Source organism: Ochlerotatus camptorhynchus, unplaced genomic scaffold (genome assembly GCF_037179485.1).
Source record: "Ochlerotatus camptorhynchus isolate MF236.1 unplaced genomic scaffold, CSIRO-AGI_Acam_v1.1 ptg000314l, whole genome shotgun sequence".
NCBI classification, from domain to species: Eukaryota; Metazoa; Arthropoda; class Insecta; order Diptera; family Culicidae; genus Ochlerotatus; species Ochlerotatus camptorhynchus.
Window position 1 is genome coordinate 2,872,468 of NW_027040802.1, and position 576,716 is coordinate 3,449,183.

Genomic DNA, 576,716 nt, shown 5'->3' on the forward strand with positions numbered 1-576,716 from the left:
TCCAACACTGATCAAGAATTATAAAAAAAAAACTATGATAGCTCTAGTAAAGTCTTCTTCCTCAAGGATTTCTACGCTTCTGTAGCGAGCGTTTTGCTGGCTCTCAACTTAGTGTTCTAAATGAACTTCCACAATTATTAAGTGGCAGATTTCTATACCAACTAATGTATGAATTGGTATACCATGTGGCAAGCACCATAACACCATAGAGGTAACTCTAAGACTAGAAAATCCCGAAGAAACGTGCTTAACTTTTTAGCTGAGCTCTGGTACTCTCTTCGGTTCCAAGCTAATCGATTCACCCCTCGAAACATAGGAAAAACCACTAACCCCTCATTTTATCTGCCAAACTTTCATAGCGAATCAAAACAAACATTGTGTAGTACTAGAATTCCGACTATAATGGGATACGTTAATCGTTTGCTTGGGACCAATAGGTTAGTCAAGTAGTAAGCCAATTTCAAATCGATAGTTTCGTATTGATTGTTTGTTGGGGACAACTGGAAAACGGAGTACCCCTATCCACTCCGCCGCCGCTGGACTCGCGGGTGACTGTTTTATCCGTCATCCATCAGATGTCAACAAAGCGCATAAAGAGTGAATGAGATATGTTGTCATCATGTATGTAAATAGAAGTGTTTTTAGTTCGTCATCGTAACAACGTGTTTTATTTTCATTCCGAGTTTTTAATTAGTTTTAATTTGTATTCGCGTCCAATGTTCGCGTATCGCGAGTTCGGCCACCACGTACGGGCGCGGGATACAAAAGTGGCGACTTCGGGAGTGCAAAAGTTGTGAAAAGTGGTGAAAATATCCCATCACAACGTTACCCACAGTAAAACGAAGAAGAATGGATGACAACTCGTTCGACGGGAATCCGGGTCCGATTCAGCCGGGAAATGGACAGCAGATGCCTACCGGGAATGTGCGACCGATTCCGCAGCAGCAACAGTTCAGAAATCCGCCTCCAGCCGGACAAGTGGACCCGTACCTGCTATGGTTTCAGCAGCAGCAGCAGGGTTATGTCACGGACCTTTTTCGGCAGCAGCAGGAGGTGATAAGGCAGCAGCAGGAGGTTATGCAGCAACAACAGCAAGCGTTTATGGCCCAGCAGGAGCAGCTGATTCGCAGTATAATGACATCGATCCAGGTGCAGGTCCCAGCAAATCCGGAAGCTGTTTTAGATTCCTTGGCGAACAATATCAAGGAGTTCAGATACGATCCCGACAGCAATGTTACGTTCGCTGCGTGGTATAGTCGATATGAGGACTTGTTCGCGAAGGATGCCAACCGACTCGACGGAGGAGCAAAAGTGCGCTTGCTGATGCGAAAGCTGGGGATGTCGGAGCACGAAAGATATATCAGCTTTATTCTGCCAAAGGCACCGAAAGATTTTGACTTTGCGGTGACGGTAAAAAAGTTGACCAGCTTGTTCGGTGCTGCCGAATCTGTGATTAGCCGGAGGTATCGTTGCCTGCAAATCGTCAAGCAGCCACAGGAGGATTATGTGACGTATGCATGCCGCATTAACAAATCGTGCGTCGAGTTCGAGCTGTCCAAGCTATCGGAGGAGCAGTTCAAGTGTCTCGTATTCGTGTGTGGCTTGAAGTCGGACAAAGATGCAGATGTGCGGATGCGGCTGTTGTCGAAGATTGAGGAGCGGAATGATGTTACGCTGGAACAGCTGTCGGAAGAGTGTCAACGTTTGTTGAACTTGCGGCACGATACTGCGATGATTGAGGAGAACTCAATGTCTGTGAAAGCCTTGAAGACGAAGCAGTACCGTTTCAAGGGAACCTCGCCGTCGAAGTTCAACCAGTCCGGCAGTGAGAAGGGTAGTTGGAAAGCGAGCAGCGGGAAGACTAGTCCGGAAACAGCTTGTTGGCTATGCGGTGGCATGCATTACGCCAGGGAGTGCACGTACAAAAGCCATAAGTGCAGCGATTGCAGCCAGGTAGGCCATAAGGATGGCTACTGTCGGAGTGCAGCGAAGGTAAAATTCAGGCGACGGAAGCCCAACGTTGCAGCGGCCAAGGTAGTGACTGTGAATTCGTGCAGTGTGCAGGAGCGTCGAAAGTACGTGCCGGTTGGAATCAATGGATTACCGGTGCGTATGCAAATCGATACGGGGTCTGACATCACGATAATTTCGTCGGATACCTGGTGCAAGATTGGCAGCCCTTCAACGTCTGCGTCGACGATCATCGCAAAGACAGCCAGTGGTAGGCCATTGCAGATTGAAGGTGAGTTTTCTTGTTATCTTTCCATTGATCGGCGAGTGTTGCGTGGCTTGATTCGGGTCACCAAGGAACAGTTACACCTGTTGGGTTCTGACACGATCGATGCTTTCGGATTGTGGTCGGTTCCTTTCGATTCAATTTGCAACCAGATCAGCAGCACTCCGGCCAGTGTAAGCGGGTTAAAGGCAGAGTACCCGAATGTGTTTTCTGGCGATCTTGGGTTATGTAAGAAAACGAAGGTGAAGTTCCAGTTGAAGGCCGGAATGACCCCTGTGTTTCGTCCAAAGCGTCCGGTAGCGTATGCCATGTACCAGACGGTGGACGATGAACTGGACCGATTGGAGCGAAAGAAAATTATCGAACCGATAGACTTCTCGGAGTGGGCAGCTCCGATTGTGGTGGTTCGTAAGGCGAATGGTACGATTCGTATCTGTGGGGATTATTCAACGGGACTGAATGACGCTCTACAGCCCCACCAGTACCCTTTGCCTCTTCCGCAGGACATTTTCGCTAACCTAGCAAACTGCACCGTCTTCAGCCAAATAGATTTGACGGATGCGTTTTTGCAAGTGGAGGTGGACGAAAGTTCTCGTGACCTCCTGACCATAAACACGCATCGAGGACTGTACCGCTATAATCGTCTCCCGCCAGGGGTGAAGGCAGCGCCGGGAGCGTTCCAGCAGTTGATCGACACGATGCTGGTTGGCCTGAAAGGAGTGAACGGCTACCTGGATGACATCGTTGTCGGTGGTACCGACGAAGAGGACCACAAGAAGAATCTTCGGGCGGTGCTGCAAAGAATCCAAGAGTTCGGGTTCACCATTCGTTCGGAAAAGTGCTCCTTTGGAGAAAGCCAGATTCGCTATTTGGGACATTTGCTAGATCGTCACGGGCTGCGACCGGATCCAGCAAAGATCGAAGTTATTCAGAAGCTGCCAGCGCCTAAGGATGTCAGTGGAGTTCGTTCTTTCTTGGGCGCCATAAACTATTATGGGAAGTTCGTGCCGAATATGCGTACACTGCGGTTTCCACTTGATGAGTTGCTGAAAGGAAATGGATAATTCCGGTGGACAACCGAGTGTCAGCGTGCCTTCGATCGGTTCAAAGAGCTACTTGGTTCCGATCTTCTGCTAACTCACTACGATCCGCGACGAGAGATCATTGTATCGGCGGATGCTTCATCGATAGGCGTTGGTGCAACAATCAGCCACAGGTTCCCCGACGGGTCGGTGAAGGTGGTTCAGCATGCGGCACGTGCGCTCACGAAGGCAGAGATGGGTTACAGCCAGCCGGATCGCGAAGGTTTAGCAGTTGTGTTCGCCGTAACGAAATTCCACAAAATGATCTTTGGAAGGCAGTTTCGCTTGCAGACCGATCACGCACCCTTGATTCGAATATTCGGTTCACGGAAGGGCATTCCCGTGTACACAGCAAACCGGTTGCAACGATGGGCGTTAACGCTACTGTTGTACGATTTCTCCATCGAATACATTCCAACCGAGAAGTTTGGGAACGCCGACATCCTCTCAAGATTGATCAACAATCATGCCAAACCTGAGGAGGATTACGTGATTGCGAGCGTGATTTTGGAGGAGGATGTACGATTCATTGCGGACGAAGTGGTCAGCGGTCTGCCATTGAGCTTCAAGATTGTGGAGCAAGATACACAAGTCGATCAGCAGCTGCGCAAAGTATATCGCTACCTTCAAGAAGGATGGCCAGAAGTGTCGACGATCGAAGATCCTGAGATTCGACGGTTCCATGGGCATAGAGATTCGTTGTGTTCTGTTGGGAAATGCATCATGTTCGGTGAACGCTTGGTGATTCCTGAGAAGCATCGACTGCGGTGCATGCGGAAGTTACACCAGGGACATCCAGGGATACAACGCATGAAGTCCATAGCAAGGAGTTATGTGTACTGGCCATCGATTGACGATGAAATCGTTGGGTTCGTGAAGGCATGCAAGCACTGCGCATCCGTGGCAAAATCTCCACCGCATTCCCCACCGGTTCCGTGGCCAAAGCCCATGGAAGCGTGTCCACGTGGATTATGCCGGCCCCATTGACGGAGTCTACTACCTGCTAGCCATCGATGCCCATTCGAAGTGGCCTGAAGTGGTGCCTACGCAACGAATAACATCCACAGCAACGATCAGCATTCTACGGAACATCTTCGCCCGCCTAGGAATGCCCGAAACGCTCGTTAGTGACAATGGTACGCAGTTTACGAGCAGCGAGTTCCAGAAGTTCTGCAGTGACAGCGGAATTGATAACGTCACCACGGCACCTTTTCATCCTCAATCAAACGGTCAGGCTGAAAGGTTCGTGGACACATTCAAGCGGGCGCTGAAGAAAATCCAGGAGGGGAAGAACTGTGTTGGTGAAGCGTTGGACATTTTCCTTCTAACCTACCGTACAACGCCAAATCGTCAGGTCGAAGATGGAAAATCACCGTCCGAAGCTATGTTTGGGCGTCGCATCAGAACCAGTTTGGATCTACTTCGCCCTCCGCCGGCGCGTTCGTCGATAGAGCCTAATCCAGACGATGAAGTAAGGAGAAGTTTTTCTGTACACGATCCGGTCTACGTAAAGGTGTACAGCAATAATAAATGGCGCTGGGCACCAGGAGTCGTTTGCGGCAAGATCGGCAAAGTTATGTACACGGTCTGGGTTGAGGATCGTAGAATGGTTCGAGCACACGTCAACCAGCTGCGCAGTCGTGGTGGTACTCCAGTTAGCAACCGTACGTCACAATCGTCGGCACCACCACTCGACGTTCTGTTAGATGCGTGGAGTATTCCTAGAACCACGATGGTACCGGCAGCACCATCTCCACTACCAGGACCATCGACTTCGCCGGATCTTCCGAATCCTCAGGCCCCGAATGCTGAGTCTACACCGTTGCCACCTGTATCGTCCTTGTCCTCGTCGTTAGCTACGTCTTCGTCCTCATCATCATCGTCTACGTCTACATCAGCAGCATCTCCAGAGTTCGCTTCAGCAGATAGCGGACCAGCTACACCGGTACAACTTCCACGCCGGTCTTCTCGTATCCGAAGGCCGCCGCAGTGGTTTGACCCGTACCACCTCTATTGAAGAGGGGGGATGTTGGGGACAACTGGAAAACGGAGTACCCCTATCCACTCCGCCGCCGCTGGACTCGCGGGTGACTGTTTTATCCGTCATCCATCAGATGTCAACAAAGCGCATAAAGAGTGAATGAGATATGTTGTCATCATGTATGTAAATAGAAGTGTTTTTAGTTCGTCATCGTAACAACGTGTTTTATTTTCATTCCGAGTTTTTAATTAGTTTTAATTTGTATTCGCGTCCAATGTTCGCGTATCGCGAGTTCGGCCACCACGTACGGGCGCGGGATACAAAATTGTTGATAACACTATATGCCCAGGGAAGTCTAGAAAATTTCCAACGCGAAAAATCTCCTCGACCACATCCACCGCCTCCGGCTTATTAACACCGTGCCTTTGCTTACTAGGCTATGTGAGACCCATAGCTCTACCACAGACAAACAGACATAACTCTCACAATCACATTCATCGCAAATAATGTTTTAGTTGGGCATGTGCTTGCATTTGTCATGCTGGCGCCACTGAAGCATTGAGCAAGCCACCACATTTCGAACTTATCAGTGATGCCAGTTCTTTTTCACGTCTAGTTAGTAGATGTCAGCTCTTGAAAATGATAAGTGGTCAAGGCATCCCACTGGAGACACATACCACATCTGACGAATACAGAAAAAAAAGGTTGTTGAATATTACATCAAAACTGCTGCACATTAGTCTTTCCGTTCCTAATATTACGTTGTACGATGCACACAGAGTTCGAGAACAAATCATGTTGATGACTGTAATATTCTAACATTCATTCAAATCATGTTGATGACTGTAATTATCAACTTTTACCAGTTATTGATGTTCAATACTTCACCATGAATATCATTGATTGATACATACTACATTTTTTTTATCTGTGTACACATGTACAAAGTGATGAGCGGTGGTAGAAAGTGCACTAATAAGTGATGCATTACCTCGTTTAAAAACTTGTTTCTAGCAAAAGAAAAAGCACAATAAACAAACAAAACAAATCTCTAAAAAAAAAAGTCTTAGCTCCTGTGAATTTTTCCTACGGATCCGTATTTCTGCAGAATTCAATCAATTCTATAGATCTATGGAAAATTTCTTAAAACCGCCATCACTGACTTCCATCTGCTTTGTTTTTATTCAACACAGCTGACGCGTTGACAGAACGAGAGAAAAACAACTAGTGAAAAAATTGCACGAACGAGGGATGCTCCGATTGCAAAACAATGCTTGGGAATGTGGATGATAGATGGTGCTAGCAACAATCAATACGAAACTAACGATTTTAAATTGGCTCACTACTTGACTAGCCTATTGGTCCCAAGCAAATCGATTAACGAACCCCATTATTGTCGAAATTCTAGTACTACACTATGTTTGTTTTGATTCGCTATGAAAGTTTGACAGACAAAATGAGGGGTTCGTGGATTTTCCTATGTTTCGATTAGCTTGGGACCGAAGATAGTACCAGAGCTGAGCCAAAAAGTTGAGCACGTTTCTTCGGAACCTTCTGGTCTTAGAGTTACCTCTATGGTGCTAGCAAAGAGGTAACTATAAGACTAGTAGGTCCCGAAATAACGTGCTCAACTTTTTGGCTCAGCTCTGGTACTCTCTTCGGTCCCAAGCTAATCGATTCACCCCTCGAAACATAGGAAAAACCAATAACCCCTCATTTTATCTGTCAAACTTTCATAGCGAATCAAAACAAACATTGCGTAGTACTAGAATTTCGACAAGAATAGGGTACGTTAATCGTTTGCTTGGGATCAATAGGCTACTAAAGTGGTGAGCCAATTTAAAATCGTTAGTTTCGTATTGATTGTTGGTGCTAGTGCGCATGCAAAATACGCTCGACGATATTTTTGAAGAATTTTCTTCTAAGAGTTATGTATGTTTGTCTGTGGCTCTACTATATTGCAGAAGTGATAAATAAAAAACGATTTTATATGCATCGTGAGGCATCCATTCAAATCTGATTTACCTACGTTTATGCATAGATTTTTTCTACAATTCACAATTCAGTGCTGGAAAGTGCGCAAAGGCAATGATGCATAATGATTTTCTTCCATTGTTCGATTATGATAGAGTAAGTGTGCCAGTTTTGGCACTAGTACCCTAGTTTTTGACCCATGGGCCCAAATCAAATTTGAAATAGTTCTTCATGGTTTTATTTAAGTAAAGGGTTATACCATAGAGATAACTCTAAGACCACTGGGTCCCGAAGAAAATCATTATTATTTTTGGCTCACTCAGTACCAGAACAACGGTCCCAAGCAGTCCCAAGCTATTTCACTCACCCCTGCATGTTCTGCATGAATCCACACACCCCTGATGTTATCTGTCAAACTTTCATAGCGAATCAAAACAAACATAGTGTAGTAATAGAATTTCAACTAGAATAGGGTACGTTAATCGTTTGCTTGGGACCAATAGGCTACTAAAGTGGTGAGCCAATTTAAAATCGTTAGTTTCGTATTGATTGTTGGTTATACGGTCAAAATTTGGTCAATATCAACTTGACGTATTTCTTTCAATTTTGCATTTAAAAAACCTGAACACCCCTCATTTTGAAGGTGTGTGTGTGTAGAATGTTGCTCCTATTTTGATTTTGGAATTCACTCTTCAGTTGTCAAAATGCCGTCCAAGCAAGAAGAGCAGCGTATCAAAATTTTGCTCGCGCATCGCGAAAATCCGATCTACGCGCACGCAAAGTTTGTAAAATCGCTAAAAGTTGCCAAATCAACCGTTACAAATGTAATTAAAGTGTTTGGGGAACGTTTGTCGACAGCCAGGAAGTCTGGATCGGGGGGAAATCGAAAACCGGAAGCCACTGAGACGACAAAGAGAGTTGCCGGTAGTTTCAAGCGAAACCCTAACCTCTCTCTCCGAGATGCCGCAAATAAGCTGGGTGTATCGTCTACAACCGTGTATCGAGCCAAAAAACGAGCCGGACTATCGACTTACAAGAAGGTAGTGACTCCAAATCGCGATGATAAACAAAATACGACGGCCAAAGCGCGATCCCGGAGGCTGTACACGACGATGCTGACGAAGTTTGACTGCGTGGTAATGGACGACGAAACCTACGTCAAAGCCGACTACAAGCAGCTTCCGGGACAGGAGTTTTATACGGCAAAAGGAAGGGGAAAGGTAGCAGATGTTTTCAAGCACATGAAACTGTCAAAGTTCGCAAAGAAATATCTGGTTTGGCAAGCCATCTGTACCTGTGGCTTGAAAAGCAGCATTTTCATAGCTTCCGGGACTGTCAACCAAGAAATTTACGTGAAAGAGTGTTTGAATAAACGTCTGCTGCCTTTCCTGAAGAAACACGGTTGTTCCGTACTGTTTTGGCCGGATTTGGCATCTTGCCATTACGGTAAAAAGGCCATGGAGTGGTACGCCGCCAACAACGTGCAGGTGGTTCCCAAGGACAAGAACCCTCCCAACACGCCAGAGCTCCGCCCAATTGAGAAATACTGGGATATAGTCAAGCGGAACCTAAAGAAGACCAAAAAAACTGCTAAGGGCGAGCAGCAGTTCAAGGCAAACTGGCTTTCTGCGGCGAAGAAGGTGGACAAGGTGGCTGTACAAAATCTGATGGCAGGGGTCAAGCGTAAGGCCCGGCAATTCGGATTTGGAAAAGCGGAAGCCTAACTGAATATTTTTCCTGAATTTGATACTAATTGAACTTGAAAAAGAAATTTAATTTGATTTTTTAAATAAACGATTTCACCGATTTACACGCGTTTTCCCTTGACCAAATTTTGACCGTATCACCCTTTGGGTGCATAGCAATGGTATGCTCTACCCTTGTATCGAAATAAATTTTGAAAAAAGAAAAAAATTAGAAATTTATGATAGGACCAATTAGAAAACCACTAAGGCCAAAAATTGGTACACTTACCCCACCTTGCCGTATAATAATGCGGTTCACTTGGCAGTTACTGCAAACCACTTGTCAAGGAATCTGAATAGAGCTCTCGCACTCAGCCGTAATGGCATTTAATTACAGTTCTATTGTTTTTACACTTCAGAAACATGGAATCTTCTACCCGAGTGAACAGAAATTGTCACCATCCCGACCGAGCTGGGCGTAATAATATCATTAGCCTTTTTTTTTAAATGGTGCAAATGATTACCGAGCCATAGCGGCTGAGGCAGGAAGGGAAAGGGAACCGTTTGTTTCAATTGGTATTCCCTACAGTGCAATTTATACGTTTCATTGCTGCTTCTTTCAATTCGCTGTATCAGAGTACCTACAACTGGTACACATTATTGGCCTGGAGTGGTCTCCTTCGAGAAGACAACACACAGCTTGTTGAATGAAACCTTATCCTCTGCTTCGGGACCAGTGTGAGATTGGATGACGGAGCTGAGTAAATCTTAACAATTCCAGTCCTTCATCGGGTGGTAATTTTCCCCTTGAGACGAAGCGGTGGCGGTTCGGATGATTGGTATACTTTGTCTCGGAAGTTCTTTCATCGCATGGGAGTCATTTAGAGCTCCAAAGACGACACTTTATCATTAAAGCTACGTCTGAAACTGAAAGTGCAGAGGGGTGTCAATTCAACAGGACATGTTTTTTTGGAAGTGACTCAAATTTACTTAGCATTGATGAGAATTTATATGGGATGAATTAGGATCGGGATGTGCGCGAACGCACTTCCCGGCTACCAAAAATTACACACACGAGATATCCACTTGAGGGATATTCGCAGGGGTCAACCCAGCACGGATGTGCAATGGCCGGGTCTCAACCTGGGGGAACCGCCTTGTTGATCACGGTAACCCCTGTGCCAGGTAAGTATGCTTTCCGGTGGTGCGATGGAAGGACCTCTTTCCGGAGGTGGACGTTCTTCTAACGATTCATTTCCCTTCATCCGATTGTGTTCATTGAATTTTTTACCTCTTCTCTATTAAAGTTGAACTTGTTTTCCAACTAGAAATTAAAACATAACAATTGTCATCCAAAATCTTATGTGATTAATTAGCTTATTATAATTTTTCTAATGCGATTTATCTGATTCTGTTTTCTTATTGGTAATACGAGTCCTTTATTTATGTCCTTCCTATTCTTTGAATTTAAGCCTTTAAGGAAACATCTCCATCACCAAAATAACAATACCTCTTAGATTGAAATCCTTCCACCGAACTACCAAAAAGCATACTTACCTGGCACAGGGGTTACCGTGATCAACAAGGCGGTTCCCCCAGGTTGAGACCCGGCCATTGCACATCCGTGCTGGGTTGACCCCTGCGAATATCCCTCAAGTGGATATCTCGTGTGTGTAATTTTTGGTAGTCGGGAAGTGCGTTCGCGCACATCCCGATCTTATAGAAAAGAAAACTAAGTTCTCCATGGCAATGTAAGTTGATAGTTAAAATGATGGAGACGCATAGTTATCAACAAGATTTGAATTCGTTTGAATTCTCGCTAGCATCAATAAAAGAGCTTCCTTTGTTTTTTCTTCTTCTTCATAGCTTGAAAGTTCTTACACGAGCTTGTGCCTGCTCTCAACTTAGTGTTCTTTGAAGCACTTCCTCAGTTATTAATTAAGAGCTTTCTGTCAACGAATGCTTGAATTTGTATATTGTGTGGCAAGCAAATTATACCTACTATATGACCAGAGAAGTCGAGAAAATTTCTAATCCGAATAATTGTCTAGACCGGACAGGGAGTCGAATCCGCCAGCTCCTGCTTGGTGATACCGTCCCTTAACTTACTAGACTATCTGAGACGCCCCTGTTTCTGTTGGATGTGATCTGAATGTGCCGTGTCCTAACTCAGTGTAATTATGTTGCGCATTCTGGATTTCACAATAAATATGCGCTGAGGTCACTCAAAACCAGTGTCTCCCAACCTTTTCATTTGATCTGTTAGTTATTCGTTTTATTTCAAAATACTATGTTAACAACAGCCAACAACTCGTTCAGTGCGATTGTTGTAGATCTCAAATCTAGTTACGATGCTGCGTTTGTGATCATGCCAATCTCATATTTTCGCCAACGTTCAATCTGTTTCTTATCATGGTTTTAATGTGGAGAAGAGTTGAAAATCCGCTCTCGTACGAAGATGCAAATTTGACAAGGATCTTCAATGTCTGAATCACTGGCTCAAATCGTTTTCACGGAACAAATCACGAGATGAGGAATCATTTCACAGGTCCAAATACTCATCCTGTGTTTCATCAAGACTTCCACATCCATTGAGGATGAAAACGGATTGCGGACTACATCAGCATCTTCTTGCATCAACTCAGGGAAACACAGCTCACATTGCTAATCCAGTGAGTGAAAATGAGCAATAATTTCTGATTAAAGATCCGAATTTAGCTCGTTCAGTCATACTTCAGAGTCTATAGGACATGGCAACATTTCCAATACTAACCTTTCGGGGCCAGTTTTGTTTGGATCGTCTTGGAATGAATTAGATCGGCTAAAAATCTCATTAATAAAGTATCAAAAAAAAAAGCTAACTTGCCCCGTAGTTCCAAGTCCACCGAATTTTGGTGAACAAAATTTATTGAACAAGCGAGACGTGCCAACCTGAATGCAATGAAATCATTTTTCCCTTGAACTTCCAAGAATATTTTGATTTCTTCCTTCAATTCAAAAGCATTGCCTTTGGACAATCAGCGCACAACAGTGTAGAAAAGAAGAACCACGTGATTTGAATTAATTTGCTTGTAGAGTTCTTTGAATAAACGAGTGTTCAGAGCTCTAGATTTGACATAGTTAACAATGTTGATGACAGAATCAAGTACTTTCAACTTTAGTTCCAGCAGAGTCTTGCTCTTGCTGACAAGGGCATATCGAACACCTGTGGCGTATGCAGCAAGCCCTATAATCTCTTTCTTAAATCTTGATCTATTTTCAAGCAATGGTAGAGTGCCATCGATATTAACTCCACTTACTTTTTCCCACTGTAAGCCACCCGATTCAAAAAATGATTCCCTTTGCTTTTGAGCTGTTTGGTGATGGAACATCTTTAGATATATATTGTAATGGTTCAATATTTTCAGCTTTAGCCCTGGTTGAATCTGTCGACTTGATTTGTTTAAATTATAGTTTTCAGCTCTTTGATGATGTATCTTTCGATTTATATTATTGCTGATTGCATCTGAAACTGAACTGCCTCAAAAATACAAAAAGTGTGATAAAAGTACACGCTTCCGTAAAATCGTGTTGGTGTCTTCGGAGCACTTGTTGCTTGCATCATAACAAATAAGTGCACCGAAGACACCAAGACGATTAGACGGAAACTCGCACTTTTATCACACTTTTTTATAAGTAAAAACGCGCTTATTAGTCCAGTTTGGTGTGAAATGCGCAATATAATGGTGCTATTTTTTCAGCTTTCGTTGAGACAAATCCAGAAATTTAGCTTAACATGAACAAATTCTCTTAATGCAGCGTATCGTCTACCAAAACGAACCCAACCCTTATAATCAACACCTCAGTGGTTTCTCCTGGAAGAATAGAGGATTTCTCGGCTTCGCACAACACGAGTTTTCACGTCAACATATTCCTACCCATTCCTTAATTGACCTGCATTCGGACGCGGCTGGCGATGGTATTGCCTTTTAAAAGTATGGGGTAACTAGTTTTTACACATTGAGAATGAATGCTAGTCCCAAGCATCATCTGTTGGTTCTCTGTATAATTACAGCTGATCTGACAGTAACGGAGTAGCAGACGCGGGCGGTCAATCATGCTCATGCTCATATTTCATGCAGTTTCTACCAAAGCCCTGACAGGTTCATGTTGATGTCAAGCAGACCGTCTACAATTATAATTATCACGTAAGGAGGAAGGAGATACCTGCGATGGGTCGAAGAAAGTCTTCGAGGTTGCTGTTTGTGCAGTTCCACTTGGTTAGTTGGGTTAGATTATTCCTTTTTATTTATTTATACAGTAACCCCTTCATATCGTTAGTACATAAATTCAGCTTATCGTTTACCATAACGAACCCTGCTACAAACCCAACCCTCTAACCCAACATTCCAGTGATTCCTCGTGGAAGTGCAGAGGATTTCTCGGCTTCCATCAAAGCGAGTGTCACATTTTTACCCATTCCTTTCTTGACCTGCGTTCGGGCGCGGCCGGCGCTGGTATTGCCTAGTTTGAGATCACCAGATCACCACCCTGAAAAGACTTCACGGCCCCCCTGTTGGCCGTGGACCACCGGTTGGGAAACCCTGCTCTAAACCTTTTGCATGAGGAAAGTGAAGCTTTTTTGATATTTAGGTATGACTTTGCAAGTGGGATATACACTTAGAAAAAGTAATTCACCTAGTCCTTGATCAGCTCCTCGATATATCTTTATCTTCTACAAGGAAACAGCTGTGTATCGCTGGACCGATTGTCTTGTTGGTAGTGGAGGTGGATAAACTTTTTTTTACACACTGTTTACTCACTATAACAATGTTGCATAAATTACGAAGACAGCACAGAACAGAAGGGGAAGTGCAATCACGTTTTTCTGCTCAACAAGCGATGCGTTATGGAGGTGTTCCACACGGGTTTTCGATGTACACTCACACTATCATAGCACGCTGCTTATCTTAACTGCAGACAGAGGATGCCTTCTACCGCTAGGTGCGCTAGTGTTAGCCAATGAAAAGTGGAGCCACTTTCTGATCCGAAGTTCCACTTATGTTCTATGAAGACAGTCTTTTAAAGGTTTGATTTTCAGATTTCTATATATTCCAAGTAACAATTTAGATTTTATGAGGGTTCTGTAGACCAGGATTTAGACTTGCAGAATGCTATAAAACCGTGATAAAACTTGCAATGTTGCTTGGGATATAAACTCCATTCATTTCAAAGTGGTTAGATACGTACTTGTGACAATCAACGGTTCATTGTTCATATTACCTTTTATGTCCGGGAAACTAATTAAAAGTAGTGATCGTGGTGGGAATAAACTTAACCGAAATAAAAGTCCGTGTTCACAGTTGGAGGTATCACAAGCAAGTGCCGTAACCAAACTTTATTCCTTTCGCTTTACAACTGTCAAAAGGCTCACAGATCAACTGAGTCATTTTTCGCTCTCCCTCGCTTAACGCTTATAACGCTTTTCGCCCGCACGCTCAAGGCAGATACCTCATTACCCATCAGACTGACTATTTCCCTGGTTATTTCTACTGATTTGTACATTTCAATTTTGCAGGTTGTAAAATATACCATACTGTTCCAAATTTTCTATAGATCACTAAATATAATAAAAATGTCCATTCGACAAAATATTGAATCTATGGTGATTGTTTCGATTGCCAATCAGCAATTTAAGCAATAAATTCATAGGCTTGAATCTCAAAACATTGCACCACGACAGTTTTAAAACTAGCAATAAATGTCACCGCGCAAAAAAAAATCAACAAAAGCCTGAGAAAGCATTTATATATTTTTTGACCAATGTGAATGCGAATGGCACAAACTCCACAAGGACCACATTCAATCCAATAAGGGCCCATGCATTAATTATGTCATGCTAAATCGATGAAAAATTTACCCCCCCCCCCTATCGTCACGTTTTCCCTATACCTAATGCATTGGTTGTCACAAAATCTTAGACTCCTCCTCCCCCCTTAGAGCGTGACATAATATATGCATCAACCCTAAATGCAAAAGGACTTACGTATCAGTCATGGTTATATCACAGACAGACATACATACTACTCGCAAGTTGTTCATTGAACAAACATTTTACGGCCAATTTTAAAGTATCGTAGTTGTTAGTACCGCCACCTGTAGCACACGTAGTCAATTACCATGCGTTTAACGTTCCACCATCTGTTCAGCGTACTGCCCTCTAGAAATGGGCGGTCCGCTTCCGAGCTGTTCTAAAGACCTGATTCCATAAAGTGAGCTGAAGACCCGCAGCTCATTTTTTAGGAACCGCAGCTCATCAGCTCACTGATATCACAAGTCTAAATCATTCAATTCGTCATTTATAGCGGAACATTTCAAAAATCCCTCATTACTCCACTTACGCATTGAACAGCCCCCGCGTAAACCAATATGCGTTCGTAATACAACATCATCATCAACGGCAAACGCCAACTTCCTAGACGTTGAATGGCTGCCTTTCAAACACGTTCTCCATCCCAGCAGGTGTTCCGCAAGGAAGTCTGTTGGGTCCTTTGCTATACAGCATCTATACTTCCTGCATTCCTCCCTTGGGCAACGGTTGCGTGTTCTTCCTGTTCGCAGATGATACCGCAATAACCGTCAAGGGTAGGATGCCTTGCGAAATAACAAACAAGCTCCAACGATGCCTTGACGCCTTTGCTTATTATGCCACTACGTGGACAATCAAAATGAATGCCTCCAAAACACAAACAATCATGTTTCTCCATCGGCAATCACCCAAACTAAAACCGGCTCCCTCTTGTACTGTAATCATGAATAGCACAAGGGTTGAGTGGTCCGCCGAAGTAACCTATCTCGGAATGTTGTTTGATGAAAAGCTGCTATTCCGCTCGCATGTGCAGAAAACCGCAGTCAAGTGTTCCGCCTTAGTTAGGTGTCTGTATCCGCTGACTTTTTTTTTTTATCCATTTCGTTTATTTGGAAGGCTCAATCGCGTTAGCTTTACGGAGCTGATAATTCATTGTTCACTGTTTGTAACAAAATTCACTTAATTCTATGTCTAGTAGGAGTTGGGCCGATTACTCGCGGCTTACTCGAGGTTAGAGGGGTACATTGTTGAAGGATAGGATCAGGGGAGGAGCTTGGGGTAGGGTTTCGTTGTCTCATCAGAGCGTTGTCGCCAGTATGAATAGTAGTGCTGTTCTAGCTTCGTCTGGAGTTCGACCGGCTATGGTGACCAGTGGGCGACGATGAGACTCATCGAGACGGGGGGACAAGACAAACAAAAACTAATAAAGAGAGACAAAAGACAAAGGAATTAAATTCTTATACTAGACATTTGAAGAAACACATAAACGGACTGCATATAGCAGACATCGCGAGTTGCCAACAAGTCTCTGATAGGAACATAGGGTTGTCTTCCTTGGGCCTCGAGGGTATTCAAAAGTCGCTCTCTGGCGGCGTCATTATCCGTACATTGCCAAACTGCGTGTTCGATGTCATCGTAACCGTTTCCACACTGACAGATGTTGCTGTCCACGAGGTTTATTCTATTGAGATGAGCATCTAGCGAGTAGTGGTTGGACATAAGTCTACTCATCACCCGAATGAAGTCACGACTTAAGCCCAAGCCTTTAAACCACGCTCTCGAAGAAACATTAGGAATAATTGAATGTAACCACCGTCCAAGATTTCCAGTGTCCCAATCGGTTTGCCAACTCGAAAGGGTACTCTGACGCACTAAATGGTAAAATTCATCGTGTGAAATTTGCCTGTCATATAATTCGCCTTCCTGCGCGCCCACCTTTACGAGAGAGTCCGCCTTCTCATTGCCTGGGATTGAGCAATGTGAGGGGACCCATACAAAGGTAATCATATATGATCTTTCGACCAGTACACTCATCTACTCCCTTACCTTTGAAAGGAAATAAGATGAGTGCCTACTTGGTTTCATCGACCGAATAGCCTCAATCGAACTGAGACTATCCGAGAAGATGAAGTAATGGTCTGTGGGCATATTGGAAATCATCCCCAATGCGAAGTTGATTGCTGCCAGCTCAGCAACAAAAACGGAACAAGGTTCCTGAAGTTTGCGGAAGGCGCTAGAGTTTTCATTGAAGACACCGAAGCCAGTGGATCCATTGAGACGGGACCCGTTTGTAAAATATCTTTTCATGCAATTGACTTGTTGGTACTTTTCAGTAAAAATACGTGGGATAATAATAGGTCGAAGTTGATCGGGAATCCCATGAGTTGCTTGTTTCATGGTCAGATCATATTCAATTGAGGAACTGCGATTGGTGAAGTGAACACGGTCTGGAGTATAACAAGGAAGACACATATCTGATGATATGTAGTGGTGGTAGATTCTCATAAATCGGGATTGTGTGTTCAGCCCAAGAATTTCTTCAAAAGTAGCAATTATAAGTGTGTTCGTCACTCCGCATTTGATTAGTATTCTGAGAGAGAGCTCCCAGAAACGGTTCTGGAGGGGTGTTACTCCTGCCAGAACCTCGAGACTCATGTTATGCGTTGAGTGCATACAGCCTAGAGCAATACGCAGACAGCGATATTGAATTCGTTCCAATTTTATTAGGTGACTTTTTCTTACCGAGAGAAAGCAGAAAGAGCCGTACTCTAGAACAGAGAGAATAGTTGTTTTATAAAGCGTTATGAGGTCTCCCGGATAAGCACCCCACCATGTGCCGCAAATTGAACGGAGAAAGTTGATCCTCTGCTGACATTTTTGCTTCAAATACGTAATATGGGTATTCCAAGTGCACTTTGAATCAAACCAGACCCCAAGGTACTTGAAAGACAATGATTGGGTAATGTTTCTGCCCAAAAGATTAAGCTGCATTTGGGCTGGGTACCGCTTTCGAGTAAACACTACCAGTTCAGTTTTCTGCGGCGAGAATTCGATCCCTAGATTCATAGCCCAAGAAGACAAGTTATCTAAGGAATTTTGCAATGGTCCTTGCAAGTCCACGGCATGTGGACCTCTTACGGAAACCACACCGTCATCTGCAAGTTGTCTTAGCGTGCATTGTTCTGCCAAACAGTTGTCGATATCTTTGACGTAAAAGTTATAAAGAAGAGGGCTGAGACATGAGCCTTGGGGCAGGCCCATGTAGCTAATTCTGGAAGTTGTCAGTTGTCCAAGGGAAAAGTTCATTTGCTTTTCTGACAACAAATTGTACAAGAAATTATTTAAAATTCCAGAAAGTCCACATCTGTGCAGATTGTCTGACAGAATTTCAATGGAAACTGAATCAAAAGCCCCCTTAATGTCCAAGAATACTGAAGCCAATTGCTCCTTGTGTGCAAAGGCCAGTTGAATATCTGTGGAAAGCAGCGCTAGACAATCGTTTGTTCCTTTGCTCTTGCGGAACCCAAACTGTGTATTTGATAGCAAGTTATTTGATTCGACCCAGTGATCGAGTCTCCGAAGGATCATTTTCTCCAACAATTTCCTAATGCACGAAAGCATAGCAATCGGACGGTATGAGTTATGGTCAGACGCTGATTTGCCAGGTTTTTTAATGGCTATTACTTTGACCTGTCTCCATTCAGGCGGTACAATGTTGTTTTCTAGCAAGGAATTGAATAAATCTAGCAAGCGTCTTTTAGCGATATCTGGGAGATTTTTCAGAAGATTGAATTTAATCATATCGCTTCCCGGTGAGGAGTTGTTCGATGAAAGAAGAGCCATAGAGAAATCCAGCATTGAGAATGGTCTATCCAGAGAGCCGCCACTAGGAGACGCTTCTCGAAGAATATTTTGTGCTGGAACTGAGTCCGGACAGACCTTTTTAGCGAAATCGAATATCCATCGGTTGGAGTATTCTTCACTCTCATTGAAAGATGAGCGGTTACGCATGTTGCGAGCCACCCTCCACAAGGTGTTTATTGAGGTTTCTCGTGAGAGTCCCTCGACGAAATTGCGGCAATAACCGCGTTTTTTTGCTTTGATTAATTGTTTCAGCTTTGTCTCAAGCTTTGAATATTCCTCGAAGTAAGTGGAGGTTTTGTGTCTACGAAAAGCTTTGAAAGCATCAGATTTTTCTACATACAATTTTGTGCATTCTTCGTCCCAACCAGGTGTGGCTGGTCTCCTTTTAAAGGGTGCACTTGGAACTTTTCTTTTTTGTGCTTCCAGTGAGCTTTTGTAAATCAAATCGGCTAGGAATCGATATTCTTCCAATGGTGGAAGCGCATCTATTGATTCGACACCGATTGTCACCGCCGTTGCATATTTCTGCCAGTCGATGTTCCTTGTAAGATCAAATGGAACCCGAGATGGTTCTGCAGAGTGAGGTCCACACTTTATTGAAATGATGATTGGCAAATGATCGCTACCATGGGGATCATTGATAACCTTCCACTGACAATCCAATGATAGCGATCTTGAACACAAAGATAGGTCGAGTCGGCTTTCTCGAGCCGGAGGATTTGCTATACGTGTCGCTTCACCATTGAATAGTCAAATTGAAATCGTCACATAAATCGTAAAAAATAGCCGCTCTATTGTCGTCATATAGATCGCCCCACCCAGTACCATGGGAGTTCATATCACCCAGAATTAATACTGGGGATGGAAGAATCGAAACTAGATTCCAGAGTTGACGGCTAATGGAGGTTCTTGGTGGAACGTATACTGAAGCTATGCAAAGATCTTTGTTCTTCACATTTATTTGGCAAGCGACGATTTCGACGCCTGATAGAGCAGGAAGGGAAATTTTGTAGAAAGGGTAGCACTTTTTGATCCCTAAAAGTACTCCTCCATAAGAATCGTCTCTATCCAGGCGAATAATGTTAAAATCGTGGAAGTTGAGTTCTTTATCGGAAGAAAGCCATGTTTCACAGAGAGCAAATATATCACAATCAGAATTGTGAAGTAAAAATTTGAACGAGTCTAGTTTAGGCACTAGACTACGGCAGTTCCACTGTAGCACAGTGATCATATCTTCAACCTCGTTCGACGAATTATCCATCGAAAGATATGATTGATGCAAGGAGGGGCCATGAAACAGTCAATTGCTTAAGATATGATTCTAACGTTGGAAGCAAGGCAGAAACTAAGCTTCTTAGAGGGTCTTGTATGTTGAACATGTTTAATATGAATTCCACAATGTCCGAAAAAGCCAGCAAACCTCGTTCGGACTTGGATTTCTTTTGAGAAGTTTGAGGAGCAGCTTTTTTATTTCTTTTATCTTTGTTGGGCAATGGCGGAAAATTCTTGCTGCATCCAGGGATTGGATCAGCAGGAGCCTTCGGTTTTGTTTTTTCATCCCCATTACCCTGGGAATTTGGCAATCTTCTGAAGGTGATTTTAGTTTTCTTACGGCGCACTTTCGGGGAGGGGCATTTTCTTTTTGAGGATCCGTCCATTTTTGAAGGTGCGTGTACCACCGTAGAATCACCTTCATCCGATGAGTCAGAGTCCGATTCTTCAGCTGACAAAATCGAAAATTGGTTTGCATCTTGGACGGCTGATGCAGCCTTCACCATTTGCGCATAAGTCTGCTTGGAGCGTCCAGAGATTGAACGCTGCACTTTATCGGAGTGCTGCTTGTACATCGGGCACTCCTGCAAGGGGTGAGGATTCTCGCCACAGTAAGCGCATTTTACTGATTCTTTGTGGCAAGAATCCTCTTTGTGGTTTTCACCACATTTGCCACAACGAGTTTTGTTGCCGCAATGGCTGGCCGAGTGTCCCAGCCTTTTGCAGTTGGTACAATTATATACCCTCTGTACAAACAGCCGCACCGGAAAAAAGCACCATCAATTTTAACAAAGTTTGGGAGAACTGAACCTGCGAAAGTCACCCGGAACGAGTCTGAATGTTTATAAACTTTTTTACCGTCTAGCAAAGATGCTGAATGCAGTTGCCTTACATCCAGTATCTTCACTAGCGCGGTAGCGAATGTCGAGTTTTTAAAAGTTCCCGAGGCATGTTTCAAGTCCTCGACAGTCAGACTCGCGTCGGAGACCACGCCTTCTATCTCCACATCTCGAGAAGGGATGTAGATGTTATACTCAACACTAAAAAGCTCGTGTTCAGCAATTTTATTTGCCACATCATAAGTCGGTGCTTCTACACGCAGTTTGTTGAATCTTTCTTTGTGTACCGAGATTCCCGGATACTTACGCAGCAAATCTCTCGTAATGTCGAGAGTTTTCAAAGGTTTATTTTTGGGCCGAAAAAAGACAACCCATGGTCCTTTCGAAGACGGTTGATAGTATCTGGTTCGCGTAACGTAGGCATCGGAAGATGCCATAAGTGTTGCGCAAAAGCGGTGCGCAACCACTTAAGAAGGAAAAAAAAATTAAAACCTTCACTAATTAATTAATTTTAATTACTAGTAATTAAATTTTTTGCCCAACGTATGAACAAATCAAAAAGAGAAAAAAAAAATCGAAAAAAAAGCAAAAAAACTTATATCTACTTGCAAAAAGTTGTCTCACTATGACCCATACTCCCCTACCAGGGGTGAGAGACAGAGTCACGCGCCACGAGGCAAAAATAAACTACAATAGGGAGGCAATGGACTTGCAAAATGTATTGTCTAATACTTATGCCGGTTGTAAACAACCTATCAGCCGGTGCAGCTAGATGGTCCGTTTGCTGCTGCTGGTGGTGATGGTTGGTGTTGGTGGGTCGGCACGATGATGATACGATGAAATGATGGGCTCGCCGTTACCTCCGGTTATGGATTACCGGGATGAGTTAAAGATGGATGGCAACTCCAAGGGGCTCGGCCCATGGAATTCCACTTCCTCTGTTGCACACTGGTCACTTGGGGCACCCAATGGGGGGTGAAAAAAACCGCTCGGGCGGAAAAAAAAACCGAAAAAACTAGGTGCCGCGCGACTGAGACCGGGACGTTGTTAACCGACTGAGTGCTCAACTAGGAATGTATCCGCTGACTTGCCGCAGATCCCGCCTCTCAAGGCTGAACAAACTGGCTGTCTACAAACAAATTATAGCACCTGCGATTCTCTACGCAGCTCCGGTGTGGGAATCAGGTGCACAGACTCACAGGAACAAAATCCAAGTCGCTCAGAACAGAGTGCTTAGGATGATCCTTGATCGTTCCTTTGACACAAGAATTTCAGATCTCGACCTAGAGGTTAATGTTCCAAATTCAGATTTGAGCGATATTTCACGCGCGGAGCGAGATTTTATGAAGGTACGAGAGGGAGAAAAGTACTAGTTGTCGCTCTCATTCCAACGCAAATTTTGCTCCGCTCCGCTAATAAACGCTCAGATCTGAATACATCTTAGTTCTCTGGGGAAGCGGAAGATCCGCACAAAAGCAAATAATCGAAAAGCGAAATGCACACTATTCGAAAAAGTAGTGTAAATTTCTGTTTAATATGATACATTTACATTATAAATCATGTAAAGTTCTGACACATTTCATGCACTATAGCAAATATTGTATACAAAAGCCCATCTTTGTAAACAACATTTCTTACAAGTTGCTCGGTTGCGCGAAATGAAATACAAATCTACATGAATGAATGTTTATATCACAATTAAAATTCAGAATTTTTATCTGTGCAGCGCTCCACCTCACAGCTCAGCTTCGGCTCGGACTCCGAATTATCAAACCGAATGCTTTTTTTTCCTCTGTTCGGGACATAACACCACTGCGACCAGTAATTTGATCTATTGTAGTATATCCCGTGTCCTCAATTTAGTGCAGTATTCGGTTTTGATACAGTTGTCATTCTTGCCTTCATCGCAAGGAATCAATTCTTATTGAAAGGTCCCGCTATTCATACCCTTCGAAGAGTGAGAGCACCCTCCAAATGCACGCCCCTCTGTCAGGAAAACTTGGATTCAAAAAAAAATTAAGCGATAATGACCATGCCTCCCCCCCCTTAGTCTTAAACACTTCAAACTAGGGAACAACGAATTGAATATTATTTAGGAATCACCATAAATCAAGACTAAGTAACACATTTTTTCATTGTAACAAGATCATCCTCGGTGGACAAAGCTGAGTCTTGTCGCTATCAACAAGGCTTAAAAAGTAACAAGAACTAAAACGTGTTCCTTTGATTACTGAAAGTAATGTTCCCCTAATTTGAAGTAGTCGGGACTAGAAATCTGTGGTAGATCTTACATCCCGTAACGTACCACGAAAAGGTGATCTACCCACGTTACCCGAATGATTTACTGGGAGCTGTTTAGGATGACAGCCCTCGCACCCGTACAGCTCTTCGGATCTTTTTTTCTCTCGATTCTTCACCTCAGGATCCAGATCTGAGCTGATGATCTGGAGCTGAAGCCGAGAGTAGTGAGAGCAATTCTGCTGGAGAATTAACATCAGCAATAAAATCTGTTTGTAGACTGGATTGCATAGCACGAGAGAAGGCGTAAAGTAAAATATTTGGAAGTAAGATTGCCAGTACAGAATGATTAAGATGCTTACACTTTAAACTTTGAAATCTGGAAATTGCAGTATTTAATTGAAATGCAATGTGACAGGCGTAATTTTGCCCGGGGTCGCATTTTACCACAGAAGCCCTTACTATTTTTGCTCAAGTGAGATATGGACTAATCCGGACAGGAATTTTCATACAAGATATGTGGACACACGCCTCCGTCAGAGACGGTCTGGTCCCAGCTACCAAAAATTACACACACGCGGTATTCACATGAGGAATACTCGCAGGGGTCAACCCAGCACGGATGTGCAATGGCCGAGTCTCATCCTGGGGGAACCGCCTTGCTGATCACGGTTACCCCTGTGCGAGGTAAATATGCCTTCCGTTGGTGCGATGGAAGGATATCAACAGAAACCGATTTGTTAGTCTGGTGATGTCTACTTTGAACATAATTGCATAATAGCCCACCAGTATGCCTACTGGACAATGAGACTAGGGTGTCTTGAATTGAAAATGTAAGAAGTGAAGAAAATCGTATAAGAAACTAATAAAGGGTTCTTTGGCGGAAGGGTTGAGATGCTGTTTTAATTTCTCGGGTATGCATAAATTACTCACACCATTATACTGGCAATACAGTACAGTACCCCCAGATAATCCAACGACTCGATAATCTGATATCAGGTCTCTTATGGAGCTGTTTTTACATTGTTAGATTTAAAACATTGATTATATCGGATCAACCCCGATAATCCGGCCACAAATTTGTCAGATTAGCGGGAGGATACTGAAATCCTAATGCCAATGTCATTGTTTTTTTTTTTTTTTTTTTTTTTTATTATTATAGTCACTTTAACGCTCTTGGGTCATTCGTGACTTGTCCGGGGGTGAGATTTGAACTCGTGACTTTGGCGTGAGAGGTATGGATGCTAACCACTACGCCGGGGTCGCCCCCCAATGTCATTGTACTATCATCAATGAATTCATTGCTATTGATCCTCAAGAGTACGTATGGTATTTTATGTATGGTAAAAACATGTTTCTAAATTGTATCTATTTACTTGAATCCTCTGGAAAGTAACATGCGTCTCCTTGATTGTCATATTTTTACTGGAACGTCATGGTAATACATGAGATACACTTCTTTCCGGTTACGATAGTCATTTCAAGCGACGATGAGACTCATCCCCCGTCTCAACAAACAAAAACTGTTAAAGAGAGACAAACGGCAAAGGTTCACATAAGTAGAGGAAAAGGTGGTGAAATTTTAAGCATTTTCTTCAATTTTTCCCTAATTAAATAATGAAACACATAGCTAAATGCATCTAATCAATTCTTCATACATGTTTGTTGATATCATTGTTAGTAAATTGCCAATTTTATTATTTCATTAGTATTTTTTCGTATTATTGGAATCATTTAAAAAGTAGACCATTCAGCAGCATGGAGGTAAATGGATATGGGGTGGTGGCAATATAAAAATATAATAAAAATATGAGCAGTTTGTGGGAGTAAAATGAGCATTATCTTCAGTTTTCATCATTTGCTGGAGATTATGCAATGAAAATTGTGTGTTTGATTTAAAACAATAGTAATATAGCTAAAAATCCACACCGGACAAAACCAAATGGCCACTTTTATTTTATAAATGCAAAAACAATCATTTATTATTTCATTAACACTTTTGAACGAAGTTAAACAAAATTCAAGCAATCATTACTTAGTTACAGAATCGGCATGCGAAATCGTCGTCGTTAGCACATGCAACGTAGAACCAGATCAAGCAGGAAAGGCATTTCTTCCATCCTTGGCCGTCGTTTGAATCCAAAAATGAAGCACCACATAGATCACACAATGCATCTTTATCCAAGTAACCAAAAGTTCCGCATTCAACACTTCCAAGTTCCATAAAGTTCAAATAAAGTTCCGACAGAACTTTCAAGTTCCATAAAGTTCAAATAAAGTTCCGACAGAACTTTCAAGTTCCATAAAGTTCAAATAAAGTTTCGACAGAACTTTGAAGTTCCACAAAGTTCAAATAAAGTTTCGACAGAACTTTCAAGTTCCACAAAGTTCAAATAAAGTTCCGACAGAACTTTCAAGTTGCATAAAGTTCAAATAAAGTTCCGACAAAACTTTCAAGTTGCATAAAGTTCGAATAAAGTTCCGACAGAACTTTCAAGCCACATGAAGCAATCTGCACAAATCATTTTTTGTAACAAAATTTAATGTACGTTAATATGAAATAATCAGTTATGCAACATTCTATTCAAAAATAAAAAATAAATTAAAAACTAATTACCTGGATTCGAACCCGTGTACTCGGCATGTGATCTACGATTGCTAAACACTGCGCCACAAGTGTGATGGAATACCATGCGGGCAAACACCAATTTTAATTCATCAAGGTGTTGTGTTTCGTATTCAAGTCAGTCTGCTGGCTCAGAAAACTCCAACAATAGGCGGGACAACAGCTCACTTTAATATATTTCAGATGACGTAGTGGTTCGTGCTGAGACTCTCACGCAAAAAGGACTGGGTTTAATTCTTCCAACTGATAAATCTGATAAATCAATACACATTAATACCTGCCTTTAGAAATAACTTTCATAAAAGTGCGAACTAAATATAGAATTGGTGTAGAGGACAAAAACCTTTTTTAATTTATTTTCTTAAAATTCCGTTCAAGTTCCGCCAGAGGCTGCTTAGAATGCTCTTCAATTATGGCACCGGAACTTTCAAGTTCTTATAACGACTTAAAAATGAGGCTGCTTAGAATTCTATAGACCACCTTCAACCAAGGTGCTTAAGCCATAAATAGCCTTTTATCAGAACTTTTGGTTACTTGGGTACAGCTTTCATCGGTTGGTTGGTTGTCTTTACCAAGGAGATAGACAGCATTCATCCTTTTTATGCACTTAGGTTCGCTTTTTTGGCTTTCGGTGTGTTCGAAACTGACGTTTGTTTTTTTTTGTGGAGTTTTTTTTTTATAGGGTAAATGTTGGCTTCGGCACCCATTGACTGTTTTCGGCAACCAAAATTTAAACGATAATTTCACTATGTTTTCCCATCAACACACTTCCCTGAATGTATTCAAACGATTCTTTAGTCTTTCAGCTTCAATCTGATTATATTTGTACGACCGAGCAATCCTATTATGCCAGATTTTTCTTCAAATGAAGTATACGCACTACAAAATGGGGCTGATTTCGAGTTGCCGATAATAGAACAGCTGGTTAACACGCAGTTCTAATGGGAAGGTTGCCGAAGAAAAGAGGCTGCCGACAATAGTCACACTCACCTGAGAAGTTTGGAGCGTTGTAAAATCGCTTTCAAACCGGTTTGAAAAATTCTGTCGATTGGAATGGATAGAGAAGCAAGCAGCAGATGAATGTTAACAAACAGACACGTGATATATGTGCGTAACGCTGACAAAATGCTAATAGAAGTGCGGACGCTGCTTAGATTGACGAGAATACGTAAATTCCCCTATCTATAATCGGATGCTGATCAGGCCATAACCAGGCCCAGGAGACAATTTCTAGTTCCTCATTCTAGGTCCCTATTATTTACCGCTGAGAAGCTATTCCGAAGCTAAGGAGAACCTGCACGAGGCGTCCCATCATTCGTCCCATCAGTAGTTCCATCATTCGTTGAGTCACAGCGTTGAGTACTCGCAGGGGTTGACCTAACTATTGGCCACGAAAAAGCTTGCCAATGCACATCAAAAATCGACTACATACATCCGAACATTCGTTTATCTCAAATCGAAGGAAGACATTCCGCGCAACTACCATAAACCGGACTAGTTCATGTTGATCTTCGTCATTCTTCTTTTCCATTTTGGACTTCTACATCAACACATGTCTGGTAGCCTTCAGGTTCAATTGGCTAAACATGGTGAGTTTGTTCCATTTTGTAATTTTTTTATCTTTTCAAACCTGTAACGTTGGGAGAACACCTTGTTGTGATGCGATACTGGTATAAGATCTACCATTGAACCCTAGTCGTGACAGCTTCAAACTAGGGAATCAGGATTTTCCAGTAATCAAAGGATCACATTTTAGTCCTTGTTACTTTTTATAACTTGATAATAGTGACAAGACTCGGGAAGTGACCACCGCGCCGTTATGCATTTCTATATTGTATATTTCAAATAAAAAATTTAGTTTATGCTCATAGATTAAAATAAACCTTTTCCCTTTGTCCTTCTCCTTTTCCTTTCCCTCTTCTCTTTTCAGAGTAATGGCACTATAGCCATAAGCCATAAAATGCTAGGACAATAGTTAGTGCTCATCCCCCAACCGTCAGAATAAAATGGAGCATCAATTAACCTTTCTAGCTTTGATGCTTCCAACGACCAACCAATCATATAAGTACCAAAATCGAAACGTATGGTACTAGATGTCCACGTTTCATCCATTTAAAGGGTGATACGGTCAAAATTTGGTCAAGGGTAAACGCGTGTAAATCGGTGAAATCGTTTACTTAAAAAATCAAATTAAATTTCTTTTTCAAGTTCAATTAGTATAAAATTCAGGAAAAATATTCAGTTAGGCTTCCGCTTTTCCAAATCCGAATTGCCGGGCCTTACGCTTGACCCCTGCCATCAGATTTTGTAAAGCCACCTTGTCCACCTTCTTCGCCGCAGAAAGCCAGTTTGCCTTGAACTGCTGCTCGCCCTTAGCAGTTTTTTTGGTCTTCTTTAGGTTCTGCTTGCCAATAGCCCAGTATTTCTCAATTGGGCTGAGCTCTGGCGTGTTGGGAGGGTTCTTGTTCTTGGGAACCACCTGCACGTTGTTGGCGGCGTACCACTCCATGGCCTTTTTACCGTAATGGCAAGATGCCAAATCCGGCCAAAACAGTACGGAACAACCGTGTTTCTTCAGGAAAGGCAGCAGACGTTTATTCAAACACTCTTTCACGTAAATTTCTTGGTTGACAGTCCCGGAAGCTATGAAAATGCTGCTTTTCAAGCCACAGGTACAGATGGCTTGCCAAACCAGATATTTCTTTGCGAACTTTGACAGTTTCATGTGCTTGAAAACATCTGCTACCTTTCCCCTTCCTTTTGCCGTATAAAACTCCTGTCCCGGAAGCTGCTTGTAGTCGGCTTTGACGTAGGTTTCGTCGTCCATTACCACGCAGTCAAACTTCGTCAGCATCGTCGTGTACAGCCTCCGGGATCGCGCTTTGGCCGTCGTATTTTGTTTATCATCGCGATTTGGAGTCACTACCTTCTTGTAAGTCGATAGTCCGGCTCGTTTTTTGGCTCGATGCACGGTTGTAGACGATACACCCAGCTTATTTGCGGCATCTCGGAGAGAGAGGTTAGGGTTTCGCTTGAAACTACCGGCAACTCTCTTTGTCGTCTCAGCGGCTTCCGGTTTTCGATTTCCCCCCGATCCAGACTTCCTGGCTGTCGACAAACGTTCCCCAAACACTTTAATTACATTTGTAACGGTTGATTTGGCATCTTTTAGCGATTTTGCCAACTTTGCGTGCGAGTAGCTCGGATTTTCGCGATGCGCGAGCAAAATTTTGATACGCTGCTCTTCTTGCTTGGACGGCATTTTGACAACTGAAGAGTGAATTCCAAAATCAAAATAGGAGCAACATTCTACACACACACACCTTCAAAATGAGGGGTGTTCAGGTTTTTTAAATGCAAAATTGAAAGAAATACGTCAAGTTGATATTGACCAAATTTTGACCGTATCACCCTTTATTGGATTCTGAAGCATCTTCGATTTAAACATGCTCGATGTTTTCTGAATCATCTTGCCCCTTAAATGCTGCACAGTAGGCCTGGCCGTATTGACGCATCTTCGATGTGAAACATATAGTATAGACATGAACATATAGTATAGACATGAAAAATGATGTAGGTATATATATATATATATCATTTTTCAGGATGCTTTCAAGAACTGGCTGTGTTGGTGTTAGATTAGATTAGATTAGATTTGGTTCACTTTTTTTGGCATTCGTTCTTTTTTGATCACCTTAAAGCTGGGTTTAGACTAGGCAAGTCAAATGATCAACTCAGTTGAATTCAATTGGCTTGAAAAGTTGAGCCTGGTTCAACTTTTTTCAATTCAAGTGAGTTAATCAAGTCAGTTGAATGACATGGTTTACACGTTCAATTCGCGTTCAAGTCAGTTGAATTCAACTGACTTGATCAATTGATTTGCCCTTTCTAAACCCAGCTTTACCTAGTCTAAACCCAGCATAATTGTTTTTTATGCTTCCGACTTTGCCAATCCTTGACGGTAATTTTCGCCTGTAATCTCAATAGCTTGCTGTGACTTACGCTTTCACTTCGTAGCTCACGAAGATGCCATCTTTGGAAGCGGTAAAATATCCATCGGTGATATGGTGAATGACGAGTTCGGCGAGGCTTCAGAAGTTGGTTTGATTTATTAGATTGGATTGGCATCAGACTCGAGATTGGCTTCAGAAAGCACATTAGCTGTTGGGTCAAGAAGGGAGGAAGATTTGTTGTACTGTTGCGGCATCAATCACCATCGGATTTGTTACCGTGATTAATGTAACGGTAGTGCTCTCTGGCCGATCTGTTACAAAGTCTTCATCACTGAAGACATCTCTGTTGAATGGCCAAATGCCAGTTTTAAGAAAGCCATTTACAGCCTCACCTACTAGATCGACTTTCAGAAAAAACAACACCCAACTGTTCCAAGCCATCATATCCAATAGCTTGTGCAGGGAATTTACGAATAAAATCTTCTGAAGAACTTGCATAGTAGCTTTTAAACGTCCCCATATAGGCCACATCCAAGAGCTGCATTTTGTTACTGCAGTGTGGGAGCAACACTAAAACAGTAAACAAAATTTGCACGAGCCTTCTTCTTTCCTTTATTTAGCGTCGGTCTCTGTTCCGCAATCTAGTGCCAATCACCGCGGACATCGATTGCCATCCATTGACGGCAATCGAATGTGCAGGAAGGCAGCTTCCACACCTGCGTAGGATATCGCACCCAATCATCAACACACATGGGCCGGGACCAACGGCTTTACTTCCCTTCCGAAGGAAGACGTGACCAGAGATTTTTATGCCTCAGAAAAATCCCACCGACCTCGACTGGGATTGAACCCAGACCCATTGGGGTGAGAAAGCAGTCACGCTTACCACTACACCACCGGCGCTGGCTCACGAGCCTTCTTAGCAGATGCCAGATTCTTAGTGTGAGAACTGTAAACCGTCGATTATCAGCAGGGCAGGATTAATTTCCGTGGGGTTGACATGTGCAACAAAGTGGTCGAACCAGTCAAGGAAAATTTCGCTGTTCATGTATCTGAACGGATTACACTTGAACTTGATTCCGTTCGGTGCTTCTTTCTTCAGCAAATCGTTCATGCGTACTCGGGGTGGAACATGTTGCCCAGCTACCGACATGTACATTACGACAGTGGCTAATATACCTCTCTCACCCGAGGTAATGGATCCGACCTGCCCCTTTCCTGGTGTAGGAATAATGTATAGTATATAATAATAATAATGAAATGTATATATGTAAAAAATCATGATAATAAATAGTAACATTTGCATTGAAGCTCCCCTTTAAGCTGGGTTTAGACAGGGCTCCAAATAACAAAAATATCTCAGAGATGGCGCCAGCATAGACATGTTCTGTCAAACACACCCGACTGACGTCAAATGTATATGACATTTTGATTTCGATCAGCTGGTTTTGTTTACTACCAAAAATCTTGTGAATTACCGGTGCATCGTTTTGTACTTTCGGGACCAAAAATCACTTCAAATAATAATGGAATCAAACAAAACTGGGCGCAAAAAGAACAGGAAATAAAAAAGTGCTTGAGAAAAGGTAAGTCATAGTTTAATGAAAATTTTAGTATTTTACAATGAGATGTACTTTTAGGCTCGAAAATTGGAACAAACACAACCTGAACTCAACTCTTGTTGCTGTTCCTCCAGTTCCTGCAGCAGATAATAGCGCGTTTGAGAATATGAAGAAATATAATGCGATGGAAGACCTCCCGACTTAACCGCTTAAGTGGCTAACATTTGAAACCATCAAGCAGTACTTCCATCTACGTAATGCGCTCAACAGTTTCAAGGAGGGCCGAAAACTGCATGTGGCGAATCATTTGCGACAAGTTGGATTTGGAAAAGTAGGTACTTGTGAATAATGTAAACAAGAATAGCTTAAATATTAGAATAAACGCAATTTCAGACATCTGCGGGAGGTCTTCAAGTTCGCAGCTTTTGTAAGGCTGCGATGAAGAAGCAAGTATTATACTGTGTAATAGTTGAGCTCGCAATCGCAAACATTTCCAAATGTACTTGCACATGCCCTGCAGGACAGGGAAATTCAGCTGCCTGTAAACATGTTGCTGCCCTATTGCTTTGCTTGGAGTGCTACTTAGAAACAGGTAACTTTTCGTTTACTAAACTATAGTTCATTCCGTATCGAGCGCTGAGCCAGTTAACAGCGTCCTGGTCTCTTCATACGACACTCGTTTTTTACCGCGTTTCCATCGCTATCGTTGTAGAAAAAAAAGTGTTCAGGTGAATCGCGCACGGTTTTCGGAAGCAGCTATCGTAAGCTGAGTCTTACGTATAGACTGTTCACCTTTACCCCAGTGATCGATCATCATCAAATCATCACCATCATCATCGCATCATCTCCGTCAATAGCCGCAGCGTAGCAGCAGCAAACGGAATACCTAGCTGCACCGGCTGATAGGTTGTTTACACAACCGGCATAAGTATAGTACAATACATTTTGCAAGTCCATTGCCTCCCACTCGGGGGCAACTTGACAGCTCCAGTATATTGCCAGTGTACCCCGAAAATTTGGTGCTGGTGGTTCTGTCAAAGTCGCAAATTTCAGAAGTGTCATCTGAAAAGGGCGAATGCGGAAATGATGAACAGCAATCACAAGTAAAGTTTAAAATACATCTTATTGTCGCACGCTTACCAAACCACACACGCGACGTTAGTGACATAGGAACTCCAGTGATGCCAGTTAAAAATTTCGCTTTGATTCGCAGTAGTATGCACAAAACATAATGAGATAATGAAACTTTTTTATATTGTGTGCCGCATGTATTTGAGCAGTACATAACCAAAAGCTGATTTGTAAAACGAAAATATATGATTGTCATCGAATTAATTGGAACAAATGAGAATTGAACATGGATACTTTCAGTGTTTTCAACGCTATTTCTATTATCGTCGATGATGAACAAAGAAAAAATGGTTTTGCAGCGAACAAGAGTATACTAATACTAATTATACGCATCTAGCACTGCAAAATGTACAATTTGAGGTACTAGCATAAAATAGTACAACGTTAGTACAACCATAGAGGTAACTCTAAGACTAGAAGGTCCCGAAATAACGTGCTCAACTTTTTGGCTCAGCTCTGGTACTATCTTCGGTCCCAAGCTAATCGATTCACCCCTCGAAACATAGGAAAAACCAATAACCCCTCATTTTACCTGTCAAACTTTCATAGCGAATCAAAACAAACATTGTGTAGTACTAGAATTTCGACTAGAATGGGGCACGTTAATCGTTTGCTTGGGACCAATAGGCTAGTCAAGTAGTGAGCCAATTTAAAATCGTTAGTTTCGTATTGATTGTTGGTACAACGATGGTACAACCAACAATCAATACGAAACTAACGATTTTAAATTGGCTCATCACTTTAGTAGCCTATTGGTCCCAAGCAAACGATTAACGTACCCTATTCTAGTTGAAATTCTATTACTACACTATGTTTGTTTTGATTCGCTATGAAAGTTTGACAGATAACATCAGGGGTGTGTGGATTCATGCAGAACATGCAGGGGTGAGTGAAATAGCTTGGGACTGCTTGGGACCGTTGTTCTGGTACTGAGTGAGCCAAAAATAATAATGATTTTCTTCGGGACCCAGTGGTCTTAGAGTTACCTCTATGGTACAACGGTGTACTTTGTACGTATGCCGAAGGCCTTAAATGCTTTTATGATAAATATGTGATTTATTATTCAATTTGACTGTATTTTAAATATTTTGCTACAACGGATCTGTGATCATAACTTATGTGCAAAAATCAACAGAGCTCAATTTTAGTTGATATTCTAGAAAATTCTGATTAACAATTACTTCACTTATATGATCACTTCATTTATCAGAGTTCTTCATGGTATTTGTGCTGTTATTGTCACTATGCCCATAACTATGTAACTAAATAATAAAACAAAACAAATTATGGACTCATCTGTTTCTTGAGGCTTCAAGTTTGGTGAGGAATAATATTAATAATACGGATTATCACTTTAATTTATTCGTTTAAGAGGCACATTGTGAATAACTGCTACTCACTGCGAAATATAATCAATTTTGTAAGTTTTTGCGGATAGAATTCTTAATGCTTTCAAAGTTTAAAAATCGATGCACAATTTTATCATGATATTGCGATGATTGTTAACTAAACCCTGCTTAATAATAAGTCCTGATAGTTTCAAAAAACATGTTGATGAATGCTGTGGATTTAGGATTCTATTTTCAAACCGTTCGTAATATCTTCCAACGTTGAAATATTTGTGGTGATTATTGAGAATTTTCAGTTTAGTTTCAGAAGTCTTGCATGTCAGAAGAATACACAAGAACACAAGAATAGAGAAACACAGGATAGTAAACTTTTGTTTATTCATACGGCCCATGACAAGCCTTTTATCGCACCACTATGATCAAAAAAGAAAAATCTGTAGGCTGATTATATTCAAGAGCAAAATAAAATAGAAGACACCAAAGTATTTTTATTTTCATTTGATTATTTGAGAAAATGAACCTCAATCAATTTCAATTTGGTTTCAATTTGTTTGAATTATTTCTTTTCACCACGAACATAATAAATTCGCTCTTATCATATAGCATTCTTGCCTGTTGTTTGACATCCACACATGGAGAAACAAAAAGTTGGATTTCCATAGAGAAATATCATTGTGGCGGTGACGGACAATCCCTTTGTTTACGTTCTGTGGCGACATCTACTATTTGCAAGTGGGTACGTGAAACTAAGGTTATCTGTCACCTTGCCAGGGACTTGATTGCCTCCCTATTGTAGTTTTGTTTTGCCTCGTGGCGCGTGGTTCTGTCTCTCACCCCTGGTAAGGGAGTATGGTTCATAGTGAGACTTGATGCAACTAGATAAAAGTTTTTTTTTTCGATTTTTTTTTTTCGCTTTAATTTGCTTGTACGCCGTGCAAAAATTTAATTACTAGTAATTAAAATTAATAAATTGGAGAAGGTTTTTATTTTTTTTTCCTTCTTAAGCGGTTGCGCACCGCTTTTGCGCAACACTTATGGCATCTTCCGATGCCAACGTTGCGCGAACCAGGTATTACCAACCACTTTCGAAAGGACCATGGGTTGTCTTTTTTCGGCCTAAAAATAAACCCTTGAAAACTCTCGATATTTCGAGAGACTTGCTGCGTAAGTATCCGGGAATCTTGGTACATAAGGAGAGATTCAACAAACTGCGTGTAGAAGCACCGAATTATGATGTAGCAAATAAAATTGCTGATCACGAGTTGTTTAGTGTTGAGTACAACATCTACATCCCTTCTCGAGATGTGGAGATAGAAGGCGTGGTCTCCGACGCGAGTCTGTCTGTCGAGGACTTGAAACGTGCCTCGGGTTGTTTTAAAAACAGAAAAGTCACAAGCGAGCTTGTAAAGATACTGGATGTTAGCACACGAGTGGAACTTCGGATCAGAAAGTGGCTCCACTTGTCATTTGCGAACACTAGCGCACCTAGCGGTAGAAGGCATCTTCTGCCTGCAGTTAAGATAGGCAGCATACTATGATAGTGTGAGTGCACATAGAATGCCCGTGTGGAACGCTACCACAACACATTGCTTGTTGAACAGAAAAACGAACCACGTTTTGATTCATCGATTTGCTTGCACTTCCCCTTCTGTTCTGTTATGTTAGGCAACTGCATTCAGTGTCTTTACAAGATGGCAAGAAAGTCTATCAGCATTCAGACTCGTTTCGGGTGACTTTCGCTGGTTCAGTTCTCCCAAACTTTGTCAAAGTTGATGGTGCTTTTTTTCCGGTGCGGTTGTTTGTACAGAGGGTTTATAACTGTACCAACTGCAAAAGGCTAGGACACTCGGCCAGCCATTGCGGCAACAAAACTCGTTGTGGCAAATGTGGTGAAAACCACAAAGAGGATTCTTGCCACAAAGAATCAGTAAAATGCGCGTACTGTGGCGAGAATCCTCACCACTTGCAGGAGTGCCCGATGTACAAGCAGCACTCCGATAAAGTGCAGCGTTCAATCTCAGGACGCTCCAAGCAGACATACGCTCAAATGGTGAAGGCTGCATCAGCCGTCCAAGATGCAAACCAATTTTCGATTTTGTCAGCTGAAGAATCGGATTCTGACTCATCCGATGAAGGTGATTCTACGGTGGTACACGCACCTTCAAAAATGGACGGATCCTCAAAAAGAAAATGCCCCTCCCCGAAAGTGCGCCGTAAGAAAACTAAAGTCACCTCCAGAAGATTGGCAAATTCCCAGGGTAATGGGGATGAAAAAACGAAACCGAAGGCTCCTGCTGAACCAATCCCTGGATGCAGCAGGAATTTTCCACCATTGCCCAAAAAAGATAAGAAAAATAATAAAGCTGCTCCTCAAACTTCTCAAAAGAAATCCAAGTCCGAGCGAGGTTTGCTAGCTTTTTCGGACATTGTGGAATTCATATTAAATATGTTCAACATACAAGACCCTCTTAGAAGCTTAGTTTCTGCCTTGCTTCCAACATTAGAATCATATCTTAAGCAATTGACTGTTTCATGGCCCCTCCTTGCATCAATCATATCTTTCGATGGATAATTCGTCGAACGAGGTTGAAGATATGATCACTGTGCTACAGTGGAACTGCCGTAGTCTAGTGCCTAAACTAGACTCGTTCAAATTTTTACTTCACAATTCTGATTGTGATATATTTGCTCTCTGTGAAACATGGCTTTCTTCCGATGAAGAACTCAACTTCCACGATTTTAACATTATACGCCTGGATAGAGACGATTCTTATGGAGGAGTACTTTTAGGGATCAAAAAGTGCTACCCTTTCTACAAAATTTCCCTTCCTGCTCTATCAGGCATCGAAATCGTCGCTTGCCAAATAAATGTGAAGAACAAAGACCTTTGCATAGCTTCAGTTTATGTTCCACCAAGAACCTCCATTAGCCGTAGTCAACTCTGGAATCTAGTTTCGATTCTTCCATCCCCAGTATTAATTCTGGGTGATATGAACTCCCATGGTACTGGGTGGGGCGATCTATATGATGACAATAGAGCGGCTATTTTTTACGATTTATGCGACGATTTCAACTTGACTATTTTGAACACTGGTGAAGTGACACGTATAGCAAAACCTCCGGCTCGAGAAAGCCGACTCGACATATCTTTGTGTTCAAGATCGCTATCATTGGATTGTCTGTGGAAGGTTATCAATGATCCCCATGGTAGCGATCATTTGCCAATCATCATTTCAATTAAGTGTGCCCCTCACTCTGCAGAACCATCTCGAGTTCCATTTGATCTTACAAGGAACATAGATTGGCATAAATATGCAACGGCGGTGACAATCGGTGCCGAATCAATAGATACGCTTCCACCATTGGAAGAATATCGATTCCTCGCCGATTTGATTTACAAAAGTTCACTGGAAGCACAAAAAAGAAAAGTTCCAAGTGCGCCCTTCAAAAGGAGACCAGCCACACCTGGATGGGACGAAGAATGCACAAAACTGTATGTAGAAAAATCTGATGCTTTCAAAGCTTTTCGTAGACACAAAACCTCCACTTACTTCGAGGAATATTCAAAGCTTGAGACAAAGCTGAAACAATTAATCAAAGCAAAAAAACGCGGTTATTGGCGAAATTTCGTCGAGGGACTCTCACGAGAAACCTCAATGACCACCTTGTGGAGGGTGGCTCGCAACATGCGTAACCGCTCATCTTCTAATGAGAGTGAAGAATACTCCAACCGATGGATATTCGATTTCGCTAAAAAGGTCTGTCCGGACTCAGTTCCAGCACAACACATTCTTCGAGAAGCGTCTCCGAGCGGCAGCTCTCTGGATAGACCATTCACAATGCTGGAATTCTCTATGGCTCTTCTTTCATCGAACAACTCCTCACCGGGAAGCGATATGATTAAATTCAATCTTCTGAAAAATCTCCCAGATATCGCTAAAAGACGCTTGCTAGACTTATTCAATTCCTTACTAGAAAACAACATTATACCGCCTGAATGGAGACAGGTCAAAGTAATAGCCATTCGAAAACCTGGCAAACCAGCGTCTGACCATAACTCATACCGCCCGATTGCGATGCTTTCGTGCATTAGGAAATTGTTGGAGAAAATGATCCTTCGGAGACTCGATCAGTGGGTCGAAACAAATAACTTGCTATCAAATACACAGTTTGGGTTCCGCAAGAGCAAAGGGACAAACGATTGTCTAGCGCTGCTTTCCACAGATATTCAACTGGCCTTTGCGCACAAGGAGCAATTGGCTTCAGTATTCTTGGACATTAAGGGGGCTTTTGATTCAGTTTCCATTGAAATTCTGTCAGACAATCTGCACAGATGTGGACTTTCCGGAATTTTAAATAATTTCTTGTACAATTTGTTGTCAGAAAAGCAAATGAACTTTTCCCTTGGACAACTGACAACTTCCAGAATTAGCTACATGGGCCTGCCCCAAGGCTCATGTCTCAGCCCTCTTCTTTATAACTTTTATGTCAAAGATATCGACAACTGTTTGGCAGAACAATGCACGCTAAGACAACTTGCAGATGACGGTGTGGTTTCCGTAAGAGGTCCACATGCCGTGGACTTGCAAGGACCATTGCAAAATTCCTTAGATAACTTGTCTTCTTGGGCTAGGAATCTAGGGATCGAATTCTCGCCGCAGAAAACTGAACTGGTAGTGTTTACTCGAAAGCGGTACCCAGCCCAAATGCATCTTAATCTTTTGGGCAGAAACATTACTCAATCATTGTTTTTCAAGTACCTTGGGATCTGGTTTGATTCAAAGTGCACTTGGAATACCCATATTACGTATTTGAAGCAAAAATGTCAGCAGAGGATCAACTTTCTCCGTTCAATTTGCGGCACATGGTGGGGTTCTCATCCGGGAGACCTCATAACGCTTTATAAAACAACTATTCTCTCTGTTCTAGAGTACGGCTCTTTCTGCTTTCTCTCGGCAAGAAAATGTCATCTAATAAAATTGGAACGAATTCAATATCGTTGTCTGCGTATTGCTCTTGGCTGTATGCACTCAACGCATAACATGAGTCTCGAAGTTCTGGCAGGAGTAACACCCCTCCAGAACCGTTTCTGGGAGCTCTCTCTCAGAATACTAATCAAATGCGGAGTGACAAACACACTTATAATTGCAAATTTTGAAGAAATTCTTGGGCTGAATTCACAATCTCGATTTATGAGAATCTACCACCACTACATATCGTCGGATATGTGTCTTCCTTGTTATACTCCAGACCGTGCTCACTTCACCAATCGCAGTTCCTCAATTGAATATGATCTGTCCATGAAACAAGTGATTAACGGGATTCCAGATCAACTTCGAACTATTATTATCCCGCGTATTTTTACTGAAAAGTACCAACACGTCAATTGCGTAAACAGATATTTTACAGACGGGTCTCGTCTCAGTGGATCCACTGGCTTCGGTGTCTTCAATGAAAACTCTAGCGCCTTCCGCAAACTCCAGGAACCTTGTTCCGTTTTTGTTGCTGAGCTGGCAGCAATCAACTTCGCATTGGGGATGATTTCCAACATGCCCGCAGACCATTACTTCATCTTCTCGGATAGTCTCAGTTCGATTGAGGCTATTCGGTCGATGAAACCAAGTAGGCACTCATCTTATTTCCTTTCAAAGGTAAGGGAGCAGATGAGTGTACTGGTCGAAAGATCATATATGATTACCTTTGTATGGGTCCCATCACATTGCTCAATCCCAGGCAATGAGAAGGCGGACTCTCTCGCAAAGGTGGGCGCGCAGGAAGGCGAATTTTATGACAGGCAAATTTCACACGATGAATTTTACCATTTAGTGCGTCAGAGTACCCTTTTGAGTTGGCAAACCGATTGGGACAATGGAAATCTTGGACGGTGGTTACATTCAATTATTCCTAATGTTTCTTCGAGAGCGTGGTTTAAAGGCTTGGGCTTAAGTCGTGACTTCATTCGCGTGATGAGTAGACTTATGTCCAACCACTACTCGCTAGATGCTCATCTCAATAGAATAAACCTCGTAGACAGCAACATCTGTCGGTGTGGAAACGGTTACGATGACATCGATCATGCAGTTTGGCAATGTACGGATAATTACGCCGCCAGAGAGCGACTTTTGAATACCCTTGAGGCCCAAGGAAGACAACCCTATGTTCCTATCAGAGACGTGTTGGGAACTCGCGATATCTGCTATATGCAGTCGGTTTATGTGTTTCTTCAAATGTCTAGTATAAGAATTTAATTCCTTGTCTTTTGTCTCTCTTTAATAGTTTTTGTTTGTCTTGTCCCCCCGTCTCGATGAGTCTCATCGTCGCCCACTGGTCACCATAGCCGGTCGAACTCCAGACGAAACTAGAACCGCACTACCATTCATACTGGCGACAACGCTCTGATGAGACAACGAAACCTTCCCAAACTCCTCCCCTGATCCTATCCTTCGACAATGTACCTCTCTAACCTCGAGTAAGCCGCGAGTATTCGGCCCAACTCCTACTAGACATAGAATTAAGTGAATTTTGTTACAAACAAAGAACAATGAACTATCGGCTCCGTAAAGCTAACGCGATTGAGCCTCCCAAATAAACGAACTAGTTAAAAAAAAATAAAAAAAAAAATAAACTATAGTTGCAAAAAATAACATGTAAACTTGCTATTTTAGGTACGATTTTTACTGGTGCTTCGTGTACGTCGGAGTTGCAGCAGTGGCACAAACCTCCAAAACTAGAAGACGAGCAAATGTCAGGCATGCCGATTGATGAGTTATTTGCATCAAAAACTGGTAATCCCTCAAAGAGATGAACTAGCCTCAGGCTAAAAATCTCTAAAATAAAGATTTAAAAAAAAAAAAAAAATGGTAATCCCTCGGGCGCTGCAAGTTCTGTACGCTGCAGTCCCAGCGCCGAATTTACTAAATTTGCAGTCGATGCTTCCATAAATTACGGAATGCATACCAGTTTCAATAGTAATCGCATGTGTAATATGGTAGCCCTTTTCCACGATCATGGCTATGTAATGGCGCCGTTTGAGGATTATGTTAACTCAATCAATTATGTGTCTGAGGATCAAATAGATGCCATTGAGAAACAAATGCTGGAACAATCTGGATCCGCTGTGTGGTTCCAGCATCGTAAATGGAGATTGACCGCTTCAAACATACACAGTATCATAGTACGGTGCCATCAAAAAAAAAATTTCAACGATCTTAGTGGATTCAACCTCCTACAGTTAGCATGGGGCAAAGAGAAAGAAGACATTGTGTTCAATATGATTAACTCAACCCATGAACTATATAATTTTAACAAGTGTGGATTGTTCATCGATAAACACCGTAATTATCTAGCTGGCTCTCCAGATGGTATAAGCGAATGTCGAAGAATTGTACTAGAAATTAAGTGCCCATATAGCGTAAGAAATCAGTCTCCATTGAGTGCCTCATGTTGGGACAAGGAGGGTAAACTAAGAAGAAGACATCCATACTACTCACAAGTTCAATATCAAATGTATGTGACTAATGCTGAATCATGCATTTTTGCCGTCTATACTTTGGAAGGAATTAAAACAGAAAAAAATGATTTTCACCACCAGTACATTTAATCAACTATTTATTTATTTATTTATTTGTCTGCATCAACAGGCTGTGTAAAGCCCCAATGATGATTTAAGTAACTTATATAGGTAAATCAAAAAATAAAAACTAAGAATAAAATACATAAATAAAACACACAATCATTCACGGTTAACTGTGCCAGAAAAGAACGATGAGAAGTATCTTCGTAGCAGCTGTCGAGGCATATGGAAATCGAAGATGCCCGAGACTCGATTGAACACTCGTTGCAGCCCACCTATTGCACCGTTCATGCCATAGTTTGTGCGCTGAAGTGGCAATCTCAGCAAAACGTTGTTACGTAGCGCACGGGGTTGGACGTTAATGTTGACTTGCCCCAAGATTGCACTGCAATCAATTCTACCTTGTAAAGTGTCCGCAATGAACAGGGCCCTAGAGGTGTCTCTTCTAGTTCGGAGAGGCTCCAGATCAATCAGCTGGCAACGACTTTCATAGCTGGGCAGATGAAATGGGTCTCTCCAAGGCAGCTTCCGCAGAGCGAATCGAAGAAAACGGTGTTGAACGGACTCAACTCTCTCAGCACCATTGTTGTAGTTTGGACTCCAGACCACAGAACAATATTCCAGAATGGATCGCACCAAGGAACAGTACAGTGACTTCAAACAGTAGATATCGGAGAAATTCTTTGCTATCCTGAAGATAAATCCCAATGTCCTAGACGCCTTGTCGACAATGTACGAGATGTGCTGCTTGTACGTAAGTTGAGAATCTAGAATAACACCCAGATCTTTCACATGGTTCACACGGTCGATTACAGTGCGGATAAGTTTGTATTCAAATGTGATTGGTTCTTTCTTCCGAGTAAAAGTGATCACTGAACACTTAGTGGGGTTAACCACCATTCGGTTCAAATTACACCAGCTGGCAAAGGCTTCGAACTGACGTTGAAGGAAGTGACAGTCATCAATCGAGTGGATTCGTAGGTAGATTTTAAGATCGTCTGCATACGATAGTCGTGGGCCTTCGATGACCAAGTTCACGTCATTGAAGTAGAGTAAGAAAATCAAAGGTCCCAGGTGACTTCCTTGAGGTATTCCTGACGTAGCTACATAGATATTGGACCGGTTGTCACCAATGGCAACCATCAGTTGCCGATCAGTGAGATATGAACGAAACCATCTAAAGAGGTTGCCGCTGACCCCAAGTCTATGCAACTTAGCAAGAACATAATCACCTGTTTCTAAAAGATCCAATAGTCCAGACTTTTCAACAATTGTATTGTCTGTTGCTGAACTGCCAAATAATGGGCTCACAAATATTATAAGCCCATTTTCATCAATGGCAACCATGAGTTTGAATGTGTTGCGGTGCTTATATGTGGACCATGTGATTTGTTGTTTCAGCACTTCAGAGGGTTTATCAATCATGAATTCTGTACAATCAATCACAGCTCTGTACACATTTTCTCCTTTTTTGCCCAGGTCCCAAAAATCAATCGAGTTAACAGTTTGATCAAGAAGTTCAAGCCAAAATTTAAAAATGTTGCTGATCATTTGCTTTGAACGCGGAACATAATGCTCAAAAATGTATAATCAAAATTCAGCCTAAATTTTATTAGTGTAATGAGCAACTGATTTTTGATGCTCATGGTATAGCATGGCCAGTTCATACCATTTATCTTTGAGGCTAAGCAAAGAATATATGCAAACTGATTTTCATCGAATCCTGTCAGATAATGTAGCTCATCTTGTATGATGAAATCAATATTTACTGCAGGACCGAGTGTGTGAAAAGGATGAAAATTCTTGGTGCGAGATTTAGAGTCAGCTTCGTCGATGATCGAATAACTTGCTTCGATATTCGGTTGCATACATGAATCTGAACCGGACTGCTGATTGGAATTCTCAAGATCAAAAATTATTTGGTCGTACTCCTCTCTTCTGTCAGATAAGATTGTTTCTCCTACACAGTATTCATCATCCAGTTCAATCTCCTCCATACCAGCATGTTCACAATCTTCAAAATACATTGGTGCTCCTGTTCCCTCGAACGATTCTTGAAAATCGGATACAAACGTGTGCAGAAAAGTGTCATCATAAGAACAATTTAAACGAGAGTTATCTTCACGCAAATCCTCCAAGCACATCTCAATGCATAGCTGAAATATATGCAGACATTACAAATCACCAGTAAAGTAACGAATGACGAAAAAATATATCTCAACAGTTTTTTGTTTCTTAGTAGGTTCATTTGGTAGACTTTGGAGAGATACGGGATCCGATTTTCTTTTTAGGTTCTGTGTAGGAACAATGATTGACGAATTAGTTGCATACCATAAATTTACCTACACAAGATGAAAGTTTTACAGCGGCTTGTGGTGCACTAAACGAAAATTGATCACAGTGTTCCATTCCGAGAGAAAATGTAATATCAGTCTGAGTCTCTACTGATCTGAAACTTTTGCGTTGATTTTTTTCGTGTATCCAAACGATATCGGGACAATCGTTACATGAGAGTCTGGTAAATGAATCGCCTATAAGTAAATGAACATTTTCTAAAGCTTTTTAAATAAGAGCGATGCCGTACATTTACCTACCATTAGGATAAACAGTTGTTTCATATTGATGATTGCTGAAGTGCTGGCTGCAGATTCGGGCTGCCGAAATATTATCAGGAACTCTATCCAGATTTAGGTTCGATAACCACACTGACAACCGGTCAGATTCCTTCGGAAACACAAACACAGCAGAAATGTGCCATTGTCACGCGACGCCTTTCCGCACTCTTGAATTTCAGCTCGGATTGGTTTTGTTTATTTTGATTCTTAGCTGTTAATCGGTATATATTTGATTGCAACTATGCAAAGGTCCTAGACAAACTTTTTATTTTTCAATGTCTCAATTTTGGAATAAACTACTGTAATGCTGCTTGATTTTATGCAGAAAATGAAAATTAATACATTAACATTCATGAGATAAAAAGACGAACTAAAACTTACAGTAAAAAAAACTTTTGCAAAAATATTTTAAGGTGAGCATCTTTTGCAGTTAGGCCCTTTATTTTACATACATTCACTATATACAGTGCCATCTGTGACGAATTGGAGGAAGCTTCGAGCTTCACAGCAAAAATAACAGATGGCGTTGTTGTGTCCCTCTGCCGGTAGAATTGTGCAATTGGAACATAAAATGATCCATTGATCAAGTCAGTTGAATTCAACTGACTTGAACGCAAATTGATCGTGTAAACCATGCCATTCAACTGATTTGATTAACTCAGTTGAACTGAAAAAAGTTGAACCAAGCTCAACTGTTCAAGCCAATTGAATTCAACTGAGTTGATCAATTGACTTGCCCTGTCTAAACCTAGCTTTAAAGTACCAAGCAAGCAGTTCGTCCGCAAACGCATTAACAAAGTTTCGCGAGCTTCCGGATTCGTTCGGAAAACAGATCCACGCTGATATGGCATTCGGTATTTGTCATGCTCATATAAAATAAAAAATCCGATTGATGAGCTTTCCGAAGACAAGCTAGACGAAAATAGAGAATGGTCTACTTTGATCGGTTCGGGATGCGCCACGATAGAGCGTATCGTGTTTTACTAGAGCAGAGAAAGAGAGAAAGCTCGGCAACAGATTGGTTAGTTGAGAGAGCATGCCGAAAGAAAATCGATTATGCGATGAAGCGTCAGTTTTTAGACAGATGTTTTTTTTTTATATTTACTTTATTTGTACAGGCTCAATCGAATAAACTTTTCAGAGCCGAGTTATCCTTTCCGTTATACATTACTGTCTTATATATAAAGTTAAAGGAACTGGACCGAGTACTCGCGGTTGTCTCGAGGTTAGTGGAGATTTACAGTTTTTTGGATGGGAAAAGGGAGAAGGAGGTTTGAAATGTGGTTTACGACACAAATATTTAATTAATCCTAAAACATGAAATTATTTCTATTCATCTTGAAAACAAACATTGAAATTATACAGATTTTTAAGAGTGCAGTTTATTGAAAAGAGTACCTAGTTCGCATGTAAAGAATGAAAACGAATTCTATATGGAGAAATCCGACAATGGCGCAGTTGGGGATACCAATAACGCTTCCATAAGAAAGTAAGTAGTTATAAATGATTAATTGTTCTCGGCCGTTTATTAAATGATGAGTCCCAAAATGTGTGCACACATTTTTTTTATGCACATAGATATTTTTCGGCAAAGAAAAAAAACATGCAAGTTCTAATTCAATACAAAAAAGCATGGACATTTTAATTTTTTGAATCTTTTACCATAAATTCGTAATATTATGTTTATTTATAGGCAATGGGATTCAAGGCGCGTTCCGTAGTGAACGTTCGATTTGGTTGGGTCCAAGGATGATAAACTGATACGACTGATAAAACCTATTATGTCAGGTGTTTCTGCAAATGAAACATAAGCACACAAAAATACGGCTGATTTCGAGTTGCCGATAACAGAACAACTGGTTAACACACAGTTTAAACGGAAAGGTTGCCGAAGTAAAAGAGGCTGCCGACAATAGTCACACTCACCTGAGAAGTTGAGAGCGCCTTAAAAACGTTTTCAAACCGTTTTGGACAGTTCTGTCGCTTGGAATGGATAGAATAGCTAGCAGCAGATAAATTTAAACAAACAGACACGTCATATGTGTGCGTGACACTGAGGAAATGCTAATAGAAGTGCGGAAGCTGCTTAGATTGCCGAAAATACGTAAATTCCCCTATTTAAAAACATGATAAGTCGGATAACCAATAAACATATACTACTCGATTTACCGATTCGCAAACTGAGGCAACAAACGAACTAACAGGATGGATCTTACTCTCCCGGGATCTATTTGAATGTTTGAGGCTTGTATGGTTTAAGGCTCAATCTGAGAGACACTCTGGGTCTGATCACCTTCTTTGCGGGTGTACTTGGCAATACCGTCTCATGGTTATCAATTTCAAGACGCGAACGTCACCGATGGAGAAATGGAAATTTTCGGATTCTCGGAATCGACCATAGTATTCGATGGATTCTTCTTTAACACAATGAACACGGGCTCGCATTTGCTCCTGTATTGTGATAATGTCATCACGCCGTTTTCGGCAAGTCCTTCCAATCTCAACATGTTCTTGATGTGTTGAAGCACAACAGCAATTTCATTTCAGATCCTGTTCCAGAAATCATCCTTCAAGAAATAATTATGTCTGCGAATATGTATGAACGATAGTGAAATAAAACTTACAATAAAATCCATTTTAATGATAAAAGTCATACCAGCAGCAGCAAACTAGGCAGCAAAGTACTTGCGCACACACGATACTTCACGTTTTGACAAGCGTTTTGTTTGACAGCAGCTTTGCGGCTTCGCGCCGCAATATGACAGTGATCTCGCCCACTGTTGCCTCAAAAGCAACTCTGAAATTGCTCGTGATTGGGAGCTGTCTTGCCCCTTGATTAACTATCGATTTGTCCCAGTCTAAATTATCGGTCATGCATCTTAAAAGTGAACATACTGGAATTATACATAAAAGTTATAAAATTGATAGCGACACAGTGAAATACGTTGATAATTTTTTTAAACACGGATCAGAATTCACAAGGAAAATCATATGTTACATACGTCATTATAATTTGGTGAATATCTATGAATTAGAGGACATCATACTAGACAACCTTGACAATCTTTTAATGATATGTTACAACACCACTGTAGAGTACTTGGCACTAATGAAGACTGCAAGTAGTAGACGAAATACGCGTATCTGTCAAAAGATAAGCAATTATAACGGAATTTAAAGGAAATAAACCAACCCACTCAAAGCTCTTTATGTAATATTAATTTGCATAAGGTAGAAGATAAGTTATACTTTAGGTGTTGTTATTTCATGACAATAATAAATGACGCATAAAAAATATTTTATTGTATTATTATGAGTAATAAAAACAATAAGAATCTAGCGTAAAGCAAACAGAATCGCTTTTTGATACAGGGCATTGAGATTTTTGGAACTAAAATACAAAATTGTTGAAACAATAATACGTGTTTTTGTTTCAAAACGATATCTTTAGCTATTGCTATACACATCTGCGTTGATCTAACAAATTATATTTTTGTTTCAACAATGATTTTGTTTTGTTTGTGACAGCTGGCAATTTTAGAGCAATGCTTGAAACAACAAACTTTATAGTCTAAGCAAATGACCGTACTAAAGGGTGATACGGTCAAAATTTGGTCAAGGGAAAACGCGTGTAAATCGGTGAAATCGTTTATTTAAAAAATCAAATTAAATTTCTTTTTCAAGTTCAATTAGTATAAAATTCAGGAAAAATATTCAGTTAGGCTTCCGCTTTTCCAAATCCGAATTGCCGGGCCTTACGCTTGACCCCTGCCATCAGATTTTGTACAGCCACCTTGTCCACCTTCTTCGCCGCAGAAAGCCAGTTTGCCTTGAACTGCTGCTCGCCCTTAGCAGTTTTTTTGGTCTTCTTTAGGTTCCGCTTGACAATAGCCCAGTATTTCTCAATTGGGCGGAGCTCTGACGTGTTGGGAGGGTTCTTGTCCTTGGGAACCACCTGCACGTTGTTGGCGGCGTACCACTCCATGGCCTTTTTACCGTAATGGCAAGATGCCAAATCCGGCCAAAACAGTACGGAACAACCGTGTTTCTTCAGGAAAGGCAGCAGACATTTATTCAAACACTCTTTCACGTAAATTTCTTGGTTGACAGTCCCGGAAGCTATGAAAATGCTGCTTTTCAAGCCACAGGTACAGATGGCTTGCCAAACCAGATATTTCTTTGCGAACTTTGACAGTTTCATGTGCTTGAAAACATCTGCTACCTTTCCCCTTCCTTTTGCCGTATAAAACTCCTGTCCCGGAAGCTGCTTGTAGTCGGCTTTGACGTAGGTTTCGTCGTCCATTACCACGCAGTCAAACTTCGTCAGCATCGTCGTGTACAGCCTCCGGGTTCGCGCTTTGGCCGTCGTATTTTGTTTATCATCGCGATTTGGAGTCACTACCTTCTTGTAAGTCGATAGTCCGGCTCGTTTTTTGGCTCGATGCACGGTTGTAGACGATACACCCAGCTTATTTGCGGCATCTCGGAGAGAGAGGTTAGGGTTTCGCTTGAAACTACCGGCAACTCTCTTTGTCGTCTCAGCGGCTTCCGGTTTTCGATTTCCCCCCGATCCAGACTTCCTGGCTGTCGACAAACGTTCCCCAAACACTTTAATTACATTTGTAACGGTTGATTTGGCAACTTTTAGCGATTTTGCCAACTTTGCGTGCGAGTAGCTCGGATTTTCGCGATGCGCGAGCAAAATTTTGATACGCTGCTCTTCTTGCTTGGACGGCATTTTGACAACTGAAGAGTGAATTCCAAAATCAAAATAGGAGCAACATTCTACACACACACACCTTCAAAATGAGGGGTGTTCAGGTTTTTTAAATGCAAAATTGAAAGAAATACGTCAAGTTGATATTGACCAAATTTTGACCGTATCACCCTTTAGTTGAATCAAAAATAATTACTGGTAAGCCGTCAGTCTATAATAAATTCTGTTGAATCTAGACAGAATTCTTTTGGATTTAAGACATATTTCTCTGGGTGTAGTCTTAGAGTTACCTCTATGGCATAACCATCAGGCGTAAACCAGTGAAATTCAATAGAGGTTGAACATACGCGGCGAATGAGAACGACCCAAATTTGAGTTTAGTTCACCCATAATCGCCAAAAGTGATTGATTGATTGATTTATCTTTATTAGGGAGGCTTTCAGCCTGGTGCTGGTTCGCCTCCATTGCCAAAAGTGCAGGAACTCAGCTATGAGTAAATTTGCCTCATGTTTTCCCAGGGAAAAAATCCCGAATTTGAGAAAAGTAAAGATTGGATTCACTCAGTCTATTGGTACTACTCCGAGACTGAATAAAATTTTCGTCAATTTCCTCATTTTCCGGTAGATTTTTTAGGTTTTCCACAGGAAACCATGAAACAAATTTTACTCATCGCTGAGTTCCTGCACTTTTGGCGATTATGCGTGAACTAAACTCAAATTTGGGTCGTTCTCATTCACCGTGTAGATAAAGCCTAAATCTAGATAGAGCTGGAATTAGGGCGTAACAGCTTTTGTAAACAATGACTTCTCTTGATGATTTCTCGGAAGCCATGGCTCTCCCTGGCAAATCGACATAACCATCGAGTAGAGGAAGACTTCTCCTACCCGATGGATATGAAGGTTTGTGAAGGCGTGCCTTGAATTCCGAGAAATCAACGAGAGAAGTCATTGTTTACAAAGGCTGTTACGCCCTAATTCCAGCTCTATCTAGAAATGTATGCTTCCTTGACAGAGGAAATCAGTAGGGGAGAATGGTATAGAACGCACCCCCTGGGCAGAACGCACCAGCTGACTTTCATTTGTGTTTTTCATGGCTTTTAAGTAACTTTTTTGTTGTCTTATCAAGCAGCACTTCTAGCATAGTATCTGAACTCAAAATCCTGCATGATAAATCCTAGAATTGGATTTAAAATTCCAAGAAAAACTCAAAATAAAATGAAAAAGTGCGTCTTACCCCGGGGGTGCGTTATGTACTGTTCTCCCCTATGCGCACCGATATAATCAGAATTTAGCGATTTTCATTAAGCTTTTCAATTATTATATTTTGCCGATATAGGGTAGAGAACTACCCTAATGGTCTAATCGCCCATTTTGGGGCTATCGAGCAGAAAACTTCAAATAAATCCATGATTACAGAGTTAATAAGTAAATTATGCGTTTGGTACGATACTTTAGTTAAATAAGCTACGGAACGAAGTCAATGAGAACGCGTGATATGAAGGTTTGCACCCATTATTCCCAAAAGCAAAAGAAGCGTACCGACCGAATCAATTTTTATCTGCATCCGATAGGCCGAAGTGAATTCATTGGCATTTCAATGCGTTAGGCCGAGTTTAGAATCCGTAGACCGAGTTAGACGTCAAGAAGCAGCGTTATACTTTTGACAATATCTCAACGATTGGTTTCTCTTTATCAAATCTTACGGTACATACGGAAAGGTAAATAAATTTTGAAAGCCATCAGTAATAATAACATTCCGTTTGGTACTAAACTGCGCTAGATTAAGAAAGTCTAAGCGCGGGTTGTGCTTAATAGGCCGGAAATGGGGTAGTTAACCCTACTATTGTCGCGCTTATGTTAAATTCTCAATTGGTTACGGTCGAAGCGCGCCACTCATAAGCGCGATGCAACCTCGCCCATAAGGATTATACACAGATGTGTAACTTTGATAGTATTTTATGGCAGCGGCTTGAGGAGCGAATCCTGGATAAAGAGCCGCCGTGTGGTAAATCAATGGGCGCAGTTGTACGGCCATAAACAGAAAGCAGATGGTAGGGGAAATGGCTCTAATTTGGCCTATGGATCTAACATTGGGCCCATCACTAAAAATCTGCTATTGATCAATTTTATCTAGATGAACGCGTCATTGGGACGGTACTAATGGATATTTTTGGTTGCTATTGAAAATGTAGTCGATTGCTGAATTTATGTATGGACCCAAATTAGGGACACTTAGGTCGACATTACATACATTTCCCCTATAATCCCTTTTTGAGAAATTATCCTGCCACACACAATAATACAACATTGATGAGCGGCGCCGGTGGTGTAGTGGAATGATGTTGTTTGTATCACCACTCAATAATAAACATTTCATTCGTGACCGTATGGCTAATTAGAGGACCACTAGTGCCATAACTGTTAAACTTTCTGTACATTTACTCCCATAACAGTCCCATATCCTGTGGACTTCCTATCTACATGGGACTGTTATGCAAATAGCGGCAGAATATGGATTATGATAGAAATTTAAATAAAACGATCAAATTTAAATTTTCCTCTGCTCTATTATCTCGTGCCATTTTTAAGCTTATATATTACAAATATGTCTACACTTAGCATTTGCCGTAATTTGTATCCTTCTTTTAACAACACAGAGTTGCTTGTATATTGCTACGCGCACTTGCATAATCATAACTCCATTGTGTTCAGACAATCAATAATAATTACATCTCCCGCGACTAACACACCAGGATCTACGTGTTTCCGATCTCAATCAATTGAGAGAAGATTTGCTCCTAGTTAACATTCATGATAGTATACAAAATATATATATATTGCAAAACAATCGTCTGAAAATATATGGATGTGTGTTCTGTGTGTGTGTCCACTATGGAGGTGATTCTAATTTTGTTTCTTTGATTTTCCTCAGCTAGTGTTTACTTATTATTGTTCCAAGTACTTTTTGTGTCTCACGCTCCTAGGTATATATTCTAATAACTGTTTGCCTTAATCCCAGATTTTATCCGTTTGTGTGACTTATTTCGAATTGGAAATAATCTCTGTCTATCTACCAGTGCTGATCTACACTTTTTTTACTACTTAATCTTCTACAAAACCTATTATTTTGATCCAAGTTTGGATTTACCGTCCCGCTCTCGTTTGTTGCTAGGGTGCTTTTAGCTAAAGCAATCTACTAAATGAAGGACATTATTATTACAGTCTCACTACAACAGGAGAAAAAAGAAAAATAGAAGCAGCTAGAAGGTAACCGATTATGGAAAACACTATTAAATCAATGCTAGTTACATCTTGCTCACTAAACACATAATTATATCAATATTCCTGGTCTAAAACACTGTTGTTCCTCGCTTAAGACTAGCTCGTTTTGTTAATTTGCGTGTGTCATATCATAGCAGTGGGGGTGAGAAACCGACTTTAGATCCTAAAAACTATGCTTCCTAATTTTTTTTTAGAAAAAAAAAACATTGAGAATACTAAACAACTATACAATTAAATCTGCTCTCCTAACCAACTTACACATATTCTAGAAAATAAACAAATAGTACACCAAACTGTATAAATAGCCCCACTTTGCTACGGCCCTTGTTTTTAGTTCATCCATTTCTTGCAGTTGGGGGCACCGCACATACAGGAAATCTTGTGTGCGTCGTCTTCAATGTCGAATTTGTAGTCATACGACAATTCCTCACCACGGTTGATACGGCGCTTGGCAAAGATGATGATGCGCAACTCTCGTTCCACTTCGACGGTCTCGGTGACGCAGTTCGGATTGCACGAATGGTTGATGTAACGAGCCAGACCCCCTGACAGCGTCGCATCCACTACACGTTCCTCGTCCAAACGGAACATGTAGATACCACGGTTCTGTTGAGCAAAAACAAACGGTGAATATTTTCAACTAGGATGAGCAGTCGTCGAACAATAACACTTACCCGTGCCTCATATTGCTTCTCACGCAACTCGGAGACCTCCGTACGGATGACTTCTCCGATGTATTCGATCACCATCGTGTGCTTCTCGAGATCCCGCGCCGCGTACAGACCCAGACCTTGGATCTTGGACCGTGCCAGGAATACATTGTTGCGCCACTCTAGCTTCATCTTCTTATACTGTGAACTCTTGGAATGTACAAACTGTTTGCTGTAGGGACAGGCAACCTCTCCGGCAGGCGAGCTAGTCGGAACGAAAGTTGGTCGCTGGCTGACCGAACCCGTCCGCTGGGTGTGTGGCTTCTTCCACGACAGCGAATGTTTCAATTTTGGTTCCGTTCGAGCCGCTCCGGAAGGATTGATTGCCAAGGGCAGCTCCAGCAGCGGATTTCTACCATACTTGAACCGATAGTCGGTTAACGTTTCGATACCGGGAAGACTTTCCAGAATGCGAACCACGGCCGGTTCGGTCAAACCGAAAAGATCTTCTCCGGTGACGTACTTCGGGAAGAGCTGCACTATGTGGCAATCCTTCCGCAGGGTAGCCATCGGTTCCAGTATTCGCTGCCAAACAGCCTTCGGAGTGATGTCACGCAGTTCGATGTCTTCTTCGGTTGACTCCTGAACCAGAACCCGGAACTCCGGTCGACCGCATACGTCCGCAATGGAGCACACGTAGCGGCAGCGTTTGTTCGGTCGTCGCATCGACCAGTAGAAACGCATCTAGCGAGGCAGAACGAAATCATTAGTTAAACCATAAGCATTTAATATAAAGGATTGAGCAACTCACAATTTTATATCCAATCGGATAGATATAATTCGGTGTGTGGAAATTCTGCAACTGATGAGGCAGCAACTGGCCGACGCTTAAGAAAATCAAACTTCCCACCCGCAGCAGGTTGTTTGACTCTGAGTGGTGCATCACGGACGCCACTTGTCGGCTCTCGTCCCGGTCCACGTATACACGCCGCTGAACGCTGAGCGTCGTCAGTTCCGAATCCTTCTCGGTCTTTGGTGCATGTGACTGACACATGGTCGTTTTATTCTTGTAGAACACGCAGCTATCCTTCATGGCACAGCTCAAATGATACACATTGGCACAGCGTGTCTTGAAGCACTTGATCGTGGCACCAAGATTATTACAGAACGTACACACCAAGCTGAGACTCTGCTGAAGCGCGTTTTCCAGGTTCATCAATGCACCGTTCACGGTTTCGTAGACACCATCAGACCAGAGAGCACAGTTCAAATGAACCCACTTGTCAACATCGAAATTCAACAGCCGCGAAGGTCCATCCGCCACACCGTCACCGATGGTGTGACAGAATATGCAACGCCTCGTATCATCCGGCATTTTCGGAGTCGGCGTTACGGTGATGTTCATCCGGAACAGCATCTCAGTGATTTCCTTCTCCGTAGGCTTCTTATATTTTTGCACTGGGAAGCAATTAGATGCGAATAATTTGTACTTGACTCCTTTCAGTTGCTTCATCGGTGGTCCGGTTTCCTTATCCGCCTCGTCTAGCTTCTTTTTACGATCGTTCATCGAAGAATCCTTGCTATCCGACGACCGGATACTAGCCATACTGACATCACCGTCTTCATTCAGCTCCTGTTTTATGTCCATCGCACCCATGCTGAGATTCTCGTCCAGGTCCAGGTCAAACTTGGATGCCAAGTTCTCCCGGAGTTTGCTTATGTCCCCACCAACCAGTTTATCCTCGAGGATATTTGTTGGCCTCCACTGGAACTGCCGGTAGCAAGCCTTGCTGCAGAAGTACAGCTCCTCCGATTCCAGTTCCTGATTGACATGATTACCAAGCAACGGAAATTCCGATGGTTTCGCCGTGATCAGTGTATTCAGGATCACAACGTCGCAATGTCGGCAGAACTTGGCTGCCCCGTTCAGAATAGTTTGGATATCGATCGGAGCTCCTTCTTTGCCATCACGACCCTTGGTCCTGTACAGCCCAAGCTTTTGACTAGGTGGAGTAGTAGTCCGTTCAACAATCTGGTACGCCATTGGAGGTGGAATCTCCAGGATATTGGCAAGATCTCGGAGCACTCCAATTATGTCTTCCGCCGCGGACGATGTCAAGGTTAGAGTGACTGTAACGTTACTGGAATCCTTCAGTGGCGTTGGTGGCCCGAATCTCGATTTGATTCCAAGTGGTTCTCTGATTCCTTCGTTCTCCTTGTTGCTTCCAGGAACAACCAAACTCAAGGATTTATCCGCCGACAGCGAAATACCCTTTTTCAGCCTGATCGGAATCGGAGCGACAATCGGGACGATCGGTGACATCCGTTTGTAGACCATGGTCTGCTCGTCTTCGTTACTCTCCTCCTTTATGACTCGCAATCCAGGGAAGTGAATTGGAGACTCCCATCGGACGCATTCCGGGCTGGATGTGCTTACAATAGTATCCGGTGAGTCCAGATCTCGTTCTTTCACGAAATCGTACCGATAACGATCCTCGATCTCAAACTTTATCGGTGGGAATTCCTGATCGTAGAAGCCACGCTGCGTCGATGGTGGGACCGTTTCCGGTGGAGGAATTTTTACTCCAAATGGTTTCGTATTGTAAAAGTCGGCTACGTTCGGGATCTGTGCATGACCATAAGTCCCCGTAAGATCTCCATTTGTAATCGGATAGTTTTTCGTGCCAGAGAATTTACTTAGATCACCCGTCCCGAACAGCTGGCAAATGCCGTAGTTCCTGGGAAGTAAAGGTTCAAGGATCTGCATAGGAGGTAACTGTCTCAGCTGTAGCATCAGGTTGTCAATGTAAGTATCGTAGTCCTCCTCAAGTTTAGTGGATTTCCGTGGCTTCTTCTTCGACTGGTGCTGCTCCTTGTTGGACTGGATCTGCTGTTGGCGTCGATTTTTCTGGTACTCTCGTCGTTTCTTCTTCTTCAGCTCGTGAGCAATTTCGGCGGCAGTTTTAGCAGCGGCTTCCGTCGATGGTTGATCCATGGGTTCCTCTTTGTTTTGAGTTTGCACAAATTCCTGTTTTACCGAATCGGTGGGTGTCGGTACCGGTGAGGGGAAAACCGGTGAAGGGCCGGACATAAGCTCATCGGGGAATTCCTTCTTGACTTCTACCGGCGTTGGTGTTCGGGACATCTGTTGAGATGGATGGAATGAATACTGATTGAGTTGCTGCTGCTGCTGCTGCTGCTGCTGATGCTCTGGAGGTTTCATCTGCATTGTTTGAATCGGCGTGGGTTCTCGTTTGATGAAGCTGGCCATATTAGACATTTCAGCCGAAGATACAGGTAACTGAATCGTTTGCTGTTGTTGCAGTTGTTGTTGTTGTTGTTGCTGTTGGTGCAAATGCTGCTGATGTTGTTGCATATGTTGCTGATGTTGCTGCAGCTGCTGGTGCTGCAGCAGCTGTTGTGGTAGCTGCTGTTGCTGGATGACTGGGTGCGTGATTTGTGTGACGGTCATTTGTCCGGATTCGGTCTTGACCGTACTTTGGACGGTAATGGGTTGAGGTGCGGGACACGCTGCAGCTGCAGCGGAAGCCGCAGCAGCCTGCATCATTTCCTCTTTCTTCATACTGGCTGCCAACATGTTGGCGGCCAAGTTCGGCGTTGGATGGCTGGCGGAAATGGAAACCGAGGATGGTTTCGATACGAACGAGGTCTCTCGAGATACCAATTTTGTTGTGGTAACCTTATGCGGTTCGGATGTCGTGCTGGTGGTAGTGGCACTGGCCGTAGGCATCGTCACCGCTTGAGTGCTGATGATCTGTATTGCCGGAGGGTTGGCGGACGGTGGAATGACAGGTCGCGCTAGTTGAGCTTCCAGCGAACTCACAACACCTAAACTCGGAGCTCGTTGATTCGTTATCAAACTCGGAACTTGACGAGTCATCGATGGAGGTGTTGGAGAAGGAGTAGAACTAGATCCGGTGTTTTGAAGGAGTTGCTTCAACAGAACGTTTTGACTGTCGGACTCCAACTTCATGCCGGAAGGTGTGGACATGTTGGAGAACTTACAACCACTTCCCTGGCCTGTCGTTGAACTCACAGAAGAAGTAGAAGACACGTTGTTGTCATCCGTATTATCCATGGGTTCACTTTTGACCGTATTCGATGCTTCTAGACTGAGGCGTTTGCTCACGGTTTGACCAGATGGTTCTCGTGGGAACCCAGCAGGCACTTCGTCGGTTGATTTCGATCGACGGAACGATGAACCTTGTAGTTGGTTCTGTAGAAGCGTAGAAATCGTCGGTGAGCTCATCTTCATTGACTGCATAGGTTGAGACAAGGTTGCACTTAGGATACTGGTCGTGGTCGCTGAGGTAGTTCCAGAACTACTACTACTGGTAAGCTGAACACCAGTTCCAGGCGTAGAGATTACACCCGGTCGGGACGTTACAACCAATCCCGGTGGTTGACTAGTGTTCGTCGACAGCTCGCTAAAGTTCACGATCCTGGTTTGCGGTTGCTGAAGTGTACTGCTCAGAATGCTAGCTATACTGCTGGTACTGCTATTGTCTACGCTGCTCTTTGGGATTTCTACCGCTTGAATCCGAGCCTGACCTTGAATAATCACTCCCGCCTGATGAGCAGCTTGCTGTTGGAGTTGCTGTTGCTGCTGCTGATGTTGCTGTTGTAAATGTTGTTGTAACTGTTGTTGATTTTGTTGCTGTATTTTCATGACTTGTTGCTGCTGCAGCACTACCATCTGTTGTTTCTGTGCTTGAGCATGACTGATCTGCTTCTGTAGGGGGGCTCGCACCTGTTTCACCACCAAGATGTTACTCCCTCCGGGAGGAATAGCCGGTGAAACCCTTCCGATCTGTAACTGTTGATTCAAGAGTTTCGTTCCCGGTATCGATGAGATCGAAGTCGCAACCGAGCTGGATTGTGCTTGATCAGATTTGTTCGCACTGGATGCATTCGCTACGGCTGCCGCCGGGAGAATACTCTTACCGGATACGGTCTTCAAGATGCTTGCAATCGTTTCCGGTTTGCTCATGTTATCGCCCTTCGACGGTATTACGGTGTCGAAGGTTATGGTCGATATTGTGCTCGCAGAAGTAGCTGGAGTTGTAGTGATCACCGTTCCACTGGCTTCCGTCTTGATCGAAGATCCCGGCGGAGCAATACTCGAATTGATCGACGACATGATCGAGCGCACCTGTTGGGAAACGTTCATGGCATTCATGGTCAGCTCGTTTGGTTGAGATAGTGGTGATAGTTGCGGCATAACTAACCGCTGACCTGCCGGACCCAGAATTGGACTTTTAGAATTTTCCCGTGATTTTGAAATTACATGAACAGGAATGACACTATGCTTCTTTATTTCGCCGGAATGTGAATCGTTTGACCCTTCATGGGGAGCCATCGGATGGCTATCTACTTCAACAGTCGAGCCATCTGCACGGGACGCTTCATCCATGGCAACAGATTCAACCTTGTCCATTCCGAGTTGATCTGCATCTTCCTGTCCAATGGAACTGTCCGGAGATATTGAGTCATCTTCGAAGATTTTCGTCGGTAACGATGTATCCTGTGTTACCGTCAGTGAAGATAGCTTGGCATAGCTCATGCTTGGCGATGGAGCTTTGGGTTTCGCTTTCACAATCAGATTATCCATTGAAGTTGCCTGGATCGTAGATGGGTGGGATTGAGCCGTTACGCTTGGTCCTTGACCTGATGTTGGCTGAATGTGTTGAATTTTGATTTGTGAAGTCGTTTGAGGATGGACATGCTGCTGATGAGGAGTATTGGGACCTTGTGTCCTTTTAAAGGTCTTTGTTATGAAGGACGAGTGGTTCAGATTCAACGATGAAAGGGTCACCATACTGGTGGTGTTGATCTTCTGACCTGCGACAGAGATGACCGTTCCTGACGGATTCTTTGATATGTTACTTTTCAGTATCGGAACGGAAATGGTAGTGTTTCCAATCGAAAGCTTGGCAGTCGTCTCTGTTGCGTCCTTCACTAGCTTCTTGTGAGCTGCCGACACTGCTGTCCCCATTGAAGGTCGATTTTGGAGCAACGTTTTCTGGATAGCGATTCGTCCCGGGTAGGTAATGGGTTTCGGACTCTGCTGGAGTCCTACGGATATTACTGTAGTATCTTTGGTAGGTGTTTTCATACCAGCCTTCATTGCTTCTTCGCTTGTCAGTTCTTTGATGTCGTCGTCTTGCTTGCCATCAGCATCCTTGGGTCGACTGTCAATCATAGCTTCAAAATCCTCCGTGGTAGCAATGTTTCGTTCATTACTTTGAACTACTCTCTCTCCACTTTCTATAATGACCACACCGCTATTCGAATGGTCTCCCTCTTTCATAATTGTAGTCTTGATAATTTCAACACCCACGCTCTTGTCTCCATCCTTATTGCCATCCGCGACAACATCTTGCCCGAAAAGCTCATATTCCCCGCCTTCAATTTGCGCTCCCAACGGACTGGCCCCGATTTCATATCCGCTGTGAGCGAACGATTCCATTATGTCATCTCCTTCGGCAGCTGGCTGAGCAACCGAACTCAAAGACACTTCCGACGCCACCAATCCGAGCTTGTCCGTCTCGTCATCATAGTCCATCATTCTCTGTTTCTCATCCGGACTACTGTCAATCACAACTACTTCCTCCGAACTACCTACAGGTGGTTGGTTGGTTTTCTGCACAATCGTTAACCTATTGCGCATCATTGTAGCAGGTGCCTTTTTCGCCGCCGCATCCAAATGTTGTTGTGACGGTCCCGGTTGTCCTGCAGACGGTCCTGCCGCCTGCTGACCCGGAGGTTTACTTCCACCTTGCAGCTGTTGCTGCAGATGTCCCATCGGATGAGGACCCTTGCTTGGATTACCCCTGGCATTACCCCACATCGGTGATCCTCCACGGAGTCCCAGTTTGATGAAACCGTACTTCCCAAAGCAAGGCATGATAGGAATCGGGTTCGAAGGATGATTGATGCCTCCTCCACCACCTCCACTACCAGTGCTACTGCTAGCAACATTAGCCGGGACATTCATAGATCCTTCCATGGAATCTTGCTGCATGAATTGACCGGGACTAGGCCCGACACCCTGAGATCCGGCACTGGGTGGTCGTCGCATCATTTGCTGTTGCTGCTGCGGTTGTTGTTGATGCTGTTGTGGTTGTGGTTGTTGCGGTTGTTGTTGTGGTTGTTGTTGTTGTTGCTGCTGCTGCTGCTGCTGATAGTACAACATTGGGCTCTGGGGCATAGGCGAAGACGATGGCGTTGTTCTACCGCCTTGGCTCAATAATGGTGACGGAGGTTGTTGATGGACGGGACTTTGCTTGGCATAGTTGGTCTGCTGTTGGTTTTGCTGCTGCATCTGGTTCAGTTGATGCTGAATGTGTTGCTGCTGCTGCTGATGTTGCATTTGTATTTGCTGGGGCATCTGATGCTGTTGCATCATTTGCGAATGTTGCTGAGGTTGTTGCTGTTGTTGTTGATGTTGTTGTTGTTGCTGCTGTTGTTGCTGTTGCTGTTGCTGTTGTTGTTGTTGTTGTTGTTGTTGTTGTTGTTGTAATTGTTGCTGCAATATTTGTTGTCGTTGGAACTGCTGCATCCGCTGCTGCATTAACTGTTGTTGATGAAGTTGCTGCTGCTGATGCTGTTGTTGTTGTTGTTGTTGTTGCTGCTGCTGTTGCTGTTGTTGTGGAGTTCCAGGAGACATTATCGGCTGTGGACTACCAAGTGGTGAGGTATAACCAGGTTGCATTTGCCTAATGTTGGGATTTGGTTGTATCAGTTGCTGTTGCTGTTGCTGCTGTTGTTGTTGTTGTTGTTGTTGTTGATGCTGCTGCTGCTGCTGTTGCAGCGAATTCGCAACACGCATTCTAACATTCGGATCATTTGGAATAATTTGTGGCCTAACGAATCGTGTCTGTTGTTGACCCATCATCTGATTCTGCACAATGATGTTCTGCTGAGCATACTGTGCACCTGGACTGGTCACCATTCTGCCCGGTGGCATTTGCTGCCCGGATATCCGATGTTGCGGTGAGGTCATTCTCGGTGCCGGTGACGTCAATCTTCCCGGTATGGATGGAGACGGCGATGGTCCGGGGCTGAAAGGATTATCATCAGCCGCTTGTGAATGTGGCGTACCGATTCGGGGCGATTGCTGCATGGTATTGTACGGAGACATAGCACTATTCGAATTGGTATGGTGACTCGGACTTTGCATTATTGAGTTCACACTCGCTGGTCCAGGACTTTGAGACATTAGTGGACCAGGCGAATGCATTGGACTTTGGTTGGGTTGCAAAATTGGGTTATTCAAAGGCGACTGAGCCGGAGGTTGGTGAATCATGTTCTGTTGCGAACTCGGCGATGGTGACATGAGAGGTGACGGTGGAGCTATATGTGCCGGAGAGCTTCCGGGCGCAGTTGGCATATTTGCTTGCATTTTGGCTTGTTGCTTCGTCTTATACTCCTGTATAAGCACCGTATGCTGACGTTGCTGTTTTCTTGCATTATCCAGCTGTTTCTGGATGACTGCATGATCGGAGGTTACTTGCGTCAATTCCTTCGCATCCGGTTCGGATAGTTCATTTCCAGATTTTTTCAACTGACGCTGCTTAGTGTTCAGCTGCTTTTTCACCTTACGCAGTTTTCCAATTTCCGTCTCATAATGCTTCAACTGATTGGTGAGAGCCATATTTTGCTGGTTCATCCAATTCTCATAGTTGATCTGTGTTTGCCGCTCTTGATCGTTTGTGATATTCTCCGGTGGAACCGGAGGAGCCGGTTGTAGATTTGCTTGGTATAGCTGTATGGGCTTGTGGGTGTGTTCCATCGGTGGCTGTGCGATTGGCTGAGTTCCGCTTGGGCCAGCTGCTTTGTTCAGTGGATTTATCAGATTGGCAACAGCTCCTCCGGGAACTGGAGTTTGCGGACGCCATTGCGGTGTCGAAATGCGATGCTGCTGCATAATAAACTGACCACCACCAGGACCAGCTCCAACCGGGGATTGGATTTGCCCCGGTTGTTGATGAAGACCCTGCTGCGGCATAGGTGGTTGCTGCTGTTGCATTTGTGGTGGCAACTGACCGCCCGGTTGACCTGGATGAATGTTTTGCTGCAATACTCGCATACCTGGCTGCTGTTGTTGTTGCTGCTGTTGCTGTTGTTGCTGTTGTTGATTATTCAGGAGGTTTTCAAAGTCCTACGGAAGAGATAAAAAGAAAACAGTTGGACAAATGACATTGAGTGAATACTTGATGTAAAGTTAATTCATGACCGTTCAATGCTACATGTGATAGAAAAAAAAAAGTGTGACATTAATGTGATTTAGTTCAGGTCATAAATATAGCTTTTCTTATAAAAAACATAATAACATAATACATTATTCCAAGTAAGCACAAACAAAAATAGAGATGCATTTATTTTAGAGAACGCTCAGTGCGAGTTCATTTCCCGGAAATCATTTCACGGATACCCTATTTCCCGGATTGATCCATTTCGCGGAAAGACATTTCTCGGTAATTACGATGAAAAATTTCAATTTACTGCCATCCAACAAGGGTTGATTGCCCAGCCGTATATTTTGTTGTTCTTTTTTTTTATTGGTGGAGTAGAGCATCTTTGCCCTTAAATGAAAGTGTTTTATTATTGAAAGGATAGAAACGTTTTGTCAAGCCAAATTGATGTTATTTTCTTTTAAATAAAGGTCAGACTCGATTATCCGCCTTAATAATAACCATAAAAGAAAGCTTGACGATGTGTTCGGGGTATCTTCCAAACCATTTGTGGGATAGTTTACCCATCCGGGATATAGTTCGTTTATGGTATTTGTTTAGTAGGACGAAGGCTTGAAAAAAAAATCTCTCCGGATAATCGAGCTATTTTTTATCGTTGCAACAGTTGGGACAGTTTAATAGACGATGAAAATTAATTGCACGTTTTGAAATTATTTTATTTTGTTTTCCTGATGATGGTCACATTTAGCAATAACTAGGGAACAACTTTCGATCTTTCTTCAACAATGGCTGAAGCCACCCACAATTTTGAGTGTATCCATGCACACTAGGGTTGGTCAACCTCCTGATGTCCACAGCTATTCTGAAGATCTTCAACTGCCCAACATCTCAAATCACATTTCCTAATTATTCTTTCAAACACCAGGTTGTTCAGAAATTATTCCAAAGCCAAGTGATCATACATCTCCAAAAACTCGTCGGGATATTTGTTCAAAACTTCAGCTTGACCCGGTATCATTCTTAAGATTGTCAACTGCCCAACAATTCAAATCACATCTCAGATAGTCTTTCAACATACCAGGATGCACAGAAATTAATCAAAAGTCCTCCAGGTTATCAGAGATCTCCAAAAAGTTATTGTTATTGTTATTGCTCAGCTCACACCCTGGCCAACTATCGCCCGCCCATCTGCACTTAAACTAGGTGTGAACCTACGGAAATTTTGATCGTGGCCTATGCTAGACCGTACAGCATAACGACTTTCTTGCACCAGCAGGCCTGTTGCTCCCGTAGGCAGTCCCACTTGCTTCAGATTTGTAGGGGATAGTAAGAGAATAAAAGAATAGAGAAGAGCGATAGAGTATTTGTTGTTTTTCTGAAAAGAGAAGAACAAAAACAGAACGCCGACTTGTTGTGCTGCATGAGCTATGTCCGCTTTCAATCCCGCTCCTGCGGGTTACGTCCCTCTTCACGTGCTCACTCACTCAAGTATCCTGGGAACCTCCAGAGGTGTAGAGGGCCAACATGAGAAACCTCCATACTGAGCGGTTGCTTGACCTGGGCCCAGGTCAAATTCCTATTGGTTTGCTTGATTACCTTGTTGGGGTTTTGCTGCCATAAACCCCTGTGCCTTTGCTGTGACGCACTGATGAATTTGATTCACATGCTTCACACGCTTGTCTGCAGTGATATTGTCGGTTGTATATTATTTTTATTTTTATAATGAGCCGTATGAATAAAAAGAGTTTACTTTCCCGTGCTTTTCTTACGGGAAAAGTAAAGTAAACGCTTTTATTCATACGACCTATTGTTTTTCGGCTGCCAGTACGCTGCCAGCAACAATTTCCATTGGGGATCATTTGATACATTTGGGTTTCCTGCACATACGACTTTTTTCTAGATACAAGCTTCGTCCAGTCCAACCGGCATGATCCTTTCTGTCTGCTTCCTCTTGCCGGTGCAAGTTTAATTCTTCTTTTCTTGTTCAAACTTTCTCGCTACTTTCCTCTGAACTTCTGGTCGTGTTCCCATTTGTTCTCAGGCAGTTAATATTAGTACATGATAGGAAGAAAGAAATAGAACAAGTTAAGTGTGAGCCGCATGCATTGGTTACTTATTTGGGTCATGGTGTTGTGTTCCCTATTTATTTGCCTTTATTTCGCTCTTAGATCGCAACGTTTAACTCTCACACTGTTTTGGTGTTAATAAAACGCGTAACTAACTTTTTACTTATCTTTATTAACAACCATAATATTCACATTATAAACTACCGCGTTGACTGCGCACTCGTGAATGAATGGCAAATGAAACAATGACAAAGAGAGTGCACCAAGAGGTGTGTAGGTAGATATTTGTGTACCGAAAGAGGGGGATAACAAATACTACAACATCCTCCCTACTCTGAGAAAAGATGTTTATATTTACTTAAGGCAAAAATCTTTAAATTTCTCCGGTATTCGTTTCTCACGTTGTGGACGATTCATTCTTGTTGTACATTTCTCAGTTGAGACGTCCGTGTTTCCATCAGTCATTGATGTTGACGCACTTTGCCGAGCCCTATGCTGTTGCAACATGGGGTCTGTGGCATCGTTTGACAAGTCTGTGCTTTCTTTTCGGTTCCACTGGTTGAAGTTGAAAATTCTGTCGGTTGACTCGAAATATTGGATGGCGATAAACGGTCGTGCTACGTAGCGGGTTCCTTACGCGGCTTCAAATGGACAAGACTTCTACGATACTCGGCTCCGTCCACGTTGACCATGTAGGATCTTTCGTTCAATCGATCAGAAACAGTTTCAGGAGTCCGAAGCTTCGAAGTCTCTGGATGGAGCTGAACGTAAACCGGTGATCCAGTTTGTAGTTCAAGTAACGATCTTGATTTTTTTTGTCATAGTGATACCTTATTTCGCTTACGATTTTCTTCGATTGCAGATGGGACATTCTCCACTACCTTTGGTTGCAAGTTTGTTGCAGTTGTCGGTACACCACATCGTGTTGAACAGGAAAACAAACGAGCTGCTGGACTGGATCCAATCTTGTTGGGAATATTGCGCCAATGCAACAGAGCGTACCAAAAATCTGATCCGCTTTGTTCAGCCTTCTTCATCAACCTTTTAGCTATCTTCACGGCAGCCTCCGACTTCCCATTGGCTTGCTGATGATGAGGTGCAGACGTGACGTGATCAAAACTCCATTCGCCGGCAAACTTCACAATCTTTTGATTCACGAAGTTTTTACCATTGTCCGTCACTACTAGTTGTGGAATTCCGTGACGCGCGAAGTTTTCCTTACATGCAGCTACCACAGATTCTGGCGTCAGATCCTTTAACAAGTTGATCTCGTAAAAATCCGAGTAATGGTCCACTGTAACTAAAAATTTCCGTTTTAGACTATGGTAATCAGCAAAAAACACATCCATCGAAACCATCTGGAAAGGGTACACTGGAATCTTATGGCTTTGCATTGGTGGATTCGGTTGAGATGCAGCAAATTTAGCACAAATTGCACATTCCTTGACGACATCCTTGATCTGCGAACTCATTCCTGGCCAGAACAAATTCGCTCTTGCTAACTTCAGTGTAGCCTCCACACCATTGTGACTGATATGACAGCAATCCACAAGCTTTCTCCGGAGAACATACGGTATTAGTAGGCGGTCGTTCCTAAAGATCAAACCGTCCTGGGTAGACAGTTCGTTGCGGCAATTGTAGTAAATCTTGACGTTATTTGGCACACGATCAACCGAACTAGGCCAACCCTGGTGAATGTACTTGACGATGATCTGCATTGAATGATCCTTTCCACTTTCTTCCATTATCTCAGTGAGCCTTGTGTCCGAAATGCTGAGAAAGTTACTAAGTTTCACCTCTGATATTTCATCAAACACGCTGAATATATTAAGTTTTTCAAATTTTTCCACAGCATTTTCGTTTACCAATGGAGATCGAGACAAAGCATCTGCCACAACGTTTTCCTTACCCGTAACAAGCTCGATTGTCAAGTTGTAACGTTGAAGATTCAGCAATATATGTTGAAGACGTCGTGGCGGTGATAAGAGTGATTTTTTTAATATACTGATTAACGGTTTGTGGTCCGTTTTCACTGTAACCTTCGGATTACCAACAACCAACTGATCAAAACGAACACAAGCAAATACAATAGCGAGTAGCTCCTTCTCAATTTGAGCGTAGTTCTTCTCAGTGTTCGTCAACGTTCGTGACGCATATCCAATCACTCCGTTGTGCTGGAAAACTGCAACACCCAAACCATAGCAACTAGCATCGCACTCTATCACTAACGGTTGGGTCACGTCATAGTACACTGGAGTCGCTTTTTACGCGGGTGATACGTCCCGCGTAAAAAAAAACCGCGTAAATTCCGGAATCCGCGTACAAAAAAAACCCCGTAAATTCCGAAATCCGCGTAAAAAAAACCGAGTAAAAAAAGACCGTGTAAGAAAAAACCGCGTAAAAAGCGATATACCGCGTAAATTCTGAAATCCGCGTAAAAAAACCAAAATCCGCGTAAAAAAAAACCGCGTTAATTCCGGAATCCGCGTAAAAAAACCGCGTAAATTCCGAAATCCGCGTAAAAAAACCGTGTAAAAAAAACCGCGTAAAAAGCGACTCCAGTGTACTTCAGCGTCTTGATGTCCGATACCAAGGATTTCACTACTTTAAACTCATTTTCTTCGGTTGCTGTCCACTGCCACATAGCTGACTCGGAGATTAGTTTGCGCAGATTCGTCAAGTTAACACTGAGGTTCGGAATGTAACGGCTCAGGTAGTTGACCATCCCAACAAAACGATGGACCTCCTTTCTGTTGCATGGCTTCGCAAAGTTCTTGATATACGATATCTTCGCATCATCGGGTCGCAAACCGTGATCTATCAGCATATGACCATAAAATTTTACGTAAGTTTGACAGAGGTTCATCTTTGATCGATTCAACTTTACGTTGTTTTCTTGTAGACGAATAACGAGCTGTTGCAAGCATTTGTTGTGATTGATTAGCGCTTCTTCCATTGTATCACCTACACCGTAGATGAGCAAATCGTCAGCTAAGCATTCAACGCCTTTTAGTCCCTGAATGACTTCCTGCAGCTTAAGTTGAAAAATCTCTGGAGCTGGAGAAATTCCAAACGGCAGACGAGTCCATCGGTACCTACCGAATGGTGTCCAGAACGACTAGCCAAAAACCCTTGGTATCCGGTGCGTATCCACCGTGGAAAACACCTTAGCTTTTCCTAATTCTGGAAGGATTTCATCCAGCGTGGTGAACTGAAGATGTGGTCGTTTCAAAGCTTTGTTCAGATGGACAGGATCTAAGCAAATACGAATCCCTGAAACAAGCCCACCTCGTTGCACGATGATCAAATTACTGACCCAGTTGGTATTATGCTTCTCTTTCACAATGATTCCGTCCCTCTCCAGTGATTCCAATTCTTGCTTGAGCTTACCTCGCATTGCTATAGGAACCCTCCGGGGTGGTTGAATCGATGATTGAACACTGTTGTCTATCTCCAGCGCTACTGTGCCTGGAAACTTGCCGTAACCAGTGAACAGGTCCGGATGCTCTTCCATGATCTTCAGGGCTTCAACTCTATGTACGTTCAGGCACTTATCTGATGACATTGATGTTCTTGGATACAGATCCGATTCACCAAAGCTGCCTGTCTCACAAAATTTCACTAAGCCAAGCTCACGGGAAGCTCTGGATTTGCCGAAAGCAAAGGTCGATGGTCGACGTCCACAACCTGCAGAACCAGACGATACTTCCGTCCCGATCGTCGGCATTGCACCTTTACTTGACCCAGCACATTGATGGGGTTTCCACCAAAGCTTTGTAAGCTGAATGATGACGATTGTAGTGTTGTATTTAGATTACCAGTTAGCTCAATCAGGCTGGCGTACCCGATTACACTGGTGTTTGCACCGGTATCAACATCACAGAGTACTGGCTTCCACTTTTTTCCAAATTTCAGTTCCAGTTCTGCGACAACGTTGCCTCCATTGTCGGAGTAATCAAAAATTTTCCCGATTTCGTAATGCTCCTCACTTTCTTCCGATGTAGTATCCGTTCCTGAAAACGATTCCACTTGTGAGGTACTCTCTTCCTTCACCTCCTTGATCCGGCGATTCGGTTTCCGGTTCTTTGATTTCTCTCCAGCTCGACACACCTTTTCGAAGTGATTTTTTTCCTTTGCAACGATGACATCTCTTGCCGAGTGCAGGGCACACACCTTTAACAAACTCGTGGCTGTCCCCGCAGAACTTGCAGCGTTGTGCTTTCAATGGCTTCGAACGATTCTTCATTTTCTTTACTTTGTTGATTTCCGTTCCGGGTCCCAGAACACCTAGCTCCTGCGAGCGCCTGGCTGTTATCTCCTCCGCACGACACAAATCGACAGCCTTCATCAAAGTGATATCAGCAATCGTCAATATCTTGGTTCTCAGATGCTGCCACTTGTTCGACGTTACCACCTTGTACGTAATCAGGTCCGTCTCCAACTTTCCTAGCTGTCGTGTAACAAAATCGTCGATGGCCTCACGACTTGCTTGCGGTGCCGAGAAAAAATCCAGCCAATCAACGATCACGTTGCGCTTTGAGACCACTTTCTCTTTGATGGCAAGCAGAGCTGCTTGAGGATTTGCCTTCTCCTCCGTAATGAGTTCAAAATTGAAATATTTCTTCCTCGCTGGTTCACCTACCACAGTCAACAGGAAACTGACTTTTTGAGCATCCTCCTCTCGAGGCCAACGGTCCATTCCGATGGCTTTAGAGTAATTGTCCCAGCTCTTTTCAAAGAACTCGAAATTTTCTTCCATATCCCCCACCAAGGCCAATGGTGAGGGTTGCGGCACCTGCACACTGGCAGCGCACGGTTGCTGCACTTGCTGCTGCTGACGCTGCTGCGGTTGCAAAGCACCTGACGATGCATGCACTTCCTGCAACATCTGTCGCATCACGTTGGTCTGATGCTCCAGGAACATCTTGAACTGGCTGGCATCCATTTTGATGAGGACTACCACCAATTTTCACTTATAAAGCAAAATGGCCGCTGAAATCAAGCGACTCACCAAAAACGATTGCTTTTCAACGAAATGTTTGATTTTTTCCGCAATTTAACTTCACCGTCACAGAAAAACCGATTTGAAGCTCGCGATAGCTTCTGACACCATGTTTTGGTGTTAATAAAACGCGTAACTAACTATTTACTTACCTTTATTAACAACCATAATATTCACATTATAAACTACCGCGGTGACTGCGCACTCGTGAATGAATGGCAAATGAAACAATAACAAAGAGAGTGCACCAAGAGGTGTGAATGTGTAGGTAGATATTTGTGTACCGAAAGAGGGGGATAACAAATACTACAACATACACTATTATGGTCGGAAAAGAGAACCCATATTCAGTAATCTCTCGCGAACTGCGATGCAGAAGATATTAATAGCAAACTAATCTGGAACTGGTCTAAGACATATAACCCAGTGAGTATTGACACATCACAATGTTGTGATGGAGCACGGACGTGAGATTTACTAGAGTATTAAATGCAAAATGCAAATGCAAAATCTGACAAAACATCGTCAATCCCCTTATTCTTGGGCAGGGCCTGACGATGTGAATCTGATTTTGATCAGTGAACGGGCTCCATATGATACATTTTCTCACTATAAACCTGTCATGTCTAGCCTATCTGAACTATTTAATAAATGGAAACCATAACATGGGTTACGCTCCCCCTAAACGGGCCCTCCGCATCCTATCTCTGGCTTATCTCAAATGCCAATGGTTTGAATGTATCAATATATACATTGGAAATGACGTCAAAATTTTTTCAGATTTTAAAACTTCATTTCCTGTGATCTCGAAATGTTCATAGACCTATCACAAATTTTCAGAGGGTTTGAAAAAAAAATCTAGACCCAATATGCAGGTGTGGTGACCAAAAGGAGAATTCCGCGATAGCATAATTCGAAAACGTTTGTGACTTTACAACGTGTTTATTTCTCCCTTGTCCCAAACTTACTAACTGAAATCAACATGGTCGATTTTGATGCAGGGGTGTGTCCAGGTGCGCGCTGTTGTCCAGTGTTGGCAGTGCACACCACATAGTCCCCCCCCCTCCCAATTACACCAGGAGCCTGACTCTATGTCCTGATGGTGTAATTTTGGTATTCTGATCTGGTGATGAATGCTCACTTATACTTTGATCGCAAGCGATCTATTGAAATCCTCTGTACCTTCCCATTGATTTTCACGTCCATGTACTTCTCACATCGCTTCACTACTGCAAATGGTCCTTTATACGGTTGCACCAGAGGTCTCTTGACTGCGTCGATCCTGACAAAGACGTGGCTGCACTTGTTAAGCTCGGGGTTCACGAACACGGCTGGTTTTGCATGGTAAGCAGAATCAACTGGTTTCAGCTTGCTAAACGTGTCTCACAATTGCTTGGCGAAATCCGTTCTATCGATATCCAGACTTGAACGTTCTAAAAACTCCCCGGGAATCCGCATCGTTTGACCATACACCAACTCCGCAACTGAACAATCAAAATCCGATCGGAAAGACGTACGCAATCCCAGCATTATCATCGGTAATTTATCACACCAGTGCTTCGAATCAACAGGTTTATTGCAGCTTTCAAGGTTCGATGAAATCGCTCCACCAAACCATTTGATTGTGGGTGGTATGCCGTTGTTCGGATGTGTTTGGAACCCATGGCTTTAGCCAATTTACGAAACATCTCAGATTCGAATTGCCTTCCTTGATTTGTGGTGACTGTTTCTGGTACGCCGAAACGAGAAATCCAGATAACGCACATAGCCCGAGCGACAGTCTCAGCAGTCATGTCTTGAAGTGGTACGGCTTCAGGCCATCGAGAAAAACGGTCGATGATTGTTAGTAGATAGCGGTTGCCATTCGATGGTGGCAACGGTCCCACAATATCCACATGAACATGTCGAAAACGGCTGTTTGGCAGAGGAATACTCTGAAGCGGAGCTACTGTGGGGCGATGAATCTTGGAACGTTGGCATTGCAGGAAGTTCTGCACGAGTAACTTAATGTCTTTGTTCATGTTCTTCCATACGAACCGATCCGCTACAAGTCGTCGAGTAGAACGCACTCCTGGATGAGCAAGGCCATGGACATGTTGAAGAACAGCGTCACGATGCTGAGGTGGAACATATGGTCTTACTTTGTTTTGTGACACATCACAATACAGGTGTCTTGATGCTAAAGCTGTCTGGCGCAATTTCAGTTTCAACGCAGAAGACGAATCCAGCAGGCCTTGCAACTCGTTGTCAGCGACTTGATCATCAGCAATTTCGTCGTAGTCAATCGGGAAGAGAAATCGTTTCTGTTCTGGATAAGGCGTCTGCTACCAAGTTGAACTGTCCGCTGATATGACGAATATCGTTCGAAAATTCCGAGATTAACCGCAAGTACCGCTCCTCGTGTGGAAGACGACTGCTTGGACTTGAAGCCAAAGCGTGTGTTAACGGCATGTGATCGGTGTAAATAACGAATCTCCTTCCTTCCAGCATATGACGAAAGTATTGCACCGACATCTTCATCGCTGTCAGTTTCCGGCCAAACGTTGAATATTTCACCTAAGCCGGCGAGAACTTTTCCGAATAGCAGCCCCGTGGAACCCACTTGCTGCCGTTGAACTGCTGTACCACAGCGCCTGCTGCAGTATTTGGTGCATCGATAAGTAAACTCAACGGTTTCGAGGAATCGGGGTAATGCAAAAGTGCGGTTTTCGCTAGAGAGATTTTGCATTGATCGAATTGTTGGCATTATCGGTCCAAGCTATTTTCCGACAATCGTTCTTTTTATTTCCAGGAATTAGGTTTCGGAGATCAGCCTGTAGATCAGACGCGTGCGCGACAAACCTTTTGTAACAGTTCAGTCATGCAAGGAATCGTCTCAATTCTTTCACGGTGGAAGGGATTGGAAAGTCTGTAATTGCCTTGACTCTAACCGGCAAGGGGAGGATTCCATCCTTGTTCACCACGAATCCAAGAAAGTTAACTCTACTCTCTGCGAAACAGTTTTTGGCCACGTTTATAACAAGACCGTAGGATTTTAATCGTTGAAATACGGCCCGCACATGATTATAATGCTCTTCGGGTGTGTGTGACGCGATACAAATGTCGTCCACAAAGACCACCACAAAATCCATATCGCTGAAAACTCTGTGCATGAACCTCTGGAATGTTTGGCTAGCATTGCATAGCCCAAACTGCATTCGAGTAAACTCATAGAGGCCGAACGGAGTTATTACTGCAGCCTTGGGTATATCGTCCTCCTCCAGAGGAATTTGATGATATGCTCTTTCCAAATCCAGGGTTATGAATATGTTTTTTCCCTGGAAGGCGTTAAGCAAGTCTTGAATATGAGGTACACAAACCTCAATTCACCGGTCTCTTTTCGAAACGCAGTGAAGTGGGCTCGACCAACAACTGCTGGAGGGACGACAAATGTCGATATGGATCATAACCTGAAACTCTTTCTTGGCAGCATTCACCTTGTCCGGAGCCATTCGACGACACTTGTTTGCTACCGGTGGTTCTTTCGTCTGTATGTGAAGAGTAACGTCGTGTTGCACTGCTGTTTTTATCATTGTCGGCATGGTGACTTCCTTACATTCTTACAAAAGTTCTCGGAACGGATGATCTGCGGCAACTACTGTAACGCTGTGAACGGATGCATCAGTCAAACCTCCAGTCGACGAAAGCTTAGTTAGACCATCCACAAGGCGCCGGTGTTTCAGGTCTACCAATATGCCGAACGTTGCGAGAAAGTCAGCACCGATTATAGCAACGCCCACATCTGCCACGAGGAAAGACCAAATGAAGCGCCGACGTCGTCCTAAATCTGTGACGTATCGTTTATCCACAGACAAACAGACATAACACATTGAATATTTCTCACTGTAAAACATCGTCGCTAAAACATTACCCCCATCTGTTGAGTACACTGTGGTGGGTAGTACGCTAAACAGATGGCGGTAGTGTGTAAACGTCAAACGCAAGGAAACTGACTACGCGCGCCACAGGTGGCGGTACTACCAACTACGATACTTTTAAATTTACCGTTAAATGCTTGTTCGATGAACAACTTGCGAGTGTTATGTCTGTGGTTTATCGTACACTTTAATTCTTGATCCATTCGCTGCGTGTAAAACGAACGGTGTTGCACCTTTGCTCCTGTCCTTGTTTGTTGCTGGAATTATCGATACATCAGAACCGGTATCGATAAGAAATCTCATGTTGGATGAACGATCGTAAAACAGAACACGGCGGCTTTCCGGGTCTGCGTTCACTCCCGCCGTTTCGAGCGAACGAGATTCTAGTTTTTTTTGGATTGTACTTACAGGGTTCACGGCATTTCAAAGCACGCCCCCAAATTTCCGGTGGAACCAACATATTTCGTCGTCTGTCACTCGGCTTGATCTCGATGTGGATCGACTTCTGGAAGTCCCTCTCGACGATTTGAGGCTACGTATTTCTACTGTCAATGCCGCAATTTGGCTTTGAAACTCGGCGACGGCATCTGTTCCGGAGGAGCTGGTGGAGGCTGCGGCGACGTGTGACGAGGGAGCCTCAAGCATTTTGTCTGCCATCTCGGCGAGTTTCCCGATGGTACCATCACTGATAGCGAGAACGGCTTTGACACTCGGTGGCATCCGCTGGAGGAACAACATTTCCAGCAAATCATCCGTAACATTCAGGCCCGCAGCAAGTTCCTGCATTTTCGCCAGAAGATGTGTAGGACGCTTGTCTCCGAGGTCGCAAGCGCCCAAAAGTCGCTCCAATCTCCCTTGCGCTGACACTTGGAATCGGGAAATCAAACGCTTCTTGATGGTTTCGTATTTCTAGATAGAGCTGGAATTAGGGCCTAACAGCTTTTGTAAACAATTACTTCTCTTGATGATGTTGAACCGTCAAAATGCACCGCTTTGCTCGATTGGAACAGCTATTTTCAGTTTTGTGGTGACAGTCGTTCATACTTTTACTTCAGGGCTTTAACTAAAAGTGGTCATTTTATACGGTAGGTGAGGAGATGAAAGTATAGAGTTGATAGTTCCGTTGGTACGGCAGTGTGAAAAATGTATATAGAGAGTAGAAAGCAGGCAAACACAACTTTGAGGAAGGTACGAATCGGGATAATCATCTCTCTTTCCAAACTCCCCCTTTTGAAGGGGGTGATGAGGGGTATCCCCCCCCCCCCCACTGGCAAAAAAAGCTGATCACCGATTTGCTCATGTACTGACGATGTGTTTGAAACAGTTCTATCGAGTGTACCGCATTCAAGTTGTTATCTGGAGGGAGGCATATAGTCGTAGGTTTGGATGTTGCAGCTATTTAGAACAAAAAAAAAATGCAGCTATTGTTACCTTCACCACTGTATGTGCTCCTGTCATCGTGGACTTGACGATCTCGAGGAAACACGGGTAGGGGAGGTGCTGCTACTGTACCTTTCGACCAATGACAGTATGGTTGATGGTAAGCTCCCATCTAGATAAACCATAACCTATATTTAAGTTTGTATAATTTCTACGTGAAACGCCTAAATGTATGTATCTCCTATGTGATCATCACTGCACGGCGAATGAGAACGACTCAAATTTGAGTTTAGTTCACTCATAATCGCCAAAAGTGCAGGAACTCAGCGATGAGTTAATTTGCCTCATGTTTTCCCAGGTTTTTCCAGGATTTTCCAGGGAAAAATTCCCGAATTTGAGAAAAGTAAAGATTGGATTCACTCAGTCTATTGGTACTACTCCGAGACAGAATAAAATTTTCGTCAATTTCCTCATTTTCCGGCAGATTTTTGAGGTTTTCCACAGGAAACCATAAGACAAATTTTACTCATCGCTGAGTTCCTGCACTTTTGGCGATTATGAGTGAACTAAACTCAAATTTGAGTCGTTCTCATTCGCCGTGTGATCATCCAATGATTTTTGTGATTTTTGAGAACTTCTAGCGATTGGATCTACTTTAAACTTTTCAGACATGAAGTTTAATGATTATTTGAACTAACTCTTTGATTATTTTGATGTCACAATAATTGTTGACATGCTAAATAATGTTTCGACAATGACCAATTCCTCCCTTATATTTATTTCCGTAGGAGAAAATCACAATTCCATTTATTTCCTCTACGTGATGGTTTTGGTGGAATTGGTTATTTCTTAGGTTCATATTGTAGAATCATAATGTGGCTTCCAAACGTACATGATTTAGAATTTCTCATGCTTTTTAAAGTGTTCTTATATTAATTTCCACTAGTGTAGCATTCGCACGTGTTTTGGCTGAATGAACGCACCAGCACAATCAAATCGAAGTAGGACGGATAGGGAAAACTTTTCCCAACCCAAAGATGTTGTTAGTTTGCGTAGGCGAGCCTTGAGTCACGAGAAAAAAAGTTTCCGAAGTTTTGTTCACAATAGCTGTTGTGCTCTTTTCTGTTGTTGGACGTGTTTTGTTCGATTGGTTCCGCTATTTGACAGCTCAATTGGATCCCAAGATTCTATCCGCCAGACTATGAATATAGCGACTATAGGTTAGATCATAAAAATACACTGCTACATACTGGAACCGCAAAAATGAAGTTTATTAGCGGGAAGTAACACGTTTTACGAAAAATTTCGATTATACTTCCATTGAATTGAAACCAAACCCTAATTATTATTACAAACCATTGTCAACCAAAATTGTTCTACTAATTCAACGTAAAAAAAAACAACGCAAATTATAGCAAAAATCCGTTGAAATCAATCGGATAAGGTCAAACGATTAGCAAAAAAAAAAATCCACACGCACTCTCCAAACCAACCTCTTACCTGTTCACACAACATGTTCGGTGGCATGTTCGAATTGCTTATATCGTTGGCCGCCGCCGCCAGTTGGCCAGCTTGTTCGCGTTTCTCCTGCTCCAACAGGTCTTCCAAAAGTAGTCTTTGCTCCTGTAACAATTGGAATGCATTTTTGCACTTATTTGAAATAAGTTTGGAGTGGTTCACTCTTCTAGCTTCACTTTCCAGCTAGTTTCGGAAAGATTGAACACACGGAAATAGAACAAACGAAACTAATTAAGTAGCTACTCTATAGAGAGTCACACGTGCTGCATAAATATGCATCCTGATGCGGCCATGATCACATTCCCATGAGAGTGCACAACTATAGCTACATGCTCGATTACGAACGAATAGTGCGATAGGTTTGATGCGGGAAAATTTTCAGTGTGTTTTTTTTTTCTTTATCACAAAACTAGATAGATTCATTCCCGATTCATTTCATTGGGTATTATATAAAGCTTTCGGTAGAGAGTTAGGAACAGATGGGGGGAAATTGCAATCGCTTGATGGTTGTGGAAATGATGGGAAGCCTGCGATTTTGGATGAAACAAAACACATTGCCGTTTGCTGCTTTGACTACAAAAGGTCGTTATCCGTTGTTGTCGGTAATTTTGCTAAAAGGTGTGAAAGTCGGGAAAGAACATGGGTCAATGGTCGACCCAGTGGTGGCCACTATTGATAACAGAAACTGTGATCAAATCCAATCCAAACAGGGAAAGAATTTTCCATTACAATTATGAGTAGTTTATTAAATCTGCATATTTGTAAATCTGTTGACAATACGAAATCGTTCCCTGGCCCACCAGAATACCTTCGAAAAATTTCGGCACTTTTGCATTGCCTTTTAGGGAAGTGAGTTATGTACTTCTATACAGCATGGATCAGATTTTGTCAGCATGTCTTCAATGTTTTTGTAATTTGCTTATACTCTACACTTAAAAGCCTCTAATCCCATTTAATATTTTTCTTAGACTTTTCGACTACGCATATGAAATAGAGCAATTGTTTTTGAATAATTCATCTGAACATACCAATTTTTTTAATGCTTTATTAGCGAGATTTCCAACTCATTGCCAATGCACGGAATAAACTCACGATTAAACTTGCCGTGTTTACTAAAAATTAACGTAATTCTCGCGTAACTTTAGAAAATAGCCTATCAACTTTTATAAACAACTTGTTAGGCCCTTTTCACGTGAACCGAAGAACGCCCACGCAAACCAAGAGCACTATCGGGAAGGGGAGAATTTACCCTACCAGGTGGTGTTGTTGGTTTGCGTGGGGGTTCTTCGGTTCGCTTTCTTATATGATTTCTGGGGCTGTGCTGCATTGTCCCGAATGTCTTTACTCCGAATATCACATCTCCGAATGTCATAATCCCAAATCAATGTGTTTGCATCCTCTATTCATTCCTACTCGTTTGAATATTTTTTTTATTTGGGTTCATCGGATTCAAGCCAATTGTGATAACAACATTCAGAGTAACGAAGCACAATCGATTTCAGACCGACCGAAACCTAAAGTCAGAAATTTTCTTAGCAAAGCAACATTTCTTCCCTAGACAATGGATATAAGCCTTAACAGAAGATGCCTGAGATTTCTTTCTTTTTTTTTCATATAACTTGCGCGATGTTTTGTAAAGTGCAATTTTACAGAATGTCTGACGAGCCAAAGGAACATTTTCAGCCAACGAACATTTCGAAAAGATGGTCAACAATTCGAAGATTGATCAGTCTACTGATCCTATGTCGGCAGTTAGTGAGTAACTAGAAAAGCTTGAGTCGTGAGTGGCACTACAAATATAACAAAAGAAGAAAAAAAAAAAAAGAAAGACTACGCTAGTCAAAAACCATTTCGATTTTTTTTTATCTGCTGGATGCTGGTGGTGCAATTGGATTTCACATTACTGGTTTCTAAGTTTTCTGGCTCCGTGAGAAGTTGCTTGTTGAAGGACAGACTTTTGGCTTGGCTCACCTTTAGCAGCAACGATCGTCTTGCAGCGGAGATACCCGGATAGTAATTTCTTTGCGCATAGTTGCCATGATGCGGCCCAGCCAGATGGTGATGATGATCCATCGGGGGCAACAGGCCACTCGAAGGCTGATGACTGTGGGGCTGCACCACCGCTCCATACGGGAAGGAACCCATCGGAGGAAGAGAGGGAAGTGGTTGTGGTGTTGGTGGTGGCAAAGATGGTAGTGATGTTGGTGGTGGTGGTGGTTGTGGTAAAGGCAGGGTTTGCAATTGCGGTTGTGACTGAGGTGGTGGCGGCGGCTGCGGCGGCGGTGGATGCGTTATTTGGTAATGCTTCGTTAGGCGAGTTTCATTCATTATTTTTGGTGGTTAGTCGGAGAGGAACAACGGCCACATTCAAATGGAACACAATCGCCATAAACGTTATAGGGAGATGAGCGTTTTCAAAAACAATTTAAGATTATTTGGTTCGATTTTTTTGTATATACAAACATGCATGAGAAGAAAAGAAGAAAAAATTGGTAGAAACAAAATGGAACGCACTTTTAGTGACAAATTGTCTGGTACTTGTCTTTGTTTTTTTTTATAGCAGAATTCACGTTTGAATGTTTTTGTGAATTGATTATATATCGAGATACTTAAACAATCACACCAATCATTCAATAAACATATAAACGAACTTGCAAATAGCATATTGAAATCGGTGAATGAAAACAGACAAACAGCACTAACCTGATTGACTGCAGGAGCACCCGGCATGGCACCAGGTTGACTTCCCGGATACGGTGGCGGTGGTTCCGGATAGGGCGGTGGGGGAGGCTGTGGCTGACCTGGTACACTAGCTACCGGTACAGCGCCAGGTTGGCTCGGTTGCTGCAGCTGCTGATGCAGCACCGATTGGCCCGCACCGAGCGGTTGTCCCGGCTGGTTTGGATTGGCAACCGTTTGAATGATTCGATTACCTTGAATCTGTTGGACAATCCGGGTCTGCTGTTGACCTTGAATCAAATTCTGCTGAACTATTCCACCCGGATGACCAATCTTCAGCTGCTGGATCCGCGATTGATTCAACAAACTGTCGGAAATGGAAACAAGTAATTAGCCTACACATCTATTGTTGTTTTAAATGGATTTTAGTCATACCCTGTTGAAACGCGCACGGAAACAGTATTATTAGCAGTAACTACCCCGACAGCACCTTCTTTCGATAGCAACTGCGTTCCAACGGGCATTGGCTTTCCCATTGCTGCAGCCTGTTGAACCTGAAAGAAAGTGCAAACCGAGAAAGTAATGGTACATCCAGTCAAAAAATTTAAATTTGCTGCACACCTGGTGTTGCATTTGTTGCTGAATTTGTTGAAGATGCGCCGGTGTCAGCATGTTTTGTCGTATTGTCTTCATTTGCCCAGCAAGCAGTTGCTGTTGAAGTTGCTGAGGTGGACCTTGGGGTTGTGGACCCATCGGTTGACCACTGCCAATCAACTGCTGAAGCTGTGTGGGTTGTTGTTGTTGTCCCATCACTTGCGACTGCTGTTGTTGCTGATGATGAGGTGGTAATTGTTGCTGCATTGTTTGCATTTGTTGAGTTTGCATCATCTGCTGCTGCTGCTGTTGACTTTGCACCATAACCCCTGTTGATAGCTGCTGTTGAGTAACCACCGAAGTAGACGCCGTCATTACAGTGGACTGCACCACCGTCGTGGATCGTACCGCTTTGGAATCATCAGTCTTCTCATCAGCTTCCGGTTTGCTCGGATCTCCAGATGGACCTGCTTTCGCTTTGTCCTCCGATTTATCCCCCTCCGGTTCGTCCAATTCCAAACTGTCCAGCAAATTGGACTTCTCGCCATCCGTCGTATCCAGTTCCGGATCGGCATATTCCAAAATATTGAAATCTGCGCCCATCTCAGCCGTCAAGGAATCTAGCAGTTCGTCGTCGTCATCCCCCAACCCACCAAGTATATCTCCAACGCCCTCCACCTCACCGATTCCGGTATTGTCCTCCTGCTCGAGTTTTTCCAGCTCAGCCGAAACGCTATCCGGTATCTCGGAAGCTCCCTCTCCACCACTTGCCGGCTGCGATGGAGCAGATGTCTGCGCCGGATTCGCTCCACCATGTGTAATGGCTGTCGAACTGGCCGGAGCAGCATTCGATGAAGGAACATGTGCATCACCTTCGCCGGCCAACCTCTGTGCTAGCAATGCAATATTTTGCTGATCCGTTTGAGAAGTCAATGAACCCGACATTTGTCCAATTTGTTGCTGTCCGAGTGATTGGATGTGCCCTCCAGATTGCAGTTGCCCAATAAAAGGTCCATCGGGACGATTAGGTAACTGCATGCGTTGTCGCAGCATCTGCTGCTGCTGCAACTGTTGAGTAATCAACATTTGACCGCCTGCAGCAGTTCGGACAATCTGCTGCCGGATACCAGGACCACCAGGTCCTGGCACCATATTGGGACCCTGCTGCCGAATTCCACTTGCCGGCATTTGCAACCGAGGCCGAGGCATCATGTTGGGAGGCAAAGGTTGCCTGAAGGTAACGTTGTCCATAGGTGCTGGTTGCATTTGAGGATTAGGCAATTGTTGATGCTGAGGTATCTGCTGCTGCTGCTGCTGTTGTTGTTGTTGCTGCTGCTGCTGTTGCTGTGTTTGTTGTAGCTGTCCTGCAGATTGTGGATCTTCCATGAATGGAGACTGAGGTTGCATGGGTTGCGGTGATTGCAAGGTTGGTTGCTGAGGTTGCACCATCACTTGACCTAGACCGGTAGTTGGCAATTGTTGTCGCTGCAGAAGATCTCGCAACTGGCGGTTGCCTTCCTGGATTACAGGTTGATTGAAACCATCCGAGCGAGGAGATGTGAATGGAGAATTCGGAACAGGACCGAACAGGTCACCGGGTCTAGCGTAGACTGTCTGTCGGCCTGAATTTCCGGAAAATTGAGGCCTAGGAGTTCCAGGAGCCTGTGCGTACGGTGTATCCAGATTGATTCTCATTGCATTCTGAGTGTTAGGCATTGGTTGACCGGAATAGGCTGGACTTCGATTTGGTGTCTGAATAGGACTCTGGTGACCGACCGACCGCGGTGTTTGTGGAGAATGATGCATGTAACTATCCTGTACGCCTTCGGAAGGTGGTCTGGCAAATGGATCAAGGCCGGATTGACTGGCCGGTGAACCTGGTAGCATATCGTGTGGCGATTGCGGAGGTTGAGACTGAGGAGAGAATGGGCTCTGATTGAGTCGTTGCTGCCCGGGAAGTTGACGCTGTTGCTGCTGCTGCTGCTGCAAAGAAACCGACATTGGACGACCGGGCATCCCCGGATGCTGGAAGTTGGAAACCGGACTTGACGGTGTATTTTGTCCAAGTGGAACCATCCGACTTTTGTTGACCGGAGAAACGAACTGGTTACGAGATGTGGGCGATGGACTTGCTATCGGACCCATGGCAGTAACATCGGTGGTCACCTGCAGCTGCATCGTGGGATCTGGAATGGGGATTTGGAAAAGAGTTGTATCCATTGTTTCTAGGCAGAAATTATTGCTTAAGCCGTCCCAATTATAATCAAGTAACAATAGGGGCAAGTGGGGCAATATGGCGACCCGCTTAAAAACCAACTTATTAAACATATTTTACAAAAAATCTGTTGCATGCTTAATGCTTGAAGCCTAATTCAACTATCCATTCCATTTAAGTCCAACAAAATTCTTTTTTCTAGAGCAAATATTCGAAACATGTTAGACTAACTAAAAATGTCAAAACTGTTATAAGATTTCTGAATCAGAAAATAAGGTCTATCAGTAGTTTCTGATAACTTATCGTAATTTTTTTTTTTCAGTAGCTTTATAAATGGTAATTGGTTTATTATATGACACGATGTTTTTCTAGTTTTTAATAAACATTAAAAAAATCTTAACAAAATATTACTTAAGTGGAGCATTTCATAAATCTGTATAAATTCGTATGTTATCTTTTAGGAACTGAAATCTCTTCGAAAGAATGAAACATTTATTTTTCGCCTCATTATAGAGGTATAAAAGAACCATGCTTGGAAAATCCGTTCAAGTTAGACGCATTGTCAGACTCAACAAGTGCTGGAACTGGTAATTAAGGTAAAGGGAGAGTGATTTTAATTAAAGTATGCTAAAATTCATGCAAGCGTTCAATCGTTATAACCATTTTGACCTCTCCGATCACGATGCCTCCGGTAAAATGTGTAATGAAAAATTGGCAATCTTTGAAAAATGATTACGCAGCAATTTAACCGTATGAATCTTTAAAGTCTGTAGTTTCAAATGGCGGCAAAAGATTCGAAACTCGTCAATAAATGGTTGAGCTATGATTTTTCAAACATTGCAAGTTTGCCGTTACACATTTTACCGTAGGCATCGTGTTAAAAGTGACAGTTATTCCGAACCACCCTGTACAGATTCAACATAAAGTTTAAAACCAAATCCACGGCATTAGCCGGGTGTCTACTGGAAACCTGGAAAACCGGGAATTTTCAGGTAATTTTATTTTTCCATAAAATACCTGGAAGTCTCAGAGAATTTGATAATTTTCTTACTAAACATATTTTAAAGAAAATAATGCATTTTAAAATACTAACACTTGATTTTCCTCGTCATTTTCATTCACTCATTGATCTTTATATATCTAGAGTGGATAAATCTTCAGTAGGAAATAAATTTAAAATTAAGAGGCTTGAAATGTTTTTTTTTTATGGAATATGCATACTCTTACAAATTTTAAAATAGAACAAGTTTTTGAAATTCTGTACTTAAAAGTTTTAATAGGGGAAAGAGGAGCATAGTGAGCATGGATTTCTTATGGCTTGAAACAAATTAATTGGTCAATACTCATTGCAATGGTGATATTGAACTTACTTTCAATTAATTTGATCAGAACAATTAGAAGTTTGGAATTGGAGAGCGGGATGCTCTCTTATCCATACTTCAAAAGATTTTAAAGAATCTGGAGTCAAATTTTTTGCACAGTTTTAAAGGCTCATTCGAGCCCCGTAACGTGGGTAGATCATCTTTTCGTGGTACGTTACGGGATGTAAGATCTACCACCGATTCCTAGTCCTGACTACTTCAAACTAGGGGAACAGCATTTTTCAGTAATCAAAGGAACACATCTTAGTCCTTGTTACTTTTTATGCCTTGTTGATAGTGATAAGACTCGGTTTTGTCCACCGAGGATGAGCTTGAAACAAGGAAAAATGAGTTAGTTAGTCTTCATATATGTGATTCCTAATCTTCAATTAGTTGTTCCCTTGATGTGGTTAAGACTAGGGTTCTGATGCATGGTCATTATCGGTGTCAGTGTTGGCAAAATCAGAAATCAGTTGATACTTTCCAGCTCTCATGCGCTCGCAATATCACGCGTGATATTGGAATAAAATATCATGCTCGATATTGATTTTACAAGCTCCTTTGATATTGCGAGACTATTCACAACGTGCAAAAATCAAGCTGAGAGTTGACTCGACACAAAAATGATTCCATTGCACATCGTTTTCTTAGAAAGAGAAAGCATAGTTTGCTATCTTTTTTTTAATCTTCACCGATGGCAGACGCGAAGGGACTGCTGCAAGCCGTTATGGAAGTTTCGGTTGCATTCGGGTGTAAAGCAAACATCATTAAACTCGATCTCACCACAGTCTGGTGAGATTTGCAGTTGGCGAGTTTTGTTAGCTTGATATTCCGAGCTGCGATATCACAGCTTGCAAAATCAATCGCAGTTGTTTGCTTGTTGATTTTTGTCTACGAAAATCAAGCGTGATCTTGGGCGTTGGTGAGATTTAATTTTTTTGTTATTTTCCCAACACTGATCGGTGTCATTGCTTTATTTTGTTGGTAACGAATCCAATTTTGACTGACAAAGAGGGGCGCCTTTGGAGGGTGTTTCAACACTCCGAAGGGTATAAATAACGGGATCTTTCAATTTGAGTCGGATTCTTGCGATAAATGCAAGAATGACAACTGTAAAAAAATCGAATACTTCATCATTTCTCTATAATGATGGAGTAATACCAACAATCAATACGAAACTAACGATTTTAAATTGGCTCACCACTTTAGTAGCCTATTGGTCCCAAGCAAACGATTAACGTACCCTATTCTAGTTGAAATTCTATTACTACACTATGTTTGTTTTGATTCGCTATGAAAGTTTGACAGATAACATCAGGGGTGTGTGGATTCATGCAGAACATGCAGGGGTGAGTGAAATAGCTTGGGACTGCTTGGGACCGTTGTTCTGGTACTGAGTGAGCCAAAAATAATAATGATTTTCTTCGGGACCCAGTGGTCTTAGAGTTACCTCTATGGTAATACCATAGAGGTCCCAGAAGGTCCCGAAGAACCATGCTCAACTTTTAGGCTCAGTTCTGGTACTATCTTCGGTCCCAAACTAATCGATGCACCCCTCGAAACATAGGAAAATCTACGAACCCCTCATTTTATCTGTCAAACTTTCATAGCGAATCAAAACAAACTTAGTGTAGTACTAGAATTTTGACTAGAATGGGATACACTAATCGATTTGCTTGGGACCAATAGGCTATTCAAGTAGTGAGCCAATTTAAAGTCGTTAGCTTCCACCGGTTGGTAATACGACGTGCACTAAACTAAGGACACGGAACATACAACAATAGATCAAATTACTGGTCGCAGTGGTGTTAGGTCCCGAACAGAGAAAAAAGGCTCATTCCAAGGAAGTTCTGGGGGGAAATCTTTGAGAAAAACATCAAGTGCAATCTGCTTCGGTAGTTCTGAGGAATTTTAGATTTCGTGTGAAACCTGAGATAGTTTTGAGTAGAATATCAAGAAAAACCTTGAATTAATTTCAAAGTAAATTTTTTATGAAAAGGAATTTCGGAGGAGCAGAACTCCAGTGAACTTCAGAGAAAAATTCCAACTTCGGAATCTGGAGAATAAATCCTTGGATTCCAAGGGAAGGAGTGAGATTCAAAATTAATGAGAATCAAATTGAATGAAATTTCTGAGAATCATTCAAAATGGTGTCTTACTGAGGAGGATTTCAAGGTAATTGCGAGGAAAATAAAAATAAAATTGAATTCGGTGGATAGTTCCAACGAAATTTTGATGAATATTTCAATGCAATTGCGAATAGTATGTTAGGAATATTCTAGTGATATTTTTTAGACAAATTAAAGAACCGTTCCAACTGAATTTCTAAAACAATTCCATTAGAGTTTCGGGAGAATAGAAAGCGAATGCTGAAGAGAACTCCAAGTGAATTTGCACGAGAAATCTTCAATGTATATGAAGTGGACTATTCTGAGGTCTTCCGAACTACTCGAAAGTTCCTAATATTTTGTTGACGTTAACGGAACTACCGTGAAGTTCTCTTTTAGTTCAAGAAACTAGCATGATGCTCACAGTACTTTTCATCAAATGTTTAAACTTCTCTGACCGTTTTCGGACTTCGATCTTCTCAAAAGTTTTAACAATTCTCTAAACTTCTTTAAAATATATGTAATTTTTCTAATGTTAACGGAACTGCTCTGAGGTTCTCTGTTCTTTCCTGAAGATCTCTAAACTTCTCTTAAGTTTTTGCAGTTCTCATGAAGCTAATTGAGCTGTCCTAATAATTCCGTGAACATCCGAACATAATTTTCTTAACATATCTTAAATTTTCGGAAATTTTGGGGCTTATTTTCTGAAGCTAATTGAACTTACACCCCCTGAAATTCACCTAGTTTTGGAGCTTACTAAAGTTCTTTGAAATGCTCTCGCATTTTGCTAATGTTCATGAAAGTTCCTGAAAATCTCGGATCTTCCCTTAAGTTCCATAGAATTCTATGAATTTATCGAAATGTTTCTGAAGATCTCTGCACTTTTGTGAAGTTTTCGAAGTTGTTCTGAAATGCTAGCAACTTCTTCAAGCTCCCGGAATTTTCTTGGAATCGAAACGAAATAATAAATATTGTTTTATGATTTTCACTGAAGTTCTCAAGATTTCTCAGAAGTTCGTGGAACTGCCATATAATTATCGACATTAATTCATAACTTCTTCAATAGCCTAGACTTTTCTGATGATATTAAAATTTATTTTCTGATATTTATATTCATAATTCCCTGACGTTTCTGAAGTTTTTCGATCAACGATAGAATTCTTGGAATATCCCATAATTCCACGGAACTCCGTGTAAATCGCTGCAAATTTCCGTAAGTTGATGGGATTGTTCTGAACAATCTGTTGGAACTCGAGTCTCGAAGTACTCGGAGCTTCACTGAATATCATGAAACTATCTAACAGTATCTATATTTCTTAGAAGTTCTCTGAAATTTCTTGAAGATATCGGTGCTTCCAAAAAATTCTCATATTTTTTAATGAATGGTTCGTTCTCTAATCAAATTAGCCAAATTTTCACATTTTTTTGTTAGTTATTGAAATTTTCATTGTATTAACACTCTTAAAATATTCGGATGTGCAAATAACTTTATTGCATTCCAGAAATTATCTCTGAAAGTTGCTGAAGTTTCCGGAAATTCCCTGTATTTCTCGATACTTATTTAAGGTTTCTGCAATTTTCTTGAAATTATTGAAATTATTCGAACTGCCCTTTGATTATCTAATATGTCTTAATGTTCTCGGAGCTTCCATGAAGCATGAAGCAATTCTATTGAAGATCTCGGTTCTGCTCTAAAATAAATGGAAATCTCATAAACACCTTTAAACTTCCCTGAAATTCTGTGCAGTTCCAGAAATATTTCTTAAGTTTTCATAAATTCTCTGAAGGACTATGCACTTCGCTGAAATTCTCGGATCATCTTAAGGGTTCTCGATGTTTTTTGAAACTAAGTTCTCTGAAATTCCCCAAAGACCTCTAGATCAAGCATTTCGGAGGTACTAAGAACTTTTTGAAAATTTCCACAATTTCCGCAAGCTCTCTATATTTCTGAAGTTCTTGACAACGGTGACGTTCTTTGAAATTCTAGGAACTTCTTAACATTTCCTGCAGTTTTTCTGATGTGAATAAATTCGCTTTGAGGTTCTTGAAGCTTCCTGTCAGTTCCCCATATTTTCAGGATGGGGGCGACCTCGGCGTAGTGGTTAGAATCCATACCTCTCACGCCACGCCAAAGTCAAAAATTCAAATCTCACCCACAGACAAGTCACAAATGACCCAAGAGCGTTAAAGTGACTAAAAAATATGTATATTAACGTCCTTTACGTTCCCGTAGTTTGTTTATGAAGCTTCACTGAAATCCTCAGCATTTCCTTTCATTCCTAAGCATTTCTGTAAAATTACCACAATTGAAGTTGATGGGACATCACTGAAGATCTCTAATCTTTCATAAAGTTAATTAAAAGCTTGAAATAGATCATTTATTTATTTTTCCGTAATTCTGTCGATTTGAAAATTTTCAATATCTTGTACATGGAATACGAAACTTCAAGACATTGAATATTTTGAGATCTTAGACTTACATTAAATAAGTAAGCGTTAAACCACCGACGAACCAACGTGATAGCTTATACAAGCTACTTTCAAACTCGTGCCCAAGACGCCATATTTAAAGTACGTTGCATACCAACATCTCCGGAGAACTTTGAGATTTGGGCGTAATCGCTTTTGTAAATAAACAAGTCAATCACCGATTGCTCGCGAATAAAAGCTTAATCTCGCAAATATGCTATACCAAATTATTGAGGCGTCATTCTTCTACCTGTTTGTGTTGTTAGTTTTCAAGATTGAGCTTTAATTCACGAGAAATCATTGATTGACGCGTTTGTTTACAAAAGCAATTACGCCCTAATCTCGAAGTTCTCCGGATCTATCCGACCGCGTCATACCTGGGGTGGGACGTGCTGTCAAATCAGCCTACTGATCATTCTTGTATGTAATTGGTTCCAAACGTAAACAAACCCTGTAGGTTTCTTATGGCTTGTTTACGTTTGGAACCAGTTATGCGAGGTAGACGACGATTGTTCGTATTTGACAGCCACCTCCTCCCCTTGCGTCATAGCCCCTCCACTGGCACAAAAGTCATTCAAGAACACTTTGCTTGAAGCCGATTGTTTTGGCTCTTTGGTTCGATTATACGTCAGTTATTGACAGCTGATGTAAAAATTACGAGTTTCAGCTCCTTTTATGCGTTTGTTTGTACGACCATGGTAACATTGTGGTATTGATGAACATTTCTCAAGTGAATAGTGTTTTCAATTGTTCTCTCGGTGTTTTTCAGTTTTGTTTCTATCGCTCTATGAAATTAAAAGAAAGAAGTGCATGAAAGTGATTTCACGGTGACTTCAAGAAAAAATGACCGTCCTATCGGTTGGTCATACTCGGATTGGTGAAACTCATCGCTAAGCCATGATGATGATAACGTATGACCGAAGCTTAAAATCATTCCAACATCAACGCCATCGTTATCACTGACGGCAGCTTCAAGAACCAACGGCCGTGCCAGAGGATTGGTCATACCATGAGCAAGGACACGAACCCAGGTATAATTTATATTGCCTTGGTTTGCGTCTCACCTCGTTTGACAGATCTGATCGCCCGTTTGAAAGTTCCAATCGTTCGTTTGACAATTCGAATTGTGGACAAACGAAATGCTCCTCGTCGGTTCGTCGGTGGTTAAACTTCAACATTATATGGATTTGATTGTAAAGCTGTTTAAAACGTTCGTGTTAATTGCTGTTGTTGTTGTTTTAATAGCATATTTTTACCCTTTGTCTGTACCTCTTAAGTAAAGCTAATTTCATTGCGAAAATCATTCAAATCGGGTATTAACTAAAATTCGGAACATGTCTCTACTAAGATGCAGACATATCAAGAAGACTTTAGCATGCAAAAATATCAGAGAAAAAATCATTTTGATGAATAATCTAGATTGCACCAATTTCCTGGGGTATTGAGGTAAATACATATTCGTAATCTGCATTAAAATTAAAATTAATTTTGGTACACTGGAACTATTTTAAATAAGAACGATTACATTAGCAAAAATCACTTTATTAGCGCCCCTCGGTGTCACTTTGTATGGGAGCGAGCTGTCAGTTTGTCAGTTTAGTGTCAAACAGTGTAGTTATTATTTTGCTTTAAATCTTGATTTAAAAATCGAGATGAAAGTGTGTGGGTTCGAAAAAAATATTGCTTACTCAGAAAACGAAGCTCTTTCAGATAATATATAAAAATCAATTTTTTTTTAATTAAAGAACTCAATTAGCCAAATAAGTAAACACCCTGTAGATAGAGAAAGACGATTAAACGTCAAAAAGCTCTAACACCTTCGAAAAAACAGAGAAAAATCAAACGTAACTATTCAAATCGACGTATCTGCTTTTGTAAACATGCACTTCAATTGACAATTTGTGGTAACTGCTAGCTCACTCACAGTAACTAACAACACCAGCTAGTATGGGGAAAGATTCCCCTACCTGATGATGGTGTTTGTTTGTGTGGGAGAGTTTTTTTTTTATTATGGTCACTTTAACACTCTTAGGTCATTCGTGACTTGTCCGGGGTGAGATTTGAACTCGTGACTTTGGCTTGAGAAGTATGGATGTGAACCACTACGCCGGGGTCGCCCCTGGGTGAGTTAACAGTTAAGACAAATCGTCGATTGAAGTGATTGTTTACAAAAGCAGACACGTCGATTGAAGTGATTGTTTACAAAAGCAGACACGTCGATTTGAATAGTTACACTTGAAATAGGCATCGATTGGACTATCAGATCCTACACACTGCAAGGAAAATTATTAGTCTTAAAATAAAATCATGCTAAAACAAACAAGAAAAAGTGACTTGACCTTAATAGAGGAGAATTTTAAGTGACTGGCTTGAAAAAAGTGACCAAGTCACCAAAAAGTGACTCGCTACGAGCCCTGCAAGGGAAGTCAAGAAAATGCCCAAACTGACAGATTTTTCTAGATCGTTTCGAAGGTTTTGCATCTTACAACAAATTTGATTTAACAAAGACTAAAATATGGTCAAGATGCGAATGCTTAATTTTGAATTGCTACATTTTAAGAAAACTGAGTTTGTTTATCCGTTATGTGATCGACAGGGTACCCGGGTACCTTTTCAGATTTCATGTTAAGAAATTATACAGTTATTTCACGACAGGAAACCAGAATTCAGTGACATCTTAGAACTCATGGAGAGACAACTTTTCATGGAAAAATATTTCATATGCAGCACTGGACTTTGAAATGGGGGTCCTGAAATTTTTTACCCTTTAGGAGCTCGACAAGGGTACCCGGGTACCTACCCACAAAATTGAAATGCTTGCTACTGCGGTCAATTTTGAATCTTTTGGCTCCATCGTATTCAGAAACTTATCCTCTTTCTGAACATTGCCAACAATGTCCATCCAGAATCGTCTGGTTCCCGGAAATCCGGATTTCCTGTATAACGTTTTAGAACTAAGCATTCCCGTAGTACCTCTAGTGGCCATAGAAGTTTTTGGGAAGGAACCCCTACAATATGGATATCAAAATTCATGAATTTTCAACAAAAGACCGTTTATCATAATTTTGTAGCCATTTGATGGATTGTCTCCGGAACGGCCATTCTGGAGCAGGTTTCCGTAGAGCCTATTGACAATAGAAGTATTTGGGAAGAAACCCCTACAATATGGGTATTAAAATTCATCATTCTATCGGATGATCAAAAAATTAATTAATTAATTAATTTATCTTTATTAGGAAGGCTTTTAGTCTGGGGCTGGTTCGCCTCCAACTCAAATCAAAAAATTATGATAAACAGTCTTCTGCTGTAAAGTCATGAATTTTGATGCTCATATTATAGAGGATTCTTCACATACACTTCTATGGTCACTAGAGCCCCTACGGGAACCTGCGCCGGAATGGCCGTTCCGGGGACAATCCATCGGATGACCACAAAATTATGATAAACAGTCTTCTGCTGTAAATTCATAATTTTTGATACCCTTATTGTAGGGGATTCTTCACAAACACTTCTATGGTCACTAGAGGCCCTACGGAAACCTGCTCCGGAATGACTGTTCCGGGGATAAACCTTAAAATGTTCCTCAAGTGAGCTGAAATTGTGTCTTGAAGGAGATTCTGATACTTTGATATCGATTCCTTCGAAATTCTAGCGAAAGTAGCAAGAAAAATCTTCTACAGGAAATCTACAGGAAACAATTCCGGATGAACATTGTTAGCAATGTTCAGAAAGAGGATAAGTTTTTGAATCCAATGGTGCTAAAAGATTCATAATCGGTCAGTAGCAAGTAGGGTCAGGTGGGGCAAGAGTGCCATATGGGGCAAAAGTGCCACCTGCTTGTATCGAAGCCTGAAATACATTTTTGATATTTCTTATTAATGGGATGCTATAAAAAGCCCTTCAGATATACTGCATCAAATTTGGTTATACATTATGATGTAAATATTATCAAAAAATCTAAAAAACTTACACGTTGTCGAAAACTTCAAAATGTTATAAGAAATCGATGACATAAAATAAGCTTTTTCTCATCATTTTTCTAAGAAAATTTAATAATACGATGTAGATTTTATTGTACGGTAATACATTTTGCGACATTCAATATATAAATACTTATTCTTGCATGTAGATCCTCAAAAAACGTATTTGAAATTCGTCTTCTCCACGGGGGCAAGAGCGCCATACTTGCCTGGGGCAAAAGAGCCATAGTAAACAAGACATATAACCTCAAAAAGTTGTCGCCTCAGAGTGAAGTTTCGAAGTGATGGTGCGTGTCTACAAGCGAAAATCGTTGCGTAAATCGTGGTCGGAACAGAATATGGTTGCGGCCATACGATCCGTGACTAAATATGGGATTTCTGTGCGAAGAGCAGCAGTGGAACACGGTGTCCCTCGCAAAACGCTATCGAAATATGTGCTGCTGGCGTTGGAACCTGGATCGCAACATTTGGGGCGCTTCGAGCAAGTTTTTTCTGTGCAACAGGAACAGGAACTAGTTGAGCATGTTATCAAACTGGAAAGTCGGCTGTACGGAATAAGCTGCCACGATATGCGCAGTCTTGCTTTTCAGCTTGCCGAAAGGAATGGAATAAGTCATCCATTCACAGGGAAACTGGGCTTGCCGGAACCGATTAAATCTTTCACCTTGTTGACTAATTAAAAAGTAGTTTAAGAAGAATATGAACCGTTTGATTGCGAAATTTTGATGATTTTCTTGTTATTGAGTTATATGGCCGTCTTGCCCCATGGGGGTGGCACTTTTGCCCCACACTGTTTTTTAGCTTTTGTTGATAAGGCATATGAAAACAATTAAGAAAAAATATTTAACGTTTACATATTCAGTTTCAGATACAACAGGTTTAAGTAGAGGATGTTTAAGATTCTATGTACATCATTTGTTTAAAAAAAAAGTTAGATTAACCTATGTTTATTGAAAGATTTTCTTAACGTGGCACACTTGCCCCACCTGACCCTATTTAAATTTGTGGGTACCCGGGTACCCTTGTCGAGCTCCTAAAGGTGTTCTTTTTGTCGATCACATAACGGTTAAAAAAAAGTCAAAAATAGGCATTAATGCAAGATGATTTTCATGGAGAATTTGTCAAATTCCCGATGTCCCTGGCAAACATAAAATGCCGACCCTTTCCCGGTTTTCCTGATAGAGTTGCCACCAGAAGCGCCCATTAATTATATAACGAGAAATTTCAAAAAATACACCCCTCTTTCCATGGTTTATTACATAGTTCAGAACCCTGTCTCCCTTAGAACGTGACAGCTAATAGATGGATCCCTTGAAGGGAAAATTATTATAAGATAACTTAAAAACAAGCGATTTTTGTGGTTTTGTTGTCTTTCCTGTCTAAAAAGAAAAAAAAAACTGATGGGAAGTAAAATATATAACAACAAAAAGGTTGATAGAAATTACATCGTCGAAAACAAAAAAAAAAAGCATGGCGCATTGCGCTTTTTAAGTCACCCAGCTACGTAGATCCATGATGATATATGATAGTTTTTCTACAAACCATGTACCAACCCCCGAGAGAAAATTTCACCAAGGATTACGATCACCTACCTTGAATCATCAAATGCTGCTGGGTTTGCTGCTCGCGAGCACGTTGCTGCTGCAGCTGCTTCCACTGCCGCTCCTGCTCCGCTTCTCGCATACTCTTCTGCTGAGAGTTAATCTTATCTTGATCCTGTGTTTTACATTCAAAGAACAGCAGCATATCGGGGAAGAGAACAGAGAAAAGTGTGCTTTAAAACGTTCTACTGCTCGGAGGAACTAATCGCATGTCTCGGATATATTGCCAATAATACGTGAACAAAAATATGTAAATACATAGTAATGCTTCTTAATAAGTATTCTTAATTAGGAAAGTAAATACATAATCTACCGTTAATGGAAGCACAGATTTGATTTTAAATTTCAATGCTATCATCATCGAACAATTGTTAATTTTAAAGAAATTTTCATTAGTAGGCAATAGTTCAAGTCCATTAGAAGAAACCGCACCATGAATCGCATCGCACTGTCTTGGTTCTGCTTCTGAGACGGTTTGTTAACAACAACAAAAACGGTACTGCACGAAAAATGAAGGAAACAGTGATACACGGTGGTATGCGAATTACGGAGACAAGGGTTTAAATCTACTTTGGGTTTGGAAAAAGATTTTGATTGTGCAAAAGTATCTTCAACGTCTGTTGACAAATCTACTACTAGTTGGGAAGTAAGATGCAAATTATCTACAAACGGTTAACGTTGCTAGAATAACAAACGGGTGGATTTGTTAAATGATGGAAACAAAGTTTGCTCTTTTAACTTTTGCAATCAATGTATGGCAACGTGGGGCTTACGAACTTCTTTGAGAGAGTATTCAAACTAGTCTACTCTGTATAGAAACATGGGATACTCTGTGTCGGGCGGTGAAATGAAAATTTCTTTAAAATTAATGATCTCGAACTCAACGAACTGCGGCCGATAACAACAAATGAGAAAGTCAAAGCGAAATAGCTTCGACCTGAACAATTACTATCGGGAAAAGGCACTAATATCTCTTGAGTGAAGGGGAAAATGATACAACCGAACAGGATGATGAAAAACAAAAAAGAGATGAAATGGAATCATGCGAATAATGAGAAAACGAAAAAACATGGGAAACTACTACGATCGTGCATAATGGGCTCTACTGAGGGAAAGCAAACGTTCATGCAAAATTAAATGAATGTAACTAGCCTACAACTGGATATCAAGATGTGAAAACGTTAAGCCTTAACTGGTCCTGGTCAAAAAAAAAATCATAAGCCAAAAATGACATGCAAATCAGTAAAGAGCAAACAATTTCAAGCTGAGCGTCGTCAAATTTTGTAAATTTATCGTAATTAAATTTACGCAGAATTTAGAAACAAAAGGTATCTTTTATCATAATAGGATCACAATTCGATTAACAGGGGTCCAAGATGTATCGAAAGGCCGAAATTAGCTTTGCTAAGGAAGAAATCAAACAAACTAACAGTTCCAACTTATGAAAAACGCACTAGGCATCAGAAAAGTGCTCAATTGACAAAGAAGGAATGTACAAAACATGGAGCCAACTAAACAACTCTCCATTGTTCTCAAACGGTACATCGATCAAAAGGAGCAAATCGAGCAGGTAAAAAAGTACGCAAAACACAATCAATAAAAACTAATATTTAGAACAAACCAAAAACCGTCAAACAAAACCCAAAAATTCGCAAGTAGAAGAAAACCAATAACAGATCAAATCGTTTACGTTTGCTAGCTTTCATGGTTCTCACCGTTTCTGGTGCGGTAGTAGAAGTGGTAGTAACAACAGTAGTAGTAGTAGTAGTAGTGGTAGTGGTAGTAACACTAGTGGTAGCAGTAGAAGAAGAACAACTAGTTGTGTTGGTGGTGGTGGTGTTGGAGGTTGCACTCGTACTAGCACTTAGCAAACATGTGGTGTCGGAGATGGTGGTGGTAATGGCGGTCATTGGATTAGAGGAACAACCAAGTTCGCCACTGTAGGGGGCGCCAGTCGGATTCGTGGCCAATAGGGAGTTACTTGTATCGCTGTAATCAGCCACAGTAGAATTGCCATTATTGCTACTAGAGTCCTGCAACGGGTGACTACTGTTGACGATACTTTCGAAGCTTTCGCTACCACCAGATTCATTGATATTGCAATTGTTCGAATCGCTACTCATACTATTGTTGTTATTGTTGTTGTTTGTGTGAGTAACGCTGGTCATGTTCGTGTTGTTTTGGTTCTGTGTGTTTGCTATGATTGTGTGTGTTTGTGAGTGCGACTTGCCAAAGGAGTCGTTGAAGGTGTGACTCTCGTACGAGGCCGAATCTAGAGATGGCAGGGTTCGCATGATTTCCGACGGAGTCAGTACGCGAATTTGTTGGTCATTGCTGACCATATTAGCTTGCAAATGAGGCGTTACCGACCGGGACGAGCAGGGAGTTTGCGAACGTTGAGGACTGTAACCTGGACTGGGCGTACCCGGCGGTTGCTGGCGTTCCATGGGCATCATAACCTGTTGTTGGGTCTGCAAGTGAACCGGTGTTGTTGCCAGCAGAATTTTCTGCGAACCATCGGGACCCACGTTTATAAATTTGTTAACCCCAGTTCTCACATGAGGATGCTGCACACCAGGATGTTGAACCTGCTGCTGTTGTTGGGCAGCGATTTTATTAATCGTTTGCAGCGAAGCGGCCAAAATGGGGGATTGAATAGCGGAACTGTTTCCAATTATGTTGAAATTAATATTGGAACTCTGAGGCAAGAACGGTCGGATGTGGGTGAAACCAGGCCTTATAACGGCACTTGAGTTGGTATTGAAATTTCCATTTGGATTCACCGTCACATTGGGAGCTGGACCATTGCGCAAGCCATACTGATGATGATGCACCGTAAAATGGGGCGAAATGTTGGTCGCTATCACATTGGGAACGAAAATGTTCCCTCGATTTGTACCGATAGTAAATGTCTTCATAACATGCGTGGCAACAGATTGACTTACCACTACGTTTACATTCGATTGTGGAATGGAATGCTGCTGCGCCGGTGGATGCTGGACCTGACCCATCTCGGTGTCATTCCGTGCGCTTCCCAACGAGCTCGAGTTGATATTCGAAAGGTTTATGAAAGTGTTTGCTACGTTGGCCGCTACCAACAGATTTGATTTGTTTGCTGCACAACTGCTCGGGGTGGGCGTTTGCTTCTCCACGGCAGACGAGAGTACATTCGACGTCGCATTGTCGCTTAGCGTGTTGTTGGATAGTAGTGGATTAGTATTGAGAGTACTGGTGCTAGTAGTAGTGGGTGTGCTTGTAGTGGCATTCTTGCTACCGTCACCAATAACAGAGTCTAGGGATGCATTGGTATTAGTATCGTTAGAAGAAGAGGGTGTGGTGTTACTATCGAGAAGGGCACTAATAGCGTTAGAGTTAGATGCTGTTGTTAGCTCGTCTAAACTATCGGTTCCATCGTCCAAAGAATTTCCTTGCACCTCGATTAGCTGCTGCTGATGGTGCTGAAGTGGTTTTAGGACTTGCTGTTGCTGCTGCAGTTGCATCTGGGCTTGAAGCTGCAGGTGTTGATGTTGATGCTGTTGTTGTTGCTGCTGCTGCTGCTGCTGCGGATTCGTGGTCATCAATTGCGAAGGATCGGTAGTACCGACCAGGAGTGCGGCGGAGTCAGCAGCCACACCACCCTGCTGTACGACGACGGATGATGGTGGTTGTGATGATGAAGATGAGGAAGGTGATGGAACTACATTCACTTGACCTGAACTATTACTATTGCCGTCTTTAGGTGACATTTGTGGTACCTGAATCGTTTGAAGGGGTGGGAAGTGTGGCAATATATGAACCATAACCGCATAATTTATTTGAGAGGATGTTTTATTGGTAATAATGGGTAAAACTACAATCTTCCTACGAACGTATTGTGTGTGGATGTTGGTATCATGATATGTATGATGCAAAATATTACGCGGTATATTGAATGCAATGTAGTTGTCCTTAATTTATATAACATGACAGGAGGAAGGGATGGACCTGGGAGGGAGACACAGATAGCACACATGAAATTCACTATTTCATAGTTGGTCCTTCTTGTCAAACATTTTTTGCATTTGAATTTAAATATGTTGTGATTCTTTGGCGTTGTAACAGTGTGCAGTGAGGAAAATGTACCTTGTCTGATTTGCATTTTATTATGCCACCAAAATGTTGACAGAAATCTTGATTAATGGTATCTTTCAATATGCATCTAAGTATACATATGATGGCGAAACATATTTATTATTGTGCAACTATAAAAAAGCATCTTTTTCTAGTCTTGATCTCCCTCCCAGGGATGGACCAATTTCACTGTCCAAACGGAACCAATTGACCCATTATAGCTATGAAATTTCACAGAGCACGCAAACACACATACACACATACAATATTTCCTGTCATCCGCTAAGTTGACATATCATCCTTGGAGACTTTGTGTAGCCTATAATAAGCAATGAGCTCAATGGAAATGTAGAAGTCCACAAATAGCCGCTACGTAGGTTATACATGCACTACCACTTCGAATTTTCAATTACACAAATCTCAGAAGTTAGAGCCTCAATTCATCTGAAATTGCTACTTTATGTATGCTGCAGTGCAGCGAACGCGGAGTAACAGTTTCATTATGGTACATGTCTTGGAAGCTGATATTTGTGCTCTTGAAGTTTCGAAGTGATTAGTAGAACAAGAATCACACAGCGAAACACCTTAAGGTGGGTCTCTTCTGTTTCCAAATGCTCTTTCGATCTGTATTGAGGTGTCCAACAACAAACTGTGCTAAATTTGATATGATTTCAATTTGCAGCAGATCTTCAAAGTCTGTATGGGGATCTATATCATATGCGTAGTTAGAGGGGGGATGGGATGGGGGTCACTCATATCAATAGAAGTAAAGTTTCAAACTGAAATAACGTCGGAGTTTCTTATCTTATCGATTTGGTATGTTAAGATGAATTATTCAAAAACAATTTTTCAATTTCATAGCCACTTCAAGAGATGAGGGGGGGGGGGGACTCATATAAATGGAGGTAAGGCTTTAAACTGCAATAACTTCAGTGTTTCTGATCTTGTCAAGTTGGTATGTTCAGATGTATTCAAAAACATGTGCTCCATTTAATAGGCGTAATTAGGAGGGGGCTTACTGTATGCTTTCCGGCGCTCACTTATATCAATGAAAGTAAAGATAAAGACTAAAATAACTTCGGAGTTTCACATCTCTCGAGTTGGTCGGATGGGTTATTCAAAAACAACATTGAAATCTCATAAGAGCAGTTGTAAAGCGAGTACTACCATTCTCTTTCCTACTCTTTTGGTGCCATATACAATGTCAGATATTTTCACACAAATGCAGGGCTGTTACAATATTTTCTAAATTTGATCCGCGAAATCCGCGACTTCAAATACTAATCCGCGACAAAAAGATATGTTTTCATTACCTGAAAATACCATTTGTATACTACTACATGGCATTTCAAGCCTATTGCATATAGCATATTAGATTTTGCCTTTTCTGAACTTAGTGTTCTTTGAAGTACCTTCACATTGATTTGAGAGCTTTCTATGCCTGTACCATTCTATGCCCAAGGAAGTAGAGAAATTTGTCAACCCGAAAAATTAATAGACCGAACGGGAATCGAACTCAGTCGCCTTCAGCATGGCCTCGCTTTGTAGCTGCGCCTTTACCGACTGAGCTAAAGGAGTATCGTTTGTATCCTTTGGAAAAAAATTCAGTTGTTTATGAATGTTTTTTTTTTTTTAATTATTATGGTCACTTTAACACTCTTGAGTCATTCGTGACTTGTCCGGGGGTGAGATTTGAACTCGTGACTTTGGCGTGAGAGGTATGGATGTTAACCTCTACGCCGGGGTCGCCCCCTAGTTTATGAATGTTTCTATTGAATAATACAGGCCTAGATTTGATGAAGCATTATTTAAAAAAATGCATTTTCTTTTGAAATGCAAATTTTTTTGAAAGTTAACCTTTGCGTCCTCTGACGTATTTTGCTGTCCTAAATGTTGTAATCAATTTGGCACTAGTTTTCTCAATTTTTGACCGATTCAAACCAAACACCCTGCACATAATCGAGAAATTAGCAGAGTTTCATAAGTCACACTTGTTGGTCACGTCGCCGTTCTGTATTTACACAGATATTCCTTGGGGTCTGTCCAATGGTGAGACATTGTATTTTCGTTGGCAAATCATAACCGAATCATATATATGTGACTTTGTGGATCATGCACGACTTATTACTATGTGTACACGCAGAGAAATGATTCTTAAATTCAAATGGATATATTTTTGGCTCAGGGCCTAATATATTTTTGGCATAGATTCAAATATATTATTCGGTTAATTCAAAGAAAAATATTTTTGAATCAACAAACCGGTTGTAGAGTTAATAATCTGTTTGTTGATTCTACAAACTATTTTGTTGATTCAAAAATATGTATTGTTGAAATAGTGATACAATATGTTTGAATTAAGAACAAAATACATTAGGCCCTGAAACAAAAATCCATTTTTCTGCGTGTACTGGAAATTATAGGTTTTACAAATTTGATTTTTTCTACTAGATCAACCAAAACTGCAATAATGTCTGTAGAATCGAAAAATGTCCAATCAGTTTCAAAGTGTCTATGTGGATCATGCATGATCTATTTCCGAGTAATCCACATGTAAATTCTTCAAATCGTCCTGGAGTACAGATAATTTGATCTACTAGATCAACCGAGATTGGGACAATGTCTTTAATATCGAAATATTTCCAGACAGATGCACAGTGTCTATGTGAATCATGCATAAACTATTGCCATGTAACCAGATGTTTTAAGTTCTCCAAATCGTTCTGGAGTTCAGATGATTTATTCTACTAGATCAACCATGACTGGGATACATGTAGTATCGAATTATGTCCAAACAGATTCGTAGTGGCTGTATGGATAATGTTTAATTATTTCCACGTATACCAGATGATCTATGATCTGTAATATCGAAATATCGTTATGGAAATCCTTAGGAAATATTTGGCATACACGAATATAGGTTCGCATGATCCACATAGACACTGCAAATTTATTTGGACATATTTCGATACTACAGATATTGAATTAGGCTTGGGTGATTTAGTAGAAACATAATCTGATCTCCAGAATGATTTCAGAACCTATAACATCTTGTATACGTAGCAATAGGTGGGGCACAATCCACATAGACACTTTGAATCTGTTTGGACATATTTCGATACTGCAGACATTATTGCAGTCTTGGTTGATATAGTTGAACAAATCAACTGAACGACGATTTGGAGAACCTATAATATCCGGTATACATGGTAATTACCCGCATATATACGATTCGTTTATGATTTGACATCGAAAAATGCTGTTTTCATATTGGAAATAAATAAAAACATGAAAATGTCTCTCATTGGACAGACCTCACGGAATTTCCGTGTAAATCCGGTTTGACTTATGGAATTGAGATCATTTCTCGATTATTTGCAGGGTTTTTGGTTTGAACCGGTAAAAAATTGAGAGCCAAATGAAGATCAAAATTGATGACAGCAAAATAATCCGGGACGGAAAGGTTACAATGAATTCCACAATTTTTGTGACAGCACATCAGTCCCTTCGCGATTTTCGCGACATCATTTAATGTTTCCGCGATTTTCGCGACTGAAAGTTCAAATCCGCGACAAATCCGCGAAAATCACGAAATCCGCGAAATTCGCGAAATCCGCGCCTGTTGTAACAGCCCTGCAAATGTCATTAGATTGTAATGATTAAATTTCATTTTAAAATATTTTACGATTTCTCAGGGTACTCTTTTTGATGCTCTTCTATCCTTAGAAGCAAATATTGCTGTTGAACTAGGTCTCGGGTGGATTTCTTGATAAGTCAGATATTAGCTCCACCCCTCATTCAGCAATATCGTTGACAACCATCAAGGAAGCAAGTCGTTGTATCGCATTGAAATAATCTGTATCATTACTCCACTCAACGGCGCCGCCGGGATGTTCTGAGGCATAACATCTCTGATCGCGCCTTCCTTCGGATGGGAAGTAAAGCCGTTGGTCCCGGTTCATGAGTTGATGGGTCGATAGGTAGGGTCCAGGTGTGAGAGCTGCCTTCCTGGCACGTCTGTAGCATTGGTGCTCAGCACGGAAAACAAGATCGACGCAAAAAACAACCCAAAGAAAAAAAAAAAAAAAAAATTACTCCACTCGTTTGCCGGTTTTTGCATGAAGCCGATCGAAATTTCGTAAAGGAATCAACACTGTTAGAAGCAGGGTGGCCAGACCTACCGATTTATCGGTAGTGCTACCGATTTTCGGGATGCCTACCGATTCACAGACAAAAGGTTAAAAACTACCGATTTTCGCCGATAATCCCAGATTTTTAGTAATCTTGAAAAATGTTCAATACCTATATGTGTTGTTTTCCTTGTAGTCAGAATTAGCATTAGAATAATAAGAAATATTGATTTTGACACGTTTAAAGCAGAAGAACTGAAGGACAGTCCCTTCCACTCACAAAGGTTTCAAGTATCGGGAAAGCCTTCTTCAGACGGCCTACCGATAACTACCGATAAAAGTTTTGAGAAGCTACCGATAATGGAAAAAAAAATAATCTGGCCACCCTGGTTAGAAGTGACGTAGGAGCCCAACTTAAACTTAGCCCACTTAAAGTTAGCACAACAAGCGAAATTCGACTGTACCTGTGTCTGAGACGAAACTGGTGAAGACAGTTTTCGTTTTCTCTTGACGCCGTTCTTGACGTACGACTACTTCTGTGTTTTCTATATGCGGGTGGCCCGAATGGCAGTTTAATATTTCAAATAAAAGCTTTAAAAAATTTCCCAGCTGCTAATAATTCAAACATTTCCTCACTAACAAATGAACCGACAAGTGGATATTAAATATTTACACTACAACAATTTTCGTTTTAAAATCTGCAGACAGTAGGCCCTTCCTCCCGCTGTCTAACAACTCTTATGAGATTGAGCAATTGTTTTTGAATAATTCAATACCCCCCCCCCTCCCCCTCTCCAACTACACATATGAGATAGAGCAATTGTTTTTGAATAATTTATCTGAACATACCAAATCGGTAAGATGAGAAACTCCGATATTATTTCAGTTTGGAATCTGACTTCCATTGGTACACTGGCAGTGTTGGCAGAAAAAGGGATTTTGGTGTTTAATTCAAACTAGAAATACTCAGAGGGAGAGATGGGCGTAGAAAACAAAATACAATTCGGCAGCAGGGATTTGTATCTAAATTATCTTGCAACCCTTGCTAAAACTTAGCATTTCACATGACTTTTACTTTTGATTCGATTTACGTGTAAATTAATAATTGATTGCATCGCAATATTTTGCTCATTTTTTGGTGCCATTGATTAACCAACTTAGATCAATTAATCAATAGAGCTAGAATATTGCTTTAGATTCCAAAAACTAGTTGAATTTGAGAAGCTCACGAAACATAAAGGTGATTGAATTTCTGTTCGATTGCAATACTCTCAAATTTAATCCAGTAACAATAAGAAATCCTCGGAAAAAAATCTAATGGGAATGTTCGTTTGGCTCAGATTTTGACAGTTCATTTGGCTCAAAACATTCTCTCCACCCATCTCTCCTTCTAGTATTTCTAATTCAAACCATAAATATTTGAATATCTATAACTTTTTTTAGATACATTCTAGTACCGATTTTTTGTTAGGTACTTCCTGGACTATATTTGTACATAATTAGTTGCATGGTTCATGCAAAATTGTGGTCTCTAGGGATAAACATGCAAAAAAGTTGGTTTCCCATACTAATTTCCATACAAATTTCAAACGCAATGCGGAAAGCCGAGTTACAACCAATCGTCCCCAAATTTTGCACACTTGTTTGGGACTCCAAATGGAACCAAAAAGGGTTTTTTTTTCAGATTGGTGCAGTAAATTTTGCGTTTTTCCATATAACGATGACCCAATACATACACACACGGGCATTTTCGTGTCGATTGGTATATGACACTCGGCCCTTCCGGTTTCGGATCGAAAATCGGTTTTCCAAGCGGTATGTATACTAGGCTAGAGCTATCATTTTTCAAAGTAGAGCGATATGGTGAATTGTTAGATAGATTGTCAGACTGAAAATTCAGTTTCTTCCCAAATGATTTCAAACTTTGGGAGGCTAATTAGGACCAGATTTGGAACCGTTTGAGCACTGTGGAGCGTAAATTTTAAATTTTGCATAAGTCTAATGTATACCCTTGTTTGTAAGAAGGGTAACAACATTTTAAAGCGCTTCGGCAAACGGAGATCATATCTCGCGCAACACGAGAAAAGAGGTTATCATTGTTGATCGATTCTCTTCGTCGATTTTCTCTTTCGCGAATAATCCGACTGCAAATGAATTTCCCATACATTGTGTTGTTTCAGGCGCAAGCTAACATCATCTTCTGTCGAACTGTGCTGCGAGCTTAACGAGAAATTCCTTTATGTTGCCGTGGTAAACCAAAGAGAAAGTCGATGAAGAGAATCCATCAACGAGGATAGGCTCTTTTCAAATGTTACGCGAGATATTGTCTGTTTTGTTTCGTTCAAAATCGAACCAGTTGATGGGAATCTCAAAACAGATCGAAAGAGCAGAGGTTGTGATCCACAGAGTAAGGTGGGGCAAAACTTCGTTTCGAGGTTTTCCAAGCCCGTGCAAAATAAAACTCAAAGTTTGGCACTTGCTTGGAAGGTCTTTTAGAACCAAACTTTTCTCAAAAAAATGGTCATGTTTTCGAAGAATTAGAGGCAAAAGTTTGTATCGGGATGATCAATTATGACATTTGTACCAGCTTTGGGGGCGTAAAACAAGAAAAAATCTATAGTGGCGAAGTAATTTTATTTCAGGGAATGATTGCGTTTATCTTGAAGATGATTTTAGGAGTATCAGACTTTTGATATGCCATTAGGAATTGTGGGGCAAAAGGTCGAGTCGTCTATAAATCTCAAATGGCTAAGGCATTTATCTATTAACTCTAAGCAATAATAAATTAAGCAGAATGTGACACAAGCATCGAAAACATTACAACTCTATTTTGCATTTCTCGATTACTTTTTCAAAGAGTCGTATCAGTTTTGGTGAACAAAGCTTCAAACGTCAACTTGTCGAAACTCTTAGCACTCGAAAACTAACTCCACCATCAGAAAGGGTAATGTTTCCTGGACAAGATGGTGTTGTTAGTTTGCGTGCGGGGCTATGAATTTCGACAAATTGACGTGGCATATTTGTTTACAAAAGCAGATACGTTCCTTTGAAAAAGTAATCGAGATTTATTGTGGAAAACCACTATTTTCGAATGGATTTCGTTGTTCGCCATGTTTTAACATTATTTGGACACAAACATGTAGTTTGTTTATGTCTTATGTGACATTTAAAGTCATGTAGTGGGAAAACTTGTTAAAAACTGCCATTAAGTATGCACAATTTTGCTCAATTGCTGAATCGAAGTTTGCCTCAGTGCACAATAGGAATTTATTGAAAAATAGTGCCACTTTATATGATGGGATATTTATATCAATTTTTTATGAGGAATTGAATGCTTTTCCCGAATCATTTTTAGATAGTTTGGGTTGAAAATATGGGGTTTTTTAGCACCTATTATTGTGTAATGGCAAATGTTACATACCGTAAAATACGCAAAAATGAATATCAAGGGCTCAATTTAGACTATAAAGTATGCATATTCGCGGAAAATGGGACTACTCCTAAATATGTAATTTTCTACACCTTTTATGAGTATATGTTACTCACAAATGAATAACTTTTACTAATTGTTGTAGTATAAATTACTTATAAATGCGTAAAATTTGAGTCATTTTATGGGTAGTCACATTTTCCTTAAAAAGTGCGTACTTTATAGTCATAAAATAGTTTTTTTTTGATGTGATTCAATCATTTGTTTACAAACCCAATTTTATTTGAATGCTAAGATCATTGTTCATAATCGTATGAAACAAATTGCAGGTACATACAGGACTATGTACAATTTTCAGTTCACACATTCAAAATGTATGAAAAAACTACACATGGCTGGGTTTTTTAGATACAAACTCGATGACCCATACCGTTTTTAAACGGGAAAACCCGGAGGAATCAAATAGGATTGGTTTCATTATGGGATACGGGAAGTTGGGGATTCAGTGGAGAAAACCCATATTATCGCCCTAAATTACCCGAAATGATTCGTGTCATGAACAACTATCATAAAAAGCTATCTTTTGATGTATAAATATCCCATCATATCCAGAGAGATTGAGTGTTCACTCGGCTGTCAACAGAATCAGGACACTCTAGATGTGTGTCACGCGATGGTCTGTTAACTCGGCAGCAACTATTGTGTGGTCCTCCTCATTGATCGTCATCAGTAGTTCTTTCGGTCGATGCATCGTCGACTTTGGAAAGCAACCGTTTCGTGATGAGTGTGTGAGTGTTGACCACGTTTTGCGTCCATTGCTGCAATGGAAGCGCTTTGCCCCACGATGGCGTAACTGCCATACAATGAAACCACTGGAAGCGGCTGCATTTCTGATGGAGGAGGGTTTTTGGATAGCGGAAGATAAAGTGTTTATTGTGTTACCTTTTGACTATAGTTTTAAGATGTATTGTATAGAAGAATCCTCGGCTCTGTAAAGTTAATTCGGTTGAGCCTTATCAAATAAATTAATGGACAAAAAACAAGAGAGAGCAGCAGAGAGAGGGAGAGAGAATTTAAGAATGATTGAATTAAATTACTTTTTCTGAAAGAAATCCCATTGTGCACCGGTGGGGAAAAATTTACGGAAAATTTTCATAACGGACATGAGCTGTTCTTTCGAGTTGTTTACGCATGGGGAGGCGGGGGGTGCCTAACACCTCTCAAAATTAGTATACGTAGTTAATGAACAGCCCCTTAGTGGCTTGTTGAAATATCCCCTTCTTCAAATATTTAAAGAAGAATGAAATATTTCCTTCATAGAATATTTGAAAAGCATATTACTATTTTTGAATATCTCAAGAAGAAAATAGGGGAAATGCCGACTTTGGCAATGCCTTTACCAATTATCGTCAGGGGTAAATGATGTCATAGTCTTCATGCAAAAAATCAGCGCTCAAAGACTTCATTTACCTTCTGACGACAATAGGTTAAGAAGTGCCGAACCCGTACCCTCCCCCACCAGGGTAACCACGGGATTTTAATTTTAGAATACCATGCGATGAATTTTATTCTTATATGCGATTTCAGCTTAATCTGTAATAATTTTCACTTCTATCTGTGCTTTGTTATACGACTTCTTATTTTGTGGTTTGGGATTAACTCTTCGTCGATTAAGGATCCCTCTCATTCTTCCATTAACCCACTCTTTCACCACACACCATTCATCTCCCAACTCACTCTTCCACCAGCTCAAACATTCACCAACTGACACCATCAGCAACTTCTCTTCGTGATCATTCGGATCAGTACCGCCATTCAGACGAATGCCGTTCGATCGAATTACCACAGTTGTGCAACCACCCGCCATCAGGAGGAACGGGTTGGTATGGTCCTCATGACCATTTTAAGACTATTGCATTCAATTTACCAACTGTTTCACAGCACGACTTTTGCATCATTATTCATTCATGAACCATACAAACAACCAAAATGAGTAAAAGAATATCATCGAGTTCGACGGTACTTGTAAAATAGCCTCAAGGTAATTGTGTAGCAATTAGTACAAAACACAACTAACGAAAACAAAACAAAAATAAAACAAGGAAACAGGTGTCGTGAGATCGGACGAAATCCAAACATACGATGACTCAAAAACTTTACTTGCTGATTCTGTACAGAAATAAAACTCAATTCGACCAGAATTACGAAGAAATGTGTGTGTGTGTATATTTGTTTCATACGTGTTAGTCACAAAACGATGGGTGATAAAACAAAACAAAACGTATGTGGGATATGAGATCAACTATATAGTTAATGGAAAAACAAAGAGCAATGGTAGAATTTGGAAGAGATAAGTTGAAACGAAACGAAAATGATGCAAATGGAAAAAAAAAAATCCAATATGTTACATGAACTCAAGAAATGTGATGAATCTGCACGATCGAATCTTATGTTCCTAATCATTGTGACCGAAATGTGGTCTTTATCGCTATTCTGAACCTTGGCTTTGAAGTTTACAGTTTTACTTTGAGCATTTGTATCGTTGAACCGAATAAATAATAAACAATAGCTAAGTGGCAGAAATGATCAAATACCTGTTGGGATTTCTTCATGCGGATGGCGGAGCGATTGTCCCGAGCCTGCTGCAGGTAGGGCTGCTTCTGTTCGGTGGACAACAGGCGCCAGCGTTTGAAGATCTGCTTGCACCGATCACTCCAGTTCGGATACTCAATTTTGAGTTCCGGATGTTGAGTATTGCAGTACAGGACAGACGAAATCGTTGCCAGTTCTCCCAGAGCTGTCGTATGGGAGAAAATAATTGTAATTAGAGAGGAAGGTCAAATGGTTGAGCCGGCTGTGGGTTCATGAACAACTCACGTTCATCCAAACGCATGCGTTCGGACATTTTCTGTGCAGCAGATGCGCCAGACAGGACTCCGATTCCGTCGTCAATAGGACCCATGTTGGCGCCCATTTCAACTCCGCTCGGTCCGGGGCCTATCGACGGAATAACAGGACCAGTGGACACCATCGGCATGCCAGTGCTTTGCATCGGTTGCCCAGTAGGAGCCCATTGCGCTTGTCCCGATCCTGGAGTAGGGACCTGAGGAGATTGCTGCAGCAGCTGCGAGGGAAGTCCCCCTGGAATGACCTGTTGAGTAACGATCGGCTGCTGCGGCGGCAACTGCTGCTGCATTGGATCACCCATACTGAATTGATTCCTATCGTGAGTAAGCAACAAGATTAGAAATGCATAAAAATATTCCATTTGGTGGGTCGTGCAATTGAAAGCGGAGAAAATTATAAAATACTAGCCAATTTCATACTAGGCGCTTCCAATTTCGGGGCGGGGTAGGAATGGAAGTGAATGCAATGCGTTTTTTTAGATTAGCACGCGTGATTTAGAGTTGATTGTGCTCGCAAGCTAGCCAAATTTGTATGCAAAAAAAAATCAATGCGCGTTAGGTTTAGAGCTGAAAGAGTGGATAAAGGGGCTGCTAATTTTGCTGCCTAATAGATTAACGGATAACAGTGCAGTTAGTACAATAGTATAGCAAAAGGAAATTAAGGTTATGAAAACTGAAGAAGAGGTAGCTTAAAACGTGGTCAGAGCAGAAGGGTTGTCATTTCAGCACACTCCATTCCTACCTTTGTGGAAGGAAATTGTTAGAGTAATACCCTCGGTTTAGCTGCTGCTGTTGGACCTGCTGCTGCTGCTGCTGCTGAGGGTTTAGAATCATTGTTTGTTGGGGTTGCTGAAGTTGAACCCCTGGTGGCGGTTGCAGCTGCTGGGGTGGAATCATCGGTAAATGAGGCTGCGGAGTTGTCGGTGCCGAAAGAGACTGAATAGGCGTACCGGGAGTGCCCGGTTGCTGCTGGAGTGGCGATGGTTGTTGAATCATCATATTTGAACCCATTGGTTGGTCTTGAGGTGACTGATGGATGTGAGGCGACTGCATACCCATTTGATTCATCAAAGGAGTCTGCGGCGATTGCATTCCCAGGTTGACCTGCAGCGTGGGATCCGCCATTATAGGTAGGCTAGTCGGTGTGGGAGGCTGTTGGGATTGCTGTTGTTGCATAGGTTGAGGAAGCTGTTGTAATCCCATGGTGGCAGCGTTGATGTATCTCTGAGGTGCAGACTTCTTCGTCACGTCGATACTGTGTGAAGGCGTCGATGTATTCGACGTGTACGGAGTCATCGAGTTGGCGAACATAGATTCCTGAGATTCCTACAAAAATACAAAAATGCAAAATGGATTAGAACCCAAAACTATAATTATCAAAACAATACTAAACTGACCTGCGATTCATCCGTCAGTACGTTTTTGAAGATCTCTTCGACGTCTTTGCAATCCATTCCCAAATTATCCAAATTGAAATCCGGACTTAAGATATCGGCCAGCTCGTTCTTGGACGACTTTGTCATACTTTGAAGCTCACCGTCATCCGTCAGTTTTGTCAGTGTGTCGTCGTTTATTATTGTATTCACGAAATCTTCTTCGATTAAATCATGTGGGAAATCAAGATCCTTGAGTGCCTCCGTATCACTGTTATCGTCTTCTTCAGTTTTGATTGCTCCCGTTCCATTATCTTCGGATGATTCACCTGACGCAGCTGTAGACAGTGCCGCTTTGGTCTCCTGGGACTGAGTCTGTTCTAAACTCTGTTGTAGAGCTTTCTGTTCCTCCAGTAGTTTATGCTCCTCTTTAATTTTCATCTCTTGTACATACTTCAATTCGTCAGCAGACAGTTTGATGGTTTTATCTTCGGAAACATCGCTCTTCACTTCGTCATCACTTACATGCGCTTCGAATTTTACCGGGGGAGCATTGGAGCTAAGCAAAGGTCGCCCGAAGAAAGCATCCTGAAGAATGGTGGGATAAATTTCAATCAACTTATTCTTCTGTTTGCGTCGAATCTGTTTCTTCTTAGGTTTAACCTCTGGAGCACCTTCATCTCCGAGCTGAGGAATCAGTCCTTCGACAGCTTCCTCGTCGTCCTTTCCATCTTTCGTTCGTACGGTTCGATTCCGCACAAAAAAACCTCCAATGCCTAGTTTTTGCAGATTTCTTTGGCGCTTTTTCCTCAAAACCACAACACCCTCGTTGGTACATAAGGCGAATCCCTCAGGTGGTGTTGGGTCATTCCATACCATGCCGTCTTTGTAGATTTCGGCTTCCTCTTTGGGATCCAATGGTTCAACTTTAACATCGTCAAACGAATTGTCCAGACTGCTACCAGCAACGACAGACTCGATAGCCGCCATAATACCTGCATCTTTATCCGTGGACGGAGGTTCCAGTATAATCTTCGGTTTCCGCTTGCCACGCTTACCGAATTCCGCTTGCAGAGATTTTATCTGATGCAGACCATGCTCACTAAGGTAGACTCCGTCCACGTAGTGGTTTCCTTCCAGCGCTAACGGAATGATCTTTTCTTCCGGCTTGGGTGTAGATTTAGGAGTAGAAACGGGTGCAGGTAAGGCTTTCTTTTTGGGCACCAAATGTGGTGGAGGAAGATCAATTGGTCGACAGAGAAGGCAATTGTATCCCTCCTCTGCACATCGTTCTGCGTCATTTTCATTTTTAATCTGATCACATCCACAGTGTAACCACCGCTCACATTGGTTACACTGGATAATCAATTCTCCTTCGGCATATCCCTCCGCACAACTGGGGCAATTTACTTGACTAGCACAAGGACCACACTCTGAGTAGCTATTCAGCCAGCTGCAGTTGTACCCTGGATCGTTGGAACCGCATTTCAGGCAGATGGCACACCACTTGCACTTCCAATTTCCTTGCGGAACTTGCTCCAATGGAGGATCCATGCAGTATATGTGATAGGAGATGTCACAATCGTCGCAAAGGATTAATCGAGCTTCATCGTTCCGTTGACCACAGCCTTCGCAGATGGTACAATCAAGACAACGCCATCCTTTCTGCAGGATAACCTTTGTCACTTTCACATTGGTACAGTACGGATGATAGCACTGGCCGCATTGTGTGCAAGCTATCAAGCATCCTTCCTGGTCGGTTCCAATAGCTCCACACATTACGCAAATGTCCTGCGTCAAGACGAATTTATCCTTGGCTGAGCAAAGCACCAACCGATTGTCGCCACCCGGTTCATCTTCTGAAGCTTTACTAGCGGACACATCTGAAGTTGGTCGCTGCAGTCCCAATCCAGGCACCCCAAAAATTCCCCGCATTTTAGCCTTGGGACCACGTTTTCGGCTAAAGTCAGCCAATCGAGACTTTTTCTGAAAGCCTTTCCCCGTACCTTTCGGTCTAGGACCTCCGCTCAACGAAAGTCCGAGTCTCTTTTTTGCGATTTTGCTAGCCACAAATGGCTTCCCTTTGCCCAATCCAATGTCACCTGAAATATTCCTTTCTCGTGGCTCCAGATCCACGTCCATTGCGTCGTCGTTCAAACTTTCCTGAGACGCAGACATGCTGTCATCGTCGATACTGCTGTTTCTCCGCATGGCAGCTATTCTTCCCGTATGGATTTGCGTCTTACAAGGACTGCACAAATACTCATAGTCTGGATTGTTTTCCTTCTTGACATGATAAACAGTTAACTCTGCCTCCGGATCACACGTGCTATGAACAAACTTGTTGCACCCACTGCACTTTACCATCTCCCTGTGAGCCGCCGCCCTGTAAGCTCGATGACAAATCGGACACGAAAAACCTTTATTTCTTTGTTGATAACAGGAATCGCAGACCGTATAGTGTGCATGCCACCGAGATGACGCTCCGGCTCCGGGCGTTCTCGATCCGCAGTCCGAACACACTCGACAGCATTTGCACTTCCACCCGTACTTTGGGATCGAAGTCATAACCGGTCGCAAACAATTCGCGTGATAAATTTTATCACACTGCTCACAACCTACGGTTCGACCCTCGCTAGAATCAGGCACACGACAAATCTGGCACTTTTTACACGAAGAACACTGCCAACCAGCACGCACCCCAGGCAACTGAGCCATCCCAACACACTTCCCGTGGTAATGATCACCGCAGATCGAACACATCATCAAATTGCCGACGTCGCCCAAACCAGAGCACTGTCGGCAGTTTATGTCGTCCGTACATACTAAAGGCACTTGTCCAAGATGTTCCTTGCAGAAGCAGTTGTACGATTGGATCACCTGGAAGCCACCGGCTGCCGCGATACACGGAAAGTGGAATGATTTCGGGCAAGACATCTGGAAATATGGGCAAAATGTAGTCCAGAATCTATTATAACAGTTCCAATGCCAAATCAGGGATTTACCTTGCACGATAAGCTAGCTCCATACCGCGTGCAGAAGTAGCACTTTTTGTTTAAGCTCTGCGCAACCACAACTTCCAGATTGCTCAAGGTTCCGGTTATCGCATCCCGACCAACACCGAACGACCAGATTGCACACGATCGGTGAATGTAGAAATATCCACCATCATTGATGTTGGTAAATTCTGTCGGTTCGGAATGTCCAATCTTCTCCAGTTCATCCACGTATTCAGCCGTGATTACTGGATTCCTGTAACGTACAAAGACCCCCCGTAAAGATCTCAAAGCACGACTAAATAAAACGGAAACTTACTTGCACTTGTTCAATCCTTTCTGTCGCTTATTGCTGCTCAACAGTGGCGGTACTCCGAGGGCATTACCCGCTTTGGGACTTGCGCCGGGACTCGACAGGGAACCTTTATCTTCCTGCGACTGCAGAGCCGCCGCTGCTACTGCCAGCTGCGCATCGTCCTTGACTTCGATCCGTAAAATCTCACCCTGTCCCAGTTGACTCCGCTCACCCAGATTACACAAGGCGCACATCTTACCCGAGTACTTTTCCGGAAAGTACGGTGATTCTTCCGGTGCAGGCATCAATAGTGCCGGATCGATTTCCATCTCGGCCGTAGGTGTTGACGCAACCGAACTGTTTGCCGTACTGGCAGATGGTGTCTCATCGCCAGGGGAAGGCAGTAACAACGACGTCAAACCGGAAGAAGAGGCTCCTCCTTCGCCTCCCAGGCCGGACAGTGTCGTGTCCGATTTCCTTTTAGGAATACTACCACGAACTACATTAGTATTCTTAAATCTAGAGAATACGGGGCTAGACTAATTAGGAACACTGCATTGGCTAATGGGGGGAAAAATTACCTTTTGATAAGTTTCGTTTCCAAGCTGGTTCCGGTTAGGACACCTCCGCTGAATTTCAGCGTGGGACCAGAGGTTACCGGAGATCCTCCGATCCCGTTACCACTACCGGACGGGTTTGTTGACATTTTCAACAACGGCAGAAAGTCCCTCTTTGGTCGACCTGGACCACGACGAAGCGCCGCGGCCGAAGGTTTTCCCCCGCCAAGGCCGAACCGGCCTGTCAGAGGGATAGTTATCGGTCGGACTAACGGAACGGATGCCTCCTGTTGGGATTGTTGTTGTTGCTTTTGCTGAGTGCCGCTACTGCTACTGCTACCAGCTGTGATCTGAAGCGGCAGCTCCAGAGATTCTTCAATCAGTGACGACTGACAAGTGATTGGTGTTGTGGTGGGATCCAAAATGGCATCTGCACAAATAGGGAATAGGTACAGGGGGGAAAGAAACTGTTGTAGTTTGCTACGGGTTTGCTACTTCTATTCGTTTCTGTTGGATCGTTTTGGTATCAATTTTGTATTTTGTAGCGAGTTTGGATAAGAAATTTCACGAAATGTCGTAGAATATTGGCAATCTTTTGTAGTGGTGAATTTGATTTTTTTTAGTTAAGTCTGCTCATAAAACTTAACTTGTGGCATGCTTCTTAAGTTGATGCAGTGTTGGAAAAGTTCCCGATATTTCACCAAGGCAAAAGTTCACGAGTCATAGTGAGTTTTAGTAAACTTTTCCAACACTGAGCTGATGTCTACCAAGTTTTTTTTTTCAAGAATTTCATTGGAAATATCCCAGGATTTCTCCAGAGTTCTTTTACATAATTTTAAACTCCCCTGAAATTGTCTCCACTACATTCTAGAATTACTCCAAAGACATCTTGGCATTCATTTTACAATTCTCGTTGAATTTTTCAAAATGCTTGCTGCAATTTGCATACATTTATTTGCATAGCTTTCTTCCAAATTTACTTCTGAATTCCCTTAGACATCTTATCCGAAAACGTTCGCAAATATACTTAAAATATCATCATTGAATTTCCCCAGAGATCATTTCTTTTTTTATTGGGTATCAAGCTGGAGCTGCGTGACAGCTTTATTTTCAAGACGGTCAATAAATTTTGCTTCTATCTTTGACAATACAACAGAAGAACTAGCCTATGTTGGCAGCTTGAACACTGGATTCCGTGTGTATTGTTTCAAGATAGTAGATACATCCGCGTAGTAATCCGAAGATGCGCCAACGCGTAATTGGATGGCAGCCGATCAACGCGAGGATGGGCAAGTTGAGGATTAAGGGCTGTTTCTTCAACTACAGCAGTGACATGAACGCTCAGGTAGGACGGGAGGCAATGTATAGACCGGTAATCGGGTCAAACAGCCTGTATGCCGTATCGAACGACAACGGCCAACGATGCGTGAACTTTGCAGCCTCTCGGGGTATGGTAGTTCGAAGTACCTTTTTCCCCCGCAAGGATATCCATAATGCCACCTGGATATCACCTGACCAACACACAGAAAACCAAATCGATCTCGTTCTAATCGACGGTAAATTCTTCTCCGACATTATCAACGTCCGCACGTACCGCAATGCGAGGACCACAACCTAGTTGCAGTATGTATGGGCTCAAAACTCTCGACGGTGCATAACACCCGTCGAAGTCGAACGCCGCGACCCAACATTGAGCAACTACGGGACGCCGGAGTTACCCAGAACTACGCGCAGCAGCTGGAACTTGCACTACCCACGGAAGAGCAGCTTGGCGCAGCTTCTCTTGAAGATGGCTGGAGGGATATCCGTTCCGCCATAGATAGTACTGCTGCAGCGGCACTAGGTACTGCGATCCCGGACTGAAGAAATGACTGGTTTGAAAGCGAATGCAAACTGTTAGTAGAGGAGAAGAATGCAGCACGGGCGAGAATGCTGCAACATCGCACGAGATTGAATGTTGAGCGATACAGACAAGCGCGGAACAGACAAAACTCGGTATTCCGAAGGAAGAAGTGTCAGCAGGAAGACCGAGATCGCGAGGCGATGGAAAATCTGTACCGCGTAAACGACACACGGACGTTCTACGAGAAGCTGAATAGTTCGCGCAAAGGTTACGTGCCGCAAGCCGATATGTGCAAGAACTTGGACGGTAACCTTCTCACGAACGAGTGTGAGGTGATTGAGAGGTGGAAGCAGTACTATGACGAGCACCTCAACGGTGAAGCAGCAGAAAACGAAGGTGGCACGGCAACAGACCTTGGAGCACGCGCAGAAGACGACAGCCTACCGGCCCCTGATCTTCAAGAAGTTGAGGAGAAGATCGGTCGGCTGAAGAACAACAAAGCAAATGATGTAGATAAACTACTAAGTAAGCTATTAAAATACGGTGGTGAAGCACTAACTAGAGCGCTGCACTGGGTAATTGCCAAGATTGGGAGGAGGAGATATTACCGGAGGAGTGCATGGAAGGTGTCGTATGCCCAATATACAATAAGGGCGACAAGTTGGATTACTGCAACTACCAGGCGATCACACTGCTGAGCGCCGCCTACAAGGTACTTTCCCAAATTATATGCCGCCGCCTGTCACCATTTGCAAGAGAGTTCGTGGGGCAATACCAGGCGGGATATTCATGGGTGCCCGCGCTACCACGGACCAAATTTTCGCGATTCGGCAGGTTCTGCAGAAATGCCGCGAATACAACGTGCCCACACATCATTTGTTCATCGATTTCAAATCCGCATACGACACAATCGATCGAGATCAACTATGGCAGATTATGCCCGAGTATGGATTTCCGGATAAACTAACGCGATTGATCAAGGCGACGATGGATCGAGTGATGTGCGCTGTTCGAGTATCGGGGACACTCTCGAGTCCCTTTGAATCTCGAAGGGGGTTACGGCAAGGTGATGGACTTTCGTGTCTGCTATTCACCATCGCGTTAGAAGGTGTGATCAGAAGAGCTGGGATAGACACGAGTGGCACGATCTTCAGGAAGTCCATCCAGCTTCTTGGCCTCGCCGATGACATTGACATCATGGCACGGAACTTTGAGACGATGGCGGAAACGTTCATCCGGCTGAAGGCTGAAGCTAGGCGGATTGGACTTGCCATCAACGCATCAAAGACAAAATACATGAAAGGAAAAGGTTCTAGGGAAGACAATGTTAGCCGAGTTCAGATTGACGGTGACGAAATCGAGGTGGTCGATGAGTTCGTGTATTTGGGCTCACTGGTGACCGCCGAAAAAAGAGAAATTCAAATACGCATTATGGTAGGGAATCGTGCCTACTTTGGATTCTGGAGGACACTCCGGTCGAATAAAATTCGCCGCCACACGAAGTTGACTGTCTACAAGACGCTGATTAGACCGGTGGTCCTCTACGGCCACGAGACCTGGACTATGCTCGTGGAGGGCCAACGCGCCCTTGGTGTTTTCGAACGGAAGGTGTTGCGTACCATCTACGGTGGAGTGCAGATGGATGACGGAACGTGGAGGAGGCGAATGAACAACGAATTGCACCAGCTGCTGGGAGAACCATCCATCGTCCACATTGCAACAATTGGGTGACTATGGTGGGCTGGGCACATCGTAAGAATGCCGCACGACGACCCAGTGAAAATGGTTCTAGAAAGCGACCCAACAGGAACAAGAAGAGGCGCGCAGCGGGCAAGATGGATCGACAAAGTAGAAGGCGACCTGCGGACCCTTCGCAGACTACGAAGCTGGCGAAGTGTGGCGATTGATCGAGTAGAGTGGAGACGACTGATTGGTAAGGTAAGGTAAGTTCACACTAAGCCTAAGCAGTCCATAATTTTACACTCTGTTCGTCACACGACATAAGCAAAGTGATTGTCCTTCACCGCCGAAACGGCAGTTATCTATGGAAAACCAACTTTTTGTTTCACCATGTGTGGATGTCAAACAACAGACAAGAATGCCATATGAAAAAAGCTAATTTATAATTTTCGTGGTGAAATGAAATAAATCCTTACAAATTGAACCGAGTTTCATCTTCTTATATCAACGAATAGCATTTAAAATACTTTGGTTTCTTCAGTTAATTTTTGCTCTTGAATTTCATTATCCTTCAGTTTTTGCTTTGAACATAGTTGTGCAATGAAGGCTTGTCCTGGACCCGTAAAATAAAAAAAAATCTATGTTACTCTTCTGGGGTAAGTAAAGTAAACTGCTGAAATTGAAAATTAGTCAAATTACATGATATATAGACATATTTAGCTTAATGCATTCAAGGCTTTCGAAAGACGCACAAAATTCACCACTGTACTATTTAAGCTAGTACTTCAAATTGTACATTTTGCAGTACTAGCTGCGTATACATTATCTTCCTACTCCGGTTCTCCTTTATCCGACACATCACGGTCTCTTATTGAGCTTTTCTTTACAGGGCTGGTAGTGAGTATGTGATGTAATAGTAGTGACTTTAGTGACTAAATCTACGAAAATAGTGACCAAATAGTGACTTTTAAACAATAAAAAAGTGACCAATAGTGACATTTATTGATCGGAAAGATATGGTTCCAATCATCCGTTATTACGGTATTGTTCATGCTTTTTTAAAATAAAACAAATGATTTAAGGATCACATAAATTTTTTATAGCATAATAAGTATGAATTGCATAAGCAAGAGCACGTTCCAATTCTAACCTCCATTTATTCACTCTGCAGATCACGAATTTGTTGGCCCTTGTTACGGGTGTCACTTCACTTCACCGTGAGTCATAAGTTGTGAAGTGACATCGGTAATAAGGGCCGTTATTAGATTGCGAAATTGAGGCACAGAGAAAAATGTTCAAAGTACCGATTTTGGACATTTTTTTTTTCAATTTTAGGACAGCAATTTTTGAAGATCTAGGATATATATGAAGCGATGCATTTAGCAACATGAAGAATTTCAATCTAGAAACAAATTTACATAGATCTAAGTTAGCGATGAGTATATTAATAAAAGATCCTTCTCTTCTATGTAGTCGCTATAACGAACTGGTCGTCTTTTTACTTTGCTAATTCCTCCCAAGAATAGAATCTTCTGTAACACCTCAACAAACATAAAAAAGAATCATAAGTCTGCGATCTAGACAACTTTTCTAGATCGCAGTTTAAGAAAAAAAAAATCATTATGACACGAGGAAAATTTTCCAAGATGGAATGATCACGGACATAAAACAAAATTTAATGCGTCGACTTATAACGAATATACAGTATGCAAAAAAAAGTTTATCAGTCTCATCGCGACATCATTTCTCGACTACTTTTTCGAAGGGACGTATCAGTTTTTGTCATTTGTTTAGTTACGCCAAATCGACGATCAAATGCATTGTTTACAAAAGCTTATAAGTCCCTTCGAAAAACTAATCGAGATTTATTGTTTCCGCGAAATTTCGAAGTTCAAATGCGCAACAAATCGGCGAAAATCGTGAAATCCGCGTCTGTTGTAACTACCCTGCATATATTTTTGTTGCGCTGTGCAAAATAATATAAAATTAACGCTCGATTTAAAATACCGATCTGAAGATGCAAAATGGCATCTTTGGTCATGAGAAACGATTCTGAAAATTTTAAGCAAAATAAAAAAAATACGGATTTGATTTAATGGATTTGTGAATTCGTCTGGAATCGCTGTGATATCGATTTTGTATGGGATTGTTATTCTATAAATCGTTAATTCTATAACTAGATTAGGGGCTGTTCATAAACTACGTAGACAGTTTAGGGGGGGGGGGGGTGACAATTATCCACGGCCCATACAAATTTTAAAAATTTTGTATGGACAATTGTCTACGCAGGGGGAGGGGGGGATCAATAATCCCAAAAAACTGTCTACGTAGTTTATGAACAGGCCCTTATCGGTGAACCAGCCCCTGGCTGAAAACTTTGTAAATAAAGCAACAACAACTCAAAACTAGAAGGTCCCTTCAATATCGAGTTGTAGAGAGTTCACTGTGCTCAAAAATGATTTTGATTCTTTTGATCATGAGGTGTCTTTTTATATTCCACTAGCCTTGCTCGGGATTCAATATTAGCTTGAGTTTATGCGCTGATTAAAAAAGCATGCTATATTTTTCTGTTTCATTTGTATGAGAGCCCCCCCCCCCCCTCTACAGAAGGGGGAGGGGTCTCGAACCATCATTAGAATCTTTCCCGGCCCCAAAAACCCCTGCATACAAATTTTCACGCCGATCCACAGTGAGACGAAATCAAAAAAAGTGGGACATGGCTATTTGCGATGAAACTATTGAGTGTATCTTTTTGATGTCTTCTAGAATGTTTCTTTATTTTTTAAGTACTTTATTTAAAAAGTAAAAAAAATTGGTTAAGGAGGGTATACACTCAGATAAAAAAATAACTTTTTTATGTCTTGTTAAATTTGATAAACACCAATGGAAACATTGAAATTGCAGTCTTTTTAAGAAACTTTGTCCAAGATTTAAACTTTCTATCTCTTAAGTGGACGAAGTTGTAGTGTGAAAATGGACTACAAACGTTAGTACCCCCTTAAAAAACGTTTTTTAACCATAACTTTTTTCTTTGAATTTTCTCGTTCTTTAAATATTCTACAAAGTTGTAAGTGCTTAGAAAATCCACATTTTTGCTGAAGACATTAAATCGCTATCTCTTTATTGAAAGGATTTACGCCAGTTTTTATAATTTTTTACACTATCTTTAAGGGGGTGAACCTTGCAAGTTAACAAGTATTAGCAGCTAATGACAACGCCATTGCATTCAACAACTTATACCCTATTGTTTCATATACAATTCATAGGGGGATCCAAGGGGATTCTCAATAAATTTTCAAAAAAATGTACCTCAATATTTTGTTACGTTTTGCTGTTTTCATGAAGATTTTTCCAAGTATGTACATGCATGAAGACAAAAAACGTGTTGCTTACTGTTAATTATGACAAAAGAAATCATTATGGTTAACATTTGCACTAGCTATCAATATTAAATGGCAGTACAGCAGGTGGTAACACACTTATTTGAACTTATTTGCGTTTAATCCCGTAATTGATGTTGACTCTAACGAGTCCTGGAAAAATCATCTATTCAATTTGTGTATTGTTTTATTTTTCCGTGTATGCTGTCATTCAGGCCATTTATCCGGCTGTAGTTTAACAGGTTTTCACAAGTGATTTTTAAGAGTATCGATATGTTGAATTATCTAAGATCAGAGTTGTGTGGTGTTTGGTTTCAATCAGATACAAAAAAGAGATATTGGAGTATGTTAAGAAGAAGACTGGTGGAGAAAAGTTTACTGCAAAACATAAAGAAGTTGTCATCCAGTTCTGCTCAAAACTGCAACAAAAATTGCAAAATTGCAAGCGGAACAGAGCCCATTTTCATATGCGTAATAAAACGTGGCTTTCTGGACAAGTCTGTCCTGAATCACGTTCTACTCGAGATTTTAAGCCGACTGATGGTGTCTTCAGACCCATTGATTTCATCAATGCGAAAGATTCCTAGAAGGAAAAGCATTCCATTCAGAGGAGATGCATTGAAGTTTTTGAAAGAACCGAGTATTTTAAAGAACGAGATGCCATGTTCATCCAGCGATGAAGATTGGGAGGAGAACGATCAGCTGTAATGAAAATTGTAACCAAACAAGTATCAAAAGAGTTTGAATAAATGTTTTATCACCTGCTTGATTGTGAAAATGTTCACCATAATGATTTCTTTTGTCATAATTAACAGTAAGCAATACGTTTTTTGTCTTCATGTATGTACATACTTGGAAAAATCTTCAAGAAAACAGCAAAACGTAACAAAATATTGAGGTACATTTTTTGAAAATTTATTGAGCATCCCCTTGGATCCCCCTATGAATTGTATATGAAACAGTAGGGTATAAGTTGCTGAATACAATGACGTTGTCATTAGCTGCTAATAACTGCTAACCTGCAAGGTACACCCCCTTAAAGATAGTGTAAAAAAAATTGTAAAAACTGGCGTAAATCCTTTCAACAAAGAGATAGAAATTTAATGTCTGCTGCAAAACTGTGGATTTTCTAAGCACTTACAACTTTGTAGAATACTTAAAAAACGATAAAATTCAAAAAAAAAAAGTTATGGTGAAAAAACGTTTTTTAAGGGTGTACTACCGTTTTTAGTCGATTTTCACCCTATAACTTCGTCCACTTGAGAGATAGAAAGTTTAAATCTTGCAAACTGCATTTTCAATGTTTTCATAGGTGTTTATCAAATTTAACAAGACATAAAAAAAGTTATTTTTTTTATCTGAGTGTATACCCTTAACCAAAAACTTTTTCTTTTTAAATAAAGTACTTAAAAAATAAATAAACATTCTAGAGACATCAAAAAGCTACACTCAATAGTTTCATCGCAAATAGCCATGTGCCGCTTTTTTTGATTTCGTCCCACTGTGCGATCGGTTCAGTAGATTCCGAGTCTAAGGCTTATACTCGAAAAAAATGCACTATTTTTATACGTATGTAACTTTTTTATCCGTGGGTAAAAATTGATGAAAATCTGGGTATAACTAGTTTGGAGTGAATTGTTTACATGTGCAAAATTTCATAACAATCGGTTCAGTGGTTATTGAGATGTCATCGAAACAAGAAGAAAATCGCCGGAGAATTTTGCGCGCCGTCATGGAAAATCCGACTGCGACCATGAGATGGATCGGAATACAACTGGGAATCACCCATACAACTGTGTCTCGGATGGTAAAATCATTTAAGGAGTCCCAGACGACCGAGCGGCGGGCTGGAAGGGGAAGAAAATCGAAGACAGCTGACCCTGTGAAAAGCGTAATCCGAACCTTTCGATTCGCGACGCGGCTCTGAAGGCAAAGTGTTCCGCCTGGTTCGTTCAGCAAACCATGAAACGAGCTGGGCTTCATGTATTCAAGGTCCGGAAGGCACCGAACCGGCGTGATCAACAAAACACGGCGGCCAAATCCCGCGCAAGGAAGCTGTATCGAGAGTGGTTAACGAAATCGATGTGTGTGGTTATGGATGACGAAACCTACATCAAGGCAGACGCAAAGCATATACCGGGGCTGGAGTTCTACGTTGCCAAATCACGGTTTGATGTTCCGGAAGACATAAGGAAGAAGAAAGTGGACAAATTCGCCAAAAAATACTTGCTCTGGCAGGCCTTATGCCAATGTGGTAAACTGAGTAAACCGTACATCACAATGGGTACCATCAACAGCGAAATTGACCGCATCGAGTGCCTCCAGAAGCGTCTGTTGCCCTTCCTGCGGTCCCACGGAGGCGAGACATTATTTTGGCCGGACCTGGCATGATGCCATTACGCGCGATCGACGTTTGATTGGTACAGAGACAATAACGTTGTTTTTGTACCAAAAACCGCCAACCCCCAAATTCACCAGAGATTCGTCAGGTGGAAAGATTTTGGGCCATAATGAAGGCCAAAGTTCGAAAATCGTCCTAGGTGTTTAAGAACGAGCTAGAGTTGAAGAAAGAATGGATGAAAGTGACCAAAACTGTCGGCTCCACCATTGCACAAAATGTAATAAGGGGTCTTAAGGGAAAGGTGCGGGCTTTCAGCAATGGAAAGGAAATTGAATAAAGTAATTGTGCCGAAACATAATCCATATGTATTAAATCATTCCCTGAAAGTTTCAAGAAAATCCGACTCAAAATAAATTTTGGTGAACACTTTTGTCTGGTGCATTTTTTCGAGTACAGGCTTTATTATAGACTTATAATAAGGGTCAGGCAGACAGACAGAAATTCATTTTTATATATATATATCGATTGAACAACTCTTGATTGGAATCATTTGTTTAGAACAACAATTTCAAAGCAAAAATGCCATTAAGAAATTAGGAGTAATAAATTAAATCCAATTATGAACTATTACAATGCATCACATTATTCGAACAATTTCAAATGACGTTTCCTACCACTCGAACTTTGCCGTCGAAAAATAATTTGATATTTTTTCATCTACAAAATATGGTCTTACTTACACTAAGCTAAAAACATTTGGATTTTATTTCTCCATTTGCCATATTGCTACTTAAAATCACTGGTAGAAGGTCTACCTAAAACTGCTCGACAATATGATTAATAGAGTGATGCAAAATTTGAAATTTTCGCTCCACAATACTTAAACGATTCCAAATCGGATCCTGACTAACCTCTCAAAATTTGAACCCATTTGGTGAGAAACTGAGATCGCACAAACCATTTGAAATTTGTATGGGAATTACTATGGTAAAAATAAGATTTTTGTTCATGTGTATCTAATAATTCACCATATCGGTCTGCTTCAAAAACTTTCAACTGTACTTGTAGGAAATTTTCCCAGCTACAACTTTGCTTTTTGATTAAATGCAAGAATCGAAAGTTATCAATGGTTCAACGCGCTGATGTCTTATGATCATGCTCAATCAACTGCTCAGCAGGCAACATTGGTGTTTCTGGGGCATTGAATAGGACACAAAAATTATGGCTACTATGTCACACTGCAAAATACAGTGTTGCCTACAGAGCAGCTGCTTGATCATGTCATAAGTTTACCAATCTCTTAAATAATTAATAACTTTTTCCTGTCTCGTTTTACATAGAAACGATCTTGAGCAAAGTTGTAGCTGAGAAAATTTTCTAGAATGGCTATCGAACTGTTTCGCAGCTCAATATGGAAAAAGACTAGAAGGCAATGAACAAAAAGTTGAGATTTCCCATAGTAATTTACATGCAAACTTCTAATGGCTTGTGCGAAGTCTGTTTCTAACCAAATGAGTTGTTACTTTGGGAGGCTAATCAGGATTTTAAACACAAGGCTTGCTTTATGTTTGTAAATATTCCACATGAATATTACTTAAACACATGTATGTTGACGAACAGCAACAATTTCAAATGATACACCCAACAGCGAAATGTAAGTATTTTACAGATTTGCATTAAAATTGAACAGATTTGTGAAATGTTGACAGAAATATTTATGTAATCTTTACGTTGGTTAAATTTTCGAACTAAGTTTGTTACTACTGTGGCTAGAAAATCGTACCGTGAGGGTTTTGGAATTTTAACAACTTTTGAACATTCAGATGCAATGATTCTTGTTAAATTTTGCAGTAATAGTCTAAACAGCCAGGAAGCGCAATTTCATTCGAGACTTAAAATTTTATTAACACTAGCAAAAAAATGCTATGCCACCTCATCCGACAAAATCAACTACAATACCAACTTCTTATATGACCTTGAACTTATTGAGCAAAACTTAGAAGAGCTAGAAGCATCATCAACAACGAACTTCTACTTTGCGACCAGATTAGATCTAAAACAACAACAAATTTGCGCGGTTCAATCAATGCGAAAGATGTGCACCACTCCATGCTGCTGCTGGAAGTGCTGTGTGCTAGCCAATACATGTTGAGAAAAAAAACCCATACCAATCTAAAACTAAAGTGAACGCTTGAACTGACGATTGAATGGTGATGATAAAAAGTAATCGAGTATTAAATGGAAGAGGTACGAATTAGATGCCAACCATCACCACTGTCCTCACCTAACGGCGTCGTGCTGACCGATAGTGCGTCCTGATCTTGTTGCATGAAATCGTACTCTCCGTAGCCTCCATCAGTAGACCCATCGTCATAATCCTCATCTAGCGTTATCTGCTCCGGATCCATACTCTGGTTCCTGCTACCCAAAAAAATACCGATCTTCTTGCTGCCTATCTACAGCTTCTCTCTTTCTCTTTCTCCCAAACACCTTTTGCATAACAGAACATAAAATAAAGGCTTTTCACGATCACGGCAGAATGTAAACAAAATACGATTCAGTTGCACAAAGCTAGTTTTCTCTTTCACTGACACTTTTTTCACGATTTTGTTTTTTAGCTCACCACATTCTTCACGTACGGATACCCAGTTGGTTCAGTCCCACTGGCTTCCGGTACTTACACTGGTAGGTATGCAAAGTCTTCTACTATAGTTAACCCACTCACAATCGATTCTTCCACCAATTTTGTCGATTTTTTTTTTCGACGCGAAAAAAAATCCCATACACATTGGTTGTTTCCGGTTTTCGGGCAGCAGCTATCAACTTCAACCACCGAAATCCAAACTACAGCCGCTGACCATGGCGAGCTCAGCATTTGCTTCGATTTGGACGACGGGAGACCACTGCTGCTGCTGCTGCTGCTGGTGGTGCTGCAACGACAACCACGAAAACGACGACGGCAAGAAGAAGATGGTCGCCGCCATTGTTGATTGGGATTTTTTCACTGGTTTCACTCGAATTTTCAACTGCGATTTTTACCCCGAAACGGTCCGGGCCCGGGCCACAAACATTTCCAAACACGAACGGGGCACCGGTGCTACAAAATACAGGTATTTTGGCTACATATTTCGCACCATTTTATACACTTTTGCCGAACGAAATCGCGGAACCACAGCACAGTCGTTTTCGGGGAAAATAATCACTTTAATGACAACACCGCGATCGCGACTGCGGGCACGGTGCGTGCGGGCGAGGTGGCGTTAGCGTATTTGTGTGGTTTTAGTACAATTGCAAGAAAATTCGCAGCACGATAGATTCGAGCAAGCCAACGGCGACGGTGCGTCCAGGTGGGCAGTTTTTTGAGAATTTAAAATTTGCTTCGAATGAATTTGGTATGCAGCTGAAAAGAAAACGAAAAAGCAATTTTTGAGGATTATTCCCAAAAGAAAATTTGCAGCTGCTGGGGCTCAATGAATGGAGTGTCCTGGATGGAATTTGACATGTGCGCGAGCAAATGGGTATCAAGGTAAATACATACTCGGTATCTGCATTAAAAATGGAACCGAAATCCAAAATTTCATTAATTTTGGTACACTGGAACTATTTTAAATAAGTACGATTACATTAGCAAAAATCCCCATCTTAGCGCCCCTTGGTGGAACTTTGTATGGGAGCGAGCTGTCAACGAATAGATTATGTCAACGATCAATAATTTGAATCCTGATTTAATGATGAAGATGAATGTCTACGGGATCGATAAAAATATCGTTGTGCTCAAAAAAATTAAGCTTTATCAGATGATGTATTAACATCGGTATATTTTTCGAAGTAAAACAACCCAATTGCGTTCCACCTTTTATGAAAGGAGAACTATTTCCCACGCAGAAAAAACATAGTTAATCCAAATAAAGCACGATTCATTTCAAACAAAATTTTGAATAGAATATAGATCAATAAAATCCATAGAGTAATCCAATAAAAATATAAAATTGAAATAATGCAACCAGCTTTATTGAATGAAACATCGATTTTTATTGATTAAAATTTTTTTTTAATTGAATCAACCTGCAGCATGTTTTAAAGCAACGAATAATTTTCATATATATATATATATTTATATTGTATCAAAATAAAATTTATTTAAATATATAAATATTTTTTTCCCTTATTTATTCTATTTAAACTCAGGTTTTTAGAAAATTGCGAACAATACGCTTGCTCGCATAATAAGCATTCTTCGACTTGGAATCAAATTCAATCATATCATTGAAATATGAGAACGTTAATGAACAAAAGTTGTAACAATTTTATGGTATTCGATCCGGTTTACCTTATAATTGCGTGTTTACTGCTATTTTTTTCAAGTCACAGCTGAAAATAATTAGAAAGATTCCGTTTATGAAATCGTTGCTTTCTTTCGAAAACTAGGATTTTGCTTTCAATCGAAGGAATAGACAAACTCAAGCATATTCAAAATCATTGCAAAGTACCTCTGATACTCACAGTTACCATGCGGAATCAAAATCTGTAGATTCACACAAAATAATCGTTAATAGAATTAAAAGTTTTCATTGGTTCTTTTTGATTGAAAGTCCTGAGCTTTCAATATAAAAATGTGTTACCATTCGAATCAAAAGTTTCGCTTCTTGTTAATTTTAAAAGTAGGCAAAATTGAAATTAAATTGTAGAACTGTCAAAATAAAAACCAACGTTTTAAACTGACGTATGAATTGTTGCACACCAAAAGATGCTGGTTTTAAAGCAAGAATATACAATTAATCAAATTGGAATTATTTTCAAACAAATAGTTCTCAAGATTGAAGAGAAAGTGTCCAAACTCATATTTTTTTTATCATTTTCAATAATTATGTATATTCACCATTTCAATTAACAATCAAAAACAAACATTTTATGCAATCACCATAGATTGTTGCCGAGTTTTAGGATGACGACGATCGACATGAAGGTGGTGATTAGGGAAACGAGCCTTCATGATGCGTTCCCAAAACCTTTCCAAGGATGGAGGTTCTTGTAAACTTGCTCATTTTCCCAGCGGAACAGCCACATTAGATCCAGAGCTCGGTTCACAATTACGTCCAGCGGCAGATTTTCAAGCGATAGGAACGGGATCATTTCGACTAGTATCGGAGGACGTGTGGGGTACATAAATTTTGCCGGAGCTGAAGTATTTGGTCAGGTGGATCGAGTTTTTCTACCACATCAAGCCGGGTTGTTTGTTGGTTTGTTTGACAGCTGCTTTTCGGCTTCGCATATCCAATTGTTGCTGGGATGCAAAAATTGTGAAAGCAAATGACAGTGATCTTGCTCACTGAGTAATGTGAGTTACTCGAGATGCCTCAAAAGCAACTCTAAAAAATGCTCATGATTAGGAGCTGTCTTGCTCCTTGGCTCAGTGCTGCCAGTGAAAACGTGCTGTGAAGACATATTTTTGAAAGTTGAAAAACTTTACTTTACGAATTACAAGTCGAAAGTGAAAGAAACACTTTCAATCCAAAAGGATTCATTTAGTGTTAAATGTTTTCGTAGTTGATACTACCATAGAGGTAACTCTAAGACCACTGGGTCCCGAAGAAAATCATTATTATTTTTGGCTCACTCAGTACCAGAACAACGGTCCCAAGCAGTCCCAAGCTATTTCACTCACCCCTGCATGTTCTGCATGAATCCACACACCCCTGATGTTATCTGTCAAACTTTCATAGCGAATCAAAACAAACATAGTGTAGTAATAGAATTTCAACTAGAATAGGGTACGTTAATCGTTTGCTTGGGACCAATAGGCTACTAAAGTGGTGACCCAATTTAAAATCGTTAGTTTCGTATTGATTGTTGATACTACGGATTTTTGGAAACTTTCAATTTAAAAATGCATTATATTTATTGATACAATTTTTGTTTTTTTTTTGTGTGTAGCAATCTGCGATGGATTGTCATTCTAAGGTTCAGCTTGGTACTACGAAAACAATATCTGCAATGGGCTTAAAACAATTTATCCCTGATTATGCTCAGGTATTTTATTTTCAAAACAACAAATTAAAAGCGAAATAAAGCTTCCGGAATGACTGGACGTGACAAGCTTCTTGGATAGACTTGCCTGACTCTGGGTGGAATAACCCACTGAACCGTTTCTAACTTAGCAGACTTACCTTGGGGAGGAAAGATGCGATCCTCGATGCGAACCGTACACCACCTTCGCTTGTAGGCAGCCGGTCACCGGAACGCCCGATTGACCGATCATCAAGTGGTCTAGCTGTCAGGCTTATCGGCCACCTATTAATATCAGAATGTGTAAACGTATTTCCAACTGGTAGCTAGATAGTAGACAGATGATCGATTGAATGCACTTCGATTCGCGTATTTTATTAATAAGTTTACTGACCTCCCTAATAAAAACTTTATGGTTATTTTGCTTAACGACGTGTTCGGGGTATCATCCAAACCACTTGTGGAATAGTCAAAGGGTGGTCACTCTACACACTTGTTTTGCGCCAACTTTTTTCTCAGTGTACCTCAGTGTGCCACAGCTGTATCGGCAGTGTCAAGAAGTCATTGAACTGACTTTTGATTGCTTGTGAATAATGCCTTGTTTGGCAACCCGGTATTTTAACAGCTCTTATTTTTGTTTTTTTTTTCAATGTTTTCAAAAACGACACGGACTCCAGTTGGGACTACACACTGGATGCATCCGTCTCCAAGGATGCCTGTTTCGGACGACGGACGAGCACCGTTGCTATACGATCTTTTCATCTTCGGCGGAAGGCCGACCCCGCACAACGAACGTCAATCATTAGTCAACCAACCGTTCTAGGAGCGGGCGGAGGAAATGGATTTGCATCGAATTTTTCACCGCCCGAGTATCATCCGTCGGAAAACTGGAAATCAACACCGGCCGGAACACACGTCGGACTGATGAAGGACGCACCGGTAACCCGAAACGAACCAGCCAATTTTCCAAGCTAAACTACTTGTCAGAGTCCACCAACCCGTACACCCTACAGGACAATTCGATCAGCTTCAAGGTCTACAGCGCCTCCAAGAACAATCGCTTTCCAGGCCAGCAAAAATCGCATTCTCCACTTCTTCAATAACCCACCCGTATGCCGTCCGAGGATCTGCTGCTGACTGCATTCACCACCAAGAACTGCCACCCGTCGCAAGCGCGAATGTTCCCGCTGAAATCGGGAAGTTCCTCCTCCGGATTGGTTGAGTTCCCGAGCGTAGCCCTGGCGGTGAACGTCATCATGAAGTTCCCTACCAGAAACCAGAAACTTAGCCAGATTGTGGCGGCCATAAGTGATCGTAAAATGCTGGATACCTTAATTATGGTTTTTATGGTACACTGATAAAATTCAAAGATTGTTTTTATGTGACCACATGAATTTTTGCAATGTGATCATGTAGGGTTTTTGATCTAAATTCCGTCCTACTAAACACAACCCGCGCTTTACCTCTCTTTTCTGAACGAGTTTGAACGAAAAATGGAATATTTTTGTCAAAGACGATTTCTAAATTTATTCACCTTTCTATACGTACCGTTGGATTTGATAAAGAGTCACAAATTGTTGAGATATTGTTTAAAAATGACAGCGAAAGCGGAACGGCAGCGGCAGCGGAAAAGCCCGATCTGAGTAAGCCTACTTGTCGGATTGAAAACTAGTTAGAATCAAATCAACTTTGGTTAGGCATCTTGATGGCATTTGTGACAACTGTCAAACTTTCCGTTTCCGTTCCGCTTCCGCCCACATTGCGTTTGGGCCTTAATACTGCTTCTTGATTCTGAATTCGTTCCACAAGTTTCAATTCCGTCCTAACGCATTGAAACGCCATTAGATTTCCTTCGCCCGTAGAAAAGGGGGATTTGCTAGGAGCGCTTTTTTTGTTTCGAGAACAATGAGCGTAAACATTCATATAATGTGCTCTAACAGGGTTTACGTTGTAGCTAATGAACTAACGCATCGGAACAAACCTATTATTGGTTTGCGCATGGTAAAATCATTGATATTATTGATATTTTCTGATCGATAGAACCGAAATGGGCGGTTACGACGAAGTAGAGCTCTACACCCTATGTATACAAAAGACAAAATTGTTAAAATAGCACTTAAGACAACAATTGTAAAACGGTCTGCACTGATTGACGACAAATAAATAAACATACCTACGTATTTTTCGGTAAAAACAAAACCAAATTTTAGAAATCTGATCTTAACGTGCAGCAGAGTACAACCCTGCATTTTTAGAACTTAATCGTATTTTGACAGTCCGTTTTAGTACAATCCAGTCCCGCGCGCCTCCCCCTCCGTGAACAGAATTTCAACGCTCCCATCATAAGCGTCGTCGGTGTTTTCCATCGAGGTCTTTCTGTCATTGTCAGTACGGCATTCTGCCACATGTATATTACATCAGATTGATAAAATTCACATTTTCGTGCTAAAATCTTCCTAAAAACGGGTAAATCTAGTGAATAGTGATAGTTTTCACCGTGTGCTATCCAGTGCAACAGGTTTTCAGCTGAAAAAAGTGTTATTTCATTGGGAAAAATGCTTCCGAAATGTGGCTATTTTCCAACCCCAGTTTTGACATCTGTACGGGGGAGAAAGTTCATAGAACCGCTAGTGGAGAGTGGGGTAAAATGGTGCTATATTCGGTCTGCGTTGCACTCGATGGCTGCGAATGATGTTTATAATGATCGTTTTCGTGTTTAAGGTTGGATTATAATCTTGTTTGTCGATTTCAGCGAAATTTAATAGATCAAGATGGTGTTATCGTGTAGATTCTACAAGCAAAAGTACCCGGGGGTGGAGGACGTCGTTATGGTGAATGTTCGTTCCATCGCCGAAATGGGTGCCTACGTCTATCTGTTGGAGTATAACAACATAGAAGGTATGATCCTGTTGTCAGAATTGTCCCGCAGACGTATCCGTTCGATCAACAAGCTCATCCGCGTTGGTAAAACCGAACCAGTGGTCGTAATCCGTGTGGACCAATTCAAGGGATATATCGATCTGTCCAAGCGACGAGTCTCGCCGGAAGATGTGGAAAAATGTACGGAGCGATTTGCCAAGGCTAAGGCAGTGAATTCGATTCTCCGGCATGTGGCTGACATGATGAAGTTCACTAACGAACAGTTGGAGGAACTGTATGAAAAAACCGCCTGGCACTTTGAGGAGAAGCTCAAGAGTAAGGCCGCTGCATATGATGTGTTCAAACAGTGTGTCATGTAAGTAGGTTTCGGCTTTGGGGTTGAGGAAGTAGATTTTGACTATCGAATGCATATTGTAGTGAGCCATCTATGCTGGACGAATGCGGCCTTGAACCGGAGGTGAAAGAACTGCTGTTGAGCAACATCAAGCGCAAGCTTACCTCGCAGGCGGTTAAAATCCGAGCAGACATTGAATGTGCTTGCTATGGTTACGAGGGTATCGATGCAGTCAAGACTGCACTCCGGGCTGGCCTGGAACTCTCGACTGAGGAACTTCCGATCAAGATTAATTTGATTGCTCCTCCTTTATATGGTAAGTTTACTACTCAACAAAATTAAACAACACAGTATTTATTTTCCGTATGTCATTTCAGTCATGACAACCTCAACACCGGAGAAAGCCGACGGACTGAAAGCCCTGGAGGTGGCCATTGAAAAGGTCAAGGAAACGATCGAGAATCTCGGCGGTGTATTCAAGGTACAGATGGCACCGAAGGTGGTCACCGCTACGGACGAGGCGGATCTGGCGCGAAAGATGGAACGGGCCGAAGCCGAAAATGCCGAAGTGGCTGGAGACTCGGATGAAGATGAAGACGAGGAGGGAATTACATACAATCCGGAGGGTGAGGAAGGCGAAGACGGAGATGATAAGGAAGTTGAAAGCGCTGATGAGGTGGAAGAGAAGAAGGCAGATTGAGCAAAGGGGAAAAAATCATCCAGAACGACTACCAGACAACAGTTGCAAAAGGGAGTATTACATTCGCGCGGGAGATAGGAAGTGTGTTCACACTATTCAGTCGTTTAAATTATCGGAACATCCTATTATACACATACACAATCCAATAATTTTCGTTCTTTCCAAGATTTGTCGTTTTGTATTTCCTTTAAAGGGAAAACATTGTGTAATTTTTGTTTTATCCAAGCCTCTAAATAATAATTGCAAATAGACTAGGCGGAATATGATAAAAGTATACATAACACTCATAACAGTAGATTTACTGGAAATTTTAAGAGAAAATCCTGTTAGGAGATGGGTTGGATGCATTAGTTTCCTCATAATTTTCTAAAAAAATAGGTTACTTGTTCGTACAGTTTCCGGTAAGTTTACACCTAATCAAAACTCACTCGACCGATGAACCTATGAAGAAAGCGGTTGCTACCGTGATAACTCATTGAACTTCCCGTGTGAATTTTGAATTAACCATCGAATAAAAAATCTTTTGCAAATTGACCCCGACGTGATTTGAACACGCAACCTTCTGATCTGGAGTCAGACGCGCTACCGTTGCGCCACGGAGTCTCCTTCATACTGTGCTTAGTATTTTGCATTGAAATATGACTACTTGTGAGTCGCATGTTCAGTAGCAGCCTCCTAGTGCACAAATTAACATCCAATTACACTTAGACTAACTGAATGAACGCCTATACTGCCGCTATTCGCATAACAGTCCCATGTCCTATGGATTTCCTATCTATATAGGTCTGTTATGCGAATAGCGGCAGTATAGGTAAATGCTACTAGTTCTTAGACGAGCGATAAATGGAATGCAATTCTTGACGAAGATTGCAAACGGTCCAATGTCCGTGATGATCGGCTCTCTTCATTGACTTTATTTTTTGGATAGCCGCGGCATTGTAAACACATTTTCAGCTATGTCGCCAATACCATTTGGTAAAAGAAGGTGTTATCCAGTACATAAAACAACAAACAACTGCAGAAAACACTATTGTAGCCGTGTTCTTAGCGAAAGCAAAAGTAATCGATCAGTTAACTTTGGGCCTTCTACATTGTTCGGCTTGAATTGACTTCATAGTAGATCAGCAATCATTCGCCTGCAAAAGCGAGCAACGGTAGGCATATGGTGTTGCATAAATGAAGGCGCTGCGGACACCCATAGACTTTTTTTTCGAGACCAAGATTACCCATTTTCTCGTTTTCGTTCGATGGTGCGAGTGGACGTGACAATGCCACCGCGACGAACGTAAGTGACATCGGTGATTTCGGCGACGCCATCAACAACGAGAATGAAGCTTCCCCCACTACTGGTGGTGAATAAGGCCACTCAACATGCTTGTTGGCGATTTCACATCGCTGGACGTTGGAGCTGAGTACAAGCTCAGCAGAATCGGCACCAAGGTTCCGTACAAAAGCGGAGTATAAAGTGGCCGTGAAATACTTGAAGGATTCCAAGGCAGAATTCTTCACGCATGACATCCCCGGTGAGAATCCCTTCAAGGTAGTAATCAGGGGCCTGCCGAATTTCGACCCCAAGATGGTCCAAGCTGAATTCAATGACCGGTACAAGCTGGCCCCAATCGCTGTCTTCCGGATGACTAGGAGAGACGAAAACGTGAAGACATGCCCTGATTGCCTTTTCCTGGTGCATTTCCAGAAAGGTACGGTGACGCTCAACCCGTTGCAAGCCATCCGCTCGATCTACTCCATCATCATACGGTGGAGAGTCATACCGTGGCGGCCATCGTGACGTAATGCAGTGCCAACGGTGCCTCAATTTTGGACACGGTACCCGCAACTGTAACATTAAGCCACGCTATAGCAACTGCGCTCAAGAACACGCCACTTATAACTATCCTGCGGCAAATGCTCATTACAGCTAAAATGCTATTTTTCGGATTTATGAAGCTATGAGATATGATAATTCTTATTTACAAGATGCAAGAAAAGAAGGTAAAGTGTGTGTATGACACACAAAACCTGTCAATTTAGCTTTCAGAGGGTCACAATAGCGATTAGCTGTAACTATGAGCAACGCGATGAGTGAGCAATCAGCGATCATAAAATCGCTAGTTGTGACCTTCTGAAAGCAAAATTGACAAAATTTATATGTCATACACAAACTTTACCACCTCTTCTTGCTTCTTACAAATAAAAATTATCATTATTGTATCCCATAGTTTCGTAATTACGAAAACTAGCATTTTAGCTGTAATGAGCAATTGCAAGCCTGCCCTGCGGATGGAGCCGTGGCGTTGAAATGCGCCAACTGTGGTGGTGCTCATCAAGGTTCGGACCGACAGTGCTCCAAACGCGAGAACTCAAAACGCATCCGAAAGCAGGTGGCAAACAACAATCAACCAGGAAGCAAGAAGGACAAAACCCCGGTATTCAAGACGGAGGATTTCCCGCCTATTCGTGCTCCTCAGCAAACGCAAGCAAATTTCCCCCTCAAGAAGCTTCCGGTAATTTTGCTGGACAAACATCTCAACCCCCCCCCCCCCCTGGATTCTGGAGACAACCAAGGGGCTGTTCATAAATTACGTAGACATTTTTTTGGGATTCTTGACCCCCCACCTGCGTAGACAATTGTCCATACAAATTTTTTTAAATTTGTATGGGCCTTGGATAATTGTTAAACCCCCCCTAAACTGTCTACGTAGTTTATGAACAGCCTCCAACAGCGCAAAACAACAACCCTGATCTGTTATCAGCGTATGAACTGATGGAAATTTTCGTCAACATGACCGGTGCTCTACGTAAGTGCTGGCGCCGGTGGGATAGTGGTAAGCGTGACTGCTTTCTAACACCCCAATGGGTCTGGGTCCAATCCGGCATAAAAATCTCTGGTCACGTCTTCCTTCGGAAGGGAAGTAAAGCCGTTGGTCCCGGCCCATGTGTGTTGAATGGGTGCGATATCCTACACAGGTGTGGAAGCTGCCTTCCTGCACATTCGATTGCCGTCAATGGATGGCAATCGATGTCCGTTGGCACTAGATTGCGGAACAGAGACCGATTTTAAATAAAGGAAAGAAGAAGAAGAAGAAGCTCTACGTAAGTGCTGAAATAAGCACGAGCGCATCCAAGTCCTCGGTAAGTTCATCATCCAGTATGGCGTCTAAACCGCTAACTATCGCCACCTGGAATGCTTGCTCTGTAAGAGCAAAAAAGATTGAGCTTGCCGACTTCCTCCGCAAGCACAGCATCGACGAGGGCCTTGTAACTGAGACCCACCTAAAGTACGGCGACAGCTTCTGGTTGCCTGACCACAACATTATCCGGCTCCAGGGGGTTGGTGTTGTGGTCGACATCAAGAAAGGAATCACTTCACTTGGTGTGGAGGTGGAGTCATCAACTGGATACGTTCAGTTCATCGCCGTCTACTGCCCTCGACAGTGTGCCGCCAACAGTGGACTAGCGGCTAAATTCAAGAAGAATCTGTCCACCAAAACACGTACCGGCTTTGTTGTTGGAGGAGATCTCAATGTGCGCCATGAGGCCTGGCGGAACTACCCAGCAGAATCAGAACGGTCGTCTGCTGTTCGACCACTCGTGGCATGGGCTGTACTCCATTTGGATCTCGGGCGAGCCAACATTCGTCTCACCGGCGGGCAACCCATCGACACTAGACCTGTTCCTGACAAATACCGGCTTGTCCAAGCCGGTAGCCTTGAACGAACTCAGCTCCGACCACCAACCGGTGGTGGCTGAACTGGACTGCAACGTGGCCCCTGCTCCAAGCCTGTGCAAGAGCAACACCGCGTAAACGGGGCCTAGTTTGGACGCGTGGTAGACAGGCCGCCGCTTGACACCGTGGAGGACATCGTCAGAGCGTTGGAGGGATTCCACCAAGCCATAACCGTGGCTGACGAGGCGTGCGTCCGACGAGTTCCTGTGAGGGGTAAGATTATTGCCATTGATTCCCACACCCAACTCTTGATTCGCCTGAGAAATATTCGTAGACGCTAGTTTAAAAAAAAACCGGCGATCTAGCGAGGAAACGGAAACAAGGAGATTGCTTCCAGAATTGTCTTACTCCGGGACGAAAGTTTCGGCTACTCGTCCAGAATCTGGACGAACCCTTAAGACTACTACCCATTACTCAAAGATGAATATGATGACGATCGGCTCACTATCACCCCTCAGGAGAAAGCAAATGCGATTGATGCAAAATTTGACTTTTTCGCTCCACAGTGCTTAAATGTTTTCAAATCGGGTCCTGATTAGCCTCCCAAAGTTACAACTCATTTGGTTAGAGCACAAGCCATTTGAAGTTTACATGTAAATTACTATGGGAAATCTCAACTTTTTGTTCATTGCCTTCTAGTATTTTTCCATATTGAGCTGCGAAACAGTTCGATAGCCATTCTTATAGAAAATTTTCTCAGCTACAACTTTGCTCAAGATCGTTTCTATGTAAAACGAGACAGGAAAAAGTTATTAATTATTTAAGAGATTGGTAAACTTATGACAAGATCAAGCAGCTGCTCTGTAGGCAACACTGTATTTTGCAGTGTGACATAATAGCACATAGTAGCCATGATTTTTGTGCCCTATTCAACGCCCCAGAAACACCAATGTTGCCTGCTGAGCAGTTGATTGAGCATGATCATTAGACATCAGCGTATTGAACCATTGATAACTTTCGATCCTTGCATTTAATCAAAAAGTAGTCTTGAGCAAAGTTGTAGCTGGTAAAATTTCCTACAAGTAGAGTTCGACAGTGAGCATGCATAAGGGCGTATATGCGTTGATCGATTCTCTTCATCGGTTTTCTCTTTGCATTACTACAGCTAAGCAAAACAACTGTCTAGAATATGTTCAATGCAGAGATGTATCAGGTTATATTGGCTATCAAAAACAACAGCAAACGCAACGAGAAACTTTAATTCTGGCGAGTTATTAACTAAAGAGAAAATCGACGAAGAGAATCGATCATCGCGTTTACGCCCTTATGCATGCTCACTGTCGAGTTGAAAGCTTTTGAAGCAGAACGATATGGTGAATTATTAGATAGACATGAACAAAAATCTTGGTTTTACCAAAATAATTCCCATACAAATTTCAAATGGTTTGTGCCATCTCAGTTTCTCACCAAATGGGTTCAAATTTTGAGAGGTTAGTAAGGACCTGATTTGGAATCGTTTAAGTATTGTGGAGCGAAAATTTCAAATGTTGCATCACTCTAGTGAGCATATTGCAAAATCGCACTTGCTTGGCTCCAACATCCAAAGTCCGCTCGAAGTTCAGGTTGCGCAATGTGTACTCAAACTTGATTCCTCTCCTTGTGCTATCCCTCCGGAGGATAGGATCTCGGTGGAACATATTTGCTCAGCGTTGAAATGCACCAAAACATGAAGGGGTTCGACGGAATATTCAACCTAGTGTTGCAAAACCTCAGCATGTAGGTTCACTCTCTGCTCTCTGTCATTGTCTTCAACAGATGCTTCGAACTGCACTACGTTCCAAGTATCTGGAAGACAGCGAAAATCATACCTATCCGCAAACCCGGGAAGGACCCAACGCTAGCTTCAAGCTACAGACCAATCAGCCTCCTTTCAGCGCTGAGCAAATTGTTCGAGAAACAATCGTTTTCTCAAGTTTGTCGAGGAGCACAACATTCTCCTACCGGAACAGTTCGGGTTCAGGAAGCGGCACTCCACAAATCATCAGCTAGTACGGGTGATGAATAACATCCGAAGTAACAAGGCTGTATCCAAGTCCACAGTCATGGCATTGTTAGACGTTGAGGAAGCGTTTGACAATGTCTGGCACAATGGGCTTATATACAAGCTTTGTAACTTTAACTTTCCTTTGCATCTTGTTAAAATCACCCCTAACTACCTTCAGCAAAGGTCGTTTAAGGTATCGTTGAATGGCTGCCTTTCAAACACGTTCTCCATCCCAGCATGTGTTCCGCAAGGAAGTCTGTTGGGCCCTTTGCTATACAGCATCTACACTTCCAACATTTCTCCCTTGGGCAACGGTTGCGTGTTCTTCCTGTTCGCAGATGATACCGCTATACCGCAAGGGAAGGAGGCCTCGTGAAATAACAAACAAACTTCAACGATGCCTTGACGCCTTTGCTGATTATGCCACCACGTGGAAAATCAAAATCAATGCCTCCAAAACACAAACAATCATGTTCCTCCATCGGCAATCACCAAAACTAATCCCGCCTCTCAAGGGTGAACAAACTGGCTGTCTACAAACAAATCATAGCACCTGCGATCCTCTACGTAGCTCCAATGTGGGAATCGTGTGCACCAACTCAAGGGCGTAGCCAGGTTTCGAGCTAGGGAGGCGACGAAAAAAAAAATTACTGTGGAAAATTTGGCCGAATGCTATTTCACCGAACGCCATTTCACCGCAAGCCTTTGTGTTGCTGAGTTTAGGGGGCAGTTACCCTCCTCCTGCCCCCTATACCTATACACCGACTCACAAGAACAAAGTCCAGGTGGCACAAAACAGAGTGCTTAGGATGATCCTCGATCGTCCTTTCGACACTAGGATAACAAATTTACACGAAGAGGCCCAAAATAGATTCCTGAATTAATGAAATTAAGACTAAATTTGCACGGAATCAGAACACATTTTTCGAGCGAACTTGAGAATCCACCGATCCGAGTACTCCTCGTTCTCGTTGTTTGAAGAAGACCGGCTACGCAACCTTTGCGCCGCGTTTCTAAGCGTATTCATCGAAGTTTCGCGTGATAATCCGTCCACGAATTGCCGCCAGTATCCGCGTTTCTTGGTTTTGATGAGCTTAAACGCACCAGACTGTTTATGATGCACCTCAGTGCATTGCTGCTCTCACCAAGGGTAAGGAGGTTTCCTACGGAAAGACGTTCCTGGAACCGGCCGAAGCGCGCTGTTCAAGAACAGATTGTATAGGAAGTTATATTCTTCCAACCAACGGTGGTAGCGCTTTTACCGACGATACGACTTCATCTATCGCGGTCTAATCATCAAGAGCAGACATTGCTTACAAAAGCTGTTACGCCCTAATTCCAGCTCTATCTAGAATTATTTTTGTCTCCCAGAAGCTCCGTTATCGACATGAAATGTTTCACATCTGAATGAAAGTCATCCGATGTTAAAGGCTCAAAGCAATGTAGGCGGAAGCGGAACTCGAGCGGAACGGAAACGGAAATTTTAACAGTTGTCTTAAATGATATCAAGATGCCTACCGAAGTCGATTTGGTTCTAACTAGTTTTCAATCCGACAATTAGGCTTATACCCTGGACAGACTATGGTTTATATCATGTAATATAAGCTATCTTGCAATGAGCACTCATACATCTAGTTTTCACTGGAAATCCTATATATGAGTGCTCATTGCAAGACAGCCTATATTACATGATATAAGCCATAGTCTGTCCAGGGTATTACTCAGATCGGACTTTTCCGCTTCCGCTGTCATTGCGCATCTGATTGCCGTTTACACGGTAACCAGCGTAAACACATTAATGAGTAAAATAATACACATGTTTTTATGTTTATATGCAGCTGTCAAAAACTGTGTAAATTAGGAGATCTTAAAATGTGTGAAAAAATACACATTTTAAGAATGTAGTACCAGTATAAAATTTGTGTTTTTATACTCATTAATGGGTAAAAAAACAAACTTCAAAACTTGCTGCCTCCTGCTTCGTTGATGCACGCCATTTGCCTAAACGAAAAAAATTCAGCAATTTTATGCAAAGGATGAGGAACTACGGTCCAAACTTTAAAGAGCAACGATGGACAAGCTAGAGGGTAAGTGGTTTATATTATTTTCACAGCTAAGCCCTAGAAATAAAAATAATTTTTAAGTTATTCATTGTCCGCTGTCTGGCTGTGATTTTTTTTAATTAAATAGTATTGAATCCGAGCCATCTTTATTTAATCATTGGCATAAATAAGAAAACTCCATTTGTCCTCATCATATTAAAATTCTATAAATGATTACTTTTAACACATTTTGCAGTAAAAACCGTACTGAAAAATGTGTAAAAAATACTCTTCTATTGATGTTTGATAGGTTTACACATAAATGTGTAAACGCAGTTTACACATTTTATGAGTAGACCCCTTTTTTCACGAAATGTGTGAATTTTTACACATTAATGTGTTTACGCTGGTTACCGTGCAAGGAATGACTTGTCTCTCGTGTGAAATCCATTTTTGATTAAACGAATGTCAAATGTATTGATGCTGATACTTGGAGCTGTCCTTCCCCTAGGCAATGGTTCTACAAAAAAGTTGATGTATTAAGATAAAAGTAAGATTTTAAACTTTTCTCTAGTGATATTCATATGGTTAGTAATATCAAAGCCTGATATCATGCTTACTACGAATATCAGTGTTGGAGGTGAAATTCAGTGCTAGACCAATATCTTACGTCAATTGAAATTATTGGCAGCACGCAGCACTGGACAGAACTTCTCTTCACCCGAGCATTTGAACAGGGCTGAATTTGAGGAGAGCAAAGGGGGCAATTGGCGTTGACGGCGACTCTGTAGCTCTTTACTCCTATGAGAAAATCCATAAGCAAACGAAACTGTCTAATTTTGCTGGAGGAGCAAATTTTTCGACGGTGCCGTCAACGCCAATAGCGATTGTTGACGTTTATCGTACGCACTGTTTTTCAATTTTTATATGTGCACGGCGAATGAGAACGACCCAAATTTGAATTTAGTTCACTCATAATCGTCAAAAGTGCAGGAACTCAGCGATGAGTAAATTTGCCTCATGTTTTCCCAGGATATTCCAGGGAAAAATTCCCGAATTTGAGAAAAGTAAAGATTGGATTCACTCTGTCTATTGGTACTACTCCGAGACTGAATAAAATTTTCGTCAATTTCCTCATTTTCCGGCAGATTTTTTAGGTTTTCCACAGGAAACCATGAGACAAATTTTACTCATCGCTGAGTTCCTGCACTTTTGGCGATTATGAGTGAACTAAACTCAAATTTGGGTCGTTCTCATTCGCCGTGTGGTAAAATGTACACAGAAATTCAAAACAACCCAAAATTAAGTTCTTTTCACTCATCTACCATTCACTCATCTATCGTACGGAACTAGACGGTTGAGTCGAATCTTTCGTTCTATTTTTGACAACAATAGCGTGAGAAAATGAAACGGGCTGAGGTCAAATAACTCAAATTTGAGTTTAAAAAACCCAAGCGGTGGGTAGTTTTGTTTTTCTGTGTACACGGTAAGAAAAAAGTATCCAACGGCCAGTTCACTTTTACCTACTTTTGACTAGTTTGTCTCCTTTTCTCCTTCTAATGTTGTCAAAAAGTGAGGAGCAAAACCACCCAACAGGGGTAGTAAAGTGTGGGAAACCAACGTTGAGTATAATCGTATTTACCTACTGTTGGGTACAACTAACTTACTTTTGGATTGAAAGCTAGTGGAAAATTCCATACGAATTGCACACAAGTAAATGAAAATTACTTTGACCCGCTTTACCTACTTTTGGGTTCCTGCACTATAGCAACAATCAATTCGAAACTAACGATTTTAAATTGGCTCACTACTTGACTAGCCTATTGGTCCCAAGCAAACGATTAACGTATCCCATTCTAGTCAAAATTATAGTATTACACTATGTTTGTTTTGATTTGCTATGAAAGTTTGACAGATACAATGAGGGGTTCATGGATTTTCCTATGTTTCGAGGGGTACATCGATTAGCTTGAGACCGAAGATAGTACCAGAGCTGAGCCAAAAATTTGAACACCAATCTTCGGGACCTTCTGGTCTTAGAGTTACCTCTATGACTATAGTGCCGAGATGAGTGAAATGAACTTATTTTTGGGTACTTTTTTCTAACCGTGTAGATTCCACATCTATTTGATTTTTTTTCTGACTTTTTTAAAACAAATTCAATCGGATGGTAGGAGGGAAAATACGATCGTGCATTTTAAATTCAAACTTCGAAAGCAGATACGATGGCTTATGCAGCTAATTTTTGCCTGTATAAGCTAGACGGCAGCTAAAATTGTTTGTTGGGGTATCAGAGACTTTTGTTTTCGATCAAAGAAAAATCAACTCAGACATAGTAGTAATCATACCACGTGTTACTCTTTTCCTTTATTTAGTAACATACAACACAAACAAAATTATAAATCAAATGTATGGCAACATAGAAATTGAATTGTTTATTTGATATAGAAATTAGACTGGTGCTTCAAACCTTAATAAATAAAATCAATATAAAAAAACGACTAGAATGTGTCTCATCAAATGAACGGTGTTAATTTTCCTAGGGCAAATAAATCTCTCTGAAAAATGAAATTAGCTATTCCAATCTTACTGGCTAGTCTTTGGTGAAAACTTATAACAATCTGAAAATCTGACCAAACAGCGTCAGTGTCAGCTCTGTCGTTCCCCGGAAAGTCGAGCTTGCAATTTCCTCGAATGTGCGGATGAAGGCGAAACAGGTGGTGGTGGTGAGTCCCTCGATCTTCTCTGTGCTCGTGATTGTAAAACTTCCGGTGGTGGCGATGAAATGGATGATGGTGAGGACATGGATCTCTCACAGCGTCCGTTGAACATTCTGGAGCTCGGGCAATCCAGCAGAGGACTGTCTTCGTCCAGTAGTAGGTCGGCGGGTGCGCTCATAGGCAGCCCATCGTGAGGATGCTCTCCGGGTGCCGTTCCCTGTTGTTGTAGCTCTCCGGGAAGATAGTCTTTCCAGCTTCGGAAGAGATAGCGAGTAAATTTACGTAATTGTCTAAACTTACAATAGGTCGCACCTTCAGCCGATTGCAGTTGTTGGGTTTGGATGAGAAAGCCTTTTTCCTTGAAGGTCTTTTCCAGCGTCTCCCGCTGGGATGAGCGTCGCGAGCGACGTCTTGCGCGGCGAGCTTCATTGGGATCGGATGACAAGTGACGACGCCCTTGGCTAGATGCAATACCTGGTGAAGTCAACCCGGTCAGGCCGGCAGCGCTGGGGAAATCTGGGATCTGCAGAATGTCGTTACTGAGTCCCAGTGATGGTGGTGGAAGGTCACAAGCAATTTTCTCAATCGGGGGTGTGTTTAGGAAGGCCCCGGTTGTAGTGGTTGCATGGAGGCTACTCTGTTGAAGGCTCTCACGTGGAAAGAATTCGTAACCTCGCATTGATTTATCGCCGGTTCCGGAGTAGTACCGGAAGTTTCCACCGGAATCTACACTGAGCATTTTCTTCTCCTGGAGACAAGGCTTTGCCCCACCGGTGAACTTAAACTTGCAAATGCTTACTTCTGTGGCAGGATTTGTACTGTTTTCCGCCGGAACTGGCGGGATGAAGATGGCTGACCGTTTCCGTTTTTGGGTGGGTGGTGAGCGTTTACTGACGGACGATTGTGAATCTGACTGTGGTTTGGAAGTTTTCTCCGGTTTGATGAGCTGAGATATCGGTTTCGGAACCAGTGTCTGCTGTGGCTCTCGTTTAGGTGCGACCGGTGATGAGGGCGATGGTGTCGAGTTGGTAGATGAGATTGATGGTTTGGGTTTCAGTAATTCTGTTGGAGTGTTGGGGACTGAGTTTGAAGTAGATGAGCTTGACTGACCAGGAGTGATTGTATTGTTGGAATCAACTAGTTTCTGATAGTACAAGGCCATTGGGTGGATGAATCCGCCCACATTAGGCCAATACATGTATCCCGGCGGAGTGTCTGCTGTGGAAGGAGTTTCCCCACTAGAGGGGGTTCCTGCACCAGTGCTGTGCAGGTTTGGCAGTGACATTTTCATATTTGCAGCAAGGGCTTGATCGGTATTGATGTCTGTAGGAGTAATGATTGGCGTTGGACAGGAAGAACCATATACACCGTCACTTTCGTCTTCCGAACTGGAAAGTGCAAGAGGATCACCTCCGGCATCTCGGACGCAAAGATTCAGCGGTTCTTCTCGCTTTCCTTTGCCATTTTCGAGAGTTTTCTCGTTGGACATGAGACGTCTTTCCAGCAAGCTACTACTCCTGGTTTGAGCCCGATGTCCATTGTTTGATTTTCCTTGCAAGGACTCCGGTTTGGGAGTTCCCGGCAAGATCGTGCCATAGTTCTTGTAGATCAGATGGCAGATGTCCGCTTTCTTCGGTTTCCTGCCTCTTCGCGGTTTCGAATTGTCCAGAGTCATCTCTCCCATGTACGGAAGATCCTTATAACTGACGACTTTGTTTTTCTGGGTTCCGGAAGTTCCACGTTGGAAAGATTCTCCATTGGGATCGACCTCATCTTTGATGGGTGCGAGGGAAACGCCCTCCTTTTGGAGTTCCAGAATTTTCTGAAGCCAATTTCTTACCGATTCGTTGGTTCGATCTTCACGTTCCTGTTCTGCGTGTTTCTCCATTCTGCTTGAACGAGTTCCACTGTAGTTTTGCTGCTGCTGTTGCTGTTCGCGCTTGGCCGCAATGTTCTGCGTTGCCTCATAGTGGTCCAGATATTCCGGAGGCAGAGCTTGGTGGTGGAACCGCAGCTTGATGGGTCCTTTACGTCGTTGACGACCTGCGCCACCCGCTGCAGCCCCGCGACGACCCGAGGAACCTCCGGACGGTTTTGTGGGAGTGGGAAGCGGTGAGATTGGAGTATCTGGTAACTCAGGTGATAGAATCGACGTTGGCACGACAATGCTATTGCGATGCTTCTGCGTGGGCGGGGGAGTGGGTGATGAACACATTGACTGGGACGCAGTGGCAACGCTAAGCTCATTATCGTTATGGTTGTCGTTGGTGCCTCCGGAGATGAGTGGGTCGTCCGAACTGCGTCTGCAATAGAAGAGAAGCAGTAATTAACTATGAGTTTACAAAGAGGCAAGCAGAGTTTCAAAGCCTATTCGAAAAAGTCTTTGGATTTGGCTCGGGGCTCAGATCTAGAACACAGCACTACCCAGGGCGCTACTAGAAATACTCAGAGGGAGAGATAGGCGGAGAAAACAAAATACAATTCGGCAGCAGGGATTTGTTCCTAAATTATCTTGCAACCCTTGCTAGACGCTAGCATTTCCAATGACTTTTATTTTTGATTCGATTTACGTGCAAAATAATAATTGATTGCATTGCAATATTTTGCACATTTCTTGGTGCCATTTGTCAACCATTCATTCATATTCGCATTTCAAGCTTATTGATCAGTTCACGAAGATTTGCCGCACTCTTCTCTCACCCGTAAGTTTTGACAGTTTTGGGTGGTTTGTTTTGGCTCCCATTCGTTGCTATCTCTTTTACTCAGAAGCAAAATGATAGGGAGCACAAAGTGAGGTTAGGGACCGTGCACTGATCTATTGCTTAATGCATAGATCACTGCACGAGCTGGCTAACCTCACTTTGGTTTGACATTTTTGCCGGGTTTGTTTTGCTCGCTATTTTTTCTTCTGCTTTGATGTTTACTTTCTGTTCGCCCGCCAGTCAGTTTTTAGCAGTGCTTGCAGATATGAAAATCAAAGCAAGCTTTAAAGCGAACTATTTTTTTTTGAACGCTGCTTGAGTGTTTGAGTTGAAGTTTAAGGATGCAGAAAATCGGAAAACTTTCTGTTTACGCCAATTTATTGCCGGACGCCAGTCGAAAAAGGTATGTCGAAAAAATTCAAGTGTTGGGTTTTGTTGATCCATACGATGCCAAGCTTAACAAAGAAGATTTTCCGACAAATGTGACTACGGGACATGTTGTGGATTATTTGTAAAACCACATTTCTGCTTCATCCGGAAATCATCTAACCAATGTAAGAAGCATTGAAGCGAGGCCGGGTAAGTTTTTTTTTATCTTGAAATTTAGTTTCCAAGGTTTCCAATTATACTTTAGGTGGCGCATTCTATGAGGCTTGATACACCAGCTTTAAACGCGTGGCTAATAGTACAGAAGAATGGGACCATTGCATCAGGGCATTGCAACTGTGTAGCAGGTCTAAGCGAAACCTGTTCGCATATAAGCGCTTTGCTATATGCTTTGGCAAATCTACACTCAATGACTGCTACATATAAGGTAAGGTAAAAATTTGCTAGTTGAACTAAAATTCAGCTAATTGCGTATATTATTTCAGCTGAGTATTACTGATCTCCCATCCTACTGGGCAAGACCAGCAAAAAAAATCAAAGATGATCTGTATCACCCTATACATGACACCAACTACGGCTATAAGGTGGTAAGGATGGACGACATGAACATACGAGCCGATCAGGAAGCTTTTTTAGGATTTATGGCTGATTTAAGGGATGTTGGAAGTGACGCTGCTGTTCTTCGGAAGTTTTGTGATGGCGATAGCTTTGCTTGTGAAGAGTGTCAGCAGAATGCTATTCTGGATGATTTTTTTTTGAGTAAAAATGTTTTGCTTCAAAACCAATTCGTCCCCGAGTTGGAAGGACAATCACTTGAGAAAATTAGAGAGTTTTCGGACAAATTAAACATCATCATTTCGGCAGCCGAAATTCAACAAATCGAACGATTGACTCGTGCACAATCTCGATGTGACCTGTGGCAATGGGTCAGGATAAGCCGGATAACAGGTTCGATATTAAATGAATGTAGTCGAGCCTCGATTACAACAGTTCCATCTAAAATGACCCTCTTAAAACGAATTTGCTATCATGAAACTACGACAATCAAAAAAAAAGCTATAGCATACGGAAGAAATAATAAACCTCGCACTTTAAAAGCGTTCCAAAAAATGAACGTGGAGTATCACAAAAACGTAATGTTTTTGGAATGTGGGGTGATCATTTATCGCGATCAACCATTCATGTCGTCCACTCCGGACTTGATAATAATGTGTGACTGCTGTGGTACATCAACCGTAGGAGTTAAATGTCCTTTCAGGCTATCGGGGAAATCAAGCCTGAATAATCAACTTAAGATCAAGAACCATCCATTCTTGGCGATTCGAGATGGAGAATATTTGATGGTGAAGTCGCATGATTACTACGCCCAAATACAAGCAGAGATTTTTGTGAGTGGCTCAAATTTTGGATGGTTTTTTGTATGGAGGAGCTTTGCTTGCGAATTGAGAGGGACATTGATTTCTGGAAGGAACCTTGTGAAAAATCGTTGAAATATTTCAAAAATATCATATCACCTGAACTAGTCGCCAATTACTTTTTGAATGGTTCAAAACTTAAATAAAAGAAATTCTTAAACTGAAATGATTGATTTATTAAAATTACACAAAATACAAGAAACCTTAACCATTAAATCCACAACATTATGGTTATTCTGAAATCTTGCCATGGTATCAACAGATATTGTTCCAGAGATACACTACTTATTCCGCAGCAATCCAATGACTCTCTCCACGTGAATCCGAAGAGAAGTAACCTGTTTATCAGTTTCCAGTTCGGCAGGTGAAAACTGGCGCTTATTGCGCAAAAATGTCGGGATATTCAGGGTTGCTTTCTTTGCGCGAATTATGTCACTAATAGTAAACCCCTTGTCGGCCAGTATAATATCGTTTTCCTCAACTAAATCCAAAAATCCACTCTGGAGCGTAATGTCACGATCAGAGCAGCGACCCGTAAACCCGTTCGAAATATATGCAACTGTCCCGTCAGGATGAACAGCTATCAAGAACTTAACAGTATGTGTTCGCTTATAATTGCTAAAATGTGCAGCCGCGGTCTTTATGTTACCTGGAGTCTCGCTGCGAACCTCAAAACAGTCAACAATGAATACACGTTTATGCTCGTAAATTCTGGCGAAGCTGTGTGGAGTATGACGAGCTGCATTCTTCTGTTGAGATGGTTGAAGAGCGTACTTGCAGCATGAATAAATCACATATAGTGTGCGGTGAAAGTACTTAGATGCCGTTGTTGTGCTCACACCATAATCAAACCCCAACGTTGAGGACGGTATGTTCAATCTAAGTTGTGACAACGTCATAACAAACAGTTGTTCTGAACCGAAATTCGGCATAGGGTCATCAAGTGACGGCCGCAAATACTTATATAATTTCGTCAACACTTGGTAGTCTGAAATTCCTGTATAATAATTGCACTTAATAGCACTCTCCGCTAAGAACTCCAAACCCCTTTGCTTCAAAACCAGCTTTTCCTCCAACCCAAAGTTGTGGTTCTGAATTCGTGCCAGTTCGGTTCGATAAATTTGGAGTTTTTTTTTTCAGAATCTAACGCAAATAATTGTCTGAAACACAGTAAAGCAAATTATGTGTTGAAAAACGTTATTTTTTCTGGGTGAACAAACCATTTGGAACTGAAGGTGAAGTGAGCTCCTCGGTGAGTTCCTTATTTTCATCAAACGAGGCTTTGATGTATGATTCGGACGATAACTTCGGGGAAGTTATATGCTCCAGTTCTTCATCAAAAATTTTAGCTGGTTCTGGATCAGGTTGTGTTGATTGATTTATAGGGTTCGAGGCACTTGGCAGGTTATCCTCTAGTTTATCATTGTTGGCATCATCTGTGCAGCACTGTGCTGTGTTCTTAATTGGTTAGAATAATGATGGAACCCAATCCGGGTTGTGCACATCTGTTGATTTAGCTGGTTTTCCTATAGTTCGACAAGTAACCTTATTATTCAATCAATGCTTATTAATTAACTTTCAAGTTAAATCTATCCTGAGATAAAATGTCTACCGCATACATATTTCGTACTCCATCTCAAAGTATCTTTCAAACCTAGAGCAACAATCCATCGATCTCTTCGAAGTATATTAAGCCGGCTGATAAATGAGCTCGAACCTACCGAAGGGAAGCTGTACATGCTTCGCGCTGATACGGACGTATGACAATGGTTCAACACACAAACTTTCGGCATTTTAAAACAGATATAAATAATCAAAAAACATTGGACGATACAACCGGAGATCAGCTTCACAGTTTGACGCCTACAAACATTCAGTTAAATCGACTTGCTTTGATTTTTGTATCTGCACGCACTGCTAATGATTGACTGACGAGCGAACCGAAAGTAAACATCAAAGCAGAAGAGAAAATAGCGAGCAAAACAAACCCGGAAAAAATGTCAAACGAAAGTTAGGTTAGGATTGATGCAGTGATTTATATTAGCTTATTGCGTGCTCTCAACTTAGTGTTCTATCTAAATGCACTTCCACAATTATTAATTGAGAGCTTTCGATGCCAATACCAATGCATGAATTTGTATATTGTGTGGCAAGCACAATGATACTCTATGCCCAGGGAAGTCGAGAAAATTTCCAACACGAAAGATTCCCTCGACCGGATCGGGAATCGAACCCGCCGCCTCCAGCTTGGTAATACCGTGCCTTTACTTACTAGGCTATGAGGCCCGTCATTTGTTAACCAACGAAGATCAATTAATCAATAGAGTTAGAATATTGTTTTTGGTAACAAAAATTAGTTGAATTTGAGAAGCACACAAAACATAAAGGTGATTAAATTATTGTTCGATTGCAATACTCTCAAATTTATTCTAGTAAGAATAAGAAATCCTCGGAAAAAATCTAATAGGAATGTTCGATTGGCTTAGATATTGACAGTTCATTTGGCTAAAAACATTCTCTCCGCCCATCTCTCCCTCTGAGTATTTCTAGGCGCTACCATATAATTTAACAAACTTCCAAGGCGAACAGAGGGGATGCAAGGTACAGCGGTATTGATTGCTTCCGACTTCTTGAAGGAGGGAGGATGAATTCGAAACTTTTATGCTACTGATGAACACAGAATGTTATCTTTGAAATATACCATTTAGAACACTTCAAGCCCAGAACTGATACTTACAAAAACTGGCTTCCAATATGGTTCGTACTCCAGGGATATAGATCTCGGTCGGCTTCCTCCAGTTTGCCACTTTCGTTCGCTTCTATCAGATCGCTGGTCTGACTAAGTTTTATCTCGTCAGCTACCACCGTTGACTCGGAAACGTTTCCCCCAATTACACCATGATGGTGATGGTGATGAAGCGCCGGGTGATGGTGGCTCGTGTGGATAATGCTGGCGTTGAAATGCTGGCTTTGACTGCCGAGGTCCTTATCACTGCTCACAACACTTCCTCCAAGAAGACCAAACTCTTCCTTGGTGAAGTCTTGCATACTCCCACCAACTGCAATGAGAGAGACGGAGAAAACAGAAATTGGTTACCAATATGCTCTAAAAAGGAAGAAAGAAACAAACTAGGCATGTTTGACCTAATTGACCGCTTGAAATTGTTCAGAACCAGCCGATGCGCCTCTAATTTTAAACTTCCTTCTACTGACAGAACTAGCTCGTAACAGAACGCACTTATCCCGCCGACGGTTGCGATTCCATTTTTTGCCTTCCGGGAGAGGCGCACCCACATGGTCTCGTGCGGCGGAGGAGAAAATTCGTGTATAATATGGTTCAAAATAGAACAAAACATTGGTCAGTGGCATTTTTCGGCTTTCCACCCGCAACAAAAACAACAGCAGCGAAACCAATCCCAGTCATAAAACACACACCCCGAGAGAAGACAAATTTCGAGCGCTCGCACTTAACCACAATCATCATCATCATCATCATCATCATCATCAACACCATAATGCGGCGCAACAGCATATGTAGTGTGGCCCTCCGTTGATGCTAAAAAATGAAGCAAACTAGAACCATCATAAGCCTGTCCCAGTTGTCGGGTCTATCGTCGTCGGTCCGTCCGTCCGTCGGTGGTAGGTACTGTGACTGATGGTGATTCACGGGGTTTAAATATAGCAAACGGCCAAGCGCATCGTGCCATTTTTCCCCATTTCGTGATAAATTGTGTTTCCATGCAGTGCAACTAGCGGCAAGCAACGAGGCAACCCATGCTTTGGTTGTGCACCTTCTCCTGACCTGGCTTCCATTGGGGTTTTCCACAGAGAAAAATAAACACGTGTTGATTTTTGCTACCGAGAGTTGCTGGTGGTGGTTTCCGCGAAAACCAGATGGATGGCTTATTTTGTCTCACTTGTATGATCACCTACTGTTGAGGTGGGACAATATGTTTCAAATGCAGTATTCAGTCGAAAAAAAAAAACAGTGTTCATCAAATTTGGAGTTTGGCATTTAATTCTGAAAGAATCATGCGTCTCCATTGAATGCTTCATAATGGTGGCGTTTTGAATGAGATTGTGGGGCACCCGGTGCAGGGCTGGTAGCGAGTCACTTTTTAGTGACTTGGTCACTTTTTTAAAGCCAGTCACTAAAAAGTCTCATTTTTTAAGGTCATGTCACTAAAGTCACTTTTGCTAGTAATCAGTCACTATTTTCAACTTTTTTAGAGTGAATTTATTTCATGATTGATCATTCTTTGCTTTGTGACGTTTAATTGCCTTTCTCTATCTACAGGGTGGCTTCTCATTTTTCTAATTAAAATTACCTGAGTTTTCTAGGTTGTTCCAGAACTTTAATAGATAAAATCCAGGCTATTTTTAAAATGCGTTCAAAATATGCTTTTTTGGAAGATTAAAAAACAACAGTAATTAACCCAAACGTTTTTAAAACATGGCAATCAGTTTTAAAGAACCAGCTTTACAATCAAATCCATTGAATGTTGAAGTTTAGCACTTACTTAATTTATCATTTTAATAAAGTTAAAAAAACGTACTTCATTTGAGTAAGTCCAAGATCTAAAAGTATTAAATGTTTTGAAGCTTCGTATTCCATGTACAAGTTAAAGATATTTAATTTCAAAGTGCCTGAATTAAGGAAAACAAATAAATGATTTATTTCAAGTTCGTAATTAACTTTATCAAAGATTAGAGATCTTCATTGCAGAACTTTGAAGAAGTTCTGAGGAATGAAAGGAAATGCTGAGAATTTCAGTGAAGATCCATAAACAAATTAAAATTTTCAGGAACTTTTATGAAGTTCCTAGAACTTCAGAGCACATCATAGGTGTTAAGCGATCTTGAGAAATATAGAAAACTTGAAAGGTATTGTGCAAATTTTTAAGAAGTTCTAAGCACCTAAAAAAAGCTAGATCTAGAGATCGTTGGGGAATTTCAGATCTTAAGAGCAGTTCCCATGTCTTTAGTTCAGACTTTTGTAGCAATTAGAGAATTTATGAAAACTTTAGAAATATTTCAGGAACTTCACAGAAGTCCAGAGAATTTTAGGGAAATTCATCTTCAATAGAATTGAGAGCTTTAGGGAAGCTTCGAGAACATCAAGACAGATCAGAGAATCAAACGCAGTTCAAATAATTTGTTGTAGAAACCTTAAAGAAGTTCCGGAAACTTCAGCAAAGCTCCTAGAGAATTTCTGGGACGTGATAAAAATTATGCGAACATCCGGAAAACGTATGAGTAATTTATAGGTGTTATATCATAAAGATTTCAAGAACTTAAAAAAAATGCAAAAATTTGGCTAAGTTGATTAGAGAATTAATAAAAAATGCGATAACTTTTAGCAATCCAGCTATATCTTCAAGAAATTCCAGAGATCTTCTGATAAATTTAGATAGTTTCATGTTATTCAGCGAAGTTCCGAGTACTTCGAGGACGATCAGATAGCTTCATCAACTTAAGCAAATTTGCAGCGACTTACAAGGAATTCCGTGGAATTATGGGGTATTCCAAGAATTCTATGATTGAAACGAAATCGTCAGGGAATTTTGAATAGATGTCAGAAAATTTGCTGGATTATTAAACCAATTTAGAGAACTTCTGGTAGGCATAGATAAATTTAGGTAAAATAAGTGAGCGTTTATAATGGTTAGAATACTTAAGAAAAATTTACGAAACTTCAAAGTTGCTAGTTCTTAAAATATACTGATCAATTGAGGGCAGTCTATAGAACTTTTGAAAAAAATCGGTAATCGTTTAAGCAGTTTTAATAACACCAGGAAAGTCTAGACTATTGAAGAAGTTTTAAATTAGTAAATCATAGAACTATATTAATTATTTCGTTAAAATTCCATGCAAATTGCGGAAGCACAAAAGTTTCAGAAATTTAGAAAAACTTCGAAAACTTCACAGAAGGACATTGGTCTTCAGAAACATTTTGAGAACTTCACAGAAACCTATGGAGCTTAAGGGGCGATCCGCAAACTTCAGCATTTTTTTATAAGCATTAGCAAAATGCGGGTGCATTTGAAAGAAGTATAGTAAGCTACCAAAATTGGAGGAATTTCATGGAGAGGTCAGTTCCATTAGTTTCAGAAAATTAATGGGAAATTTAAAGAAGTGTCTGATTCCCAGAAGTTCACAGAAACTGAAACATTTTTAGGACGGATCAAGTAAATTCAGCGCAGTACAACAAGCTTCATGAAAACTGCAAAAACGTTACAGCAGAACAGAAAACCTCAGAGCAGTTCCGTTAACATTAGAGAAGTCACATAAATTTTAAAGAAGTTTAGAGAACTTCTGCGAATTTTTAAACTTTTAGAAGGGATCCATGATCGTTAGAAAAATTAAGGAAACTTTAGGAAGTCCTATAAAGTTCAGGGAAGTTTAAAAATTTGATGAGTAGTATTATGAGCATCAGTCTAGTTTATTAAACTACAAAAACACCTCAAGGCAGTTTCATTAACTTCAGGAAAAATTTGTTCTAGTTGTTCTGAAGACCTCTCCTGAATTCATTTTCCGAATTCCTTTGAAGATGTCCTGGAGTTGTTTTCAGATTTAATTGTAATCCTCCTTTTTGTGTTTTCAAAAACAAATCCAAGGACTTATGCTCCGAATTTGTTTTCTCCTAAAAACTTTATGGAATTATCCTCAGAAATCCCTTGAAATTTTCCTTTGCATTGCGCAGGAATTGTGCCCCTCAGAAATTCCTAAGAGTTTTCATTAAAATTTATTTTTAATTAAGTTCAGGGTTTCTTGAAATTCTACTCAAAACTATCTAAAAATCCTTGAAAGCAGATTGGATTTGATGTTTTTCTGAAAGATTTTTTTTCCAGAACTCCCTTGGAATGAGGTCCTGTGCATGGAATTTGACTTAAGATTCTTGAAAATTTCTTGAAGTATTATGGTCCAGAACTAGTTCAAATTTAAAATTTCTAGGAAATATGCAAGTTATAAAAAAAATCAAAAAACATTTCAAGCCGCTGTTTTTTTTAAATTTATTTCTTACTGAAGATTTATCCCCTGTGGAGCTATGAAGTTCAAAGTGTGAATGAAAATAACGAGAAAAATTAAATGCTTGTATTTTAAAATCCATTATTTTCTTTTAAATATCCTTAGTAAGAAAATTATCAAATTATCTGAGACTTCCAGGTTTTCAAGGTTTTTGCAATTAGTAGACACCCTGACTAATACCGTGGGCTTAGCCATAAACTTTCTATTGAATCTATCGCTTTAAAGGGTTTAATTGGACATAAGTGTTTTTGAGATTCTAATTGAATAAGTCTAAAACATCAAACATTTATATGGTGTGCCATTATAACGACTACTTTTCTTCTCTTAGGTCACTTTTAGTCACTATTTTTACAACTATAAGTCACTATTTAGTCACTTATTTCTTCAACATGGTCACTAAAATCACTATTTTTGATCGCAGTGATCGCTACCAGCCCTGCCGGTGCAGAAAAATATGATGTCTCTCCTAATCGCTCTGGAGTTGTTTCTAAAGTTTGAGATTTTAGCCAAATTAGCTTGAAGGCTTTTGAATTCCAACGGGAAATATACCCTGCCTCTAATACAGTGCTTTCCCGATTTTGTCAGCCTCCGATTTTGTAAGCTTTTTTTTCGATTTTGTCAGCCTGCAGTTATTAAACATGAATTCTTAAACTTTACGCTGTGAATAATTTTTGTTCTTACACTTTGTTGAAATGTGAATGTTAGGGGAAGCGGGGATAAAATGTGCATACAGGGTAAAATTAGCAATTGACGATTTTAGGTACTTTTTCATTCAAATATCAATCAATTCAACGTACAGGTCTTCCAATCCAATGTACCTTTTACATTTTAATTCATTTACATTAATTCAATATTCTCCTACTAGGAACTATTAGTTTTGAATTGCTGTTTGTTGGAAAAATCATTTTTGCCACGGAAAACCTATTTTTTTGCAATTGTAATAAAAACCCTGCTTCATTGTCAGCAACATTTACTCTTAGAAAATAAAAAAGAGCATTACATATTTCATTGAAATGTACATAAAAGTTATGATTGACTTTCAATTTTCAAGAGATTTCGTCATCCCAAATTCTCGAATTCAACGGAGATAAATAACATCGTCAATTGAAAGGGACAATGCTTCAAACTAATCTGCCCTATAAGCTTTTGTTTTGGATTGTCGGAGAGGCAGTTTGGATTTTTGACAATGGTCGAGAGAGCCGAGAAGGCGTCCAAACAGAAGTGAAGAGGAGATCAATATTGCGCCGTGATAACGATCGACGTCAAGAATGTGCCATTGCCAAAGCGCTGCATAGAATGAGGGTCCTTGACTACCTGTGCAGGATTCTGAGGAGCTACTTCCAGAACCTGGTTCTGGTCTACGAGACAGACATGGAACAGAGATCGATTAGGATCACAGCGGGAAGTCCACAAGGCTCCATATTTGGTCCAACGCACGCCTTTGCCTCGAAGCGCGTGTTGAAATACCTGTTAGTGATGAGCGATGACCGGTTAAACTTCACCAGCCACGTCGAATATGTCTGTGAGAATGCTTCGAAGGCTATCAATGCAATAGCTAGAATGGGGGTCCAGCCTGGTTTGCAGCACTGGAAACGAAGCAGATCCAAAGGAAACTGAGCAGTTTCGGCTCATGGTCATGCGAGTCGTGAGCAGTATGCGCTATCGCCGGAATGATCCCTATCGGCATCATCCGGCGGAGAACAGCGAGTGCTACAGTCGGAAAAAAGCCGGTAGAGTACGGAGAGTGGTAAAAGCGGAGTCTTTGGCAAAGTGGCAATAGGATGGATAACGGAAGATGGACACATCGGTTATTACCGATTTTTTCGACCTAGGAGAAGTCAACCATCACCTGACGCAGTTCCTGTCTGGCCACGGCTGCCTTGAGAAATACCTGGATCGGTTCGGACACGCAGCGTCACCCCTCAGTCCGCAGTCTGGCAACGTGGATGAAACGCCGAGCATGTGGTCTTTGACTGTCCAAGGTGCAGGACAGTGCGAAGGGAGATGCCTGTCCTTAACGTGGAGAATTTCGTCGATGAAATGTCTGGAAGACACTTGGAATGGAGAGATGAGCAGTGATCTAGCAACGCCAGCCAACACTGAGAGTATGAGAAGTGCATGAGCACAACCCCCTCGAAGTAGTCACTTTACCGTGGTCCCGGGGGGATCCAAACAGAGGAGAGAGTAAGGATTGGGCTTTAGTGAGGCTACATTAGGCAACTAGTGGATACCACCCCGTGCCAACTTCGATACAGGTCTGACTTTTTGATCCCCCCCCCCCATTTTCTCTGCTTTGAAAGTTGGTACATATTTCATTATCGTCAAAGGAAAATTGATTCAATATTTTTAGTTAGAAGAGTTTTTACAAATAATAGCCATATGTAGGACAAGGAGGGGTAAAACCAGTGCTGTGCATTATCATAACGGTTATTGTACCTTGACGGTCATCCTCGCATAACCGTCACATCTCAGAAATCACTTGGAAACCCCTCTACCTCACTAGACCATCTTCATAAAAGCCATCCATGACAGCTAGATTAAATGACAAGGAGAGAGCAGCAAAATCATTCACTCATTGATCATTTCTGTTGGGCATTTGTGGGAAGTGGGAAGTGAGAATAATGCTCCCTCATTTTCCTGTTTTTGCTAAAAGTTGTTGAGTTCAGAACATACGAAACATTTTGAAGAAAACGTTGGATTTTCATTTTCCTTGTAACAAATAAATATGTGGGTGCTATTACGTTACAATGTCGAAACATATCCGTTTATCTTCAAAAATTCCATTTCTTAACATGCAAATTAAAGCCACTTTCACTTTTTTTATGATCCATCGGCAATATCAATTCTCTTTTACGTACGCGTCATTGTTTACGATGCTTAATAAATCTCAAAACTGGCACAACTCACAATTGACAAGCTCACGAGAATTTCACTGTCAAAACAAATATCTTTTCAACGTTATTACGTTTCGCGCGAAAAGTGAAGCGAAAAATCTTAAACTTTTTAATAGCTCCGATAAATTGCAAGGACCATCATAGAACCAACAGGTGGAACTTCGAAAAATCAGTGCGAATCCGAACTTTTTGTCAGTGCAAACATCAACCTGAGCTGCGTTTTAAAAGCAAACGATCAAACTGACGTTTGTCCGAAAACAAGCAGATCCAATCTTGATACTCGATCCAGGTTGTACACACTTAATCTAGCTCGGTAAAATCTCCAACAGCCGATTACTTCGGCATTTACCAGTTTGGATTTCGCCATGGGCATTCAACTACTCATCAACTCTTAAGAGTTACCAATTTAATTCGTTCAAACAAATCGGAAGGCCACTCAACTGGAGTTGCTCTTCTAGACATAGAAAAAGCATTCGACAGTGTTTGGCATGAAGGTTTGATTGCTAAATTGAAAAAGTTTAATTTTCCACTTTATATTATGAAATTAGTTCAAAATTATTTAACTGACAGAACTCTGCAGGTAATTTATCAAAATTCCAAATCTAATCGACTACCTGTTAGAGCAGGAGTTCCTCAGGGTAGCATTCTTGGGCCTATATTGTATAACATTTTCACTTCGGACCTCCCTGATTTGCCTCAGGGTTGCCACAAATCTTTGTTCGCTGATGACACAGGCATTTCCGCTAAAGGAAGAAGTCTTCGTGTTATTTGCAGCAGACTTCAGAAAAGTTTAGATATTTTCTCTTCTTATTTACAAAAATGGAAGATTTCTCCCAACGCTTCCAAAACTCAACTTATAATATTTCCACATAAGCCTAGAGCTTCCTTTTTGAAACCTAGTAATAGTCACATAGTCACTATGAACGGAGTTCCAATTTCCTGGTCAAACCAAGTGAAATATCTTGGATTAGTACTTGACCAAAAATTAACTTTTAAAGATCACATTGAGGGCATTCAAGCTAAATGTAACAAATATATTAAATGTTTGTATCCTCTTATAAACAAAAAAATCCAAACTTTGCCTGACGAATAAACTTCTAATATTTAAACAAGTTTTTAGACCGGCCATGCTTTACGCTGTGCCAATATGGTCACTACCAGGAAAAAAGCACTTCAAAGGATTCAACAAAATAATGAATAATTTCAGGCAAAAATCGTTGCAATCCTCAATTGCAACGATTAATTCCCTTTATACTTAGATAAGATCTAGTTTTAGTCTTTAGTTTTAAGATATCAATTGTTATACTGACATGCAGGTTAAAAAAAACCTGTTTAAAATACTTAATTGCCAAGACATGAACAATGTAAAAACACTTAGATATATATCATAACAATTAAGGCTGGTACGTTACTGCAGTAACTGGAGCACCTAGGTTTAAATGAAATGTAATTTATTTTGAATTTGGAACAAATAAAGAGTTAAAAAAAAAAAAAAAAGACTTTTTATGATGGTAACACAAGGCAGATGTTAGTGATATTACGAATGAGTGAGAAAAGCAAAACAACGATATCTCACGGTTGTTGTGTCATACTGATGAGAAGTTTTACGGAGAGAGGGTTCTCAGTTGTTTTGATTGTTAACCGTAGGAATCTCTTTTGTCAATCTAAAGGCTGTCAATACCGTGATGCAACTCAGCACTGGGTAAAACGCACCCCGGAGTTTTATTACCAGCAGTGTTTTTCTCGTACAATAAATATATAAATTGATGCCAACAATTTCCCAGATGACTTTTCTGCAGCTCTTCTAGTGATTACGGGTGAAACTCCATTAAATTTGTTTTGCAAAACACGTAAAAAGGCGCTGTTGGTCATATTATCCCATAGCACCCCTTACCCTATAAGAATTTCATTATTCTGTAATAATTTTGATCCAAAAAATAATGGGACATTTGTCAGTTTCCCGTTTTTGTCAGCCTAAAATTTGAGAAGGGGCTGATAAAATCGGGAAAGTACTGTAGTTGCTAACGATATCCAAACAGTAAAACCCAGGTTCTATCGACGCATCATTTTAGATTGCAAAAAAACCCTCGTCATTACATTCCTTTTGCTGTTTTACCTGTCCTGTTTTGCCCGTCCTGACCGACAACAGGTTTTACTGAGACCAATAAGCAAAAATGACATTTCAGCAATACATTTCCCGAGACTCAGCAATCATTATCATTATTTATTGAAAAAATGATGATGATGGGTCATTAGGCGCAATGAAACTAGGCTAAGGTCCCTACGTCAAATCTAGGACATTAATTTGAAATTTGAATAGAGTTAACAATAGATATCTTCATGAACCAATACACTGTACTGCTGTTCTACGCATGATGTGTGAGGAGGGAAAAAGAGAGTGCTGTTTTTAACACCGGTTGAAGAAGTAGCGGCAGCATGTCTATGGAAGCTCATCGAAATCACCGTGATGTCATGGATTCCTTTGTAAAATATCGGGTGAGATCTTTCCTTTAATATTCTTCTCTTCTCTTTCATTCCATTATTATATGAACCATTAAATGTTGGGTACGGGAGGGTCCACCCGATTGAAACGAAATGGATGGGAAGAGTGAGAATGTCAACTCCCTATCTTTAACATTTCGTGAATAGAAGGTGGGCTCTTCTATGGGGTATGATCCTGTTGTTGGAAGGATTTTTTCAATTATCCTGTGGATGTATGTGGGTGATGTAGCCCACGGATCTACCCAATCCGTTATTGACCCTTCACACAATGGCAGGTTGAGTACAACAATTAGAAGTTATTGTCAAGTTGAAAAGCGAGGATAGTCCACAGTAAACTGACAGTTGTCTTACTAGAGTGAGTGGTAGTTCCATATCATCAGCATCAAGTTCAGTTTCATTTGAACCCAACAATACTAATATCACTAATCATTTCAAAGAAGTATTTTCAAACGGAGGTATCTGCTATTGTAAACAACGATTGGTGGGGTTTGGGTTTCAGATGTTGTGACATGCCATGTATTAGGTATAGCAACAAAGAGGAAGTTTTTTAACTGGTAAACATATTTACGTCATTTATGGATTTTCCCTATCCAGATTTAATATTTTGCATCAAACAAACATATAGATCTATAACGAAGACAACACATCAAGAAGACTGGCAACTTTGCCATAATCCAAGCGACAGATACAATGACGCTGCGCTTGAGTGAAGGTGGAAGCACCGCATAGAAAAATGAGCAAATACACAAACCCTTCTTCTGAGGATGTAATCTTTGCTATCAAATTCGTTCGAAGCATTTACCTTTGAGCGGCAGATGACGCGATTGTACCTGTCTCATGGCGTTCGTATGAAAAAATGAAAGAGTTGCCAGTCTTCTTGATTTGTTGTCTTCGTCTATAGTCTAACCAACGATGAAAGATTACGTACAGCTTTCCATCGAAAAACGCGTTACCCACTGAGTTCTACCCATCGCTTTTTCTCGGCGGTTTTTCAACCAAACGCTCTGATTCCAAACAATTAGTTCTCCAAACACTACTCACAACGATCAGACCAAGTGGTTTTTTAGGGGATAGCTGTACCTTTATATTGCGGAGTTGATCGATTTTATTTCGCAAGCCAATGGAAAACTGCTTGAAAATTTTGAAAGTTTAAAAATTTGCTCTTTCCACCAAAGGTTATTACCGCCAGGAGTCACATAACATATGTGGAACTCGATCACCCATAATCGACCCAATTTCAGTGATTTCAAGTGGTATAGAAAGACATCGATCTGTCAAATTGATTATACCAGCTGTAAAATGAGAAAGGGAATCTATTAAAATAATAATAGAGTGGTTTATAATTCTATTACTTCTTAGCACTGCTGAACTTATGTCTTTGTTTAAAGTTAACTATTTACGTTTTTTATTTATAACTATATTGCTGGATTTAGCAAATTCATCACCTTGCTTGACACAGCAAAAAATATTAACTTTTTTTCCTTGATTTGTTTTCCGTCGATCTTGTTTTCCATGCTGAGCACCAATGCTACCGACGCCAGGGAGGCAGCTCCCACACCTGGACCCTACCTATCGACCCATCAACTCATGAACCGGGGACCAACGGCTTTACTTCCTTTCCGAAAGGAAGGCGTGATCAGAGCAGAATACTTGTTTAATTCTTCAAATTCTAAACTTGTGCAGTTAGGGGAAATGGCTCTAATGTTGGCCTATGGATCTAAGATTGGGCTCATCGCTAAAAATCTGCTATTTACCAATTTTATCTAGATGAACGCGTCATTGGGACGGTACTAATGGATATTTTTGGTCATAACCCCACAGAAAAACACGATGTAACCCCGCAACTATAACCAATAAAGAAGTTGCAAATTCAAACTTAATTTACTGCAGATGTTTTCTTGGAAAAACAAATCTCAAATTTGTATGAAATAGAATATAAATCTTCGACTGTGCCTATTTGTATCCTACTGTAAATTGTTTTTGATGAATCATGGCAAGTCTAGTGAATTGCTTTTATTTCACAAAATTTGCACCACAGTCCAGAGTCTACCATTAAATCCATGTCTTCTTCTCGGTGTCGCATTGTCCCTGTCCAATTCACTTTACATTATCCAAATAGCCGAGAATAAAAATATGTCTGCAATGACACCGACTCTATGAAAAATCCGATTGAGATCTGCTTCACGCAGCGCACAGCAATGGACCAAAACTCAAGCACAAAACATATTCTATATTCAGCTTTCATCCACACGATTATTGGTCGAATGTGGCAACCGCTTCTGTCTGGTGGTGGTGTCACCGCACCGCACCGCAACCGACCGCTTATTCACACTTGTTCTTCATTTCAAAACATCGTTTCCTTGATATTGGCTACACACTACACATGGTCTACATCCAACAACACAAATAGAAATCTCATCAAGCTTCCCGGGGAACGATTATCCTTCGTCGAAAATTTATCGATAAGCTCGAAATTTCCACTCCTCAACACCCTCCGCCGAATGGCTCGAAAAAGTTCAATTGCACGCATCAATTACCCGAAAACAGGAGCTCTGGCAACATTTCCGATACAATCATCGGGTTGGAATTTCTGGCAGAGTTAGACTTTTCACTAAAACCGGGCAATGCATTCACCCGAACAACTTGCAACAAATTGACTAAATCACGATGCACTCGATCTCGCTACTCTCTACGTGGTGCTGACAGCACGTTTGCACATTATCACGGACACGTCGCACCGATTTGTGCTATTTTTGTACAACCGAATGTTTCGAAACGGGAAGACTTCCATAAAAGGCAATCACTTGAGTCGAATTTTCAACCTGAAAAAGGTTAAATTGCTGTTCGCGCAGCTACGCAAGATTCACAACCAGATCTGGTATTTTTAAAACGGCCACGTCGCGACGTGCTGCGAGTTGGGCTAAGACTAGATCTAGTCGAAAATCATTCGAAATACCGATTCAAAAGGGAATCAAAACACACTTTCCTTCGACCCGCTGCACCTGTTTCCCCACCACTTGACCGCTTTCCCCACAACTTGGCCGGCCATGCCCCGGGGGTGGTGGGAGGTGGAAAACTTCTACCGGGTTCGAGCGGCGGCGGCGGCGGCGGCGGATCGCATTTCTCTCTTTTTCGTCTGCAGGAGGTCGAAATCCGGTAGGCTATATGGGAGTAACAGTGATGATACACACTCATTCAGTTTTTCCTAACCGGTCGGTCGGTGGTGACGACCGGTGTGCGGCGCAATTCTTCTGCGCAACGAGACGCTCGATACTCACGTCGTGTGTTTATGGCGCACCATGCGTTTCCATCATGTTCGGGTGCGAGTTCGCACAGTGTGGAAGAAGGGTTTTATGATAGGTAGGTAAATCAGTTATGTTTCATGAAGACATTCTTTTATTTGTGGGTGGATGCATTGATCTTAGACACTTTGTGTGGTACATGTTACATATTACACGACCTGGGTGTTGAAACCAGAATAGAGTGGACCAGGATTGAAATCTGCATCCAACCGGGAATCGTAAGATTCTATTACATATTTTCATACCGAAATCGGAAGGTTTTTTTTTTTAATAATTTAGAAATTTTTATATTAGCTAAACTTTGAACAATTTCGTTTCCCCAAATGCAGTGCTGCTAGAAAATCATCCAGTGAAGGTTTTTTACGAAAATGTTCACTCTGAAAAAACTTACTTGTACGCTACAGTCCATTGTGAGAACTGTAAATTTGTTATAAGAAACGGATGTAACAAATCCGCACTTTAATGTCGTCCCCTTAGTACTACAACAGTGAAAATATAAGTGATCAACCCGATTCGTACCTTCCTCAAATTGACCTTTGCTCACATTATACTTTCTAATCATATACAATTTATATACTTTCAAATCCTCATCTATCGTTTAAAATTTCCACTTTAAGTCTGATATTTGACGATAAGCATCTCCAACTATGTAAATCGTTAACTTCACGCATGAAGTATTACAAACATGATTAGTTCCAAGTACAGAAATTCTGGTGTTGCTAATTCTCTTACGTAGATGAAACACTTATTTCTTAAATTGTACGAAACATTCGTATTGCCTGTCATCTGGAAAAATGCTAATATTACGCCTTATTCGTACCATACACGAAATGAATTTCTTTCGGACCAGCAAACTGCTGCTCATCTTGACTTCTATCAAAGACATCATATCAAGAAGACTGGCAACTTTGCCAGAATCCAAGCGACAGTAGCGCTGCGCTTGAGCGAAGGTGGAAGCAACGCATAGAGAAATGAGCAAATACACAAACCTTTCTTCTGAGGATGTAATCTTTGCTTTCAAATTCGTTAGAAGCATTTACCTTTGAGCAGCAGATGACGCGATTGTACCTGTCTCATAGCGGTGTACGAGAAAATGGAAGAGTTGTCAGTCTTCTTGATATGTTGTCTTTGCTTCTATGGTACCTGTTCAAATTTGTGCTGCTTCTGATGCTGATGGTGATGATGTGTTGAGTATGAGTATGAGTATGAGAGGCTCGGCTAGTTGAAATTGGTTTGACAGCCATTCTTGAAGATGGAATCAGCAAGCTGATGCTGGGAGACGGAATTACAATCAGAGACGGACTTTATATCTGGTCACATAACATATCTGGAACTTGAACATCAAAAGTTTAAGTTTTCTTGGAGTTTGAAGTGTTATACATGCACAATAGAGTGATGCAAAATTTGAAATTTTCGCTCCACAATACTTAAACGATTCCAAATCGGATCCTGACTAAACTCTCAAAATTTGAACCCATTTGGTGAGAAACTGAGATGGCACAAACCATTTGAAGTTTGTATGGGAATTACTTTGGTAAAACCAAGATTTTTGTTCATGTCCATCTAATAATTCACCATATCGGTCTGCTTCAAAAGTTTTCAAGTGTACTTGTAGGAAATTTTCCCAGCTACAACTTTGCTCAAGGCCACTTTTTAATTAAATGCAAGGATCGAAAGTTATCAATAGTTCAATGCGCTGATGTCTTATGATCATGCTCAATCAACTGCTCAGCAGGCAACATTGGTGTTTCTGAGGCCTTGAATAGGATACAAAAATCATGGCTACTATGTCACACTAAAAAATACAGTGTTGCCTACAGAGCAGCTGCTTGATCATGTCATAAGTTTACCAATCTCTTAAATAATTAATAACTTTTTCCTGTCTCGTTTTACATAGAAACGATCTTCAGCAAAGTTGTAGCTGAGAAAATTTTCTATTGGAATGGTTATCGAACTATTTCGCAGCTCAATATGGAAAAAGTCTAGAAGGTAATGAACAAAAAGTTGAGATTTCCCATAGTAATTTACATGTAAACTTCAAATGTGACCAAAATTTGCTTGTGCGAAGTCTGTTTCTAACCAAATGAGTTGTCACTTTGAGAGGCTAATCAGGACCCGATTGGAAATCATTTAAGCACTGTGGAGCGAAAAAGTCAAATTTTGCATCAGTCTATTGCACATCGATCTGTCAAAGAGTTTACAACAACCCAGAGAACCGGAACACGGATTCATAACTGGGCGTTCCACAACTACGAACCTGCTGTGCCTAACGTCTTACATCACAGACAGTTTGATTGCTCGGACCCAAACGGACGTTATCTACACAGATCTTACGGCAGTCTTCGATAAGCTGAACCACGAAATTGCGATCGCTAAGCTTGATAGGCTAGGGATCGGTGGAAATCTTTTGAGATGGTTTCGTTCATACCTCACGGAGCGCCAATTGACAGTAACTTTGAGTACTTGTCGCTCAGCAAGCTTCTGCGCAAAGTCCGGTATACCTCAGGGCAGCCATCTGGGACCATTGGTATTTCTCCTCTACTTCGACGACGTTCACCATGTTATCACAGAGCCACGATTATCGTTTGCTGACGATCTGAAAGTTTTTCTGCGCATCCGCTCACTCGCCGACTGCCGTTCTCTCCAAAATCAGACTGACATCTTTGCTGACTGGTGTAGTCTAAACCGACTGGTGGTCAACCCAGATAAGTGTACAGTTATTACTTTCTCACGCAAGAAACAACGGGTTATTTTCAACTACAAACTACTAGGCACGACTATCGAACGGGTGCACTGCGTGAAAGACTTAGGCGTTTTTCTAGACTCAAAGCTGACATACTCACACCATATATCGTATGTCGTCGACAAAGCGTCCAGAACGCTTGGCTTTGTCTTCAAGATTACTAAGAACTTCACGGACATTTACTGCTTGAAATCGCTCTATTGCTCTCTCGTACGATCTACGTTGGAATACTGCTCTGCTGTCTGGAGCCCGAACTACAATAATGGGGCCGAGCGAATTGAATCTGTTCAACGACGTTTTCTTCGCTTCGCGCTCCGTAAGCTGCCTTGGAGATACCCACTTCGTCTTCCAAGCTACGAGAATCGCTGCCAATTGATCAATATCGAGCCCTTACGTATCCGAAGAGATGTTTTCAGAGCCTCAACCGTCGCCGATACTCTGCAAGGAAGAATCGACTGCGAAGCAATTCTGCAACAAGTGAACATTAATGTTCAACCTCGATTACTACGCAACAGTCTTATGCTGAGACTTCCACTTCTTCGAACTAATTATAGCATAGGGAGCGCTATTTACGGCTTCCAGCTAGTGTTCAACCGAGTAGCGTCAATGTTCGATTTCCACTTGACACGGAATATGCTTCGCCGAAGATTCTCTGCCTTTTTTGCTGACCGAAGGCGCTTGATGCCCAACAGCTAAGTGTAAAATTTAAGACTTATACATTTTTAGTAACTTGACAATGCTTTCCTAGTTTTTTTTCGTTTGTAACTGTAGTAGGGAAAAGGACGGCTTCGGCATGACCGACTATTTTCGGCAACCCAAATTGAAACACTATTTTCACTGGATTTTCTTACGAAAACACTTCGCTAAATGCATACAAACGATTCTTTATGCTTTCAGCTTTAATTTGATTATATTTTTACCACTGAGAAAAAGCAATCTAGCAAGGTTTTCTTGAAATGCAACACACGCACTACAAATTGTAGCTGATTTTGAGTTGCCGATAATAGAACAGCAGATTTACATGCAGTCCAAATGGAACGGTTGCCGAAGAAAAACTGGTTGCCGACAATACTCGCTCTCACTAGAGATGATTGGAGCTTTGTAAAAGCGTTTCAAAACAGTTTTTGACAATTCTTTCGACTGAAATTGTTAGAGCAGCTGGCAGCAAAAGATTGTAAACAAACCAATACTGCATATGTGTGCGTTTCTTAGAGAAAACGGCTATAGAAAGAACGTCGCTGCTTAGGTTGCCGAGAATACGTAAATTCCCCTATATGTATGTCGTCTGTATAATCTGTACTTTTTTTTACAACACATCATTGGGACTATTTCTAGTCTGTTGATGCAACCATAACAAATAAACCAATAAACAAATAAACCGAGGGGTAGGTCAAAGTTCTTTGGAAATGCTCTGTTATATTTATTTTTACAACAATCTATAGTTATTAAAATAATCATTTAAACTATGATTTTACATTCAAATTAATACCAGCTATTAATGTTTACATTACAGAACGATAAAATATATCGTCGATTTTTTTTCTTTAAAAATTTATAAAATTGTAACTTTTCTTGCATGCACGTCGTTACCGTTTGGTCACATTTGATTCGTTTTTTGTAGGTGTATAGGGCCCTTAATGTACATATAGCTAGATATAATATAAAGTCTTGACGACAAATGAGGAAGGCTGGTATATTAGTAACGGAGAGGAATTGTTTCATGGTTTTTAACAAATTGTGAACTTTCTTGCAAACATGTGTTTTTGCGTATTGGAATGTTTGAATCTGAGAGTGGAACAGTTAGAGCTGATTGGAACGGGGATATACGTGAGCCAACATCTGGAGGTTCATCGACAATGCTGCAATGACGGTTGCGTTTATTCTGATGCACTTCTTCCCGAGGCCAGAGCAAGGGGAAACTGATTTTGTAATTATCAGGATCAAGGAGATGGAGCTCCATTTGCGAGAACAATTAATCTTAAGAATCACGAAGAGGCGGGCTAATTACAGATCATTCGGGTGAGATCCTTCCTTTTAATTTCATTTGTTTGCATTATAATTCTATTAGTATTCATACAAACTTTACCAAATTATGTACCAGGGTTTAATTTGAGGAACTCGGCTAGCTTGGTGGCTGCTGCTTTTGCTTACTGAGTAGAAGATCGTGGGTTTACTCCCAAGCTCCTCCAAAATAAAACAATTCCTAATGCCGCATCGCCTGCTTACGCGAATCTTTGAAATTTGAAAATTGGGCTGGCCGGCAATGGGTATTGTCATGCTTTTCCTGTTCTGAATTCTGAATGGAAAGCTATTCACTCCCAAATAGTTTTCCTTAAGAAATTAGAATAAGAACGTTAAAGTAGATACATGACAGTTGCCAGTATGCAATCTACGAATTACTCCGTTGCAAACGCAACGCAACGATTTTTTTTGCTGTTAGAACGATTCTGAGACTTAATCTTATTCGTATTTCTGGATATAAAAAAAAACTAATAGGGTTACGGGATGTGAAGGAAGACATTCCGCGCAACTACCATATACCGGACTAGTTCATGTTGATCTTCGTCAAGCTTCGTCTACAGTTTGGACTTCTACATCAACACATGTCAGGCAGCCTTCAGGTTCAATTGGCTAAACTTGGTGAGTTCGTTCCATTTTGCAAATATTTATCTTTTCAAACCAGTAACGTTGGGAGATCACCTTTTTGTGGTGCGTTTCTGGTATAAGAGCTACCACCGAACCCTAGTCGTGACAACATCAAACAGGATTTTCCAGTAATCAAAGGATCACATTTTAGTCATTGTTACTTTTTATGACTTGATAATAGTGACAAGACTCGGGTAGTGACCACCGCGCCGTTTTGCATTTCTATATTGTATATTTCAAATCAAAATATTGTTTATGTTCATAGATTTCACATAATCCTTTTCCCTTCGTCCTTCTCCTTTTCCTTACCCTCTTCTCTTTTCATAAAGCGTGTAATGGCGCTATAGCCATAAGCCATAAAATGCTAGGACAAGAGTTAGTACTCATGTCCCAACCGTCAGAAGAAAATGGAGCATCACTTAACCTTTCTAGCTTTGATGCTTCAAAAGACCAACCAATCATATAATTACCAAAATTGGAAAGTACGGTACGATATTTCCACGTTTCATCCATTTATTGGATTCTGAAGCATCGTGTTTAAATCTTCGATTTAAACAGGCCCGATGTTTTCTGAATCATCTTGCCCCTTAAATGCTGCACAGTAGGCCTGGCCGTTTTGATATGTGTGACGCATCTTCAATGTGAAACATGTATCAAATAGACAACAAAAATGATGTAGGTATATATATCATTTTTCTAACGGCGCCGGTGGTGTAGTGGTAAGCGTGATTACCTCTCACCCCAGCAGGCCTGGGTTCAATCCCAGTCGGCGCCGCCGGGATGTTCTGAGGCATAACATCTCTGATCACGCCTTCCTGCGGATGGGAAGTAAAGCCGTTGGTCCCCGGTTCATGAGTTGATGGGTCGATAGGTAGGGTCCAGGTGTGGGAGCTGCCTTCCTGGCACGTCGGTAGCATTGGTGCTCAGCACGGAAAACAAGATCGACGGAAAAAACAAACCAAAGGAAAAAAAAAAAGTAGAAGGGTCTGTGCCTAGGGGCACGAACGGAAGCTTGACGTAGGACCGCTAGTGGACGGAATAAATGTGAAGAGCATTTAGTTCTTTTAATTGATCAATTATCTATTATCTCAACTCTTTCCGTTTTTGAATTGTAGGCGTACCAAATTTGTAGTAATTTTTATTTTCAAAGAGAAAGTTGATTAAGAGAATCAATCAAAATCACTTGCACCCCTGCTTCCAAGTTTGGTTACAAGATTAAAACTCTGGAGAGCATTTTGTGTGGTCGTTGGGGGCTTGTGGTTCTGAATATGGTCAAACAGGCACAGATAAATTCTATTCCAACTCTTCACTGAAAAGGGTAATTTTATTGAAGAGGACAACCGCACCTCCATGGCTACTTACGCTTGGCGTGCTTAGTGTAGGTGACAGCATCACGGACCTCATTTTCCAGGAACACCTTCAGCACACCTCGTAGATCAGACCGGAGATACGTTTGACACCACCACGGCGAGCCAGACGACCTATGGCGGTTATCTCGAAGAACTTTGCGATGACGCTTGGCGCCTCCTTTACCAGAACTTTTCCTCCTTTTCCACGAACATAAAATTTTTGCTTGTTGGGTGTGAAGGAGTGGACTAGCCACCACCTTCCTACTGCTGCTATTGCTGTTCACCACGCCCTCCGAAGCGAAAATGAGCTATTGTCTTTAGTTTTTTTTTTTTTTTTTTAGTTTAAATGATCTTTATTTTAGTTTAACTTGGACGATTACCATATAAATTTTTACTAAGTGATTTAATTGCTTTCTTCATCTTTAGGTATGGGCAAAATTCAAAATTTGTTTTACAGAATTAGTCCTAGACTTAGTACACGGTCGACCACCTTGGTGGGATTGGTTTGTTTTGTTTTTAGAATTTGAAGAGAAACTACTTAATACTACTATTTACAGCTTAAAACTAACCTACTCTACTATATACACTTAACCTACTATGTACAAATTGCTTATTAAAGCATGTTCAGAAAGATTGCATTTTTGAATAAATTTAGTTGTCATATCATCAATTTTGGAATCTACTTTGGGAATTTCTGCCTCTTGATGGAGGTCTGCTATTCTTGTGTCGAATGGACGATCTAGGATCATCCTCAACACTCTATTCTGTGCAACCTGGATTTTGTTCCTGTGGGTCTGAGCGCACGATTCCCACACCGGGGCGGCATATAAGATCGCGGGGGCTATGATCTGTTTGTAAACAGCCAGTTTGTTTTGCCTTGAGAGGCGGGATCTGCGGCAAATGAGCGGATACAAACACCTAACCAAGGCGGAGCACTTAACTAGGGTTTTCTCTATGTGCGAGCGGAACAGGAGCTTCTCATCGAACAACACCCCGAGATAAGTAACATCAGTGGACCACTCGACCCTTGTACCATCCATTATTACGGTACAGGAGGGAGACGGTTTAAGTTTTAATGATTGTCTGTGAAGGAACATGATCGCTTGGGTTTTCGAGGCGTTGATTTTGATTTTCCACGTGGTGGCATAATCAGTAAAGGTGTCAAGGCATCGTTGGAGCTTGTTCGTAATTTCACGAGGCATCCTACCCTTGACGGCTATCGCGGTGTCATCTGCAAACAGAAAGAACACGCAACCGTCTCCTAGAGGAGGGATGTCCGACGTGTAGATGCTGTAAAGCAGTGGTCCCAGCAGACTCCCTTGCGGAACACCTGCTGGCATCGGAAATTGTCCCGAAAGGGAACTATTCAACGACACCCTGAACGACCTTTGCTGGAGATAGTTACGGGTGATTTTCACAAGGTATGGTGGAAAGTTGGAGTTACAAAGCTTGTATATAAGTCCGTCGTGCCAGACATTGTCAAAAGCCTTTTCGACGTCTAACAAGGCCATGGCTGTGGACTTGGATACAGCTTTGTTACTCCGGATGTTATTCATCACCCGCACTAGCTGATGATTGGTGGAATGCCCCTTACGGAACCCGAACTGTTCCGGAAGAAGAATGTCATGTTCCTCCACAAACTTGTTTAGTCGGCTGAGGATCAATTTTTCGAACAGCTTGCTCAGCGCTGAGAGCAGGCTAATCGGTCTGTAGCTTGACGGTAGTGAAGGGTCTTTCCCAGGTTTGCGGATCGGGATGATTTTTGCCACCTTCCAGATGCTTGGAAAGTAGTGCAGCTCCAAGCATCTGTTGAGGATGGCAGCCAGCAGCGAGTGCACCCTCGCGCTGAGATTTTTCAACTCTATGTTGAATATTCCGTCAAACCCGGGAGCCTTCATGTTCGTACTGTGTTTCAGCGCTGAGCAAATTTGTTCCTCTGTAATCCGTTCTTCTGGAGGGACGACACAAGGGGAGGCATCTAACGTCTGGACGCACTGCACAACCTGGTTCTCGAGTGGACTTGGAATTGTAGAGCCAAGCAAATGCGACTGGGCAATGTGCTCCCCAATTGCATTGGCCTTCTCTTCGTTGGTGATAAGCCGTTCGTCATTGACTCTAAGTGGTGGAATGGGCTTGGGGTGAGACTTCAGCACCTTGGCAACCTTCCAGAATGGTCTGGAACGGTCGTCCAGGTTCTGAACGAGCCGCCCGAAACTCTCGTTCCGGATTGAGACCATTCTGGAAGCGATCTGCCGATTCAGATCGACCATTTCGTATTTACGCTGCAGATCCCCAGTCCGCTGAAACTGGCGTCTACGAACATTTCTGAGCCGAATCAAGAGTTTGGTGTGGGAATCAATTGCTTGAAACTTACCCCTCACAGGAACTCGTCGAACGCACTCTTCGTCAGCCACGGATATGGCTTGATGGAGACCCTCCAGGGCTCGGTCGATGTCATCCACTGTGTCGAGCGGTGGGTTGTCGTCGATGTGGCGGTCGACCACGCGTCGAAACTGGACCCAGTTGACTCGATGGTAGTCCTTCCGCTGGCACGGTGCAGGGGCCACGTTGTAGCCCAGCTCGGTCAGCACCGGTTGGTGGTCCGAACTCAGGTCGTTGACGGCAACCGGCTTGGCTAATCTGGTGTTTGCCAAGAACAGGTCCAGCGTCGATGGGTTGCCCGTCGGTGATGTGAAGGTTGGTTCGTCCGGAAACCAGACGGAATAGAGACCATGCTGGGAATGGTCGAATAGCAGGCGGCCGTTCTGGTTCTGCTGGTAGTTCCGCCAGGCCTCGTGCCGGGCGTTCAGGTCCCCTCCGATTACAAAGCGGGCATTGGTGTGGGTTATGATGGCAAGGTCGTTCTTGAACTGCTGTGCTGTACCATTGCTAACGGTACATTGCCGGGGGCAGTAGACAACGATGAACCGGACGTTTCCGGTCGATGTTTCCACCTCAACGCCGACGGCCTCGATGATGGAAGTGCGGTAGTGGGGTAGGGTGCAGTACTTGATGCCTTTCTTGATGATGACCGCGACACCGCCCCCCCTGGAGCTGGTGCGATCAAGCCGGACAATGCTGTGGTCGGGCAGCCAGAAGCTGTCACCGGTCTTGAGGTGGGTCTCGGTGAGAAGGCCCACGTCGATGTCGTGTTTGCGGAGGAAGTCTGCAAGCTCAATGTTTTTCGCCCCTACGGAGCGAGCGTTCCAGTTGGCGATCTTTATGGGTTCACGGTCCATAATTAGCGACGAAGGAGATGATAGCTTGGAGCTGTTGTGTTCTTGTTGCGCAGGTGCGCTTGATGATGATGGCCTGGGCCAACAGTGTGACGATCTCATCCGTTGACAGCGGAGAATCGTCTGTAGCTTCACCGGTTGTACCGGCCAATCCCGGAGCAGGGGGATCCGTCGATGGCCCGGAGGCTTGACCGGGTACTGCAGCGGCAGCCAACTGTTGGTTGAGCGGGAGCGGCGGCAACACTGGAATTGGCCGTGATTGGACCGGTGATAACGGAGGAAAGTTCTGCGCGTTGTTTTCTGGAACCTTCTTGCGACCGGGCTGGCTGTTGGACGAGGCCTTCTTCCGGATCTCGGCGTATTCGGCCCGCTTCGGACAGGCCTTACTCGTGGCCTTGTGGGCGGCACCGCAGTTGGCGCATGTGGGAGCGGCTTCCTCGATGCTGTCGCAGTTGTCGATCTTGTGGTTTTTGCCGCACTTGATGCAGCGGCTGGCCATGCGGCAATTCCTGGTGCCGTGCCCGAACAATAGGCAGTTCGAGCACTGAGTGACGCCACGGTGGGTGGGTTTATACCGCTCCCACTTCACTACGATGTGGAACAGTGTGCGTGTCGTCTGGAGATCCTTCACGGTTGTGGAGTTCTTCTCCAGATGGACCAGGTAGAGCTGGTCACGATACTTGATGGCCTTGCTGCGGGTCATCTTGTGGACTTCGACCGGCTTGAGGCCGTTCGCCTTAATCTCGTCCATTAAGGTGGTGGTGTCCATGTCGTGGAGCCCGCGCAGCACCACTTTCAGCGGCTTGGTGGCCTCGATGTCGTGGGAGAAGTACTCCAGCTTCATTCTGTCCAAGAGGGCCTGAACTGCGTTGAAGTGTTTTTCGGCCGGGACCATCAGTTTGTAGCCTTCCGTGCACCGTTGAATGGTGCAGCGAAGGCCCTGCTTAATGTAGAAATCCAGCTGCTCCCATAGCCCGGGAGGGAAGCCCTTCACATAGAAGGGTGGCAACTTAACTTTTTTCGGCACCGTCTCAGGGTCCGACTGCGGCTGGGCTCCGTTCTGCAGGGCGGAGAACGGATTGTTGCTCAGCAGCTTTTTTGCTGCTGATACGGTGGCGCTGCTGTCTTCAGGTCTGGGTCGTTTAGTTCCGGGAGGCCCCGGCTGCGGGTCCGCAACGCCTGTCGGGATGGGCAATGGGGTTTTCTTCTGCTTCTTCTGGGCTGGCTCGGTGGTCGCGCCGTCTCCTGGGAGAGTCTGTTTTCCCGGTAAACCGGCACTCGCGTTACCGCGCGATTTCTTACCCATGGCTGGGTCAGCGAGAGCGTCACTACACAACGCGGAGCTAATTCGACTTGCGAACGAACGAACGAAACTAGAGAGAATTCAAATCGACTGAACTGCTCAACAGTCTGGCAGCTAAAAAATGAGCTATTGTCATACAGCAGCACTGCTTTATATCTTTTCAGGTTAAAGCAGAATGATGTGCAACCAAGTGGTATAAAAGCTACAAAGACTCCTCCCATTATGAGTAGTTTGCTATCAAGTAGCGACACTGGCTCTTTTCCTTTTGCGTACACGGCGAATGAGAACGACCCAAATTTGAGTTTAGTTCACTCATAATCGCCAAAAGTGCAGGAACTCAGCGATGGAAAACCTAAAAAATCTGCGAGAAAAAGAGGAAATTGATGAAAATTTTATTCAGTCTCGGAGTAGTACCAATAGACTGAGTGAATCCAATCTTTACTTTTCTCAAATTCGGGAATTTTTCCCTGGAAAATCCTGGAAAATCCTGGAAAAACCTGGGAAAACATGAGGCAAATTTACTCAGCCCTGCACTTTATTTCTTATTTCTGAGATAACTAAACTCAAATTTGGGTCGATCTCATTCGCTGTGATATCACCTTGAAAGATATCGGCGCCGGTGGTTAGCGTGATTACCTCTCACCCTAGCAGGCCTGGGTCAAATCTAAAGCATGTTCTAAGGCATAACATCTCTGATCACGCCTTCCTTCGGGAAGTAAAGCCGTTGGTCCCCGGTTGAGTTGATGGGTCGATTGGTAGGGTCCAGGTGCGGGAGCTGCCTCCCTGGCGTCGGTAGCATTGGAACTCAGTACGGAAAACAAATCTCGCGTCACTTTACAATAAGTTCTATCTACATTGATCGATTTTCAAAAAGGGTAACTTTTGAGGCAAGACAGGGTGTCCTCAAAAAGTTAAGGGAACAGGATGCACTAGATGTCCACAACAGGTACAGCAAAACATCACATAGACGCCCTTATTCACACTAACTACTCAGGGGGTAGAAGGTCAAGAAGAGCCACCGCCGCCAACTAAAGCTTGAACCGGGTACCTGGGACTCCCACGATATACCCGCGGCAATGTTCAGCAGACGATGCCCTATGCGTATTTAGTATGTAATATGTTTTACTTGGATACACAAAATGTTTGAAGCCATGCGTCATCTAAACCATAATTTGCATCACCACAAATACACTTTTCAACAATCTTCAACTGGAACGTACTCACCAAATCACGGGAGCGCATTCCCAATCCTTCCACGCATATTTTTCTCTAGTCATCCCTAAACAATTCCTTCTCAAGCGACTCCAACCACACAATCAGTTCTGAATATGGCGATGAGTGTGCAAAATATTACGCAATTCCATCCTCCCTATTCGCACGCGCCCGAGGATCAGAGGCGAATGCCACTTCGACTTGTTTCGTCTATTTACTACTCTCTGACGACTGTGCTGGGGAAGCAGCATATGCATGTAGGTAATTGGTGGATTTGTTAGTTAATTCGACGCTTTTGGACAATGCTGGACATTTACCAGTTTTTCAATAGTTTCTTGTTGAAAATCAACATTCGGAAGCATTGTTATCAATGCGTAGCCATATTTCTGATCGATTGGTGATAAAATTATTGAAATTGAACCAGGGGCAGCTGAGTAATTAACGTTCAAAATCTTTCTTAATTTGTTACATGTTCCATTTTCGGTTTTCACAAAGTGTACCCCGATATAGAAATCAAAGACGTAGTCCTACGTCAAAAAATACATCATTTTCCAGGATGCTTTCAAGAACTGGCTGTGTTGGTGTTAGATTAGATTAAAGAGGATTTGCTTCATGGGTTTGAAGTGGTGATAGGCCACAACACACTGAACTCAAAATTAATTAGCGGTGGAAGGAGAGATATGGGAACGAAGACCGAGAGGGTATGAACACGGCCAGGGTGTGAAGTGATCCAGATCACGAAAAGACAGTGAGTCTATGACTGTTCATCATTGATCATAAATCATTGAACTCAATCTCACTACAGTTTGTTGAGATTTGCATCTGGTGAGTTTTGTTAGCTTGATATTTCGAGCTGCGATATCACAGCTTACAAAATCAACCGCAGCTCTATGGTAGTTGATTTTTGTCTACGAAAATCAAGCGTGATCTTGGGCATTGGTAAGATTTGATTTTTTGATATTTTTCCAACAATTGTTGGAAGGCTTCTGAGCTACTTTCAAATGCATTAGAGATAACGGTGATTGAGGCCAAATAATTCTTCCTGATAGTTGATTATCAAAAAATCAATATTAACATCACAATTATAACGATCTTAAGGGTTTCGATTACAAATGTCGTCGCGTGTTTCGATTGTGTATCCTTTACCTTGGGACACGGGTAGAACAACCTCCTCCGCAAAAGCTCAATCGTGAGCTTATTCTCCGGAATGCCGCGATACCCACCGATCATGCGTACGGTAGACGTCACTGATTGAAACTGGGAGGGAGGAGAAAAAGGTGAACTTTCAAAAAGTTCACTACGGGAAATGCCCCGTTTGTTTAACACGCTCATTGAAGAAACCCAGAAGACGCTAGGACTTCCGTTAGCGCAAAGGAAGATGAATTTCTATTGAGCGCTCCGGTTTCAGTTCCCTCTTGAAGTCGAAAACGGAGGAGTGTGTTTAGAAATCGTATTCTGATCAACATCGAAACTTGACATTTTAATTTGTCACCAACATGGTTGAAATTCCAACATGTTCAGTATGGTTCATATTTAAAAAACCAAACTTGTAGCATTGCCGCCATGAAAAGCTTCGTCTCTAAACCTCTAGAATATAAACTTATATTGTTTAGAAAGTCAGGTTATTCACCTACGAATAGACCAACAGAAAAATACAAATCATTAGTAAGCTTGTGTTCTCGAACCAGCAGGCTATAGTTCCTAGTCACTGATTCATCACTGGCCCTGAAATTAGTATAACAAATTATATTTGATGAACATACGACCTTCAACGACCATTGCAGTTTGAAAACCTACTCTCTGTTCTTAGCCCTCTTTTCTCGGTTAATCGCTTTCCGTGGAGCGATACACGACGAATGTCACGGTCAATTAGGAATTAACGTAGAATTCGGCTAGCGATGAACGATCTCCCCGGTATCCGAGGAGACGTCCACAAATTACGGGTATTCCCAATCTCTACGCGATCGGAAACTCCATTCCATATTGATGGAGAGTCAATTCAAAACTAAAATCCGGATATTAGTCGATCGATCTCGGTACAGGTCGATTGGGAGTAGTATGCCGCGGCGGATATTACCACAAACTGGTACTAGTATGTTTTTTTCCTCATCAATAATGCGCAGGGCTAATATTATTAGTATAAATCATTTGTGGAATTAAAACATAAAAGTGCGATCGTACGAAATGCTTTTGTACATGCAATGAAAGACAATTATTTTTATTTTACGATATATTCGTTGCACTTTGTATTACTTTGGCCTGGGAATGCAGATATGTTTCAAGAGTGTTTCCAGGCCAAATAGCAAAAAGTGAATTTCAGACTTGACCTTCTCCGATTGGTATGAAACATTGCATACACAAGTAGCCAAAAGTTCTTATAAAAGGCTATTTGAGGCTTAACAGCTTGGTTGAAGGTGGTCTATACAAATTTGAGCAGCCTCATTTTTAAGTCGTTATAAGAATTTGAAAGTTCCAGTACCATAATTGAAGAGCATTCTGATCAGTTTCTGGCGGAACTTGTGAAACGGAACTTTTAGAAAATAAGTTATAAAAGGTTTTTGTCCTTTACACACATTTTATATTTAGTTCGCACTTTGATGAAAGTTAATTCTGAAGTCAGGTCTTTATGGAAGTTATTTCTAAACCCAGGTATGGACGTGTATTGATTAATCAGCATTAGTAGTAGTATTAGAAATGTTTAAAAAATTAAACCCAGTCCGTCTGCGTAAGAGTCCCAGCACGAACCGGTACGCTATCTGAGATATATTAAAGTGACCTGTTGTCCCGCCTACTGTTCGAGTGCAAATCACTATCACAATAAACAGTAGCCATGAAATAAATTTTTGCTATGGTTCTATCGATTGTATTGCTGAATTGAGCTACAAAAACAAACTCGTAGTCCAACGTAAATAATGCGGTCGTAATTTGGACACAACACTTAACATTTTTTTATTTAAGAAGCGTTTTAAGAAAATGTCTTAATATTTGGAAACTTATTGAGTGATTTTTTGAAGATATTTATGATATTTTCAAAGAGATTCACTAATGAGTTAAGTAAGTTAAAATATTTCTTGTATGTAACAAATTGTATAATAATCCTACGTATTTTGAAAAACATTGCTGACAGTAATGGTTTCAAAATTACTATAAAACCTTTAACAAAAAGCTACTACTGTCATGTTTTAATAAATATTGAGATTTTAAATTTCCATTAAGCAACTCCTTACAAAATCGTTCACAACTTCAAACATTTTTTTCATTAACTAATCTTTTTTTTTCCTTGATTTGTTCTCCGTTGATCTTGTTTTCCGTACTGAGTACCAACATAGAGGTAGCTCTAAGACTAGACGGCCTCGAAATAACGTGCTCAACTTTTTGGCTCAGCTCTGGTACTATCTTCGGTCCCAAGCTAATCGATTCACCCCTCGAAACATAGGAAAATCCACTAACCCCTCATTTTATCTGTCAAACTTCCATAGCAAATCAAAACAAACATTGCGTAGTACTAGAATTTCGACTAGAATGGGGTACGCTAATCGTTTGCTTGGGACCAATAGGCTATACTTGAGCCAATTTAAAATCGTTAGTTTCGTATTGATTGTTGGTACCAATGCTACCGTCACCAGGGAGGCAGCTCCCACATCTGGACCCTAACTATGTACTCATGTACCGGGGACCGAAGGTCACGCTTACCACTACTCCACCAGCGCCGCTAAATAAACTAACCTTATTCTTTAATATAATCGGTCACCACTTCTAACAATATCGTTTTAAAACTTTTGCAAAGAAAATTAGACAGCTTTGAATGAAAATAGTGAAATGTCATAGAAAATTTAAAACCTTTGCACTCGCTATAACTTTTTACGAAATCGTGCATAATTTTCAAATAATACATAACTCCTAGGTAAACAAAACAATCACTTCACTTAGGCTTCGTGTACTTTCAAGCGTAACTTATTGTTACATAGGAGGGGAGGCGGTCCAAAATCCGGATTTTTTATTAAAAAAAATCCAAACGTTGTCATCGCTGATTTGTCTTGTAAACTCAGCCATGATCAGTGCTGGTTTACTACAGTAAAGGGTGATACGGTCAAAATTTGGTCAATATCAACTTGACGTATTTCTTTCAATTTTGCATTTAAAAAACCTGAACACCCCTCATTTTGAAGGTGTGTGTGTGTAGAATGTTGCTCCTATTTTGATTTTGGAATTCACTCTTCAGTTGTCAAAATGCCGTCCAAGCAAGAAGAGCAGCGTATCAAAATTTTGCTCGCGCATCGCGAAAATCCGAGCTACTCGCACGCATAGTTGGCAAAATCGCTAAAAGTTGCCAAATCAACCGTTACAAATGTAATTAAAGTGTTTGGGGAACGTTTATCGACAGCCAGGAAGTCTGGATCGGGGGGAAATCGAAAACCGGAAGCCGCTGAGACGACAAAGAGAGTTGCCGGTAGTTTCAAGCGAAACCCTAACGTCTCTCTCCGAGATGCCGCAAATAAGCTGGGTGTATCGTCTACAACCGTGCATCGAGCCAAAAAACGAGCCGGACTATCGACTTACAAGAAGGTAGTGACTCCAAATCGCGATGATAAACAAAATACGACGGCCAAAGCGCGATCCCGGAGGCTGTACACGACGATGCTGACGAAGTTTGACTGCGTGGTAATGGACGACGAAACCTAGCAGCTTCCGGGACAGGAGTTTTATACGGCAAAAGGAAGGGGAAAGGTAGCAGATGTTTTCAAGCACATGAAACTGTCAAAGTTCGCAAAGAAATATCTGGTTTGGCAAGCCATCTGTACCTGTGGCTTGAAAAGCAGCATTTTCATAGCTTCCGGGACTGTCAACCAAGAAATTTACGTGAAAGAGTGTTTGAATAAACGTCTGCTGCCTTTCCTGAAGAAACACGGTTGTTCCGTACTGTTTTGGCCGGATTTGGCATCTTGCCATTACGGTAAAAAGGCCATGGAGTGGTACGCCGCCAACAACGTGCAGGTGGTTCCCAAGGACAAGAACCCTCCCAACACGCCAGAGCTCCGCCCAATTGAGAAATACTGGGCTATTGTCAAGCGGAACCTAAAGAAGACCAAAAAAACTGCTAAGGGCGAGCAGCAGTTCAAGGCAAACTGGCTTTCTGCGGCGAAGAAGGTGGACAAGGTGGCTGTACAAAATCTGATGGCAGGGGTCAAGCGTAAGGCCCGGCAATTCGGATTTGGAAAAGCGGAAGCCTAACTGAATATTTTTCCTGAATTTTATACTAATTGAACTTGAAAAAGAAATTTAATTTGATTTTTTAAATAAACGATTTCACCGATTTACACGCGTTTTCCCTTGACCAAATTTTGACCGTATCACCCTTTATATTGAAAAATTTAACATTTCAAGACCAACAATTGAAATGGCCTTAACTCCATTTTGTAAACAAACCTTGTAAGGTCATTTTCTCGTGAACCGAAACCTTCATTCGCAAACCTTAACCACAATCGGGTAGAGGAAAATTTCACCTACCTGTTCATAATGTTGGATTGCCTTTGCGGACTTCGGTTCGCGAGAAAATGGCCTTACAAGGTTTGTTTACAAAATAGAGTTAAGGCCATTTCAATTGTTGGTCTTGATTTGTTATCGTCACCTACCTAAACAAACTATACTGTAGTGTGTGTGTGTGTGTGAGTACAATCCATCGCCCTCTGTACCGGCAGAGTTTTTATGGAAGAAACTTATCTGCATTTTCTGTATGTCGAATGTGCAAATATTTTTAGCCCTGAAGATGGAAGGTGACAGCTCTATCGTACATCAAACGACCCATTTCAAGAATGCCTGTTTCTGCACGTACATTCTGAGGTCATTTTCTGATACAATAAGCCCCGCAAAAATACACAAGTGTATTCTCACTTCCAGAATAAAAAAAAAACTTTTTATTCTGGCACGTATTTAGTTATAAAATGATTGGGATATATGTGTAGAATAAAATAAAAAGCAAGTGTACTTATCTGGTTGTTCCAATGTGATGAGTGAGTCTCCATCGTACCTTGATGTTCACGTCTCCTTTCCCGTTTCCTTGTTTCTTGTGCTAAGGCAATCGCCAGCTGCGTCGGTATGAAAATACACTTGCCAAAGCCGGTGGTTTGTAGATGTTCGAAAATCTAAATTCCTTCGTCATTTAGGAACAACTCGATATAGGTGTATCCGATGAAGATCTGCTTCATCCAGTGGTTGGGCAGTTTTAGGTTTTGCAGCATATTTTTATCGGTAACCAGCGGAGCCAGCTCCAACCACGAACCCCACATCGTCGGTTCTGTATTGATGGCATCCAATAAAGATCTGCACCGCCATCTGATTCAGGTCCAACTTCTTCAGGATGACCCCGTACAACCACAAACAATATCCGTCCAGTTTCTTTTGGCCATGATCCGCCCGGAGCGTGGCCAGCAGTTCGGAGAAGACCTTCACATGACTGTTGGAGTTCACAATCGAATTATCGCTCATATTGTCCAAACGCTTCTTCTCCTTGGACATGTACGTCGCATACATGTGCAAGAATCGTGGAACCGTCGAGCTGCAATTTCACGTAAAGTAAGCCGACCGGTCGTACTCCTGGACGTCGAAGTAACTCTTTGCCAGCACATAGTCATCGTACTCTTCGCTGGCAATGCCGGAATGCAGATTTTCGAATGATTTACCGGTATGCTTCAGAGAAACATCAGACAAACCGTGGTTTAGCTCCGATAGCCGTTTGGCACTCTGTACCAGACCCCGCTTGTTACACTCGATTATGCCCAGCAGTAGGTCCTGTTTCACGTCCTTCAGGTTTATTGACAATGTTTCGTTCATTTTCCGCGTCGATGCGTTTTTGATGTTCTTTATAAACTACGAGAAGACTTGCAGATTATTCACAAAAAATTCCAATCACGAGAAAAAATCTTGACAGCCCTAAACAAACTATACTGTAGTGGGGCAAAAATGTCACGACATTTCTAGACTGCTTTTTTGTCGGCTACGCTACATTTTCGCACACAACAGAAAACGAGACCCTGCGCCGGGTGACACAATTTTGTATTGTTTTGAATTTTACTGCATAATTTGAAGTTTGTAGCATGGAATCATAGGATAAGAATGAACTCTAACCACTCCAATGCATAGATATTAAAATGAGGCAAAACGGAGTGGATTATAAATGAATCCATTTAGTGACATTTTTTCGTCATACACAAATTTGCAACAGCTCTGCGACTGTCGGCAATGCAAGCGAGAACGTCGAAAGAACGTGTCTTCTTCTGTGCTTTTGCATACGGTCGTTCAAAAGTGTACTTGTACACTTGCAGCCGTGCACACGCTGAAAAATGTCACATCGGATGATGTTTATGAAAATATGTCAACATTTACCAGCACTGGCCGTAATAGTGACCGTTTTTCGATTCTATCAATCTTGTCCTTAAAATAATAATTCAAAAAGTCTTAATTTTACCAAACAGTTCAGATGTTGATTTTTGATGATCAAAAAATACCCAACATACTAATTTCCAGCTGTTTAATTAATATTATGATTTTTGTATTATGAAGCCTTTTATGGATAGTAGAAATTTTCAACCCGCAGTGCTAAGAACGAAAATTTGTCAAGCTTGTTTTTCCTCATTGGCTTGATTTGATACTGTATGCCGTGGCTTAAACTAGAGCAAAACATTATTCGCTCTCACTCTCACCCTCACTTTGCTCTTCCATTTGGCAATATTTACATCTCTCACATGGTTTCTCTTAGGAGCGGCAGTTGAGTTAAGCCCACGTTTCAACCACTATTAGCAGAACCATTAGCTGCGAGCAGCATCATCGGTTCGAATAGACTTATATAGCAATGCTCGTGAGATTTCCGAATGTTGTTTTCGGTGAAAATTTTCGCAACACGTTTCGTTCGCATCTTCGACTCGCTTAAGCAACATTGTAGTCTTTCATGGCATATTGAGACCAATAGGGTCGTTCACTGAAGAAAACGATCTAAATTTTAACTTGAAACTTTAGTTGTGTATCGGAAAGGAATTAATAATCTGTAGAATTTCAATAGAAATGAGAAAACCGGTCCAATCCGACCGACCCATCCACTTAAAAAATAATTGTTATTGTAATCCTTCTTTAAACCGAAATCCCATTTCTATAGTGCATGACCAATCAAAGAGGAATTACCGCAAATTCCAAGTTTTATTTTTCAAACCAGTATGGCATCTTAACCCAGAAGGAGAAGAATGTTTCGCGCGCCTGAACCAAAGCCAAAGAAAATATAATATTACACGCAAATTTCCCAATAATCGTGCACCTCAACAACCATCCCACGTTCACATACTTATGTGTGCGATAGGATCCGACGAAAAACGCAACCTACAAACTGAACTGAGCGGGAGTGGAGCGTTGGCTACGTGGCGAAAATGCCCATGTCGAGTGAGGCCGCGTGGCAAGGGGCGTAATTTTATTCTCTAAAAGCACCAATGCGGCAGAAAATTTGTGAGGAAAACATCACTTGAGACCACGTTGGATCGGGTCAGATTTAGCCTTCCCGCGTGGTGCGGTGCAAACGGCTGCTGCCTGGGTAGTCACACGAAAATAAACCAGAAATGAAATTCGGTGTTGCTGATTCTGCTTGGCCGGTTGGTTTTTGCGTAAAAATAGACTAACTTGGTCTACCAGATTCCGTGTGTGCATTTGCACACGAACACCGGCGAGGTCTCAGATTTGAGGCGCCCGCCTCGCAGCACAGTACTATCAGGATTGCGATTTTATGCGATTTTCACGGCAACCAAATTTGGCGTTAACTTCAGGTTGATTGGGAATATTGGTGCAAATTCGGTATAGAGGAAGAGACAGAAGGGGTTATTCCGAGAGTCGAAGTGACTTTTGTCACTAGTGAAGTGAGGGAAGTCACGTCGGTGCAAATTAAACTGAGAGACACGTCACCACGACGTGACTTTTCTCACTTCACTAGGGACAAAAGTCACTTTGACTTTCGGAACAACCCCCAGTATTTCCTCCATTTATATCCTTCCATTTAATCACACCCGCTGTCGTAAATAGCTAACGACTGGTAGAAGGGACTGAGTTTGTTTATTCCAGTCATTTAGATATCCAGTGGCGTGGGAAAGCATTGAATTAAAGTATGTAATCATGTAAAAATATATCCATGATTTAAAAGTTTTGAAAACACAAAGTCGAGAAAATTTTCAACCTGCAAAATCGTCTCTCACCACATAACTCTGAAAAAGCATACATTCTCTTCTGCCGGGGATGCATAACTGTCCTATGTTATATGGATGGTCCATATGGGGATACATTGCCACCGGCAGTGTTGTACTTCTAGGAAATTTTCTCAGCAACAACTTAACTTAAATAGTAGGTATTTCGCGAGAATAAATTTCGCCTATAGGGCGGTTTCATACTAATTCGCTAATCCATTTATTTTTGTATTTTTTGTTTTGGATGAAAATATGCAGAATCTTCAAATCACAAATTCAAATCAAGCCTTATTTTTAAAATGAGCCTATAGAAAACATTAAGCTCATCTTCAGAAAACTGTTACTAGAAAATAGTTTGTCCGTTTGGTTTGGTGCCTTTGACAATGTTGTATGTAATGGCTGGGAAAATCATAACTTTTTTGTTCATCATTTTTCATGGTATAGGTAGGTAGGTATCAATAAATCCGTTTTTAAGAAAAAATGATTTTAACGCTTTCATTTTTATGGTTAAATTTTTTTAGAGTGTGCATTTTTTTCAAGTAGTCCCAGCCATCACCTACAACATGTTGTAGGCACCAAACAGATCGGGCAAACCATTTTCGAGTAACAGTTTTCCGGCGATGTGCTTAATGTTTTCTATAAGCACTTTTAAAAAATGAGGCTTCATGCAAAATTGCGATTTAGTTTTAAGTAATTTTGTGATCTAAACAATGATATCGGCTCCGCAAAGCTACAGCAAATGAGCCTGGGAAAATAAACGCATTATAACCACAAATGTGGTTTGAAGATGGAAAATGGCATTTTTGTGCTAAAGAAACGTTTCTGCAAACTTTCATTAGTGTGGAACTGCTGTATTTTGAAATTATTTTATTTGAGAGTCGAAAACTACACTGATATGTACTGCTATTCGGCAAGGTATTCGGTGTTTACACCAAAATGTTGTCTGATATTCGGCCTTTTTTCAGCAAAATTTCTAGAGCACATAACTTGATATTCAGCCTAAGTATTCGGCCGTATTTTCGGAGCATCACTATTGTGTACCAACCTGTGATTATGATATACGTCTTGATAGAACATTGCATACTTTGGCAAAATTGTTTAGCATAACTAGACTCATTGGATGATGGACAGTTTAGTTCATAATTATCTCACTAGATAGAGCTGATAGGAGCGAAAAGGATAAATCAAGCATAGCTATTCAAATCGACGTATATAATTTTGTAAACAATCACTTAAATCGACGATTTGTGGCAACTGCTAGCTCACTCACAGAAACTATCAACACCAGCTAGTAGGGAAAAGATTCTCCTTCCTGATGCTGATGTTTGTTTGCGTTGGTGGATTAGCAGTTAAGACAAATCGTCGATTGAAGTGATTGTTTACAAAAGCAGATACCGTGGTTTGAATAGTTACGCTTGAAATATATAATCCCATTCCAATAACATTTAGACCCTTTTGGTCCAATGAATAGAATAATACTTGCATTGTTGGAGATGCTTAACTTCAAATATCAGACTTAAAGTGGTAATTTTATACGATAGATGAGGATATGAAAGTATCCAGCTTTCCATGCTCGGTGGCCTGTTTGTATGAATAAATTTATCCTTCACTGTGTCTTTTGACACTAGGGTGGGTGAGCCAGTAGTGGAGGTACTAAGCCAATTTATTAATTAAACAATAAATATACATAGTTGGTTGGCAATGCTAACATGAAGCTTTAGTGTGATAATTTATTAGCTAGAAAATGATCTTTAGAAGAGAGTAGGTGGATAGTTCCGCTAGAGTACGGCAGTATGAAAATTGAATAGAAGTTGAAAATGAGTGAAGGGCCATTAATGCGACAGTTTTTAAAGTTAGACGCACAATTTTTGCCTAACCCGTACGATGTACGCGGAGACTTGAAGTATGTCTCCAAGTCTACAGGCAAAAAATGTGCGTCCTTCTTTTGCTCATAAGCTGACTGCGGCTGTGGAATAGTTCTAGCGACGTTTTCATCACTACCTAAAGCCCCATTATAACACACCATCGACTGGAAATGCTCTTGCAACGTGGGGCTTTAGGTAGTGATGAAAACGTCGCTAGAACTATTCCAAAGCGGCAGTTAGTTAATAGTCTTTGTGAATTATGAATTGCTAATATAACTTTAAACATGTTCCCACAATACCATTCCAATACCAAATTATGATAATGCAATACCAATACAATACCACACAGGTATTCTTTTGGTATCCAAATATCAATATTTTAGTTATTTAAAAAGAATTTTGCATGTAATTTTTTGGTATTTTACCTCTTATGTCATGTTGTTCAATACAAAATTTTGGGATCAGATGTCATCCCTAACAGGAACGAATATATTGATACCTTAAATTGGTATGGCTGAGCCTGACATAAGAGGTAAAATACCAAAAAATAATACCAAAAAAATGTTCCCACAATACCACTCCAATACCAAATTATGCAATTACAATACCAAAAGAATACCACGCAGGTATTATTTTGGTATCCAAATATCAAATTTTGTTATTTACAAAGTATTTTGCATGCAAATTTTTGGTATTATTCTTTGGTATTTTACCTCTAATGTAATGCTGATCAACACCAAGTTTTGGTATCAGATCAGAATTCGGTACTCATTAGTTATTTTCTCCTGCTACACACCAAATTTAATTCGCTGAAATCCAGCAAAATTTTGCTGATTTTGGACTTGATGAAAGATTCCAGCAAAATATTGCTGCTGAATTTTCCAGTAATTCCATCTTCTGTCAAAATGAAAATATTTGACTGAAAATCAGCAAATATTTTAGCAATATTTATTAACTGATTTTCAGCAATAAACAATTTTGACATTTGGCAGCATTTTGCTGATTAAACCATTAAACCCAGTAAATCTAAATTGTTTTCACTAGGGATTTCTAGCTTTTGTTAAAGATCATTGATACAATTATACAAATAATAAAGACAAAATAGCCAGGCTATTTTCCATGTACAAATTATTAAACATAACCAGTGTCCTTACCTACATAATTTGTAGTTTTTTTTTACCTCTTGCGGTGTGGACGGATTTGTACGAATGCAGAATACTTGCGACTGTGTTGCTATCAGTTTGGCAGCTCTTAACTGGGTGTCCAGCAATCGTTTATGTTAGCTGAATTTCACGGTAAAAATATCGTTTGCTGCTTTTCAGTAAAGCATTGGATATTGAAAATTTTAATTTGGTGTGTATAACGCATGCATACCAAAATAAGGTATCATACCACATTAAGATATTCATATGTTATCGGTTCTTGATGGGGAAAAGCGCTGGACATTAATAAAAACTTAAATAATTCCATGCAACATGATGAAAATTTCATAACTATCATACATGTGTTGGTGCCAAGACCACTGAGAATGTGTGCGAAAACTCTGATATAAGTTACCTTCTCTTTTAAGGTAGGTACTTTGAGTCGTGCAGATCAACATGTACGTGCAATGATAACTGATAGAGAAAGGAAATTATTTGGTCAAATTCTATAAGTCCAGTGTCGTTCCGGAAGAGCTGGGGTGTACTCTGAAAGCGGTGCCCCCCGACGTTAGAATGGAGTGCTTCTGTACCATGGTATGGAAGATGACCTCATAAATCTCTACGTATGTGATGGTAATTTCAATTTCATCTTTTTACATTGTCGGGAAGTCCGCCTTGCTCTTGGATCAGGAAAGCAACCCGAAACGACTGCATAGATGAATCTTCTGATCAACGAGCTGATATCGTTATTTAATGGCAACAGTGTCAACTGGGCAGTTTAGAACACCGAATATGCCAGAGTTCGAACGTATCTCATTGTGGAAACATGTGCTGTCGGATTTCATACGCTAGCGAAATCCACGGCTTCAACTGCAGATTGATTCGGCACTGCATGAACATGTTATACCTATTTCGGGCATTCAAAGTTGATAAGATTGTAAAACTGAGACAAACCGAATTGAAAATTTCTTGTTGGGGGGCGTTGCTGCAGTAAAATAAAAATATCGCAACTACCAACCGGTCGGTACATTCTTTGTTTGTAAGTACGTATCTATCGCTTGTAGGGACGCAGATAGGACTGCCCGAAAACTCATGCTTCAATCGTCTGAATGAAACAACAGGTGGCCAAAATCGATCGATATGTTGCTAGCCATCAATATTCTAAACTAAGCAACCTTTGAAATGTGTTGGTTGATGACAGGCGGTAACAAGCCAATTCAAACTTTTCAAGTGGCACAAGCAAGTCAAGCATCTGTGAAAATAGCTGAAAATCAAGTTCGTCCTGTGCAATTCCTTCGGAAATACTAGAGCATGGGTAAGTTTACTCAATTTGAATAGTGGTTGAACTGTTTTGTTGCATAATTATCTTCCTCAGTTATTCTTACTAAAACTGCAAGCGTCCGTTCAAACTTTGTAAAATCCGTTACCACTAGGTGAAGCCCAACCCCCTTCAAAATTCAAACCAATCCAAATCCGGAGCAGTGCCACTTGACAGTGGGAGAGAAGGGAACCAATCCGCTGATGATTATCCACCATACCCGGAAATGAGCGTCGAGGACATCCTGAACAATGGAACCACCCAATCGTACAGCCGGGCAGATTACAGTGCCGATGGAGAGCTACTGATCTCTCAGGAATACGATCCAGACATGCTGACCGTGTGGAACTGGCGAGATGTGGCAATAATTCTACGATGCAAATCGTTTCACCGTCGGTTGCTGGGCAACTCACTTCCTGCGGTAAGTACCACAAATCTCACGTTACTTTCACGTGTACGCATAGTTAATTAATTTTCCACCAAAATCACGTGAAATGTTCCTTCAATTTGGCAAGCAACGCTCTCTCCTTAACTTGATCTATTCCTTACTCGATGGCTCCAAAAATTGTATGCATCGCTTCTTCTAACTGCCTCTGGATGGTTCTTCCGATGTAATTTGAAAGATTCTTCAGACTGCCCGGAAGTATTTTATTCTGATTTTTTCAAGAAGCCTCTTCCAATATTCCTCGCAAATATTCGCCATCTTTTCACGGATCAGTTTTAATGGATCATTGGAATTCGAGGGTGGATTTTCATTTTGAAAATCCTAGTATTTTCCCGGTTCTGATTTCGATTTTTATTATTCAGTAAAAAACGGACGAATTTAATGATCACATTGCAACAAAACATGATCAAATACACATTTCGAAGTTTTGTGTGAGAAATTTTTATTTAAAATAAGCAAAACTATAGAAAGTACCTTTTAAAGTAGAAAGTAAAATGAATAAGTCAGCTCAGCGTTTTAGTCAACTGGAAGTGATCCTTACAATTAAAAAAAAAATATTTTACAAACTCGTAGCGTAGACAATGATAAAGTCACGCATTCTTTAGTAATGAAAAAAAATCAATCAGAAGATTGAGGAAAACTAGATGCGAATTTACAATTCTTATAATAATTTAGAAAAATTCGAATGCGTATTCCTGTAGTGCACCAGACCCTAATGACGCACAAAAAAATGCATCCTCTCTGAATTGACACCTAACTAAGCCTTTATGAGTTAAAGAGTAGTTTTTGAATAATTTTAAAATCCCTACTTTCATAATGTTGTCCAGCATCTCCAGGGTAACCAGTTATTGAAAATAAACATTATTTTTCAATATTTCCTACAAGGGCGCAATATTTCCATAACTTCAGTGCTTCCACCTTTACTCATACCTAAAACCGAAAAAAATAAAAACCAAATCTATTTCCTCAGGTCTGGGCCACATCAAATTCTGGAAAACGGCCGAAAAATTTACAGAATTGAAGCTTGGTAGTTTTGAAAAAAAAAAAATGAAACCTCCGGAATAATCGACATCCTATCGATGCCCGATAAAAAAGTTCTTTCCGAGTGCTAGTGTGGCAACGTTCTGGTTTGGGAAGGTGGCCTGATCAAAATAGAAATTTGTCGCAAAGGACGGAAACCGTGCCATTGAGATCCCATCACGCAGATTAGTGTGACGCTGAAGTCATAGCTTGTGGAATGAATTGATGGATTCATAAGGATCTGGTTTTGCGAGACGGTGAGCTGGCTGATCTCCCGGATGGTGCAGAATGAACCAATGATGGAGTACAGGATTGGCAATAAGCCCTTCATAGCGAGTTGATGTGTCTAATCAAGAATGAAGAACCTAGATTTTCAATATGCGAAATGACGAAATTTGGATGTGCGATATATGAGGATCCGATTCCATGCACATCAGTTTCCATCTATTCGAGTAAACCGTACCAAAGGAGATTTCCGTGATTTGAATGAATTCTTTGAAAACTATCGCCCTATCGATAGAAATTTTTCGTGAAGTATGTTGAGAAAATAATGTGTGAGTAATTTCTAAGGACAGGTATTAATATAATTTTCATTACAGAATCCCGACTTCACTCAAATAATTTCGGAAAAGTAAACTAAATGATGAGTACTATCAGACTGAATAAGAAGAATTGAAGAAGAGGAAGCAAGACTGAGGTAATTTTTCTATTCCGACTATCATTTCAATAATATGCAATGAGATTTTTGTAATGTATCCAAATCCTTTGCCAAAGACGGTTCATCGAGACGTGTAAATCGCCTGTCAGTTTAAGTGACATAACGTTATTAAAAAGCAATAACGTATGAATCTTTTGTTAATATACTGTTTGTGTTCACTGTAGTTCATATGCTTGATGACTGAATAAGACTAGTTTCCTTTAACCTGCAGTATTCAGTAGTTTGCAATTTGTTTGTTGATTCTAATTGCAATGCTTAACGATTAGAAATAAGAAATAACTAATTTTACACATGACTCATTTCATTTTTGCCGTAAAAGGGTTGAGGGATTGAAATAAAAATTCTATGCTGAACCAATGGCGTGCTTGTTGGGGCAAGAGGGGGTCCACCCCGGGTGTCACTCTTAGAGGGGTGACATCCGAGCGGAAAATGTGGTTCCAATTATAAATTGCATGTGAACTTTAACTTTTACAACAACAATAATGAAAATTGCGAAGTTTCTTTTGACTTCCTTACACCTTCGACCGGCATATTCTTCCAACTTCTTCTGGGAGGTTCTTAGGCTTCCTCCCGTAGTTTCGAAGAACTTTTCTCGGCAACTCACTAGCAACGAATCATTGAAAAAAAAAAAGCTTGAACATCAAATCCAGAGATTTCGCAAAATTTTAAATGCATGTTGCAGTACACTCAAAAACTTTATCACATATATAATGGATGAAATCCATGTGATTTTCACATAGCTTTCCTATGATCACATAGCAGCAAATCCCACTACAAAATTTCATGAATATTATGAGGTCCATGAAATTCATATGAAATATCATATAAAATTAATGTGATCGCATAAATGTTATGTGAAATTCAGATGAATTCCATTAATTTTAATGATGGATGAAAATCATGTGCGTTTCCAATGGAAGCTACATGAAAACTATCTTCGGTGTAAACTATCACGAGCAGTGCACAAAACAGATGGCGGTAGAGTGTATACGTCAAACGCAAGGGATTTGATTATGAGCGCCTCAAGCAGCGATACTATCAACTACGAAAAATATAAATAATTGACCGTTAAATACGTGTTCGATGAAAAATATATCAGATATTTCCGGAGAACTTCGAGATTAGAGCATAATTGCTTTTGTAAATAAACACTTCATTTGACGATTTCTCGCGAATTAAAGCTCAATCTAAAAAAATATCAATACAAGGAGGTAGATGAATGGTTCCTCTATCATTTGGTATAGTTTGTTTACGAGATTGTTCTTTTATCCGCGAGAAATCAGCGATTGACATGTTTGTTTGCAAATGCAATTACGCCCAAATCTCAAAGTTCTCCGGATTTGTGTTTTTCTGTGTTATGACGTTGGCTGTATGAAAACTAATGAAAGTTTATGTACATAAATCTGCAACGGGCATGTCTAATCTCGTTTTTGAAGCTATGTTAATACTCTCGATCACGCGTCCCATTACACTTTGTTGTATCATTCATTTTCAAATAAATTCCGACTCCAGAACTCTAGTACGTTCACCATGCTTTCATCAAAACACTGTTAATACAAACCGAAAAATGTATGAAAAATCCCACCACACCATACAAACCACAAAATTATGCATAAATGGCCCTTTACCATATCAGACCATTCCATACATGTGTGCTTCAAATATTTCAGCTCTGAATTCTGGTACCGGATATTGGCGACACGAATACGACTATTTGAAGCTGGACCGAAGCCTGTGAATTCTAGCCACCAGAACAATGTTGACTGCCAAACCAGAGCACCACTTATGTAATCGGGATCTTCATTAACGAAGGTACGTCTTTATCTACTATTACAGCGCAACAGCCAAAGGTGATACGCACATCTCCAATCTGGTTATAGTTATTTGTTTGAAAGGTATGACCTCAAACCTTCGTCCATCCTTTTCTTAACGTATGAGTTACGTGCACCAGGACGGTAGCGTTAAACTAATGTGATTGGGTTGACGGTTTTGTCATTAAGCTTAAACGAAGTTTGTTTTTGTAACTTGAAATAAACATTCAAATTACATGGATATATTTGAAACTAATGTGTAGAGTTAGAATGGTATAAGATCTAAACTAGATATAGCGGCAATCCATGTTTATAATGTTATCCAGGAAGAATCAGATCAAACAATTAACCAAAATTACCTCGTCAACAAGACAGGGTCAATTAGAGAAACATTAAGATCAAAAACTGACACAATTACCCCTCTTGTGCTAACGGCGGATCTTATCCTATTGAATCAAGTGATTACCAAATAGTAAAAACAATACTAGTTTGCGCCAGCATCAGTGGTTTAAAAATGCTTCGCGCTAATGGCATAGTTCCCCTGCCGAAGAGCATTCCATAATGGTGTCTTGGTTAGCTTTAGTTAACAATACTATTTGAAGTATTCATTGGTCAACAGGATCTTTTGAAGCCTTATACACTTAATTCAACAAAATTAAGCATCACCACTTAACTGATGCACTGATTTGAACATTTGCATTCATACAAAAGATGGGATGGGATTATTTTTAACCCTGAAATGCACAAATTGACAACGATAAATGTTGCAGAACATTTCAAATGTGGGACTACTAATTAAATTCTGGTTCTGGCCCTACCTCTTTTCTACTAAATACAGTTTCACTCAAACTACCAACTTTCTCTAACCTGAAATCGACTATATCCTGTGTTTCATGATAAAAGGAGCACATATGTGAGAAGCCCCGTTAAAGGTACTGAACAAAGAATCCAGTACCTTTAAACTCCCGCCACATACCCTGCCAATCACATATGTGCTCCTTTCCTAGCTCCTTACTCATTAAAAACGTGTCTAACGGTGATATCACATTTCCCGGAGATTCATTTTCCAAAATGGGCCATTTACCTAAATGTATAATTTTCCTAATGGGAATATTATCTTCTTTATTAAAAAATCGAATTCAAGAAATAACAATAAACAAGCATTAATAAAAGCTAAAAAAAAATACTAACAATAAAACAACGCAATGAACACTCAAAGAAAAAAATATTCCCATTTTATTCAAATTTTTAAGCTTTCATTTATTAAATATTCAAAATCGAAACTATTGCACGAAATGTTATGCTGATAAATGACTCATTTGGAAATTAAAATCCAGGAAATGTGATAACACCCTTCTAACTAACTAGCTAATACTAGAGAACGGCAAATTTTCAGTTAGCTAACTAACAAGATAAAAGGAGCACATATGTGAGAAGCCCCGTTAAATGTACTGAAAAGTCACCTCTATTCCTTATTTCGATCTAAACAGATTTTTAACACATTTTTTATATGGGTAACCCGTTTCGATCGAAATCATAAAAAGGGGTGACTTTTCAGTACCTTTAAACTCCCACCACATTCCCTGCCAATCACATATGTGCTCCTGCCCTAGCTCCTATCGATCTACCTGATTTTTATTTCTTGCTACCTCTCTAACTATATTCTACATCCAAAACCTAACACTGCTACTTTGGAAGGTGACGATCGAGCTCACTATAGTGGTCCTTCAAACTTCATAAACAGTAAGATGTTCGATGAAAGCATTTAGCTACATCGATTGGTTTGCTTGGAAGGTACTTCCAATAGGATATACCCATCCAAGCATGGTCCCTAAATGAATTTCGTTCGCCAAATGGTCCCTATTAAGTGTTGATGGGTTCCGAGGAATCTTCAGAGAAAAGGTGGTAGCTCAAAGTATTCGTACGTACCCGGCTACAACACCTATACTCTTCAGAAGACCTCGGAGAAGCTAAACAATTTGGATGAAATTCGTTGGACCACTAGTGAGCTCGATCTAATCACACAAAAACAAGGCCAAACTGCTAAAAAAGATTTTGAATTTCCATTAAACCGAGGAAAACGGCTGAAACCATGAATACTAAGCCAACAGGTTTCCAGCCCAACAACGTTTTTACCCAAGTTGGTCTTGGGCCACTAGAATTTGTAAGCAGCATCGAAGTAGGCTGCATTGAAAACGTCAAATTTTCATCCTCGGTTTGTACACTTCGATGTTGTCTCGAGGTACAGCTTTCCCATAATCCAGCGTAAACCAGATTCATCTGGGAACGCTGCAATTTGGGAGTTTTTGTCTGTGTAGATGAGTTGGCAGTACTCGGTGCATAAGTCAAACGTTCCAAAATGTCAAATTGTGTTTTGACATATGCTGCGAAGACTGCTAACGTCGTCTTACAGCACTCTACCTCGGCTAACCCTGCTGTCAAAATCGAATCTATATCTGAAAAACTACACTTAAAACCCTGACATGAATTTAATGGTTCCCTATCTCCTAATTCATTCAATTCTAATACCTCATTATCTTTACCTAAAACATCCTTAACAAAACCCGGAGTTGAGGCATCTGGGGTAGTATCTTTGCGAATTTTTGCAACTTCCGTCCCAAAACCCTCACCAATCAGCAGTTTGCTAGACGATGCAACAAATGGCCGGCGGATGTAGTCTGCGACCGGTGACCTAACGTTTTCATATTCGTTGGTCACAGGTAGTCTTTTCAGTATTTCCCAGCGGTCCCGCCCTTTTGACAGCTTGGGCTTTGTATATGCCGCCTTGATGCGGTTATACGTAGCCGCAAGCTCGCCATCCGGGTCGGGACGCATGAAAGCTGGCAAAGACTTCGATGTACCTACATTCCGACCGGACCGGTTATTCCCGGCATCACGGCCATTTTTCACATTTTTAGCAAACATGTTGACTAGCTGCGACTGTTTGGATAAATGGGATGAAGAGCAATACAAAACACGTCCGCTTGATAACCACCTCAAAAGCCTCTTGACGATTGTGAGCAACAGCCTTACTTATATAGGCTCTAGGCATATGAAAATTTTGTTGCGCTGGTGTTGCTATGGTAGTGACTGAAAGATGATGCGCAGAGGGGGAAAGTCGTGAAAATCGGATGTTTTGATCAAAGTAGGCATGTATTTTTTCTTCTTGATTGAAATGTCATTTTTTTTCACGACGAAATATGAACTGAGAAATTTGTAACGGGTAGGCTGTTTGCGGTCTGAATGTATGAGAAAGTCAGGTGATTTCAATTATAAATTTCATGTAAACTTTAACTTTTACAACAAAAATAGTGAAAATTGCGAAGTTTCTTTTGACTTCCTAATCCTGAAATGTTGCTGGAATTGTTTTACACCTTCGACCGCCATATTCTTCCAACTTCTCCTGGGAGGTTCTTGGGCTGCCTCCCGTAGTTTCGAAGAACTTTTCTCGGCAACTCATAAGCAACAAATCATTGATAAAAGAAGCTTGAACATCAAATCCAGAGATTTCGCAAAATTTTAAATGCATGTTGCAGTAAACTATCACGGGCAGTGTACAAAACAGATGGCGGTAGTGTGTAAACGTCAAACGCAAGGGAATTGATTATGAGCGCCTCAAACAGCGATACTATTAACTTCGAAAAACTTAAATAATTTTAAATAATTATTGGCCTGTTTTTCTGTGTTATGACGTTGGCTATATGAAAACAAATGAAAATTTAAGTTCATAAATCTACAACGGGTCACATTTTTGAAGCTATGTTAATACTCTCGATCACGCGTCTCGTTACATTTTGTTGTATCATTCATTTTCAAATTAAGCCAGAATCCAGAACTCTATTACGTTCACCATGCTTTCACCAAAACACTGTTAATACAAACCGACAATGTATGAAAAATCCCACCACACCATACAAACCACAAAATTATGCATAAATGGCCCTTTACCATATCAGACCATTCCATTCATGTGTGCTTCAAATATTTCAGCTCTGAATTCTGGTACCGGATATCAGCGACACGAATACGACCGCTTGCGGTATGAATTGATGGATTCATAAGGATCTGGTTTTGCGAGACGGTGAGCTGGCTGATCTCCCGGATGGTGCATATAGAACCAATGATGGAGTACAGGATTGGCAATAAGCCCCTTCATAGCGAGTTGATGGGTCTAATCAAGAAAGAAGTGAATTTTCAATACGCCAAATGACGAAATTTGGATGTGCGATATATGAGGATCCGATTCCATTCACATCAGTTTTCATCTATTCGAGTGAACCGTACCAAAGGAGATTTCCGTGATTTGAATGAATTCTGGGCCCTGAAAATGAATTATAACCTACGACTGCCGGAATTTCTTTAGAATCGGCACGGATGGTACTCTTTTCGCCTACAAATGGTACAGCTAGACGGATCCAATTGAGACTACGTTGGCGATATCGATAACCTTCCTATCGGTAGAACATCAGAAAAATGAAATCCTCGACACCGTTGCAGAATATTGGAGACAGTTTGAAAAGATTCTAGCCAGGAATCAAGCTTTGCCTGAGTCGCAGTGATTCGCAATGGAGGATTTTATTTTGGACGAAAGAATAACTGCCGATAGGAAGCAAAAACTGGATACTAACATGGATCTTGTCCGCCGGAAGATGGCATTTGATGTCAAAAAACACGTCTTTCAGAAGAGAAATTTCCCCTATGTTGAGAAAATAATGTGTGAGTAATTTCTAAGGACAGGTATTAATATAATTTTTCATTACAGAATCCCGACTTCAGTCAAATAATTTCGAATAAGTAAACTAAATGATGAGTACCATCGGACTGTTCTAGACTTGGAGCATCGAATTGAAGAAGAGGAAGCAAGACTGAGGTAATTTTTCAATTCCGACAATCATTTCAGTAGTATGCAATGAGATTTTTCTAATGTATCCAAATCCTTTGACCAAGAGGGTTCATGTAAATGTGTAAATCGTCTGTCGGTTTAAGTGACATAACGTTATTAAAAAGCATGATCACATGAATCTTGAGATTTTGTAAATATACTGTTTGTGTTCACTGTAATTCATATGCTTGATGACTGAATAAGACTAGTTTCCTTTAACCTGCACTATTCAGTAGTTTGCAATTTGTTTGTTGATTCTAATTGTAATGCTTCACGATAAGAAATAAGAAATAACTAATTTTACACATGACTGAATTCATTTTTGCCGTGAAGGGTCTAAGGATTGAAATAAAAAATTGTATGCTGAACCAATGGCGAGAGGGGGTCCACCCCGGGTGTCACTCTTAGAGGGGTTACATCCGAGCGGAAAATGTGGCTCCAATTATAAATTTCATGTGAACACAACAAAAATAATGAAAATTGCGAAGTTTCTTTTGACTTTCTAATCCTTAAATGTTGCTGGAATTATTTTACACCTTCGACCGCCATATTCTTCCAACTTCTCCTGGGAGGTTCTTGGGGTTCCTCCCGTAGTTTCGAAGAACTTTTCTCGGCAACTCACTAGGATCGAATCATTGAAAAAAAAAATAAAGGGTTGTGTCCTAGACACAACCGCAGTATGGCGTAGAACTACGCAAAATTGATGTATGTCATGCATTTTTGGACTATTATACATTATCTTGAATTTTTCAAGTATTTCAATGTTTCGGTTGGTTCAAGTATTTTTCCTGGAATGTAATAAATTATGAAAATTCAAATGTGGGGTCCTAAACAAACCGTTATTTATTTTGGAGTAGCACCCCAGTATAGTCCACAAAGACGTCATGCATGTTGTGGAATGAAACAATTGCCAAAAAAAAAACGTTATACTTTTCAGTAGCTCCATCATTAGTTTTAAATTGGGGCCGTTATTACGGGTGTCACTTCACGGTGAAAACGAAGTGAAGTGATTGCCGTATAAATCAAATGGGAATCACTTCACCGTAAAGTGACATCGGTAATAAACAGAGAAGAGAGCGAAGGCTTCATTTTATGATAACGCAACAGGCAGTTGTGTTTTCCTTATTAGAAGACGGAACTTTCAATATTGAACAAAATGTTGGTTCGTATGCCAGCGAAGTAGGGGAGGAAGTTAAGTTAAGGTAAGTTTTCTTTATTAGGGAGGCTTTCGGAGGGGAGGAAGGGGTATAACGATCGTACGTGTATTAAGCACCAATTTGGAGGACAACCCCAACATAAAATTATCATGCATCATCATTATGTAGTTTTCAGCGTGCTCGTAGAATGATGCAGAATAGAATACTGTTACTTTTTTCAAGTCAAACGTTTGGTTTTCAATAAGTAGGTGCTTACTACAACATTAATTGAAAATCCCCCAAATTTTCAATTGAATATTCACTGTAATTATTTTTGAGAGGCGTTGTGTTTTGTGTAAATTTAAATTTTCGCGTTTCGATCTAGTTGAATCCAAGTCTCCTTCGGTCTAATCGTGGGTGATCCACCTCCATCTGTGCGGATTTGCTAAAGCTAGTGTACTAGCCAACTAGCAACTTGTAGATGCTGATGCCCTGCTTACATTATGCTGGCTACTTTTTTGCACAGTGCTAGTACACTAGCAAATTCACATAGATGTAAACACCACATTAACCACTGACTTACTCCTGCTTGCTTCAGGACCCAGTGCCACGTCGTTCGAAGCCGTAATAAGCAGAGGCAGTATGTAGTAGTAAAATGTTCGTTTATTTCTGTTGTTTATGATTTATACATTGATTTTACAGGTTAATTGATTAGCCTATCTGGCTCTTCATCTTTGTTCATTGGATATTTGGATAATTGGATAATTTACTATTTGCGTATTTCATCTAGTTAGCAGAATACCCCTTGGGGAGTGTGTTTTGTTTTAATTGAAAAATGTGATAACCTACCTAACTACGACTCTAACTTAACCTAACGTGCCAGATCACGTATGATCTGATGATCTGATCTTAGACAGGTGTCTCTGAACCTTTCCATAGAGACCGTTCGTCGCTCTTCGAGAGGCTGAAGGCCAGCCAGGCGGTGGACCTCAGAATTGCGGGTCCGTGGAGGACTGTTTAGGATCATCCTAAGGATCTTGTTCTGGATCCTTTGGAGTTTTAGGTGATGGCACATAGCACAACTCTCCCAGATTGGCGTTCCGTACTCAATGGTGGGGAGGATGATTTGCTTGTGGATGGCAAGCTTGTTTTTAAGGGAAAGGGTGGACTTCCTGTTGATAAGTGGGTAGAGCGACCTAATCAAGATGTTGCACTTGGTGGATTTTTTGTCCACATGGGACCGGAATAGCAACTTGCTGTCAAGGGTGAGACCAAGGTAGACGACTTCACTCGACCATTCAATGGGATTGTTATCAAGGTGGACTTTTGAGTTAGCAGGCGGAACAAGCCGGGGTGAATTGGAGTGTGGAAACAGGATGGTTTGTGTTTTAGCTGCATTGATACAAATCTTCCAGCTTTTAAAATAGTCGGACAGAACATCCAAGCCTGATTGGAGTTTTCTTGTCAGAGCACGGATCACTCGACCCTTAGATGATGGCAGTGTCATCCGCAAACATTGACAAAATACCACCACCCGGAAGGGGAGGAACATCTGACGTGAAGATGTTAAAGAGGATAGGACCAAGGAGGCTACCCTGGGGAACCCCAGCATCAGCGTTGAACGTATCAGAAGGAGAATTGTTCAAGAAGACCTGGAATGATCTGCCCGACAAGTAGTTTTTGATGATCTTCACGAGGAAGATCGGGAAATTGTATCGATGCAGCTTATACACTAGGCCATCATGCCAGACATTGTCGAACGCCTTCTCGACGTCCAACAATGCCATGGCAGATGTATTGGAAACGGACTTGTTCCGCTTGATGATGGTACTAACCCGTGCGAGTTGGTGGATGGTAGAGTGGCCTTTCCTAAATCCGAATTGTTCTTTGAGAAGGATGTTATTATCATTTGAAAACACCAGCAGACGGCTGAGTATCAGTTTTTCGAATAGCTTCGAGATGGATGACAAGAGGCTGATGGGGCGATAGCTTTTGGCACTGGTAGGGTCTTTGCCAGGTTTGTGAATTGGAATAACTTTGGCTAACTTCCAGCATGCAGGGAAGTAGCCAAGCATTAAACACTTGTTGAAGACCACTGCAAGGTGCTTGAAGAAGTCAACACTCAAGTTTTTCAGCTCGAGGTTGACCAATCCATCGACACCAGCGGCCTTCATGTTCTTTGTTGATTTAATCGCTGCTATCACCTCATCAGCCGATATTCTACTTTCGTCAGTGACAACTACGGGGGTGGCAGCGACTCTAGACATTGCCTGTGATAATGCAGGCTCGTGGGGACTCACCATGGCGTGGCCAAGGTTATGTGAATTTACAAAGTGTTGTCCAAGAGCATTGGCCTTTTCAAATGGGGTTATTAGTAAAGATGGGTCCGAATTTTGGTTAGGAGAGGAAAGGGGAGGAATGGGCCTCGGCTTATTTTTCAAAATCTTTGCCATTTTCCAGAATGGCTTAGCACAATCTGGGAGAGAGCGAATCTTGTTTGCAAAATCGATATTTCTGCTTGGATGATTTTGTTCAAACGGTTGCAATTGGTCTTCAGGTTAGGCAGCCCAGTACGCTGGTACTGCCTACGAATCGTGTTGCGGAGTCTAATGAGGTCTTTAGTAGGCCTTTCAAGGTTCAGAGTATTACTCACCTGTCTGGATACTGGCACATGTAGCTCCCTGGCCCGGGTAATTGCTTGATCGATGGAGCGCAGACACCGGTCAACATCTTCGGACGATTCCGGTTGGACATCGTAGTCTACAGCGGTGTTGGAACTGACCCCAGTCAACACGATGATAGTTGCGCCGGAAAGCTTCAAATCGATTTACGGAGAATCCCACCTCAGTCACCACCGGGTAGTGGTCCGAGCTGAGTTCCTGATAGGTGATAGGTTGAGCGATGTTGTTGCCCATGTTGCTGATGAAGATATCGATGGTAGCGTGAACACCGGACCGACTTAACCGGGTGGGAGTTTCCGGACTCAAGATGTTGTACTGCGCTTCCTGCAGGTCGTTGTTCAGGATGGTGCCATTTTGATTGCGCCGATTTATAAGCAGAGGCACGACAGCAGCGCTGTTTTATATCTTTTTAGGTTCAAGCAGAACGATGTGAAACCAAATGATAATCGATTATGATGACGTTTATTTCATGAAAACAGCGATAAAATTATCATTTGTACATTTTTCAAAACTTTTGTTTAATGGAAAATTGGAAAAGTATTTCAGCAGATTTTTAAAGATATATCCTATCGATTGACGTAGGGGTAAGAGGGGCATAGTGAACAGGTGGGGAATAGTGAGCATCCTGTGCATCAGCTTGGACTTCCGGTCGTTAGGAACAAATGGGTTGATGGTAGGATCAATATCATAATGATATTGAACCTACTACCAGTTGGTTTGTTTCATGCAGCTGGAGATCCAGAGCCAAACTGCGGGATGCTCACTTTGCCCCACCTGTTCACTATACCCCTCCTCCCCCTATTTGGATTTTAATTGCATTTATAAATGACAAAGTTCCAAGCGTCCAAAATCTAACACTATTTCACCATACATATTCTTTGAATTGCACCCCAGTATAGTCGACAAAGACGTAGTTCTACGGTTGAACATCAAATCCAGTGATTTCGCAAAATTTTAAATGCATGTTACAGTAAACTATCACGGTCAGTGCACAAAACAGATGGCGGTAGTGTGTATACGTGAAACGCAAGGGAATTGATTATGAGCGCCTAAAGCAACGATACTATCAACTACGAAAAACATAAATTGACCGTTAAATAATGAAAATTAAAGTACATAAATCTACAATCTCGTTTTTGAAGCTATTTTAATACTTCTTCTCGCTCACGCGTCCCGTTACACTTTGTTGTATCATTCATTTTCAAATTAATCCCGACTCCTGAACTCTATTACTTTCACCATGCTTTCATCAAACCACTGTTGATACAAACCGACAATGTATGAAAAATCTCACCACACCATACAAACCACAAAATTATGCATAAATGGCCCTTTACCATATCAGACCATTCCATACATGTGTGCTTCAAATATTTCAGCTCTGAATTCTGGTACCGGATATTGGCGACACGAATACGACTATTTGAAGCTGGACCGAAGCCTGTGAATTCAAGCCATCAGTACAATGTTGACTGTCAAACCAGAGCACCACTTATGTAATCGGGATCTTCATTAACGAAGGTACGTCTTTATCTACTATTACAGCGCAACAGCCAAAGGTGATACGCACATCTCCAATCTGGGTATAGTTATTTGTTTGAAAGGTATGAACTTCGTCCATCCTTTTCTTCACGTATTAGTTACGTGCACCAGGACGGTAACGTTAAACTAACATGATTGGGTTGACGGTTTCGTCAATAAGCTCAAACGAAGTTTGTTTTTACATGGATTTATTGGAAACTAATGTGTAGAGTTATAATGGTATGAAACCTAATCTAGGTATAGCGGCAATCCATGTTTATAATATTTTCCAGGAAGAATCAGATCGAACAATAAACCGAAATTACTTCCTCAACAAGACAGGGTCAATTAGAAGAACACTAAGATCAAAAACTGACACACTTACCCCTCTTGTGCTAACGGCGGATCTTATCCTATTGAATCAAGTGATTACCAAATAGTAAAAACAATACTAGTTTGCGCCAGCATCAGTGGTTTAAAAATGCTTCGCGCTAATGGCATAGTTCCCCTGCCGAAGAGCATTCCATAATGGTGTCTTGGTTAGCTTTAGTTAACAATACTATTTGAAGTATTCATTGGTCAACAGGATCTTTTGAAGCCTTATACACTTAATTTAACAAAATTAAGCAACACCACTTAACTGTTACACTGATTTATACATTTGCATTCATACAAAAGATGGGATGGAATTATTTTTAACCCTGAAATGCACAAATTGACAACGAAAAATGTTGCAGAACATCTCAAATGTGGGACTGCTGATTAAATTCTGGTTCTGGCCCTACCTCTTTTCTACTAAATACAGTTTCACTCAAACTACCAACTTTCTCTGACCTGAAGTCGACTATATCCTGTGTTTCATGATAAAAGGAGCACATATGTGAGAAGCCCCGTTAAAGGTACTGAACAAAGAATCCAGTACCTTTAAACTCCCGCCACATACCCTGCCAATCACATATGTGCTCCTTTCCTAGCTCCTAACTCATTAAAAACGTGTCTAACGGTGATATCACATTTCCCGGAGATTAATTTTCCAAAATGGGCCATTTCCCTAAATGTATAAAACCATATGCATTCAAAACGGAAATATTTATTCAAAATTTTACTAATGGGAATATTATCTTCTTTATTAAAAAATCGAATTCAAGAAATAACAATAAACAAGCATGAATAAAAGATAAAAAATAATAACAATAAATCAACGCAATGAACACTCAAAGAAAAAAATATTCCCATTTTATTCAAATTTTTAAGCTTTCATTTATTAAATATTCAAAATCGAAACTATTGCACGAAATGTTATGCTGATAAATGACTCATTTGGAAATTAAAATCCAGGAAATGTGATAACACCCTTCTAACCAACTAGCTAATATTAGAGAACGGCAAATTTTCAGTTAGCTAACTAACAACATAAAAGGAGCACATATGTGAGAAGCCCCGTTAAATGTACTGAAAAGTCACCTCTATTCCTTATTTCGATCTAAACAGATTTTTAACACGTTTTTTATATGGGTAACCCGTTTCGATCGAAATCATAAAAAGGGGTGACTTTTCAGTACCTTTAAACTCCCACCACATTCCCTGCCAATCACATATGTGCTCCTGCCCTAGCTCCTATCGATCGATCTGATTTTTATTTCTTGCTACCTCTCTAACTATATTCTACATCCAAAACCTAACACTGCTACTTTGGAAGGTGACGATCGAGCTCATTATAGTGGTCCTTCAAACTTCATAAACAGTAAGATGTTCGATGAAAGCATTTAGCTACATCGATTGGTTTGCTTGGAAGGTACTTCCAATAGGGTAGAATTGGTATACCCATCCAAGCATGGTCCCTAAATGAATTTCGTTCGCCAAATGGTCCCTATTAAGTGTTGATGGGTTCCGAGGAATCTTCAGAGAAAAGGTGGTAGCTCAAAGTATTCGTACGTACCCGGCTACAACACCTATACTCTTCAGAAGACCTCGGAGAAGCTAAAAAATTTGGATGAAATTCGTTGGACCACTAGTGAGCTCGATCTAATCACAAAAAAACAAGGCCAAACTGCTAAAAAAGATTTTGAATTTCCATTAAACCGAGAAAAATGGCCGAAACCATGAATACTAAGCTAACAGGTTTCCAGCCGAACAACGTTTTTACCCAAGTTGGTTTTGGGCCACTAGAATTTGTAAGCAGCATCGAAGTAGGCTGCATTGCAAATGTCAAATTTTCATCCTCGGTTTGTACACTTCGATGTTGTCTCGAGGTACAGCTCTCCCATAATCCAGCGTAAACCAGATTCATCTGGGAACGCTGCAATTTGGGAGTTTTTGTCTGTGTAGATGAGTTGGCAGTACTCGGTGCATAAGTCAAACGTTCCAAAATGTCAAATTGTGTTTTGACATATGCTGCGAAGACTGCTAACGTCGTCTTACAGCACTCTACCTCGGCTAACCCTGCTGTCAAAATCGAATCTATATCTGAAAAACTACACTTCAAACCCTGACATGAATTTAATGGTTCCCTATCTCCTAATTCATTCAATTCTAATACCTCATTATCTTTACCTAAAACATCCTTAACAAAACCCGGAGTTGAGGCATCTGGGGTAGTATCTTTGCGAATTTTTGCAACTTCCGTCCCAAAACCCTCACCAATCAGCAGTTTGCTAGACGATGCAACAAATGGCCGGCGGATGTAGTCTGCGACCGGTGACCTAACGTTTTCATATTCGTTGGTCACAGGTAGTCTTTTCAGCATTTCCCAGCGGTCCCGCCCTTTGGACAGCTTGGGCTTTGTATATGCCGCCTTGATGCGGTTATACGTAGCCGCAAGCTCGCCATCCGGGTCGGGACGCATGAAAGCCGGTAAAGACTTCGATGTACCTACATTCCGACAGGACCGGTTATTCCCGGCATCACGGTCATTTTTCACATTTTTAGCAAACATGTTGACTAGCTGCGACTGTTTGGATAAATGGGATGAAGAGCAATACAAAACACGTCCGCTTGATAACCACCTCAGAAGCCTCTTGACGATTGTAAGCAGCAGCCTTACTTATATAGGCTCTAGGCATATGAAAAATTTGTTGCGCTGGTGTTGCTATGGTAGTGACTGAAAGATGATGCGCAGTAGGGGAAATTCGTGAAAATCGGATTTTTTGGTCAAAGTAGGCATGTATTTTTTTTCTTGATTGAAATGTCATTTTTTTTTCACGACGCAGTACTGTGAACAGTGAACTGAAAAATTTGTAACGGGTAGGCTGTTTGCGGTCTGAATGTATGAGAAAGTCAACCTGGTCTATACAAGGTGTTGAATTGTAAGCCTGAATGTGTTGGTGCACTTTGTTTTTAACTCGGCTTTCATTCCGCTTCGCATGATTCGTTTCTTTCGTTCACACTCAAGCACCCTTGCAGTGACGTCATAACGTTTGTTTCGATCGGTGCTATACCATGAAAGAGCAGCCTGTGCTTGTTTACTGAAAGACGCAACAACTCAAAGTCTTGACGGTTTGAAACCAGCATTGGGGTTGCATTGAGCCTGATGATTTTAATAATCAAATAAACTTACAAATATAATAGCTGACCTATTTTGCCCCATGACTTATCTTGCCCCACCTTATCCCATTAAGCAATAATTTTTATCTGTGTACCCAGGAGCTAGCTTCTTTTGATTTGGGAAAAGTGATTTTTTGTTAAATTAGCAGATATTGATTTCAGGATGGCACTGCTATTTCAATGTAGAAATATTTTTAATCACGTTATTTTTACAAACCCCCCTCTTCTTTAATGCATATGAATACTTGGATTTAGGTTGTCGCTTCAAAATTCTAGAAGATTCATAACAGTTTGTTCAGATCACAAAGCATCACCAGTGGTTCCTAGTTCTAATTCTAGTAATGCAGGCATTAACTAGGACTCTTTTTTTTTGTTCAATAAAAGAAAACATTTTCAGGATGACCAGAGCGACCGACCATGCCAAGCTGGATCATCGTGAAGACTCCCAGCTCGATAAGAAGGAATCTTTCCTGGATGGCTTAATCTAATCGACGATTGTTTTCAAGCAGGAATCAAAAATGCTCTTGGCCAAATACCGCGAGTGAAAGTCCAAGGAGCGTATTCGTAAGCTAGAGGTGAGCTAAAACGCCTTTCCATAATGAGTTATATTGATTAGACATTTACTTTCATTCCGATAGTGGGATGACCTAAAATGCCGTACGCCAGACCCAAGCGTGAACTTTTCGGAGGATGATGTGGCCATCAAGGAAGCTGTCAATACCATACGAGACTAAAAGCTAACGACGGATCCGGAGTATGAACCGAATGAGGAAGAATTGGAAACTATGATGACCAAGTATCGTGATTTGCTGGGAGTGAGGAAGGAGATGTTGTTGCACTGAGGGATAAAAACAGGAGAACTTAAGCTACTGAGGTTACGATAAATCCGAGTGTAGACATCCCACACTCTCTGTTTATGATATCATATATTTCTAAATTTTCAAAAAAGAACAATAGTCACTTAAAACGGCAATCTACTACTTTAGAATCATTCAAAAATCGTCAAATTTCTATCGACACCCTAAACGCCCTGCTGTTACAGTTCAAAATCCAAACATAATGTTATAATAATTATCGACAAGAAAAATGTCATCAAGATAGCCTAATAAAACGTTATTTCTGCTCAACCTGAACATATCATACCTGAAAATAGGATGTAGACGCAAATGACTTATTCTAGACTCTTTAAGAAGGTTTTTCTCCTGATTTGTTCTTCCATCGATCTTGTACCAATACTACCGACGCCAGCGAGGCAGCTCCTACACCCGGACCCTAAATATCGAGCCATCAACTCATTAACCAGGGACCAACGGCCTTACTTCCCTCGAAGGAAGGCGTAATCAGCGGATTTTATGCCTCATTTTTTTTTTGAACACAGGCCCTTTGGAGTGACAGGCAGTCACGCTTACCACTACATCACCAGCGTCGCAGGTTTTTTCATCCTATACGACTGTGAGACCATTGTGCATTGGAGTGAACTTTTGGCTTCGTCAGTTGATTGTTGGAGCCTCAACCTATCATGAAACTTCCGTTTCCTATCCGATTCACATTATTCTAAGGCTCTAGTTGTGGCACATAATCCATGAAGATAAAAAAGGGTGCCTAATTGGGAAAGTTGAAACCGAGCGTGTTTGGTATGAACGCTTGTACGTAAAAATCGTTTTGTCTTGTTCCAATATTCTGGAATAAAAAGAAAGGACATTTCCATTCTTCTGTGTTACTATTTTACGTTTGATTTAAATATAGAAGTACATTGCTTATACTGACCTAACCTATTTATATTCTTGATACTTGCAGTAGTATTGAATACCACATCAACGTCCTACTTAACAAATATTAGCACGTCGTTTAATAAATAGGACTCAAATATGCAGTCAAAAGCTGTTTCACATATAATATGTATAATCCTATCTGAATCTAAAATTCGGTGGATATAAGTAGAGCTCATCTCTCATTTATAGGAGCATTTGAATTATTGATTTTTTCAGTAGGTCTTACAAAAATACGACGAATATACCCACCTATATCAATTTGTATCTTCGCGCGCATCAACAAGTGGTTTGGCTGCCTGGGCCTACATCACCAAGATCATCAGCAGCATCATTATGATCACCATCTCCATCAAAGCGGTCGCGTCAACAACAGTGTCACAATTCGTCGTGTTATTTAAGTATACTACATCACAGCGCAGCCTCCACAGTCTTCGTTCGGGGCGTGCACCACTCCGTCTCATGCTATCTTGTCACCCACGACTTGTGTATGTACTCTTTATACTCGTACAGGTCTACAAGCCAACAGGGAACTATGCTAGATGATGATGTAGCAGAGAAGGAACATAGTCGATGCGCTCTCAGCATGTGATGATTTGAGATTTGTTTCCACTCAAACATGGATTTCTATTCCTACCATGCATGGCAAACATAAGAGTGCAGTGTTGTTAAACAATTTGATTGCTTTAACTTTGAACATGGAAAAAAATCGAATGATGTGTGGGCTATTCCAGTAAGGTGCTGCACTTAACACCATATCGTACCACGCAAAAGTGCACACCTCGCACCAATTGGGGCTCAACTAAAGTTGGTTACAATGTAAGATAAGGTGAAACTGGAGGGAAGTTTGACGAACCGTGGCGGGTTTCGTAACAAAAGTTTTTTTTTTAATTATTTTCCTAATACCTGATTCGCCACGAAGGTAGACCATTTTAAAGCATGCGAGTCCTTGGACAAAATTTATAAAACTGATGGTAATTTCATTCGATTAATCTATTGTGTACTGGTGATTCAACTTGAGACGAACTGCACACACCTTCTATCACACCACGCAATGAAAATTGTCCCCTTTCGTAACTATTCAATATCCGGGCCCGGTCGAACCTGACGTCATCTTTGACACGAATGGTCAAAATCACTTCAAAGTCTTCATTTAAATTTATCGTCATAAAAAGCCATAAAATCAAATCCACTTCAATAAAGAACACTCCCCGAATGTCTGTCCAAGAGCTGTTGACCGAGAGTGTCCGTCCGTTTATCGGCATCGAGGTAGGAAATGCCCAATAGTCAACCGCACCGCAACAAAATCTCGTCCATTAAAAACCAAATAAACTCTTCAAATATCGTCAGTTTTAGATAAGCCAAATAAATGCCAAAATGAGCATACCACAAGAGCGCGTTCAAACTATGCGAAGGAAGAGAAAAGATTTCAAATCGTCCACCCACACACTCGTTCACCCCCGACATGTTTGCGCCATGTGACGAAAATGGAATTAAATGAGCTGTTTTTTGTCTTTGATTACCGGGGTTGGAGTTGCGACGACAATATAAGTTTGGACAAAGGCACACGAGTGACAACAAAAAAAAGTGTGTCTAGGTAGGTCACACCTCTAGCTTTGTTAACCGATCGGTGGTGTTGTATGGCCCCAGGCATTTTTTACTCAGATGTTTATGATCACATACGCGAAAAGCGCTCTCGATCTCACGCCACTCGATCAAATGCTTGAGAGACACTCGTGAGAAACAATGGTATAGTGCACACTGCACAAACTTTGAATGATAGGGGAAGACGGGCCACAGCCACAATCTATATGAAATTCATACGATTCTTGTAAGTATTGTTTACAGAAAATATTAGCAACGTGAATTTTATCATTTTGAAACATCTTTTAGCACCTGAATGCAAAAAACGTCCACACAATAAATAAAAACAACTTTTTACGCAACAACAAATTTAAGGATTTTTGGGTGAAAACAAAATCTGTACATTCTGATGTGGGGCGATCCATTTATTATGTCACGCTAAAGTGAGCAAACATAAACCCCCTCCCACCTTAAAGCGTGATGTAATACATGCAGACTGCCCAAGCAACACACATCCATCAACATAAGTTGCTGCAACTTGTTTGTGACTGAAATAAGTTACATACAAGTAAGCACAACTGTTCAATGACAAGTGTGCTGCTAGGGTGTACTTATTCTCTGAGTGTTGATAAATGTATATAATAAGGTATGAAATGAATGAAAATATTTAAAATAGTTAAAAATGTGGACCAGAGGTAAGACGGACCACTTTCGTCGGGATAAAAGCACCACCCTTTTTAATGCTTAGTGTGTTTGATTGAAACTGAAATGATGTTTTCTAGAAAAATTATAACGTGATAGTTATTAATTTATTTTTGCTATAATGAATAATTAAGACCAGAATTCATACACGTATGGTGTATGGTCTCATTTCTTATTGATTCGAATTCCCACGAAAAAAATAAGAATATTCGCTCCCGGTGGGCTCCCCAACATTTCGTGTGTGGCTAATGTGATCCACCTTACTTAATATAACCACCAATCTGTTTCTAAATTCTCAAGTGCTTATGGTTTAATATGACTTTGACGTTTTCCCTTTAGGTACCCTGAACATGTTCGGGTGTGATCAGTGTGGCCCTGGATACTCATTATGACTCATGTTGATCATATTCTTAAATTCCCATGATGCAGCAATGATGGGTTTATTGTGGTTTTGGTCATTTCTAGATCCGTGCTCACTGTCCATGTGCTCATCGGAAAGCTGTTCAGGCCATATCTCCGGGACCAGTAAACCGATCCCAAAGATATTCAAATGTGATCTATGTCAATGATCAATAATCAATGCTTGGTTCTTGTTGCGTTCAATTTGGTACAGTGATTGGCGAAAAACCCCATCATAGTTCGTCTTACCCCGTTGATGGCCCATCTTACCCCGGCTTTAAAATAACGAGTATTTTTTAATCTTTCATAATAAATATGAAAAAATTTAAATGTAATGCTAAAAAAAAAATAAATAAATTTTTACCGAAGATAAAACATCGTTTATTCATATACAGCAGCATCGTTTATTCATATACAGCATTCATATATGTACAGCATATACAGCAGACCGAAGATAAAACATCGTTTATTCATACACAGCATACAGCAGCTCATTTTGAGCTACTAACTCCCCTGGGCTTTGGCAAAACCTTGAGGTAGTTTAATTAGGCTACCAGGTCCCAGGGCTGATCTGGATCTTTACCACATTGGAAAGATGCACACTAGTGTTGCCAGATCAGTGTTGATGCTTACCAAAAGTGCATTTGAACCCGCTTATAAAAGCATATTAACAGATTAATCATCACCGTACATTGTTTATTGTTCTGTACTAATAATAAATGATTAAGCACACCGTTTGATATTTTAGTTGGAATGCTGGATTTAGTCGCAGTGGAAATCAATCCTTTATTGAATTGGATTTATTACTATGGATTTGCACGTTTGGAAAGTATCATCACAAAGATTTTGCACTCGGTCTACAGCTTGTGGGTGGGAAGCGTTGTGTTTGTTTTTGTTTATCTACTGTAACGCTGTGCGGTTTTTTGTTTTTTTTTTTTCTTTCTGTAAATATTTTATCGATTAAGTTCAACTAAATTTAAAATACAATTCATTTCATTATTTAAATTTTCATTTAGATTTCATTCAGTAGTGAAATATTTCGTGCGTTTCATATCGAAGTTACGCGTTATTTATGGTTAGGTGCCCTGGGTAAACCTTTTGCTATAAAAAGCTCATCTTTCTAGATAGTAGCTTTTATTGCACATGCTTTCGGAAGGCGCCATGAAATACTTCGCCATTCGATTAGTTTGGCGCAATTTTTGAATAAAAGAATCGTTTTTTAAAAGACAACCTTAATTTCTAAAGAAGAATGTCGTTAGGAACTTTCTTTCCCTGCGAAAGGTACTCTGACTCGTCCATTTTGCTTTCGAATCGGCTGGTGAACAGAAGTGCGCGAATTAAGTTCTCGTTAAAAGTCGTTTGTGCATTTAGAATTGCCTTAAAAGGTAGTTAAACTTTAGTGAATGAGTTTTATTTTCAGAAGTTTTACTAAGACGTTTCCTTTCTTTGTACAGTGTAGCTAAGGTAGTTTTAAATTCCACGTAGTCTGTTCGTTTTGTTTCAGTGAATTTTGTACAAAAAAGGTAATAATTGATTTTAGTCTATATTGTAATTATTTAATTAATGTGAGTTCGCGTTGGATTTCCAGCGCTTTACGCTTTTCTTGTACGGACTGGATTTTTATCTTCGGTTCGGCTATCGTAAGGCCGGACAAAGGGGTTCTGTTAAGTGGCATCTATTCCGTCGTCCGTGTGAAACGAACCATCAGACTCGTGCGCCAAGCGAAGGCCCGCCTGTTCAAAGGTAGCCAAACGGAGAAGAGTGAAGTTCGCTATTCCACGGAGCGAAACTTTTCCGACGGTCGTCAATCAACCGTCGACGAGGTCCCTTTTCCGCTACAACCCCTTGTGGACCATTCTTTCCGAGAGCGCGGACCGTTTGAGTGCGTAGCCAAGAGCGTACTACGGTCCGGATTCAATCCAAGGAGAAGGGTGGGTTTCATTCCATCCCGGGCGGTCATAGAGGAAGCTTAGTACGCGAAGCCGTGCGGCGGTAAGTTGGCCCTCTTTTCTCTGAGGGGCGAATCTCCCGGGAAAGCACGACTACGGTCGATGCTCAGCTCTCGACGTATTAAATCGGAAGCCTTCCGTCCAGCCGCCACTCTCTCCGCAACTCTAGTTCGGCCATACTGCGCACGGGTCACCTTCATCGCTGCTCGCCATACTGCAGCTCATGTGCAACGCCATCAGGCCTCGCCGCCATCGCCACGCTAACTGGAAGGTCGCCTTCCGTCGCCATCATCGAGTCGTCGAGTCCCCACCGTCAGCCATCATCGAACCGTCGTTCTTCGCGTCGAAAAACCTGCGCCGGTATGTTAGAGTATGTTAGAGATGGCCATGATTTGCTCTTTTTCCGTACACTCATCCAGAAGTCCAACCCGAGTAAACGAACTCAATAATAGCAACAATCAATACGAAACTAACGATTTTAAATTGGCTCACCACTTTAGTAGCCTATTGGTCCCAAGCAAACGATTAACGTACCCTATTCTAGTTGAAATTCTATTACTACACTATGTTTGTTTTGATTCGCTATGAAAGTTTGACAGATAACATCAGGGGTGTGTGGATTCATGCAGAACATGCAGGGGTGAGTGAAATAGCTTGGGACTGCTTGGGACCGTTGTTCTGGTACTGAGTGAGACAAAAATAATAATGATTTTCTTCGGGACCCAGTGGTCTTAGAGTTACCTCTATGATAATAGTGTTTAATGAAAATTGAAGATTAGTTTTTTATGCTTTAGAATGTTTTTTCCCTGGAATAAAAGACACTCGTTACGTTACGTTCAGTTTTTCCTTCGATTACCGCTCAGTTGAGTAAGAATTCCTTCTTTCTCTTTCCGTTTCGTTCGTATTCTGGGTAAGTCAGAGTAATTCTTTCGTTCCGATAATATCTGCAGTTCTACGGGACTTGGCGTTTTACTTTTGATATTAAGGCTAGTTGTGCCATTAGTAATCGGAAACCGTTCAAGAGGTTCTCTGAGATAAGGTCTCATAAATCGGGCAAAATTCGAACATGACCAGTGGTCTCTCCTAATCGAGAGTGGCGCTTAAGCCACTGAGTTTTACGAAAACCTTAACGAAAATTCGTGAACGGTTACACTATTTATAGAGTCAATTCTTAGAAAACGAAGCGAAAGACAAATCAAACATTAAGCACAAGACCTTCAAGAAAACTAACAACACGAAGTCTGGAAATGGAAGTTGCGACTGTTCTCAAAAGCAACAGAAATTCTCTCCGTATAATGGAAACCACCATGCTCGCAGCTCTAAAGCCTCTTAGTTTTGAAGCAAGACAGCGTCCTGAGGCATTCACCAATGAAAGCCCAGAACAACCGCCACAAACTGTTGTCAATGACTCACAAAGCGCAAGAAGGCAGCCCCAACATATTGCAGTCAGAGAAGTGGGGAACCACACGATCAACAATAAAATTGGTACGGAACACATCCCAAGGAATACTAGGGAATGCTCTCAATTACCGCGTGCATGGAAAAAAAGAAACTAGGAAAACCCTGCTTCACGTGGAAAACGAGTCTCAAACAGGACTTCCAAAGAAGCAACACAACAGCGGCGCACTTATCGAGTCTGAATATGAAGATTCGGAAGATTCCGTGAGCACGGAAAACACGGAAGATGATGTACGATTGTCGGAATTCGAAGGATTTTCGACTCCGGACAGCGAAGAGGAGCCTTTCCACGGATTTTAGCAGCTAAGACGATAACAAAATGTAAGTACATTATCAATCACTAAACTAATCAATAGCACAAGTAAATGAAATCATAAAACAAGAATTACAGGTATTGCAAAACATGGTCCTCTCCTCTGTACGTTTACTTTCCAACTGTTACTCCGACTATCCCCTACTTGAAACACTATTCCTCCCTATCCGGCATCTTAAGCAGGATTCAATTGATCCTATTCTGTGGTGCCAAATCTTTACCTCTACTCTTGTGCTGTATGAACAGTGATGTTTTACTGGAGACCTGGCCCTATATGAAAATGAAAATGAAAATGAATTTTGAGCTACTAACTTTATTGCGAGGTCAATGATGAACAATTTCAAAAATCAGTAAACTAAATCAACATTTTCTGTAAAGCTTTGTAATTTGAGCCTCTTTCATGTGGATATAAACACTTAAACCATGGCAAATCGATAACCATTTTCATTTGTTCAGGTAAATCACTGTGATCTCTTGTGACCATGCCCTTTGCTTAGTGCAGTCCGTAGTATCTGATTACTATGGAAAGTAATGAGGTATTCGTTTACGATTCATTTATCGCACATGCTTGATCTTTGCATAAGTATTCTCATTAAATTGTGGTTTTCCGTATCATTCATCATAGAGTTATGATGACCTCTGCAAAGACACGCCCTTTCATTAATTACATAGGGGTGTCCTTAGTGACGAGTGTCTCTTCATGGTGAAGACGAAGTGAAGTGACCACTTCATCGTGAGTTTTAAGTTGTCATTTCACCAAATATTATAAATTAACAATATGGTTCACTTCCAGAATTCCCATATGTTACTGAAAAAAGAGAGGGTATTATCTCCCGATGAGAAAGGTGACTAAAAACATTCGTGGCCTTAAGCGTGTAATCATTTAATAATGTTAGTCAAATAAAAGGTGTGACAAACAGTATCAGCTTTCTCATGCATGTTACACGCCTATCCTGACGTCATGACATTGTACTACGTTCAGAATATAGTTGATATTAATAACGTAATAATGGCCTTTTTTACATGTTTCTCTAATTACTAGCTTTCTCTATCATACTTCAAAACCATCATTAGTCAAAACAAAAACGATAAAGTTGAGTGTTGTGGAGCCCAATCTAAGTAAATCTACTTGTCGGATTGAAAATTATTTAGAACCAAATTCCGTTCCACTTCCGCCCACATTGGGTTTGGGCCTTTACTCTATTCCATGCGCTAGATGACAGCAAGGCTAAAACTAAAAAGCGTACAAATTAAGAATGGTCAGATTATCGAGGATCCACTGTACTGCTGAAAATTTAACTGCTAAGGAAGCCTACCGAAGGCGAAGCTACCAGCTGGATGTTGGTAAGTATATTATAAACTGCTGAACTTTGAAAATCTTTTTAATTTTCAATAGTAGTGCATTTCCGGTAAATGTTTATTATTGGTTGTGAACCAATTTACAAAAATCATTCAAAAGCACATCTATGGTTAAGCATTCGATACGATATCCCTACTTGGGGATTGCATTGTTGAATTCCAATTCCAAAACTCATGATTAATCACCTTGATAGTGCTTACACGGTAACCAGCGTCAACACATTAATGTGTCAAATTTAACACATTTCGTGAAAAAAAAACGCTTCTGATATGCCTTAAGACTGGTCAATTTCCCAAGTATTGACAGACGAGTGGTGAAGGCCTAATAATAGCAACGTTCATGGCCCGAGTCCAGTCTGTTTCCCTTTTTTATTTTTTGAACATCATTCATTCCTTCCATCAAGTAATTTCTACCCATCCAAGCGCTTTGTTACGAGTACTTAAAATTAATTATATGATTTGAGTAAAAGCTGTACTGAAGATCCAAGAGATGTCACCCCTTTATTGGTAGGAAAATCATTTTTGCAGTATGGAGACAATGAGAAAAATCCACGATTTGTGACTAAACATGCTTTCACAGAAGGAAACAAATTAACGAGTATATACCTTATCACCATAGTAAAGAACTCATGCAAATTTTGCTCCTTAAAACTGCTCATAAAGACGATAATGAATAAAAACTGAAAATGTTCATGCATTTCCAAATGGTTTCCTACCATTCTCATACATTCGAAAGTGACTGGCCCTCTGGATGTGGATGACGTCAAAAACAACAAAACATTATTAATTGAGTACATGGGACTATACTTACTCTTGGCTTCCCACACTTTAGTACCTAGTTGGGTGAAATAAACTTTTTTCCCTTGATTTGTTTTCCGTACTGAGAACCAATGCTACCGACGCCAGGGAAGCAGCTTCCACACCCACCCTTTGTGAGATTTTATGCCTCAGAAAATCCCGGCGGCGCTTGAGATATAACCTTAATTTTGGGTATGGGTACAAATTTTACTCAACTGTGAGTTGTTTTTGAAAGCCTTGTTACGCTCAATTTACAGAGTACTAGTCACCATTCGCGTCACTAGAGCCGCTAGTATCAGGAAAAATTGTGTCTTGGGGATAATGGAAGAGTGAACCATATTGTTAATTTATAATATTTGATTTCACCGTGAAGTGACATCGGTAATGAAGTATACTGTCAAATAACAGTTCTGATTTTGTATAGACAGAGATTGAAACAGTAGCATGAAGATATATGTTTCATCTGTAAGGTTTCATGGAATAAACCATTCTAACGAGTCGTCACTCTTGTTTCGACTACCAACCTAGAATCACCTCTTTAAGACTACGGTCATCCAAAATCAACCCAGGCATATAACCCTTAATAATTAACTTTCCTCTCATCAGTGAACATAACAGGTAATAAGGGCCCACACCAACTGGGAAATCAATTTTATTTTACTCTATTCGAATTCCCTGAAACTTTGCGTAAATGTTTGGTATGGGAAATTAACCACGTTTGTGCTAGAATTCAGCCACTTTGATTCCGCCTAATTTTTCAATAAATCATTCCACAAAACGGCTCCCAGTCGTAGGCGAAGATGAACCATTACGATTTCTTTTCGAAAAAATTTCTTATTTTGGTCTACATCAAATTAATCATGTATAAAATAAACAGAATTCATATTTAGACTTTTTATTTACAAACTGTACTGAGAATGTACCCACACATCATAAGCTCCATTATAGAAAATGAATTATAACACAAAGCTATTGAATATTCAATTTTTATTCATAATACTTCCTCCTCCAGCGACTTAGAATATTTAGAAGAACTGGACTATCATAATACAAATTATGAAGCAGTAAAAAGTAGACTAAGTACAATTAATTGGCAGCACCAAATAACTCAGCTTGTCATAAATTATATATGACAATCTCAGCTGTGAAAATTCACATCTAGTCACTTATATTCAACTCATTTATAGCAAAAAAAGCGCAAGAGGTGGTATCTATATATAACATATGTCAAGTTATATATGATTGACTTGCGCAACTAATGTATGACTATAACGCAACTACTGTTTTGAAGATGTTCTAAATGGATTCAATCCTTCCAACGAAAGCCATATGTTAATTTTTCCAGCATCATTATAAATTTTATTGTTCGAATAAAGTGCATAAACTGAGATTAGAAAAAACTTTTTGCAATAAATTGAATTGCACAAAAAAATCTGTATAAAATTCCCCAATTAATTATATGATTTGAGTAGTAGCTATACTGAAGATCCGAGAGATGGCGCCCCTTCAGTGGTAGGAAAATCATTTTTGCAGTATGGAGAATATCAGAAAATCCACGATTTGTGACTAAATATGCTTTCACAGAAGGAAACAAATAAACGAGTGTTTACCTTATCACCATAGTAATGTACTCGTGCAATTTTCATGCATCTAAAACTGTCCATAAAGACGATAATGAATAAAAACTGAAAATGTTCATGCATTTCCAAATGGTTTCCTACCATTCCCATACATTCGAAAGTGACTGGCCCTCTGGATGTGGATGATGTCAAAGACAACAAAACATGATTAATTTCAAGAACATCACATTTTTAGCAAAACAAAAAGAATTTCAGCCTTTTTTTGATTATCATACTTGTCTCTTCTACATAACGTGAATGGGATGTTGAAAGCACAACTGAAAGTTTTTTTTTTCATTCTATATTTTGCTTCATCGGTCAGCCATATTGCAGTGCAATTTGTAGAAAACATCTAGAAATGAAATAATTATTATCAAAACATATTTAAAACACGAAAAACAAGAACATTACTAGATTATATATTTAAGTTATAATTCGGTATTGCAACTCTCAATTACTTGTTTATAACACATTTATAACTGATTATATTTGATGAAAACATCCTAGCCTTATATACAACATGTTTTCATATGTTATTTTTGGAAACATGAGTAGAACTGAAATATAGCTCATTAATAATATGTTATAAATAAGTTACAGTCAAGATGTATTCATGTTTGCTCATGGTTCTAAAACTGACATATGAAAACATGTTGTATATAAGGCTAGCAAGTTTTCACCAAATACAATCGGTTATAAATGTGTTATAAACAGGTAATTGAGTCATGCAATACCGAATTATAACTTCAAGATAACAAGTGCCTGTCAGAAAGGTTGAATAGTTCACAAACAACAATACACCGGGCTTAAATCAAGATGTTTTCTAAGCAATCAATATATAACTTATTTACAACTGGAATTTGTTACATTTCTCATGAACGATGTTGCAAGTTTTACTTGGGCATGTAATAAGTATTGAAGGAAATGTCAACACTGAAATTGACAAATTTCATGCGATCATGAAAAACCTTATCTGAACCTAAATACCTGCATCTGTATCAGTAAAAAGAAGAAGAAGGACTCATAGCAGTAAATTACCTAACAGAAGAGGTGACCATACGGGGCGAAAATGAACCACTTTTGTGTCAAACGTAAACCAGCTCCTGATTGGCCGATTTCATGTGCGTAAGATAGAGTTAGAGATAGATAAAGATAGAGATAGAGATAGAAATAAAAGAGGAAGAAGCCAATTGTCACCTCTGCCTCTTAGTAAATTACCAGTGTGGTTCAACCCGCAACTGAAACATTTAAAGTACAGAAAACAGAAAGCGCATAAATTATTCAAAAAGGAATAAACATCTGAGAATTTGCAGAACTATCACAACAAATGCTATGAACTCAACACAGCCATCACCTCAGCACATGAAGAATACAATCGTAAAGCCAAAACCGAAGTAAAATCATGTCCCAAGAACTTCTTCAATTACGGGGACACGAAATTGAAAAGTAGCATCTTTCCGTTACGAATTCACTTCGACAGACATGTAGAAAATAACTCTTTAGAAATCTGCAATCTCTTTGCAAATTAATTCCAGGAAGTAAAACTACACTGTATTCTCCGAAGAGGACCGCGACCTCATCTACTGTCAAACAACTATCTCAACAAGAAATCCTCAAAAAACAGAAAAACTCGAACGCATCTAAAGGAAAAGGACATGTATTCCTAAAGAATCTTTCAGAAAAACTCTGCCGTCCTTTAAAACACCTTTGAACATGTCTTTGAAAAATTCATAATTTCCTCCTTTTTGGTGTCTTTTTTCAAATCTTTCACGAAATCTGTTATCCGAAATTACCGTGGAATTGCCATTATTTCTTGCATTCCATATTATTTTGAATCTATCATAAACGCTTCTAATCTACTGGAGTTTGTCTTTTTTACACTCAATGCCATGGATAATGGTAACCACGTAGAAGCTCTTTACACTGACTTCAGTAAAGCATTTGACAGAATAGACATTCCATTATTACTCTTCAAGCTGCAGAAAGTAGGAATGGAAGCCGGACTTTTTAACTGGCTCCAGTCCTACTTAACAAACCATAAGCAAAGTTTACGATTTCAAACTAAACTTACAGAACAGCCGGCGCCGGTGGTGTAGTGGTAAGCGTGACTGCTTTCTAACACTCCAATGGGTCTGGGTTCAATCCCAGCCGAGGTCGGTGGGATTTTTCTGAGGCATAAAAATCTCTGGTCACGTCTTCCTTCGGAAGGGAAGTAAAGCCGTTGGTCCCGGCCCATGTGTGGTTGAATGGGTGCGATATCCTACGCAGGTGTGGAAGCTGCCTTCCTGCACATTCGATTGCCGTCAATGAATGGCAATCGATGTCTGATTGGCACTAGATTGCGGAAAAGAGACCGACGTTAAATAAAGGAATGAATGAATAAACTTTCAGAACCAATTCTAAGTAATCACCTCTGGGGTCCCCCAGGGATCTCATTTGCCCACTTCTTTTTAATTCCTTCATACTTAAGAACATTGAAGTACTCGTGTATACAGACGACATGAAGCTCTACATCTGGTGTAGCAAAAGTCTACTCCAATTCAACATAAAAAATGTAACGCAATAACATTTCGTAGATAAATTGAAACCCCTTGCATAAACATACATTTAGGAAACGAAATAGTAGACAATAAGCAAATCACATAGCATGCTGGGTTTCATTAAGATGTTCAGCTACAATTTTCAGGACCCATACACTATAAAATTACTGTACACTACATATGTAAGACCTATTCTGGAAAATTGCCACATAGTATGGAACTCATAGACCTTTTTGACGTTTAATTGTCTTTCTCTATCTAGCACACAGGGATAAATGGATGGTTGGTTTTCCCACTAATCTGTTTCCTTCTTGCTCGCACTCCTTCAATTTAAATGCTGCATTAGTGTGCGCCGATTAAACGTCAAAAAGCTCTATACACTGCCATACACGAAGAACGTATTGACAGTGCTCTCTTGCCGTGCGGATCTATTTGCTTTTTGCTGAAGGAAGTGTTACTACTACCTAAAGCTACAACAAATTTAAACAGCACTTCAGTGCTCAACCTGTAAAAATTTTCTACCTTTTTCAACTCTTATTCCTCTTCGATCCTTGTTCTGACCCTACCCGAGGTAATCCTTCTTGGATATCGATTTGGAAAATTCCTCTTTGATCCTTTAGATTATTATAGTAATCTGCTTGGAAGTCGAATTGGATAAAAATTTACTGCCGCCATGGCGCCTGAGCGCAAAAGAAAAGGACAATATCTTGTTCCCCTTCTGATGAAATTAATTTGAGTAATCAATTTGATTTGCTCACGGATGATGAGAATGATCCATCATCCAAGAAAAATTCTAGTAAACTTTCCCGACTTAATGCCAAGAAGGAAAAGATTCCCCCTATTGTGACAACCACTTCCGATTTCCATGCCCTTCGCATGGAACTTTTGAACTTCGTGAAAGTTAAGTTTTCACAAATTGGACGTCGGGTGAATGCCGTGTATTGGCTGAAACCTTGGACGGATTTAAATGTCTTCTCAAGTATCTTACTGAGAAGCGGCACCAATTGTTTACTTACGACACCAAAACTGAACGTGTGTTCAAGGTTGTCATGAAAGGACTGCCCAGTGGTGAATCCCTGGATCAGGTCAAAGATGAACTGGCAAAATTACTTGGAGTTGAGCCAGTCCAAGTAATCAAAATGAAAATGAAATCCTGTCCTGGCGATTCGCACAACGGGATTTTTAATGATTTTTATTTAGTTCACTTCAAGTCTAGTGAACTAAACAACCTTAAGGCCTTAGAAAAAGCTAGCCTTATGCTTCATGTCCGAGTGAAGTGGGAACACTTCAGGAAAACTGGAGGAAATTTCCTAAACCTCACCCAGTACCGTAAGTGCCAGGGATGGGGTCACGGAACTAAAAATTGCTACATGCCAGCTAAATGCATGAATTGTGGTGATTCCTCTCACGCAAAGGACGACTGTCCTGTGAAGGAAGATCCTAAGAAATTCAAATGTTCAAATTGTGGTGAAAACCACAAATCCAATTTTTGGGAATGTAAGACTCGCAAAGCGATCCTACAATCTCGTTCTAAGCGACAGATAGGAAATGCTCCTCCTTTCCAACCAGGTACAAATAACTCTGCTGTTAACAACGGTCAACGAAGAAAAAATTCTACATTCGTACCCGTAGGTCCAAATATCACCCCTGCTTCAAATTATTCATCTATACCTACTCCCCCCGCTGCTAACAATGTTCAGCGAGTTAATGGAGCTACCTGTGCTGCTATTACTATTACAAAAAACTAACCAACGTAATTCTAACGGAAATTTTGAAAAAATTCAATTAGGAAGCATTACTGCTCCTAAAATGGAATTTTTACAGGAATTATTAATTAACATGATTACTGATATGCTTAAATCTAACTCCATGTTTGATGCTATTCAAACTAGAGTAAAATTTGCGAACAATGTCGTAATGACCTTGAAATTCAGTAATGGATTTTAAATCATTAAATATTTTAAATTGGAATGCTCGATCTCTTAAAGATAATGAAGACGAACTATTTAACTTCTTGAGAGTTCATAACGTGCATATTACCGTTATAACAAAAACGTAACCTAAACATAAGGTTAAGAAGGACGCAAATTACTTGATTTATAGAAATGATCGTCTTGATGGACCCTGTGGTGGCGTTGCCATCATTGTTCATAGACGAATCAAACATAAAAATTTTTCTTCATTTGAATCCAAAGTTTTTGAAACTTTGGGAGTATCTGTCGAATCAAATTTTGGACAACTTATATTTATAGCTGCCTATTTACCATTCCAATGCGTAGGCCAGCAAAAGAATTTTCTCAAGGGTGACCTTCAGAAACTTACCCGTCATAGGTCTAAATTCTTCATTATTGGTGATTTTAATACAAAACACCGCTCATGGAATAATACTCAAAGCAATTCCGATAATAACATTCTATTTGATGATTGTTCTGCAGGTTATTACACTATTCAATATCCAAACAGCCCAACATGCTTTTCTTCAGCAAGAAATGCCTCAACTATTGATTTGATTTTAACTGATTCATGTCAAATTTTTAGCCAATTGGTTATCAATACTGACTTCGGAGATCACCTTCCAGTAACTTTTGAAATATCCCAGGAAATAATTTATAATCCCAACAGCTCTACTTTCAATTACCATAGATCTGATTGGGAGCAATATCGAAAAAAATATGGAATATAACTTTGATCCAATCATTCCTTTGCAAACCAAAGATGAATTTAATTATGCTCTTAAATCTCTGACTTCTTCTATAGTTGAAGCAAGAGCTGCCTCAGTACCAAAATGCGAGGTTAAATTCGATTCAATTATAATAGACGACGATCTAAAGCTCTTGATCCGTCTTAAAAATGTCCGTAAGAGACAATATCAAAGAACACGCGATCCTGCCATGAAAGTAATCGAGCGGCCCTTACATAAACAAATTAAAAAACGATTCTCTGCCCTAAGGAACAGAACTTTTGAAAATAATGTTTCTAGGTAAATTAGACCCAAGTTCCAAACCCTTTTGGAAACTCACAAACTTTTTGAAAAACCCTCAAAAGCCTATTTCAGCGCTTAAAGAAGGTGGTAAAATTTTGATCACAAATTCGGGAAAAGCTCAGAAACTTGCTAAGCAATTCGAGAGTTCCCATAATTTCAGTTTTGTCTTACTAGTCCTATTGAGAATCAGGTTGCTCGGGATTATCTGGATATTTTCTCTCGGGAAAATATTTTTGATGATTCCTGGGGGACTGATTTGGACGAAGTAAGGTCTATAATTAAAAAAAAAAAACAAAATATCAATATTACAGATGATGAAGCAATTTTCTACATGCTCATCAAAAAACTCCCAGAGTGTACCTTGTCTTTCTTGGTCAAAATTATTTAACGGATGTTTCAATTTGGCATACTTTCCTGATAAATGAAAAAATGCAAAAGTTCCAATCTTGAAGCCGGATAAAAGTCCAACTGAAGCTTCTAGCTACCGTCCAATAAGTTGGCTTTCTTCAATAAGTAAACTTTTTGAAAAGATAATTTTGAATGGATTGGTGCTTCACATCAAAATGAACTCAATTTGTGCAGATGAGCAGTTTGGATTTCGCCATGGGCATTCAACTACTTATCAACTCATAAGATTTTAATCGTTCAAATAAATCTGAGGGCTGCTCAACTGGAGTTGCTCTTCTAGACATAGAAAAAGCATTCAACAGTGTTTGGCATGCAGGTTTGATTGCTAAATCGAAAAAGTTTAATTTTCCACTCTATATTATGAAATTAGTGCAAAATTATTTAACTAACAGAACTCTGCAGGTAAATTATCAAAATTCCAAATCTAATCGACTACATGTTAGAGCAGGAGTTCCTCAGGGTAGTATTCTTGGGCCTATGTTGTATAACATTTTCACTTCGGATACCCCTGATTTACCCTCAGGGTTGTCACAAATCTTTGTTCGCTGATGACACAGGCATTTCCGCTAAAAGAAGAAGTCTTCGTGTTATTTGCAGCAGACTGCAGAAAAGTTTAGATATTGTCTCTTATATTTACAAAAATGGAAGATTTCTCCCAACGCTTCCAAAACTCAACTTATAATATTTCCACATAAGCCTAGAGCTTCCGTTTTGAAACCTAATAGTAGTCACATAGTCACTATGAACGGAGTTCCAATTTCCTGGTCAAACCAAGTGAATTATCTTGGATTAGTACTTGACCAAAAATTAAATTTTAAAGATCACATTGAGGGCATTCAAGCCAAATGTAACAAATATATAAAATGTTTGTATCCTCGTATAAACAGGAAACCCAAACTTCTAATATTTAAACAAGTTTTTAGACCGGCCATGCTTTACGCTGTGCCAATATGGTCTAGTTGTTGCACTACCAGGAAAAAAAAAGCACTTCAAAGGATTCAGAACAAAGTTCTGAAGATGATTTTGAAGTTGCCTTCCTGGTTCAGTACTACCGAGGTACACAGAATTTCAAATGTTGAGACTTTAGAACAAATGTCCAACAAAATAATTAATAATTTCAGGAAAAAATCGTTGCAATCCTCAATTGATACTCTTTGACCCGTCGGCCTCTTGAGACACTGTAATATGATTTCCACAATGTGGTGAGCTCGGTTACTCACTGCTGTCCTGTTGGAACATGTAGTTGGTCAGCATTTGTGGCGATCATCGGTTTTTAAAGTTAATATTAGATTAAGTACAGCACTCATCATTATAGATTACAAACCTGGGGTCTGACTCTCTGCATACGATTTAATATTGTTATCCTTCACTTAGAGGTGATCTACCCTGGTTATGCGATAAAAATAAGTTGCCGGGTATAACATTATAAGTTCTGAGTATTATGTATTATGTTCGAAATAATATATTTTATTGAGTTACTCAAGGATTTTCGTTGAAAAAAAAATCAATAAAAAGTGTGGCAGTTTTTAGCCCTAGCGGTCCTCTAATTAACTCCATATTAAATCTAATTTTTTGTCATTTTCGACCAAATTTATTTCGATGTAAGGTTAAAACATATACATGTATTTTTCCATATAGGGGAAATGGATGCAATGTCAGCCTATATGCTCTTAATATGGGCCCATACATAAATTCAGCAATCGACTAAATTTTCAATAACGACCAAAAATATTCATTAGTACCGTCCCAATGACGCGTTAATCTAGACAAAATTGATAAATAGCATATTTTTAGCGATAGACCCAATATTAGATGCATCGGCCAACATTAGAGCCATTTCCCCTACCTACGCAAATAAAAACCATGGAAATGTATCTTAAATTTGAGTAGGTCCTTGGGACAAAAACTGGAGCCCTAGTGCCATGACTGGCACGCTTACCCTACATCTTCATAAAGCTCAACAAGTATAAATGTTAACTACTGGCACATTGAATCACCCTGTCATCGTAACAATTGAACCGGATACGTAGAAATGTGACTCACCTTTTCACTATCCATATTTATCCAGCAATGGAAACCGATACAACCGTCAGGCAATGCAACAAGTTACGCGATAGTCGTAAGCATAAAGCTTGGCAGATTGTTTACACAGAACTAGATCATATGTATCATCGTCACAAAAATGCACTATTGATTCATAGTATTATTTTTTTCCACCAGGTTTGTATAGTTTACAGTAGAATGAATCACTTCACACACAACAGGGCACGTTAACGGCACTAGCATATCATGACGAAAACTTTTGCAATTATAATCCATCACTCTTTCGTGCAAACGGAATGCCGACCTGTGTCTCCCTTCCGTCGTGGCCCATTCATAAAGTTTGCATCGACGACACGACGCGCGAGTTTCATTCATATACCAAATTCATTCACAGCTTTTCGTTTCTTTTATGCTCCACCAGACACTGACTAACTGCGACCCGGTGTTGTTTGTACACAATACGGACAATCGCGAAGAAACACTCACTCTCTGTTCACCGTAATTGATGATAATTAATTTAAATTATTCCCGACGGTTCAAATCATCTGGTGCAATTACACTGCCAATCGGCGGTTATTTCCGATAGTCGTTATAGTGTTTGTTGTTGATCAGTTGTTGTAAACATTTACTATTGCATTTACTACTCAAGTCTTTCGATAATGCAATATCTTTCACTAGGTAGCCGAAAAAGTTTTTAGCCGCAAGGAGCGCACGTGTGAACTCGTATGCGCGCGCGAAACAGAAATCTGCGACTTGTCTTGAGAAGCGTTTCAAAACAAATAAAGATATTACTAAAAGCTTCCCGAGCTGCGGCCGCGAGTCTCACAAGGAATCTGCGTCCGCTCTACTGCGGTTGACTTTGCTGTTGTATATGATCGGTGCTAGCGCGGTCGTTGTATGTGACTATGAACAAACGGTTTGTTCAAATCGAACCTCACAGGTTTGCATGAGACCTGTTGGTGGATGGTAATTGGTGCAAATTCCCTATTAGAACCAAGCTGCCAATTGAAGCGATCAAAGTCACCCTTAGTTACGGTTCGGTCTGGTCTGAGCGAGATCTCTTTTGAACCAATATCAACATTAGGAGTTGCGAGGCACGGGGAGTTGCGCGACGGCTTGTGAGTGGATCGCAACGCAACTGGAACTGGAAAATGCGTTGGTGTCAAAATTGCCCGCGGCCGTCGTCATACAAAGGCACTTCTTGCCGTGGTGGATTGGCTGGTATGGGGTATATTGAATGGGCTCAATTTTGCTTCTTTTGCCGAGTGAGGTACTGTAACCCACCTGAGTGCTGCTGATACTACCCGTCAATCGATGACGAGTGGCATGCGTGGGTTAGGCGCGGAGCCATCAGGAGGGTCACCATACTCAGCCCATACACTTACCTGCTTGCACTGGATGGGTCCGATCGGCAAACAAATCCTCCAATCCGTTGAGTAAATATTTGCATCGACGACCTGGAGTGGCCAAACAGGTTGGTGGGAACTGGGCTCATTGACGGATTTTTAACCGAATGTAGACTTCGAGAGGGTCGATCGAGTGGGTGACTAAGCTGAACTGATGGGTGAGAATGCCTGGAGAGAACCTAGGACGGAAAGTCACAAATTGGAACTGTACATGTTAAACATTGTTGGAGAACTGAAACCACTTTTAAAATATAAGGTAAACAAGTTCATATACACTTCGTAAATATCGATAGAATGTCAGGTACTCACCATGGGCTCTCTTCATGCCGATTATGAAACAAGAGTGACTTCATTGTGTGCCGCAACTCATCGAACTGCGGACACTTAGTCTGCAAATCGGGACACTTTTTAAAGTTGATTATCAATATCTACCATGCCTAAAATAGCACGTAAATTTGATCATTATCTCCAAAGGGCTGTTCATATAATAAAACGGATACACACCTCCAGTCACATATTTTTTGATCGTCTACTTAACTTGAAGCTTTTTTCGGCTAGTAGCAAGGTCTGTTAAAGTAACATAGCAAGAAGTTCGATAGGAACTGAATAAAAATAAAGTGCGTGGCAACATTTTGCAAAAATTAAGCGAAGACAAGAGATGACAGTCGCTCTATGACAGTATAATTTTTGTCATATTTTACTGTTTCGCTTGCAGCGCAATCATTTTTATTTATGCAAAAACAAAACATTCCCATTCGAAATTGTTTTTTTATCACTAATAATTGTTGTATTTAATTGAATCAACAATAAATAAATAAATAAATAAATAAATAATAAATATCGAATATTCCGCGAAAATAATTAAACACTTGTTTCTTTATTGAGAACAATACTGCTTTCTGGTTAATTGAGCGAACAGTAATGTTTATTTACATTGCTCGTTTGGTTCAGCGTTTGACGGTTTGTTTGGTTCTTCTTGCTTCAATCTATGCGTCTCTGGTACTATCTTCGGTCCCAAGCTAATCGATGCACCCCTCGAAACATAGGAAAATCCACGAACCCCTCATTTTATCTGTCAAACTTTCATAGCGAATCAAAACAAACATTGTGTAGTACTAGAATTTCAACTAGAATGGGGTACGTTAATCGATTTGCTTGGGACCAACAGGCTAGTCAAGTAGTGAGCCAATTTTAAATCGTTAGTTGCCACCCGTTCATAACCGTTCATTTTGGAAAATTTTCATATTCAGCATCTTCAACCTTTCTTTCTGTCAATTCCACTTTCAGAGAGTCACATTGAGCGATTTTATGTTCGAGTGAGTGAGTGTGAAACGGACTTGCAGTCTACGTTTCATTTAGCACCCTATTTTTATTCAAATTTGCTCTTTAAAATTAGGCAAAATCAGAGCGCGAATAAGTATGATAATGATGGGTATTAAGTGGGATGGGGTTGGGTGCGTGCTGTACCAAAAAACACTAATCTACTGCTTCTCTCTGAGATGACTACGTTGGTCATGACGAGAGAACAATAGTTGGGTAAAGAAGACTTACAGTATGTATAACACACCATCGTCTGGCAGTGCTTTAGGCAACGTGGGACGTTAGGTAGTGATAAATGTCACTAAAGCTATTCTACAGTCGCAGATAGTATATTCCACTGGTAAACTGCTTGAGAAAGTCATCCTCAACAGACTGCCTGTCAAGCAGCCAGTACGGGTTCCGAAAAGGCAAATCCACGGTGGAAGCCATCCATGAGGTCATCCAGACGGCAGAGGTGGTCCATCGGAAAACTCTAGACGTGAATAATGCGTTCAACAGCGCGTGCTTGGGGGCGATAGCCCGCTAGCTACACCAACTCCGAATCCCCGGAGGGTTGACCAAGATTCTGGAAAGCTACTCCCAGAATCGTGTGTTGAAGTACGACACAGAAGATGGCGAAAAATGCGTTAGAGTCACTGCAGGAGTGCCACAAGGCTCCATCCTGGGCCCGGTGTTATGGAACGTCATGTAAGATGGGGTGTTGAGGATAAGACTCCCAGTAGGCGTGAAAATCGTTGGTTTTGCCGACGATGTCACGCTGGTAGTGTACGGTGAATCCCTCGCAGAGGTAGAGCTGACAGCGGCTCACTCCGTTAAGCTTGTGGAGGAATGGATGAGATCCAGGAAACTGGAGCTCGCCCATCACAAGACAAAGATGGTCGTAGTCAACAATCGCATGTCTGTACTAGAGTGATGCAAAATTTGAAATTTTCGCTCCACAATACTTAAACGATTCCAAATCGGATCCTGACTAACCTCTCAAAATTTGAACCCATTTGGTGAGAAACTGAGATGGCACAAACCATTCGAAGTTTGTATGGGAATTACTATGGTAAAACCAAGATTTTTGTTCATGTCTACAACTTTGCTGAAGACCACTTTTTGATTAAATGCAAGGATCGAAAGTTATCAATGGTTCAATGCGCTGATGTCTTATGATCATGCACAATCAACTGCTCAGCAGGCAACATTGGTGTTTCTGGGGCGTTGAATAGGACACAAAAATCACGGCTACTATGTCTCACTGCAAAATACAGTGTTGCCTACAGAGCAGCTGCTTAATCATGTCATAAGTTTACCAATCTCTTAAATAATTCATAACTTTTTCTTGTCTCGTTTTACATAGAAACAATCTTCAGCAAAGTTGTAGCTGAGAAAATTTTCTATAAGAATAGTTATCGAATTGTTTCGCAGCTCAATATGGAAAAAGAATAAAAGGCAATTAAAAAAAAAGTTGAGATTTCCCATAGTAATTTACATGTAAACTTCAAATGGCACCATTTAAGCACTGTGGAGCGAAAAAGTCAAATTTTGCATCAGTCTACTGTACATCATGCGACGTTGACAGTGGGCGAGAGCACAATTAGATCTGTGCGCTCTGTGAAACTCTTGGGGATGCGCGATGATAAGCTCAGATTCGGCTGCCACGTCGAGTACGCCTGAAAGAGAGCGTCTACGGCTGTGGGGGCATATTTAATCCCGCATGATGTCAAACAGCTCGGCGGTGAGTGCCAGTAAGCGCATGCTCCTCACTGAAGTCGTAGTATCGATCCTCAGATACGGGGGCCCTGCGAGGGCTGCGGTTCTGGATACTGACTGTCACAGGCGGAATTAGAGTATACACACAGGCTAATGTGCTGGCTAGGGTGACCAGTGCATACCGCACCATCTCGAGGGAGGCCGTCTGTGTCATAGCAGGAATGATGCCAATCGACCTCATCATCAAGGAGGATGTGGAGTGCTATGACACGAGGACCAACAACGCGCGCGCGGTATCGATTGCGAGGTGGCAGTCGGAGTGGGAAAACTCCACAAAGGCAAGATGGACCTACCGCTTAATGCCTTCCGTATCAAGCTGGGTCAACAGGCGCCATGGGGAAGTAAACTTCCACCAGTTCCTATCAGGCCATGGTCGCTTTAGGAGTTACTTTCATAGGTTCGGACATGCAAGTACTCCCACCTGCCCCGCGTGCGCTGGTGTCGAAGAGATGGCGGAACATGTTGTGTTCGCCTGTCCACGCTTTGAGCCAATAACGAGCGTTATGATAGCGATATGCGGAGTGGATACCAGTCCGGATAACATCGTCCCTAGGATGTGTGGTACCACCGAGATCTGGAGCGCGGTGGTGACTGCGGTCACCCACATAGTTTCGAAGCTTCAACGAGTGTGGCGTGCCGAGCAACAGTTGCCTACTGCCCGACTAGAGCGTTAGAGTATGGCTAGAGGAGCGCTATAGTGCACAGGCCCCTCCCACGAAGTAATGCCTTCGGGCGGCTCCGGGGAGGTCAAGAGCCAAGCGCACAGGTTGGGGCTTAGTGAAGATTCCCCCCTGTATAAAAAAGACAGTATATGAGCAAGTTAAATGTGCACTCTTTTGCCTCACCCACCAAGTGAGATAAGCAAAGGATTGTGCATTTGATTAGTACTGCTGCATTATTGGTCCTTCGCTTTGTTACAATTTCTGTTCAACAATCACACCACCGTGGTATAACTGAACTATCAATCAATCCTCTTCAGAACTATAAATATAGCTAATAAATTATAGCACTAAAGCTTCATGTTGATATTAGTATGACATTTCCTCCCAACTCTGAATTAAGAAAAACTGAAGCTCCTGATCACAGAAAGAGCACCTTTTAGATCTTTTAAAATAATAATTTAGGGTGGAGTCGAAGTTTGCCGCGTCTGCTAGTTTTTGTAAAACCTCCTCCTTTCTCACATTTTAAGCTTGTTGCTTATCGCATATCAGCTTATTTCGAGCTCTTAGAAAAACACCTCCAAAGTAATTAATTGAGAGCTTTAGATGCCCATTTCTACATTAGTATTATTGTGTTGCAAGGGAAGTCAAGATATTTTCCAACCCGAAAAATTTCTAGACCGGCTTGGTAACCCAGCCACCTCCAGCATGGTCTTGCTTTGGTGCGCCTTTAACGACTGAGCTAAGGGAGGCTCCTCTACTGGATAATTTTCAAGACGCAATGCATGAGGAGCAATAAACTTTGATCGACAAATAACCTAACGTAGATATAACAAAATTATTTGAAAAAATCAGTACAGATTCTGTTCATATAACGAAACATTGCAAATTATGCAAACTTTTCATGCAAATCTATAATAGTATCTTACATTTCCCGGTTGGGTGTAATGCCGATGGTTTATGTCTTGTCAGCTAAGGCCATGCCCCCACCCCAGCCCACCACCTAGTTATGCCTATTAGACTGATGCAAATTTTGAAATGTTCGCTCCACAGTGCTCAAACGGTTTCAAATCGGGTCCTGATTAGCCTCCGAAAGTTTAAACTCATTTGATAAGAAACTGACTTGGCACAAACCATTTGAAGTTTATATGGAAATTACTATGGAAAAACCAAACTTTTTTGTTTATTGTCTTCTAGCCTTTTTACATATTGTACTGTTAACAAATTCTATTGCTATTCTCATGGAAAGTTTTATAAGCTACAATTTTCCAATTTTCTATCGTTTTCCAGCCAAACGTCAAATTAAATAGTTAATAATTGTTTGAGAGATTGATAATCTTATGTCAAGATTAAGCAACTGTATGGTTGGCAACACTGTATTCTGCAGTGTGACATAGTAGCCATGATTTTTGTCCTGTATTATACGCGCCATAAACACCAATGATGCCTACTGAACAATTGATTGAGCATAATCATAAGACATCAGTGACTTGAATCATTAATAATTTTTGTTCCTTACATTTGATTGAAAAGTAGTCTACAACAAAGTTGTAGCTGAGAAAATTTTCAACAAGCTCAGTTATCATTTCCAAAAGTAGAGTGAACTGGTGAATTTTGAGATAGATATGAACCGAAATTATGGTTTCTGCATAGTAATTCCCTATAAACTTCAATTGGTTTGTGCCAAGTCAGTTTCTCACTAAACGAGTTCAAATTTTGGGAGGCTAATCAGGGCCCAATTTGCAACCTTTTTGAGCACTGTGTAGCGAACATTTCAAATTTTGCATCAGTCTAATGCCTATGTCCTTAGCTCAGTCGGTAATGGTGCAGATCATGCTGCACGCAGCTGGGTTCGATTCCCGGCCCAGTCTGGGAGTTTTTCAGGTTGGAAAATTTCTCCACTTCCCTGGGCAGAGAGTATGATTGAACTTGTCACACAATTATACTAATATAAAAATGGTACAGGCATAGAACGCTCTAAATTAACAACTGTGAAGTGCTTTAAGAACATAAGTTGATAGCTGGCGTAAAGTCCCAGTGGGGACGTAATAAATCCAAGTAAGAAAAAGATTGGTCAGGTGCAGTACCCAGTACCAAACTTGGACTTACTATATTACGGGATAAAGTGAATTCTTGAATTCACATGTGAATTTTGGATAATGGATTTTGGACCACTTCCCTGAGAATACCCGAAATAGTCCGGAACTTGGTTACAAAATTCAAGTTCATTAGAAGATTGCATTGCCAAAACTCACCATCTGAGCACCCCTCGGTGGTACTTAATTGTATGGAGCGAGATGTCAATTAATTAGCTACGTGTCTAAAAACTAAATAATTCAAGCATTTTGATTCTAAATTTAAAAACCAAGATGGATATCTAAATGATCAAACAAATATCATTGGGCTCAGAAAAATGATCTCATTCAACCCAATTGAGTAGAATTTTCGTTAACCTTCCTAATGCATTAGGAAAAGGTTACACATTTTGCATTAGCGAATCAAAAAAGACCCAAAGTGCAACTCGCTCCCAAAAATCAATTTTTGAACCGATTCTTGATCTTTTGGCCTTAAATGAAAGATGAAGGTTCCTAAAAAGGCACCCTGCCCAGTATTTCTCCAATTTGGCCATTTAGGCTATCTGGCACCGCTTCCGATAGGGCACAAAATGATACTTCCAAAACCTCATGTACTGGTATCGTCCGACGGCTCAAAATAAATAGACATCATGCCAAGCAGCCTAAGGATAATCTGACTACATCCGGATACCCGAATCCGGTTCTGGTAGGGTTCAAAAAGGACATTTCCTAAATCTCATGTACTGGTATCGTCCGACGGGTCTAAATTTATTATTTTTCATCCAGAAGTAAATATACATCACGGACCAATAGGTGGATTTGGTCACATCTGGATACTTGGAACCGATTACGCAGGGCTGCAAAAAAAAAACACTTCCAAAACTTCATGTACTGGTATCGTCCGGTGGCTCAAAATTTATGATTTTTCACCCAGAGGTAAATAGACATCATGCCATGGACCAACAGGTGTATCTGGCCACATCTGGATACTCGGAACAAGTTCCGGTAGGCCTCAAAAAGGACACTTCCTAAACCTCATGTACTGGTATCGTCGATTCATGTGTGGCATGATGTCTATTTACTTCTGGATGCAAAATCATAAATTTTGTGTCGTCGGACGATGCAAGTACAAAAGGTTTAGGAAGTATTATTTTTGGAATCCTGTCGAAACCGATTCCAGGTATCCAGATGTGGCCAGATCCACCTATTTTTTCGTGGTATGGTGTATATTTACTTCTGGTTGAAAATTCATAAATGTTGAGCCGTCGGACGATGCCAGTACATGAGGTTTAGGAAATTTCTTTTTGGAGTTCTACCAGAACCGGTTCCGGATATCTGGATTCACCTTACGGTCCATGGTATGATGTCTTTTTACTTATGGATGAAAAATTATAAATTTTGGGCAGTCGGACGGTCGGACATAAGGTCTAGGAAATTTCCTTTTTTAACCCTACTGGTTCCGGGTATCCAGATATGGCCAGATCCACTTGTCAGTCCATGGCATAATGTCTATTTAATTCTGGTTGAAAAATTATAAATTTTGAGCCGTCGGACGACACCACTGTGTGAGGATTAGGAAGTGTCTTTTTTTGGGGGCCCTGCCGGATCCGGTTGCGAGTAACCAGATATAGCCACCTGTTGGTCTATGGCATGATATCTATTGACATCTGGATGAAAAATCATAAATGTTGATCCATCGGACGCTTCCAGTACATGAGGTTTTGAAAGTGTCCTTTTTGGGGCCCTATCGGAACTGGTTAAAGGTATCCACATTTCGGTCAATGGCATGATGTCTATTTACTTCTGGACGAAAAATCATAAATTTTGAGCCGTCGGACGGTACCAGTACATGAGGTTCAGGTTGTGTCCTATTTGGGGCCCTGCCGGAATCAGGTCTGGGTATCTGGGTTGTGGCCAGATCCACGTATTTGTTCGTGGCATGATTTCTATTTACTTCTGGTTGAAATATCATAAATTTTAAGCCGCCGGACGATACCAGTACATGAGGTTTAGGTTGTGTCAATTTGTGCCCTATTGAAACCGGTGCGCGGTATCCTAAATGGCCAAATTGGAAAGGGTGCAGGGTGCCTTTTTAGGAACCTTTATCTTTCTTTTGAGGCCAATTGATCAAGAATCGGTTCAAAAATTGATTTTTAGGAGCGAGTAGCATTCTGGGTTTTTAGACCCTAATGCACAATGTGTCACTTTGTTTGTAGCCCCACTCCTAGAGGTCACTGAAAGCTTCTTTTGACAACATAAAGTTTATTTCCAAAAGTTAGGAAAAGTGAGGAAATTTCAGGTCTCTATCAATTAACGCCGGGTCAAAATAGACCCTAATCCATTAGGAAGGTTAAAGCCACTTTTTATCAAATAATACTTAATTTTGAATAACATGGGCCCTGTTCTGACTCCGACTTCAAAGTACTATTTGCTTGCACTGGAAACGACTCGTACTCAGAAAGTGAGTCACTTTTACTCACTCGTATGGAGACATTTCTAATAGCATAGGTTTCTCATCCGCTGAGTGACCTGCGTTTTTCGAAAGTTCTCCATACGAATGAGTGCAAGTCTGAGTACTGCGAACTAACTCAAAATGCTTGTCATCTGGGAGCCGAGTCGAACTGTCAAACGGGAGCCAAACATTCAAAAGAGCTCAGAAGTCATGTGGGTAGTTACTGTTTGAACCAGGTATTGCCACCTACTGAAAACAAATTAAGAATTATAATTATGAAACTGTCGAAACATCAACCTTAGTAGGCGGATAATTTTAATCATCGAACGTGATGCTCGAATAAGTGTTTTTATTTGATATTAATAAACTGGGTTACGAATTACTGCAACAAGAATTTAATCAAACTTTATAAGAGTCATGTGAGGTTTGTGGGCAGGTGCACTCCCAAAAGCATGTATACGTTATTTGTGGAGCAAAGAAGGAGGAGCTAAGAGTTCATTTGACAGCATGTATATACGATTTCGTGAGCTGTTTCAGCAAAGCAATTTGAAGCTTCGAAAGATTTTCAAGATGTTTTCTTGTTTTCTTGCTCACTTGAAAAATTAATATCGACAGAGTTCGCAATACCCAGGTGCAAGTGACTCACAACTGAGTAAAGGTGACTGTCTCTTCGAGTTAGCTTCGTTTTCAGTGTAGTTTTGAATATCATTTACTCATTTTTGGGTACGCTAAACACTCGCTAAGGAACTTTTTTATTTTTGTAAAAAATCGCATCTTTCTTAAGCTCTTCTTTGACAACTGCAAAAAATAAAATGCAGGCTAATCAATTTTCGACAGGGGTTAAAATTTGTCTACGATAAGCTGGTATTTTGAAAACAAAAATCAAAAAGTTCCTTCAGTTAGCGAACGTTTAGTGTATGTCCCATGCCTACATACATTAATGAAAGACGGTGATATTTCCCAAAAAGTGTACGCCATATAAACGGAAAGCACTCAGAAACTACAGGCTTTCTTCAACCGATGCCTCCTGTATATAATTCAAGCTTGGTGGTCTCACAATAGGATTTCAAATGTTGAACTCCATCATGTCATCAGAAGCCAATAGCAATAGATATTTGAGAATGTATAAGTGAAATTGTATTGAAATGACGCTATGAAAGACGGAAATGAAATTTTCAAGCAATAGCGCTTTATTTGAATTCGGCAATACTTACATTCCACTAGATACCAAAGAGAAACTGCTAAACATGGCTCGGCCAACGAAGAGCGTAATCAGCTTAGTTCCTTAACTAAAATGCAGACCAATTTATTCTTAACTCAATCGACATGCTATGCGTTACAGCTCTCCTGTACTTTTTCGGCAAAAGGCTTGCCTCAGATACGATTATATTGTATCAAGTTATGGTATCGGCGGAACAGTAACCTCTCATTTAAAGTTTCCCAAATGGAAGAAAATAATGACCACCTAAATAGTACTGTCACAATCAGATGATACTAGTCCGTAAGATTTCTCCACTCCCAAAAGCAAACTCCCCTCGCTCATGTGGACTAGGCAAGCAAACAAACCCGAGCTCGCGTTTGCAATTCCGCAAAAGAGTATGTACCTACCTACCTACCTTTGTGTGGCTTGCTGCAAAGCGGTAAAGGTGCCGGTGGCGATTTTGCGGCTAAATTTGTAATGCAGTAAATGCAGTCCCGTCAATACACAGCGAAAGAAATCCAAAGAGCGAAACAAAAAGAAAAGAGTTCAACCCGCGCGCCAAAACGAAACGGCAACAATAATAAATGCACGTGGGTGTCTAGCTGGTTTGCATCCTGCGCGCCGGTAAACCCCCTTTCCTCCTTCTTATGGGAAACCGAACGGCGTTTATAGACATATACGCGAGAAGCAACAGACTCGTTATTGCCATATATGAAAACAAAAAACGACAATCCACACCACCGCACCGCACCGACCACAAGTACCTACATACCGGTCTTCAACCACTCCCGACGAACTGTTAAACGAAACAACTCACTCACTGAATTGTGGGCTAAGTAATTCAGTTCTTAGTACTCGATTAGAGTTTTGAAACATCGAAAGTAAGTTCTAGTTTTTGAAAGATAAAAGTCGTTAATTTCTTGGGTAGAACTCGAACAGTACTCAAACAAAAATTGCCTATTTATTACTAAAAATAACCATTCGTAAATCCTCGCACTCACCCACTGTGTCTAGAGAATTCGACCGCTGCATACCTGAATAGCTCGCTCGAAGTCGCAAGCGCGATCCGTACGCGGGCCATGCTACATTATGGACAAATATCTACAAATGGCGTTGATTATGGTCAATGGGCATTCCCTCCCTCACTCCGCGCGAGCACAGTTAACCATTTAACGGACAGCTACGTACTTACTGCCGACCAGAATCTCATCATAATTGTTGCTCTCCGGTAAACTCGCCAATCTGCGTTCAAGGTTAGGGGCGTTTTGACCGTTTAACAACCTTCTCGATCCCGATGAAGTTGGGACGCCCCGGCGATCATCACCAAATTGGGCACTTCCTGGATTATGATGACGGGATTATACCTAGCAGAATATCACGGAGTGCCGTGAACGTTTCGTGACAGCTTGCATCTTGACCATACAGGGCATTGAGATAAAAGCAATGATGCACCTTAGTGCCTTTCATCGTTCATGAATAATATTAAGACGAGCCTCTCTTTCACGCTTCGATGCGGTTCATTTATTCAAATTATTAAACAGCGTGTCGTATGGTGCGCACTCGGGGTGGTGAAAACGGAAATTTATCACCTTACCATCATAAATTCCGATATTATTCTTCGCCTCCTACCGTTGACAGTAGAGTGGCTCATATAGGTCTACTACCTAAGCCAAGTAGAGATTGTCTTTCGGTCGGCTCAGATTTCTGCCGTTTCCGTTTCTTGCTTGTGCTGATCGTCTACCTTATATCGCTACTAAATTAAATGGTTTTTTCACCTGTCCCTCTATAGTCGGATTCGTGCTGGGGTGTGAATAAGCGATTTGATAAAAAAAAGAAATAAATAATTATCCAATTAGGCGTTTCACGATAGGGGCTTCAAACTTTATGAGGTTGTTTGTTTTGAAGAAATCCAAATTTGTCAAATTTGAAATAAATAAAGATACAAATCTTTCTAAAGCTAATACGCACGGCCGATGAGACTAACTCAATGTCGTGAAAAGTGACGCCACAAAACATTACTCATATTTTAGAAATGTTTCCTTAATTTCCACCATTTTGAGTGAACGTAACTGAAAATGGTGAAACTTTTCTCAAAAATCGATAATGTAGACCCCATTTTTTTATGATTTTGAGGTGGTATCTCAGCCCTATGCATAAGTACTGCGAAATGCTGAATGGGATTATTCCATGCACGAAATGAATGTAAATATTTCCATCTTCGGTTGCCAGTGCCGGTGGTGTAGTGGTAAGCGTGACTGCTTTTTCACCCAATGGTTCTGGGTTCAATCCCAGCCGAGGTCGGTGGGATTTTCCTGAAGCATAAAAATTTATGGTCACGTCCCAACTAACAATTTTCGCAATGTAAACGCTTTACTTATTTCATTTATACAGCCTCAAGCTGTATTCAAATGTTATACGATACCTTTACACAACCTCTATATAAGCAAATCTGGTGATCTTAGTCAGTTACTTATTGCTGTTGTGACGGTTGGAAGAAGCTCTTATTGCATAGCGCTTCTATACCGCTGTTATCCTGCTGTTTAGTTGTGTGTGAACTTGAAAGGCGCTTACTTAACCTTTAACCGATTATCCAATAATCACTACACAGTTTTCTCTTGACGCCAGATTAAATATTGTTTACGCCTTTTTTTTGTTGGAGGAATTTATCAGTGAGCACGGAGTTCGAGCAATATTGCAAGCAACGTGGTATCGTTTTAAATAGTACATATTGTCCACAGTAAACTGGACTGGTGGAGAGACAATATCGCTCGCTAGTTAATTGTATAAAAGTCAGCCATCTTATGGGATACATTTGGTAATGATCAGTAATGAGAATTTGTAATATTTGTTGTTAAGATAATTCGAAAAAATCACTGATATAATGATTTACTACAGCCGCTAATTTGTTTTCTCGCTAGAAGTAATTTGAAATTGATGCAGAAGTCCACTGTTGCCAAGTGAAAGGGAAGGTATTCTTTCGAAAACCATGATGCGAGTTCCACTGTTTTTCTCTTGACGTGCTCAAACAGAGAGTTGCGCGTGTTATCAATTTCTGGTGATTATCACACACACTATGTTTTTTTTTCAGTAATCAGCTCATTTTATTACTGGCGTTAGAAATTTGACAGCTATGGTAGCCGCTGGACAGAATTTTTTCTTAAGTTCCGCATGCACTGCTCAGTGGGCCAGGAATTAAATCTAGCAGGAAAAAGATAATAATGCTCTGGGATTGCATTCAATCAGCGGCGGCGAAGGTGTGATGATTAGCGTGATTATCTCTCACCGTAAAAAGCCTGGGTTCAATCCCAGTCGACACCGCCAGGATTTTCTGAGGCATACAATCTCTGGAGGGAAGTAAAGCCGTTGGTTCCGGTTCATGCGTTGTGATGGGTCGATAGGTAGGGTCCACTTTGGGAGCTGACTCCCTGGCGTCGGTAGCATCTTAGCACTTCTATTCAGTTTTACGAAGTTCGTCGAATTGCACCATTATTCGCTTGATTTCTACAAAGTTTTCAGAATTTAAATGAAGTTCGTGGAACTTCTACGAAATTCCCTGAACTTTTAAGAATTTCAATGATATACTATGTGTTTGAACTATGGCTCGGGATTTCAACTGTAGCGTGCTTCTATTGTGACATACTCATACGTATTTTTGTGGTGCGACATAGTGGAAGCGTGTGAGCATAATTGGAGCATATACCCTACATAAATAAAAAATCAGCTAGGAAACTAACTTCAAAATGGAGCATTTTAGTCACTTGAGATGTCACCTGGGTCGAACTAAGATATAATAAATAGGTATAGGTCAAAATCAAGCTACTTGAAACACGTTTAATTTTAGATTACAAACACAAGTGCAGGTACTTAATAAAGCATGGGTTATGATTGATTAGGTGAATTAGAGATTTCAATTATTTATATAGACTAATGAGATATCATAATCATCAAATGAACTTAAATAAAAAATTCGAAAGTCTAATAACATTAAGTAGATAAGTAAAAGAATAGAGATGCGGGGGGTCCACTTAGGGAGGCAACTAGCCTTTAAAGTTGTAGAATAAATCTTCCTATTTAGCTCAATAAGAAAACGTAAGCAGACCAATAGCATTACTCAGCTTAATAAGGAGAGTAATAGTTTAGGAAATAAGTAAAATTAGAGGTATGTGATAATTGATAGCTTTTAATCTTTTGTAGGTATTGCTTTCCCCTGAGTTTATTGTACTCGATTACTATATTATTCTCTCAATACGTGAAATCTCTGATATATGCGATTGAAGCATTTGAGTTAAATTATTTCTTAGTGTTCAAGTACTTACATTTGTAAACAGCAGTCAATGTTAATCTATGAACTAAACCCTACGTGACTGTAAAATCGATCTTTCCTTATGTGGTATTGATGCATGTTTAACTTTTCGCGGCTGTCGGAATCAACGCGCCTACGTCTACGGAGCTTACGCAGAAGTGATTCGCAATTCGGTAGAGCTTACCAAAAGTTTTTTGAGCTTATGTTGTTTAGAATTTGTTCGATACGGTCGTGAAATTTTGAAATGATTGATACGTGCGGTAAAATAACTAAATTTAAACAAAGCTCAATAGTAAAATAAGTAGAATATCGGCAGCCCTACTTTTGCTCAATAAAAGAGATGAAATTATCCTTAATAAGTCAAAAAAATCTCCTTAAAATAGATCGGGTTGCTCCTTAAATGATTGATCAAAATACGTTAAAAATCTCAAAATGCTCAGTAAATATTTAAAGTACGCTCCCTAAAATAGAGAAAACTGTACATTAAGCATTTGAAAATGCTCCTTAGTATGCACCGCTTTGCACCATTTTGAAGTGTAATTGTACCATATATCATCGGAAAAGCTACTATAGAAAGGTTAATAAATAAGTACCATGAAATCAGATGAAATGTTCAGTAAAAATGCACAAATGCACAAAATGATTTACTGAACATTTCAGCTGATTTCATGGTACTTATTAACCTTTCTATGTAGAAATAAATCCTTTCTGTAGAAAGGTTAATAAGTACCATGAAATCAGCTGAAATGTTCAGTAAATGATTGTGTGCATTTGTGCATTTTTACTGAGCATTTCATCTGATTTCATGGTACTTATTAACTTTTCTGCAGCAGCTTTTCCGATGATATATGGTACAATTACACTTCAAAATGGTGCAAAGCGGTACATACTAAGGAGCATTTTCAAATGCTTAATATACAGTTTTCTCTATTTTAGGGAGCGTACTTTAAATATTTACTGAGCATTTTAAGATTTTTAACGTATTTTGATCAATCATTTAAGGAGCAACCCGATCTATTTTAAGGAGATTTTTTTTTACTTATTAAGGAACATCGTCATTGTTTAATGATTCATTTACCTTTTTACCGTAGAATATCTAGGGATGAAACCAAAATGAATCAACTTGCCAACATAGGCTATCACATTTATTTTGGTGGCCTCTTTAAGTGATAATATGCTATTGTTTCTCTACGGTTGTCTCGCGCGGCGCTCGCAATTTGCGCGATTTTCGTATCTTACGTAATTTAGATGTTAAGCGCTTAACGGTTTTACTGACTTGAGGTCGTTCCTTAAGCGGTTTTGGTGCAGGTTAAACCTTTGGTGGCTGTCGGAATCAACGCGCCTACGTCTGCGGAGCTTACGCACAGGTGATGCGCAATTCGGTAGAGCTTGTCAAAGGCTTTTGAGCTTATGTAGTATAGAATTTGTTCGGTACGGTCGCGAAATCTTGAAATGATTGATACGTTCTTTAAATTAACTAATTTGATACAAAACTCAGTAGTAAATAAGTAGAATATCTAGGGAGAAAACCAAAACTAATCAACTTGCCAAAATAGGCTATCACATTTATTTTGGTGGCACTCTTTAAATGATAATAAGCCTTTTTTCTCGGTTCGGTTGTCTCGCACGGCTTTCGGAATTCGCGCGGTTTTCGGAACTTACATAACTTAGATAGGGGAAATGTAGGTAATGTCGGCCTAAGTGTCCCTAATTTGGGCCCATACGTAAATTCATCAAACGACTAAATTTTCAATAGCGACCAAAAATATACAATAGTACCGTCCTAATGACGCGTTCATCTAGATAAAATTGATAAATAGCAGATTTTTAGCGATGGGTCCAATCTTAGATCCATAGGCCAACATTAGAGACATTTCCCCTATATCGTTCGAAACGGATTTACTTATTCAATCGGTTTACTACGCGGATGTATCTACGCGCACACGTCACAACATTTTTTCCATAACTATCTTGAAACAATACACATGGAATCCAGTGTTCTGATTCAAAGCAGAGCAGACTCTCAGTAATAAATTCTAAATAACTCATTCAAATTTCAAACTATTTCCAGCTTATACATTCCATATCATTTTGTAGCATCGTGGCCATCTCAATCCAAACAACATATAACCACCTACCTCAATCTAATCATTATCCCTTCCCATGGCGATCAAGTAGCCTGCATGTGGCGAGTCAGCCATTACCCATCCTTTACTATCGGCCTTGGATTGACTTGCGCTTTTACTGCCCCACCCTGCGCTGCAAAATGAAAATGAAAATGAAAATGAAGTTCTATAAAGTTCACTTAGCTTCTACAAAGTTTGCTAAGCTTTTATACAGTTAGCTGAACTTCTATAAAATTTACTGAACTTTTAGAAATATTCCAGAAATTCTGCCAAATTTAATGAATGTCTACTAGCTTTTCTAAAGTTTCTTGATGATTCATGAAGATCTATGAAGTTTTTTGAAAATCTACAAGGTTCTCTTTACTTTTAAGAAGTCATTCGAGCTTCTACGAAGATCTCTGAAATCAAATGATGTTCTCTTGACTTTTTTTGAATCCCCCTTGACTTTCAAAAGCAGCGGTACAGACATGTGAAGACATCTCGTCGATCTCGTTGAAGATTTTTTTCTAAATACACTTGGTTTCTCAGGGCTGAATAACTTCCACTTCAATACAGATAAAACAGGTGTAATAGTGTTATTTTATTGACAATAATATTGATGATGTGAATATAAATGTATTGTCGCCAATATAGATTGTATTGGCAATACAACTATTGCCAATAAAAGCAATCGTGTAGGGTCCACTTTACAGGGGAAGTGCGAGGGGTACAGAACTGAGAGTTCTTCACCTAATACCCTGTTCTCATTACGCTCTATATCAAGTGATATAGAGCGATTCGTGATATAGCAGCAATATCACGTTCTATATTACTTGATATCCCATATAAATGACCTGTCAACCTATATCACGAACAGTGCTTGATATAGCTCATATCATGTTCCGTACTTGATAAACATTTGAAAAGCAGCGGCTGGCAACCAGGCCATGATAGAGCTGGTTGGTATTTTTCGGCTTCAAATGTCATTTTCTTGTCATCCCGTCGAATCGATACACAAAACAAAATACAAGACGTGCAAGTGTCCTCCTTTTTCTCGTAGAGTTATTAGTGTTATCATTGATGGACATTTAGGGAACTTGAAAGAAACACGGCTTTAATAGTGAACGATTTATTTGAGAATGGAGTTTGAAAGTTACAGAGAAAACTGCTTCGATCTGCTTGAGGTCCACGGTGTTGCTACGATCCGTGAAAACTCCTCAACACTGGACTTCCAATCCGCTCGTCACCCGAAACTTGACCATCCGGATCCCTCCTATTGGTTTCTTCAGCAGATCAACAGTCATTAGCTCGGTTGGGCAATAGACGAACTGGATCTCATCTTTCTTATTTCTCTGTCGCTGAATTTTCCGGATTCCAGCATTTTTAATGCACTCTGGTTGTCTTCGTAGATAACGGGATTCTGCTGTTCTTCGCCGAGATCACGTAACAAACGCTTGAGTCACAATATGTCCTGTGTGGCTTCGGAGAGCGCCACGCATTCTGCCTCAGTGGTGGATAATGACACAGAATTATTTCCTGCACGCCCAGCTGATGGTACCACCACTGAATTTAATCCGGTGTTGGACTTTCGCTCTTCTCTGCATTTGGCCCCATCCGCGTCCGAGAAACTGATCAGGCCTTTCTGTTCGTTTTTGCAGCTTACTCGTAACCAGTGGCCCCTGATTATATTCAGGTAGCAAGCTACCCGCTTGAGCTCGTTCCAGTCGGTTTGTGTAGGGCAGCTCGTTTTCCTACTGACGATGAAAACCGCTGCCGATGAAAACCGCTGCCGATGAAAACCGCTGCCGATATGTCCGGTCTTGTAATGACCGACACAAATAGCAACTGACCAACTAGCTTTTTTAAACTTTATTATAGAGATTTTTTAGCCTTAGGCTAGCTCATCTCTTAGACCAACTAGCTTCTGGTAGCTATTGTTGTCCGAAAGCAGCTTCCCATCTTCTTCCTTGAAGTATCCCGGGTCCAAAGGGATTTTCTTCATCTTGGCATCCTCCAACCCGTTTGATTTAACGATTTCATCAATGTTCCAGTTCTGATTCAAGAATAAATCACCCTTGTTGTCACGTTGCAGCACGATAGCAGTGTATATTGCCCATTGCCGTTGACGGCATCGTTGAAAAATTGTTTCTTCTAGTATTTCATGGGAATTTTCGGTGATGTGAAGATATAGCACAAAGGCCACCATGGTTCTCGCACAGTATACGTACGGTATTTTACGTAGGAGTAAAGAGCTACAGAGTCGCCGTCAACGCCAATCGAAGACATGTTGAAGTTTTTCTGTAGTCCTTTGGTCGTTCGCTCAATGATACGCTCGTTTCTGCTGACGATGATGATGAGGTCGTCGACGTATACCAAAATGAAGCACCATAGGCTATCTTCTTTCTTCCGATACAGACATGGATCGGAATCGCACCACTTGTTGCCTATCCGTAGTAGCTACGGATGCAGTTTCTGGCTCCAAGACCTCGCAGCCTGCTTCAGACCGTATAAACTTTTCTTGAGACGTAACACCTTGTGCTCTTGTCCATGAACACTGAACCCAGGAGGCTGTCAGAGGTAATTCTCCTCCTCAGTCAGTCCAGTACCGATTCCACTACCTACCATGCACGTTATCATACGGTCGGAGGAGTGTCATAAGCAAGAGTTTTGACGCAAGTAGTTTAATAACTCTTGAAAATGCTTGATGTTGTGGCGTAATGTTGAATGAAATCTACCGCTAGTCATGCAAAGCTTCGGTTCTATTAAATCCTCATTAAAAGCTTGATCTTCCCCGGAAAGTTTTTCTGAGAAGTTCAAGCTTTACCTTCCAGGTTAACAACATACAGGCGTTTGTATTGACACAAATTTCGGTCTATTTTGGCTTGATTTATTTCACTTTGGCTAGTCTATAAATTTGGATTAAAAAATACCACTAATTAAGGGTGGAACAAAACATTTCAAGATGCCACAGGAGTTGTCAAGTTGACTCCCCAATTTAGATAAGTTGTATATCATTATAAGATGAAGGCGTGGAAGCATGATCGGAACCCTCGTCGGAATCCACAGTTAAATCAAAGGGCATAGTCAGAAATCTATCACAGTTTCAGCTCATAGCAAAAGCTGATAATGTACTGTGTAAGTCTTCCACGTTTTCCACGTCAGTCCTATTTACTCAACATATCTCAGATATCCTGGCCACCAGTAGTTTTGCTAAATTTCTAAATGATCATTCAGTCGCGTCATGTAAAAAATGCTTTGGAATCGGTGATGAATTATCACTTATTCACTGAACTCCGGAGATTTGATATTATGATTAGAATTCGATTCAAATGAATAATAATAATGATTAATTCAGAGACACATTTCCGTTGAATCGGTTGTATTGCAGAACAAGAAAAATTATAGATTCTTCACTATGCCACACCAATCCTGTTAATATGTATTACGAGCTCATAATTGGTAAATATTGTAGTTAAATAACACTTATAGCTAATTCGTTTTCTATCGGGGTTAACACCAGTTCCAACCCAGTGCGAAGCCGAACTTTTTGTCAGTGTGAACTTCAACCTGAGCTAGGTTTTAAAAACAAACGAGCAAGACGTTTGTCAGAAAACAAGCAGACCCAATCTTGATACCCGATCCAGGTTGGAACTGAATAATAAACGAATTCGCTATTAAAAGTTCGCATTGATCGCATTTATGTTTTGATTCAAATGATTCTGAAGCATTATTGTTTTTGTTTATGATCTGGTATGAACGTTAAGCCATATCACGATAGCGTAGTGTGAACACCTCCACTTGATATCGATATCATCTCGCTATATTACGTGATATAGAGCGTAATGAGAACAGGGTATTACATATTTTTCAAATATCAGGAGAAAAAAAACAAACAATTTTCTTGTTTTTCACCTGATTGAAAAGGCACTCAAACAATCACTTATTAAATGTGTTTCCGATATAGCCATCATAATATCAGTATTGTCCTCTTATTTCTAATGACGTGACTGAATATGTATATACTCATTCAAAGTTTCATATTTCATGTATTATAACAGTAATCCCAAAACAAAAAAACATGTTCGATCACAAGACAAATAAAAATAGTGCAAATGCAATCATTTTCATTAAACATATTACTAATTTATTGCCTCTAGGATCCTCAGTACTTGTTTAAAAAAAATATTTGAAGAACATTAGGGTAGATGTACCAGTTATGGTTATACGTTCCTATTATGGTGTGTTCCAATTATGGCCCATGGGAATTCCATAGGCCATAATTGAAACAGACCATAATAGGAACGTATGACCATAAGTGATACACTCACCCTAATTGTTGTAAAAAATATTTAGCCTATAGGGGAAATGGAGGAATGTCGGCCTAAATGCCCCTAATTTGGGCCCATACGTAAATTCAGCAAACGACTAAATTTTCAATAGCGACCAAAAATATACAATCGTACCGTCCTAATGACGCGTTCATCTAGATAAAATTCATAAATAGCAGATTTTTAGCCAAGGGGCCATAGGTCAATATTAGAGCCCTACTTCAAACAAATATTAAAGCTACCCCGTTTTACAGCACCCACAAACAGTACACTATTTTACAAATTATGTTTGAATGTTGAATTCAAAAATGAAGTCGAAGAAAATCTCGATAGGATAGTTACGCCTAATTTAAGGTTTTTAAGGAGCATCATTTGAAAACTATCTTACTGAGATTTTCTCTGACTATAAATTTTTGGATTCAGCGCACAATTTTACATGAGAAATGATCAAATATGCTGTAAACTAGTGGTATCTAAGGCTGTGTGCTATTTGGCGCGTAAGTTTTAGCCCGTAGATGGGACAGTTCAAAAGTTAAATGTCCATGTTTGAAAATCCCTGTGTAATGAAATTGGGTTGTTTGAGGAATGCTTAAATAAAACAGCAATAAGGTTATCTTCCATTTAAAAATGGTTCTATCTGGACCCGCCATTATATTCCATGGCTTTTCTACGTTGTCAGGCGGGAGTCTTATCCATTTTAAAATAAATTAAATAATTCAATTTTCCTTAGATTCAATTTGTTAGATTCCCCTGTAGCATCGATCTTCAACCTTTGATTCGCGAACCCCCATTGCACGAAAAGCACATAAAAAGAAGCGATGTATAGCGAGCTTGATCGCACGACGGAGCATCGTTGAGAAGATATCTTTCTGATAGTAAAAATGTAGTGCATGAAAATATGAAGTGTTTTTCCCTTCAACTATCAGGTTGGTTGGTTATCTTTATTAAGGAGATTTTCAGTCAGAAGCTGGTTGATCTTCGGAACGCCATCAGCATCAACATTTTGAAATAATCAACCATAAACTTGACTCACATCTGTGATGAACCTAAACCAATTCATTCAATCAGTTACATAGCATTCAGTAAAATGGTTTCCGCTCGTTGATTGTCTCATCGTTTTCCCTTCCTTGCCAGTTTTACGACCTTAAACTCGCGCTGAAGCAATATTCTACATCACGGCCTGTCCCGACACATCGGTCGGCTGTTGTCGATATTTATTACGAATATTAACCGTAGGTAAATTATACATTCTTGAAGTTGAACTTTTCTACCAAATAAGGCTAACGGTGCGTAGGTGCGACGGTAAAATTGTTGTATAAAAACATGTTTCTTTATGTCCCCAGCGGACGCAGTTGAAACGAAACGAAATGAAACGAACAGCGATATGAGGGTTGCTGTTGGAATAAGTGCGGGGTGTTTGTGCGCTGTGCGGATGAATATCAATTCTTGGGGACAAACCGCGGCAACGGCAGCAGCAACCACAAATACCTAGTGTGATCCAATCCAGCGAAAGAGATGTCGGAGGTTCCTTTGGTTATTAGGGGTAGATGGGGTAAGATGAGCACCGTTTTAAGTTTCCATCAATAATCTTCTATTTTTTTAAACTGCACGTATTTTACAACAAGGATCCTAAGATGCAACGTTCCAACAATTATTTAGAAATATTCAGTATCTATGAAGAAACTGGTGAAAATTTTCCTACCGTGAAAATCTGCTCTTTGGTGAAAATCTTCTCTTTGTAATAAGAATTTGCAATAATCAAGAAAACTTTTCAAGTTTCGTTTGTTACAACTTTCAATAATTTTTTTATATTAAATCAACTTCTGCTGTTGGTGAACGTTTTGCTACATAGCTCATCTTGCTACGAGGTTTTTTTTTTTTTTAATACTTTATTATAGAGATTTTTAGCCATAGGCTAGTTCATCTCTTATTGCTCCGAGGTATCAGAAAACGGTGTACACAAGTTACTTTTTTAAATTATTTAAAAAAATCCAAAATTTAATACAATAAATTGTTTCAATGCGTAGGTTCTAGAACAGACATGAAAGAATAATAGTTGCAATTATTGCATATAAAAATTATGTCAACCTGGCCGTCTTGCCCCGTCCACCCCTATAGCCCTGGACGTTTTGCTGAGGGTTTTTGGTGAGATTCAACTCGTGGGTACTTGTGTATTGATTTTGAATGTATGAAGTTCAGGGTTGTAGTTTTTATTGATTATATAGACAGTGATCAATATTCCGTTTTCATATTCAATTATTTTCATCTTCATGTCCAAATAGATTCAAATTATTACAGAAATTTCCAAAGGCTAAAAATAGATTTGAAAGTGATACAACACCGACTAACGCTCGTTTCACCTAGCTTCGACACTACAAATAGCTTCGACGACCTGGTTGTTTTACAAATGAAACAAGTTTCAACTCCTCCGTGGCATTTCTTTTGCTCCTATTCAACCAACAACAATGAATGCTACCAGCCAGAATAATCACGGAATGGATTCGAGCTCCTTCCAAGGGGGAAATAGTAATCCAGAAAAACTATATTGTTGCAGAGCTATGACCATATAAATGAAGCAGTTACAAAAGCCAAAAGCAGACTCCGAGTCCCATTCCGTTGTCATTCGCCGACCCCAGCCCGGTTCGAACAGTTTTTAATAAATGATTCCAAAAATGGGACTCGCCATTCGCTTCCTCCCACCGTGCCAAAAAAGAGCAACAATTCATACAAGCACCTAGCTTGCATACCTACTTAAGCTTAAGCCGCGTTCACCCATTGAACATGAGCTCGTTTGTTAGGGTATTCGTTCGGATTTCGAGAGCTGTAATGGGAGCTCATTTTGCGAATCAATTCATATTCCATGTTTTTGGACTCGAGAAAGGAGTGCGGCTTATTTAGGAATCACCCATGCCCACAACCACAGGCCATCCAACCCGGGGACTCTCCTGCTAAAATCGAGCTGTATTTTGGAATTGATGTGGATTTTCCTATATTGGCAGCTTACGAAAGTGGACAAATGTAAATTGGCCTTACGTGTATACCGGCGATGACAATTTTAATAACTGATCGTGCATTCATTATTATAAAGGAGTCCAAAGAACTACTTTGTTAAGCTTCTTTTAACTTCAAGGTGCAGCCACCACCCCCATCCCAGCATTGTCGTGCGGGTAAAAAGATTTAAACGATATTAATAACCGTGTGACTACGGGTCAATGAGTGCATGTCTTTCCGTTGTTATTGCTTGGGTGGTCTCCACGCACCGGTAACGCAGATTTGGACTTGCGCCGAGAAAAGAGATACCTGTACATGTTCACGTTCCGGTAAGGAAATTATTATTCGTTTGCAATCGAACGCTGCAACTGAACATGGGCCTCCGGCTTGTTTACATTGGTCGTATTTGGTTCAAGAGACACATCGTGGACAAACAAATGGATGAAAATGCAATTGGGCTGAGAGGTTCGCACTCACATTCTATATGTGGTCGTATGGGATTATAACTATAAATCACGCATTTGCGAGTTTGGTCTGCACAAAGTTCAATAGCATATGCAAGAAAGACGTGTTAATTGAGAATTACAGGTTCTGACAGCATTTTTTAAATCAATGATTTTAACCCAAGTTTTTTCTTTTGTTTTCCTCTATTCTGAACATAAATCCACTGCGACCAGTTATTTTATCTATTGTTGTATACCCCCGTGTCCTTAGTTTGGTGCATGTCGTATTCGATTTTTTACAGTTGTCATTCTTGCCTTTATCGCAAGGATCCGGCTATAATGTTTATACCCTTCGGAGTATTGGAACACCCTCCAAAGGTGCGCCCTTTTGTCACTCAAAACGGATTCCTTCGCAACAATATCAATCAATTACACCGATAATGGCCATCCAACAGAATCCTAGTCTTAACCACTTCAAACTAGAGAACAGTGAATAAAAGATGAAGAATAACTTCCTAACTATTGGTTTTCCTTGTTTCAACATCAAAACAATTCAGAGAACTTCAGGTAAGTATAGAAAACTTTAGGGATGTCCAGATAAGTTCAGGGAAAATTAGTGATTTAAGGCAAAGTTCAGTGAGCGTTTATAAAGTATAAGTTTGGGGAAACTTCAAGGCAATTCAATTAATTGCCGTAAAATTGCAAGTTCTTATAAAAATAGCAAGAAATTCTGGGCAGTTTAGAGATCTTTAAGGAAATTCACAAATATTTTGGAGTTTTAATAACACCAGACTATTGAAGAAGTTGGGGCCTCCCTTAGCTCGGTAAAGGCGCAGCTACAAAGCAAGACCATGCTGGAGGTAGCTGGGTTCAATTCCCGGTCCGGTCTAGGAATTTTTCGGGTTGGAAAATTTCTCGACTTCCCTGGGCATAGAAGTATGATTGGACTTGCCACACAATTATACCAATGCAAAAATGGTACAGGCATCGAATGCTCTCAATTAATAACTGTGGAAATGCATGTAGAACACTAAGTTGAGAGCACACAATAAGCTAATATGCGATATGCAATAAGCTTGAAATGCGAAGAAGAAGAAGATTGAAGAAGTTATGAATTAGTGTCGATAATTTACGGGCAGTGCCATGATCTTCCGAAAAATCATGAGAACTTCAGTGAAAATCATAAAACTATATTAATTATTTCGTTTACATTCCAATAAAATTGCGGGAGCTTACAGAAATTTAAAAATTTTTAGAAAAACTCCGAGAACTTCGCAGAAGTGCAGATATCTTCAGAAAAATTTGGAGATAGAAGTCTATGGAACTTAAGGGAAGATCTGAGAACTTCAGGAAGTTTCATGAACATTAGCAAAAAATGCGGGAGCATTTCAAAGAAGTTTAGTAAGCTCCAAAAATAGGGGAAATTTCAGGAGGAGTTCAGTTCCATTAGTTTCAGAAAATTAGTGGAAAATTTTGGAAATTCCCAGATTTTCAGGGAACTTCAGAGATGTTAAGAAAATTATTGAGGACTTTACATAAGTTCAGAAGTTCACGGAAGCTTAAACATTTTTAGGATAATTCAATTAAATGCAGGGCAGTGCAACAAGCTTCATGACCATGAGAACTACAAATACTTTAGAGAAGTTTCGAGAATTTCAGCAAAGAACAGAGAACCTCAGAGCAGTTCCGTTAACATTAGAGAAATTACATAAATTTTAAAGAAGTTTCGAGAACACAGCGAATTTTTCAAACATTAGAGACGATCTTTAGAAATTTCGAAAAAGTTCAGGGAAGTTAATTTTATGAGAAGTATTGTGAACATCAGGCTAGATTCTAAAACTACAAAAAAAAAACTTCAAGGCCGCTTCATTAATTTTAGGAAAATTTTGGAAACCTTCAAGTACCTAGTTCTGATGACCTCAGAAAAGCCCATTCAACGGAGATTTTTCATGAAAATTCATTTGGAGTTCTCGTCAGCATTCGCTTTATATTCTTCCAAAACTCTCATGGAGTTATTAGAAAAATTCACTAGAACGCTTCTATGAATTCTCAAAAAAAAAAATCACCTTTTTTTCCTTGCTTGTTTGAATACCCCGGCGGCGCCGACTGGGATTGAACCCAGGCCTGGTGGTGAGAGGCAATCATGCTTACCACTACACCACCCGCACCGCTTATTAAGAATACTTCACACAGTTCCATTGAAATATTCTTCAATATTTTGTTGAAACTATCCTCCGAATTCAATTTTCTTTTATTTTCCTCACAATCACCTTGAAATTCTTCTCAGTAAGAAACCCTTTAGAAATATCCTCAGTATTTTCATTGAATTCATTTCACATTTCCTTTTAAATCTCACTGCTTCCCATGGAAATCTACTCAGATTAAAAGACTCCTGAGAATTCATTTGCATTTCTCCTCACAAATTCCTTAGATTTCACCTCAGAATTTTTTTGGCAAACTCTCCTACAATTATTTTTCGAATTTCTTTGAAAAAGAGTTATTCTCATATTTAATTGTAATACTCACCCTCATGTCCTATATATTCTCCAAAAATGTCTAAGCATTATGCTCCAGATTCGATTTCTCCCACAAACTTCATGAAATTATCCTCAGAATGTCCTTGAAGGAGAGGAAGGATCCTTCCCAGGTTTCCGGATGGGTATGACTTTAGCTGACTTCCAACACGAGGGGAAGTAGCCAAGTCTGAGGCACTGATTAAAAATCAGTGCCAGATGGTTGTAGAATCTGGAACTCAAGTGTTTGAGTTCCAGATTCAGGATGTTGTCGAAACCTGGGGCCTTCATGTTTTTAGATGATTTGATATAGGCCAACAGTTCATCAGCCGTAATCTCGGATTCCTCTGGAAAAATATTAGGAATCTGAAGAAGATTGGTTGCATTTTCAGCAACCTCAGATTCATGAGGGCTGACGATGTTTTGTCCGAGATTATGGGAGCTGACGAAGTGTTGACCTATCGCGGCAGCCTTCTCTTCAGGAGTTATCAGATGAACCACTGGGTCGCCGGGACGATCCAGTGGGGTCAGTGGGGGAGTGGGCCTAGGCTTGTTTTTAAGAATTTTTGTAAGTTTCCAGAAGGGCTTAGCACAATCTGGGAGAGAGTGGATCTTACTAGCAAAATCGTTATTTCTGAGATCCACCATCCTGGCCTGAATGATCTTTGTTAATCGATTACAATTGGTCTTCAAGTTAGGCAGGCCAGTACGCTGGTACCAACAATCAATACGAAACTAACGATTTTAAATTGGCTCACTACTTGACTAGCCTATTGGTCCCAAGCAAACGGTTAACGTATCCCATTCTAGTCGAAATTCTAGTACTACGCAATGTTTGTTTTGATTCGCTATGAAATTTTGACAGATAAAATGAGGGGTTATTGGTTATTCCTATGTTTCGAGGGGTGAATCGATTAGCTTGGGACCGAAGAGAGTACCAGAGCTGAGCCAAAAAGTTGAGCACGTTATTTCGGGACCGTCTAGTCTTAGAGTTATCTCTATGCTGGTACTGCCTACGAATGGTGTTACGGAGTCTAATGAGATCTTTGGTAGGGCTGTCAAGGTTCAGAGTGTTACTCACCTGTCTGGATACTGACACGTGTTGTTCCCTGGCCCGGGAAATCGCCTCCTCGATGGTTTGTAGACACCGGTCAACATCTTCCGACGTTTCCGGTTGGACATCGTAGTCGATGGTTGTGTCGACGCAGTGTTGATATTGCACCCAGTTGACTCGAAGGTAGTTGCGCCGGGAAGCTTCGAATCGGTTTACCGAGGATCCAACTTCGGCCACCACCGGGTAGTGGTCCGAGCTCAGCTCCTGGAATGCCACAGGTTGCGATACGTTGTGTCCCATGTTGCTTACGAAGATGTCGATGGTCGCATGGACCCCAGACCGATTCAACCGGGTGGGAGAGTCCGGGGCCAAGATGGTATAGTGGCCCTCTTGCAGGTCTTCATTGAGGATGATGCCGTTTCTATTGCTCCGACCGTTGCCCCAAGCTTGATGTTTTGCGTTCAGATCGCCAGCGATGATAAAGTTCCCGCTCCTTCGGGTGAGTTTGATGATGTCTTTGTGGAGGGCCACTGACGACCCGTCCCTGATGTTGGTTTGCTTGGGGCAGTAGGCCGCGATGATGGTGATTGGGCCAAGTGATGTGCTCACCTCCACTCCGATGGCTTCAATTGTTTTCAGCTGGAAGTTTGGTAGCAGCCGGCAACTGATGTTCCGTCTTGCAGCGATGGCCACTCCTTCACCTCCAGAGCAGGTGCGATCAAGTCTGACGAGCCGGAAGTCGGGAAGGAACACGTTCAGTTCGGGCTTCAGATGCGTCTCGGTGATGATAGCAATGTCGACCTCCTTGGTGTTGAGGAAATCGAGTAGCTCTCTATGCTTTTTCGTCAGTGAGCAAGCGTTCCAATTTGCAATTTTTATAGCTTCACGGTCCATACTTGGTGACGAGTGACAAGGCAGCATGAAGCTGTTCAGATCGAGTCTTGCAGGTACGCATGATGATGATGACCTCGGCCACGAGCGTCACAAGTTCCTCCGAGGTGAACGGAGAATCGTCGACAGATTCACCTGAGACAGCACCAGCGTATGATAAACCAGGGGCGGTGGATGAACCTGGAATTGGCTGGGCCGCAGCAACAGCGAGACAATGCTGAACTGTCCGACTGTTGGGAATCATTTGGATACTCGCGGGATTGGCTTGTTGGTTGTTGAGCGGAAGTGGGGCTAGGTTCGGAACATGTCGACGGGGCTGGAGAGCTGGGTACTGGACTTCCGTTAGTACAGGAGGCGAACGATGATTACGAAGGCGACCGAGCTGGTTGTTGATTGTAGCCTTCCGACGGATATTAATGAACTCCACTCGCTTGGGACATCCGCGATTGGAGGTTTGGTGGTTTCCACCGCAGTTGACACACGTTGGCTCGATGTCATCGACTTGCTCACAGGACGCAGTTGAGTGAGTTCCAGCACACTTGCCGCAGTTTGTCTTCATGTGGCAGTTTTTGGTGCCATGGCCATATGAGAGGCAGTTCATACACTGCGTTACATCACGATGTTGGGGTTTGTAATGCTCCCAACTGATGATGACCTGAAACAGGTCCCGGATTTTGGATCTCAGAGCCGCAAGACTGGTGGATCCCTTCGTGAAATGCACCAGGAACAACTGATCACGGAAGCTGGTGTTTTGGTTGGGACGCCGGTTCATCTGGAACACGGCCTCAGGTTGGAGCCCAAGCCGGTCCAGCTCGGACTTCACCGCAGCAGCCTCGAACGACGGTAATCCACGCAAAACCACCTTCAGTGGCTTGCTCGATGGCAGATCATGCGTGAAGAAGTGCACGTTGTTGTTCTTCAGGAAACTTCCTATTTGTTTGTACTCCTCCAAGCTGGAGCACATGATTTTTGTACCGATGCTGCAAAGCTTGAAGCGAGGCAGCAGCTTGTGTTTTGCCAGTTCGGCACCCAGCTTGGCAACATCCTTCACCGGCGTGAAAAGCGGGGGAATCCGCTCTCGTCTTGCAATGGGAACAGCGTCACCATCGCCATTTTCTTCCGGGAGTACTGCATACTGGTTGGCTTGCAGTACTCGTTTTCCGGCGTCATCCTGCGACGCGCTGGGCTTGATTAGCACCTTCTTTGAAGGGCCCGCTGCTGGCTCATTAGCACGTTTACGCACCATTTGTTTCGTGTTTGCAAGTTCAATTAAACTTGCCAGAATGCGAGAAGGTGGCGACACTTCCACGGCGCAACGCGACAGCACAAAACGAAACAAAATCGAATCGAGAACTCGAGCGAAAATACGGACTGAACAGCTCGACAGTCGAGCAAAGAATCGCCGTCAACGAGCTTAGGTACCTCATATGTATACCTCTAGCTGTATCAAAATTCCCGAACCTATCAGATCCCGTTTACATAGGTCTATCACGCTTCACGCTCATTCGATTTTTCTCATTTCTATTCCACACTAACTCTATTTACTACAAGCACAGACAAACAGACATAACACATTGAATATTTCTCACTGTAAAATATCGTCGCTAAAACATTACCGCCATCTGATGAGTACACTATGGTGGGCACTACGCTGACCAGATGGCGGTAGTGTGTAAACATCAAACACAAGGGAATTGACTATGCGCGCCACAGGTGGTGGTACTACCAACTACGATACTTTTAAATTGTCCGTTAAATGCTTGTTCGATGAACAACTTGCGAGTGTTATGTCTGTTTGTCTGTGCTACAAGTCTATCACGCTTCACGCTCACTTCCTTCTACTCATTTATATTCCACACTAACTCTATCTACTACAGGGCCCAATCTTAGATCCATAGGCCAACATTAGAGCCATTTCCCCTTTATATTATATCTATGAGCCTTTAAAACTGTGCAAGGAATTTGATTCCAGATTCATGAAAATTTCTTGAAGTGTTGTAACTTTTAGGTTCAGAATTTTCAACACTTGTTCAATTTTAAAATTTGTAAGAAATATGCATATTCCAGAACCAAGAAGTAAGAGGTTGTATCCAAGACACAACCGTAGATTTGACATAGGATTACGTTCTCGGTATCAATATTCGGCGACACACAACAGAAGTTTCGTCACCAATATTTTAAGGTCAACGTTTTCAACAATATTTTCTAGGGGTCATCAATACAGAGTCGCTCCTCACTAACATTGTTGTATGCGATAGAATATTCCGAATTAAATCACAACTACCTTGACAAAAGTTGAACAGGGCTTACCTGCTGCTGTAGTCAAACAGAAGGGAGAAATGAGGGGAAATATTGAAATAGTAAATCAAACTTTTATGATTTTGCGTCAATATTTTCATCAAAATTTTCGTCGACAGTGTTTGCATCAATATGATTGTCAATACTTTTAAGCATTGACAATATTTTTGTTCGTGTGGTGTCTGCTTTAGGGAAACCTTTTTTTCCAACACTTAAACGCCTCGTTTTCTGTAGACAAAATTATGCATTTTCGTGCACAAAACGCACGGAGTATTGGGTTATTTAATTAATTGGAGGAATTTCTTGACAAAATTTTCCATTTGCGAGATATTCACGATCAATCAATTAAATTCGAGATTTTTTTTTTGCTTTTTTCTAGCGTTCTGGGAAAATTTTTACTTCACCCCAGCAGGCCTGGGTTCAATCCCAGTCGGCGCCGCCGGGATGTTCTGAGGCATAACATCTCTGATCACGCCTTACTTCGGAAGGGAAGTAAAGCCGTTGGTCCCCGGTTCATGAGTTGATGGGTCGATAGGTAGGGTCCAGATGTGGGAGCTGCCTCTCTGGCGTCGGTAGCAATGGTGCTCAGCACGGAAAACAAGATCGACGGAAAACAAATCAAGAAAACAAAAACAAAAAGGACTTGTCCGTACTGCAGCGCTACGTTCATTCACCAATGCAACCGCGAGGGAGGTTTAAACGACAATTCAACCCAGTGTACCTTATCCCAAGTCTACGTTCAACTTGTTTAAAAATTGTTGTCCTTAACCTCTAGTAAGCCGCGAGTATTCCGTCCCCGTTCTACTAACTTTAGTCATAAGAAATATTGTTAATATACATTGAATTACGGCTCCGCAAAGCGAACGCAATTGAGCCTTGACAAATAAACGATATACAAAAAATATGGTGTTCCTGTTTTGTCGTGATGGTTGATCAATGCTGAGCTATTAGAGTGATCAACACGGATGAGGCTGGCGAGCTGTATGTTGTTTGGAACAAAGGTGACGGTGTGGGCAGCCTTGATAGCTAGCTGCTTGCGGGGAGCTTTTCGTTGTATACTGGAGAAAAATGTACAACGCCACGCACCGAAGGCACTGCTAGTGCTGCTGCTGCTGATACCGACCGGAAACCACCACCCAAACCACGCGGTGATGGAATAAACACCGTTCGGCGAAACCGGATGGAATTAGATTTTGAAATCTGTGTTAGGGAACGCACTTTTCGCAGGCAATCGGTGATAATTTTAGTTATCATAGCAACAGCCGTCTTATATTTAAAGTTAAAGGAACTGGACCGAATACTCGCAGTTGTCTCCGAGGGAGGCGACACATCTAAATCTCAATGCTAGATGCTCGAAAAACCTCATACTAGCGAATCAATCTTCTAAAAATCTTCTTTCATTTCTCGCATCTACTTACATCGCGCATCATCTTTTTGCAGGAAAGCTTCAGAATCGTCATCAGGCCTCTTTCTATCTACTCAGCGTTCGCGCAACTAGTCACAGCCAACTACAATCTTTCCTGCATCGTAGATAGAGTCGCCCCCCTCGGTTGTCTCGAGGTTTGTGGAGATTTACTCCAGATCGCGTCTACCCAAAATATCCCGAACTGGAACAATAGGATGTCTACCTTGAGCCCGAAGAGAATCCTTAAAATACATGATATGTTAGATTTAAACTTATGGGAACTGACATCCGATTGACAAATGTCCAGAAAATACTCTTTAACAAATTCATGGTGCTCCGGAAAAGGAAAATTTTGTCGTGATGGTTGAGTAATGCTGAGCTAATAGGGTGTTCAACACAGACGATCCTTCCGAGCTGTGTGTTGTTTGGAACGAGGGTGACGCGCTTGGCATAGATGGCTCACAATGACTCACGAAGAGCTACTGAATCCGACCAGTAGCGGTGCAACTTCTTCCTCCTTCTAAGTTGAATGGACACTCATGTGGGCTGCAGATCGCTGCTTGTGGGCAGCCTTTCGTTGTGTACTGTAGAACACGGTTCAACGCCACGCGCCGAAAGCACTGCTGCTGCTGATGATGATGACGACCGACCGGACAGCACCCAACACGGCGATTGAGTAAGCACCGTTCGGCGAGACCGGATGGAATTCGATTTTGTAATCTGTGCTAGGGAAAAAGCTTATTGCAGGCAATCGGTGATAATTTAGATCACCATTGCAAGTGTTCATTTTAGCAGATTCGGAGAATTAAAATCCATCCGCTATTGACAGAGTTATAAGTGGTCAAAGCCTGACCACTTTTCGTAACGCGGTCGATTTTGGTTTTTTTGAAATTGCACCCTCAATATGTTACCGAAAGACGTAATCCTACGTCTAAAACTAAAAAACAAATGACAAATAATGATATTTATTTTTATGTTGAAATATAATATATGATATTTAGTTGTTGAAATGGCGAAATTTTGCTCTTAAAGAGTAATTTTACATTTGTTTTTTGTCGGAAAAATAAGGAGTGTTGACAAATGCTAGAAGTTTCCACTAGTTAAAAAAAGTTGAGAAGATATTGTGAGTGAATTGAAAAAATATTAATTGTTGATAGCAATATACATAGTTCTTCTTCTTCTTCTTCTTCTTCGCATTTCAAGCTTATTGCATATCGCATATTAGCTTATAGCGTGCTCTCAACTTAGTGTTCTAGATGCACTTCCACAGTTATTAATTGAGAGCTTTCGATGCCTGTACCATTTTTGCATTGGTATAATTGTGTGGCATGTCCAATCATACTTCTATGCCCAGGGAAGTCGAGAAATTTTCCAACCCGAAAAATTCCTAGACCGGACCGGGAATCGAACCCAGCCACCTCCAGCATGGTCTTGCTTTGTAGCTGCGCCTTTACCGACTGAGCTAGGGGACATAGTTGCCACAGTCTTATACAGAGCAAATTTGACTGCCCATATCCATCGTGGACAGTCTATGGAGGGAGGGAGGCTGGTGAGTTTTCACGGTCCATATTATTTCATTTTAAAAATTTAAACATGGAGAATTGTTCACATGCACCAATTTCCTCCTATAGCTACAAAATAAAAACTTAAGTTTAGGGTAAGCGTGCCAGTTTATGGCCCTAGTGGTTCTCGAAGCTGTCCTATCTTAACTTTCGCATCCTTACATTCTTTTCAAAATCTGTTTCTTCGATACAAGGTTAGAACAGAACCTGGGAGTTAGAATGTATGTTTTGCCAATAAATATACGCAAATAAAACCATATGTATTTTGTAAAAAGGTATTTTTATTCATTTCAGTCTTATGCTAAACATTTGAAAACAGGAAGAGCAGCTTGGCGCAGCTACTCTTGAAGATGGCTGGAGGGACATCCGTTCCATATGTAGTACTGCTGCAGCGCCACTAGGTACTGCGAGCCCGGGCCGACTGGTTTGACGACGAATGCTAACTGTTAGTAGAGGTGAAGAATGCAGCACGGGCGAGAATGCTGCAACACCGCACGAGATTGAATGTGGAGCGATACAGGCAAGCGCGGAACAGATAAACATTTTCGGAAGGAAGAAGCGGCAGCAGGAAGACTGAGATCGCGAGGCGATGGAAAATCTGTACCGCGTAAACAACACGCGGAAGTTCTATGAAAAGCTAAATAGTTCGCGCTAAGGCTACGTGCCGCAAGCCGATGTGTGCAAGGACTTGGACGGTAACCTTCTCACGAACGAGTGTGAGGTGATTGAGAAGTGAAAGCAGTACTGTGACGAGCACCTCAACGGTGAAGCAGCAGAAAACGAAGGTGGCACGGCAACAGACCTTGAAGCACGCGCAGAAGACGACAGGCTACCGGCCCCTGATCTTCAAGAAGTTGAGGAGTGAAGAACAACAAAGCAACTGGTGTAGATCAACTACCAAGTGAGCTATTAAAATACGGTGGTGAAGCACTAGCTAGAGCGCTGCACTGGGTGATTGCCAAGATTTGGGAGGAGGAGATATTACCGGAGGAGTAGATGGAAGGTGTCGTATGCCCAATCTACAAAAAGGGCGACAAGTTAGATTGCTGCAACTACCGCGCGATCACACTGCTGAGTGCCGCCTAAAAGGTACTCTCCCAAATTCTATGCCGCCACCTGTCTCCATTTGCAAGAGAGTTCGTGGGGCAATACCAGGCGGGATTCATAGGTGCCCGCGCTACCACGGACCAAATTTTCGTGATTCGGCAGGTTCTGCAGCAATGTCGCGAATACAACGTGCCCACACATCATTTGTTCATCGATTTCAAATCCGCATACGACACTATCGATCGAAATCAGCAATGGCCGATTATGCACGAGTACAGATTTCCGGATAAACTTACGCGATTGATTAAGGCGACGATGGATCGAGTGATGTGCGTTGTTCGAGTATCGGGCCCTTTGAATCTCGAAGGGGGTTACGGCAAGGTGATGGACTTTCGTGTCTGCTATTCAACATCGCGTTAGAAGGTGTGATCAGAAGAGCTGGGATAGACACGAGTGGCACAATCTTCAGAAAGTTCATCCAGCTTCTTGTATTCACCGATGACATCGACATCATGGCACGGAACTTTGAGACCATGGCGGAAACGTACATCAGACTGAAGGCTGAAGCTAGGCGGATTGTACTTGCCATCAACGCATCAAAGACAAAATACATGAAAGGAGAGGTTCTAGGGAAGACAATGTTAGCCTACCACCCCGAGTTCAGATTGACGGTGACGAAATCGAGGTGGTCGATGAGTTCGTGTATTTGGGCTCACTGGTGACCGCCGAAAATGATACCAGCAGAGAAATTCAAAGACGCATTGTGGCAGGGAATCGTGCCTACTTGGGACTCCGGAGGACGCTCCGGTCGAATAAAATTCACCGCCGCACGAAGTTGACTGTCTACAAGACGCTGAGGTGGTGCTCTACGGCCACGAGACCTGCACTTACTGTTTTCGAACGGAAGGGGTTGCGTACCATCTACGGTGGAGTGCAGATGGATGACGGAACGTGGAGAAGGCTGGACCAAGAGTGGAGATGACTTCTTCGGACAGCAGAGGACAACAAGACCTGGTAAGGTAAGTTGAAAACAATTTCTGCAAGACTGACGCAAACACAATTATTATTCACTCTTCAGCAATTAAAAATTCATCACTCATCCCACGTAGTTAGAAGAAAAATCAAGAGTCACCTCACATTGAACTGTATGGGATTACAACAGCAGCTCTTCCTACCTCACACCCTCCGTTCTAGAGAGATCTTCACAAAAGGTACAAATATTTTCCCAGACTGTATCTCCCTCTCTACTCACATATGCTTATTGAGTACAGAGTCATCTCGATATTCATTGGTGCCATTCATTCCATAAACAAGCGAGTTGTAAAGTGCTTCGCTTTTTTTGTGTAGGATGACTTCCCAACATTTTGTATATGACTGCCAATTCCATAAAAGGCAGTTAATCTGTCCCCTCGCCAAGCGCTTCCTCCAATCGTCCGAATCCGAAGTTTCGATCAGCTACGGGCGACAGCAGCCGGTGGGGTGGGCCAGCTATCACACTGATCCGTACAAGCACAAAGGAACACAAGGGACATCCACATCGTTGTCGTAGTCGTCGTCGGCATTGTGAGAAAATGGTAAGGTGGGATATTTTATTTTTATTGTGCTTAATTTTTATATTTATTTTTATCCCCAATTCATTGCGATTAATAATATTCGAGCGGCCTTTCGGGTAAGTGCGAGGGTGGATATGACCGATATGAATCAGTCAAAAAATTGCAGGGTGAAACCGAGACCGGGTTCCAGATTGGCGCGGTGTGAAGATATTGATACGAAAGTGACGTAAACGTGTTTGTCGTAAATGTACCATTTATTAAATTCTGCATCTTGATAATTACGACCAACCAGTTCTTGGTGAACTGGTTACAAAATTTATTCGGATCAATATAACTTCATACCGCTTGTACTTTACAGTTTATAGAATACATTTAAATAATTTAATAGTCCCCATAAACAGTGGTAATGAATGTTATCTAATATAATTAATAACATAATTTCTGCCCATCCACTTACGACTTGTATTGAAAACCCGTCGTCGATCAGTGGGGTGCATGAAAAATTGCAGCAAATTAACGGTCACCTGCTGCACCAGCCGCTTTGGATTATGTCATTCTCGGTCCCAGATCATGTCATAGAGCTGAACTGAATCTACGCACAATCCAACGGCCATCGTGCATTGAAACAGCAGGCTAACAACTGTGGTGCCTATTAGGTATCCTTCGGTATGCAAATGCAAGTTCCAGTTTCGATCGCATGTGCAACCTACCAGAACATAGAAGCATGTCCACCAGGTGCTAGTTGCAATTTATTTCAATTACTATCAATGCTAATTCGAACCAAGAGCCTGGCTCGAACGATGGGGCGAAAATCTAGCTGTTAACAGTTGACTTCATACCTGAACCAACAACAACTGGCCGTCCTGAGAGTGGTGGCGGCGGTGTTTGGATCAGTTTTTCAGCAGCGAGTTGCTTAATTGTTGGTCTCTGTGCAGCCTGACTTATCTCGGTATTGGAGGGAAACTGAACTGAAGCTGGTTGGTGATTATATTTTTCTTAAATCCATCTTGAGTGTTCTCCTTTTACTTCGCGGTAACGAAGCTCGACCGGCATTCCCAGACAGCGTGGGAGTATCGGTTGGAATTATTGTACAGGCGTTAATTATGGTGAAGATTGTAGTAGTTGATTTTCTGAAATAAATGTAATTGGATGGCAAAAGTCGGACATTATTTTATTGGGTGCGAGCAGCAGCAAATAATTTAAAACTGAACAAAGAATCAGAATACATTGGGTAATTAACTCAGTTTGATTGACTACCGTCAGAATAATATCGCAAAAAGTTGTTTGGTGGCGAATGATCTAAATCTATACGCTTATACCTAAACCTATACCTTAACCTATTCAAAATATTAAAATTTTGACGAACATTTGGAACCAGGAGGCAAAGGGGGCAAATGTCCTTCCTAATTCATCGACAGAACAAAAGGAGGCGTCATGTTCCATGTACGAAATTGCAAAATTTTTCCAACATTCCAAGATGTTTTTTTTGTTATTACTTTCTGAAAAAATTAGGATTGAATAGGCCGGATTTCTGGGCATTGCTCGTTTTCTCTTTACAGTTCTCTTCGGCCTCCGGGGTCGTCAATGTCTCTTACTTTGTCGTACTTACGTACTGCCACTGCTAAGCTCTTCGTTCTGTTCATTCGGTACCCCTCCATCTTACATAAGAAACACATCATTTTGTTCCCTTCATAGAATATATTTCCTTCAAATTGAGGAAATTTTGTTTACTTTTTCATGTACCGTAAACCGGGGTATCTTTGATAATGCGGGTAACTTTGATAGTATAATATAAAGATTAAATTTACTCGCTGCGCTTTTTCCAAATTAGAAAAATTGGTTCCATATTGTAGCTTAGGGTATTTCCGTTGATATCGTATATAGTTTTTATATAGTATGTGTAACATATTTTACAAACATATTAAAAAACAACTTTTGTGTTTTTCGCCTGTTTGAAAAAGCACTCAAACCATCACTTATGAAATGTATTTCTGATAGAGCCATAACAAATTCAATGTTGTATTCTTATTGCTTATGAGGTTTTCTGATTATATACTCATTCAAAGTTTCATATTTTAAGAACTTAATTGTTTGAGTTTCACCCACTTTTTTTCTACATTCATCGAGCATTATCAAAGTAACCCCAAATCAAAATACTGAAGTTCGGTCACAAAACTAAAAAAAAATGTGTAAATGCTTTAATTTCCGTTAAATATATTCCTAACGAAATAACTCTTAGATCCTCAGTACTTGTTTTAAAAATATAAAATTTGAAAAACATTCATTGCTTTAAAAAATATTTAGAATATACTTTAGAAAACTATCAATGTTACCTCGTTTTACGGTACACATAATACCCCACATTCTTCTATTCACATAGTACTTATAAAGTACAACGTATGCCAGAAAGTTTTCGCCATTATTAACTAGCAGCTGATATAATTTAGGGAGGCACATTTTGCTGACTTTAGGCATTTTACCCCCCTTTTCTCCTACCGACCGTTCCATTTGCCGATCTATTCAGACTGGTGATGATGGTCCTCAGATGGTCATCAATGAAGCCGAGATCGGGATACAACAATCGGCAACAACAAACGGGTAATGAGATTTGAGCAACGCGATACCAAATACTACCTCTAGTCAGCTGGTCTCACTTCCAGGGCCCAACAAGGTCACTTTCAACCGAAAATCGTCAAGTGACGATGAAGCGGTCAACCATCACTTTGAATTGGAAGTCATTCTGTCATCTCTACGAGCAGATCCCCTTCAACATCAACAGAACCACTTTCGATCAGTTTTCATGCTGTTTGTTCTGGCTTGACTGGAGTTCATTTCGTTTTTCACTGTCACATGAACTTACTTTCGCATTGAAGCAAAGCTGTTCGATTCAAATTCGCGCAGTTTTTCTGACTTTTGTTGATTGTTCACTCAGTTCATATCACATGCGCATAGATCTGTGCACGTGGATGTAAAATTTATAATTTTCGGGTGGTTTATTTTGGTTTCGATTCGTTTACATCAAAAATTTCCCCCCTCCACCCTTTTGTCACGTTCTTCCTATACCTAATACATTGCTTGTCACAAAATCTTGCAGCCCTTTTTCTCTCTTAAGGCCCACGCACATGTAACTCTACTGTCTGTATCCCGGTAAAAACGCTCAGTAGCAAGAAACCTCTCGAGCTGTGTCTCAAGGTCGGCTTACTACTGGATAATCTGGAGGGACTTCGCGATCCTCATGTGCAGTACTGTCACCTGACAGTAAGAAAGCTATGAAAAGTTTAAGTGATACAGGAATCAAAGGGTGTATACTAATTATTTATTAATAAAAGCTATAGCAGGTGTGGATTGGATTTCTAATAGTAGTTCTATTAAATTTTATGGGTGTACAGTGGGTTTTTACTATTGGGGTTTGACCACAGACAAACAGACGTAACTCGTTGAAAAACTTGTTCTTGAAAACATAGTATCTCAAAACATATAACCTCAGTAACGACATCTTTCTGGCTTCTCGCGGAAAACAAGCTTGCTCGCGAACTCGTAAACAATATTGCATAAAAGTTCTATAGAATATATAGAAACGTCAAAGTGATCCGATGCCAGCGCTGCGGCGAGTAGTTCGCGGAACTGATTATATTCAAATCAACCGTTAAATGCATGAACGAAGATACACAATGAAGAGTTACGTCTGTTTGTCTGTGGTTTGACGTACCGGTACTGAACTGCTGCCGTTGATTCTGCTCCGCCGAAGACTACTCTGCCGATGTGCGAGCGCTCGCTAATGATCCTACGTACGATGAGCTTGACGTCGGGCAAATCAAGCCTGACAGGGTGGTGATGTTTGAACAACAGACCGACTTGACTTGATGGCGATCTGCGGTCTTCTGGCGTCTACCCTTGTTGAGAAGAATCACCAGAGTCCAGGCAAGGCCGGAGTGACTCTGCTGAGAGGGGTCCTCTTTTGCGTTTAGAGCAGCGAATCCAAACACATAAGGCAACCAACGATACAGACAAAACGGTTGCTACGACTACCATGACAAACTCGCTCTGTAACATAGCTCGATCGGAGTGGTAGAAGGATAATAATATATTGCTTGCCTGCTTTCTTGCAATATACACGGATGAGGACATAGCTTGATATGAATAGAGAAAAGACATAACAAAAAAATTCCCATTAACACACGTGTATCATGTTCGGCTTTACTTCATGAAGCAGCTTGCCAACAATTTGCTCGTTTCCTTCTACTGCCCCGAGTGAGTTGTGTCGCACGGGCTGCTTGTCATGAAAAAGAAGGAAGAAGATTATATCATTATTGCTTTGCACTTCTGACATAGCGTTATTATTCGGTTCGTTGATCGCTTGTCATTTTGTCATTCGGAGATATTTTTGATTCCTTGGTTTAGAGCCGTCTTGGCCCGACGAGTGCGGCGATTTTGACCTTGCAATGCCAAAGCGAAATGATGTCCTTTACTGTTAGGATTAATAGCCACTAAGGACCAATAATCCGACTCGTGTGCTTCCTGACCGACTTAGTCGGTTGGTTCACAAGATGGCGCTGTACCGAATGGTACCACAAAAAGGTCCTGATTGAACAGATAGATATTCCCGCGATTCACCACTCACTTTTATTACTTTAAGGACACTTGGTTTTAACGATCCGAAGCACACGAACGCCAGAAACTGATTGAGGAATGGCGGTTTTCCTTCGCGCTTTTCCCATCCCATTGCTCTTCTCGTGAGACGTTATTTTCCACCCATTTTGAAATCATAATTTCGCCCGAATGTTGTTGTACCCACTGATAGAATATTCATACCCACTGTACTGTTGTATGGGTTTATACAATTTTCAAATTTAAAAACAATTAATCCTATTAACAAATTAACAATTTTATACAACGACTACTAATCCTATTAATCCAACACCAAATAACTTTAAGAGACGTGACGGTACATTTAACAACTATGCACAAATTAAAAATCTAATATGTTTTGTAACAAACGGTTACACACATTAGATCCGAATCGGACGCGGGGCCTATTGTCAAACTGTCAAATTTACGTCAACGCAACGCAAACGGATCTAATGTGGGTGGCCGTTTAGAGCATGACATATACACACTTAAACAGAGACCCTGAGTTCGGTAAAAAAAAAGTACCGTCTTAGATCGGTAATGCTGAAAATTACAGATGTTTCGGTATTTTCTCGCTTATTGCTGAAAACTGTAAATGAAATGACCGAATTTCGGTAGTTTTATTTTAATTTACCGAAAACGGTAAACATTTTCACCGGCAGGTCTGTAAATCAGCTTCATCACTGACTTCGGTGAAATATTTTGCTGAAGTTTCGGTAAACAAACCGTTCCATTACTGAGTTCGGTAACGGTCTAGGTAAACGTCAAATCCACCATATTGTTATTTTCTATCGACATGAAAAGCGTTCCCCAACAAACAATTCAAAGTCACAAATAAGCATACACATTGAATAAATGCTGTATAACCGTGTACAATGCTGAATAAAACAGGATGTCGAATTATGTGCTGAAAAAAGCTCATTGAGATCGATAGATACGCTTTTATTCCGCCGTTTGCTTTGATATGATTAATTTCCTTATTAAAAGCTTTATAAACGTTGACTGTCTTCCTTATTCAGAACCAGAAATTTGATTTAATAACAAACTGAATAAGTGTAATTTACGCATACATTGTCGCTTTTATTCGACTGTTTTCAAATGATCGAATAAAATGCTTTATTAAACGTCTTATAAATGTTTTCTAGCTCCATTATTAGATTTCATTGCATTGCTTTACAATATTGCTGTATAAAGGTGAATACACTCAGCAAAATAGCTCTTATACCACCCAACAAACAATTCAAAGTCACAAATAAGCATATATATTGAATAAATGCTGTATAACAGTGTACAATGCTGATTAAAAAGAGTTGTCGAATTATGTGCTGAAAAAGCTCATTGTTCCACTGTTTGCTCTGATCTGATTAATTTACTTATTAAAAGCTGTAAAAGTGTTAAATGTCTTTCCAATTCAACGCCAGAAGTTCGATCTAATAACAATTTGAATAAGTGTAATTTGTATATACATTGACACTTTAATTCGACTGTTTTCAATTGATTTAATAACATGCTTTATTAGACGTCTAATAAATGTTCTCCAGCTCCTTTATTAGATTTCATTGCATTACTTTACAATATTGCTGATTAAAGGCGAATACAGTCAGCATAATAACTCTTATACCACTATGCGTCCATGTTGTAATCACATGATTTGTAAATGCTTTATAAACGACGTATTAGATTCATTATTCGACAACACTGATTCAGTCTTACAACAAGGCGAAATCAGTAGAGTAGTGGTTACCGTTTCCGCTTTCCAATTAGAAGGTCGTGAGCAGGCATGGAAAATCATTTACATTCATTTCATGCATTCATTTACATTCATTTGCCCCTAACTTTATTCATCAACAGAATTCCGCAAAATAATTTATAGAGCTTTTGTAGGTTTTGTTATAAGCTACAACTTTTGTGAGTAACTCAAATCTGTATCTCTTATGCATTATGAATTAGAGCGGGAAGAACTCGTTACCGTTTTTCAGTGAATGTAAAATACATTCACGGAAAAACAGTAGTGGCTTCTGTTCACTCTGGTTCGTCATGCATAAGAGATACGGATTTGAGTTTTTAACAAAAGTTGTAGCTAATAACAAAACCTACAAAAGCTACTTACATCATTTTGCGAAACTCTTAATAAAAAAAGTTAGGGGCAAATGAATGTAAATGAATGCACGAAATGAATGTAAATGATTTTCCATGCCTTGTCGTGAGTTCAATCCCAAGCTCAACCCTTTTTTATTTGTGTAGAACATAATTTATTTAAATAGTTATCATCGATCACATGACTCACGATAATGAATGCATTGATCTAGTTTAAAATATAACCGAGCATCCTTTCTTTCGACTTGGAAATGTGAAGAGGCAACATTGGTCTCATTTAAAACAACGATGAATGAATTAATCATTCCCACTGGGCCTTGAAGGAGCTAGAGTTGCGATCGGGAGTGCTGATAGGTATTTACTTTCATGCAAGCTTTTATAGATTATTGAATTGCCCATATGATGAATTCTAGGATAGCTCAGATGACAAGGCAAGCGGCTGGTGATCGAAAGGTACATGGTTCGATTCCCATACAATGGCATGTTATTATAAGTATTTAATAAATTTTCTAATATCTGTGTGGTGCGAGCCCACGTCAGAAATATTGAAATACAATAGACTTAAGAAAAACACACCACACAGCCTTCCCTTGTCCATGTCCCCTGTTCTCTTATTTTCGGATTAATTTTCCCACAGTTGAATAATCGTTTATTAAATGTATAATAATGTCTAAATTAAACGTTACTTCACATGATAATCAAGTGTATACAGAGCATCACAGTGAAGCAGTGATGTCTAATAAACGCTGAATAATCAAAAATTTTATCGTATAAACTCTGTTACAACTCAATATAAGTCGAATAAAAACTTCTCGACATACCTTATACAACACCGGTAGTTCAATGTTGTGGTTGAATAAATTCTCCAGATTTGTGTGAACAAAGCCTGAACAGAAGTTATTATTAAAAATAGTACAAATACTATTAAGCATGCAGTTGAATAAAATGGCCAAGAAGTCGTTTCTTCAATAGACGATTGTTTGTTGGGTCGTGCTTGTGAAAAATAAAAAAAGGTGAAATTATGGAGGCTGTTATGCAACCGAGCGATGATCGAATCGTAGATATTTTCCGTAAATAATTAATGTTCGTTATCTAAATAAATACCGATTACAGATGGCCGATGTTGTTGCTTGTTTTTTTCTGTCGGTCCAAGTTCCATTCCCGTTGGTGACGATCTGAAAACAGCATTGGGAATCTTCTTCCAATGCTTCCTTGTTTTCAGTGTAGCGCCGAATCTTTCCGACAAAAACTTAAGTTTTCAGATAGTCGCCAACGGTTTTGTTAATTGGTGGTGCAATTTGCAACACTAACTTATTGATCACGACTGCAGCCGAATTTTTGCATGGGTTGCAGTGACCGCCACCTTGAAACAATATTAAAGCAAATTACAGTTGAGTCGGTGACCTTTTTAAAAAATTACAGATCTCTCGGTAATTTTCGATTTGCATATCGTCCTCAAAATTACAGTTCTCCGGTAAAGTCGACTACAAATCAAGCAATGCACATCGGTAAACGTTACCGATCGTTCGGTAAATTTGACAGCTAATTTTGTTGATCCAGTTTACAGATTTTTCGGTAATGTTCTCGATTACCGAAAACATTACCGACCGTTCAGCTGTTGAGAATTCGGTGAATGAATTACCGAAGTCGGTGATTTTTTCTAAGTGTGTACATACCGCTCAAACGTCAAATTTGTTCGTCAAAAAAAGCGTCGAAAGTGAATCGCAACCGAGATCGCAACGGACGTTTTCTTGAAGAGTGTGAAAGGAAATTGGATTTTTTTTTTCCAAATTGAAAACCTGAAACAAATCCTAATCGTTAATTATCAAGCTAAGTGATACTATATTAATTTACAAGTGGAGTGAACAAAAAATAAAAGCCCTACTAGAAAAGGAAAATGAGTGCAAGTGGCGGTGCTCCTGGTGGGGCACCGATGATAGTACAAAATGGCGGAATTGAAAATTCAAGATCAAACAATCAAGGCAGTGCAATTAAAAAACAAAATGACGAAAACTAAATGGAAAGAGTGTTCGAGAAATTTTACTTCAAGCAGTGTGACAGTGGACCGTACAAGGTTATTGTGGAGAAGATGCAAGAAGAAGCCGAGAACAACGTACGATTTAGCGGAATCAACAAAGTCACAGTGGGCATGATGTTGAAATAAAATGGATTTGCGAAAGCAATGATAGACATCAAGAAGATCTAAAGAGCAAAAGTGATGGTGCTCTTCAGTGAATGGATGGAAGCAAACAGGCTAGTAAACTGTCAAAACTTGATCCTGAAGCGGTTCAGAGCCTTCATTCCGAAGAGTTTTGTGACCGTCAGAAGAGTAAAAGCAGGAATCCCAGAAGAATTACAGCCCGAGGAACTAATCGAAGACATCGAAACAAACAAGGAAATTTTGGAAGTATTCCGACTATAGCGGACCGTAGGAGCAGGCAAAATAGTACCGATAGAGAAGCTAGGAGTAGTATCAACAATCAATACGAAACTAACGATTTTAAATTGGCTCACCACTTTAGTAGCCCATTGGTCCCAAGCAAACGATTAACGTACCCTATTCTAGTTGAAATTCTATTACTACACTATGTTTGTTTTGATTCGCTATGAAAGTTTGACAGATAACATCAGGGGTGTGTGGATTCATGCAGAACATGCAGGGGTGAGTGAAATAGCTTGGGACTGCTTGGGACCGTTGTTCTGGTACTGAGTGAGCCAAAAATAATAATGATTTTCTTCGGGACCTACTAGTCTTAGAGTTACCTCTATGGTAGTATTCCGAAGCAATAAGCTTCCAGAATACGTTAGAGTCTACTCAGTCATAACGAAGGTAGAACCATATAGGTAACTCTAAGACCAGAAGGTCTGGAAGAAACGTGCTCAACTTTTTGGCTCAGCTCTGGTAATAGCTTCGGTCCCAAGCTAATCGATGCACCCCTCGAAACATATAAAAATCCACGAACCCCTCATTTTATCTGTCAAACTTTCATAGCGAATCAAAACAAACATAGTGTAGTACTGGAATTTATACTAGAATCGGGCACGTTAGTCGATTTGCTTGGGACCAATCGGCTAGTCAAGTAGTGAGCCAATTTAAAATCGTTAGTTTCGTATTGATTGTTGGTGCAACTGTGTCCGTCAGCAGCTTCTGGTAGAAGAACTTTCCCTCCTGTACAAAGAGAAACAAGACTGCTGGAGAACCTTTAACAGGTTATCAAAAGAAGAAAATCTACTTAAGCTGCAAAAAGCCAAAGCGATTTTTCCACGGCAGAAAAAGCTACTGATGAAGGAAAATCTTGCGGCCATCACGAAGGATATCGATCCACGAGATACCAAGTCTAATTGGAGCATGGTAAGGAGGCTACGATACAACCAACAATCAATACGAAACTAACGATTTTAAATTGGCTCACCACTTTAGTAGCCTATTGGTCCCAAGCAAACGATTAACGTACCCTATTCTAGTTGAAATTCTATTACTACACTATGTTTGTTATGATTCGCTATGAAAGTTTGACAGATAACATCAGGGGTGTGTGGATTCATGCAGAACATGCAGGGGTGAGTGAAATAGCTTGGGACTGCTTGGGACCGTTGTTCTGGTACTGAGTGAGCCAAAAATAATAATGATTTTCTTCGGGACCCAGTGGTCTTAGAGTTACCTCTATGATACAACCACGACAACAAAACCAAGAGCAATATAGTACTCACGGCGAAAAAAAAAGCTGAAGCATTCCTAAAAGGACACTTCGGGCCCATACATCCAACAATGACTCAACCCAAATCTCCAAGTACGACTCCTGCAAAAGAGTTGCTCAACCTAGAGCAATGGAGTCATATCATCCATAAGAAGAAGGCCCATTCGGCGTCAGGAACAGACCGCCTAACTTACGAGATTCTGAGGAATCTAAACACACAGACAAAGCAAAAAATTGTTCAAGAAATAAATACGTACTACCACAGTGACTAGACCCTCCCTAAGATGGTCCATCCGTTACGGAAAAGAATCGTCATTTGCATCAACCGTACCAAAATCACTACTGATAACGTTTTTCAATACCGACAAATCACTTACGCAAAAAAAAAACAAAATTGTGACAGCTCCTTAAAATGTCAACCGACCCGCAGGCAGAACCTACTCATTTTTTTAAATCACTGATGAGATGCAAATAAACCGAATCCAAAAAGATGAATAAACTTTTCCCGGTTACAGCTCATAATATATTGTATATTATGGCCATTGACCAAATTTTAGTGCATTTCATATATTTTAAACAGAGCGAGCAAACGAGTAGCAAAATGGTGAGGGAGTGGCGATTTGCTCACTTCATCGGATTAAATATGACAAACTGCCTGCCGCGCCGGCTTGATCAGCTGGATGCTAATGAAGATTTATCTCCGTACATGGCCAACCCAGAGGACCAGAAAAAATGAATGAATATACCGAATATACCCACTAAACTGACATTGGGCCGCAAACTGGTCGGCGACGCGTGCGCGCATAGATAATTCATAATGAGTTGGAGAGAGGCACCGACTTGCTTGGTGAGATTAGGTATAGTGCACTACCGAAAAAATATGAAATCATCATATTTATGGGACACGCGTGTCATCGGGTTTGCTTGCAGAAATAAAGATTTTAAATCTGATTAAGGATCTGCTGAATGCAATTAATCAGTTCTTCAACTTAACATACACAAAAAAATGGCTTTGTCTTCCTTTTTTCATACTGTTTTAGCGTTATGAAATCAACTATTCTTATCTGATACCATAGCTAACTATATCTACATGCTTTCGTTAATCCATTTCTTCCTCGTGCTTCCTTTTTAATAGCTTCCAAAGGAGTTGCAGAATTCACAACGGCATAAGCTAGTGTTTGTTTTGATTCACTCATTCCTATATAGGTAGTGCAACGCCACATTTCCTACTTCTTTTACGATCTATTTCAATCGCTGCGCGCTCTTTTTCCTGCGTTACCATTTCTGGACCACTTTTTGCTATTTTGGTGAATTTGATTTATTATGACGATGTACAGTTGATCAACATTTCTTACCCCACATCTACCATTTGTTTTCTGCCGTTGGTTTTAATCAAATACCAATAGGATATTCATATAAGAAACATGCGATGAATTTTTTTTAAAAAAAAGGTCGATCATTGCACGTATGGGTTAGCTTTTTTTTTTTGTTGACGGTAGAAGCCTGCGAAAAATGACTAATGTTCAATACCCGTTCGTGGTATAAGCTCTCCATTTCCGAACAAAAAGTCACCCATATGTTTAAGGGTACAACAGAGTTGATGAAAGCGTGGGTCGGTGTCATTTTTGGACAAGCTCTGGACACCATCCGCCAAGACTTGAACAAAGAGGGTCCAATTTCATTAAGGCAACACGGTTCCGTGTCAGTGGAGAGGTGATTATCTTACATTCAGCTTCTACGAAGTGAATGATTGATGAACGTTTCGTTTTAATGCTCACAGAGAAGTCGAGCAGTATTTTCGATCGGTTGATATTAATTTTGGTGCCCCGTATGGTAGCGAGTTGACAGCAATACTAAAGTGTATTACTTGAGCTCTTAGATTTTGAATAGATACCGCTTTGCAAAGAATATGACTGGGGTGATGAATGAAGTTATAATCGAGTACCTAAGTAAGTAATTACCGAAAGAGAAAAAAACGACAGTGAGCATGCATGAGGGCGTAAGCGCGATGATCGATTGGATTAACGTTTCTCGGTGCGTTTGGTGTTGCATTTGATAGCCAATGCAACCTGTTACAGCACTACATAGAACAAATTCTAGAAAATTGTTTCGCTTCGCTGTAGCAATGTAAAGAGAAAATCGATTAAGATAATCGATCATCGCGTTTACGCCCTTATGCACGCTCACAGTCGAAAAGTTTGTTAATGCATAAATACAAAACCAAAGGTGGGTAAGTGCAATCTCAAGTTGTCTCTACCTTAAACTTTATTAATTTTGTTCATACTTTACAGCACTGCACGTAGAAAATACCATTAATGATGGGTTTACTGATGAATTGACGTATACTACCACTTGAACTTTAAAATAAAACATTATTTTGAGATTTTTTCTTCTAGAACCACGAGAAGAGTAGCCAACATTTGTGCGTTTCATAAAAAATAGAAATTAGTTGGTCCAGTTTTGTGAAATCGCTGGTAGAAAGTCACGCCAAAACAGCTTGACAAAGTGGTCAAATTGAGTTGGGACTACTAGAGAGCTTTTTGACGTTTAATCGGCACACACTTCTACACCATTTAAATCGAACGAGTGCAAACAACAGGGAAACAGATTAGTGTGAAAACAAACCGTCCATTCATCCTTGTGTGCTAGATAGAGCAATATGATTAAACGTAATAGTACGTTCAGACTACAGAGTTATAACATGTTATAGCGCTATCTTGATGGTGGTTTCTGAGTTGCAATTATTTGACAACCGTTATAACATGTTATAACTCTCCAGTCTGGACAGCGTTTAAGAAAGGTCTAGAGTGCCTATAGACCTTTTTGACGTTTAGTCGTCTTTCTCTATCTAGCACACATGGATGAATGCACGTTTTGTTTTCCCACTAATCTGTTTCCCTCTTGCTCGCACTCGTTCGATTTAAATGGTGCAGTAGTGTGCGCCGATTAAACGTCAAAAAGCTCTAGATAGTAAAAGATGTATATTTATTGACGAACCCCAACAAACAATTGCCTATTGAAGAAACGACTTGATCATTTTATTCAACTGCATGTTTAATAATACTTGTACTATTTTAAATAATAACTTCTGTTCAAGCTTTGTTCACACAAAATCTGGAGAACTCATTCAACCACAACGTTGAACTACTTGGTGTTGTATAAGGTATGTCGATAATCTTTTATTCGACTTACATGAGTTGTAAAAGGGCTTATTCGATATTTTTTTTGATTATTCAGCGTTTATTAATCATCATTGCTTACACCTATGCTAGTTCGCAAGCTCACCAGCTAAACCTAGTTGAATTTCAGTAGTTTCTGAAATCTCATATGCTGGTAGACGCTGATGCCCTATTTACATTACATTATGCTGCTGTAACCCTTGAAAAGATTCGCAATATCTTCATCAAGCTGTACGGCGATCTGGCTAACTCAAAATCGTAAAAAGTGGGTGTAGTAACGTGCATAACGATTTCGATCAAGTGATCTTTCGACCAAGGAAAAGAATCCGATGTAGAGGGGTTTATATTAATATGGTTTTTGATCTAATTTCCGCCCTACTAAGCACAACCCGCGCTTTACCTCTCTTTTCTGAACGAATCTAAATTTAAAAAAAATGGAATATTTCTGTCAAAGATGACTTCTAAATTTATTCACCTTTCCATACGTACCGTTGGATTTGATAGTCACAAATTGTTGAGATATTGTCTGAAATCTAATACAAGCAGCCCTTCATTCTAAATTCGTTCTTCTTCTTCTTCCTCGCATTTCAAGCTTATTGCGTATGGCATTATTAGCTTATTACGTGCTCTCAACTTATTGTTCTAGATGCACTTCCACAGTTATTAATTGAGAGCTTTCGATGCCTGTACCATTTTTGCATTACAGGGCTGGTAGTGATCACTGCTATCAAAAATAGTGATTTTAGTGACCATGTTGAAGAAATAAGTGACCAAATAGTGACTTAAAGTTGTAAAAATAGTGACTAAAAAAGGAACCTTACAGAAAATAAATGTTTGATATTTTAGACTTATTCAACAAGTATCTCATAAACACTTATATACGATATGAACCTTTAAAACGAAAGATTCAATAGAAAACCAAACTATTGGCCAAACCCACGGCACTAGTCAGGGTGTCTACTAACTGCAAACCCCTGGAAAACCGGGAATCCTCAGGAAATTTTATTTTTTCTTAAAATACCTGGTAGGCTCAGAGAGTTTAATAAATTTCTTACAAAGGATATTTAAAGAAATTAAAATTTTTAAAATACGAGCATTTAATGTTTCTCGTTATTTACATTCACACTTTGAACTTTAAAGATCCACAGTGGACTAATATTCAGTAACAAATATCAAATATATTTAAAAAAAACAGAGGCTTTTTTTTTTTTTTTGGTTTGGAACATGCATGTTTCCTAGAAATTTTAAATATGAAACAGTTCTGGACTTAAAAGCTATAATACTTCAAGAAATTTTCAAGTATCTGGAGTAAAAATCATTTCTGCCACTGAATTCTTATGAGACTTTTAATGTGAGTAGAATTCCAAGGGAAGTAGTGAAACTCAAAAGTAGTGAAATGAATTCAATTAATATTCGGAGAATTTTTCCCAAGGGTTTCTTATTGTGGAGAATTTTAAGGTAATTCCGAGGAAAACTAAAAGAAAATTGAATTAGGAGGATAGCTTTATTGAAATGTTGAGGAATATTTCAATGGAAATCAGAATCAGACTTGGGAAAACACCCACCGGCACTGCGAGCCGTGCAAGAATATTGCTCCCCGTTCAAAGCTAACACGCACTCGGTTTCGGTACCTCTTGTCGGCTCGCCACCGATACGAACAAGAAACCTGAACGCGGAGCCGTTTTATTCGGCTTGGTGCCGTGCTATGGTTATTCGGTGCGCTCCGTGCGGCTCCGTGCCAGGGTCCGGTGCCAGACAGAATGCAGTGCTTCTTTTTCTTTTTTTTCCACTATCGCAGTCTGCTAATTTTTTTTCGTTCCTTTCCTGATTGACCTTTCCGGCGATACTGTACCTCTTTACTCCTATGAGAAAACCCCACAAACAACTGTCATTATGTGCGTGAAGCATGGCGGGCTGTTCCGTTCTCTGTCGCTCAAATGAAAAATCTCAAAGGGGCTGTTCATTAACTACACGCAAACCAAAAATCTATTACAATGAATGTTAGTTCCATTTCCTATCATCCTCTGTTCATGAACATCGCAGCGAATGTTAGAAGTTGACCTTACAGGCGATGTAATGATTTTTTGTCTTTTTCATTTCGTTTTCTTTCTACGCTTTCGACTATACCAGTAAGCTTTAGAACGACGCACATTGTAGAACATTGTAGAACGACGCACACACTTATCTCGAATCTCTCCAGCAGAAAAAGCGTACGAAGTCGAGCATGCGAGAAAATGAGCGCTTCATGTTTGCTTTTAGGCTAACCATATTCAGAAGCACGGAGAGAGCAGTGGAGAAAGCACAGGTCTGATAGTCGCAACGTCCGTGGTTCGAGTCCAGTCGGCAACCATTTTTCTATTTTTTCCACATAATTAATTTCACTCACTAATACACTCCACATTTTTCGGTCTCCAATTTTCTTACATCGGACCGGAGCTAGGTATATCGCATCCTCGGTTCATGCGGTCTCCACTTGCATCCTCTGATGATGAATCCCACATAATTGTAAGCGAATCTTACATCCACCGGTTGGGTGTACGTATACAGTTTTTTTGGATTGACACCCTGAAATTTTAAAATTTGTATGGACCGTGGACAATTACCAAGCCCCCCCCCCCCATTGTCTACGTAGTTTATGAACAGGAAGGAACTATAACTCTGTAAAGAGCCAATGCCGTCAATGCGAATTAATGCAACAGCGATTTTCACCATGTAGCATTAATGCGGCAAATATTATTGCCTTAAAACCATAGTTTTTTTTCCCACAAAGGTCAATTAAGAGTTAATTTTGTTGTTCTTTTTTTCACTGGTGAATACAATTTGCTTCACTATAACGTTATTTAGAAAACTTTCTCTAGTTTACGCAGCGCGGCACAATATGTACCAAACATAATCGTAACGAGAATTGGCGTTGACGGCGACTCTGTAGCTCTTTACTCCTATGAGAAAATCCATAAGCAAACGTCAGACTGCGCGTGAAACATGGCGGACTTTGTACTATCCTTTCACTCCACCGAAAATTCCCATCAGAAAATGTCTATATTTGTCGGAAGAGTAAATTTTTCGACGGTGCCAACGAAAATGGCCAACACATCCGTATCCGAACGGACCCTGTTCCTGTCGAGAGAAATGACAGACGCAATTAAGAACGCGTTTTAAGTTTGCTTCGCACCATGGATTCTTATGTAAAGGGAAAACCTGCTTGCCCATTTTTCTAATTTCAGAACAAATTTCTTGAGTTCATCGAGTAAAATGAAAATATGAGCTACTTCACAGGAGTGGAACTTCGGATCAGAAAGTGGCTCCACTTGTCATTTGCGAACACTAGCGCACCTAGCGGTAGAAGGCATCTTCTGCCTGCAGTTAAGATAGACAGCATGCTATGATAGTGTGAGTGCACATAGAAAGCCCGTGTGGAACGCTACCACAACACATCGCTTGTTGAACAGAAAAACGAACACTTTTTGATTCACTGATTTGTTTACATTTTTTTTTTTTCTTTTTTTTCCTTTATTATAGAGATTTTTAGCCATAGGCTAGTTCATCTCTTGAAAGATTTGTTTACACTTCCCCTTCTGTTCTGTGGCTACTTGCTACCACTTCCATTGAAAAACTCAATTTTGACAAAAACGCAAATGGGACCGAGTATAGCGCAACACCAACAACGAACGATACGAAATCATGAGCGGTTCGTTGGCTCCGTGCCGCACGGTGGTGAGCCGAAGCCCGTAGCACCGCGTTCGGGTTTCTCTTTTGGTTCGGTGGCGTGCCAACATGTTGCACCGTCACCGGGTGCTTTATCGACGAAACCCAGTGCTGTGCATACATGAGTAGGTTGCCACCGAGCCGCACCGAGCAGTGTTTTTACCAAGTCTGATCAGAATGGACTTGAAAGTTCTCAAATTTTTCCTGAAATTAATAAAACTGCCCTAAAATTCTTTTGTAGTTTGAGAAACTAGCCTGATGCTCACAATACTTCTCATCAAATTCTTAACCTTCCCTGAACTTTATAGGACTTCCGAAAGTTTCCTCAATGTTTCTAACGTTGCCTTGAAGTTTCTACAATTTTCCTTAAGTATTATAACCATTATAAACGCTCACTTATTTTCCCTGAACTTATCTATAGTTACCTGAAGTTCTCTAAATTTGTTTAATAATCCACCAAATTTTCTGATATATATTCATAATTCCCTGACGCTTCTGACGTTTTCGGATCAATCAAAGAATTCTTGGTATACCCCATAATTCCACGGAACTCCTCGTAAGGCTCTGCAAATTTGCTTAAGTTAATGGGATTATTCTGAAGCTATCTGATCGTCCTTGAAGTACTCGGAACTTCGCCTGAATATCATGAAACTATCTAAAAGTATCTAAATTTATAACAGGTTTTCTGGAATTTCTTAAAGATATCACTGATTGCTAAAAGTTCTCGCATTTCACGCTTAAAATACTCTCACGTTTTCCGGATGTTCATATAATTTTTATAACTGTGCAGTTCCGCCATTTGCTAGGAATCACCCAACACGCAGCAGTAGGCACACACTCAACTTACCTCAAAGAAGGTTCACTCGTCAATGATGACTGCGATGGCGGTACGACTGTACAGCAGTGCCTTCGTGTGAGCTAGCTGGTGAGCGCTGAGTGACTGAGCTGTTGTCACTCACGCATTAGGCTGATATATGTTGGGCTATCATTATATAGGCTGGTGCATACCACACAATAACGTTCTCGGAGCTTTGCTGAAGTTTCCGGAAATCTTTAAGGTTTCTTCAATTTCCTAGAAATTATTTGAACTGCCCTTTGATTATCCAATCTGTCTTGATGTTCCCGGAGCTTCCCTAAAGCTCTCAATTCTATTGAAGATCTCAGATAAAACTCAGATAATTCTATTTCGAAAAATGAGTAGACTTCCTGTAGATATAGAAAAACGTTTACACGCCACCAAGCAAAGAATGATCAATCTTGAAATAAATTCTCGCTAAAAAAGTTGAAAATAGTGACTGATTACAAGAAAAAGTTCGTACAATGCGCTCGCGCTCTAACAGGATTTTATTGATTCCTGCACGGTGAAATCATTGATATTATTGATCTTTTCTGATCGATAGAACGCTATTACTCAATTTTGAAGTTTCCTAGATTTTCACCATTATGAGATCCGTTTACACAAAACTCTAGAAATTAGGAAACATATCTCTAAAAACTTAATAATATAAATCCCACACGACCGATCAAGACGATCAGAGTCTGAGTAAAATTGAATTGCTATCTCTTTTTCTGTGACGGAAATGTTACTCAGTCGCCATTAAAAACTTCGGTTACTCATACGATATCCATTTATTACCCTATAATCGCATCTACAATTTAGCCGAATCCAAAAACTTAACAAAACCGCTCCACTTCTTGCTGTCCGGCCTTGCTTTGTTCGTTAAATCCTCCGGATTTAACTTTAATAGAATTTATGCGAATCATCGTTTGCTGGGTGCGGTAAAAGTTGATCCTCTCGTACTGCTTCCTTCTCTTCTTCCGGAAATGCGTTTTCGTGTGAGAAAGTGATTTTTCGATAATCGTTGCTTGAATGTCAACCAAACCGAGGGAAACCAATGGCTTTCCGATGAGAGAAAAGTCCTTCCCTCCTGCCAGCAAAACCTTATCCAGACGAATTTTATCGCCATTAGTGGGTGGCCAGTAACCTTCCACGATGATAATGTCACCGGTGGTGATTTTGAACTGTTTACCGCACAGTTGAACAACGGCAAAAAGTCGTCCCTCGGTACCGGATTCGATCTGGTTTTTCACATCTTGCACGATAGATGCACTCGGTTGTGGGGAGACTAACGAGGAGTTGTAGCGAGAAAGGATAGAATTGACCGGTAGTGCAGTAGGTGCCGTTGGGAAGGTTGTTGGTGTGACGGACAGGGTTTTCAGTGAAGCTGAAATCAAAACAATGATTACATCAAGCCTGGTACTCGGCGGAAGATAACGAAAGCAACTTACTTGTGAGCAATTTCCTACATGGCACTTTAAAAAACGACGTTAACCGATTCAGCATCATTTTCAATTCAAACAACTAACCAGACTAACACAAATGATTGAGGAAAAACTGCAATTTTCCAGAAAATTTAAGTGTTATGCTGACCTGTTCGGCATGGTTTTTCGATTAAATTTTTTGTTTTGATGGAACGCATTTTGACAGCTTTGGGCCACAGTTAACTCAAGGCGTTCGCGAATAGGTCGACAGTCATTGTACACCCGTTGGAAATTAACCATTAATGGTTAAAACTAAGGGCCTCCCTTAGCTCAGTCGATAAAGGCGCAGCTAAAGCAAGACCACAGACAAACAAACGTAACTCTTCATTGTGTATCTTCGTTCATGCATTTAACGGTTGATTTGAATATTATCAGTTCCGCGAACTACTCGCCGCAGCGCTGGCATCGGATCACTTTGACGTTTCTATATATTCTATAGAAATTTTATGCAATATTGTTTACGAGTTTGCGAGCAAGCTTGTTTTCCGCGAGAAGCCAGATAGATGTCGTTACTGAGGTTATATGTTTTGAGATACTATGTTTTCAAGAACAAGTTTTTCAAAGAGTTACGTCTGTTTGTCTGTGGCAAGACCATGCTGGAGGTGACTGGGTTCAATTCCCGGTCCGGTCTAGGAATTTTCCGGGTTGGAAAATTTCTCGACTTCCCTGGGCATAGAAGTATGATTGGGCTTGCCACATAATTATACCAATGCAAAAATGGTACAGGCATCGAAAGTTCTCAATTAATAACTGTGGAAGTGCATCTAGAACACTAAGCTAAGAGCACGCAATAAGCTAATATGCGATATGCAATAAGGTTGAAATGCGAAGAAGAAGAAGAAGGTTAAAACTAAATAAAAAATTTTCTTTCGATTTACATACACGGAGTTTCGTGAAAACCCAATAATGGGTATTCATTTTCAAACCATTTTAAGAAGATGGATAAAAAACACCCATTTATTGACAGACCTCCCATTTACCTATTAATGAGTAAAACATAGTTTACTCATTAAATAGAGGGCACTTTTAGTGGAAATTGGTATTTCTATACCCATTAATGGGTTTTTGCGAAACACCGTGTTCGTCCTATGAGACTAACTTAGAGAATGAGTAATTTCGACTCAGATCTCGACACAGATGTAAGAGAAATTTCTATAAACTGGGGTTATTCAGCACTGAGCATCCTCAGTTGTTAACCAGTATCGGAGGAAGATCATCGTGGTGCATTACCGGTATTAGATTTACCACCGATCCCTAGTCCGAACAACTTCTAACAACTTTTGTAGTAATCAAAGGAACATCGAGAGGAACAAGGTTGCAAATACTCATTTCAGCTAAAATAATGTTTTTCGGAATAATAAAACCAAAAGATGGTATGATGACATGTTTTACTTGTTACTTACAAGAAGAGGTTACAAAGTATGCGTTTGAAACATGAAACCTGTAAATTTTGCTTTTTATGAGTCACAATCAGCGATTTGCTGAGTGTGTGAAAAATCGCTGATTGCGAATCTCATGAAGTGAAATAAACAGGTTTAATATCCCTAATAAAATTGAGATGGTTATTTTTCTTAACGTCGTCTTTGGGGTATCATCCAAACCATTTGTGGAAAAGTTCGACAATTTGGGTAATCGTTCGTTTATGGTATTTATTTATTAGGGATGTCAAACACATTCTTTGCAACCTCTTCTTGTATCTTACCAATTCAAAATATGATTATACACGGCAAAAAAAATGTAATATCGATCAACGTAATTCAAGCTGATGTATGAAATGATACAATATTACATCAATCGACGTTATTTTGTTCGCAAAATCGATGTACATCGTACACGCAGAGAAATCTATCATCGAAACAAACATATTTGAGGTAAATTTAAACGTAATCTCAGTTTGTTCTGGCCACAAAAATAAATTAGGTTGATTTCAAACGTATTCCATGTTAAAAGTAATGTAAACCAATGTTTTAAATAAATATAATGTTACGTTTATTTCAAATATATTCATGTTCAAAATAAACATACAAACTTTTGTTTGCTGTCAACTTTGTAACCAAAAGAAATATGTTTATTTTAAACGTGTTTTTCATTTTTGTTATCAACATCGTGGAGTTTATTTTAAACGTACAATATTTTTAAAACAAATTCTGATGTTTTGTTTATATATATATATTTCAATATTTGATTATAAACATGTTTCTCGATAGTTATCTTCAAAACATTATTTATTATACCTCAGCATTACGGCATTTCCCCTATTGAATGTAATGGTTATGGTAATAAATGGGCTAGAAACCTTTCGCAAGCAGGTAATCGGTTCTTTGTGCATATCGTCAACCTCGTCGTCAACAGGTCAACAGTATCGTTGCAAACAGTTTCTTCCAATGACGACACAAATCAGCCGGCTTTTGGCGAGGCTTTTGGTATTCTTCATCCGTTTCCGTGTGGGAAAGATCAAATAAAAAGGAAACCCGCTTCAGCAAGCCAGACCTAAGCTGCAAGTATGTTGTTCCATTACATGCACATAGCTTGCCTTTTGATATTCCTCATGAGTGGTTTGACGTTTTTCGACTCCAGCACGATGATATAGTTGATGCTGACTCAAGAGCTGATGATTCGATAATCGGAGTTTCCACCGGCGGTTCCGATCGAGGTTTCGATCACTGTAGCTTCCAGGCTCGGCCGTACATGCTGTTGACTGAATGTAAATAAGGGCACGTTGAACACACTTAATCTAGCTCGGTAAAATCTCCAACAGCCGATTACCTCGGCATTTACATTTGCTGATATACTGCAAAATATCTGTTTGTTAGCTGATATCTCAGCAAAATGTTATTTGTTAGCTGAGTCTCGGCAATTGTGTTACTGAATTTCAGCAAAATAAATTGCAGAACTGCTCGGCTGTTGGAATCTCGGTGAAAAAAATTAAGTGTGAAAATCAATTTTGGTTGAAGGAAAAAATGTCTACCTGCGGCAGCGCATAAGGGTAAGTGGTGGGACCATAATCATCATCTCAGGGCCAATATCCGTACGGAGCAGCCTTTGTCTGAATCGATAGTAAGGTTCAGTAGCGCTGCTGCTGCAATAGAATAAATTGCTGAGATGTATGGTCAATATTCACGTGTACATTTACAAATTTACCTATCAGTACCAATATTCAAACGGATTGACTCGATGAATTGCCGATTCTAGCCATTTGATCCCGGTAATACAAATCAACGGGTTGAAAATAGATCCTCCTGGCGTGTATGACAACAAATTTCCACGGTTATTTCCCTCGTTATTTCCCACAAAAATTACCTTAAAAATCAAAACGAATATTTTTAATTCAAACATATTTGCCGTTGAAACGACGATAAACATTTTTGAATAAATAATCAAATACGATTGAATTTTATATTGTTGAAATAAAAATGCGTTTGAATTTAATTCAAACGTAAATATGTTTGTTTAAAAAATATTTTCAATTTGCTTTGAATAATTCATACACACAAAAAACGAAAATTGTATCAATAAAAATATTGACCTTTCAATTTAATAGTACTCAAAAATTCGTTACTTCAACAATGAAAATGTTTAAAATAACAAGGGAATTTTCAATTCAAAAGTAGATGTTTTGATTTTAACTTGTGGTTGTAAAAGTACAAATTTTCAAATCAAAAATTGTTTAACTGTCAAAATTACTTCTTCTGCAGTAGATTTTTACTCATTTCTGGATAGCTTTAGTATAACGTGAGTAAATAAAAAGAAAAACGCGCAAACCGGGAGGTGAAAAACATTACATCAGAACAGTTTTTAAATTAAATTATTCACGGAGTGTTTAATTATTCGTATGGAGATGAAATACGCCCGTAAAAGTTTTGTTTTGCTTCCACTGGTTATTCCCGGCAGTCGCCTAACCGGACAAGAAGGGAATCGAGAGGATAAAGGAGTGTTCTCACGATTTGACCATCTGTGGAATCATCTTGTTCGAGATGAGGAAGATCTCACCAATGCACAATCGTACGGAAGAGTGGGCCAAATGTAAATACGGTAGAAGGTAATCACCAAGTCCAGCCGGGTATTGGTATGTAATGTAATGTACTGAATTGATAATTTTTGCCCTACATACGTTTTCTACTGTCTCCACAGCGCTTCCATCATCGCATCTGGTGATAGTTACCATCACCAAAACGATCTACTGAGTAACCGAGTCGTTGGAGAGTTGTGTCTCAGCTGGTGATGCTCAATCTTCTCGTTGAACGATCTCGAGTCGGAAGGTGCAGCCAAGTACCTGAGCATAATATCCCGAAAAAGATGTTCAGTTGAAGAAAACAAATATAGAAATTGAAAGGGTCCACGAGATCAAAGAATAATATATGGTTATTCATAAAACAAATGATATATAACAATTGAAAAATATACTTTTATAACTTACAATTGAATAAATAAGACTTTGAATTTGATATTCATTAGAATTAAAATGAAAAATAAAACTGTTATGTTGATAATTCTGATGTTTAAATTGAGAATAGTTTTATTTGCTTTGAAACAGTGAACGTTATTTCAACTAATCCCAACTTTCATGCCAAAAGTTTGTTTTGAATTCGTACTTTTCATTTGACAGTACTACAATTCATTTTGAAAGTTTTAACTTTCAAAAGCAGGGAATGGGTAACTTTTGAATTAACAGTTGGCTAACTTTTGTTTTGAAAGTTAACCGCTTTCTACCAAAAAGAACCAATGCAAACTTTTAGTTCTACCAATGGTTTTTTAATTCTAGTAACATTTATTTTTTGTGTGTATGTTTATAAAATAAACATTTATATTTTTGATTTAAATGAACAAAATTCGTTTCCGTGTGCAACGTAATATTTCATAACCGTCGGAATGAGCTCTGTGCAGCTGTTTGGATGTAATATTCAACATTTTTTTTTCTGTGTAGCATCTTATTATTTCATAATTAAAAACAAAAACATTGTTTTAGCTTAAATGAGTATTTGCAAACTTGGTGAGGAACACATCTTAAAACCGGCGCACAATGGATAAGTTTTCAGGTTTTTTGGCAGTTAGCCCATTTCAGTCGAGTCAAAAAACCCGGAAACTTACATTGTGCGCCAGCCTTTAGTCTTTGTTACTTTTTTATGTCTCGTTAATAGTGACAAGACTCCACGCAGAAAAAAATATCGAAATAATAATATCTGAAGCTCATTTTGTTCTGTCCACAAAAAAACTAGGTTGATTCAAACGTATTTTATGTAAAAAGTCATGGGACATCAATGTTTATAATGTAAATCATCATAAGGTTACGAAAAAAAAACAAATCGTGTTGAAAATAAACGTGAATTTTTTTTTTTGGTTTGGCAGCAAACAAAGCAAGTAAACAAATTTTATATATTATTTTAAAATTTCCAGCTTATTTTCCTCTTAGTTTGATAAAAGAAGCAATTATTGCCAATTCAGAGAAAAAATAGCATTTGGCGTCAGATTATCAGCTTTAAAAGCATGCTGTGACTGTCAGATGTGTTGAATTATTTTCACTGAAACGGCAATATCTAGCATCTAATACAGCAAACACGGTTTTGTAGCTTGTCACGAATCGAATAGTATTTAAATTGATACACGCAGATAATTTTTTTTTTTATTCAAATGGATATATTTTTGGCCTAATATATTTTTGGTATTGATTCAAATATATTATTCGGTTAATTCAAAGAAAAATATAACAAACCGGTTGTAGAGCTCGTTGTAGAGTTAATAATCTGTTTGTTGATTCTAAAAACCATTTTGTTGATTCAAAAATATGTTTTGCTGAAATGGTCATACAATATGTTTTAATCAATAACATAACACATTAGGTCCTGAAATAAAAATCCATTTTTCTGCGTATATTAATTTGTGTTCCCGATGATTGAGGAGAAGGAATTACGTCTGTATGTCTGTGATTCAACGGCCGTAATGGTTCGAAATGGTCGACCGGTCGACCTATTAAAATCAATTTATTGCCACAGTTGACAACAAAAACAAAACTCAAAATTTCATCAACGATAATCACAAAGCGCGCTTATAAAACGGTTATTCATTCTAGCAAAATTATTCCTCCATTATTTCAATTTTATGTACGTAGTTTAATAATTTGAAAAATTCCAACAATTCTACATCCAAGTAAGCCCATTTTTTCATAAGCATAATATAATTTATGGAGAAATTTCGAACTTTTATTCGTATCAACAGCTTTCAAAAGATGTCTTCCGATCCAGTACTTCACCGGCACTTGAAAGGTCATCGTAACCGTGTTACAGGAATATCGTTTCACCCAGAGGGCAACCGTTTTGTGACTGGTTCCACCGACAACACGGCCATAGTATGGAACATCAACGAACAGGTGCGTTGTATGCGCTTCGAAGCACACTCTGACGTGATCAACGATATTTGCTGGTCACCGGATGGGCGGATTGTTGCTTCGGCGTCCAAGGACCGGACGGTAAAAATCTGGGTTCCCTCGCTGATGGGAAACTGCGACGAGTTCCGGGCGCACACTTCCAACATCAGATCGGTGGATTTCGATTCGAAGGGGAAAAAGCTGATAACGGCATCGGATGATAAGTCGGTTAAGCTGTGGAAGGTATCGAGGAAACATTTCGTGTCGTCGTTTACCGGCCATACCAATTGGGTGCGATGTGCACGGTTCAGTCCGGATGATAAGCTGATTGCTTCGTGCGGAGACGATCGGGCGTTGAAACTGTTCGATCCGTTGTCCGGACAGTGTGTGCACAGTTTCGTGGACCAGAAGGGAGCAGGGAACAAGGTGGCCTGGCATCCGGATGGAACACTGGTGGCAATTGGATTGGATAATGCGAGGGTGAAGATCTTTGACATCAAGATCCGGAAGCTGATTCAGTATTATAGGATTTTCGAAGGATCGATTAACTCGTTGGATTTCCATCCGTCGGGGAATTATTTGATTACCGGAAGCGATGACGGGGCGGTGAAGATTATTGATTTGCTGGAAGGAAGGCACATTTATACGTTGACAGGGCATACTGGACCGGTGACGGCAGTGAAATTTGCTAGAGATGGACAGCTGTTTGCGTCCGGGAGTGAAGATCGTCATGTAAGTCACTGTAACTTATGGTATCTATTATATGGTATGCTGAGAAACTGGTCTTATGCTTGTAGATTATGCTGTGGAAAGTCAACTTTAATGGAGAATCGTCGGAAAATTCGCTTTACTCATCGGAGTGTAGCGATCTTCAGCCACATCTGATGCAGCAAGAAGACAGACCACGTCATGCGATTCCCTCAAGTAGGAAACTCAGCTATCAGGATTCCCAAGGTACGGATGAGGATGAAGAGATTCGGTTCAGCAACAATAAGGAAAATCACCCAGATACGAGTATTCTGGTTGATGCCAGAAAGACAGAGAACTTCCACATAACGGATGTTCACGAGGTTTGCGATTAAATTCCTTCTAACTGTGCTAGTTTTTCCGTGGTCTAACTTTTAACGTTTTAATTTAATTGATAAATTTAAGGAAATTGTAATAAGACTATGCAAGAAGCCTCAAGTGCGCTGCCTGTCGGAGTCCTGTTTGAATCCGTCCGCACGCGGTGAACAGGAACCGAGTAAGAATGGTAGCAATTTCGAGAAGCACGTCATTCGAAAGCTTGGGCTAATTGAAAGTGCGGTCTCAAGTCTCGAAAGAAGAGTTGCGCTTCTGGAAGACGTCGTGCTCAATCGAAGCTGAGGTTGAAAGGAAGTTTTCTCTATTTATCGATTAGAGTTTTATTTGTTTAATTGTACATAGTTTCGAACGGATTTATTTTTAATTACAAGCATTCAAACATAAACCAGTTAAATGACGTACCAGCCACTGGCTGAAAGTCACTCTAATATAGAAAACAAAAACAAACAAACCAGTCACAATCTATAAAATCTGTCGCCTTAATTATACTTACAATAGATAGTCGTTTCGTGGGAGTTCACTCGTTTGGGAACAAAAAGCAAATTTTAACAACAAAGTGCCGTTAATAGATTTACACCAATACTCGAAACTTTTCATGATATCATTGTCAAATATCATACAATAAGAAAAATCTGAGAACATCCCTGAGTCAAACCCGGTTGCGGCATTTCTAGGCTTTCAACCCAACATAGCTCGTTTCTTTGCCGGTCTTCTTGATGGTTTCCAGCAGTTCGTCCGAAGAGAGCGAGGAAGTAACGAACACTTTCTTGTTGTCCAGGTCGATGTCCACCTTTTCGACTTTTTCTGGAATGAAAGTTTATCAACTCGAATTTCCACATAGAGCAAAACTGGTGATGTCATCTTAAACATTTATATTTGTGTCAATAAAGATTACTTTGCGAAGTTTGGAATATCGAATTATAGGATTCACCTACAATGTTATAACTAACTTACAATCAACTCTCTACAACTCGATGTCGATATCAATTTAAGTTGAACGTAACAAACATTTTTTTAAATAACAAACATGGATGTTTCCGTCCACCAACTTCATATCAGTCCACAAACTCCGTCGTCAACCAACTGTTGGCTATTTGCTTACCTTTGAGCTTTCCGAGAACACGTTCCACCGCTCCCGAACAACCGGTGCAGGTCATTTCTACCTTGAATTCGTGTGTCTGCTGCAAGCAACAATCATATGTGTATTAGTATCCTATACCAGTAGCGTTTCGGAGACGAAGATCATCAACAACGAGAATGGGTTGCGTCTTATCGCAATCTTTGCCGTCCTCGTTTAATGAGGATGCTAATATTTGTATAGGGACAAATAGCCTTTCAAAAGTAGGGCCGCTAATCTAATCTAGTGGTATGATTGAAATTGATTCGCTCTCAAAAAAAAAATCAATGTCTCGCTTAGCAACTGAAAAGGTAGCACAAAGTGCTAAATTTAGATACCTGAAAACATCCTACTTACAGCTGCCATTGTAGTACTTTCGTTGAAGGGATGAACTATTTAATTAGGTCTAAATAGATATTCAAGCCGACTGGAATCTTTCACCTGGTTCGAACTGGAACTAAGATGACTTGAGGAAAAAGTTTCGATGTGATCTGCCTCTCTGGATGGATGGTAAATATCTGGTAGAAAGTTTGACATTTCCTTGGAATGTATGTGTGTTATATGCATCTTGAAGCTGTGTTGTTATATTCTAGTATCATATTAACATTGTGGTCAATTCTACAAACGGACGTGCTCCAGGTTGACTATTTTGGCACAAACACTTTTGCAATAAGGTACGTAGGTATTGGTGTAAAATACTGTGTAGGGTAAGGTGGGGCAACAGTGATGGATCGCTCTTTTTTGGGCTTTTTCATTATTTTATATTATAGAATTTTCAGTTAACCCATCGTAAAATAGATAATTTAATACTATTAATCTCCCTTTCAAAATGCAAAATTTGCGCACCATACCCTAATAAAAATTGTATGGTTAATTTGCTTAACGACGTGTTCTGGGTATCATCCAAACCATTTGTGGAATAGTTCAATGATTTAGGTTATCGTTCGTTTATGGTTATTTTTTATTAGGGTAGCGCCACACTCTGTGTTTTCATTGAAGGTGCACTCGAGAGTGCTCTCACTGCACCTTCAGTGAAAACACAGAGAGTGGCTCTGCGATGCAGAAATTTATAAGGAAAAATAGCATTTAACTATCTATTTTACGAAGGATTAACTGAACAATCAATTGAACTTAATGCAGGGGCGTTTCATTTACCTCAATCTACCTGTGCACCAACTCTCAAAACATAAACAATTATCAAAATATTGCTTGCAATGGATAGATATCTAGTAAACTAGAAGATTAAGTGTATTTTTCAACGGATTAAGTATGAATTTGACATTCAATCTGGTTTTGAAAGTTGGTGCACAGGTAAAAAGAGAAGGTTGCGGGACGCCACTGACATAACGCAAGCATTGTATATCAAAAAGTAATGAACAAGTCCAAAAAGAGCGATCCATCCCTGTGCGGCAAGATGGGTCTCATTTCAGCTAGTACATTTATTCAATTATTTGTTTGTCAACAGTTCAACAGATGCAATGCAACCTCAATGATGGTTTGCTCTTTCAAACCTACATTGAAGGTATATTGAGCCTTTTGATGTCAACAATCGACAAACATAAAATCAAGTAGATGATTCAGCTGGCCCCACCTTGCCCTACATGAACATGTAGAGAAACGAAGATTGATGCCGCCATCTAGGCGCATACATTTGCTTGCAGAGCAGTTCCACGCCAAACGACGGATCGGAAAAACTCCACCTTTTTTTTTTTTAACTAGTTCGTTTATTTACTAGGCTCAGTCGTGTGTGACACTTTGCGGAGCCAAAATCAGTAATGTTTGATTTACATTTTAAATAGCAGTATTTCTAGGTTAGTATTGGGTACCAATTACTCGTGGCGGGCTCGAGGTTAATGGGTAACAATTTCAATTGGAAGGATCTAGGTAGGAAACTGGTTTCTGAAGCCTCCTTCAGATACTACTCTCGGACGGTTGACCAAATCCTGACTGGGCAGGGGCAAGTAGCACAGGAACAGGAGGATAATAAGACTGGGACACAATGGCGGGAAATTGTTTGGAAAGGAGGGGATAGTCACATCAAACTCTAACATCAGACAAACAAAGGAATTCGTAGATCGCTTGCATGTAGGGAAGATCACGTGTTCCCAATACATCTCTTACTTCACGGAAGGGTTGTCTACCTCGGGCCACTAGGGTATCCAATAGTCGTGCTCTGGAGGCGTCATTACCCGGGCAATACCAAACTGCGTGATCGATGTCATCATAACCGGTTCTGCACCTACATATATTGCTGTCAACGAGGTTTATTCTATAGAGATGTGCGTCTAGCGAGTAGTGGTTGGACATAAGTCTTGACATCACTCGAATGAATTCCCGACTTACATCCAGACCTTTGAACCACGCTCTCGAAGAAACATTTGGAATAATGGAATGTAACCACCGCCCAAGAGAATTATTTGTCCAATCGTTTTGCCAACTTAAAAGAGAACTCTGACGTACTAATGGGAAAAATTCATCATGTGAAATTCTTCTATCATAAATCTCGCCTTGTTGTGCGCCCACCTTTGCGAGAGAGTCTGCCTTCTCATTGCCTGGGATTGAGCAATGTGAGGGGACCCATACAAAGGTAATCATATATGATCTTTCGACCAGCACACACATCTGCTCCCTTACCTTTGAAAGGAAATAAGATGAGTGCCTACTTGGTTTCATCGACCGAATAGCCTCAATGGAACTGAGACTATCCGAGAAGATGAAGTAATGGTCTGCGGGCATGTTGGAAATCATCCCCAATGCGAAGTTGATTGCTGCCAGCTCAGCAACAAAAACGGAACAAGGTTCCTGAAGTTTCCGAAAGGCGGTTGAGTATTCATTGAAGACGCCGAAGCCAGTGGATCCATCAATGCGTGATCCATCAGTGAAAAATCTTCTATTGCAATTGACTTGTTGGTACTTTTCAGCAAAAATGCGGGGAATTGAGATAGGTCGAAGTTGATCTGGAACTCCTTGAATAGCCTGTTTCATGGAGAGATCATAGTTAATGGGGGAACTGTAGTTAGTAAAGCATACACGAGAGGAGTTCTAGCAAGGAAGGCTAATATCCGATGACATATAATTAAGGTAGATTAGCACGAATCTAGACTGGATGCTCAATTCGAGCATTTCTTCGAAGTTTTCAATCACAAGGTTGTTACTGACACTACATTTAATCAATATTCTTAATGAGAGCTCCCAGAAACGGTTCTGCAGGGGTTTTACGCCCGCTAGGACCTCTAGGCTCATATTGTGTGTTGAATGCATACAGCCAAGGGCAATACGTAAACAACGATATTGAATACGTTCCAATACGCCAGCGCCAGCGCTCAAATGGGTGTAACCTATCTAGACTTCAGAAGATGTGACGTAAACCTAGTGAATAACGAACTTTCGGCTGTTGATTGGCTCTCACTGTTGAATCGACCCTCGATAGACGAAACTGTGTCCGTTTTCTATGATAAACTGCACAGGATCTTTGACAAGGTTGTTCCTCGCCGTCACTGCACTTCCAACGCGGTAAACAGAAAACCCTGGTGGACAGGGGAATTACGTCAACAACGCAACAGGCTTCGTAAGGCTCGTAATCGTTTTTTCAGTGTGAGATCAGACGAGAACAAGAACAACCTCCGTAACATCGAAAGCAGCTACAACGAACTCCTTGCATCGACCTATGAAGCATACGTCAACAATCTCCAGTCAAACTTGAAGCAGAACCCCGCATCGTTCTGGAAGTTCGTCAGGGACAGCAAAGCAAACAAACGCATTCCCTGCAATGTCGAATATGAAGGAGTGACAGCTGCAACACCTAGTGAATCTGCAACTCTATTCGCTGACTTTCTCAAAAGTGTGTTCAGTACTTCTCCACCGATTCCTCTTCCCGGAAGTTTCCAGCGAGTGCCATCGTACGACGTGAACCTGCCTACTGTATGTATCTCTCCAGAGGAGGTACTGAAATTATTGAACGACCTGGATGTTTCGAAGGGAGCAGGTGTAGACGGATTGCCTCCTTCCATTATCAAAGCTTGTGCATTAAAACTAGTGACGCCCGTAACCTTGATATTTAACCAATCGCTATCAAAAGGCGAATTTCCAACCATGTGGAAAACTGCTAAAATGGTGCCAATCCACAAAACTGGCAATCTAAATCGAGTAGAAAATTACAGAGGCATTTCGATACTTTGCTGCCTCGGTAAGGTTTTCGAGAAACTGGTGCACCAGTTTTTGTACAATGCATCTAGACCGTTAATATGCGAGTTCCAGCATGGTTTCGTGGAACGGCGATCAACAACGACCAATTTGATGTGCTACACAAACACTCTGTTCCACGAAGTCGAGGCTCGTAGCCAGGTTGACTCAGTCTACGTGGACTTCTCTAAAGAATTTGACACCGTACCACACATCCATATCACTGAGAAACTTCTGCACATGGGCTTCCCGATTTGGATCATTGAGTGGCTCAAATCTTATCTAACAAATCGCAAAGCTTTTGTTCAAATCGAGACTGAAGAGTCATCAGTTTTCGACGTAACCTCTGGAGTACCTCAAGGAAGTGTGCTAGGACCACTTATTTTCATTCTGTACATCAATGACCTTGGTCTCCGCCTATCGTCTGGCAAATCTTTCTTCGCAGACGATTTTAAACTATTCAGGGTAATTGCATCGGTCTTGGACTGTGCTGCCATACAAAACGACATTGACGAATTGTTGAAATGGTGCGAAGAGAACGGGATGAACGTTAACATAAAAAAATGTAAAGCGATTTCATTCACACGTTGCCGCACTGTGTTGAAATACAGCTATAAGATCGGGCCCTCTACCCTGGAACGTGTAGATTCTATTCGTGACTTAGGTGTTATATTGGACAGCAAACTGAGATTCAACGAACAAATCTCTACAACAGCTGCAAAGGCCTTTGCTGTCCTAGGATACATTCGACGCCATGCAGCCTTCATCACCGACGCTTATGCTTTGAAGGCGTTATTTTGCTCATTGGTACGAAGCATACTTGAATACGCCGCACCTGTTTGGACACCGTATAAATCTACACTAGCCAGCAAATTAGAACGAGTTCAGAAATACTTCGTTCGGTTTGCTCTCCGCCACCTACCATGGAACAATGAAACACACCTGCCTCCATATACCTCACGCTGCTTATTACTTGACTTGGAAACGCTGTCTGCCAGACGCCTGAAATTGCAGCGTATCTTCATCTTCGACATTCTTACGGATCGCATCGACTACCCTGCGCTGCGTCAGCTTGTCAACTTCAACGCTCCATCTCGTTCACTTCGAACTCACGCTGCGCTTTACGTACCTCATCACAGAACAAGCTATGGACATAACAACCCTCTGAGTACCTGTATACGTGCTTTCAACACTGTTTATGATCAGTTTGACTTTAACATTAGCAAAAATGTGTTTAGTACTAGAATTAGAAATTTAGATTAAGTTGCAGTCTGAACGAGTATATCGAAGACGAAGGAATAAATAAATAAATAAATAAATAAATAAATAAATAAAAAAAATTTGATTAGGTGGCTTTTTCTTGCCGAGTGGAAGCAAAAAGAGCCATACTCAAGAACTGAAAGAATAGTCGTTTTATATAGTTTAATGAGGTCTTCCGGGTGAGCACCCCACCATGTCCCGGAAATTGATCGTAGAAAGTTGATCCTTTGTTGACACTTTTGTTTCAAATACGTAATGTGGGTACCCCAAGTGCATTTTGAATCAAACCAGACTCCAAGGTATTTGAAGGTTACAGATTGGGTAATGTCTCTGCCCAAAATATTTAGACGCAGTTGGGCTGGAAACCGCTTCCTTGTAAACACTACCAATTCAGTTTTTTGCGGTGAAAACTCGATCCCTAAATTTCTTGCCCAGAGAGACAGATTATTTAGGGAATTTTGCAATGGTCTTTGCAAGATTTCTGCACGTGGACCTCTCATGGAAACCACGGCATCATCTGCAAGCTGTCTAAGCGTGCATTGATTATCTAAGCAGTTATCAATATCTTTGACATAGAAATTATAAAGTAAGGGACTTAAACATGAACCTTGGGGTAAGCCCATGTAGCTAATTCTAGAAGTTGTCAGTTGACCTAGATTGAAGGTCATTTGTTTTTCTGACAGCAAATTATACAAAAAATTATTCAAAATACCGGGTAATCCACTACTGTGCAAATTGTCTGACAGTATGTCTATGGAAACTGAATCAAATGCGCCCTTAATATCCAAAAAGACTGAAGCCAATTGCTCCTTGTGCGCAAAGGCCAGTTGAATATCAGATGAAAGCATCGCTAGACAATCGTTTGTTCCTTTACTCTTCCGGAAACCAAATTGCGTATTTGAGAGTAGATTGTTTGATTCAACCCAATGGTCAAGTCTTAATAGGATCATTTTTTCTAATAATTTCCTCAGGCATGATAACATAGAGATCGGACGGTAAGAATTGTGATCAGACGCTGGTTTCCCAGGCTTTTGAATAGCTATTACTTTAACCTGTCTCCATGCTGGTGGAACTATATTGAATTCCATAAATGAATTATATAGGTTAAGTAATCGTCTTTTAGCGATATCGGGGAGGTTTTTTAGAAGGTCAAATTTGATCATATCGCTTCCCGGAGCAGAGTTATTTGATGAAAGAAGTGCCATTGAAAATTCCAGCATTGTGAATGGTTCATCCAGAGAACCGTTACTTCGGGCTGTATCCCGTAACGTTGGTTGTGCTGGAACAGAATCTGGACAAACCTTTTTAGCGAAGTCGAATATCCATTGGGAGGAGTATTCTTCACTTTCATTGGAAGATGAGCGGTTTCGCATATAGCGAGCCTTTTTCCAAAGCGTTGTCATCGAGGTTTCTCTAGAAAGTCCCTCGATAAAAGTACGCCAGTAGTTTCGTTTCTTTGCTTTTAGTAAGTTTTTAAGCTTTTTTTCAAGCTTTAGATACTTTTCAAAAAGCTCAGATCTTTCATGTCTACGATAATCTTTAAGGGCATTGGATTTCTCAAGATACAACTTTGTGCATTCGTCATCCCAGCCAGGGGTGGCGGGTCTTCTTTTGAGGGATGCACTTGGAACACGTCGTTTCTGAGCTTCTAATGCGCTTTTGTAGATTAGCTCGGTAAAGAAACGATACTCTTCCAGTGGTGGTAGAGGATCGGTAGAATCAATACCAAGAGCTACCGCCGATACAAATTTTTGCCAATCAATGTTCCTCGTGAGGTCAAAAGGAACTTGAATTGACTGATCTGTTTTTAGACGACCACTTTTGATTGAAATAATAATTGGCAAGTGATCACTACCATGGGGATCATTGATAACCTTCCACAGACAATCTAATGATAGTGAGTTAGAGCACAAAGAAATGTCAAGACGGCTCTCTCGAGCAGGAGGGTTTGCTATACGTGTTGCTTCACCAGTGTTCAAGATAGTCAAGTTGAAATCGTCGCACAAATCATAGAAAATACCCGCTCTATTGTCATCGTATGATTCGCCCCAACCAGTACCGTGTGAGTTCATATCGCCCAGTATTAGAACTGGAGATGGAAGGATATTAACTGAACTCCAAAGCTGAAGGCGGTTTATGGAAGTCCTTGGAGGGACATATACAGAAGCTATGCAAAGATCTTTGTTCTTCACATTTGGCAAGCGACAATTTCAATGCCTGAAATTATTGGGATTGAGATTTTATAGAAGGAGTAGCACTTTTTGATCCCCAAAAGTACGCCACCATATGAATCATCTCGGTCCAGGCGGATAATGTTAAAATCGTGGAAGTTTAGTTCATCTTCAGAAGAAAGCCAAGTTTCACAGAGTGCAAATATATCACAATCAGAATTGTGAATCAAATACTTGAACGAGTCTAATTTAGGTATTAAACTACGACAGTTCCATTGTAATAAAGTGATCATATCTTGATCCTCACTCGACGAATTATCCATCGAAAGATATGAATTCACCAATGAGGGGCCATGATGCAGTCAATTGCTTGAAGTAGTTTCCGACTATAGGAACAAGCAGGTCAATAAGCCCTCGAAGTGGCGATTTGTCGGGAAAGCCGAGGGCATTCAAAATGTTATCCACAATGTCCTTAAATTTAATCTTTCCTCGCTTGGACGGGAGAGTTTTCTTTGAATTGCGAGTAGACGTGGTGTTTATTTTTGGTAACCTCTTACGATTACCTTTATAAGGTAGCGGCGGGGTGGAAAAGCTGCAGCAAGGATCAGATGGAGCAGCAATTACCGATTTGTTCGGGTTTTTCAATGAATCCCCGCTACCTTCAGATTTTTGCATGCTTTTGAGAGTGGTTTTATTTTTTTTTCCGGCGCACTCCCGGGGAGCTAGTCGGCTTCCTTTTACCGGGGGCGTGTACCTCCGGAGACTCACTCTCATCTGCTATGTCAGAGTCCAGTTCATCGGAAGACAAAATCTCAAAAGTGTTTTCATTTTGAGCGGCTGATGCCAACGAAGCAGAGGATCCATTTTGCAACTTAACCATTTCTGCAAACGTCAGCTTGGAGCGTTCTTTTATTGAACGCTTCACATTGTTGGTACGCTTCTTGTACGCGGGGCAGTCCTGCAAAGCATGAAGAGGTTCTTTGCCACAGTAAGCACATTTAGTTGCTTCCTGTTGGCAAGCACCCTCCATGTGGTCTTGGCTACATTTGCCACAACGGGGCTTGTTGTCACAAAAAGCAGCTGTGTGTCCCAACTTTTTGCAGTTGGTACAATTATATACCCTTGGTACAAAAAGTCGCACCGGGAAAAAAACATTTTCAATTTCTAAGAACTTTGGGAGAACCGATCCAGCGAAAGACACCTGTAGTGAGCCTGAAGGGGAATAAGTCTTTTGACCATCTACCGTGGTCGCTGAATACAATATCCTGCAACCCAGAACGTCCACGGTAGATGTAGCAGCATTTTGAAGGCGCCCCATACCTTCCATGACGTCATCACACGTCAGGCTCACTGCAGAGACCACACCGTCTATCTTCACATCTCGAGATGGGATGTAGACGTAATACTCTTTGTTATAAGCCTCGTCGTCAGCAATATCATTTGCGATATTATATGTAGGCGCAGTTTGTTCCGATTGACCTGATGAAATTCGGTCTCCGGGAAACGACGCGTCAATATTCTTTTAATCCCTAAGAAGTTAAGGGCTTTCTCTTTCTGCCGAAAATAGACAACCCAAGGCGAGGCAGAGGACGCCTGATAATGGCGCTTTCTAAGTTTATCATTGGGAGGCTTACTGCCCCCCTTTGAACCATCCATTAGAAATTAAAAATTGTCGTCAAAAAGTAATTATTATTTTACTTTTTTTTTATTAACGAACCACCCTATGTGGAACGATTCTACTGGGGGAGAGACAGACGATCCACAAGCAAACAGTCAGAGGAATGGGAATACAAAAACAGATACGTGCTGCTATTTGCCCTTACCGTTTCTACTGCTATACTGTTGCTGCTCTGCCACAATAGATGCCGGTCGTACACACCGTCCGTGCGGCAGCTCACTGCTTTCTGCTGGTTATTGTTTCCAGTCGTACACACCGTCCGTGTGTACACGGCTCTTGCTGCTGACTATGGCTCCGATAAAATCAGTTTGATATCTTCGAGCGGGTTAAAGATGGACAGTCCGATCGTAGGCTTCGCCAGGATCGGCTGCTACCTTATGTAATGCGCGAGTCACCTGAGGCACAAAAACTGCTTTCAGAAAAAAAAAAACTTTTCGCGGTGAAAACACTTTTAAAGCTATGCCATGTGACGAGACAACAGGCCTTGATGTTGCTCATTCGCAAGCAGAACGAGGAATGAAAACTCCACCTTCTTAAATAGATTATCATAAAACTTTACATGATTGTGTGTTATGGGCAACATCTACACAAAATCGGTCATTTTGGACGACGTATTTTTGTTTTCAAAATGGCGTCTGTAATTTTTCTACCCTGCGCTTTGGTCAGATAGCGTATAATAGGGCGTCGTTGTGCCAATTTGGTCGTGGCACATTTCGAGTATGAGAGAGTGATTGCAGTTTGCTCAAAAGTGCCTGAGTAAAATGCAAGTACTTTCGATGCCTACCCGTAGTTGTTACAGTAAAGACACAGACAATTAGTCATAGTCAATTCCCTTGCGTTTGACGTTTACACACTACCGCCATCTGTTCAGCGCGTACTACCCACCACAGTGTACTCAACAGATGGCGGTAATATTTTAGCGACGATGTTTTACAATGAGAAATATTCAGTGTGTTATGTCTGTTTGTCTGTGGTAAAGATATACACCCATATTCTCGTTTATGTCTGGACGTGTTTGTCATACAAAAACATTTTTATTTGATTTTGTGTGGTGGATGGGTTTCGGACGTGGACGAGGATAACGTTGAAAAATTGAGAAATGTATCGCTTCAGTTTGAGAAGCATTTCACTTCGCAACCGATGAACCATTCTGACGGCCCAAATTACCGTTCAGGCGCCGTGTGTTGGCAGGGTCAAATATTGGACAGTTGTATGTTTATAAAGTATTATCAGTTAAAACTGTATTTTGAGCTTTATCTCTATACATTCTTATGTGTTTCTTAGAAGATTATCTCTTTTTTATAATTCGTTTATTTTTTCAGGCTCATTTGCTGTAGCTTTGCGGAGCCGATATTCATTGTTTAGATTACAAAATTATTTTAAACTAACGTTAGTTAAGTGGGGGCCGATTACTCGCGGCTATCTCGAGGTTAGGGGTAACAAATTGTAACAAATGGATGGCAGGGTAGGGATTGAGAACACAAGGTTTGGGGAGCAATATGCTCTTGATTTCGAACTAAGCGACACTCTGATGAAAAAGACAAACATGGGGGTACACCGATGGGCAGCTAACAACTTGGGAGAACACAAGATGACACTAACTACTAAATCCTCAGATCTATCAGTTTTAAAAACACATAAATTAAATTCAAATAGTCGAGATCTCGGCTCGCCAAGACATCGCTAACGGGTATCGCGGGTTGTTTTCCTCGGGCCCTGAGGGATGTGGATAACTCAGATCTGGCAACACGGTGTAAAGTACATGACCAAACAACATGCTCGATATCGTGATAACCACTGCCACACGCACATAAATTGCTGCCTGTGAGCCCAATTCGATAGAAGTGCGAGTCTTACGAGCAGTGATTGGACATAAGCCTTGATATAACGCGTATAAAGTCGCGGCTCATGTCCATCCCTTTGAACCATGGTTTGTTCGACACCTGAGGGAGAATAGAATGTAACCATCTTCCCAATTCACCGTCATTCCATTTTTGTTGCCAACTGATGAGGACTTACTGACGAGCAATGGAGAAAAATTCGTTGAAGGCAATTTCTCGCTCAAATAAAATCACCTTAGCCAACGAGTCCGCTTTCTTATTACCCGGAATTGAGCAATGAGATGGGACCCAAGCTAAGGTGATAGTATAGGAGCAGTTGGATAAAGCACTCAGTTTAGATCGTATTTCAGGCAGGAAATACGAGTAGTACTTGATCGGCCTCATTGAATGAGTAGCCTCCAATGAGCTAAGACTATCCGTAAAAATGAAATAATGGTCAGAAGGTAGTGAGACAATTCGCTGTACTGCGTAAAATATGTTGACGTCATCATAACTTCACCTTGCTAATCATTTACCTTTGTTCCATCCCTTTGCCATGACTGGCAGCCCTGATGTCAGTCTCAAAAAAAAACATGAGGAAAGAGAACCACAACCTGTAAAACTTGAGTCTAATAAAACCAAACGGGTCCTTATTTTAGGAAGTTAATTTGACTGTTTTAAGTAACAATTCCCCGAAATTTCCCCACCAATCTTACGTTAGTTATTAAAATATGGCTGCGAGTTCCACAACGTATACGGAGCATGGTTTTTGCAGTTTATAGGAGGCGCTATGAAATTGTTTAAATACACCAAATCCAGTGGAAGCATTTATGGTTGACCCATCTGTGAAAAAACTTTTATCGTTGATTGCAAAAATTGAGGGAACAACCATCGACCGCTGGTGATCTGGTATTCCAAGGATTTCTTGCATCATGGTCAGATCAAAATTTACAGAGGAACTATAGAAGGCTTGAAAGCAATCACGATTGGAGATTAATGAAGAATGACCAACCTCCAGCGTCATGTACTCATAGTACAAACTCATGAATCTTGTTTGAGGATTTCGGTCGAGCAGCTTCTCAAAGTGTTCTATTACCAAAGGATTCATTACTTCACAACGGATGAGAAACCGGAAAGACAGCTCAACGAAACGATCTGTCAGTGGGAGAACACCCGCAAGTACTTCGAGGCTCATCGTATGAGTCGAGTGCATACAGCCTAGCGCAATACGAAGGCAACAGTATTGAATCCGTTGCAGTTTAAGGATGTGTGTTTTTGCTGCGGATTGGAAGCAAAAGCTGCCGTACTCTAAAACCGAAAGGATGGTTGTTCGGTGGAACCTGATCAGATCTTCCGGGTGGGCTCCCCACCAAGTTCCGGTAATTGTACGAAGAAAATTAATCCTTTGCTGGCATTTTTGTTTCAGATACGCAATATGTTTTCCCCATGTGCTTTTGGAATCGAACCAGACACCTAAATACTTGAAAGATGCTTCCTAGAAAAAACAACCAACTCAGTTTTCTCCGGAGAGAATTCGATACCAAGCTTCATAGCCCAAGTAGACAATTTGTCTAAGGTATCTTGCAATGGGCCGTCATCTGCAAGCTGCCTTAGCGAGCAATTTTCATCAAGACAACCATCAATGTCTTTTACATAAAAATTATAAATAAGGAGGCTTAAACATGAGCCCTGGGGGAGACCCATGTAACTAATTCGTGAAGCTGTCGAGTTTCCATGAGAAAAGCTTATATATTTCTCAGACAAATAGTTGTTCATAGTTGGTGGAGTTTATCCGAAAGGACGTCGATACAAACAGAATCAAAAGCCCCCTTAAGGGGGTATTCCCGATCTTTTTTTTTCAAAAAATCAAATTTTTTTTTTCACGTTTTTTTGTACTTTAGACTATATACTTTCATCCCCCCAAGCCGTTTTCCGATCAGTGAATTCGGTGTCCAGGCATAGCTGACTAATGGTAAGAACCCCCAAATGGTTTTAACTAAAGTCAAAACTTTAAACGCGTTTTTCTCGAAACCACATTTTTTTTATCGGGCGAAGATTTTTCTCAGAAACTATAAGAGATATTGACTTGAATCTTTGCGCATTTTGTTCCTTATTAAATTCTTTGGAGCTTCTCCCACTTTCAGCCAAAAATATTAACATTTTACATTGTTTGAAGCACCTTAAAGCTGCAAAAAAGCGGGCTAAAAATCGCCTGTTTTTTCATATGGCCGCCATTTTGTTAATTTGCAAGATTTTTTGCTGCCAACGGGAGAAGCTCCAGAGAATCTTATGCAGATTATAATTTCATCACGAAATCTGTTTCAGATGAAGCCGTTCCAGAGAAAAGTCTTCGCCCGTCCAGGCGTTTGCGGCGAACAGGGGTCTGTTTGCCACCATTTTGTGACGTCAATAATGTCTTTTTTTATGTCGAAAAAATTTTATTTGTAAACTTTAATGTTCAATAAACAAGAATCCCAAAGAGTTAGGCGCATTACTATTCATTTTCCTTGAAAAAAAATTAATTGAAAAACAGGCCGAAAAGAGGCAAAAGATTGGGAATACCCCCTTAATGTCCAAGAAAACTGAACCCATTTGCTGTTTTTGCGCATAGGTCAGTTGAATTTCAGTTCGAAGCTCAGTTCCTTTGTCTCTTCGAAACCCAAATTACGTATCTGAAAGTAGACCATTCGACTCAACGCATTTGTCTAGACGGAAAAGGATCATTTTCTCCAACAATTTTCGTATACAGGACAGCATCGCGATGGGTTATAATCCGACGCGCGTTTACCGGGTTTTCGAATGGCGATAACTCTTACTTGCCTCCAGTCATCCGGAACAATGTTGTGCTCCAGAAATTGATTGAATAAGTTCAACAAGCGTCTCTTCGCGACGTCTGGGAGATTTTTAAGCAAGTTGAACTTGATTCTATCCATTCCTGGAGCTGAGTTGTTACATGAGAGGAGAGCAAGTAAGAATTCCACCACCGAAAACGGGGAATCTATTTCGTTATTTTTTTTTTCTTTATTTAACGTCGGTCTCTGTTCCGCAATCTAGTTCCAATCACCGACGGACATCGATTGCCATCCATTGACGACAATCGAATGTGCAGGAAGGCAGCTTCCACACCTGCGTAGGATATCGCACCCATTCGCAACACACACATGGGCCGGGACCAACGGCTTTATTTCCCTTCCGAAGGAAGACGTGACTACACCACCGGCGCCGGCTTATTTCGTTATTACCCGGGCAAACTTTCCGCGCGAAGCTGAATATCCAACTGCCTGAGTACTCCTTGTCTTCGTTGACCGGTGATGACGCATTTCGCATTCTCCTGCCGACATTCCAGAGTGTTCTCATGTAAGTCTCTCGCGACAAACCATTGACGAACCAACGCCAGTAACCGCGTTTTTTTGGCTTTAATCAAGCCCTTAAAAGTTTTCTCGAGGTCGGTGTACCGCTCGAAATCCTCGACCTTACTGTGTTTGCGGAAGCGTTTAAACGCGGTGGACTTCTCGCTGTTCGCGTCGGTGTAATCCTTATCCCACCACGGAGTGAGAGGTCATTTGCGAACGGAAACACCCGGAACGCGTTTCGTCTATGCTTGGAGAGCGCAGTCAACGATAAGTCGCGATAAAAAAGAGTACTCGTCCACCGGAGGGAGTATCTCAACCGATTCGTCCCGTATCTCAGTCTATGTTTTTCGTGAGGTCGTACGCGATGTCAACCGAGCGAGTGGACGATGAACCATTGGTAATAGAAATTTTGATTGGCAAGTGGTCACTACCGTGGGGATCTTGAATTACTTTCCACGAGCAATCCAACGATAGTGAACTCGAACTGAGAGAGAGGTCTAATCTACGTTCTCTTGCTGGAGGTTTGGCCACTCGTGTTACTTCCCCAGTGTTTAGAATTGTCATATTGAAGTTATCGCAAAGGTCATATATCAGGGTTGAGCGATTGTCGTCGTACAGTTCCCCCCAGCCTGTACCGTGAGAGTTAAAATCTCCCAAGATCAACCGTGGCTCCGGCATAGCCGTGCAGATATCCGAGAAACTTTGACGTGAGATGGCGGTTCTCGGTGGAAGATATACTGAGGCAATACTGAGGCATTTACCTCGAATATTAACCTGACATGCAACTACCGAAAGCAGATCGATTCTGTAAAAGGAATGGAGCTTGTTGATCCCGAGAAGAACCCCTCCATACGAATCTGCTCGATCAAGGCGAATAATGTTGAAATCGTGGAAAGCAAGATCGTTGTCTGAAGAGAGCCATGTTTCACAAAGGGCAAATGCATCAGAGAGTGAGTTGTTAACTAAAAAATTAAATGCGTCAAGTTTTGGCATAAGACTTCTACAGTTCCACTGAAGAACAGAGATCATATCCCCGACCTCATTCGGAGAATTATCCATCAAAGGATATGGTCGATGCAAGGAAGGACCACCTAGAAGCTAGTTGCTTCAAAAGAGTTTTCACCATTGGCAGTTAAATTAATAATGCTCCTCGTTGAGTCAGCGATATTGAATCAGTATATTCCTATATAAAGTATAAAGAATCAGTATATCCCTATATAAAGCTATCCACAATATCAGAAAACGTGAACATGGGAGCATGTTCTTGCTGATTTTTCAGCTGATTTTCTGGCCGAAAAACTGGAACATCTGGGGTTTTAGATGATCCTGGAAGTGAAGGAAAGTTTTTGTCATAATTACAAGGTTTAAAAACCCGGTGGAATGGGTTTCGGTGCAATTCCGTTACCTCTTCATTTTTCCAAGGTGGAAGGGTGGTCCGTACGAGTGGCCTTACGAGGTTTTTCGGTGGTGTGTTTTTTTTGCTCGTTTTCTCGTATTGCCTTTAAAGACAAATGGACTACCCTCACCGACCTCTGAGTCAGAGTCTAGATCATTAACTGGCAAAATGGAGAACGTGTTACCAACAATCAATACGAAACTAACGATTTTAAATTGGGTCACTACTTGACTAGCCTATTAGTCCCAAGCAAACGATTAACGTACCCCATTCTAGTCGAAATTCTAGTACTACGCAATGTTTGTTTTGATTCGCTATGAAAGTTTGACAGATAAAATGAGGGGTTATTGGGTTTTCCTATGTTTCGAGGGGTGAATCGATTAGCTTGGGACCGAAGAGAGTACCAGAGCTTAGCCAAAAAGTTAGAGTTATCTCTATGGTGTTACTGCTTTTTGGTGTGGTCTGAGAAAGATCAAAAACCCTATCATCGCGTTTCTAAATTTGAATACTATTGAGTTACTAGCAGACGGAATGCAAACTTGAAAGTAAGCTGATTTTTACAGAATTAAATTATCTCGTTTTGTCCTTCCCCCTTGTTTTTGCACCTTGTTGCTGGTGGGCGGGCTTAATTTCATGCTTTATAGTGGAGTGTTGGAGGCGGTAGGTTTATGGCCGGCGTTGCTGGCTCATGCCGCGATAGAATGGCGTCATGGGCAGGCAATGTGGATTACTAGGCTTCCCCTCTCTGATGAACCACTGTATGAGAGAACCAAAGATCTAGTCTGGCAGTGATAGTATCACACTTGTTACTCCTTTGTTCGAGAGCCGCGTTGTAGTACGCTTACGTATAGGCACTGACGTTGGGTGTAATACTGGAGGGTTTTGCCGCAAATCACTCTTATTTTATTTATTCTTACACACATTATACTATTGAAATATTTCAGAAAGTGCCCAAGTGCTTCTATTTGCGTGATAAGCTTTCATTGTTGTTTTCATTGAGGTATAACTCAGGGAACAATGTTAAACACCATTTTTATAACTAATCTTATATGTGCTTCATTTTGATTTGGGATAAGTGTTTGAACTATGGCTCGGGATTTCCACTGTGGCGTGATTCTATTGTGACATACCCATACGGTTTTTTTGTGGTGTCACATAGTGGAAACGTTTGAGCGTAGTTGGAGCATATACCCTATATAATTTAAAAATCATCTACGAAACTAACTTCAAAGCGAACCACTTTAGTCAATTGAAGGTGTCACCTGGGACGAACTAAGATATAATAAACATAGGACAAAGTCAAAAGTACTTTAAACACGTTTAATTTTAGATTACATGCACAAGTGCAGGTACTTAATGAAGCATGGGTTATGATTGATTAGGTGAATTAGAGATTTCAATTAGATTAAATTAGACTAATGAGATATCACAAGCATCAAATGAACTTAAACAAGAAAATTCGGATAGTCTAATAACATTAAGTACATTAACGAAAGAGTTAGGATGCGGTGGGGTCCGCTTAGGGAAGCAACTAGCCTTTAATGTTGTAGAATAAATCTTCCCATTTAGTACAGTTTTTTTTTTTTTTTTTTTTTTTTTGCAAGGAGGAAACCTTCAAAAAGGCCATCATGCCACCGCTTCACGACTGGGCGCACAGTCGCGGTGACACGGTGTGTGGGATTCTTACCGCACTAAAACCTCCTTGGACGCCTTGCCCTTTTACCTTCCAGTTCACTGATCGTGTCTCCAATTTGTGAGTCATTTAGCTCACAGCGTCGCGTTCTACTCAGTTACCCAACAAACAATCGCCTATTGAAGAAACGACTTCTTGACGATTTTATTCAACTGCATGCTTAATAATACTTGTATAATTTTTAATAATAATTTCTGTTCAGGCTTTGTTCATACAAATCTGGAGAATTTATTCAACCACAACATGGTTATTGGTTAAGGTATGTCGAGATGCTTTTATTTGACTTTTATGAGTTGTAACAGAGTTTATTCGATCAATCGTTTTATTATTCAGCGTTTATTTGACATCTTTGCTTCCTTAAACAGCGATGATGTATACGATTGATTATCATATGAAGTAACGTTTAAATTTGACACTCTTATACTCTTATAAAACGAGTATTCAAATTGCAGGAAAATTAACCCGAAAATAAAGAACGGTAGCGACAGACAGAGTTATAACCCCCGGCGATGGATTCAGCCTACGCCGACGGAGAGTTCCCCGGAGATGGAGGTTCTCCCGTTACTTTTCCGTTTGTGAGCCATCAAGCTCCCAGCGTAGTCGCGTTCTACTCGGCTAACCTCCGGTGTATTTTTTTTACGCTTTAGCTTATTTACAAATAACATTTCAAACAATTCAGGGTGAGATAATTGTTTGCCGATAATAATAATTTTTAATCTAAATCAACTAACAACTTCCCATACTTTTCACCAATTTCGATCATTATTAACAGGTAAATATTAATTTTATTAAATTACTATATTATACTTTCATTACTATTAACACTATTATTGCAACTAATTCAATTAATGCCTAATTCACTGTCCAAGGATGAGGGGCTTGATGATGATTTGTCAAATGTCGCTATGATTTTTTTTTTGCAATTTGATAAAATTGTAGTTTTTCTCCAGTTCATTGATTTGAAAGGTTCATGCGAGTCAATTTCACGGAGCCGTAAATTGTAGTTTTATCATAATTTTAATATTAGCATAAAATAAAATAGTAATTTTAAATTCGCTTTTGTAATGCTAAGGTAAACAGTTTGCTTTGAGTGTAAAGTTAATTTATAAGAAAGTTCTAAGAGTTTTTTTTTGCACTTCGAAACTTGACAGGTCATACCTCTAACATAGTAGCAGTGACAGTGTCGCATGTCCTAACAACAACTGCCTGCGACTAGTGTTCGAGGGGCCGACAGGGCTGAATACGGGTCAATACTAACAAAACTCTAACACTAACATGACCCCGAAACTAACGTTCATCCATTGCACTAATAGTTATAATGTAGTTGTACTTTCCTAATAACCCATCTATCACAGACAAACAGACATAACACTCGGTTGGACAGGTTGTTCATCGAATACGGATTTGACGGTCATTCGAGTGTTTTTGGTTGGTGGTGCCGCCATCTGTGGCGCGCACGGTCGGTTCCCTTGCGTTTGACGTCTGCACACTAGCGCCCTCTGTTCAGCGTACTATCCATCACATGATACTCAACAGATGGCGGTAGTGTTTTAGTGACTATGTTTTGTGGAGAAAAATATTAAATGTGTTATTTCTGTTTGTCTGTGCATCTATGTTTCTTTTTCGTTGTGTGTGTGTGTGTGGGGGGGGGGGGGGTTAATGTAACCAATACTAATACCTTTCTTTCTGTTCTTTTATTCGTTTTCTATATCCCTTCACCATCACCCCATATCCCATCATTTTGACGAGAGATGACTTACTTGCATGCCCAAGTCGTACTACAGGATAATATGCTGAGCGTGGTTCTATCACAAATCGATAGAACTGAGGTAAATTCTACACAGTATTTTAAAGGAGCCAACTCTAAGCAGGTAATAATAGCAATTAATAATCAAACAACCATAAAAAGGTAAGAATGAATTTATTTATTTTAAATACAATAATGACCCGATTTTGTCAGCCCCTCCGCGCTTCAGATTTTTTTTTTCAATAATTTCACATAATCATAAATCTAAATTTTTATCATTCGTCATTCGTTAAGAGGGATATTTAAAGTATACTTTGGTGCAATAGGTTCAAGAAGATTACTGAAAAAGGGCATGGGTTTTGTAGAACATTGGAAAACATTTTCAAAAAAGGGGGTTGACAAAATCGGGACATTACTGTATTCCGTTTACATTTACATGATTTATCACATATTTCCGGAGAGCTTCGAGGTTGGAGCGTAGTTGCTTTTGTAGATGGGCACGTCATTTGTCGGTTTCTCGCGGATTGGGGCTCAGTCTGGAAAAACTAATAACACAAACAGGTAGTCGAATAGTTCCTCTATGATTTGTTATAGTTTGTTTGCAGGATTGTTCTTTTGTTCGCGGGAGGCCGACGATTGACGTGTTTGTTTGCAGGGGCGATTGCGCCCAGATCTCGGGGTTCTCCGGATTTATGGTCGTAATCTAATACACACAGTTGATCACAATACGAGCCTAAAAGCTGCAGTGACTTAGTGAGCACCATAGCTCGAGTCGTCTGAAAGTATTGTGTATCGCATGGAGAGCCCAACTGAGATTCTAGCCTATTAATAGCGAATTCGTTTATTATCGGGGTTAACACCAGTTCCAACCCAGTGCGAAACCGAACTTTTTGTCAGTGCGAACCTCAACCTGAGCTAGGTTTTAAAAACAAACGAGCAAACTGACGTTTGTCAGAAAACAAGCAGACCCAATCCTGATACCCGATCCAGGTTGGAACTGAATAATAAACGAATTCGCTATAAGACTGCAGTTGGTCAACTCTCGAAAAAAAAAAGAAAAAGCTAATTCAATTAATGCCTAATTGAATTAGTTGCAATATAGTGTTAATAGTAATGTTGCCATTCAACTGACCTGCTTTGGGTTATTATTTTGCATGCAATGATATGGGAAAAGGGGGGCTCACGATTCAGCATAGAGAGTGTATGGGAGCCCTAGAGGTTGGTTGGGGTATGTGGTTCATTTTAGACATTATAGTTTGACGTGATCACCATGTTCCACTCACTTTGTGGAATGTGGCCTTGAGACCCCCTTCTGTCTCGCAAAATCAAAATCAAACATCAAAATTAGATTACATAATTTTGTCAAAACGTTTTTGAATGTCATCAACATTAAATGTAGTAACCTGGACAAATATTTCATTGGAACCTGCTTTAGGGGAGTGTTTAATTAGAAACCTAGACCTGGAGGAAGCTGGAAAAATTAGGAATTTTAAGTTGCCATCCTGTTTAAGCTATCAAGTTTATCGAATATTTTCGAAAATGGTTCTAATTTTGAAAACAAAATCAACATTTTTCTGTTTTTGAATACAAAATACAAATTTCTACTAGCGACATCTGTTGCGAAAACCAACCATGCTGGTAATCTTTTCTGCGTTCAACGAGGAAAATCATCGAAGCAAAGTGAAAAGGAACGAAATCAGTGTAAGTGAGTAAATCTAGATAGAGCTGGAATTAGGACCTAACAGCTTTTGTAAACAATGACTTCTCTTGATGATTTCTAGAAATTCAAGGCTCGCCCACGCAAACCAAAATCTTCAACAGGTTGGGAAAGACTTCCTCTATCCGATGGTTAGATTGGTCTGTGTGGACGTGCCTTGAATTCCTAGAAATCATCGATAGAAGTCATTGTTTACAAAAGCTGTTACGCCCTAATTTCGGCTCTATCTAGAAATATTTATTAATTGCAAAATGAAACGATGTTTCCCATGCTTGCTGCCCAGAACTAAATTATGGATTATTGAATGGATACGTTTTAGGATTAGCAAAGACAACCCACAATTATCGTTAATGTCAATTTATGTCTTTTATTTATCTTTCAAGTATCTATCGTTTGACTTGTTAAGTTGTTATTTGGAATTCTTGGTAAAATGCATAAATCCCTCTGAGAAGGATGCTCCACATATTTGTTTACAGCTGGAAATATCTTGTAGTTTAGTTTTATTTTAAATTACCATCAGTGTACCAATTTCCGTTCATTTAAGGCAGTCCAACATTGTATTTGCATTATGGTCCTTCATCATTATTTAGGGTAGCTCATGAGCCATGCGAAAAAAAAACTAAAACTAAATTCAGCCACATGTACCAATTGGGTTGTTTAACTTCGAAAAATATACTGATTTGTATGCATCATCTGATAGAACTTCGTTTTCTGAGCACAACGATATTTTTATCGATCCCGTAGACATTCATCTCGATTTTTAAATCTATTTTTGATCGTTAACACTAAATCTATTCGTTAACAGCTCCTAAAGATGCTTAGCTGTGCACTTTACAGCGGGCAGTAGCATATACATCACCTTTCTGCAATATAGGGGAAATGTAGGTAATGTCGGCCTTCATGTCCCTAATTTGGGCCCATACATAAATTCAGCAATCGACTAAATTTTCAATAGCGACCAAAAATATCCATTAGTACCATCCCAATGACGCGTTCATCTAGATAAAATTGATAAATAGCAAACTTTTAGCGATGGGCCCAAATTAGGGACATGTAGGCCGACATTACCTACATTTCCCCTTCTTATTTTGGGATGTCCGTGTTTTAGGGAGGAGGGGAGTTGGTTTTTTATGAATGGTTGTCCATGTAGGGAGCGGGGCGAGGTGTGGTGGTCTAAAACATCTCAAAGACTGTCTACATGGGACTGTGGACAACCCCGTTACTGTTAGATTAATCCTAACCTGCGAGGGAGAAGCAGATAGCACACACGGATTTTATTTTATAGCTTGTTCTTCTTGTCATGAAAATTTGTGCCATTGGAAACAAATCAAAATAGCCTGTTTTGCTTTGAGCGTGTAAGTGATTGTATGAGATTGTCCAGTGTGCAGTGTAAACATTTACTTTTCTGTTCTGTTTTTTATTATGCCACTAAAAATTTTGACAAAAACCTTGGTTAATAGTATCTCTCAATATTGATTTGAGTATATTCAATGGATAAATTAAAAAAAAAACGATGTATCATTGAATAAGAAAGTTGAAAACGAACGATTGTTATAAATTACATTACGCAAGATTCCAATAAAATCTTGTGTATTCTTAACTGTAAGAAAAGCATAATCAAACTGCTTGGCTCCCAATGACAGTTCGTGACTGCTTGATTCTGGTTCCCTTTTAAGTTTATATATTTTCAAGTCTGCTTCTCCCTCCCAGATCCTAACCTAGACCAAAGTAAAAGGATGTTGAAATGAGCGATAATTGGGTTCTTTAAAGGTATTGAGGTAAATGTATATTCGTAATCTGCATTAAAAATGGAACCCAAACCCAACACTGGTGCACTGGAACTATTTATAAATATGTACGATAACATTTGCGAAAATCACCTTATTAGCGCCCCTCGGTGTCATTTTGTATAGAGTTCTCTACCTCCGTTAGTATTAGTGAGAAGTTTCACTAATACATGCATTTTACTGGTTGAAAATAAAAAAACAATCCGCTGTCAAGTCGAACACTTTGACAGCTGATTTCGTGGTTGAAAATAATAAACAAACCGATTTTACAGGGCTGCGCTAGCTAGGTTGTATAAGTGAGATGTTGCGTCAAGAAGTCAATAGGAGCGAGCTGTCAGTTTGTCAGTTTAGTGTCAAACAGTGAAGTTATTATTTTGCTTTAAATCTTGATTTAAAAATCGAGATGAAAGTGTGTGGGTTCGAAAAAAATATCGCTCTGCTCAGATAACGAAGCTCTTACAGATGATACATAAAAACCGATATATTTTTCAGTGTACCACAAACTGAAAAAAAGCACTGTGATTCTCAATAAAGTATGTCTTATAGTACGTTCAGACTACACAGAGTTATAACATGTTATAACTGCTCAGTCCGGCCAGCGTTTAAGACATATTTCAGGAATAGTAATAATAACCAATGAAAGTTAATGGTTTTTAAATGGCAGTAGGTATGTGTATACCTATTGCAATTGATCCGAAAAATAGCATTTTTTTACAAAGGTGAGCAGTATATGGGGCTTGAGCGGATACTGGTTCATTGATGGTATTTTCTATCTAACAGCAAATATATTATATTAACAATATGATCCACTCTTTCGCTTAGCTGGCGAACCAAATTTTTTGCGATGAAAGCACCTCTGTGGCCAAATGAGGGGTAGTCCAAATGAAAATTTGTTTAATATTTCAAATTAATGTATTTCAGCATATTATTTTATTTGATGACAACAGTGACATGTCAGACAAATTTGAAAGTAATATACACAAAGTAATTAATGAAAATAATGTGACTCTTACTTTTGTAATAAGTGCTATATTCGCACCCCTCGATTGTAATTGAATGATTGTTGCTGACCTTTTTCAACGCTAGATGGTGCGTAAAGCAATATTTTGCGGGTCGCCATTGCAATATTTGGAAAAGGCATGAATGGATCATATTGTTAATATGAAATATTTACTAACAGTGTGCCTACATATATTTTTCGCTTTTACTATGCAAAATTCCAAAATCTAGGAGCTGCCTAATAGCGACACATTGAAATATTTGGCAAAATAAAATCAGCTCTGTAAGGCAGAATTTGTTTTTGTTCGAAGGCATATCGAATTGTTTTTATTTTTTCCCTAAATCATGCAAGTGTACTTTAGAAGTCTAGAAATACCTACAACTACCTTTTGATTCTATGCTAAAATAAATATCACTGAATATCTGTTTTCCCTTGTGTTCCTTTTGATCCCACGGTTTCGAACGCAATGCATATTCGTCAAGAAGAGATGATTCGACAGTGAGCATGCATGATGATCGATTCTCTTTGTCGATTTTCTCTTTTGTTAATAACTCGCTAGATTTAACGTTTCTCGGTGCGTTTGCTGTTGCTTTTGATAGCCAATACAACATTGAACAAATTCTAGAAAATTGTTTCGCTTAGCTGTAGATGAAGAGAATCGATCATCGCGTATTCGCCCTTATGCATGCTCACAGTCGATTTATAGCGAATTCGTTTATTATCGGGGTTAACACCAGTTCCAACCCAGTGCGAAACCGAACTTTTTGTCAGTGTGAACCTCAACCTGAACTAGGTTTTAAAAACAAACGAGCAAACTGACGTTTGTCAGAAAACAAGCAGACCCAATCTTGATACCCGATCCAGGTTGGAACTGAATAATAAACGAATCCGCTATTAGTAGGCGGTGCAACAACAAAAAACGCTGTGATCGAAGGAGAATAGATGATTTTGCTAGCTCCAGCTAGGGGTCCACTTTAATTAATTAAATGTTATTAACTGATACAATACTGGTTCAAAAAAGCCTACATGCAAATGATTGTCAAAAAATAAAACAAATCGATCACATCACTCAATGCCAATGCCATCCCGGGACAAAAAGATTCACAAATTTCTCCTAATGCTAGCTTCCATCCCTAAGATTGACCACGATCACGTTGTCATCTTCGGAAACGTAGAATCATAAGGTGGTGTCAGTTGGCTGCAGCGAAGCGGGCGCCCCGGAATGTCTGTGAGTGTCGGGTGTATCCGTACCGGACGGACCTGCTTCCTGCTGCTGTTGTTCAGCTGTTTTGGTTAGCTTTTCTAATAAAATATCGGGTTCCACAGGACCCAGTCCACTGACGGATCGCGCCAGCTTGAACTTCTGACGTTCGAAACGTTCTCTCTCACGTGCTTGACGCAACATTTCAAACTCATCTGTATCGCTCGAGTCCTCGTCGTGGCCTCCGACCATACCGTCTTCGACGGTTTTGTGCGATTCTTTACTGTCCATAAAATGAGGGTCATCTCTCTGGCCATCCAAAGGAATAAAATCCGTTTCAAAGCGTCCCCCCTGTGGAGCGGATGCGCTTAGTTGAGCTTCCACCCCACCAGGTGGGAATATACCGGTGGAGCCATACTGAGCGTGGGCCACAGCGGATTGTGTGCGTTTGTAGGCTGGATTTGGAACATTAACCGGCTGAGTAGCCGGCTTCGGAGGGCCTTGTTCCCACAGACTAGCGGCCATGGGTCTGGCATCATTTTTACCCTGAATCGATGTGATGGTCATCTGCTGTTCATCAACCTCCTCAATCACCTGATGCGTGATGCGAACACTTCCCCGGTCCGGTACCCGTTGTCCGCCAAGGTTAGACGAACTTGCCGATCCCGGGAATCTGAACGGACCAGTCTGTGATTCCGGTGTGGCACTCTGTGGTCTGCTGGCACTGTCATCTTTACTGAAGAACCGCTTCAAAGCCGACGCTACCGTATTGACACGGGTCATGGTATTTACTACGCTACCGAGGCTGTTCGTGGACGGAGCGGTTCGGTGGAACGGTTTGTTATCGTAGGCGGAAAAATGGATACCGCTAGTGGTGTCATCGGCCTACGAAAGATGGAAGAGATTACTGTTAGTTTTGTCGAGAAATAAGTTTATTAGTGAATGACCCTCAACCTGTGTGTGGTGGCGCTAAAGAATGATTTGGAAGCGATTTGACATTAATTTTGCGGACGTTAACCACAGAGTACACATTCTAAAAGCGTAACAATGGCTCTCAACTTTATTGTTGAATTGTTTTTAACGGGGTTTGCAATGGCGTAGCTAATCAAGATTGTTGTTTTGAAGATTTTAGGCCTACACCAAGGGGCACGCACTAGTCTTTCAATTTTACACAGCCTGCTGTCCAAATATTTAAAATCTTGCCATTACTGCATTAAATACTTTGAATACACTCTTAATTTCAATAAATACTTTAATTACTCACAAAATATTATGTTAAAATTATTTACAAATTATTTGTCATTACATAAATTCAGTGCTAACATTTGAAAACGGCGCAAAAGCCATTTGTAAACAAATGGTTTGTGGGCCCTTTACTCGCTACCCGAAGAACGCCCACGCAAACCAACAGCATCGTCAGGAAGGGGAAAATTTCCCCTACCCGATGTTGCTGTTGTGTCGCGTGGGTGTACTTCAAGTAGTGAGTAAAGGGCCCACAAACCATTTGTTTACAAATGGCTTTTGTGCCGTTTTCAAATGTTAGCACTGAATTATCGTTAATTATTTGTTAATTACTTTCAATACCGCTTAAAGTATTTAAATTCAAATTATTACTGTCTTGAAAGTATTTAAAATAATTACTACGATGTATTTTAAATATCACGCACTTATATCTAGATAGAGCTGGAACTAGGGCGTAACAGCTTTTGTAAACAATGACTTCTCTCGACGATTACTAGGAATTCAAGTTACGCCCACGCAAACCAACATAACCATTAGATAGACGAAGCCTTCCCCTATCCGATGGTGATCTTGATTTGTGTGGGTGAGCCTTGGCTTTCTAGAATTCTTCGAAAGAAATCATTGTTTACAAAAACTGTTACGCCCTAATTCCAGCTCTATCTAGATATGTGAAAGGGCGCGCCCCTCGGCCTACACTAATATTAGACTTCTCCTTATAAGTGCTCTGGGCTACAAAATGGTGAGTTGACAACCTGGAAGGAGCGGAATACCTAGCCCTGGTCCTCACAAGTTCCTACTTCACGCCTCCTCGAGTCATATGATAACAAAAGACTACCAGCTGAAACATGGACACAGCTGGGTGGCGTAGCCTGGGCAATGTTGCCAGTCCGGCAATAGCAAAGTGAAGAGGTGCGACGCGAACACTGGCGCGGTAACCATAGTACGGTGATAGAGGAAATGCTTCACCAAACCTGAGCGCCTGTTCATCATGGAGGTGCGGCTCAAAACGGCGTCTGTTCTCCATGTTAGGAGCGGCTGATCACCGTCCTAGTGCCAGCGTGGGACTCTAAACAGAGCTCTGCACGATGGTCCCACGGCGAGACAGGGGGTGGGGGCAGGCCCAACAAGCCGCCCTAGAAAAAAAAACAAAGTTGCAAATACTGAAGAAAGAAATACGGATCGGAACAATCGGCACAGACCTACGCGACGAAATAAGGACTACGATTGGAAACTCGGAACATGGAACTGCAAATCGCTCGGCTTCCCGGGTTGCGAAAGGTTAATCTATGACGAACTTCAACCACGCAACTTCGAAGTCGTAACACTGCAGGAACTTTGCTGGACGGGACAAAAGGTATGGAAAAGCGGGCATCGAGCGGCTACTTTCTACCAGAGCTGTGGCACCACCAACGAGCTGGGAACCGGCTTTGTAGTGCTGGGTAAGATGCGCCAATGCGTGATTGGTTGGCAGCCGATCAACGCGAGGATGTGCAAATTGAGGATTAAGGGCCATTTCTTCAACTACAGTATCATCAACGTGCACTGCCCACACGAAGGGAGACCCAACGACGAGAAAGAAGCGCTCTATGCGCAGCTGGAGCAGGTGTACGACAGCTGTTCGCAACGGTACGTCAAAATCGTCATCGGCGACATGAACGCTCAGGTAGGACGGGAGGCAATGTATAGACCGGCAATCGGGCCAAACAGCCTGCATGCCGTGTCGAACGACAACGGCCAACGATGCGTGAACTTTGCAGCCTCTCGGGGTATGGTAGTTCGAAGTACCTTTTTCCCCCGCAAGGATATCCACAAAGCCACCTGGAGATCACCTGACCAACACACAGAAAACCAAATCGATCACGTTCTAACCGACGGGAAATTCTTCTCCGACACAATCAACGTCGACACGTACCGCAGTGCGAACATAGATTCAGACCACTACCTAGTTGCAGTATGCATGCGCTAAAAACTCTCAACGGTGCATAACACACGTCGAAGTCGAACGCCGCGACCCAACATTGAGCAACTACGGGACGCCGGAGTTGCCCAGGACTACGCGCAGCAGCTGGAAGTTGCACTAGCCACGGAAGAGCAGCTTGGCGCAGCTTCTCTCAAAGATGGCTGGAGGGACATCCGTTCAGCCATAGGTAGTACTGCTGCAGCGGTACTAGGTACTGAATCCCGGACCGAAGAAATGACTGGTTTGAAGGCGAATGCAAGCTGTTAGTAGAGGAGAAGAATGCAGCACGGGCGAGAATGCTGCAACACCGCACGAGATTGAATGTGAAGCGATACAGACAAGCGCGGAACAGACAAAACTCGGTTTTCCGAAGGAAGAAGCGTCAGCAGGAAGATCGAGATCGCGAGACGATGGAAAATCTGTACCGCGTAAACGACACACGGAAGTTCGTGCAAAGGCTACGTGCCGCAAGCCGATATGTGCAAGGACTTGGACGGTAACCTTCTCACGAACGAGTGTGAGGTGATTGAGAGGTGGAAGCAGTACTATGACGAGCACCTCAACGGTGAGGCAGCCTAAAACTCGGCTGAAGAACAACAAAGCAACTGGTGTAGATCAAATACCAAGTGAGCTATTAAAATACGGTGGTGAAGCACTGGTTAGAGCGCTGCACTGGGTAATTGCCAAGATTTGGGAGGAGGAGATATAACCGGAGGAGTGGATGGAAGGTGTCGTATGCCCAATCTACAAAAAGGGCGACAAGTTGGATTGCTGCAACTACCGCGCGATCACACTGCTGTCACCATTTGCAAGAGAGTTCGTGGGGCAATACCAGGCGGGATTCATGGGTGCCCGCGCTACCACGGACCAAATTTTCGCGATTCGGCAGGTTCTACAGAAATGCCGCAAATACAACGTGCCCACACATCATTTGTTCATCGATTTCAAATCCGCATACGACACAATCGATCGAGATCAGCTATGGCAGATTATGCACGAGTACGGATTTCCGGACACTCTCGAGTCCCTTTGAATCTCGAAGGGGGTTACGGTAAGGTGATGGACTTTCGTGTCTGCTGTTCAACATCGCGTTAGAAAGTGTGATCAGAAGAGCTGGGATAGACACGAGTGGTACGATATTCAGGAAGTCCATCGAGCTCCTTCGCTTCGCCGATGACATTGACATTACGGCACGGAACTTTGAGACGATGGCGGAAACGTACATCAGACTGAAGGCTGAAGCTAGACGGATTGGACTTGCCATCAACGCATCAAAGACAAAATACATGAAAGGAAGAGGTTCTAGGGAAGACAATGTTAGCCTCCCACCCCGAGTTCAGATTGACCGTGACGAAATCGAGGTGGTCGATGAGTTCGTGTATTTGGGCTCACTGGTGACCGCTGAAAATTATACCAGCAGAGAAATTCAAAGACGCATTATGGCAAAGAATCGTGCCTACTTTGGACTCCGGAGGACGCTCCGGTCGAATAAAATTCGCCGCCGCACGAAGTTGACAGTTTACAAGACGCTGATTAGACCGGTGGTCCTCTAAGGCCACGAGAGGCTCGTGGAGGACCAACGCGCCCTTGGTGTTTTCGAACGGAAGGTGTTGCGTACCATCTACGGTGGAGTGCAGATGGATGATGGAACGTGGAGGAGGCGAATGAACCACGAATTGCACCAGCTGCTGGGAGAACCATCCATCGTCCACATTGCAAAAATTGGGCGACTACGGTGGGCTGGGCACGTCGTAAGAATGCCGCACGACGACCCAGTGAAAATGGTTCTAGAAAGCGACCCAACAGGAACAAGAAGAAGAGGCGCGCAGCGGGCAAGGTGGATCGACCAAGTAGAAGGTGACCTGCGGACCCTTCGCAGACTACGAGGCTGGCGAACTGTGGCCATTGATCGAGTAGTGTGGAGACGACTTCTTCGGACAGCAGAGGACAACAAGGCCTTAGTCTGATTGGTAAGGTAAGTTAAAAGTGCTCTACTTTTCAGTGTTAGGGATTTTCTACAAGGAAGGCGTGATCAGAGATGTTATGCCTCTAGGATTGAACCCAGGCCTTTTGGGTTGAGAGGCAATCACGCTTACCACTACATCACCGGCGCCGCTGATAGATTGTTCCTTGAATTGAATGTAGTTGACTCTGTATTTGAAGGATCAAAATTTTCTTTAATTTTTTTTTCTACATCACCCCTTTTGTTCAGTTAATACATTTATCGTTGAGCGAGCCATTGTTAACAAGGAGAGAACTGTACTACCCATAAACGCATAACAGTCCCATTTGAATAGAAAGTCAAGCAATCATGTGACTTTTATGCTTTCATGGGCAGTGTACACGTACTATGTTAAAGCCCTCCACCGCGTTGTATCCAATTATTGTTAAACGTTATCTAGGTACTACGATCAATAGATCACTTCGAAAGCATTCTTATGTTACCGTGAATGTAGGTACATGTTTCTGTTATGTCTTTTGTGTGTCATGTTTCTATCGTGCAAGTTTTGAAGACTGAACATAAAAATTAGATTCGAAGAAGTGTTGGGAAAAGTGCATATGGATAGAGTAAAAGAGTCTTAAAAAAGTTAAAATCAATGTAGTGTGTGTCGTGTCGTTAGCATAACAGTGAGTATACTTAAGCGCTAGGAGTTTTAAAATTTTTATGATATATTTCACCAGATTAGTAAGCGAGTGCTGGAATGTGTTTCAAATGGCGCGTTGGGTTTTTGGTATTTCCAATCTTCTATCTTGCTAAAAAATAGGGAAGAAATCAAATGCAGTATAACAGACGAGACAAGTAACAATAGCCAAAAAGCTGCATTCTACAGACGTATTGACTTGTCCAAACATGTCTCTAACTCTACGGGAAGAAAGTGAATAACGGTTATTACAAGATTTGTAACCTTCCACCGGTAATTAGATCGTTAATTTCGGTTCGTTCTCGGTGAGTGACTAAGAATGGCTATGTTTCTCCACTTTTTGCCCGATTAAGAAAAAGTAATTTGAACGAACTTAGGATAAAATATATCCCTTCCAGTCTCAACGGACGAACCACAAAAATTGAAAATTGAAGAGATCGATAAATCTGGGCGCTGTTCTAGCACTCGTTCGCTAACCTCGTCGTCGAGCATTCCCTGTTGTTCAGGGAATGTGTAGTCAACATTTTGACTCTTTTTACCGACCATTTCGTCAACCCGTATCGACGATGGCACCACCGGGATCACTTCGGCCTGTCTCCGATTGACCGTGATGTTATCGGTCGATGGTGCCGGTGGTTCCTCCTTAATCTCAGCCGAGGCAACCGTGTGGGGCAGCTCCGGTGGGAATCCTTCATCCCAGTATTGATCCTTCACCAGCGTAGGATGTTCGTGATGCATTTCGTCCACGATCAGGTACGATACCTGAAGATTTCGATCGACCATCCAGTTCACTTCAAAATCGTCGTCATCTTCACCGAATGGATTGATTAGAGATTCGGCCACTTTGAGCCACCCCATGTAAAAGAAGAACTGTAGTGTCGTGAATATGGGAAAATACTGATCAATCCTATTGACTAATCCGCTGCCTAGTTCCTTGGAATCGATCCATTGCTGTCCCATAACCGAGAACAGGAGGTACGAGTAGACGGCCAGCGTCACCACCTGCGTGTACACCAACGGAATACTGATGGTATCGTACGAAATTAGCAGACCACACTGTCCGCGAAATTTGTTTAGCTCATCGATGATAGTCTTGACGGCAAAGTCATCCCGGCAGCGACCTTCCTTCCGGGCTCGGGTTACAATACTTGCCGCCCACACGATCGGTAGCCAATGTTTCGAGTGTCGGGGGGATTTCTGGTTCAGGTCGTGCATGATTTTGTGTTCGTTCTCATTGAGCAGACCGGCTTCCACAAGGTGATCGATCGTGGGAAACCGCTTCTTCACTCGGGGCGAGATGTTGCTTAGCACCATGGTGAAACACAAGCACACATACCGCATGATGGTTCGCCGCATCACGCGACCCCGTTCATCCTGGTGGAACGGAAAAGAGAAAGAAAATTAATTTAAATTGCTAATAAATTTGTTAAAAAGCAATGTCAATTATGTCTTGTGCAAATCGAAGCGATTCGAAAATTAGATTCCACCTACTTCCGCTGGGACATCCAGAACTTGCTTTGATGGATTTTCAGTTCATTCGTAGCTAGAAAGATTTTTTTTCCGGAAGTGTTCAGAACGAACTTTTGCCCAGTTGCAAAATTTGATTCAGCAATGGAGCAAAAGTTCGTAAACTTAATGACAGTAGATTTTGAGAAGTTGTGCCACAACAAATTATTAAATGCCCTATAATGCACAGTGGGTCAAATTAAAAAAAAAAGTGGGACACTTCTGTAGATACTCCTTGAGGTAGATCTCCCCGTTATAATCACGAACGGTGCACTCCGTTTGCCACATGAGCAGATCGCTTGCCAAATCATGTATTTCTTGGAAAACTTTGAAAGTTTCTGCTTCCTTACTTCGTCCAGAACATCAAACTTATGCTGCACGGTGAAGAACAGTAGCCCCGGAAGCTGCCGGAAGTCCGCCTTGGCGTAAGTCGCATCATCCATGATGAGACAATGAGGCTTCGTCAGCATCTTGGTGTACAGTTTCCGGGCCCGTGACTTTCCCACCGTATTTTGCCGTTCGTCACGATTTAGGCCTTCTGCGCTTTGTACGTATGCAGTCACTCCCGGTCCTTGGCTCTCTGAACGAAAGACTTGGACAGATTCAACGTTTTGGCCACATCCCTGACCGAAGCATTGGGATTCCGCTTAAACGCTTTCACGACACGTTTATGATCCTGATCACTAATAGAACATCCATTCTGACTGCATTTCTCCTTCGGTTCGATGCTCAGAGTTTCGTAGTAACGTTTAATCACACGACTCACCGTTGACTGCACGATTCCGAGTTGTTTCCGATGAGAGTTGAGGATTTCCAGGTGCTTGCGCAAAATCAGTTGGCGTTGACGGCGACTCTGTAGCTCTTTACTGCTATGAGAAAATCCATAAGCAAACGTCAGACTGTGCGCGAAACATGGCGGACTTTGTACTATCATTTCACTCCACCGAATATTCCCATAAAAACTGTCTAAATTCGCGACGTTGCTTTTCGGGTGACGCCATTTTTTCCAACTTTCGAAAAACTGACAGCGATAAAAATACAGTGTAAATAATAGACTCTTAACTACTTCTACCCAAATTTTCAAGAGAAAATACCCAATGGGCAAATTGCTACAGCGTTTTTTTCGTGATGCAATTTATTGTCACCCTTTAATGATTATCTTATCATGTCTTTTAGATATTCATGCAAGATAGCAGATTGAACAAGAATCATTCCACAAAACGTTAAATAGACCAATGATCGACATAAAGTCCTCTGGATAGTTATTCAAGACTACTAGTTTATCAGGTATTATTTTGTAGATATCCAACTATTCTGTATTTCAAATCACGTTTCTAAGATATTTCTTTCAGAAAACAGGTTGATCCAGAATTATTCCTAAAACCTTCAATTGTCAAAGAGCTGCATAAAGTCTTCTGGATATTTTGCCAAGACATCAGGTTGCTCAGGAATTATTCCAAAGAACTTCAGTTAATCATTGATCACCAAAAAGTTCTTTGGATAATTTGGATTTGATCTTAATCTAAATTCATATTTTTTAGATTTTCTCTCAAGATAGAAGAATGATTAGGAAATTTTCCAAAATCTTCAGTGGATCAAAGTTCTCCATATTGTTTTCTGGATCGTTTCGCAAGACTTCAGGTTGATAATGAATTATTCTGAAGATCTCCATTTGTTCAACAGATCAGAAAATGCCTCTGATATAGTTCTGCAAATTTTCAGGATAGTCATAAATTGTTCCAAAAACCTTAATTTTTTCGAAGACCAGCGTAAAGTACTTTGGATATTTATCAAGACAATGACCAGGTTTTGCTCTCACCCCAGCAGGCCTGGGTTAAATCCCGGTCGGCGTCACCGGGATGTTCTGAGGCATAAAATCTCTGATCACGCCTTCCTTCGGAAGGGAAGTAAAGCCGTTGGTCCCCGGTTCATGAGTTGATCGGTCGATAGGTAGGGTCCAGGTGTGGGAGATGCCTCCCTGGCGTCGGTAGCATTGGTGATCAGGACGGAAAACTAGATCGACGGAAATCAAATCAAGGAAAAATATTTGACCAGGTATTATTCTGACGATCTATCTATCTATCTACTATCTGGTTAATAATTCAAACCATGTTTCTCAGAAAATTTCTCAGGATTGCAGGAGCATCAACAATCTTTTCACATACTTTTTGTTGATCGAAGACTTGCATGAAGTCCTTTGGATATTTTGTGACAATATCATGTTTTATTCTGGAGATCTTGAATTATTCATCATATCAAATCATGTCTCCAAGATAGTATATCTTGCGGTGAATCAGGAAGTATTTCTAAAACTTCAATTAATCAAAGACGTACAAAAAGTCCTATGGATATTTTTTCATGTCATCAGGATGATCAAGAATTATTCCGAAGATCTCCAACTCTCCTATTTTTCAAATCATGTTTCTAAGACATGTCTTTCAGAAAGCTGGTTTATAAGCATTTTTTGCCTAGAACTACTTTTGATCAAAAACCCTTATAAAATCTTCTGGATTTTATGGCACGCAAGACTTGACTTGTTGATCCAGACAGTATTCGGAAGATCTTTATTGTTCAATAGCTCAGATTATCATTCAAAATATTCTCTAAAGATCGCAGCTTGATTAAGAATTATTGCAGAGATCTTTCGTGATCAAACATTTCCATGAAGTCCTTTGGATAATTACAGAATTTAGATTGATAACATATTATTCTGGAGATCTACATACATCTATCTATTTATTCAAATCATGTTTCTCAGATATTATATCAAGATAGTTGGTTGATCAGGAGTTGGTTTGAGCCGCCATGCAACTAAAACGCGGCGATTTTTCCGCCGCGAATAAATTGCGGCAGTGTGGGGGGGGGGGGGGGGGGGCTTAATACGCCGATGCACGCCGCCACCGCCGATAAATCGACCGGCGCACAGGTCTCCCTCATTTTCAATTCATTCAAAAAAGTGTAATTCAATTCAAAATTGCATCAACAGCAACCACACAAATGTACATTGTTTGCAAAACCATTGTTCAGAGCGAGACACAACAGCCGGCACACGAACGTTCGTGTAGGTTAAGTGCGGGTTAGCCCGCCACTGTGGGTAATCCCGGCACTTTTACTAGGAATCAGTGTTTGGAAAATATCAAAAAATCAAATCTCTCCAACGCCTAAGATCACGCTTGATTTTCGTAGACAGAAATCAACAAGCAAACAACTGCAGTTGATTTGCAAGCTGTGATATCGCAGCTCGGAATATCAAGCTAACAAAACTCACCAGTTGCAAATCTCACCAAACTGTGGTGAGATTGAGTTTAATGATTGTTGCTTTACACCCGAATGCAACCGAAACTTCCATAACGGCTTGCAGCAGTCCCTTCGCGTCTGCCATCGGTAAAGATAGATAGCAAACTATGCTTTCTCTTTCTAAGAAAACGATGTGCAATGGAATCATTTTTGTATCGAGTCAACTCTCAGCTTGATTTTTGCACGTTGTGAATAGTCTCGCAATATCAAAGGAGCTTGTGAAATCAATATCAAGCATGATATTTTGTTCCAATATCACGCGTGATATTGCGAACGCATGAGAGCGGAAAAATATCAATTGATTTCTGATTTTGCCAACACTGCTATGAATCAGTTTTATGTATAAAACATACCCAAGCATCTATTGTGTGCTGCTGGATGTTATTTTTTGCCAGTCGATTTTAAGGTTTTGACAGCAATAAAAGATTGGAATCCTGTTATTTTTCACACATAGGGTAGGGAACTACTTCGGTCTAATCGCCCATTTTGGGCCTATCGAGCAGAAAACTTCAAATAAATCCATGATTTCAGAGTTAACAAGTCAATTATGCGTTTGGTACGATACTTTAGTTAATAAGCTACGGAACGAAGTCAATGAGAACGCGTGATATGAAGGTTTGTACCCATTATTTCCGAAAACAAAAGAAGCGCTCCGACCGAATCAATTTTTATCTTCAACCGATAGGCGTTTCAATGGCGGTTCTATGCGTTAGGCCGAGTTTAGAATCCGTAGGCCGAGTTTGGCGTCAAGAAGCAGTGTTAGACTTTTGACAATATCTCAACGATTGGTTTCTCTTTATCAAATTTTACGGTACATACGGAAAGGTAAATAAACTTGGAAGCCATCAGTAATAATAACATTCCGTTTGGTGATAAACTGCAATTAAGAAAGACTACGTGCGGGTTGTGCTTAACAGGCCGGAAATGGGGTAGTTAACCCTATTATCATCGTAACCTTTTATCATCATCCTTGTGCGATTATAGATCATGTTGATCAACAATATGTCGCTAATGATGACACTCCATTAGCCATAAATACGTTGGCCATACGAACGTTTGCCATACGGACGAGTTTCAAAATGTTCGTTAGCCATACTGTTATTTTCGTATGTGGACGTTAGCCATAATGTACGATAGCCATAAAGGACATTTGCCATAATTCTTATAATACAATAACTAACATTTTTCAAATACATGTTTGCTGATGTACGCTTTCCATAATATATTCATTGCTAATTCACATTTTACAACTGATGATATTGCAAATAACAGGTCATGCTATAAAGAAGGAATCAACTTCAAGAGAGATGTTACTTTTGAGAATCAGATGCGATTTCATGGGAGTCAACTCAAAGCAAGAAAGGATTTGTGCATTTCCATTGCACCATTCCATTGCACCAAACCATTCCATTGGTTTTTTCATCTCTCTTTACCAAACTCTCCCTTTGGAGAGGGATGGTGAGGGGGAGTTTGGTAAAAAGAGATGAAAAAACCGATTTGTACCTTCCTTAAAAGTTGTCCTAGCTCGCTATTCTACTATCTATATGCAATTTTCACACCGCCGTACTCTAACGGAACTATCAACTCTATACTTTCATGTACTCCATCTATCGTATAAAAATTACCACTACAGTCTGTTATTTGAAATTAGCATCTTCAACTATAAAAACATATGTTTAATAAGTGCAAAATCAAACTCATAACCCACTCACGTTGGCCAGGCTTAGCATCAGACAGCGGGCACGTGCGATTTACTCAAAGTTCCCTTTCTTTCAGAATCACCCATAATTTTATATTTTACCCAGTGAGTATTGACACATCACGATGATTTACTAGAGAATTAAAAATATGTTAGTTCCTTTTCCTAAAATCCTAATTTGGCCGACACCCATCATACCGGTTTGAAATTATTAATGTAAGGTACACCGGGGCAAGTTGATACGCGTGAGGAAATTGAAACGGTAAATGTATCTCTTAGCGGAAGTGAATAATCACTGAGATTATTTCTAATCTAGTAATTTGCACTAGTACACAATGCCTCTCAAAAATAATTACAGTGAAAATTCACTTCCGAGATACACTTACCGTTTACACTTCCCCGCGCGTTTCAACTTGCCCAACTACGTTCTGGTCAATCAATTTATTTATAATATATAGGAACACATCAAAGCCGGTCTAGCAACGACAATCGGAACCTCTTTTAACATGCACGTAGAGTGTGCGACGCTACCTAACAGTCATACAATAGTGATAGAAATCGCGATATATCTCATCCAGGATGGCGCCGCACAGACTGTTGAATACTTCGCTTACCCGATCCTATTTTGGCGTAAGGCAACCTAGTGGAGGAGGTAGGTATGGCAAACAGGTATAATACGCCCGTCTTAAGGAAAAGCGGCTAAATTTTTTATCTTTTTAGTCTTTAAGCAACGGAACAATGACGTATATGTGTTGCTTTTGGAGTTAGAAATAAATTTCAATAATTTGTTTTGTCAGTGGCAGTTAATAAAATGTTAGGAATTTTTTTTTTTAACAACACCTAATTCCTAGGTTCTTGAACTACGCGGGGCAAAATGCCTCATCTATCATAATATGCTCTATGCGAAAATGCTAGCCACAACAAAGGTGTGACGTGCCCCAGAGCGTCAATAGGGTTAACTACCCCATTTCCGGCCTATTAAGCACAACCCGCACTTAGTCTTTCTTAATTTAGCGTAGTTTAACACCAAACAGAATGTTATTATTACTGAGGGCTTCCAAATTTATTTACCTTTACGTACGTACCGTAAGATTTGATAAAGAGAAACAAATTGTTGAGATATTGTTAAAAGTCTAACACTGCTTATTGACGCCAAACTCGGCCTAACGCATTGAAACGCCAATGAATTAACTTCGGCCTATCGGATGAAGATAAAGATTGATTCGGTCGGAGCGCTTCATTTGTTTTTGAGAATATTGGGTGCAAACATTCACATCACGTCCTTATTGACTTCGTTCGGTAGCATTTGAACTAAAGTATCGTACCAAACGCATAATTTCATTTTCATTTTCATTTTGCAGCGTTTGGTGGGGCAATGTGAGCGCAAGTCAATCCAAAGCCGAGGATAAAGGAAGGGTAATGCCTGAATAGTCTATGCGGACCACTTGAACGTAATGGGAAAAGGAAGGGATTGAAGAGGTCGGTTATTGAGGGTTTTGAGGAAATGACACATAGTACTAGATTTGTGTTGCAAAATGTAAAGAAACCGAAAATCCATCTCCCACTGATTCATCCTTTCACATATATACCAAATTGATATTTTAAAGCAACCATCAAAATAAACAGACAATATATGAATAGGCTAGTTGCCTCCCTAAGCGGACCCCCCGCATCCTAACTCTTTTGTTAATCTACTTAATGTTATTAGGCTGTCTAAATTTTCTTATTTAAGTTCGTTTGATGATTATGATATCTCATTAGTCTAATTTAATAAATAATTGAAATCTCTAATTTACCTAATCAATCATAGCTCATGCTTTATTAAGTACCTAAACTGCTATATAATCTAAAATTTAACGTGTTTCAAGTTGTTTTTGGCTTTGACCTATATTTAATATATATTAGTTCGTTCCAGGTGACACCTTCAAGTGACTAAAATGCTTCACTTTGAAATTAGTTTCCTAGCTGATTTTTAAATTATATAAGGTATATGCTCCAACTACACTCACACGTTTCCACTATGTCGTCCCACAAAATTACGTATGGATATGTCACAATAGAAGCACGCCGAGCCATAGTTCAAACACTTATCCCAAATCAAAATGAAGCACATATGAAATTAGTTACAATACCATGGTGGTGTTTAATATTGTTCCCTGAGTAATGCTTCAATGAAAACAACAATGAAAGCTTGTCACGCAAATAGAATGAGCACCGTTGGGCACTTTCTGAAATATTTCAATAGTATAATGCCCTTGCAAACCCAAATAAATCTATCTGCGTGAAAATAAATAAAATAATAGTGATTTGCGGCAAAACCCGCCAGTATCGCACCCAACGTCAGTGCCTATACGTAAGCGTACTACAACGCGGCTTTCAAATAAAGGAGTAACAAGTGTGATACTATCACTTCAGGCTAGAACTTTGGTTCTCTCATGCAATGGTTCATCAGAGAGGGGAAGCTCAGTAATCCTCATCGCATGCTCATGACGCCATGAGCCAACGATGCCGGACCTAAACCAACCGTCTCCAACGCTCCACTATGAATCATAAGATTAGGCCCGCCCACCAACGTCCAGGTTAAAAACTAGCCAAGGGGAGGGCCGTACCAAACGCATAATTTACATGTTAACGCCGAAATCATAGATTTATTTGATGTTTCTGCTTGATAGGCCCAAAATGGGCGCTTAGGCCGAAGTAGTTCTCTACCCTATTAGACGTGAAAAATTACATCGGAGCAGTTCCAGGCAAAATAGTGAAAAAATAGTAACTGGGTGGCCAGCGAACCGGGAAAACCGGGAAATATCCGGGAATTTAAAAAGTAACCGGGAAAAACCCGGGAATTCGATGAGAGAACCGGGAAAAATAAATTAACCACACCATAGGAATAAATTTTCACACCAGAATTTCAGAATAAACCATTAAAACAGAGTGATCCTTTACCAAATGAATGTCTTGCTCTATTTGCTGCATAATTTTCTTCAGATTCCCGCCTTATTGTTTTTAGAATTTAATCACTCAGCAATATTTCAGATTGATTTTTCCGATTCAATTTCAGATGTAAAGTGCTTGGTCCTTAAAAGAAAAATTGAAGATGCTGGACTTAAGAAACAAATGTTTCTAAAAACTGAAACTGCCTAACAAACAATGAATGGTTAATAAGAGCTTATTCAGGCAAAAATAAGCTTCTTTAGCTAAAAAAAATGCTTATTCAGCTGTTAATCAACTCAAATTGTTTGTTGGGTGAACTATTCTTTTCCGGGGTTTTAATTTTATTCAAAATTCTCATGAAATGAATTTCTTGGAATGCACTTGGAATTCTGCTTTGAATTCTTCTAAAATTAACCAGAAAAAACTCTGCGTAATAATTACCGTTGAATTCTTTTTGGAATTTCCTTGAAACGGATGGAAAACGGAATTGTTTGGAATTCGTCTTAGAATTCCCTTAAACCTTTTTCGGAGACTTTGATTTCATTGAAATCCTTTTCAAAATTTTCTTTTAACTTTATTCAAAACAGCATAAATCTTTCGAAATTTGGAATTATCTAGAAACGCCTTGGAGTATTTTAAAGAATTTCTTTCTAATTATTAGCATTTTTTTGCAATAAATTTTGTTGGAGCTCTTTGATGAATCTTTCACACTAGGGTTGAAATAATAGCCAGAATACTCTTAGAACTCTGTGTCTTATTGAATTTTCATCATGATTCTCTAGGGATTCTTCAATTTAGATTAGATAATTTAATTTAGAACTTGAAATCTTCTCCACAGAAATCCCTCCAACTTCTTCTAACAATTTCTAAGGACTTCATATCAGAATAATTCTGGAATTCTGCTCAGAACTGCTCCTTCGACAACTATGTGGGAATCCTCCTCAAGATTCTATCGATTGTTCTGTAATTTGTTTTAACCCTTAAAATGCTTCCAAGTCTCAGAGCCTTGAAAATTATGACTATTATAATAAATATGATATTTTTTTTCAAATCTGTGATCTTGGAAAATTTTTAAACACTCACATTTTAACTTTTTTTTTCTCCAAATCTTGCATCACGAAGATTGTTATTAATCCCAAATTTTGAAGAAAAGTTTTATTTTCAGACTCTACACAAATTTCAAAGCTCCATAATCTTGGGAATCTATATTTTTAGTAAATAATCTTTCAGTAATTTATTTTTTCCAGGTATTGGTCTATTGGTCGTGGGTATTAAATTTCATGAACCATGTTTAGTTTCACGTTGAGCGAGCTCAAACGTCAGTAGGTTTCACATTTTTTTTTTCGTGTTCAGTTTTGTACATCAGCGCGAGTACTGAAAGGTTAATGTTTATGTTAGTTAGTATAGACAATGGAGTGAATACACATTTTCTGTATCCGCTATCACTATCAATTTGCTCTAATTCTCATTTGTATCAAGTTAATTTTTCTGAAACATTGTTTTAATTAAATCTCTTATTCTTCACAATTCTGTCTTATAACCTATTCATCCAGATAGCATTTGGTCCAGTGACCTTAATCTCTGTCACTCAATAAATTCTAGGGCTTTGAAATCATAAGATGTATCGAGCATAAAAAGTGGTAGAATTCGATTTATCAAAGTATCTCGAAAGATCAATTAATTGTTTTGAATACATTAATTGACTCATTTTTCCTATAGCTTTAGAAAATACTTTCTGTAATTTGGCTTTTATTTTTCCCACATATAATCACTGAAAATTTACAGTTGGCCACGTTATAAAAAATGCGTGCAATTTCGTTTTTTGTTGAATATCAACAACCGGGAAATTTCAAAATGAAAAATCACTGGCCACTAGACTGATGCAAAATTTGACTTTTTGACAGTGCTTAAATGATTTCAAATCGGGTCCTGATAAGCCTCCCAAAGTTACAACTCATTTGGTTAGAAACAGACTTCGCACAAGCCATTTGAAGTTTACATGTAAATTACTATGGGAAATCTCAACTTTTTGTTCATTGCCTTCTATTCTTTTTCCATATTGAGCTGCGAAACAGTTCAATAGCCATTCTTATAGAAAATTTTCTCAGCTACAACTTTGCTCAAGATCGTTTCTTTGTAAAACGAGACAGGAAAAAGTTATTAATTATATAAGAGATTGGTTAACTTATGACATGATCAAGCAGCTGCTCTGTAGGCAACACTGTATTTTGCAGTGTGACATAGTAGCCATGATTTTTGTGTCCTATTCAACGTCCCAGAAACACCAATGTTGCCTGCTGAGCAGTTGATTGAGCATGGTCATAAGACATCAGCGCATTGAACCATTGATAACCTTCGATCCTTGCATTTAATCAAAAAGTGGTTTCAGCAAAGTTGTAGCTGAGAAAATTTCCTACAAGTATAGTTGGAAGCTTTTGAAGTAGACCGATATGGTGAATTATTAGATAGACATGAATAAAAATCTTGGTTTTACCATAGTAATTCCTATACAAACTTCAAATGGTTTGTGCCATCTCAGTTTCTCACCAAATGGGTTCAAATTTTGAGAGGCTAGTCAGGATCCGATTTGAAATCGTTTAAGTATTGTGGAGCGAAAATTTCAAATTTTGCATCACTCTACTGGCCACCCTGTATTATTTAGTAAGTTTTTTAATTTACCTTCTCCGATTTGTATGAAACTTTGCGTAATTGTTTATTATGGGCAATGAATCACATTTTTGTAAAAAAATCGTCCATTTTGGATCTTTTAAAATTTTCAAACTGGAATTCTTGAATATGTAAAAAAAGTAGCACGGAAACAGCATTTCTGATCAAAATGAAGCTTGAGGCAAATTTGTAGGGAAAAAATGTCTTCCATTTATTTTTAATAAAAAATAAATAAAAAATAAACGATATAGGGGAATTTACGTATTCTCGTCAATCCAAGCAGCGTTCGTGCTTCTATTAACATTTTCTTGGCGTCACGCATACATATGACGTATTTGCTTGTTTACATTTATCTGCTGCTTGCTTCTCTACCCATTCCAATCGACAGAATTGTCAAAAACTGTATGAAAGCGTTTTTACGACACTCCAAACTTCTCAGGTGAGTGTAAACATTGTTGGCAGCCTCTTTTTCTTCGGTAGCCTTTCCGTTTGAACTGCGTGTTAACCAGCTGTTCTATTATGGGCAACATGAAATCAGCCGTATTTTGTAGTGCATACATTTCATTTAACGACAAATATGCCATAACAGGATTGCTAATTCGTAAAACTGAAATCAGATTAAAGCTGAAAGACTCTGGAATCGTGTAAATACATTCAGCGAAGCGTTTTGATGGTAAAATACAGTGAAATGAACGTTTAAATTTTGATTACCCAAAACAGCCATTGGGTGCCGAAGCCGACATTTACCCTATTTCAAAATGCCCTTGCCCAATTTTTGAAAAAAAAAAAATAAATAAAAAACAGCTTATTGCGGATTTCACACCTGATTAAGACTCCTGCACTAAAAATAAGTACACAGTAATATTTTCGAACTTGTCATAAAAGTTAAATATCGAGCTTCATAATGCTTTCTAGAGCTTTAATTGAACAGTGTAGCTTGCGAGTAATGTTATAAAGCTGTTACTGCTTTCAAATAAGTCGATTTTTTAATTTTCTGGCATGTGCGAAAATATTACTGTGCAATTATTTTTTCCACAGGTGTCTAATTTGGTGCAAAATGTGCAATATAAAAATGCAAACTTTTGGAATGTTCAAAACTACGGACCCTTGTAAAAAACTGACAAAAATCGTGGCACAAGAACTTTTGGTAATTTTTTTGAACTGTTTCATTGTTTTCTTAGAATAAATTACATAAAAACATTTTAACAAAAAGTTCAAAAATTTAAGTTCTTGTTTTACGATTTTTATCTATTTTAAAGTAAAACAGCAAAAAAAAAAGGTTATCTTCCATTTAATACCACTTAATTAATTTTGGTATCCATGACAGATACGTATTTCGACTACAATGTGCAGTCTTCATCAGTGTCATTCCCACTAAAGAACTTATCAAAATCTCGAAACACGTATCTGTCATGGATACCAAAACTAATTAAGTGGAATTAAACGGAAGATAACCTTTTTTTGCTGTTTTATTTAAGCATTCCGCTAACAACCCAATTTCATTACTTCATTGTTTTTAAGTGTTTATAGCTTTGAACATTCGAACAATTTCCTTTTTTCATGAGCTTTTTTTTAAGTAAAATCAAAAATCGGAAAAGGACATTTTGAGATATTTATGTTTTTACCATTGTTTTGGAATTTTACATAAAGCACCTATTTTTTTGTATATTTTTTCCAGAAAAAATTCATATTTCTCCACAAATTTGTCTCAGACGTCATTTCGATCATGAGTCCCGTTTCCATGCTACATCTTTTTGAAAAATTACAAAAAAGTCATTTTGAAATTATTTTTCAAGATCCAAAATGGCTGAATTTTAGAAAAAATATTAATCATTGCGCATAACAAAACACAGAAAAAAATCTGATTTTTAATGGTGATGTTAACATCCATGCATGCAAAAATTCATACATGTAAACTTCCTTTTCACGTAAACTAGCTACTTGCATGAAATGTTGCTTACAAAGATGGATGGTTGCATACAATATTTGGAATAGTTCATTAATTGCATCATTAATTTACACGATCTATAATGTAAACTTATATGATTTATGACGCTCCATTTATGTGCATTATAGCAACGGAAATTTACACTAATTTTTCGAACTGCGTATGCAAAGTTTCATGCAAATCGGAGAAGGTCTAGTTTGTCCTATTCGTCATTTGGCATGGAACTGCTTATCGGAAGGATACATTTTCAGGAATATGTTATTATTATTATTATTGATTTGCGGCAAAGCTGTTAAACCTGCAAATTAGTGTGATGCAATAAAATACATGGATTACCCATCAATTTTGCATTTATATTAATCCTGGATTCGTATGAATACAGAGGGAGCGTTTTATACACTCCTACCCTACACGTTTGCTTGAGTGAACTCCGAGTGGGCGGATGACGTGCTTGTCGTTTGAAAAGGAGGGAACTGGTGGCGTGGTACTCAGCCATGCTTACAGCTATAGTCGTAATTTATAATTCGACTTGTAAACAATACCAATCTTAAGCTTTCTGCTCTATGTTACTATAAAAGGTACCACGGTTTACCTGTCCATGAATGTTGGCACTGACGAATACTGCTATCGGATCCGGCCATGGTATACTGGTGTACTGGTTCCACCATCGGGTCATCACAATGGTGACGTAGAAACCGAGCACGAACGATAGTGGAATTAGGTTACTATAGGTGGCACAGTAGCGAGCGATGTCTTCGAAAACTCTGTTGAAGTGATAGGAAAATTATGAACGATTTGAGAAATGCGTGCATTAAAACAGTTATGTGTACGTGTAACTGTTTTTGAATGTTGAATTATTGTACTTACTTCTTCTGGTTTTCGTCTAATGCTAGTCGATAAGTGACGTTGAGAACATAATACAATAGTAGAAAACAGGTGAGGTCCAGCCAAACCAGCTTGTAAATACTGCCACGCCATCTGAAATCACACAATAACAGGAAGGAAACAAAATTAGTTTTTGTGAATCAGTCGTAACTGTAGTAGTTTTTTTTTCGTAAGCACTGAAAAGAAGCAATACCTAACTTATATCCACCCTCAGTCAACAACATCAACGGGGAGGTCAACGTCAGAAAGCACATAGAATCGATTTTCTCCCACCGAACCGGTCGTTCGAAAATCGCGTGACCAAAACCTGCAATCCTTTCGTAGACCGGCAAGTGGATCAGAGTAGAAGAATAGTTTACTGTTTGTTTATGCCGATGCCTATTTTTTCACGAATCACTAACCACAAAAGGCAGGGTCATATGATAGTGTCTTTTTCTGCCGGTCTTGGGAATAACCCAGCTCGTTGCTATAGTGTAGAAAGCGAGATTGGCTCTATAGTATTACGCCATTTGCGAAACGAAATGTGAATCGGCGGAGATTTTCATTCATAGTATTGAGCATGATTTGATGAGGACGGTGATGAATACGATGAGAAGTGGGTTTCACTCGCAGACAAGATAGGTGTTGACGATAGACGTCTTGCCGCACTAGAAGGACTTTCTTCGCTAGTAGATCACTAGCACCGAGACGAACTCTGCAGTAATAACTGCCCAAAACTGAGCCACCGATCACTAAGTCCCTTCTTACGGGGGGACTTTAATGCACACTCGATCACTTTGTCATCGACCGACCAGAGAAACAGACGACGTAAGTTCTGCTTTCTTCAACGTGTATTTTGTAACTGAATTATTTACATAAATTTGCTCGTCCCTTATCTCCTACTGTGGTAGTGACCATCGGCTATCTATCGGTCGATATCGTAATATAAAATTCTCTCCCTCTCTCTGCTCGCAATTCAATAACAGTCTGTATCATTTGGAATGGTAATTCAACACTTAACTAATTGGATTGATATTTACAAAATCTTATTCCTATCTCCAACATTCCGGCCACCTTGAAATATGGAATGTTTCAATGTTTCTTAATACTACTATTTACAAATTCGTTCCGTTTAACTATTCACTGTCGAGGCTCCGATTCTGCATTATACCGCATTCGCTGGCTTAATGGTGACCGTATGATCATTTTTCCCAGATTGATTCAACGGACGTATGGGATGACGGTGGATTCCTCGAAGTAGACCGGGAACAAGAAAAAACACCAGGTAGATCATTCAAGGCAAATATATATACTTGGACCTGCAATTACCTGTGCAATGCGCAGGTGCGCATCGAGCAAGTTCTCCCATAATGGGTTGCTCTACCTGGCTAGTTGATTGATGTACGTTGTGACGAAGGAAGTAAGGCGATTCGTGCTACGGAACGCACGACTTCTTTAGATGAGGCTGTGCGGAGAGTCACCACTCGGACGACGCCATCTTTTCCAGGATGAAGCTTCACGATTTTCCCCAGCGGCCAGTTTGCTGGTGGAACGTTGTCTTCCTTGATGATGACGATGACACCGACATCAATGGTGACAGGTGGATTGCAACCCTTGGATGCACGGGATTGTAACTGTTGCAAGTATTCTGGATACCAACGGGACCAGATTTGCTGCACACGCTTCTGGGTCAATTCCCAGTGATTCAAGCGATTATCCGATGTCTCCTTCCAATTCAAATCAGGAACCGCTTGAAGATTACTTCCAACTAGGAAGTGTCCTGGAGTCAAGACGTCAAGGTCGGTGGGGTCCTCCGGAATTGGTGTGAGGGGTCGAGAGTTAAGACACATCTCGACTTGCGCCAATAAGGTCAGAAGATCTTCATAAGCTATATTGACATTACCGATCGCCTTCAGAAGGTGTATCTTCGCCGATTTGACTGCGGCCTCCCAGAGACCTCCGAAGTGTGGTGCTCGGGGCGGAATGAACTTCCACGAGATTTCGTTGGATGAACACCAGTCGAAAATTTGTTCACGATCGGAAGTTTCGACCTTCAGCATGCGGTAGATCCTGTTAAGAGCATGCGAAGCACCTTTGAAGGTAGTTGCATTGTCGGAATGGAGTTCGACGACCTTTCCTCGACGGGCGACTAGGCGACGGAGTGCAGCTAGAAAAGCAGTGGTTGTTAAGTCGCTAACCAGCTCAATATGGACAGCCCTGGTTGAGAAGCAGACGAAAATTGCCGCGTACACTTTGGTGGGGCCACGCTTTCGAATTGCAGACTTTACGTAGAATGGTCCACAATAATCGACACCGCACACGGAAAACGGACGCGTCGGCGAAACTCGCGATACCGGCAGATCGGCTGTGCTCTGCTGGACTAGAGTGGGCTTGGATCGGAAACAAGTGTGGCATTGGTGGTAAACGGACTTGACAAGATTTCTACCGCCGAGGATCCAGAACTTCTGGCGAAGAGTGGCTAACAGGAGTTGTGGACCTGCGTGCAGTAGTCTTACGTGGTAACTGCTAGCCAGCAGAGCAGCTAGCGGATGTTTGGCGGACAACGCGATTGGATATTTGATCACGTCGGACAGCGCGGCATTACGTAGACGACCACCAACGCGGAGGGTACCAGCTTCATCTACGAACGGTGTTAACCATTTCAGTGCTGATGACTTGGCGACACGGTCGCCGTTTGAGAGATCTGACAGCTCCTCAGCGAAACTATCGCGCTGTGCCAAGCGGCAGAGTAGTTGTTCGGCGTATTGTAGCTCGGCAGTGTTCAGTGGTAGAACGGACGATGATTTATCTCGGACGCTCATGTTCAACGTAAGAGAATCCGACCCGGAACGACGCAGCTGTGCGCGATCCTGCAATCGCTGCAGATAGCGACCGCAGTATGCTACTACTCGTTGTAGTTTTCTGTAACGAGAGTAACGTGAAAACAAATCCTCGCAGAAGTTGGTTTGTGCAGTGGCCATTGCCACGATCGGAACCTTGCGCCCTTCTTCAGATGCCGTGGAGGAACATTCTTGATCGATGATGGTCTTTGGCCAGTGATCAGAAGTGAGCTCGAGCCAAGATGGACCATTCCACCAACGAGATGAATTCAGGATATCCGACGGATTTAAGCCACGCGAAATGTCATCTGCGGGATTCTCGGAACCGGCGATGTGCCTCCAGTGTTGTATGTTCGTAGTGGTCTGGATCTTAGACACTCGGTTAGCAACGAATGTCTTCCATCGATTTGGAGAGGCACGTAGCCACTGTAGAACAGTACTGGAATCTGACCAGAACTTGGCGGTGGCTTTGATCTTCAACGACGCGTCGATCTTCTTATATAATTGAGTGGCTAAATGTGCGGCGCACAACTCTAGCCTGGCGATGGAGTGGTGTGTAGACAGTGGTGCTACCTTTGACTTTGACGTCAACAAATGTACGTGAATTCCATTCGCAGATTCCGAACGTACGTAACAGCATGCACCATACGCGACAGTGGATGCATCGGCAAAGAAATGCCGCTGAACAGTACCACCTCCGGAAGAAAGTACTAGACGAGGAACACGGACTTCACCGAGAATATGGAGTGTGGTGTGAAACTGCTTCCATTCATGTTGTTGCTTTTCTGGCAGCGGGGAGTCCCACTCACAAGAAACTCCGTCTCGTTTTAACGACCATAGACGCTGCATGAATAGCTTCGCCTTTGTTATTACTGGACCCAACAATCCTAGTGGGTCGAATATCTGGGCGATGTATGACAACACTTTGCGTTTAGTGAGGGTAGCAGCAGGAAGGGGTATTTCCACTTTGAAACGGAGATTGTCTGCCTGCGGATCCCATAATATGCCAAGCGTGGAGATTGTCTGTTCATCTTGGAGATCATGGAGAGAATGAATGGCCAAATCTTCTGGCGGAACGTCCTGTAGAACTTCACGGGAGTTTGATGCCCATTTCTTTAATGTGAACCCAGCGGAACCGAGCATGGCGCTTACTTGCCGACGGAGGGTTATGGCAGATGCTACGTCCGGAGCCCCAGATAACAAATCGTCGACGTAAAAATCTTCTACAACAGAATCAACTGCAGCAGGATACAATTCTCCATGATCCTTGGCAATCTGCTGGAGTGATTTCGTTGCCAGGTACGGAGCGCTAGCCGTACCGTATGTGACGGTCTGTAATTCGAATGTAGCGATGGGGTCGGATGGAAGTCTGCGATACCGTATACGTAGGAATGGAAGATCGTCGGGATGATGCAACACTTGCCTGTACATCTTTTCGACATCTGCTACAAATGCGATGAGTCGTGTTCGGAACCTCATGTAGATCGTGTAGAGGTCTTGCTGAACCACCGGTCCAACAAGCAGGGTATCGTTTAAGGAGTGGCCTGATGAAGTCTTACATGATGCGTCGAAGACTACCCTGACCTTTGTGGTCGTGCTAGACTCTTTAAAGACGACGTGATGCGGAATGTAGCAGTGTGGATTTTGGTCATTAACCGGCTCTGGCACTTCCTTCATGTGGCCAAGTTGTAAATACTCCTCCATGAACCGATGATACGAGTCCTTGGTTGCGGGATCTCGTTCAAGTCGACGTTCCAGGCTCAGAAATCGTCTATCTGCAATTGATCTGGATTCGCCGAGAACCTTTTCAGGGTCTTCAACCCTTGGGAGACGCACGATATATCTTCCTTTGGAATCGCGCGTAGTAGTTGTCGAATACAGCTCCTCACATCGACCTTCTTCTACAGATCGAACTGGCTCGGATGGAATCGTCTCCATGTCCCAAAACTTTTGTAGAGCAGTTTCCAGACGATCGTCAGCGGTAGATAGATAGCAGAAATGTGGTATACAGGTAGCCGAGCGAGATGCGGGACCAGTGACCGCCCAACCAAATGAAGTTTCGACTACCCACGGAAGACCTTCACCAAGAGAAATCTTCCGTCCCGTGTGGAGTTCCCAGTAAGTTTCACTCCCGATGACAAGATCAACACTTCCGGGAATACTGAACTGGGGATCTGCTAGCTTCACATTCGGAATCTTCCATGCCGAAATATCAATCGGCGTTGTTGGAAGTTCCGATGAAGGCTGCTTCAGTACCAAAAACTGCAATTTCATCGAGATCGTTCGATCTCCCGACTCGATGTTTGCGGTAATGGCACTACTGACCTTTTGTATGGATGATCCGATGCCTGCAACGGACACGTTCACAGTTGATCGGCGACTGTAAAGATTCTTAGCCAGTGGTTTCGAAATGAAATTCGACATCGATGCCGAATCGAGGAGAGCTCGGGCCTTGTGCATTTTACCGTGATCGTCGATGATGTTGATGACAACCGTTTCCAACAATGTCATGGTGCACGCAGTTTGGACTGCCATGCTGACTTGGCGGGAGCCAGGGGATTCCACGATTTGTGACGTGGAAGGAAGCGGCTGTTGAACTGAGGAGGCTGTTGGGACAGCTGAAATCGATGACACAGCTGAACTAGTTTGAATGGCTGGTGTCGCAGATACCTTTGCCGGAGCGGGATCGTGCAGAAGCGAGTGATGTTTCTCGTGACAAGTACGGCATGTAAATTTGGAACCACACTTCTTGGACTGGTGACCGAAGCTGAGGCAGTTCCAACACAATCGTTTCTGGGAAACTACCTCTCGTCGTTGACCGACGTTCTTTCCAAGAAACGCTGGACAGGATCGTAGCGAATGATTGTCCGAACATGAAAGCGGACACGGGTAACTCGGAGCAGATGTGGATGCTGCGTTGGCTGACACTTTCTGCTTGAAACTTTTCTGTGGATTGCCGGCCACCTTCGCTAGATGATGATTGTCTGGTCCGACGGAGTTGAGAATACGAACCCGTTGGTACAGAAACTCGATCAGCTCATCGTACTTTACATCTTCCTTTTGGCTAGTTTTCTCCTCCCACGCACGTAGTGTTGCATGATCCAGTTTATACAAAAGAAGCTGGGTTAATGGCAAGTCCCAGTGATCTACCGGTTCATCAAGTTTGGCTAGAGTACGAACATGGCGTTGATAATCGTCAACCAATCCATGGATGCGTGTCGCACACTCCTGCTTAACTGCTGGTAAATCATACAGAGCCTTAAAGAGTTGCTTTTTCAGGTACTTGCGGTTGTCGTACCGCTTCATCAATGCGTCCCATGTCGTAGCGTAGCTGTCAGCCTGAATGTCCACAGATTCGAATGGCTTCTTGGCACTGCCTTCAAGAGACTGGAGCAGATACTGAAGTTTAGCGACCGTGGGAATGTCACCGTTTACGTGGACCATCGACGTAAATGTGTCGCGGAAAGAAATCCAACGCGAGAAGTCACCGTTGAACTTAGGCAGGTCGATCTTCGGTAGACGAAGGTGAAAGCTTGGTTGGTGTTGTTGTGAAGCTAAGATCGAATCATTCAGTGTCGAATGATCACTACCTCTAGTGCGCTTTGAAAGTAGGAAGCCCTTTGCCTGGCAGTACCGCTGCTCGAAATTTACACGTTCATTGATGTGTGTGTCCAGATTCTCCGAGTTGTCCAACTTCTCTATCACGTCCTGGCAGTCCATGAAACTTACATTCAGCTTGTCCAGTGATTCAATTCGCACACACAGTTGACATGCATCACGACCGTGGTCAAACTTACGAATGAACCGCTCTAGAGCATCTAATATTTTTAGAAGACCTTTCCGCTGCGTTAGGCGGTCAGCCAATAGCTTCTCCTCTTTGGCAGGCATCGTGAAAGAAAACGAACGGAAACGGTAGTTTAATCGAAACGAAAAATCCTTCCCGACGCGAACTAACCGTTTCTACGCGGAACCGACACGGCGAGGGTGATACACAATCGAACGAAATATCTCCTTCCCGACGCGGTGTAAAAACCCTTCACGACGGTAGATATCGACGGAAGTGAGTCGTTTTTAAATCGAATCGATCTCTCCTTCCCGTCGCGAACGAACCCACTTCTTCGCGGTCTCGCAAATCGAGGGCGCGAACGGTTTTCCACTCGATTCGCGGCCGTATAAACCACCAAGCCACAATAGCAAATAGAAAAGCTACCCACTTTCTTATGTTCTAACCACGGCTACTGCTAGCCACATGCACTAGTATGGAACAGACTCACCGAGAGCAATCCTGGGGATCGGATGCTTTCCAAAAGGGCTCAGAAATTGCGCCAAGTAGTTCCAATGGTGCCAGTGAGCGATGGCGTCCAACAGCGCCAAGCGAAGCTAGCAAACGTTGATTATTGCAGCGGCGTGATGGCGATGCAGGGTCATTCACCACCATACAAAGGCAACGTACGATGCAAAATGGCCAGGAACAGTTTCCAATCTTCTACTCCAAATAGAGTAACACACGGCTTTGTGCACTCTCAAGCGCAAATTAGTTCGTCACACAAAATACACGCACTACAGTTTGCCGACGGCAGAAAGTGTTTCGAACGATTTGATTTCGTTTTTCACCCGCGATCGAAACACTAGAAGCGATAGTCACTATCGTTCACCCAAATACCGTCACAAGATCGTATGCGCTAATCGAATTATCTCCCACTGCTGCTGAATAGTACCCGACTTGGTACTATTCCCACGCGCGAAGCAAAAGCACGAAATGCACTGATTGATTGAAATTCTTCTCCACACCACTGAGGATCACCCGGCTTGATAATACCCCACAGCGCACACGCACTTTGTTCGCACAGAATCGCAAATTTTGCAAAAACGCAATGGCAGCAACACCGATGACCAGTGCACGTTTGGTCAGCAAAATGGTCACTTTTACACCCCGCGAAAGCTTTCTCGGTATGAATTGCCTTCTATCCGGTTCGAAGGACCAATGTTGACGATAGACGTCTTGCCGCACTAGAAGGACTTTCTTCGCTAGTAGATCACTAGCACCGAGACGAACTCTGCAGTAATAACTGCCCAAAACTGAGCCACCGATCACTAAGTCCCTTCTTACGGGGGGACTTTAATGCACACTCGATCACTTTGTCATCGACCGACCAGAGAAACAGACGACGTAAGTTCTGCTTTCTTCAACGTGTATTTTGTAACTGAATTATTTACATAAATTTGCTCGTCCCTTATCTCCTACTGTGGTAGTGACCATCGGCTATCTATCGGTCGATATCGTAATATAAAATTCTCTCCCTCTCTCTGCTCGCAATTCAATAACAGTCTGTATCATTTGGAATGGTAATTCAACACTTAACTAATTGGATTGATATTTACAAAATCTTATTCCTATCTCCAACAATAGGGGAAGACAGTCTATAATGCGCCCCTCTTGCGGGGGTTTCCATATCTTTCATCAGATAGCTTAGTCAGTTTAGGCACAATATTAACAAGCCGGTGGTGGTGGGATCGATTCCCGGTCCGATCTAGACAAATGTTTAGGTTTGGTAATTTTCTCGACCTATAGTATGTTATAGACGAGTGATAGACATACACCTTTGTAATGGTTTTATCAAAGTTGAACTTCAAGGCTCTCTGGAAAAATAATAAATTAACATAATCCCGATGTTTTTACATCAATAGTTTCGTGAAAGCCTCTTCTTTCAGTAAAGTAAATTTAAACAGATATATTAGCAAAGTTTTAAGATGAAAATTATAATCTTTTTTTCTCCTAAAACATACAGGGGAAATGGATGTAATGTCGGTCTAAATGCCCATAATTTGGGCCCATACATAAATTCAGCAATCGACTACATTTTCAATAGCGTCCAAAACATATCCATTAGTACCGTCCCAATGACGCGATCATCTAGATAAAATTGATAAATAGCTGATTTTTAGCGATGGGCCCAATCTTAGATGCATAGGCCAACATTTGAGCCATTTCCCCTATATTCATGTATAAAATAATCTTTCATGGACTTTATAAACCCCTGATGCAAGTATGCTCCGATAAACACGGAGGGTAGTTCAGTGTCCAAGAAAATAATTTGAATCTGAAAAAAAAAATATTTTCGTGTCCGGATTTTTTTAAGTCTCTTCATAACTACGTTAGAATTCACCTATAGTTCTACCTACAATTGTATTGAAATACTTCTCAAAATTACCTGAAATTTCTATTCAAATCCAATTGAAATTCTCCTTAGAATTCGTTTTAATGATCCCTAGAATTCTTCTTCAGTCCTCCTCAATACTCATTTAACATTCTCATCATAGGGGAAATGGATGTAATTTCGGCCTAAATGCCCCTTATTTGGGCCCATACATAAATTCAGCAATCGACTAAAATTTCAATAGCGACCAAAAATATCCATAAGTACCGTCCAAATGACATGTTCATCTACATAAGATTGATAAATAGCAGATTTTTAGCGATGGGCCCAATCTTAGATCCATAGGCCAACATTAGAGCCATTTCCCCTATATGTAAGAGACAAGTAGAGGAGGTTTGTATATGACACATAAAATCTGTCAATTTCGCTTGCAGAGTTTCACAATTAGCGATTAGCTATAACGAACAGTACTCATTCATGACGATTACTCATTACAGCTAAAATAGCTAATTGTGACCCTCCGACTGGCTTTACGTGTCATACACAAACTGTACCTCCTGGTGGGCGTTGCACAGAGGAGTAACTGGAACAAAAACCTGGCCAAAATTATATTCACTGGTTTTGAGCAATTTTCTGCTAATATATATTAAAATATTTAATAATAATAGGTTTTTAGACTTCTGTTAACTTTAACTATAAAAATCCATCTGCTTAGCAGTGCATAACTGGCCTTTCATCATCCATACGAATAAAAAAAGTAATGGGTTTTGAAAATAGGATTTTTTTTAATATAAGGATTATTTAACAAAAAAGAGTAAAGAAATTATCCAAGAATCATTGCCCTGAAATAAAAAAAATGATAAAAAATAACGAAAGTTTTAATAACATAACTTGCGATTTCTCACGTTCGATTAGTTAGAATCTTCGTCTGAGTCGCTGCGAACTTCGTCCTTTGCAGTATTTTGTCCACCTACGATGGCATCCACTTTGAGCATTTGCTGGGTTTCAATGCTGAACGGCTTGCTTTTTCTGATAGGATTCTTACTTGAACTCAAAAAGGGATACGAACTTAGTAACAACCTATTCAGAATGTCTCGTTTTTCTAGCGTTACACTCCTTTATGCTAGTACATCAATTGAGGTACTAGATTTAAAAACTTAGCAACATTAGTCACATGATGCTGGCCATGGGTATCAAACCGGGAGTAGTTTACTGAAGTGTAATTTTAATCTAGTACCACAATTTATGTAATAGATTAAAGAAGGATAGAAGTAGTACTCGGTAAGTTTGTCATAGGTATCTGCAGAAAACTGTTGTGTTACGGAAGTTTTCTGGAAGTATGACTTTATAAAGGGATAAAATTTTGCCACGAAATGATGCAAAACATGCCATTTTCAAATGGCTCGCAATCGCCAATCCGGACGACTCCGGACGAGATTCTAATACCAATGTGTTCATAATAACGTGAAATTTCATTCGCCATAGATTATATGATCTGATCGCGCAAGATTCTACAACTTTTTCAAGTCTGAAGCAGCACAAAAAAACATAAAAAATACATTTTTTCATATTGTTGAAAAAATAAGAGATTATTTACATTTAAAGGTTTTTATCTCATAACTTGTTAGAAAAGAGCCCAAAGTACCCATTTTATTATAACACTTGTCTCTTGATCCAATTGTTTATATATGGTAGGCGTAATTATTACATGGTTATTTTTTGGAAAACAAGAAGCTTCGAATTTCTTCAGTTTTTGAAAATGTCTCAAATTTTGTAAACAAAATGTAACGTTTTTATTCCGTTGCCACTTTATGCTGCATATATTGAAATATATAAAAAAATATAGAAGCATGAAAAATCAAAAAAATCTTGTTTTCTTATTTTGGCCAGGTTTTTGTTCCAGTTACTCCTCTGTGCGTTGGCCAGATTTGGATTTTTCAGATATTATCCTAAATAGGACCTAGATTATTTAATACTCTAGTAACCTCAAGTCCGTGCTCTGTCACAATTTGTAGTGTGATTAATCAACACTCAATAGGTAAAGTATAAAATTTGAGATGAATTTGAAACAAAGGGAACTTGGAGTGTATAGTGCACTGCCCACCAGTTGATGCTGAAGTCTGGCCAAGTAAGTGGGTTAGGGTCTAATGATTTCTGAATGGGCAATACAGTGCAGGTGGACATTTTATTTTATACTCTCTTTGTATATTATAATCTTTGAATCAGTTTTAGGGTTTTGGGTTAACAGAGGTAGAGCGCGGAGGTTTATAAAATACTATCAGTTAAAACTGTGTTTTCGAGATTTATCTCTATATACTCTTTGGTGTTTCCTAGCGGATAATCAAGTTGGTGTTCACTGATTCAAAGAATGGATGGGGTAAACATTGAGCTGTCCAAAGTTGGGCGTTGTTGAACTTGTGGTACTTACACAACTTTTTTATGAGTATCCAAGTAACCAAATAGTCACAAAGTAGCTTTGAATGTGGGTTCAGAGTGAGATAATGTCACTGAGACACAATATGGTAGCTTGGGTATTTGGATAAAACTATTACTTATACTTATAAAAAAAAAACTAATGCTGGTTGTATCTCTTTTTCGTTTGCATGCATTCCGGGTGGTGAGCGAACATGATGAAGAAAAAGAAGATGGCTTTATCACAGAGCCCCGTCTAGGAACGAGTGCATTGTTGATGGACCTGGTCTACGATTCAAGATTGGTTTCTGTGATGATATGTATCACGATCTACATGGAAATGTAAGTATTATTGACAATAATCATAACAACCAACTCGGATATACATTGAAATACATAATATGATAAACATTTCAAAAAGTCCTATCTGCATTGATCGATTCTCTTCATCGACTTTCTCTTTCGTCAATAACTCAGCTGCAAAATCTTTCCCTGTTGTATTTGACGTTTTGAACGCTAGAGAAGAACCTCCTTTATCAAACTATGTGGTAGAGTTAGCGCGAAATCTGTTTGCATAGCAGTGGTTATGAAAAGAGAAAGTCGATTAAGAGAATCGATCAAAGCAGATAGGACCATTTGAAATGTTCATCGAGATATATAAAAAGAAAGGGACGGTCCAACAGGGCACCCGATTGCCAAATACCCCTGTTGATAACATTTCGTGGATAAAGGGCGGGCTCTTCTCCCCACTCATTGAGGCATCTTCCTGTTTGGGCGCTTATCTTTTTGACCAATTGGCTGATAAAGTTGCTGGAAGCAGATTCTTTATTGTTCCGTAGATGCGTATAAGCGACTTTTCCTGTCGATCTACCCAATACGTTTTTGGTCCTTCATACAGCGACATGTTGAGGACAATCAGATGTTATTAAGCTTGATCAAGACAAACAGAGAAGAGAGCCCATTGCTGTCGGACTTAGTTTCCGTGCTACAATGGGTGGTAAACCACTATCATATCGTCATATCATCATCATATCATCATACATAAACTTTACCTCCTCTTCCTGCATCTTACATATAAAAATTATTATTATTATATCTCAAGTTTCATAATTTCGAAAAGTAGTATTTAAGCTATAACGAGTATGTTCAGGCCTGCTTGTCAATGCTTCAAGAGGGTCAAAATGTTGTCCAAGTCCAATAGTAATGTTTTTTTTTTTAATCTGTGGTGTTTTAAATTCGCCATATTTGAAATCAAAAATATCTTAGATAAGTTCAGAGAAAATTAGCGAGTGTTAATAATGGTTATAATGCTTAATTTCAGTAAAGTTGCGGGTTCTTAAAAAAATACTGATAAATTCAGGGCAGTCTAGAGAACTTTAATTCAGTAATCGTTTAGGCATCAGGAAAGTCTAGACTATTGAAGAAGTTTTAAATTAGTGTCGATAATTTAAGGGCAGTTTTATGATCTTCAGAAAAATCTTGATAACTTCAGTGAAAATCTTAGAACTATATTAATTATTTCGTTCGAATTCCATGAAAATTTCGGGAGCACAAAAGTTCCAGAAATTTAGAAAAACTTCGAAAACTTCACAGAAGGACAGTGGCCATCAGAAACATTACTTCATAGAAATCTATGGAGCTTAAGATGAGATCCGCGAACTTCAGGAAATTTTATGAACATTAGCAAAATGCGGGAGCATTTGAAAGAAGTTTAGTAAGCTCCGATAATTAGTTTCAGAAAATGAGTAGGTAATTTAAAGCAGTTCCCAGATTTTCAGATAACTTCAGAGACTCTAATGAGTTGTTTGAGGTCTTCGCATAAGTTCAGAAGTTCACAGAAGCTTAAACATTTTTAGGACGATTTAAATTCAGCGCAGTACAACAAGCTTCATGAGAACTGCAAAAACTTTAGAGAAGTTTTGCGAATTTCAGAAAAGAACAGACAGAACAGTTCCGTCAACATTAGAGAAGTCACATAAATTTTAAAGAAGTTTAGAGAACTTCAGTGAAATGTTAAAAGGAGATCCATGATCGTTAGAAAAATTGAGAAAACTGTAAGAAGTCCTATAAAGTTCCGGAGAACTTCAAGGCAGTTTCATTAACTTCAGGAAAAATTTGAGAACTTTCAAGTGGTTCTGAAGACCTCAAAATAGTCCATTCCATATTCAACGGAGATTTCCTCAAAATCTCGATGAAGCTATCGTCAGAATTAAATTTTCTTTTAGTTTTCCTCGGAATTACCTTGTAATTCTCCACAATTAGAAATCCTTTGGAAAGATTCTCCGAGTATTCATTGAATTCATTTCAGATTTCCTTTTCAATATCACTCCTTCCCTTGGAATTCTACTCACATTGAAAGTGTCCTAAAAATTCATTGACATTTCTCCCCAGAAATTCCTTATATTTCTTCTCATAATTTGTTTGGCATTTTAGTATTTTCAAAAAATGTCCAAGGACTTCATTTTTCCCCACAAACTTTATGAAATTATCCTTAGAATACTGGAATTTTCTGGAGAAGTTCACAAGAGTTGTGCTCCTCAAAAATTCCTAAGATTACCTTTTAACTCAATTCAGGGTTTCTTGTAATTCTACTTAAAACTAAGGCTTCACATAAAATTTAAAATTCATAAGAAACAACCTCGAAAGCAGATTGCATTTGATGTTTTTTTGAATGATTTTTTTCCCAGTCTTTAAAGCTGTGAATGGAATTTGACTCAAGATTCTTGAAAATTTCTTGAAGTATTGTAGTTTTGAAGTCCAAAAGTAGTTCAAATTATTTTTTTTTAGGAAATAAGCATGTTCCAAAACCAAATAAAAAATTTATTAAATTTATTCGTAACTGAAGATTAATCCACTGTGAATCTTTAAAGTTCAAAGTGTGAATGAAAATTGAGTCTTCCAGGTATTTTAAGGAAACAAAATTTCCTGAGGATTGTGACTAATACCGTGGGTTAGGTTATAAACTTTCTGTTGAATCTTTCGCTATAAAAGTTCATATCGTACATAAGTGTTAATGCGATAATAATTGAATAAGTCTTAAACATCAAACATTTATTTGATGCGCCATCTCTTAGATCACTTTTAAGTCACTATTTGGTCACTTTTTCATTCAACATGGTCACTAAAATCACTATTTCTGCCAGCAGTGATCGCTACTAGCCCTGAGTACGGAAAACAAATTTAAGACAAAAAAAGAAGCCGAAGCTAAAAGACGAGCTTTTATCAAGTTTCTTAAAATTAGCCAAAGTTCGCATAGCTTGAACTCCCAAACTTGGATAAGGTTCGCAATTCTATATAGTTTTCCTGATTTTTTACAAAGCACCCAAAATTTGTTCAAAATTCTCTGAAGCTCCGTGAGGTTCCCTGAATTTATATTAAATTTCCTGAATTTCAATATTGACCAAAATTGTAGAATATCAAATTTGGCGCTGTCAAAATGGTCGAATTCAGGCAGCAACTTGGTTAGCGAACAATTCTCGATTAATTCATTAATAAATTTGCCGATAAAAAAAATCGATTAACTTGATTCGCTGCGAATCCACCGCTCAGTTCGCGGTAGAAAGCGAATGAAGTTAATCGATTGTTTGATAGACAAATGGATATAGGACATATTCTACTAAATCCAGAATTATGCGAAGTTTCATGGAGTACTAAGAGGTAACATCGCAAATTTGTTTATTCTGAGTAATTATTACTCAGCTCCGTTAAACCGATCATAGACCTTAACCCACTTGATTTCTTCGTTTGGGGCTATTTGCAACAACATATAGGAAGCACGAAGGGGTTTACTATGTTCCGATCTAATCAACGTTTGCTTGAATCTGGAACGAAGCTCCCTAGAATACCGTGCGTGGCAGCTATGACGAATTTGAAAAGCGGTTGAAGAAAGTTATTATAGAAAACGGCTAGGTATTTGAACTTAATTAATATGATTTGTTTGTATAACATGAAACTTTCAGACGAAACGTAAATAGTAAAATTCGGGTGATTTGTTTTGCTATACATTCATTTTATTTTAGTAAAACCTATTATGAAACACCCTGTAGTGTTCTGCTTCGTATAAAATTCTGGTAAATCAAAATTAGTGACTTTATTACAGAACAATAAGTGAACGACCTTCTTCTTCTTCTTGATCGCATTTCAAGCTTATTGCTTAGCGCATATTAGCTTATTGCGTGCTCTCAACTTAGTGTTCTAAATGCACTTCCACAGTTATTAATTGAGAGCTTTCGATGCCAATACCAATGCATGAATTTGTATATTGTGTGGCAAGCACAATGATACTCTATGCCCAGGGAAGTCGAGAAAATTTCCAACCCGAAAGATTCCCTCGACCGGACTGGGAATCGTACCCGCCGCCTCCGGCTTGGTAATACCGTGCCTTTACTAAGTGAACGACCTGATAGTCTTAATTTGATTAGTAACGATTTGATAAAGTGTGTTCTTACGATTTATATCTATAAGACTCACAAGTGAGCAATGATAAGATAACCTATCATGCCAAAAAAATATATTTCAGCATTTAGCATTCAGCACCTGTTGGTTCAAGGTCGCGTGACGGCTTGTCAACATGTCTGAAAAATCCGACAGATTCAGTGGTGCGATGTCATCAACATCGGAATGACTCATCGACCCATTTTAGGAGATGATGATTGAGTGCCACGGTAAGTTTGCCAACCACATATTGAATCACATCCCATTTAGCAGCTTCTCCTATGTAAGTACTCATTGGTGACGTCTATTTTCACAAGTGAATGAAGAGCGTTACCTCCATAGCTATAAGGAGGAAAACCCAGCTTCCCGCATACTGCACTACGATTAGGGGAGATGGGGGTAAAATTCCCATGCTAAGCAAAATCTCCGTTGAATTCACAATGTGAATCGATATTTAAGTACAATGTCATCTAAATGTTGTATTATACTATTGGTAAGATATTACAATTGATATGCTTAAATATACGAAAATGGCTCAAAAAAAGAAATTCAGGCATAACATTTGATAACGGCACAAAAGCATTTGTAAACAAAATTTCTAAGGCCCTTTACACGCGAACCAAAATACGCCCATGCAAACCAATACCACTTTCGGAAAGATGATAGTTGCCCCTATCCGATGATGTTGCTGATTTGCGTGGGCGTACTTTGGTTTGCGTGTGAAGGGCCTTAGAAATTTTGTTTACAAATGCTTTTGTGCCGTTATCAAATGTTATGCCTGAATTGATCACATCACGACCAGTTTAAAATGATGTTTCCTACCACTTGAACATTGCCGTAGATACTAGGGAATATGGTATAGTATAGGTTGTTATTCATGCTTAGCTTGAAAAATCTGGTTTTTTTTATTTAATTTCCTTAAAATCTCTCGTAGAAGGTCGTCCCAAAACTGCTCGATGGCATCGATTCCTGGCCTCAACACGTCGTCCCCTTTCCGAAAATGCCTATATTGTATAGTACATATTTGACAGTTTTTATTGAACCGATGGTCGCCATCTTGGAGTTCAAAATGGCATCTGGCATCGATTTCCGGCCTCTACACGTCATTCCCTTTCCGGAAATACCCATATTGTAGGGTATTTGGCAGTTTTTCTTAAATCGATAACCGCCATCTTGGATTTTAAAATAGCGTCCAAAATCGATTTTCAGTCTCTCTACACGCCACCCCTATTCTGTTTCGTGTCCTCACATTGCACAACAACATCTGGTATGGACAAGCTTTCCAGACATAACATATAAAGGAAGTTCATATGCACACTAGCACCACGTAGTTCTTAAATAATATGGTCACCATCCGAAAGGACTTGGTCACTTGAACAACTTTGCTGAAGACAGTAGATTTCTATATGGCCAGATCATGAAATATTCTATGTTGGACCTAAGATCCATATATTATAGCGCCCGTCATAAGTAACATAAAAGGGAAGCGTCTCTAGCGGCGTAGTTCCCAATTAAACCTAAATCTAATGACACAGGCTTGTTGGTCTATCCCAGTACAACAACTTTGTTGAAGACAGTATAGCTTTATATATTGAAATAAATGAAATAATCAACAACAGCCCCCATTAGTGAAAATCCCATAGGCTGTGGGTATCCATATTCGCGGTTCCTTATTCACGCCCCCGTTACCCCGGCAGTAAGGACTCCTGACGAAATCCAAATTATTCCCACGCAGATTGATTGCGTAAGAAATTTATAATGAATATAAATAATGCTTTATAATGAACGATGAAACATACGTCAAGGCGGATTTCAAGCAGCTCCCAGGTCAAGAATTTACCCGGCTACCGGAAAAGGAAAGGTTCAAGATAAGTTTAAGCAGCAAATGTTGTCAAATTTCCCTTAAAAATATTTTTTTGTTGGGATTTGAACCACTGCGACCATTAAGTTGATCTATTATACCAAAATACTTGGTTTGGCAGGCGATTTGCACCGCGAAAGCGAAATTTGCGTGACAATTGGCATTGTCAACCAAGATATTTATGAAAAGATATGTTTGCAAAAACGATTGTTGCCTTTTTTTAAGAAACACAGTTGTTCCGTGCTGTTTCGGCAAGACCTCGCTTCCTGTCACTACGGAAACATTGCTCAAGAACGGTATACCGCCGACAACGTGTAAGTCGTACCAAAGGACAAAAACCCCCCAAACTCGCCGGAGCTGCAACCAATTGAAAAATATTGGGCAATCGTTGTTAAGTGGAACCTCAAGAAATCTCAGAAAACAGTTGAAAAAGAGAAACAGTTCAAAGCAATTGACGTTCAATTGACGTTCAGCATCAAATAAGGTCGATACAACAACGGTGCAAATTCTGATGGAAGGTGTGAAACGTAAAGCCTGATAGTTCGCATTTGGAAAATCGGAAGCCTAATCAAATAATTTTCCTGTATTTTGTAGTCATTGAACTTCAAAAAGAAATAATATATACAATATAAATAATATACAATAACATAATCACTGTGCACTTAATCCTGATTGACCAATTTTTGACCGTTCCACCTTTTAATTTTGGTAGTGTTCATTGATAGCAGCTGTTTCATGAAATAAATTTTCTTGTGTTTTTTCGGCCAATTTTTTTTTTCAATTTTATATAAATTTAACAGATTTTTGCTTCCATTAACGTAGTACCTACACTTAAAGTGCAACGTATGCCAGCTATTTTTCGCCATCTTATCAACTAGCAGCTCAAATATAAGGGAGAGCATTTTGCCTGCTATGCGCATTTTACCCGCATTTCTCCTAATTGTTACAATCTAAGCAGATAGTTGTAGAGCTATGTTGTTTCCCTACGGCAAACGGTCAAGTTGTGTTCCGGTGTAATCGTTTCACATACCTTTTGCTAGTGCAAACAAAAACAAATGTCGCCGGAGATAACGATCGAATGCCGACCGGTTTTATAGTAGCCGACATTTGACGCCATTTATCTATAGTGGAGATGCGGAATATATGTGCACTTGTTTTTAAGGGTATTCCTACCTACATCATATATAATCGTTCAAATGTGTCAGTAAATGTTTTGCAGTGTGTCAACATGCATTTTTCGCAAGAAACATGAACACAGGATGTAAGATTTTGATGAACTTAGTTGGTTAACCCTTTAAACTGCTCAAATGGAAAATGTGTTGAGGAGAAAATAAACACAAAGCAAGCTAACTATGTATTGTCCTACCAAGCCTAAGAAAATGGCCATCATACGAAACCAAAACAAACGTTATTCTATTGGCGAGTCAAAGTTAGCCCCCTTGGAGAATAGAAGAACTTTGAAAGTGACGAGGGCAACCTTAAAATGCATTTATTTTGCGAACAAATTATTGTAATGAAATCTTATTATTGCTACGTTAGTAGAAAACTTAAGGGCTACTCAATAAACATATAATATATTAGATTCTTTGGTGTATACATAAATTTGAACTTTTCTACTACCGTAGCAGTAAACAGATTTTTATAAAATGGTCAATTTGCAAAATAAAAGCATTTAAAGGTTGTACTCGTCACTTCCATAGTTCATTTATTCTTCTTCTAGGGGGCAAACTTTGATTTCACCGCTTGTTTTGGTTTTGTATGACTCTCCGTGAAAAAGTTTGAAATCATCATCACTTTTATAGTTCTTCTATTCTTCACGGGGCTATATTTGATTTGCCAATTGGCTTGCACTTTGTCATTCCAGTGTGGTTTAAAACCGTCCGGTTCGCGGTTCTAGTATCCACCAGTAGAGCACACGAGTCATAAACCGTGCGGGCGGAAATTCAAGGTGAGAAATAATTATCCGGGAACTAAGCTGCAGTTTGTAGTTATTGTACGGTCGACTAGTTTATGGCGAATTAATTGCAATGTAAACACAGTAGAAATTGCTAAACACGCAGTGGGATCTGCACTCATTTTCAGAGTGCATGACGAGTGTTCTGGTGGTTTTCTCTCTTTAAGAAATCAATAATAAGCGCACGCTATGTTTAAAGGTGACTTTTATAAAAATTCAATGTAGGGGGAATGGCTTTAATGTTGGCCTGTGGATCTAAGATTGAGCCCATCGCTAAAAATCTGCTATTTATCAATTTTATCTAGATGAACGCCGTCCCAATTGGTACTAATGGATATTTTTGGTCGTTATTGAAAATTTATTCGATTGCTGAATTAATGTATGGGCCCAAATTAGGGGCATTTAGGCCAACACTACATCCATTTCCCCTATATGTAGAAATTTAAATCTCTCTGTTGAAATTTATGCCCCAAATTTAGCTGCTGGAGTGATCATTCTTGACAATATAGCTAATTCGCCAAGGCACGGGTCTTCCCTATAGAGAATATACAAACATATCCATAAAATCCAAATTCATCATTCAAGATTCCATCAGATTCAATTAGCTGGAAAACTTTCTAATACTTCCTGAACAACAGTCTTGAAAGAATATTTTAATTTATAAACAGTTGAAGATCTTCAGAGCTTGATCAACCTAAAGTCTTGGAAAAATATCGAGAGAACTTCGTCTATTTATATGTAGATCTTTTGAATGTTTCCTGCTGTCTAGAAAGGATGTCCGAAAGAATATGCTGAAACTTGTGAACGTTTCTTGAACATCTACAAAACTCCCTTAAGTTTTACAAAATTTCCTCAACTTCTGCGAGTTTCCCATATTTGTTCCATCTCTCTTAATTCTACGAAGATCTCTGGACATCTTTACACTTCTGGAACGACACCTACACATATTCTTGAACATATATAAAGTTCCTTGAAATTTAACGAAGCTCCCAAAACTCCCAAGAAGTTCATGAAGCTTAGTAACTATTTTTAGATCTTCTTCAAAATTCCCTACACTTATATGAAGTTTTACGCAGTTCCTCAAAATGCTACGAAAGTCGAAAAACTTCTAAAATGTTTGCTGCCCTTCTACGTTTCTCGTTGATTTCCAGAATTTCAACTAAGTTTCATCCATTTCTACGATGTTCCCTGCACTTTTTAGAAGTCCTTGCAGTTTTACGAAGTTCCCAGAAGTTAAAGAAAAATTCCTGGGCTCATGGCCAATTTGTAGAGCCTGAAAACGTCTTATTATGCCATCGCTTCAAAATCGATTGAATATAATTTCTCAAAATTAATGATGAGAGAGAGAGAGAAGGATTAGTTTTTTTTTAACTCTTTATTTGTTCCAAATTCAAAATAAATTACATTTCATTTTTAACCTAGGTGCTCCAGTTACTGCAGTAACGTACCAGCCTTAATTGTTATGATGTATATCTAAGTGTTTTTACATTGTCTTGGCAATTAAGTATTTTAAACAGGTTTTTTTTTAACCTGCATGTCAGTATAACAATTGATATCTTAAAACTAAAAACTAAAACTAAATCTTATCTAAGTATAAAGGGAATTAATCGTTGCAATTGAGGATTGCAACGATTTTTCCCTGAAATTATTCATTATTTTGTTGGACATTTGTTCTAAAGTCTCAACATTCGAATTTCTATGTACCTCGGTAGTACTGTACCAGGGAGGCAACTTCAAAATCATTTTCAGAACTTTGTTCTGAATCCTTTGAAGTGCTTTTTTCCTGGTAGTGCAACAACAAGACCATATTGGCACAGCGTAAAGCATGGCCGGTCTAAAAACTTGTTTAAATATTAGAAGTTTATTCGTCAGGCAAAGTTTGGATTTCCTGTTTATAAGAGGATACAAACATTTGATATATTTGTTACATTTGGCTTGAATGCCCTCAACGTGATCTTTAAAAGTTAAATTTTGGTCAAGTATTAATCCAAGATATTTCACTTGGTTTGAACAGGAAATTGGAACTCTGTTCATAGTGACTATGTGACTACTACTAGGTTTCAAAAACGAAGCTCTAGGCTTGTGTGGAAATATTATAAGTTGAGTTTTGGAAGCGTTGGGAGAAATCTTCCATTTTTGTAAATAAGAAGAGAAAATATCTAAACTTTTCTGCAGTCTGCTGCAAATAACACGAAGACTTCTTCCTTTAGCGGAAATGCCTGTGTCATCAGCGAACAAAGATTTGTGGCAACCCTGAGGCAAATCAGGGAGGTCCGAAGTGAAAATGTTATACAATATAGGCCCAAGAATGCTACCCTGAGGAACTCCTGCACTAACAGGTAGTCGATTAGATTTGGAATTTTGATAATTTACCTGCAGAGTTCTGTCAGTTAAATAATTTTGAACTAATTTCATAATATAAAGTGGAAAATTAAACTTTTTCAATTTAGCAATCAAACCTTCATGCCAAACACTGTCGAATGCTTTTTCTATGTCTAGAAGAGCAACTCCAGTTGAGTGGCCTTCAGATTTGTTTGAACGAATTAAATTGGTAACTATTAAGAGTTGATGAGTAGTTGAATGCCCATGGCGAAATCCAAACTGCTCATCTGCAAAAATTGAGTTCGTATTGATGTGAAAAAGTTTACTTATTGAAGAAAGCAAACTTATTGGGCGGTAGCTAGAAGCTTCAGCTGGATTTTTATCCGGCTTCAAAATTGGAACAACTTTTGCATTTTTCCATTTATCAGGAAAGTATGCCAAATGGAAACATCTGTTAAATAATTTTACCAAGAAAGACAAGGTACTCTCTGGGAGTTTTTTGATGAGGATATAGAAAATTCCATCATCACCTGGAGCTTTCATATTTTGAAACTTTTTAGTTATAGACCTTACTTCGTCCAAATCAGTCCCCCAGGAATCATCAAAAATATTTTCCCGAGAGAAAATATAAAGAAAATCCCGAGCAACCTGATTCTCAATAGGACTAGTAAGACCCAAACTGAAATTATGGGAACTCTCGAATTGCTTAGCAAGTTTCTGAGCTTTTTCCAAATTTGTGATCAAAATTTTACCACCTTCTTTAAGCGCTGGAATAGGCTTTTGAGGTTTTTTCAAAATTTTTGTGAGTTTCCAAAAGGGTTTGGAACTTGGGTCTAATTTAGAAACATTATTTTCAAAAGTTTTGTTCCTCAGGGCAGAGAATCGCTTTTTAATTTGTTTTTGCAAATCCCGCCAGATAACTTTCATGGCAGGATCGCGTGTTCTTTGAAATTGTCTCCTACGGACATTTTTAAGACGGATCAAGAGCTGAAGATCGTCGTCTATTATAATTGAATCGAATTTAACCTCGCATTTTGGTACTGAGGCAGCTCTTGCTGCAACTATAGAAGTAGTCAGAGATTCAAGAGCATAATTAATTTCATCTTTGGTTTGCAAAGGAATGTTTGGATCGAAGTTATATTCCATAAATGTTCGATATTGCTCCCAATCAGCTCTATGGTAATTGAAAGTAGAGCTGTTGGGATTACAAATTATTTCTTGGGATATTTCAAAAGTTACTGGAAGGTGATCAGAACCGAAGTCAGCATGGGTAACCAGTTGGCTACAAAGTTGACATGCATCAGTTAAGACCAAATCAATAGTAGAGGGATTTCTTGCAGAAGAAAAGCATGTTGAGTTGTTTGGATATTGAATAGTGTAATAACCTGCAGAACAATCATCAAACAGAATATTACCATTGGAATTGCTTTGAGCATTATTCCATGAGCGGTGTTTTGAATTAAAATCACCAATAATGAAGAATTTAGACCTATGACGGGTAAGTTTCTGGAGGTCACCCTTGAGAAAATTCTTTTTCTGGCCTACGCATTGGAATGGCAAATAGGCAGCTATAAACGTAAGTTGTCCAAATTTTGTTTCTACAGAAACTCCCAATGTTTCAAAAACTTTGGTTTCAAATGAAGAAAGAATTTTATGTTTGATTCGTCTATGAATAATGATGGCAACGCCACCACAGGGTCCATCAAGACGATCATTTCTATAAATCAAGTAATTTGCGTCCTTCTTAACCTTATGGTCAGGTTTAAGGAATGTTTCAGTTATAACGGCAATATGCACGTTATGAACTCGCAAAAAGTTAAATAGCTCGTCTTCATTATCTTTAAGAGATCGAGCATTCCAATTTACAATATTTAATGCTTTAAAATTCATTACTGAATTTTAAAGTCATGACAATATTATTTGCAAATTTTACTCCAGTTTGAATAGCATCAAACATGGAGTTAGATTTAAGCATATCAGAAATCATGTCAATTAATGATTTCTGTAAAAATTCCATTTTAGGGGCAGTAATGCTTCCTAAGTCAAAATTGTCAAAATTTCCGTTAGAATTACTTTGGTTAGTATTTTGATTTCTACCCGCTGCAATAGCAGCATAGGTAGCTCCATTAACTCGCTGAACATTGTTAGCAGCGAGGGGAGTAGGTACAGATGAAAAATTTGAAGCAGGGGTGATATTTGTACCTACGGGTACGAATGTAGAATTTGTTCCTCGCTGACCGTTGTTAACAGCAGAGGAATTTGTACCTGGTCGGAAACGTGGAGCGTTTTTTACCTGTCGGTTAGAACGAGATTGTAGGATCGCTTTGCGAGTCTTACATTCCCAAAAATTGGATTTGTGGTTTTCACCACAATTTGAACATTTAAATTTCTTAGGATCTTCCTTCACAGGACAGTCGTCCTTTGCGTGAGAGGAATCACCACAATTCATGCATTTAGCTGGCATGTAGCAATTTTTAGTTCCGTGACCCCATCCCTGGCACTTACGGTACTGAGTGAGGTTTTGGAAATTTCCTCCAGTCTTCCTGAAGTGTTCCCACTTCACTCGGACATGGAGCATAAGGCTAGCTTTTTCTAAGGCCTTAAGGTTGTTTAGTTCACTAGACTTGAAGTGAACTAAATAAAAATCATTAGAAATCCCGTTGCGCGAATCGCCAGGACGGGATTTCATTTTCATTTTGATTACTTGGAGTGGCACAACTCCAAGTAATTTTGCCAGTTCATCTTTGATCTGATCCAGGGATTCACCACTGGGCAGTCCTTTCATGACAACCTTGAACACACGTTCAGTTTTGGTGTCGTAAGTAAAAAATGTGTGCTTCTTCTCAGTAAGATACTTGAGAAGACATTTAAATCCGTTCAAGGTTTCAACCAATACACGGCATTCACCCCGACGTCCAATTTGTAGAGAAAACTTAACTTTCACGATGTTCAAAAGTTCCATGCGAAGAGCATGGAAATCAGAAGTGGTTATCACAATAGGGGGAATCTTTTCCTTCTTGGCATTAAGCCGGGAAAGTTTACTAGAATTTTTCTTGGATGATGGATCATTCTCATCATCCGTGAGTAAATCAAATTGATTACTCAAATTAATTTCTTCAGAAGGGGGGTCAAGAGTTTGCCCCTTTCTTTTGCGTTTAGGCGCCATGGCGGCAGTAAATTTTTATCCAAATCGACTTCCAAGCAGATTACTATAAGAATCTGAAGGATCGAAGAGGAATTTTCCAAATCGATATCCAAGAAGGATTACCTCGGGTAGGGTCCAAACAAGGATCGAAGAGGAATAAAGTTGAACAAGGTAGAAATTTTACAGGTTGAGCACTGAAAAGTGCTGTTTAAATTTGTTGTAGCTTTAGGTAGTAGTAACACTTCCTTCAGCAAAAAGCAAATAGATCCGCACGGCAAGAGAGCACGATGCGGACTGAGAGAAGGATTAGTAATTTCCATTTAATTCCACTACCTTATTTGCTTATCCTTGACAGATACGCGTATTTCGTCTACAATGTGCAGACTTCTTCAGTGTCTTGTACTTATACTCGACTAGTCAACCAGTCGAGTATTAGTACAATACACTGTAGAAGTCTGCACATTGTAGACGAAATACGCGTATCTGTCAACGCAGGGTTGAAAATTCTCTGGGGAGAATCACTCGGGTGCGAGAAATATCATTCTCTGGGGTGAATCTCTGCATGTCTCCTCGGAGATTTATCCTGGCACCACTGGAGAGATTGTTAGACACAGCACGAGAGAGTGAGAGAGTTGACTGTTCACTGTTCGTCTGTTTATACATTCACTTCCGTCAGAAAGATGGCAGCGTAAAGGTGTTATTGTTTCTCCAAAGATTCCGGCAGAACTTAACGTGAGTGAGTGAAAACATCAACGTATACAGCCTTCTCACAGGCATATTCGACGTGGCTGTTGAAGTTTAGCCGGTCTTCGATCATCACTCCTAGGTATTTCAACACACGCTTTGAGGTTATGGCGTGCCCCTGACGGTGATATCTGCCTGCTGTACCGCTTTACATTTACTGGCCAATAGCACTTCCGTTATGTGGTGGGCTGAAGCAAAAATTTCAATAATGATGCGCTGATGCACTTCCCGTATTCGCATTTCCAAAATGTGTACATTATTATTTCACCAAATTTTAAAATAATTGACTACTGTACGTTAATAGAAAAAGTAACCTTTGAAAATCTTTGTATGCAACAAACTAACAACCAAAATCTTCACCGCGCACCGGCGTGATTCTCCTCGGTGAAGCAAACGAACTCTCTACGGTGCTCCCTAGTGATCACTCATACGCTCCGGTGTGTTGGACTGGTGGAGGTGCGAACGTCAGAAACTGTATTTGTTGGCGAAGTGGGAGAAGCGGTAGAAAGTGAAAACAAAATAAAAATCGCTCGGGTGAGTTTGCTTTTGTCATAGTGCGAGGTGTCTTTTAAACTCATCACCCTGCTTACACCGGGGAGAATGGCATCTCAAGAATAATCAAATAAGGTAGTGGAATTAAATGGAAATTACTAATCCTTCTCACTCTCATTATACAGGTATTTCACTAATACTCCGTTCACATTACAGCGTATATCACGTGATATACGCTGCCTTGCAATGAGCACTCATACATCTAGTTTTCACTGGAAATCCTATGTATGAGTGCTCATTGCAAGACAGCGTATATCACGTGATATACGCTGTAATATGAACGGGGTATAAGACGTCCGTCAGGATTCTCAGAATTGTTTCTTCAAGTCCAGAACATAAGAAAAGTAGTCACCATAAAGGACTTACACAAAATCTTTGTTAGTGGTAATTTTTTTATTAATCGCTGTCAGGGTTACTGATCATCACATCGTACGGCTCGAAATTACTCTTCTTCTCCGAACGCGTTCGAAAGAACGAAGCAAAGCAAGCATTCTCGAGCGAAGCAAACGAAGCTTTGCTCCGAGTCTTTGTGAGTGACCAGTGAGCGAGGATTATTCCTGCTGTTCTTGCTGTCCTCCTCACAGTCTCGTTCAATTCGCATCGTCCGTATGAATTGATGTGATCGGATACGAATGTAGTTGCGAGCGATGCAAAACGATGCGATGAATATTCGCGGTGAATATTCGCGACGAATATTCGCCGCGAATGCTGTGTAGGAATGTTAACTGTGAAATGTTGAAAACAAGTTAAGTGTCACATGGAGAAAACGGCATTGTCATTCATTGTTGCATTTCTCTGCAGTTCCAGTATTATTATTATTTAACTTTATTAGGGAGGCTTTCAGCCTTGGGCTGGTTCGCCTCCAAGACAGTTCCAGTAGCTTACGCATTGCTGTGAAGTATTCGTTGTGAAAATCATTCGGCTGCGAATCGAATCGCTGTCGAATGCATCACCCAAGTCTTCGTGCGGAAGTAAGCAGCTGGTGAGTGACGAATGCTTGATGGCAAAATGTAGTAACTCAGCGAATGATAGCGAAGAGGACAGGGAGCAAAAAACAGGAAAAAACGAACAATTCGTGCAGCACTGTATTCGTGCATAACTAGCGCAACGTTTACTGTGATAGCATCAAATCACTGATGAGCAGCAGACAATGCGATGCGTGATTCGTTGCGAATATCTGCAACCTTGATCGCTGTTAAATAGTAACAACGAACTTGACAAGCTTGACAAAATACCGGTGAGTCAAAAACAAAAACACCAAAAATGCTGGGGGGTAGATAATTTTGCAGGGGGCCTGGCCCCCTTGGTACCCCCATTGGTCATAGGTTATGTTTTGATAAAACACTTTTTTAATCGTGAATTCCTTGTAATGGTCCTCATAATTTTTTAGGCTCTCTTCTTTGAGTTCTCTGAAGATGACTACAGGAAAAACCTTGACATTTTCCATAGTATTTCTTTAAAAATTTTGTCAAAATTTCGTTGAAATCTTCCTCAAAACTTCTTTGAAATACTACTAAGATTACACACTTAGAAAAAAATTATGTACATTCAGGTGCTCTGAGATATGCGAGCGTAAATGTTGACATAAAGTTGAGTCATAACAGACGTGAAATTCCGCTCAATCAAAGGTTTTTTTTTGTCAAATAACGGAATTTTCAGTCGTGGAGCATTTCATGGATGGATTTTTTGTTTAACCTTATTTTTGAGATTTTTAGCCGTAGGCGTTCATGGATGGATTGCGTCACGAGTAAAATTAGTTATTTTTAAGTGTGTACCGTTCAAATCATCCTCAGATTTTGCATTGTATGATTTTCAGAAGTCCCTTTGGATTTTCCTTCTTTTCATGAAATTCTACTAACTTGGAGTTCTTCTTAGCATTCATTTTCAGTACTCCTTACAAATCCCTTAGAAAGACTGCTCAAAATTACCTTGCACTTTTAGTCAGAACTCTCTTTGAATTCTCTTTGGAATTGCCTTAGAATGCTCCACACCATTCTCTTGTAAATTTACTATGAATCCTACTATGGATCAGGATTCCTTTGGAATTCTACTCAGAACTACCTTTTAATTCTCCTCACGTTTCACCTGAAGTCTGGAGCTCCTCAGAACTAGTTTGAAAGGAATCCTCAGATTTCACTTTCCAGATGCTAAGCGTCAAATAACAGACTTGAAGTGGTCATTTTTATACGATAGACGAGGAGATGAAAGTATAGAGTTGATGAGAAATTTCTAGGATCTCTAGGAATAATTTCAAGGGATTTCAGTAAAAAATCATTCTCCGATATTTTCCTCTGAAATCCCTTGATATTATTCCCAGAGATCCTAGAAAATTCTCATCAACTCTATACTTTCATCTCCTCGTCTATCGTATAAAAATGACCACTTCAAGTCTGTTATTTGACGCTTAGCATATTCAACTATAAAAATGAGCGTTTATTGGAAAACCCCATCAAAACGTGACCGGTATTTGATGCATGTGACTGAATTTAGTTTTCATAAGGATCTCAAGGTTGCAAAGACTCATTTCAGCTAAAATAATGTTTTTCGGAATAATAAAACCAAAAGATGGTATGATGGCATGTTTTACTTGTAACTTACAAGAAGAGGTTACAAAGTATGCGTTGGAAACATAAAACCTGTAAATTTTGCTTTCTATGAGTCACAATCAGCGATTTGCTGATCGCTGAGTGAGTGAGTGAGTTTGTGAAAAATCGCTGATTGTGACTCTTATGAAGTGAAATAAACAGGTTTAATATGTCAAACACATTCTTTGCAACCTCTTCTTGTATCCTACCAATTCAAAATTTGATCATGGCATCTAATTATTTCATAATTTAGAAAAACATTGTTTTAGCTGAAATGAGTCTTTGCAACCTTGGGATCAGTAGATTTTTTTTTAAATATTTCTTCACAGTGCATATTTTTTCTATTTTTCTCGCATATCATATGAGTTACCCTAACATAAAACAAATACATTGTTGGGGTTTTCCAATGATTTTTCAAACTTAAACATTGCCTTAACTGAGCGGAAAGTGGTAACCTTCATTGAGCAAGTCGTACTCCAAATAATCCAAGTTCGTTGCTCTAAGCAAACACGCAAGTCAAATATTGAAGACAGAGGATTTCAAGCAATGATTGATGACCTCTTTTACCGTGCTCGGTATATTTACTGCCTGTTGTCAACCTCCGATCGAATCCATTCTCCTAGCAATTAGGGTTGCGTTCCATTATCAAAACCGTGTGCTCTGGCTTGTTAGCAAGCGCAAATAAACCTTCAATGCACTGAAATCAACTTCTTCAAAACATTGCAGTTTGTATGAGGTAAAATGTTTACTTTAGATAAATAACGTCCAGCTTACATTAGGCCTTGTCGAAGATGTCACAACGATTACAGCCGAGCATCAGTGTCATCGTCATGCTGCGATTAAAAGCCATTCCACACAGGATCAAACGTAACCTAAATGGAGGGAATCTCATTTGCATTTGATAATTAAAATCACTTCAAACTACCCGCGGTCCGGTGTTGTTAAACATATTGAGCATTAATTCCATCGTTACCGTGATGAGCTAAAGTAAACAAATTGATAACGTTTTCCACTTGAACGCCGCCTGTCCGAGGAATCATTGTGGAAAATAATCTGCGAATAAACAAACATTGCTGATCTGCTTTCGTACTAGGAGAGAGTGAGGTGAAATGAAAGGGTTGATTTTGATTTGGTTGCAAGCTTTAGTACAGCTCGACGTGACGAAAGGTAGATCAGCCATTTCCACTGACAAATTGCACTGCATCCTTACTTATATATTATAAATTATATATAAATTATATAAATAAAAACTATCAAGTCAGCATTTGAAGTGACATAACGCACAGTAGGGCGATTCTAAACAAAAGTTCACTATGCCTAAAAACATCTTTAAATCAATAGACACACATGCTACTAAAGGGTGGTTCGATCAAAATTTGGTCGACTTAAAGTTGACGCATTTCTTTTAATCGATCATTTAAAAAAACTGAACACCCCTTATTTTGAAGGTGTGTGCGTGCAGAATAATTCCTCTACACGGCGAATGAGAACGACTCAAATTTGAGTTTAGTTCACTCATAATCGCCAAAAGTGCAGGAACTCAGCGATGAGTCAAATTTGTCTCATGGTTTCCTGTGGAAACCCAAAAAAATCTGCCGGAAAATGAGGAAATTGACGAAAATTTTATTCAGTCTCGGAGTAGTACCAATAGACAGAGTGAATCCAATCTTTACTTTTCTCAAATTCGGGAATTTTTCCCTGGAAAATCCTGGAAAAACCTGGGAAAACATGAGGCAAATTAACTCATCGCTGAGTTCCTGCACTTTTGGCGATTATGAGTGAACTAAATTAAAATTTGAGTCGTTCTCATTCGCCGTGTATTTTGATTTTGACATTTGCTCTTCAGTTATCAAAATGGCGTCCAAGCACGATGAGCGGCGCATCAAAATTTGAACGCGCATCGCGAAAATCCGAACTACTCGCACGAAACCTTTGTCAAGGCAGACTTCCTGTGCATGAGTTTTATACGGCAACCGAAAGGGGAAAGGTGGCAGACATTTTCAAGCATATGAAACTGTCGAAGTTCGCTAAGAAATATCTGGTTTGGCAGGCTATCTGTACATGTGGTTTGAAAAGCGAAATTTTGATTGCAACCGGAACCGTCAACCCGGAAATTTACGTGAATTGAGTGTCTGGAAAAATGTCATTTCCTGCATTTCATGAAGTAACACAATTGTTCCGTGCTAGATTTGGCATCCTTCCATTACGGAAAAGTTTGAGGGTTGTGTCCAAAGCACGACCGCATTGTTGACGTAGAACTACGAGATTATTTTGCTGTTCTATTCAATAATGTATAAATTGATAAATAAATGGTTAGAAATTTTATTGAAAATTCGAAACCTCCTCCTCCTTCAGAATTAAATACTCTCGGAATTTCTTTGAAGTTTTCATAAGAACTCTCTTTACATTCGTGTCGGAATTTATTAAGAAAATACATTGGATATTAACCTTAAATCCTCTTTACAATCGTCATGTAATTTTACACAGAACCACCTAATAATTCAACTTTGAACTTGGCATTGTAGTCAAAACTCTATAAAAATACTTCCAAAAACTCAATTGGAATTTGTATCTTACATACCTTAATATCTCTAGAATTCATTCTAAAATTTGCTCTAACTTCCTTTGGAATTTTCATCAAAATTATCGAATAAGTTCTTCAAAATTATTGTATCCGGAAAATCTGGTAGTTGAGAAGTTTATAAGTATAATTTTTCCCAGTTCATCATCGAAATTTACGGACTTCTCCCGATGATTTAGAATTTCCGGCTTTTTCCCGATTCACTGGTCACCCTGTGTCCAGTATACAATAGTTTTTATCCATCTGAATAACATTACTAGAGATAGCAATCCCCTATCTAGTCGAAACAAAGAAAACGAAACTAACTCATTCGTAAGGATACATTTCTTAAGAGATGAACCAGCCCAAGGCTGAAAATCTCTCTAATAAAGCAAAAAAAAAGATACATTTCTAAAAGCGTAGGTCACTCAGCGCATAAGTAACCTACGTAAAAGTGACTCACTCTCTGTATAAGATTCGTTTTCAGTGAATGTAGACAGCTTAAGTAATGCTTTTGAATCAAATGTTACAAACGCTGCATGGTGAGTGAATTCTGAACTAAGAACCCAATCATGCGATAGGTATTTTCCAGCCGACTAACTTCACTGAATACAGAAACCTGCTGTCTTTCCGTGCTGTAAAGTTAAAACATGGAACTTGATGCAAATTGCACACTGAGCTTGACTATCCAATATCCAATTTCTAGCCAAAATGGCAAGCTAAACACATTGAAAACGAATCTTACTCAGAGAATGAATCTCTTTTACTGATTCGTATGGAGAATTATGGACTCACAACTGAGTAAAAATTATTCACTCTCTTAGTTAGTTTCGCTTTCAGTGTGCAACGCAACGAACACCCCTGTTTATCACTCGGCAGCCAAACGATGACTGCAGTCAAACTTTCTACGTTTCGCTTACTTAAGGATTTGGATTATCTATCTATGCCCTTTCTTTTTTCTGTATTTAGCTAATGTAGGTGAATGAATAGAAAAAATGCTACGATGTCCACGCTGCAGCAAACAAGTTCGATGTCGACCCGTCCAACGTGTAACGCTGACTGATTATGCGGCTTCAGCTTGTGTTGTTAGGGTCCCATTTTCTGATGGCTGTGTTAGGGGTGAACAGCTTGCGGTCGAGTATGAGAAATTTGATTGTTTCCATATTTCTTAATTTTTAGCTATTTAAACATTTAACATTTATAATATGTGACATACCATACATACATTTATTTGTACAACATCACATTTAAGATAAGACATAATCAACAATAGTACACCACAATACTCGGTTTGCGGCTGCCGCTCTCCATCCTCGGTCATGCCCAATGCTCGCTAGATCACACTCTACCTGGTCCACCCATCGTGCTCTCTGCGCTCCACGCCTTCTTGTGCCAACCGGATCAGTAGCGAACACCAACTTTGCAGGGTTGTTGTCCGGCATTCTTGCAACAAGCCCTGCCCACCGCATCCTTCCGGCTTTGGCCACCTTCTGAATGCTGGGTTCGCCGTAGAGTGCAACGAGCTCGTGGTTCATTCTTCGCCGCCACTCACCGTTCTCATGCACACCACCGAAGATCGTCCTTAGCACACGTCGCTCGAAAACTCCGAGTGCTTGCAGGTCCTCCTCGAGCATAGTCCATGTCTCGTGTCCATAGAGGACCACCGGTCTTATTAGCGTTCTGTAATGGTACATTTGGTGCGGGGGTGAATCTTTTTTGACCGTTGTTTCTTCTGGAGCCCGTAGTAGGCACGACTTCCACTGATGATGCGCCTTCGTATTTCACGACTCACATTGTTGTCAGCCGTCATTAAGGATCCAAGGTAAACGAATTCCTCCACTACCTCGAAAGTATCCCCGTCTATCGTGACATTACTTCCTAGACGAATCCTGTCATGTTCGGTTCCGCCTACTAGCATGTACTTTGTTTTTGGCGCACTCACCACCAGTCCGACCTTTGCTGCTTCGTGTTTCAGGCGGGTGTATAGTTCTGCCACCGTTCCAAATGTTCTTGCGATAATGTCCATGTCGTCCGCAAAGCATACAAATTGACCGGATTTCGTGAAAATCGTACTCCTGCTGTTGAGCCCGGCTCGTCGCATTACACCTTCTAGAGCAATGTTGAAGAGTAGGCATGAGAGTCCGTCACCTTGTCGCAGTCCCCGGCGAGATTCGAATGAACTGGATAGTTCACCCGAAACCCTTACGCAGTTTTGCACACCGTCCATCGTTGTTTTGATCAGTCTGATCAGCTTCCCAGGAAAGCCGTTCTCGTCCATGATTTTCCATAGCTCTGTGCGGTCGATACTGTCGTATGCCGCCTTAAAGTCGATGAACAAATGATGCGTTGGGACCTGGTATTCACGGCATTTCTGGAGGATTTACCGTACGGTGAAGATCTGGTCCGTTGTCGATCGGCCGTCAATGAAGCCGGCTTGATAACTTCCCACGAACTCGGTCATTTTAGGTGATAGACGACGAAAGATGATCTGAGATAGCACTTTGTAGGCGGCATTCAAAATGGTGATCGCTCTGAAGTTCTCACATTCCAAATGGTCGCCTTTCTTGTGAATGGGGCAGATTACCCCCTCCTTCCACTCCTCCGGTAGCTGTTCTGTTTCCCAGATCCTGACTATCATCCGGTGCAGGCAGGTTGCCAACTTTTCTGGGCCCATCTTGATGAGTTCGGCTGCGATACCATCCTTACCAGCTGCTTTGTTGTTTTTGAGCTGCTGAATGGAGTCCTTAACTTCCCTCAGCGTGGGAGTTGGGTCAGTTCTGTCCTCTGCTGCACTGACGTAGTCATTTCCTCCATTGTGCTGGTCTCCCGTGCCTACGTTCTCCTCGCCATTCAGGTGCGCATCGAAGTGCTGCTTCCACCTTTCAATCACCTCACGTCCGTCCGTCAAGAGGCTCCCGTCCTTATCCTTGCACATTTCGGCTCGCGGCACGAAGCCGTTGCGGGATGCGTTGAGCTTCTTGTAGAACTTCCGTGTTTCTTGGGAACGGCACAGCAGTTCCATTTCCTCGCACTCCGCTTCTTCCAGGCGGCGTTTTTTCTCCCGAAAGATGCGGGTCTGCTGTTTCCGCTTCTGTTTATACCGTTCCACGTTCTGTCGGGTTCCATGCTGCAGCATTACCGCCCGCGCTGCGTTCTTCTCCTCCAAAATCGCTATGCACTCCTCGTCGAACCATTCATTCTGTCGACTTCTTTCCACGTACCCGATGGTGCTCTCGGCTGCGTCGGTGATGGCTGCTTTTACTGTACTCCAGCAATTCTCTAGAGGGGGCACATCGAGCTCGCCCTCCTCTGGCAACGCTGCCTCGAGATTCTGCGCGTATGCTAAGGCGACATCCTGTTGCTTCAGGCGCTCTAGGTTGTACCGTGGCGGGCGTCGGTACCGTACATTGTTGATGACGGAAAGTTTTGGGCGCAGTTTGACCATCACCAGGTAGTGGTCAGAGTCGATGTTAGCGCCACGATAGGTCCTGACGTCGATAATGTCGGAGAAGTGCCGTCCATCAATCAGAACGTGGTCGATTTGTGATTCCGTCTGCTGTGGAGATCTCCAGGTGTAACGATAGGGGAGGTGGTATTGGAAGAAGGTGCTACGTATGGCCATGTTCTTGGAGGCGGCGAAATCGATGAGTCGTAGGCCGTTCCCGTTCGTCAGCTGGTGGGCGCTGAACTTTCCAATCGTCGGTCTGAATTCCTCCTCCTGACCTACCTGAGCGTTTAGGTCTCCTATGATGATCTTGACGTCGTGGCTTGGGCTTGATCTTGGCGTCCTTGTCATCATCAGTGATTCCGGAGTGAGGGCTGTGCACGTTGATTATGCTAAAGTTGAAGAATCGGCCCTTGATCCTCAACCTGCACATTCTTTTGTCGATCGGCCACCAACCGATCACGCGCTTCTGCATTTCGCCCATCACGATGAAAGCTGTGCCCAGCTCGCGTGTGTTGCCGCAACTCTGGTAGATGGTATGATTACCTCTGAACGTTCGCACCATGGATCCTGTCCAACACACCTCCTGCAGCGCTACGATGCCGAATCCGCGGTCCTTCAGTAGATTGGCGAGTATTCGGGTGCTCCCGATGAAATTGAGAGATCGACAGTTCCACGTGCCGAGTTTCCAATCGCAAGTCCTATTTCGTCGCTGGGGTCGTTGCCGTTGGTCTCGGTTCGTATTCCTCTGTTGCTGATTTTCCATTGCAATGTTTTTTTACGGCTGGCTCGCAGGGCCTGACACCAACCCCCTAACTTTCCGGAGGACCAGGGTGCACAGTTGTGCTTAGAGTCCTTCACTGGCACTCGGACGTAGATCAGCCGCCCCTAACATGGGAACAGACGCTGCTGTGAGCCGCTCCTCCTGGAGAACAGACGCTCAGGCTTGCCGAAGCAAACCCCCCCTTCCCTGTCAGCCTATGACCAAAGTTCCCACCGGGGTTGGTTACCCGATCTTCCCTAAGGTTGCTCACAGTTCCCGGCCGGTACCATGGGGAGGTAGGGATAGGAGTTGCTGGGAAGAGGCTAGTGATCTCAATGGGATCTGTATTGCGCATTACCCAGCATTAACCGAGACATACCACACAAATCTTATAAAACTGCCGAATCGCTCGACATACAAATCATCAAAATCCATTGATTATTGGCCAAGCTATTAGCATTTAAAGTCTGACAAATTTTCCTGTGCCACCCTTCCCGAAAGACGTAGTCCTACGTAAAAAAAAAGGCAACAACCCACTCAACACACCAGAGCTCCACCCAATCGAAAAATATTGAGCCATCGTCAAGCGGAACCTGAAGAGGACCCAAAAAACTGCTGGAAGCAAGAAGCAGTTTAAGGCAAACTGGCATTCTGCGGCGAACAAAGTGGTGGCTGTACAGAATCTGATGGCAGGAGTTAATGCCCGACAATTCCGATTTGGCCAACCGGAAGCTTAGCTAAATTTTTTTTCTGTATTTAGGACAACTTTTAAGGAAGGTACGATCGAAGTGTGCTGTGCTCGTGAACGGACGCGATTTTTGTGTCCTCCCGTCATTTTTTCAATTTTCCACATTGAAATTTTTCTACATTTTGACTCGAATGATTTTCAACTACGGACTTGCAGTGGCAACGGGTCGGATGCGCGGTTTATCGAGTGTTGAAATGGTGAAATTCCGAATTTGGGCCGAACGCGAACGAAGGGTACAAAACGCGTTCCGCTGGTTAGCCGGCAGCAGGAAGGAAGCACTCGCAGCAGTAGCACCACCGGGTGAAAAACTGCAGCCAGAATCAGAGGACTAGCGCTGGAGGAGCACGAGAACTTTTCCAGCTTCCCGTCGGCGCAGTGGAACTCCCTTGAACGGCGAATAGATCCGGATCAAGCAGGAAGAGTGGAAGTCTTTTACCCACGGCCAAGGAAACGAAGCAAATAGTGTTTGTAGTGTGTTGATGTATCTGTGTGCAATGTGAACACCATCAACATATCTCAAGCTGCCTTTAGGTTCAATCGGCTAAACTTGGTGAGTTCGTTCCTTTTTGTTCATTATATCTTTTCAATCCAGTAACGATCATAATCTACCACACCTTTTCCTGTTGTGTTACTGGAACAAAATTTTCACCGAACTCTAGTACTGAACAGGAGGGGAACAGGAGTTTTCAGTGAGAAGGGGAACGCACTTTAGACCTTGTTATTTTTAATGGCTTGTTAATAGTGACAAGACTCGAGTATGTAGTTGTTGGTGCTGCCATGGTGATTGTATTTGGTGAGCTTGTTACAGTTAAAAACAACCCGTTTGTTTCCTGCCGGGATAACCTCAATCGCGCATGATCTATTTTGCGAGTGCAAGAACATAGTTGGGTCTGGGGGGGGGGGGGGAGATATTAGGATTTATCCCAGGCTACACACTTAGAAATTATCGCCGACTTCGGTAATTTTTACCGAAATCTGAACAACTGAACTTTTCGGTAAAATTTATGCAATTCAATTCAATTGCTTTTCAGCTACTTTGGAACTACAGGTCGGACTCGATTATCCGGAGACTCGATTATGCGGAGACTCGATTATCCGGGATTCGATTATCCGGAATTTTAGACTCGATTATCCGGAGTTTTTTTTTTTTTTAGTTAAAAACTTATAAAATAATAATAATAATATAATAAAATGCAGACATTTGAAATAATTTTGTATTATAATATGCAATATGATAATTTTAACAATCGTTAAGAGATTATCCGGAAGATTTGATTATCCGGAGTGTAAAAAAAATTGATACTCCGGATAATCGAGTCCGACCTGTAAATCTCCACTAAAATAACAAGATTTAATCTTTTAAACAAGGTTGAACATGTTTTGATATTATTTTCAAATTCAATAGCCTTTAAAATGAAGGTCAAAGTTTTACCGAACGTTCAGCTGTTCTGATTTCGGTAAAATTTACTGAACACGGAAACAAAATCTTAGTGTGTACTATTGTAGAAAATCGTAATTAATAGATATTGGGCGGAACGCGTTGGAAGGTTTAGAAAAATAGGGCGCCCGCTTGATCCAGTTTGGGATACATTGATGACTGCTTTCGGGAACGTGATTTGACTTGTTTAACCAGGGCTTAACAATCGTCACGTCGGTCATAGCTTGTTATGATAGACTGAACAAATGATAAGACAATCTTATTCAAATGTCATAATAATACCTCTGACCAAGGCAAAATTATTACTATGGTTTTTATTAAACTTGACGATACCAATACTAATAAGGAAAGGAATTCCACATTTCCTTTTCCCAAGTCCTTTTCCTCTCCTTCCCTTCACTTCTTCTCTTTTCAGAAAGCGAGTAATGGCGCTATAACCATATGCCATATAGGGCTAGGACAAGAGTTAGTGCTCATGTCCCAACCGCTAGAAGAAAATGGAGCATCACTTACCCTTTTTAGACTAGATGCTCCCAACGACAAATGATTTATAAATAACAATACAATGGAACGTATGGTACGAGATGTCCACGTTTCATCCATTTATTGGATTCTGAAGCATCGTGCTTAAATCTTGGATTTAAACAGGCCCGATGTTTCTAAATCATCTTGCCCCTCAAATGCTGCACAGTAGGCCTGTCCGTTTTGATATATTTTGCGCATCTATGATGTGCAACATATACCAAATAGGAAAAAAAAAGTGATGAAGGTATATCTATCATTTTCCAGGATGCTTTCATGAACTGGCTATGTTGGTGTTAGATTAGATTAGATTAGATTAGATTAGATTAGATTCAGTCTGCTGTGAAATTCAGGAGAAATTGCATTTTTTAAATCACAAACTAATTTAAAATCAACAACGCTTGAGCGTGACCGATGCGAGTCTGTGAACACTGAGTATTCAATAGCCGTATGAAATTTTTAATTCTTCCATAATGGAACTGCTGCTTCTACAATACAAAAATCTTCTGAACAAGTAGTAAACATAAAATCCAGATAGGAATTGAGCTGGTTACGAACATGGTTAATTTGATGAAGTCCTAAGTGGCTGCTTTCATCAAAGATGAATTGCAAAGTATCGTATTCACCTACTATTGGTAACAGCAGAGAATCATTACTATATTACTATTCTCTATAAAATTAACAGTATTCTGGTTAAAATCTCCATAAATATGAATTTGGATTTTTGAATCTTCTCTTTGAATTTTCAGTTCTGCAGTAGTGAAAAACTTTTCATAAGCTGGTTTTTTGGAAAACTGTGAAGGAAAGTAGACAGAAGCGAAAATATCTTCACCGTTTATTAAAATTTCAACCCACATATCTTCCAATTCTTTTGGTCTTTCACTAGCGATTTGTTCAGCTTGAAGTGTAGCATTCATAGCTATAAGTACAACACTACCTGTTTTTTACCTGATAATGATAAATCGCGGTCACATCCAAGGAAAAATGATTTATATAGTTTTCATAAAAGTTGACGATACAAATACTAATGAGGAAAGGAATTCCGCATTTCCTTTTCCCAAGTCCTTTTCCTCTCCTTCCCTTCCCTTCTTCTCTTTTCAGAAAGCGAGTAATGGCGCTATAACCATATGCCATATAGGGCTAGGACAAGAGTTAGTGCTCAGGTCCCAACCGCTAGAAGAAAATGGTAGCGAGCAAGGGCGCTATAACCTAGGCGAATACAGCATTCCCTCCGTATAGGTTACGTCCGCACACCGCTCTCTGTTGTCCTTCGACTGAGGTCGGCTGGATCGATTGAGGGATGGCAGTGGGTGGGCGGTGCCGTCCACGCTTGTACGGAGGGAGGACTGTACGCTCGAACACAAGGGGTAAATACCTGTGTTCCATCCCAGGAGATCGGACAACCAAGGAGTGTACATTAACTTTCTTAGCTCTGTCACTCCCAACGATTTATATAGCCTATTTTCAAATCCTGCATACGGAGCGGTTGGTACGGTATGTCCCCGCTCTTTGATTACCTGTGGATTAAATGTTAACCACTGTCTATACTTATTAAGTAGACATGGTAAACATTCACTTTCACAAAAATTAACTAAACGCTACACAGTAGGCCTGGCCGCTTTATTGTTTGTTTCACATCCTTGATGTGCAGCAGGCATTAATAATGACAAGAAAAATGATAGATGTATCATTTTCCAGGATTCTTTCAAGTACTGGCTGTGTATGTGTAGACTAGACTAGACTAGGCTAGGACAACTTTTAAGGAAGGTACAAATCGGTTTTTTCATCTCTCTTTACCAAACTCCCCACTGGCCAGTGGTGACGGGGGGGGGACACCCCTCACCATCCCCCTCTCCAAAGGGGGAGTTTGGTAAAGAGAGATGAAAAAACCGATTTGTACCTTCCTTAAAAGTTCTCCTAGCTCGCTATTCTAATATCTATATGCAATCTTCACACTGCCGTACTCTTACGGAACTATCAACTTTATGCTTTCATCTACTCCATCTATCGTATAAAAATTACCACTACAGTCTGTTATTTGAAATTAGCATCTTCAACTAGGTGTAGTGAAGTTGAAATTTTCGTTTCTCAACAATCCATTTACATGATATTATGAGATAACTGGTTCAGTATTTCTTTAAATAGTTTTAAATAGTACTTTCGAAACACTTTCCGTAACAAACGATGCAATCTACTGCTCTAGATGTACAATTTTGTGGAAGTGATAAAATATCCAACTTTTAACTGTTCCTCAAAATTCATTGGGCCCCTTAGGGGTTGTCCATTAATTATGTCACACATTTAGGGGGAAGGGGGGTTTTGAAAACTGTGACGAGCCATACAAAAAAAAATAAGGTTCATACAAAAAATGTGACAAAGGGGGGAGGGGGGTTTGAAAATGGGCCAAATTTGCGTGACATAATTAATGGACCATTCTTTATTATGTAGGTCGAGTCGAGCATCACTTCTGGTCACTGCCCTAAAAAAAATAACCACAAGAAAGGGCTTAACGACGTGAGATAGATCTACCATCCGGGATTCCGTTCGTTTATGGTATTTGCTTATGAGGATATTACAGAAGTAATACCAAATTAGACCAGTGATCAGAAGTGACGCTCGACTCGACTTACATAATAGGACCCATAATCAGCATTTATTTACTTTACTTTACTTTAATTTACTTAATTTTGGATCACTGAATCCTAATCTGAAATCAGATTTGGTTTAAGTGTACTATTTAGTATCATATAAGTGATTGTATGTAAATACTAATGATAATTACCTACATTTAGTTGTGCAAGGTTGGTAAGGGCACATTTCGAGTATGAGAGGGTGATTGCAGTTTGCTCAAAAGTGCCTTAGTAAAATGCAAGTACTTTCAATGATTACCTGTAGTTGCGAAAGTTAAGATGTATACCCATATTTTCGTTTATGTCTAGGCGTGTTTGCCATACAGAAACCTATTTATTTGATTTTGTGTGGTAGATGGGTTTCGGGTGCGGACGGACATATGGGTGATAATATTAACTTTGACTATATGTTTAGTATTACTTCTGCGTGAAGTCAACGATTTACATAGTTGAAGATGCTAATTTCAAATAACAGACTGAAGTGGTAATTTTTATACGATAGATGGAGGAGATGAAACTCTAGAGTTGATAGTTCCGTTAGAGTACGGCAGTGTGAAAATTGCATATAAATAGATAGTAGATAGCGAGCTAGGACAACTTTTAAGGAAGGTACAAATCAGTCTTTTCATCTCTCTTTACCAAACTCCCCCTTTGGAGAGGGATGGTGAGGGGTGTCCAAAGGGTGTTGTGAAAGTTCCGAAACCTTCAGGGAAATTTCGTTGTCTTCAGGGATGTTTTTTGAATATCTGGAAAATTTTCTGGATCATTAGAACATCCTCTTTCTTCCGGAATTATGTCCTTGTTTCTTTCGACTGTTCCGTAAGCTCTGTGCCTTCCGACTTTCTTCAGATGTTTCTTCCATTCTACCTTAGAAAGTTTCTGCCAGCGTCTCCAGGAAGATTATTTCGTCTTCTCAAGGAAGTTCAATTAATTCTCCCAGAAATTTCTTTCGTCTTCCTCTGGAAGTTTGACCATAAGCCAAAGGTGTTTTTGTTCGACTTCTATTGGAAGGTTTTTCCGAGCTTCTTCTGTCTTTCCCTGGAAATGGCTACTTCTGGAAATTTACTTCCGGTTTCCGAAACTTTTTTGGCTTCCTTTGGATGTGACATCCGATTTTTTTCCCGATAGTTTATTTAAATTTTCGCCACAAGTTTCTCAAGTCGTGTCTTGGAAGTTTCTCGGAAGTTTTTCCAGCTTTTCTCGAACTTCATCCAGGAGAGCTACTTTCGTCTTTCTCTGGATGTTTTTTCAGCTCCATTCAGAAGCTAATTCAAACATTCCCCGGAGTTTTCTTCCGGAATTTTCCGATAATAGTTCAAAAGCTAAAATTTTTATTTGATTAACGGCTTTCTCAGTCTTAAAACACTGCAACGACTACGATGCAATTTGTCCGACATTTCGGCCATAAGTTGTGGCTTTTTTCAAGGGAAAATATTGTTTGTCGTTATTGTCAATAGTTTAGTCGTTGTTGTGTTTTCCATATTTTGGTTTCATTTACTGATATTTAATTGAAAAAAACACTACTTCGTCACAATTTTGAGGACAACGATAATTTTAAATATTAAATTAAAATAATTAAAGAGTGAGAAAGCCGTCAAACAAAGCAATTCCCCTCAAATCCCAGTCGTCACCATGGTTAAAATTTTCGCTTTCAAAAATATAAAATTAAGGTTCTACAAAGGGTAAGTAATTTTGTGTTCTTCTTATTTTTTAAATATCATAAAATCATCATCATTAGTTTACACATACATTCATATATTATGAATACGAAAATTTAAAACATGTATTTCGTGATCTTAGACCGAAAATTTCCTGGGTTAAACACATTCACTTTATTTACTTACTTGTGTTCTTCGAAGTATAGCACAATTAAACGCAATCGAATACACGAAACTCAAAGCGACTGCTTCACAAAACTCTTGGTGAACAAAATTTATCACAAAGAAAACCATTTCTACTTTATTGCTTTGCTAGCAATCGTGAAAGTATCATTGAAGCAGCGGTGCCAGATGTATTGCCTCTAGCAATGAATTTAAGTTTATAAAAACAATTAATTGCGAAGTCTGCCTCATTAACATAGATGAGTGGATATATTTAATGGTGGATAAATATCAAAAACTGATTAAATAAAACATAAATGACCATGTTAGACATTTTACCGGTCCAATTAAAAAAGTCACAGAAGATTGAATTCAACACTAACAGGGTTGATGGCAGCAGTGCACGTAGCCTGGTATTCACTTTCCCGCTCAGGGGTGTAAACAAACTTGCATACAGCGCAGTCTGGCAGTGCGAATGTTTTGTCTGCTACATTCTTATCCACTAGATAGTGTGACATCACATTTGCTGTTGTATTGAAATGAAGGGAGAAAAGAGATGGTTAAGTTTTCCGCACCATACCAGTTGATATTTATAAAAAATGGGTAGCTTTGGCGTGGGGACATGCAATTCCAATGAATTTTACCAATACATTTAGAAAATGATGATCGAAGAATATTTCAAAAAGAAGAATTAAACAAAATAATGACCCTTTGTAGAACCTTAAATAAATAGTAAATACCAACAAATACCGATTTTGTAATACCTTTGATACCGATAAGCTTTAAAACAATCTGGCAACGCTGGGCAGGACGGCGAAGCAGGAAGGACAATTTCAAAACTGAATTCTTACATTTGATAAGCGTTTGCTAGTACAGAGGTTTGGCGTGCCAATCATATGGTTGGAAAAATATTCAGGCTTATCAGTAAAAAGTGATCAACTTCCCCCCGTTTTGCGGTACTTAAATGTTGAGTTTGAGTATACACTCATTATTCTATTTGAATGTTAATTTCCTCATGAAATTTTTTTTTCAAAAGACAACTTTTATTTGTTATGCATAACAGTGATCAGCTAACCCCACATGCCCCGAAAATTCAGAGCAAGTAAATGAAACGCTTGCTTTGTTTGCTATCACAAAAAATGACAACTTTTGCATTGGAAAAGATGGTTAGATACGTTTCCCTTTTTGATTTAACGCACAGAGGAGTATTTGCGTCGAAAAATTGGCCAAAATGATTTTCATTCATCTTTGTATTTAAATCGCTGTGTATTGTTAAAATAACATATGATTTTGCCTTACAAAAGTTTAATCAATGGATTTTATCCACCTAAGAGTGATATATTGGACTCTTTATGGAACCAGGGCATTGCTCATTTTTGTGTTTGCAAATTTTGAGCTCATGTCTTTTCAGGTGAACCGACAAAAAATAACCAGCCCGACAATGGCTCTTTTTGCAATACAGTAAGATCTCGTTTTTGGCAGTACGACTCAAAGGTCTTTATTTCATCATTTGTGATTTGCATTTAATAAATCCTGTGCAACGCAAGAAAGGCAAAAGCTTCGTGTTGCTGTCTGTATAGGTTAATATAGGACTTCCGAACTTTATGTTAGTCGTACATCCGGATAAAGCGGATTCCAATGAAACTTTGTGGGTGTATGTACTTTCTCTACTTAGGCTACAGGCTAAGTCTACACTTGCCCCGTAACGTGGGTAGATCACCTTTTCGTGGTACGTTACGGGATGTAAGATCTACCACCGATTCCTAGTCCTGACTTCTTCAAACTAGGGGAACAGGATTTTTCAGTAATCAAAGCAACACATCTTAGTCCTTGTTACTTTTTATGCCTTGTTGATAGTGATAAGTCCTCGGGTTGCCTGGACCGAGGATGATCTTGAAACAAGGAAAAAATTAGTTAGTTAGTCTTCGCCTATGTGATTCCTAATCTTCTAATCGTTATTCCCTAGTTTGAAGTGGTTAAGACTAGGGTTCTGATGCATGGTCATTATCGGTGTCATAGCTTGTTTTTGTTGTTAAGGAATCCAATGTTGACTGACAAAGGGGCGTGCCTTTGGAGGGTGTTCCAACTCCGAAGGGTATAAATAGCGGAACCTTTCAGTTAGAATCGATTCCTTGCGATGAAAGCAAGAATGATAACTGTATCAAAACCGAATACTTCATCATTTCTCAATAGTGATGGAGTAATACGACATGCACTAAACTAAAGACACGGGATATTAAGGGCGAACACGAAATTATTGCAACACATTCAACAGGGCATAACTTTTTTACCATTGGGTAAAAATCAACCAAATTTTGCACACTTTCTCATTGATGTGTATTGTGTACATGCTGTCAAACTCGAAGTCGTGTTTTTCGATTCAACGAAAATGGAGGTGAACCAACGCGAGTTGAGAGAACAAATTCTTTCCAAACACCTGGAATTTCCTGACCTGTCGCACCGGCAGTTGGGAAAAATGTTGAACATTCACCATTCAACCGTCTCCAGAGTGTTGAAGCGGTTCCAGCGGGACCACGGCAAAGGAGCTGGAAGAAAACCGGGACCGGAGAACAAAAAGACGGAGGGAAAGGTGAAGCGGATGATTAAAGCAAATCCCAACGTCTCAAGCCGTGATTTGGCTAAAAAGATCGGCATGTCGCAGAGCTACGTCCAGAATGCAAAGAAGAGAGCTGGACTACATACATACAAGGTACAGAACTTCCCAAACCGCGATGAGCGGCAACAATCGACGGCTAAAACTCGGGCACGGAAGCTCTACGAGAAGATACTGACAAAATATGGCTGCTGTGTGATGGACGACGAAACGTATGTAAAAGCCGATTTTAAGCAAATTCCGGGGTTGGAGTTTTTCACCGGCAAGAGCAAGTTCGATGTGGACGACAAATTTAAGAAGAAGAAAATGTCGAAGTTCGCCTCCAAATATCTCATTTGGCAGGCCATCTGCTCTTGCGGACTGAGGAGTGAGCCTTTCGTGACAAAGGGCACAGTAAATGGCGAGATCTACAAATCTGAGTGCCTCGAGAAGCGCCTTTTGCCGTTCTTGCAGCAGCACGACGAAGCTCCGCTATTTTGGCCAGATTTGGCATCATGCCACTATTCTAAAAGTGTCCTGGAGTGGTATGAGGCCAATTCTGTCCATTTTGTTCCATTTTGTTACTACAATAGATCAAATTACAGGTCGCAGTGGTATTATGTCCCGAACAGAGGAAAAAAAAGCCTACACTCCCAGATCGTTGAATTTTCAACCGCATTTTTATTATCAGTGCAGACGTAAAAAAGTTGTTATTAGAAAACCGTTTCCCTATAAAAGTACCCATCTTCCGATGTATGGGCGACTTGTAGATATTTAAGTTATCCTTCTATACAAAAAAAAACTTATTTCAAATATGTTTTTGAAAAAAATCAATATAGATTTTTTTTAATATTTATTTTTTCAGTGTAGTAATAAAAATATTTTTTTAAATGTTTTTTGTGAAAGTTCCAAGAAATTTTCTTAAATTTGCTTTGCGACCAAATTTATGTAAGTCGTATCCCTATCCCAGCTGCACCTATACGGGGGCAACCCCGGCGTAGTGGTTGGCATCCATACCTCTCACGCCAAAGTCATGAGTTCAAATCTCATCCCCGGACAAGTCAGGAATGACCCAAAGGTGTTAAAATAACTATAATAATAGTAATGATAATAATGATAAAAAAAAAAACTGCACCTATCCCTAAAATTTGAGTAAACATTACATAAAATTCTCATTTTTTAAATGAAATCGAACCGTGCTACTAACAGCAATAATTTGACAGCTGCTGTTGTTTGTAAACATACCAAATGAAATCAAACTGGCTGTCATATAATTCACTAGGCATGTAGGGACACTGTGATGTATAATAAGCAGAGCAAATGAAAGCTTTGAGTTTTCCTATTTTGACCAGTTTTCCGAACCAAATACTCCTATGTGCATCGGATGCATTAAACCATCGAGCGTCAAGTGATGCCCGGAACATATTTTTGGAATTCGGTCAGGCGTCACTAATTATTTCTGACCTAGACTTATGAGTCATGAAAACTTCCGGCCGAAAACAACAAGTGGTATGGCATGTACATCATATGATGTATCGTAAAATCAGTGTAAGTAGATAATATGAAAACATGTGAATTCTACCAGCCTACACGTAAAGAATAAAACAAGTGTGCTGAAAGCATTTCAACGACGGTGAAGATTTAGATAAGCAAATCGCTGATAAAGCCAAACAAATATTTCGTAACTACTATGTCCAACTTGGTAAATGTTCCTACATATCAACTTACCTGATCAGCAGCTTCAGAAAGCAGCCAAAGCCTCGACATGTGGCAACTTCGGCGGTGTAGGTGACGGTCATTTTGCGTGATTAGTACGTTGATTTCTGCTATGCTTAGCTTAGTCTAGTGGCGGTGGTGAGTTGTTTCGTTGTTTGTAGAACCAATTAGCAAACGATGAGTTATTGCTACCAGTTAGCAGGACCCAAGACAGATTTCTCGTACATCACACCGTAGAATGAACTAGTACGGTAAACATTAACACTTTCAACTTTTAAACACACTTTACAACTATGTATTCTTCTTCGATTTAACAAAAGACAAACCTCACAGACTTTCACTTTATTATAATGATCGCTGCTATACTGGCATTCTTCACCTTTTTCGAGATATCTCACTGCTCGGCAGTAGTGGCACAAATTAACTTTTTATTTTTTCTCAGAAACATAAACCTACGGTATGAAAACTTCTCACACTTATCTCACAAGACATCCAATCTGCACCCCGACAGAATCGCAACCAATCTCCACTGAATTCGCACTGGCACTGACTGAGAGCGGAACGACGACGACAACGACAACGACGCGCTAGTATGGTTGTCGCCGGTTCGCGGGCTCGAACTAGAATGACATCAACTTCACCATTCAGCACGTTGCCGGCTGGTCGTAGGTGCTGCTACATACAATCATATCCCATTGCGGCTCACTGTCCCGGAAGAAGCAGAAGGGTGGTTTGCTGCTGTGTGTACGCGAGTCAATTCTAATTAGCTTTGATTATACACCTTTTTTTCGGATGGCTACTAATACACATATCCCTGTTCCTAGGGTAGCTCAGTTGTGTTGGGTTCCGATTTTGGTATTTCCGTTTGGTAGATGACGTCGATTCCTATAATTAAAAATTGGACAAAACATGAAAGTATCGAATCAGTGGCAGCTAACGGCTAGAGGACGCGTCATGTTTTCGACTCACAATGAGCGTCTGATTGATGTAGCTTAACGGATGGTCAATCGTGCGGCGTAGTGTGCAAATAAGATAATGTTATGGCCCAACGCAAGATTTCCTTCACATGTTCAAGGACAAACAAAGAAGTTCGCAAAGAGAAAATTTGTAAACCGGTTTCCGTGGATTTGGGCACGAAAATGAAAATGATCGAATTCAATTAACCTTCCAGCTGTCGCGCTGGTGTACTGCCCTGCGCTTTGGTCAGAGAGCGTATAGGGCGTCGTTGTGCCAATTTGGTCGTGGCACATTTCGAGTATGAGAGAGTGATTGCAGTTACATCAAAAGTTTTTTTTTTTTTCTTTCCTTGATTTGTTTTCCATCGATCTTGTTTTCACCTGGACCCTACCTATCGACCCATCAACTCATGAACCGGGGACCAACGGCTTTACTTCCCTTCTGAAGGAAGCCGTGATCAGAGATGTTATGCTTCAGAACATCCCGGCGGCGCCGATTGGTATTGAACCCAGTCCTGCACGGGTGAGAGGTAGTCACGCATACCTCTGCACCACCTGCACCGCTGTTCATTTTTCGGTGATTTGGGTTAACCTACTGTATGGACAGAACTGTGGAGTGGAAGGCGTTTTTTTAAGTGGATTCAAAATCACTATTTAGTCGGTTAAAAAAATATATTTTCTCTACATTCGCATTACGCGCAAAATTCGTCAACATTTTAAATCATCATCATTTTCATAGTTCTTCTAACTTTGATACACCAATGGAAAGGTGTTGGTTTAAAAATAATTGTTTTTCAAAATGTAGGTATATATTTTTTTATATAGTTCGTGTAGCCTTCCAACGCAATCGCGTTAGCTTTATGGAGCCGATAATTCATTGTTCATTTTTTTTTTAACAAAATCACTTAATTCTATGTCTAGTAGGAGTTGGACCGAATACTCGCGGGTTACCCGAGGTTAGAGTGGTACATTGTCGAAGGATAGGATCAGGGGAGGAGCTTTGGGGTGGGGTTTCGTTGTCTCATCAGAGCGATGTCGCCAATATGAACGGTAGTGCGGTTCTAGATTCGTTTGGAGTTCGACTGGCTATGGTGACCAGTGGGCGACGATGAGACTCATCGAAACGGTGGGGAACAAGACAAACAAAAACTAGTGAAGAGAGAAAAACGACAAAGGAATGGAATTATTATGCTAAACATTTACAGGAAACACATAAATCGACTGCTTATAGCAGATATCGCGGGTTCCCAACGCATCTCTGATAGGGATATAGGGTTTTCTTCCTTGGGCGGCGTCATTATCCGAACATTGCCAAACTGCGTGATCGATATCATCGTAACCGTTTCCACACCGACATATGTTTATTCTATGGAGATGCGCATCTAGCGAGTAGTGGTTGGACATAAGTCTACTCATCACGCGAATGAAGTCACGACTTAAGCACAAGCCTTACAGAATAATGAAATTGTTATAATTATGACCAGGCATGGAAATCCTTTACATTCATTTACATTCATTTGCCTCTAACTTTTTACATCAACAGAATTCCGTAAAATGATGACTTTTGTGAAAAATTGAAATCTGTATCTCTTATGCATGTCGAACTAGAGTTGCCAGAACTTGTTATTGTTTTTCAGTGAATGTAATTTACAATCACTGAAAAACAATGGTGGGTTCTGTTCGCTCTGGTTCATCATGCTTAAGAGATACAGATTTGAATTATTCACAAAAGTTGTAGTTAATCATAAAACCTAAAAAAGTTTCTTGCGTTATTTTTCGGAATTCTGTTTATGACTAATTTTTTTCATAAATCAATGCACGAAATGAATGTAAATGATTTGCCATGCCTGCTTATGACTATTATTTGTAAAAACCATTCTAAAACATCAAAAAATTAGAATTATTGAATAAATTTTCCCTTGTCAATATAGAAATATCGAAGGGTTAATACATACCGTATGCGTGATAATGTTTGCACCATTGAGCAATGTCAAAATTTAAAAAAAATCTCAAAGATTTTGTTTTCGAGTTTTTTTTTTATTTATTCAAAGGGGGATGTTTCACAGAGTCTTAAACTATGTTAATCATCGAACGAGTTTCCAATTGCTGATATTACGGCCTCCACAAGCTTCCGGAATGCACGGCAGGTTCTAATAATGTAGTCTGGATCCATTTCTCTCCAGGTACGGGTCAATGTTTGTCTGAGGCTTGCTATACTCGGGTGGCGTTTAGAACAGGCCTTTGCCTTCATGATGCGCCATATTGAGTAATCCAGCGGATTAAGATCGGGGCTGGATGGCGGCCACATCTCCTTCGCCCAGAACGGAAGATGTTCCTGCAACCACTTCTGAGTGCGGTTCGAGGAGTGGCACGGAATCCCATCTTATTGAAATACAACATTTGGCTTCGGACCGTACTGTTCTTTGATCCACGGAAGAACATACTTACTTAAAATCCCGATGTAGATCTCCATGTTGATCTTTTTGCCTTCTGAAATGAACACCGGGTCCATTTTTTTGCCATCGGAAGCCACCAATGCAAACACCATAACGCTAGCAGGATGCTTGGTCAGATACACGTGCTTGTGCTCGTCGGCCACGGGGGGTTGACAATTATCCACGGCCCATACAAATTTAAAAAAAAAAAATGTATGGACAATTGTCTACGCAGGGGGAGGGGGGGGGCGTCAAGAATCCCAAAAAAAATGTCTACGTAGTAACAGCCCCTTACCGGATCTTTTCGCTTAAGGAATTTCAAGATTTTCTAGCATCGTTCGACTCGTAGCTCCCGGATGCGGTTGGTAATCATGTGAGTTTTTTTTCCGTGCCCTCGACTTCGCCCCGCAATCTTCCTTTACGATCTTCCGTGCCGTAAAGTCACTGATCCTGTGTTCCTTTGCCATTTTCCTTATTGAACGCAATGGATTCACCCGAATCTTCCTTTTGATAGCAACGATAACCCTCGGAACCCGAGCTGATCTCGGACGACCTGTGGCCACCTTCGCGGATAGTTGACCTTTCTTTTCTCGGTTTAAAACCCTTTTGACGGTCCACCGGGACACTTCCACTGCGATTGTAATGTCTTTTTGAGACATTTGCGCGTGGGACAAATCACGAATACGCTGCCACTTCGTCATGGTGCAACTGTCAAACTAAGTAAATCATTTTATTTATACACAGCCTACTACGGTATGAGCTATACGTTACGTGCATGCAAAGAAAACCAAGGCATTGGTGAAACGGGAACATTATTTGTACGATGGTGCAAACATTATCACGCATACGGTACATACACACACACTTAAACAGAGACCCTGAGTTCGGTAAAAAAAATTACCGTCTTAGATCGGTAATGCTAAAAATTACAGATGTTTCGGTATTTTCTCGCTTTATTGCTGAAAACTGTAAATGAAATAACCGAATTTCGGTAATTTTATTTTAATTTACCGAAAACGGTAAACATTTTTACCGGCAGGTCTGTAAATCAGCTTCATCACTGACTTCGGTGAAATATTTTACTGAAGTTTCGGTAATCAAAGCGTTCCATTACTGAGTTCGGTAACGGTCTAGGTAAACGTCAAATCCACCATATTGTTATTTTCAATCGACATTAAAAGCGTTAATCTTCTTCCAATGCTTTCTTGTTTTCAGTGTAGCGCCGAATCTTTCCGACAAAAACTTAAGTTTTCAGATCGTCGCCAACGGTTTTGTTCATTGGTGGTGCAATTTGCAAAACTAGCTTATTGATCACGACTGCAGCCAAATTTTTGCATGGGTTGCAGTGACCGCCACCTTGAAACAATATTAAAGCAAATAGCAGTTGAGTCGGTGACCTTTTTAAAAAATTACAGATCTCTCGGTAATTTCCGATTTGCATATCGTCCTCAAAATTACAGTTCTCCGGTAAAGTCGACTACAAATCAAGCAATGCACATCGGTAAACGTTACCGATCTTTCGGTAAATTTGACAGCTAATTTTGCTGATCCAGTTTACAGATTTTTCGGTAATGTTCTCGATTACCGAAAACATTACCGACCGTTCAGCTGTTGAGAATTCGGTAAATGAATTACCGAAGTCGGTGATTTTTTCTAAGTGTGTAGGGTGTCCCAGAATGTCTAAGCACGACTTTGGAACACCCCTGATTGTTTCAGATAACGCTTAAACAGCTGATTATTACACTGAATCATTGTTTACATTTTGACCAACAGTTTAGTGTATCGCAAGTGTCGGTTCTTTACATTTCAGTGACAGAAGCATTTCTCCGGAAAAATGCAAACAGATCGTGCAGAAATGGTGTACTGTCCCCAACATTTCTCTGAGTCAATTAGCGAAATTGAAAGGTGTAATCATCGGAGCCGTTCGAAACGCGATTCGGAAGTATGGTGATGGAGCAACTTTCCAGGATAAACAAAAATCTGGACCTTAACCGAACCCCGTGAAATCTTTCACCCGCAAGAAAAGTGCTTCGGTTCTAGGCGTGGCTAAAAAAGTGGCATCCTCGAAGAGTAACGTCCAGCGGGCCAAGGCAAGAATGGGTCTAAAGACATATAAGAAGCAGAAGAAGCCAAAGCGGAGTGAAAAACAAGCCGCATCCGTCAAATCGAGGACTCGGAAGTTATACAACCAATTGCTGTGCGGAAAATAGGTGTGCATGATTATGGACGATGAATCATACGTTAAATTTGATTACAAAACTCTTCCTGGTGATCACTACTACTCCGTTCGTGATGGCCGAAGTGTTGACGCGGATAAGTCGAAAAATTCCGTAAAAAGACTATGGTTTGGCAAGCCATTTGTGAGTGTGGTATGCTTTCCAAACCGTTTGTGATAACGGAGACAATGACAACCGATGTTTACGTGCGTGAGTGTTTAATCAAGCGTCTGTTACCCATGATCCGCAAACACCACGCCTCAGTACTGTTTTGGCCGGATTTGGCGTCGGTTGATTACTCCATGGACACGGTAGCCTGGTACAAAGCCAACAAGGTTTAATTCGTCGCCGAGGTAAAGAAAAAAAGTTGCTCCGAACATACACTTCAGCAAAATTTCGTTCAAATCGGACAATCAATTATACATTTCATGACCTATCCCTATTAAATTTAGTAAACCTACCAGCTACCATCAATGAAAATAATCCCCAACTCAAACGTGACGTATACAAACACTTCTAGTGTGCACTCTCCAGCCTACCGCAACACATGTATAATCACTCGTTAGTAGCGTAGAAGGAATGAGACAGACCTATGCTCTATCAGCAGAAAAATGTGAATGAACTTGCTTTCCTAACATTCGCGGCAGCACTGATCGGGTTCAAGGTCACATATATTACGTTATGCATCACAGCATGAGTGCGTGTGTTTTATCGTGGGGTTTCTCTGTTTGTCATGTGTCATGACATCTTTGAGAGATTTCAATAGCTGTTGCAACATGGAATTTTCAGAACCTACATTATTGTCTAAAGGCGAAATCCGCCCATTGAACAAATGGCAGTAAATTTGTTCTTCTAGATGTTCAGTATGAATAAATCATACAGATACTTTTTTAGCTTTATTGCTTGTCAAAAGAAAGCCGATTGCAATACTGCTAGACAGGTGCCGTCTATTATCTATAATTAACAAATAGCATCGTGAGACTCGCTAGAACTGCCACATCAACTCGTACAACATCAAAATGTTGTTCAGCACCAAGACTCTTTCCGTTCTAATTCGAGTGGATAGAGCTGCTGGCTGCTGGTCGGTCACAGTTAGAGGAATTTGAATTAAACTAGCGAATTCAGCGTAAATTTGACGCGAACCATTAAATGTCTCGGTTACGATTGCTCACACTGAGATTCGCATTGAAAGCGTTGCAGTTTGTGCAGATACAAATCTGCGATTTTATCCTTGCTCTTCAATGCGAGTAACATCATCAGTTTGTGAACCAATTTAAAAATTCCTTGTGAAGCTAAGCAAGTACAGATGACAGTGCAGTGATGCATTGTAATCAATTCAATTGTAAATGGCGCATGCTTGATTCAATTCGATATAGTAATCCCATTATAGACTATATTTTTCCAGCAGTCCGTGACTATAATTTTCCCATGTACTATAGGGGAGACTGGGCATAGTTGAGTTATACGCAAATACTGAATTTTTGCTTAAGGTATGAAACATTGCTTAAAGCTATCAATCTCGTCATGCTACGACTAGCAACTCAGTCTCCCCTACTAATAAGCAAACGCAATTTGAATTGTTGGAGTAAAAATAAAATTCTTCAATCATTACACACTAGAAAATAAATATGCCTTTTCCCTCGCAACAATGCGTGCATATATCAATTTCGATGATAGTGTGTAGCAAAAAAAATCAGCACATCATCAAACGGAAAGCATCATCATGATATAATGCGCATAGATGTACGTACATGTTCAATACTGGTACCAGTACGACGTTAGTTAGACAGCAAAACACTATAATCATTACTCATCACTCCTGCTACTGTTGTTTCCGCTTGAAGCAGCAAAGTTCAGTGCTTGTCAAGCGCCAAAGAAAATTCATTGCTTCTCCTCAATACTAGCAGCGTTTTGAAATTCGATTATTATGGACATAGCCAAGGAGAAAGAAATTGCTTTCGGTTGGTGTGATATTTTATAATGCGGCTTTCGAGCTGAGTGGTTGTTCTCTTGGTATTGTACATCGGCCTACACGAGTGCAATCGAAGAACCGCTAAAATGATGTCAATGGAAAAATAGCTTTCATATGAGTATAAGAGGTACATATATTCCAAATTGGGTTCTTTAATTTTGAAAAAAATATATCGGTTACTAGTTATACATCATCTGAAAGCGCTTCGTTTTCTGAGCACGATATTTTTTCAATCCCATCGCGATTTTTAAATCAACACTTAAAACAAAATAATCACTTCAATAATTGACACAAAACCAGACCCCATTCACTCTTTAGAATTTATAGAGACAGAAAACAGCGCCAAGCGGTTTATGACGAGACAACGTTGAACTGCAGTGATGGAAGAAAACACGCACACCAACTTCCATGCATGTACGAACCCACACCACTGAGCGGACGATACAACGCAAACCAAAATACGAAGCGCGTTGACAAATATCTTCATACGCCATTAAATATGAAAGTAACCATTCCAAAATATTTTTTTTTTATAAAATGCGTACTGCGTTGGCAAAGGAAGATGGCATATTTTGGCGGGGTATTGGAATAATTCTTTAGAGAGAGCGGATGTTTTTTTCCATGATTACTTCTATGCTTATAAAGATTATTTTGAGCAACTGCTTCGCAAATCATCAATTACTATTTGAGATTTGCATCTTACTGATACCGGTGGTGATATTGGAAGCTCTTTCACTCGAAACCAAAACATATTATTGTCAGTTATGTTGGACAGCGGAAAACAACACACGCGACAAGATTTTACTCTCAATATGTATGTTAAACATAACGTCGGACATAGTGCGCATTATAGCGCATCATTGTGCAAACACAGCGCACTATGTCCGACACTATGTTTAACGTACAGAACAAGAGTAAAATCGATTGTTGCGTGTGGGGTTTTCCGGTTTTCAAATGTACCGATAATACACGCACATCATAATGCGAACTTGGATGTGTGATTGTTTTCTCAAGTGTTTCTGTTGTGTAATTGGGTTCTTTAATTTTGAAAAAATTATCGTTTATTGGTACATCATCTAAAAGAGTTTCGTTTTCGGAGCTCAGCGATATTTTTTTTCGGACCCACACAGTTTCATCTCGATTTTTAAATCAAGATTTAAAGCAAAATAATAACTTCACTGTATGACACTAAACTAACAAACTGACAGCTTGCTCCCATATAAAGTGAAACCGACGGGCGCTAATAAGGTGATTTTTGCAAATGTAATCGTACTTATTTAAAATAATTCCAGTGTACCAAAATTGATGTAATTTTGGGTTTGAGTTCCATTTTTAATGCAGATTACGAATATGCATTTACCTCAATACCCTTAAAGAACACAATTATTGAAAAACGTAGCAATCACAAAAAAGTGAGAATCTCGCTATCGCAATATAATGATGATGACATTGAGGATGATATCGTCCTGTTCCCTCGACTGATCATCAACGTCCGCGCTGGCATCTGTCATGCTGACACCTGTCAGCCAGAGCATAACTTTATTGACTGCTTAGGCTGAGTGTGAAAGCACTGCACTATTCAATCCATTGCTCTGTGCAGACCGTTTGTACCTGGGTACTGCGGAGTTGACCAATTTTATTTTGCAAGTCAATGGAAAACTGCTTGAAAATTTTCTCAAGTTTAAAACTGGTTTGCTCTTTATCAGTTGATTCCCGCCAAAAGCTCTGAGCCAGGAGTGCTCGAGCCCCCATGACTCTATCAAAGTTTGTTTACATACATGTTTCGCCCAAGTATGTTTTACTGTAATTGAAAACTCAGTTGCCCCATAAAAATTATGTTGGTTTTTATACTCTCATCACTGAGCCTGTTGGTTTTTATCTTTGAGCTTAAAATTAAGAATGTGTTATGAAAAAGTATAGATCATTTTTGTGAGCTTACAATGCTTGATGGTAGATAAGAACAGTAACTGCATTTGCTGCTTCTGAATGTTTGGCTCCTGCTTGACAGTTCACGCTGGCTCCCAAGTGACAAGCACCTTGAGTGAGTCCGCAGTACTCAGGTTTGTACCAAACGGTAAAGGACGAGGCAATGAAAGAGCCAACAAAAACATTCAGTCACTCACAAACAGGCGACTCACACCGCTTGCTTTCGCTCACAAAGCATGTAATTGAGGCATTTTTCCATAGACAATGTACGCTCAGTCATTCAAGACAAGTATTGGGTACCAGCTACTGTCTGAGTGCACGGCTGTCAGTGACTCGTTTACCTCTCAATCATTCAGACTCTCACGATGCAGTGAATGATGAGGCAGTTCATATTCACATGAAAATGACTCATTGAACCTGACTGTTTTGCGCACTGCTGTCAGGTATAGGCTGTTTCTATGCACCACCAACGTAGAGTGCGCTAGGCGATTATGAGAGGAAAAGTCAACCAAACCGTTTGTTAACATCCAAATTACAATTTTTACATCTCGAATTAACGCATATTGTTGTGCGTATCTTGCATATTTCCATCGGGAGGGGTCTAATTTTATTATTTTTCACATATTTGAACGGATTTACAGCTCAAATAACACCACATTATAAATCCGGAAGATCATATCCGCTAGGGTAGTTTTATAAATCTTCACTTTTCTTAACAAAAATATGTCGAAGCACCACGCTCTCCAAAATCGATACAGAATACAAAATATTCCATGTTTATGATGATTACAAGCACCTGCGATGGATAAATTAATCAGAAAAGGTAAAAACATTTTCCTCTTCCTATGCTTCACGGCGAAAATTTAAGCCCTCATCACTCTTTTGGTGGTTCCCTTATTCACCACCAGAGGCTGAAACGATCGGTTAATTTCTAATGGATTCGCCTATTGAGCCCTGGTGGTGAAGTTGGCGGGGGACTCCCAACAGTTTTATTGTGCACTCACCAGATGGCACTGTAATCGCATAAGGGTGGTGTATCCATTAATAAGGAAATTATTAGTGGTATATCTTGTTAATTGGATATCTTTACAAAAAACTAACAAAATGGCACCTCGCTCCCATACAAAGTACCATCGAGGGGTGCTAAGATGGTGATTTTTGCTAATGTAATGTAATCATACTTATTTAAAATAGTTCCAGTGCTCCAAAATTGATGAAATTTTGAATTTCTGTTCCATTTGTAATGCAGATTGCGAATAGGGGGAGAGTTAGCTCATCGATTCTTCCAGTTCGCCTCCTAGCATCGTGCTATAAGGTACCAGGCGATAACCAGGGTAGTTGATCGATAGCGCGATGACGTCATTTCGTTGGCGTCTGCAATGGGAAATTCTCATAGCAGGCGTTGACGATGGGACGTTGTCGAGTTGTTGAATAGCAACTATCGTTGTAACTCACCGATTACCTGTCGATCTGCCAAATTTGGAAAGACGTCTGCATTGAATTGTCTCATATAATATTCCGCCCACTATATCACAAGAAATTGCGAGTAGCTGAGTGGAATGGAGATAAGTTAAGCATTGGGTACAGGACCAAGTCTCCCCTGGGTGGTGCCAAAAGATGAGCGCAATAGAATCATCAAGTTGCCATAAGGCACTGAATGAGACTATTGCATGGCTGGGTAGTCAAAGTCTTCCATTCGTTAGTCATTTCAGGTGGATTAGAACAGGTTTAGGTTTAGGGTGAGCGTTGGCCAGATTTGGATTTTTCAGATGTAATCCTGGATAGGACCCTGTCATTGAACGTCGCGTGAAAGTGAAACTTAATGAAGGCCTAAGTACTTTTTCGTAGTTTTTAGTTTTCGGATTTGAAAGATCGTCGGTTACAGTGGCCTGCGTACTGAGCAGAAAAACGCGGTCCCAGGTCCTTACATATCAAAGAGATTTATGGTAAAATCGCTTGTGTATCGTGTATTTTGCGAAACTCGTTGTTGTCGTTGGTTCCGGGTTTGAATGGATACACAAATTTGAGCAACGGTATTATGTGATATGAGGGGCTCGGTGGCCTTAGAGCAACTGTTTTTACTTACTGAGCAGAACATCATGAGTCTAATCTCAGGCCCATCCACATTCAAGATCCGTCAATCGTTTTATTTGTTAATATGACTACATAGTAATAACAGCAACTCGGTGATTAAAAAGGTGCTCGTCTGCCTAGTGGCAAACGTTTTTGCTTACTGAGCAGAAGACCGTGGGTTCCATCCCAAGCTCCTTCGCGTTATATGATCGTTAGGACATCAATTCAGCTTATCGTTTACCAAAACGAACCCTGCTGCAAACCCAACCCTCTTATCCAACATCCCAGTGATTCCTCGTGGAAGTGCAGAGGTGTTCTCCGCTTCCATCGAAGCGAGTGTCATGTCAACACAATCCTTCCCATTCCTTTCTTGACCTGTGTTCGGGCGCGGCCGGCGCTGGTATTGCCTAATTTAAGATCACCAGTTTTTACACATTGAGGATGATTGCTAGTCCCAAGCATCGTCTATTGGTTCTCTGTGTAATTACAGCTGATCTGGCAGTAACAGAGTAGCAACCGTGGGCGGTCAATCAAGCTCAAGCTCAAGCTCATTTGTAATGCAGATTGCGAATACCGTGGACCCCCGTTAATATGAACGACACTTCGTGCAATATTACCGGGGTTCATTTTTAAATTGAACTTATAGTATCCCTGTGACCATCAGAAAAGGGAGTTTCTGGTAGCCTTATTTGCTGTTTTGTTTTGATGCTGCGTTCCATTTTGCATCGTTCCATTGCGCTTCTCTCCATAGAGATTGCTAAAGTATGATTGTGTCAGTGATTTGTTTTCATCGGGAAAATTTTCCGCTATGAAGCTTTTTTCCCGATGAAAACATTTTGCGTATACGTATACGTGACGTAGTTTGCGCACACGTCAGCAATCTCTATTCCATCTGCTAAATGACGTTTGAGCAACTTTTAATTTGCACGGCGTGCAGATTATCGGGGTTCAAACTAAAAAATGCGCAGATTAAAAACGGTCAGATTACTGGGGGTCCACGGTATGGAATTACCTCAATACCACTAAAGAACCCAATCAGAAGGAAGAACTGACGTTGTAGACAATCGGTGCAGTTCCACTGATTGTTAGTGCCCCTCGTTATATTTCGGTTTTTTTTCTCTTGGTTTGTTTTCCGTCGATCTTGCTTTCCGTGCTGAGCCCCAATGCTACCGACACCAGGGAGTCAGCTCCCACATCTAGACCCTACCTATCGACCCATCAACTTATGAACCGGGGACCAACGGCTTTACTTCCCTACGTGATCAGAGATGCATCAGAACATCCCGGTGGCGCCGACTGGGATTGAACCCAGGCCTGCTGGGGTGAGAGGTAATCACGCTTACCACTACACAACCGGCGGCGCTGTTATATTGCGGTTAAAAAGATAAATTCGAACGGGGCTGAGGTTCACGATAAGAAAAAAGTACCCAACGGCCAGTTCACTTTACCTACTTTTGACTAGTTTGGCTCCTTTTCTCGTTCTAATGTTGTCAAAAACGGAGGAGCATTTTTCCAGGTGAAGTAAACAACGACTCAAACTATTGGGCCATTTCCAATAACCTATATTAAATTAATTACCCAAATCTGTCACTTGCAGACCCAGTCTCTATAATTAAAGATACTGAAATGAACTAAGGAGCTCCCCACAAACCACGTAGTTAGATGTGACATCCCTTTCCCTCAATGAACATTTATAAAAAAAAAAACATTTGTCTGAAAACTCACTGGAAAATTATCTTGAACCAAGAATTACTTTTTTGTAGATTAGATTTTATTTAGATAACTTTTGGCACTTTAATTTTATGGTAATACTTAAATTTTGTGGGAATCATTTTCAAAAGAAAAACTACAAGGGACAGCTCTATGGGGTTGTACGCAATGATGACGTAGGACTACGTGGTCTTCTATAATAAATCTTATTTGTTAACTGCAGCAGGAGTTTGTATTTTGTGTAGGAATAGGAATTATAGCGGGGTTCTCTCTGTTTATACTCTTTAGTATGCTGCTGCTGATGCCAACGACCAGACACCACCGACAAACCGACATGAATGACCATAGGCAAAAATAATAAAATTTCCGACCAGAGCACACTACTGACATCTGGCTCCGTGTTCGCGGGAAATATTTAGCTAAACTTGAACCCGCATGCAACAGTTATGAGTTGGTTCGTGTCTGATCTATTCTGGACAAATTATTTTAATCTAGATCAAAAAATCCTATGGTTTTGACAGTTCGGATCACTGTACATTTAAATCGGCCGTTTACGATTTTCGGGCATAAGTCAGAATTAAGTGTCATGTCGGTTTGTCGGTGCGGACACCACCACACACGGTGATTGTAACTGAATCCGGTCAGCGGTTGAGGTCAGCTTTGATAGCTAGCTGTTTGTGGAGAGCCTTTCGTTGTGTATTGGAGAACACCACCACTTACTACGTGGTGATTGAATAAAAATCGTTTGGTGAGACAGGATGGAATTCAACTTCTGATCGATTGGTGATAGAATTATTGAAATTGGTCCAGGGACAGCTGAGTTATTAACGTTCAAAATCTTTCATAATTTTGTTACATGTTCCATTTTCGGTCTTCACAAAGTGTACCCCCATATAGAAATCACAGACGTAGTCCTACGTAAAAAAAAAAGTGATTACACAATCAGGAAACGTACGATTTATACAATGCGACATCCAGATCCTGTATACCAAAATATAATGACTACATTTTGATTACCGAGAACAAAACCCAATAACGATATATTTATAGACCTGCTTTTTTTAAATCATGTCTTAACAGAAATTGGGAACGTAAATTATTTTTTCAATATCGCTAAAATGATCCTTGGAATATCCTTAACTTGGGTGTAGCAGGTTAATTCATGGAAGCATTTTATAGCTAATAAGTCACGCTTTCGCAAGAGATGAAACTAAAGGGAAATCCCGTCCGCGTTTGATGAGCCGAATACCAATACATATAATTTATAAACTGGAATAACACCATCAGCTGTTGGTGGCACACATATCCATAGCTGTAATATAGACTCCATTACAAAACAAAGCACGTGAATATGAATGTTTGTTTGTTTTTTGCATGCAACCCTTCATTGAATACAGCAATGCTCAAATACATTGCAGCTTACAACAAACAATAATTGTTGGTAATTAGTTTATAAATAATGAGAACCACTTTTACCGCAAAAAAAAAGCTTCAAAGTATACATGAACTTACGGATTTAATACCAAGAAACTGGAGTAATTCTGGTTGTTCCCAGGTGCCTAATAAATTCTTCTAGTTTTGATGAGTCACTCACGCAAGACACTGCCCCCAACCAAACATCACAATCGATAGAAACTCGCTATAACTACTCAATTTATCGCATCAATGATGATAAAATTCACACTATGTATAATGAAATTTTCACTAAACACATACAAAAACGACTGGGACTTTTCAATTATTTTTTGTGCAAAAAATGTTTTGTGCAATTTTTCTTCCTACACAACGAAACGACCGTCTTCCTAAAACACCGCCCGACATCGAACTCGCGAAAACTACTACTAAAGCTACTGAAACAAGCCGCATTGCATCCGAAATAAAGCGCGATTTGCCGGTCCGCGATGATGACGAAGTCTCTCTCTTCAATCTCACTGTCTCCCAGTATCTCTCTCTCTCCGTAATCGTGATGTGAATTTCATCAGCTGTGCTGGGCTGACGCTCTCACTCTCATACACGTCTTTGTATTGTATGCTCGAAAATTTTTGTACACGAAAAAAGGTGGGACCCCTTGTTTATGTGGAATCAAAAATTGTTAATACCGTAAGCGAGACCGCAAGGCACTGGAACAAGTTTACTAGCTCAAAAACAAGTTCCAAAAATTAACAACTTTTTGTGATAAGAATTTTGTTACAGTACCTTACGGTACCAATAAACAAGGGGTTCCCTACTTTTTTCGTGTACAAAAATCGGTAGCCTGGCATCGCTGTTCGGCTTGGTTTCTTGCTTCTTTGTCTCTTTTATTTGAGCATAGCGCAAGCGCATAGCATGCGAATGTATGCCGGTTGGTTTGTTTACGTTTCCTGCTCCATCCTTTGGGTGGTTGTGGTGATGCTTATGCTGCCCTGCCACGCCGATAGTGGAATGGGAGAGAATACCGCAAGATGCATTATTATTTTGACATTCTTTTGCCCATTCCTATACAACAGCTGCCGGTGGGCTATGATAAATATGAGATTTTCTTCTGCTATAAAAAGAGTATAAAACATAGAATGTAGCATACATGGATAGAAATGTCCTTATACCTTTTGGCAAATTTCTATTGCTGATTATTCGTAAAATGTATAAGTCAACTAATAAGCAGACGCCTTGCAAAAATGAAATGTATAAGTGGTCACACATACCTTTTATGCATTCTTATAGGACCGATGTGGTTTGTTTTATGGAATGTATAAGGCTGATGTTTTGGCAAAAATGTATAAGTGAAACACATGAATAAAATAATTGAAGTAATGAAATTGGGTTGTTAGCGGAATGCTAAATAAAACAGCAAAAGGGTTTATCTTCCATTTAATTCCACTTAATTAATTTTGGTATCCATGACAGATACGTATTTCGACTACAATGTGCAGTCTTCATCATCCTTTAGCTTACTTAAATCTTTGGTTTTTATTAGTTAGGTAGGTTCCGATTCAACACATTGTAGTTTCATTTTTATACCTACACTAATAAAATTCTAAACTTAATGTTTATTTTGTCTGTGCACATAATTTTTATAAGATATTCAAAACATTATGTTTATACGTGTTAACATAATTTTCATAACAAACCCCTTACCTACTATAAGCTAGCCCATATCACGTATATGCGTGACAAATTTTATTTATATGTATGCTGCCATAAAAATTATGGTTCGAATCTCATAGATGAAGGTTATGTGTTTTCACACATAATGTTTAAGTGCTTCAATTCAGTGCACACTATTGCACAAATTGTGCTAAATCATCTCGATCTTCCAACAAAACTTGAGCATTCTCAAAGGTAAATAATAATTTATCTCATTTATCTTTAACTATTTACCATAAAACTATTATTTTCGATTGTTTTCAGCGAAACAAAATTCACATAAACATTAGCCAACAGCCGTGATGAGCTCGGAGAAGCTTTAAAATCAGAGGAAACCTAAATCTTCCGTCGGATACAAATGACGTGGCAAACGTGAGTTAGTGCAATAAATATTATTTGTTTGAAATTATTTTTTTTTGTGAATTCTACACAGGGATTCTTCCTGCTGGACGTGCAGGAGGAGGACGTGTAGGAGGAAGACTTGCAGGAGGAGGACGTGTAGGAGGAAGACTTGCAGGAGGATGACGTGCAGGAGGAGGAAGTGCAGGAGGACGACGCGCAGGAATAGGACGTAGAGACTAAAGGCGGCGATGTATACGCTAGACCCTCCGAGGCACCTTCGACCTCGCCTTCGACATACATCGCAGGACTCAAACCAAAAACGCCTTCACGCGGGAATATACAATCCACTGACGTCAGTGACGGTGTAAAATTTTCAGGAAAATAAATAATTTACCAGAGTCTGTATTGTTATTATTTTATTTATATTTTTAGCACATAAAATATATGAAATTGACACGTAAGCGTTATTATTTGTACCATGACTTTCATATGAATTAGACACATAATCTTTATGTTCTACCGAGAAATAAATGTTATAAACGTCACACATAAATTCTATTTACCAAAGCAAATTAAATTCATTTCTTATATGCCATTGAATGTATTGGTGGGAAACCAAATAGTTTATATGTTCTTCAAACATATTTTTTATTTGTGAAGTCTAATTGCAAAAAACTATGTGGTTTCACACATAAAAGGTATATGGAAATTCACCTCGGTGTATGATCTTGACTTTTTTACCTAGGGATAAGTACTTAAGAGGGTTAGATTTCGATAAGTTCTTTAGTGGGAATGACACTGATGAAGACTGCACATTGTAGTCGAAATACGTATCTGTCATGGATACCAAAATTAATTAAGTGGAATTAAATGGAAGATAAACCCATTTGCTGTTTTAAAATAATTGATTTTCGTTTCGTGTAGGTTTCAGAGAGCGAGCACTTAATCTAGCTCGGTAAAATCTCCAACAGCCGATTACCTCGGCAATAACTTTTGCTGATATCTTTGCAAAATATTTGTTTGTTAGCTGATATCTCAGCAAAATGTTATTTGTTAACTGAGTCTCGGCAACTGTTTTACTGAATCTCAGCTAAATAAATTGCAGAAATACTCGGCTGTTGGAATCTCGGCGAAAAAAATTAAGTGTGTGTGCCTTGTGTCTAATAAACGTCATATTCAGCATAACTATTCATTAGGGTTGATCAAATGTAATAAAATGCTCTTAAATCCTAGCTTCTACATGTTGGATAAAATAGAAGTTGCTACCTAAAATTAGTCATATTGGCCACAATTTAAGAGTCTGTAATCATAGGTGATAACAATACTTATTTTTACTAAAAAACCATATGAAAACGTATGGGGGAAAAATGTCCTGACATTTTTTTCCTATATAATTTTGTTGGACCAGCGATTCGGGAACTGGCCGGCATGGTCGTGATCTTAGACTTAAGTTTCACTAGGCAGTAGCTGCACTCACAATCAAGCACAAAACGAACAAGTCTTTCAATAGACCACAATAACTTATTACTTCAACTAAAAAATCGTACCGACTAGTTTGAAGAACCGATAGCTAATAATAATTTATTGCTAAAGCATAACAGCTGATGTTTCTTGCATGTATGGGTATGTGTGAACAGTGCACGAAACCTTAGGGATAGTTCACATTTGTCATGTCATAATATTCTCTTGAGATGGCTGCTACAGCTTAAGTTACTACCGTTACACAACAAATTTCTATGACATTTACCACCTCTGGCTGCAACAACGATGAAAGTTTGCATAGAAATCACTACGGGGGGGTAGGTTGGTTGGTTGATATATGTATATATTGATTCATATTTTTATGCTCAAAAGGTGGTGTATGATTTTGTGACAAGCAATCAGGCATGGAAAATCATTTACATTCATTTCATGCATTCATTTACATTCATTTGCCTCTAACTTTTTTCATCAACAGCATTACACAAAATGATGTATGTATAGAACTTTAGTAGGTTTTGTTATTAGCTATAACTTTTGTCCATAACTCAAATCTGTATCTCTTATACATCATGAATTAGAGCGGGCAGAAGTCGTTACTGTTTTTCAGTGAATGTAAAATACATTCACTGAAAAACAGTAGTGGATTCTGTTTGCTCTGTTTCGTCATGCATAAGAGATACGGATTTGAGTTCTTGTAGCTAATAACAAAACCTACAAAAGCTCCATACATTAATTTGCAGAATTCTGTTGATAAAAAAAGTTAGGGGCAAATGAATGTAAATGAATGCACAAAATGAATGCAAATGATTTTCCATGCCTGCAAGCAATGCATTAGGTATGCAGAGGAAAAACGTGACGAAAGAGGGGAGGGGGAGTATATTTACCTCAATCAAAGTAGGCTCAACATTCATTAGGCGAATGTGGACACTACACACTAAATTTAAATCGCTGAAAGTCAGCAAAATAATGCTGCTGAATTTTCCAGCAATTCCAAATTCTGTCAAAATGCCAACATTTTACTGAAAATCAGCAAAGATTTCAGCAATATTTCTTATTTGATTTTTTCACCAATAAAAAAAATATCACATTTGGAATCATTTTGCTGAATCCTGATGAATGAGTGCGTCTTACACGCTAACTTCAGCTTACTCACCGGGTGACTCAATCGTACTCACTTTCGTCCGATGTATCGAGTTGTCAAAAGCTGAGAAAACGAGAAATGTCAAACTGAGTAAAAGCCACTCAGTCAGCAAAATCCTGGTCTTAGAAAAAATGTCAACCATGTTGGAGGAAACTTCCTAGGAAAAGTTACTGAAAACCGGCTGAAATGCCTTCAGGTAAGAAGGAATTGCTTAGGGAAACGGTGTTGAAGCATTTTCTGCTCCGGTAGAATGAATCCGGAGCAGGAAATTTCCATTTCCTTAAATAAAAATCAAAACAAAAACACTCCCCGCAGCTGAAAATATCGCTGAGTGGATTTGACTCAGTCTACGTGAGAACGTAGTTTACTCAAAAGTGGGTCAACATAAGACTACTCAATTTTGAGTAGCCCTACTTGCCGCATTCGACTCAATTCTGAGTTCACCAGAATAAGCTAGTAGTGCAATACCTTATAAAGAGAGAGATAGAAGGATTAGTAATTTCCATTTAATTCCACTAACTTTTTTGCTTTATCCTTGGCAGATACGCGTATTTCGTCTACAATGTGCAGACTTCTTCAGTGTACTAATACTCGACTAAAGAAAACATCGCAACTTACCGAATATGGGAAATGGCTCTAATGTTGCCCTATGGATCAAAGATTGGGCCCATCGCTAAAAATCTGCTATTTATCAATTTTATCTAGATGAACGCGTCATTGGGATGGTACAAATGTATATTTTTGGTCGCTATTGAAAATTTAGTCAATTGCTGAATTTATGTATGGGCCCAAATTAGGGACACTTAGGCCGACATAACATCCATTTCCCTTATATATTAACCTAGGTACATTTTAACTTAGTAGCTAGGTAAACTTAAATCTAATCTCCTGTAGAAGCAGGTCAGGCAGTTTTGGTCACGAACTGCTCTTTTGCCAATAACTTTGCACAAAGTTGACGAAACATAGTTCTTTTTGTAGCGGTCGATAGAATAGAGTTTAAGCTTGAAAGATACGTAAAAAAAGAGTAGATTTTAATTTTAGTAATAAACTGAATTTGTTAAATGAAGTGAGAAATGCTCGCTGCACATCTCTGACTTTTAGTGTAAAAATTCATTTAAGGTTTACCTACTCTTTGCATGTCTATAGTAAACTATGATCCTAATCTATCAATTACTTCAAAGAAAAACAAATTTCAACAACTGAGTGAAAAGTTATTAACAAATGAGCAGTTGTTCCAACAATCAATACGAAACTAACGATTTTAAATTGGCTCACCACTTTAGTAGCCTATTGGTCCCAAGCAAACGATTAACGTACCCTATTCTAGTTGAAATTCTAGTACTACACTATGTTTGTTTTGATTCGCTATGAAAGTTTAACAGATAACATCAGGGGTGTGTGGATTCATGCAGAACATGCAGGGGTGAGTGAAATAGCTTGGGACTGCTTGGGACCGTTGTTCTGGTACTGAGTGAGCCAAAAATAATATTGATTTTCTTCGGGACCCAGTGGTCTTAGAGTTACCTCTATGGTTGTTCCCTGTTGAGTAAAGTTGAATTCCGTTGTTTTTTTATCTCGAGGCTTTCTGCAACATTTAATTTCCATGGTGTAGATACGGTTCGTAAAATCGCGATGTCCTCCGTCAATATTTGAGAGTTTGAAATCATATGTTAGGCCTCTTGCTTTTGCTTTATTAACCTCCGTTAATTGCTCCGTTCTTTAAATCTAGTTACGAAGGTTTTCTTGGTTTGTCCTACATATACTTTGCTACAATGCTTTACCTAACATTAACTTGATCTTTAGTGGATCTTAACAATGATTTTAACTGATTATGCATACTAAATCTAGTCCGAACTGTGATCTTAACTTGCAAGTAATATCTTGATCAAATGGAACGGACACTCGTTTCATGGGTTCCGTGATTTGTTTTCCGTCGATCTTATTTTCCATGCTGAGCACCAATACTACCGACACCAGGGAAGCAGCTCCCTCACCTGGATCCTACCTATCAACCCATGAACTCATGAACCGGGGACCAACGGCTTTACTTCCCTTCCGAATGAAGGCGTGATCAGAGATGTTATGCTTCAGAACATCCCGGTGGCGCTGATTGGGATTGAACCCAGGCCTGCTGGGGTGAGAGGTAATCACGCTTACCACTACACCACTGGCGCTGCCATTGTGGTCTCCTTGTATCCGTTGAATCTCGCTGTTTCGAAGATGTACTGCGATTCCTTTACCTTTCCTGTTTCGCTGAGTGGAAGAGTCTGCATCCGATGAATCATGTGATGGAAGGCGATCATTTTTTACTGAAACGAATGGTTGGAAGTATAGTGACTATATTCATAGTTTGGCGGACAGAAAATCCGACAAACTGGCAGCTTTGATTTTTAGTATAAAAATTGGCATCCCGTGAAAATGCTCAAGCCTTTACAGAACGTTTTCGTTTAACTCAACATAAACATATTTTATCTGCGCACTATCAATATCAATGCCTACAATTGTACATGGGATTCTCAATGGAATAGGAGGAAATGTTTTGAAAGTATTTCGATCAACTCACACTTTTCAACGCATACCTGCAATTAATTTTCTAAGGCTGTGAACCATTCGCCGAGTTAAATTGGAGTCGTCGTTAAAAGTGACATTTCGAAAGTTATTTCTTATGTTCGAAAATCCCTGTGTTACTGATCGATCGGTTTTCGAGCACTGTTGTCAAAATTTAACTTCTTGTCTGTCAGAAATAACCACGCTCGGATAGTAGGGTTAATCGATAACTTTCCATCTGTCAAATTTTAACCAAAAGTTAAAAAATCCACCAAATGGTTCAGAGCCTAAATCGCCATTCCAATTGTTAAATAAAAAATAAACTATTTAAAAGTGGGGTCACTACCCCATTCCTGGCCTATTAAGCACCTGACCTTCTGGTCTTAGAGTAACCTCTATGGTAGAGGTAGAACCATAGAGGTAACTCTACGCCTAGAAGGTCCCGAAATAACGTGCTCAACTTTTTGACTCAGCTCTGGTACTCTCTTCGGTCCCAAGCTAATCGATTCATCCCTCGAAACATAGGAAAATTCACTAACCCCTCATTTTATCTATTAAACTTTCATAACGAATCAAAACAAACATTGTGTAGTACTAGAATTTCGACTAGAATGGGGAACGTTAATCGTTTGCTTGGGGCCAATTGGCTAGTCAAGTAGTGAGCCAATTTAAAATTGTTAGTTTCGTATTGATTGTTGGTAGAACTGGCAGTTTATTATCATATGAATTTCTTCTTTGTTTATGTTTACATTCAGCACCATTAACACCAGATCACTCACACACTATAGATTTCTAGCTGTCAGTTCAACCACAAACGAAGTGACAGACGGAGTGGCTCGAAAACTTTGGTGACGCACCTGCTAATGCAATTTTTCAGTGTACCACATGGCAACACCACTACTACCATAGAGGTAACTCTAAGACCACTGGGTCCCGAAGAAAACCATTATTATTTTTGGCTCACTCAGTACCAGAACAACGGTCCCAAGCAGTCCCAAGCTATTTCACTCACCCCTGCATGTTCTGCATGAATCCACACACCCCTGATGTTATCTGTCAAACTTTCATAGCGAATCAAAACAAACATAGTGTAGTAATAGAATTTCAACTAGAATAGGGTACGTTAATCGTTTGCTTGGGACCAATAGGCTACTAAAGTGGTGAGCCAATTTAAAATCGTTAGTTTCGTATTGATTGTTGCTACTACTGGATTGTGCCACATGGCAACACTACTAATGGATTGTACCACATGGCAACACTAAATGTACTAGAATGTTTTGGTTCTATCTTCTTCACTCTACACTAAACTGAAATGCATAAAAAAATGATAAAATGATACACTCTTTGCACACTGTCAAAGATCTTATTGCACATAAAATCAACTATGTTCAAATCAAAACAAAAATACCAGCCCATCTGGTGGCTGATGGTACAAGCTTATAAGAAAATTCTATTACAGCGAACCATATTATTTTAATTGATTTCTTCGCCAGTTAGTCGTCTGTCACTTCGTTTGTGGTTCAACTGAGAAACGCCTGTTGGATCACCTTATGTTCGGGTATTTTTTGCGATTAAAAAAATATACCGAACAGGGAAGCTGTGAGTATGTGTGTAGTGCGCACGGCTTGCACTAAAAGGAAGAGAAGACAATACGGGGGCGAAAATGACCTACTTTTCTGTCAAACGCGAGCCAGCTCGTGATTGACCGATTCGAAGTGCGTAAGATAGAGATAGAGATAGAAATAGATATAGATTGAGATAAAAGAGTAAGAAGCCAGTTGTCTCCTCTTCCTCTTAGGGCTTGTATACCCTATAGAGATTGCTGACGTTTCTCGTACGCACACTACGTCACGTATACGTATACGCAACATGTTTTCATCAGGAAAAAAAAAACTTCATAGCAGAAAATTTTCCCGATGAAAACAAAACACTGACGCAATCATACCAACAATCAATACGAAACTAACGATTTTAAATTGGCTCACCACTTTAGTAGCCTATTGGTCCCAAGCAAACGATTAACGTACCCTATTCTAGTCGAAATTCTAGTACTACGCAATGTTTGTTTTGATTTGCTATGAAAGTTTGACAGATAAAATGAGGGGTTATTGGTTTTTCCTATGTTTCGAGGGGTGATTCGACAAGCTTGGGACCGAAGATAGTACCAGAGGTGAGCCAAAAAGTTGAGCACGTTTCTTTGGGACCTACTTGTCTTAGAGTTACCTCTATGATCATACCATAGAGGTAACCGAGAAGGTAACTATCTTCGGTACCAATTGGCTACCAAGCTAATCGATTCACCCATCGAAACAAAGAAAAATCCAATAACCCCTCATTTTATCTGTCAACCTTTCATAGCGAATCAAAACAAACATAGTGTAGTACTAGAATTTCTACTAGAATGTGGTACGTTCATCGATTTGCTTGGGACCAATAGGCTAGTCAAGTAGTGAGCCAATTTAAAATCGTTAGTTTCGTATTGATTGTTGATCATACTTTAGTAATCTCTATAGAGATTAGTGACGTTTACCGCATGCACACTAACGGGGGTCTATCGCCGTGTAAAGTTGTTTATTATTTTCCTCTGGCTAACCTCAAAATGTATGTAATTCGATCAGTCATAATGAGATTGACAGCGGTATTTTCCTCGAATTTTCACTACCACAGTTCCACACAGCGTCCCAATACAACCAGGCGTGAAAATCTTTATAGGCTATAGCCTACGGCACACACACACAGTTAGCTTCTCCACCTTGTGCTTGGAATCTCTCGCTTTGTCTTGTGCCTTCTTCAAACCTGCACTCGAGCCCGAGCTCCAGTCAGACATCGAGGGGCTCAATAAACTTTCTTATGAAGCTTTAGTAGGTTAATCAGTAAATCAATCACTACAATATTGCTCCATATTCTAACGTGAATTCTAAATTATGTTTTATATAACTAAATAACTATTCATTATTCACGAAATTGTATAAAGCGGATGCATTTTTTTCAAGCAATTAATTTATAAACTGCTTCAGTAGTGGCGGGAACAACATACCATACATAAACTTGTACGCAACATTGCCTTCAAGAGGAAAACGAGAACCAAGTTGCACCGTAATTTATTTACAATCACTTCTTATCGATCGTCACATAGAAGATATCAGTGATGAATTATGAAATGGGAAATAGATTATTAAGTCAAATGAAAAACAAATGGTAAGTGGACTGTGTCTATCCCAAAGCCTAACCTCACTTCCCTGCACTTATTCCTTATCAACGAATATTGACCTTGACCGTTCTTGAGAGTTCGTTTTGATTCCCTTGTTGCTAAATATTTCATTTATCCTCAAGAAACATGTATAGTTCTATCATTTGCGTTGTCGTTCGTTTATGTTTTTTTTTAATTAGGGATGCTATAGCATCCCTAATTGAAAAACATTACAAATCGCTGTCAAACTCACTTGGATAGATCTAATTTCATACATTTTTTAGGTTAGCCAGAGGAAAGTAATAAACAACTTTACACGACGATGCACCCACTAGTGTGTGTGTGCGCGCTAAATGTCACTAATATCTATGGGTTTCGTTTTGAGTAAAGAGACTGAATTGGGTAAAGAGACGACAGCTTATCCATTTGACAGGTCTTCTGCTCGATTGGAATAACTTTTCGTGTGGTGACTTTGACAGATAATCGATTAATCAATTTTGATATGTCGTCTCTTTATAAATTCAGCCTCTTTAGTTTTGAGTATGGTTGTGATCTCAAGGGAAACATGTCAGGCACCATCTGAAAGACCAAACATTACTCTACAGGTAGTTAGTTTGTGTAGGTGTGTTGTCATTCGTGGGAAATCGACGATCCAATTAATTGTATACGTTTCTAGTTGGTCCCTTCTGACTTGCTTCCCGCATAAACGCGAACCATCACATGACCTTACCGATAATGGTTATAAATTGTTTATAATCCCTGCTAAACTTCAACTGAAATGGTTATGGAACTTTACATGAACGTTTGTGTGATAAAGTTTTAACCTTATGTATTATGGTTTTTTGGAAGCGGACCTTACAAATAATGGGTTGTTAAGAACCATTACCATTCCAAATTCTTGTTTTCTCCATACATTTTTGGAAAGAGAACTATATTAGAACGTTTTTACTTATGGTTTGAGAACATTAATGGTTATGGTTATGGTAGTCAGTAAGGTCCATTAATGGTTTTGTATTATCGCTCAACTTTACGTGAAATATATCGTGAATTGGTAATCAGTAATTTACAGGCAACCAATTCGCGATATATTCCACATAAAGTTGATCGATGTTACAAAACCATTCATGGACCTTACTGGTTACCATAACCATTACCATTAATGTTCTCAAACCATAAATTAAAAGGTTTTAGTATAGTTTTCTTTCCGAAAATGTATGGAGAAAACAAGAATTTTGAATGGTAATGGTTCTTAACAATCCATTATTTGTAAAGTCCACTTCCAAAAAACTATAATACTTAAGGTTAAAACTTTATCATTAAACGTTCATGTAAAGTTCCATAACCATTTCAGTTGAAGTTTAGCAGGGATTATAAACAATTTATAACCATTATCGGTAAGGTCAATTTATGGTTCGCGTTTATGCGGGTTTCCCTGAACTGTATAAAATAAATCCATCCTCAGTATTCTCCATTCACTCTATTCAAAGTGGAATAGATCATTGATCATTGCATAAACTTTGACAGTTCTGACGGGTTTGTTTTAGATCCCATTCGTTGCCATCTCTATACGTGAAGTCCAATTGGGTTGATTAATTTCATAAAACATACCGGTTTTTATACAATCATCTGAAAGAGCTTCGTTTTCTAAACCCAACGATATTTGCATCGATCCCACTCATCTTGATTTTTAAATAAAGATTTATTTTTTTTCATTTTTTGAGACTGAATCTATTAGTTGACATTTCTCTCTCATACCAAGTCCCAGTGAGGGGCGCTAAGATGATGGCTTGCGCTAATGCAATCGCACTTATTTAAAATAGTTCTTCCAGTGTACCAAAATTTAAGGAATTAAAAAAAAAAAATAAAAATGTAATGAGAATTTGTAATATTTGTTGTTAAGATAATTCAACAAAATCACTGATATAATTATTTACCACCGCTGTTAATTTGCTTTCTCGCTAGAAGTCATTTCAAATTGATGCAGAATTTCACTGTTGCCAAGTAAAAGGGAAGGTAACCTTTCGAAAACCGTGATGCGAGTTACACTGTTTTTATCTTGACTCTAGATTTTCTTAAGTTTCGAGGGATGCTACAATTACTTTGGGCCCGAAGGTCTGGTTTATGGTGGTATATACATGGTGATACAACTTTGGACGGGGAGATCGCGGCGGAGAGTGCGGTTTTAGAGCAAGTTGTAAACAAACTCGGTCGCTGTCCCATACAAAAATTTGACACATTAGAACACTTATAGACTTCTCTGACGTTTGTGAATTGCACAAGTATTAGTGCAGAACTTTGGGTAAATTCAAAGGTTTTCTTGCACTAATACTTATAATTTACACAAAGTTCCACACTAATACTTGTGCATTTCACTAACGTCAGAGAAGTATGTATGTAGTCACCTTGGTCTGGTTCTTTCTGAGCCAAAAGAATGATCATTTTTCTTCGTAACCCTCTGGTCTTAGTGTTAGTCGAGGAGTAAGTCTATAGTTAAAGCACAGACAAACAGACATAACACTGGCAATTTGTTCATCGAACACGCATTTATCGGTCAATTTAAATGTTTTTAGTTGGTAGTTCCACCGAGGGGGACGACTCTATCTACGATGCAGAAAATATTGTGCTATGCTGTGGCTAGCTGCGCGCCCGCTGAGTAGATAGAAAGAAGATTGATGACGATTCTAAAGATTTCCTGCAAAAAGATGATGCTCGATGCAAGTAGATGCAACAAATGAAAGAAGATTTTTCGAAGATTGATTCACTAGTGTGAGATTTGTTGAGCATCTTAACTTGAGATTTAGATGTGTCGCCCCCCTCGAGTTCCACCAACAATCAATACGAAACTAACGATTTAAAATTGGCTCACTACTTGACTAGCCTATTGGTCCCAAGCAAACGATTAACGTACCCCATTCTAGTCGAAATTCTAGTACTACTCAATGTTTGTTTTGATTTGCTATGAAAGTTTGACAGATAAAATGAGGGGTTATTGGTTTTTCCTATGTTTCGAGGGGTGAATCGTTTAGCTTGGGACCGAAGAGAGTACCAGAGCTGAGCCAAAAAGATGAGCACGCTTCTGCGGTACCTTCTGGTCTTAGAGATACCTCTATGGTTCCACCACCTGTGGCGCGCATAGTCAATAACCCTTGCGTTTGACGTTTACACACTACCGCCATCTGCTCAGGGTACTACCCGTCACAGTATACTCAACAGATGGCGATAGCGACGATGTTTTACATTGAAAATATTCAATGTGTTTTGTCTGTTTGTCTGTGGTTATAGCTCCCTGATGTATGGGCAGTCCTATATGATGTCATTTTTTGCATATAAATGAACCGATCCCCATCCTCACCTCTGTGTCACGCTCTCCTCTCAAAGACTTCCGAACTTTCTGTAGTTTTAAACGTTATAAATTACAATTACAAATTATTGAAGTCTTGTATTCCATCATTACCATATTACCAAGATTGTTAAGAGCTGAGCACAATGCATCCGGATTCGAACGTATTAAATTCGGATGCATTGTGAGCCGTTCTTATCATTGTAGTAAAGCTGTCACTTTGCTGCATCGTTTCAAACCGCACTGCATTTTCAAACTTTTCATTACACTTTCTGAGTTCTGAAACTAGTTTTGAAATTTGTCTAATTTATGGCTTGTTCCGACTGCAGAGTTATAAAAACCGGTGGAAACTAACGATTTTAAATAGGCCACTGCTTGACGACTAGCCTATTGGTTCCAAGCAAATCGTTTAACGTACCCCATTCTAGTCGAAATTCTAGAACAAAACTATGTTTGTTTTGATTAGCTATGAAAGTTTGACAGATAAAATGAGGGTGTTTGTGCAACGTCATCTACATGTACAACTACCCTACCCACTACTATTCAAACGAACACAAATTAACAATATACGTTGATTTTTCTAGGGGGTGCATCGATTAGCATGGGACGGATGAGAGTACCAGCACAAACGTGAACTGTGCTGAGCCAAAAAGTTGAGCACGTTTCTTCGGGACCTTCTAGTCTTAGAGTTACCTCTATGGTTATAACATGTCATAATAATGAAAAATATCATCAAGATATGCTTATAACATGTTATAACCAAAGACGAACAGCTCAATCTGGCCAGTGTTAGGAATTTACTAGATCCTTCCCACACAGGTTTCGTACCGTACAAGGACTCAATGTATCCTAATTAGTTACTTCACTTAACTGTTTCTGCCTCCCCCTAATAAACAAATACCATAAACGAACGGTAATGGGCCGTATGAATAAAAAGAGTTTACTTTACTTTCCCGTGCATTTCTTACGGGAAAAGTAAAGGAAACGCTTTTATTCATACGACCTAATGATAGAACTATCCCACAAATGGTTTAGATGATACTCCGAACACGTCGTTAAGCTCATTTTTATGGTAATTTTTATTAGTGCCCTCTTGCATGTTTCATCAGCTGTTTCAATAAAAAAAAAATGTACAACTTTTTTCACTGAAATCGTTGCACAAGTTGAAAATACTTTTACGCGCCCCTCGGTGATTGTTTACTAATGGACTTCCCAGTACAAATTTTAGTATCTATGTTCACAAATTTAGGCACAAATGAGATTGTTCTAGTGCATTGTAGCTTGGATGATGAAGGCAAGAATTTTACAAAAATTGCATGAGCAAAAAACAATTCTAGCTTTTATGTTTACAAAGGGCACTTGGTTTGGTACCGAATTGTTCAGAATAGTACAAAGATAGACAATCTTCTGCTTTGTCCAGTAAATGTTACAAAATGTACACATTTTTCTAGACATTCCCCTCTGTTTTCAGGTTGTATGATGAATCATCACCGAACTCTGTAGATTTGTATGTAAAAATACAGTATTTAAGGTTATATTTCCCGAGCACATGCGATTACTTTTCTCAACCTCACGATTTTGACCTCAAATATCTCCCGAACGACAGCGAATTTTTCTACGAATCCAACGGCAAAATAAAGATCAAGAGTTAGCAATGCAGGTTTCCCCAACTCCATATCTAACTATTGAAACAATCGGGAGTAATTACCGAAAAACCTTATTTTTGACAGTTGCCACCAGTGCGCTGGCGTCATGGTGCCTTTGCTACGTCAATAAGCCGAGGCATAAACAACAAAATGGCGCCAAGCTCGTCACGGATGTCAAGGGCAGAGACGCAGTCGTGCACCAACACAGTAGCATGAATACGTAGCACACAAGTGTGTGCTGTCTCACTCGGACAACGTTTGTGAAGATCTTCCGTCGCATTCTCGCTGAGCCTGATTGGTCGACCGATGCTTACGCCACCTAGTTTACTGACAGAGGTAACGGTGTGTTGGTGCGCTCATTTACCATGATGCGGGACTTGCCTGTCGGAAAATTTTCACCGCTCGGTCAAATCTATCGCAGTGTTTGGACGCGTCGGTCGTACGTTCGATGCTCTCGCTGGGTGAAGAGTTTTTTTTTCTCAAGCTGTGCAGCAGTGCCAGACAGCAGAAAATTTCTACTATATCGACGCCATATTGGAAGTGCACACAGGCAGTGGTAGGACAGCACTTGGATCTATTATTGCCGTTCGTTGCGGTCCGTGTGTGCGAAATTAGGAGTAATTAGGGAGCATCAAAGAAGGCGATGCAAGTGCAAGTGAACCGGCTGAGGTTGAAGTGTCAAAAAGTTGATCCATAATTGATTGGTCTTAGAGGGACAATTTTGATTTCGCGAAGTGAGTAGTGGTGGAGGAAACTTTTTCAATAGTGACAAGTGAGGTGAAGTTGAGTTCGATCGTAGATTGCCACTGCTAGGAAAAACGCCAACAACCATGTCAGACGAGTTCTACGATGAAGACGGTGAGTGTTTTTTTTTGTTGTGGTGCTCTTTGCGTGATGTTTGTGGGATTATCATTTTTTTTTTTATCCAGCCGGCATTTCACAAAAGGTCTCCCGCCAAATTGAAGATTTGTTAATAGTATTTTTATTTTATTACCGTACAATTATGACATTGACCAATACCGATAGTTGTTAGATTTGATTAGCATAATTCCATGCCTTCTGGGATGGGAGACTATCAAAAGTTGTGGTCTTTTTACAGTTATCAAGTGAAAGTCAGCAAAAAAAAAAAAAACAGAATGCCTTGCGTGTGAGGTGTAAAAATAGGGTACGGGTACACATGGGCAGACAGGTACCAGTCGTCGGAGTTTTTTGTTGTTTTTATTTTATCGAAGGAAAGGAACTGAGTAGAACCGAACTGGCAGAGTGCTATTTAGCAAATAATAATTTGACTGAAATGTAATTTAGAATTATGATATCTAAAATAATGAATTTGGTTTAATTGAATGCAAAACAATGCCAGTGGATCGATTTTCTTAAACGATTTTCTTTTTTTTTTTTTTTATTAAAACAGTTGTGGGGGAGCTATGGGCAAGACGAACGGTTTATTGTTTGACGACTCAACTATTGATTTTTTTTTTTCCAATCTTGTCGTTCATGATTTTTGATGCATTTCAGACTACACAAGGTACACAACTTGTTACGGGAGCTGTCAAGTATGAAAATATAAACAAAACAAACAAAAACGTGCTCTCGCGGCGATGTGATGCAAATTTGTATGTGAAAATTCTTAAACTGTACAGCACCAAAACAGTAAAATTGTTCACTTCAAAATTATTTGTTGATATTAGTAATTACATTTTGTTTTTTACGCAGCCGTGTAGAGACGTTCCCTTAACTAGTTTACCATCGGGATAAGATGGACAATGGCTAGGGGCATCCCACTCTAAACTTTATATTTCTCGCGTTATACTCAGAAAGTTTTTACAAATACCTAAGATACCCGGAAATACTTAAAAATACTTAACCTATATTTTGCATTAGGTTGTTACCACCGTTGCTAAACACATTTTAGTTGTTTATTTATCGGATGTCGTCAAGGATTTTGTGTGAATATTTGAAAACTGCAGTATTAATATTTTAAGCTTTAACAGCTATTTTAAATGTTTCTTTTTGTTTTGTAGGCATCAAGATATGGTCTTGGAATAAGAGAAGATCATTGCAAAAATGATTCACCTATAAATTAATGTCGTCAACGGTGGAAAAAAACTGCCGCTGATTATTTCTCCAATGTAGAAAGCGATTCCATCATTTTCGCATTAAACCTGCACTATTAATTATGTCACACTTTGATGCGCATTTAGGATGATTCGTTCGACATGTTACAGCAAGAAGTCAGATTGACAATCATGGAACCTTTCCCTTCGTTGTTTGTTTGGTTTTATCGATCGTTGCATTATAAGCTTAAGTACTTTTCGACCGTTATAATTAGGCCATGTAACACTAACTTAAGACTCTTAGGGCTATCGAATCTGAACAAGAAGTTGTGAAAGTTTTCCAAACCATTCGCATTGTACTTGTTGCCGAGCTTGTGGCATCTGTTTCATCTTGTAGCTTCCCACCGAACGTGTTTATTCTGCCGTAAAGTGCCTGTTTTGAAAATTTCAAAAATAAATTGAAATATAATTTGAATTGAATTGAACATGATGGTAGGTATTAGGCACTTGTGCATGGTAAAAATATAAATTAAGATAAAACTGTAAAACACTTCAACATTTTGGCGAAATGCGCAGAATTAGGTCCTGCGCAGAATTATGGCGCACATAGTAAACATGTTGTAAATATGAACTACATTTTCGGATTTGGAACCGTCAATTCTCATCTGTTAAACCATTATTAGAGCTGGACATGATTGATAAGCCATATCTGCTATGTGTTGAAGTAGAATTCGTTTTTTCATTGATTCTATTAACTAACAGCAACGATTGTAAAACTTAAATTTAATCAATTTATTTCAACACATGACATGTGAATAAATAAGTATCGAGTATTCAAACTTTTGAATAAAAAAAAAACCAATCAACTTCTTTAACATGTCACGTTCTGGAAAGATCGAACAGTATAAGTTATAAATTGGTGGCGCAAGTGGGTAATTGTTGTCTACCCACTAAAATTTATTAAACTGGATTTTTGTTTCGTAATGGGTTGGGCATTTACCCACTTGTCCCACCACTTTTCATTTACCCCAATGTACCTTTCATTTTTAACTACCGCTTCGATTCAACCGGGATAATCTATTTGCCACTACGGATCAGAATGATAGCGATGCAAGTGTTTTTGAAATCCTCAATCACCAGCACCTTGTCGTTGGTGGTTCCAATTACTTAAACTGGGAAATTTATGTTCAAATGAAAACATCGACTGCAAAATGTCAATTAAACTACTTCACCAGTCTAAAGTATCACTGTTTTCCAACCCGAAAAGCGTAATGCAATCAGCACAATTTCCTACTGTAAAAGGTTCGTTTCATCGTCGTAGTTCGACAGGAAATGCGCAGCGTAACCCTGATATCGTTGACTTGCATAGGTATAGCCAAGATTTTTTTTTTCTTCTCCATACCTTATTCCTTGTTCCTTATTTTCTTAGGAATCTGGAACAGCTCTGTAAAGGAGTCCAAATTCATGATAGCGCACTGGAAAGTCTGCTCGAAACTAGAGAGGTTCTAGAACCTCTCTGCTCTAAAGCATCAGTAATTTGAATAACACGATTTTTTACACTATTAGATAAGCATAATTGAAATACATATACCAATTATCATGATTTTATTGCAATTAAAATAGAATAAAACAGGAATTAATTTCATTTCATAAGTGACGAAAACTATAAAATTGACGGGGCTTACAACAACAACCAACGACACTAGCAACCGGTAACTACGATGGAAATTATTCAAGTTTAAAATACTTAAAAATATTTAAGAATACCTATGAGAGATTTAAACGTATTTAATGTATACTAGTACTAAAGTTTAGAGTGGGATACCCCTAGGACAATGGCAATAATTCAGTGCCAACATTTCAAAGGGGCGTAGTTGCATTTGTAAACAATGGCTTTAGCCGTCAATTTCTCGCAAATAAAAGCTCACTCATGAAAATTAATTACACCAACAGGTATAAGAATGTTTCCTCTACCAGCTAGCATTGTTAATTTGGAGAAGTGAGCTTTTATTTACGCTAAAGCCATTGTTTACAAAAGCAATTACGCCTCTTTGAAATGTTGGCACTGAATTCATAAGAAAAAGATTTCAAGCTTCGGATTTATTTAATATTGTAGATGTTTTGAATATATATGAGCACCGTCACCGCTAATTATCTAGTTCTTCAATGCTCATGTGACTTTATGTATCACATGGTGAGTACCTCCTTCCTAGGGCCCGTCTCGAATGAACTAAATTCTCCTCTTGTAGGGGAACAGTTTAAAGAGACGTTAATAGACGTATCCTTCCTCGGGATTCATATTCAGATGTGGGAAATGCGCTCTTGAGTCCTCATTATGGCCTACAATAATCACAGAATCAGTTCAATTGCTTTATAATAGAAATATTGAATATCAAAATCTGTCTGTCTTAGCACCTGTCCGTTGCACCCGAACCAAAACAAAAAAAGTTGTGCATCTTTTGATAATTTTAGATTTTCAAAACAAAAGCGTTATTTATTGAGATTTAATAAAAGTTTGTATACTTTTTTTTTTTATTAAAGAGATTTTTAGCCATAGGCTAGTTCATCTCTTACAAAAGTTTGTATACGTAGTTTTTTAGGCATGAGTTTATCCTGCAGAATTCTGATATTACCAGCAAAATACGGTATTTATTGGCGATATAACAATAACAATTCCTCTTCTACACACGATTCCGGCTTACTTTGTTGTTTCAGGTGGTTGAAAAAAGCCGAAAACGTTATTTTGGGTCATGTTTAAATTCAAATCAGATTCAAAAGGCAGAGGGTCTTCTAGTTCCGCTGATTTGTATCAATTGGAACCAATCTTGTTTTGTTTGTTTACGTTTCGAGAGTTGTTGAACAGGTAGTTTGAGGTTAGGGTGACGCCACTGGTTAACATGCCCTTTAACCTTCTGCAAATTTCGATGTCATTAAAAAAAACTTAATTGGAATTCTTGGGTTTGAAAACAACTTTAAAACTTCCAGGTACAGGTATTCGTATTGAGCTCGCCAAGCAAAATTTCATGAATACTAATGCAGCGTGTAAATTCGTACGATTGTGACAGATCTTACAGCAATACATATGCAGTTTTTATACAATACATATGCCGTGACATATTCCACCCGATAAGGCTATTCTACATATTTTTCTTCTTTGAATAATAATTTTGATTTGATGATTTTTCAAAAGGACGTCTAAATATTTTTTTCCGTTTACTTAATACTTAAGTGCAAGGAATCAAAAATATCTCCAAATGGCAAAATGACAAGCGATTATCGAGCCGAATGCTAAGCTTTGTCAGAAATGCAAAGCAATAATGATGTAACCTTTTTCCTTTTTGTCGTAACAAAGTGCCTTTGGAATATAGCTCGCTCGGGCCGGTAGAAGGAAACGACAAAATTGTTGGCAAATTGCTACACGAAGTAAAGCCGAAGATGCTACTCGTGTGTTAATGTGATTTTTTGTTATGTATTTTCTCGGTTTCGATCAAGCTATGCCGTAACCCATGTATATTGCAATTTTTTTTAAATAACTTTATTATTGAGATTTTTAACTCTTTTAGTTTATCTCATAATATTGCAACAAAGCAGGCAAGCAATATATCATTATCCTTCTACAACTCCGATCAAGTTATATTACAGAGAGAGTTTATCGTGGTAGCAAGCGTTTTGTCTTTATTGTTGGTTGCTTTATGTGTTTGAATGTGTTTTCATGGGACCAACGGCCGGCGGCGCCGACTGGGATTGAACCAAGGCCTGCTGGAGTCAGATGTTAGGTTACGATTGTGCAGGGAATTATTTGATATTGCAATTAAATACAGCCGTTAAATTTCGCTTTCGATGAAATTCACTTGAAGTTAATGCAGAATTGCTCAGTTGCCAAGCGAAGGGGCGGGCAATCTTTCTAAAACTGTGTCGCGAGTTCCACTATTTTTCTCTTTACGTGACTCTTATATTTTTTAGTTTTTTTTTCGATACCTACTGGAATCACGTAACGCTAATAAGTGGCGTAAGGTATCCTCACTTCTTACCGGTTTATCATACAATTTTTGGCCTTATTTATATTCAAATCGTTTACAGAATGCACATAATCTTCTAGTTTTGTTTATGTTTAGTCATTTCTAAATAGAGCTGGAATTAGGGCGTAACAGCTTTTGTAAACAATGACTTTTTCAATGATTTCTAGAAATGCATAGCACGCCAACGCAAACCAACATAATTCTCCTATCCGATGGTAATGTTGATTTCCGTGGGTGAGCCTAGACTTTTATGAAATCATCGAGAGAAGTTATTGTTTACAAAAGCATTATTGAAATATTTCTTTACGATTTAAGGGATGATGGTGCACAGGTTACGTCACTGGTGAAAACAAATCCATTTTAGTACAAATACACTCAAAAAGAGATGGAAATCCTATCAAACGCTTTGGCTGAATAAAAGCTGAACAATGCTTTTCAAAGCTGAATAAGCAAGTTTCTTTCGGAATTAACATTTGTACAGCTTTCTATGATGGTTGGGTTATGTGGGTTGTGCTTAGTATGAATTATAGGTCAAAAACACCAAAAAAAAGTCAAGAAAATTTCTAACGCGAATATAACCTTGTATCCAAACCCGTCATCGCCAGCATGATGAGCTTTATGGGCTGTTCAAAATTAAGCTAGCTCACTGGCTCAGCCAGTTCGGTTGTCCTGAACCCGCATGCTGGTAGATGCTGACGCCTTGTTTACATTAAGCTGGCTACTTTTTAGTACAGATCTACTCACTTCAAAATTTTCCCCGAGTTTCCAACAGCCGAGTAGCTCTGCAATTTATTTTGCTGAAATTCAGTAAAATAATTGCCGAGACTCAGCTAATAAATAACATTTTGCTGAGATATCAGCTAACCAACAGATATTTTGCAGAGATATCAGCAAAAGTAAATGCCGAGGTAATCGGCTGTTGTATAGTTTACCGAGCTAGATTGAGTGTGTAGTACACTCACCGACAAACCGACATGAAACTTAAACTTAACTTTTGATCGAGAATCCATAACGGTGGATTCAAATGTGCAGCGATCCCATCTGTCAAAACCATAGAAATTTGTTATCTAGATAAAAATAATTTGCTCGGAATAGATTAGACACGAACCAACTCATACATTTTGTATGCGTGATCGTGGCTAGGATACACATTTTTCGCGAACACGGCGGCAGATGTCAGTTTTGTGCTTTGATCAGAAATGTGATGGTACTTTGTATGGTCATTCATGTCGGTTTGTCGGTGGTACACTAGCGCTAGCAAATCAGCACAGAGGTAAACACAACATTAAGAACGTTCTTCTTTGCACGTATGGCTGGAGTCTTAAATACCTATTGTATGTAAATCAAAACACACTAACGCAACGGAAGGAGACATAGGTTTCTACTGTGTTACCTGACTCATAACAACGAATATAGGGTATACGTCCCTAACCTCGGTCTAATATGCAGCCATCGATTACGTTTTTAATCATAACTCATCAATGAATTTACCTGCAAACGATATTCTACTGCTAAATGGTATGCTTAGATATGCTTATCATGTCGTTTGCTATCAGGAACCGCAAAAAGTTGAAAAACTTACTTTTTTTAAGACAAAAACTCACCAGGGAAATGTATGTAATATCGGTCTATTGTCCCCAAATTGGGTCTATTTATGGATGCAACTTCGTCCTATCTTGTTTGATCCTCAAAAAAACGCTCTTGGTAACGTTTTCTGATGTATTTTTTTTTATCACTATCACTGTTAACTTAATGCTCTTCATTCCTCAAAACATTTCTTAGAGAAAATTTTACGAAAACTACATTAAATCACTCAATTTAAAAATTAAAAATTAAAAATTTCGCTTATCGTCTTTTGACCGCAGAATATCTAAATCAGAACATTGTGATGTTCATTATACAGGTTTGGCAGAAAAAATCTCCCTTCCTGTTCGTTCCTTATCATCCAAATGCAAAACAACATTGTTGACGTTACTCTTATTGCTATATGCTGTCAAATGAATTTCATGGGCCATAGTTAGGAACATAGAAAAGAAATGTGTCCCTAAAGTTGGGTCCATGTTTTACTTGTGAAAACGTTGTTAAACAATTAAAATAAACATAAAATATTCAAACAGCAACTGTAAGTTTTACGTCTAGTGTGTATTATCAGGTAATTCCAATCAATAAATGCCATAATCAGGCCATTTGATGATCGTCAGTCAACCTTCCCATCTTAACCTTATAAGTCATGGCGGCTAAAAACTCCGAACATTGTGATATTCTCAACCAGTTTTATTACTTACGAGAGCTGAAAATGTATTGAAATGTTGTGAAATAAATTGATTTGTGTGTGGTACACATTTATCAACCATCAGTGATCAATATTTTCCTTATTTTTTGTGTAATATTCCTTAATTAATTATTTATTTGCGTGATAGGCCGAATGAAAGGACTAGACCCACATTACATACCGTAACCCTACGTTGTATTCGCGAGATCCTATAACCCCATCTAATGTTACGTTCATTATGCTATGTTAAATTCGACGAGGTATTCGATTTTTCTGATACAACTTTTGCAGTGGCGTTTCCTTAACCTGAAAATGGCCACCGTCTGTGTAGTGCTGCAACGTTTCAAGGAAAGTTTGTCTGTTTCTTGGAAGGTGGAATCAAGGCGTCGAAGCGTTATCTGCGTCAGAACGTCATGAAGGCTTTCGGTGATGTTCGCAGTACAGTTCGGAATATACGCATTCGGGATGGTTTCTTCAAGTATCGGGCTGTTAAGCAGCCGAACCGGAGCGTACAGCAACATATTACGGCCAAAACGCGGGTCCGAAAGCTGTATGACCAAATTCAACGGATGCATTCTTATGGACGATGAAACGTATGTCAAATTGGACTTCAAACAGTTCCCGGGACAGAAGTTTTATGTTGCCAGGGGTGGCGGAGATGTTCCAAAAAAATATAAATTTGTTCTTGCGGACATATTTGCCAGTAAGCTGATGATCTGGCAGGGAATCTGCAGCTGTAGCCCGAAGACATCGATTTCCATCACAACCAACAATATGAACGGACAGTTATACATCAATGAATGCCTGAAATAACGTGTATTGTCGTTCATTAGGTCCCCGTCGAGTTTTGGCCAAATTTGGCGAGTTGCCACTACAGTAAGAATGCACAACACTGGTATTGCGATAATGGAGTAGACGTCATTGAGAAAGGGATGAACCTCCCAAACTGCCAGGATCCCAATCGAAATGTATTGGGGTATCATCGAAGCAAATCTGAAGAAGAGTGGGAAAATGGCTAAGGATGCAATTCCAAAGGTCAGATACTGGAAAAAAAAAGCAGCCGGTGATGTTGATTAGCAGCTTGTGCTGAAGTGGATGGCACGTATCAAGCCCAATGCTTGAATTCTTATTCGAGAGGAATAAAAATCGCAAAATCCATATTGTACCTTTAAACTACAATAAATACGTAACGTTTGCTTCTAATAACGTTTTATTCTAAACCAAACAGATTTTGAGAAACATCCGAGTGAAAGCGTACCTATTCTAAATTGGCAGGGCTTTATAAAGCCAAAAGACGGATAAGTAGGCTTGTTGGTACTTGGAAATTTTAAAACATCGTTCGCACCACATGGAGTTTCCCAACCAGTGCTGATTGTCCCTAATGTCAGTATCAGTGCACATAGTGTCAATTTCAAAAGTTCTGTACTAAATATTTCTCACTAACGTCAGCCAATCGGGTACTGATCTTCAGAAAACTCATCGGTAGTATTGAAACCATGCAATGGTCATTGAAAATAGTTGATTTTTTGAAACAAAAGTAAGATTTTCAACTGTTCCCTAGTGATATGGATTGTTATTTCAAAGCCGAACTGCCCACTATCACGCTTGCTAGGAATATTGTACATACAACTGAGAATCAAAACGACATTTTTCGCTGGCATCACTGGACGCGACGTTGCTGAGTTGATTTTTTTTTTTCCTTTGGTTTGTTTTTTCCGTCGATCTTGTTTTCCGTGCTGAGCACCAATGCTACCGACGTGCCAGGAAGGCAGCTCCCACACCTGGACCCTACCTATCGACCCATCAACTCATGAACCGGGGACCAACGGCTTTACTTCCCATCCGAAGGAAGGCGTGATCAGAGATGTTATGCCTCAGAACATCCCGGCGGCGCCGACTGGGATTGTACCCAGGCCTGCTGGGGTGAGAGGTAATCACGCTTACCACTACACCACCGGCGCCGTTATTGCTGAGTTGATGGACGCGCGACAATACATATCATCAGTATTAAAAGTAACGTGGGTAGATCACCTTTTCGTGGTACGTAACGGGATCTAAGATCTACCACAGATTCCTAGACTACTTCAAACTAGGGGAACAGGATTCTTCAGTAATCAAAGGAACACATCTTAGTCTTTGTTATTGTTTATGCCTGTTATGATAGTTACAAGACTCGGCGTTTTCCACCGATGATGATCTTGAAACAAGGGAAACATGAGTTAGTGGGGGTCGAAGTGACTTTTGTCACTAGTGAAGTTAGAAAAGTCACGTCGAGGTGACGTGACTCTCCATTTGATTTGCACAGAGAGTCACGTCACCATGACGTGACTTTTCTCACTTCACTGGTGATAAAAGTCACTTCGACTCTCGGAATAACCCCCAGTTAGTCTTCGTCTATGTGATTCCTAAATAATATTCTATTCGTTGTTCCCTAGTTTGAAGTGTTTAAGACTAAGGGGCTGATGCATGGTCATTATCGGTGTCATTGCTTAATTTGGAAACCAATTTTGACTGACAAAAGAGCGCGCCTTTGGAGGGTGCTCTCTTTCTTCGATAAGTATAAACAGCGTGACCTTTCAATTATAATTCATTCCTTGCGATGAAGGCAAGAATGACAACTGTATCAAAACCAAATACTTGATCATTTCTCAATAGTGATGGAGTAATACGACATGCACTATACTAAGGACACGGGATCAATTACTGTTCGCAGTGATTTTATACCCCGAACAGAGGAGGCAAAAAGTAAAATTCAGTGCTGGTTCTTTGTCTAATGTCAATTGACATTGTTGACAGCACGAAGCATTGTCCCTAACAAAGCCATCAATCACAAGCACACATATACCAATTCTAACGGTGTGTCGTCACCTAAGCCCGTTTTGGTCGTCAGTACAAAATTTCCAACGAATGTTTCTTACTTTTATTTAAAACACACAAAAGGTTTCGATAGTAATGAACTAATAAAACATATTTCTTGTGTACCGTGTAATGCCCGTTCACCGGTTGACCTCTAATCACTGCTCGTTTTGTCAAAATTCGTTGAAAATGTTCCCAAATTGAGATCTAAACATGCGTTTAACCTGTTAATTCCCAAGTAACCAAAAGGCTATTTGTGGCTTAAGCAGCTTGGTTGAAGGTGGCCTATAAAATTCTAAGCAGCCTCATTTTTAAGTCGTTATAAGAACTTGAAAGTTCCGGTACCATAATTGAAGAGCATTCTAAGCAGCCTCTGGCGGAACTTGAACGGAACTTTTAGAAAATAAATTAAAAAAATGATTTTGTCCTCCACCAATTCTTTATTTAGTTTGCATGTTTTATATTTTATCCACAATCTTATGATAATGACCTTCAAGCTAGTTCCAAAATATGCTCACTATATTTATAAAAAGTAATTTACACGATGTGAACTTTTGCTCTAAAGTAAGCGGTGACCTGGTACCAAACGACACCTATATTAAAATCAACAGTTAAATTATTCCGACTAATACTACCTCGCCACACATCCAGAATGTGTGTATATCAAAGCTGTTTCAGATATACGAACCTATATACCGATAAACAAATCGTAAAATAGCTTATACGTACTGAAGTGAATGCTGTACGATGAAATTTCAATTTGCATTATATGATATTTAATAGTGACACGAAATATGATTTAATGTCCAGTAACAAAATTAAACCTAACCATACATTACCTTCTACCATTTCCACAGGGTTTCGTCTCGACTTCGAGGACGATACGGCGGATCAGGAGAAGCAGTTCTTCATGCGAGCATTTCCGAATGTGAACAAAATTTCGGAACGCAAGGTGCATTGCACCTCGTGCTACATGCACATCGGAACGGCCCCAATCACGGAAGCCGTAATCCGAATGCATCCTATATTACGGGTAACGCACTGCCGCAACTGCCACACCTTCTACAACAGTGGCGAGTTTGATAAGGGCGAAGATGGCAGCGAGCTGTACTGCCGTTGGTGTGGACAGGGCGGTGAAGTGTACTGCTGCTCGAAATGTCCGTACGTGTTCTGCAAAAAGTGTATCGTGCAGAACTTGTCCCGTGCTTGCGTGCAGGACATCTCCCGTAACGACAACTGGCAGTGCTTCAGCTGTGCACCGAAAATTATGTGGCATCTGCGGGCCCAGCACTGGGCGTTGGTCAACTACATCGAGAAACAGAAGAAGTAAGTAGAAAAGCCACCTGTTATGTATCGTAAAAACAAAGACTGACGGCCCTGAAGATGGCCATGTGCCGATTTCGAAACGTCAATAGTTATTTATGTTGCTTTATGGTCCTCTTTCGAATATAATATAAATTTTCATACAAAGTTAATATATCATCGAAAAGCGATTTTTACTCGAAAATTCATGCAAATTCATACAAATTCATCAGTAGCGCCACCAACGTCCAAACATCGACCTACCAATAAAGTTGATCGAAACAAGAAATTACAAAATGGCTGCCGTGGCGTAGCTTCCCAGGCAAGCTCGTTTTGTTCGATCTGACAATTTCACGTTTGTATCATACACTCTTCCACTACGCAGCGTTAATACCATACATCTGCAAGCGCACCCATACAAACAGCCCAAGCAGTAAATTTCAAACCACGGGTAGACAGCTCGCCTCAACATTTGCACGAATTCGTACGAACATCAACCCACGAGCAGGTCGGCACAAAGCAAGACGAACGTAAAAAATAAATAAAGTACGGTTACCGCGATAATAGGGTAAACTGACCACACAAACGGTCGACCGTCCGGGAGAGATGATATAGCAGAGCAGCAGCTAAAACGAGTTTTGAGGGTATGTACGGCTGCGCATGCGCCACGATGTAGGATGAACGTTTTTTTTTTTTTTTACTTTCCTGTCTCTGCTGGTGCCTACTGCTTACCCACGGCATAATGGACTCATACATGAGGTAAACGAAATTTTACAAGCGTCGGGTACTGCAGGGTTCGAGTCTGGTTCGATTCGGATTTTTATCCGATTTGGCTAGATTGATGATATTCATTTTGAATGGTTTCGTTCTTGCGGATGGATGATTTTTTTTTTCGGTGGATCTATGTTGACACTGATGTGTATAGTTTATTTAATACTTACGTCAAGCAATATAACTTGATGAACTTGGGGTTTAAATAACTTTATTTACTTACTTAAAATGTAAGCATTTATTGAATTTTATCAAAAGTTTATTGAAATTTCATTAAATAACTTGCAAAAAACTTATGTCCACTATGTTTATCTAAACAAGTTATGTTTATTAAATAAATATATTATAATTAGTTTGCTTATATTACATATGTATTATTGTTTTAGAGTGTTCAATATATGTTTGCTTAGTTAAGTTACTTAATCAATATTATTTGCACTTAACTAGCATTTAAAATCAATTTTCATAAAATCAGGTCCTAAATTAATAATTTCATGATAAAATTTGCTGCAATTTATCTAATCTACTATAATTTAACCTAAATGTAATAGCCCAATTGATCACATGATAATTGAAAGTTGATGTTGTCATCTTCCCTATCTTTGTGAAGACTTGTCGTGAATTCCCCGAGCTCTCATGACACATTCAGTAGGAATGAAAAGCTATACCACCAAGGCAACGAACGAAAGACTAAAAGAGAATGTCAAAATTAGTACATATTCATAAAATGCCCTGTTGCCACGTTTTTACTTTATGGCAGTGCTGCTGCTGTTGTTCCAAAAATGCCCCTAGCGCAAGGTTGCCGTATTTGCTTGCTCACTCGACACAAGCACTCTAGCTTGCGAGAAGCCGTGATACAATACAAGCAAATTGATTTTTGTCGGTTGGGCGTCCGTTGTGAATAGGGTAGCGGACGCTACAAGCCAACAACCAGCCTTCCATCGCTATAGCTGGGAAGACGACCGTATGAACTGCTAACACAGTAGGCACGCAGGCAGGCAGAAAATGACGATGGGCAAGAATGAGCATGACTTCAGCAGTGAACCAACGATGGTGGCGTGATTGTAGAGAGTCGCAGGGAGTGTAGAGCGTGTGGCATGAGAAAGGTAAAATGCTGACGTTCAACTCAATGTGCTACTTTTCCGCCGCAGCTTGGCGGATGGCGTTGCTGTACGGCAGCGTTGCAAGCAAGCTAGACGTTCGCCGATGCGGGGAAGGTTAAATATAGCACTGCCAAGTCAGGCTGGTTGTCTGTGGCAGATGGAGAGAAAATACAAAATGGCGCTCTGGACGCGGTCGTATATTACGTACCATGTTTCAACATCTAGAATACAGCGTTGATCAGTTCGAATTTAATGCTTTGTTCAGAGCCGTTATAACATGTTATATGACTATCTTGATATATTTTTTTGGTTATAGCAATTATTATAACACGTTATCACTCCATTGTCTTATCATATCATAAGAATCAAAATTAGTCATAATTCGAATTAAAATGTACCTAAGAAATGCAATCGAATTTTATTTTAGAAAACTCCAAAATGAAATATTATTGGAATCTACGAAAGTGCTGAAAAAACCGTACAATCTTGATTTAAAACATAGAATTTTAAATTATTGTAGGTAGATTTAATATGCTTGTTTGAATGATGAAAATTTATTTAGCTTATTAAACAATTGTTGCATTTTTGTTAATTTAACTTTATTCGGGAAAGTTGACTTTTGAAAAGCAATCTAACTTATTAAATGAGTTATTTATTAAAAATAAAATAAACATGTATTTAGTACACTCAACGTTCGATAACTGAAACAAGTTTATTTTCCACTTGTTTCAGTTGACGGACTTTAAATTGGCGATCGTTTAGTGTACTGGACACTTCTGAAAAAGATTCGTAAAACAAAAGTCAAATGTTACTCCGAAAGCCACGCACTTCCTGGTGTACTTTGACCGTTCAATACCGGTGACCGTAGTAATTAACGATAATTGATATAATGAAAGGTATTTTGGATGCATTGAAAATAATTTGTAATGTTTTTTTTTGCAGTGATTAAAGTAATTAATGAATTTAAGAGTGTTTTTAAGATAATGAAAGCAGTAATGATAAGATTTTAAATATTTGGTCAGCAGCCTGGGTTGTATTGAAAGACTTGTAAGGGGCATTACTCATGTTACTCATTTTTAAGTAACACATCCAAATCTTATATGTCTGAATACTCCAACGTAATTTAAGTACTGATATAAATTATTATTTTTTTATCAAACATATTATGAATCAACATGTGAACTATATAAATTAAATTTTTACAATATTTTGTTTATTTGAACATTGAGGTTTTCAACCATAATTTTTCACAATCATGCGTCAAACGGTGAATCAACATACTTAAGTATTTGTAAATGATAGACACAATCCAGCCTAAGGGTGAAAGTCTCTTTAATAAAGAAAACAAAAGTATTGCGCCCTTCCGTTGGGACTTAATATGAGAGCGAGCTGTCAACTAATAGATTAGCATCAACAATAAAAAAATAAATCACCCTTTAAAAATCGAGATGAATGTCTATGGGATCGATAAAAATATCGTTTGCTCAAAAAACGAAGCTCTTTCAGATGATAAAATTCGTTTTTTATTTAATTGAACAACCCAATTGGCAAAAATCATCGATGTTGAGATAAACATAATACGACTTGTTTAAGATTTCTTCTTAATAAATTGTAAGCAACTACACACTCATTCAAACTATTTAAAGTGTGGGGTATTCCATAAACTACGGAAGCAGTTTAAAGAGGGGGAGGGTTGGGAGTATTATCAACCTGTGGAAACTAACGATTTTTAATTGGCTCACTACTTGACTAGCCTATTCGTCCCAAGTACATCTATAAGCGTACCCCATTCTAGTACTACCATATGTTTGTTTTGATTTGCTATGAAAGTTTGACAGATAAAATGAGGGGTTCGTGGATTTTCCTATGTTCCGAGGGGTGCATCGATTAGCTTGGGACCGATAGAGTACCAGAGCTGAGCCAAAAAGTTGAGCACGTTTCTTCGGGACTTTCCTAGAGTTACCTCTATGGTTCGCCTCCAGTGGAAGAGAGAGTGAGGTCTAAAATCTATCAGAAGCTGTCTACGTAGCTTATAGACTGTCCCTATGTATTGTCAAAAAATGTGCCGTAATTTATGATTGCCCCACCCCAGATCGATTTCGATGGATTCGTTTCTATATATTATACATTAGTGATATGATAGTTTTGTGAGGAAAATTTAATTGATATTGACATTATTTTATATAATAAAGATAACAGTTTAGCTGCTATTAGCATGTGTTCGATAAATACCATATTTGTTGTCAAAAATTAGTTACACGGAGGTATCTAAAAATCCGTCATAAATATTTGATATTAATTTCGATCTTCTCGAACATGGTAAATGATTTCATCGTATCCTTCTGCTGTGTGTTGGTTTTCATACAATTCCTACTTTCGTTTCCGTTTGTCTTTACCTACTTCTGTCCATACGTGTTGTTTCGCTGCGCTCCTGATGAAGCGGCAGCAGCTGGGCAGAGTTCCCGTCACCGATCTCTCTCTCTGATGTAGCTTTGCTTGGATTGATTATGGTGTGGTGGACACGTTCCTTTTGCGTGTATGCTGAACTCGCGCACAGACAAACAGATTGGAGAATGGTGATATAGTTTGAGGTTGTGTTTGAGTCTGTATGCGAATGATTTTCCTTCTTGCAGTACGAAATACATTTTATGGGCGTAGTACGATTGCGCTGATGTTAGCGTAGCAGATGGATGGTTTGTGTATTGGATAAAAATATGGTGGCCAAGTGAAGCTTACTTTTATCGGTAGATTTTGTTGTAGTATGTGTAACCGAATAGATTTTTCTCGAAGGGGTCGTTTCCACGAATAAAAAAATCAGTCTGGAAATTGGGTCACGGGGCTTAGATTTAGGTACTGTAAAATATAATTGTTTATTTTTAGGTTGTAATTAATTTTGTTTTTTTCTATTATTTATTCCCATGCAAGTAAATGAAAAATACAATGAAGTTTCAGTAAGTTTATGAGTTTTAGCAATGTGAAACTGGTATATTGTAACTATTATTTTCATTTACAGTGTAAAATCCAAAACCCTTTTCCGATTTTCCGAACTGTAAACCAGTATTTATAAAGCTGGTGATTTATGCATAATCAAATCAATCCATATGGTTTTTTAAATCTAATTTCCGTTCTACTAAGCACAACCCGCGTTTTACCTCTGTCAAAGATGACTTCTAAATTTATTCACCTTTCCATACGTGTACCGTTGGATTTGATAAAGAGTCACAAATTGTTAAGATATTGTTTAAAATCTAATACTGCTTCTTGATTCTAAATTCGAGTCGTACGAGTTTCAATTCCGTCCTAACGCATTGAAACGCCATTAGATTTTCTTCGTCCTACGGATAAACGTAGAAAAGGGGGATTCGCTAGGAGCGCTTCTTTTGTTTTGAGAACAATGAGCGTAAATATTCATACAATGCGCTCTAACAGGATTTATGTTGCAGCAAATGACCTAACGCATCGGAACAAACCTATTATTGATTTGAGCATGGTGAAATCATTGATATTATTGATCATTTCTGATCGATAGAACGGAAATAGGCGATTACGACAAAGTAGCGCTCTACCCTACACGTTTTCTAAAAAGTTGACCTTGTCTTTTTGACTAACTACCTATGACGATTTCATAATTTGCATAATTTAATGACAACAGGACGATATATGTGGTATGGCTTTCTCTATCTAGCACACACATTTTTGGGCGCAGGTAACAGGAGAATTTACCTTACAATATGTAACCAATGTTTCAATCAATTTAGAATATGTAGCCGTTCTTCTAGCACTCGTTCGATTAAATGGCGCAGTAGTGTGCATGCGATAATGAAGTGTGTAAACTGCGTGTTTTTTGACAGTTCTTATAGTAATATCACAGACATTCAGACGTAATTCTTCATTCTCAGTCATCGTTCGCACATTTACCGCTAAATTTGAATATTATCAGCTTTGCGAACTGCCTACCACAGCGCATCATCGTGACGTTTCTATACAAGCTATCGATCTTGTATGCAACATTGTTTGAATTTTCGCAAGCAAGCTTATTTTTCGCGAATGGCTCGTGAGATGCCGTTAGTGTGTTATGTGAAGATATTTTGAAGGAGAGGTTGTTCAAAAAGCTACGTCTGCAGTAATGCATATGGAACTTCAGAGGGCTCTCTCCTTTTCCTTAGATCATTTTCATCAACAGATTTTTCAGTTCATGAACGAATTTTGACCACTGTGAGAAGTAACATCAATATCATCGTTTCTATGAGGTCAACTGGCTCCTATCATTTCATACAATGATGAATATTTCAATGGGTCCTATCGATTCTCTTGAACGACTTTCTATTCCTGGTATCCAGCACCGCTGATATTTTGGATACCGTGCAAAATCTGAAAAAAATTGTCCGTTCATTTCCATGTTATTTGAGCTGTGATCTCAGTAGGGTTAACTACCCCATTTCCGGCCTATTAAGCACAACCCGCACTTAGTCTTTCTTAATCTAGCGCAGTTTAAAGCACCAAACGGAATGTTATTATTACTGATGGCTTCCAAATTTATTTACCTTTCCGTATGTACCGTAAGATTTGATAAAGAAAAACCAATCACTGAGATATTGTCAAAAGTCTAACACTGCTTCTAGACGCCAAACTCGGCCTACGGATTCTAAACTCGGCCTAATGCATTGAAACGCCATTGAAACGCCAATGAATTTACTTCGGCCTATCGGATGAAGATAAAAATTGATTCGGTCGGAGTGCTTCTTTTGTTTTTGGGAATAATGGGTGCAAACCTTCATATCACGCGTTCTCATTGACTTTGTTCCGTAGCTTATTAACTAAAGTATCGTATCAAATGCATAATTGACTTGTTAACGCTGAAATCATGGTTTTATTTTGGGTTTTCTGCTCGATAGGCCCAAAATGGGTGATTAGGCCGAACTAGTTCTCTACCCTATCGCCTGCAAAAATTGTTCATTTTGGAACATATGTGGATTTTCCGGCACACTGAATTTTTTGGATCTCAATCGACAGTTGTAATAATCAGAATACTTTGGTTCCCAATCTGGATTCTTCCGATCCCAGTCTGGAGTCTTCGGATCAAATTCGAATTTCTCTGGATCCCAGTCGGGATAGTCCGAAAATCAGCCGATATTACTCGGTTGCCAGTTTGGATTATTTTGGATCCCTGTTGATATTCTCTCAGGATTCTTTGGTTCCTAATCGATATTCGACGGTTGCCAATCGGGATTTTCCGAATTCTATTGGGCATTGATTTTTATCCTTGATTTGTTTTCCGTCGATCTTGTTTTCGGTACTAAGTACCAATGCTAACAACGCCAGGGAGGTAGCTACCACACCTGCCCCTGCTTATCGACCTATCTACTCATGGACCGGGGACCAACGGCTTTACTTCCCTAGAGTCGGCATTGCTCGCATCATATTCAAAATCCTCCGAAATGGAATTCTCCGATTCGCTGTCGGGTTTCTTTGGATCACAGTTGTTCTCCGGACTTCATCCAGAATTGTCGGGATTTTGAGAATCGCATACTTCTGTTCCCAGTCGAGATTCTTCGGATACCATTTGGTATTCCCCAGATCCAATTCGAGATTCATCTGATCAGTCTGGAGTCTCCGGATGTCAGTCGGATTTCCAAGCCTCCCTATCCGAATTGTTCGGATCCAAGTTAGGATTCTCCGGATCTCCAACGTGATAAATCGATTTTCAGTCAGGATTCTTCGGTTCCCTGTTCCCAATATTCGAAATTCTCTGATTTTCTTTCGTGTTTGGTGTGGATTTGCATCTGCACTAAGTTTAAAATTTAGTTATTTGATGACTCCATTCCGATCATTTTAAGAACAAATTTTCAAATAGACATAAGTGCTTCAGTTCCACGCAAAAATTACGAATCGATATGATGCGACCATCTCCGGTTAGCATGATCCTTTGCTTAATTGTTTGTTATGGTCAATCATTCACATTTGAGCTAAAATTCGACCATCGATATAGCGAAATACTTCAAAATGCCGTATTCGATATTTTTGAACAAATCATAACTCTAAAACGTCACTTTCAATCGAAATGTAGTCTGAGACAAAGTTGTAGGAAAACTTCGTTCCTTTTCAGAAAAAAATGAACACGGTAATAAATTTCAAGTAATTTTGAGTAAAAAATTCTGAAATTAGTTTAAAACTTTAATAACTTAAAATTAGCGTCTAACTTTTTTTTTTTAATTTTAAAAATAAAAATACTTAATAAAGCATGGGTTATAATTGATTAGGTAGATTAGAGATTTCAATTATTTATTAAATTAGGCTAATGAGATATCGGACATAAATAAGAAAGTTTAGACAGCCTAATAGCATTAAGGTTCAATTTACTTTGATGCTTATTGGAAAATTTCAAAAGTAGTTTTTTCCAACGCATTATTTCAGATTGCAAAAAGCTCGCACTATTCGATTCCTTTTGATATTTTACACAAAATGACGCGAGCTTTTTGCAATCTGAAACAATTCGTCGGAAAAAAACTGTTTTTGAAATTTTCCAAAAAGCATCAAAGTAAATTGAACCTTAAGTAGAATAACAAAAGAGTTGGGATCAGCGTTGCCAGGTCATTTTCAGAAAAATCTGGACCAGTTAAAAAATAAAGTCTGGTAGGCTCCAAAAAATCCTGTTTTTAACATAATGCTATTGAAATCAAAGTGATGTGCCAATCTCCCGTAAAATTCGGTCAGTATGATCATCTGGAATGTATTCAAAGTACCAGAATGTTTATGAATTTCATGTTTAAAAAATTATATAGAACAAATAACTTGTTTGCATTGCTTAAATCATCCAAAAGTTAAAAAAAGTATTGACACAGTACAGTGTGCCCAAAAAGTTTAAGTATTTAAAAAATTGAGTTAAATCGTTGGTAAAATACTGCAGAAAATATTTTTAGAATTGGGTTTTAAACTGCAACTTTTTTTTTAATGAATGAAAATCAAATAATCAAGTAATTTTGATGGGATGGATTTTCTAAACTAAAAGTCGATGTAGTCCTTACTTTTTGATGCAGTACCATGATATGTTTTAAAGATTTTAATAGTTCTAAATAATTCTAATATAACCCTGGGGTTGATCAGACTAACTATGTAATTCTTGACATCATAGTAGGCAGTAGGCAATTTTATTTTAAAGTAAAATTCACCAGGCTAAAGTGGGAATCAAAGCCTAACATCGTGGTACTCACGCACAGTTTACCTAAACTACTGGTAACTCAACTGTTTGCATTACCATTACGAATAATTTTATTATATAATTAAAATTAAAGTCTGAATTTATATATTTCCTGGGTCCCAGATCATGACATTTTTTGTTAGTCTGAATTTACTTGGAACTCTTTACATGATATCTAACGTCCTTTTTACAGAGTTCCATTTGAACCATCCTAGAATTCCATCATGCTTCTTTTCTGGATTCCCCTAAAATGATCTTGATAATATCCAAACTTTTTCAGTAACATTCTAAGGGTTCTCTTGTAATCTTTTATAAATCACTCTCCGATTGCACAATTCCCTCAAACTAGCAATAATTTCCAAGAATTGGCATAATTTAGTTTTCATCTTTCTCTATGAAATTTACTTAGAATATTTTTAATAATTTCCTTGGTACACGCTTCTGAATGACCGTCACTCTATTCTCAGACTTATCCGATAATTCCCTTAGAGCTGCTTTGTAGGTTAGGTCAGAATTGTTTTGAAATCCTCTTCCGTATTAGCTAAGTCCTTAAATACTTTGCCAAAATGGCATTGAAAGTCTCCCAGAAATTGCCAGTTGTTCTTTTGGCCTGATTCCTATTAAATCTCTTAAAATTTTATAAAAATGAATCTCCATAGAAACATTGAACAGAATTCAATTAAAATTATTCTCACGATTCATATCAGCATACTCCTTAAGTTTCATCATGAGAACTTTCTTTGATTTTTCTTCCGAATTCTATTTCCATTCTTCACAAAATCTCCATGCAATTGTCATCAGAGTTTTTAAAAGACAACTGACACTGTCTTCAACCAGAAGTTGCACAGACTGAAAACTTAGCACTAGAAAACTGACAACGCACCACACCCAGGTTGCAAAAGTTCGACTGGCTGGAGTGGGAATCGAACCCTCACTTCGTGGCACTCACAATACGCCTGAAGGACGGGTGACATCGCACGACCACGAAGCTTACACAGATGTATGGAACTCGCCTCACACTTCACTGTAAACTATTTTCAAAATTACCTTAAAATTTTGAAATTCTAGGGCATTTAGAATGCTAAAGAAATTCAGACTGCTGTAACTCAATATTCACAGGTACAAAAAAAAGTTATATATTATCAGATGCCTTTCGAATTTTCCTTATGAATTATTTTCAAAAATCTCACCAACAAACTTCAACGTCCTGGTGGTTGTCTAGATTCAAAAGCCAAATTTTCCAAGGCTCAATTTATTGTTTTAAATCCTGAACAGTTTTCAATTTCTCTAAATTAAAAAAAATATGAAAATTCCTCCATATTTAAATTTTGAATTTTTTTAAAATAAATTCAAACAAACAATTAGACAAACATTCAGGCCCACTATTTTCAAAAGTTTGAAGATTTTTTTTCAGCTAATGATCATTAGAAAATGGCTCCTGTTTCATGATTCTGCAACTCATTAACATGCAAACATGTTGTAACAATTCCATGTACGATGTTGCAATAATTTCCAACGTTGATGGCCTTTAATAGTTAAAGTAGCAGTTTTTATTTTTTGATTAGAGTGTATATCAATTGCAATGATATTTTTCAAGCAACATGTTTGAAAAATCTGGGAAAATCTGGAACATATATTAAAAGTCTGTAAATATACGTGATCTATCTGTGTATCTGGCCGGATGACCGAAAATCTGGAAAATCCAGATAAATCTGGAATACTGGCAACGCTGGTTAGGATGCGGGGGGTCCGCTTAGGGAGGCAACTAGCCTTTTCATATATTGTCTGCTTATTATGATGGTTGCTTTAAAATATCTATTTGGTATATATGTGAAAAGATGAATCAGTGGGAGATGGATTTTCCGTTTCTTTACATTTTGCTGCACAAATCTAGTACTATGTGTCATTTCTTCAAAACCCCCCAATAACCGACCTCTTCAATCCCTTCCTTTTCCCATGGCGTTCAAATGGTCCGTATAGACTATTCACAACCCCCTAAAATGCGTTCCAGTTCTTGAAACTGCCTAAAACATCAGCAACGCTGGTGATCCATAACATATTTAAGCTCCAACCATGTAACATTAAATGCGGCAAAGTGGCAACAAATGTAATGCCTTCAATACCATTCTTAATTTCCCGCAATGGACAATTAAAAAATGATTCAGTTGTTTTCAAATTGACGAGCACAATTTGCGTGAATCATGCTTTCCTATAACGTTATCTAGAAAACTCTATGTATTTTCCGCAACGCGGCGCGACATGTACCAAGCTTAATCATAGAGGAAAAGGAGGAGCTGTCAAATTAGCACCAGAGCACCAGAGAAATTTGGCTTCACTCGAGTTGTTCGCAGATGACAGGCGTTGCAGTCCTGTGACTATTCAGCCATTACCCTTCCTTTATCCTCGGCTTTGGATTGACTTGCGCTCCCATTAACCCAACAAACGCTGCAAAATGAAAAAGAAAATGAAAGATGTATACTCGTCAGGCGCTCGTTGAACATTTCTGAAGCTCTTTGAACCTCTCCAAAGTCTGAAGTTCGCAGATCCTCTCGCACTTTAAAGATCTTCGAAGTTCACCTTATCTATCTATCTGTATTTCGCCGATCCTCTCAGAAGATCTAAAAGTCGTTACCGTAAAATCAGTTCGTAATCTTTCTCTGTTCCCTAATCAAAATAACCATAAAAGAGAGCTTAACGACGTGTTCGGCGGGGTATCATCCAAACCATTTGTGGGATAGTGTAACCTTCCGGGATGCAGTTCGTTTATGATATTTGTTGATTAGGGTTGGTTTATGTAACCATTTATAAATTTCGGAGACAGTAGGTGGTTGGCCTAAGGTATCCTATCCCCGTGATGGGACTGCCATATTAGGTGTAGCTTCTGGGGAAGAGAATTTCTTATTCAGCCGCTGGATGCCAGTCAGACACTTTTTGAGTCGAAGAAGATCTCCAAGCTCCTTGGTCCTCTCATAAGTTCCTTAAGAAAATCTTTAATTTCAAAAAAGATCAGTCGATTTCAGCGTAACATATTGAAGTTTAGGGTATATCAAAAGAACTCAGTGATCACCTCAAAGATGTTTTGTAGAACTTTTGAGATCTTGGAACTTCAGAAAGACTCTTCGGGATTTTTATTTTAAAATTGGTAATGTTTGAAAAATTATTGTTCAACGATTTAATTATTGTTCAACGATTTAACGGCAGATTTTTAATCTATTGATATCGAGTAAAACTTTAAAGTATCAAAATTTAAAATAGTGGCAAAAGATTTGAAATTCGTCTAAAAATGGTTAAGCTATGATTTTTCAAACTTTGCAAATTTTCCGTTATACATTTTACCGGAGGCATCGTGTTCGGAGTGTTAAGAAAACCTCAGGGAAGCTAAGGGTATGTTTAAGGCGGGTCAAATTAATCACATAATGGTTTAGGTTTCTTCAGGAAAGTTAAGAAAAATTTTAAAATGTTTAGGGAATCTTGATTATGCTTTGGAAATCTTTATTAAGATTAGAGAACCTTAGCAAATGTTTTAGAAATTCCACGAAACTATGAATGTTCATAAAAGTTTAGGGTGCGTTAGACCTAATTCAAATTTTTGAAGCCTCCGAAAAGTTTGAAAGATAGATATAAAAGAAGTTCAAGAAACCTCATAAAAGTTTAAAGAATCTCAAGAAAGTATAAGGTATTTTTCGGATGATCAGGAAATTCGCGAGTAGTTCGTAAAAGGCTTCAGTGTACAGTGTAGATTACACATCTTTATCCAGAAAAAAAATACTCAAACCTAAAAGTCAAGTAAACTCGATCGAATAAGCTACTTTTCATTCACACAACTCAGTGTGTCATTCGAGCTCATTATAAAATTATTTAAAATGCAGTTTTGACATCGTTTGATTTGAATGATCAAATTTCTGACATTCCCGTGGATTTGGCGCGAATTTGATGCAATCGAGATTCTCTGAATCTCAGTGGGGATACTTATGACTTCCGTCGATATTATTTGGTTCCCAGCGCAAATTCTTCAAATCCCAGTCGGGATTCTCCGGATCAAATTTTCATTTCTCTCGATCTCAATCCGGATTTTCTGGATACCAGTTGGGACTTCCCGGCTCTCAGTCCGAAGTATTGGATTCAAATTGAAATTCTAAGGATCAGGAGGCCGTCGGAGAGTCTTCGCACCTCAAAGATTCTCGGAATTTTTCGATTACCAGTAGATATTCTCCTGGTCATACTCAAAGTTCTTCGAACTCTAGTCAGGATTCTTCGGATTACAGTCAGGATTAATCGGATCACATCCATGATTTTCGAGATATCCCAGAGCCTAAATTGGTGATGATTTGTGTCTTAGTCGGGATTCATCAGACTCTTAGATGCTTCTTTTCTAAAAACTTCTCTTAGTAGAATTGAGGAAACGCTATGCTATCAACATGAAGGTTTAGTGTGATAATTTATTAGCTAGAGAAAGTTTTGAAGAGGGTAGGTTCATAGTTCCGCTAGAGTACGGCAGTGTGAAAATCGAATAGAAGTTGAAAATGATGCAGTAGTAGGGTTTTTGATCTAATTTCCGTCCTACTAAGCACAACCCGCGCTTTACCTCTCTTTTCTGAACGAGTTTAAACAAAAAATAGAATATTTCTGTCAAAGATGACTTGTAAATTTATTCACCTTTCCATACATACCGTTGGATTTGATAAAGAGTCACACATTGTTGAGATATTGTCTAAAATCTAACACTGCTTCTTGATTCTAAATTCGTTCTACGAGTTTCAATTCCGTCCTAACGCATTGAAACGCCATTAGATTTTCTTCGTCCTACGGATAAACGTAGAAAAAGGGGATTCGCTAGGAGCGCTTCTTTTGTTTTGAGAACAATGAGCGTAAACATTCATACAATGCGATCTAACAGGGTTTATGTTGTAGCTAATGAACTAGCGCATCGGAACAAACCTATTATTGATTTGTGCACGGTGAAATCATTGATATTATTGATCTTTTCTGATCGATAGAACGGAAATGGGCGATTACGACGAAGTAGCGCACTACCCTACTAGTCAAAAGCGCACTCCTGTACCAAACAATATGGAGATTGCCAATATAACTTTATGTCATCAATAGAATTGGCAAAATTTCAAGCCGGACAATGGAGTAGGTTCTAAGTAACATTGTCAGATTCTCTGCGTCGATTTTCTGTTTGCGACCATGTATAGACATTTCCATCTATTCTCAACACACAGCTCGATAAAAGAAGTTATTATCTAGCATATAATACGGCAAACTCGACAAGAAACGGTTTTTTAGCCCAGTTATTATCGAAAAAGAAAGTCGATGAAGAGAATCGATCAATGGTACTTAAATCTGGTTCGGCTTGATTTCTCCTATTTTTATCAACTAGCTGAGTGTGCCCGGCCTTGCTCGGGATTCAATAGCTTGAGTTTATGCGCCAATTAAAAAAAAAGCATGCTTATTGTACGTAGCCCCCACCCCCTCTTACCTAAGGGGCTTCCCTATGACCTTCACATGCCAAATTTGGTTTCATTTGCTTGATTAGTTATCGAGTTATGCAGAAATTTCAGTTGGGGGAGGGGTCTCGAACCATCATAAGAACCATTTCCTGCCCCAAAAACCCCTGCATACAAATTTTCACGCCAATCGGTTCAGTAGTTTCCGAGTATAAGGGTCAGACAGACAGACAGAAATTCATTTATATATATAGAAACATAGATAGATAGATAGAAACATAGATAGATAGATAGAAACATAGATAGATAGATAGAAACATAGATAGATAGATAGAAACATAGATAGATAGATAGATAGATAGATAGAAAGATAGATAGATAGATAGATAGATAGATAGATAGATAGATAGATAGACTAATACACATAAAAAATAAATCACATTTTCAATAGAAAATATCCATTAGAATTTCACTTAACTTTCATGTGATCTCATAATGGGGAATCGAACTACAAAATCACATTATGTGTCCAATGAAATATATGTAATTTATCACATAGAGTCCATGTGATCATATGAATGTTATGTGAATTTCAGATAAAAATAATTAATTTTGTTATTGGAAATGGAAACTATATGAAAACTTTTTTCGGTGTAAGTGTAATAAGCACTTAAAGTTCCAATTGGAACGTAAGTCATCACCAAGAGGAAGAAGAAGAAGAAGAAGAAGCTAACACTTCACACATTCCGACCGTTTCCAACGCAACCCCGTTCCCTCGTAACTGTTTCCATTGGTTACTTGCATTTTATTTATCGCAATTCAATGCAAATCCTAAATAGCACTGCATAACACCACTAGAGCCCAAGACAAAATATTCTAAAATGTCCATTTTTTTCGCGTATTCTTTCAGGGACATGAAGGATAAGAACCTCTCTGTGCAGACCATCAACAATCTGATGAAACAGGACAACACCACGTGCTGCAGCAACAAGGGGCTGAACAAAAAAGGCAGCACGCCGATAGCGGCGAAAAAAGGCACCAAACGACCGTCCGATGCCAATGAAGTAATATCACCTGGTGCTGCCAAAATACCGGACAGCAAGCGTATTCTTCCTCGCCCAATTTTGCCCGTGCAGCAAGCTGCCAATACACCGCCGGCTCCGAAGAAGGTCAAGACAGACAACAACGAGGTTGTCTGCACTCCGGATATAATGAGCATGTTTATGAATCCGGAAGAACCGCCTCCATTGGTGGCTACGAGGTCGCCTCCCGCGGCAAAACTGCCCGTACCGAAGCCAACACCAGCGCCAACACTTCCTGCCACAGTGCCCGGTAGGCAAGTGGTTGTTCGGCCAGCCATTCCAGCAAATGCCAATCCCATCACAATGCGGATGCCCGTGTCCAACCAGGCAAACACGGTTCCACCTCCGGTTTATCACACAATCAATGGATACAGGATTGATCTCCATACTGCCGCTCAACAAGGAACTTATCGTTTACCCAACGGCAAGTTGATACAGGTGCGCAAACAAGCACCAGCGGCTTCACCGGCACCGGCACAGCCACCGAACGTTACTGTTAGCCGGACCATTGCTCCGAAACCACCGAATGCATACTTCAACCCTGTTAGCGTAGGTCAAAACCCTCCGCGCATGACCAACGGTGGTTCGAATATGCATATAAATATTGCTCTTCAGCAACAACAGCAGTTGCAGGAACAACGCCTGCGCCAGCAACAACAGCAACAGCAGATGCTTCAGCAGCAACGTCAGCAACAGCTAATGCTTCAGGCTCAAGTCCAAGCTCAATCTCAAGCTGGTCAACCGCAACCAACGATCGTCGCAGGCCAACCGAATCCTGCTCTTCAATTACCCACTTTGGCTATGCTTCAAAACTTGGTCAATGGGTCTCACGAAGACTCGCCTCTCGGAAAGTCTCGTAAGAACTTCGAAGGCAAGCTGTTGTCCGGCGTTGAAATCTGCCAGCACATCGTCAATAAGATCAACACCTTGACCAATTCGAATTCGTTCAAAAACATTCGCAACGTGCGGGATCTCAAGGAGCTGTACATCCACGTATCCTATCTGCTAACGTACGCCATTGGACGGTTTAAGACTCTCCAGGAAAAGTGCGTCGACGATGTGAAGAAGATGGGTTTCACTAAGGAATCGGACTTTGTGATGATGGGTGACCAAATTAGCAACCGAAATCCAGACGAAGATAAGAGCGACGATGAGGATGACTGTGAGATTATCGAACAGAACACGACACTTATCAATCTCGATTCCGAGGACGACGACGATAGCAGCAGCAAGAAAAAGAAGGATGACGGAGCTAACAAGGGTGTACCGTGTTCGAAAGAGACTGAAGCTGCCGTGGCAACCATTCTGCAGGAGAAGGACGATGGTAAGTTTGCACGTGCTGAGTTTCAGGTATGAATGGAAAGCTTTAATTTGGGAATATTCTTTGCTTTTTTTTGCAGTCAATACATCCAGTGAACTGATTTCCGTGGATAGCGTGCCGCAGATAAGTGCTGTCGAAGGGAACGTATCTCTGGACAAGATTGATACAGCGGTTACAGATAAAAATACCGAGAATACATCCACCGTAGAGAGTACAAAGGAGACAGTTGATGGCGAAGCAAGCGTCGAAATAATTGAAGCAGAAAAGAGTAAAAACGATGATGACTTGGTGGAAATCATCGAGGGTGATGAAAATGAAACATCGAAGGATGATGCGGACAAAGTTGCGGAGAGTGCAGCTGAACCTAAAGACGGTGATGAGCCGGACGATGTGGTGGAGATCATCGAAGAGGGCGAAGACGAAGAGCAAAAGGAGAAGGAAGCTGATAAGAAGGCGGATGTTGAGGGGAAGAAAGATTCTGCTGATGAGGAAAACGTGGAGCAAGTTGCCGAAGAGAAGAAGCAACAGGAGAAGGAAGCTGATGGGGTGGAGGTTGAGCAGAAGAAAGATTCCGTCGATGATGATAAAATGGAGCAAGTTGCAGAGGAGAAGCAAGAATCTGTTGTGACAGTGCTAGTTGTGACTGAGGAGACGTCAAAGGAGGTGGACGATGTGGAGATGGAATCTGCGGAGGCTGAAAAACCGACAGAGGTGGAAAGCGTCGATGCCAGCAAGAAGGTAGTCGAAAGTGAGAATAAAGAAAATGAATCACCAGAAGTGAACTCTGAGGAGCCGGAAAGTGCAGTTACGGTGGAAAAGGAAGCAGATAAGGAGGAAGAAGAAAGTGAAAAGTTGGTAGAATCCGATAAAATGGAAGTGGACGCACAAAAGGACGATGAAGTGGAAAGCAGTTCAGCAACGGAACTGACACAGGAGGAAGAGAAGCGTGGCGAATCTGAAGGTAAGAATACTCGCTATTTGCTTGAAACCATGTCTACCAATCTCCTTCAGTGAAGCCTCTGTGGTCTACTAAACAACGTTGCAAATAATCAATGCGGGCAATTGTTATCTCTTATCTATATATGTAGTCTTGATACTAACAACAAGCAAGCGATCGCTATCAGTAAGATAATTGCTACTAGAGTTAGGAACTTTTTTTATGATTGCTTTTCAATAAAATGAACAAGTTGGAATTGAATATCCGAATGTGTTGAAAATGGTGAAATAAAATGTATGATTTATATCAAGCGTTTTGTTTTTAATCTATTAGTAGTTAGATGTCGATCGAATCGATTTACAATTTTGATTATAGGTTACTAGAATGATGCTAAAAAAATCCACTTTAGGGCTGGTATTTGTTACTAAATATGCAGAGCAGCATTGCCCTGAGCGTTGATTTTCTGCTATCTTTCGGTCATCAAGTTATCCGTTTCAAACAATTATGGTTATTTTTGCATCAAGTTTTTTTTTTAGATTCTTAGATACTGACTTCTAAAATCGTTGAAGATCTTTAAACAAACAATCAAATTGTGATCAGAGACTTGAATAAAAAGGCTTCGGAAAAGACAGTGGAACTCTTGATAGGATTTCTTATAAATTTGCTCAAAAATTTCACTCACAATTCACTCTGAGGTGCCTCTCCGTGCAAATCAAATGGAGAGTCACCTCACAAATGACAGACAGACGACTCGCAGAAGAGGCCTGAGTGTTAGAGTTCTTTCTGGTAGGTATAGTTTTATTATTTAATAATTAGTTAATTCTCCATAATCACTCCAAGATTTCTATTCAGAAAGCTCTTGATATTCGTTGTAGGATTCTTTCTTATTCATTAATAACTATCATAAAAATTCGTGTAAATTTCTCAGCATAACTCTGTCTAAAATTGCCTTGAAAAAATGTTGGGAAGTCCTGCTTTGTCTAGGAATTCCTTTACAATTCACCTCTAAATTACCTTCCAATGCTGCTGGGAGTACCTACCTTTGAATTTTTCTCAGCATTCCCTTGGAATACTTTCAGAAACTCTTTAAACTTCGTCATATGGAAATCTCATCTCATCTCATACCTTTGAAACTCTGCTAAGATCCGTCCTATACCTTCGTTTAGAACTTTCCTTGGCATTCGATGTCCTGTCCTTGGAATGCTCAGAATTTCCTTAGGTTTCTGCTTAGGATTCTCCATTGATTTTTCTCAAGCTCCTACAAACAATTTAGACAAAGTCGCTTCACTACCGGTGGACGCAAAACTGTCGTATGTTATATGGAAATTCCATAGGAAACATGGGACAGTGCAGCGTCCACCGGCAGTTTAGATCTATCCTCAGCGTGTATTTGTTTTCCAAAATTTTCTTGAAATCCCTTTAGAATTCCTTGTAGTTATCTAGAATGCTTTTCAGAATTATCTTGGGATTCTACTCCAAACTTACTTGGAGTTCTCAGAAAAATTCACCTCACCACACAATTACCTTGGAATTCTTCTCAAACCTACCTTGGAATTCAAGCAAAACTTCTTTAGGAATTCTCCCCAAGGACAGGGTTTATTTGTTTATTTGGTTCTATATCAACAGACTGGGTTTAGTCCTAATGATGAATTAAGCAATACCAGGAAATACAATATAGTCAAGAAGTAACAAGCTGCAAAGGCCGTGACATCCAACTTAATTCCTAATTCTTTAATATATGTCACGGAATCTCTGACGCAGCGTCTCACGTGCCAACTGAAAATCAAATAAGGAAGCAACACGATTGATAATCCCTCCAAGGCAATCATCGAAGGGCAGACCAGATGAATCGTCGTTGAATAGGTTCTACTCTTTGTACTCTGTTTTGGTAGTTGGGATTCCATACAGGGCAGCAGTATTCTAACACCTTCCGGACGAGGGAGCAGTAAAGCGACTTCAAACAGTAGATGTCCGTGAAAGTTTTAGCTATCCTGAAAATGAAGCCGAGCGTTCTGGATGCCTAGTCGATCACGTACGAGATATGCTGGCTGTATATGAGTTGACAATCTAAGATGACTCCCAGATCTTTAATGTGATTCACACGATGTACGTCAACGCCTTCTAGGATATAACTGAATCTAATTGGATGTTTCTTCCGTCAGAACGTGATTACTGAACATTTTGTTGGATTTACAACCATGCAGTTCAGTTGGCGTTGAATTGGAATTGGAGAAGGTGGCAGTCAGCGATGGCTCGGAAATAGATTTTCATGTCGTTTGCGAACGACAGTCGTGGACCGTCGAGGACGAAATTGACGTCGTTGAAATACACAAAAAATATCAACGGGCCGAGGTGGCTACAATCAGATAGATAGGATGCGAACCATCGTAGGAGACTGCCGTTTATACCGAGCCTATCCAGTTTGGCGATCGCTATAGGATGGTTCAACTTGTCGAAGGCGGCTGATAGGTCAGTGTAGATGACATCTGTTCGCATATGGTCTGTCATACTCTCCGTAATGTACGAGGTAAAACACAGAAGGTTGGAAGTGGTCGACCGCCCTGCCATGAAGCCTGTGAGAGACTAATGGTTCCATAACGAGACCGGAGAGGCCGGCCTCGCGGAGGAAGCCCATTAATGCTGCCCGGTATGCCGTACAGCTCTCGTGAGCCTTCGTATTGAGTACAGCGGCAGATTATGTGTTCCACTGAACAGTTGGTGCGGCAGAGCTCGCAAAATTTCCGGAACGGGCCGCTCCCTGAAAAGTTATGCGAGGCTCTGGTATGGCCTGTTCTGAGTCTTGCCAGGACAACCTGAGTTTGGTGGTCAGGGGGTCTTCCCATCTTCATATGTTAACCTTCACTTTTCTAAGGAAAATGCTTGTTGATTGGGACCATGTATGTGACCATAAGTCCCAGATTTTGTTGGCAACCCATTGTTTTCAGGTCCCCCGATGGAGCCTCCTTGGTGAACAGTTGGGCTTGTCTTCCAGAAGCCGCTAGATGATCCGCCTCCGTATTACCAACAATCAATACGAAACTAACGATTTTAAATTGGCTCACCACTTTAGTAGCCTATTGGTCCCAAGCAAACGACAAACGTACCCTATTCTAGTCGAAATTCTAGTACTACGCAATGTTTGTTTTGATTCGCTATGAAAGTTTGACAGATAAAATGAGGGGTTATTGGTTTTTCCTATGTTTCGAGGGGTGAATCGATTAGCTTGGGACCGAAGAGAGTACCAGAGCTGAGCCAAAAAGTTGAGCACGTTATTTCGGGACCTTCTAGTCTTAGAGTTACCTCTATGGTATTACCACGAATGCCGCAGTGACCCGGAATCCATACAAATGTAGTGTTTCTGGGGGCATATCGCTGAATGGCTTGAATCCATGAGTGCTTAATACAGTCTGAGTTGAGGGCTAAAACTACACTTGCGGAGTCCGTAAATACGGCAATCGGCTTGTTTGAAGGAGTGGTAGCAGCAATAACAACAGAGACCGCTTCTGCCGAGAATATAGTGTACTGGTCTGGAAGTCGATGAAGTACGGACATTTGGGGGCCCGTGATGCCGATGCCAACCCCATTCACGGTAAACCGATCCATCGGAGTAACGGATAGTGTGGTTACAGTATCTGATTCTCTGGAGTTCCGCGAGCTTCCACCGCGATAACCGAACCCTGTGGTACGCCAGTTTCCTCTCGGAATGTTGCGAACGGTGGTTTCCTAGAAGTACCTGAAAGGTGCGGTTTACCAAGAAATTCTTCACGAAATGCATCAGGTGCCCGCCAAGGCCCCAATCAGCCATTTATCGGATGACATCTGGCATCCAAGCTCTATTATAAGCTTTTGCTATGTCTGAAGCGGCCAGTTCGACGTGGTGTCCACCCGAGGTAGCGTCATCAAAGGCTTGAGCAAGTGTGGCGAAGTACGTGTTTGTACCGTGTCCTGGACGGTGGTCAAGTAGGTCCCTGGATTCTAGAAAGTTCATCAGTTGCCCATTTACCATCCTTTCCACGATTTTGGATGCACAGCATGTGAGGGAGATCGGCCTGAAGCTTGTCTGCCTGGCTTTCCTTGCTTGAGGATCGGGACCACGAGTCTGTGCTTCCAATCCTGAGGCAGGGAGTTGTGCAGCCACTCCTGGTTGATTAGATCTAGAAGCTTGCGTCTTCCTTCTGATGGTATATTCAGGAGCAAAGGATAGCCCACTTCGTCCGGCCAGAGCGAGCTCGTTCATCCGGAAGGGTTCCTTTATTTCCGGCACAATTGCTTCCTCTGGAATTGGCATGCTGGCTATGGGAGGTGACGAAGCGGAAGCGTTCTTCGTAGCCTTCTATGGCTGATAGAGAGGTGAACTATTCTCCAAGCACATCGGCAATAGTATCTGAATCGTTAAGAAAATATAGAAGTCTAAATTCAGAAGAAATTAGAGGAAAACTCCAAGATAATTCTAGGTAACATTTTAAGACAATTCTAAGAGGAACTGCATGGGAATTCTATGCAGAATTCAATCGAATTAAGTACAAAAAAGAAAGCAACAGTGAATTACCAAAAAAAAAACTTCAAAATTCAAAGAGAATCGCAGGATGAATTTCATGATTTTTTTAGTGTTCTGTGGAGAATTGAAAAAAATCCGGGAAAAACGGACAACTGGAGGAAATTGAATTATAATTAATAATTACCATGAATAAGTAGTCCGGGACCCTCATTTTTTCTTAGAATTAGACCTTGAAAGTTTTTTTTAAGATCCAGAAGGATAAGTATTTTTTCACGCCCCAAAATTTTTATTTATTATTTAAATGTACAATTCTGATGTTTTAAAAGCTAATTTCAGATCATCCGTATAAAATATTTTCCAGTTATTAGTTTGAATTTGATTCAATCTTTGCCAAATAACCTTTGTATCCTATTCTAATGGAGAAAACCGGGATTTTACGGAGCGAAATAAAAAAACGTCTCTACTTCGTTTGATGTTTCAGACTGGAATGCTCTTCCTCTTTATTTTTCATACGATCAGACCTTGTCGACCTGGTCCAACCATAGAGGTAACTCTAAGACCACTGGGTCCCGAAGAAAATCATTATTATTTTTGGCTCACTCAGTACCAGAACAACGGTCCCAAGCAGTCCCAAGCTATTTCACTCACCCCTGCATGTTCTGCATAAATCCACACACCCCTGATGTTATCTGTCAAACTTTCATAGCGAATCAAAACAAACATAGTGTAGTAATAGAATTTCAACTAGAATAGGGTACGTTAATCGTTTTCTTGGGACCAATAGGCTACTAAAGTGGTGAGCCAATTTAAAATCGTTAGTTTCGTATTGATTGTTGGTAGTACCGCCGGCTAACTCTAGTCAATTACTCTAGACGGCGCCGGTGGTGTAGTGGTAAGCGTGACTGCTTTATAACACCCCGATGGGTCTGGGTTCAATCCCAGCCGAGGTCGGTGGGATTTTTCTGAGGCATAAAAATCTCTGGTCACGTCTTCCTTCGGAAGGGAAGTAGAGCCGTTGGTCCCGGCCCATGTGTGTTGTGAATGGGTACGATATCCTACGCAGGTGTGGAAGCTGCCTTCCTGCACATTCGATTGCCGTCAATGGATGGCAATCGATGTCCGTCGGTGATTGGCACTAGATTGCGGAACAGAGACCGACGTTAAATAAAGTAAAGAAAAAGAAAGTATTGATTGTTGGTCCAACTGTCATACGTAACATCGTATGGTGTTTTCGTTTAACGACTTTTATCGTTTGCACTCTAAATCAGAACACACCAATAACGTCTAAAAAATAATAATTGAGGAGTTCAGCTAGCTTGATGGCTGCCACTTTTGCTTACTGAATAGAAGATCGTCTGTGTTTCGTGATAGGAAATCCATATCAAATCCTTCTCAAGAGCAGTATTTGTAGTCGTCTGTGAAGTCGCCGCCGCCGGGAACGAAATCTAGTAACAGCAAGTTGAACGGGTACTTGATTGTAATATTTTGTGATATGGGGAGCTCGGTGGCCTAGTGGTGACCGATTTTGCTTATTGAGCAGAATATTAGGGGTTCAATCTCAAGCTCCTTCACATTATAGAGTTTTAGTGTGAATCTTATTTATTCTTAAAATGAGATAAAGCGTATTGGTTGGAGGAACGAGTATTTAATAGAAATAATATTCGAGTTTTAAGAAAGACGCATTGATCGGAAATCTATAATAAATACTTCTCAAGAGTACTTGTTACGGTAGAAACGTTGAAGAGAAACTGGGTCGTAATTGTTTTGTAAAATAAGGAGCTCGGTGGCCTTGTGGCGACAGATTTTACTTACTGACCAGAAAATTATGGGTTCGATCCCAATCTCCTTCACATTATAGAGTTATACTTTAAATCGACTTTCTTTCAAAATATGATTAAGAGAAATAATATTTGAGATTTAGGAAAGACGTGTTAATCGAAAATCCATATCAAATCCTTCTCAAGAGCAGTTGTTGTCGTCGTCGGTAAGGTCGCCGCCGGGATCGAAACCTAGTAACGACAAGTTGAACGGGAACTTGATTGTAATTGTTTTGTGATAAAAGGAGCTCGGTGGCCTAGTGGTGACCGATTTTGCGTACTGAGCAGAAGACCGTGGGTAAAAACCCAAGCTCCTTCGCGTTATTGAATCGTTAGGACATCAATTCAGCTTATCGTTTATCAAAACGAATCCTGCTGCAATCCCAACCCTTATATCCAACTTCCCAGTGATTTCTCGTGAAAATGCAGAGGTGTTCTTGGCTTTGATTAAAGCTAGTATTACTTTAACATTCCTTTCTTGACCAGCATTCGGACGTGGCCGGCGCTGGTATTGCCTAGTTTTAAATCACCAGTATTTACACATTGAGGATGATTGCTAGTCACAAGCAACGTCTATTGGTTCTCTGTGTAATTACAGCTGATCTGGCAATAATGGAGTTGCATCCACGGGCGGTCAATCATGCTCATACCCATGTACAATTTTGATATTTTCAGAATTTTGAAAAAAATTCAAGCTCAAGATTTGGTACTGCCTTTAATTTCCGTCCCCTTTTTAGGCAGAGATCTTCGAAAATTATCAGTTCCAGAATGTTGAAAATTGTTCACCCTCCAAGTTCAATCTTACACTTTTCAAGGTTCGGTCAAATTACCCATTAAATGGCTTTTCATGATTCTTCAATTGATTCTTTAGATGTGGAAATACAAAAATCTGAAACTGAAACCTTTTGAGATCTTGCCGTTCAACAGGTTATTTGCCCCCTCCGACAACGCCCTTGTTAAAAGACCTTATAAGCTTCCTTTGAAATGTGCAACATAATTTTAAACTTCGAATCAATCCCTCTAATCTAATCCCAACTGAACATTCCAGATGCTCCAGTATTGACAGAACCTGTTGACGACGAACCGGTCACCGTCGCTGATTCGGAACCAGAAACCAACCAAACCGAGGACAAAGCACCTGTCGATGGACCTATCGCCGAAGCGGAAGAATTGATAAATTCGGAAATCGAACCACCTGTTCCTAAGAGTGCCGACGAAAACGAAACGACCAAACCTGCTGAACCCACCGTATCAACCGTTGATGCTCCAGTAGAACCTGTCGTAGAAGATACTGTTGAACTGTCCGAAGACGCTCCAGTGGAACCAGTCGTAGAAGATACTGCTGAACTGTCCGAAGATGCTCCAGTGGAACCTGTCGCAGGAGATACTGCTGAACTGTCCGAAGATGCTCAGGTCGAACCTGTCATAGAAGATACTGCTGAACTGTCCGAAGATGCTCCAGAGGCACCTGTTGCAGAAGAAACACCTACAGATGCATCTCCTGCCGTCAAAGCAACCGCCGCATCATCCGTGGAAGAAATCCCCGCAATGGAAACCACCAAGGACGAATCCGCTGCCGCAGAGGACGCTCCGGAAGCGAAAGATACCACCGGTGAAGAACCCCCTGCAGTAGAGATCCCGGACGTACCAACGGGTAATGAGCTACTTGCACAAATCGAAGACTCCTTCCAGAAGTTGCAGGAAATGATTAATTCTACCGAGGATGTTACCGAGGAAACCAACGATCAACAGTCTACCGAAGCCGAAACGACGCCGGCCGGTGATGAACAAATGGAAGTAGATGACGATGTAACTGTAGCAGTCCCAGAAGATTCAGCAAATTCCACGTCTGACGAAAAGCAGGAAATTTTAGCGCAAAGCACCGACGACACAGAATCAGGTGACGTACCGATGGTGGATGACGAGGAATCGGTAGAGTGCAATGGTGTGCTTGAAGAGAACGGTACTACCAGTTCGGATGGAAGTCAGGACGCGCCGGAGAAAATGCTGACCGGCGATAAGGTGCCGATAGAGGTTGGTAAAACGGCCTCCGCTGATCTCGAGTATGTGAACTCACCAGAGGAGTTCAATGGGGATTGTTAGATAGTAAGACAAGTTGTACAAATAGTTTCTTCTGGCCCTAGTGGATAATTTAGTGAGACATAGTGACTTGTCTCTTATATTTATAAAGCTTCGGGCTTACTATATTCATCATTGGGCTCTGAAGTTAAGTAGTGTAACACTACTTTAAGAAGTCTTATCAATGGACAGCACATAAAATCCTAGAAAAAAAAAATGATGTCGATTCTCCATTTAGGGTGTAAGTTGGCGGTAATGTCGAATGGGATATTTAAGCTTATATGTTTTTTTTTTTTCATTCTTCAACAATTCCTATCCGTAGTTATCCGTAGCTATCTAAGAATAGGTACACCGCTTCAGAGTATTTTGTTTTTATTGAGATCTATTCGTTTTAAACACTGATGGTACATGATTAACTTTGAAAAAAAATGAATGTAACTTGAGTAGTGAGGACTCAAATTTAATGCATTAAGTAGCCATTAAGTAATACACAGAATAATAAATTGCATTAATCGTCATTTGAATGTCAATTTGGTGGGTGCTAATCATTGATCTAAAGTGTACCGAAATGCTTTGCTTTAGATGGTATTTTCAAGGGAATAGTGTTTTCCCAGATATTCTTCATTCTCAATCATCGTACATGCATTTAACGTTCAATTTGAATATTCACCCTCATAGGGTTTCTGATCCAATTTTCGTCCTACTAAGTACAACCCGCGGTCTTTACTTCTCTGTTTTGAACGAGTTTGAACAAAAAATGGAATATCAAAATTTACTTCTAAATTTACTCATTTTTACTCTTTTGATAAAGAGTCACAAATTATTGAGATATTGTTTAAAATCTAATACTGCTTCTTGATTCTAAATTCGTTCTACGAGTTTCAATTCCGTCCTAACGCATTGAAACGCTATTAGATTTTCTTCGTCCTACGGATAATCGTAGAAAAAGGGGATTTGCTCGGAGAGCTTCTTTTGTTTTGAGAACAATGAGCGTAAATATTCATACAATGCGCTCTAACAGGATTTATGTTGTAGCTAATGAACTAACGCATCGGAACAAACCTATTATTGATTTGTGCACGGTGAAATCATTGATATTATTGATCTTTTCTGATCGATAGAACGGAAATGGGCGATTACGACGAACTAGCGCTCTACCCTACTCGTTTTTGTTCGAATCAGTGGGTGGTTGGCAATTGTGCAATTGTGAAAATTGTCTACGCAGGGGAAGGGCGGGGGGGGGGGGTCAAGAATCCAAAAAAAAAACTGTCTACGTAGTTAATGAACAGCCCCTTAATGGCTCAAGGGGGTTTCCCATCTTTGAAAATATAACAATAGGAAATAATTAATTCTTTGGATATACGATAAAGAAGGGAATATTCCCTTCTTTTAATATATAAAAGAGAAAATAATCAATTCGTTAAATATATGATAAAGAAGGGAATATTCGCTTCTTTGAAAATATAACAAAAGGAAATAATCAATTATTGGATGAACGATAAAGAAGGGAATATTCCTTTCTTTGAATATATAAAAAGAAAATAATTTATTCTTTGGATGTATGATAAAGAAGGGAAGGGAATATTCCCTTCTTTTAATATATAAGGAAAATATGTAATCAATAGCTTTTGGCAAGGGATTCGGGGTAATGACCATTTGGGATAATAACGTGTGGAATAATGTTATAAATTTGTAATCGATAGTTCAACGTTCCATGCACCGATTTTTCAATCCATAACGAGAAATTCTTCAACTCAGGTCTAGACTCAGGCCGAACAATTCTTTGATAAGGTTTAACAGTTTCCGACTGGTATTGCATATTGAATTGGATTGCATATTAGACCCTTTGACTTTTTAAATGGTGAACGAAGTGCTCGAAAACTTGAAGGTTGTCATTTTCTAAAGAGCTTTAAAATGGTTTGGAATTGATAAATACATAGTTCCATAAAAGTAAACGTAGTGTATCATCAATTTAGTAAAGTGAAACTAATCAGAGAGTTTAATCACAGACAACAGACATAACACTTTGGAAAAGTTTTTCTTGAAAACATAGTATCTCAAAACATAGGACCTCAGTAACGACATCTCTCGGGCTTCTCGCGTAAAACAAGCTTGCTCGCTTGCAAGCTTCAAAATTCCAATAAAAAATTATCATTTGTATTCAGTATAAATTCCAAAACGAAATTTCCTTCTAAAAATGTACCCTTCTTTTGACCCCTTGCCAGTGCTGAGATTTGTCATTGTCATTGACAGACTTTCGCGCGATATTGACAAAATTGTTCGTCACATAGTCACTGACAGACTTGATCCTCAAAAAAACCTTCGTCAAAATCTCATTCATTTTTTCGTCAATGACAAAGATTCACCTGGTAGCAAAAAGTGTAAGTTAGTACATTCTGTGTCACATTATTGTTATCCAAGTAGCTCAGGACGTAGATACTTGTTCACTGAAATGGATCCATGTAATTGTTTTGCTCAAGTCATTTAATTTCGTTACAAATTTAGCTAATAAACAAATCTGCACATGTTCGTCACTGACACCATTGTCATTGACAATTGACATGGTTTGCCTTGACTATGACCAACAATCAATACGAAACTAACGATTTTAAATTGGCTCACCACTTTAGTAGCCTATTGGTCCCAAGCAAACGATTAACGTACCCTATTCTAGTTGAAATTCTATTACTACACTATGTTTGTTTTGATTCGCTATGAAAGTTTGACAGATAACATCAGGGGTGTGAGGATTCATGCAGAACATGCAGGGGTGAGTGAAATAGCTTGGGACTGCTTGGGACCGTTGTTCTGGTACTGAGTGAGCCAAAAATAATAATGATTTTCTTCGGGACCCAGTGGTCTTAGAGTTACCTCTATGATAGCACCAAAGCTGAGCCAAAAAGTTGAGCACCTATCTTCGGGACCTTCTTGTCTTAGAGCTACCTCTATGCTGGTACTATCTTCGGTCCCAAGCTAATCGATTCACCGCTCGAAACATAGGAAAATCCACTAACCCCTCATTTTATCTGTTAAACTTTCATAGCGAATCAAAACAAACGTAGTGTAGTACTGGAATTTATACTAGATTGGGGTACGTTAATCGATTTGCTTGGGACCAATAGGCTAGTCAAGTAGTGAGCCAATTTAAAATCGTTAGTTTCATATTGATTGTTGGCACCAGAGCTGAGCCAAAAAGTTGAGCACGTTTCTTCGGGACCTTCTAGTCTTAGAGTTACCTCTATGGTAGATCTAGTCGAAATTCTAGTACTACACGATGTTTGTTTTGATTCGCTATGAAGTTTTGACAGATAAAATGAGGGATTCGTGGATTTTCCTATGCTTCGAGGGGTGCATCGATTAGCTTGGGACCGAAGAGAGTACGAGAGCTGAGCCAAAAAGTTGAGCACGTTTCTTCGGGACATTCTGGTCTTAGTGTTACCTCTATGGCAGCAGCGTCCACCAGCATGAGATTTCAGGAGCAACTGAAATTCGTGCTAGTTGGCTAGTACACTAGCGCTAGCAAATCCACAGAGATAAGCACCCCATTTGGCAGTTTTTTTTTTCAGAATTATGCTACTGTTGAACGCAAGCGAGTTAACAAAGAAGTAAAATGCATCCATGGTCCCGGATAATTTAATTCAGGCGGAAGATGTGCGAACGTACGCCAAAGAGGAAAGTATCAAGGGGCCATTCAAATATTACGTCACGCAAAATTGGCTTTTTTCTATAACTTGGGCCTTATTACGGGTGTCACTACACGGTGATAAGGAAACGATACTGAGAATAAGAGCCGTGATTGCCGTACAAATCAAATGGGAATCACCGTGACAACAACTGACGAGTTTTCACCGTGAAGTGACATCCGTAATAAGCCCCCTTATGTATGTAAAACGCAATTTTTTTATGTTACGTAATATTTGAACGAGTTCTAATGTGAGCAGATTTCTAACAATCGATTTGATACCACGTTCACGCGCAGGTAATGAAGCTCATCTATTTCGGATTAAGGAAGGAAAGTGAAGAACAGTTTTGCTATTATATCATGACATTTCAAAGTTAAATATTTATAACTATAGATCTAACGCACTTAACTGCTAAAATAGATAACTTTGTACAAATCCAGGACATACTCGTTCAAGAGGTAAGCTTTCGATGCTTACCACATTTCGTAATCGTCATCGATCACTTCGATAACCTTGTACTCCTGTCCATCCTCCAAATCCAGATCGATATCTCCTTCGATGATTTCGATCAATTCTTCAGTCTCCTCTTCGTCTTCTTGCATCACCTGTGCACTGCTCGCCTCGTCATCCTCCAAATCCATAACCAAATCGTCGCTCTGATTTGGTTGTTCCATTGTTTCGCCGTCCTCGTCCTCACCTTCGCCGTCCTCCGCATAGTAATAGTCCTGTATAATAGTCGTTTCCTCCACTTCGTTCATCACCACTTCAATCTGGGTCGCTTCTTCGGTATGAGTTTCGTTCTCAATTGGTTGTTCTGTAGATTCGTACTGCGCCTGTCTTTCACTGTCGGTCTTCCGTCGCTGTTTCTTTACCCACTCCGAGTCGTTGGAACCTTCATCCTGCGCAATACTCTCCGTATCCGAGCATATTCGCAACTGCTTGGGATTCAACGTGTTTGCCGCAGGTTCTGCCGTTTGATCGTCGCTTTCCTCGTCCTCGCTGCTCTCATCTTCATCGTCCGAGTCCACTTCAATTACATCGGTTCGCTCTTCAATGATCGCACAGTCGTCGTCTTCCTCTACTTCCGCTTCCGCTACAGCAGTCTCTTCCTTATCGGACGATTTGGGAGGTGTCTTGTCGGTCTGTTTGCTCAACAGTGGTCCCAGGTCGGACTGTTTGGTGAATCCCATCTGTTTGATATCCTGGATGCAATTGTCTTCCAATCCCTTGAATCGATCTACGGCGTACTTGAGAATGTACGCCACGTGATGGTATAGGTCTTTGAGATTCCTAGTATCTTCTGCATTTCGGTAGGGGTTGGAATGGAGAAAGGTATTGATTTTGCTCACTATGTGCAAGGAGAGTTCTGCGGTGGAGATCAGTCGGTTCTCGAATTCCTTCAGGTGGTCACCGAAAGGGGTATCTGGGTGGGTTTTATGTATGAGGGCTTGTAGGGTGCTAAGCGAGGGTGGGACAAAAACTGCGGTATGCGTTGGATGCGAAGAAGGAGTTGCAGTTGCTGTAGGTTGGCGGGGCGTCACCGGTGGTGTTGATGGGGTAGTTGCTGGCGATAGCGGTTGAGTGGGAATTGTTGTTGTTGTTGTTTCTTTACTAAGGAGGCTTTCAGTCCAAGGTTGGTTCGACTCTGGCAACGATTGAGTAGAAAGTGGCCCAGAGCGGATTGAGGGCGATGTTCGTGGTGGCTGATTGAGCGTTCGTCGATTGGTGTAGGTTTTTGAGGGTTTTTCGGTGTGTGCTTTGATTGGTGGTGGCGGCAATTCCGACTCTTTTCGGGCAGATGATCGCGGGGTTGCAGTTTTTGCTGAGATTGGCTTGTCTGAAGTCTCTGTGTTTGGTTTTTCTGTTGAATCCGTTGAAGGCGAGACTGGTGCAGTACTTTTGGCTACATCCGTTGGAGTTGTTGAATCGGTTTCTGTGTCGGATCCCTTTTTCGGTTGCCTTCGAACCTGGATTAGCTTACCGTTCGGCAGTCGAAATGTGTCTTGCTGTGCGGCAATCCGTAGATCGACAACGTAACCATTGATTGTGTGGTAGAGTGGATTTCCTTCTAGTGCAAGTTGGGTTGCTTTGGGTTTACTGTGGGATGCTTCCATGGATTTTCGGCTTTTGCCCGAGTCAGCTGCTTTTGATTTTTTGGGCTTTTTCTTGACCTTGGACTTCTTTAAAGCGTGGGCTTTGTCACTGTAAATGGAAAACGAAAAGTTTGGCGTTAGCTTCAGGTTTGTTAGCTGATGAAAAGTAAATATGTTTCAGTTAGCGAACGTTGAGTGTAGGTCAATTTAGATCCGTATCAGTGACCTCAACGATAATAAGTCCAATGCTCAACGCTGTAGTAGTGAACACCAAAAACATCTGTCTGTACGTAATGTAGAAATTGTGCCTATCAATCTGATATTTAAAGGAGTTCGAATGGTGAAAACTAGCAGTTGGTCACAAAGATTGCTAACTACCACATACACCTTGAAAGATATAACGATTTGAAAGGGAATGAGTGTAACACTATTTGGTAAAGGTAAGGATTAATAATAGTTGTATTTCAATGATATCATTTTTCAACACAATTATTTTTTCTTTTTTAATCCAGGAAGCACCATGAATAAACGAGCATACATAATCAGGTGCATTCGGTCGTTCGAGGAAGTTAAGTGTTCGAAAGAGCTGAGGAGTGTATCGGATAGAACCATCCAGAAATCAAAATCCATTGGGTATTCCAAAGCATCAGAATTGAGTACTGGTTTTCGCATTTGCACGTCCTGCCGTCTTCGTGTTGACAAACAAGCTCTTTTCATCTCAAGCGAGGAGCAGCATATTACCGAAAGCTCAAAGAAGCCAACTACAGCGATAGCACCTGACGTCCCAAGCTCTGAAAGCCTTACAACTGTACCATTAGCGACATCAGTAACTACACGGTACCAAAAAAAAATCATCCTCTGTTCGAATGAAACTTCAGACCATTCAAATCGAAACCGAGATCGAAACATCGAAATTGCTTTTTCGAATGATAGGTGCAATCGGATGACAGTGGTTTTGTAATCAAATGATGCTCCTCTTAAATACAGGATGAACATTGATGCGAGAAGCGAACGGACCTCAGTTGAAATACGTAATGCTCTCTGTAGAATGATTGTCATCCAAAATTGAAATGCATGGTATTGGTTCAGCACCATAACGCAAATTATCCAAAACGATGATGAAAATAATTCTATCGAATGTCATTTTCTGATCTGAGCTGAAAAACGAGGTGGAAATATAGTCATCGCTATCAGAGGTGATACGAACATTGGTAAAGCGTGGAATTCGAAGATTGTCGATTTCGTGGTGGAGGAAGTTTCCTCTACTAACAAACGATTTTTATATCCATGATAGAATGACTGCTCATGGCTATTTAATTTGGAAATGCAAACAATCGAATTATAAATCTTATTTAAAGTATTTACAAGTCAAGCGCAGTATGTTTTACAGCCAATTTTCAAATAAGTATCATCCTTTATTTGTATGACAGTCATATGAAAACTCATCGGCCGATGACGAATTCAACCATAAGGCAATCATCTGAAATTCGAAAGCATATTGTTAAAGGGCTCGAGCAATGCAATAATCATTCGAAGTATTGCGAATGTTTTCGTTCAGTGTACAGTTAAATCATAGAGGTATCTCTAAGACCAGAAGGTCCCGAAGAAACGTGCTCAACTTGTTGACTAAGCTCTGGTACTCTCTTTGGTTCCGAGCTAATCGATACCTTACCTTACCAATCAGGCTAAGGCCTTGTTGTCCTCTGCTGTCCGAAGAAGTCGTCTCCACTCTACTCGATCCATGGCCATAGTTCGCCAGCCTCGTAGTCTGCGAAGGGTCCGCAGGTCACCTTCTACTTGGTCGATCCACTTTGCCCGTTGCGCGCATCTTCTTCTTGTTCCTGTTCAGTCGCTTTCTAGAACCATTTTCACTGGGTCGTCGTGTGGCATTCTTACGACGTGCCCAGCCCACCGTAGTCGCCCAATTTTCGCAATGTGGACGATGGATGGTTCTCCCAGCAGTTGGTGCAATTCGTGGTTCATTCGCCTCCTCCACGTTCCGTCATCCATCTGCACTCCACCGTAGATGGTACGCAACACCTTCCGTTCGAAAACACCAAGGCGCTCCACGAGCATAGTCCAGGTCTCGTGACCGTAGAGGACCACTGGTCTAATCAGCGTCTTGTAGACAGTCAAATTCGTGCGGCAGCGAATTTTATTCGACCGGAGCGAGCGTCCTACGGAGTCCAAAGTAGGCACGATTCCCTGCCATAATGCTTCTTTGAATTTCTCTGCTGGTATCATTTTCGGCGGTCACCAGTGGGCCGAACTCATCGACTACCTCGATTTCGTCACCGTCAATCTGAACTCGGGGTGGGAGGCTAACATTGTCTTCCCTAGAACCTCTTCCTTTCATGTATTTTGTCTTTGATGCGTTGATGGCAAGTCCAATCCGCCTAGCTTCAGCCTTCAGGCTGATGTACGTTTCCGCCATGGTCTCAAAGTTCCGTGCAATGATGTCAACGTCATCGGCGAAGCCAAGAAGCTGAATGGACTTCCTGAAGATCGTGCCACTCTTGTCTATCCCAGCTCTTCTGATCACACCTTCTAACGCGATGTTGAATAGCAGACACGAAAGTCCATCACCTTGCCTTCGAGATTCAAAGGGACTCGAGAGTGTCCCCGATACTTGAACAACGCACATCATTCGATCCATCGTCGCCTTAACCAATAGCGTCAATTTGTCCGGAACTCCGTACTCGTTCATAATCTGCCATAGCTGTTCTCGATCGATTTTGTCGTATGCGGATTTGATATCGATGAACAAATGATGTGTGGGCACGTTGTATTCGCGGCATTTCTGCAGAACCTGCCGAATCGCGAAAATTTGGTCCGTGGTAGCGCGGGCACCCATGAATTCCGCCTGGTATTGTCCCACGAACTCTCTTGCAAATGGTGACAGGCGGTGGCATAGAATTTGGGAGAGTACCTTGTAGGCGGCGCTTAGCAGTGTGATCGCGCGGTAGTTGCAGCAATCCAACTTGTCGCCCTTTTTGTAGATTCCACAAGGTCCATAGACCTTCCATTCACTATCCCGGTAGTATCTCCTCCACCCAAATCTTGGCAATTACCCAGTGCAGCGCTCTAGCCAATACTTCACCGCCATATTTAATAGCTCACTTGGTAGTTGATCTACACCAGATCTACTTCAGCCGACCGATATCCTCCTCAACTTCTTGAAGATCAGGGGCCGGTAGCCTGTCGTCTTCTGCGCGTGCTCCAATGTCTGTTGCCGTGCCATCTTCGTTTTCTGCTGCTTCACCGTTGAGATGCTCGTCATATTTAGTACTGCTTCCACCTCTCAATCACCTCACACTCGTTCGTGAGAAGGTTACCGTCCAAGTCCTTGCACATATCGGCTTGCGGCACGTAGCCTTTGCGCGAACTATTTGGCTTGTCATAGAACTTCCATGTGTCGTTTACGCGGCACAGATTTTCCATCGCCTCGCGATCTCGGTCTTCCTGCTGACGCTTCTTCCTTCGGAAAACCGAGTTTTGTCTGTCCCGCACTTGTCTGTATCGCTCCACATTCAATCTCGTGAGGTGTTGCAGCATTCTCGCCCGTGCTGCATTCTTCTCCTCTACCAACAGTTTGCATTCGCCGTCAAACCAGTAATTTCTTCGGTCCGGGATTTCAGTACCTACTGCCGCTGCAGCAGTACCAACAATCAATACGAAACTAACGATTTTAAATTGGCTCACTACTTGACTAGCCTATTGGTCCCAAGCAAACGATTAACGTACCCCATTCTAGTCGAAATTCTAGTACTACGCAATGTTTGTTTTGATTCGAGAAGCTGCGGCAAACTACCAGCTGCTGCACGTAGTCCTGGGCAACTCCGGCGTCCCGTAGTTGCAAAATGTTGGGTCACTGCAGATAATTCTGGAGGGGGCCTAGCCCCCCTTGGCATCCACTTAGCTACGCCAATGGAGAATGATGGATATATTATTCAGATAACAGTTGTACAACATCTCCAAACGTAAGATTCAAGTTCGTACAGAAAGTGATGCTGTATATCGCCATATCGGAGAGAGGAATTTCTAAGCCATGGTTCAAACCTAGTGGTTTGGCCATCAACCAAGAAGTGTACCAAAATCAATGTTTGAAGAAAATATTGATTCCTTTTGTTCAAAAATATCATGCACGAAACTACGTGTTTTGGTCGGATACACAGTTCGAAAAGTAGTGTAAATTTCTGTTCAGTATGATGCACATAAATGGAGCGTCACATATCATATAGGTGTACATTATATATCATGTAAAGTTCTGAGACATTTCATGCAATGTAGCAAATATTGTATACAAAAGCCCATTGTTGTAAACAACATTGTTTACAAGTTGCTCGGTTGCGTGAAATGAAATACAAGTTTAAGTGAATGAATGTTTACATAACTTTTAAAATTCAGAATTTTTATCTGTGTAATAGTACGTTCAGACTACAGAGTTATAACAACAATCAATACGAAACTAACGATTTTAAATTGGCTCACCACTTTAGTAGCCTATTGGTCCCAAGCAAACGATTAACGTACCCTATTCTAGTTGAAATTCTATTACTACACTATGTTTGTTTTGATTCGCTATGAAAGTTTGACAGATAACATCAGGGGTGTGTGGATTGATGCAGAACATGCAGGGGTGAGTGAAATAGCTTGGGACTGCTTGGGACCGTTGTTCTGGTACTGAGTGAGCCAAAAATAATAATGATTTTCTTCGGGACCCAGTGGTCTTAGAGTTACCTCTATGGTTATAACATGTTATAGCGCTATCTTGATGGTGCTTTCTGTGTTGCAATTATTTGACAACCGTTATAACATGTTATAACTCTCCAGTCTGGCCAGCGTTTAAAGCATCATCGCATTAAGGCTTGTACTCGAAAAAAATGCACCATTTTTATCCGTGTGTAACTTTTTTATCCGTGGGTAAAAATCAATGAAAATCTGAATATAACTAGTTTAAAGTGAATTGTTTACATGTGCAAAATTTCATAACAATCGGTTCAGTGGTTATTGAGATGTCATCGAAACAAGAAGAAAATCGTCGGAGAATTTTGCGCGCCGTCATGGAAAATCCGACTGCGACCATGAGATGGATCGGAAAACAACTGAGAATCACCCATACAACTGTGTCTCGGGTGGTAAAATCGTTTAAGGAGTCCCAGACGACCGAGCGGCGGGTTGGAAGTGGAAGAAAATCGAAGACAGCTGACCCTGTGAAGGGCCGGAAGGTGTTGGATTATTTCAAGCGTAATCCGAACCTTTCGATTCGCGACGCGGCTCTGAAGGCAAAGTGTTCCGCCTGGAAGAAGAAAGTGGACAAATTCGCCAAAAAATACTTGCTATCGCAGGCCATATACCAATGCGGTAAACTGAATAAACCGTACATCACAATGGGTACCATCAACAGCGAAATTTACCGCACCGAGTGCCTCCACCGAGTTGCTGTTGCCCTTCCTACGGTCCCACTGAGGCAAGACATTATTTTGACCGGACCTGGCATCATGCCATTACGCGCGATCGACGTTTGATTGGTACAGAGACAATAACGTTGTTTTTGTACCAGAAACTACAAGGGACAACCCTATGGGGGGTTCTCTCTGTTTATACTCTTTTGCATGACGCGCTTGGCATAGCTATCAGCGGTTGTGGGCAGCCTTTATAGCTAGCTGCTTGCAAGCAGCCTTTCATTGTACACTGGAGTAAACCACCACTCATCACGCGGTGATTGAATAAGCACCGTATGTTGAGACCGGATGAAAATCAACTTTGAAATCTGTGTTAGGGAAATCGCTTCTCCCAGGCAATCGGTGATAATTTTAATTATCATAGCAACAGTTGTACATTCGTGCAATTTTCAATAGTGACATTTTGAAAAATGATGAAATCTTAAATTTAACAGATGCGTTTTAGTATTTCTGATCGATTGGTGTTAAAATTATTGAAATTTGTCCAGGTGCAGCTGAGTTATTAACGTTCAAAATCTTTCATAATTTTGTTATATGTCCCATTTTTGGTTTTCACAAAGTATACCCCTACATAGAAATTACAGAAGTAGTCCTACGTCAAAACTAGAAATACTAGAAGAAGAGATGAGCTGAGAGAATGTTTTGAGCCAAATGAACTGTCAAAATCTGAGCCAAACGAACATTCCCATTAGATTTTTTTCCGAGGATTTCTTATTCTTACTAGATTAAATTTGAGAGTATTGCAATCGAACAGAAATTCAATCACCTTTATGTTTCGTGTGCTTCTCAAATTCATCTAGTTTTTGGAATCAAAAGCAATATTCTAGCTCTATTGATTAATTGATCTTAGTTGGTTAATTAATGGCACCACAAAATGAGCAAAATATTGCGATGCAATCAATTTTTAATTTACACGTAAATTGAATCAAAAGTAAAAGTCATTTGAAATGCTAAGTTTTAGCAAGGGTTGCAAGATAATTTAGATACAAATCCCTGCTGCCGAATTGTATTTTGTTTTCTCCGCCCATCTCTCACTCTGAGTATTTCTAGTCAAAACCGCTAACCCCCAAAATTCACCAGAGATTCGTCCGGTGGAAAGATTTTGGGCCATAATGAAGGCCAAAGTTCGAAAATCGTCCAAGGTGTTTAAGAACGAGCTGGAGTTGAAGAAAGAATGGATGAAAGTGACCAAAAAGGTCGGCTCCACCATTGCACAAAATGTAATGAGGGGTCTTAAGGGAAAGGTACGGGCTTTCAGCGTGTATCCATATGTATTAGTTCATCCCTTGAAAGTTTTAAGAAAATCCGACTTAAAATAAATTTTTGGCGAACACTTTTGTCTGGTGCATTTTTTTCATGTACAGGCCTTATATTAAGAAAACACTTACCTTCTTAGAAAATAAAAATATCCCGTATTTACCACAAAAAAAAACCGTAATCCAACAAACTTGCCTCAATACCCAAGCGCAATGACAGTGGCAGCAGAAAAGCCCGATCTGAGCAAGCCTACTTGTCGGATTGAAAACTAGCTAGAATCAAATCGATTTCGGTTACGCATCCTGATGTCATTTGTGACTACTGTCAAACTTTCGGTTTCCGTTCCGCTTCCGCCCACATTGCGTGTGGGCCTTCAGTGTCTTCCAATTGAAGATTTTATTTTGGAAATACGAGTTGATGTCGTTGGTTGCATTCGTAAAATCGATTTAAATGCTGTACGTCACATCACGAAAAAGCTACGTCAAACATCTGGTAACAGACCTTAGTCAAATGTTCTTTAATTTTTTGTAGATAACGTGTCGTAGCTTCATTTGATAAGGTTTCCAAATAATAAAAAAAAGCAATAAGAGCTAAAACATCATTTCCTATATGGAATGTGTAAAAATAACACTCATGAAAAATTATTATCAATACACATACATACATTGCAAAAACGGCTTGTTTGATGATTTCAGGAATATTATGAAGAGCTTTGAGTGGTGTTGAGTACTTGGCACAGATGAAGTCTGCAAGTAGTAGACGAAAAACGCGTATCTATCAAAAGATAAGCAATAATAACGGAATTTAAAGGAAATAAACCAACACACTCAAAGCTCTTCATAAAGGGATTCCGTTAAGAGGTTCGACAAATTTAAAAGATTGAGGAATATTATATTATTAAATAAGATTTTGGAGAAATTATTTTTTTATAATCAGCAACAATCAGCACAGTCACAAGGTGGCAGAGTGAGTTACCCCTTGCACCATATCAATCACACAAATCGTTGCGACAATATTTATAGCACAGACAAACAGACGTAACTCTTTGAAAAACTTGTTCTTGAAAACATAGTATCTCAAAACATATAACGTCAGTAACGACATCTCTCTGGCTTCTCGCGGAAAACAAGCTTGCTCGCTAACTCGTAAACAATATTGCATAAAAGTTCTATAGAATGTATAGAAACGTCAAAGTGATCCGATGCCAGCGCTGCGGCGAGTAGTTCGCGGAACTGATAATATTCAAATCAACCGTTAAATGCATGAACGAAGATACACAATGAAGAGTTACGTCTGTTTGTCTGTGTTTATAGTTTAACTCATTAGTACTGTTTTTACACATGTCCTGTTGGAAAAGTCGTCGGACGTTTATTTTTGCTGTTCTAATTTTTTTCTCTACTTGGGTGCTGCTCGAGTGATTTTTTTTTTGAGGATATCAAGACTTTGGCTCTACAACTAGAAGTCAAGCAAATAGAGATCTGAAGTTTGTAAAGTGTGAATCTGAACCATGAAGTCTGAGCAGTGATACTCAAATTGGATGGATCTGCTGTGATTTTTGTCTAGGCTGGATCTACATTTCCTTTGTGGTTCGTCTTCATAAGGGCTGTACTGCAATGGCTGCTTCTGAGCCCCGAGCAGCGTGTATTTTTACAAGTGGCTTTGAAACCAATATTGAGCCTCAAACGAACTCGTGACTTCTCGATATTATGATGGAGGTGTGGCGGATCGCTGAACCTATCAAAGGAGAACATTACTCGGGGAATTTCAGACAGATGAACCGGAACGGTATATGTTGGTTCATGTCAAGAAGTGGATCATCTATAATTGGGATTGCTACGCTGGAAAGTGGCATAGCGTCTTGTTGCAGACTTGGTGAGATCGTTCTTTTTTTGACGTAGGACTACGTCTGTGATTTCCACATGGGGATACACTTTGTGAAAACCAAAACTGGAACATGTAACAAAATTATGAAAGATTTTGAACGTTAATAACTCAACTGCTCCTGGACCAATTTCAATAATTTTAACACCAATCGATCAGAAATATTTCTACGCATCTGTCAAATTTAAGACTTCATTTTTTTAATTTTACTATTGAAAATTGAACGAATGTGCAACTGTTGCTATGATAATTAAAATTATCACCGATTACCTGCAAAAAACGATTTCCCTAACACAGATTTTAAAGTTGAATTCCATTCGGTCTCACCATACGGTGTTTATTCAATAACCGCGTGGTGAGTGGTGGTGTTCTGTAGTACACAACGAAAGGCTCCCCGCAAGCAACTAGCTATCAAGGCAGCCCACAACCGCTGATCGAATTCAGTTCCAATCACCGTGTGTGGTGTTGTCAGGTCGTTGCCATCAGCAGCAGCAGCGTCGACATTGTTTTCCAGTACACAACGAAAGGCTGCCTGCAAGCAGCGAGCTGCAGCCCACATGAGCATCCATAGAAGGAGGAACACCGCTATTGATCGGAATCAGTAGCTCTTAGTGAGTCGCTGTGGGCCATCTATGTCAAGCGCGTCATACAAAAGAGTATAAACAGAGAGAACCCCACTCAAATTCCTATTCCTACACAAAACACAAGCTCCTGCTGCAGTTGACAAATAGGATTTATTATATAAGACCACGTAGTCCTACGTCACCATTGCGTACAACCCCATAGGACTGTCCCTTGTAGTACTTTGTTTCCGTGAATCCATGTTTGAAGTAGATCATGTGCCCACGGTTTGAGACGGAGTAGACTGTGCGTGTGATCGAACGTGACGTTTGTTTTTTTTTCGTGGTTTTTTTTTTATCTATAATCGGTTGCTGATCTGGTCAAAACAAGGCCCAGGAGACGATTTCTAGTTTGTCAGCGAGTTCATTAAGACTGAAGAAGTCCTGCGAGAGCTGCATCTCATTGTATCTAGTTCTACCTCCCTGTTATTTCCCGCTGAGAAGCTCTTCCGAAGACAAGTTGAACCTCCATGAGGCGTCCCATCATTCGTCTCAGCGTTGAGTCGCAGCGCTGAACCTGAAGATTTACCACGAAAAGGCTTGCCAATGCACATACACTTAGACAAATTAATGTAAATTTAGGTGCTCCGAGAGCGACATATACGAGCGTCAATTTTGACATAAATTTGACGCGAAATATAGCTCAATCAAACGTACTTTTCGTCGAACAACGAAGTTTTCAGTTTCGGGGTACGTAATATTACATGACATGTTTGTTTACGTCTTTTATGTCCAAGATGAATTCCGTCACGTGTAAAATTAGCTATTTCTAAGTGTGCATCAAAAATCGACTACATACATCCGAACATTTTTTATCTCAAATCGAGGGAAGACATTCCGCTCAACTACCATAAACCGGACTAGTTTATGTTGATCTTCGTCAAGTTTCGTCTACAATTAGGACTTCTACATCAACACATGTCAAGCTGCCTTCAGGTTCAATTGGCTAAACTTGGTGAGTTCGTTACTTTTTGTAAATTTTTATCTTTTCAAACCAGTAACGTTGGGAGATCACCTTTTTGTGGTGTGTTTCTGTTATAAGATCTACCACCGAACCCTAGTCGAGACAACTTCAAACTTGGAAATCAGGATTTTCCAGTAATCAAAGGATCACATTTTAGTTCTTGTTACTTTTTATGACTTGATAATAGTGTCAAGACTCGGGTAGTGACCACCGCCGTTATGCATTTCTATATTGTATATTTCAAATAAAAAATATTGTTTATGTTCATAGAGGTTACATAATCCTTTTCCCTTTGTCCTTCTCCTTTTTCATTCCCTCTTATCTTTTCAGAAAGCGAGTAATGGCGCTATAGTCATAAGCCATAAAAGGCTAGGACAAGAGTTAGTGCTCATGTCAACGACCAACCAATCATATTATTACCAAAATCGGAACGTACGGTACGAGATGTCCATGTTTCTTCCACTTATTGGATTCTGAAGCATCGTGTTTTTTTAATCATCTTGCCCCTTAAATGCTGCACAGTAGGCCTGGCCGTTTTGATATGTGTGACGCATCTTCGATGTGAAACATATATCAAATAGACAAGAAAAATGATGGAGGTATATCCATCATTTTCCAGGATGCTTTCAAGAACTGGCTTTGTTGGTTTTAGATTAGATTATTAGATTAGATGCCCTGTTGGAAAAGTAGTCGTGCCCCAATATGAAGAATTGATAACATAAATTACATTTTTACTAGAAAGGAACTACTGTGCAACACTTCAGCTAAATTGGAAATGCTCGTTAAGGATCGATTTTAGATTCTCAAATCAGAGACGGAGTCGGTTGATTTAGATCAGACTCCGCAGCCCTGAGAAAATCGAAATGGACGTAATGTCGGCCTAAATGTCCCTAATATGGGCCCATACATAAATTCAACAATCGACTAAATTTGCAATAGCAACCAAAAATATCCATTAGTACCGTCCCAATGACGCGTTCATCTAGATAAAATTGATAAATAGCAGATTTTTAGCGATGGGCCCAATATTAGATCCATAAGCCAACATTAGAGCCATTTCCCTTATGTTGCAAAATTTAGGAACGAAAAAAAAATCCCAAATCGAACCAGCCACCTCCGGCATGGTATGTTGTGCCTTTATTGACTAGGCTAAAAATCACCGAACATTAACATAATACCGCTTGAATGAAATTTTAAAGCAACCCGTGTTATACGCTTATACAAAAGAATGTATTAACTATTTCCTATAGAGCACATATTTAGATGATAGGAATACATAGGTAGGATATTACATTTGTTCAATTCAAACAAAACATATTCCCATTGGGGAATAATGTAAACTAGTTGTCAAACAAAAAATATGAAGTTTTTAAAATCCGATCTAAATTCAAAGATGAAGAGCCCTTCAGGCATAATCAATTGAAATTTATCACCAAATGTAACACGTTAATTAATGGAAATAAAAGTAATGTTACTACCTACTACGAATAGGAAATAAATCTTCAGAATATACTCACACGATCCCCGGAGGACATCGCGGCACCGAGTTGCGCACCAGGGCCCGATCGTTGTTCGACTTGGTCTGCACTTGCCGCTTCTCGAAGTGCATGTGGCAGATCTTCATCTTGTCTCGTTCCAACAAGTTCTCTTCCAGCTTGGTCGGGTTGTGCTTGTTGACGAAATTCAACCATTTTTGCAGCAGCTCCTCCTCTTTGGGGAAACTACGGAAAGAGGGCGTAGGGGCACAATGAGAGTACTCTCCAAGGGAGGTGAACACCAAGTTCGTATAGAAGTCTCACCTGAAGAAGGAAATCTTGCTATTCTTTTTCCGTTGGTTGCCGCACTTGTCGAACACACAGTACACGAGGACCATGATTTTAGGGCACTTTTCAACTTGAATTTAATAAATTTTCAACTCCGCAAAATGATGCCGATGCAAAACATACACTTTTCTGGACATGACAGTTTAAAGTTCCGGAACCGTACCCTTGGGGTTGGCATACCGTTTGGCGTGAACTCTTCCAAATCCCACCAATAGATAGTAGCAGGAAAGGAAGCTTCAAAAGCTCGTCGTCCATCTTGGTTTTCCTACCTGCTATTGGTTGTAGTCCACGATATGCGCACGCCTAACGATATCCTTCTTGTTAAGCTCTCGGTTAGCTTACAGTGACCTCTACCGGAGGATGTCTTTGATGCATTTTTGAATACATATTTATTGCTTTCGGTTCTTCTGCAAGAACTCCTCAACGTAGCTGTAACATAACAATAAGGTCCTTTTCAGAATAGTTGATAGTCTTTGATTTGAAATTTTGAATTTCCTTTCAAATACGCTATAAACCAGTTCATGTCAAACTATAATTTAAAAAAAAAAATAAAAGTCTAATCTACTAGAAACATAACTGATGATAAAACTAAATGCTTATTATTGCAAGCACAACAACATAAGATTCAATATCCCTCAATATCTGTAATAAATTATCCATCCATCCATCCATTAGCTCACCTTCCCAACTAGAATATCCAGTTCGTGGTTCTCCAAAAATAGCATGCAAGCTTGCGTGCGACTACTTCGATGCTCGTAACGTGTTATTCCACGAGCAAAGGCGCGAACCAAACTGCGAGGAGAGCTTTCCTCTATTATTCGTTAACGAATTCGCTGAGAGGGTGCGGGAGCATATACGTACAGTTGTTATCGTTTCGCTGTTGCATGTAACGTGTATAATTTCAGGTGGCGTTAAGCTTTGGTACATACCTATTTACTGATTCACATGTACTCATAAGAATTGAACAGTTTACCTGCACTTATGCAGCGTGAAAGCACCATGATTGTCAGGGTAGTAAATTAGCATTTGGATCAAGCATTGTCCTTTCATGTCTTTTGAATTATACATTTTTCTTCAGCAGTAGTAGTAACATGACTTTTGATTTGATTTGATTGATCAAGGTGCTACATTTGTTGTTGAATTTCAATTGATTTAGTTTGATTGTATTTTAATAATCAAATATGAAATTTATCGTTTGATAACTCAACTAGTTTACATTATTTCTTTGGGGGCATATTCATTTAATTTTGAAAAATTGTTGTTCAGTACACATATATGCTGGACATTTTTTTTTAGATTACCCAATACAGTCAACTCTCCATTTCTGGGTGTTATATATCTCGATATTCCTCCTTATCTCGATGGTTTGAGCAGTCCCTTCAGATTCCCATATATCCTGTTCTCTCTATCTCGATATGTATTCTCTCTATCTTGATCGTTCTCTATGTCGAAGGTCCCTAGAAAATATTATCTCCATATGTAAAAAATCTGTTTCTAGTTTTGATACGTGATAAACAAATACACTTTTTGATCCCGAAGTGCTTCCAGAATCGTTCTAGTAAATTACTGTTTCGAATGTCGATGGTCCCTTCAATATCGAGAAATGGAAAATCGACTGTACAGTCAACTTTTGCTTGAGGCGGCTGGATAATATTCCCGTTAAAAAATTTCTTGACTTTCCTGGGCAATAGAGTATGATTGTACTTGCCACACAATAATACTAATTCAAAAATGGTACTGACTTAGAAAGCTCCCAATTAACAACTGTGAAAGTTCTCAAAGAACATTAAGTTGAGAGCTGGCTTTAAGTCCAAGTGTAATAAATCGTAATAAATTCAAAGAAGAAGAGAGAGAGTTCTCATTTACCGATTGGTGTTTAAAATTATTGGATGTGTTGTACACGCATAATATTTTTGCTTTGACGTAGGACCACCGACAATCCGACATGAATGACTATACAAAGTATCATAAAATTTCTGATCAAAGCACAAAACTGACATCTGCCGCCGTGTTCGCGAAAAATGTGTATATTAGCCATGAACACGCATACAAAATGTATGAGTTGGTTCGTGTCTAATCTATTCCGGGCAAATTATTTTTATCTAGATAATAAATTTCTATGGTTTTGACAGATGAGATCGCTGCACATTTGAATCAGCCGCTATGGATTCTCGACCGAGAATTGAGTTTAAGTTTCATGTCGGTTTGTCGGTGGTAGGACTACGTCTTTGTTTTCTATTTAGAGGTTCACTTTGCGAGTATAAAAATGAAAATGTAACGAAAAGTGGTAAGGTTTGAACAATTATAACTCGGCTATTTCGTGATACATTTTCAATATTTTTTGTATCAGTCGATTGGAATTTTCTCTACGTCCAATAGGTGAAACTATTGATTTTCAACAATATACTATTGAAAAATTTTGAACTTCAAGCACGGCTAATACATCGTGAAAATCAAAGAATCAATTAACCACGTGTGCCAATTGTAGGACACCCCATCGGGAAACCAGCAAGACATGCCCAAAGCAAGCAGAATTTATTGCTATCCGAAAAAAAGCCTTTACGCAGAATCAACCTGGCTGCAAAAGAGTACCGGATAACAACGGACAGAACTTTCCTGCCATCCTGCAACCGATGCTCACCTTTTACCAACGATCGAGAACGTAGACACTCTGCTTACAAATGCGGACTTGTAACACTCGTGTCCAGTGTTGGAAAAGTTCGCGATATTTAACGAAGTTCACCATGGGAAAAGTTCGCGAGTCATAGTGAGTTATCGTGAACTTTTCCATCACTGTTCGTGTCAGAAGTCATCATTATCCAGCGCACCTGCAGGACCCGAATAGAACAGCTTCTTGTCATGTCCCTCATCAATTAGTATGAACCGTGAGGCCATCCACATTGCTAAGGCTTGCTCGCTCAAGAATAAGAATATCGAGTTCGTTGAATTCCTCAACAAACGAAACATTTATTTCGCCATCATCACCGAAACGCATCTGCAGTCCAAAGATTAAAGTCTACATTCCCAAGTTACAGCTTGTGAGGCTGGATCGAACCAGCTCCGAGGCAGGAGAAGTGGCCATCGATCTAAGGAGGAACATCTATGTACTTCGGCTGCTGAGCGTTCAGCTGAAGACGATCGAAGCCGTAGGGGTGAAAGTTTCTACTCCTGTCAGCCCCATCACCACCGTTGTGGCTTACTGCCCTAAACAGGTCAACATCAGGGACGGGTCGGCAGCAGACATGAGACGAGATATTGTCAAGCTAACACGATGGTGGAAAAACTTTATTATCTCTGGCGATCTGAACGCCAAACATCAAGCTTGGGGCAACAGTGGGCGCAACCAAATCGGCACCATCCTGAACAACGACCTGCAGGAAGCGTAGGACAACTTCTTGAGTCCGGAAACTCCCACCCGGTTGAGTAGGTTCGGTGCCTACGCCACGATCAACATCTATCTTACTTACTTACTTACTTACTTACTTACTTACTTACTTACTTACTTACTTACTTACTTACTTACTTACTTACTTACTTACTTACTTACTTACTTACTTACTTACTTACTTACTTACTTACTTACTTACTTACTTACTTACTTACTTACTTATCCTGGTCAGTGATGGAAAAGTTCGCGTAAACTCACTATGACTCGCGAACTTTTCTCTTGGTGAACTTCGTGAAATATCGCGAACTTTTCCAACACTGATCCTGGTCCGACATCCCTCAGGATTGCACATGCATCACAATGTTACGCCAATTCACTCGATCCGTGGCTGCTTGTCTCCAATTTCTTGACCGTCCCAGACTTCCAAGATCCTGCTCCACTTGGTCTAACCACCTTGCTCGCTGTGATCCTCTTCGTCTTGTACCGGCCGGATTCGAGGCAAACACCAATTTTGCGGGATTGTTGTCCGGCATTCTTAAAACGTGTCCCGCCCATCGTACCCGTCAAGTTTTCACAACTTTCTGGATACAGGGTTCACCATAGAGTTGCGCCAGCTCGTGGTTCATCCTTCGCCTCCATACACCGTTCTCACATACCCCGCCAAAGATGGTCCTATGCACTCGTCGTTTGAAAACACCCAGTGCTTGCAAGTCCTCCTCGAGCATCATCCACGTCTCGTTCCCGTAGAGAACTACCGGTCTTTTCAGCGTCTTGTACATGGTACATTTAGTACGGAGGTGACGTTTACCCGACCTCAGGGTCTTGTGGAGTCCGTAGTAAGCACGACTTCTGGCAATAAAACGCCGACGAATTTATCTGTTGCAGTTGTTATCCGACGTCACCAATGATCCGAGGTACACAAATTCATCCACCACCTCAAACTCATCTCCGTCGATTGTCACGCAGCTAGCAGATACTTTGTCTTCGACGTATTCATCTTTAATCCAACCTTCTCTGCTTCACGTTTCAGCCTGGTGTACTGCTCCGCCACGGCCTGAAACGTTCTTCCGACAATGTCCACTGGCTGGGCTTATTGAAGATCGTGTCCCGCATGTTAAAGCCCGCACGTTTCATAACACGTTCTAGCGCAATGTTGAACAGGAGGCAGGGAAGATCATCGCCTTGTCGAAGTCCTTTGCGAGTTTCAAACGAGTCCGATAACGCACCCGATATCTTCACGCAGCACTGTACACCATCCATCGTAGCCCTGATCAGTCCGGTCAGCTTCCCGGGAACACCATAGCTCTTCACGGTCAATAGTATCATAAGCGGCCTTGAAATCGATGAATAAAGGGCGAACACGAAATTATTGCGACACATTACAACAGGGCATAACCTTTTTACCATTGGGTAAAAATCAACCAAATTTTGCACACTTTCTCATTGATGTGTATTGTGTACATGCTGTCAAACTCGAAGTCGTGTTTTTCGATTCAACGAAAATGGAGGTGAACCAACGCGAGTTGAGAGAACAAATTCTTTCCAAACACCTGGAATTTCCTGACCTGTCGCACCGGCAGTTGGGAAAAATGTTGAACATTCACCATTCAACCGTCTCCAGAGTGTTGAAGCGGTTCCAGGAGCGGTTGACGTTGGACCACGGCAAAGGAGCTGGAAGAAAACCGGGACCGGAGAACAAAAAGACGGAGGGAAAGGTGAAGCGGATGATTAAAGCAAATCCGTGATTTGGCTAAAAAGATCGGCATGTCGCAGAGCTACGTCCAGAATGCAAAGAAGAGAGCTGGACTACATACATACAAGGTACAGAACTTCCCAAACCGCGATGAGCGGCAACAATCGACGGCTAAAACTCGGGCACGGAAGCTCTACGAGAAGATGCTGACAAAATATGGCTGCTGTGTGATGGACGACGAAACGTATATAAAAGCCGATTTTAAGCAAATTCCGGGGTTGGAGTTTTTCACCGGCAAGAGCAAATTCGATGTGGACGACAAATTTAAGAAGAAGAAAATGTCGAAGTTCGCCTCCAAATATCTCATTTGGCAGGCCATCTGCTCTTGCGGACTGAGGAGTGAGCCTTTCGTGACAAAGGGCACAGTAAATGGCGAGATCTACAAATCTGAGTGCCTCGAGAAGCGCCTTTTGCCGTTCTTGCAGCAGCACGACGAAGCTCCGCTATTTTGGCCAGATTTGGCATCATGCCACTATTCTAAAAGTGTCCTGGAGTGGTATGAGGCCAATTCTGTCCATTTTGTTCCAAAGGACATGAATCCGCCAAACTGTCCGGAGCTGCGCCCGGTGGAGCAGTACTGGGCAATAATGAAGCGGGAACTTCGGAAGAGCAAGAAGACAGTCAAAAACGAGAAGGACATGTTAAGAAAATGGATAAAACTGAGAAACTGGTACCGGATGACACTGTAAAGACTTTGATGGAGGGCATCAAGCGAAAATGCGTTCAATTTTACACTCAAGGCTCCATCGATTAACTATTCTTTTGATTTTTGAAGTAAATATATGTATAAAACTACCCTAAAATTTTGGTTTGATTCTAAACATTATAAGATAATTGGCATGACATTTTCGGTGTCGCAATAATTTCGTGTTCGCCCTTTAGGTGGGGCGTAGGGAGTTTGTCGCCTTTTTTATGTACTGGGCATATTACTCCCTCTTTCCACTCCTCCAGTAGCTGTTCTGTATCCCAGATCCTGACTATCAGTCGGTGCAGACAAGTGGCCAACTTATCCAGGCCCATTTTCATAAGTTCCGCTCCGATACTATCTTTCCCTGCTTTGTTCTTCTTAAGCTGTGGATAGCATCATTACCTTCACCTATCGTGGGAGCTGGCATGTTCCCCTCATCCGCTGTACCGACGAAGCCATTCCTCCGTTGAGATGTTCATCGTAGTGCTGCTTCCACCTTTCAATCACCTCACGTTCGTCCGTTAAGATACCCCCGTTCCTTATCGCGACACATTTCGGCTCGCGGCACAAAGCCTTGGTGGGATGCGTTGAGTTTCTTGTAGAACTTGCGTGTTTCTTGAGAACGATACAGCTGCTCCATTTCTTCGCACTCCAGCCCTTCCAGGCGGCGCTTCTTATCCCGGAAAAGATGGGTTTGCTGTCTTCGCTTCTGTTTATATCGCTCCACATTATGACGGGTTCCTTGCTGCAGAATCGCCGCCCGCGCTGCGTTCTTCTCGTCCAAAACCGTCTGACACTCTTCGTCGAACTAATCGTTCCGTCGATTCCTCTCCACGAACCCAACGGCGCCTTCAGCAGCGCTGTTAATGGCTGCTTTTACGTTGCTCCGGCAGTCCTCAAGATGGGCTTCGGTGAGCTCTCCCTCAACCGGCAACGCTGCTTCGAGGCATTGCACGTACTCAGTTGCGAATTCGGGCAGCTTCAGTCGCTCCAGATTGTGCCGTAGCGGGCGTCGGTACCGAATGTTGTTGGCAACGGAAAGTTTTTGGCGCACCTTGACCATTAGTAGTGGTCCAAATCGATATTTGCGCCGCGATAGGTCCTGACGTCGATAATGTTCGAGAAATGCCTTCCGTCGATCAAAACGTGGTCGATTTGCGATTCTGTCTGCTGCGGTGATCTGCAGGTGTACCGATGTGGGAGACTATGCTGGAAGTAGGTACTACGTAAGGCCATGTTCTTAGAGGCGGCGAAATCGATTAGTCTAAGGCCGTTGGCGTTCGTTAGCTGGTCAGCGCTGAACTTTCCTATAACCGGTCTGAATTCCTCCTCCTGGCTGACCTGAGCGTTAAGATCTCCGATGACGATTTTGACGTCATGGCTTGGGCAGCTGTCGTAACCCGTTACAGCTGCGCGTAAAAAGCGTCTTTTTCGTCATCGTCACTTGCTAAGTGAGGGCTGTGCACGTTGATTATGCTGACATTGAAGAAACGGCCTTTGATCCTCAACTGGCACATTCTGCTATCGATTGGCCACCACCCAGCTGTACCCAGCTCATGTGTATTGCCGCAGCTCTGGTAGATGGTATAACCATCCCTACACGTATGTACCGACGATCCCTTCCAGCAAACCTCCTGCAGCGCTACGATGTCGAACTTGCGGACCCTCAATGAATTGGAAAGAATGCGGGTACTTCCCAAGAAATTGAGAGACTTGCAGTTCCATGTTCCGAGCTTCCAATCGTTAGTCCGTTTCCGTTGCTTGGGTCTTGTTCCGGTCCGTATTTACATTGCTTGCTTCCTGTACTTTTGTTTTTTAGGGCTGGCTTGTAGGGCCTGCACCAACCCCCATTGTCTCGCCGGGGGACCATCGTGCACAGCACTGTTTAGAGTCCCACGCTGGCACCAGGACGTTGATCAGCCGCTCCTAACATGGAGAACAGACGCCGTTTTGAGCCGCACCTCCATGGTGAACAGACGCTCGAAGATTGCACCCTCCGGAGAGAGGAATCCCCCCCCCCTTGCCTGTCAGCATACGACCAAGGTCCCACCGGGGTTGGTTACCCGATCTTCCCTATGGTTACTCGTACCCCAGCCGGCACCGCGGTAGAGGTAGGGATAGGAGTTACTGGACAAGAGGCTAAGGACCGCTAGTGTGGTCTATGTTATACCTGCCGATACGCGAAGTATCAATGGTACGCATTGTCCAGCCGTTTACCAGCCTACGATCAACATCTACATAAGCAATTTGGCCAATAACACCATCGCAACCTGTAGTCTACCAAGACCAGGGCTCGCACCGCTATCTGGTAATGGCCGAAGTGGTTTCCTTCATGAACTGATTCGAGGCTTCCCGAAGCAAGTAGCACCGCGCGTGGACACCAGTACTGACTATGATGTCCAGCCGGAAACGACCGACGACATCGACCGGTGTCTGCGTTCAATCGATGTCCCGGGTCGATTTCCCGGGTCGAGAAAGCAACAGGTGCCAGTATCCAGACAGGTGAGTAATACTTTGAACCTTGTCAGGCTCAATAAAGACCTCAAAACTCCGCAAAACCTTCGTAGGCACTACCAGCGTACCAGCTACGTATCCTAAGTATCCAATTGACCAATTTAGAGGATCAAGTTTTGTACCCACCAGAGCATACACGGATAGAAATCTCCTTATATCTTTTGGCAAATTTCTATTGCCGATTATTCTTAAAATGTATAAGTCAACTAATAAGCAGACACCTTGGAAAAAGTTAATGAAGATCATGTGTCAAATGAAATGTATAAGCGGTCACACATACCTTTTATGCATTCTTATAGGACTTATATGGTTTGTCTTATGGAATGTACAAGGCTGATGTTTTGGCAAAAATGTATAAGTGAAACACATGAATAAAATAATTGATTTTCGTTTCGTGTACTTTTGGCGCTACTGTATATGGACGATCAAATGTAAAATACTGTTGTAGCCACAGCATAGTTCTGTGAAAACCTCAGCATTTTCATTGATCCATTGCAACAAATTAACCAAGATCATTCAGACCCAGACCATTATGGTTGATCCTAAGGGGAGCAGTGACTGACAAATAGGTGAAACACGGTAAGAAAAAAGTACCAAAAAGTAAGTTCTTTTCACTCATCTTGGCACTATAATAGCACCGACAAACCGACATGAAACTTAAACTTAACTCTTGATCGAGAATCCATAACGGCGGATTCAAATGTGCAGCGATCCCATTTGTCAAAACCATAGAAGTTTTTTTATCTAGATAAAAATAATTAGACCGGAATAGATTAGACACGAACCAACTCATAAATTTTGCATGCGTGTTCGTGGCTAGGGTACACAATTTTCGCGAACACGGCGACAGATGTCAGTTTTGTGCTTTGATCAGAAATTCGATGGTCATGTCGGTTTGTCGGTGATAATAGTGCAGGAACCCAAAAGTAGGTAAAGCGGGTCAAAGTAGTTTTCATTTACTTGTGTGCAATTCGTATGAAATTTTCTACTAGCTTTCTACCCAAAAGTACCCAAAAAAACCCTTTCTACTCAAAAGTAGGTAAATATGGTTGTACTCAACGTTGGGTTCTCATAGTTTACTACCGCTGTTGGGTGGTTTTGTTTCCCTGTTTTTGACAACATTAGAAGGAGAAAAGGAGACAAACTAGTCAAAAGTAGGTAAAAGTGAACTGGCCGTTGGGTACTTTTTTCTTACCGTGTAACAATCGTCGCATAACTATAGTCGCTATGTTCATAGTCTGGCGGATAGAAATTCAATCTGTCAAAAAGCGGTACTTTCAAGTTTTATTAACAAAACGTTGATTATTCTTTCTTCACCAATCGAACTCAAATTACCGGCATAATCGGATAGGGGAAACTTTCCTCAACCCAAAAAAGGTGTTAGTTTGCGTAGGCGAGCCTTGAGTCACGAGAAAAGGGCATCCGAAGTTTTGTTCGCAATAGCTGATGTGCTCTTTTCTGTTGCTAGTCGTGATTTGCTCGATTGGTTCCGCTATTTGACAGCTCAATTTGTTCCCGAGATTCTATCCGCCAGACTATGAATATAGCGACTTTACGCATAACTTTTAAATATTTACCCATTACCAATTAAAGAAGATTAAAACAAGTAATAATTTAATTTAATAGGTATTCGAAAACTAACGAATCGACGGAACATATAACAACAAACAACAACACTAGCAACCGGTCACTACGATGAAAATTATCTAAAATTTAAAATATTTAAAAATACTTAAGAATAGTTGTGAGAGATTTAGGCTCTGTTCCATTTGGTGAATTTTCACTTAAATTTGACAGATGGAAAATTTACATATAAACCTGCTATTGTACCAGACTTATTTCTGACAGACCAGGAATCAATTTTGACAAACACCTTCTAGAAACTCGGAAGAGCAACAACAGATGGATTTTCGAACATTATAATTTATTTTCGATTTGTCAAATTTAGGTGAAAATTCACCAAATCGAACACAGCCTTAGAAATGTTTAATTTATATCTGAGCCAAAGTTTAGAGTGGGATGCCACTAGCCTTTACTGTCTGATGGTTGACAAAGGAATGAACATTTTATTAACTGGATTCGATACATTTATATTAAAAGGTTGCTGCGATCAATTATATTTCTAACAGTGATCCTATCTCATATGGAATTTTCCTTAACGAAAAGCTAGTTGTTAGGCAATGAGCATAGATCACACCGTTTCAACTAAAATCTCGTAAACTAGACATACTGCCTGCGACCGTGATTCAAATTTGCGCAATCTCCGTGGGATCAGCCGGTTTTCCTTTCTCATGAGTTCCCGCTGCCAAATAGAAGTAAGTGCGAGTTGTGTGCAAAATCATTCTCTCTTAAATCAAAACAGTGACCGTGAAAAAAAAACGTAGTTTGTAAAATGAGCACCTGTTTCCGAATATCTTATCCGGTTTGGAGGCGGATTGAAGCTTAAACAGTGCCGAGAAAATGGCCCAACTGTTACCGAACCGGATGGCCGTTTACGAGTGTGTGATCTTGGACTCGGGAATCTCGAAATGTTGGAGATTACCTTCATGCGGCGCAGTCTGTGTTTACATTTTTGATTGAAACTAATGGACTATTTGGATTATACATTCGCCGCCCCTTGAGTGAAAACGCTGGCTCGTGTCGGGAGTCGTTTGGGGCAATTTACACCAATTTGTTGAAGTGGGAGATTTTCGTTTCGAACTTACTGTGGGAGTGTGTTTGATGAAAAATCATCCAGAACTTGCATATTCTGAAACGTCTGTTGTTCTGATCAGGTGTTAATGAAGTTCAAAGGTTACTAGGACAATTTAAATTTGTTTTTCGATAAATTGTTCAAAACGTTAAAAATGATGAATGAGCGAAAACAATAACAACAACCATCCGCCTCCTTGCATGGAACGAACAAAGCCACGCGCGCACAGTGTCTTTCTCTCAAATCCGGAAACGCATGCGCCTGATACTTACCCACCTACTGACTTGCAAACTGAGTTCCCCAAACTGAACTGAGCATAGATCGTCGGCAAATCGGCGAGAGCAAACTGTCCGCTGTCAGTTGAGTGAGATTTCCCATCGCGTTCGGAAGTAAGTATACGGTTAGCTTGGTGTAATCTGAAGCCATTTCCGTGGAAGGTGGAGGGGGCCATCGGTAAGAACGAGATAGAAAATCAATCAGCGCCGAGAGACCGAAAGTGAAAAAGTGATGCAAATTTTCCCCAAAAAAGGGGAAAACTACTTCCGTTTGCGTTTCCATCATCAGACATGGACCAAGAAGAAGTGCGACGAAAAATCCGGTGCAATTAGCAGCGTGTGTTCATGTGACAAATTTAGAGAAACCGGAAAATTACGTAAATCTTTGAAATGTGGATCAGGAATTTCCTCACAGCAAATTGGATGAGAAAAAAAGAAACTAGTGAAAATATGCGCACTCTTTCTTGACATCGACTCCCTCAGCGAGGCGTTAAGTGTAGGCAAATAGCAGTAAGAAAATCGAAGACACAAACGCAGTGGAAATCGGTAGCAGTCAGTGTGTTATTTGAAATTGGCGAGAGTGATAAAATTAAAGGAAAAAATAAATAAATCTCCCTCCATCTTTCACGAGTGAAAGAAATTTTGAATCGCGGTGACATCGCAACAGAAGCAGGACGACCCGACCGACGACGGCCATCCGGCAGCGAATCGTTCGGTGGTCTCGGTCGAGACGATCTGGTTGAAGTTGCTGCATGGTTGTTGTGTTTGGTTGGTGGTGGCAATTTCTGAGAATGACGAAGAAAAAGCGCGCAAAGATAACCGCGACGTCTCTCGGTGTTGAAATCAGCGCCATAATGCGGCGTTGAAGCAGCTGATTATGTGTTCATAAATAAGATATACGGGGATGTGCGTGTCTGCAAATTATCCGGCTGTATAAACTAATGAATTGAGTGAAGCTGAATGCCTTTTTGTTAAAACCATCTGTTCATTTGCTGAAACCGGCAACGGTCAGCGCAATCAATCTGGGGAGGATTATAAACTTCAGTTAATGTTATATACGATGCTTTGAGATGATTTAAAAATGTACGAGAGATTTACAGTTTCAACACTGTAATCGAAGAATATAATTAAACTCAAAATACTTGGAAAATCCTAGGAATCGGTATTTGCCAATGGGGCAGATCCACCTCAAATGACGAATCGATTAAACTCAATCTTCTCTGCTTTGTATGGAGCTTTGCATAATTGCTTGTTATGGGCAATCATTCACATTTGTGCTAGAATTTGGCCATTTTGAGTGTTGCATTTTTTTTCATAATGGCATTTGTGACATTTTTCAATCCTCTCACGGAAATATCGAGACAAAGTTGTAGGGAAAACTAAAGTAAAAAATGTGACCCAAAGTTGGTATTCTACGATTTTGTCCAAGGTTTTCAATATTTCAAAGTCTCAGATGCCATTTTGATTAAAAGTGATATTTTCATGGTACGATTTATTGATAAATGTCACATTTGGGTCATTCCAGTTCAAGTGGTTACACCACCTGTGGTCGATGTCACCGATTTGAGCCAAACTTGGCCAAAACGCTTATTTTGGCGTTCTGAACAAACGCCTTTTTTATTTTGCTCTGAAGTGCCTAGATCCCTCTCGGCTACAACCCCGGATTTTCGAGATTTAAAAAAAAAAAAATCATCTTTCAGAAGACATTACTTCACAACCAAATAAGCTATTCATGATCTTAGAACGCCAGTTTGAAGGTTTTTTAATGCAGATTATTATAAGTGAATCCACATTTTGATTTAGTTATAGTAACTACAGTAAACAGGCTGATTACCGGCAGGTATAAAAATTGTCGAAAAATGGCCTGTTTTTACCATGGGCGGGATTTTTATTTCTTAATATTTTGGGCTCAAATTTTCACGACACTTTGGAAAACTCTTCTACTTGATGTGTTTCCAAGGGCAAATGGTTTGGACAAATATTTTTTGAGGTATGACCAGATGAGTGAGAGGTAGTTTTGAGCTTTTCTGGCGAAAAATCAATGTTATATAATATTTTTTTATTTTTTATTGAATTCCTTCACTCCGATTTCACAATAATATTTTAATGTCATTTTTCACATGTTCTGGGCAGGATCCTCATTATATGAAATCATAACTAGGTCATTTATTTACTTCTGTCCATAATATAATTGTGGTCTTAAAAGTGAAAAGTGCGTTCCTATGGGATACAGCCAAAACGTTGTGCTTAAGAAGCACGATGAAATCAGATAGATTAGCAGGTATATAGAATTTCAGTTGTGGATAACAGCTGCTTTTTGAATAATATCCTTATTTGATTAAATTTTTTAGTTTTTTAGATGCAATCTCACGAGCAAGAATGTTTTTTTATTATGGTTATAAAGAAAATAAACGTTGAACCTCTATTTTTCATTTTTTGAAAACACACTTTCCATTCATGTAACGTCATCTTCTTCTTCTACGCATTTGAGCTTATTGCTTATTGCATATTAGCTTATTGCGTGCTCTTAACTTAGTGTTCTAGATACACTTCCACAGTTATTAATTGAGAGCTTTCGATGCCAACATCAATGCATGAGTTAACTGTTAACGTAACTGTCATGTATCGATTTTTCATGCAGCAGCTGCCATAAACAAGTGAAATTTTATATGACATGGGAACGTATTTTTCACTTTGAGCCTGTTCATAAACTATGTAGACAGTTTATTGGGATTCTTGACCATCCCTCCCCCTGCATAGACAATTGTCCATACAAAAAATTCAAAATTTGTATGGGCCGTGGATAATTGTCAAAGCCCCCCCCCCCCGCCCCCTAAACTGTCTACGTAGTTTATGGACAGCCCCTTTTAGGACCACTATTAAATTATGGACAGAAGTAAATGAGCTAGGCGCCGTGCAATAATTACGTAATATTTGAAATTAATTACATCTCATTTTGACTTAATACAAAAGCATACATTTCAAGATTATCTGACATTCTATAAATAAAAACAAAAGACGAGCTAACTACCTTCAAATAACTGCTTTTCCAAAATTTAACAATAGCAAATTAGTAAAAAATAGTTAGTTATAACGTTTTTATTTTGCTAGAAAGATTTATAAGAAAAATAAATGTTTTGAGTTATGTATTCAACCTTCACATGATATGCAACAAAAATTTATGATTTTATTTTTTATCTTTGCTACGTAACGCAAAGCTCAACTCCCCCTCCCTTATGTAACAATTCGTAACGATAGAGGTGACCCCTCCCCCCTACAAGCGTTACAAAATAAATAAACGGTACCTTATGGGAATCCTGCCCAGAACATGTGTAAAATAACATAAAAACTAATTGTGCCATCGTCGTGAAGGAAAAAAATATAAAACTCATTGATTTTCCACCAAAAAACCTCAAAACTATCTGGTCATATCTCAAAAATTGATTGTCCAAATCAATTGCCCTTGGAAACACAGCAATTAGAAGAGTTTTCCAAAGTGTGGTGAAAATTTGAGCCCAAAATATTAGGAAATAAAAAAATCCCGCCCATGGTGAAAATAGGCCATTTTTCGACAATTTGGATACCTGCCGGTAATCAGCCTGTTTACTGTAGTTACTATAACAAAAACAAAATGTGTGTACACCTTTAAGAATCTGCATTAAAAACCTTCAAATTGGCGTTCTAAGATTACGAATAGCTTATTTGGTTGTGGAGTAATCTTTTCTGAAAGATGAAATTTTCAAAAATCTCCAAAATCCAGGGTTGTAGTCCAGAAGGATCTAGGCACTTTAGAGCAAAATCAAAAAAGGCGTTTGTTCAGAATGCCAAAATAAGCGTTTTGGCCAAGTTTGGCTCGAATCGGTGACATCGACCACAACTTTTTAAAATCCTGTACCCACTTGAGCTGGAATGACCCATATGCCATGCTACAACGTGTACCAAATATTTGTTCGAAAAAGTTGCTAATTTCGTAAAAATATAAAGTTTCTGGTTTTCTGCATGCAACATAAAATGAATAACCACAGACGAACAGCTCTTTTATTAAAAATATCTTCAAAACATAGTACCACCAAACATAGGACTGCAGTAACGACATCTCGCGTCTGTTTGTCTGTGCCATAACTTTTTTTTACTACCGACATCTGTTGCAGAAATCAACCATACTGGTATTCTATTTCTGAACACTAAACGTTCGCTAACTGGAATAGACTATTTGAATACTACAGTCAACTTTCCATATCACGATATTTAAGGGACCTTCGAGATATTGAGGGATCGAATATAGAACATGAATAGCCTACTAGCAACAATCAATACGAAACTAACGATTTTAAATTGGCTCACTATTTGACTAGCCTATTGGTCCCAAGCAAACGATTAACGTACCCCATTCTAGTCGAAATTCTAGTACTACACTATGTTTGTTTTGATTCGCTATGAAAGTTTGACAGACAAAATGAGGGGTTCGTGGATTTTCCTATGTTTCGAGGGGTGCATCGATTAGCTTGGGACCGAAGAGAGTACCAGAGCTGAGCCAAAAAGTTGAGCACAATTCTTCTGTACCTTCTGGTCTTAGAGTTACCTCTATGCTACTAGACCGTTTGAAGGGACCGGGATAATTATCAACATATAGAAAAAAAAGTGGTCACATATCGAGGTATAGAACATCAATATGTAGAGAGTTGACTGTTGTTGGATTGTGGACGCCGATCAGTGGAACCATTATGAAAACATTGTGGGGTTGTGTACAAGACACGACCACATGGTTGACGTAGAATACGTTTAGTGAACATCTCGTGCACAATTTTGACGTAGGACTACGTCTTTGATTTCTATATGGGGGTACACTTTGTGAAAACCGAAAATGGAACATGTAACAAATTAAGAAAGATTTTGAACGTTAATAACTCAGCTGCCCCTGGTCCAATTTTAATAATTTTATCACCAATCGATCAGAAATATGGCTACGCATCGATAACAATGCTTCCGAATGTTGATTTTTAACAAGAAACTATTGAAAAACTGTTAAATGTCCAGCATTGTCTAAAAGCGTCGAATTAACTAACAAATCCACCAATTACCTACATGCATATGCTGCTTCACCAGCACAGTCGTCAGAGAGTAGTAAGTAGACGAAACAAGTCGAAGTGGCATTCGCCTCCGATTCTCGGGCGCGTGCGAATAGGGAGGATGGAATTGCGTAATATTTTGCACACTCATCGCCATATTCAGAACCAAACGCAATTTTTTTCGAGATAACCACCATCCGTCGTCTGGCTTGCCGTGGCGGAGTCTGACGTATCTCCGGTCTGATTTACGAGGTGTGCTGAAGGTGTTCCTGAAAAATGAGATCCGTGATGCTGTCACCTACACTAAACACACCAAGCGTAAGCGGCCATGGATGTCATCTACGTTTTGAAGTGACAGAGACGCACTTTGTTTGGTTTCGGAGGTTAAATCATGGCAACAAAACGGCTCTTTTCAGGGCCACCAAGCTTATTACAGTAAAGAGTAGGAATAGAATTCAACTGCCTGTTTGTCCATATTTAGAACCAACGACCACACAAAAACCTCATGTAATCAAACTGGAAGCAGGGGGTACAAATTATTTTGATCAAACTTGATCAACTTTGAATCGCCACGGCCGGATATTTTCGATGGAAGAAGCAACAATCTAGCATCTAATTCGACGAAGACGGCAGGAAACATTTGTGAAGCCGAGTTATTTACGAAAGAGAGTGTCGATGAAGAGAATCGATCAATGTAGATAGGACCTATTGAAAAGTGACGCGAGATTTGTTTTCCGTACTGAGCTCCAATGCTACCGACGCCAGGGAGGCAGCTCCCACACCTGGACCCTACCAATCGACCCATCAACTCAACCGGGGACCCAACGGCTTTACTTCCCGAAGGAAGGCGTAATCAGAGATGTTATGCCTTAGAACATGCCGGTGGCGCCGACTGAGATTGGACCCAGGCCTGCTGGGGTGAGAGGTAATCACGCTATCCACCGGCGCTGATATCTTTCAAGGTGATATGACAGCGAATGAGAACGACCCAAATTTGAGTTTTGTTATTTCAGAAATAAGAAATAAAGTGCAGGAACTCAGCGAAGAGTAAATTTGCCTCATGTTTTCCCAGGTTTTTCCAGGATTTTCCAGGGAAAAATTTCCGAATTTGAGAAAAGTAAAGATTGGACTCACTCAGTCTATTGGTACTACTCCGAGACTGAATAAAATTTTCGTCAATTTCCTCATTTTCTGGCAGATTTTTTAGGTTTTCCACAGGAAACCATGAGACAAATTTACTCATCGCTGAGTTCCTGCACTTTTGGTGATTATGAGTGAACTAAACTCAAATTTGGGTCGTTCTCATTCGCCGTGTACGCAAAAGGAAAAGAGCCAGTGTCGCTACTTGATAGCAAACTACTCATAATGGGAGGAGGCTTTGTAGCTTTTATACCATTTGGTTGCACATCATTCTGCTTTAACCTGAAAAGATATAAAAGAGCGCTGCTGTATGGCATTAGCTCATTTTCGCTTCGGACGGCGTGGTGAACAGCAATAGCAGCAGTAGGAAGGTGGTGGCTAGTCCACTCCTTCACACCTAACAAGCAACAATTGACTGTGACTGGTCGTGGCAAAGGAGGAAAAGGTCTTGTAAAGGAAGCGCCAAGCGTCATCGCAAAGTTCTTCGAGATAACCGCCATCGGTCGTCTGGCTCGCCGTGGTGGTGTCAAACGTATCTCCGGTCTGATCTATGAGGTGTGCTGAAGGTGTTCCTGGAAAATGAGGTCCGTGATGCTGTCACCTACACTAAACACGCCCAGAAGAGTTGGAATAGAATTTACCTGTGCAAAATGCTCTCCAGAGTTGTAATCTTGTAACCAAACTTGGAAGCAGAGGTGCAAGTGATTTTGATTGATTCTCTTCATCAACTTTCTCATTGAAAAAAATTACTACAAATTTGGTACGCCTACAATTCAAAAACGGAAAGAGTTGAGATAATAGATAATTGATCAATTAAAAGAACTAAATGCTCTTCACATTTATTCCGTTCACTAGCGGTCCTACGTCAAGCTTCCGTTCGTACCCCTAAGCACAGACCCTTCTACTTTTTTACTAATAAAGACTTGTGCGGGTTGCTTCATGTGGCTTGAATGTTCGGTCGGAACCTTATTTGAGCTTTACGGAACTTGGAAGTGATTTTAAGTTTGTGCAAACATCTAGTACATGCGCAACGACCCTACTAGCTCGGGAGGTACATCTTTCCTCACACAGATGTCGCTACAGTAGTATTCACATGTGTCTCTTTCTATTGTGTGCTGTTTTGTATTGCATTTGAGAAATAAAATTATAGTTGGTTCACAGAGAAAAAAAAGTTACCCTTAATTTAAGTTTTTTTTTACTTAATTTTGGGTAATTTTGAATTTGCATCCCACTGTCACTTTTTGTTGTTGTCAAACACGGAACGAGATATTCGATTTTTTCATGATTATCGTTCAATAAGCTACTAGTGAGTATATGAGATATTATCACATTTTAGTCAATTGAACTTAATTTGTGGTAGAAAATACTCACGAGTAAGTAATTATTTTTACCGTAGTCAAATTTAAACTACTATAAGCGGCTTACTGAAAATTAGGTTATTGAACGGAACATGGGAGATGAGTGAACATAATTTAGTGTTGGGTAATTTTTCGGTTCCGTGTATGCCTCAGCCATGGCAGGACGGTCAATCCAACGGTCGTGTTTAAGGTGATACGGCACGTCATGCAACAATGGCTGTCGCCACAATCATTAAATAAACGTGTTTTGGTATGCGTACGAAATACATCTTCATACAAAATAGTAAATTACTAATTACATACCTTAATAAATGAGCCAAAATTAAATGAATAAGATCTGGATACATATTTGCACACTTTCCCACCAAAATATTTCCAATTCATTTACGCATTCGCAATATTTGCATTAAAAAGTACGATCAGTCGATTTTGTTCTGCTCTGGGCATGTAATTTAAATAACTGTTTTCACTGGCTTTCACTTCTCAGAACCACACTAAAAACAATCACCACACGTGCTTCTACAAGCACTTTCAAGTTAATTCACTTTTAAAGATGATATTTACTTAAATAATATCATTTGCATCGTTAAAAACGCGAGCCGCGAATAATTTTGTAAGCTGAGATTGTTTCGTTTACCTTTTTTCTACACACCAGATTACGAATGTGTGTGTACGAATCATCCATCATCGTATCCAGTGTTGTCAATTTAATTGAAACAAAGTGTTTAAAAACAATGTTTTTATTGCTTTTGAAGGTTCTTCAACTGTGTTCAATTTAGAAACCACGTATAAAAATTAAAAACTATTTCTTATTTTGTTTTTCCAGTAAAGAAATGGAAGTTAATTTTTTTTTATTTTTTTATTTATTTATTTCGTCAACCAACGTAGACTAGTACATATTAGAATACAGTTTTGTTTTCTTAAATTTATTTATCTATTTCGTCAACTTTCCACAAAAGGTTAAAAGTATAATTTTTCCTTTATTAAAAATTAAGCAGTGTCAGCTTTCCTATTTTTTATGAGTTATAATGCCTTATGCAGTAAAAATATTGTTTTAGTTTATGCCGAGACATTGTAAAGTCAATGGTTTCGCAGTATTGATTGTAAGAAGCCATCATGCGGTTCAATCACAAACGAAGTGACAGACGGAGCGGCTCGAAAACTTTGGTGACTAACCTGCTATTGCAATTTTTCAGTGTACTACACGGCAACACCACTACTACTGGATTGTACCACATGGCAACACTACTACTGGATTGAACTAGCATTTTCACCAAATGTACTAGAATATTTTGGTTCTATCTCTTTCACTCTACTCAAAACTGAAATGCATAAAAAAATGACAAAATGATACGCACTCTTTGCACACTGTCAAAGAATCATTGTACACAAAATCAACTTTGTGCAAAACCAAAACAAAAATACTATCCCATCTGGTGGATGATGGCAGAAGCTTCTAAGAAAATTCTATTACAGTGAACCACATTATTTAAATGGATTTCTTCGCCAGTTAGTCGTCTGTCACTTCGTTTGTGGTTTAATGGCCCATATTTTGCATAATTTGTGCGATGATGTTTTATGGCAGATAAATTTAGATTTCGGAGTTGCCGAGTAGGTGCATGGAAATTTAATTTTGATAAAAGTTCTGTGGGGTCAATGCGTTGCGAAACGATATCGTTTACAAACGAAACCATTGCATATTCACGACGCTCTTTTAATGTTTGTATGTTTATAAGCATGCAGCATGCTTCATATGATGGAAGAGGAAATGATGTCCAACCTAATTTACGAAGAGCGTATAATAGAAATTGTTTTTGTACGGATTCTAATCTTTCTTCGTGCGTGATTGAAAAAGGAGACCATACAATGCTGCAATATTCCAGTATTGACCTCACATAGGCGATATATAGTGTTTTAATTGTGTATGGGTCCTGAAAGTTATAGCAAAAGCGCTTGATAAAGCCTAGCATGTTATTTGCCCTGTGAATAATTGTGTTGTAATGGTTTATGAAAGTTAGTTTAGAGTCTAAGATAATTCCTAAATCCCTAACTCTTTCACATTTTTCTACATTTTGATTTCCTAGTGCAAATGAAATATTTGAAGTTGTTCTTTTCCTGCTAAATGATGTTAAGTTACATTTTTTTACATTCAATTCTAGTAGACTTTTTTTTGCACCATATGTTGAATATGTGTATTTCATTCCGGAATATATTGATGTCTTCTTCATTTCTTATTTCCAAAAAGAGCTTCATGTCGTCGGCATAAATAAGCAATTTAAGTTTTTTGAGAATGAAAGAAATGTCGTTTACGTATAGAATAAAAAGAAGAGGTCCCAAATGAGAGCCTTGGGGGACGCCTGAAGTGACTTGAATTGGACTCGATTTCTTTCCGTTGACGGTTAGTTAAATATGATTCAAGCCATTTTAGGAGCCCTGACTCAATTCCAATTTTAAGCAATTTAAAAAGTAGCATTGGTATGTCTATGCGGTCAAATGCCTTGCTAAAGTCTGTATAGAGAGCTTCTACGTGGTTTCCATTATCCATTGCATTCAATGAATAGTCTATAAATTCAAGTAAATTTGTCGAGGTCGAGCGACCCTTGAAAAAGCCGTGTTGCATGTCAGTAATTCTATTTTTGATTTGGAGAAATAATTTTTCGTTGACAATTGCCTCGAAAAGTTTAGGAATGCAAGAGATAATGGCTATACCACGATAATTACGTACGTCAGATTTTCGGCCAGATTTAAAGATAGGCACTAGGAATGAGCTTTTCCAAGTTTTCGGGAAGGTTCCAGATTCCAGGGACATATTAAAAATCCAGAACAATGGAGCAGTGAGTTCCATTGCTAGACATTTAATAAAAACTGGAGGAATTCCGTCAGGTCCAGGACCTTTTGAGGCGTCTAAATTTTTTAAAGCCTGCAAAATATCCTGCACTTGAAGTTGATTGAGGCCAATGTCCCTTTAAAATTCTGGAAAAATGCAAAAATAATCGCGGTCGCGATCTTCTTCAGAAAATGTCGTATAGATTTCTTGAAAAAAATTTGCAAATAGATTGCAGTTTTTTCCAAGCTATCACCGACATTTTCGTCGAGTTGCATTATTGAAGGAAAATTGTCAGATTTTAATTTGGTTTTTACGTAATTAAAGAAGTTCTTTGGACAGGACTTTATTTCATGTTCTGTTTTTGCATTATATTCTTCAAATGCAGTACTGATAGCTAAATTCAGTTGATCGCATATATCCAAATAAATTAATAAATTATTACTACTATTGTGTTTTTTATAAATTTTATGTGCTTTTTGCTTCCGATTTTTCAAGTTTTTCATTTGTCTGTTATACCAGACTGGATTTTGTGTGTTTCTGTTGCGTCTTTTTTTCTTCAAAGGAATTTCTTCCGAAATTATTTCTGTTAAAATTTTGTAGAACACGTCTATACCAATTTCGACATTTCCTACATTCCTTAAAATTAATTGCCAATTGACACTGTTTAATTTAAATTTAATTTTTTCGTAGTCTGCTAATTTGTATTCAAAGACTTCTTCGTATTCGCAGTCGTTGGGTCTTTGGTTTTCATGCACCGGACCATGCATAAACCTACAAATCTTCTATAGAAAACATATTTGTCATTTTGGTTACACTGGTCGAAGCCATCATCTGATATTAAAAAGGCGGGAAAATAATTATGCAAAAACAAAAACATACACGATAATAAAAACCGTATCTAGAGGCTACTTTTGACTTTGAGTATAATCACGATCATATTCACCTACTCTTGGGTATAACTGACTTTCCTAAGAAAGCAAATTTTCAATTCCATACGATTTGAACACAAGTAAATGAAAATTACTTTTACTCACTTTACCTACTTTTGGCCTCCTGCAATAAAGTGGCGATATGTGTGAAAATAACTTACTTTTGGGTACTTTTTTCAGTGGGTAACGCCATCTTCGGGGAAAGCTATAATTGCTGTTTAAAACAAACGAACTATATTTGAAAAGTTGCGCTGATGAACAGGCAGGAATATGAATTGAATGATAATGATCCATTTTGAACATACAGCTATCCCCCGAAGAACGCGTTACCCACTGAGTTGCACCCACCGCTTTTTCTCGGTGGGGTTTCAACCAAGCGCTCTGATTTTCTGCGAGTGACTAGTTCTCAATTGACCCTACTCACATTCAAAAAATTCGATCGACTGGTTGAAACCCCGCCGAGAAAAAGCGGTGGGTGCAACTCAGTGGGAAACGTGTTCTTCGGGGGATAGCTGTACACATTCCTTACTTGTTCATTAATGGAACGTTGATGCTCTGATGGGAACCCTGCGTTGTTATGATACACCCGCTAGTCTTCGGTAACATGGAGACGCATGGTACTTGTCAGTAAGGGGAATGAAGAACGATCAACCAACCTACTGAACGATGATGGGCGATTCAAACTTAATCCAGATCCAGACAGTTGAAAGCAATTTAGAATCAACTCTTGATGAAACAAGATGTTGGTTATGCCGTACCCAATCGGAATCAGACGATACACTTCAATCCTAGAACGTGTTTGAGTTGCCCCGACTCGATCCATTCCCATTGCACGCCGTGTCTATCTTTCTAGTTCAATTTTATAAATCGGATCCTCAGCCGTTGGACGTCAAACAAGATGCTGCTCACAAATCCGTACCCCCAACCGCTTGAAGCTAAGATTGTGCTAAACCCCAGACCGTATTCGTTCCACTTGTTGCTTTGCATCTTGAATGGTTTTAGCTCGTCGTCTTCGTCGTCATCGTCATTGTCGTTGTCGCGTTGGTAGAAGGCGATGATGATTGCCGCTCATTGTACGCGGGTTATTGATAAATTTAGAATCTGAATCAGTGTGGCATGCACAATTTATTGAGGTGCTGAAATGTTTCCATTGAGGCTGATCCGGTGGTGGGTGGGCAGTGTTACGCCCAGCGATGGGTTCTGGTCAGGTGAATGAAGCCATAATAGTCTGATTTTTTTTTAGCGAGACGGAACACACCATTTGGCGTCGTTGCAGCAAGATGTATACGGGTGAAAGTGAATACATTTTCCATTGACCTGGATGAATTCAGAACTTAAAGTAAAAAAAAAAAGAATACATCGTTAAATTTCGATGGACTTCATGTAACTGTATCGAAAGTGACACGACAAAGAAGGTGATGACGGCGACCCGGATTGGTACGCATCCCAAGTGGTAAAAAAAACTGTAAAATGATATGGATGCCAAGTGCAAAAATTTTATACCTCACCGGCGGCTTGCGATGTCTGCTAGTTTATTCATTGTCGTCGCGAAAACACAAAACCACCGTCAGAGGGAAGAAAACATGACTCTAGAAAAAATTGACCGTCACCAAAGCCAAACAGCAGTCAGCGCAAAACAGATACAGCATCGAACAGGCGTCTCATTTTAACCGGTCTATTTATAATGGGGATTTCGAATTTTTTTTCCTGTAGCACACCTTCAGCTTAGCGGCTGATAGCGAGTAAAGCAATATTTATGGATTGGTGATGTCTCGCAGAGAAGTCATTTTTGGATACGTTTTCACCCGACAGGGATCTCACTTGTCTACATGGTTCGACTTTCCCCTGTGACGCATTTGTTCGACTTTCATATTGATCTTATAGCCTCGATGTCTGGTAGAAACGAACTATAAAGACAATTTAACACATGGAGCTTTAGTGTGATAATTTATTAGCTAGAGAATGGTCTGAAGAGGGAAGGTTGATAGTTCCGTTAGAGTGAGGCAGTATGACAATTGAATAGAAGTTGAAAATGAGCGAAAGGCCTTTAATGCGACAGTACTGCTGAGACCTGCATAAGAAGCTCGCATAAGAAGTGTCAAAACCAGCGTTGCCAGATTGTTTTTAAGCTTATCGGTATGCTATGTTTACAAACATTGGAATTTATCGGTGTAGAGAATGGATGGAACTGGGCTAGTAAAGTGAAATTACTTTGGTTTGCCTTAACAGTTCATTTAAATAGTTTTCATTTAGTGTGTTAACATGGGTACGAGGACAACCCTGTGACAGTGGGAAATTCGAAACAAAGCCTCTCGTTCATAGACTTTCTCGGCTCTATTTCTCTCTCACTCTCCCTCGTTTCCACGTTATCGAGAGACGGGTCTGGACAGCTTTCCCACGGTTCAGCGAGGCAGTTTTGAAAACGATATTGAAGTGTGAAGTTTTGTGCTAACAAAATACTGCGCAGGAACTACGGTCCATTTTAAAATGGCGTAGATCGCGGAAATAACGGAAATCACGACAATCGGTATTTACTATTTTAATTAAATTTGTATTTTTGCCATTTTTTTTTAATTAGTATTTTTGCCAGGATTTTTTAAAACTTTTGGACTGCAAGAACGAAGAAGTCGGGAGAAATTTCCGGGGAATGTATTAATTAGCCTCTGAAGGAAGCCATTAAAGCTCCCAGAGAAAGAATGGAAAAGCTCCTCTGGAGGAATTTTGAAGAAAATTCTAAGATGAGCCGGGAAAACATTTGCGGATCTTCCAAGACAAATAAATTAAGAAACTTCCTGGTGAAAATTTGAAGAAACCTTTGGAAAAATCAGATAAACCATCCAGCTGGCGCCGGGGGCGTAGTGGTAAGCGTGACTGCTTTCTCACCCTAATGGGTCTGGGTTCAATCCCAGCCGAGGATTGAGACATAAAAATATCTGGCCACGTCTTCCTTCGGAAGGGAAGTAAAGCCGTTGGTCCTGGCCCATGTGTGTTGAATGGGTGCGATATCCTACGCAGGTGTGGAAGCTGCTTTCCTGCACATTCAATTGCCGTCAATGGAGAAGGAAATCCAGAAAAGTTTCGGAAATAGGAAGCCAATTCCAGGAGTAGCCATTTCCAGGGGAAGCAAGAAGAAGCTCGGAAAAGCCTTCCAATAGAAGTCGAAAAGAAAACCTGTTCAGAATGTTGACCATGAGCATTATTGACCGCCCGAGGATGGAACTCAGTTATTGCCAGATCAGCACAGAAAACTAATAGACGTTGCTTGAGACTAGCAATCATTCTCAATGTGTAAATACTGGTGATCTCAAACTAGGCAATACCACATCCGAATGCTGGTCAAGAAAGGAATGGGTAGGAATATATTGACGTAATATTCGCTTTAATGAAAGGCAAGAACACTTCTGCACTTCCACGAGAAATCACTCGGATGTTGGATAAAAGGGTTGGAATTGCAGCAGGATTCGTTTTGGTAAACGATATGCTGAATTGATGTCCTACCGATTCCATAGCACGATGGAGCGTCCCATGGTCTTCTGCTCAGTAAGCAAAATCGGTCACCACTAGGCCACCGAGCACCTTTTTTTTTTATAATCCATTTATTTGTCAAGGCTCAAATGCGTTAGCTCTGCGGAGCCGAATATTTTTTACATGATTGTGTGTGAATATCATTTTCTTACAACTAATGTTAGTAGAACGGGGGCCGGTTACTCGCGGTTTACTCGAGATTAGGGATTACATTTATTTATCATTTGGAGGGAGGACAAGGGAAAGCATTTTGAACTAATTTAAAACTTAAACGTAAAGGATGACTAAAACACAACACATTGAACACATACATCAACAGCTTTAAGAAAGTCGTAAATAAGCTTCATAAAGTCGATATCACTGCAAGCTAAGACGTCTCTAATTGGCTTAAAGGGTTGTTTTCCTCGGACCCTAAGGGAATCACACAGAACGGATCTCGCCTCATGATGTAAGGAGCAGGACCAAACAACATGCTCGATGCCGTGATAACCGTTTCCACAGGTACATAAGTTGCTGTCGGCGAGCGTAATACGGAGGAGGTGGGCGTTTAACGAACAGTGATCGAACATGAGCCTGGACATTACACGAATAAAATCACGACTCATATCCAACTCTTTGAACCAGGGTTTGATCGACACCTGTGGGACAATAGAATGTAGCCATCTTCCCAGATCACCATCATTCCACTTTTGTTGCCATTTGGCGAGGACTTGCTGACGAGAAATCGTGAAAAATTCGTGGTAGGCGATTTGTCGCTCGTAAATATCGCCTTCCATAGCGCCCACCTTGGCCAGCGAGTCCGCTTTCTCATTGCCTGGGATAGAGCAATGAGAAGGGACCCATACCAAGGTGATGATATGCGAGCTGTTTGATAAAGCACTCAATGACGATCGTACTTCCTGGAGGAAATACGCCAAGTGCTTCATCGGCCTCATTGAACGCATAGCCTCCAGGGAGCTTAGGCTATCCGTAAAAATGAAATAATGGTCAGGTGGAAGTGAGGCAATACGCTCTAACGTGTACGATATAGCTGCTAGTTCAGCAACGTATACCGAACACGGGTTTTGAAGCTTGTATGAGGCGCTATGAAGATCGTGGAATACTCCAAAACCAGTGGACGCATTTATCACCGACCCATCTGTGAAAAATCTCTTCTCGTTGGGGACGTGGCGGTATTTGTTCGCAAAAATAGTTGGGACAATCAGGGAACGGTGAGGCTCTGGAATTCCTTGAATCTCCTGCCTCATTGTGAGATCGAATCTCACGGAAGAACAACTGAAATGATGGGAGACAGCGCGATTGGGGTTGAACGAGGAGGGGCCGATGTCCAGAGTCATGTACTTGTAGTACAAGCTCATGAATCGTGTTTGAGGATTCTGCTCTAGCAGCTTCTCAAAGTTTTCGATCACCAGCGGGTTCATGACTTCACAGCGGATGAGGAACCGGAACGATAAATCCGCAAAACGATTTGTTAAGGGGAAGACGCCCGCAAGAACTTCAAGACTCATGGTATGCGTCGATTGCATACAACCTAGCGGGATTCGAATGCAACGATATTGAATCCTTCCCGCCGCCGATTGAAAGCAAAAGCTACCGTACTCCAAAATCGAGAGAATGGTGGTCTTGTAGAGTCTTATCAGATCTTCCGGATGGGCTCCCCATAAATTGCCGGTAATGGAACGAAGGAAATTGATTCGCTGTTGGCATCTCTGCCTCAGATACGCTATGTGTTTTCCCCAAGTGCACTTGGAATCGAACCAGACTCCTGAATACTTAAACGACATGCTGTGAGTGATTGTTCTACCCATAAGTTGAAGCTGAAACTGTGCTGGATAAAGCTTCCTAGAAAAAACAACCATCTCTGTTTTCTCCGGAGAGAATTCGATACCCAGATTCATTGCCCAAGTAGACAAATTATCCAAGGTATCTTGCAATGGTTCTTGCAGGTCCGGTGCTGTTGGTCCAACCATGGAAACCACGCCGTTATCTGCAAGCTGCCTTAGCGTGCAATTTTCGGCCAGACATTCATAAATGTCTTTGACATAGAAATTGTACAGGAGGGGACATAAACATGAGCCTTGTGGAAGACCCATGTAGCTGATTCGTGCAATTTCCGAGCTGCCATGAGAGAAGCTCATTCGTTTCTCGGACAACAAATTAAACAGGAAATTGTTGATAATCGGAGAAAGCCCACTCGCATGGAGTTTGTCCGAAAGAAATCAAAGAATCAAACGCCCCTTTAATGTCGAAGAAAACTGAACCCATCTGCTGTTTTTCAGCATAGGCTAATTGGATTTCAGTTGAAAGCAACGCAAGGCAGTCGTTCGTCCCTTTGCCCCTACGGAATCCAAATTGCGTATCTGAGAGTAAGCCATTCGCCCACTTGTCCAGACGAAGAAGAATCATTTTTTCTAACAGCTTCCGAATACACGACAGCATCGCGATGGGACGGTACGAATTATGATCCGACGCGGGTTTACCGGGCTTCTGGATGGCGATAACTCTTACTTGTCTCCAATCATCCGGAACAACGTTGAGCTCAAGGAATCGATTGAACAAGTTCATCAATCGCCTCTTTGTGACTTCTGGGAGGTTCTTGAGCAGGTTGAACTTTATTCGATCAATTCCCGGAACCGAGTTATTGCATGAAAGAAGAGCAATTGAGAATTCTACCATTGAAAACGGGGAGTCTATGTCATCGTTTTCCAGCGGCGGATCGCGAGTGTTGCATCGAACCGGAACCGAATTGGGACAAAACTTACGCGCGAAGTCGAAAATCCACTTGTTAGAGTACTCCTTGTCCTCGTTGACCGACGATGCCGCGTTACGCATTCTCCTGCCGACATTCCAGAACGTTTGCATGGAAGTCTCTCGCGATAGCCCTTCGACGAACCGACGCCAGTAACCGCGTTTTTTGGCCCTGACCAAGCTCTTAAACTTTTCCTCTAGCTCCGTATACCGCTCAAAGTATTCGCGGGAACCGTATTTACGAAACTGTTTAAACGCGGTAGACTTCTCGTTATTCACGTCGGTGCATTCCTGGTCCCACCACACAGTGGGAGGACGTTTGCGAATGGTAGTGCCAGGAACAGGCTTCGTTTGTGCTTGAAGCGCGCAATCCACTATGAGCCGCGATAGAAAGGAGTACTCATCCAACGGAGAGAGAACGTCGACCGATTCTGAACCGTCACGGACCGCGTTCACGTATTCTTCCCAATTGATGTTTCTCGTGAGATCGTACGCGATGTTGATTGGACACTGTGAAGATGAACCGTTGGAAATCGAAATTTTGATGGGCAAATGATCACTACCATAGGGGTCTTGGATTACCTCCCACATGCAATCCAATGATAGTGAGTTCGAACAGAGTGACAAGTCTAGTCTGCTCTCTCTTGCTGGAGGTTTGGCTATTCGAGTTACTTCACCGGTGTTTAGAATGGTCATATTGAAATCGTCGCATAGGTCATAGATGATGGTTGAGCGGTTGTCATCGTACAGCTCTCCCCAGCCTGTACCGTGGGAATTAAAATCCCCTAAGATCAACCGCGGCTCAGGTAGCACTGAGCAGATGTCAGATAGCGCTCGCCGAGAAACAGCCGTTCTCGGAGGGATGTATAACGAGGTAATACTGAAGGTTTTACCTCTAATATTCACCTGACATGCGACAATTTCAATACCTGACACTGGAGGAAGGTCGATTCTGTAGAATGAGTGTTGTTTGTTGACCCCTAGGAGCACCCCACCGTACGAATCTGCACGATCGAGACGGATAATGTTGTAGTCGTGAAGAGAAAGGTTAACATCTGGAGAGAGCCATGTTTCGCAGAGAGAAAACGCATCACAGAGTATGTTATGCAGTAAAAATTTGAATGCTTCTACAATTCCATTGAAGGAGAGATACCGTATTATTTTTTGGAAAATTATCCATCGAGGGATACGAATGAAGCAAGGAGGGGCCACTCGGAAGCAAATTGCTTCAGAAAAGGTTTCACGATTGGAAGCATCATGTTAATGATGCTCCGTAGAGGGGCAGTGATGTTGAACAGATCGAGAATGCTGTCCACAATTCCAGAAAGCGTGAACATGGCGTTCTGCTGTTCTGGTTGCAAAACTGGGACATCTGGGGTTTTAGATGTTCCCGGAAGCCCCGGAAATTCATAATCATAATCGACAGGCTTAAAACCCGGTGGATTGGGTTTCGGTTTATTTCCGTGACCTCTTGATTTATCCAAGTGGGCTTGGGAGTCAGTTTTTTTAGTTTTCTGCGAGTCATTCTTGGATCGCTTCCTTGAAGGACCTTTGAAAACAAAAGGACTTCCGTCATTGCCCTCTGAGTCAGTGTCGTCCTCGTCAACTGGGAGAAGATTGAACGGATTATTGTTTTCTTTTTCCGGAGTGATTTTGGGAGGATGATTGAAAGTCTTCAAGATCTCCGCAAAGGAACGCTGAGAGCGCGCCTTCAGAGACCGTTCAAGTTTTTTTCCTTGCTGTTTATACTTCGGGCAATCTGCGAGAGGAAGCGGAGTTGCCAAAAAATAAACACTTTAAGGAGGAGGACCACAAGCACCCTCCGCATGCTTCTCGCCGCACTGATCGCATCGTGACTTGTTGCCGCAGAAGGCGGTCTGTATATCGGTATCAAGTTTGTAAATCGGTACAAATACCAATATATCGGAATATCTGGCAACGCAGGAAACATAAGATAAAGCAGAAATAGTATTTGAGAGATTTTGGGCCTATTTTCCTCCTGCTCATACCTAAAAACCTAAATAGTCCTATGATGGTGCTCCCATTTCGTATGTTTTGAAACAATTTTGATAAAATAGGTTTCAATGGATTCTAGCTTTTTGGCTTGTGTAGGATCATAATAGGGGCCTCAGATAACCTAGTCAGTAGAGGCACAGTATTATCAAGCTGGAGGTGGCGAGTTCAATTCCTTTTTTTTTTCCAATTGGCGAGTTCGTATAGAAAAAGTACGATCAGTCATTCAAAACAAGGATTGGGTACCATCCCGGAAGAATAAACGTGCTGATTGAGCTACTGACTGAGTGCTCGGCTGTCAGTGACTCGTTTACTTCTCAATCATTCAGACTCTCACGAGACAGTGAATGATGAGTTAGATGGCAGTTCATATTCATATGACAATGACTCATTGAACCTGACTGTTTTGCGCACTGATTATGCTTGCCACACAATATATTCATGCAGTGGTTGGAATAGAAAGTTCTCAATTAATAACTGTGGAAGTGCATCTTGAGTACTAAGTTGAGAGCTGGCAAAACGCAGGAGCGTTGAAAGTCTGGAAGAAGAAGGCTCATTATGGTGTTTCGTTCACTTTTAAAATAAGTCGTAGGGTAATCACATTTTCTATAATTTGCTATTAAAACTGCAAGCACTCAACATTATTTAGAACTAGCTGAGTGTGCCCGGTCTTGCTCGGGATTCAATATTGAGTTTATTGAGTTTATGCGCCGATTTAAAAAAAAAGCATGCTATATTGTACGTAGCCCCCCCTATTATCTAAGGGGCTACCCCCTATGATTATCTCCTTATACCCCCACACTTGCCCCCACATGCCTAATTTGGTTCCATTTGCTTGATTAGTTCTCGAGTTATGCAGAAATTTCTGTTTCATTTGTATAGGAGCCCCCCCTTACAGAAGAGGGAGGGGTCTCGAACCATCATAAGAACCTTCGAGCCCCCCCTTACAGAAGAGGGAGGGGTCTCGAACCATCATAAGAACCTTCCACGGCCCCAAAAACCCCTGTATACAAATTTTCACGCCAATCGGTTCAGTAGTTTCCGAGTCTATAAGGGTAAGACAGACAGACAGACAGACAGACAGACAGACAGACAGACAGACAGACAGACAGACAGACAGACAGACAGACAGACAGACAGACAGACAGACAGACAGACAGACAGACAGACAGACAGACAGACAGACAGACAGACAGACAGACAGACAGACAGACAGACAGACAGACAGACAGACAGACAGACAGACAGACAGACAGACAGACAGACAGACAGACAGACAGACAGACAGACAGACAGACAGACAGACAGACAGACAGACAGACAGACAGACAGACAGACAGACAGACAGACAGACAGACAGACAGACAGACAGACAGACAGACAGACAGACAGACAGACAGACAGACAGACAGACAGACAGACAGACAGACAGACAGACAGACAGACAGACAGACAGACAGACAGACAGACAGACAGACAGACAGACAGACAGACAGACAGACAGACAGACAGACAGACAGACAGACAGACAGACAGACAGACAGACAGACAGACAGACAGACAGACAGACAGACAGACAGACAGACAGACAGACAGACAGACAGACAGACAGACAGACAGACAGACAGACAGACAGACAGACAGACAGACAGACAGACAGACAGACAGACAGACAGACAGACAGACAGACAGACAGACAGACAGACAGACAGACAGACAGACAGACAGACAGACAGACAGACAGACAGACAGACAGACAGACAGACAGACAGACAGACAGACAGACAGACAGACAGACAGACAGACAGACAGACAGACAGACAGACAGACAGACAGACAGACAGACAGACAGACAGACAGACAGACAGACAGACAGACAGACAGACAGACAGACAGACAGACAGACAGACAGACAGACAGACAGACAGACAGACAGACAGACAGACAGACAGACAGACAGACAGACAGACAGACAGACAGACAGACAGACAGACAGACAGACAGACAGACAGACAGACAGACAGACAGACAGACAGACAGACAGACAGACAGACAGACAGACAGACAGACAGACAGACAGACAGACAGACAGACAGACAGACAGACAGACAGACAGACAGACAGACAGACAGACAGACAGACAGACAGACAGACAGACAGACAGACAGACAGACAGACAGACAGACAGACAGACAGACAGACAGACAGACAGACAGACAGACAGACAGACAGACAGACAGACAGACAGACAGACAGACAGACAGACAGACAGACAGACAGACAGACAGACAGACAGACAGACAGACAGACAGACAGACAGACAGACAGACAGACAGACAGACAGACAGACAGACAGACAGACAGACAGACAGACAGACAGACAGACAGACAGACAGACAGACAGACAGACAGACAGACAGACAGACAGACAGACAGACAGACAGACAGACAGACAGACAGACAGACAGACAGACAGACAGACAGACAGACAGACAGACAGACAGACAGACAGACAGACAGACAGACAGACAGACAGACAGACAGACAGACAGACAGACAGACAGACAGACAGACAGACAGACAGACAGACAGACAGACAGACAGACAGACAGACAGACAGACAGACAGACAGACAGACAGACAGACAGACAGACAGACAGACAGACAGACAGACAGACAGACAGACAGACAGACAGACAGACAGACAGACAGACAGACAGACAGACAGACAGACAGACAGACAGACAGACAGACAGACAGACAGACAGACAGACAGACAGACAGACAGACAGACAGACAGACAGACAGACAGACAGACAGACAGACAGACAGACAGACAGACAGACAGACAGACAGACAGACAGACAGACAGACAGACAGACAGACAGACAGACAGACAGACAGACAGACAGACAGACAGACAGACAGACAGACAGACAGACAGACAGACAGACAGACAGACAGACAGACAGACAGACAGACAGACAGACAGACAGACAGACAGACAGACAGACAGACAGACAGACAGACAGACAGACAGACAGACAGACAGACAGACAGACAGACAGACAGACAGACAGACAGACAGACAGACAGACAGACAGACAGACAGACAGACAGACAGACAGACAGACAGACAGACAGACAGACAGACAGACAGACAGACAGACAGACAGACAGACAGACAGACAGACAGACAGACAGACAGACAGACAGACAGACAGACAGACAGACAGACAGACAGACAGACAGACAGACAGACAGACAGACAGACAGACAGACAGACAGACAGACAGACAGACAGACAGACAGACAGACAGACAGACAGACAGACAGACAGACAGACAGACAGACAGACAGACAGACAGACAGACAGACAGACAGACAGACAGACAGACAGACAGACAGACAGACAGACAGACAGACAGACAGACAGACAGACAGACAGACAGACAGACAGACAGACAGACAGACAGACAGACAGACAGACAGACAGACAGACAGACAGACAGACAGACAGACAGACAGACAGACAGACAGACAGACAGACAGACAGACAGACAGACAGACAGACAGACAGACAGACAGACAGACAGACAGACAGACAGACAGACAGACAGACAGACAGACAGACAGACAGACAGACAGACAGACAGACAGACAGACAGACAGACAGACAGACAGACAGACAGACAGACAGACAGACAGACAGACAGACAGACAGACAGACAGACAGACAGACAGACAGACAGACAGACAGACAGACAGACAGACAGACAGACAGACAGACAGACAGACAGACAGACAGACAGACAGACAGACAGACAGACAGACAGACAGACAGACAGACAGACAGACAGACAGACAGACAGACAGACAGACAGACAGACAGACAGACAGACAGACAGACAGACAGACAGACAGACAGACAGACAGACAGACAGACAGACAGACAGACAGACAGACAGACAGACAGACAGACAGACAGACAGACAGACAGACAGACAGACAGACAGACAGACAGACAGACAGACAGACAGACAGACAGACAGACAGACAGACAGACAGACAGACAGACAGACAGACAGACAGACAGACAGACAGACAGACAGACAGACAGACAGACAGACAGACAGACAGACAGACAGACAGACAGACAGACAGACAGACAGACAGACAGAAATTCATTTTTATATACATAGATAGATGATAAAATAATTGTCATTGATCGATCAGAAAAAAAATTTTACCTAAAGTGCCATCATGTCACGTACCTAAGTCCAAATTTCACGCATTTTTGAAAAATTCCGAAATAATTTCCACATTACATTGAACTTAGCTGAACATGTGTGTATGACAAAATATAAATTTTAAATATATCACAATGCATCACAAAATGTTGGCAATGCGCGGAGTATGACACTGCGTTAATTTATGACACTTCACGGTAAGCAGTATCACATTATTTGGGAGAAAAAGGTACACTGCAGACATAAGACAAATAAACTTAAGAATTCCATAAGAACCACTTGTGATTTTTCGCCACAAGAATTTATTATGGAAACCATAAGTCAAATTCATAAGTTAGCTTTCAAACTTAAAAAAAGTATTATTAAATGGAGCACACTGGATTCAAACCTTGAGTGTTCAGATTATTGAGTCCGTGAGTTAGGGTCACTTCTATCAACGCTTGGGAAATCGGATAGGCTAAAGGCGTACAAGAAGCACCTAATGTACTACGATAGTCATTCAAAAGTCGTGTTTATGGAATTCATAGGTGTCATATGCAATCAAAATTGTACAGGTTCATAAGTCATGCCTTATAGAATTCTTAAATTTATTGGCCTCAATGTAAAATATACGTACACTGATAAAATAGAACTAAGAATTTCATTAGGCTCGACTTATGAACAACATACATGAATTTCATAAGCGTGACTTATGAATGATTTTCGGGTAACATGAGGTAGCTCTTATACGCCTTTAACCATTTCATTATCCCAGGCGTTGAAAGACGAGTGGTCAAAACACGGGCCCCCTAATCTCAACGTCCATTTTCCGGTTACATTATTTTTTTTTGTCAAAATTATTTTTCATAAGGCAAATCAATGAAATTCACACTCATTTCTTATGGCTAAAATTCATAAGTTTTTCTTATGGAATTCTTTTTTTTTTATATATCTTTATTAAGGAGACTTTCAGCCCTGGGCTGGTTCGTCTCCTTATGGAATTCTTACGCCTGCGTGTAAAGTTCAATGTATCGGCTATAATTTCAAGTGTTCATTATGGTGTGAGCCATGTTTATCAGTGCTCGGTAGCTTGGTATATCGGACTGTATTGAAAAAAAAAGACACCCACGCTTTGACACAGTTGAGACACAGATGATGATGATAATCGTCTCTTCTTGTACTTAAGCTTATTACGTCCCCGCTGGAACACCGGCTCTCAACTAAGTATTCTTTGAGCACTTTCAATGCTCAATGAATGAATGCTTTCTAAGCCTGTATCATTTTTGCATTAGTATAGGTACTCTATGCCCAGGGAAGTTCTTGCTTTATAGAACTGCACCTTTACCGACTGAACTAAAAGAGGCTCCCATGAAAGTCGTCCAGCATCAACTGGCGCATACAAACACCGACCAATCACTGCATTACTTGTAATAAAATAAAAATTCCTCGTAAATTGGCAGCAGCTTCAACAGTGTCGAATGCAACCCATGTACCACCGTACAAATTAATCCATGATACCTTCCATTAGCAATCTACAGTTGGCAAATAAGTTTCAACATTTGTCCATCCCTTCCTTTCACCAGCCACGCAGATTCTGGTACAGCAGATCAACGGGAAAAACGGAGCACTAGCATAGCGGAGGGCAACTCGGCTGCGGCGGCGGAGTGAAAAAGAGGCCCGTCTCCGAAAGATGGAGGACAGCAAACCACTCTTCGAGAGCAAACACTGTCTCTCGCTAAAATGTGTTCTATTTCTATTCTATGGAGGTGGGTACTGTTGCAGTTGAAATGTTCATTTTTAAAAATAAATCATGTAATCCATCATCACTCGCAAACCGCCCACCGTCTTCCGTTGCAGGCTTGGGATGTATCTATCCCTTCCTCCAGTCCAACATGGCCCACAAGGGGTTTGACTTCAACGAGATCTACTCGATATCGGTCATCATTCCGATTGCGGCCCTGTTCGGCCCACTGGTGTTCGCCGTGCTGGTGGACAAATGGGCCACAACGAGTGCCTTTGCCTATGGCAAGCGGGTTCGCATCCTGACGGCGGTGAGTTTGATCGCATCGATCGTGCTCTACGTGATACTGATGTTCGGCGTCAGTCGGATGGCTCCGCCGGAAATTTGTGCCCCCCGGGTGAACTTCATGTGCAACAAGAAGGGAGCGTACCTGATGCAGGAGAAGTGCACCGCCGAAGGGATCTGCCACGATTGGGATCACAATAAGGTGAGTTTTATTTCGTAAATTTTAGTTTCATTATGGACAATGGTGGCTCTAGGCATCATACACACATAGGGCATCATAGGGGCACAATCCCAACGATAGCGATCAGTTTGATTGGTATAGTGTTACGGGATGTAATGTCAGCCTAGCCCCTCACTTCGGCCTATCAACCAAATAACTCATTAATTCAGCAATAATACACAATGGTAATGAAAAACTAATACCACCTCTGCTGTGAAATTGTAATCCGTAAATTATTTGCCTATATTTGGGACAAATTTAGAACATTTATTGCTCTTTTTCAAAGAAAAAGTTCAGTGAAAATTTCATATTTTTCGATTTTTAGGTGCCATGATCTTACCGGATTACCGCACTAACGAAAATCTACACAGCGGTGGTCATCAAAAAACCTGAAAATTCCCTGAATTGAAAGGACTTACCTTTTTGTAACATGCTATCCTAATAAATCAATATCAGGGGAAACATGTCAGAATGGTCTAACGCAAAACGTAAACAATGACTTGGATCGTCGGATTCTTACGAATGACAACACAACCATTCAAACTAACGAAATCATCTGACAGATCAATGTTTGTTTTATGAGCTGGTGAAGTTAGATTCCGTAGGTGTGTGGTCATTAGACTGATGCAAAATTTGAAATTTTCGCTCCACAATGCTCAAACGGTTTCAAATCAGCTCCTGATTAGCTTCCCAAAAGTTAAACTCATTTGGAAAGAAACTGACTTGGCACAAACTATTCGAAGTTTATATGGAAATTACTATGGGAAATCCAAACTTTTTGTTCATTGTCTTCTGCCCATTTTCCATATGGCTTTTTCTAAAAATTTTATAATTATTCTTACCGGAAGTTTTCTAAGCTACAACTTTGCCGAATATCGTTTTTCAGCCAAATGTCAAATTAAATTGTTATTAATTGTTTAAGAGATAATCTTATGGCATGATCAAGCAGCTGTTCTGTGGGCAACACTGTATTCTGCAGTGTGACATAGTAGCCATGATTTTTGTGCTCTATTCTACGCGCTAGAAACACCAATGTTGCCTGCTGAACAGTTGAATGAGCATAATCATAAGACATCAGTGACTTGAATCATTAATAACTTTTGTTCCTTACATTTGATTGAAAAGTAGTTGTCAACAAAGTGGAAGCTGAGAAAATTTGCTACAATCACTGTTATCATTTTTAAAAGCATGTGATGTGGTGAATTGTTAGATCGATATGAACAAAAACATAACTTTTCCCATAGTAATTCCCATATAAACTTGAAATGGTTTGTGCCAAGTCAGTTTCTTACTAAAGTAGTTTAAATTTTGGGAGGCCAAGCAGGACCCAATTTGGAACCGTTTAAGCACTGTGGAGCGAAAATTTCAAATTTTGTATCAGTCTAGTGGTCATTCAATAGAAATCGACGTTCAAAGTCATTGTTTATGTTTCGAATTATACCCTTCTGACATGTTTCCCCTGATATCACACTTGTCACTCTTACTGCAAATTTAGAATATTTAACGGTTCAGCGATTTATAACTATGGACCGAACATTAGGGACGTAATGTTGATGCTTGTACCCAATTAATAACTTTGTTTTCGTATTGTTGAAACCATTCGCGTTTCGGATCGTTTCTTATCCTTTCACTCCACCAGAGATGCCAGTCTGCGAAAAATGTCTGTGAATTTCAGAAATGTCTGTGAATTTCAGAAATATGTGTAATTGGGCTGCATAAAATTAGCAGAAGTGTTGCGTAGGGGTCATGAAATAGATGCGAAATTTTAAATGTCAGTAAAATTCATGTTCGACCACAAAAGTCCTGCTTTTAACTCTTCGACTACCACACCTAAATCACACTTTTCACTATTTTTGTAATATCTTCGGTAAATTTTCATGTATTTTTTATATTGTTATCTTGTTGGAAAGGGTATTAATTTTCCTTTTTGATGGTTTGATTGAGCATAGCACACAATGACGAGTTTGATAGTTAATCAATCTTTTGGTTTTTCAGTTTTTGTCGAGTCGGTAGACATGTCGTTTCAGCAAGTTGAAGTTGATCGGTTTGTCCTTTTATATTTTTTCCTGAAAGCCTACAAAAGTATCTAATAGAATGCACCATGCACACATTTTTAATTGCCCTGCAGAATGAATAATGACCTTCCAAAAATTTTGTTATAATTTGGTAATCCTGATTTTATGAAGCTATGACACAATCAAGGAGCGTGGATAACAAGCTAATAAAAAGATTAGGATGTGACCTATCCAACGGTATTAAAACATTTGAAAACGGATAAATAGCGACTGAGATACATCATTTTGAAAAAAATGTCGACTTCATTTTCAGTGTGGTGCCCGAAGAGTTAACGAATTGAGCCTAAATGGAGTTACGCCGAATACGTTAAAAGCAATTAATAAAAAGTAGAAGGGTCTGTGCCTAGGGGCACGAACGAAAGCTTGACGTAGGACCGCTAGTGTACGGAGTAAATGTAGAGCATTTAGTACTTTTAATTGATCAATTATCTATTATCTCAACTCTTTCCGTTTTTGAATTGTAGGCGTACCAAATTTGCAGTAATCTTTTTCAAAGAGAAAGTTGATTAAGAGAATCAATCAATCACTTGCACCCCTGCTTCCAAGTTTGGTTACAAAATTACAACTCTGGAGAGCATTTTGTGTGGTCGTTGGGGGCTATTCCAACTCTTTACTGATGTAAGCTTGATTGCCCTGAAAAGGGCTGTTTTATTAAAGAGGACATCCATGGCCAGCACATCACGCATCACAGCATCACGGACCTCATTTTCCAGGAACACCTTCAGCACACCTCGTAGATCAGACTGGAGATACGTTTGACACCACCACGGCGAGCCAGACGACCGATGGCGGTTATCTCGAAGAACTTTGCGATGACACTTGGCACCTCCTTTATCAGACCTTTTCCTCCTTTGCCACGACCAGTCAATTGTTGCTTGTTGGTTGTGAAGGAGTGGACTAGCCACCACCTTCCTACTGCTGCTATTGCTGCTCACCACGCCGTCCGAAGCGAAAATGAGCTAATGCCATACAGCAGCGCTCTTTTATATCTTTTCAGGTTAAAGCAGAATGATGTGCAACCAAGTGGTATAAAAGCTACCAAGACTCCTCCCATTATGATTAGTTTGCTATCAAGTAGCGACAAAGGCAAATTTGAGTTTAGTAAATTTGTCTCTTGGTTTGCTATGGATAACCTAAAAAATCTGCCAGAAAATGATGAAATTGTCGAAAATATTATTCAGTCTCGGAGTAGTACCAATAGACTGAGTGAATCCAATCTTTACTTGTCTCAAATTCGGGAATTTTTCCCTGGAAAATCCTGGAAAAACCTGGGAAAACATGAGGCAAATTTACTCATCGCTGAGTTCCTGCACTTTATTTCTTATTTCTGAGATAACTAAACTCAAATTTGGGTCGTTCTCATTCGCCGTGATATCACCTTGAAAGATATCGGCGCCGGTGGTTAGTATGATTTCCTCTCACCCCAGCAGGCCTGGGTCCAATCTCAGTCGGCGCCACCGGCATGTTCTAAGGCATAACATCTCTGATCACGCCTTCCTTCGGGAAGTTAAGCCGTTGGTCCCCGGTTGAGTTGATGGGTCGATTGGTAGGGTCCAGGTGTGGGAGCTGCCTCCCATTTGGTTGCATTCAGTAGCATTGGAGCTCAGTACGGAAAAAAAAATCTCACGTCACTTTTCAATAGGTCCTATCTACATTGATCGATTCTCTTCATCGACACTCTCTTTCCTAAATAACTCGGCTTCACAAATGTTTCCTGCCGTCTTCGTCAAATTAGATGCTAGATTGTTGCTTCTTCCATTGAAAATATCCGGCCGTGGCGATTCAAAGATGATGAAGGTTGATCAAAATAATTTGTACCCCTGCTTCCAGTTTGATTACATGAGCATTTTTTGTGGACGTTGGTTCTGAATATGGACAAACAGGCAGATGAATTCTATTCCTACTCTTTACTGTAATAAGCTTGGTGGCCCTGAAAAGAGCCGTTTTGTTGCCAAAGTTGGTGATGATTTAACCTCCAAAACCAAACAGAGTGCGTCTCTGTCACTTCAAAACGTAGATGACATCCATGGCCGCTTACGCTTGGCGTGTTTAGTGTAGGTGACAGCATCACGGATCTCATTTTTCAGAAACACCTTCAGCACACCTCGTAAATCAGACCGGAGATACGTCAGACACCGCCACGGTGAGCCAGACGACGGATGGTGGTTATCTTGAAGAATTTGCGTTTGGTTTTGAATATGGCGATGAGTGTGCAAAATATTACGCAATTCCATCCTCCCTATTCGCACGCGCCCGAAGATCGGAGGCGAATGCCACTTCGACTTGTTTCGTCTACTTACTACTCTCTGACGACTGTGCTGGGGAAGCAGCATATGCATGTAGGTAATTGGTGGATTTGTTAGTTAATTCGACGCTTTTGGACAATGCTGGACATTAACCAGTTTTTCAAAAGTTTCTTGTTGAAAATCAACATTAGGAAGCATTGTTATCGATGCGTAGACATATTTCTGATCGATTGATGATAAAATTATTGAAATTGGACCAGGGGCAGCTGAGTTATTAACGTTCAAAATCTTTCTCAATTTGTTACATGTTCCATTTTCGGTTTTCACAAAGTGTACCCCCATATAGAAATCAAAGACGTAGTCCTACGTCAAAAAAGATAAATTACGATTACACAACAAATGAGGTCGACTCCATGTTGAGATTAGTTCTCGCGTAACATTTGAAAAGGGCCTATCCTCGTTGATCGATTCTCTTCATCGAGTTTCTTTTTGGTTTACCACGGCAACATTAACGAATTTCTCGCTAAGCTCGCAGCACAGTTCGACAGAAGATGATGTTAGCTTGCGCCTGAAACAACACACTGAATGGGAAATTCATTTGCAGTCGGGTTATTCGCGAAAGAGAAAATCGACGAAGAGAATCGATCAACAATCATTGGCCCTTTTCTCGTGTTGCGCGAGAGTTCACTCATATTCAGTGTTGGAAAAATAAAAAAAAATCAATTCTCACAAATGCCCATGATCACGCATGATTTTCGTAGACAAAAATCAACAAACAAACATCTGCGGTTGATTTGCAAGCTGTGATATCGCAGCTCGGAAAATCAAGCTAACCAAACTCACCAACTACAAATCTCACCAAACTGTGGTGAGATTGAGTTTAATAAATTTTGATTTACACCCGAATGCAACCGAAACTTTTATAACGGCAACGGAATCATTTCTGTGTCGAGTCAACTCTCAGCTTGATTTTTGCATGCTGTGAATAGTCTCACAATATCAAAGGAGCTTGTAAAATCAATATCAAGTATGATATTTTGATCCAATATCACGCGTATGAGAGCGCATGAGAGCAGAAAAATATTATTTGATTGATGATTTTGCTAACACTGCTCATATTCTTGAAAACGTTGTTAACTCATACATACACTGAGTAAAACTTTTCGAGATTATACAAGAATTTGTTTTGTAATAAGAACAACATCTCGATGTGCAAATGAAATTAATACACGGAAAAAAAGTTTTCATGTGTTTTCCTTTGGGAATGCAAATCACAATTAATATTTTCCATTTGATAGGGGAAATGTAGGTAATGTCGGCCTAAATGTCCCTAATTTGGGCCCATCGCTAAAAGTCTGCTATTTATCAATTTTATCTAGATCAACGCGTTATTGGGACGTTACTAATGGATATTTTTGGTTGCTATTGAAAATTTAGTTGATTGCTGAATTTATGTATGGGCCCAAATTAGGGACACTTAGGCCGACATTACCTGCATTTCCCCTATATGATTTATTCTTTGAGCGTATACTTCAGTATACACAGACAAACAGACATAACCTAGGACATAACACTCACAAGTTGTTCATCGATCAAGCATTTAACGGTCAATTTAAAAGTATCTCAGTTGGTAGTACTGCCACCTGTGGCGCGCATAGTCAATTCCCTTGCGTTTGACGTTTACACACTACCGCCATCTGTTCAGCGCGTACTACCACAGTGTACTCAACAAATGGCGGTAATGTTTTAGCGAAGATGTTTTACAATGAGAAATATTTAGTGTGTTATGTCTGTTTGTCTGTGTTTCTAGAATGAGTGGATTTTTCGTCGATTTTTGTCATACTCGCAAAGATTTATGAGGCTCGGAAAATTTTACTCAGTCTACAAGTAAACTAGGTTTTCTAGAGTTTGAGTAATTTAAACTTAAATTTGAGTCGATCTTATATGCCATGTAGTGTGGAAATCCTTTAGTTACTTAGTACTGGTCCTTTTGTACGCCAGCAGCAGGGGGACGAGTACATCTTAGAGAGATTCAACTTTCCACCACCTAAACATGGAGAAATCGACAATCAAAATAGCAATTTGTAAGCTTATTAATACGATTCTAAACACTTCGTGCTTAAAAAGTGTTGATGAAACAGGATCAGGGTCAGTGCTGAGATTTGTCATTGTTATTGTCATTGACAGACCTTTGCGCGATATTGACAAAATTGTTCATCACATAGTCACTGACAGACTTTGTTCTCAAAAAAACCTTCAGCAACTTCATGTTTTCGTCAATGACAAAGATTCACCTGGTAACAAAAAGTGTAATTTCGTGCATTCTGTGTCACATTATTGTTATCCAAGTAGTCCAGGACGTAGATGCTTGTTTGCTTTAACGGCTCCATGGAATTATGTTGCTCTAGTCATCTAATTTCGTTACAAATTTAGCTAATAAAACAAATCTACACACGTTCTTCACTGACAGCATTGTCATTGACAATTGACATGGTTTGCTTTGACTGTGACTGTTAGCTCAAATGAGTGACCAAAGCAGAATTGTAAATATCACCGTGAATTGTCGAAATTTTGCAGCACTGTGGTTGCTGAAACGATTCAGATAGGAAGGAATATCGAAATAAAGATCATCGAGAAATGGAGAGTACTGTACAACGAAGCCAAGTATGCATTGGCGTAGCTAGAAAAGTTATCTATTTGCCTAGGGGGGCTGTTGCATTTATATTATTTTGCTTATCTACGGTTAAATAAAAACTCGCGAAGCTGTTATTAAATCAAATAACCTTTTTGTTGGGTGTGATCAATAATATGACATTGAGCCTTGCTATTATTTTATTGATGAAACAATCAAATTTTTATATTTATTTCATAAAACAACGATTGGGACCTCGATTGGGGAGCCTTAAAAGCTTACTGATTTTGAACAAGCAATGATCGTTTGTTCATGCTACAAAGCGTCTGTATGTCATAAAACTAAGCATCTCAAACTTTAGAAAATTCTCAAAGTTACGTAATTCCATTACTTTTGTAACTATTTTTTTTAGGTTTTGAATATTTCATCATCAGTTAAATCTCAGACATAGGAACCAAAATTAAATTCTCAGAGTTTGAATTTTTATTGAATTTTACAAAACTCTGGCTTTGAAACATGGTAAAGTGTACATTTAGGACTAAGGAAAATGTTCAAGATATATGTCGTTGCACAATTCTTAACATTCTGAATATTAAAATAAAAATGGTTTTGAGATCCCACTCGCATATGATTTCATGATTTTGCAATTAAAAAAATATATCTCTGATGCAGGTTGTAAGCATAAATTTTTCAAATATAAACGTTAATAAAAGCCAACGAAATTAGATCAATTGTCATAATTCTAGGACTAAGATAAAATTGAGATACTTCCTGGGCAGTCATTTAATAAAAAAATCTAGGACATGAATACTATAAACAAATGAAATAAGAATTTATGTAATTATAATATGTATAACCTAATCAAAAGTTTCATAAAAACTCCACAAAATAAATATGCCTGAAAAAAATCTAAGAAATTTTGTCCAAAATAAATTTTAGGTATTAAAAAAAGGTTTTGATATAATAGGTTTCGATAAGCTTTGAATCTCCTGGACTCCAAAATTTGTAATTATCTAGATTCTGAGACTTGCAGCATTTTTCAAGAAGAAATATTTTAGAAAGTAAAAAAAAAATTAAAATGCAAAAAAATTTATAAATCTAGACATTTGACAAGATTTATAAAAAAATCAGGATATAACTTCGTTTTATCAGGTTTTTAAGAAACCAGATTTCAAATGTCATTAGCATTAGATTAAATTAGCTGGAAAACTTTTACTTATACAGAGAGAGAGAGAGAGAGAGAGAGAAGGATTAGTAATTTCAATTTAATTCCACTCAGTGCGTAAAACAGTCAGGTTCATTGAGTCATTTTGATATGAATATGAACTGCCATCTGCCTCATCATTCACTGCCTCGTGAGAGTCTGCATGATTGAGAGGTAAACAAGTCACTGACAGCCGAGCACTCAGTCAGTAGCTCAGTCAACACGTTCATTCTGCCGTGATGGTACCCAATATTCGTTGACTGAGCGTACATTTTCTATGGAAAAATGACTCAATTACATGCTGTGTGAGCGAAGGCAGTGGTGTGCTCATTTCAACTAAATATGTTTTTCGGAATAATAAAATCAAAAGATGGTATGATGGCATGTTTTACTTGTAACATTCAAGAAGAGGTTACAAAGTATGCGTTATGTTTCAAAACCTGTAAATTTTGCTTTCTATGAGTCACAATCAGCGATTTTCTGATCGCTGAGTGAGTGAGTGAGTGTGTGAAAATTCACTGATTGTGACTCTCATGAAGTGAAATAAACAGGTTTAATATGTCAAACACATTCTTTGCAACCTCTTCTTGTATCCTACCAATTCAAAATACGATCATGGTATCTAATCATTTTATAATAAAAAAAAAAACATTGTTTTAGCTGAAATGAGAATTACCAAATAATTTGAAAAAGTTCGTTATGGGGTTTCCTCTCGGGTTCCCTTTGATTTTTCTCGGTTGTTTCCACATTTATACGACTCTTATTAAAACTGCTTCGTTTGGCACTAAATCTGCAGGAAAATAATAAACAACTTTACACGGCGATGCACCCGCTAGTGTGCGTACGTCACTAATCTCTATAACAGTCACAGCTCGCAATGAGGTACAGAGAGAGGTGAAGCAGATCGTGAAATATTGTTGTATTAGTAAACCAAAAAATCAACGTAAACGCAAGTATCGTACAGGGGTTTTACTCACACAACTTAACCGATTGCTTCACCTCGGTAATCCATCTCATTGCACAGCTCGTTCGTGTGGTAGATTTGAAAACGCGTGAATTTCTTATGCGTGTTGTAAAATGCATCGCATTTGTAATTTGATTAAAGATGTAAAACAGTTTAAAATTTTCAGTCTGTAAATATCTGTGAAAAAACTAAAAAGTCTGTAAATGTCTGTAACGAAAAAAATGACTGTGAAAGAATAAAAGTCTGTTAATTCACAGACATGTCTGTAAATCTGGCATCTCTGCACTCCACTGAAAAATCCCGTATGCAAAATATTATTCTTTGCGTGAAAAAACGGATCGATTTACTCATATTTGTCAAAAATAGGGTACACCAAATTGAGTAAACAAAGTTTAGGCTAAAAAAATGATGAATGGAAAACATCGACCTGAATCCGACCGATGTTGTTCATTTGTCATCTTGTCAGTTGCAACTTTGTTTGCTCATTTTTCGATAGCCCTACTTTTGACGGATATGAGTAGATCCTACTTAAATTTGGTATGTTTACCAGTTACTTTACTTACGTTTTTGTGAATTTGAGAGATCAGGTTTCAAATATGACCTATATTCATTTACCGTGTAGGCCCTTGGAAAAACTATCAAGGTGAAAAATGCATTAGGTCCTGAGTAATATTGATCGATTCTCCTCGTCGATTTTCTCTTTCGTTAATAACTTGGCTACAAATCCGTTTCTTGCCGTGTTTGCCATATTAGATGCTCGATAATAGCTTCTTCTACCGAACTAAAGGGTGTCCCACATCAAATTGCATCACGAAAAAAAAAAACGCTGTAGAAAATTACCTAATTGACCGATCCTTTTCAAACTAGCAGACAATAAAATATAACCCATTAGTAAGCTTTTGACATATTTATTTTATTCAACTTCAATACCATAACCATACGCTCGCACCTTACGCTTAAAGGGTGATACGGTCAAAATTTGGTCAATATCAACTTGACGTATTTCTTTCAATTTTGCATTTAAAAAACCTGAACACCCCTCATTTTGAAGGTGTGTGTGTGTAAAATGTTGCTCCTATTTTGATTTTGGAATTCACTCTTCAGTTGTCAAAATGCCGTCCAAGCAAGAAGAGCAGCGTATCAAAATTTTGCTCGCGCATCGCGAAAATCCGAGCTACTCGCACGCAAAGTTGGCAAAATCGCTAAAAGTTGCCAAATCAACCGTTACAAATGTAATTAAAGTGTTTGGGGAACGTTTGTCGACAGCCAGGAAGTCTGTATCGGGGGGAAATCGAAAACCGGAAGCCGCTGAGACGACAAAGAGAGTTGCCGGTAGTTTCAAGCGAAACCCTAACCTCTCTCTCCGAGATGCCGCAAATAAGCTGGGTGTATCGTCTACAACCGTGCATCGAGCCAAAAAACGAGCCGGACTATCGACTTACAAGAAGGTAGTGACTCCAAATCGCGATGATAAACAAAATACGACGGCCAAAGCGCGATCCCGGAGGCTGTACACGACGATGCTGACGAAGTTTGACTGCGTGGTAATGGACGACGAAACCTACGTCAAAGCCGACTACAAGCAGCTTCCGGGACAGGAGTTTTATACGGCAAAAGGAAGGGGAAAGGTAGCAGATGTTTTCAAGCACATGAAACTGTCAAAGTTCGCAAAGAAATATCTGGTTTGGCAAGCCATCTGTACCTGTGGCTTGAAAAGCAGCATTTTCATAGCTTCCGGGACTGTCAACCAAGAAATTTACGTGAAAGAGTGTTTGAATAAACGTCTGCTGCCTTTCCTGAAGAAACACGGTTGTTCCGTACTGTTTTGGCCGGATTTGGCATCTTGCCATTACGGTAAAAAGGCCATGGAGTGGTACGCCGCCAACAACGTGCAGGTGGTTCCCAAGGACAAGAACCCTCCCAACGCGCCAGAGCTCCGCCCAATTGAGAAATACTGGGCTATTGTCAAGCGGAACCTAAAGAAGACCAAAAAAACTGCTAAGGGCGAGCAGCAGTTCAAGGCAAACTGGCTTTCTGCGGCGAAGAAGGTGGACAAGGTGGCTGTACAAAATCTGATGGCAGGGGTCAAGCGTAAGGCCCGGCAATTCGGATTTGGAAAAGCGGAAGCCTAACTGAATATTTTTCCTGAATTTTATACTAATTGAACTTGAAAAAGAAATTTAATTTGATTTTTTAAATAAAAGATTTCACCGATTTACACGCTTTTTCCCTTGACCAAATTTTGACCGTATCACCCTTTAAAATTTTCCTTAGGATTCACAAATGGTCTCACAATTCTTTTAGAATTAGAATTCTCATAATTTGCTTGGAATTCTAGTCAAAACAACCTTAGGATAATTCTTTGAACTCTCGGCCATTTTCTTCCTTGGAATGCTCCATGTATCCAGAAAGTCACCAAAGCAAAGGATTTTTTAGAATAATTGGGTGTGGGCCCCATGGATGCGTGGTTAGCGCCGCGACGTAGGTTAGATTCCTGATACAGCCAGCAGAATTTTTCCTATACCGGAAAATTTCTTCCTGGTCTACTTGTGTATGTATTTTTTAATATTAAGTTTATGTAGTATCTGGTTAAAGACGGTGTCAATAGTCGTTTGTTTAATGAATTCTGAGTAGAATTTCTAAATAATCCTAAGGTGAATTCCAGGCCAATTTTGAGGTGAATTCTACGGAAATTCTGAGGATGATTTTATTGGTAGTCATGGCAACCAAATCGTCGGAGCCAAATAGATTCGTCGGATTGAAGAAAACCATCGCATCGCTTCATAAGGACGTAGCATTTCTGAAGAAATGCCAAAAATATAAGGTTATATCTATAAGCCATAGGATTAAGGCACGGACACCCACCCCACCCAGCGTAGTACATAGAGAGGATGGAAGCAGAGTTCATCAAGGATAGCATCAGACGACTATATAGAAAACTGGACATGATGACTTTGGAATGTTATTCTGTACATCTCAAATTGGCCAAGGACTATCCAATTAAATTCCAGGAGTTTCTGTCTAGGGCCAAGGTAGCAGAGGAGTGCCAATCGGATTGGAAACGGAAGCTGCACGATAGGAAGCTAAACAGACTACGACACGAGTCTCAACGGAGACGGACGACACACCAAACTGGTGAGCAGATCCTCAGATCCCATCCACCATCACCACGACGCCGAGGGTTCACTCCATTGATGGGTTGGTAGTCAATCGATCGACGACCGCATTCACGGAAGAACAATTGACACACCTCAACTAGGGGCTAGGATACGCGGTTACAACTAAGCCAGATGTGGAGCAGATCATCATTGATGTAGAGACAGCGATTACCAAGACACTTCCAACATCAATCAGGGACGAACACAACAAAGTCGCAGCAACGAAAAGGAAATTCGGATTGTACAGGAGCTGAAAAGTAAAGCAGTATACTATGTGAAAGCAGACAAGGGCAACGCGTTCGTTATCATGGACAAGGACGATTACGACAATCAGATGACAACGAAGATTAACAACGGACCGTATAGACATCTTCGAGTGGACCCCTTACAGAACATAGTGAAACGCGTGGAGAAAACACTGAAGGAGTGCAAATCAATATTAGGAGATGGAGCAGGTCGTTTACGGGAATCCAATCCCATTCTACCCAGGATCAAAGGTCTCCCCAATGTCCACAAACCGGGGAATTAAATGCGAGAGATCGTTGGTTTCCCCACCCACAAACTAGCGAAGTGGCTAGTCACAGAGAGTAAAGCAGCACCCAGGAGTTAACCCAGCAACTAAAATTTTCAGTAGACATCAACAGGGACGAGATTATGGTATATTTCGACGTAACAGTTCTTTTTTCCCAGCGTACCGGTCAAAGAAGCGATCAACCATTTGGAGGACTGGCTATTAACACAACGAGAGGATACAGAAGCCCTTCTACAAATTTTAGATGAGATCAACAGAATTGACAAGGATACCAAATATACTCGCATTTCTCGATCTTCTAGTCATCAGGAAATCGACATCATTTTCTTCGCTTGAATATGAAATTTACAGGAAACCAACAAGCACCAAAAGAGCTATCCCTATACTTCCAACCATTCGTTCCAGCGGTCTGCGGTCTGCCTTCCACCACATGATTCATCGGATGCAGACTCTTCCTCTCAGCGATACAGGAAAGGTTGATGAATTACAGTACATCTTCGAAACAGCGAGACTCAACGGATAAAAGGAGACCACAATACAGGCAATCATCGATAAAAAAGCGAGAATTCTACAAAGGAGATTATTTACAACCCTCACCACAGTACCCTTGAAACGAGTGTCTGTTCCATTTGATCAAGATATTAAGACCAAAAAATAAAAAAAATAAAAAATCGGATTAGATTTAGTTTTCATCAGTAGAAATAACCAGTCAAAATAATTGTTAGAATCCACGAAAGACCCGGTTATATTAATAAACCAAAAATTCATTAATTTCAATTCAGTATTCCATTCACTTGAAATGAACGTCCAGAAAGCTGACCAATGTCAAACTTGCTCTATTCGATGCCAAGTCATCCGTTCCCCGACTGCTAGATCGGGGTGAATTGAATTGAAGCTCCCTTGCCTCGTCTAAACTCGGCTTAAAGCTGGGTTTAGACTAGGCAAGTCAAATGATCAACTCAGTTGAATTTAATTGGCTTGAAAAGTTGAGCTTGGTTCAACTTTTTTCAATTCAAGTGAGTTGATCAAGTCAGTTGAATGGCATGGTTTACACGTTCAATTCGCGTTCAAGTCAGTTGAATTCAACTGACTTGATCAATTGACTTGCCGTGTCTTAACCCAGCTTAAGAGTCATGCCAATGATTTCAATGATTAGTTCAACAATATCAATTGACCTACTCTCCAACATACCAACGATAACAATACTCATCAGTTTCGACTTTCCAACAGGCCGGTTTACTGAGTCTGGAAGATTGCACCTACAGCTGCCAGCGTGAAGTTCAGTTCGACAGCACCTGCTATGGGCGACAAGAGGTGGCCATGCGGTTAGCCACTCTCCCGGATCAAGAGGATGATGATGATCAGGGTGCTGTGGTAGATGAATCCGAAACGGTGCGAGTCGATGAGGGTAGTGGCGAAGGTGGTACACCCAACAGTAACGATCTGGACGGAGATGGTATTCCGAATGATCAGGATCCGGATGACGATAACGATGGCATTCCGGACACGCAGGACAATGACGATGACAACGATGGGGTTCCTGATGCGGAAGATATGGATGATGACAACGATGGAATTCCGGATAGTATGGATGTCGACTCGAAGATGGTGGCGAACGATTTGGATGGAGACGGTAGGTTTGAGGATGAGGGTATTTGTTTATGAACCAGCAGGTGCTTTCGGTGTTCAATTGGCTATAGGTGCATGATTAGACGGTGTAGAACTAGGTAGCAATTGGTTGAGCTTATTTTCTAGGAATTCCCAACGATCAAGACGATGATGATGATAATGATGGCATTCCGGACGCTGAGGATGATGACGATGACAATGACGGCATCCTTGATGCAAAGGACGATGACGATGACAATGATGGTGTCCCGGATAGTGAGGATACTGATGCGAAATCCAGAGGCAATGATTTCGATGGTGACGGTACGTAAGCTTGGTGCTTCCACGACACTAGTCCTCTTTCTTCATGTGTGTACTTGGAATGTGTCATATCCGCGAATGCTCACTTCTATATGTCTGCGAGCATCAACAACAGTCAGACAACACTCGTTTACTCGGCCTGCGACTGATTCCGAAACGATCATCGTTATATGCTGTGCGTCATTATCCCCACAAAATTCTACTATTTCTATAATCCTAACACAAACGTGTCCTAAAAGAATGCAAAACTTTGTCTATAATCTACATTTTCCAGTGATTTTCAAACATCTAAAATCTTTTATCACGCATTCATTGTGGTAATCATTGTCGTCATAAATCCAATAGGTATTACCAACGATAAGGACGACGACGACGACAATGATGGCATCCCGGACAGCGAAGATCCTGATGATGATAACGACGGAGTCCCTGATGTCCAGGATACGGACGATGATAATGATGGAATTCCGGATATCAGAGATACGGACACTAAGTCGTCGATCAACGATTTAGATGGAGACGGTATGTCGATTGGCTCATGATCATACTAACATCGTTGTCGAAACTCGTAACTAACAACCTACTCTGAAAAACTGGTGAAACTATAAATTCGTTGAATAACCCTCAATTGGCTGGTGTCCACAATTGGCAAGTAATCCCCATTATGCACGATCCCATTCCGCACGCGTAGGTATTCCGAATGAAGAAGATGAAGATGATGACAACGATGGAATTCCAGATACTGAAGACGATGATGATGACAACGACGGAATCAAGGACGATGAGGATATCGATGATGACAACGATGGCATCCCAGATGACAAGGAAGGTCAACCGCTGACCGATGATCTTGATGGAGACGGTATGGTACTGCACTTTGATGAAAATGAAAACACCTTCAATTTTTTTTCCCCCAAGGTATCCCCAATGATGAAGACGATGACGATGACAATGATGGTATTCCGGATACGGAAGATCAGGATGATGATAATGATGGAATTCCGGATGCTGAAGATGTCGATGATGATAACGATGGTATTCCGGATGTGCTGGATGCAAATTCACGCAAGGCTAACGATCTGGATGGTGACGGTATCCCGAACGATCAGGATGACGACGATGATAATGACGGTATCAAAGATGCAGATGATAATGATGATGATAATGATGGCATCCCGGATGCTGTGGATATTGACGACGATAACGATGGCATTCTTGACAAGGATGAAGATGCGGCCAAATATGCCCCGGCCCAGATTTGTCACGATCCAGCTGTGGATAACTCGGACGAAGACTTAGCTGACGATGAAGAGTGCTATACATATAGTGGAAAGGTTATCACGGTCAAGGCCTCAATCGACGAGCACAACGAACGGGATGATGTGGAAGAGTGTATCTATCCGCTAGGTATCAAAGAGATAATCATTTCGAGAGCAGGCAGAGGTTCTTATACGTTGCTCCTTTTTAGATGGATTCAAATGTCACATTGACAAGGCCTGGATCAAGGATCAGGAACAAGGCTGCAAGCCAGTCATCGAATGTACTTTACGGGATCCGTACAGTGACAATTCCAGTCTACTCTATGGAACCACTTGCGATGGTGTATGTATACATCTTCGATAGCATCGTTTTCCAAATCACAACTTTCATTTTATTTTCATAGGACGAAGACAATGATGGTGATGACGATCGTGGTGACTCCACGTACTACTTCTACCTGTCGATCCGATCTTTGCTGGACTTTTTCCTGCTGGCAGCTCTTACTCTGTTCAACACCATTATCGTCATTGTTACCCGTGACTCATCGACAGGAATAGCTGACTTTGGCCGTCAGCTGGTTTGGGGAGCCATCGGTTGGATCATCTTCTTCAACGACGACTACGAGCAGCCCTACTTCTGGTTCATTATTCTGAATACGATCGCTGCCGTTATTCTACTGAGTCCCCTGCAAATGGACCTTTCCCCACCGGAAGAATGGTGGAAGTTTAAGTCGGTTCCTCAGAAATTCTTCTCGTCCCCCTCCTTCATCAAGTATGCTAAACTATGTTGGTTACCGTTCCTCATTACCATTCTCTTGGGATCGCTGTGGAGCATAATTGATTCCATCGATAAATCCCACATGATTGACGTGCCCAAGGATGACTCTGCCGAAGAACCGGTGTTCAGAACGGTGTTTAGGACATTGCTTCTCGCTGGCGATCTACTGGCCATCCCGGTACTGATCTTCTCTCAACGAATCATCGCAACATTCGGTACATGCAAGATTTTCGTCGTAGCTTTCCTCGCGCTGGTCGTACGCTTCATTCTACTTGCCATCTTTGACTGGGAGTACTGGGACATCATCGAAGACGCCCTACTACCGGCAACCCTCGGTCTGACCTGGGTGACTTTGGTCTTACACTTCCGTGATGTGCTGCCTCACAAGGTCACCGCCATTGCCCAATCACTGCCAGTGATCGCTCACTTCGGGTTTGGTCGTTTCTTCGGTGCTCTAATTGGCATCGAATATGATTATGACAACCTGGAGAATGACTATGAGATTATCGCCGGAGTGTTGTTCGCCATTACGATCATCAGTATCGTGCTCTATCGCTACCGGGAGTTCGTACTGAACTATGTCGGGCAGTACATCCCGGCGCTGAAGCCATGCGAGAACGAAAAGGTTGTGAAAGTCGGAAAAGGTGAAACCGATGTTTGATGCTATTGCTAACTCCATACGGATCGAACAGGCTAATGGGAACTGAGTATTGGACGGAAAAGGGGAGGTCGAGACACTATGATTTAGCTAAGTTTAAGCAAAGTGGTTGTGTTTGAGATTTAGTTTTCATTTAAGACGTTTCGTTTATTTAAACTCAAGACAAATTTATTCGTAAATAAAGACTTTGTTGATTGGCGTTGAATAAAATAAAGAACTGTAATCAATGATTGCTAATCATGCGTCTAAAATAATGACAATCCATCTTAAAATCTGTAACAGGTAACTACTAAAAAACGGATGCAGAAAACAACGAAAGAGAGCTAATCTCTGCTACAGGTATTGGCGTAACAAAGGAAACATCCTATAGTATTTTTAGAATTTCTCAATAAGGCAATATGCGAACAGTTTTAATATGTATGGAAAATAGGTCTATTTTTTTCATTCGCGCTGTTTTCAAAGATCAAAATGCCATAATTTATAATTTTGTCAAGCTTCTGCATTCATGTTCCATCAGATGTCACTGCTGTTGTTTGCGGTGACATCTATCGGAAACTACACACAATCTGTTTTCCTATAATTGTTCACAGAGGACACTGCAGTGCAAAACATGTATGGTACCTCTATATATGCATTTATATTATTATTCGAAGTCCCTCCTTTTTTACACATCCTGCACACAAAATAGCTCACCCCTCACAGAATTTCCCGCTGAATTGTATGTATGGGGCGGGGCATAAAGTATCTTTTGCGCAGAATATGTAAAAAAAGAGGGACTTCAAATGTTAAAGCAAATGCATGTATAGAGGTACCATACATGTTTTGTAGTGTCAGGTACTCTATTTTGTAATCTGTGAAAGGGAAATCACAAATCAAGTGTCAACAAAATACATGGCATGTTGAGAGATTCAGGTCGTGAGAGCAAGTTTTTTCTCTCAAATTTGAATATTTTGGCTCTCTGGGAACTGGTAGTAAAGCAGGTAAAACTGTATGGGGAAAAATCATTTTTATTTGATTGTAGCTTGTTTAACAATAATTTTCGGGAAAAAAACTGAACGACAAAGTTCCTGATTAATTTCTTAAGGTTGTCGTTCACTTTGTTTGACCTGAATATGCACCGAAAGCGAATTATTCCCATTTCTCTCAATTTCTATATGGGGATTTTTATCACTTCCTACCAGCGGAACAGCGCCATCTCTGTGGAAAATGGTCAAACAAAATGATTAATTACCGGGGATTTGTCAATAATATAAATATTTACACGTCGTACATTAAAGAATAGGAATAAGGTTTGTTGCCTCGGTTTGCTGCCTCGATATTTGTGTGATCAAATTGAAAGAGGAGGTGACTTTCATAGATATAATACTAGAAACGCGGCTGAAATAAAAACACCACATTTCTTGACTTGTGCTTCACAAAATTCATTATATTATAAAAATGTTTTCAATTCGATGCCTAGACATATAAAACGTACAGCAACACTTACAGAATTTAAAAGACAGTGCATTTCACACGTGAAAACTGTCTTTTGAACAGTTATCCAGTAATTTTTATGAATTGACAAATTATGCATCTTGACGAAGTTATCTCTGGCGGATTATTTTGGATGGATAGCTGCCATAACACCCCAAAATGGTGAGGACTGTGATGTAGAGCGCTACCGAAATAAAACAACGTGTTTACTCATACGCCGTATACACAAGAATCCCTTTATTCATGACAGACCCCCCTACAGCTCATCGTGTTTCTAACTCTCTGTTCCCTGAAGCTGAGCTTATTTAGCCCGGAGGCTTGTAATACTCTACAACTCCTCCTTTTCTCCAAAGTTATTCACTCTGTTCACTTTATAATCGTTCAAGCGGACTGGTTTCTTGATTTCACGACGGGGTCGAACATCTACTGTCGAAGTTACTTCTTCTGTTGAAAGCGCGGCCTGTTCTGATCCATCTCCTGAAACGGTTCCCTTCGAAGACTCTTCTGTATCGTCATCGTTTGATTCTAACAGTTTCAAATGGGCAATGTTCCTATGAATAACTCGATTTGAATGTTTCGAGCTCAGCGTTACATCTGACCCTTTTAGTTCTACAACTGTAAATTCTTCTGGACCGAAATTCGACGCGAGTTTGTTATCCCTGATCATCCGTTTGACGACAACCGTATCCCCTGCTCTCAGGTGTCGCGGCTTCGCTCGGCGACGGCGATCACAGTATTCAGCACTTTTATGTTTCTGCTCCCTGTCCCTATCCCTCACTTCCTCTGAAATCTTGCTGTAGCCACTCGGAAAAACTGGAAGTTTGTCCTTCATCACTCGACCAAACATAAGAACAGAGGGAGCTACACCGGTGGTACTATGAGGAGTTGAATTGTACATCAAAACGCACATGCACAGATCCCACTTCCAATCCGTATCTTCAGCGTGACTAATCTTCAGATGCTTTTTGATCATACCATTCACTCTCTCGACTTCTCCGTTCGCCTGCGGCCAGTACGGTGTTGTCTTCCTCAGCTCGATACCAAATTGGTCACAGAAACTCCGTAATTCCTCGCTAATGAACTGCGGCCCATTGTCAGTCTTCAGAGTTTCTGGCATTCCAAACCGACAAAAGGTCTCGTGGAAAGCTTTCACGGTCAAAACTGCTGTGATTTGTTTCATAACAATAACCTCAATGAATCGGCTGAAATAGTCAACTATCACCAGCAAATTGTGTCCCGATGGCAATGGTCCAATGAAGTCTGCCGCCAAATCAGTCCAAGGTTTCTCAGGCATCCTTGTACACCTAATTGGTTCAGGAGACTCCAATGCTGACACAATAGTACACGATTTACAGTGCTTGACAATTCTCTCCACCTGTTTGTCGATTCCTGGCCACCAAACATTTTGTCGCAATCTTCTCTTCATTGTGACGATTCCAGGATGAGACTCATGAGCGAGTTCAAGTATCTTATCCCGAAGAGCAGTAGGAATAACCAACCGATCTCCACGCATAATTAGGTTTCCTGATCGATACAATTCTGATCCAAAAGGCTTGAAAGGTTTAACGCATTCTGACCAATTCCCATCTTCCAAAACTTCCAAAAGGTTTTGCAGAACATCATCCTTAGCCGTTTCTTCCTCTACCTCGCGTACTGTAATTGCTTTTGGAATTGATGCTGCCACTAAACTCCTTATGAACACTTCGCTATCATCATTGAAAGGTTCAGGTATGGATATCGAGAGTCGCGAAAGCACATCCGCTATGTTTGTGGCTCCCGGCTGGTAGATGACTTCAAACCGATACGATTGAACACGTAGAACCCATCTTTCAATCCGAGGGCACGGTTTGGAGCGATGGCTGAAGAGGAAATCCAAAGGTTTGCAATCAGTTATTAACTTGAAATCCGTTCCCAACAAGTAGAGACGAAATTTCTCAATGGCCCACACCAATGCCAGAGCTTCCCTTTCTGTTTGGAAGTATTTCTTTTCCAGGTCCGTTAGCGCTTTGCTAGCGAAGGCAATGATTCTTTTCTCATTCCTTTGGTTTTCTTGAAGTAGGACTGCTCCAAGTCCAGTAGGGCTTGCATCCGTAATGAGAAAAATCGTATCTTTGGGGTCAAAAAATCCAAGGAATCCAACAGAAGATATTTCTGATTTGATAGCATCGAAAGCGATTTGATGCTCATCTTTCCAAACAAACGTTACTCCACTCCTTAACAGATTCCTCAAAGGCTCAGTTTTACTCGCAAGGTTTGGTAAGAACCTTCCAACATACGTTATGAGCCCCAAAAAGCTACGCAATTCAGCAACATTTGCAGGAGGACGGAATTGTTGGATAGCCTGAATCCTATTATCAGTTGGCCTAATACCGTTCACTGAGAGTTCGTGCCCCAGGAACTCTAACTTCTTGACCCTGAATTGACACTTTTGCGAGTTTAGCAATATCTCATAATCCTTGAACCTATCCAGTAATGCTTGTAGACGCCTGTCATGCTCTTCCTCTGATCGTCCTGAAACTACTACATCATCAAGGTATACTACAATTCCATCCAGACCTGCCACTACAGTCTCCATCACCTTCTGGAACAGTTCTGGGGCCGAGCTTATGCCAAACATCAATCTTTTATATCTATCAAAATAATAAACAAATTGTTAACTGCTTTTATTCATTGTTTATTTGTCAAAAAAAGAAAGATTATGTAGAATCGCATTACCTGAACAATCCAAATTTTGTAATAAACGTCGTTATCTCGCGAGATTTCTCCGAAATCTCAATTTGATAATAGGCATCCTTTATATCAACTTTTGAAAAAAGAACTGCCCCACGAATGCTGCCTAGAAGCTCATCAACTACAGGCAATGGATGCTTTTCTCTCAATACAGCCCGATTCGCTCGACGCATATCTACGCAAAGCCGTATTTCTCCCGAGTCTTTCAGGACCGGTACCAATGGAGATACCCATGGAGATGGGTGAGACACTTTCTCTATTATATCCTGAGCGAGAAGAAACTTCAACTTTTCCTCAATCAAATTCTCTAGAGCGATCGGTGGCCGACGATAAGGTTGCTGCACTGGTTGTACGGTAGTGTCAATAGGAATTTCAAGCAAAACCCCTTTTATTTTTGGAAAACTGCCCGCCGCTTCAATAGATGTTACATTGTCAAAACCGATTTTTAGCACCCGCAACTCCGAGGCTGTTTCCTCGCCGAGCAAACACTGGCTACCTCCATGAACGACGTAGAATTTAGCGTTTGCTTTTTTCTGACCTGCTTGAATCTCAGCTGTAAACATCCCGATGACTTTCAAAGCCTCCTTGCTGGCATATGCTCTCAAAACTCTGTCTCCTTTCTCCGACAAGTGTTGCACTTGAACTTTTGCTTCTTCCATTTGCTTCCAGACCGCTGAAGAAATAATATTCGCGTCCGCCCCAGAATCAATCGTCATTGGCACCTCGACACCTCCAATCATGAAATGAAATACGTTACGTCCCATTGCGAAAAATATGTTTCCCTTATCTTGGTCTTCGTCCAAATCTCCTGTTACTGCTCTTACACGCTTTGCCGGCCGCTCTGACCATTCGCTCCTATCTGGCATTGTTCTCTTACGGTTCTCTGAAAATGCTGAACTTTTGTTCACATTGATTCGAAAACAGCATTTGGCAAAATGTCCCATCGCATGGCATTTATTACATTTGACATCTTTCGCTGGGCACCATTTGCTTGACTTCAAATGACCAGCCCGTCCACATGCAAAACATGTCATGACAACTCCTCGATTCATAGCCGGTGCTCGTCCCAAATACTTCTGCTTTGGTCTGTAACTTTGTCCCTTGACTGCATTGACGGTCATCTCCCCTCTATTGCCTAGTACACTCTTAGCCATTTCCATAGACTTTTCCTTCGAATCAGCCATCGTTGTTCCCATAGAGATTATTTCACTCAAAGATCTGGTATCCCGTTTAAGAATCTCCATCCGTAGAGCATCTGAATAGCATTTCTCTGTGATTTGATCAGTGATCATTTCTTCGAAATTGTCCGGGGTGAAATTGCATCGTTTTGCCTGTACGCGCAATCTTAGTGCAAAGTCAGAGATCCTTTCAGAAGCCTTCTGTGTCATCTGTCTGAACACATACCGTTCATAAGCCACCAGACGTTTTGGCTCAAAGTGAGCGTCAAAAGCTGCGACTGCCACATCATAGTAAGGAGGGTTACTCAAAATCAAGGGTACTCGTTTTGCGTCCGGCAAATTTTCATAAAGGTCCTGAAGATCTGGACCCCCGAGGTACAATAGCTTTGCACACATATCGGATTGATCATTTATACCACACGCTCGAAAATAGCATTCGAGTTGCCTTTTCCATCTGGCCCACTCTGACGCTAGATGTATTTCTTCTACGTTCATGTCGAACGGCTTCACCGCTCGGAACGACTCCATCCATCTATTGAAGTTAAAAAAAACAGATCTTATGATAGAGCATCACCAATTACTATATTGCTCTTTTACTTCTAGTTTCAGACCATGGAGTATGTGGAAAAACACAGCATGCATGCTTAATATTCTAATTTTTTTAACTTCCAGCTTTTTAATTAAAGTAACGTTTGTAATTATTTCAATTATCATATCAAACTGTTTGGCGTTCTAAAGCAATTCTTTGTTCAACTTACAGTTTCGAATATTTAAAACAAGGCCAGCAGCCACTGATATTGTTCCATCTTAACAGTTCATGGCTTCCAATAATTCCAACCATACGTTTATCATCGAACACCAGTTATTTATTCCACTGTATATTTATCGATAACACAGTCATCGAAAATCTAGCAAGCATTTTCACAACTTACAGCTGCGAATATTGTCAAGGCCAGCAGCCATTGAACCTTTTTTTTATCATCCTTAAGTCTTCCTGTTTCAAACTAAAAGATTACGGAAAACCAACCATCAGTTATTTTCCTCTGTACTATTATCGAGACCAACAGTCATCGAAAATTTTAACCCAATCAAGGCCAACAGCCACTGATCTTTCCGCTTGAGGATTAATCTTTTCGCCTTTTTTCCAACTATCAGTTATTATGTATTCCACAACATTAATTCGAGACCAGCAGTCACCGAAATCTAAATCGTATGTCTTCCAAACTAGCAGTTTGGATATTCTAATCAAGGCCAGCAGCCATTGATTTTTTTTCCCCAAAGCCAACAGCTTTGAAGTTGGAAAAAATAAAACTGGTTGAGTTTCTTACTCAGTTGTTTTCTAAACAACCATCATTCGTCTGCATAACGCATTTCAGCGTTATCAGCATCCACTTTTCCCGACTCACTTCACGATCCGCCTTTCCCCAAAAAAAAACATTGACAGATAGATGACCATAAAAATACAATAAAAATCTATAAACGGTTGCATCCATTTGAAAACATGTAACCGAACCTTGTTGGCAATTTCGTTTTTCATTTTTTTTCTGCTGCTTATCCACATACTCCAGGTAATTTATTTTCCTACAGGAGGCACCAACTCCACACCAGCCGAATCCTCAACACTGCAATTCATCTACTAACCTGCCTTTCAATATCGTGTCGCCTCAAAACTCTCCGCTGCTCTGATCGGAACTACTCCGCCTCCGCCACCCGGTGGATCGAATTCGATTTGACCTCCGCCACCGCGAATGAAATCAAAATCCCTCCTCGAAGCCAATTGTGATGTAGAGCGCTACCGAAATAAAACAACGTGTTTACTCATACGCCGTATACACAAGAATCCCTTTATTCATGACAGACCCCCCTACAGCTCATCGTGTTTCTAACTCTCTGTTCCCTGAAGCTGAGCTTATTTAGCCCGGAGGCTTGTAATACTCTACAAGGACCACAGGGGAAAGAGCGTCCAACATAGCTCTGGTCTTCACAAGCTTATACCTCACGCTTCCACGTGTCGGAGGATGACAGCCAGACTGCCAATGAATGTATGGAAAAAATTTGACCAGTGATGCAAAATATCTCGACACTCACGTGACACTCGTCTTCGCATCAACCGACTATCGCTGACAGATCGTTTTGTCACGCAGTGAGAGTTAGAGCCATGGCAAACAACAATCACCAGTAATGGTCACTGCTCACAGGCAAAACGTTACACTAGCTGCTGATAATGAAAAGCACAACGATAACAGTGAAGACTTCTGCAGTACGATCATGAGAAAAAGCGAAACGACAGAAGAAAATGAAACAATGCCTACACATTTCAAGTTCGTCTCGGCAGGCGCGAGTGTGTGAGTTACAAACAAAGTAGGCAACATTAAACGGAAGCTGTTGGGCTCACTCACCAACACACTCACATAAGCAAGCAAAGCAGCAACTGCTTCAAAACGAGCACAGATGAGTGTCATGATTGTAAAGAATGACCAGATCGGTGATGGATCACAACAGAAGACGACATTCACCAGTTGCTTTTTACTTATTTCGTCAACTTGATGGATGGTCATATAGAGAGTTTCGACGAGCACATTGATAGGAATGAACAAAGCGTTACTACCTTCAGCTGTTTGATGATGGTGATTGTGCTAGGTCGCAACTCTGAATTTGACCATCAAATTTCGCTAACAAACCATATACAAAATGTTTATTGCCTCGAAAAATGACTCCATGCAAAATTTGAGCTCAATCGGACATGATTTAGGGGTGGCGCAAACGCGTCAAAGTTTGACTTTTTTCACTCTTGAAAATCTCCCAAGGGCCACCCTAGTGAATTATTTCGTATTAGATCCTAAGGCCGTTCGCAATGCTGAGTTTCAAAATTGTTTCAAACTACTCGTCAATTCTATAATTTGAAACTGTCAAAAATAAAACTGCAACACGATCAGCGCAACGCACAGTTCTAAAACATGTTTGTAATCATCAAGTTCCATAAACTTTACTGTTCTCTATGAAGTTCTCCGTTTTTTTTTGTGGAGCTCTTCGAAACATCTTCAACACATCCAAAGAAATTTGAAACAGAGTTCCATTCGTGTTTCAAACTCGCTCAAAAATAAAACAGAATAGTCGAGCAGTTGCAAATCTGGTGCAAAATAGTGCTCGAATAATGAAACTGCAACTCAGCATTGCGAGAGGTGCGTTTCTGTTCTAGTTTCAAATTGAAACAGTCCTTATAAAATACAACAGCAATGCGAACGGCCTAAATGGTGGTTTAATTCTATATGTGTTTTTTTTTTTGAGAAAACACCAAATCTCGACGTTTCATGCATTTTTAAGACATTTGGCATCAAAAGAAGATTTTTGATTTCCGAAATTTCATGTCCAACCCCCCCCCCCCCCACCTTGGGAGATTATCAAGAGTGAAAAAAGTCAAACTTTGACGCGTTTGCGCCACCCCTAAATCATGTCCGATTGAGCTCAAATTTTGCATAGGATCATTTTTCGAGGCAATAAACATTTTGTATATGGTTTGTTAGCGAAATTAAAAATTACCATTTTCGCTGGCAGTCTAATGCAACCTGGTCTATACAAGGTGTGGAATTGTAGGCCTGAATGTATTGGTGCACTTCGTTTTTCACTCGGCTTTGATTGCGCTTCGCACGATTAGTTTCTTTCGTTCACTAAATCACCCTTGTAGTGAGATCATAGCGTTTGTTTCGATCGGCGCTTGCATAGGAAAATTAATATGGATTATAGAATGTATGTATGTTACCAAAATTTATGAATGGTCTGTCGCTAAATGTTGAGATAATTTATTGATTATTGAATTAGCACACTGTATACCATGAAAAAGTAGTCTGTTTGTGAGTTTTTGCCTGTTTTCAAGTAAGGAGTTATCATAAAATAAAAATTACCAGTTAATATTTCGCGGCGACTTTACAAAAGAATACAATCAAGCAAAATCATCAAGCAAAAATAGCTAGGATTTGTTTTACTTCTTATTTCGAAAATTTCCTTTCGAGTGTTATGACGTCGTCACCATCGTCTCCCGCAAAATTTACATTTTTCCCTCTACCAATACATACGTCAGGGCTAGATCTCCACACCTTGTATAGACCAGGTTGAGTCTAATGCCCATATATGTGCTGGTAGCGGGGTGTGGGCAATGTCATCACGATTAACCCATATCGTGATGATAGCAAGGCTGAGGAGGTGCGAATCGTCGAGCGTCTGTTCACCAGGAAGTGCGGCTCGAACAGCGTCTGTCTGGGATCCAGCGGCTGAAAAAGAAATGCTGTATTGTGTCAGCTAAATCCAAGATGGCAGCCCCATCTACACAATAACCCGAGCGTCTGTCCACCAGGAGGTGCGGCTCAAACAGCGTCTGTCTGGCATCCAGCGGCTGAAACAAGAAATGTTGAATCGTGTCAACTAAACCTAAGCTGGCAGCCCCATCAACACGATGTAGGTATCGCGACCCTGGTACCACAGTCTGTGCTGGTACGGTAGCATACTGAATTATAAAAGTACTCAGAAAAATGAAGTAAGAAGAAGAAAAAACGAACGGAATTTTCGGCAACTGACCCAACGGCAACGAAATAAGGACAATGAATGGAAACTCGGTTCTTGGAATGTCAGAACGTTAAATGAACCTGGACGAGTGGGCCTTCTAACGGCGCCGGTGGTGTAGTGGTAAGCGTGATTACCTCTTACCCCAGCAGGCCTGGGTTCAATCCCAGTCGGCGCCGCCGGGATGTTCTGAGGCATAACATCTCTGATCACGCCTTCCTTCGGATGGGAAGTAAAGCCGTTGGTCCCCGGTTCATGAGTTGATGGGTCGATAGGTAGGGTCCAGGTGTGGGAGCTGCCTTCCTGGCACGTCGGTAGCATTGGTGCTCAGCACGGAAAACAAGATCGACGGAAAAAAACAAACCAAAAAGGAGTGGGCCTTCTGGCCCGTGAACTGCAAAAGGTGAATGTGAGTGTGGCCACTAGCGTGCACAGGAATTTTGTCAAGGAGGGGCAATTTTTTTTTCTATGGTGCATTTAATCTGGGGATGGGGAGAACTCCAAAGTGCGTGGGAGATGGTGCGGTCCACCCACCATTGTTTCCCTACTGTTTAATTTAGCTAATTTTATTTATTTTTTGCTCCGGTGGTGGTTCATGTTCTTCAACGCAAACTGTTTTCAGACAGCCAATGGAATTTGGCAATTTAATCCCATCCGTCGTGAACCGTCCCAAAGTACTGCCAGTCGAGGTGACAGAAAATGATTCCGAGCATTCAACATGTTTTAATGATGATATAAAGGACAAACCCGAATTTATTGCAACGCACATAAACAGCTGTAACTTTTTAACTACGGTAAAAAATGACTTTTAATTTTCAGAGAAGGTTCTTAGACGATTTTTTTTAGTAATACCAAGGTTCAATGGCAAACTAATACCCACTTTTCAAGGGTGTTTCAAGGGAATCCAAAAGCTGTCTTTAAACTTTGTACAGTTGCGAAAAAGTCCATCCTCAGAATTCCTTGAGGTTCTTTTCGAAATTTTTAGAACTTTATGAGCTCTTTTGAAATTCTTCTCAGAAGTCCTCTGGAATAATTTTTAGATCTCTTCTTGACTTTTACTCAGATCATCTTGCAACTGAAATTCCCTTAGAGTTTCAGAAGAATTTCTTCAAAAAAAATTATTCCCGGCTAGAGCTAAAAATTATCAGGACTCCCTTGAAATTTTCCTAAAAATTCCTTTGGAATTGCACTCAAAATTTAATATTCTATGTATTCTTTTCGGAATCATCTTGGAACTATCTGCAGGATTCACTAGAAATTATAGGCAGAATTTTCTTGGAATACTCCCCAGAAATCCTTTGGAACTGCCCTCAGGATTCAGTATCCTTGAGGTTCTTCTCGGATTTTTTAGAACTCTCCTAAGAGCTCTTTTGAAATTCTTCTCAGAAGTCCACTGGAATTATTGGAACTGAAAGAGCTAAAAATTATCCTCGGAATTTGCTTGAAATTTTGCTTAAAATCCCCTTGGAATTTCACTCAAAATTCAGTGCCAACATTTCAAAGGGGCGTAATTGCATTTGTAAACAATGGCTTTAGCCGTCGATTTCTCGTGAATTAAAGCTCACTCATGAAAAATAATGACACCAACAGGTAGATAAATGTTTCCTCTACCAGCTAGCATTGTTATTTTAGAGGGGTGAGATTTCATTCGCGAGAAATTGACGGCTCAAGCAATTGTTTACAAAAGCAATTACGCCCCTTTGAAATGTTGGCACTGAATTTGATTTTCTCGGTATTCTTTTCGAAATAATCTTGGAACTATCTGCAAGATACACTAAAAATTATCCGCAGAATGTTCTTTGAATTCTCCCCAGAAATATTTTGGAACTGTCATTAGAATTCAATATTCTTGAGGTTCTTCTCGGAATATTTTTGAACTTTTTTTTTCAGAACGCCTTGGAACTGAAATTCCTCTAAAGTTTCAGAAAAATTTCCTCTGTATTCTCCAGAAATTCTTCCCAAAATGCGCTTGAAGTTATCCTCGGAACTCCCTTGAAATTTTTCTCAACATCCCTTTGGAATTTCATTCAAAATTTGATTTTCTCGGTATTCTTATCTTGGAACTATCTGCAGGATTCACTTGAAATTATTCGCAGATTTTTCATGGACTCATCCCCAGAAATCTTTTCTTGTAGAACTGTCGTCAGAATTCAATACGCTTGAGGTTCTTCTCGGAAGTCAAGTTTAAGTTGTCCGTCCATTCACCAAAACGTTGTAGTTTTTCTACCAGAAATGTTCAATAAAGCTTGCCCCTCCATTTACCAGAACTGTGCACTTTTTACATCAGGAATTTTTAATTCAGCTTGCCTACCATGCACCAGATTGTTGCAAATCTTACACCAGAAATTTTTAATTGAGTTTGCCTCCCATGCAGCAGATTGTTGCAAATCTTACACCAGAAATTTTCAACACAAATTTGCCCCATAAAATTTTACACCAGAAAATTTCAATTGATCAGAACGATGCAAATTTTTCCCCGTAATGTTTAATAAAAATTGCTTCTCCAATCTTCTGATTGGTGCAGATTTCCTTATAGCTTGCTTCTCCTATCATTAGAATATTGCAGGTTTTCCTCCAAATAAAGCTTGCCCCTATTTTCAGACTTTTCATCATAAATTGTCAGTAAAACAGCTTCCCTCCAATCGTTACAATTGTGCAAATTTTAGACCAGAAATTATTATTAAAGTTTGTTTCTCTATTCAGCAGAAGGATGCAAATTTAAGGACAAAAATTTTTCAAAAAGCTTGCCCATTCGTTCACTACAATGGTGCAGATTTTCCACCAGAAATTTTCAATATTGCTTAATTTTAAATAAAGCTTGTGCCATCATTTATCAGACCAGTGCAAGTTTCCACCAGAAATATTCCGTTCACTCATTTATCAGAGCAATGCAAATTTTGCACCAAAAATTTTCAATAAAACATGCTCCTCCATTCACCAGAACGGTGCACCAAAAATTGTCAGTGAAGTTTGTTTCACCATGCACCTTTTTATGGTGCAATTTTCAAGCTTTGTCTCTGCATGTACCAGAATGGTGCAAATTTTCCACCATAAATTTTCAATGAAGCTTGCATTCATCAGAACGATGCAAATTATGCACCAGAAAAATTAATAAACCTTGCTTCTACATTCACCACAGTGTTGCGAACTTTCCACCAGAAATTTTCATTAAAATGTGCTCCTCCAAATTTTTAGCGTGATTCAATTTTTACACCAGAGTTATTCATTTTGATTAGTCCCTCCATGCCCCACCTCGATGATATTTTTGCACCGAAAATATTCAATAAAAAGCTTATTCTTCTTCTTTCTTCGATTTACCACCATGAAGGTGAATTTTTTCAACCTTAAATTTAACCTTTTTTTTAACCCTCCATGAACCACCCTGAAAAAAAATTTACACAAGAATTTTTTTTGTATGCACCACTGGGGTGCAATTTTTTGACCCGTTCAAGTTTGTCATTTCATGCACCTTTTGGTGCAATTTTCAGGCACCATCTCAAAGAAATTGACGCAATAAAAGGATTTCAGTGGCCTTATTTTATGAAATGAAGTTATTTTACCTTCAATCCAAGTTATCAAGAAATCAAGTTATTTTATATTATAATTTTGTAAATGTGAAAATAAAAATCTTATTTATAAAAGGAGGGGCAATTGCCCCACCTTGCCCCACCCTGTGCACGCCAGTAGTGGCTGCTATTCAAGAAGTACGGTGGCTTAGATCTGGAGAACGTGAATTCAGGGCGGTAGATCCTATCGCCAACACATCGTTCAAATACCATATCTACTACAGCGGTTGCGATAGAGCAGAACACGGAGTTGGTTTCGTAGTGATTGGGAAACAGATAAAGCGGGTTATGCAGTGGAAACCGGTTAGTGAGCGCATCTGCGTTTTGAGGATTCGTGGCAAATTATTCAATTACAGCCTGATCAACATCTACGCACCGACTAACGATAAATCCGATGACGTGAAGGACGCGTTTTATGAAAGCCTGGATAAAACCTATGATGAGTGCCCTAAACACGACGTGAAGATTGTCATCGGAGATGCAAACGCGCAGGTCGGAAGAGAGGAATTCTTTCGCCCAATCATTGGAACAGAGAGCCTTCACTCTGCAACGAATGATAATGGCTTAAACTTTCGCAAGGATATCCGAAAGCACACCTGGAGACACCCTAATGGCGAAACTTGCTCCCAGATGGACCACGTGTTGGTGGATGGTCGGCATTTCTCGGATGTCGTAGATGTCAGGACCTTCAGGGGTCCTAATATCGACTCGGGTCACTACCTCGTTGTCGCGAAAATTCGAGCGCGTCTATCGACCGTTACGAGTTCGAGAAACCGGAGATCGATGCGTTTCAACATCCAGCGTTTGACAGTAGATGGTGTTGCTTCAGAGTGCCACCAGAAGCTGAATGAGCGGATAGCGGAAATCAACGTGAGCGAAATCTCAACAATCTGTGGGAAGCTGTCCACGGAGCGGTGAGCACAACAGCACGAGAGGTGATAGGTACAGCTCAGAGGCGCCCCCGGAACGGGTGGTTTGACGAGGAGTACCAGCGAGTGACAGAGGAGAAGAACGTCGCCAGAAGCCGGATGTTGGTGTCTGGTACCCGTCAGAACAGAGAACGGTACAGGGTAGCAAGGTCAGCCGAGAAACGAACCCATCGCAGGAAAAAAAGGCAGTACGAGGAACGCGTGATTGCTGAGGCGCAAGAAAGTATGGAGCAGAATGATATGCGAAGGTTTTACGCAACTGTCAATGGCGTGAGGAGTAATACAGCGCCGTCTCCCGCCATGTGCTATGACCGTGAAGGTAATCTGCTTACAGATAAAACTATGGTGGCTGCCAGGTGGATGGAGTATTTCGAGACGTTTCTCAACTGAGAGAACAAGTGAGCATCTACAAACAGAACACACATCGACGACGATGGTCAAGCTGTGGAACCACCAACGCTAGAAGAGGTGAAAAAGGCTATACGAGAGCTGAAAAACAGTAAGGCTGCGGGGAATGACGAGCTTCCGGCCGAACTTCTCAAACACGGAAGTGAGCAGCTGCACCAGATGATCCACCGTACACTGCTCAAGATATGGGAGGAGGAAGAATTGCCCGCTAGTTGGTTGGATGGTCTCGTTTGTTCCCTCTACAAAAAGGGACACAGACTGGAGTGCGCCAATTACAGAGGAATCACGCTTCTGAATTCGGTGTACAAAATATTATCACGTGTTCTGTTCAACAGATTGAGACCGCTTGAGGAATCCTTCGTCGGCGAATACCAGGCTGGTTTTCGTGAGGGTCGATCAACGACGGATCAAATGTTTACCCTGCGTCAAACGCTTGAGAAGTTCCGGGAATACAACTTGCAGACTCATCATCTTTCCATAGATTTCAAGGCAGCGTACGATTCAGTAAAGAGAAACGAGCTATGGCAGATAATGCAAGAAAACGGTTTTCCGACGAAACCTAAGCCTAATTATGATTCGTGCAACGCTGAATGGTTCGAAATTATGTGTACGGGTTGCAGACGAGATTTCGGCCTCGTTCGTGACCTTAGATGGGTTGAAGCAGGGAGATGCTCTTTCGAACTTGCTATTCAACATCGCCCTCGAAGGAGCGATTAGGAGAGCTGGCGTGCAGAGGAACGGTACCATCATCACAAAGTCGCACATGCTCCTTGGTTTTGTGGACGACATCGACATCATCGGAATCGACCGTAGAGCAGTGGAAGAGGCGTTCGCGCCTTTTAAGAGGGAGACAGTGAGGATTGGTTTCACGATAAATTCTACCAAAACGAAGTAGGGTAAATGTCGGCTTCGGCACCCATTGACTGTTTTCGGCAACCAAAATTTAAACGTTAATTTCACTATGTTTTCCCATCAACACACTTCCCTGAATGCATCCAAACGATTATTTAGTCTTTCAGCTTCAATCTGATTGTATGTGTACGTCTGAGCAGTCCTGTTATGGCAGATTTTTATTCAAATGAAGCATACGTACTCTAAAATGGGGTTGATTTCAAGTTGCCGATAATAGAACAGCTGGTTAACACGCAGTTCTAATGGGAAGGTTGCCGAAGAAAACGAGGCTCACTCACCTGAGAAGTTTGGAGCGTTGTAAAAACGCTTTCAAACAGTTTTGAAGAATTCTGTCGATTAAAATGGATAGAGAAGCAAGCAGCAGATGAATGTAAACCAACAGACACGTCATATATGTGCGTGACGCTGAGAAAATGCTAATAGAAGTGTGGACACTGCTTAGATTGACGAGAATACGTAAATTCCCCTACATGGTCGCCGGTAGAAAGTGTGGGAGCAATAGTGGTGTTGGTAGTGAAGTGGTGCTAGATGGCGAAAAATTTGAAGTTGTGGACGAATTTGTTTATCTTGGTACTTTAGTGACGTGCGATAATGATGTTACCCGCGAGGTGAAAAGGCGTATTGCAGCCGCGAACAGGGCTTTCTACGGGTTGCGTAGCCAGCTGAAGTCCCGCAGCTTGCGTACGAAAACGAAATTCGCGCTGTACAAGACGTTGATTCTGCCGGTAGCCCTTTATGGCCACGAATCGTGGGCATTGAAAGAGGCCGATCGGAGAGCTTTCGGTGTCTTCGAGCGTAAAGTGCTGCGAACAATACTCGGCGGTAAACTGGAAAATGGCATCTGGCGGCGTCGCATGAATCACGAGTTGTACCAAGTATATAACGGCATGGATATTGTGAAGCTTATAAAACACGGCAGGCTACAGTGGACTGGGCATGTGGCACGAATGCCGGAAGAGCGTCAAGCGAAGTCAATATTCAGCAGGGAACCCGAAAGAGGACGTCGGCTTCGGGGTTGGCCTTTCATTGGCTTTGCGCAGTTGAGGAGGACATTAGGTCCTTGAATGTCCAAGGCGACTGGAAGCGATTGGCTCAGGACCGAGACCAATGGAGACGGTTACTTCGTTCGGCGCAGATTTGAATTCAACGAGTCGTCGCCCATCAGGTACTCATGTAGGTAGCTGCCATAACGACTTTTTAATAATTATTGTAGCACTGCAAAAACTATTTCTGTGACGATGGTGATGATGGATTTTAAATATTTGATTTAACAGTAGTAGATTTGAAAAAAAAAGTAGTCTACAGTGGTTTGAGCCTCACGCGCGTATTACGAATATAGAGGACTGATTTTAAATTTTGTTAAAAAAGACAATTTGAAGCTTATTTGGAAGATACCTTGAGTTAGAAGTGAGTTTTCTGGCAAATTTTGGGGGTTCGTGAGCATTCCTGACATTGCTGAAAATTATGATAGCATCAGATTACGGGATTGCTAGTGTAATAGGATGCTTTGTTGATTGTTCATTAACTCTTGATTGCTTGTAATACTTATGAATATTTTAGGTGGACAAAAAGGCGAACTAAGAGGTGAACGCCTGAGCTTTTCCACATTTATATCGTTGTGAAGCAACTGTAAACTCTTTTTTTTTTAACTAGTTCGATTATTTGGAAGGCTCAATCACGTTAACTTTACGGAGCCGATAGTTCATTGTTCTTTGTTTGTAACAAAATTCACTTAATTCTATGTCTAGTAGGAGTTGGGCCGAATACTCGCGGCTTACTCGAGGTTAGAGAGGTACATTGTTGAAGGATAGGATCAGGGGAGGAGCTTGGGGGTAAGGTTTCGTTGTCTCATCAGAGCGTTGTCGCCAGTATGAATGGTAGGGCGGTTCTAGTTTCGTCTGGAGTTCGACCGGCTATGGTGACCAGTCGGCGACGATGAGACTCATCGATACGAGGGAATAAGACAAACAAAAACTAATAAAGAGAGACAAAAGACAAAGGAATTAAATTCTTATACTAGACATTTGAAGAAACACATAAACCGACTGCATATAGCAGATATCGCGAGTTCCCAACACGTCTCTGATAGGAACATAGGGTTGTCTTCCTTGGGCCTCGAGGGTATTCAAAAGTCACTCTCAGGCGGCGTGATCGATGTCATCGTAACCGTTTCCACACTGACAAATGTTGCTGTCCTCGAGGTTTATTCTATTGAGATGAGCATCTAGCGAGTAGTGGTTGGACATAAGTCTACTCATCACGCGAATGAAGTCACGACTTAAGTCAAAGCCTTTAAACCACGAAGAAACATTAGGAACAATTGAATGTAACCACCGTTCAAGATTTCCATTGTCCCAATCGGTTTGCCAACTCGAAAGGGTACTCTGACGCACTAAATGGTAAAATTCATCGTGTTAAAAATTTGCCTGTCATAAAATTCACCTTCCTGCGCGCCCACCTTTGCGAGAGAGTCCGCTTTATCATTGCCTTTGATTGAGCAATGTGAGGGGACCCATACACAGGTAATCATATATGATCTTTCGACCAGTACACCCATCTGCTCCCTTACCTTTGAAAGGAAATAAGATGAGTGCCTACTTGGTTTCATCGACCGAATAGCCTCAATCGAACTGAGACAATCCGAGAAGATGAAGTTCCTGGAGTTCGCGGAAGGCGCTAGAGTTTTCATTGAAGACACCGAAGTCAGTGGATCCACTGAGACGAGACCCGTCTTTAAAATATCTGTTCACGCAATTGACGTGTTGGTACTTTTCAGTAAAAATACGCGGGATAATAATAGGTCGAAGTTGATCGTGAATCCCATGAGTTGCTTGTTTCTTGGTCAGATCATATTCAATTGAGGAGCTGCGATTGGTGAAGTGAGCACGGTCTGGAGTGTAACCAGGAAGACACATATCTGACGATATGTACAGTACTGGACAAAACAAATCATACGTTCAACCCAAAAAAGTACATTACATCATATTTTTGCTATTGTGCACGCAATTTCAGCAATATATTCAGAAAAGTTCAAGTATTTCTCATGATGCATTCAATTAGCTGAATGAAAATTGCTATAATATTCTGCTATTTTTGTTACAAATTTAAATAAATATATGCTCACTTTTGTGTTTGTACAAAATAAATCATCCACTCCTAAGATTTTATTTTTAAGTCATCGAATAAAAACAAAATCTGAAGATTTGGCATCACGGCGTAATATTTGACAGTTCTTGTTCTGGGAAGCGTGCGCATCGCACCATTGTGTTTTGTTTGCGTCATTTGAAAAGTGAAAAATGTCGGGAAAGCAGATTTCGCTCGATGTTAGAAATTTGCTGATTCGCGATCGTAAAAAAGGAATTTCGGAAAATTGCCGAAAAGTACTCGATCTCAGTTGGAACTGTTCAGCACAAATGGAAAAAGTACGAAACACGAGGAATTGTGAGAAGTTTATTATTACGCCGGAATGACTGTGGACTTCTGGATACGAGTTCTGTGGACGAATGAGAGCAAATTTGAGTTATTTGGACAGAAAAGGCGATCAAGGGTTTGGCGAGGTTCCGGTGACGCTCTTAAGGAACCATACATTCAAAAGACGGTTAAACACGGAGGCGAAAATATCATGGTATGGGGAGCTTTTGCGTGGTCTGGTGTTTGAAGCTTGGCTCATATAAAGGGAATAATGACTGTAGATGTTTACATTGACTTGTTAAGTGAAAATCTGGAAGCTTCGCTACTGAAAACTGGCCTGGAACCCAAGTACATTTTCCAACAAGATAATGACCCAAAGCACACAGCGAAGAAAACAACGGTATTTTTCAAATCAAATCGGATCAAAACGCTGGAATGGCCTCCCCAATCTCCCGATCTCAACCCATTGGAGAATTTGTGGTCTTACTTGGACATTAAAGTGGATAAAGCATCGGTTTCCAACAAAAACGTTTATTTTGAAGCACTTGAAGCAGCGTGGGAGAATATCGATTCAGGATATCTACAAAACCTCTTCGAAAGTATGCCAAGACGGTTGTTTGCCAAGAGTGTTGAAAGCAAAGGGTGGTCATACCAAATACTGAAAGTGTTAAAATGTAAGTTGAAAGTTGAATTAAACAAGAATTTTCAATAAGAAATCAGGCGTATGATTTATTTTGTCCAACTCGAAATTCTCCTTTTACAACTTATAAATGATGATTGAGAAAGTCATACAATATATTGAATATTCTATACCTGCACAGTTTTAGCGAAAAACATACAGAAGTATTGCAGAACAAACCATTATTGTATGTTTGAATCTACCTGATATATCGAGCTCCAAAGAAAAACAATATGGGTGTATGCTTTATTTTGTTCAGTACTGTAGTGGTGGTAGATTCGCATAAATCGACATTGTTTGTTCAGTCCAAGAATTTCTTCAAAATTTTCAATTATAAGTGTGTTCGTCACTCCTCATTTGATTAGTATTCTGAGAGAGAGAAAGAGCTCCCAGAAACGGATCTGGAGGGGTGTTACTCCTACCAGGACCTCGAGACTCATGATATGCGTTGAGTGCATACAGCCGAGAGCAATGCGCAGACAACGATATTGAATTCGTTCCAATTTTATTAGATTTCATTTTATTGCCGAGAGAAAGCAGAAAGAGCCGTAAGTAGAACAGCGAGAATAGTTGTTTAATAAAGCGTTATGAGGTCTCTCGGATTAGCACCCCACCATGTACCACAAATTGAACGGAGACAGTTGACCCTCTGCTGATATTTTTGCTTCAAATACGTAATGTTGGTATTCCAAAAGAGAAGGGAGGGTCCAACAGGGCACCCGATTGAAGCGATTTGGACGGGGAATGTGGAATGCCAACTCCCTGTTGATAACATTTCGTGGATAAAGGGCCACTCATTGAGGCATCTTCCTGTTTGGGGGCTCGTCTTTTTGACCAATTATGCGATCATGTTGCTGGAAGGAGATTCTTTATTGTCCCGTAGATGCGTATAGGCGATTTCGCCTATCGATCCACCCAATCGGTTTTAGGCCCTTCATACAGCGACATGTTGAGGAAAATCAGAGGTTATTAAGCTTAATCAATACAATCAGAGAAGAGAGCCAACTGCTATCGGACTTAGCTGAGCGACTGGTCTAAATTTTGGATATTTTTATGATATATAATTGCATAATGTTGCAACATAGCACATACAATTAGATAAATCATTACAAATAGAGCAACATTCGAATTGCACTTTTGAGTTAATGATTATTTTTATTTATTTTATTCACTCAATTTTATAGTTACACATTCGTGTAACTACAGGGGGGCTAAATTCCCCCTAGGATTAATGTAGCTTCCACTAGAATTGCTTCTACAATTATTTATTTTCCTTACACATCAAAGTTGTTCGTAAATTGCGTAATTGAGAAATTCGGAAAATAAATCGCCTCTCGCCCCAAAGGGCCTGGGTTCAATCCTAGTCGGCGCCTTTCTGGGGCATAACATCTCTGATCACGCACTGGTTCAGAAAGGAAGTAACGCCGTTGGTCCCCGGTCCATGAGTTGATGGGTCGATATGTAGGGTTCAGGTGTGGGAGCATTGGTACTCATTACGGAAAACAAATCAAGGAAAAAAATACGGTTGGCTTTTCACTCAGAATTCAATACTTTTAATTTATTTCCATCTTGCAATAGCAAACAAATTGGTTTAATTCTAACAGTTGAAATTGATTCAAAAATCATTTATCATTGCCAGACCTAGGTTATCACCAGGGTTGTTTCCACTCACTTGCTATAAAAAAATATTATTGCGAATTATGCAATCATTAGATACAATAATGCTATGTTAAACTTGTAAGTAACAAGACGAATTAGTAAAATATGTGTTTGACTTATAAAAACAGTCAATTTCACTTTGAGAGCGTCACAATTAGCGATCTTATGATTCGTGAGCGTTCACTCAGAGTGAGCGCTCACGAGTCGTAAAATCGCTGATTGTGACGCACTGAAAGCAATTTTTGACAGATTTTATGTGTCTTACATATACTTCATGACCTCTTCTTGTAACTTACAAGTACTAATTAGTATTATACTATATCGTGATTTCATAATTCCGAAAAACCTTTTTTATAGCAAGTGAGTGGAAGTAACCCTGGTTATCACTGCTGTAATATAAAGGCCCTACGATTCACATTTGTAAATGCACCATTGGAATTCTTCATCATTGAGGTCAACATTGCTTCTTCTCCATGTGTAGATCCGTCCTGGCAGCGGATCATCAGCTGCATGCAGATATTCTCCGTTGAAATTTTTGATAACAAAACATTCGTCTTCCATCTCCTGGATCATCCAATAGCCTTGCAAGAATGAGTCCCTAGGCACCCATGCAAAAATCTTCCGGCGATCATCGTCGTACGCAAATCCATCGGTAGCTGCGTAAATTGGTTCCGTTCGACCGCGATGCACTATGGTGTAGTAACCGTCGTTTTGCTGATTTATATTCCAAAGCTCTCGAGTTTTGGATGTACCGACATTGCGACGATCGGCATCGTACAGTAATCGCGTTGACAGATATCTCTTCTTCGCAACGTTGATGATGTACACGCAACCGGTAGGAACCTCACCTAGCACTATGCAGATCAAAGTTGTAACAGCGAGCAAAATGCCAACCGTGTGGACGCGCATGTTGTTGCCGAGTTCGCTTTAAGTACTGGCCTGTTTCGAAGGCAGAGTGTTCCTTTAAATAAGAATCAGGGTTAACGCCAGGGTTGCTTCCACTCAATTCGCTATAAAAAAGGTTTTGTTTTACAAAATTTTGACTCGTCTTGAAATCATTGCTATTTCACTGCTAAATTACATGAATAGGTACATAATAACATGCTTTTCAATGTTTAATGATGTTCACATAAAAACTGTCAATTCCGCCTTCAGAGTATCACAATAAGTGATTTTATGATTCGTAAGCGCTCACTTTAAGTGAACGGTCAAGAATCATAAAATAACTGATTGCGTCTGTGAAAGCGAAATTGGCATGTTTTATGTGTCATACTAGCTATTTATGCAATTAGCTGCAAAAAGAAGATTTTTTCCCCACGAGTCGTAGTTTTATTACGACGAGTGCTTTTTTTTATCAATTTATTTGATAAGGCTCAAACGAATTAGCTTTACAGTACCGAGGATTCTTGTTTACTATACAAAACATCTTAAAACTATAGTCAAAAGGTACAACACAATAAACACTTTATCTTCCGCTATCGAATAAGCCTCCTCCATCAGAATGGGGACAGCTGCCAGTGATGTCATTGTATGGCAATATCGCCAACGAGGGGCAGGGCGCTTCCATTGCAGCAATGGATGCAAAACGTGGTCAGCACTCACACACTCATCACGAAACGGTTGCTTTCCAAAGTCGACAACGCATCGACCGAAAGAACTGCTGATGAAGAACAATGAGGAGGACCACACAATGGTTGCTGCCGAGAAAACAGACGATTGCGTGGCACACATCGAGAGTGGCTTGATTTTGTCGACAGCCGAGTGAAAACTGACGACGAGTGCTGAAAAAATCGATATTTGAAACGAGTTCCATACAACATTTTTTGCACTCAAAAGAGTGTCGAAAAGTAGAACATTTCGGCACTGGGTACTAAAAAGTAGTACTTTTCGACACTGTTATTTTATTTCAGAAAAGAAGACCATTCCCAAGTAACAATATTAAATTTACTATCTTCTTGAAGAAAGCAATCCATTTAAACCAGGTTGCAAGCTAAACTATCTCCTAAACCGTAATAAAACCTTCTTCCTTCCTTCCTTCAACCTACAAGATGTTGTCAAGAGTTATATTAAAACTTTCTTAAAACTGGTAGGTTTTATTCAACGTGTATTTTTATGGTACTCAAGACAACTTCAAAGCAGACATAAGAGTACATGAAAAATATATAGATATATTCCATGCTTCTTCAAGAACACTTGAAAAATTTAAATTTACTTTTACTTACTTAAGGGTCCTGTGCATCTGCTGGATGTCCTGCCGGATTCCAATCCAGCGCTTGCTTGCAGATTTCGTTTCCGCCCCGCCGAAGTGTGTGGACGACCCACCTCCACTTTCGCTCTCGAATTTCTGTTGCTATCGGCTTCTGATGACATCGACGATGGAGCTCGGTATTCGAGATCCAGTTGTGAGGCCACCAGGCACGAATTATATATCGCAGGCATCGGTTGCTGAAGACCTGCAGCTTTTGAGTGTTCTCCGCTGATACACACCACGTCTCGCTGGCGTATAATAACACAGATTTCATGTTCGAGTTGAAAATTTGGATGTTGGTGCGTTGACTTATCTGGTTGGATCTCCATACGTTTCGTAAACTCGCAAAGGCAGCCCTAGCCTTCTTGATTCGTGCACCTATGTCACTCTTGGTCCCGCCGTCCGACGCTATTTGGCTGCCAAGATATTGGAAACTTTCGACCTTCTCCACTGCTTGCCCCGCTACCGTAAAGTTGGAAGGGTTTCCCGTGTTGATATCCAACGATTTGGTCTTGTTGACGTTGATGGTGAGACCCGCCGCAGAGGAGCGTTCGGCTAGGTCATTGAGCTTACTCTGCATATCAGAGCGCCGTTGTGCTAGTAGAGCAACATCATCAGCCAAATCGAAGTCGTTGAGATGCTCCATGGTGATAGGCTGCCAAAGCAGCCCACGGTTCGGTACACGGTCAATTGCACCTACCATGATCTCGTCGATTACGATGAGAAACAGTAGCGGTGATAGTATAATTCCTTGTCTCACACCAGCGACTACCCGGATAGGGTCGGACAAAGCTCCGTTATGCAGAACTCTGCACGTGAAAGCCTCATACTGCGCTTCGATGAGGTTGACGATTTTATCCGGGACTCCCTTGCGTCTCAGTGCGCCCCACAGATTCTCGTGATTGAGACGGTCGAAAGCTTTTTCGTAGTCAATGAATACCAAATAAAGGGACTCTTGGAATTTATTGACCTGCTCCAGGATGATGCGGAGCGTGACAATATGGTCCACACAAGATCTTCCGGCTCGGAGTCCTGCCTGCTGCCGTCGGAGAGTCGCGTCGATCTTCTCCTGTATCCGATTCAGGATAACTTTGCACAGAACTTTGAGAACAATACACAGTAACATGATGCCTCGCCAATTGTCGCACACAGTCAGATCCCCCTTCTTTGGGACCTTCACTAAGATGCCCTGCATCCAGTCGGCCGGAAAAGTCGCGGTGTCCCAGATATTACAGAATAGTTGATGTCACATTTGTGCGGATAGCATGGGGTCAGCTTTGCGATCGACCCCTGGAGCCTTGTTGGATTTCATGCTTCGGATAGCTGCTTCAATCTCCTGCAGTGATGGGGAATTGACGGGAGTGATGCGCCGCACCCTAGGCGGATCATGCCGAGATGTTGATGGCTGGTTGGCCGTCGAAACTTGAAGAAGTTGTTCGAAGTGCTCAAACCAGCGTTTCATCTGGTCAGTGGGGGGTCGGTAAGCAATTGTCCAGTCGTGTCCTTCACTGGCATCCTCGGGTTCATCCTTGCTCCACTCAGGCGTCGTGAGATATCGTAGAGGAGGCGTATATCGCCAGTGTTTGCGGCTTTCTCCCTTTCGTCGGCCAGGGAGTTCACCCACGCTCGCTTGTCCCGTCTGCAAGAGCGCTTGACTTCCTTCTCTAGAGCCGAGTACCGTTGACGGGCTTCGTTCTTGGCTCCTCTGGTTCGCGCCCGCTCTATCGCGGCTTTTGCTTCTCTACGCTCCTCAATCTTTCGCCAGGTTTCATCTGTGATCCACTCTTTCCTCTGGGTACGCAGCTCACCCAAGTTGTTCTCGCTTGTTTCTATAAAGGCATTCTTGATGGCCGTCCATTGTTCTTCTACGTTGGCACCTTCTGGAACGTCCGCAGCTCGAGTCTCAAGCTCTTCAACAAAAGACCTTTTTACCGCTGGATCTTCAAGTCGGCGTGTGTTGAACCGCCGCCCGAGTCTCTCCTCCCGTCGCTGAATCCGCGCCATGCGTAGGCGGATTTCACCGATTAGAAGGTGATGGTTAGACGCGATGTCGGCGTTGCGTTTATTCCGGACATCAAGAAGGCTCCGTCTCCATTTTCAGCTGATGCAGATGTGGTCGATCTGATTTCCGGTATGTCCATCATGGGAAACCCACGTGACTTTGTGCACTGGCCGATGGGGGAAGAGCGAGCCCCCGATCACCATGTCGTTATTGCCACAAAATTCGGCGAACAGTTCACCGTTCTCGCTCATTTTGCCGAGACCATGGCGTCCCATGACATGCTCATAGTCCGTGTTGTCGGAGCCGATCTTCGCATTGAAGTCGCCAGTGTAGATCTTGATGTCACCCTTTGGAACCTTATCCACGACGGCATTCAGTTGACTGTAAAAATTCTCCTTGTCCTGTAGCTCGGCAGCATCGGTTGGCGCATAACATTGGATTATGGTAAGGTTACGAACCCGTGTTCTAAATCTGGCAACAATTATCCTCTCATCAACAGGCTCCCACTTGATGAGCGCAGCACTTGCCTGAACGCTAAGTAGGAGACCAACTCCACGATGGCGGGGAGCGTTTTCACCTCTAATACCAGAGTATAGTAGTACCTGTCCCGACAGCAGTTTGTGTTCTCCAAAGTTTGGCCAACGAACTTCACTCAGTCCCAGGATTTCTAGCTTCATGCGTCGCGCCTCGTTGGTGAGTTGTGCCAGTTTACCCTGCTGGGCTAACGTCAATACATTCCATGATCCAATTCGTGTCCGTTGCGCTAAAAGTCGTTGCCGTTAAATCAGTTCGATATCTTTCTCTGTTGGTGTTTGTAACAATTGTAAAGGTTTCAGAGACAGTAGGTGGTTGGTCTAAGGTCTCCTCCTATCCGCCGTGATGGGGCTGCCATCTTAGGTGTAGCTTCCGGGGAAGAGCATTTCTCATTCAGCCACTGGATGCCAGTCAGACGCTGTTTGAGCCGCACCTCCATGGTGAACAGGGAAGTCGAGAAATTTTCCAACCCGAAAATTCCTAGACCGAACCGGGAATCGAACCCAGCTACCTCCAGCATGGTCTTGATTTGCAGCTACGCCTTTACCGACTGAGCTAAGGGAGGCCCCAAAAAACACTTAGAATATATATCATAACAATTAAGGCTGGTTAGTTACTGCAGTAGCTGGAGCACCTAAACAGATAAAAATTCTGAATTTTAATTGTGATGTAAACATTCATTCACGTAGACTTGTATTTCATTTCACGCAACCGAGCAACTTGTAAACAATGTTGTTTACAAAGATGAGCTTTTGTATACAATATTTGTTGCATTGCATGAAATGTGTCAGAACTTTATATCATATATAATGTCAACGTAAGTATATGATAAGTGACGCTCCATTTATGTGCATTGTATTGAACAGAAATTTACACTACTTTTTCGAACTGTGTAGGTTTTTTTTTTTTTTTTTTTCCTTTGGTTTGTTTTTTCCGTCGATCTTGTTTTCCGTGCTGAGCACCAATGCTACCGACGTGCCAGGAAGGCAGCTCCCACTCCTGGACCCTACCTATCGACCCATCAACTCATGAACCGGGGACCAACGGCTTTACTTCCCATCCGAAGGAAGGCGTGATCAGAGATGTTATGCCTCAGAACATCCCGGCGGCGCCGACTGGTATTGAAACCCAGGCCTGCTGGGGTGAGAGGTAATCACGCTTACCACTACACCACCGGCGCCGTTGCCTGGGTTAACATGAAATGTAATTTATTTTGAATTTGGAACAGATAAAGAGTTAAAAAACAAAATAGTAGGGGGCCCCTGACAGCATCCAATTATTCCATAATTTTGAAAATATTTTTTTTATATAGCGAAGTGAGTGGAAGCAACCCTGGTTCACGCAATCAAAAACATTTCGCAATTTTTGTACGCCATCAACCATAGAAACAGTTTCCACGAATTATGTGTAGGAATATAATTAACGAATCTTTACGGTTCTGGCCAAAAAAAAAATCCATAATGCCATACATTGTAAAGATGCTCTTTGCTCCTGACTTATCAGCAGTTAAATATGAAGTTAAGCTGATTAGGGGTTTTCCCTGAAGCAGTGTCGGTTCCATACTCATTTGACAGTGGCAACGGTTTGGTTTGGTCTGCTAAGCTAATTATTGGTTATGAGCTGATTGATTTGATTTCTTGGTTGTGTCATTGTGGTTTTGAAATTATTTTCGACTTACTGTATGGATATCTTCTGCCTAAGAATTGATGCTGGACTTTGTAACTATGTTAAGCTATATGCGGTGTTTTTTTTTTTTTTTTTTTTATTTAACTCTTTATTTGTTCCAAATTCAAAATAAATTACATTTCATTTTAACCTAGGTGCTCCAGTTACTGCAGTAACGTACCAGCCTTAATTGTTATGATATATATCTAAGTGTTTTTACATTGTTCATGTCTTGGCAATTCAGTATTTTAAACAGGTTTTTTAACCTGCATGTCAGTATAACAATTGATATCTTAAAACTAAAAACTAAAACTAAATCTTATCTAAGTATAAAGGGAATTAATCGTTGCAATTGAGGATTGCAACGATTTTTGCCTGAAATTATTAATTATTTTGTTGGACATTTGTGCTAAAGTCTCAACATTCGAAATTCTATGTACTTCGGTTGTACTGTACCAGGGAGGCAACTTCAAAATCATTTTCAGAATTTTGTTCTGAATCCTTTGAAGTGCTTTTTTCCTGGTAGTGCAGCAACTAGACCATATTGGCACAGCGTAAAGCATGGCCGGTCTAAAAACTTGTTTAAATATTAGAAGTTTATTCGTCAGGCAAAGTTTGGATTTCCTGTTTATAAGAGGATACAAACATTTTATATATTTGTTACATTTGGCTTGAATGCCCTCAATGTGATCTTTAAAAGTTAATTTTTGGTCAAGTATTAATCCAAGATATTTCACTTGGTTTGACCAGGAAATCGGAACTCCGTTCATAGTGACTATGTGACTACTACTAGGTTTCAAAAACGAAGCTCTAGGCTTATGTGGAAATATTATAAGTTGAGTTTTGGAAGCGCTGGGAGAAATCTTCCATTTTTGTAAATAAGAAGAGAAAATATCTAAACTTTTCTGCAGTCTGCTGCAAATAACACGAAGACTTCTTCCTTTAGCGGAAATGCCTGTGTCATCAGCAAACAAAGATTTGTGGCAACCCTGAGGCAAATCAGCGAGGTCCGAAGTGAAAATGTTATACAATATAGGCCCAAGAATGCTACCCTGAGGAACTCCTGCCCTAACAGGTACTCGATTAGATTTGGAATTTTGATAATTTACTTGAAGAGTTCTGTCAGTTAAATAATTTTGAACTAATTTCATAATATAAAGTGGAAAATTAAACTTTTTCAATTTAGCAATCAAACCTTCATGCCAAACACTGTCGAATGCTTTTTCTATGTCTAGAAGAGCAACTCCAGTTGAGTGGCCTTCAGATTTGTTTGAACGAATTAAATTGTTAACTCTTAAGAGTTGATGAGTAGTTGAATGCCCATGGCGAAATCCAAACTGCTCATCTGCAAAAATTGAGTTCGTATTGATGTGAAGCATCATTCTATTCAAAATTATCTTTTCAAAAAGTTTACTTATTGAAGAAAGCAAACTTATTGGGCGGTAGCTAGAAGCTTCAGCTGGATTTTTATCCGGCTTCAAAATTGGAACAACTTTTGCATTTTTCCATTTATCAGGAAAGTATGCCAAATGGAAACATCTGTTAAATAATTTTACCAAGAAAGACAATGTACTCTCTGGGAGTTTTTTGATGAGGATATAGAAAATTCCATCATCACCTGGAGCTTTCATATTTTGAAAATTTTTAGTTATAGACCTTACTTCGTCCAAATCAGTCCCCCAGGAATCATCAAAAATATTTTCCCGAGAGAAAATATTCAGAAAATCCCGAGCAACCTGATTCTCAATAGGACTAGTAAGACCCAAACTGAAATTATGGGAACTCTCGAATTGCTTAGCAAGTTTCTGAGCTTTTTCCAAATTTGTGATCAAAATTTTACCACCTTCTTTAAGCGCTGGAATAGGCTTTTGAGGTTTTTTCAAAATTTTTGTGAGTTTCCAAAAGGGTTTGGAACTCGGGTCTAATTTAGAAATATTATTTTCAAAAGTTTTGTTCCTCAGGGCAGAGAATCGCTTTTTAATTTGTTTTTGCAAATCCCGCCAAATAACCTTCATGGCAGGATCGCGTGTTCTTTGATATTGTCCCCTACGGACATTTTTAAGACGGATCAAGAGCTGAAGATCATCGTCTATTATAATTGAATCGAATTTAACCTCGCATTTTGGTACTGAGGCAGCTCTTGCTTCAACTATAGAAGTAGTCAGAGATTCAAGAGCATAATTAATTTCATCTTTGGTTTGCAAAGGAATGTTTGGATCGAAGTTATATTCCATAAATGTTCGATACTGCTCCCAATCAGCTCTATGGTAATTGAAAGTAGAGCTGTTGGGATTACAAATTATTTCTTGGGATATTTCAAAAGTTACTGGAAGGTGATCAGAACCGAAGTCAGCATGGGTAACCAATTGGCTACAAAGTTGACATGAATCAGTTAAGACCAAATCAATAGTGGAGGGATTTCTTATAGAAGAAAAGCATGTTGGGCTGTTTGGATATTGAATAGTGTAATAACCTGCAGAACAATCATCAAACAGAATATTACCATTGGAATTGCTTTGAGCATTATTCCATGAGCGGTGTTTTGCATTAAAATCACCAATAATGAAGAATTTAGACCTATGACGGGTAAGTTTCTGGAGGTCACCCTTGAGAAAATTCTTTTGCTGGCCTACGCATTGGAATGGCAAATAGGCAGCTATAAACGTAAGTTGTCCAAATTTTGTTTCAACAGAAACTCCCAAAGTTTCAAAAACTTTGGTTTCAAATGAAGAAAGAATTTTATGTTTGATTCGTCTATGAATAATGATGGCAACGCCACCACAGGGTCCATCAAGACGATCATTTCTATAAATCAAGTAGTTTGCGTCCTTCTTAACCTTATGGGCAGGTTTAAGGAACGTTTCAGTTATAACGGCAATATGCACGTTATGAACTCTTAAAAAGTTATATAGCTCGTCTTCATTATCTTTAAGAGATCGAGCATTCCAATTTACAATATTTAATGCTTTAAAATCCATTACTGAATTTTAAAGTCATGACAATATTATTTGCAAATTTTACTCCAGTTTGAATAGCATCAAACATGGAGTTAGATTTAAGCATATTAGAAATCATGTCAATTAATGAATTCTGTAAAAATTCCATTTTGGGGGCAGTAATGCTTCCTAAGTCAAAATTGTCAAAATTTCCGTTAGAACGTTGGTTAGTATTTTGATTTCTACCCGCTGCAATAGCAGCATAGGTAGCTCCATTAACTCGCTGAACATTGTTAGCAGCGAGGGGAGTAGGTACAGATGAAAAATTTGAAGCAGGGATGTTATTTGTACCTACGGGTACGAATGTAGAATTTGTTCCTCGCTGACCGTTGTTAACAGCAGAGGAATTTGTACCTGGTCGGAAACGTGGAGCGTTTCCTACCTGACGGTTAGAACGAGATTGTAGGATCGCTTTGCGAGTCTTACATTCCCAAAAATTGGATTTGTGGTTTTCACCACAATTTGAACATTTAAATTTCTTAGGATCTTCCTTCACAGGACAGTCGTCCTTTGCGTGAGAGGAATCACCACAATTCATGCATTTAGCTGGCATGTAGCAATTTTTAGTTCCGTGACCCCATCCCTGGCACTTACGGCACTGGGTGAGGTTTTGGAAATTTCCTCCAGTCTTCCTGAAGTGTTCCCACTTCACTCGGACATGGAGCATAAGGCTAGCTTTTTCTAAGGCCTTAAGGTTGTTTAGTTCACTAGACTTGAAGTGAACTAAATAAAAATCATTAGAAATCCTGTTGCGCGAATCGCCAGGACGGGATTTCATTTTCATTTTGATTACTTGGAGTGGCACAACTCCAAGTAATTTTGCCAGTTCATCTTTGATCTGATCCAGGGATTCACCACTGGGCAGTCCTTTCATGACAACCTTGAACACACGTTCAGTTTTGGTGTCGTAAGTAAAAAATTTGTGCTTCTTCTCAGTAAGATACTTGAGAAGACATTTAAATCCGTCCAAGGTTTCAGCCAATACACGGCATTCACCCCGACGTCCAATTTGTAGTGAAAACTTAACTTTCACGAAATTCAAAAGTTCCATGCGAAGAGCATGGAAATCGGTAGTGGTTATCACAATAGGGGGAATCTTTTCCTTCTTGGCATTAAGCCGGGAAAGTTTACTAGAATTTTTCTTGGATGATGGATCATTCTCATCATCCGTGAGCAAATCAAATTGATTACTCAAATTAATTTCATCAGAAGGGGCGTCAAGAGTTTGCCCCTTTCTTTTGCGTTTAGGCGCCATGGCGGCAGTAAATTTATCCAATTCGACTTCCAAGCAGATTACTATAAGAATCTGAAGGATCGAAGAGGAATTTTCCAAATCGATATCCAAGAAGGATTACCTCGGGTAGGGTCCAAACAAGGATCGAAGAGGAATAAGAGTTGGAACAAGGTAGAAAATTTTTACAGGTTGAGCACTGAAAAGTGCTGTTTAAATTTGTTGTAGCTTTAGGTAGTAGTAACACTTCCTTCAGCAAAAAGCAAATAGATCCGCACGGCAAGAGAGCACGAGCTATATGCGGTGTCGTTGATGACGAGGTTCGATTATCGTTTGCTTCTTGTAAACTTTTAAACAATTTGCATATTTCAGTACAGTTGACACATATTCAGAGGGTGTCCAATTCTACACATTTGGGCACCTCAAAGCAAGAATTGCGGAACCTGGGGGGGGTTTGAGGCTGTGTTTATGTGCCTCTCTTTTGATCAGCCAGCTGGTGTTGCTAGCTCGTTGATCGTCGCTCTACTTTCGCTGCAGCTCCGACAGTGTAGTATATGTGACATGGTAGTAGAAATTGCTCTAATGCTGGCCTATGGATCTAAGATTGGGCCCATCGCTAAAAATTTGCTATTTATCAATTTTATCTAGATGAACGCGTCATTGGGACGGTACTAATGGACATTTTTGGTCGCTATTGAAAATATAGTCGATCGTTGAATTTATGTATGGGCCCAAATTAGGGGCATTTAGGCCAACATTATATCCATTTTTCCCATTATATAAAAAAAAAAAGTTTTATTTGTTGTGAAGTCGAAACATTGCATTTGGCAACACTGAAAGACGACATATCTGAAACAACATGAATTAGCTCAATGGATGATACGTGCCGATATTGATAAAACTTTAGCTTCGGAAAGCTCCGAATTCACGAAAATTATTCATTCAACACGTCAACACTCAAAAAATTTCACACGTCATCATCATGTGCCTCACACTTAATTTTGCACTTATTGTGAAACACATCCATTTCATGTGTGAATCTTATGCTTTCAACCATGCCTCAAAACTATTGGTTCGAATTGTGGCGGACTTGGATTCTATGTGCCTCACATGCTGATATCAATAGCTTTGCACATCATAGTTCAATTTTCTACAATATTCTACTTCATCGACTTCTACTTTACCGACACAAAAATTAAATCGACAAATATATAAACAAAGCTGAGGGCAGAGCATACACATGCCTTTTAATTAATGGGTCTGATTTGGGAATTGATCCTGGGCTGTTGGGGTGGTGCTGCTACAGTTGCCTTCGTTCGATCTCACTGGCCCATGGTTGTTCTCATATATGAGGCTGGTTGATAAGTATGAAGTCACAACTCATGTTTTCAATGTTTACCTTGCAGAACAAGCATTTCACATCGCATTGAAATGCAAAACACTTCAAATCCATCTGTTTTGAACAGTAGTGCGATTCAATGTGCAATACCCTTGAATTGATAGAGAAAGATTATCAACATTTCATAGTTTGAAACACAAGAAATCAACGTGTAGAACACATTGAACCATGGTGAAATACACTTAAAATAAATGTGATTGTGCATATGAAATATCAAGTGTTCAAACACATCGATCAGACGTGTGGAGTTTTTTGAGTGTATGATGTTCGGATATGCACTGAAAAAATTCCACACGTTTGATCGAAACACTTGATTTTTAAAAATGCACAATCATATTTACTTTAAGTGTATTTCAAATTAGTTCAATGTGTTAGACACGTTAATTTCTGGTGTTTCAAACTTTGAAATGTTGAAAATCTGTTCACTATCTATTCAAGTGTATTGCACATTGAATCACACTACTGTTCTAAAGAGATGGATTTAAAGTGTTTTGCATTTCAATACGATGTGAATTGCTTGCTCAGAAAGGTAAACATCGAAAACAAGAGTTGTGACTTTATCCTCATATATGAGAACAACCGTGGCACAGTGAGATTAAACGAAGACTCCGGCAGCAGCACACCCCAACAGTACATATGATCGAATCCAAAATTTATTTGTTTATTTATTTATTTATTTGTCGTCAATCAGTGTAGACCGTTTTACAATTTTACTTAAACGCTAATTGTTACAATTTTACTTCAAGTACTTGCATAACATTTATATTTTATTATTGATGCCTAGCTAACCTCGTGAAGAAAGTTTTTTTAAGCGTACTTCTATTCATTGTAATGTCAATATATTCACACTATGTATTATAGCAAGACATCATTCGCGATATACGCGACATGGCGAACAAAGTAGTGTTTTTGTTGAGTTGTGCTGTGGAAATAAATACATAATTTCGTGTGAAATAGTGCCGTGTGCCGCAAAAGGATCATCCCAACGCGTGCCCGTTGTGTTGTTTTTAACAGGATAAGTAGAGAACGGTTGCCTAGCAACTCGTTTTGGATTTAATTTTGATTTTCCCCCCAGCGCGCTATTGATTTTGTATAGTGAGCTGCGGCGGTAAAATTTTATTTTGTGTTCTCTTCCCCTGTATATGTCTACTGCTAACAGTGTGCGCGTTTAATTTGGCGTGGTAATATGGATGTGTGTAATGTCTGCAAGGAGTCTATTACTATTAGTGGGCTCCCAGTCACATGTGTAGGTCCGTGCAATGGAATGTTCCACTTCAATTGTGCGGCACTCACTAAGACTGCGGCGCGCCTAATAGCAGATAATGCAAATGTTGTTTTCAAATGTGGTAACTGTCTATCAGGTCAGTGTTGTGGCGAGCAGAATGATCTGATCTCGCGCGTCAATAGGATAGAAGAAGAGATGAAGAAAGTTTTTCAACTCTCGGACTCTATCACTGGCATACGAGATCACATTGCTGCTCAGATAGACATCGCGGTTAAAAGCGGGATGGCAGATATAAGCCGAAATGTAAATGGTTTTGAAAATTTAATTTGTGAGAAATTGGATAATATGAAAAGTTCATTTTTTAAAATTGATGCGGAAAACAAATTAGCGGTAATGAATGATCAGTGCAGTGTATCTAGGACGATTCAGTCGGAATCGGACCAAAATACCAGACGCAAAAAACGTAAATTAGTAATCAGTAATAGTGATAATGATGATGTTTTTCAAGAAAATGCGAGTTTTGCGGATGTTGTAAAAAGAGACAGTCGTGCTAGTAAAAGTAAACATGTTAGTAACAGTAACAGTAAAAATAACAGTAACAGTAACAAACAAGATAATCGTAAGACTCGTCCGGTCATTGTGATTAAACCGAAAGAGTCCAAACAAGCTTGCGAAGACACTCGTAAGTTTTTGAAAACTCAGTTGGATCCAAAAACACACAAAATCAGTAATTTTAGAAATGGTAAAGATGGCTCCATTATTGTTGAGTGTGCAACAGGAGCAAATGTAAGTGATGTCAAAAATGGCATTGAAAGCAATCTGGGTGAAAACTATAGTGCTGTTGTTCCCACTTCGGTGCCGAGATTGAAAATAGTGGGCATGAGCGATCAGTATTCCTCCGATGTCTTCATTGACTATTTAAAAAGTCAAAATGAAGACATCGCTATAAATGATGTAAAAGTAGTTAACATGTTTGAAAATCCACGCTTCACGTACAACAAGTTCAGTGTTGTGATTGAAGTCGATTTCGATACGTATAAATGTTTGTTATGCGCGAAAAAAGTAAATGTAGGGTTTGATCGGTGCTCTATAGTTCCCGCGATTAATGTATTGAGGTGTTTCAAATGTGGAGAATTTGGGCACAAGAGCATGGATTGCAAAAATTGTGAGAGATGCTCTAGGTGCAGCCAACAACACAAAACATCGGAGTGTACGTCAACTGTATTGAAATGTGTTAATTGTTTGAAAATGAATAAAGAACGTAAAATGAACTTGGACGTCAACCATGCCGCATTTAGTCCTGAATGTTTGCTCTATAAAAGACTTTTTGAACAGAAGAAAAGCAGCTTGCGTTTCAATAAATAGCAGCCAAGTTCCAGGAATGTGAATCAATTTGATTTTTTATATTTGAATATTGCGGGGTTGTCAACAAACTACGTAGCATTACGTCAGATTGTTGAGGAAAAACGTCCTCTTTTAGTTTTATTATCTGAAACTCATATTGTAGAAACTGAAGCTTTTGATCAGTATAGTATTCCGGGATATATTGTTGCTGCTTGTTTATCACATTCTAGACACACTGGCGGTGTTGCTATTTATGTCAAAGAATCAATTCAATTCGACCTTCGAATCAACGAAGTTATCGATGGTAACTGGTTCTTGGGCATTACAGTTGTGCGTGGCATGAAGATGGGTAATTATGGTGTTTTGTATCATTCTCCCAGTTCTAGTGACCAGCGTTTTGTTGATGTTTTAGAGAACTGGCTAGAGACATTCCTTGATTCAAGTAAATTAAATATATTAGCTGGTGATTTTAATATTAATTGGCGTGACAACCATAATTCGAATCATTTGAAGCGTTTAGCTGATTTTTTCAATTTAAAACAAACGGTAGATGAGTATACGCGTATTTCTAGGCACAGTAGAACTTTAATTGACCACGTTTATTCCAATTTTGATTCCATTTGTTCAGTTCCGGATGCTGATTTGAAAATAACCGATCATGAGACCTTAGTGATTAATGTATTAGATAATATCAATAATAACGATGACTTAGTCAAATTGAAGTGCTGGAGGAAATATTCGAAACAGGCTGTTTCAAATCTTGTTGAGAGAAACGTGGATTTTCCATTCGCGGCCGGTAATTTAGATGAATCTGCAGCTGTTCTAACTAACACTTTGAAAACGTGTACCAATCAATTAGTTGAGCAAAAGTTTGTTTCTTTGAAAAACTCGAACAGCTGGTACAATTTGGAACTTTTGCGTCTTAAACGTAAGAGGGACAAATGGTACAAAAAGTTTTGCAGATCAAATAATGATAATCATTGGAATAGGTACACAATCGCGCGTAATAAATATTCACAATCGATAAAACAAACTCGTTGTGAATATGTCCAGAGGAAGATTGATCAGCATCAAAACAACAGCAAAGAGTTATGGAAAATTTTGAAATCTTTATTAAAACCTAGTAATTGCAAACCGCGGTCCATAACTTTTAATGGCACATTAGAACAGTCAGAACCAGTAATTGCATCTATGTTTAATGATTATTTTGTCGAAAGTGTTTCATTGATTAATCAATCCATTGAATTGGTCGATGAACCTGACGAAATAAAACAGCCAGTTAATAGTAGTTGTAGATTTGAAGGTTTTCACCAAATTACTTTAGATGAACTTAGAGTTATTTGCTTTTCATTAGGAAAATCGGCTGGAGTAGATAATGTTAATTCTAGAGTTATTCAAGATTGCTTTCATGTCATTGGCCACATCTTGCTGGACCTTATTAATGAATCTTTGCAGACTGGACATGTGCCACAAATTTGGAAGGAATCCTTAGTGGTTCCTATTCAAAAAGTTGCTGGAACGATTAAAGCCGAAGAGTTTCGTCCCATCAACATGTTGCACACATTAGAGAAAATTTTAGAACTTGTTGTTAAAGGCCAGCTGTTGGAGTATTTGAATAGCAACTCTTTGTTGATACCAGAACAATCAGGATATCGGGAAGGTCATTCCTGTGAAACTGCGTTGAATTTGGTGTTAGCAAAGTGGAAAGACAACTTGGAGCGTAAAGATACGACTGTTGCTGTTTTTTTGGATCTGAAACGCGCTTTTGAAACAATTTCTAGGCCCTTACTGTTAAGTACAATCAAGCGCTTTGGAATTACGAGTACTGCTTATAAATGGTTTGAAAGCTATTTATCTGACAGAACTCAACGGACTGTTTTTAATGATTCTGTTTCCAGTCCCGTGGGGAATAACCTTGGAGTGCCCCAGGGAAGTGTATTAGGGCCTCTTTTATTTATTATGTATATTAATGATTTGCGACGCGTTTTACGATTTTGCGACATTAATCTTTTTGCAGATGATACTGTGTTATTCATTGCAGCTAAGGATTTAGAAGTTGCCGTCTCACATTTGAATGAAGATTTGCGTTCTCTAAGTAGATGGTTGAAGTGTAAGCAGTTGAAATTAAATACAAGTAAAACTAAATTCATGGTAATTTCGCGGAACCGAGTAAATGATAATGTCTCCGTGGTAATTGATGATGAGGCTATTGATCGCGTTCGGGAGATTAAATATCTTGGCGTGATTATTGATGACAAACTTAAGTTCAACTCTCACATTGACAATGTCATCAAGAAAATTGCCAAGAAGTATGGAATTCTATGTCGACTGAAAAACGATTTAACTATTGCCAGTAAAATACAGCTATACAAATCAATCATCTCTCCTCATCTAGACTTTTGCCCATCCATTTTATTTCTAGCCAATGAAACACAAATATCGAGATTACAGCGTTTGCAGAATAAAATAATGCGTTTGATTTTGCGATGTAATAGATTCACTTCCTCAACTTTGATGCTGGACGCTTTAAAATGGCTGTCAGTGAAGCAAAGAATAGTTTATTTGACTATGGTGTTCATTTTTAAAGTAGTAAATGGTTTGCTGCCTCGATATTTGTGTGATCGAATTGAAAGAGGAAGTGATTTTCATAGATATAATACTAGAAACGCGGATGAAATAAGAACACCACATTTCTTGACTTGCGCTTCACAGAATTCATTGTATTTTAAAGGAGTAAATGTTTTCAATTCGATGCCTAGACATATTGAACGTGCAACAACATTAGCAGAATTCAAGAGACATTGTATTTCACACGTTAAAACTGTCTTTTGAACAGTTATCCAGTGATTTTTTTTTTTTTTTTTTTATGAATGGACGAAGTATGTATCTTGACGAAGTTATTTATAACGGATTATTTTGTATGGATAGCTGTCATAACGACTTTTTAATAATTATTGTAGCACTGCAAAAACTATTTTGTTCGCCACGATGGTGATGATGGATTTTTTTTATATTTGAATTAAAGTAGTAGTTAAAAAAAAAAAGTAGTAGTCTACAAAGGTTTGAGCCTCGCGCGCGTATTACGGATATAGAGGACTGAATTTAACATTTGATAAAAAAAAATGCAACTTTGAAGCTTATTTGGAAGATACTTTGAGTTAGTATTAAGTTTTCTGGCTGAATGTCGGGGGTTCGTGAGCATTCCTGACATTGCTGAAAATTATAATAGCATCATTGCGGGGTTGCTAGTGTATAGGATGCTTTGTTGATTGTTCATTAACTCTTGATTGCTTGTAATACTTATGAATATTCTAGGTGGACAAAAAGGCGAACTAAGAGGTGGACGCCTAAGCTTTTTCACATTTATGTATATTGCTGTGAAGCAACTGTAAAGTCTAGAGGGAATTTATATCTGTAACTGTAACCAGCTCGTTTTTGTTTGCTAACCTGGTTAAAATGTTTATATTTAATTATCTTAAAGATAAATCGTCCAGCTCAAACCTTTGTAGGGGTAAGAGGTGGGACCATCATCATCATCATCATCATTCTATTCAGTGGGCTGTTTTTGGCATAGTCTGTTCTTTGATTGTTGATGCTAAAAAAAATTCTATTCCGCAGTGAGCGAGTGGGAGCATAAAAATTGATATTTTCCAAAATCTCTGGGCTGTTAACTCTTTGCGAAATCACATCGTTTATAAAAGCAATCATTGCGAACTCTCCCCGCTTTTTGAGCTCATCTAAATTAATTAGCATACAACGCGATTCATAAGATGGAAGTGGAAAACTCGTCCAACCCAACTTTCTTAGAGCAAACAACAAGAACTGCTTTTGAACTGATTCAATGTGGTTTGCATGTGTATCATGATATGGAGCCCAAACTATGCTACAATATTCGAGAAGAGGCCTCACATATGCTACGTAAAATGTTTTGATTGTGTAGGGATCATTGATGTGCAAACTAAATCTTTTAATGAACCCAAGCATGTTGCTTGCTTTGTAGATAATGTTATTGTAGTGATCAGCAAAAGTCAACTTGGTGTCGAGGATAACACCTAAGTCTCTGACTTGATATGATCTTTGGATTGTTTTCTGGCCAAGAGTAATTGTGTTGTGTATTACAGCGTGCTTTCTTGTGAACGATATAGAATTGCATTTGTTAATATTTAGTTCTAACAAATTTTTCTTACACCATGTGTAAAAAACGTCAATTTCATGTTGAAATATTTGAAGATCAGGTGCTTAAGATATTTCCATGAAAAGTTTCATGTCATCAGCATATATAGAAACATGAAGAAATTTAAAAATATGTTCTATATCGTTGACAAATGTGGCACACCAGATGTTACATTAACTATGGTGGACAGATTTCCTTCAAATCTTATCTTTTGCGTCCGCCTTGATAAGTACGACTCGATCCATTTCAGTAGCCTAGGATTGAAGCCTAATTTGGAAAGCTTATAAAGCAAGAGTGGTATTTAAACTCTGTCAAATGCTTTACTAAAATCAGTGTATAGCGTTTCTACATAAACGGTGTCCACGATGAAATTGCCACACACAAAATTGATTCGCAAAATTCGAGTTTTCATCCGATTGCCATCAAATTTTCAGGGATTGAGAAATAACTATTAAACTTCATTTTACCATTTTACTTGTATTTTATTTACAGTCCATACGCAAATGCCCGCACCTTGACCTTAACCCCAGCCATAAGATTCTGCACAACCTGTGAATCAACCGTTTTTTGCATGTAAACCCATACTTTCTTCAGTTCCTCGACTGTCTTCACTACCTTAGGTCGTTTAAGAAGGTGCTGCTTCATAATCGCCCAGTACTTCTCGATGGGGCGGAGCTCCGGAGTGTTGGGAGGGTTGAACATTTTCGGCACGAAATTGACCTTATTGTCCGCATACCACTTCAGCACGTCCTTGGAGTAGTGGCATGAGGCCAAATCCGGCCAGAGGATTGTTGGGACGTTGTGGGCCTTCAGGAGAGGAAGCAGCCGCTTCTGGAGGCACTTTTTTATGTACACCTGTCCGTTCATCGTGTCCTGGGTCACGAAAGGTGCACTCCGCTTCCCGCACGTGCAGATGGCTTGCCAAACCAGGAATTTCTTCGCAAATTTGGACATCTTCTGAGTGCGGACATGCTCCAGAACGCTGAACTTATCCTTGGCCGTGAAGAACAGGTTGCCGGGGATCTGTTTGAAGTCGGCCTTCACATATGTTTCGTCGTCCATGATGCAGCATTCAACTTTCGTCAGCATGTTGAGGTACAACTTCCTGGGACGGGTTTTGGCGGACTTGTTCTGCTTCTCGTCGCGATTAGGGGCCTTTTGTACCTTGAACGTTCGAAGCCCAGCCTTAGTTTGGCCTTCTGGACAAAACTTCGGCTTAGGTGCAGCTTCTTAGCCACATCCCTAACGGAGGCGTTCGGATTTCGGTTGAAGACCCAACTGCGCGGTTGTGATTTTTGGTGTTGTACGGAATACTTTTTCCGGGCTACAAATGGTGAATTGACAACCTGGGAAGAGCGTTTTTCCTATCTCTGGTCCTCACAAGTTCCTACCTCACACCTCCCCGTGGTGTAGCCTGGGCAATGTTGTCCTTCTGACAATAGCAAAGTGAGGGGGTGCGACGCGAACACTGGCGCGGTAACCATAACACGGCGATCGAGGAAATGCTTCGTCAACCCGCAGGAGTGCCAACCGGCACATTAGGATCGACGCCAGTAAGATTCTTATTACGGCATACTGGATACGGCATGGAACTATGGACACGACACGGCACAATGGATTGGATACCACGCTACAGGGCTGACAGTCGTGCTATTCTGCTCCCTAAGTAAAGAAGGGTGACACCTTCTTGAAATGGCGAGTGGGCTAATAGTGCGGCTGCCCCCGTCCCGGTAAAACCTTGGCAGGCCTCCGGATACGTTCAAAACTCGTCACCAATTGGTGATTGGTGAGTAGTAGACTCAGATGTAACATTCCTGACTTACGCCGATCTGGCTCTGAACACGGCCCCCATGAAGGACCGTGTCAACCCTAGCATGGCCTCCCTGCTTGCATAGATAACCATGGGATCACGATAGGCGACTACATACAACGAGTGGAGATAGCGGCCCGGAGGGGGGACCCAACAGAATGGAGAAAAACGGAGAAAAAAACAAAAAAGAAGAAAATGAGAAAACCCAAAAAAAAAATATGAAGGACGACGGCAAGACGCCAGAAATTGAAAACGGAGGAGCGAACGTGTTAGCAAGGAGCGGGATAATGCAGAGATCACCAGTGTTGAACCTGAAGGCCACAGCGAGTTCCAGCAGCAGCAGTAAGCCCCAAGGTGAGCAGCAAGGACACCAAGGAGAGCTAGGTCTTATGCTAAGCCAGATGTTCACACCGAAATCCAGCAGTAGCACACCCCAAGAAGGATTGCAGCTTGGGAAGACCAAATTGATGGAGGTCAGGAGGAGGATCAATGAACTCCATGACTTCATCAAGGATAAGAGCAACGTCCACAAGGCAATAAAGGAAATGGTGACGGGCATCAAATCCGCCATTATTGCTGCCGAACGTGAACAGGATGCGCTGAGGACGAGGTCCGTAACTTCCGAAAGGGCACTGATCGAGAAAGCAGAGTGCTGATTGAACCAGCGACCGAAACGGATGTGTTTTGTTTCTTCTGTGCTTTTTTTTGCTGCTGAAAACCTTTTCGCATGCGTTTTGTTCTCGAGTGACTGGAGGTGAACTGGTGATCGCATTTAAAAGTTTTGAATACCGTGCGTGATTTTTTTTTTTTTTTTTTTTTTTTATCTCTTGTTGCTTATGCAATGGTGCTTGGTGTGGTCTTGCGTTTTTCTTTGTTGCCCCGTACAACCTCTATCACGCTGATATATTTTTCTGTTGCTGCGATGAGCAACTTCTTTGTGTGGTGTTAAAGAAGACAGTCCGAAAATACATGACCTTGATTATGCGTGGAGTGCGTTCTTTTGTACGTACGAGCTAGAAGAGCGTTATCAGTGATTGCGGTGGTTCAAGGAAAATTAAATAAAGCACTTCTGAAAACATGACGCTGCAAAGTCTCTAGGCCAATCGGGTGAGATCTTTCCATTTTATCTATTTATATTTTATTTTTTGTCACTGATTTATCAAATGCTCTATATTGACGAATAGAGTTGCCAAATCATTCACCCTCCCACTAACACAACTCTTTCCTTCCTGTGACACCTATGAAGGTAGTATGGGTTCCCTGCACCTTCTTAAGTAGATGTTGGATTAACTTTCCCTCCCTTCCCCTGCGATTGTAAGGATGTGGCCAGGTGTATAATGCGATGCTTCTATTGTAGATTTTATTTTCGTGTGGGGAAAATCACTAATCCCAAGTGATATTTTCTGCGTCAACACTCGATATTTTCTGCAAAACGTATTAGTTGACCATTATATAGCCACCCACGATTTGTACAATCGCATATGCTATGCTATGCTATGCTATGCTATGTACGGAATACTTTTTCCTTCACTTCTGGGCTTCCGATCGGTGGTCAACCGTTCCTCGAACCGCTTAATCACTCGCGACACCGTGGAATTCGCGATTCCCAACGTTTTAGCGATGGAACGATGCGAGAGATCCTTGTTCTCGTGATGAATGCGCAAGATTTTATCACGCACGAGCTGTTCTTTCGACTCCATTTCCGCGAGTTTTGATCACAGGACTTTAAAACTTGCAAATTTTCATTAAATTCTACCCAACGGTTAAAAAGTTAGAGCAATTTCATAGTGTGGTAATTTCATCGTGGACACCCTTTAATTGCCTTTATCCAATGAGTTTAAACAATATGACACAAAATGTATCAAGTTGGTAGCTGTAGATTGTCCTTTAACAAATCCGTGCTGTTTGCTAGTAATTACCGACCTAATCTCTAAGAATACATTATCATTAATAATGGATTCGAATAATTTAGGAATGCTTGATAATATAGCAACTCCACGGTAATTTTTTATATCAGACTTTTTACCACTTTTAAAAATTGGATTTAAAAATGATTCCTTCCAAATCGGAGGAAGTACGCACGACTCCAAGGATAAATTAAACAGCCAGAAAAAAGGGTTTGCTAGCTCCTTCGAAAGTGATATAAAAAAATGGGGTAAACCATCCGGTCCAGCACCTTTTGAAGCATCCACGTATAATTTCCTTGAGAGCTAAATTGTCCACTGCGATGTTCTTCATTGGCTCGGGGAGATACGAAAAATATTGATAATCTCGCTCATTATCATCATGAATTGTATAAACGTCCTGAAAGAAGTCAGCAAATAAGTTACTAATCTGAATAGGAGTATTGCCCAACCTACTGTCTAATTGCATTTTTGATGGATAGCTCTTGGATTTTTGCTTTTCTTTAACATAGTTAAAAAAGGATTTTGGGTCTGACTTAATGTTAGTTTCAATCTTGCTATTGTGTTCCTCATATGCATTTTCAATTTCTAAATTAAGTTGGTCACAAATAGTAAGATAAAAGGTAAAATTTTCATCATTTTTGTTTCTCTTGTACGCTTTATGAGCTTTCTGCTTTCTGTGTCTAAGATTTATTATCTGTCTATTGTACCATATTGGTGTTTTTGCATTGACTTTTTTCTTTTGCTTCACGAAGTAGAACCTCCACGAGGCGTCCCATCATTAGTTCCATCATTCGTTGAGTCGCAGCGTTGAACCTGACTATTGGCCACGAAAAGGCTTGCCAATACACATCAAAAATCGACTACATACATCATTTGTTTATCTCAAATCGACGGAAGACATTCCGCGCAACTACCATAAACCGGACTAGTTCATGTTGACCTTCGTCAAGCATCGTCTACAATTTGGACTTCTACATCAACACATGTTAGGCTGCATTCAGGTTCAATTGGCTAAACTTGGTGAGTTCGTTCCATTTTGTAATTTTTTTATCTTTTCAAACCAGTAACATTGGGAGATCAACTTTTTGTGGTGCTTTACTGGTATAAGATCTACTGTAACCGTTGGTTTCTTAAATCGATTTGCATTAGCTTCGCCAAGTGCACCACCTCCTTTAAAAACACCTTGCCTTATGCAAAGTAGTGCTGCCACCTATGTGTCAGTAGACGGTGTTCATTCAGTAGTCGACCTAATTAGACTTTCATTATTCTTACACTGTAAATGCAGCATAAAAAAGGAATATGATTCACGAATGAATAATATTGGTTTTGTCAAAAAAAAGGGAAGCCCCAAGAACCTTCTAAATACCGCCGTCCAACCAATTCTTTCTTTCTGGCTCAAGACTTCGAGATAGTTAGTAGTGCGCGGCGTGTTCTTAAAAATCGAGTTAGTTGTCCGAAGTGAAAAGTGTGATTTTTGAGTAATATTTAATTCTTTTATTTTAGGAAAGTTAGTAGTGTGTAGTAAGGGAGTTAGTGTTTCGTTTAGAAGTAGTGTTAGTAGTGTGTAATAAGGTAAAGAGTTAGTTATTTGTTAGTAGTGTATAAACTAATTGTTAGTGTTACCTTATTTAGGGTTCTGTGTAAAACAAAGCCAACGTGGTCCCTTTCCGTTAAGCGGGTCTTACACGTTGAAGATCGGAAAAAGGTAAAGTTTTATATGGTTAAGATTTCCAATTCGACGCGGAAATTATGGTGTATGTGTGTGGTTGGGACTAATGGCTGTTTTAATAGGCCTGACTAGGCCTTTTTCCGTCCGTTGTGCACAAATCGGACATTTATTTCCAGTTATACTCCCAACTTGGACACACGTGAACGCTATACGATTCCCGGAGCCAGAAATCAACCCTGCGTGTACTCCCTTGGAGACAACGGCAGAAGCGGGAAATTCTCGACGTCCAAGTTGTGGATCCACGTTCGGTATCAAAATGGCGATGCAATAGACAATAAGTCCATTGTAGTCAGATCGACGCATGGTCAGGGAAACCATTGCTGTGGTCATTGTTAGTCGCCATTCAAGGATGCCATCATAACGCCTAAAACCACCGTAAGCCACCATCACCGTAAGCCACCATCACCGTAAGCCACCATCACCGAAAGCCACCATCACCATCACCACCGAAACCGTAAGCCCCCGTCACCGATAGTCGGTACCACCACCGTAAGTCACCATCATCACTACCACCACAGTCCCACCACCAAAACCGTAAGTCGCGCTGGTCCAATTATTAAAACACAAATGAGCATGCAAGAACAGAATAGTACGAAGACAAAACACATAAGTTAGTTGACATGTATAGTAAAAAGGAAACAGATAAAACACGTGATCACGTAGGATTTTGTATGTTGTAAACCATCAAAATAAATGTTCAAGTATCGAGGCATGATTTCTAAATTACACATTACAGCTTTGTTGATTTATTAAGAAGTAGATATTTCTAGAATTTCACACATTTCTGAGTTATTCGTGTTTCGACGATGAAAATTCACCCAATGCTAGAATTTCCCACCCCTCGCTTTCTGAAATCTTTCCGAGGTTAGATTTGGTGAAACTAATGTATCTAGTTGGATTCAACCCTGATGAACCTTTTAGCGTTCATGTTGTTCATGTTTCTTCTTTATGCTAGAAGGTGCAGTGTCAGAGAGAGTTAACATGAAACGACCCTGTGAGCTTTCCTTTATTCGTTTGAATTAAAGGAGGGTATAGAAAGGAGTAACACTACCACCGAACCATAGTCGTGGCAACTTCAACCTAGGGAATCAGGATTTTCCAGTAATTAAAGGATTACATTTTAGTGCCTGTTACTTTTTATGACTTGATAATAGTGACAAGACTCGGGTAGTGATCACCGCCGTTATGCATTTCTATATTGTATATTTCTGATCAAAAATATTATTTATGTTCATAGAGTTTACATAATCCTTTTCCCTTTGTCCCCTTTGTCCTTCTCCTTTTCCTTTCCCTCTTCTCTTTTCAGAAAGCGAGTAATGGCGCTATAGCCATAAGCCATAAAAGGCTAGGACAAGAGTTAGTGCTCATGTCCCAACCGTCAGAAGAAAATGGAGCATCACTTAACCTTTCTAGCTTTGATGCTTCCAACATATCATATAATTACCAAAATCGGAACGTACGGTACGAGATGTCCACGTTTCATCCATTTATAGGATTCTGAAGTATCGTGTTTAAATCTTCGATTTAAACAAGCCCGATATTTTCTGAATCACCTTGCCCCTTAAATGCTGCACAGTATGCCTGGCCGTTTTTAATATGTGTGACGCATCTTTGATGTGAAACATATATCAAATAGACAAGAAAAATTATGGAGGTATATCCATCAATTTCCAGGATGCTTTCAAGAACTGTCTGTGTTGGTGTTAGATTAGATTAGATTAGACTTTTGACGTAGGACTACGTCTTTGATTTCTATATGGGGGTACATTTTGTGGAAACCGAAAATGGAACATGTAACAAATTAAGAAAGATTTTGAACGTTAATAACTCAGCTGCCCCTGGTCCAATTTCAATAATTTTATCACCAATCGATCAGAAATATCCAAATGTTGATTTTCAACAAGTAACTGTTGAAAAACTGGTAAATGCCCAGCATTGTGCAAAAGCGTCGAATTATGCATATGCTGCTTCCCCAGCACAGTCGTCAGAGAGTAGTAAGTAGACGAAACAAGTCGAAGTGGCATTCGCCTCCGATCCTCGGGCGCGTGCGAATAGGGAGGGTGGAATTGCGTAATATTTTGCACACTCATAGCCATACTCAGAACCACACGCTCCCAATGACCACACCACTGTGTGGTGGTGTTCGGTCGTCGAAATTAGTAGCAGCAGCAGCAGTGCTTTCGGCGTGTGGCGTTGAAAATTGTTCTCCAGTAACAACGAAAGGCTGCCTGCAAGCAGCGAGCTGCAGAGCCCACATAAGCAACCATCAAAGGAGGAAGAAGCTGCACCGCTATGCTATGGATCGGAATCAGTAGCTCTTCGTGAGTCGGTCATCTATGCCAAACGTGTCAGCCTCGCTCCAAACGACATACAGCTCGACAGCCTCATCCGTGTTGAACACCCAGCTCAGAATTGCTCAACCATCACTACAAAACGGTCCTTTTCAGGGCCACCAAAAATTTGTTAAAGAGTATTATTTGGACATTGGTCAAGGTCATCAGTTCCCGCAAGCAGCTAGCTATCAAGGCTCAACCTTTCTATAGAAGGTGTGGAATTGTAGGCCTGAATATATTGGTGCAATTAGCTTTCCTCGGCTTTCATTCCGCACGATTCGTTTCTTTCGTTTAATCAATCACCCTTAGTGACGTCGAAAAGATTATTTCAATCGGCGCTTGCATATGAAATTTAATGTGGATTATAGAATTTATGAATGGTTTGCCACTAAATGTTGAGATAATTTATTGATTATTGAATTATCACACTGTATACCATGAAAAAGCAGCTTGTTTGTGATTTTTTGCCTGTTTTCAAGTAAGGATTTATCATAAAAAACAAATCGCCAGCTGGTATTTCCCGGCGAGTTTACAGATAAATAAAATCAAACAAAATCATCGTGCAGAACTAGCTAGGATTTGTTTTACTTCATATTTCACAAAATGCTTTCGAGTGTTAAGACATCGTCTCCCGCAAAGTTTACATTTTTCCCTCTACCAACACATACATCAGGGCTAGATAGATCTCCACAGGATATATAGAATCCACGCAATTTCAAAAAAATCAAAATGCACAGCATTACGAAAGAGGTCAAGTTTCGACCAATAGCAGATAGATTTTAATTCTAGACAAGCCAAATGATTGAAAATGTATCTACCAATCTGCTAAAATGCTGCTATTGAAAAATACCAAATGTCCAACTGTTGCAATGATGATCAAAATTATCACCGAATGTCTGAAAACAGCGCATTCCCTAACACAGACTTAAAAATCGAATTCGATGCGGTCCCACTGAACGGTGCTCATTCAATCATCGTAAGTGGTGGTGTTCAGTCCAGCAGCAGCAGCAGGAGTGCTTTCAACAACAACAACAACAACGAAAGGCTGCCTGCAAGCAGCGAGCTGCAGAGCTCATATGAGTAACCATAGAGAAGGAGGAAGAGGTCCCACCGCTAGGCTAGGATCGGAATCAGTAGCTCGTCGTGCTCAGCTCAGCATTACTACACTTTTTCCTTGTTTCAAGATCATTCTCGGTGGACAAAGCCGAGTCTTGTCACTATCAACAAGGCACAAAAAGTAACAAGGACTAAGATGTGTTCCTTTGATTACTTTAAAATCCTGTTCCCCTAGTTTGAAGTAGTCAGGACTAGGAATCTACCACAAAAAGGTGATTTACCCACGTTACGCGGCTAGGATTGAACTCAGACCCATTGGGGTGAGAAAGTAGTCACGCTTACCATTACACCATTGGCGCTGGCAAATAACAAACTTTTGAAAAACATGCAAGTAAGTGTTAATTTTATCACTATTTTCATGAAATAGTCGAACAGTCGAATAATCAGTAATCAGTATCACTTGGTTGCGCATCGTTCTGCTTAAACCTGTACAGTTATAAAAGAGCACTGCTGCTGCGCCTGCGCTCATTTTCGCATCAACGCCGTCCGCTGCGGATCGTTCAAAGTAGTGGAGAACAGCCCATAATGGAACTCTGGGGTAAAATGTCCACTTGAGCATGAGCATGAGCATGATTGACCGCCCACGGTTGCTATTCTGTTATTGCCAGACCAGCTGTAATTACACAGAGAACCAATAGACGATGCTTGGGACTAGCAATCATCCTCAATGTGTAAAAACTGGTGATCTCAAACAAGGCAATACCAGCGCCGGCCGCGCCCGAACACAGGTCAAGAAAGGAAGGGGTAGGAATGTGTTGACGTGACACTCGCTTTGATGGAAGCCGAGAACACCTCTGCACTTCCACGAGGAATCACTGGGATATTGGGTAGGGTTGGGTTTGCAGCAGGGTTCGTTTTGGTAAACGATAAGCTGAATTGATGTCCTAACAATCATATAACGCGAAGGAGCTTGGGATTGAACCCACGGTCTTCTGCTCAGTAAGCAAAAACGTTTGCCACTAGGCAGACGAGCTCCTTTTTAATCGGCGAGTTGCTGTTATTAACATGTAGTCATGTTAACAAATAAAACGATTGACGAATCTTGAATGTGGATGGGCTTGAGATTAGACTCATGATGTTCTGCTCAGTAAGCAAAACCGGTTGTTCTAAGGCCACCAAGCCCCTCATATCACATTATAGCGTTACTCAGCACGGCACCGACGACAACGAAAAGTTTTACAAAATACACGATAAAGAAGCCATACCATACATTTTTAATATGAAAGGACCTGGGACCACGTTTTTCTGCTCAGTAAGCAAGCCACTGCAACCGACGATCTTTAAAATCCTAAAAGCTACGAAAGAGGCCTTCATTAAGATCCATTTTCACGCGACGTTAAATGTTTCGATTTTCTCTTTACGCATGGTTCAGGCAATCATAACAAGCTATGACCGACGTGACGATTGTTTAAGACCTGGTGGTTAAACAAGCTATTCAAATGAAATTACGTTCTCGAATTTCACTTGGCATGTAATGAACAACAGAAATACGCGATAATTCATATTTTCAG

General features: G+C 40.5%; 10 protein-coding genes, 4 non-coding genes and 1 pseudogene across 25 annotated transcripts; 6 read left to right on the forward strand and 9 right to left on the reverse strand.

Annotated features, from left to right (window-relative positions):
• Positions 1-9,985: 9,985 nt before the first annotated feature.
• Positions 9,986-10,151, reverse strand: LOC135707637 (U1 spliceosomal RNA). The gene has a single exon (XR_010518240.1). It is a non-coding gene; the product is annotated as a U1 spliceosomal RNA (small nuclear RNA).
• Positions 10,152-10,507: 356 nt separating this feature from the next.
• LOC135707647 (U1 spliceosomal RNA) lies at positions 10,508-10,673 on the forward strand. Its single transcript, XR_010518249.1, has one exon. It is a non-coding gene; the product is annotated as a U1 spliceosomal RNA (small nuclear RNA).
• A 12,883-nt stretch (positions 10,674-23,556) lies between these two features.
• On the reverse strand, positions 23,557-23,714 carry LOC135707643 (U1 spliceosomal RNA). Its single transcript, XR_010518246.1, has one exon. It is a non-coding gene; the product is annotated as a U1 spliceosomal RNA (small nuclear RNA).
• A 7,423-nt stretch (positions 23,715-31,137) lies between these two features.
• LOC135707598 (uncharacterized) lies at positions 31,138-41,007 on the forward strand (annotated as a pseudogene).
• A 10,084-nt stretch (positions 41,008-51,091) lies between these two features.
• LOC135707558 (histone-lysine N-methyltransferase 2C-like) lies at positions 51,092-124,819 on the reverse strand. 5 transcript variants are annotated; one of them, XM_065229402.1, is made up of 17 exons: positions 123,910-124,819; positions 112,406-112,811; positions 111,849-112,313; positions 111,539-111,785; positions 108,558-111,470; positions 107,903-108,486; positions 107,132-107,475; positions 106,849-107,051; positions 96,019-96,339; positions 92,576-92,699; positions 78,878-81,036; positions 78,692-78,810; positions 78,281-78,623; positions 75,560-75,682; positions 53,288-61,660; positions 52,501-53,220; positions 51,092-52,432 (listed from the first exon to the last, which is right to left on the reverse strand). In XM_065229402.1, exons 1-17 carry the CDS (start codon positions 124,031-124,033, stop codon positions 52,157-52,159), a joined length of 17,844 nt encoding a protein of 5,947 aa, XP_065085474.1. In that variant the 5' UTR covers positions 124,034-124,819; the 3' UTR covers positions 51,092-52,156. The 5 variants fall into 5 exon arrangements, with proteins under 5 accessions (XP_065085474.1, XP_065085473.1, XP_065085472.1 ...); XM_065229401.1 differs by having other exon boundaries at positions 107,933-108,486; positions 111,849-112,343; XM_065229400.1 differs by having other exon boundaries at positions 111,849-112,343.
• A 5,177-nt stretch (positions 124,820-129,996) lies between these two features.
• On the forward strand, positions 129,997-131,835 carry eIF2alpha (eukaryotic translation initiation factor 2 subunit alpha). Its single transcript, XM_065229490.1, has 4 exons — positions 129,997-130,097; positions 130,384-130,866; positions 130,929-131,161; positions 131,223-131,835. Exons 2-4 carry the CDS (start codon positions 130,403-130,405, stop codon positions 131,543-131,545), a joined length of 1,020 nt encoding a protein of 339 aa, XP_065085562.1. The 5' UTR covers positions 129,997-130,097; positions 130,384-130,402; the 3' UTR covers positions 131,546-131,835.
• A 241-nt stretch (positions 131,836-132,076) lies between these two features.
• On the reverse strand, positions 132,077-132,148 carry TRNAW-CCA (transfer RNA tryptophan (anticodon CCA)). The gene has a single exon. It is a non-coding gene; the product is annotated as a tRNA-Trp (tRNA).
• Positions 132,149-135,665: 3,517 nt separating this feature from the next.
• LOC135707576 (uncharacterized) lies at positions 135,666-471,272 on the reverse strand. Its single transcript, XM_065229450.1, has 4 exons — positions 471,138-471,272; positions 470,856-471,059; positions 457,502-459,260; positions 135,666-135,675 (listed from the first exon to the last, which is right to left on the reverse strand). The coding sequence occupies exons 1-3, from the start codon at positions 471,209-471,211 to the stop codon at positions 457,532-457,534; spliced, it is 2,007 nt and encodes a 668-aa protein (XP_065085522.1). The 5' UTR covers positions 471,212-471,272; the 3' UTR covers positions 135,666-135,675; positions 457,502-457,531.
• LOC135707570 (uncharacterized) lies at positions 141,653-226,729 on the reverse strand. 3 transcript variants are annotated; one of them, XM_065229441.1, is made up of 4 exons: positions 161,485-161,948; positions 149,260-149,581; positions 142,331-144,321; positions 142,107-142,272 (listed from the first exon to the last, which is right to left on the reverse strand). In XM_065229441.1, exons 1-4 carry the CDS (start codon positions 161,522-161,524, stop codon positions 142,193-142,195), a joined length of 2,433 nt encoding a protein of 810 aa, XP_065085513.1. In that variant the 5' UTR covers positions 161,525-161,948; the 3' UTR covers positions 142,107-142,192. The 3 variants fall into 3 exon arrangements, with proteins under 3 accessions (XP_065085512.1, XP_065085511.1, XP_065085513.1); XM_065229440.1 differs by lacking the exon at positions 161,485-161,948 and adding an exon at positions 225,960-226,729 and having other exon boundaries at positions 141,653-144,321; XM_065229439.1 differs by having other exon boundaries at positions 141,653-144,321.
• mRpL21 (mitochondrial ribosomal protein L21) lies at positions 282,256-283,083 on the reverse strand. The gene is made up of 2 exons (XM_065229492.1): positions 282,921-283,083; positions 282,256-282,856 (listed from the first exon to the last, which is right to left on the reverse strand). The coding sequence occupies exons 1-2, from the start codon at positions 282,976-282,978 to the stop codon at positions 282,306-282,308; spliced, it is 609 nt and encodes a 202-aa protein (XP_065085564.1). The 5' UTR covers positions 282,979-283,083; the 3' UTR covers positions 282,256-282,305.
• Positions 289,000-290,775, forward strand: Poc1 (Proteome of centrioles 1). Its single transcript, XM_065229495.1, has 4 exons — positions 289,000-289,097; positions 289,167-290,046; positions 290,112-290,384; positions 290,467-290,775. Exons 2-4 carry the CDS (start codon positions 289,177-289,179, stop codon positions 290,677-290,679), a joined length of 1,356 nt encoding a protein of 451 aa, XP_065085567.1. The 5' UTR covers positions 289,000-289,097; positions 289,167-289,176; the 3' UTR covers positions 290,680-290,775.
• On the reverse strand, positions 290,892-292,035 carry Atox1 (Antioxidant 1 copper chaperone). 2 transcript variants are annotated; one of them, XM_065229494.1, is made up of 3 exons: positions 291,872-292,035; positions 291,500-291,575; positions 290,892-291,201 (listed from the first exon to the last, which is right to left on the reverse strand). In XM_065229494.1, the coding sequence occupies exons 1-3, from the start codon at positions 291,878-291,880 to the stop codon at positions 291,068-291,070; spliced, it is 219 nt and encodes a 72-aa protein (XP_065085566.1). In that variant the 5' UTR covers positions 291,881-292,035; the 3' UTR covers positions 290,892-291,067. The 2 variants fall into 2 exon arrangements, with proteins under 2 accessions (XP_065085566.1, XP_065085565.1); XM_065229493.1 differs by having other exon boundaries at positions 290,893-291,201; positions 291,500-291,578.
• On the reverse strand, positions 313,603-399,632 carry LOC135707572 (bestrophin-4-like). Of its 2 annotated transcripts, XM_065229443.1 has the most exons (7): positions 399,318-399,632; positions 384,840-385,402; positions 384,530-384,788; positions 337,279-337,389; positions 337,004-337,175; positions 322,841-323,737; positions 313,603-317,404 (listed from the first exon to the last, which is right to left on the reverse strand). In XM_065229443.1, exons 3-7 carry the CDS (start codon positions 384,598-384,600, stop codon positions 316,496-316,498), a joined length of 2,160 nt encoding a protein of 719 aa, XP_065085515.1. In that variant the 5' UTR covers positions 384,601-384,788; positions 384,840-385,402; positions 399,318-399,632; the 3' UTR covers positions 313,603-316,495. The 2 variants fall into 2 exon arrangements, with proteins under 2 accessions (XP_065085515.1, XP_065085516.1); XM_065229444.1 differs by having other exon boundaries at positions 313,604-317,404; positions 322,907-323,737; positions 384,530-385,402; positions 399,318-399,631.
• ADD1 (ADD domain-containing protein 1) lies at positions 414,992-453,905 on the forward strand. The gene is made up of 5 exons (XM_065229431.1): positions 414,992-415,474; positions 426,675-427,143; positions 442,552-444,047; positions 444,124-445,005; positions 452,345-453,905. The coding sequence occupies exons 1-5, from the start codon at positions 415,447-415,449 to the stop codon at positions 453,397-453,399; spliced, it is 3,930 nt and encodes a 1,309-aa protein (XP_065085503.1). The 5' UTR covers positions 414,992-415,446; the 3' UTR covers positions 453,400-453,905.
• An 11,234-nt stretch (positions 471,273-482,506) lies between the features above and the next one.
• Positions 482,507-526,218, forward strand: LOC135707568 (uncharacterized). Of its 4 annotated transcripts, none has more exons than XM_065229433.1 (10): positions 482,507-482,585; positions 507,893-508,075; positions 508,167-508,537; positions 522,597-522,999; positions 523,122-523,298; positions 523,641-523,817; positions 523,987-524,157; positions 524,214-524,702; positions 524,764-524,897; positions 524,959-526,218. In XM_065229433.1, exons 2-10 carry the CDS (start codon positions 508,000-508,002, stop codon positions 525,991-525,993), a joined length of 3,033 nt encoding a protein of 1,010 aa, XP_065085505.1. In that variant the 5' UTR covers positions 482,507-482,585; positions 507,893-507,999; the 3' UTR covers positions 525,994-526,218. The 4 variants fall into 4 exon arrangements, with proteins under 4 accessions (XP_065085505.1, XP_065085506.1, XP_065085507.1 ...); XM_065229434.1 differs by having other exon boundaries at positions 524,035-524,157; XM_065229435.1 differs by lacking the exon at positions 523,122-523,298.
• Positions 526,219-576,716: the final 50,498 nt, after the last annotated feature.

What these genes read in the sequence shown, in the direction of transcription:
- LOC135707570 (XM_065229439.1), bottom strand. Translation starts at nt 161,524, where the DNA reads ATGATTGTATCGGAAATGTTGCCAGAGCTCCTGTTTTCGG. An exon ending in GCCAGAGCTCCTGTTTTCGG is followed by an intron (nt 149,582 to 161,484) that starts GTAATTGATGCG and finishes CTCTCATTGCAG; the next exon opens with TTGGTGGGAGTATGCAAGAC. An exon ending in CATATTGGAAGCCAGTTTTT is followed by an intron (nt 144,322 to 149,259) that starts GTAAGTATCAGT and finishes CTTCTATTGCAG; the next exon opens with ACGCAGTTCGGACGACCCAC.
- Atox1 (XM_065229493.1), bottom strand. An exon ending in TGTTCTCGGAAAGCTCAAAG is followed by an intron (nt 291,202 to 291,499) that starts GTAAGCAAATAG and finishes CTTTCATTCCAG; the next exon opens with AAAAAGTCGAAAAGGTGGAC.
- ADD1 (XM_065229431.1), top strand. Translation starts at nt 415,447, where the DNA reads ATGTCAGACGAGTTCTACGATGAAGACG. An exon ending in CGAGTTCTACGATGAAGACG is followed by an intron (nt 415,475 to 426,674) that starts GTGAGTGTTTTT and finishes CCATTTCCACAG; the next exon opens with GGTTTCGTCTCGACTTCGAG. An exon ending in TCTGCAGGAGAAGGACGATG is followed by an intron (nt 444,048 to 444,123) that starts GTAAGTTTGCAC and finishes TTTTTTTTGCAG; the next exon opens with TCAATACATCCAGTGAACTG.
- eIF2alpha (XM_065229490.1), top strand. Translation starts at nt 130,403, where the DNA reads ATGGTGTTATCGTGTAGATTCTACAAGCAAAAGTACCCGGGGGTGGAG. An exon ending in GTGTTCAAACAGTGTGTCAT is followed by an intron (nt 130,867 to 130,928) that starts GTAAGTAGGTTT and finishes TGCATATTGTAG; the next exon opens with TGAGCCATCTATGCTGGACG. An exon ending in GATTGCTCCTCCTTTATATG is followed by an intron (nt 131,162 to 131,222) that starts GTAAGTTTACTA and finishes ATGTCATTTCAG; the next exon opens with TCATGACAACCTCAACACCG.
- LOC135707572 (XM_065229443.1), bottom strand. Translation starts at nt 384,600, where the DNA reads ATGACCGTCACCTACACCGCCGAAGTTGCCACATGTCGAGGCTTTGGC. An exon ending in TTTCTGAAGCTGCTGATCAG is followed by an intron (nt 337,390 to 384,529) that starts GTAAGTTGATAT and finishes GTGTGATTTCAG; the next exon opens with ATGGCGTGGCAGTATTTACA. An exon ending in GTGCCAACATTCATGGACAG is followed by an intron (nt 323,738 to 337,003) that starts GTAAACCGTGGT and finishes CCGTTCCACCAG; the next exon opens with GATGAACGGGGTCGCGTGAT.
- LOC135707558 (XM_065229400.1), bottom strand. Translation starts at nt 124,033, where the DNA reads ATGGATCCGGAGCAGATAACGCTAGATGAGGATTATGACGATGGGTCT. An exon ending in ACGCATGCGTTTGGATGAAC is followed by an intron (nt 107,052 to 107,131) that starts GTGAGTTGTTCA and finishes CCCATACGACAG; the next exon opens with CTCTGGGAGAACTGGCAACG. An exon ending in ATCAGCAGCAGCTAATCGAG is followed by an intron (nt 92,700 to 96,018) that starts GTGCAAGGAAAT and finishes TGTAAAACACAG; the next exon opens with GATCAAGATAAGATTAACTC.
- Poc1 (XM_065229495.1), top strand. Translation starts at nt 289,177, where the DNA reads ATGTCTTCCGATCCAGTACTTCACCGGCACTTGAAAGGTCATCGTAAC. An exon ending in CCGGGAGTGAAGATCGTCAT is followed by an intron (nt 290,047 to 290,111) that starts GTAAGTCACTGT and finishes TTATGCTTGTAG; the next exon opens with ATTATGCTGTGGAAAGTCAA. An exon ending in ACATAACGGATGTTCACGAG is followed by an intron (nt 290,385 to 290,466) that starts GTTTGCGATTAA and finishes GATAAATTTAAG; the next exon opens with GAAATTGTAATAAGACTATG.
- LOC135707576 (XM_065229450.1), bottom strand. Translation starts at nt 471,211, where the DNA reads ATGGTCCTCGTGTACTGTGTGTTCGACAAGTGCGGCAACCAACGGAAA. An exon ending in AGCAAGATTTCCTTCTTCAG is followed by an intron (nt 471,060 to 471,137) that starts GTGAGACTTCTA and finishes CTCTTTCCGTAG; the next exon opens with TTTCCCCAAAGAGGAGGAGC. An exon ending in CGATGTCCTCCGGGGATCGT is followed by an intron (nt 459,261 to 470,855) that starts GTGAGTATATTC and finishes TTCCATTTACAG; the next exon opens with TGACAAAGCCCACGCTTTAA.
- LOC135707568 (XM_065229433.1), top strand. Translation starts at nt 508,000, where the DNA reads ATGGAGGACAGCAAACCACTCTTCGAGAGCAAACACTGTCTCTCGCTA. An exon ending in CAACGATTTAGATGGAGACG is followed by an intron (nt 523,818 to 523,986) that starts GTATGTCGATTG and finishes CCGCACGCGTAG; the next exon opens with GTATTCCGAATGAAGAAGAT. An exon ending in CGATGATCTTGATGGAGACG is followed by an intron (nt 524,158 to 524,213) that starts GTATGGTACTGC and finishes TTTTCCCCCAAG; the next exon opens with GTATCCCCAATGATGAAGAC.
- mRpL21 (XM_065229492.1), bottom strand. Translation starts at nt 282,978, where the DNA reads ATGATGCTGAATCGGTTAACGTCGTTTTTTAAAGTGCCATGTAGGAAA. An exon ending in ATGTAGGAAATTGCTCACAA is followed by an intron (nt 282,857 to 282,920) that starts GTAAGTTGCTTT and finishes TTTTGATTTCAG; the next exon opens with CTTCACTGAAAACCCTGTCC.